The 576,716-nt window shown below is 45.5% G+C and overlaps 1 protein-coding gene and 1 long non-coding RNA gene across 12 annotated transcripts; one reads left to right on the top strand and one right to left on the bottom strand.

The window, feature by feature from the left end:
- The first annotated feature begins 97,199 nt into the window (after nt 1-97,199).
- On the top strand, nt 97,200-571,851 carry HEPACAM2 (HEPACAM family member 2). Of its 11 annotated transcripts, none has more exons than XM_085630992.1 (12): nt 97,201-97,413; nt 203,934-204,284; nt 218,928-219,212; nt 282,624-282,725; nt 391,949-392,245; nt 447,250-447,375; nt 447,462-447,486; nt 447,583-447,638; nt 450,254-450,313; nt 463,332-463,405; nt 507,632-507,705; nt 570,961-571,851. In XM_085630992.1, exons 1-12 carry the CDS (start codon nt 97,335-97,337, stop codon nt 570,968-570,970), a joined length of 1,539 nt encoding a protein of 512 aa, XP_085487118.1. In that variant the 5' UTR covers nt 97,201-97,334; the 3' UTR covers nt 570,971-571,851. The 11 variants fall into 11 exon arrangements, with proteins under 11 accessions (XP_085487129.1, XP_085487118.1, XP_085487119.1 ...); XM_085630993.1 differs by having other exon boundaries at nt 97,202-97,413; nt 447,601-447,638; XM_085630994.1 differs by lacking the exon at nt 450,254-450,313 and having other exon boundaries at nt 97,204-97,413.
- LOC146789302 (uncharacterized) lies at nt 422,747-423,738 on the bottom strand. The gene is made up of 3 exons (XR_014969780.1): nt 423,682-423,738; nt 423,167-423,247; nt 422,747-422,839 (listed from the first exon to the last, which is right to left on the bottom strand). It is a non-coding gene; the product is annotated as an uncharacterized LOC146789302 (long non-coding RNA).
- Nucleotides 571,852-576,716: the final 4,865 nt, after the last annotated feature.

The raw sequence follows: 576,716 nt of genomic DNA, 5'->3' as shown, positions 1-576,716 counted from the left end.
CCCTCGATACACATTCCACTGACCCCAGATTCTACCCCACGCCCCCGGTTTACCACGAGCCACATACACCGTCTTCTCCCTGAACATGCACCAGTCCATGTTCTCCTTCCATACGGACACGGTGGGAGGCCGTTGGGAACCCCAAAGCTGCGCAATATCTCTCTTTGCGATCATGTTCCCAAGGGCCGCCCACCGAGCCTGGGCCGCATTATAGTCATTGGGCTCCCACACATTCAGAACACATCGGCGCACCTCCGACAGCAGAGCGACCCCAGTGACTCGTTTCATAACATCATGCACCTGGCGCCAATATTCCGCCACCTCGCGGCACTCCCAGAGGATGTGGAGAAAGGTGGCACTGAGCCCGCAGCCACGCTTACAGAGCCCGTCGTCAGAGAACCTCATCGAGACCAAACGGGGACCCGTCACATAGACACGATGGAGAATCTTAAGCTGGACCAGACGGAGACGGGCCGGGATGGCAACCTCCTTAGGGGATGACAGCGCAGACTGCCAGTCCTCGTCGTCCAACTCAACCCCATCACCCGTCCACGCCTCCCGAAGACGCACCAAGAGATCAGCCCGATTATTTATTAGTTTTTTATAAATCAGGGAGATAGTACTGTCGGGGACGTGTCCGTCGAGTATACGGTCCTCGAGAGGCGAAGAAACAGGGACCGTGGTCACCTCCCCAAAGACCGAGAGTAGGGCGTGCCGAACCTGGGCATAGCGGAAGAACTCCCTTTCACTGAGCTCGTACTCGCTCTGAAGCGCCGTGAAGGATTTAACCGCGCCTTTAACCCATAGGTCCCCCACTCTGCTAATGCCGATCGTATCCCAGTGCTCAAAGCCTTTCATTGTCCAGAGGCTTCCCAAGCGCTCTGAGGCGAATAAAGGAGTAGCACACGTTAAACGCTCACTCCAGCCCACCGCTACATTCGCCGCCTTCCACGCACGAACCGCAATCCTAGTAGGGCCCGTGAGGGTCCTTCCGGCAGATCGAGAGTAAAGCGCTCTGTTATAGTTACCGCCGGGAAGCAGGAATTTATCCATCTCATATGCCGGGTTCGAACCAGGAGCGTACGTAGCATGGTTAATGGCAGCCAGCTGGGAGGCCCAATAGTACCTTCTAATGTCAGGAAGCGCGATGCCCCCGTCATACCAGGGAAGAGTCAGCTTTGCCAAAGCGATGCGCGCACGACCGTCCCAAACCAGTCTCCTCTGCAAACTCTCCACTTCCCTAAAGTAGGCCGCCGGAATGATATCGAAGGAGTTCTGGAGTGCGTAAAGAAATCTGGGAAGGGACATCATTTTAAACAGTGCTGCGCGACCAAGTGGAGACAAGGGCAACTTACACCACCGAGCCGTATCCACCCTCAAACGCCGGAGGGGAGACAGGAGATTCTGCTCGTAGCGGACCGCCGGATCCAACGAAACGTACACCCTCAAGTATTTAAAGCCGGATTGAGATGTTTGGATCAGAAGCCGAGGCGGCAAGAGAGGAAGGCCACCGGAGATAGGATACACGCAAGATTTGGACCAGTTAATTATCAAACCCGAATTTCTCCCGAAGGAAGTAAGAACATCAAAAAGCACATTGAGCGACTTCCGCGGCGAGGTGAGGTACAAAAGAATGTCATCCGCGTACAACGAGACCCGATCCTCGAAGCCCGGGGCCCACCGGATCCCTCTGATCGAGGGCTCCCAGCGGAGCCAGGCAGCGAGCGGCTCCAAGGCGAGAGCAAAGAGCAGAGGGGACAACGGGCACCCCTGCCTAGTACCCCTCCCGAGAGCGAAGGGCCGAGAAACCCGCCCATTGACAACAACCTGAGCCATTGGTCCAGCATAGAGGAGCTTAACCCAACTAATAAATCCCTCCCCAAAGCCAAACTTCGCCAAGACGGCCCACAGGAATGGCCACTCGATGGTATCAAAGGCCATCGTGGCGTCTAAGGAAACCAATATGGCCGGTTCAGAGAAGGACTCCGCCCTAGCGAGGACGCCATGGAGACGCCGCAAGTTGAGAGCGGTATTACGAGGCGGGATAAAGCCGCATTGATCCGGATGTATCAAATCACATATAACTCTCAGCAAGCGATTAGCGAGGACCTTGGCAAGGATTTTCGGTTCGGCATTTAGTAGGGAAATAGGCCTATATGAGGCACAGCGGTCTCGTGGCTTACCGTCCTTGGGAATCACAACTATGGTAGCCAGACGCTGGTCGTCGGGAAGGGAACCCCGCTCGAGCGACTCCAGAAACATACGACGGAGGAAGGGCGCGATTTTATCCGGGCGTAGTTTATACAGTTCAATCGGCAGTCCGTTGGGGCCCATAGCCTTGCCCGAGCGAAGGGAACGAATCGCGGTAGCGATCTCGTCGACAGACAGGGAGGCCTCCATCTGCTGACGATCCTCGACGGATAAGCCGGGCAAGGCAATATCCCGCAGCAAGAGACGAGAGTCATCCTCATCTCTATCAGACACCGGGGAGTACACCGCCCGGAGGTGGTCAGCAAAACACTCCACAATCTCACCAGGGTCAGTCACACACACTCCATCCGAAACCCGAAGCTCCGGGACCACACGATTCACTCTCTCCTTCTTATCCAACCAAGCAATCAGTTTACCCGCCTTCTCCCCGGCATCATACAACCTACCCTGCTGCTCCCTATACATGGTCTTGGCAGCGTCAGTAACAAGAGACTTATATTCAAACTGCTTCAAGCTGAGGGCGTGAAGCCCATCCTGAGTGACACCCGTCTCCAAAGCTGCCTCCAGCCCCGATATTTCAGTCTCCAGCTTCACCACCGCCTCATTCTTAACCCTCTTAGCCTCCACTATCTGGGATAGGGCATGCCCGCGGAGCACTGCTTTGAAGGCTTCCCACAGGGACACTGAGGACAACACCGACCCCTCATTCACGAGAAAATACCGATCAATCGACTTAACAAGGCTATCACGAATTTTGGGGTCTCGCAAATACCAAGGGTTAATAGGGGCGATCCGCCCAGCGGACCGCGTCCTGGTGTCAAAAAGCAACCACAGTGGGGAATGATCAGAGATACCCCGGGCCAGGTGCTTAACCTCTCGAATCCGGGCAGTCTGGGCCGCGGGCATAAGAAAATAATCCAATCTGGAGAGACTCCCATGGGCCCCAGAGTGAAATGTGTACTGACACTGTGTCGGATGCATTAACCTCCAACAATCCACCAGACCGAGGGTATCCAAGAGCCCGCCGAGCCACGCCTGGGCAGCAGGGAGGGCCCTGGGCGGGTGGCGATCCAGATCTCCCGAAACAACCGAATTAAAATCCCCACCCAAAAGCAAAAGACTGTCAGGAAGCTCAAGCAGCATATGACCCAAGTCTGAGAAAGTGGAGTTCTGGAGGCCCGGGGGATCATAAACCGAAACCAAGGAAAGGGACTGTCCCTCCCACCTCCCAGTCAGGGCCGCATAGCGCCCTCTATCGTCTAGGACAACCCTGGTGATCTCTAGCGGAAGTGAAGATCGTAGGAGAATGCCCACCCCTCTAGAGCCGGTGGTGAAACCGGAATGGGCCACGAGTCGGTAGCCCCCCCTGTTCATGGCATGACAAACATTACCAACCAAATGCGTCTCCTGTAAGAATACCACATCAGGAGTCAAACGACGCAAATATTGCAGCACAACACCCCTTTTAATACGATCCCCCAATCCATTGACGTTCCAAGACATCCATCTCAACCCTCCCCCCCCATCCCCTCCAGTAGGTCAAGGGTCCCCCAGCAAATAGCGCAACACCTGAAACTGAAACAGAGCCAATACCTCGCCTTGAAAACAAAAAACACAAATCCAAACAACCCCTCCCACCCACCAACCCCCCCCGAATTCAACTCCCCCCACCCTGCACCCCTGCGGTCCAAAAAACCACCCCAACTTGCAGTGTGCCTGTCGCCCTACAAACCCCATTCTACGAAAAGACCCCGGAGGAGGAAAGGGACCCGTCCCTGCCCGCCCCCAACACAGATCATAATTAAACAAAATGTCCAAAAGAAGTAGAACCCATCCGAACAAAACAAAATGTCAAAGTCAAGGACCAAAAGTCACTCCGAAAGAGGCCCGCCACCCTCGGTACCACCAGAAGGCCCAGGCCGGTCACCCCGGTCCGGTAGAGAATCCAGCCAGTCACTCACAGTCGCAGGACAGTCAAAAAAGGTAGTCCGGTCTTCGTATTCCACTCGGAGCCTAGCAGGAAAAAGCATAGAGTACTTAAGACCCAGGTCCCGGAGACGGCGCTTCACCCCCTGGAAGCCCATCCGCTGCTTCTGGACAAGTTGGGTGAAGTCCGGGAAAAAGTTAACGGATGAGTTCTCATATCGGACCGGGCCATGTACCCGTGAGGCCTGCAGAATCGCATCTCGGTCTCTGTAGTGAAAAAGTTTTGCAACAATAGGCCTAGGGGGAGCCCCCGGTCGCGGCCGACCGCCTGGGACTCGATGGGCCCGCTCCACGGCAAAGAACTTACTCAGGCCAGTGGGGGAAAGCTGGTTGAGGATGAGATCCTCAACCATAAGATCAACCGGGCGATTGTCGGAGGTCTCTGGAACACCTATGACGCGGATGTTATTGCGTCGAGCCCGTCCCTCGAAGTCCTCCAGCCGCCGGGCCATCAGGTCGTTGGCCCACTTGAGGTCGCCAAGAGCAGTCTGCAGGTCCGACACATCTGTACCAAGGGTGGACGTCCGCAAATCCAGCGATTGAACCCTCTCATTGGTCTTAGAGAGATCCGCCCGAATTAGCGTAACATCAATGGCCACCGTGTCGATTTTACGGGCCAAGGCCTCGTACTGCTTAGCGATGGTCTCCTTGATGCCATTAATGGCGCCCATGATGTCCTGCAATGACAAATCCGGAGAGACGGACGGAACACCACCAGCGTCATCCGGGAGAACACTGGCCGTCCCAGGGGACCCTTTACCTTGAGTGTAGCGGTCCATGTTGTTAGTCTGGACCGGTCCCCCACGTAGGGATGTCTTGGTCTTACGCCTCTCGGGATCCCCCTTGCCACCCATGTTGAACCACGCTCGCCGAAGGGGACCACCGAGCAAGCGGCGAAGGGGCACAGGCGAAGCAGACACGAGCCGTACCAGAGACCGCAATGTGGCGATGCGAGAGGATCCAAGTCGATGGGCACGCTGGTATCAGGCGGAGGCAAAGGCACCAAGCGAAGGCCGAGTGAAAACCCAGCCGCACAAAGCAACTCCACGGTCCAGCCACTCAGAGATCCAAAAGTGAAACCGAAAGTGATGGGACGGCCGCTGGCACAGCCCCGATGCCGTTGTTGTTCAACTATGCCCCGGCTCCACAGTTCACCTTCGCACCGGGCACAGCCATCAGTTGGGCCTCAAAAGTTCAAACCACCGTAGATCAGGTCTCCCAGGTCCGATTTGGTTTCTGAAAAGAGTTTAGGGTTCAGCCAACGTTCATCTTCCAGAATCCGTCAACCAAGTCAGGATAAAGTCAGGATAAATTCCGAGGAGCAGCGAGGGTCCGGGGAGCCCTGTGCTCACGCAACCATCTTGGATGCGTGCTAGGCTCCTCCTCCCTGTCCTTGTTTTCTTAAAGTTGATTATCAGATTGTTTTCTAAGGCATTATTCTGCATTTTGTTAAGGCAATGTTGCATTCCGACTGCAGTATGGCTAAGCAGGACTACATCGTCAGCATACAGGAGGTTGGACGACTTTTGCCTCCCAGCCTGGGTGCGTGGGAGTTAGAGATATTGCGTTCTTGGGGTAGGTCGGCCAAAAATAAGTTGAAAGGGATGGGCGTGAGCACACAGCCCTGCTTCAGACCTTTGGTTGTTGTTATTTTTCTTGAGAGATGGGTTCCTGCTCCCAGTTTCACCTGCACCCAGGTGTCAGTGTGAAGGAGTATTATTGTTTTTAAGGGAGCGTGAGGAATACCCCAGCGGACTAGTATCCCCCACAGTCTTGCCCTGTCCACGTTATCGAAAGCGACACTAAAGTCGATGAAGCAGAGGTGTAGTGGAAGGTTCTTGGTCTTAGCAGCATCGATAAGTAGAGAGATTGCCAGAATGTTGGTTGTTGTGCCTGACTTTTTGCGGAAGCCTGTCTGATTTAGTGGCATTGTCTCGTTTGCATCTGCCCAGGCTGTAAGTTCCTCTAGCACGGTGCCAACAAAGTATTTAGCCTCATTGTCAATAAATGCTATCCAACGTTAGTTGCCGGGCATGGCCTTATCTCTGCTTTTATGTATTGGAGCGAGAATGGAGCCGTTCCATAGTTCTGGTATCCTGCCAAGTGAGCTAACTTCCGAGAGTAGAGGTTGTAGGATGCTTGCCCATTCTGCCGGTGGGATGCCGTTCGGGCCGGGGGCCCCTTCCTTTCTTGCTTTTACACTTTATTGCCTTATTAAGAGCTCTGAATCGCTGGTCTCACTCTCTGAAGAGTGGCCAATGGCTGGAGTTGGTGGGATAGTCTTCTTATTTAGTGAGGTTCCTTCTGGGCAGTCCACTGGTGATGCCCTGTTTGATAGAGTTGGCCTGATGCCTGCAGATTGGCAGTTGAAATGCTCACTTAAAAAGCTAGCCAGGTTTCCTCTGAAATGTGAGAAGCGATGCCTCAGTGATGCAGGCGCATTATTGTGTTCACCGTTTTCCAGAAACGAGCGCTATCATTGTAATTTATCTTCTGAAGGAGCTTTACCCAGGTCTCTTCTTCCTGATTTTTATTGTTGCCTCAATTTTAGTTGTTTGAGCTTTGTTCTTTGTTGTTGCAGCAAAGAGCGGAGACTTGTATTCTCTGAATGGTGTTGCAGGAATCTTAAGGAGCTGTTTATGGATCTTTTGAGGTCCTTTAGTTGGGACTTTTGTGCTTTTGTAGCCCTGTTTCCCCACCTTGGGGCCTGGCAAAAGTGTGTTTTGGGAGGCAAGGCATGAAGATTTAGTAATGTAGCAGTAAAGCATTCCCAATTAGTAATAGGGCTCTTTGTTGCGATTGCTTATGAATATAGAAGATTAATTGCTGTTCCTGAAAAGGACTCAATTTTTGCCACCATGAATTTGATTCTCTTGAAATTTATTGTATGAGTGGGGCCCAAGGATGGAGCTGGACGAATGTACGAAGGGGCAGTTGCATATAAGAAGATGATTTCTTGTGGGCGATGATCGCTGTCCCCCTTGTCTCCTATTCTGAACTCAAGTATATAGGGAAATAGCAAAAGGCTGACTAACGTATAGTCCAGTATGGAGCAAGTGGAAAGAGAATAGTGGAGGCTACTGGGGGGCAGTCTCCAGCAAATCTTCTGTTTAAGGCCCTGAGATTAAGATGTTCAATATCCTCTAGGAGGCGTCTGTTTTTTGCTATTATTTTTTCCATATGAGGAACCACATTGGGTTGGTATGTTGCAGATTTTGGATTGAGTACACACTTCATTCCCCTTCAACGTGCCTAGGAGGAATTGGTTTAATTCCCCTGAGAGAATGAGGTTTGGAGTATCTATCTTCCTTATGTGGGTTGTTAGTTGGCCAATTAAATTATCTGAGTCTTTTGCTTTGTGTTTTGGGTGAATATATGCATTGACTAACAGCGCATCATCATGTGCTTCTAACACAGAAAGAGAGATCTTAACTGCTGTAGAGGTCCCTGAGACAGGACCAATTATTGCTGCTGACGTTATGCTGGATGTAGATACATAGGTTGCCAGTCCTCCAGAGGAATGGTCAAATTTCAATTTTTTTGCGCCGGTGTGGCGAAGCACAGGAAACCTTGTAGATGCCATGGGTCTGCAAGCCCTGTTTCCTACAGCAAGATTATATCAAACGAGTCGAGGTACTGCTGTGTTGTTAGCCCCGATGCCTCCTTCTTTCTGCCTGTATTGTCATTGGCCGACTGGAGAAGTGATTACAGTTCTTGTGATCAGTCCAAGGTTTGGACGTCTACTTTGAGGATATGGTGCTACCCAGGGCCTGACTTGGTAATTTCCCACTGAGGATGCTGTGAATGCCCTAAGGCTGTGGAAATATGGATTTTTATGATCAGTTATGTCCCCTATCTTGGACCCCAACGGTTTCATGTATAAATCACAAGTACATGTATGTTTCCTCCAGTTCCAGTTATGAAGACGCAAACACATGTGCGTCCACCGTCAACATGTCCTCTTTCAGATCCGCCATGAATGGGCCGGATATTCTATTCCTAAGTATGAAAGGCCACCGGCTTTATATGGTTCATTTATGCCATTTTACAGTCCAGGCGAGTAGGCCCTGATTCTGCCATTAAGCCTTTTCCTGCCTTCTGCCTCTGAAAGCTCCAGTCTGAGCTCGCATCTGTATCCATGAACTTTGTCCTACTCCCTGTGCGGCTAACGGTGCCTGACTCAACCTGTCTGCTTGCCAAAAACTGTATTTCACCTTCAAGATTATCTGCTCTGCTCCGCTCCCCATCCAATGCATTCCTGTCTAGTAGTTTAAGTAAACATTCTTCCAGCTACCGAGCAAAGGGCCCGGCTTCTCTGTCTTTCTGCAAGTAATTCATAGCCCTGTTACTATGGAAGATTTCTGCCCTCGCATCTAGTGTAGACACTTAGACGCTTGTACACGCACTAACAGTCAGTATAGTCAGTATAGAATAAGATTCTATCCTAAGAGACCTCTCTTTTGGGATAACACAGTTCTTTAAACATAGGATGTAAGATATGATTTAGGATTAGGTTGACATAACCCCAGACTTCTGTCTCCACATGTAGAGCTAAATGTCAAGTCCCCTTCACCCCTAGTTGCACGTCAATCACACGTCATGCTGCTGCGCGCGCATCTCTGCCAAGTATTTCTGCTGACATTGCGAAATTCTTTCATGGAACCACCCATTTGTGACATCATAGCTAAATGACGTTCTTTTGTTACGCCTAGTTACACCCATTTTAGTTACGCATGTATGATTTTATCTCTGTTATCAACTGTTACGCCTCCTGCATCTGTTTTCACTATAATGCCTCTGTATAAAAATGATTACTTGTCAATAAAGTATGGTCCTTCACTTCCTGAACCTTCGTGGTGATGGAATATGGAGTCCTCAATTCGAATTGATTTTGGAATAAAGCCCGTTCCGAACCTCTAATACCACGGATTCTGCCTCTTATTTTACTGAGCTATTATTATAGATTTTCCGCATCAAATTAAGTTCCGGTAATTAAATTATTTACCACATATATGGCGCCCGAACAGGGACACTTTCTCATCTCACGCGCCGGAGGTGCGTTGCAGGCCCGGTCTCCTGCCACAGCTGGACGGACAACAACGCGTACCCACAGGATTTCCTGTATCTCCCTCCTGCCGAGCGGGGGTAACTGAGGCTGCGATCAACACCCAGACGAGGCGGTGAGAAGTGCGAAGTATCCCGACCAGAGCCTAGCTGAGAGAGCAAGATCCGAGGTATACAGAGGCCCACCAGTTTCCGAGGTTCCGAAAGTTTCGAGTCGAGTCCAGTCCGGTTCAGGTCCAGTTCAGTTCAGTTCCGAGGCCTTCCGTTCCGAGCTACCCGGTGAGTACCATTGTCGGGGAGGCGTTCTGACGTGCACATAGGTTGTGCCGGTCAAGACGGGTTTGGGTACACAAATCCGGTCTGCACTATTTTAGCAGTGTATCTGTACTGTTTAGCAGTATATCAAGTATGTCTAGTATATAATTCCGAATTACCTAGTTAGTGCCGAGTATTATGCTTAGTGACTAGTTCCCTAAATGGCCATCATTGTTGTTTATTAAATGTTAAATGTTAAAATGTTTTAAATACGTTCTGCATATCGTGGTGTGAATGACTGTTCATTATTGTGTTTTGTTGTATTAAACGTGTTCAAAATTAGATATCAGATCAGTTCTCAATATGCCGCTCTTTTCGAAATTAAGACAGATAAAAACTAGAAAAGGGGTACTAGAAGAAGCTGTTCCCATTCCTCCTAGGGACACTCCAGGGTACTTCATGTATCATAAACATGGCCTAGACGCCATATTATTTCTTGATTTATGGGTAGACTACACCAAGGAATTACCAGAAAGTCAGAGGTGGCCCGCAGCTGGGACCTGGGATGCAGATTGCATCATGAAAGTAGAGGAAGAATTATGGAAAAAGAAAGCTAGACAGTCACAGAAAGATGCCATTGAATTATGGCGTAAAGAATCATATAGACGTACAGAAAAAGCACTCAGACAGGAAGAGAAAAGTAAGGAGAATTCAAATAAAGTCCGAGAAAATCTATTAATTGAAGAAGGTACCCGAGCAAAATCAGAACAAGCAGACAGACAAAGAAATGCCCTTATGAATGGTATGTATCCTCTTCTGGCCGAAGGGTTACCTAAGGCTACTCCGGAGATACCAAAAGACTTGCCACCCCCATTGTTTCCGATAAAAGCACATCGCAAAGGGCATCCCAGAACCGCAGAAGATGTTTTTCTTTCTTCTTATTTAGACGACGCAGCTCCCGAGTATGCTAATACTGCGCCACATAGACCGCCTGCCGAGGGGGTTCAACGCCAAGACCCTCCTCTGTCTGTACCTCCGCAACAACAAACTCCGACACAAGTTCCGGCAAGCACATCTGTTTCTACAGCTGTACCCACACCTATGGTTGCTATATCACGTTCAACGAATCCTTTCACATCCAGCACCCCAGGTGGTGCTACGGGAGGTACAGCAAACATTTTTTCCACGCCACCCAGAGTAAATAAACTTTCCTTTCAAGAATTAGCCCACCAACGTACGCCCAAACTAGTAACTCCCGACATGCTTAAGGAACTTCTAATAGATTGTAGATATGACCCTGTGCCCGGCAAAGAGGACGAAATGCTGCTGGCATCATTACGTATCCGACGAGCTGCAATATATTTAGGGAGGCTACCAGGAATGACTACACATTTAGAAAATATATATCACTTTGTCCAGTCAGGACGAGATTCTGAGAGTATTAATAGAGCCATGGAATACCAGAAAGTGGAGATACAGGGGGAACTGTTACGTTTCCTCATAAATTGTGTGATCAGAAATCAAGACCGACCAGGGGTAAATCCGGAAGAAATGCAAATTCTTACCACATGGAGTCGGAATATATCAGAGGGGAGACATGATAAACGATTAAGTATAATAGCTATGTGCCGAAAAATCCGCAAAGAAGTAGAAAGAATACACGAAGAAAGATTAGCAGTAGACCAGCCTGAACAAACCGAAGAGGAGGAAGAATTAGAACTGCCCACAGGACAGTTAGAAACAATGGCCTATGTAGGTAGAGGAAGATCTTGCAATAATACTAGATGCTTTACTGATCCGATACGTCCGATACGTCCAGATAATAACAGAAATTTCCAAACACCTATAATAAATATAAGGTCCCCCGAACATTCGTTCCAAGCCGCTGACAAATTACTCAGAGAACGAAGGGGTTATCATATACTCGATTCTATGGACGAACAAGAGTTAGCCAGGTCAGCCGTTCACTGGGTTGATAGTCCCGGAAAATATAGTGATGATACACTAGCACATACGTTTTTGAACCTCACCCCAGATGAACAGCGTTTAGCTGGTATCTATATGATTCAACAACTCCTTATATTATATAAAAGCCAACACTCCGATCCTGGTCCCCTACCTGATATATTGACTGAATTACTCACGAATAAATGGAGAGGTTCAGGTACTGAGTTAATTAGAGAAATACTGGAGTCCAGAAAACAGTACATTCTTTTTGTATGTCCCGAACATGTCTCACTGCCCATAAAAGAAAGAACGACGTATTACATGGATAGACAGAATCCCTTACGCGAAGTGCACCCGATAAAAGGTGATGACAATCAGTTTAAACGTGTGTTTGTATACACACCCATATCTAAAATAGAACTATTAGAAATGAAGAAAGTGGTACCCAGTCATGACAAAGACCCAGCGGGTTTCCACCGTGAAATTAAAGACATGTTGCTCATGGGAGAGTATACCTATCCCGACATTATGAAAATATTGAAGGTATTAATGCCTGCGGGCATTTACGAAAAACTCAAGGAAAAGGATTGGGAGGTGGGAGACCAAAAGATAGATTGGACAGCATTAGAAAACGAAGAAAAAGCTCGAGGTCCAGGTTCAGGGCTTGGGGACAAGACCAAAACACTACCAGGTTTACTAGTACAGGTACTGCCACGTTTATTAACTACGAAAAAGGAAGACTGGGGTGCAATCTCAGCCTGTAAACAAAAGCAAGATGAAGACACTAGTGATTTCTATGCCCGATTCGAAAAATGTTTTGGTATAAATAGTGGAATAAAAGCAAGTAGCGAATCGTATCCACATCTGTTTGTGACAAAATTAGTTGAAAATTCCTTGCCCCAAGTTAAGAATAGAGTATTGAAATTCGAGAGTACCTGGCAAGGTAACACTCCGTCACAAATGTTACAAATGCTACAGTACCATCACAATAGAATTAGAGAGGAACAAGAACATGAACAAAGACGCATGAAAGACACGAAAATGAAAATGCTAGTTTCCCAGACAGTTCCAGCTGACGGTCATAAAAAGGGTATGACACAGTCCAGTGTTCCAGCAGGTCCTGTAAAAGGGACATGCAACTATTGTAAACAGCCAGGTCATTATGTACACGATTGTCCAGTTTTAAAACATAATATCGCCATAGGTAATACAAAAGAAAGACCACGGCCACTTAGACAGGATCAGAACCAACAAGGAGCCCCGCAGCATGCACAGTCCATGCCAGCTCCGCAACAGTCTATGTCAGCTCCACCACCGCAGCCTATTGCTGCCACACAAACAACGACACAACAGATGTACCAGACCGCACAGTATGACTATCCTGATTATCAACGATACTCATGAAACAGCCTAGAGAGGGAAGTTGGCTTACCCCTTATCGAGGTCCCTGTAGATCAAGAAGGACCTTATGTACACAGTGAACTATTAGGCCAAGATAGAAAATTTTTACTTGATACAGGGGCAAGCCGAACAACCATAAAACGTAGTGAAGTTCCAGGGGCACCCCTCTCAGGCTCACAGAATATTTCCCTTGGCTTTTCAGGAAAACCTATCATTAACGAAGTATCACAGCCTCTTCCACTTACGATTGGTCCCCTGACACGAACTACAGATTTATTGCTTACTAAATCATGTCCAGAAAACTTGTTAGGTATAAAAACATTGAAAGCTCTAGGAGCTATAATATGTTGTTCTCCGGAAGGAGTAAGATTGTTTTTACGTGATTTCAAAGGGCACTACGTGTCCCGAGACATGGATCACCGACTGCAGACTTTACCCACACATTTATGGGCACAAGGCCCTACAGATGTTGGTTGCATGAACATTACACCATATCGAGTAACACTAAAGACAGGAGTAGTACTACCACGAATGCGACAATACAAGTTACCCCCAGATGCTATAGTGGCTTTACTGCAAATCATTGACGAGCTTATTACCCAAGGAGTGGTTGTGGAAACCGACTCCAATGTATGTAATTCCCCGATAATTCCGATTCTTAAACGAACTGATCCAAAAGCCCCACCGGTATATCGATTGTTTATTGATCTGCGCGAATTAAATAAATGTATTGTACCACAATACCCCGTAGTCCCAGACATTTCTTCATTACTGACAGCCATTGATTCCGAAGCGACATTCTTTACTGTAATTGATCTCAAGAATGCCTTTTTCAGCGTCCCAATAGATCCGGAAAGCCAATACTTGTTCGGATTTAGTTTAAATAGACGAAGCTTTAAATTCACACGCGCACCTCAAGGATTCACAGAAAGCCCCAGCATCTATAGCCAAGCACTGAAACGAGAACTTGACAGTATCCACATGCCAGTCAACACTGCCCTGCTTCAATATGTCGATGATTTGCTGATCACCGCTAGAAGCGAACCTGAATGTGAAAAAGCCTCACTGACGGTTTTACAATGTTTGGCCGAAAAGGGGCACAAGGTGTCCCCTTCTAAGCTGCAATTCTGTGTCCAGCGAGTTGTTTACCTTGGGCACTCGCTGTCCAAGGAGGGAAGGCAGCTTACACCCGACCGCATCCAGTTAATTGCTAACATGCCAATACCCAAGACACAAAAGGAGGTGCGGGCTTTTATAGGCCTCACTTCATATTGTAGGCAGTGGATCCCTCAGTATGCATTTCTAGCAAAACCACTCATTCAGTTGACAACACAGGAGGCAGCCACATCGACTGTCCTCCCTTGGACTCAGGAACATACACAAGCTTTTGTAAGCCTAAAGAAAGCTTTATGTCAAGCACCTGTTTTAGCAACACCATGTTACAATAAACAGTTTACACTCTTTGTTACAGAACGCGAAGGTACTGCCTTGTCAGTACTCACTCAGGAACAAGCAGGATCACACAAACCATGTGCTTATTTCTCTAGTACATTAGATCCCGTAGCTCAGGCTCTGCCTGCGTGCCTGAAATCAGTGGCAGCGACAGCTTTAGCAATCCGACAAAGCGATGCCATAGTGTTAGGACATCCATTGACAGTACAAGTACCACATGCAGTAGAGGTTCTCTTGAACCGCACACAAACACAACACTTGACTATAGCAAGACTTACTGGTTACGAATTAACATTGTTTCAGCCACACATAGAAATCAGACGTTGTAGTACATTGAATCCTGCCACACTTTTGCCAGTAAACGGAACAGACCCACTAGCACATGATTGCATTGAAGTTATCACTATCACGACGAAACCCAGACAAGACTTGACAGACGTCCCATTGTCAGACCCAGACCTGACGTTGTATGTAGATGGTTCATGTATGAGAACAAGTACAGGAGAGTTAGTGGCCGCGTATGCAGTCACAACAGACACTGAAGTTATTGAAACAAATTGCATAAATACCTTGTCAGCTCAAGCAGCAGAGCTCATCGCTCTGACACAAGCCTGTATTCAAGCTACGAATAAGAAAGTCAACATATACACTGATTCACGTTATGCATTCGGAGTTGTACATGACTTCGGCGTGCTGTGGCGAGAGAGAGGTTATTTAACTTCTCACGATGCTCACATTCAGCACGGACCCCTCATTCATGCCTTATTAGATGCAATACATCTACCCACTGCAATATCAATTATGAAATGTAAAGCTCATACGAAAGTTACTGATACCATTTCCCAAGGCAATGACCTAGCTGACAGAACAGCTAAACAGACTGCTCAAACTCACACATCTGACATGACAAAGACAATAGTTCCGACACCAACACATTGCATGATGGTTAAGGATCCCGCTCTTGACGTAATTGACATACAGACACATGCTACACCAGAGGAAATAAAGAAATGGACTGAATTAGGAGGGATCCAAACGGATCAAGGATGGATGACGAAGGAAAAATCTGTATGGTTCCTTCCTGATTCAATGGTCCAAGTTATCATTAATACTGTACATAGTCCAGCACACCTAGGAGAAAAAGCTATGCTAGACAGCATTCAACACATTTGGTTCAACAAACATTTACGAGCAGCAGCTAAACAAAAAGTTCGTACCTGTATGATCTGTTGTCAGTTTAACCCAGGTAAAAGCATTCCCGTAGAACAGGGTGGATTTCAGCCTCCTGAGCACCCTTTTGAAGTCCTCCAGATGGATTATATCCAGATGGAACGATGTCGAGGATTCAAATATGTTCTTGTAGTTGTCTGTGCTCTTTCCCGTTGGACAGAAGCATACCCGGTTTCAGATTACACTGCCCCGACTACTGCCAAACAGTTGGTTCGAGAATTCTTCCCACGGTACGGTTTACCACGTGTTGTCTACTCAGATAACGGCCAGCCGTTCTCATCCGAACTAATGAAACACGTTTCACTTTTGTTAGGCTATCAATGGAGATTTCACTGTGTCCGACACCCCGAGGCAGCAGGTCTCGTGGAACGACATAATCAAACCCTGAAAATTAGATTGTCCAAAATATGTAGGGAGAAAGGTGTCGATTGGGTAGTAGCCTTACCAGTCGCACTCTTTTACATGAGAATGGTAGCGCACTCTCGAACAGGGCTATCCCCTTATGAGGTGATCTTCGGTAGACCACCAAATATGTGGGGGACGCCTATACCACGCAAAATAACTGATGTTGACTGTAATATGCTGACAGATTACTTGGCTTCCTTGATGTCTGCACTACAATCTTGTCGTTCACAGGTAGCTGCAGCCTTTCCCGACAACACCGAGGTGAAACCCCATGACGTAGTTCCCGGGGACCTGGTGTTAGTGAGGAATTTTGACCGAAAGACTCAGCTGGATCCTAGGTGGAAATCGCCTCAACTCGTACTGCTCACCACGAGGACAGCCGTGAAAATCGAAGGCCGCAAAGGCTGGATACATTCAAGTCATATCAAGAAATTTCATGGACTACCGTCCGATGTAAACGACACACCTCGCGTGTCTTCACCGATTGACTCAAAGCTTCCTTTGGTTGAACTGAGTGACAATGAACTATATAAACTAAAACTACGGTCTAACAAGTCAGACAATTTGATTGTTTAAGTCCTCTCCAAGGTGAATCGGTCGAATTTGTCTCTGACATGTATCCCTTAGACCTGAATAGAGAAAGAAACCGAAGGATGCAGTTGAAACAACATGCGTACTGTAAATCACTGCGTAGTCATTGCACAGTGACGTTATTAATTTTGTTTTTCTTAAGTCTTTTAATAATCGCTGCAAGTATATTGTTGCACATATATTATCCTATTTCTAAACATGTTTACAATGTTACTGCTGAACATTCTTTTAGTGAATTACCCCTGCATGAGTTGTCCTATAGATTTGCGCTGCGCAATAACACTTTTATTAGTATGTTACATCATTCCCATCAGGCTAGCAATGCTACAAATTGTTGGATATGTGGCCGACTCCCTCCCTATCAGAACTATAAGGGAATTCTGCCTCTCTTTCCATATCCGTTCACACACAATGGCTCCTGTGGAGCATGGTTTAGTTTAATTAATTCCCTAGATTTGAATTCCGCAGTTTATCAAGACAACTGGGTATGGGGAAACCTGAACTTAGTTTTGCTTAAAGTCTGCTACCCTAACAAGGAGGGACTTCCCAAAAGAACAGGAACTGATCTAGAAAATGAAGTATATGGATTAGGTAATTTTACGCTTAATCTCATGATCCTGAATGTCGAATCCGAAGCTGCACCAATTTTGCCCGCTATGTCTGTATTTCCAGTTAAAGGTGAATTGTGTGTAAGGAAGAATGGTTCCATGCATATGGGCCATAGTAAGTGCACCACTGTAATAGAATTCAGTGATCAAGGCAAGTCTACATTTAGAGCTTCTCGCCATTCCTACTTCGTATGTGGTCAGACTGCATATACACGTTTGCCTCTAGATTGGGATGGTACCTGTTACATTGGATTCCTTTTGCCACCTGTTTTTTTAGCTCCTCCTGATTATCACAGAAATACTCATTTAGTACACAATAGAGAACGGAGAGATCTCCCAATAGTCGATTACACTGAAACAGCATGGGAAAAATACACAGATTTCAATAAAGGTTTCTTCCCCTATATAGGTACAGTCACCAATAGTAAGCTGATACGTAGATTAACCAGAACCCTTGAAGCAGTAGTGAACGAAACTATTTCCGCCTTAGGCAATTTAACAGAAGAGCAGTCTGCTATGCGGATTGTTGTGCTTCAAAATCGTCTTGTCCTTGACGTCATCTTGGCCGATAGGGGCGGAGCTTGTAGGGTCATCGGATCAAGTTGTTGCATTTTCATACCAGAAAATTCGCCATCTGTATATAAAGCCATAACTCGCCTTCATAAGATTGTAAGCCAGATACACCAGAATCCAGGCACCTGGACTTGGTCCGGTTGGTTTTGGGGTGTATTGTCAGCCTGGGGATGGAGGGTCCTATCCTTCCTAGGTATTGGCTTTCTCATACTATTCAGTTGCTGCTTATGCCTACAATGTGGACCAGCGATTTGTGGTCTGTGTGCCACATCGTGTATTCCACCACCAAGATTTCATTCATCCCGGAAGAAGAAAGAAGAACAAATGCTGTTATATGAACAGATCAACGGATTGATGAAGATTGATATCTCTTAAGGGCAAGTAGGGGACAAGGAGGGAATGTGGAAATATGGATTTTTATGATCAGTCATGTCCCCTATCTTGGACCCCAACGGTTTCATGTATAAATCACAAGTACATGTATGTTTCCTCTAGTTCCAGTTATGAAGACGCAAACACATGTGCGTCCACCGTCAACATGTCCTCTTTCAGATCCGCCATGAATGGGCCGGATATTCTATTCCTAAGTATGAAAGGCCACCGGCTTTATATGGTTCATTTATGCCATTTTACAGTCCAGGCGAGTAGGCCCTGATTCTGCCATTAAGCCTTTTCCTGCCTTCTGCCTCTGAAAGCTCCAGTCTGAGCTCGCATCTGTATCCATGAACTTTGTCCTACTCCCTGTGCGGCTAACGGTGCCTGACTCAACCTGTCTGCTTGCCAAAAACTGTATTTCACCTTCAAGATTATCTGCTCTGCTCCGCTCCCCATCCAATGCATTCCTGTCTAGTAGTTTAAGTAAACATTCTTCCAGCTACCGAGCAAAGGGCCCGGCTTCTCTGTCTTTCTGCAAGTAATTCATAGCCCTGTTACTATGGAAGATTTCTGCCCTCGCATCTAGTGTAGACACTTAGACGCTTGTACACGCACTAACAGTCAGTATAGTCAGTATAGAATAAGATTCTATCCTAAGAGACCTCTCTTTTGGGATAACACAGTTCTTTAAACATAGGATGTAAGATATGATTTAGGATTAGGTTGACATAACCCCAGACTTCTGTCTCCACATGTAGAGCTAAATGTCAAGTCCCCTTCACCCCTAGTTGCACGTCAATCACACGTCATGCTGCTGCGCGCGCATCTCTGCCAAGTATTTCTGCTGACATTGCGAAATTCTTTCATGGAACCACCCATTTGTGACATCATAGCTAAATGACGTTCTTTTGTTACGCCTAGTTACACCCATTTTAGTTACGCATGTATGATTTTATCTCTGTTATCAACTGTTACGCCTCCTGCATCTGTTTTCACTATAATGCCTCTGTATAAAAATGATTACTTGTCAATAAAGTATGGTCCTTCACTTCCTGAACCTTCGTGGTGATGGAATATGGAGTCCTCAATTCGAATTGATTTTGGAATAAAGCCCGTTCCGAACCTCTAATACCACGGATTCTGCCTCTTATTTTACTGAGCTATTATTATAGATTTTCCGCATCAAATTAAGTTCCGGTAATTAAATTATTTACCACAAAGCCCCTCTGAGCACTGAGGTGGAGGGCCTTCTGCGGTTGGTAGCTCTGGACCTTGGGCTCAAGGTTAGTAGAGGCGATGGATACCCTGGATTTTGATGAGGGGTGATGTTAATTCCCCAAGCTTTGAAGGTACAAAACGCATCTAATACTCTCTGTGCAATTGTGGGTGTTTTCCAGGTGGCCCTCGTTGCCTCTGGCATTGACAGGTTTTTAGGATGGATAAACTCTATTGAGAGAAGATCTGTTGAGTTAGGTCTGCAAGATTCGGGGTTGCTCAGAGCAGTCTCAGGATGTTCCCCTATTTAGGGTGTCATGGTTCCCTTTTGAGATGTTCTCTGGTTTGAACAGGGTGGAGATGATGCCAGGCTGCGTGGTGCCCGGGAGTTGTGTGGACTGAGATGATTCTCTGTCATGAGACAAAGTTGCACATTGGCAAGTAAGTTGGACTTTCTCCTTGGGTTGGGGTTTCTCCCCCTCTCTTAGCGAACTATGCCCAGTTTCAGTCCTTGTTTTAATGTGGAGGAGTGTGGCTCAATGGTTAGAGCGGCAGACCCTGAAGCAGAGTTCTGGCCAGGGACCAGGGTTCGATTCCCGCCTCGGCGGGGCTCGGGCTCAATTTCCTCGGACCTGTCTATTCTCGCCTTGGTGCCTATTCTAATCACGGGCCCCACGCTGCAACGCTGGGCAATAGCTTGCTTAGCCTCCACACCGGCCCCAACAGCACTAAGGATGCCTGGCTTCACCCTGGGGGTGCCCAGGAGTGGACACTTCACAGGGAAAGCCAGGAGGGGTTCCACAGCGGTATGAGTATCAGCGCCAGGAAACCGCAAAATGGTGACACCGCAAGGTGGCTGTCTGGTGACAGTGCGCTCTATAAGTACCTTGACATTTACATTTACATTTAATGGTTAACGCATCTGAAGGTGTCTGTTTCGGGAGGTGTGGCGTGCCCAGCTGAACATGGGCGAAATCCTACCTTTGGTGCCCTCCAGTTTTGAGTGTGGCCGTGTTTTGGGCAGTGAGCCTCTCGCAAGTACTCTACCGATCATTGTTGGTTCGATGTTCTAGGGCATACCCCTTGATTGTATCCTTTTCAGTCTCCTGGTCCTTAGCGGCTACTGACTGAGTCTGCTTGGAGTGCCTCCCTTTCCATAGACCAAACTGTGAAGTTTAAGTGTCTTGGGGGGCACAGGGGAGTATGCTGGGGTTTGATCTGTGTTACCTCTATCCCTGAGATGAGCAGTCTTGCCTAAAAACGCGTCCCTGTTTTCTTTTCCAATAAGTGACCTGCTGGCACAATGAGGAGGAGGCATGTCTGGTGGAACTGAGAGAATGATATTTAGTTGCAAGTCATTGTTTTAGTTACTTGAGTCACTCAGGTTGGTATGTGATTCGGCGCATTGTTTGCTGAAGATAGGAAAGAAGGCTACTTGGTTTGGGGGGAGTTTCTGGTTGCGGCCTTTTCTTTTCTGCTGCCGTGTTGATTAGCATTAGGTTTAAGATTATGGGTTCCTTCTTGGGCCACCGTATTTGATTCTTTGGAGGTGCCTGTACGTCCCTTTCTTTGTTGAGTGGCTGAGCCTTCCTGCTGGATGTTCTGAAGTGGTTCCCGTTTGTTTAAGTGGGCATGCTCCCCTCAGACTAGGCCGAGCTCTGGGTTCAAGCTGTTAATGGACTAGCATGTGGAAGCTGTTGGTACATTCCTCAGGTCCTCAAGCATGGTGTTTAGCATTGAGGGGAGAGGAAATAGTTTATCTATGATCTGATTGCAGCCACAGCTAAGACGCACCTCGATTTGGGCTCCCTTTATTAAATCTTTACGGTCCCCCAGTTTTTCATCAATGCCAGCGGTGAACAGTGCCAGAGTGTTTAATAAGGAGAGTTGGATGTCCATCTTGTCGGATTGGTATTGAAGTGCTTCCACAGACAGTTGCATGGTATTTAGGATGGCACCTCAAGAACTGCCAGCGTGTTCTTTGTTGCTCTTGACCCCCTTGGGCTTCTCTTTGATCTCTTGCCTGGGGGATTGGCAATGGCCAACATTGAGGAATCTTGGCAGGGAGTGCCCCAAGTTGGTGGTCTGGTGAGTAGGCTGCTAGCATGTCCTCCCATTCCTGCATGTTCAAATACACAAGGGTTGCCCTCCCTTCTTCCTCATGGATTGGATCATCGGACGTGACTGTCCCTGGATGTGGAGGGCTGCAGGCGGCAGGCAGCCTATAGCTGCTGGAGTTGAAGCATTCACTCTGGGAGGTCGGGCACCAAAGCCTGAGTAGCTTTGGTAGTGATTGGAAATGTACTGAGTATAGCTTCAGGTCGCAGTTCTGGCTGATGGTTCTGCCTGCTCCTCTCTGTAGCTGGAGTTCCTATAAGGGATTGGTGTTGTGAGTGCCCACTCACATGCACCCCCATCGGCCTGCTTCCATTGGGTTAGTTATGGCCTGTGCATGCTGTCCGAGCCCTCCCCTCTATAGGCAAGAGAGATGCCGGTGCAGATGCTGAAAATGAGTCTTGGACCTCATATTGTTCGATTGATATTGGGGTTGACCAGTTAGAATCAGGGTTTGGGTTGTTGTTGACAGCAAGACGTATGTCAAGGATTGGTTGAGGTGAGAAGAGGTAGGTATGGGTTGAGCAATTGTCTGCGCGGTTGAGTCAAGGGGGTTTGCAGTTGGGGAACTGTGTGAGGGTGCACAGATCAGGTCGTCCAAGAGTAAAATGGCCTCCTCATGTGGTTGGATAAGGGGTGAAGCCGTAGTCGGCTGTGATAACTGTGGTGGTTGTAAAGGTTGCAAGGGGGTCTGTAGGTCTTTAAGCGCACTGTTGCTTGAGTAAAGAGCAGCACCTACCTCTTTTATGAAATACAATTTTGTATTGATGTTCGGTTGGGCTAGAAAAGCTGTATATTTTGGCCCCCCTCCTCCACCACTAGGTGACGTTCTGTCCATTGGGTCTTGCTGAAAGGTCTTGCTCTGTTGTAATTAAGGAAGTTTAGGCACTGTGTTGAGCAGTGGTGAGATATGGCTTGCATTGCTCCCCTTTTTTCCCAGCCGGCCTCGGCAGGATGACCGCCCTGGTTCACCCTGACCTCATTGTGCGGCCGGTGGTCTCCCTCCGGTTAACAATGGTTGTTGCGCGGTGCAGATAGTCTGGTTAAGGCTCCTTCCTTTGACTTGCCCACTCCCTGCCTTGCAGACGGTCTGCTATAGAGGTGTAGGGTCTGTAAAGGAGGATGGGGGGGGCTAGTGCTAGTAGCCTGATTGGGTGGGCAGCACCCGTTGATGTTAATACTGACCCTTGTCCTCGCGAGGGAGTTGGATGACTGGAGCACAGAGCGATTATTTATATTAATTTGTTTTAATTTATTGTAATTTATTGTAAGGGGGAGTAACTCCTTTGCCCCCTTTCCTTGTTTGTTTTCCTTTTTTTCCATAGAGTTTTATATACCCTTTGAGGCCTTTGAAAATTTCACTGGGAGCTAAGGCAGCGGCAGGAGCAGCGGAATGGCCCCACAGCATGAGGGATCTTGTCTTGTCTGGAGTGATGACTGTGCTGGTGGCTATGACTATGACTGGGGCGAGTGGAGCTCGCCTGGCCAAGCTGCAGCAAACACCCGGAACTGTCCTGTTCACCTCAGCAACCCAACGGGTGCACACTCTCCGCGGCAGCTAAGTACAGCAGCCACACTCGCGATGCAGTACTGGAGACTGCTGATCTTTGGATTGAGATAAAGAAGGGGGTGAGGGGCCGGAGGGATACTCCTGAGCTTCTTGGTTGCACTGGTGACCTGGACTTGCTGCCACTTACCGCCCCACGACCCACTACCACGAACACCGACCTCTAGTTCAGGCCACCACTAGACTCCTTTCGGCATTTGCCGAGATTTGTTAGGGCCGACTGCGGGCCTTCAGCGGAAGGGAAGCTTGAGGCAAGGGAAGGCAGAGCGAGGTGAAGGCAGGGCGCGTAGGGCAGGTCGCACGGTAGCAATGGTGCGAGTCGTGGGATCAGTAAATTCAACAGATTCTCGAGGCCGGATTCTAGGTTACGTGATAGGGCCTAGCTGCGATTGGGCACTGCAGTGCTGCAATAGTGCGGTGCTTCGATGATGCAATGTAGGTGTGGGTGCCTTGTCAGGGTGATGTTGAAGGTGAGCTCTCCCCTATCTAGGTGGCCTCAGTGTCCTCGATCACCTCCGTTTGTTACCACGGCACAATGCGTAGCGATAATGCAGTTTGTGAGGCTGGTAGCAGGGCAGAGGCAGGTGGCCATGGAGGGTTGCCAGGCTGCAAGCAAGCTGCACCACTGTGGGGCCGGCCACTCCCGCCTCCAGCCTCAGCCCCCAGGTGCCTGTTGGTGCCGCTGCCAATGGCTGTGAGAGCAGGATGATAGTTTACGCAGTGGGAGCAGCTGGCGGGGGGCCAGTCGGGTCCGAACGACCCAGTCAGGTCAGCTCAATCCTGTTGCACCACATTCTCGATACCCTGGCTCACAACTCACAACTCATGGCTCTCGGCTCACAGACCCCGCCACGCTTCACTCTCTGTGCTCTTCGTCAGTTGCTGCTTGCTCGCTCGCTGACAGGCAATGCCTCCGTCATATTTATTAGGTCGAGCTTATAGCGGCAGCGCGCATGCGCTGCTCACTTAGCGAGGCATGCAGTAATGGAGAATGCAGTGGAAGCTGAGTCCACTCTCCACCCATGTCTTTAATTGGCTCGTGTCATTGTTTTTCGTAAATGCTGCCTTCTGATTGATTATGAGGCTTGTTAGTCCCTCCTTATTATGCCTTGTCATCATTTGTACCCTCCCAGGGTTACTGGCCCCTTTACTTCGAGTGTTACACGGTACTGTACGTGTTATTTAGACTGTGGGAACTACTTTGACTGAGCCTTCTCGCCCCCTTCTCCCCATCCCCCGCCCGCACTCCCGTTGCCCGTGCTTCCCCCTCTCATTGTCCGTGATGCAATGCAATAGGTCTCGCGTAAATGCGAGTCCTATTGCATTGCAAATGCTTGTTTTGGTTAACCCACGAAGGCAGAAACCCGAGAGCCATCAGCCTACTCGGAGGGTTAAATGAAGAAGTTTTATTATTTAGTGACACAGTCCTTCAGATGGGTTTATTGGGGCAGCAGTGGGAGCCGCGGTTAGACAACAACCGGTGTGTCCCATTTGACGTCTGTGGAATGTAGAGTTTTGACTCCAGCCATATCAGCATTTCCCACTTTGTTAAGCCATCAGCCTTTGGAAGTAATATCTATCCCATGTGCTGACACACACAGCTCATACGTCTGATCCGTGGTTCTGTGAACCTGGAGGAGGCTTTGAGGGTGTCTGGGAGGTAAAGCATTGCCTGTGTGTGGTGCACCTTAACACGTCCATGTCCAAGGCTTGCAGCCGGCTCGGGACCATCCTGCAGAAGTCACAGTTTGAGGGAGAGGCAGCCATCTCCGGGTGAGGAAGCTGACTTTTCATTCACTGCTCGCTTGGGCTGCCAAGTGAAACTGTGCTGGCTGCCACTGAGCAGAGGATTAGAGGAATGGTCGGCTATCACGGTTCAAGGGATCGACCACCTCTGCTGAACCGGATCCCCAGCACTGAGCCGGACGATTCGGTAAGTACCAGTCACATTGCCCCGCCCGAAATGAATCTTGGAACACCGGTTTCCTTCTTTGAAAATTACATTGACAGATGTCTGTCTGTAGATATGTGTTGAGTCTAATAACAGACAATGGGTTCTTGTGGTATACACCTGCTTTCTTTTGGATAGGGCTTCATACAGCCTTTATTTCAGCTTCGAGGCACAAAAGAGGGCACTACTAAAAGAATTATGTGATACTTGATTGCCAAATGTCAGGTTGTTATAGCTCGTCCAGTTTGGATACCAGTGCATTGATGAACATTCACAACCACAAGGAAATTACACAGACACTAATCATTTAGGTGACAACCCTATTTATTGTAAAACATTCAGGGGCATATTCACAAAAAACTATCGCCACAGAGGCCCACCGCAACTATGACTAATGAGATGCCGAGTGGGCGTTCCCGTGCCACAATCCACGACAACATCACACCTCAACATTCTCAATGACCAAACAGAACTGCGATAAAAACACAAAACAGGCGATAAGGATTGTTAGCACCAGGAAATCTACACCTGCTCTGACCTGGTGTAAAGTCAGACAGCAGCCTGCACCACAAAAGGGAGACCAGCCCAGGGCCACACCCGAAGGGCAACAGAAGCCATGGAGCCACACATCATGAGGCCCGGACACCCAAGAGGGCCACAACACCCTCCGACACCAAACCCAGGCCTGCAACCCTCCCCGCCCCCAGGACCACCCCCAACCCTGGACCAAGAAAGTGCACACCAACACCACGAATCCCAATACAAACATTTTGCCTGATGTCGCACAAGCAGGAAAATCAACAGACATGCGTGGCCAGGAAATGGAGACTCGGTCAAACAGCAATGCAATCACCAACACAAAACACCATACAAACAAAAGCACAGACAGCCCGTAGGATCAGTCTTAGCGGCTCCTCACTGGACAATCCGTAGCACACAGCCTGGAAGACCAAATGCAAGAGAAGAAGGTGTGCCATGCGCCCAACAAAGGAAAGACAGGGACAGAGCGAGGGAGAGAGACGGCGTGAGATTGCACAGGCTAGCAAGGCTCCTTGGCCATCTGCCTCAATATGCCAACATGTGTGTGTGTGTATCGCCATCTGTACACCCTGAGCCCAAGGCCCTGTCCCAATCTCAGCGCCAAAGCCACATCACATTCCGAAAATGCAAGTAGTAGTCAGACAAACATCAGGGATGAACGCTCCTTTGTTCCAATGCAGAAGGCGGGAAGACACCTGCACCTCTGACCTTGCTCCAGAACGTGCTTGGAACACCCTGAAAGAGATGCCATGGCAGACGGGGACGACTCCCACACCCCGTATTACCCAAATGAACTATCCGACTCATCCACACCCCACACACAGAAGCCCCTGTCTGTGGTACCCTCGCATGGCATGTCCTTGACACTCACGGAAACAGCAACCCACTCTCCCCAACTTTGCACACACAACCGAATCATTGCTCAGAGCTGTGGCATATCCTCCACACAACTGCTGTAGTTCAAACGAGTGCCCATTCCAAGAGACGCACCAAAGCAATGGCAGGCCATACCGGGCACATGCACAACGCCCGTCACGTGGAACAGTACTGTGCACGTATGCTGCATTTACTGGGCACAGTGCCACTGGCAGTGCTGCGGATCAGTTACCGGCTCAGCTTCCGCATTGCCTACGTCACATGCGTCCAGCCCTGGTTCCACTGCCAAACATGCACATTCGAGTGTCCCATGGATGTCTGCCTATCCAACACAACTGTTGATGAATTGGACTATGACTTGTGTCTGTGCCCCCTGTTGGATCACGAACAGGAGTGTAACCAAGACAGCCGTGCATGGGATGCCTTGACATACTGTGTATGTATTGATAGTTGTGCATGGGAGATTGTGCAATTCCTCGTGTGCAGTGACCACATCGAGGTGCTCCCCTATAGGGCTTTGTTATGGATTGGTGTAACGGCGTGGGCTGAGCACACCTGCCTGGACCACTTAATGGATTGGCACACCCTGGGGTTCCTTGAACACGACAACGACGTACTGTTGGAACACATTGCACATGAAGCTGCATGAGCATTCATGGACAAGTAACTACGTTCCTGCAGCCACATCAGATTGGCACCCACAGCATGTATCCCAACAACTTGTTGCATCGTGGGGATAGCTCACACATCCAACCACAACAGACGATACGTCTGCCTTCGTCCGGGCTCTGGATACATGTGCGTGGAACAACACGTGTGTACACAGACCTGTTCAAGGTGATGCAGGTCCATGCTCGGTGCAACACAGCATCGTTTGGCAACTTTGCCAATTCGTACACACTGCTGGGGGAGAGCACACACATGTCAATGTAGCACGACATGTGAACCTTTCGGACCCCCAAACCTGATCACTGTCAGCAGACCAGACAATCGGCGCACTCTGGAGACAGATCACTATGCAGATCCCATGGGCAGTGAGTCGTGCCCCCTCACATAGGGGAATGAGCAGATGCCAAACAACACATGACTCATGCAGCAAGGCAAGGTGGGCTGAGAGCGTTGCCATCCATGATGAATGTTGCCCATTTTAGTCCCAGCATTTTCTGAACTTTGACATGTACCCATGCTGTGTGTTAGCGTCTTAAGAATGTCCCTGCCTGTTGTGGCCCTTGCCTCGTCCATACTGACACGCACATGTCAATAAAGTCTATGCAACTCCACTGGTGTCTAACTGTGAGGTGTGTTATTTGGATTGTCCACTCTTGCGCCACAATGAGCATTGTCCCTACACAGGGAGGAACTGACCGACGCATGTGCAATGGGGGGTTTCCCTTTGGCAAGCTCCACTACTGTGAGCCAGACCTTGGTATTGGATGGGTGCTGGACGCCATGTGCACTTACATGACTTCAGCAATGTGAGTATGTTGTCCAACCCCTAACCATGTGGAGCAATGTCATATATCACAAAAGAATGTGTCCACACAGATGTGTGTGAGTAGATATGTGATGTGAACTTCTGGTGTCATATGTGCTGTAGGACACCACTCCTGGCCTGCTGTCGTTTGGGTCAGCCCTATTTGGGGGGGTTGTGAGATTGTTGTTGATGTGCAATGGGGACACAGCTAGTACTCACCTTCACAGTCATCCAATTGGCCATGTGTCTCAGGGATACATATGTGCATAGATGTCAGTTACCAGGGTGTACCTTCATGTGCAATCATTGTACCTACATCCAGCCATACCTCCATACGTAAGTGAACATAGTGATGACACATCTGTGTGATTTAGAATGTTTTATTCACATTCAGGTGATTGCGGGTGCTGGGGCTGTACATGGCCATCCAAGCCCACATCATATGGAAGCCCAGTGGCGTTTCAACCACAGTTCTTTGGGGATTGCACAGTGATTGCAGTGATTGGGAAGAGGGAGAGTGCAGTCAGCAGCAGGATAGCAGTGTAATTGGCCAGCGGTGAAGAAATGGCAGTCCGTGTAGGGGTCCGGGTAAAAGTCGCAGAGTGTTACGGGGTCACTATGAGGTGTTTCCCAGGCCATGATACATAGATCATGACCAGGCAGGGACAGGCCATACGGTGGTGATGGCTGCTACTGCCTCCTTCCCCACACAGTAGTTCACATACCCTTCATACTCCCCTGATATGGGTTCTGTGTCCGGTGTGTCCGGTGTGTCCAGTGTGTCCGGTGTGTATGGCGGGGTGATGGCTGCATCACTGTATGCCACTGACACATCAGACTGCGGAGATGATGGGGCATCATCACTGTGTGCCACGGACAGCAATGGCAAGATGAAGTACTGCAGGGCATTGAAGTCTCCAGCTACTACTCGCTGGTGTCCATCCGTGTCAGACATCCTTCCAGCCTGCATCCGCTCCATGGTCCCCATTGACTCTGCATCTGTCCCAACTCTGTGCTGTCATGGCTGGTTCCTGTCTGCCCACACAGTTCTTGTGTCCGATTCATGGCACCAGCAAGGTCAGCCAAGGTTAGTGGCGCAGCATGTTGTGGACAGGGGGTGTCCAATAGGGACTGCACGTGGTCCATGATGGGACTCAGACACCCACGTATGGCATCGAGTTTGGATGCCATGAGCTCGAAACCCACCCACAGCTGTTCAGCCAACTCCACCTGGGAAGACCACACATGTTGTATGTGCGCCATGTATTGGTCGGGGGGTCCTGGGAGACAGCCGTGGTGGTGTGTGTTTCCTGCTGTGTGGTCTGTGCAGGTGGTGGGGTCACATTGAGGCAGCTGTCCTGCCTTGCTAATGGGGGGGTGTTCAGAGGCTGTCCAGTATTTGGAGGGTATCTTGACATATGTGCAGGTTGTCCTCTACATCATCAATGATGGGGTTTGTGTTCTGCTCTGCAGTAAGTGTTGATTGTCCCTCCGCAATGTTAAGGGGAGATGCAGATTAACAGGGTTTCACATGTTTGTTGTTGATTTGCATATGTTTACATTCAGACTGCATGCCAATGTACATTACGAATGTTTTGGGGGAGCTGGCTATTCGATGGCAGTCAGTGTGTTTACCCAATACATGACGGATGTGTGGTGGTACCCGTTCATTATCATCACACTGTGTCAGGCAATGCCAGAAGTGAGTGGACTGTTACTACGCATGAGCGGAGCCTGTTGTTGGCTCTGTCCTGTGGTGTTGCACATTGTACCACATTGCCGTGTTTGCTGATGTCCTGTGATTGCTATGTGTGTGTGCTGCATTGTGGGAAGTGCCCTGCAGCTCTGATTTCGTGTGGCCTTCTCCCTTTGAGGCAGAGTGCCTTTGAATTGTGTGCTTTTGGGGGCCTGATTTGCTTTTGACTTGGGTCATATGTGCTCTTGGACAGATTTTGTGGCCTGGTGCATTGTTCATCTGCTGAGTGTATTGTAAGGCGTGGGTTGTGGGTGCAAGTGGACATGTCAGGGTTTGACCTGCTCTTTTACGGATGCGATCTGCACTGGGCTACCTCCATGTCAATTCGTGGGCCATGTCATTTTCTTTGGCTGCTGCCATGCTATCCGACATGCAGTGTTACTTGCATAGTCAGTGTGGGACACAGAGCCGCTGCTTTGCTGGATTCGGCACATGTGCATGGGTCGGTGGTGATATTGGTGATGGGGGGGGCCCTCTGTGCACATTGTGGATGGGGGCCTACTTGGCGTTTCTATGTGTGCTGCAGTGTGCCAAGGCAATCAGGGACATGTTGCACGGTCATTGTGGGTGTGCAGTGTGCTATGCATACTTGTGCATGTGTGCCATTGTGCCCATTTCCCCCCGTCCCCCAGTCCCTGGCCGTTACTCACCCTGTTGCTGTTGTGTCAGGTCGTATCGTGCTGTGTCCAGGCACACCAATCCTGCCGCTGTCTCCCCACTGATGACTGTGGCCACCATTTTCTCCAGCTCATCCAGCTCCTCCTGTGTCGCAGGAGGCACACCTCCAGTCGCAGTTGCTGCCTCCTTGTTGGCGGTGAGCTTATGCTTGGTCTGCCTTTTCAGATCATGCCAGCGCCTCTTGACCTCCTCCAGTGACCTCCTGGACAATCCAACTGCATTGACGTTGGTTACGATGGCCTGCCATATTTTGGTTTGGGTTACCAGTGCCGCAGTGGAAGTGCCGAACAGTTGTTGATGGTGTTCGGTCACTTCAGTGACGAGGATCCGGTCTTCCTGCGGACTGAACCCCGTCTTCCTCTTCCTCTTGTCCTTGCCCTTCCACGAACGCGGGGTTCCTGGCTGGTCCTCCATGGTCTTGTGGTGTTCGGCTTGTCCTCTGCACTCGGTCCGGGTGCATCCATGTTGCTATGCAGTTTGAAATGTCTTTTTGGCTTTTTTTTCTTGCTTTTATGTTGCTTTTTCCCGCCAGGTGCGTGGGATTTGCAGGCCTGTGGCTGGTCTTCGCTGATTTGTGTACTGCGATTGTCCTCATCGCATAATTTTTCACGTTCGCGTTTCGCATTTTTGCGGCGTGCCGTCGATTTTGAAGCTGACATTTGGGGTCTATCGCATGGTACTGCCTTGTTGTGAATTCCACGTTGGCACAGGGTTATTTTCTCGCGATAGGCTGCGCTATTGAAATTTGCTTTACGCTACTCTTGCTGTAATTATCACACGTTCTTGTGAATATACCCCTCAGTGCGGAGTCGATTCTATGCCCTGACACTAGACAATTATTGCTTCCCTTTACGCAACTCTCTAGCTGTTACGAAGAGGCATTTGCAGGAACTAATTGCAATTTGTGTAAAGCCCATAACTGGAAATTGGGCGGAAAAACACAAATTGCACCCAATTCCAAAGTTGCCCTGGCAGTTAGAATGAGGATGTAAATGATATTCATCTTCTTGGATGAAAGGTCAAGTATACCAAGATTTGAACCTGTAACCACAAGGCGTGCTTGTAAAATCATCAACCCCTGAAAATGTTGAGTAGGAATTTCTGCGAAGTCAGGTGGTTTGTGTCTGTGTCAGTCAGGAAAAAAGAATGTGTTTCACGGTCTTCCAGCCCATACCTGCGTGGCTGTGTTCCACAAACACGCCGAACTGCACGTTCACCTTTAATCGCTTTTCATTATGCAGCTGTATGTCACAGTAATGATTGGCAAACTTCATGTCCCCCTCCCCGGGGTCTTGTGTTTTGGGATTCTAGTGTGCTGGTAATTCCTTGGAATAGGAGCATTAAATCCCCCTTGAAAATCCCACATTCCCTATAGGCCTTGCAACTGTGGGGTGGACCATCAGCATCCCATGCCAGTTTTAGGACAGTACACTTCAGGGCACCACCCAAAATATTATGTGGGAGCAGTTTGATTGTCACTCCTCAATCAAATGTGGCTTACTTCTCTAATATAAAAGTGAGCCTGTTTTAACGCCTTCTATACACAAATGGCACCAGTTTGTGTTGTCCACTCCAGTGGTGAGGATGTATATTCAAATACATGTTTTACTAGTACAGAATATGGGTATACCTGGGGAGTAGGGGGAGGGGGGCAAGCCAGGCTTCTGCCAGCCCCATCACAGGGAACAAGTATTGTGACAGGGAAGTGGTTCCCACATGCATCCACACTAAGCTCCGCCTACTCTCCGCCCATATTATTAATTGGTTTGTGTCATTATCCATTGTAAACTGTGGCTTTTCATTGGTCAATAGGCTTAGTAGCCCCTCCTTAGTACCGACTTTTCCCATTTTGTAACCTCCCTTGAGGACACCCCCTGTTACGAGTGTTGTTCCTCGGTAGGCTTCAATTACAGCCTCCGAGCACTATGTCCTCAAATAGCTTTGTACTGCCTGCTCTTGCAGGCAGGACACACTCTCTCCTAACGCTGAACGCATTTGCAATGCAATAGGGCTTGCATTTGAGAGCATTTAAGCTATTGGCATTGTAAATGACCATACCTTTTATTTATCTGTTTTAAAAACAACACATTAATAAAAAGGCATTGTCATTTACAATGTCAATAGCTCAAACTCTCGTAAGTGCGAGACCTTATTGCATTACAAATGCTTGTTCTAAATGCAGCAGATATCTTGTTCCTGTAAAAAAAGAAACACTGTATAAAATACTCTTCCAAGATGGCAGCCATGTTTAGAATTGGTCAACTCTCAGGCTGGTGAGCTGGGCACTTGAGTGCTGACAAACGCTTCTGAATATGGTAGCTGGAGTGAAACAAAGTAAAAACAGATTGCTTTTTTATGCAGCACATGTATGAGATACAAAACTGAATGTCACAAAAAGTGTCCTTCATGCAACCCACTGGAGGCAGAAGAATAAACACAGTCAGCCAATAGAAAGATAGTGAGACTACAATACTCATGTGGACTTATCCAAAGTTAGTGACAGTGTCTAAATTCAAAGGCTGAGGGGTCGTGAGACAAAAACACCAAAGACAATGGGTTTTTTAAAACAAAAGATTATAGCAAAAACCATACTTAACAACTGTGCTTTTTGTTATTCTAAACACTGAATTGGATTTTAATCCTCTGCTGAAATTGTGGCTCCACAGAAGCTGGTCAAAGTATTGACGGCAAAATGATCAAGACGAGTCTAGCCATTAAAGGGAGGTCTAGGACCATGTAGCACAGCTGCAAATTGAGAACTGTAGAATTCAAGTAACCTTCCCAAACAGCCACGAGGCACACACTATTGGCCTGGCTGCTGTGTGAACATCATCCAAGGCAGCATCAAGTTAAGCTAAGCCAATAAACACTGAATCATACACATCCTTTATAAAAGGGTGTCACCTAAAACTGCCCATGTACCATCTGCACTGCACTGCGAGGACCTTACTACATCAGCCACCACTAGGGACTCTTCATTGGCCTGCTGCGTTTCCAACTATTTCCCTTGGGCATGTCAAAATATAATTTTTCTTTGTTTTGGATATCCAGCCAATCCTCCAAGGTTAGAAGCAGAGGAGTGCACCTGGCTAAAAAGGGACTTCATGTAGGAATGCTCAGAATTCACAGACCACCATAATGTTATCAACTGGGAGCAAGAAGTAAGTCTTCCAATATCTAAAGGCTTTTTTTCATAGCCTCGCATAGCAACGGGATCTTCAAAATGTCAACAAATTAGTCTTCCTGAACAAACACTTGCCTTGAAAAGACATGTACTTCTTACCACCCCTTTGTGCATGGACTGGCCAATTGCCCAAGACAAAGAGACTTCCATCTAGAGATGATAAGTTATGAGACCCAAAATTCATCTCCTAAAAAAAGCTCTGTGCATGAGAACATGGTATCAGTCTGGCAGACACAAAAAGGGTCCAGACATAAATATTTATTTTCAAGAACTATGAAATGAGTACTCCAGGGTGCACAATGCTGTCGGCACCAAATATCCCATTTAAAAAATGTGGAAAAGTGAAAGCTGATCCAACAGCTGGAGGCCTGAGAAATGCACTGTACTATATTTCAGCTCATAGGTCTTCTCCATAGGTATATGCAATAGGGAGAAAACTCCATAGTCATTGGGAGGGGCATTGGCAACCCCTTCGATAGTGCATAATCTCTCAAAATAAGAATCAAACTAGACCCAGAGTAGCACATTTGTCAAATGGTAGGGTATCTTTCAAAATCAAAATGCTCTTTGTACCAGGTAGTGGATTACATGACTAGATCTTGCTGAGAGCCTCTATCATTGCAGAACGACCTGGTGGGAACTCAGAGGGCTACAAGAAGCCCATTAATGTTTTGAGAATGGGCAAAACCACATCGCTACATGGCACCAGAATTGACCACCATTGCCCATCAATGTGAATCAAAGCCCTCAGAAGGTCTGGAATCATGGATCACTGAGGCATATGCCCACTGATATGAGAGCTGTGGAACTGGGTTTGGGAAGTAGGGCACTGTGGGAATGAACTGCCTGCATAAACCCAGCAGGGCTTTCAGGCGAGAACGAATACTCCAAGAAAACAATAGAGGAATGCGGGGAAAAATGAATTAGCTCTGGCAAAAGTTCTTTAAGTGACCTCTAAAGCTCCCAGGAAACAGTATTTTAGATGTCCAGCCCACTGGTCATAAAATGTGCAGGAGGCAGAAGACAAGATGAATATCCCTGATAATTAGAACCAGCGACAGATAAATATACTGAAGGACAATTAGACAAGGTAAAGGGCCCTGTACCGTAGGCATTTTCAAGCAGATTGGGAAGTCTGACTCCAAGTGGATGTGATAGACCAGGCCAAATGTACAGTCTCAGATTTGCAGATATGGGCACAGACTTCACTGGTAAGAGGAATGATTAAGGATTTGAACCTATGGGAGTAACTGAGCTCCCAATTAGTTCTCCTTGAAGTATGAATTCAATGGTGCAATTGAGGAAACCCCCATTGCAAGATTTAAGGCTTCCCAAGGGTCCCATAACACAATAGTAACCCCTTGTGGTTAAGGGCTCTAGATGGGAAAAGCACTGGACCTGAATCTAATAATGAAGCTCTCCTGCAGAGAAATCCTAAGGGGGAAATCCTTAGTTACTAGGTCCTAGAGCATGGGTGTTCAAAGGCCAGGAGAGATTGATTTATGATAGAATATTAACACAAAGAGATGATGGACAGAGCGCTGAAACTTGTCAGACACTCACCCCCAGTCACAGATCGGGTTTGTATCCATCGTCATTCTTTGGCTCACTTCACCACCTCCGTTCAGACCCAGCTATATGCAAATCAGTCTTGCCCCTGTGCCTCATGGGAACAGTCCAGCCTGAACTGCCAAGCAAGGTCTTCCCTGAACCGGAGACAAGCATCCTGGGACCGATTTCAGGGTAACACCCCACATCAGCCAGACTAGCTTGAATTCAGTGGCAAAGTGAGCAAGGGGCCCATGTCTGGGCATACCCTGCCAACTTAGGGCGAACAAAGCAAACACAAAGAGAAGATGGATGGAGCGCTCAAACTTTTCAGACCCTCACCCCCAGTCACAGATCTGGGTTGAATCCATCATCTTTCTTTAGCTCACTTCGCCACCTCAGTTCAGAAATATCCATGCCTATATTTTTATGTGCAGGGTTCTCTTCTCTGACAGCGGAGACTTCACAGTCATAAACTTACTATTAAAATGCAGTTTTGTGAATGCCAAAAAAGAGTAAACTTTGTGAATTAGGCCCACTGACTTTAAATGAAGCTCATTTATATAGTCAGTGGTTACCATAAAAATCTAATATGCATCTAGCCCTCCAGAACCTGCGTTAGATATACAAGACCTAGAGGAACTCATTGGTAATTCCCTATGGTCTGAATAAAAAAAACAAATGTCCAGTTACCAATGGAACCTTAGAGAAGTGCCTTAAGTCAAGAGCTCAGCAAGATTATATGGTGGGAGTGCCTCATGTACCAGAAGTTTATTTTGTGAAATTGAATCCCACAGTGAGCTCCTAAGAGAGTATTTGTGATACTCACCCTGAATAGAGCTTGCAAATGAATCTTAAATCATAGTCCAAAAGAAATTACTTTAATAGGAAAGCAATACCAAATTGTCTTTTTTGGGTTTCCGCACAAGCAACAAGGAGCCACAAATGATACTTCAGAATCTTTAACATATTTTTCCCCAAAGATATTTTATTAATTCCACTTTTTGCAAAATACAACAAACCTTCATTGAGAATAAGAAATAAACAATATACCCCACCGTAACCTGAATTCCCTCAACTGGTTGAAAGAATAACAGACAATAATAGCTTTCCGGTGCCATGAAGCCCACCCAGCTTGCGCACACAATTTTAGAATTACCCTCTCTTAAGAGTCTCTGTGGTCCTCTAATCTCAGAGAATACAAAGATGTAGGGCGCCCCATGCTTGTCATCAGGGTTGACGGGTATTCTAATGTTGGGTTGACAGGCATTCAACTAATGATCGCCATGTTTGTTGGTATTTATGGCTCATATTGTGAAAGCCTCGTGTCAGTTTTCTGTGACTAACAAGGACCAACATTTGTTTGCTCACTCAGGGATTGTTAGAATTATAGCTGATTCAATTTCAGTGCTTTTAGTTGCTTTGCTGCTAAGATCAAATTGGTCAGTGTCCTCCAATAATTATAGGTGAGCAGTTTGTAGTCTGCAGGTCTTACATGCAAAACAAATTATAGAGGGGTCAGGTCGTAATGGGTAGCCCTTCACCCCATCAGGTGACTTAGTTTTGCTTTCCAAAACAGTTGTGGGTGGGGGTTGGACCACCAAATATGTTTGATGATGCCTTCTTGGCAGCACCCCTCCAATACATCCCTGTACACCCTCTGCAGTCTCTTAGGCTTCATGTGCCATAGCGACTTCCACTTATAATTAGATTCTATGTTTGTTAACTTTTGCACATAAAGGTTATATCAGACCAGAGTTTCTGTAATTGTCTCACTGGAATCTCGTACTGTAGGACATTTTGCCACCTCTTCGTGTAGGTCAATTATACTATGGGCCTCTGGCTGTTAGCACAGAATTAATGTTTGAGATGAGCCCAGTAGGTGATGTGTGGTTGGGGAAGAGCTTCTCCCAGTCAATAAGTGGTCTGGTGGCTACTCTCAATGAGTAACATGAAGTGCCCAATGTCTCAGCTGCCAGTCCTTCGTGCAATTTCTTTTATATTTTTGATTTGCAATGGAAAATAGGCAATGCTAGCATACTAACTCAGTCACAGGTACTGGATTCCAGCATTTTTTGGCCTGGGTGCCTTCTTGTCACTTGATCTCGGGTACCACCAGAATTTTAACTGCTCAAACAGACATAAGGAGATGGATCTGTCAGGAAAGAGAAACTTCGTTTAGGGACTTTTCATCCTGGTGCTCTCCCTCAGTGCTACCACATTCTCCACAACAAGAACTTTCATGTTGTCTCATCTTTTGTCAGTTGTCACGTTTCCCCAGTAAGCATTAGTGATTCCTCTATTTCCCTGGAGGTAGTTTACAAGTGCAGTCCAATGTGACCTTCACCAATATAACATGTTCAGGTTTCGGACTACTGTGGTGCCTGGGTGTCGCTAGAGTGCATTTGTAGTCCTGCACACCAGTTTCCCAATACTTCCCTTAAGCCACTGTAGTGTTCTCCCCAGCCCAGAAGCAAGCAAATGAATACACCACACACAGAGCTCTCGATTCTCTATTCCTCAGCATGCAATCTCACTCTGGTTTTCTGACTATGTCATAACCATTAAAAACCACATCTTAACACCTACCAGTAAGCTACGAACTTCCTCTATTAAGTCCACCCAGAACCACAAGGGTCCTAGCACACATAGTTTCATGAAACTACATTGTTTGTACTTTTTTGTTAAATAAAAAGTACAAACAACAATTACATAACATTTCTTCGATGAGTGATCGAGGCGCTCGCACTAGTCGGCCAGATCAAGTAGCACAAAGTGGTTGAGTTCCCCTCTCGATTGCATTGATGGTACGGGTTCTGAGGCTTGATCTGGACTGTCAGGTGGGATGGCCTCATTTGTAGGTGCAGGAGCTGACGATCCCAGACAAAGATGTTTAAAATGGGACGAGTCCTATGTGATGGACTGTCTTGGACCATATGTCCTCTGCACGGTGCAGAGACAGAATATCGAGTACAAAATATTGAGTTGCACAAATATCGAGTCAGTAATATCGTGGGTCAGAAATATCGACAGCAAGAATATCGTGGTCAAGAATATCGACTTAAGCTAAGTAATGTTGATTTTAAAAATATCGAAGTGTTTAATATTTTTTGCAAAAATATAGGTGCCGATTCCGATCCGTTAAAAATATTCCCCGTACGAATCGTATCCGGATTTTTTTACGTACGAATCGTACAAGTCCCGTACAAACTGGCAAGTACGATTCGTATGTTAAAAAATCCATACGAACCGCATTGGGAAAATTCCCCGACACGTCCTCGGGTCGGAAAAAGTGTCCGACACGTCCCCGGACAGTTTTACGTACGAATCGGGAAACTGAAGTCCGAGCGCGCAAGTACGATCCGTCCCGTCCGTCCGAATGCACAACCGTATGGAAAAAACACCGTACGGAGCGAACTCCCGTAGCAACCATAGCAACCATAGCAACCATGGAGACGTCCAAACATGTGCCCGCATACGCGCCGAACACCCCCCAGCCCACCTCCCAAGTACGTGCTGTACCCCCAGCCCCCCCATATACGCACCAAACCCACACCCCACCCCGTAGGTATGGAGCGTACCCCCACCCTGTGTAGGTACGGAGCATACCCCCACCCCACCCCGTAGGTACGGAGCATACCCCACCCCGTGTAGGTACGGAGCATACCCCCACACCCCACCCCGTAGGTACGGAGCGTACCCCCACCCCCGTAGGCACGGAGCATACCCCCACCCTGTGTAGGTACGGAGCGTACCCCTACCCCCGTATGTACGGTGCATACCCCCAGCACGTAGCGCTGGGGGTATGCACCGTACATACAGGGGTGGGGGTACGCTCTGTACCTACGCGGTGGGGTGGGGGTACGCACCGTACATACGGGGTGGGGGTATGCACCGTACATACAGGGGTGGGGGTACACTCCATACCTATGGGGTGAGGTGGGGGTATGCACTGTACATACGGGGGTGGGGGTACGCTCTGTACCTACGGGGTGGGGTGGGGGTATGCACTGTACATATGGGGGTGGGGGTACGCGCCGTACCTACGGGGTGGGGTGGGGGTATGCACCGTACATACGGGGGTGGGGGTACGCACTGTACATACGGGGGTGGGGGTATGCTCCGTACCTACGGGGTGGGGTGGGGGTACGCACCGTACATACGGGGGTGGGGGTATGCTCTGTACCTATGGGGTGGGGTGGGGGTACGCACCGTACATACGGGGGTGGGGGTACGCTCCGTGCATATGGGGTGGGTTGGGGGCATGCTCCGTACATATGGGGTGGGGTGGGGGTATGCACCATACCTACGGGGTGGGGTGGGGGTACGCACCATACATACGGGGGTGGGGGTACGGCACGGACATGGGGGGGTGCTGGGGTATGGCGCGGACATGGGGGGGCTTGGGGTACGGTGCGGACGTGCAGGGATGGGGTACGGTGCGTACCGGGCCCCCTTTTCGCCGTGCATTGTGGCGTACTTAGCTTTTCCGGCACTTTTTGGGTCCCGTAAAAATATTGCAGTGCGAAGTGCTGTGGGTATGAATCTTACTTGCTGGTCCGTAAAACGCTGCCTGACTCCGTGCGAATGTCGCATATGTGGTGTCCCGGATCGGAATTGTGGGTATTTTTTAGCCGGTTGGTGTTTTTTACGATTCGTACGGAAATGATGTTTCTGTACGAATCGTACTTACGGGTTTGTAAGGTGGTTTTCCCGGGTACGAGTCGGACGGAGAAAACGCTTCGTACCCGGTTTTTCCAGGATCGGAATTGGCCCCATGGTTGTTAAAAATATCATTTTTTATCATTGTTACGTATTTTAGTATATATTTTATATGTATGTGATGTATTTTTTTTGTATAAGAAATGTTTGTATTTTTTACATTTTTAGTAGTTATTAATTTTGTTTTATTTGTATTTTGCACTTTTAGTTCCGTAGCGGGTTTGTGGGTTTATACGGAAATAAGGTGGGAAGTAATTTAATCATATTAAAAAAAAAAATCCATTTATTTGAATGTTGCGTTTTTAGGGCCGTAGAGGGTTATGGGTTTATAGGGGAATAGGGTAGGAAGTCATTTAATTACATTAAATTTATTTTAAAAAACAATTACTAGAATTTTGCGTTTTTAGTTCCGTAGCAGGTTGTGGGTTTAGAGGGTAATAGGGTGGTAGGTAATTTAATTATATTAAATGTATTGATACATTTGTATTTAATAATATTTGTTTGATTGAGATGTTATAGTGTTAAATATGTGAATAAAATTAATTAATTAATTAATTAAGAATTAGTTGTTAATTAATTTTCATTAATTGATTAGTAATTAATTATGTTAATTGTGTAATTAATTTTAGGTGAGTGTTATGGTGTTTATAGGTGTAAAGGGTGGGAAGTAATTTATTTTTAATTTATGAATTAATAATTGGTTGTCAAGTAATTCTAATTAATTAATTGGTTATTCATTTTGGTAATTTTGTAATTAATTTTAGGTGTGTGTTGTGGTATTATAGGTGTAAAGGGTGGGAAGTAATTTATTTTTAATTTATGAATTAATAATTGGTTGTTAATTAATTTTAATGAATTAATTTGTAATTAATTTTGGTAATTTGTAATTAATTTTATGTGTGTGCTGTGGTTTTTATAGGTGTAAAGTGTGAGAAGGGTGGTGGGTAATTTATTTTTAATTGATGAATTAATAATTGTTCGTTAATTAATTTTAATTAATTAATTGGTAATTAATTATGATCATTGTGTAATTAATTAGAGGTGTGTGTTGTGGTGTATATAGGAGTAAAAGGCGGGAAGTAATTTGTATTTAATTAATGAATATAAAGTTGTTAATAAATGTTAATTATTTGATATTAATTGGGGTAATTGTTTATTTTGTGTGTGTTGTTTTGACTTTTAAAGAGGTAAAGGGTGGGTATTAGTTAATGTTAATTATTTAACCATTAGTTGTTTATGGTAATAGTTTTAATTTTAAAATACGTTTTAATTGTGTTTTATTATTTGATAGTTTTATTTAGGTGTGTGTAGTCAATTAATGTTTATTAGTTTTTTTATTATTAATATTTTTTCATTGATTATTAATTATGTTAATTATGCAAATAAAAATGTTGAAGTGTTTTGTTATTGGTGTGGTGTTAAAGGGTAGGAAATAAAATAAATACATTTATGTTTTAATTAATGTTTTTATTTGTAAATATTTTCAAGTTTAAAAGAATTATTTGACTGTAAATTTGCTTATTATTTTATTTTATATAATGTTTGTAGGTTTTTGTCATATGTAATTAATATCATACTATGTTCTATTTTTATATGTTTAATATATTTTTTTTAATATTGTTGATTAATTTCCCTCCCTTTTTTTAATATATATATATTTTTTTAAGTGTTTGAGTGTAAACGTTTTTTTTTTCTCCGGTATCCAACACTTTCCCTACTGTTCTATTTACTGGAGTGGGAATAGTCATTTTTACCCCTCCACTATCCAGCACTTTCCCTACTGCTGCACTCACTGGTGCTGGAATAGTAATATTTACCCCTCCGGTATCCAGCACTTTCCCTACTGTTGAACTCACCGGAGTGGGAATAGTAATTTTTATCTCTCAGCTATCCTGCACTTTCCCTACTGCTGCACTCTCTAGAGTGGGAATAGTAAATTTTACCCCTCCGCTATCCAGCACTTTCCCTACTGTTGCACTCACTAGAGTGGGAATGTCATTTTTAACTATCCTGCACTTTCCCTACTGTTGCACTCACTGGAGTTGGAATAGTAATTTTAACCCTCCGCTATCCAACACTTTCCCTACTGTTGCACTCATTGGAGTGGGAATAAATTTGTTTACCCCTCCGCTATGCAACACTTATCCTACTGTTGCATTCAGTGGAGTGGGATAGTAATTTTTGCCCCTCCGCTATCCAGCACTTTCCCTACTGTTGCTCTCACTGGAGCAGGAATAGTAATTTTAACCCTCCGCTATCCAACACTTTCCGTACTGTTGCTTTCAATGGAGTGGGAATAGTACGTTTTACTTCTCCGCTATCCATCACTTTACCTACTGTTGCACTCACTGGAGTTGGAATAATAATTTTGACCACTTTGCTATTCAGCACTTTCCCTACTGTTGCACTCACTGGAGTGGGAATAGTAATTTTTACCTCTCCACTATTCTACACTTATCCTACAGTCGCACTCAGTGGAGTGGGAATTGTAATTTTTACCCCTCCGCTATCCAACACTTTCCCTGCTGGTGCTCTCACTGGAGTGGGAATAGTAATTTTTATCCCTCTGCTATCCAACACTTTCCATACTGTTGCACTCACTGGAGTGGGAATAGTAATTTTCTTCCCCTCCGCTATCCAACACTTTCCCTACTGTTGCTCTCACTGGAGTGGGAATAGTAATTTTAACCCTCCGCTATCCAACACTTTCCCTACTGTTGCACTCATTGGAGTGGGAATAAATTTGTTTACCCCTCCGCTATGCAACACTTATCCTACTGTTGCATTCAGTGAAGTGGGAATTCAATTTTTTTCTCCTCCGCTATCCCAACATTTTCCCTGCTGTTGCACTCTTTGGAGTGGGATAGTAATTTTTGCCCCTCCGCTATCCAACACTTTCCATACTGTTGCTTTCACTGGAGTGGGAATAGTACATTTTACTTCTCCGCTATCCAACACTTTACCTACTGTTGCACTCACTGGAGTTGGAATAATAATTTTGACCACTTTGCTATCCAGCACTTTCCCTACTGTTGCACTCACTGGAGTGGGAATAGTATTTTTTACCTCTTCACTATTCTACACTTATCCTACTGTCACACTCAGTGGAGTGGGAATAGTAATTTTTATCCCTCCGCTATCCAACACTTTCCCTGCTGTTGCTCTCACTGGAGTGGGAATAGTAATTTTTATCCCTCTGCCATCCAACACTTTCCATACTGTTGAACTCACTGGAGTGGGAATAGTAATTTTCTTCCCCTCCGCTATCCAACACTTTCCCTACTGTTGCTCTCACTGGAGCGGGAATAGTAATTTTAACCCTCCGCTATCCAACACTTTCCCTACTGTTGCACTCATTGGAGTGGGAATAAATTTGTTTACCCCTCCGCTATGCAACACTTATCCTACTGTTGCATTCAGTGGAGTGGGAATACAATTTTTTCCCCTGCGCTATCCCAACATTTTCCCTACAGTTGCACTCTTTGGAGTGGGATAGTAATTTTTACCCCTCCGCTATCCAGCATTTTCCCTACTGTTGCTCTCACTGGAGCGGGAATAGTAATTTTAACTCTCCGCTATCCAACACTTTCCATACTGTTGCTTTCACTGGAGTGGGAATAGTACATTTTACTTCTCCGCTATCCAACACTTTACCTACTGTTGCACTCACTGGAGTTGGAATAATAATTTTGACCACTTTGCTATCCAGCACTTTCCCTACTGTTGCACTCACTGGAGTGGGAATAGTAATTTTTACCTCTCCACTATTCTACACTTATCCTACTGTCGCACTCAGTGGAGTGGGAATTGTAAGTTTTTAACCCTCCGCTTTCCAACACTTTCCCTGCTGTTGCTCTCACTGGAGTGGGAATAGTAATTTTTATCCCTCTGCTATCCAACACTTTCCATACTGTTGCACTCACTGGAGTGGGAATAGTAATTTTCTTCCCCTCCGTTATCCAACACTTTCCCTACTGTTGCTCTCACTGGAGCGGGAATAGTAATTTTAACCCTCCGCTATCCAACACTTTCCCTACTGTTGCACTCATTGGAGTGGGAATAAATTTGTTTACCCCTCCGCTATGCAACACTTATCCTACTGTTGCATTCAGTGGAGTGGGAATTCAATTTTTTTCTCCTCCGCTATCCCAACATTTTCCCTACTGTTGCACTCTTTGGAGTGGGATAGTAATTTTTGCCCCTCCGCTATCCAACACTTTCCATACTGTTGCTTTCACTGGAGCGGGAATAGTACATTTTACTTCTCCGCTATCCAACACTTTACCTACTGTTGCACTCACTGGAGTTGGAATAATAATTTTGACCACTTTGCTATCCAGCACTTTCCCTACTGCTGCACTCACTGCAGTGGGAATAGTAATTTTTACCTCTCCACTATTCTACACTTATCCTACTGTCACACTCAGTGGAGTGGGAATAGTAATTTTTACCCATCCGCTATCCAACACTTTCCCTGCTGTTGCTCTCACTGGAGTGGGAATAGTAATTTTTATCCCTCTGCTATCCAACACTTTCCATACTGTTGAACTCACTGGAGTGGGAATAGTAATTTTCTTCCCCTCCGCTATCCAACACTTTCCCTACTGTTGCTCTCACTGGAGCGGGAATAGTAATTTTAACCCTCCGCTATCCAACACTTTCCCTACTGTTGCACTCATTGGAGTGGGAATAAATTTGTTTACCCCTCCGCTATGCAACACTTATCCTACTGTTGCATTCAGTGGAGTGGGAATACAATTTTTTTCCCCTCTGCTATCCCAACACTTTCCCTACTGCTGCACTCTCTAGAGTGGGAATAGTAATTTTTACCCCTCCACTATCCAGCACTTTCCCTACTGTTGCACTCACTGGAGTGGGAATATCATTTTTAACTATCCTGCACTTTCCCTACTGTTGCACTCACTGGAGTTGGAATAGTAATTTTAACCCTCCGCTATGCAACACTTATCCTACTGTTGCATTTAGTGGAGTGGGAATACAATTTTTTTCTCCTCCGCTATCCCAACATTCTCCCTACTGTTGCACTCTTTGGAGTGGGATAGTAATTTTTACCCCTCCGCTATCCAGCACTTTCCCTACTGTTGCTCTCACTGGAGCGGGAATAGTAATTTTAACCCTCTGCTATCCAACACTTTCCCTACTGTTGCACTCATTGGAGTGGGAATACATTTGTTTACCCCTCCGCTATGCAACACTTATCCTACTGTTGCATTCAGTGGAGTGGGAATTCAATTTTTTTCTCCTCCGCTATCCCAACATTTTCCCTACTGTTGCACTCTTTGGAGTGGGATAGTAATTTTTGCCCCTCCGCTATCCAACAATTTCCATACTGTTGCTTTCACTGGAGTGGGAATAGTACATTTTACTTCTCCGCTATCCAACACTTTACCTACTGTTGCACTCACTGGAGTTGGAATAATAATTTTGACCACTTTGCTATCCAGCACTTTCCCTACTGTTGCACTCACTGGAGTGGGAATAGTAACATTTACCTCTCCACTATTCTACACTTATCCTACTGTCACACTCAGTGGAGTGGGAATAGTAATTTTTGCCCCTCCGCTAGCCAACACTTTCCCTGCTGTTGCTCTCACTGGAGTGGGAATAGTAATTTTTTTCCCCTCCTCTAGCCAACACTTTCCCTACTGTTGCTCTCACTCGAGCGGGAATAGTAATTTTAACCCTCCGCTATCCAACACTTTCCCTACTGTTGCACTCATTGGAGTGGGAATAAATTTGTTTACCCCTCCGCTATGCAACACTTATCCTACTGTTGCATTCAGTGGAGTGGGAATACAATTTTTTTCCCCTGCGCTATCCCAACATTTTCCCTACTGTTGCACTCTTTGGAGTGGGATAGTAATTTTTACCCCTCCGCTATCCAGCACTTTCCCTACTGTTGCTCTCACTGGAGCGGGAATAGTAATTTTAACTCTCCGCTATCCAACACTTTCCATACTGTTGCTTTCACTGGAGTGGGAATAGTACATTTTACTTCTCCGCTATCCAACACTTTACCTACTGTTGCACTCACTGGAGTTGGAATAATAATTTTGACCACTTTGCTATCCAGCACTTTCCCTACTGTTGCACTCACTGGAGTGGGAATAGTAAGTTTTACTCTCCACTATTCTACACTTATCCTACTGTCGCACTCAGTGGAGTGGGAATAGTAATTTTTACCCCTCCGCTATCCAACACTTTCCCTGCTGTTGCTCTCACTGGAGTGGGAATAGTAATTTTTATCCTTCTGCTATCCAACACTTTCCATACTGTTGCACTCACTGGAGTGGGAATAGTAATTTTCTTCCCCTCCGCCATCCAACACTTTCCCTACTGTTGCTCTCACTGGAGCGGGAATAGTAATTTTTACCCCTCCGCTATCCAACACTTTCCCTACTGTTGCACTATTTGGAGTGGGAATAGTAATCTTTACCCCTCCGCTATCCAACACCTTCCCTACTGTTGCACTCACTAGAGTTGGAATAGTAAATGTAATAATTTTGCTAACCAACACTTTTCCTACTGTTGCACTGATTGTACTGGGCAATTTAAGTTGAAGGGCCCGATTACAATTTCGCTCGGAAGGCCTTCGAATCGGATTTAGCTTTTACGGATCCGATTCATAGCCCTTTTTTCCGACTGAATCGTACACAAGTCCGAATGACCAAGTACGATGTAAAGATCGCATACGCGCCGACCGAATCATTTCCCAACCTGATCCTGCCCGTACGACTCGTACGCAGACACTTCGTACTTTGCACTGCTCTATGGAGTCTGTTTCCAAGCAAGCAAGTACGATGCACGATTCGACAGCCTTCACAATTCGGTATGTCCCGATCGAAAAAGCTGCCAGAATCGTTATTTTGGAGCCTGCAGTAGGCCCCCCATGACCTGAAGCCCTACGATTCTGACCCGTGGGAGTACCCATGGGTCCCCCCTTCCCATGCATGCACAGTGTGGTGGGCACCATGGGGTGCCCGCCACAGGGTGTACGCTTTTCCCCACCCACCCCTTTTTGCAATGGGAGCCTGTCTATGCGTCCAGTATACAGGCTCCCATAGAGTTCAATGGGAGTCCGAGCGAACCGAGTCTGTAAGCATGTGAATGCATTGTGCTCCCTCGCTCGGACTCCAGATGCACGATTTGCTCGTAAAGCTCTACGGATCCGAGTCATACGAAGGACTTTACAAGCGAGATTGGAATCGGGCCCTAAATATGTTTTCATAGTTTAATGTTATAATTTATTCTAGAATGGTTTTTTTTATATTTGAAATTATTTACATATATATATATTTTTTTAACAGAGTTTTATATAGCGCAAACTTGACCCGAATCGGGTATCAGAGCGCTTTACATAGCACCAGTTACATTACATGAGGACACACATTCATTTTTGTTAGGCACGGGGAGAGTAAGTGATTTGCCCAGAATCACAGGATGTTCAGCGTCATTGCCGAGACTCGAACCCAGTTCCCCAGATTGGAGGTCGACCACCCTAGCCGTTATGCCAGCTTTTCTCTCTCTCTATATATATATATATATTATATTTTGCTTAAATGTATTTGATAGGCGACCACAACTTTTAAATCTAAATCCACGTTTACACCAAATTCCCCAATAGATGCGATTGACATGTTTTCTGAGCTTTTGGTGAAAGATTTGAAGCAATTATCGGTACTGTCCAGTAAAGTATTTTTTTTAAATGAAAGTCAGTTTGAAAAAAAGTATCAAGCTGTGATAACTAAGGTTCAAAATAGACAAGATATTGTTGTAAGACAAGCAGACAAGGGTGGGAACCTTGTTTTGTGGCTGTTAGAGGCATACAACACTGAAGCTATGACACAGCTTAATGATAAAGAATGCTATCTGAAAGTCCCACAGAGCAATCTATTAGAGATCAAACATAAATATGTAAAGGATTTGACCAGATGGCGGGAACTGGGTTTAATTAGTAAGACAGAATTTTTGTTTTTGAAAGTTGACAACCCGGTAGTACCAATTTTATATCTAATTCCAAAGGTCCACAAGAACAAAGAAATACCTCCAGGGCGACCCATTATTTCAGCTATTGGTAGCTTATTTGAACCGACCTCCAGATATCTTGATGTGTTTTTGCAGACCTATGTGAGGACACTCCCTGCATATATACAGGATACAAGGGATTTTTTTAACAATATAGAGAGCTTAGAATGGAATGAGTCATATCTATTGATCACTTTGGATGTGGTCAGTTTATATACCAGTATCTCCCATGATGATGGCATAAGGGCAGTTAGATACTTTTTAAATCAAAGACCTATTAACATGTACCAGCATACTAGTATGCTGATAGAAATGTGTAGGCTATGTCTTAGTAATAACCATTTCCTATTTGGTGGTGACACTTATAGGCAGTTACAAGGGACTGCGATGGGCACCTGCTTTGCCCCCAGCTATGCTAATTTGCATATGGGCTGGTGGGAGGAGCAGGTGCTCAAAGTTGATTACAATATGGAATGGGAAACCTATGTAATTAAATGGATTCATTTTATAGACGATCTATTTATAATATGGGACGGTTCTAATGAATCGGCACATGAGTTCATTAAAAAAATCAATGTGAACAACCTCAATTTGAAATTTACTGAGTACATAAGTAACACGAGTGTCACATATTTAGATTTGGAGGTTTATATCTCACAAGGGAAAATACAGACACGAACTTATCGCAAGCCAACTGCAGGAAATACAATACTGCATGCAGGAAGTTTACCACCTCCTAGTCTTAAAATGAGTATTCCCTATGCAGAAAATCTAAGGATGAAACGGAATTGCAGTGACATAGAATCTCTTGTTGAAGCCCAAGGCGCTCTAACTAAGAGATTTCTGCAACGAAGATATACTCCCAAAGTCTTGAATCAGGCAAAAGAAAAAGTAAACAGCATACAAAGAGAAACACTATTAAAACCAGATAAAATGAAGGAAATTGAAAAGAAAAAAAGAACACAAGATCAGATTAGAATGATTACAGGGTACAGTGCCTACCAGGCTAAAGTGAGAGATAGCCTGTGTAGGCACTGGTACTTAATTAAGCAAGATCAGGTATTGCATGACCTTGTGTCAAGAAGGCCTATGATAACTGTTAACAAAGGAAAATCAATGAGAGAGGATTTATTTAAAATAAGTCCAGGTGTGGAGAAGGGAGGAAGGAGTTGGCTACAGACCACCCCAGGCTTCCACAAATGCTATAAGTGTAAGGCCTGTAAACATGGTAAGAATGAAAGACAGGTAACATCTCCCCTGCTGAATAGTCCATGGAAGATAAGAACCTCACTGAATTGTAAAAGCGAGTATGTTGTTTATGTCCTGCAATGTTCATGTCCAAAAATGTATGTTGGGAGTGCTATTCATACGGTCCACATTCGCATACTCCAACATATGAGAGCAATTAAGAATTATGATAAGAACTACGTGGTAGCTCGCCACATTAATGAAGAGCACCAGGGAAACATGAATGATCTTGTTTATTTTGCAATAGATCAAATCCCTAAAAATCTGAGAGGAGGCGACAGAGAAAGAAAGTTACGTAAATTGGAATCAAAGTACATACTCTTATTTAACACCAAAATTCCAAATGGTTTAAATATTGAGGAGGACCTACATGTACATTTAATATGAGTATTAAGTCAATTTTCCATTTCATTATCTGAATTTTAATTATTTAAATTCAACACTAACTAGTGAACACCTAGAAAAAATATGAAGGTCACGGAACAGCTGTACTTCATTAGTATATTAAGTCTGTAGTAACATGATGAACAAAAGTACTATATTGAGTCATTTGATGAAAATACTCTATGTCATCATCATTGATCAAAGGAATAGTGTTGTGCGCCTATAATGATACGGAAATGTGAGAACATATTGATTTTTGCACTAGCAATATGATGCACTCATTTGTGTCCTTACACTCCCGTTGGGGTAGATTGTGATAAAATATACATATAAAGAATACATCAAAAGCATTAAAGTATTTTGGCACAACCAATTAGCTTATGATTAGAGAATCCATAGAGAATTTTTGTAATTGTTGTAACTTTTGTAACTCTGCAAATTTTTAGATTTTTGATATTAGATCTTGCACTTTAATTGCTATTTTGGTACGGGCCGTATACACGCTCTGAGGGCGTGGGTACGGCGCATACTCCTATATCACCACTACAATGGTGGTACGGGCCGAACCCACGCTCTGAGGGCATGGGTACGGACCGTACCACCATTGTAGTGGTGATGTAGGGGTACGCGTGGTACGGGCCGTACACACTCTCTGAGGGCGTGGGTACGGCCCGTACCACCATTGTAGTGGTGATGTGGGGATACGCGTGGTACGGGCCGTACACCTACATCACCACTACAATGGTGGTATGGGCCTTACCCACGCTCTGAGGGCATGGGTACGGACCGTGCCACCATTGTAGTGGTGATGTAGGGGTACGTGTGGTACGGGCCGTACACAAGCTCTGAGGGCGTGGGTACGGTGCGTACACCTACATCACCACTACAATGGTGGTACGAGCCGTACCCACGCCCTCAGAGCGGGGGTACGGACCGCATCACCCGTACCTCTAGGGCACCAGTACATTAGTGATACAAGGCATACACACGCCACGAATGTTGGCTTAGGGCCTGGTGCAGCATATAACCAGTATATTGGGGTGTGTTCATGGCCAGGACAGCAGTGTACAGCACCAAGGGTGTGGGTGGGTGGGTGTTTGTCTGCCTAGGAGTCCCAGCAGTGGACAGAGACATGTGAGGTGTGGGTGCATATCACTCCCAGCAGTGGACAGAGACATGTGAGGGGTGGGTGCATATCACTCCCAGCAGTGGACAGAGACATGTGAGGGGTGGGTGCAGAGGAATACCAGCAGTGGACAGAGACATGTGAGGGGTGGGTGCATATCACTCCCAGCAGTGGCCAGAGACATGTGAGGGGTGGGTGCATATCACTCCCAGCAGTGGACAGAGACATGTGAGGGGTGGGTGCCTATCACTCCCAGCAGTGGCCAGAGACATGTGAAGGGTGGGTGCATATCACTCCCAGCAGTGGACAGAGACATGTGAGGGGTGGGTGCATATCACTCCCAGCAGTGGACAGAGACATGTGAGGGGTGGGTGCCTATCACTCCCAGCAGTGGACAGAGACATGTGAGGGGTGGGTGCATATCACTCCCAGCAGCGGACAGAGACATGTGAGGGGTGGGTGCATATCACTCCCAGCAGTGGACAGAGACATGTGAGGGGTGGGTGCAGAGGAATACCAGCAGTGGACAGAGACATGTGAGGGGTGGTTGCATATCACTCCCAGCAGTGGCCAGAGACATGTGACGGGTGGGTGCATATCACTCCCAGCAGTGGACAGAGACATGTGAGGGGTGGGTGCCTATGACTCCCAGCAGTGGCCATAGACATGTGAGGGGTGGGTGCACATCACTCCCAGCAGTGGACAGAGATATGTGAGGGGTGGTGCATATCACTCCCAGCAGTGGACAGAGACATGTGAGGGGTGGGTGCAGAGGAATACCAGCAGTGGACAGAGACATGTGAGGGGTGGGTGCATATCACTCCCAGCAGTGGCCAGAGACATGTGAGGGGTGGGTGCATATCACTCCCAGCAGTGGACAGAGACATGTGAGGGGTGGGTGCCTATCACTCCCAGCAGTGGCCAGAGACATGTGAAGGGTGGGTGCATATCACTCCCAGCAGTGGACAGAGACATGTGAGGGGTGGGTGCATATCACTCCCAGCAGTGGACAGAGACATGGGAGGGGTGGGTGCCTATCACTCCCAGCAGTGGACAGAGACATGTGAGGGGTGGGTGCATATCACTCCCAGCAGCGGACAGAGACATGTGAGGGGTGGGTGCATATCACTCCCAGCAGTGGACAGAGACATGTGAGGGGTGGGTGCAGAGGAATACCAGCAGTGGACAGAGACATGTGAGGGGTGGTTGCATATCACTCCCAGCAGTGGCCAGAGACATGTGACGGGTGGGTGCATATCACTCCCAGCAGTGGACAGAGACATGTGAGGGGTGGGTGCCTATCACTCCCAGCAGTGGCCATAGACATGTGAGGGGTGGGTGCACATCACTCCCAGCAGTGGACAGAGATATGTGAGGGGTGGTGCATATCACTCCCAGCAGTGGACAGAGACATGTGAGGGGTGGTGCAGAGGAATACCAGCAGTGGACAGAGACATGTGAGGGGTTGGTGCATATCACTCCCAGCAGTGGCCAGAGACATGTGAGGAGTGGGTGCATATCACTCCCAGCAGTGGACAGAGACATGTGAGGGGTGGGTGCCTATGACTCCCAGCAGTGGCCAGAGACATGTGAGGGGTGGGTGCATATCACTCCCAGCAGTGGACAGAGACATGTGAGGGGTGGGTGCATATCACTCCCAGCAGTGGACAGAGACATGTGAGGGGTGGATGCAGAGGAATACCAGCAGTGGACAGAGACATGTGAGGAGTGGGTGCCTCTCTCTCCCAGCAGTGGCCAGAGACATGCGAGGGGTGGGTGCATATCACTCCCAGCAGTGGACAGAGACATGTGAGGGGTGGGTGCATATCACTCCCAGCAGTGGCCAGAGACATGTGAGGGGTGGGTGCATATCACTCCCAGCAGTGGACAGAGACATGTGAGGGGTGGGTGCCTATCACTCCCAGCAGTGGCCAGAGACATGTGAAGGGTGGGTGCATATCACTCCCAGCAGTGGACAGAGACATGTGAGGGGTGGGTGCATATCACTCCCAGCAGCGGACAGAGACATGTGAGGGGTGGGTGCATATCACTCCCAGCAGTGGACAGAGACATGTGAGGGGTGGGTGCAGAGTAAGGGTGGGCGTAGTGGGCGTAGTGGGGCTACGTGAAGCAGCACGTAGTGTGCCCAAATCTACGCACACTACGCGCTTCGCGTAGCCCCACTACGTGCCACCCACCTCCCGCCCGCCCTTCTTTCAAATAATATAAGCATTGAAAAATAAATTAAAATAAGTCGACTTACCCGTAAGCGCGGCGTCTCCGGGGCTCCCTCTTTCTGTTTCTAATTTCTTCTGGCAAATGCGCATGCGCGGACGCCCGCGCATGCGCATTTCTCGCGGACGCCCGCGCATGCGCATTTCTCGCGAGAAATGCGCATGCGCGGGTGTCCGCGCATGCGCATTTGCCAGAAGAAATTAGAAACAGAAAGAAGGAGCCCCGGAGACGCCGCGCTTACGGGTAAGTCGACTTATTTTAATTTATTTTTCAATGCTTATATTATTTAAAAGAAGGGCGGGCGGGAGGTGGGTGGCGGGTGGCAAGCAGCTACGCTTCGCCCTCGGCGTGTGCGTAGCGCTGCCCTGCTTCGCCTACTTCGGAAAGTGCGAAGCAGGCAGCGCTACGTACACTACGTGGGCGAAGCGTAGTGCTACGCCCGGGGTTAGTGCAGAGGAATACCAGCAGTGGACAGAGACATGTGAGGGGTGGTTGCATATCACTCCCAGCAGTGGCCAGAGACATGTGACGGGTGGGTGCATATCACTCCCAGCAGTGGACAGAGACATGTGAGGGGTGGGTGCCTATCACTCCCAGCAGTGGCCATAGACATGTGAGGGGTGGGTGCACATCACTCCCAGCAGTGGACAGAGATATGTGAGGGGTGGTGCATATCACTCCCAGCAGTGGACAGAGACATGTGAGGGGTGGTGCAGAGGAATACCAGCAGTGGACAGAGACATGTGAGGGGTTGGTGCATATCACTCCCAGCAGTGGCCAGAGACATGTGAGGAGTGGGTGCATATCACTCCCAGCAGTGGACAGAGACATGTGAGGGGTGGGTGCCTATGACTCCCAGCAGTGGCCAGAGACATGTGAGGGGTGGGTGCATATCACTCCCAGCAGTGGACAGAGACATGTGAGGGGTGGGTGCATATCACTCCCAGCAGTGGACAGAGACATGTGAGGGGTGGATGCAGAGGAATACCAGCAGTGGACAGAGACATGTGAGGGGTGGGTGCCTCTCACTCCCAGCAGTGGCCAGAGACATGCGAGGGGTGGGTGCATATCACTCCCAGCAGTGGACAGAGACATGTGAGGGGTGGGTGCATATCACTCCCAGCAGTGGACAGAGACATGTGAGGGGTGGGTGCCTATCACTCCCAGCAGTGGACAGAGATATGTGAGGGGTGGGAGCATATCACTCCCAGCAGTGGACAGAGACATGTGAGGGGTGGGTGCAGAGGAATACCAGCAGTGGACAGAGACATGTGAGGGGTGGGTGCCTATCACTCCCAGCAATGGCCAGAGACATGTGAGGGGTGGGTGCATATCACTCCCAGCAGTGGACAGAGACATATGAGGGGTGGGTGCCTATCACTCCCAGCAGTGGCCAGAGACATGTGAGGGGTGGGTGCATATCACTCCCAGCAGTGGACAGAGACATGTGAGGGGTGGGTGCAGAGGAATACCAGCAGTGTACAGAGTCATAGGGGTGTGTACATCATGATCAGATGAGCACAACTCCATGGGTGTATGTACGCATCCCTAATGTTCGACTATGTTGATAGTGCCATAACACATCACTGACTGCAGTGTCCCACTCCCATGAGGATGGATGTCTTTCCCCCACTGCATGACACAACACATGTGGGTGTGAGGACAAATGACACATGCATACCCACCCCTGGCGGATGCAGCACAATACACACACAAAGATCATGCCACAAGACTGTGGGCCCGATTCACAGAACTAACTTAAGACAAAATCCTAAACTTACTACCATTTTGGTATTCACAGAAGGCACTTACTCATTTTCGTATTCACAGAAGGCACTTACTCATTTCGGTATTCACAGAAGTTAGGAGTCCTAACTTTAGGACTCCTAAATGCCTTCTGTGACTACCGAAAGTCTTAAAATTAGGATTTTTCTCAGTTTAGTAGTAGTATAGTTAGGACTCCTAACTTTAGGACTCCTAAATGCCTTCTGTGAATACCGAAATTCTTAAAATTAGGATTTTTCTCAATTTAGTAGTCCTAAATTTAGGACTCCTAACTTTAGGACTCCTAAATGCCTTCTGTGACTACCGAAAGTCTTAAAATTAGGATTTTTCTCAGTTTAGTAGTAGTATAGTTAGGACTCCTAACTTTAGGACTCCTAAATGCCTTCTGTGAATACCGAAATTCTTAAAATTAGGATTTTTCTCAATTTAGTAGTCCTAAATTTAGACTTAGGACTACTAAATTGAGAAAAATCCTAATTTTAAGACTTTCGGTATTCACAGAAGGCATTTCGGAGTCCTAAAGTTAGGAGTCCTAACTATACTACTACTAAACTGCAAAAAATCCTAATTTTAAGACTTTCGGTATTCACAGAAGGCATTTAGGAGACCTAAAGTTAGGACTCCTAACTTCTGTGAATACCGAAATGAGTAAGTGCCTTCTGTGAATATCAAAATGAGTAAGTGCCTTCTGTGAATACCAAAATGGTAGTAAGTTTAGGATTTTGTCTTAAGTTAGTTCTGTGAATCGGGCCCTGTATACTCATGTCAATGCCCACTAAACTAAGAGAGCCAAAGGGAACACACACTGTCACGCACATCCCAGGACTGATAGGAATGTACAGGTGCTGGGACAGTCACCAAGATGTTGCCTCTCATGGAAGGAATAGGGTGGAGTTCCCACAGATACAATGCCCACAATTGTCAGTCAGGTGCCCAAATACCCTGCAGAACAAGTACCAATTGTGTGCCTATCTGGGATAACACACATGCATAGTGCGGAAAATGGTGAATGTCGCCATTAAGGCATTACAACATACTCAATACACAAGTACAGTGACTAGCAAGGATGGCACAGACGATGCAGCCAGAGACATTGCTGAGCAGGCATGGCCATAGTTGAAGGGATCCGTCACCAACAACGGAAATGTAGACACAGGTCAGCACAGCAAAAGTGCAACTCCCTGCAGGGAAGATGTCAGGTGCCACAGAGGAAGGAACACTCTTTGGGACAATGTCTCCAAACACAAATAGCACACACGACTAAAGATACTTTGCAGAGACCTTGTGATGGCACGCAGATACCATAGTCCACCCCATGAGCATCAGACTACAACTTTTTCCTGAAACATAACACATTACCACAACCCCAACTCCTGGACCATCAGCACCCACATCAATACCTGAAATGCAATAGTGTTCAAAGTGAAAAGAAAATGCTTTATTCAGCATTAAATGAAAATTTATAAAAGGACACTATTTACAAAGGCACATGGCCAGTCCAGATCAGAAGTCCTTGGGGGGACACATGGCCACGTGTCTCCCCTAGCTTGCCTGCACATTAGACCCCTCAGGTACGTCGACTGGGGGGGGGCATCATGTGAGGAAGGACCAGGCACCGCAGGGACAGCAGGTGTAAGGGTAGGTGTGGTGGGTGCAGGGACGGACGCCTCCACCACAGGGGGCGGGACAGCGCCAAAGGTGGAGGTCAGCTCGGCGCTGCACACTGCTGCCAGGTCGTCCAGTGTATCCCCTGCACCCGAAGAAAACACAGGCTCAAAGGAGGTGGGGGGTCGGAGTGATGGGGTGCAGCGCTACTGGTGGAGGGGGTGGACAGGGGGGGGACTCAACTCCCCTACCCGTGGAGTGCAATTCCCGTTTGCGGGCTGGAGAGCCAGAGGGGATGAGGCCCAGCACAGCCAAGTAGGCCTCCTTGTCAGGTTGTGTGGTAGGGGAGCCGAGGGGAGTGCCTTTGGAGGGACTGGGTAGTGCGGCATGCAGACTCGGACTGTGGCTGCGTGTATGCCTGTGTGCCCCAGACCCAGTGGGTGTGCCTTCATCCCCCTGAGTGAGCGTGCAAGGAGGAGTGCACTTGCCCTTACGTGGTGGTGTGCTGCCTGTGTCTGGTGGGGTGCGTGCTTGGGAATGTCTGTGTGTGCTTGGGACAGGCATGGGAGTGGGAAGTGTGGATGGTGCAGGGATAGGGGGGGACGAAGCGCTGCAGGAGACTCACTGCTGCCGTCAGTGAAGAGTCCATGGACCTCAGCAACATCCGTTGGTCAGACATCGCTGATGACATGCCCTCCATGTACGACACCATCTGTGTCATCATTCTGGTGTGGCCATGGAGGACATTCAGCATCGATGTCTGGCCAACCTGCAACTGCCTCAGAATGTCCACAGACTCTGCAGTGAGGGCAGCAGGGGGGACAGGGGCAGGGGGTGCGGTGCCTGGCACGAAGGAGACACGGTGTTGCCTAGCATGGACAGAAGGGACCAGAGAAACTGGGAGGGCGGTGATGGGAATGGAGGGGGCGGTGACAGATGTAGTGCTGCTGCCAGGTGTTGTAGCAGCCTCCGGCCCCTCGAGGAGTTCAGCCTCGGACCCGTCAGCATCGTAGTCAGTGTTGTCACTAGACAGGTCCTCCGCCTGACTCCCATCGCCCTCCTTGCCACTTGCTCCCGCAGACTCGCAAGCAGTGGTGGCAGCGGTGCTGGATCCCTCCTCCACGTCCGTGCAGGTGTCTCTCTCGGTGTCCTCCGATGATGCTGTGGGCAAGGTGAAGATACAGCAAATAATCAGTCACCTGTATACAACTGACACATGAGTCAAAAAAAAAATGTCACAGTGCATATCAGGAAATGCATCATGAGTAACATCTAGAATAGTCTGCACATCTGTAACCCTGCACTCCCCAGTTGGTTGACCCACCATGCCACTTGGAAACAATGGAGATTATGACACAACAGCAAATAACTTGATATCGAATTATACTGAGAAGCTAGTGTCTGGTGACTATGAAGGCATGCCACCTCTTTTTCACTGTGAACGAAACAGTATTGGTGCACCCAAGGCCAAATAACAGACCTCAATGCTGAAGGTGTCCCCACACCCAGAGATCTGTGAGTACTTTGGAAACCCTAACGAAAAACATTACGATCCCTTGGGACTCACAACACTGTACACAATGTACATGTTTAGAATGTGTGAATGTGCCACTCTGTGAACAGAACACACATCTGCCTGTATAACAGAAGTGACACAATGAGGTGCACACAAAACTACATTTACACAGTCATTGTAAGAGCTGCCAGCCGAATTCAAATAAGCCACTGTAAAGAAGAAATGGGGTATCAGTAAGTACATATACATGGCACCACAGTGGTCTGGATGACTTGACACTCGTAAGTTGGTATCAGCAACAACCAAAGACTTACCCAAATGCAAACACACTGTGTGAACATGGATATGTATAATCAGAAAAAAAGTTGTAATCGAACTGTGCCTTTCTTTAAAATGTGCCAGCGTGTCCACGGAAAGTGTAAAAGTACTTTCTTTTGCACTTCCCTGGGAGACATCTGTCATGCAGGCACATTATTGTCCTTCACAACAAACTAGCAAAGTGAAGCATATGAAAAATTGAGACATGTTGACAAGTGTAGTGAGTGCCAAGGTACAATACTTCTTGACTAACAACTTGAATCATGCAACCTGTCACATGGCTATCCGTACCATGATGACACAGTTGGCAACACATCTGACCCACTGCCTGTCATGTGGAGTGGCACACATGTCCAAACACAGGACAATGCATTAGCTAATGGGCCTGCAATGTGTCGGGATAAGGAGCACCTGCACTGAGGAGACACCCTCATGGCAAGCAAGAATGTCCACACAGATGTCAGCACACACAGACCAAACTACGTAGCATCTCGACCACACACTGGTGGCAAAAATGGATGAGCATGAGCCATGTATTTTACATTTTGACACATGCTGCAAAGAACAAACATTAAACCCTGCGCAACATGACTGGGTCACTGCATGTTAAGTGTCTGTCCAGACAATTATCACACACAGGTCAGACCTGGCAAGGAGACATAAGGTTTGGACATGTAGGGCTTGCCCACACAAACCCCCCATACCTGAGACAATGTTATTGAGACCGATCAAGAAGTTACACCTCTTAATCTGGGTTTACTAAAATGTGCATCAAGAATTCCTAAATGTACTCCACATCACCTCGTGAGGCTGCCAACACATATTTGTGACAAACAACCATCAACAGATAGTTGTACATAGACACACAGGCACTGCCCAGTGTGAGGATGCACAAGCAAAATGGGCTCAGCCTGTACAATGGGCACATGTAGCACACTTTAGATAAATACAAATGAGGCCAGGGAACAATGCCACAGAGGCCAAACTATGCTGAACAAATACAGAATGGGCACAGTGTTGGATGACACACATGATTCCGAGGCAAGGGTGTCTTAGGGGACTGTAGTGGGCACACTGCTCCAGGGTCCTGGAATTATCTGACTGTAACATGAGCTACCGTCCCGGCACTATGCATATCTCCCACTCATGCACATCATGTCTGAGGCCACAACATCAGTCATGCATGCTGCAAGTCTGTTCATTTGAAAACTCACACTCCTATGTTGAGACTCAGCATCAGTGCCAACTAATATGGACCCCCGGATGACTGAACAGGACAGGGCACCACAGGCAAGGTAACAACACATGTCTCAGACCCCCCCCCCACATGATGCAGAAAGCAATGTGCACTTGGATTAACTGGCACCCTAGATGACCATGTGCAATAGTGATTACACACAGACCAGAGAACATATGTCAAGGAGGGGAAGGGAGGAAGAACAGCACCATTTGACTTTGGGGAACAGGATATACACTGCACAAATTAACCCTCGCAGTGTATCCAGGCGACTGAGCACTTCCAAAAGCTGGTGACACACAACAAACACACATGTACCTACCCCCTTCCTGCTGCTGCAACTCCTGTAACCGCCTATCCAAGTCAGGGAAGACCACCGCCAGGACACGCTCCATCTGGTGGGTCAGGCGTCGGCGCCCGCCGTGCTTGCGAGGAGGTGAGTCCTTCAGCTGGCACCGGGCGATCCTCCGGGTCCAGCACCGGATGTCCTGCCAGCGTTTCCTCACTTGGGCTAGGCGCCGACTGCGACCCTCCACCGATCTCACGGCCCTGACGGCCCGCTTCCAGATCTCCCCCTTGGCGTAGGCAGTTACCTGTGAGGATGACAAAGTGAGACAACATCACTACACCTGCTCCATGTCACAGAGAGACACATTTGAACATCTTTGATATGTTGAACAGGGCATAGTATGCTGGCAACAAATAGTACCTTTGTCATAGGTACATTAGCCTCTGTGGAAACCCCAATGCACTACATGGCATTGAAAGTACACAGGTGGCATGAGGGGTGCAACACACTCCCTGATCATGGCACACGCTGTGCATCACATGCAACACCAGGCTGATGGACAGCACCTCCAAGCAGTCACATGCCCCAGGCCCCTGATGCAACCTCAGCAGAGTACACAGACACACACAGGCATAGATCAATCACCTGCCATTGGCAACAGCGGATACAAACCTCACTCTGCACATGTGCCACTTGCCTGTGGGGTGTCACAGGTGTGGTGCTAGCTCAGCAAGTCAGACACTCCACACGGCTTACTTCTCACATCAGATGGGTAGAGCTGTTGCCTCCTCCATGCAGCTGTGGCGCAACACTCCACATAGACACTCACCCACATGACAAGGAACATTCACACACATCAATGTCCAGGGGGCGTACACATCATTTGGACACTCTCACCACTCTCACCACAGCTCCACTCAACTCACACACATCTGTGGGTACAGTCACCTGTCACACCGAGGGGGCCACTGAATCACCTCTGGACTATAGAAGAAAAATGGGCCAAAGGATTGGGCAGGCTGAATGTGCCATGCACTATGCAGTGAATGTCACAGTAAGCACAATGCAAGTGAGGAGTGCACACAGGAACTACATCATGCTCTGCATGGGAGACATAAGCCATTCCCCCCCCTGGGACCCACTCTAAACAACATTGCATGTCTGTCACACCTGGACACAATGCCAGAAGTGACAGTCACAAAAAAGGTGCACAGTCAAAGGTAGTGGAGTCAGCACTCACCTGCTCCCCTGGTCTCCCATACAGGCTGGTGTACTGTGGGAGGATGACATCCAGCAATGCCTCATTCTCCTCCTGGGTGAATGGCTGGGCCCTCTCCACAGACCTTGACATGGTGCCAGAGGAAGCACAGGCAGCAGCAGTGGTGTAGAGTGAAAGGTAGTGCAGGCAAGTGCTCTCTCATGGGTTCTGGCTGACTTATATCTGCCTTGCTGGGCTGTTTCATCTACAGGAGTACAGAGTGATTGGTCAGTCTCAATTGCATCCTACTTTTCCTCCAATCCCTTTAAACATACACCAGTGAGTGCCTTTGCATGGTTCAAAATTTGAGCATAATGTGAAGTCAACAACCACTTTGCAACATTATTTTTAGTTGCCAAATGCCTTTTACAGGCCACATGATGGAAAAATGTGAACTTGAAAATCGGTATCCATGACAACCAGCATGCATTTAGGCCCTAATACTTGTCCCTCATGTGTCCCTATGTAATTTAGCAATCCACACACAGGTACGGTGCGTTTGACATGTACCCCTAAGGCATCAGTTGCACAGTGCGTTTGACACGTACGTGTACGACCAGTGTGTACATGTACGACCAGTGTGTACACATACGTGTACGACCAGTGTGGACACGTGCGTGCACGACCAGTGTGTACACGTACGTGTACGACCAGTGTGGACATGTACGTGTACGACCAGTGTGTACACGTACATGTACGACCAGTGTGTACACGTACATGTACGACCAGTATATACACATACGTGTACGACCAGTGTGTACACATACGTGTACTACGGTCGTACACATACGTGTACGACCAGTGTGTACACGTACGTGTACTACGGCAGTGTACACACTGGTCGTACATGTACGTGTCCACACTGGTCGTACATGTACATGTACACACTGGTAGTACACGTACGTGTGTGCGGTCCGTACACGCACCCATACTCCGGCGGGAACACCAATGTGATGATACGGACCATTCACACGCCCTCAGAGCGTGTACGGATGCGTTTCACAGCTTACACTGGTGATAGGAGGCGCACACGAAAAGAATGGAGGTGTCAGACTCGTGCACAGCTGTACATCAAGTCATTGTCATTGAAGTCCTTCATGTGCAGGGCCTAGGTGTGTCAGGCAGTGATATGGCACATGTCTCCTCATGTTTTAGCACAATAGATGTGTGATGACCTGTGTACACATGTCATGTGTGATGGGGCAGTATGTGGCACACTTCCCCTTCCCACTTTGCACATGTGTACATGTAGTACAAACGTGTCAAGCACTGCATCACTGGTATGGCACAGTCACCAACTGTGTCAAAAAAGGGGAAGAGGGGGGGACCAGGAGCTAATTAATGGTCCAGTACCTATGCTCCGAAAAGTCAATGAGGTAATCACTAAGGAGGTACTGTTCCGAGGTGGATGTGGTCAAAGATCGACCGGTGTCCACCCTCAGGTTAAGAGAGGAAAAAAGGGAGAAAAGGGGTCTAGGATATGGTACTCAAGGTGGGGGGGAGACATAAAGTGTCTCTTGTTGCCCTCACACACCCCGAAGGATGTCATGCTTCATCATCGGGCGTGTGCTCCTCGTCGGGCCAGCGGTGCAATGCCCTACGGGTCCCCCGAAGGGTCTCTTTAGCGGAGATCTTTTCGAGAACTGCCGATGGGTGCATGCGGGTATGTGGAGGGGAAGTGCCAAGATCAGTGTAAGGGGTAGTGTGTGCAAAGTGAGATAAAAATACCTAAGGGTTACCACAGGTCGGGAATGTTTTAATAAAGAGGTACCCTTGGTATAGTAAAAAATCCGTAGGTTAATAGTTACCTATCAAGACGTAATGTGTCTGAGGTAGCTTACAAAGTGGTCGACATGTTTCACGCCTTAAGTGGTCAGAACGATCCTTGGCGTTTCATCAGGACCGGAGAAGGTGAGTGATGTGAAAAAAAGGTGCACAGACTCAGTGTAGTGAGTGGGGTATTAATCACTCTCTCACTAGGCGAAGGAGGAGTAGTATCTCTTACACAAGTAGTGTGTGGTTGGAGAGTGAGTTATGCCCCCTTTGCATTAGACCTAGACCAAAGGGAAGAACAACAAGAAAAAAATAATATATAAAAAAAGAAAAAGAAAAAAGAAAGTTACAAAACGGAAATTCCGTTCCGTGCGGTATGTGTAGACAAAAGTCATCGCTACATGGTGCCAAGAGGCAGTCACAGTAACACACATAGAGAGCAGGTGTGCTCGGTATAGTTAATGTAAAGCAGCTCTGAGTGGTGTCCCATGCCAGCCATATATGAAGCGTGCCGGAGGTAGTGGGGGCCGTGGAACCCACCGGTGGTAGGGCTGGGTCACCACTGGTACCCACAGACACTCCCGACTGTCACTGCAGACCGGTCAACGGGTACACCACCCACAGAAGGGTGTGCGATAGTACAAGGTATAAATCGAAACCTCAGTTGTAGCTTCACAAGTCCCGCAAGCTCAGTGTGAGCCGAGGCGGTGAAACCAGGGAAACAGTCTTACCTAGGGAGGGAGTTGGGATTACTCCATGAGCTGTGCGGCGTAGGATGCCCACACCATCTAGGGCTGACAGCATACAATCGCGGGTATCAGAATATAAGGTAGCCGAGAGGGGGGATGAGACAAAATTAAAAACAGTGAAGCGTTAGATATAACGAGACACGAATTCAAGTAGCACAGTAAGGACTTACTTTCAGTGAGCATGTCGTAGCCTTGAGAAATACTCACGAGTTACTCAGGTGATGGCACTGGAAACCTGCCCGATCCAGACGCCAGCTCGAAGGTGGATGAGTGAGCTGAACCCGTGGGTTATAAGGTGTAGGACCAGGGGAGGCGGGAGGTGCCTATTTCCGGTTGGCCGTGAGAGCGCCGTGTCAGTGGATCCGGAGCTGCTCATGCGTGAAGGTTTTTCGGATTACAGTGCTCACACGCGCATGCGTATCCCAGTGCTCACTCGCGCATGCGTGGCATGAACAGTGCTTATCCAGCGCATGCGGGGAGTGAAGGTGTTCGCGTGGGATCTCAAAATAAAGTTTAGTGAGATATGTATCGTTAAAGTAATAGTCCTATATCCCCAGTTCGTATAGGAAGGGGACCTCTGAAAGAGGTTATGAAGGTAAATACCAGGCACGGACCAGGTAAAAGGTATGTGACCCGATGGAGATGATCCTAAATATGATCACAAGTGGTTATATGAGGGTTGCTGTTGTGGGGTTCATGCTGAAACCTGTCTGAATGTGGGGTGGTCAAATGACCGGGATGGAGATAGCCCTATCCCAGATAGGGTTGGTCTGGACAAGGCCCTTCACAGTTCTGACCATTTACAGTTCTGACCATGGAATGTCGTCATTTAGCCCCTGGGTGTCTGTTTGTAAGCGGTGGACCCAACGTTGTTCTCGCCTAAAGAGGGAGTCACTGGTCCAGTTGGTATTGGCTTCCAAGATGGTCCATTGGATTGTTTCACAGGGGTGGCCCCTCTCCAGGAAGTGGTTGGTCAATTTAGTGGCTGAGCGTGCTCGCCTGACTGTACTTTTATGTTCACTAATCCTTATCTTGATTTGTCTGGTGGTCATCCCAACATAATACAAATCGCATGGGCACGAGATCAAATATATGCAATTAGTTGTATTGCAGTTAGTATGCCTGCGTTGTTCCCATCTCAGATTGCCCAGTTGTAAGGATTTAGTGTGTCGTGTCGAGGAACATGTATTACATGAGCCACATGGATAGTGGCCTGTGACTGCTGGGAGGTCCCATAGGGTGTTCTCTCTCCTCATCTGCTTGGGACGTGGTCGTGTGTTGATCAACTGGTCCCTTAGGTTCTCAGTCCTTTTGAAGGCGAAGCGGGGGGTAGGGATATTCAGGGAATCGCTGTTCAGGATTTTCCAATTGCGATTGATGATTTTCTTGATTTTGTTGGAAAGGGGGGTGAACGTGGTCACACAGGTGATTAGGTTGTTGATTTCGGGCTCCCTTGATTCCAGAAGGCCTTCTCTGGTGTTGTTCCTGGCCCGTTTCTTGGCCTGATTGATCACCTGTGCCGGGTAGTGTCTTTCTGTCAGATTTTCTGTCAGGTTGTTAGCTTGCAGTGTGAAGTCCTGTATTTTGCTGCAGTTACGTCTAATTCTAAGGAACTGACCATAAGGTAGGTTTTCCCTTAGGGCTTTTGGGTGGTGACTTTTAAAGCTCAGTCACCAACACCCGCAAATGTCCCCTGATGCCAGGGACAGGGACACTAACACCTGACATCTAAGTACCAGCGTGCCCTGATGTGACTATGTCCTGTGTGTGTCATTTGTTCCCATGATCTTGCTGTTGGTGTTCCGTCAACTGCATATGCTGTTGCTGCATCCAACATGTGTCTGTGTGTAGATGGGCATGGCACACATATACGCACACCATGCCACATGTGGATTCACACGTTACGTGTGTCTGGATGCTTCAAAGATGATTTTTTGACATGAGGACATATCTGCGCCGTATCCATGTCTGTGTTTTCGTTTTTCTTGTGTACCCCTTCATCACTATGTGTGTGATCTGTACATTTTCAATGACATGTGACCTAGCTTGCCGCCAGCAGTCTGTATGAGATGACATCCTTCAAATGCAGATATGTGGATGTATGTCACTCCTGTGATGTCTCTGGCTGTTCACTTACACTGGCCCACAGCTAGTTTCGGGGCATGTCATGTAGAACTTGACTATCAACGGGTGTGGCTGGCTTGTCGTAGGAGTATCACCTGGCTGGCATACGTGTCCTGGATGTATTGCACAGACCAGACTCTGTATTTAGCAGATGTGTAGTAGCAGTTGATCATGTGCTCAGTTCATTGACATTGATGTTGTTATGTACTCACTCTTCGTTATTCCTTCCAATTTTCTGCAGGGCACCGCCTCTCCCCCGACCAATACCAGACTTGGGTGCCATGAGGGAACGTGACTGCATAAGACGTTATCGCTTCTCGCAACAGTTGATTGAGAACTTGACTGCAAAGCTTGAACAACACCTCCAACCGCGACTCAGGTATCCTACTGCGCTGACCCCCAAGATGAAGGTGATGGCAGCCCTACATTTTTTTGCCACCGGTACATTTCAATTCACCATAGCTGATGTGGGTGGCATGTCACAGACCATGTTCAGCCGTGTCCTGCATGATTTTTTAGAAGCCATGTTGGAGCACCTGGATGAATTCATCCACTTTCCAACTCGTGAGCAGTTGACAGGTGTCAAGGGTGAGTTCTATGCCCTGGGAGGGATGCCCCATGTAATTGGGTCTATTGATGGGACACATGTGGCTTTGGTACCACCACAGGCACAGGAGGTCGCCTATCGCAACCGTAAACATTACCACTCTATAAATGCCCTTGTGGTGTGTCTTGCTAACATGCTGATTTCCCATGTCTGTGCACGTTTTCCAGGGTCAGCACACGATGCCTACATCATGAGGCATAGCAGGGTGCCAGAAATGATGCTGCGGCTGCACAACGAACGAGCATGTCTTGTTGGTGGGTATACTCCGTTTGTCCTTTGTTTAGCGCTATTTTTGTATCTTACGGCATCTCCTGACCCACTTCTTTACATGATGTTTTCATGTAGGGGACTCTGGCTATCCCAACATGCCATGGCTGATGACGCCTCTCCGCAACCCCAGAACAGCTGAAGATCACCGTTACAACAACGCACATGGGCAGACCAGGCGAGTGATCGAGAGGACGTTAGGCCTCCTGAAGAGCAGATTGCGGTGCCTTCACAAGACAGGCGGGACCCTCCCATATGCACCGGTGAAGGCCTGCAAAATCTTCCTCGTGTGCTGCATGCTGCACAACATGGCAGTGGAGAAGGCTGTGCCACTCATCCTGGATCCGGATGAGCAGGAACATCCACCCATGGAGGATGAAGGGCTTGGTCACGAGGCAAGTGAGGATGAGGAGGAGGAGGACGACGACATCCGGAGTCAGCTCATACGCAACTTCTTCTCATAATGGTGAGTCCATGGGTCTGAGTGTGCACGCCTGGAGCCTTGTGTGGCATGTGTTGCAATGTGTGTGTCCAGCTGACTGTATGCTAAGTGACTTAGAGGTGTGTTCAGATGTGTCACTCGAGTGATGATGTCCTTCCACACATTTTAGCTTAGACACTCAATATTAATATAGCATGGTGACACACTTATTCCTGTAGACTACCTGACCATGCATGCGGATGACAATCTTTTCCCTAACTTCTTGTGTGTCTGTCATCCCCAGGTCGTTTCGCATGCTGTCTGCTCGTGTCATCGTTGGCCTCCCGCTATTCCTCATGAGTATTGCAACGTGTGCTGAATCAGCGTCCCATGCAAGGACATGGTGAAAAGTCTTTTTGGTTAAGGATTGCTGCACGGCATTTTGGTGTTGGTAGGTGTTTGGAATGTGTGGGCACTGCTCCTGTGCATGTTGTGTTACTATACATACATGTCGACTCAACATGGGGCACATGACATGTTGCATGACTCCCATGTATTGATATGTGTTTGATAGGAACATGGGTACCCCAATATACGAACCTGGGGTGGTACAATGTGGAGAGAGACACAATGGTTCTAAATGGCCTAGAAAGGTCCAGAATAGAAAAACCTTGAAATGGGTAAGCGTTTTAATAAAGGTTTTTAGAACTTAGTTTTTGAGAGAGAGAGCGATAATTAATATAGAACAGGGACAAGAAGGTCAAGGTATGACAGATATTTATTATACAAGGAAGTAAACTCAAGTGCTCACATATTCAGTGACAATAAGCGTGACATAGAAGGTGAAAGTGGACTTTAAAAGAAGACATCGCATTGACAACAAGAGTTGAACCACTTTCTTTTTAAACTTAATATGAGGGGTTCATGTTGTAAGCGGTCGACGACGTTTCGAACTCAGTTAGTTGAGTTCATCTTCAGGACAATAGTGAGTAGCTAGAATCTAGAAAGCAAGAATGCAAAGTGTAAGTAAACCATAATCTACTCCCTGAGAGTAGCATCACATTCAATTCTGGACCTTTCTAGGCCAATTAGAACCATTGTGTCTTTCCCATGTATTGATAGTCACCCTTCGTAACAGTCATCTGTAATGGGACTGTGGATTCTGATGAAGGCATCAATGTGTGTACAACTTCCCTCTGAAACATACAGGATGCTACGGGTGGACAGAGTGTGGGACATCCCCATGAGAGGATAAATGGGGAATTGCAGCCCCTCCATGTGCAGCAGGGGGTGTTTGGCTCACCCCCTTCACTTGTGTGCCAGTTCAATGGATTTACAGCATCTGTGTTGTGAAGGGGGTGTCCAGTGTAAATCCCACATGTTCAGCCAAATGACCTGTGAGTCTGTTCATATTGATGCATTTCCCTAGGTGTGAACCTGAAATAAAGGTGTTCCTCACCCTCCAAGGTGCCTCATCTCTGTCAATGCAGGTCTCTTGCCACTTTGCATGCGGCATCTCTGGCATAGTTGTCAAAGATTGTGCATATGAGTCTATGTGTAGTTTAGCAACATGCATGCAGTTCTTCAGGGATTTGAATCTCTATTGTGCATGATGTCCATGGTTGTGTATGTATTTGGGCATGTTGGTGACCACAACGGGCCGTCAACACCTGCCGAGGGTGTGTATCCTGTGCACAGCACGTCCTTCAGTTTCATGATCCGCTGTCAGTCATCTTTGGTGATTGTGCATCCATTGTCTCTGGGTGTGCCATGGGAAACCGGACACTCCTTCCTTTACATGCGCCTGTTGCAGTAGTCCTTTCTGACATCCTTTTCTTTGTGTGCAACTAGTGGCATAGTTTCCAGGACATGCCGCCTGCTGCTGCGGCCCCTGCAGCAAGGGCACACAAAGTTTACAGATTCGGCAACACACACACCTCAAAGATGCTCCTCCCTTCCTCCCTCCACCCATTCATTTGGCTGCCATCAGCTTGTCTGTGCCACTGTTGCGCCCACGCGGTGCCAAAGGCTGGACCGTCAGCACATGCAACGTGCACATTGCACGACCCTCCTGTCCTTACATGACCCACATCACACTACAGTCTGATGTTGCAGCCACCCTCCAAGCATTGTCCATCCGAAGAGCTACTGCCTGCTCTCAGGCATACCCTAGGCGCACACACGACACCTTTGCATGATGAGTGTGCAACTCCAACTGCCTACACAGCGCTGCCCCGCCTTCCCTGTCACACCAACCAGGTCATGTCCCTCCTACTCCCCACCGGCTCCGTACACCAGCAAGGCCATGGGAGTGGGACTCAAGCCTTCAGCATGTAGTATAGTGGCATCATCTGCCACATGGCCCAGGTATCGTCTCTCAGCATGTCAATCTTCAATGTGTCCAGGTCCCCCTCACCGGCATCACATGCGCACAGCACCTCATCATCAGCTCGTATGCCATTGACAGCCAGGTGCTCCTCACCCTCACCAAAGACGCAGCCATTGCCAGTTCAAAAATTCAAGAAGGCATGAGATCCATTGACGAATGGCTGAACATCAGCCACCTGAGGCTGGACCTGTACAGGACTGAGGTAATCATCTGAGGATTGTCCCCTTACAGGTGGGTCATCTGCTTGTGTCCCACCCGCAAGAGCCCTGCACATGCATCCAGGGCCCACGCACACAAGATGGTGTGCATCATGGATTTGTCACTCACATTTGCCATGCTAATCACCAGCATCTGTACCTCAGGGTGCAACACCCTCTGCATGATGCACATGATCCACAGATAGATCCACTCCAGGGAAAGACAGACCATACCCCAGGCCCACGGCACCAGCCGTGTCAACTACTGCCCCGGCCTCAATGGAGCAAGTACATCCTAACTCCCGGGAAACTTGTCCACATCCAGGCTGCATGTGCACACCTCAGCTTCAACATCCCGCGCCCCAGCCACATCACCGTCCACCAGAGATAGCTGCAATGGATCAATGTGTGCTGCAGGATGACCTTCAGACTCCTCACCCACACTCAGGAGGCAGGCCACAACCCCAGACCCCAAACCAACCTTGGCCGTCTGTCATCCCAGACCCCGTTGTGCCAACTCCGTGCATCCAACATTGCCCTGGCCACCATTCTTCACATCCACCATACTCCAGCATGCAGGACATAGTTCTTCCACCTGGCAAGACATACCTGCTACTTCCGCCCCGGCAACATCCACATGAGCCATGACCTCTACGCCTTCAGGATACTCTTCCCAATTGGTCTGTCCGCACAGTAATGCATGCCCCCCCTCAGCAGCTTGAGGCCATCACGGGTGAGTATTGTGCTCCATGTCTGTATAGTATGATACATTGTGACCCATGTGTGTCCTGTCCCAGACTCAGATTCCAGGGTATGGATGGCTGGAGTTAGTTCAACACTCATGCATAGTTTGACATTTCCCCACACGTAGGTTGTGTACTCATGCAAAATGAATGCAACATGTAATTGTAGAAATTAAGATTTATTCTCGGTGGGGGGCCTGTTTAGTGTGGACAAATAGGTGCTATACAGTGTTCATGGAATCCACAGTTCACAGGGGGAGATGGCATCCTTGTCATTTGGAGTCATCAGAGTCCAGACCACAGTGTTGGTCATCATTGGTCAGACTGTGACCAGCAAGTCCATGTCGCAGAGAATGTCATTGGATGAGGTGCTGCTGTTGCGCATGAGGGCCAGGTGCCAGGCCAGGTGACCTGGGAGATGTGGATGGTCCGCTGCCTCTCACGTTCTTTTCCATGGACGACCCACCTTCCTTGCGGGACCCTCAGATGCAGGCCTTGATGATGCTTGGGACGCTCCGTCGGACGAATCCTCCTCCTCCTCCCTCCCTGTGGCTGGTGCTGGTCTTCGCCTGGTGGCACAGGGAGGGTTGCCCATGTTGTCGGCGATCCGACGGAGTGAACGGCTTATGTCCGTTTGCACCGCCAGGAGCTCAGCCAGTCTTGCCTCCATCCGTCCTTTGTGTTGTTGTTGACTGGCGTGTTGCTCGGCCTGCTGGTTCTTAATCTCGTTGAGGGTCCCCACTACCTGGCTGATGCCCCTGGTGTCATGCAGGTATATCTCCAAGATGTGGCGTATGTGTGACATACCGGTTCCCTCAGCTGGCTGGTCAGGTTCGCGCCTCCACCTGCCTCCACTCCCACCACCCCTGCCCACACGAGCCTGGCCTGCCGTTGTGGGCACATCGGGTCTACGGGACCCCTGAGGGATGGCATTTGCAAGGTTGTCTGCCTCCTCCTGGGTGGCCGGAGAACCTTGTCCCTCCAGGTCAGACTGGCTCAGTTGTTCTGTGCGGGCAGGGCTCCTGGGTGTCTCCTGGGATGTGGCAAGAATGGGGGTGGTGGTTGGCACAGATGTACCTGACGCAGGTGCTGCAGGGGCTTGGGCACCAGAGGGTCCAGGTTGGTTGGGGTCATCCACAGAGTGCTGAGAGTCGTCGCTGCCGGTGGGATCATCTTCCTGCCGAGCCTGGGCCTGTGATTGTTCCCCCCCAGTGTTGGGGGGAGATCCATGACGTTGCCCTGTGTGTGAGAGAGAGAGAATGTTAATGCTGTTTCATGCGACATCCATGTTTCATACATGTTCTGGTTGCCACAGTTCCTCCAGGTAGTTGTATGTGCCTAGCATTCACATCAATGTTCACTTGTGGATGGGTATGTTGCAGGGGACTGATTGAAATGTTATCCAGGGTCTTTGACATGTCGCATTTGGCCTTGGATGCTTTTTTGGCTGTGGCTTGATCTTGTTGTGTCACATGTCCATTTTGAGAGTGTGTGACTCCATTGGCTGCCCCGGGGTGTGTGCTTGTGTAAGGGGTGAGTGATCATCACCCAGCCCGACGCTGTTCAACATCCACTTGGCCCCCTCACACAAGTGGCCCGCCACCACAACCTCAATGACATCTCCTACGCCGACGACACCCAGCTCATCCTCTCCCTTACCAAGGACCCTCACACCGCCAAGACAAACATTCAGGAGGGTCTGAGGGCCATCGCCGACTGGATGCGGAGCGGCCATCTGAAACTGAACTCAGACAAGACGGAGGTCCTCATCCTGTGGCCGATCGCTCTGAGGACATCACCGACACCCACCAAACACTCACACAACCTAGGATTGATCCTCGCATCCTCCCTCTCCCTGTCCAAGCAGGTCAACGGCGTCTCCTCCTCCTGCCATGACACCCTACGCACGCTCCGCCGGATCTAATGGTGGATCCCGACTTAAACAAGTAGAACAGTGACACAGGCCCTCATCAGCAGCTGACTGGACTACGCCACTGCACTCTACGCAGGACTCCCATCCACACACCAACGGCGGCTACAGCGCTTCGGAAACGCCTCGGCACAACTGATCGTCAACGCCCCCCGCCACAACCACATCACCCCCCTCCTGAGAGACCTGCACTGGCTCCACATCGATAAGAGGATCACCTGTAGGCTCCTCAGCCACGCACACAAGGCACTCCACACTGCCGGACAAGCCTACCTGCACATCAGACTCAGCTTCTACACCCCCACCCGCCAGCTCCGCTCCGGCATCCTCGCCCTCGCAGCTGTCCCCCGCATCCAACGTACGCCTGCCTGCAGCAGATCCTTCTCCTACCTTGCCGCCAAGACCTGGAAGACCCTCCCAACCCACCTACGACTGACCCAAGACCTACTTGCCTTCAGGAGACTCCTCAAGACCTGGCTCTTCGAGCAGTGGTGGAACACCCCCCCCCCCCTCTGCGCCTTGAGACCCTGACAGGTAAATAGCGCACCTTACAAGTACCCTGATCGATTGTTGATTGATTGACGGTGCCTGCTGGTGGGTGTGGTGTGATTTGGCAGTGGGTCTCCCAGGTGATGTATCTGTCCCACCATGGCGCATGCTGCCATGTCAGTGTGTGTGAGTTCCTGTCCTAGATTTCTGAGCTTGTTGTGTTTGTGTTCGAGTTTGCAGTTGTCACAGGAGGGCCTTGTGCTGCCTACAGCAGGGCCAAGTGTCAGCTACCTTGTCAGTACTTTGCCAGTCCCTGTGCATTGCACATGGTGCATGGGGATGTACCTGGGCCATATGGGCTGAGGGCAATGGTGTCTGTTTCTGAGTTGTACAATATGTTTAGTGATCCCCACCCTCTCAGCATCCCGGACATCCTGTCTTGGGTTTGTGGTTTGTGTAGGCTGGGACATGGCATGGCCTTGCTTTGTGAATGGGACATACTCATGTTAGTGGCCTGAGCATTGTTTAGAGTGTGGTTGTGTCAGGTGAGGGCTTGGGGGTAGGTGAGTGCATTTGTTGTAGTTGGGGTGTGGATGCCATTCCCCCATGTTACGTGAGTTGTTTGTGTGCTCACCAGGCTCTCGAACGTATTCCTCGTTCATTTTGTGCTTGACTGCCCGGCTCAGATCGTACCACCTGGCTTGACATTCATTCCTGGTCCTTCTGATGGGCGCAACAGCATTCACCCGATCGACGATCCTCTGCCACAGGCTAGTTTTTTGGATATGCTGGTCTGTCTGACCAATGTTCCAAAGAGCTGTGGCTCGACTCTGATGATTTTGTTGACAAGGATGTCCAGCTTCTCCCTTGTGAACTTTGGATTCTTGTCTGTGGGTATGGTGTGGGGTGTGGGTGTGGATGGTTGTGGGTGTGTGGGTGTGAATGTGTAGGTGTGTGTGTATGTGTAGAGGGGGTCTGTGTGAAGGAGGATGTGTGAAGGTCTGTAAGTTAAGGTGTATGGGTGCAGTTGTTTGTGTGTGATGTCTGTCAGCAGTGGGTCTGTTGCAAAGGCTCATGGTTTGTGATTGTGGGCCCTTTTTATTGGTCCATTTGTGGGTGTGGCTGGGTTTGAACTTTTGGTGGGTGTGTTATAAGAGGTGGTTGTGAGTTTGGGCCTCTGTTTGACTGTTTGGATGTGCCAGGTCAGTGTTTTAGTTGTTTTTTGTCCTGTAGACGTGTTTTGTGGTGTTGTGCGAGTCGAATTGACCCTCCTTGTGCTGTTTTACAGTGTCCTGGTTCAGTACGAGTCGTTTTCGCGTATGTAAGGTGCGTCCATGGCTATGTTGTTGTACAGTGATCACATATGCAATGGTATTGTATGAATCGTACATACGCGATGCTAGGGTACGGTGTTGGGGTACGGTGCGTCCAAGTATGGGGCTGGGGTGGGGGGTACGGGGCGCACATATGCGGGTGCTCGGGTGGGGGGTACGGTGCTTACATACGTGTGTGCTGGGGTACGGCGCGTACATGCGCGGGTGCTGGGGTGAGGGGGTACGGCGCCTACATACGCGTGTGCTGGGGTATGGCGCGTACATACGCGGGTGCTGGGATGGGGGAGGTACGGCACGGACATACGCGGGTGCTGGGGTATGGCGCGTACATATGCGGGTGATGGGGGTATGGGGCATACATACGTGTGTGCTGGGGTATGGCACATACATATGTGGGTGCTGGGGTGGGGGGGTACGGCATGGACATACGCGGGTGCTGGGGTATGGCGCGTACATACGCCGGTGCTGGGGTGGGGGGTACGGGACGTACATATGCGGGTGCTGGGGTACGGCGCATACATGTGCGGGTACTGGGGTGGGGGGGCACGACGGGTACATACGTGGGTGATGGGGTACGGCGCGTACAGGCACGGGTGCTGGGGTGGGGGGGTCCGGCGCGTACATATGCGGGTGCTGGGGTACGGCGCGTACATGCGCGGGTAGGGTGGGGGGGCCGTACGACTCGTACCCCGGGTAGGGGTCGTACAAAGTTTGCTCCATACGGGACGTTTTCCATACGCTTGTGTATTCGGGACGCCGGTACGGATTGGACTTGTGCGCTTGGACTTCAGTTTTACGACTCGTACGTAAATCTGTCCGGGGACGTCTCGTAGACTTTTCCTGAAGCAATTCGTATGTATTTTTACGGTACGAATCGTACTTCGCCGTTTGTACGGGACTTGTACGACTCGTACGTAAAAAAATACGGATACGAGTCGTACGGGAAAAATTTTTACCCCGTCGGAATCGGCACCTTGATATATATATTATTTTATTATGTATATATATATATATTTCAATCAATATTTTTTACATCTATATTTTTTACATACATTTTTTGATTCAATATTTTTGTACTTACCTGTGTAGGTATGCGAGTCGATATTTTTGTATTTATTTATTTTTTTCGATATTTTTAACATTAATGTTTTGGTCATCGATATTCTATCAGTGAACCCTCTGCACATCACAACTCTCAGAGGATCGACAGCAAATGGAGTGTCTCTTTTACGTTTTTGCTTCTTCTTGACTAGGAATAAGTCACCTTCATTGAAAATTGTCTTTTGGGCTCTCCAACGCCGATCGGCTTAAGCCAACATTTTGCACTTTGGAGAAATGTCGGTGTTTACCGCCCGGCTGGCAACCCGACCTGTGGAAAAGCGGCGGACGGCCTTTCTGTCCGCCGCGGTGCCTCTCGCCATACTAATATGGCAGGGCGTGACACAGCAACATTTGGTGGGTGGATCGCCACCGTCGGCCCGGCGGTGGCGATCGGCACAAGATCATAATAGGCTTTGTCTCTTAGTGCTCTGTTGGTAGTTACATGCCACGATGTCCATCATGGGCTAGTTTAATGGCCTGTTGTCTTAGGCTCTTAGGTACGACAATTCTTGTGCCTCTCAATACAACACCCTCCTCTTTTGAAATTCAACATCGTCAGCAAGAGGCTAGACATTCCTTCTCCAGGTTTGAATCAGAATGATGTCTTTGATGATAAGCATGTTCTTCTCAGTATTAGTGGCCTCAATAATCTGTTCAACTGATATGGCTGCTGGCAAATTGGACTTCATGATGAAGTTGATGCACTCCTCAGCTGTTTAGATGTCGAACTGTGACACTGTAGCGGTACTCCTAAAAAATAATCCGCAGGATTTTGGTCTTTATCGGGCTTGTGTACAATGTCACAATCATACTATTGCAGTCTCAAACCCCATCTCTCAATGCGAGGGTGCAACTTGACTTTCAGATTTCCATAGATGGGGAGTAGTGCTTGGAGCCTGTTGTGATAGTGAAATGCTTTCTGTACTGAAACATGAAAATGTTTGCAGGCCCACACTGCAGTCAGACTCTCCTTATCCGGCTGAGAATAGGCATGTTCCATGTCAGACAGGCTCCGACAGGCCTACGTCATAATGTGCCTCTGAGCATTCAGATGACCATTATGTTGAGCAAGGATTGCCCCCAGCCTCACCAGACTTGCATCCACTGTGATCTAAGCCTGTAGTTTGGGGGTCAAACTAGGCCATCTCAGTTGCATTCTCAACTACTGATACCCGATTCCTTCGGGTCAAATTCGCACTATTTAAAACTCCATTTTAAAAAAACTACATATTTTATTATTTTGAAGCTTTGATCAGATTTAACAGACCATTGGAATGGGACATCTTGTTTTGTCAACACTCTTAATGGGGCGCGTACATTAGCAAAATCATGAATGCACCTTGAGCAATAACTGGCCATGCTTAAAAAGGATCGCAGAGCGGTGACATATTGCAGGGGGCAAGTACTTGACAGCGCTTTCACTTTATCAGGGTCATGAGTCATTCCCCTATCAGAAAATATGTGTCCAAAGAATTTGAGTTTGGTCTTGTGAAACTCACAATTTGCTGCGTTCAGAGTGACACCTACATCAGCAAGTAATTGGCACTCTTATGTAAGAGCCTTATCATGCTCCAAATACCAGTATGTCTTCACTGTAGTTAATAGCATTTGTGACAGGTTGATTTATTCAACATAGAACATCCTGAAATATTTCTGCAGCTGAAAACTCTCCAAAACGTAATCTTCTGTATCTGAACAAACCAACATGAGTCGAAAAAGCAGTGATGTACCTGCAATTCTCTTCCAACTTAAGTTGATGACATCCCTTGTACAGGTTAAGGTAGGAGAAATATTTGGCACCATTCAGTTGCATAATCGTGTCTGCTATGTGTGGACCAGGATGTTATTCTATCTCGATTGCTTAGTTGGCTTGGCGCATATCAACACAGATGCACATGGCACCCGCATGATCCTTGGTTGGCACCACCACTATGTGCGACACCCATGGTGGTGGACCAGTGGAGCACTCAATGATGTCATGCTTCAATAGTGTTTAAGGTTCTTTCTCAATGGCTTCTTGCAAGTGGAAAGTGACTCTGCGGGGCCTCTGGACAGCAGGGCGAATGTCCTCATTGATGTGAATTTGCACTTTCATTGTTTTGAGCCTTAGCCTGTGAAATAATGACGTGAACTGACTCACAACTTCAGACTGAGTATAGAGGTTGTAATTGGTTGATATCAGTCCCATGGCCGTGAAATAACGATAGGGACTGACTCACAACATCAAACTGATTTTGGAGGTTGTAATTGATAGATATCAGTCCCATGTCAGCAGCAATGGAAAAGCTGAGTAGGCAAGCACTGAACGAAGCTCCTTAAAAAAAATGAATTGGTGCTTGCTGTGATACTGCTTTATGTTTCAAAGTCGCTGTGAATGACCCTTGACTCTGCAACGTTTTAGAAGTGGCCCACCTGTATACTTTCATGTTCAATGAGTTGAGCTGTGGCATAGGAGATAGGCTGTTGAACTTTTCAACTGGCCTGATGTTAATCGATGCACCTCTGTCTATAATAAAGGTTATGGGTCAACCAATTGCCTTTATTATAATCTTAGGGCAATGTCCAAATGAGTTTTGTTGTTTCGTATGGTGGTTTCCCTTTGTTGTTTGTTCTTCCTTGCAATCGGCTAGACCTACATGTGCCTGTCACTCATTAGTTACTGCCATCAGCGCACATCCATCTCCGTCACTGGTGCTTGATAAAGATGTTGACGAGTCTCAGTAGGATGAACTTGGCGACAATCGATTTTGTCTGGTTTCTACTTGTAATTGTGTTGCTTTTTTGCTTTGTAGGTGTGGAGAGAATGCTTCTGGAATTTTCTGGCATTCATTTTTTCTTATCGCTGTGATGTAGTTAGTTTCTCTTTCGTTTTGCAAATCATTAGGAAGTAGCTTTCTTCTTACCGCAGCTTTGCACATTTGGCCTATGACTGGACATTTGTCTTCATGTGGAAATGAACTCACATTGGAAACACAACCTTTTCTTCTTTATAGATGGCGACTGACATGTGTATACTCACTGTTTGTTCTTACTCTTCATGGCCAACACTGATTCACTTTTTGCTGTTCCAGCTTCCATGTCAGCAGCTTATCGATCTGCTCTTTCTTCTGCCCTGATAGCCATTAGTACTTTCTCTAAACTGAGTGTCTCTCTCCACATGCGTCTTCGAAAGGAGTCTGAAATACAACGATTGATAACTCGGAGACTTATGGCTTCTTCATCATTAAATTCACTAAACTTGCAGTGTTTGATAAGCACATCAAGTCTTTCAACAAACTCATCCATCGTTTCACCAGCTTGCTGTCATGCTTGATTGAAAATGTACCTTTCATAGTCGATGTTCGGCATTGGATTAAACTGGGCTTCCAACGCTTCCTTGATTTGACTGTAAGATACTTCATCAGCTTGTGATATTTTCTTTATCACTTCTTTCACTCTGTCACCGGCAAGATTTGTTAGGTATTTTATGATTTTCTTATCATCTAGGTTCTTGTAGGGCATCTATGAACTCATCGAACGTCTTGATCCATGCAGTCCATCTGCCACCAATATTCTGCTTTTTGGTGGAGTCAAAGGGCAGTGGTGATTTCAGAAACACAGCTACACCGTACTTCGCACTTCTTTCCTTCATTGAAGAATTTCCTAATTCTGAAGGCCCTTCAGTTGTTTCTAAGGGAACCACACATAAGAAGAAGGTATTCCCCAATGTATTTTTAGGCCCAAGAGGGGGGAAGACAAACAAATATAAAGGATTGCTACCTCTTTACCGACCTATATTTCTTTTATTCTATGGTGAACACTCTCAAAAAATCATAATTAACAAGCTTACATCAGTGATAACCCATAAATACAATGTCTACACATAGTTATTTCTTTTTTTCATCTTCGTTTTTATTTATTTAATAGACAAAGATTTTTTTGTATCAAAAGTGATTATAAATATTTCATTTGTCTGTTATTTTTTGTTATGATTCAACAGTATGATAAAGACAAATATGTGCAATTAAACAAAAATATAAAACATATCAATAAACATTAATACAAATCACAATACTGTGACACATAGTTTTGCCCCTCGGTAGGCAAATTAAATCTCTACATTCACATCTTGCATACTAATCTTGCATACTAACAGTCATACCACAAACAAATCAATATAGAGAATAAAACCAATAAAAGTACACAACTGGAAGTGTCAGTTATTATGGATTGTTCTAAACTTCTCTCAGAGTTTCGCTGTAGAGGTTAAAGCAACAGACTTAGTTTCTTCTTATTATTTGGTCTAAGTAAGTCCAGATACAGTTTGTTGTCCAGTTGTGGAGAAGCTGGTCTACGTACGTTTCGGTGAGAGATAAATTAAAATCACCTTCATCAGGACCACTGAAGAACAAAATATCCTGTGCACAAACGAGGGGACTGTATCCTGAAATTATAAATGCATTGTATATAAGGTATGGGTATCACTGATGTGTATTACGTCTACTTACTAAAGCTTATATTAAATATTACTTTAAATATGGCCAAAACATGCGCATCTCAGAAAAAGTAGAAAAAGAAGAAGGAGAACAGAAAAAAAAGAAAAAAGAGAGAAAGAAGGAGAAATGAAAAAAAAGGGGAATGTCCTCCTAAGAAAAGGAGACTGAAGATTTGAAATCACACCCTAATGTGAGAAAGAGCTTTTCATATCAATTTCTATTGTGTAGCAGTGTCTATGTGTATGCCAAAAGCCAGCTAAGGAGGATCAAAATGTACTGGGCTCAAAAAGAAAACAGGTATAACAGAAAGGTACCTGCTACAGATACACCAGATCGTATTTTCAAACCGTTAGGCTCCTATCTGTTTCCTCAAAGATAGTGCTGAAGTAGAATTGGATCTTCTGTTAGTAATATCTGTTAATAATCAGAAAAGGGTTGCATAATCAATTGAGCAATTCTCAGCAAAATATAAATAAGTGTCTAGGATTGGTAGTGACCACTGGGTCATTACTAAGAATAGATCCTTGACTCTTACCTAAAACAAGTATAGATTATCAGAGTCAAAAGGCGTTGACTAGCCTTACTGGGGTATCTCCAAGGTGAGGTACTTCGAAATGGAGGTATATCTAAGATGGAAGAGATATACTATGTATTTATTCATAAAGAGAAAGGATATGTATTACTTGCTTTATTGTACTTGTGTGCTAAATGAATCTTACCTTCGTAAGTAGTGTGGAGAGAAGAAAGAATTTTGTTGTCCTACTCTCCAGGAGACTTGAGGTGGCAGTAATGTATATCGCAGTTACGTCGAGAGTCTCTAAATTTTAGGTGATTCTAGGGGTACAATAAAGGAGTTCACATTATATAGTGTATAGTTTGACAAACATGGTTCCCTTGAAAATTTTAATCAAAGGCAGGATAGATCCAAATCAAAATCAATGACGCATAGTTTAACATGTGCAGACTGATCGATCTAGATTAGATTGATGGTTTGAATCTATTTTTTATGTGGGGTATTGACCATCTGAATTTATTTGCGCCCAAAGAAGTATTGGAATCACAGCCAAAGTTTTAGCAATATAGAGGGCTAAGAATGCCTACTATAACTGATAAGTGTATGAACCGCTGGGAGTGTCAATATTGAAGGCTGAGATTGTATAGAGTTGCAGCCGTTGTTATGAGCCGCTGAGTCTGTCTATTCTACGGGTAGATGGTATTCAAACCACAACCCCTGCCAAGAAAACGATCTACTATTAATATAGTGAAAAGAAATGTACCACTGAGAATGCTTCTACAGTCAATAAGTGTTTGGTTCATCTAACCGGCAGCAGTCTAAGATTGGTGATATACTGGGCCAAAAGAGAAACGTATCACTAGTGATCCGCTCGTAATTAATAGTGTAGGGGTACAGAATTACTAGCCCACAGATATGTATACAAGGTCTGAAGATGTATGGGGAATATAGTACCTACGAGAAAATACATATAATCCTATAGCACAGCGGCGCCCAATAAGGGTCACGGTAAGATGAAGCTACTGAATCCAAGAAGTAACAGGCGCACAGGGGGTTAGTTACCTTGAATTTTCAAAAGCAGCGCAATCTTATCCCTTAGTCGTCCGGCTCGAAGCTAGTGTCAGGCGATATTAGGCGCGTTTAAATATCGTGTTGGTAGTTGCGAAATATCGCGATATCTCAAGCCCTGATGATAGCTGTCTCTAGTGCTATGGTAAATACGGGCGACATATTAAAAAGGACATCTAAGGGCAGAGAAACTGTCCTATAGTAGAATTAGCTGCTTTTCTAAAATGCCAATAGCTATACAAAATAAATACAAGGCAACAATAATGTCATATCCGATTGGTATTTTTTTATATTGTATATCTATGGTGTATTAGATGTATTTCCATGTAACGCGACACGCCATGTTAGATTGGGAAAGGTAGAAAAAGGCAACAGGCGCCATCTTTGAATGACCAGAGAAAAGTTTGTAGATTGAAAGGTGACAAAAAATATGATGTGGTTATTATTCTTGAGGGGTTTTAGCAAATAGTGTGGTGAGACATGCTCTACTAATCTGTAAATGTATATAAATTGATGTAAGTGTCACCGCCCCAAATATGTCTTGTTCTACTGTGAGGCATGAGAGCGCCATGTTGGAATGGTCTATCAGATAGTTAAACATACCGCACGCACTAGCTACGACCATGAGCCACCAACGTGTCAGTCGCTATATTCCTGCTTGCCTATTGATGGCTACAAAGGTGTTAATAAAAATAAAACGAACAAATCTCATAAGGATAATTGAATGTGCATTGTTAAGCCCAAGTTTGTACTCAGATATGCTATGTGTTAAAATAGGTGCCTGATATATAGATGTATCTAAATTGATAAAGGGTATGATTACCCCAGATATATATTATTTTTCTGTGAGGTGTGCAAGCACCATATTAGAATGGTTGATCCGTCAACTGAACATATAGCAAGCGCTGACTTGCGGCTATCAAACACCAACATAAATTGTTTAGGTTTAAAGATATATGTGTCGGTCTACTATAATGGTATTTGCATATTAGTGCTTACATGGATTTTAATTAAGATAAGACAAACAAGTCTTATAAAGATTATTAAGTATGCCTGTGTGGGCGCAAGTATGTACTCAGATGTGCTATGTTTAAAGATAAAAGTGAAGCGGCAAATGCGCCATGATGGTAAGATGAAAAATGCATACATCGTTGAAATTATGCAGGTAATTTATGAGAGTCCAATCCACTGATAGTTTCATAACTGTGAAGCAGGTGGACAAAGTTCAAGTGAGAACATGAGACACTCTTATGTGATAGAGACTATCCTTTCTATATGCTATTAAGATGTCTTGCCCTAAAAAAAGGACAAAAAGGGGAAGATGTAGGTGACTCATGTTGTTGTCGGGATTCTCCAGTTGTGAGGGAAAAAATATCCACTGGATTACAACAGATGGTCTATAAAGCTCAAAGTGAAAAAAGTAATCAAAAGTAATGGTAAGTCTGGGTTATTATGTGACTAACCATGTAATTTCTTCATTCAAACCTTTGTGCACTGTGTCCAAGAAAAAAATCCAAAAGGTTTCCCGCTGTTTACGTATTTTGGTGGTATCCTGCCCTGGTGTGGATTTAATCCGCTCCAGAATTAACCAACGGAGATCTGTTTCTGTATGTTGACTTTCTTCATAATGTTTTACTAGAGGTGCTTGTGTTTTGCCTGTTCTGATGGCAGATTTGTGTTCAGAGAACCGGGTACGGAATTCCCTGGATGTTTCACCTATGTAGCCAAGATCGCATGGACATAGTATCATGTACACAACATTGGCACTTCTGCAGTTTGTCATCGTTTTTAGTTTTCCTGTTCTTCCTCTGTATGTCCAGGTCTTTGTAATCATAGCTGATGCACATGCATGGCAGTTGCCACAGCTATAATTGCCCATAGCAGGGGGCAGTCCATCTATAGTAGTTTGTATCAGAGGTACCTGAGGTTTATCTCTGCTGTGTACTAGCTTGTCTCTAAGATTGCGGTTTCTTCTAAAAGCTACCAGTGGTTTCTGAGTGGGTGTTTCTTCGTCATTCACATTAAGAATCTTCCAATTTTTATCTAAAATGTGTTTGATTTTATAGTTTAAATTGGAATGGTCTATGACGCAGACTAACTGATCTTTGTGGGGTCTGGGTTCATTGCTAAAAAGGGTATCTCTGTTATAATATTTTGCCCTCTTTAGTGATTGTTTTACAAGTCTTTTAGGGTAGCCGCGAAGAAGGAGACGTTCCTGTAATTGAACTGCATGCATCATGTAATCTTTAATGTTGGTACAATTCCTTCTGATTCTTAAAAATTCCACAAATGGGATAGAATCTTTTTGGCATAGTGGGTGGTAACTGCTATGTTCTATCTCGTGTGGCTTAACGCCACTTGTCCCTCTAAGAAGTTGGACGCCGACCGCTGGGGGTCGCGTAACTAGTTAGCAAAATGGTATTCTTCGCAGTGGGTTTCCTATACAGATTGACCGTGAGTTGACCTTCTTCACCCACAATCCATATATCTAGGAATTCCACTTTCCTTGATGAGTAGTTACAGGTAAATTTAAGATTTATGTCGCTCGCATTAAGCCAGGCTATAAATTCTAGTAGTCCTGATTCTGTTCCTGACCAGATGAAAAAAATATCATCTATAAATCTGCGCCACTGGGTAACATTTTCATAAAAGGGCGCTGCTTCGTTGTAAATATGTTTCCTCTCATATTCCCCCATGTAGATGTTTGCTACACTGGGGGCACAAGATGCCCCCATGCTGGTGCCTTTGATTTGGTGGTAAATGTCCTGTTTAAATTCAAAATAGTTGTGCTCTAAAACAATTTGAAGACATTCTAGAATAAATGCATCAGGTCTGTCCCCCGGGACTCTAGCCAGGAGCGCTGCCACCGACTCTATGGCTAGGTCCTGAGGGATATTGGTATACAAAGATTCTATGTCAAGAGTGACAAGTAATTGTGTGTTGTAGTCAAAGGGTTTGTGTTCCAGGCTGGATATCATATGTCCTGTGTCTTTGATGTATGAGACATACTGTGTGGTAAGGGGACATAGAAAAGCGTCAACATATTGTGATAAGGGTTCTGTGCATGAGTTAATAGAGGAAACTATCAGTCTTAGCGGAGGATCCAGGATGTTTTTATGAGTTTTGGGGATACCATACAGGGCAGGTGTGACTGGGTTGGCTTTATTCAAAAAGTCAAATTCTTTTTGACAGATGTAACCATCTGTAAAGGCTTTAATAGTAATGTTGTTAATACTAGCCTTAAGTTTAGTCACAGCTCTCATGTTAGAAGGTAGATAGTGCTCCGGTGTCTGTAACATAGATTTAACTTTATTGGTGTACTGAGAGGTATCCATGATGACAATGCCTCCTGCTTTGTCACAAGGTTTGACATATTCTTTCTTCTCTCCACACTACTTACGAAGGTAAGATTCATTTAGCACACAAGTACAATAAAGCAAGTAATACATATCCTTTCTCTTTATGAATAAATACATAGTATATCTCTTCCATCTTAGATATACCTCCATTTCGAAGTACCTCACCTTGGAGATACCCCAGTAAGGCTAGTCAACGCCTTTTGACTCTGATAATCTATACTTGTTTTAGGTAAGAGTCAAGGATCTATTCTTAGTAATGACCCAGTGGTCACTACCAATCCTAGACACTTATTTATATTTTGCTGAGAATTGCTCAATTGATTATGCAACCCTTTTCTGATTATTAACAGATATTACTAACAGAAGATCCAATTCTACTTCAGCACTATCTTTGAGGAAACTGATAGGAGCCTAACGGTTTGAAAATACGATCTGGTGTATCTGTAGCAGGTACCTTTCTGTTATACCTGTTTTCTTTTTGAGCCCAGTACATTTTGATCCTCCTTAGCTGGCTTTTGGCATACACATAGACACTGCTACACAATAGAAATTGATATGAAAAGCTCTTTCTCACATTAGGGTGTGATTTCAAATCTTCAGTCTCCTTTTCTTATGAGGACATTCCCCTTTTTTTTCATTTCTCCTTCTTTCTCTCTTTTTTCTTTTTTTTCTGTTCTCCTTCTTCTTTTTCTACTTTTTCTGAGACGCGCATGTTTTGGCCATATTTAAAGTAATATTTAATATAAGCTTTAGTAAGTAGACGTAATACACATCAGTGATACCCATACCTTATATACAATGCATTTATAATTTCAGGATACAGTCCCCTCGTTTGTGCACAGGATATTTTGTTCTTCAGTGGTCCTGATGAAGGTGATTTTAATTTATCTCTCACCGAAACGTACGTAGACCAGCTTCTCCACAACTGGACAACAAACTGTATCTGGACTTACTTAGACCAAATAATAAGAAGAAACTAAGTCTGTTGCTTTAACCTCTACAGCGAAACTCTGAGAGAAGTTTAGAACAATCCATAATAACTGACACTTCCAGTTGTGTACTTTCATTGGTTTTTTTCTCTATATTGATTTGTTTGTGGTATGACTGTTAGTATGCAAGATTAGTATGCAAGATGTGAATGTAGAGATTTAATTTGCCTACCAAGGGGCAAAACTATGTGTCACAGTATTGTGATTTGTATTAATGTTTATTGATATGTTTTATATTTTTGTTTAATTGCACATATTTGTCTTTATCATACTGTTGAATCATAACAAAAAATAACAGACAAATGAAATATTTATAATCACTTTTGATACAAAAAAATCTTTGTCTATTAAATAAATAAAAACGAAGATGAAAAAAAGAAAAACTATGTGTAGACATTGTATTTATGGGTTATCACTGATGTAAGCTTGTTCATTATGATTTTTTGAGAGTGTTTACCATAGAATAAAATTAATATAGGTCGGTAAAGAGGTAGCAATCCTTTATATTTGTTTCTAAGGGAACCTGCATCTTTCTGAGCACAACCCTAGTGTTTGCGCTCGAGTTGTCTCACCCGATTTTGAGGTTTTAGGGCGTTTCATCTTTTATCGTCAGTGAATACATTTTCGGTTCTCATACCTGGTTGTTGCTGCTTTTAGTATTTGTTTTGCATGGATGATGGCTCTGTGTTAGGCTGTGGTGCAGTATCTCTTCGTTTGGCCTTACCAGTGGGCAGGGCCGGACTGGCCGTAGCGGGCAATAGACGTTTCCCCAGTGGCCGGAGAGGTGGGGGCCCGTTTTGTGCCAGCGGGCTTCTTTTTTCACTAGGGGGCGGATGTGCAGCAGTGCTGCAATATCAGCCCCTTGTAAGAAAAGCGGGAGCATTGTTTCTTGATAGCACCCCCCACGCCACCCCCCTCGCTCCCAGGGCCAGTCGAACAACAACCTGCCAGGGCTGGCTGCTATTCCCAGTCCGGCCTTGCCAGTGGGTTTCTGGTAGGCTTTCAAATGTGCTCCACTGCAAGGATTCTAACTTCTTCAAGTTCTATATATGGGCTGGAGTGGGGCTATGATTCCACACATGCCAACTTTGAACTGTTTGTCATCGAAATTGGTTGCATGTGGCGCACACAAGGAGTTTGTCGTAAAGTTGCAAACTTCCAGGGAGAGTAGTCTTGTTTCTTCAGGGCACAGATCCCGCACTCATCGCCAGTTGGAACGTCGTCCCCCATCTGGGAGCATGCAAATGAATATGCCATAAACGGACCTCTGGATTGTACGTCATTATTCCTCAGCATAAAACCTTACCCTGCTCTGTGTTTACATCATAACCGTTAATAACCACACTTCCCAGTAAGTTGCGTACTTCCTGCATTAAGTCTGCCTAGAACTGCACAGATCCTGGCACACATAGTTCCACAACACTACAACCTCGACTCCTATTGTGAACCACAACATCAGTGCTCCACTCCCAGTGTAACCTAGGTCTAATGTTCTGAGTGAGTGTGATACAGCCATTGTCTTTTCTCTTTGGGTATCCAGGACTTCTTTTCTCCTTGCTTCCGTCTCATACTGCTCTGACTTCTCCTGGTTTATGCTATACTCTGTTCCCACCTAGACTTATCCGCTGTTCTCCTGCTGTGCCTCTTCACCTCTGTTACTCTTCTTCTCTGTCACAACTTCTCTGCAGTTTTCCTGCTGCTCAACCTTGTCCCCTCGTTCTCCTTCCCCATTCCAGTTACTCCTCTGTTCTCCTGCAGCTTCTCTTCACCTCTGCAACCTTCTTCCCTTTCTCAGTAACTCTGGGGCTCACATGCTATCCCTCATCACCTCCATCCGTCTCCTTCCTTGCCTTAACTCTTCTAACAATTCTTCTGCTGCTTTTCCTTACCAGGGACACACTCTGTCCATGCCTCCTCTCCTCCACTTACCTCTCCTGCACCATCAACTCCCCAGCAACTTTCGGGTTGCAAGCACCTTTCTTGTAGGTCCTCCAGCTTGCATATCCTGGTCTGCCCATATCCTCAGATAAATGAAGGTTGGAATTCCAGTCATTCCACCAGTCAGCCTGTATGAACAAAGAGACAAAGGGATATCATGAAAATACAGGATGCGGAGGTTCTTTGTTGTAGACTCCATACCGGAATATACACTCCCAAAGATGAACTGCTATGGCTTTTGGTGATTGGGCAAAGCAGGTCAAGGATACCATGACAGAAAGTCAACATTACCGTACAAGTGACCACAACAATATACAGTCTCAAGAGAGAAGGGATGAATAGACATAAACCAACACAAAATGTGAAGACATACTGCAGGGAAAATTTATGTATGTTTGAATATACTCCAATTCAGATCACACATTGCAGAAACAGCACTCTATATTTCCTGGACCTAAGTGTTTATCAACTATTTGCCCATGGGTTAAGTGTAGTAGTTGCTGTCTAAAGGCACTGGTGCAAAATGTTGCTTAGGCTTATGAGGGGAGATTACTTGACACAAACAGCCATTATTCAAAATAAAATATGTGTCTACCTTGCTTGCCACTAAAGCAAGATAGCTGTGCTGGCTACATGCTTAAGACCGGGGTCCTCTACCGTGGCTGCCAAAAAAGTTGCAGTGATGTTTCCACTGAACATTTTCACTAGCGCCATGGGTAAAAGTAGTATGCTGCCCCACCTAGATTATACATCTAAGGTGCTTCTCTCTTCTTCTTACACTGTAGATTTTCTCCTGAGATATAGCAAAGTCAATGTCATGAAAAGGAGCATTCATCAGCTACATCTCTGGGGAAGAAGGGTATTCTGACATATCTTCCGTGAAGCCATGTTTGAAGTCAGGATTATCTGTTCCTAGGATGAAATTTTCAGGTAAAGGATTGACAAGTACTCTAGTGGGAAGGGTAATTTTCCTTAAGCAGTGGGAAATGATCAGCAGGGGATATCACTTTTGGTCCTTGTGGATGCAAGTGTTCCAAATTGCCGTTTTCATAATTCTCAGGTACCACCCACCTTGGCTGTACTATTATTTGGTATAATGTGTACATTGCCCTTCGTTTCTCTGGTGTATGCAGGCTTCTCATCTCTTACACAATATATATGTCCTTTAGTGAATCAGAAATGTATGGGATCTCCTGCAGTTTTACAAGGGCAGACAAGGCTATGTGCCTCCCAAGTGTTTTCACTATTTTCCAGGTGGCGGTTTTACAAGTGCATCCCAACATGGCCGCTTTAGGTTTAGCACTACCACAGTGCTTAAGTATCAGAACGGTGGCCTTGCATTACTGCCCACCAGATTCTCAATACTCCTCTTAGGCCATAACTCTTCAACAGAGCTGTGGTGTTTAGGACTCAGTGTCCCACTTATGTGGCCTCTGGATCTAGCACTTTGAGGTTGTAAGGTAGTGCCATTGTCTTCGCTCTACTGTCTCTGGGACTTCTCTCCTTGTTTCCATCTTAAGCGTGTTCTGACATCTCCTGGTCTCTGCTGAACATTCTTCCCACTCTGTTCCTTGCTGTTGTCCTGCCACTCTTGCTCTCCTTTTCCACCCTCCTTCATTGCCCCAGCGTCTGGGCTATTCTCCTGATGCTCCCCCTTGTTCCCACCACTCTCCTTGGCTCCTACTCTGTTCATCTTCCACAATTCTTACCTCAGTCACTCTTATTCCTCACTTTGACTCCTCCACTGTTCTCCTGCCACTTCTCCTTGCCTGTGCCATACTCAAACCATGCCTTTACTTCTTTGCTGACCACTCAAGCACCTCCAAATGTCCAACAGCTTCTAGGTTAAGAGTGCTCTTCTTTTAGGTCCTCTGGCTGGGATATCCTTAGATGAGTTGTAAACACAGGTTAGCATTCCAGTCTTTACAGTGGTCAGCCTGTATACACATTCAGCGTTGATTCAAACGAAAAAGTAAACAAGCATTGGCAAACCAATAAGTCTTACCTATGCAAGAGCTATTGGCTTTGCAATGTGTTTTAGCCATGTTGTCTACCAATGAGGCTGCTGTGCAGCATGGCTACATGTTAGTGGCATAGAGGAGAGTTATGTGGAGTGTCAGAGTGGAATGGTGAAAAGTGTAGTAGAGTGTTGTAAACTAGAGTGGCAAAGAGTGTTGTGTATTGGAGTGGCATAGTGTGGAGATGTGCCCAGTGGCATACACTGGAGTGGCATAGAGTAATAATAAATAATAATAAGAGGCATTTATAAAGCGCGAATGGACAGGTGTAGAGTGCATTGGCGTAGAATGTTGCAGAGTATAGTGGTGTAGAGTGCAGTGGCATTAAATTCAGCGGCATATAATGCAGCCTCATAGAACGCAGTGGCGTAGATTACAGAGGAGCATGGTAGAGTGCAGTGGTGCAGAGTGGAGTGACGCAGAGTGGACTTGAGTGATGCAGAGTGCAGTGGTGCAGAGTAGAGTTAAGTGGCATAGAGTGCAGTGGCGTAGAATGCAGAGTAGAATTCAGTGGCATAGAGTGCAGTGGTGTAGAGTGGTGCAGAGTAGAGTAGCATAGAGGGCTGCAGAGTAGAGTGTAGTGCCATAGAGTGCAGTAGCGTAGAGGGGAGTAGTGCAGAGAAGAGTGACATAGAGTTCAGTGGCAGAGAGTGCAGATTTGCAGAGTAGAGTGTCAGAGTGCAGTGTTGTAGAGTGGAATAGAGTGGCATAGAGAGCAGTGCTATAGAGTGCAGTGATGCAGAGTAGAGTGTAGTGGCATTGAGAGCAGGGTCATAGAGTGCAGTTGTGCAGAGTGCATTGGCACAGAGGGTAGTAGTTAAGAGTAGAGTGGCGTAGAGTGCAGTGGCGTAGAGTGGAGTGGTGCAGGTTAGAGTGCAGGTGCGTAGAGCGGCATAGAGTGTAAAAGCGTAGAGTAAAGTGGTGTAGAGTGCAGTGGCATAGAGTGTAGTGGTACAGAGTAGATTAGTGTGGCGTACAGTGGATTGACGTAGAGAGCAGGGGCATGGAGTTGAGTGTTACAAAATGAAGTGCATTGACATAGAGTACATTGGCATTATGTGCACTGTTGCAGAGCAACATACAGTACAGTGACGTAAAGTGGAGTTGTGCAAAGTAGAGTGGTGTGGCCTAGGCTAGAGAGGTGTAGAGTGCAGTGGTGAAGAGTACAGTGGTGTAGAGTGGCGAAAAGTGCATTGGCATAGAGTAGAGTGCTGCAGGGTAAAGTAGAGAGGCATAGCGTGAAGTGGCATAGAGTGGAGTGGTGCAGAGTACAGTGGTATGAAGTAGTGTAAAATGGAGTAGTGCAGAGTAGAGTGCAATGTCTGGAAATTGCATCACCTTGTGTAATGATTTGTTTTGATCATATTAAAGTCTTTCTTTCCAACACACTTCGGAAATAACAAAAAATGTGCTTCATTTGTGTTCCTAATTCTGATATATTTTGAAATACTGTTAGACCTGTCACCCTTAGGGTTGTCTTCCCCCTAACTTTCTGAATACTTTGCCTTACTTTTTGCTGATTTGTTTGTGTCGGCCTTCGGACTCTGGGCACTTTACCACTGCTAACCAGTGCTAAAGTGTGTGTGCTCACTTCTTTAAAATACATTTGGCATTTTTAATTTACTTCTAAGTTCCTAGTAAAGTGCACTTTATGTGCCCAGGGGCTGTAAATTAAATTCTACAAGGGGGCCTGCAGCAATGATTGGACCACCCACTTAAGATAGCCCTTCAAACATGGCTCAGGCCTGCCAATGCTGAGCCTAGCTGTGCAGTTGGATTGCCATGTCGACATGGCATTTAAAATCCCTTGCCAAGACTTAAACTCACCTTTTTTTTTTTTACATATAAGTGACCAGTAAGGAAGGATCTAGGTAGCTTATGGGGCAGAGTGCTGTGTAAGTAAAAGGCATGCCATATACCTTTTAGTTTTACATGTCCTGGTAGTGAAAAACTCCCAAATGTGTTTTTTGCTACTATGAGGCCTACCCTTCTCATAGTTTAACATTGGGGATTACTTGATATATTTATTAAGTGTTATTCCTGATTGAGAAGGAGTAGAAGAGTCGTGTTTGGTACCTATGGACTTATAATGATAAATCCTCTGTAATGGCAAAGCTGGATTTATGATTACAACTTTAAAAATTGCACTTTTAGAAAGTTGGCATTTTTTCTGCTCCTAAGCCCTGTGTGCCTCTGCCTGTCTCCAATAAATGTCTGGGATGGGTGATAGCTGGGCTTTGTGCATTCCATCTAGATAGTCACACACAAAGGGTGCTGAGGTGTGATTAAAGTCCTGATGGCCCATCACCAGGCTGATGGATCTTCCTGGGCTAGATGGGAGGAAGAAGTTCACACTGGCACCAGAATAGGGCTGTGCCTGTCCCAACACAAAGATCTGCAAGTAAGTACTGGACCCCTGACACCACCAACTCAGTACACTTCTGGGCCTGTGGATACACTGCCAGGAAGGAGAACATCTGTGCTGCTGAAGGACTGTTACTCTGTGGGCCAGGTGCTCTGGAAGAACTGCTTTTCTGCTGTGCTGTGCTGCCCTGCCTGCTGCCCTCTATGCTTGGGTGAGAAGGACTGTATCTACACCACGTGAACTCAGAGTGACTCCAAGGGCATGTCTGCCTGCCTCCTGTTCTGCAGTCTCAGGGTCATCAAAGACTGGCTGAAACTCTCCAACCAGCACCTGGACTCCACCATCTATGAATCCCACCCTGCTAAGTGGTGCCAAACCAGTCCTTGTCCCTTTGAAGTGGGCCTTCCTGTACTGCAGCATCAAATCCATGCATCACCTGCTTTGTGCCGATCAAAACTGACTCATCGGCCTTCAACGCCCATGCAGTGCTGCTTCAGAGACTCCACAGTGTCGACAGTGTGACTCGACAATGACGCACCAATCTCATTATAAGGTGTTCGATGCGGGACCCAACTGCGAGGCTCAATGACGATTACGCAGTGCTTTCATCGTAAGGGGTTCCACGGCGGCGCTGGATCCAACTGCAAGGCTCTTCAACAATGTAGTGCCTTCATTGTGAAAGTGCTCGACGACGATGGAGAACCCGAATGCATGACTTGGAACCGACATAGTTGCTCCTGGAAATTGACATTTCTTCCAGAAAGATACTGTTATCAGCGGGGCCTGCGTGGCTTCTGTATCCGACCTGTGCTTCATCATGGTCGGCTTTACTTTTCAGATTTGACCTGGTAGCAGTAGAATTCCAGATATTTTATAAAAATTCATAGCTTTGGTTCTACTTTTGTGATATTTGCCGTTTTGGTCTTGTTTGTTCATTAATATGAGCTCTATTTTTCTAACCTGGCATTGATTATTTCTGTGTGGTGTTTTCACTGTTTTACTGTAATAATTGTTGAATGAATACTTTACACATTGTCTCTTAAGTTAAGCCTGATTGCTTTGTGGTGGTCCCTACTTGGAAAGGGTGCATAACTCTGCCAACAAGGTACCCCATTTCTAACAATGGTGATCAGCAGTGAGGTTAGGATTTGTCTTTGCGTAGTGCCTTGCAGTAATTTGTTGACTCTGCCATCCACATCTAAGACCATTACAATGTTTTTCCCTTTCTCCTGCCCTAGTTTTTCAACTGCCTGTTTCCCACCTTTCCCAAATTGAAGTGACCTAAACCTTTGCTTGCTGTACCATGCCTGCAACCTAGATACCTTTAGCAGGTCTGAGAAGCTGAAGCTTTGCAACCAGAGGGGCTGAAGGCAGACAAGAAGGCTATCAAAGTGGATCTGCAGGTAGCCCTCGGGCCTTTGAAGAGGTACAAAGATGGCAGGCCACCTCAAGAGAAGATGAGGTGGAGGACAATGAGGAGGGATGATCACTATTTGAGGATGAGGAAATGGAACACCCAGTACATGATCTGAGGGTCCAAGGAGAGTTCACCTCTGCCCCAGCACGTGCCATGAATGCTCCTGATGTTCAGGATAGGGAATGGAGCAGTTTGTCTGCCAGGAGCCTCTCCCCCCAGGAGCTGGAGGATAGGAAAGAGGAGAGAAAACTTAAATTGGAACTAGCTAAGCTGAGGATGGAGGAGAAAAAGATGGAACATAACCTCAAGCTTAAGGAGCTGAATATCCAAGTCAAACAGGTGGAGTCTAGCACCAGTGCTGGCAGCATACCTGCAGTGTCCCATGGGGAGGCCAGGGTCCACATACCAAAGGATTTGGTACCCAACTATGTTGTGGTGGAAGACAAAATTGACAAATGGTTCTCAGCTTATGAGGTGGCTCTAAGGGTACACAGTGTTCCTGAGGAGTACTGGGGAGTAGCTAGTGGCGCTACATGCCCACAGTGAGGAGACACACACTCATAACACTAGAAGTGGAAGACCAAACACAGTACACTTCCAGGAAGGCCATCATTTTAGTCAAGAAATGTGGGTTACCTCCTGAAAGATATTTAAAAAAAGAAGTTCAGGAATAGCCATAAACTCCCTACACTGACCTGGGTGGATTTCTTGGACTACTCCAGCAAGGCACTGAAGGGCTGGGTGAGGAGCAGCAAGGTAAATGATTCCACTGGGCTTTACAATCTCATTTTGAGGGAGCACATGTTGGATATTTGTTTTCCAGAGCTGCACCAGCACCTAGTGGACAGCAACCTGACTGGCCCCAGGAAGCTTGTTGAGGAGGTGGACCTCTGGGTCATACTGGAGTGTCCAACAAGAAAGAATCTGTGGGGTGGCTCCCAAAAGGGTGGTCAGGCTTCCCCCAGAAGAAGGGGGAGTGATAAAACAGAGATTGCTCAAGTCCCCCAAAACAATTCTCAGGTGTAAGGGTTCAAATACCCAATTTGGCACCCAGAAAAATAGCTTCCCTGACAAGAGATAGTATAAACCCCCCAAGTGCTATGAGTGCTTTGAGTATGAGCATGTGAAGGAGAATCCTGAATGCACAAAGAGAGCACAGCATCCCACTGGTGGTAAGACACCAGGGATAGCAAATGTAGTGCTTAGGGAGGAGGTTGTCCCAGTTAGTGGGGAGGAGACTAGAGGGGTTACCCTAGTGTCCCTGGGTGCCTTGAAGTTGGTCCCAAAGACACATGTGCCATCCAATACTACCAAGTATGAGCAATGTGTTACCATCAATGGGCAAGGTATAGAGGCTTTGAGTGACACTGACGCCAGTGTGACTATGGTAAGGAGTCACCTGGTGCCCCAGATCAGATTTTACCAATGTATTCCACCAGGTTGAGATAGACAATCGTGAGGGTCACTACCCAGTGGCCCTTGTTCCGTTTGAGTGTGAGGGGGTCTCAGGTCTTCTTAAGGTAGTAGTGAGCCCTGCCATATCTGTGGCCTGTTTGCTAGGAATTACCTAGGACACACTGCCTAGAAGAACATGGAGCTCAAGTCCCACCTGGAAATGTTATGGGTACCCGAGTGGGCTTGTGCTACCACCAGGTCCATGGCTGCCTGGAGTGGGAGTCAAAAAGGTCTGGAGCCTGGAAAAATACCCCAGACAGCTTCCAAACCAAGAAGGAGTGAGGGGACTGGAGAGCCAGCCCCTGAGTGCCTCTCAACTGAAGTGGATGGGGAGGCGGAGGAGGCCACCCTGGAGCCTAGTGGAGAGGACACTGTCTCCCTTGGTGATTTACCTGATCTTGCTGGATGGCAAGTACAAGGAGGACCCACCAGGGAGGACTTCTGCAAGGCTCAGAGGGAATGTCCAGCCTTGGAGGGAAAGAGGCAACAGACCAAAGTCCAGGCAGCAGGTGATGCCTCTGGTAGTCACTGCATATACTGAAAGGACAGCCTCCTGTACAATGACCCTAAGGAACTGATGCATGGGACCACAAGGGTGCTGGTGGTCCCCCAGTGCTACACGGCCTTCCTACTGGGACTGGCTCACAAAATTCTCCCAGCAGGACATCTGAGCCGTAACAAGAACTTTCCATGGCTTGTCCCCCACTTTTACTGGCCCCAGATGAGAAGGTCTTCACATGCATTCTGTAGGACCTGTGTTACCTGCTAGGCCAGTAGGAAGGGAGGACAGAAGTTAAAAGTCCCCTGTCTCCCTTGCCTGTAACTGACACTCCCTTTGAGATGGTGGGCATCAACATTGTAGGGTCCATGGACCCCCAGACTACTTCTGGTTACAGGTACATCTTGGTTCTTGTGGATCATGCCACTAGATACCCAGAGGCCATACGTCTGAGGACTTCTACTGCACCCACAGTGGCTAGGGCCCTGATAGGGATTTTCCCCAAAGCAGTGGTGTCAACAGGGGCACCAACTTTATATCTTCATATATGCAATCAATGTGGAAGGAGTGTGTGGTTCCTTATAAGTTCCCCACCCTCTATTATCCATAAACCAATGGGCTTGTGAGAGATTCATCAAGACCCTGAAAGACATGATCAGGAGCCTGCCGGATACTCTGAGGCGTAAGTGGGATGTCCTCTTGCCATGCCTCTTCTTTGCTTACAGAGAGGTGCAACAGAAGGGGTTTGTGTTTAGCTCCTTTGAGTTTCTGTATGGATACCCTATCAGAGGTAAAGGAAGAGTGGGAGCAATCACCCAGGAAACCTCCCAAGGATGTAGTGAACTACATGCTGGCCTTCCGAAGCCAGATAGGCACGTTTTGGAAAATAGTTTCAGACAACTTAGAGGCAAGCCAGGAAGTGATGAAGCGGTGGGCCTGTATAGACTTGTAATCTGGGCAGAAAGTGTGGGTCATGGTACCTGTGGAGCCCGGAACCCTCCAAGACTGTTGGATTGCACCCCAAGAGATTGTTGAGTGGAAGGGGTAGGCCAGCTACTTGATGGACCTCAAGACCCCCAGAGGCCCCCTAGGATTATACACCTCACCCGTCTCCAGCCTCATTACAAGAGATCCGAGGTCACCATGCTGTTGGCGACTGATGGGGGGTGCGGAGGAGGAGAGTGAACCTCTCCCTGATGTCTCAGCCTCCCAAGAGAAGCATGGATCATGGGGGGTATAAACCTTTCACCTACCCTGACTTCTGAACAGCAGAGGGACTGTCACCAGTTGCTGGGTCAGTTTGCCTCTCTGTATTCCCTCGCTCTTGGGGTTACAGACTTGTCTACCCATGACATAGACACAGGAGACAGCTCCCCTGTCAAAAACAAAATATTAAGATTGTCAGACAATGTGAAGCACACTTTAAAAAAAAAAAAACAGCGGGCTCCTGATCTAGACATGCATGTGTCCAATATGTCGCACTCACTATGGGCCTGGGGTGCTAAGAGACAGGACGCAAAACCTGCTGGTGCAACCTGTCTTTGACTTTTGGGTGTGACTTATGTACTAATAGGTCGCATCACAAAATCTCCAGCCGCTGGTGATCACAGAACGACCTGCAGAATTAGTCAGGCTGCTGTTTACGAACACCTGTGATTGGCTACAAACAAACGGATGGTGGCCTGCAAGGGACAGCGAATACCATCCCTCCGTTTGTATTCTCAACCGGTAAACTTTTAGGGACTCGTGCCACTTAGAACTTATCAGGGCGGGGTCAACGCAGCAGGCAGTGCCCCTTTGGACCACTGCCTACTCACCCTGCGTCTGGTGACAGAATTCACTAAAGGTAGGACACCTCCTTTGTGAATTAGTTACTACCTCTTTTGAAGGGATATCAGCCAGGGTGTTAATGCGTTGGTAACGGATCGTTTGGGACTGAAAATTAGGAGGGGTCGGGAGACGCCCTTTCACACTTTCACACCCCTTTTTTTCATTCAATTGGGATTTGGAGTGGATCGCAAAAACCCATTTTGTTCCCAGTCGCAAAACAGTTTAGTGCATAGAAAAACGCTCATTTGAGGTCGCAGACCGTTTGCTGACCGCAAAAGGGTTTTGTGCATCGTACCCTATGTCCCGTAAACACGAGAGAGGCGCAGGCAGAGATGTCAAGCCCTCAGCTAACAGGTGTTGCTACGCCCCACGTCCCTTGTATACACACACGCAAATGACTGGAGGCGGAAGACAGGCCCGGGCTCTTAACTCGTTACTGATTTCCCTGGCAAATAAAGCGGCAGCTGCTGGTCCAGGCGGAGCCTCGGCGCCGAGAAGAAGGTGATCTCTGCATGGGGCAGGATGCGTTCATGGAGCCCTCCGCCAGCCCTGCCTGCTTCCTGACGAGCGCGGTGTTCTTTTTACTGCTCGGTAAGACACGTCTATATTACTTTTTGCATTTTATACATGAGGGCAATAAAGTGTGACTTGGATTATGTTAAATTTATTATTTGAAGAATTATACATTACGGATTAAGGGTTTGCCACACTGAACATGATAATAAAATTATACATTCTAAGTTAAATAGAAAAATGAAAGTTGTTCAATGGGATGAGCGGATAAGAGAATGACTTTACCCGAAAAAAAAACGTGCTTTCCCTTTTTATGACAATATATTTTAGTTTTAACTAGGACTAGAACTCTCATCAGGGAGCGCATTTTTAAAAAAAATGTTTTACTTTTCTTTTTACTTAGCGCGCACTGTAGCTGGAGGTATTGGTGCGCTTTACACGATCGCCAGGTACATTACACAAGGTCATACTAATTATTTACGCAAGGGTAAATTAAACGATTTGCCCAGAATCACAAAATAAACCGAGACTTTAACCTTGTTACCTAATTCCAAAGGCGGCAGCCCTGGCCTTAACGCCACTCTATATGATTTAAAACATTGCATCGAAATGGTAAGCAGATGGAAATGCACGAGGAAGATGTTTTAGACATCAGCGTGTGCTATATGTAATTTAAAATATTGTATAGAAAGTTAAAAGAGATGAAAGTGCAAATGGGAGATATTTTAGGCTTTGGAAGATGTTAGATTAAATGCACGTTATACTACTCACTGGCTGTTGACCCATCTTTGCGTATTAGGTCACAAGTGATACTTTGCCAGTGTTGCTAGTGCAGGTTCCGTTAACTTCATACAGTGGCGGATGGTGGCCAGGGCGCCAATATGGTGGTTGTGATAACCGACTGAACTACCTACCGTACCTACTACCTTTCTTTTGTTAGATCTCAATGGACTTTTATTTTCCTATCCATCGAGCGGCAAACACGGCACGAGCATAACATTTATAAAATAAAGGGGAATATTAAACGTCCTTGTAAAAAAAAAAAATTCTCAGGTATATATTTTATCGCGTGTGCATTTCTTTATTCGTGGCCGTGACCAAGGCTTTTTGAGGGAACTTTTACCGGGACAGCAGATCACTCCGCTCCCACCGCCCTGTCCGCGGGCGCCCACGCCAATCATAAACAAGCCGTGTGTGTCGTCAAACACGGTGACTGCTGCCGTCTGGGACCTGCAGCGGCCAGCTGCGGCGGGCTCCACTTCCACATTCTATGACGTTAGATCCACAACGCAGGCATTCAAATATCCTTACTCTAAAGCATTTCCTCTTTTTATGTTTCCCTGTCACCACAACCATGATACCCTTGACGCCACCCCAGCTCCACACTCCTACTTATTAACAAGCTAAGGGGGGCGACATGGCACCGGTTTTAAGAGAAATGACCTCATGGACTTTTATAGCTTTGTGTATTTTCGTTGAGGTTCTCTTCTGCAAAGACCCTCGCCCCAATACCTAGAAGAGTGTCTACAAATCATTAAAAAACAGACTCATGGTAATCCTGGGAAAACACAAGAACAGGCCAGCAATGCTGGCTGAACAGGCATGGGGGCTGCAGGGCGGTAATACAATTTAAGTTTCCCCAGCGCGGGTTTGTAAACCACAATCACGTAATAGTCAAGTGGGGTTAGAGTAGGCCTTATTTATGGCTGCGACATCATACCAGGCCTCTTTTGGAGTTGCGTCATTAGAGTGGGCCTCATTTAGAGTTACGTCATTAGCGGGGCCTGGGCTGAGCAGAGAAAAAAATTGGCGCCCTTGCTGATGGTAGTGTATCAAATAAGGCAGCAGGGGGTCCCTTTTGTGTTCCCTGGTCAGTACCTGGATGAGCAGGGACTGGCATTGAGCACATACATCCCCGGACCTCCCCCAGCTCACCTAAATCACTCGTAGCCTAGCTGTGTCACGCAGATGATGGCTTTGTTGATGTGTGCCAGCAGGGCAGGACTAGCCATAGTGGGCATCAGGCGTTTCGGGAAGCTTGTAGGGTGGGGGCTGGTTTTGGAGCAGTGGGGGCTAATTTTGCAGTGGTGCTGAAATATCGACCGCCAGTAACAAAAGCCCCCCTCCCCGATCCCCAGTAACAAAAGCCCCCCAGGGCTTGTCCGATTAATTGCTAGGGCTGCTTTGGGTACCCAGTACTGCCGTGTGTGCCAGCAGGGGTCCGAGGGTGAAGGGAGGACAAGCAAGGGGGCTAAAGGGGTGTTAAAACCCTCACAAGCCGTATGATGATGAAGGACTAATACCACTTTAAACTGCAAAATCGGACCGAAACGAACCGGCTGGGACAAGGACAAGGCTACAGCAAGATGAGAAGGCGCAACTGTTGGCATAACCTTAATGCACACAGCTCCATGCACCCCTCACAAAACTGGCACCCTAGGCCCAGCTCACCCATGATAAAGGCTGGTCCTGGTCATTCGAATGGACCTCCTTTAGAGTTGCCTCATTAAAATGGGCCTCATTTAGAGTCGAGCCATAGTGGGCCTCATTTAGAGTTGGCTCACAGTGAAAACTCCACATTTCTGGAAGAAGTGTTTAATCTGGAGGAGAATCCATTGGGGAATTTCTGCTGCAATTGGGTAAATGTGGCGGGGGAAGTTTCATGGTGTTGGAATCTTGACCAGATGTTGCAGATCCTCTAGAAATCAGAGGACTCTTTGCTACCAACCATCTCAAAACTAGTCCCACAATACTTATTTTCACACAAGCATTTTTCAATTTAGTGTGATGCATTGTTTTATTAATTTATGTGTATCAATCAATCAATCAATCATGTGTTTGTTAAGTGCTACTACTCATCCGTGAGGGTCTCAAGGCGCTGGGGGAGGGGGGTTTCGCTGGTTTCAGTCCATCAAGGAGGGTGTCTGCCAAAGAGCCAGGTTTTGAGGTTTCTTATGAAGATGGGGAGAGATGTTGTCTGTCTGAGTTGGAGAGGGAGGGCATCCAGGCTCTGGCCGTGAGGAAGGAGAATGTGTACCCAAGCCAAATCACTAATAGCGTGGAGGAGAATGAGGGATTTACTCAACTCAGGTAATACCAACTTTGCAGAATGTGGCCTTTACTGGGTTGGGTAGCAACCGCCTATTTTAATTTCAAACTTGGAAATGTAGCACAAGTAGCAGAATTTGGTGACGACTGCACTGAATTCTGAATTTCCAGGTAATATACCAAGAATATTTCTCCTGGGTTTGACCTACCCAAATTAACCTGTGGAATATTGCATGGATATGGGGTTTATTGCACCCTTTAACCTCCACGGGTGATAAACTTTGCATTAGTTAGAACACCGATCACTGTGCACGGATCTGAATTTTGCGTTCCATTTGTGACCAAGGCCTATGCATTCTAAAGGCAGGTCAGATGAACAATAAATCATGACCGAGCCAGCTTGACTAAAGACATTTTTAACAATACTTTAGTCGGCGGAACCATGCCTCAGGGGTAACAAAGTGCAATACACTCAAAATGGTTTGTAACAGAACAATGTAATCTAACCACCATTAGCAAAGCCAATGGGTCTGGCTTTAGCCACCAGTCGTTTATCTTTCTCAATTCTTGTTTTGTTTTGTCATGGTTTTGGAAAATCTTTATTGTTGGGGAAGCTGCTGTCAAGCCCTTGTCAATTTATAAAAAACATTAGCTAAAGACAACATGTTTGGGTCTCAAAAAACAAACAATGCCATAGGCACTCCTGGCACTACTGGATTTACTTTGTTCATGGATGTACTCCTTGTGGAAAGTCAGAATGCTGTCACTCACAGTGACATTAGCCAATGGTTGAAGTGGGCTGAACCACTGGCCCATGCTGTAAGCTGTTGTAAGTGAATGAATGAAAGAAGTGAATGGCACAAAAACTAGTCCAAGGCCAGTGGATGAAGAGGTCTGGCAGAAAGTCCAGATAAGTAAGCATATTAGACATATAATTGTATTAAAATCAAAAGGTGTTGGCTGACACCAGACCTAATAATGGTAATAGTGAGTTGTTGTGTCACACATGCATTGTTTGTCATCACATAGGCAAGCCTTCAATTTTTTCTGAAACATATTTGGAGTCTCAGCAGCTTGATGAAGATACATAGGTGACTGGATCATTTTAATCTATACGCCAGAGAAATCCTTCTTTTTACCCACAACTAATATCCTCTACATGGATTTACAGTTTTAGAGCCTTAGATGTGCAGTTATCTTGACAACATGATCAAGGACATTGTATCTGGAACATACAATTACCTTTTACTCCTACGATATATGCTAGGGAATTCAAAGTTAGCAAACATTGGCATGTTAACGGAATACAAAACTCTGAAACCAATTTAATCAATCAATAAAAACATATATGGTGGAGAGGTGTTAAGGTTTGTGGTCAAGAAAGGAGTGGGTTGCAAACCCCGGCACCAGCCGTCACATGATGCCACTGTGTTCCAGATCATGAAAGATGCAGCTGCAAGTGGGTGTGCGGCAGGCAAAGAAGTCCAAGAAACTCTTGTATTTTGAAAAGTCTTTATTCTCCAATTAATATGTTCAAGTTTTAATGAAACATTAAACTCAGCCAACGCGTTTCGCTCTCAACCGAGAACTTCATCAGGGCTTAAGTCAAGTAAATCAGCATTTGCGAAAAAGGCAGGTCGATGTGGTCCAGTATGAGTGCACCAGTATAATAAACTGGGGACATCTGGGAATTCCCAGGTCCAAATAATGCCCAACAACGGAGATCTGTATGAAATGTCCCAGCGCCGTAGTTTTTGTTTTTTTTCTCCACTGTGAACATACTTTTGCCAGTCAAGAAATCCCTTACTGTACATCCCCACGAAGTTTGGAAGTGTTCTATCACTCTTCCAATCATGGAAAGGAATGTACTCTTGTCCGTGACATTGACAGGAGCAAATTGCTGACAATTTACAGGGCAGACAAGGGTTGAGAAGAGTTTGTGAATACTCACAAACTGATGAGTTTAGGGGTACTCGCACAGGTTTAAGGCTAACCACACCTAGGATTGACCACCACAGAACATTTTGTGGAGATTTCTCCTGCATAATATTACCCAAGCATAAGATAATATTACGCAGGAGTACAAGGATTTATGGCTACAAAGGCACATTTTATTAAGTTTTTTTCCAGCGGTAAATCTGCTTGTTAGAAATGGAGTTTCTGGTAGGCTAGGATAGGCACCAAAGCCAGGCAGAATCCACCATTCTAGTCAGGGTAAGGAAGTTACACACCCAAGATAAACCCTGCTCACCCCATTGGTAGCTTGGCCAGAGCAGTCAGGCTTATCCCAGAGGCAATGTGTAAAGCTTTTGTGCAACACACTCGCACCAGTGACACAATAAATACACCACAAAAGAGACTCCACACAATATGATATAAAAATATGTTTCTGTATTGCTGATAAACATTGACCAAAACCACATACACCAATAATTACTTTTCCAACTAGGCAATTGTCAAACACCACAGTTAGTTCAATAGGATGAAGACTTATATGTTGCACACGTCATGAAAACACCATCACTGCACATACAATGCACATCCTGAAATAATACTAGTTATCCTGACATCGCAAGGCAAAAACAATATATATAATAACATCAGGTCATGAAATGCAGCAGTTAGGTTAGTGAGAGAAAACATATGAATCACCAAACATCATTGTATTTCCTAAATCACCAACTATGGTCATCACATATCATCAGTAACATCTGGGTTACAAAATACCATCATAAGCATAAAGATACAGTGCATCTGCACCTCTATTATGTGTTGGATGGTAATCTGAGTCCCAAATGTAGGTTACAGGAGCATCTGCACACCTACTACAGTGAATACGGTCATTTCAGGGATTCTCCACTCCATGAAGTGGGGGCTTCTGTCGAGGACTTCCATGGAATGCCACCACTGAAGAACAAGTGCCACCGAAAGTATGCGCCAACACGAGGTGGGCACATACACTATCGATGACAGCGGGGGAGACCTCACTGGCACCCCCGGCAGCAGACATTCACTAGGAAGCTGCCCAGCAGTCACAATACAGCCCTGTGTACGAGCCGGGCCGGCCCCAAGGTTGCGTCCAACCTGGGCATCGGCTTGTGGAAAGGCTCCTTGGTTGTGGGGAATTCCTCTCCTGTTGGCTCGAGGCAGGGTTGGGTTTCCACTGACAATGTGGTGGTCTGTAATTAAATCAAAAAGATCCACCTAAAAAGGGTCTAGCTATGTTTTAGGGAAGTGTGTCGCTCATCCAAATGTGGAAGCACACAGTGTTTGCTTAAATACCCCTCACACACCAAAAGGGCCCTTGGTGTCATGCTTCATCATAGGGGTCTTCCCGCCCGCTGCGGGACGGGGTGTGCTACGACCTATGATTAGCACTTTTATGACAATACTATGTGTAGTGATAGGGTAGTGAGAGGAGAGGTCGGGAGTGAATATGGGTAAGTGAGTTAAAAAGTACCTGGCCTCGTGGACTTAAAAAGTTTATTAGGTCATTGAGGCTGAACCTGTTAAAAAGTGATGCGGAGATGTCCTGCCTATAATGTGCGGATACTCCTATGTAGTCAACATGTTTCGAAGCAAAGGCTTCTTCTTCTGGACTAGAAAGATCCTCTCAGTACTCACTAAATTAGTTTTCCCAATGGATGTGCTATATACAAATAGTGAAAAATGAAAATATGCATTAATGTTATGCACTTGATATGATACCTAACAGTACAGACTATGTGTTGATTATGTAATGTAAGAGGTAATACTCCATGAGCCTGCTGTAACGGGTGGAGGAGGGGGTCACCAAGCGTAACTAGTCTGGTCGATCTCGCCTCAATGTGACGCCTACCCGCGGATCAGTGATGGTCTCTCAGACTTTGAATAGCGCGGCGCAGGATGAAAACCCAAATACTGAGTCACACGTAGCCGGTGGATTGGGCAGAATGCCCAGCACTGCCCCCATAAATGAAGTGCCCACCACACAGAGCAAGCTGAGAAATGCACAAAAGCAGACGCTGGTGTCCACGTACGTCGGCTTCCCTTAGCAAAGAAAGCTCCTGAAACTGGGAGTGCACTGACGTAGGTGCCTGCTTGTGCCCCGGGGGTACTAGGTAGTGTGCGCTTTGAGCAAAAGGCCTGTTGGAGAATGACAAAGTGCTAACCACGAACCATCCTTTTAGTACAACCAGGACTCAACATGCGCTGGAGAGAAAAGTTTGAAGGCCTTCCTACTGCGCGTCCCATGGCTATTCCGTGGCTGCTACTGGAATCCTTCTAACCCCCACATAGCAGAGGGCGTTGCCACCAGCCCCTTGAGAACATTGGGGAGCACAAGGCATAGACAGGCAGGCAGCAGACCAACCCACTGGCTTTCTTAGCAAAGTGGCACAGTCTCTAGCAGCCAAACAGGTCAGCACAACAGAGCAAAAACAGTCCAAATGGTGATATTTTCTGGCAGCATAGCAGTCCTTTGGTGCAGCATGTAGCACAGTAGTGTCTGGTTATAAGTCCAACACAGTGTCTAAAATCATGGGGTCAGAGCCCCGTACTTATACTCAAAATGTCTTTGATGTGTAGGTTAATTCAAAAGAAGCTTAGAAGTGCACAACACCCCTTTCAACCCCAGCCCCAGCTCCATACATGGGGGTAAATAAGCCCTTTGTGTGAGGGCAGGACACAGTCTATACAAATGTAAGTGTGCCATGCCTCCCTCTCTCCCAGCCCGGGAAGACCATTCAGTATGCAGATGTAACCCTCTTACACCCCAACCCTTCCTGTGTGATAGCTGTCTGGAATGTATGCACAAATCAATCAATCAATCAATCAGGGGCTTGTAAAGTGCGCTAATCCCCCATGAGGGTCTGAAGGCGCTGGGGGGGGGGGGGGGGGGGGGGGAGGGGTGGCAGCTCCAGATCAGTGGAAGAGCCAGGTCTTGAGGCCCTTTCTGAACGTGTGCAGGGTGGGGGAGCGTCTGATGTTCATCGGGAGCTCGTTCCAGGTCTTGGCTGCGATGTAGGAGAAAGCTCTCCCACCTGCTCTGTGTCTGCGGATGCGAGGGACCTCTGCTACGGCAAGATCGACGGAGCAGAAGTTCCTTTTGGGTACGTGGAAGGAGGCTCTCTCATTGAGGTGTTTGGGTCTCATGTTGTTGAGGGATTTTATTTGGTTTGGATGCGGAGCTTGAAGGTGACCCTCTTCTCGACGGGGAGCCAGTGGAGGTCTCATAGGTGTTGGGTCATGTGCTTGTGACGAGGTGTTCCGAGGACAAGTACATGACCCAACACCCCTTACACCCCAACCCTTCCTGTGTGATGGCTGTCTAGAAGGTATGCACAAAGCCTAGTTGTAATTATGCCCTAGACATGGATTGGAGTCAGACTGCAAAGCACAAAGTGTCATAGCACTCAGAAATGCCCACTTTTTAAAAGTGGCATTCCTACAATAATAATGAAAAATCCACCTACACCACTATTCTAAACATACCAAACATGGCAACACTACTCCTTTCAGATCAGAAATTACTACTTGCAAAGGGAATTCCCAATGCTATCACATGAAAGGAGCAGTTCTCACAGTAGTGAAAAATGAAACTGGGTGTTTGTTACTACTAGAACATTCCATACAATAAAGGCACATGTACTACCTTTAACCCACACAGCACCCTGCCCATAGAGCTACCTAGAGCCTAGCTTAGGGATGACCTATATGAGGTAAAAGAGGAGTTTTAGGCATGGCAAATAATTTTAAATGCCAAGTCAATGTGGCAGCAAACTGCGTATTCAGCCCTGCAGTGGCAGGCCTGAGAAAGGTTTGAAAGGCTACCACTGTAGGTGATGCAAGCAGCGCTGCATGCCCACAAGTAGCATTTAATTTACAAGCCCTGGGTATATGGGATACCACTGGACAAGGGACTTACAGGTAAATAAATATGCCAAACAGGTGTAAGCCAACCATAACAAGTTTAAATGAGAGAACACATGCACTTTAGTACTGATTAGCATTGGTAAAGTGCCCTTTGCCCCAAAGCCAACAAAAAGAGGGTCAGAAAATAGGATGAAGAAGTCAAAAAGTTTGGGGATAACCCTGCAAAAATGGCCAGGTCCAACACCACCCATTTGCACTCGCAATTCTCTTTTATGAGCACTAATGGCTTTATGGATGAGGCTCTAGGTGCCAATGACAAGAGGTAGGTAGGCCAGCTTCAATGTTTACCTCCAAAAGGAGGATATGACGGTTTGTAAGACACTAAAGACGTGGATTGTTACATAATGCCATCTGTTGTGTTTTTTGTTTTTATCATGCCAGGTTTTACTTTATTCTAGGGGTGTTTGGAGATAGATACAGAGGGACTGCTTGGTGGTCTAAAGGGACAGGATAAGTGTGGACTTAGATGTAGACAGTTTGGTGATGGTTTTTCTGCCTGATGTGTCAGTTGTCCTGAGAAGAACAGAATAAATGTAGACTGAGAAAGAAGCATTTATGTGGATAGGGAGTAGGGTTATGCCCATCTATGGCGAGTGCAATTTGGCCTGTATGTGTGGTGAGTGTAATGTAGCCTGGTGGGCACACATTTCATTGGTATCTATATATGGGAGATGTGATGAGGGTTTGCAGGGGAGCTGATTCTTGTCAGCAATTCTTGACTGTCTTGCAGCCAATAGGGTGGCGTATTGCTGTTTGTTGAAATAAGTGGTGGCTAGTGACTTTTGAAAGTGGTGAGGCGTTAATGTTGATGACAAATTCCACACAGTGGTTGAACAGATTAGGCAAGACCAATTGACAAAGTGAGTCTGATTAAAATAAGAATACTTGACAAAATTGTGTTATTTACCGCACATTTTCATAAAAATGTGGTTTACAATGCAATACACATAAAAAACGATTCAGAAGAGGTACTGTAATCTACTAGTAATTTTTAATGGCTAAGAAGCTGTAACTAACAAAGCAGAATAGAAAGAAGGTGACTGTTTTTGCTTTCATCATGCTAACTCTTTAGTCCTTTAAATGAAAGCTGCTGTGACTGACTCAGCCCCAGTTAAACTAGTCTTTTCAGAAGTGAGCTTGCTTGTAATTGACTTGTGTACAGATCTTTAAAATAAGCATGCCATACTACTGACATACCCCAGTCCTGCCTACTGCCTGATCCAATGTCAGTCTGCCATGTTAAAAAATATTGTATGCTTTGGGTCGTATCGTACGTAGGGGGTCAACGCCCTTTTGCATCTATAGATGAACTGCCCCTGCGGCAGCCTCAACGACCCTGTGCTGGTACAAGACTGTGAGCATGTGAATATTATGATCATTATACGTTGAAAATTATCAAGCGTTCACATGACTTTATTGATTGCCTTACCTATGCCAGCTATTGTTCGCAGTCTCATTGAACCTTTAAATAGATTTATTTAAGTGCATTGTCTTTGATACGTGCAGTGCTTTTGAGACCTGCCTCCGTAAGACGTAGCCGGTTCAGTCCGTTTTCTCTTATTACTAATTCCATTTCAAGCATGGCTCTTAGATAGGATGCTTGCACTTTTCTTGATATGATTTATTGACCTTGGGAGTGAGACCCTGGCTATCTGGCTTTGCTGGCAAAGGTGCCCCACCCAGCCTGCAAGGAAATCACGAGGTTTCCTGAAAGGCATGTGTCCCAGAGACTTGGCAGACTGACATTGGATACGGCGGTAGGTAGGGCTGGGGTATAGTCAGTAGCATGGCAGGCTTATTTTGGAAACATCTGTACACAAGTCAATTAAAGAGCAATCTCACTTCTGAAAAGACTAGTTTAACTAGGGCTGAGTCCGTCAGGGCAGCTTACCTTTAAAGGACTAAAGAGTTAGCAAGATAAAAGCAAAGACAGTCACGTATAAGGCCGACTGCCATGAAACCCTTCAGGGCCCTTGAAGAGTCTGTTTCATGCATGAAATGTCTTTCCCTAAGATACCTTCCTTTCAAATGCACAAGAATGCTGGGCTGCTAAATTAATCGATTTCCCCTACTTTTTCTATTTTTAAACTTGAATGCATCCATTAATTGAAAAGGTAATATATCCAAAAGATAGCATTGCGTTTAATTATTATACAATTTCAACTGTGCTTTAAGTTCAGAGGCCTTAGTACTTGGCTCCAGCCTGCTTGTGGCTTCTTGAATGGTAAATGAACCTTCTTTTCAAACTGTTTTGTAAGTTACAGCTTCCCTGCTATTAAAAATTACTGGTATAGTACGGTATCTCTTCCGAATCACTTTTCAAATGCACTGCGTTGGAACCAATTTTTTAAAATAAAAATGTGCTGTAAATTACAATATTTTGCCTAGTATTCTTAATTTACTCAGACCAACTTTATCAATTGATCTTGCTTACTTTGTTCAATCACTCTGTGGATCTTTCTTGTCATCAACATTAATGCCACACCACTTTCAAAAGTCACTAGCCGCCACTTTTCACTCTACACTAGGGAGCCGTTCCATGGGCGTTGCGGTGGGTGTTCCCACACAGCACCCATGGATTTGGAAGCCTCCCAGATTCACAAGACCATGTGAACCTGGAGATGTACCAACACCTTACACCTCCCCAGGGGAGACGCACAGAGCAGAAATAACTTTAATTCTCCTAGTTTTTTTCCTCTTTCTATGTGTGCTGCATTAAGCAGCACACATAGAAAGAGGAAAAAGCCTCCCAGGATTGTTTTTGTACAGGAACGTGGCCCATTCCTGCACAAAAACAATCCTGCATGCAACACAAGCACCCTTACACCACAGTGCAAGGTTGGTCAGTTTGGCGCTATGCTGCAGAAATGGCGCCAGTGTGGGGGGAAAGGACAGGAATGCGCCATATGCTATAGATATGGTGCATTCCTGCCCTTTCACGTTGGCGCAGGGCAGCTCAACAGGGTGACTTGCTACCTTGCCCTGTGCCAAATTCTCATAAATATGCCCCTTGGAATCCCCCTTTCAGCTGTTCTACCCAAACACAAGTATGCTAAAATCACCCACCCCCACTACTACCCATACACACACACAGTTGCAGTCTCACACATGCCAATGGCTGACATTACAATATTGCCATAAAACAGTAGAGGCATTAACCAACCTGTTAAAAAGAGGAAGGTGTCGGAATACGGTTGCAATTTGAAGGGAGATGTGCTGTTCCTCTAGGAAAACAAAATTAGCCATCATGAGGCCTTGTCCCTCAGAGGTGGTTGGGTTGTATCACTCCTTGAAGCCACAAAGAAAAAGAATAGCATAATTGACCTCATTCCTACAAAATCTGGTCTCTCAGTAATAATGTCTGAAGTTCACATCAAATCAAGATGGCTAACCACACAACTACAGAATAATAGCTATGATCTTTACACCGTAAACATCTTATCTTATCTTGCGCACATTTGTTAAGCACATGGTTACCTGTGGGAATCCCAGCGCTAGAAACACAACATTAATTACACCACTATGCCTAACAGCATTTGGGAAGTTTTAGTTGTCAAATAGCCAAGTTTTTAGAGCTTTACAAAGTGCCAGTTCAGTATCCATTAGCTGCATGTTGTCAGAAAGGGCATTCCACTGTAGTGGCGCACCCTCTGCTAAAGGGTGAAGCGGGACAGGCCAGAGGAGAGAGGAGGGAGGTGGGGAGAGTTTGAATACAAAAAAAAAATATATATATATATAATAAACTCACCTTTATGCTTCCGTCGTCGCCATCTCCCGCGCATCAGCTCTTTCTGCTTTTGGGCACTGGGGCTGAGCACAGGCTGCCAGCCTGCCCTATGGCAAATCCTGAAGCCGCTCTCGCATGCTCCCAGGCAGACTGGGAGCCTGTGTCTGCTCTTTCCAGCCCCAGAAACGCAGCTGAGTCTGGAGAGAGCTTTACTGCGCATGAGGGGATGGCCAGCCTGAGACGGCCAGCCAAACACCTCATGCGCAGTGAAGGGAGTGCCCACCACTCCCCCACCAGCAGTTTCATCCCCTGGGCCCGCCTCTAAGATCCAGGGGATTAAAATAAAACGATAATAAAACAGGCCGTTTTATTATCGTTTTATGTACTGGTGGTGGTGGCGGCGCTCTTCCGCCCTGATGGAAGGGCCGCTGCTGGCATTCCATAGCTTGGCCACATTGTAGCTGAATGTGTGCCCTCCGCTTCTTGCTCTTCATATAGTTGAGACCGTGGCGGGTCTTGCATTGGTAGATCCAAGAGTTCTACTTGCGGTGTATGGTGAGACCAGAGGTCGTTGAATGGACGGGCCTTTAATTAAAAGTGCCCTATGGGCGATGCATCAGGCCTTGAACTGGACTCTCTGCTGGCATGGGAGCCAATGAAGAGTGGCTAAAGCCTTCCAGACAGAGTTGTGTCTAGGGATGTTGAGCAAGGTTCAGGCAGCAGCGTTCTGTACAACTTAAGGTTTTTTGTTTACAGCTTTTAATTTTATTAGTAAATAAAAAACATAACGAACAAAGAAACAAGTTGTACATTTGACATAACCATTTGATCAAGATTTACACACAAATAGATCACACCTATTCCTAGAGGAGCTTGTCTAGGGCCTCCCCTTGCCTCCCTCCCTATAAAACCCTGGAGTAGACCCAGCATAGCTATGATCCTGTAAAGTGCAGGGTCCAAAGCAATGTAGTCCTCCAGGAAGCCTCCCCATGACCCACCTAGTGTAATAATGTGGAGTTGGGAAATCCGCCCAAAGTTGAAACTAACAATATGGCTCCTAAAGGTTGAGTAACTAACCAACCTTCTAACAAAGTGCGTAGTGCAAGATAAGGTGTATGGTTGGAAATAAAATGCCAGAGTGCCAAAAGCAGCTACTTCCCCTCAAACCTCGGCTCTATCATCAAGGGTTTAACCACAGATTTAAAGAACACACACACGATAGCTGAAATAAAAAAGGCAGTCATAAACACATGATGAGATGTTGTAGGAAAGTGCCCCTTTTTTTACATTATCATCCCGACGTTTTGCCTGGAGTCTTATTCAATTTTGACAGAAGTGCACTAGGTTCCAACTATCCAGGCCCCAGTTCCAGATCTCTCTCCCTCAAACTGTACAATTGTTCATCAATTGGCAAACACATTTAGCACTCCCTGTAAGTCCCTACGACCTGGTACCCCTGGTACCTAGGGCATGGGGTACTAAAGAGGGTCCCTAAGGGCTGCAGCACATATTGTGCCACCCTCAGAGAATCCTCAGCACCAACATGTAAACTGCCCTCGCAGGCTCCGTACCAACTACTAGTGTGCTGGCTGACTGCTGTAGACCAGCCTGCCACCACAGACAGGTTTCTGAACCCCTTCAAGTGAGAGCCCATGCTCTCTAAGGCCAGGAATAATGCCTGCTTCGGCCAGAGGTGATGTCACCTATTCTAAGCAGGATGGCTAAGTGATCAGCATATCAAGGCAGGAAGCTTCAAAGGCTTGTGCCGCCTTTGATATGCAACTCCAGGCTTCTCCATACAGGGGAAATGCCAACCCCTGCCGGAGCCCATTTGTTACTAGGACAGGTGGGAAAAATAGACAGTCAGGAGGCGTGTCCCCCCTCTCAGGCTAGTACAACCCCTAAGGTGGGATCCCTGGAGTGGACACAACTTTTAGAATCCACCATCTTAGTTTTGGTGGAATTAGACTCTCTGGTTCAGGGTTATTCCCACTTTCCACAGAAAGAGGTCATGCAGAGGGTGTAGGCACCCTAAATGTAAGTAGCCCATTAGCTACTGTCTGCCACTTCCTGTAATGCCCCTAAATTAAGTATTTAGGTGGCATCCCTTACACCTAGAACTTAAATTCGACGGGTCAAGAAGAGAGGAAAATGAAGAGCTGAAAGAAAAGTTAGAACAGAACAGTGATTGTGGATTTTTGCCCCCAAACCCTGCCTGCCTGCCTGCACTAAGTCTCGACAATCGCGAACAGTGACTTGTTCTGCAGCTAACCAGCTTCCAAGAATCCTGGGAGACTGCCAGCCCTTTGCAAATTGCCAGAAATCTCCCTTGGAGTAAAGGAGCTCCTCCACTGCAGGGACCGAATAGCAAAGTCTGATTCACCGAGTTGCAGCTCACCGGCCAGCCCAACACCACATTCCCCAGGAAGGCACCTGTGCTCCTGAAGGTCAGATCAGTTCCCCCACCTAGTGAGAGGACATCAGGACCAACCAGAGCCACACAGGACCAATACCCAGGGTACCAGACCCCTTGCAGCGACCAAAGACCATGGGGATCATATTCAGACTCCGACAACACAGACCAGCCATCGAGGGATGTCAGTACCACAGAAACTCCCTTCGTGAGTGGCCCAGCTCACGTGATATTGCACCCTCAACTGGTGAGACTGATGACTGCAAGGCTTCCTGGATACACAGAGACCAGCTGACCTTTTTGCTCTGCACCCGAGTGCCCCAGCCTGGGTACCGATGAACTGACTGTGCTCCTTTGTCTCCCGGACCCTTGTGATCCAAGCCCCCCATTTGAGAGCCTAAATACTTGCCCCCAAGTCCCCCGCTGTAGCCTGTTTCTAGGTGGCGCCCCTTCTCTTTACAGGCATAGTGCGCACAGCCACCAACTCGACCAGCACCTCTGCACACAGACACCCCAGGGCAGGTAACGAGTAACTGGTGCTAATACTTCAGACCTTGGCCCCCTACGAGCTGAAGAACCGAAGGAGACCCCCCAGAAGCTGACCATAAATACTTGTATGCTACCTATGCCTTTCCTCTCATAGGAAAGAAAGCATGGTGCTTATCGGAGCCTTTAAGTAACTGTTTTACTTACCTGCAAAATTCTATATATAATAAGTACTAACATGCTATCAAAGTTCTTGGTATCAAAATTTATATTAAAAAACACTTATTTTTGTAAATTGGTCTTGAATTTATTCTTGAGTGTGTTTGTCCTTTATTGCCTCTGTGAGTACAGCAAATGCTTAGCACTACCTTCTGATACGCCTAACTGCTTGCTCACAATACCTCAAAAGAGACCACTGGGATATCATTTATGCCTCTGTAAGCCAAATGGGGTTTGCCTGGGGTCTTTTCACAGTGTACCTTGTTTTGATCCATGATATTGAGAACTAGCTTCCTACATTGGTGGTTCAGCGGAGGGATACAAGACTGTGCATTTGCTGACAGCTTGGTCTATACGTGACTCCACAAAGTAAATCCACAATTGAGTATGTTAAAATGGATTTTTGAAGTTTTGTCAATTTTTATTTATTTTCTTTTTTGTTTTTTTTCCTCCCCAAATTTCTAAAACTTGAACTGTTAGGGCCTCAGTTAAGTTCCCAGTCCATTAGTATTCGATTTTTAAAAAAAACAATCCTAGACGGTTAGGCCTTTTAAAAAGTACTGTTTGGTAGATTTTTTTCTAGCTCTCCAAAAAGTTCCCAACTGGTCTGATACCATGTCTGAAGCAGAAGCGCTAAACATGTGTCCCTACATGAAACTTAAGTAGACCCAACTTAAGGGCCTCTGCACAACTTGGAACCTTGTCATGCGGTCTACACGCACAAAGGCTGATTTACAGACCCTGCTCGCTGAACATGATAGAATCATGGCAATGGAAGATAATTCAAATGACCCAGAGGATGCAGGTGCCCGTGATGAATACTTGGACTCACCCACTAGCAGCACCTTTACTGGGACTAATACTAGTAGTACCCCAAATGAAGTTGAGGAGAAGGATCCTGAACTTCAGAAGCTAGCTAGGAGACTAGCTTTAGAAACCAAAATGTTAGTCATAGAAAAAGAGAGAGCTGAGAGGGCCTAGGACCCATCTCTGGTGACAGCAGAATTATAAATAGGGAGAAAGATGAAGCTAAAATACCCAAAGGTATTGCCCCCAAATATGTAGAGGCTGGTGATATTACCAAATGGTTTACATCCTTTAAGAGGGCTTGAGGGATGAATAAACTCAGACAGATGTATTGGGCCCTCTACTCTGGGAACTGTTCTCAGGAAAGTGTAGGGATAGACTCCTGACAATGAATGAGGCAGATTCTGAGACCTATGACCTCTTGTAAGATACCTTTAATTGAGAGCTTTGGATTCACCATTGAGTATTACAGGATCAGGGAAACTCGTAAAACCTTGAGTCAGACATCGGTAGATTTTGTAGACTTCTCAGTCAAACACTGGGTGGCTGGCTAAAAGGTAACAAGGTGCAAGACTATGATGGGTGTTCTAATCTTATTATGAAAGAGCAACTGTTGAGTAACTGTGGTCCGAAAGATTGCATCAGTATTTGGTGGACCTACCTCCAGCCACTCCCCAAGAACTGGGACTGACTAGGGTAACCAAGACAATTCATGGTGGGGGTGACCAAAAGAAAGGGGCTGCTGAGCCCCCCTAAGGGATAGATGGTGAGCAATCTAATGACAAAAAAAGAGTCTTCTAGAGCCCCCCAAAAACCTTCTCAGGAGGGTGAGCCCCAAAACAATACACTGGTGGGTGCCAGGGTGAGAACTAGGGTCCCAAGAAGGTTTTGTGCTATAATTGCAAAGCCAATGGGCACCGAACTGGAGACCCTATCTCTCCCAAAAAGGCTTCCTCTAGTGCACCCCCAGTTACCACTGGGGTGGTGAGTCTCCTGATGGGATCCTTGGTATGCCCTGACCATGTCAGAGAACACACTGAAGCCACTTTAGTATCTGAGGGTGGGGTAGATGTGGCTGCCCTGGCAGTGTGGCCCAGTAATCTGGAGAAGTACAAACAATAGCCTCACATTAATGGGATCAGAGAGGAAGCACTGAGAGATACAGGTGCAAGTGTCACCATGGTGACTGAAAAACTGATATCTGCAGGAGAGTATCTGACTTGACAAACTTATCCAGGCACCAAAGCTGAAAATGTGACCAAGGTTCATTCCTTGGCTATAGTGACCTTGGAGTGGGGAGGAGATACTGGCCACAAAAAGGTGGCCGTGTCCTCTACAGTTTCTGTTGAATGTCTGCTAGTGAATGATCTGAAAGATCTCATGGAGCCATGCTAGGAAATCCCTGAAGGATGTGCGTAAACACCCCAGCACAGAACAAAGCCCAGGGTGAAAAAGAGGTGTTGGAGTCTGAAAGAGTGTCCAAACCTCCAAGAGAAAAGCTAAGAATTCTGGGAAGCCAGCTTCTGATCAGCACAAATTCCAGTACCCTCTCATCAGGGAGAAGACCCGTCAGCCCCAGAGGGAGCTGAACTCCAGCAACTTGAGCCTTACCTGGAAGAGCTCCTAGGATCAGGTGACCCTCTGGGGAAGAGCTCTGCCAAGGACAGAGGACCTGTCCTACTCTTGAAAACGTGAGGCAGCAAGCTGCTGTACAGGAAAAGGGAGATGCCTGTCTCTTCCATAGGACCTTTTGGGAGTAGAGATTCCTGTACACTGAGACCTGAGACCCCAAACCTGGTATCACTAGGAGAGTGGTAGTGCCTCAGGAATACAAAGAGTTTTTACTCTCCTTGGCCCATGACAATCCCCCAGCTGGGCATTCTGGCCAGAGCAAGCCTTGGAGCAGGTTCGTCAGCCACGTCTACATGTCCAGGAGGTGAAGGAGTTTTATAACGCCTGTGTTACCTGCCAAGTCAGTGGCAAGGAAGGTAACCACCCAAAGACCCCCTTAATCACACTTACAGTGATTTGGGTTCCCTTTGATAGGGTAGGCGTTGACGTTGTTGGCCCCCTGGACCCTCCAACAGCACCAGAGAACAGATTCATACTGGTAGTAGTGAATCATGCTACCAGGTAGCCTCCAGCCATACCCCTTAGGACTGTAACTGCTTGTGCAGTTGCCAGAGCCCTCTTAAGTATTTTTCCAAGAGCAGGTTTCCCTAAGGAGGGAGTGTCAGACAGAGGGAGTAACAGCATGTCTGGCTACCTAAAGGTAATGTGGAATGAATTTGGTGTGGCTTATAAGTTCACTATCCCCTATCCTCTACAAACAAATGGTTAAGTTGAGATATTTAACAAACCCATGAAGGGCATGATCATGGGACTCCCTGAAAATCTCAGAAGGAGATAAAATGTCCTTTTGCCACGCCCGCATTTCGCTTGCAGAGAGGTACCTCAGAAGGGAGTAGGGTTTTCCCACTCTGAACTTCTGTTTGGGCATCCTGTAAGGGGACCACTGTGTCTAGTTAGGGAAGGCTGGGAGAGACCTCTCAAAGAGCCTAAACAAGATATTGTGGACTATGTACTAGGCCTACGTTCAAGGATTGCAGAGTACATATGTAAAGGATCCAAAAACCTTGAGGCCAGAAAGAGCTCCAGAAGCATTGGTATGATCAAAAGGCTGCACTGATGACGTTCCAACCAAGGCAGAAGGTATGAGTTTTTGAGTCTGTGGTACCTAGGGTCCTCCAGGGCAACTGGAGTGGTCCCTACCCTATCCTTGAAAGGAAAGGTGAGGTCACCTATCTGGTAGACCTAGACACTACCAGGTACCCTCACAGGGTCATACATGTTAACCTCTTAAAGTCTTTCTACAACAGGGCTAATGTGACTCTTCTCATAGTCACTAAAAAGGATCAGGAAGCAGAGCGTGAACCTCTCTCTGACCTCCTCTCCTACAGCCCAAAAGATTGGTCAGTAGATGGAGTTGTCTTCTCAGACACCCTCTCTGCCCAACAGCAAGCTGACTACTGGCAAGTCCTGGAGTAGTATGCTGAGCTCTTCTCCCTAAACTCTGATCAGACTATCTGGCATACCCATGTTGTGAACACTGGAGACCATACACCTGTCAAACACAAGATATACAGACAGTCTGATCAAGTTAAGGAGAGCATCAGAGCTGAAGAAAGCAAGACGCTGGAATTGAGAGTCATTGAACCCTCTGAGAGCCCTTGAGCCAGCCCAGTAATCTTAGCCCCACAACCTCATTCCAAGGGTGGAAAACCAGAGCTGAGGTTTTGTGTGGACTGTAGGGGCCTCAATGCAGTAACCAAGACAGCTGCACACCCAATTCATAGGGCTTATGAGCTACTTGATAGGTTAGGGGCAGCCAAATATCTCAGTACCTTTGATTTGACATCATGGTATTGACAGATTGATCTCCCCCCTTGAACAAAAGAGAAGTCAATATTCTCAACCCAAGATGGACATTATCAGTTCACTGTTATGCCCTTTGGATTAAAGAATGCCCCTGCCACCTTCCAGAAGTTGGTGAATAAAGTCTATGCTGCGATGGAAACTTTTAGTGCAACATATCTAGATGATATTGCTGTCTATAGTTCCACTTGGCAGGACCACTTGATCCACCTTAGGAAGGTCTTGAAGTCTCTCCAACCTGCTGGCCTCACTATCAATGCAAGCAAGTGCCAGATAGGGCAGGGCACAGTTTTATACCTGGGCCACCTTATAGGTGGAGGCCAAGTTACACCTTAACAGCCCAAGATCCAGGCGATTCTGGACTGGGAAGCTCCAACCACCCCTACACAGGTTTTTGTAGGGCTATGGTACCATTGCGTCACCCCTCGCAGAACTTAATTACAAGAAGATGCCAAAGAACGTAAACAGGACAGTGAGTTGTCAAAAGGCTTTTGACACCCTGAAAAAAACAACGTGTTCAGCACCCATTCTTAAGAAGTACAAACTCTGAACATGGGATTAGAGCAGTCCTTTTCCAGAGCCATGATTATGGCCATGACCTGCCTATTGCTTTCATTAGCATGAGGTTACTCCTCAGAGAGCAGCGTTGGAGTGCCATTGAGAGGCAAGCCTTTGTTGAGGTTTGGTCGCTGAAGAAGCTGCAGAATTGTTCCCCGATTAGCAACACCTTTAGCACTGTCTGTAAGTCCCTTGTACATGGTACCTCTGGTACCTAGAGCATGCAGTACTAAAGAGGGTCGCTAAGGGCTGCGGCATGTTTGAGCTACCCTAAGATACCCCTCACACCAACATGCGAACTGCCATCGCAGACTGCATGTCATGGTGCAGAAAAAAGTGAAGACATGACATGGCACAACCCTTTGTGCCATGCCCGCAGACACTGCATGCAGTATAGATAAGTCACCCCTACAGCAGGCCTTACAGCCCTAGGGCAGTTTGCACTGTACTACATATGTGGACCTAACTGCATGTGCAGATATGCCCGTTTAATGTCTAAGGTGCACATGCATCAACATTTCAAAAAGCGATTCCTTAATAGCGATAAATAAGGAATCGGTATTAAGGAATCGCATTCCTGAATGCATCAACAGATTCGGTAAAATTTAGCGATTCCTTAAAAATCGCTAATATTTACCGAAACAACATAAGCGAGTATAGCAAACACCGAATAGCTAAAAGCAAAATCGGTATTACCGAATTAGCTAATAGCGATTTCGGTATTAGCAAAATCGGTATTAGCGAAATCGGTAATAGCGATTTCGCTAAAAACGGGTCGCCCTGGGAACTGTCTTATGACATCACTACCAGGAAGTACTGCAGCCCCACCCTCATTCACTCGCCTGAGGAGCTAACAGGAGGAGGAACTGGAGACAGCCTGAGCCCAGTGATTCACCACTGACTGGACTACCACCCTACCCAACCAGGATGGACAAAGATGCAGCAGCCAGCGCTGAATCTGCGAGGAAGAGAAAGCGAAAGTTCTCCGACCGGGAACTGGAGCACCTGATCGAGGGGGTGAGCAGCAAACACGACCGGCTGTTCGGGAAGCTGTCCCTAAAGGTGCCAGAGGCAGAAAAGCGTTGCATATGGCTGCGCATCAGAGAGAGGGTAAATGCGGTGGGAGTGACGCCCCGCAGCATAGACGATTTAAAATAAAGGTGGTACGACCTCAGGAAGCGGGCCAAGGAGAGGATCGCTGAAAGGCTCCGGGAGGCAGCTGGAACAGGAGGGGGACCATCAACAGTGCCTGCAAACACTGCCCTGGAGGAACTGGTAGAAGGGACCATCGAGCCCGAGGCCGTCGTGGGAGTCACACAGATGGACACCTCCGGCGCAGCCACAAGTGCCCAAGGTAAGATGCATGGCTGTGCCCATACTCAGCATTGCGTACAACCGTTCCCATCCCCCCAGCACGATCACAGTGTGCATGCAGAAGTGCACCACACTTCTTCACTCATAACAGTAGTGCATCATGGGAGTTGTAGTCATGTCATCCTGGTGTGCATGTACAGGTAGAAAAAATAAAATATTTCACAACATCAGTAGAAGCTAGACATAGACTTATATTTAGTGAATCATAGCAGGACATGTATGTAAGAAAGTACACCTTAGTAGTAACAATCCCACTAACCATGCACTGTTTCACACACACATGCATCTCCTGGTGATTCCGATGACAGTGCCGGCTAATCATCTCTGAGACACCAGCTGAGTCTGACGTCGACACTCCGGCAGAGACGCTATCACCACCTCCACCAGCAACCATACCACCACCACCACCACAACCTGCTGCTGCGCCAACTGCAACAAAACAGCGGAGACGCAGGGCACAAGTCCCACCCATGCAGGTGATGGATGCATGTCAGACACCTGCAACACCATCGGGCCGAGGTCCAACAATAGTCCCACCGCCTGCAGCACCATCAGCACGTGTCCGAGTCCCACTGCGCCGCAGGTCTCTGCCCAGTACACCAAATGTAGGCGAAGATGCAAGCTCCCCAAATGGTGGCATCGAGGAACAGATGCTGCGTGTCCAGCACCTGCAGGGGAGACACATGGCTACCATCAGCAGTCACAGCGCGCCTAGCTAAGGAAATGCGTACCCTGACAGCGGCAGTGAGGGACATGACCACTGTGGTGGCAGAGGCTAATGGGAACCTGAGGGAGGACATCCAGGAACTCACCCGTGCCATGAGAGCAGGGCATGACAGCGAGAGAAGGAGGCACCGGCAGAACTTGCTCCAGTCCGCTGCCTCTACGAAGGCCATCACTAGGATGTGCAACAGCACTGCTGTTTTGTCACGCCGCTCGGTGTCACTGCAGGTGGACCTGGGACATTATTGCGGTGATGTTGCGAAGGCCCTAGGCCAGGTGACCGCTGCAGTGGAACACCTGCAGAGCAGTACGTTCAGTGGTAGCGCATTGGGAGGGGAGGACGGCAGTGAGGCTGCCTCAAGTGTGAGCAGTGTTTCCGTGGCGGAGGCCAGCACCAGGAGGCGCAGTTCGCGCTGCTCCACAGCCACAGGGACAGGCCGTGGTGAGGTGGAGGAGACACCTGAAAGGAGGCTGGGCGTTCGTGGCAGGCGCCACTAGACATACTGAAAGCCATCCATGACCATGGTGGGGTAACCAGGGTCCTCTCCGATTTGACACTAGCACACCCGTGAATACAACGAGCATGTTTTGTTACACTTGTTTTGGGGAGCTCTTATTTTCTTTCATGTGTGCCTGCACATACCTCAGTGCTCCTGTGCATTAAACAGTAGCACCACAAATTAAATTGTCATGGCTAATTCTTACCTGGGTCAGAAATGATGTTGCGTGATGTATGTCCGCCTCCTTTGCCCCTCAGCTGTGTTAGGGACGTGTGCCTGTCGGTGTTGTGCGGGTGATTGGTCATCCCGGTAGTCGTCATTCCTGTCCACCTCTATGGGTATCCCCCTTCTGGTTGCGATGTTGTGCAGCATGGCACATACAGCTACAATCCTGCAGCAGGTGTCAGGTTTGTATTGCAAGGCACCACCAGTCTTATGTAAGATTCTAAAGCGACTCTTCAGAATCCCAAAGGTCCTCTCTATTACATTCCTGGTGCTTATGTGCCCCGCGTTGTATCGTTGCTCCTGTGGTGTTGCTGGATTGATGTAGGGGGTGAGTATATATTCCCGCAGGGCGTATGCACTGTCACCTACAAGATGGAATCAAAGGTTTAGCAATGGTGATGTATATACATGTGTGGTGCTCATGTTTGAAAGAGGTATGTGTACGTACCGAGCAGGAGTCCCTCTCCAAATTCTCCGTTGAGTAGGCGCCTGTGGATGCCACTGTGTCTGAATATGTAGGAGTCGTGTGTGCTCCCCGGAAATTGTGCCACTAGGTCCGTGATGATGTGCTTGGCATCGCACACAACCTGCACGTTGATAGAGTGGTAGGACTTCCGGTTACGGAATATGTACTCATTGGCAGAGGGTGGACAGATGGGGACATGCGTGCAGTCGATGCATCCTATGACATGGGGGAAATGGGCCACATGGTAGAATGCCTGTTTGTTGCGGTACAACTGCTGTGGGGTTGTGGGGAAGCTGATGTGGGTGTGTATCATTGTCAGCATGGCATCAATGAATTTGTGGAAGAAGTGTGAGAGTGCGCTCTGCGATACGCCTCCCGCTATGGCGATGACCCCCTGGAAACTTCCAGAGGCCAGTAGGTGCAGGCTGCATAGGACCTGGACGTGCGCAGGAATTGCATTGGTCCGATGTGTCTGGTGCTGCAGTAGTGGTTCGAGGTCTGCAATTAGGTGCATGATCATGGCACGATTCAGTCGATACTTGTCGTACACCTCATCCTCATTCTGTCCTAGCAATGTGATGCGCACTCTGAAGACTCTCTCCTGGACCCTTCTCCTGCGCTGTCCTGCTGCATTGATTCGCATCCTCCTTGCAAGCACGTAGAGGGCTGCCATTTTGTGCAAGCCAACAGGGTCTCCTGGGCCAATTTTAAGGGCTTACTGATTGGTACCATCTGTGGCACATGTTTCTTTTTTTCCAGGATTTTTTTATTTTTTTTGTAACTTTACCTCCAGGTTCTGATTCCCCTTAATCTGCTCATGCTAAATAGCGATTTTTTGGATTTTCGGTATTTGCGATTTTTGATGCATTGAGTAGCGATTGGTTATTAGCCATTGGCACTTGTCGGGAGCTAATAGTGATTTCGGTGATTGCGAGTTCGGTATTTTGCGAATAATTATTTTTGCATGTTGGTTATTAGCGATTCGTTATTTTTCCGGTTAATTATTTTGCGATTCTTTATTTTATCCCGATTAGGGTTGATGCATTGGGATTCGGTTTTTGACACCCGCTAACGGCTGCTTTTACCGATTCGGTATTTTACCGACTGGATTTTTCGTTGATGCATGTGCCAGTAAGTCGATTCTTAGATATTGCAAGTGAATAGGGAAGTAATTTCGAGAAAATGTTCTGGACACTGGTATTTATGAGTTCCCCAGCTACATGATGGCTTCACTGAAACTAGAGGTGTTTGATATCAAACATCTCATATTAATAAACCCACACTGATTCCAGTGATTGATTCATTAATACATGCACCCAGCGGGCACCGTAGAGGTGCCTCCTGAAAACCTACCTACTAGTAGTGTGCAGGCTGCCTGGTGTAGAGCAGCCTGCCATCACAGACAGGTTTCTGACCTGCTGCAGGTGAGAGCCCATGCTCTCCGAGGGCTGAAACAATACCTGCTCTGGCCAGAGGTGTTGTCACCTCCTCTGAGCAGGATGGCTACATGATCAGCACATCAAGGCAGTATGCTTCAAAGGCCTCTGCCGCTTTTAATATGCAACCCAAGGCTTCCCCACACAGGGGAAATGCCGCCCATTGCCCTGGGGCCCATTTGCCATCAGGACAGGTGAAATAATTAGCTAGTCAGGAGAAGTGTCTCCCTCTCAGGTCAGTGCCACCCCAAAGGTGGGCTACCTGAAGTGGACATGCCTTTTACAACTCTGCCATCTTTGTTTTGGTGGAATTAGGCTCTCTGGTTCAGGGTTCTGCCCACTTCCCACAGGAAGTGGTCATATAGAGGGTGTAGGCACCCTAAAGGTAAGTAGCCCATTGGCTACTACCTGTCACTCTCTGTAATGCCCCCAATTTGAGTATTTAGGTGGCATTCCTGACACCTGGAACTTAGATTTGACAGATCGAGAAGAGAGGACAACGAAAAGCTGCAGGAAAAGCGAGAACAGAGGATTGACTGTGGACTTTTGGTGCCAAACCATGCCTGCCTGCGCCAAGTCACGACAGTTGTGTCCAGTGACTCATCCTGCAGCTGGCCAGCTTCCAAGAACCCTGAGTGTCTGCCAGCTCTTTGAAAATTGCCATCAATCTCCCTTGGAGTAGAGGAACTGTTACCCTGCAACCTGCAGGCCCCGAAAAGCAAAGTCCGGTTCACTGAGTTGCAGCTCACTGGCCAGCCCGATGCTGCAGCCCCCAGGAAAAGGCAACAGTGCTCCAGAAGGTCAGATCTGTCCTCCCACCAAATGAGAACACCAGGACTAACTGGAGCTGTACAGGATCAATTTCCGGGATATTGAACCCCTTGCAGCAACCAAATACAGTTGGAGTCCAATACGGACTCCAACGACACCAAGACCTAGCAGCAGTTGTGGGACATCAGCACCACAGAGACCCACTTCATGAGTGGCCCAGGACACAGAGAGCCCAGCTGCCTCTTTTCCTCTGCACCCGAGCACTCCAGCCCGGGTACCTACAAACCGACTGTGCTCCCTTGTACCCCAGACCCTTGTGACCTGAGCCCCCCCATTGGGAGGTCCTGGACTTGTCCCCCAGACCCAATATGCAGCCTATTTCTAGGTGCCCCCCTTCTCTTTAACGGTGTTGCATGGACAGCTACCAACACGACCAGCACCTCTGTACACAGACTCCCCAGGGTCTGTAATATGTTACTGCTGGTAGTACTTTGGGCCTTGGCCACCTCCAATATTACGAACCAAAGTATATCCCCCAGAAGCCGACCTCAAATACCTGTATGCTATCTATGCCTTTTACCCTATTGGAAAGCTTTGTCGGTAAAGGCACATTTAAGTAACTGGTTTACTTACCTGCAAAATTCTATATATAAAAAGTACTTACTTGCTATCAAAGATCTTGGCATCAAATATATATAAAACACGACTTATTTTTCTAAATTTGTCTCAGATTTATTCTTGAATGTGTGTCTCATTTATTTCCCTCTGAAACGCCAAACTGCTTCCCCACACTACCACAAAAGAGAGCATTGGGATCTAATTTGTACCTCTGTAAGCCAACTGGGGTTTGCCTGGACTCTATACACCGTGTACCTTGTTTTGGTCCACAATTTAAAGAGCCAAATTCCTACAAATGATGCGAAAAAAGGCAACCTAGTTGATATTAGCTGGTGGCCAATGTGCTCAGGACAGTAAAGTATGTAGTACATAACAGGCCTAATCTTGGCAGGATATGAGTAAGAGCACTGGTCTTGCTACACACCTAATTAGGCAGCCCACCCAGGGCTTGGCGGGAAAGGGGGTATGGCATTATATTTCTTACTGCGCCCCTATTATGCTCCCTGAAATCCCACTCGCTAGGCACCATCTGTGCACACCCGAGCTTACTATTTACACTTTCCTGATGCAGAGGGCCTAAGGACCTATTTAGAAGAGTCTTTGGTCCTAACCAGTCTTTTAAAAATGTCTATAAACTGCACCAGCTGAATATTCAGCTTAATGTCTAGAGGATTTAAGGGCTCCATAGCAGCTGATCTGCAAATTCGTATTACCAGGGCTTTAAATTTGTTCCTCAGCGGGGCCCTCAGCTGAAGAGTTAGGTGTTGGCAGAGACAGAGTAAGTGCAGCAATGTTTCCTTTGTCTGATGTCGTAAATATGACCTTGAAACCTCTGTTACCCTTCCTCCTGCCACTTGCCCTAAAATCCATGGTGGGGATTACCCCAATCTCCTCTTAACATTCACAGAATAGGGGGCCTCAAAGAAGGACTGATCCTGTTGCTCCTTGTGCAAGTTTAGCACCAGCTTTCCATGTGCTCACTTGTCTAGTGTTATTTTGTCTTCCAACATTTCAGCCTGACACTTGAATGCACAGTTCTCTTAAAGGCTTGCTCACTCGTATCTGTCTGCTATAGTTCAATCAGGTCAAGTGTCTCAATGCAGTCCGGTAAATACCTTTTGAAGCCACTTTTCCCTCTTTGTAGGTTGATTTTGGACCAAACATGATGTGCTAGCGAGTTGTTAGCGGCATTCCCGAGTTTGTGACAACATTTTACCTGGCTAGGGAATGCCTTACCAGTGAAAACTCGAGTCTGACTTGCACAGGACAGTTTAGGGCCATTGCTTTCCCTCTAATAATGTCTTTTTGAGGTGTATAAGTGGCCCTTAAGTCGAGCTTAAATCCAAGTAGACATAGGAGGTTATTTCTTCTATTGCGGATTCGTTGAGGAGCCATTTGCCCTGCTTGGAAATGCGCCGGTTTAGCTGGATGACCTTGTTTTTTTTTTTTAAAGGTTTATCTCGAACTGGTTTTCATCTCAGAAAACCACTAACCGGTAAATTAATCTTTGTAACCCTACACCAGTGTTGCTACTAAGAAGGAGCAGGTCATCTGCGTAGAGGAAATTGGATAAAGGCAGATCACCGAGGCTTGGGGCATAGGACTCCAACTCGTCAAGGGCAGGAGAGAGGTCTGAGATGTACAGATTGAATAGGAGGGGCGATAGCACGCCACCATGTTCAAGACAATCGCTGTGCCCACCTAACTTGACAGGTGGGTCCCATCCCTGACTTTGATCTTGACCCAAATATTTGTATAAATTAGCCTAATTGCACTCAATAGGTTGTGTGTAATCCCCCCGCTCTGTCGCTTTCCCCACAGCTTATCCTTTGGTATGCTGACAAACACCTCTTTAAAGTCGACAAAACACATGTACAGCTCGGGGCAGGTATCACTTGCTCTTTTCATGACCAATCCTACAGCCATCAGATTTGATAGGGTCCCTTGATTCTTTGTGAATCCTGTCGAGTTTACGGACAATCTACCTGGTTCGAGCCCCCACACTGAGAGGTCTTGTAACAATAGAGATGAAAAGTATTTAAGATATCAGACAGTAGTAACTTGGGGACGAGGCAGACTCTACTTTGAAAATAGGATTGATGATTGAACGTCTCCAACAGTCTGGAATGTTCCCACAGGCTAGTATGGCATTAAACATCACTGCCTGAAAGTTTGCCCATACAGGTTTATTTTGTTTGAAGAGGGCTTGAGGAATCCTCGATCAAGTAGCATCTTTGATTCTTCTACTACAGACAGAAGGGCAGTTTCTGTGCTGTGTTTTATATTAAACCCAGTCTGGGTGGTGTGGAGAACATTGTTTACCTCTAGGAAATCTGAAAGGTAATGGTTTATATGTTTTTCTAGTACTTTACTCAGTCCAGGAAGAAGTGAGATCGGTCTATAGTTTCTCGGGCATAGAGGTCCCCGAATGGGTTTCTTCAAAATGGCTTTCACCAAGGCATGTTTACATGAAGGGGGTACTATTCCTTTTGCAAGGGAAATATTAACCAGTTCTAACATACTGGGAAGAATGGTATCAGCTCCTTTGGAGAGAACATGTGGCAGAGCTGGGTCACAAGGGGTTCCAGATTTTGTTAAATAGGGTTGCAAAGCTGTCTGGGGTTATCTCTTCTCCAGAGTTTTGGCATGCACTAAATAAGATATTAGCTAATTGTAAAACAATGTCTCTTTTTGCATGATCAATACCAACTTTTTGGACTGATGCTGCTGGTTTTTCAACTCTGAAGGTGCACTGAGTCCTGCCAAACAGCCAACAGTGCCAGGGGTCTGACCCTTAAAACGTGTATATCCGATTGGTTAACCCACTATTTGCATAAGCTAAATTACTTATAGGTGCCCAGTATATGGTACCAGGGGAATCTAAAGCCTGTAGGTTGTGTCCCTCGTGGACTGTACCATTTATTGTGCCACCACAAGCGCGACAAAGCAAAGCATGATTTCCCAGTCTGACCTGCCACGTATCAGAGCAGTTTTATCTTGCTAACTCAATTTTGCCATTTTAACCAATGATAAAGTGAAAACCTTCTTTTTTAATATTTATAAGCCACCACTAGGGTAGGCCTACTGAGCCCTAAAGGCAGGGCACATTATATTAAAAAGATGGGCATGTGTTTTATTACCTTTACATGTCCTGATATTAAAAACTCAGTGTTGAAACTGGCACAATATGCAGGGTCACCCCCAAACCTTTTTCTTCACCCCTCCTGGTTTGCTGAATTCAATTTTATTTGTTCTAGGTTTCTATGCACTTTACCATGGTTAACCACTACACAAGGGATTGTGCTCTCTCCTTTAAATGTGGTAAAATGGGCTTATATCTTTTTTGCACACTTAATTTACATAAACACCCATAGTAAAGTGCTTCTACCAGCAGCGGCACATGATGGTAAGAGCGGTAGAGCCTTTAGGTGGTTTGCCCGGGTTGGGGGGGATTTCCTCAGACGACGATAAGGGAAAATTAATTATTTATTTAATTTTCCCTTGTGGTCTGTTGTATTCCCCCCCCCCCAATCCGGCCCATGCTCTTACCTGCCCGGGCCGCTGCTGACTTCTACAGGTACCCCGGGCATGTAGAATAAACTCTACTAGTTGGCTTTTAAGCGTTACTGTGCCACATACCTAAGTAGTCTTTTTGAACATGTCTCAGGGCTGCCATTGCAGCCCGTATGCAATTTTAAACTACCATTTTGACCCAGCAAAATAAAGCTCATGCAAGGCATAAACCTTGATTATTAAGACCTATAACTCACACCTAGAATAGGCCCTACACATGCTACAGGGCAAGGTGCAGTGTATTTTAAAAGTTGGATGTGTCCTTTTACGTTTTAGATATCCTGTTAGTGAAAAACTCACAAATTCCATTTTCCCTACTGTGAGGCATACCTTTCCTATAGGATAACACTGAGTTACCTTATTACCTCTAATAAGTTATAATTTGTGTTTGGAAGTAGGCGAAAATATCATGTTTGATATCTAATCAATTGTAATTTAGAATCCTCTTCAATGGTAAAGTTGTTTTTAATAGAAACTCTGAAAATGCCACTTTTCGAAAGTTTGCATTTTCTTGTCCTAACCATTTGGCACCTGCAGGCTGTTCCTGGGTCACATGACTAGGTGTAGTTGGCAGTTGGCCTTTTTGTATTCCTCCCAGACAGCCAAACACTAGAGGGACTGGGAATTCCCGGGGTGGGTCATCCTGACTTGATGGGAGGGGCGGAGCTGTCCCCTGTCACACTTGCACTTCAAAGACACGGCGTCAGCCCATGCTCAAAGAACTTCACACTAGCCATTTGTGACGCCAGACCCAGTGGAGCCAGGGCAGGAAGGCAGGAAATTCCAGAACCAAATGTGAGGGGAAATCTGGAAGTTTGTCCAACTTCAAAACTAGCACCAAATATGAAAATTGGACCCTCAGATCACTTCTGGACCTTTGGAAGACTCAGAAGAAGGACTGCTCTGCTGCACTGCTGCTGGAAGGACTTTGCTGCTGCCCTGCTGCAAGAAGGACTGCCCTGCTGCCTGAGGAAGGAATATGGACCTGCTTTTTGAACCCAGAACCACTAGAGTGACTCCAAGGGCCTGCTGACTGCCCTCGTGGTCTAAGCTAAAGGGACATAACAAGCTCCAGAGTCCTGCTCTGCATATGCCTAGCTGTCCAGGCTCAATTGGACCAGCCTGTGCACTGCTGCTGGCCTCTGTTGGAGTGAGTACTGATCCCCAAGAGGTGCTCTCGATGTCCTAGACCATTGTCTAGCGTCAGAGTGTATTCCTCCTGGCCTGACTGGGTGTTTCCTCTGAACCAATGCAGCCGATGCAACTCTACACAGTGCCTCTCATTTTAGCCCAAACAGCTTCTCATAGCATCAAGGACATAAGGTACAATTCTCAGTGGGACTAACCTGGTTTTCTGTAATCAGCCCTGCGCTTCGCCTGAACGGTGACTTTGTGTCGGTCCAACACAACCTTGAAAACCACAGTTGGTGCTTTTTGGCACTCATTTTACAGTAGATCTTTGAAATTGCATATCTCCTGTTCTATTGATTTAATTTTTGTTATTTCGGTGTGAAATAATTAATTAAAATGTCCTCTATTTTTTTAATTTGTGTGGGGTTTTTCTTGTGTTGTGTTTTCACTTTATTGCTGCTTGTATTCTGCATTAATACTTTACACATTTCCTCTAAGTTAAGTTTGAAAGCTTTTGTGCCAAGCTACCAGAAAGTAAGGCAGTTGCTTGAGTGGAGTTTCACCCCTTCAACCAATAACCCAGTTTCTCACACCCAACATTGCCATTTGTACCTTGAAAAGACTAGTAGCCCCATTGGCGAGTATAGAGTTATATGCTGACCACTCAGCAATGACAACTTTCAAATGGGACTACTAATTATGGTACTTCAAGGTTTCAAATGAATCACTGTATTAAACCTGATTTGTTGCTCAAGTTGAATTTAATGAAACATTTGCACAAATGTTGCCCAGAGTTTCCAGTACCTGTCTATGTTTGCACACAGGTTACTGACCTCGAGACAGCTTTCTGCCCTCTGGGGGATAGATGAGAATGTCTCTCTGGAAGAGGTAGAAAGTACCAGCTGAGGGAAGAGGTGTAATCGGATAGCCAGAGTGAGTGTGAGCCCAAAAGGCAAGTTTCAAAACAGAAGTTGCCATTTGAAGGGCAAATGGTGGTCACTCGTGGTGGCGGCTGCTCTTCTGTTTTAGTAGTCAGGCTGGCATCATGGGCAGAAAGGGAGAAGCCATTGTCAAACTAGTTTTTCAAGGGGCGTGTAGCCTCCACACACCTAGGTTGGGCTAGGGAGCTCCACACGCCAAGAGAAAGCCATGTTGGTAGTGTACAGAATGGTGCATTCTGGGCTAGCTAGATGCTACTCTTCACTCACTCAAAGTCATCATCAGGTGGAAGGGAAGCTGGTAGCCCATTGGCTAGTTAGTTGCTACATCCCCCTAGGCTTGTAGTGGGCATAAAAGTGGAGTCCCTTGAACCCAGATTTTGATTCACATCTGAACTGGAGAGGATTTCGAAGAAGGACTGCTCCGCTGTTCCCTGGACCCAGCAGAGAGAAGCTGCACCAAAGGTTAGACTGCACCTGCTATACACTATATGAGCACCAGACAGAGAAGATGACTTCAAGAGTCAGCGCGCTGACTCCCTGTTACAGCCAAAGGGCCATAAAAGATGATGTCTGCCTTTGGTAAATTTAGTAGCCAACAATGCCTGCTTGCTGTTGAACACCAAGGAGAAGCGTGAGAGATGAATCATTACCTTCAAATGTTGAACCCGAGTTGGCTGGACCCGGAAAGTCATCTGAGTGCCGTTTGGTCTGTACTGTAAGTTAATGGAACGGCTGGTTTGGCTGCAACTGGAGATCAGTAGACCAGTGGCAACTGAGTTTGTGCTGGGCTTTAGCCAGACTCTGTGGGGCATCGACCCCTGAGGCCAGAGTTGCCCCTTCCATGTGTGTGGCCACAAGAAGATCCCTGACACTGGCTTATCATTCTTTAGCATCTTCAGCTTTCAGCAATTATTGCATCAGGACCACACCATTGATTTCTATGGCAGTTCGCCCATAGGACTTGGAACTGGACTAGAGACTGCTTAAACTATGAGGTTACTGTTCAACTGTACCTGACGGGTCCTTCTCTATTGAAGTTGGCCCCCACAAGAGTGCTCTCATAGCTGTTTTCAAGTTGCTTGTTGTTGCTAACCCTAAACCAGGGGTCAGGGTAGATTACAAAGATTTATTTTATTAATTGAAAAACATTGATTTATTGTGTTTTCTCCACAACCTTCCAGTGGATTTTTGTTGTTAAGGTGTCTATTAAAAGATGAGAATACACCCTATATTTTTTTAATTGGTGTCCAATTTTTATTGTATTGACTTTTCTTCTTGTTCAACTGTTTTGGCACCTCTTAGTCCTTCACATGTGTTCCTTTGACCGAGTCTGACTGCTCCGAGCCAAAGCTACCCAGGATGAGCTAAAGTTTTACAAATGAACTTGACAGGACCTGATAAATGTTGGTGACTTTTTTACACTGGGAGGTAGCACAACCATGCTTTGCTCACAGCGATCTTCCCCAAAACTGCAACATTATCTTGGGAGGCGACTTCAACCGCCTGATGGACCCGTTAATAGGCAGATAGTCTTCTAGCAGATTATGCTAACCTAAATCACATAAACAGCTAACCAACTTATGCAAAGCCCGTAAGCTCGAAGATGCATAAAAACTCTTCAGCCCCATTGGTAAGGGGTTCACATTCTTTTCTTCCCCATAGTTTCTCTCAAATCGATTACTTACCTTAGTTACTATTGAATCGATTATCTCCTAGTAGATGTCGCTCAGCTACAAAACATCTCTGCTCCATCCATAGAACCCATCATTATCTCTGGTTATGCATGCCTATCAAAATGCATAGAAAAGACTATGATCCCATCAAGAAGTAATAGTTAGCGGATGAGCTTGGAGCTACCAGACAATAACGATGATTTCGAAATTATCATGCTAGGCATTCTTGTATTCTTCAAAGAAAAAGACATGTAGCTCACCTGTTCTAATATGGGATGCCAGGAAAGCCACACACTAGGGTTTAATGATCAACAGAATGGCCATCAAAAACGTATTTCTCACTGAAGGAATAACTGCCATAGAACAGGAGATAAAGTGCCTAGAATCTATCAAATGGCGCTCTAATAACCTCCCTCATATAACAGTGCTGCTAGATCTAAAATGCAAACACTTGTGTTCAGACTCAAAACTTAAATAAATTATGTATATTACCCATTCTACCCGCTATATTTAGGTTACGTAAATCTGGGTAGCCTGGGGATTTATGTGCCCACAACAAACAAGTGCATTTCCCTGTATAAATATGTTTCAGCAATGAATGATATAATTTCTGTCTATTGTCCATTTGTCACCTGGCCTTGTATCCTCAGGACTGGATTGATGCTAGTATGCTCCACCTCCTGATATCCCCAGTGTCTGGTTGGTTAGAATACAGGCAATAGAGGTGATCAAGCGGGGGAAGGAAGGGAAAGGAACAGCGGGGAGGGAGACCTGGAGGAAAGAATGCAATCAGTACAATGGCAACAAGTGCTTGGTTAGTCTCAGAGTAGCTTGCTAGAATTTTATGTAAACAAAATAATAGAGATACCTGAAAATAAAAGAGGAAGTTGCCGTTTGGTTTTGACAAACGGAGGCAAGGATTCTTGATCCACTTTACATAGTCTACTAACACCCAAGAAAAAAAAGAAGAAAAAAAAACACCCTGTCAACCACAATGCTGGATGTGTTAATGCGGTGTATAAAGAAGATTTCTCAATACCCAGAGAGGAAATAACATAATCTCACATACCCACTAGATGTAGTTGGTAATCCTAACAGGGGTGGAGAGACAGTGCCTTCCTAGAACTCTCGAGCAACCCCTGCTGCAAAGCAAACAGAAAAAATACAGGCAACATCCATTCCAGAGAACCATCAAAAAAGGTAATCATCCGATTCTTGTTTTTGTCACAACATCAGTTGATAGTTTTGCCTATTGAAATGCAATAATCAGCACCTAAATTTCCTGTGGAGCGTGGTATAAGAATCCCCAATACAGGAGAACAAATAATGTCACCACCAGCTGTAAGGCGGACCGCTGAAACCGTTATTCAGATTACCAAAGAAAACAAATGTAGTCTTCCCTTTTCACTCAGCATGAGCCACGGATTTGTAAGTTCGCCAACACGAGTGACTAGGGAGTGGTTCATACAACATCCTTTTGATTGGCATGAGTCCCTGGAATATCTGACTCGCCACCACGAGTGAAAGCAGTCAAAGGGCAAAGAACGCTCCTCCAAAAAAAAAGCCTTGGAGAGGCTCAAGCAAATACGCTCGCTCACGTACTGAGCAGCGCTTCAATAACAATGTATTTCCAGACTTAATACAACGAGCCGCTGTATGTACAAAGATGGTTGGTGCACCTTGCTGGACCTTGATCTTTTCTGACGTAGCTCCGACTCAAAGAATAAACGGCGCAGGAGAAGAGCCTGGAAGCTATTTAAAGATGACTTCCCCGTAACGTTGTTGCGTGCACACACCCGTGCCGAAGTGTTAATGGGAACTGTAGTTCATCAGTGTTCGTCTTGTGTCAGTGCTCAAGTGCGGCGCCTTGCCCCGCGTCAATGCGCTCTGATAGTACATCGCCCCTCGGAGAACACTGACAGAGGCAAGGTTTCCTGGGGTATCTGTTATGAAAAGCATTTACCAATCTTGAGGCATGTACTCCCGAAGCAGGTTCCCAGGAATTTTCTTCATTTCCATACCCCTTCCATGCCACCAGATACCATAGTTTGTGTCTGCTTAGTTTAGAATCCACTATTCCCCTCACTTTGTGTTCTGGTTTATTGTTTACCTTTATAGGCATTGGTGCTCTTTTCATAGCAGTAAGTGAGGGTTTGAGCAATGATACATGAATCGCAGGATGTATTCTGAGGGTAGATGGTAGAGCGAGCTTCACAACCACCGGGTTGATACGTTTAATCACTTTATAGGGCCCTATGTATTTGGGGTTGAAGATACTGTACTTCTTGAATCTGATATTTTTGGTGGATAACCACACGTAATCCCCTCTCTGATATGTTGGACCAGTGCATCTGTGTTTGTCGGCGTAGGTTTTCTAATTGCATTTAGCCTCTCTTAAAAGTGTTTGTGCTTCCCTCAGGGTACCCTGTATATGGCGGTGTTGGACATGGCACTTTTTTGGCAGGTTCACCCCTAAACTTTTTGCCTTTCCTGTGACCTGGTATTGGTGTTCCAGTGTAAAGTGCATGTTCGCTCTGAGTGCGTGTGGTGAGATTGGCCTGCCCTCCCATAGGAATGCATGGGGGATATGTGTGTCCATGGTAATTCCTGATGTGAGAGGAGTGCAGGGTTGAGTTTAGTATGTGCGAACTCGTGAGAATAAATGCTGCGCAATGGTGTGCGCAGATTTATGGTGACTAGTGGAGAAGTGCCACTTTTAGAAGTTGGCATTTCTGTGTGCTGGGTGTCTGCCTGCCTGATGTGAATTGCATGTCTGGCCTGTGATTGACAGGAGCTGAGAGGGCTGGGGAATTCCAGGAGCCAGGGTGAGTCTGCCCGGTGGTGAATGGAGAGATCTGCATGTAGATGGGAGGGAGGAGTTGCACCTGGGACCTGAATAGGACTGTGCCTTCCCTCCACAACGCCGGCTCCGCCCCCTGTGGTGCGTCTAATCCCTGAGCCCCCACCTGACACAGGAGAGAGGAGCTGAGCAAAACAAAGTGCTCCAAAACTCCCCTGAACCAGTTGTATCTGGTCCCCCCAAACCCTGCACCTTTGCACAAAGGGAAAATGTTGTATAAATATAGGGGCTGTGACCCCATGTAAATGTTCAGTGTTCCTGACCCTGACAGAGGGAGGCTTGCTGCTGCCGGGGCCCAGGAGGGACCGCCGTGGGGGCTGCCTCCTGCTGGAGGGCCCTGTGTGCTGGCCCCTGGGCCCAGCTAAGCCCCTAAAACCTTAAGGACTTATTTCTGCCTGCTAGATTCCTTGAGGGACATCAAGCACCTCGTGAGCGCTATATTTATATTACCTGCAGGGAGAAGAGGAGCAGTTTTTGCCGTGACCTTGCAGCGCTGAACTGCAGCCTTTAGAAGGGAATCCCCATCGTAGGGATTCCCCCGAGATGCCTCAACAGCAGGAGCCCACCCCGCATTTTTCTGTACCTCGCGGGTGCCCACCCGCTTATTTTGTGATATTTTAATCTGCGGGTGCCCACGCCGCTGGTATGCTCGCTAGCGGGTGCCCGCCCCGCTTCAGGGATCTTTAATTGAGCGGGTGCCCATCCCGCATTGCGCCCGAAGAAGATCACCGCTGCCGGCCCGATCGAAACCGGAAGTCAGGCAAACTTGGTGGTGACGTGGGGGCCTGCTCAGAAAGCGGAAGTCGTCGCAGTGCTCCCGTGAGCATGGGAGAGCCCCGCGCATCTGTGGTAGCGGCCGGCGAGGAAACCAGACAACAGTGCTGGAGGTGAGGCGGGGCTCCCATGTCGCTGAGGGAAGCCCCGCTTGCATCAGAAATAAAGAGAGCGGCCAGAGCAGATGCCGCCTCCCGAGTCGAGAGAAGATGGAGACCGGAAGAGACCTGCCCCGCAGCTTCGGTGAGTAGGGGCCGAGGCCGTTCTCTCCTTATTCATTTTGGGTGCTTGGGGGCACGTCCGTTCCAGAGCTCGTGCTGCTCTAATGTGGGCATATTTGTTTAAAGGGCCCCAGTGGGGGTCCCAACGGTCAGTGGTGCCCATGCTGCCTCGTGTGGGGGGGCATGTTTATTTTTAGAGCCTGTGCATGGCTCCAACCTGGGGGCAAAGTTATTTAAAAGCCCCTTTTGCCGCTATACTCACAGCTGCCCCGCTAGTCAGTGGGCAGCTGCAACGATGGGGCCATAGTGGTTAGAGAGCCCCAGATGGCCAGGGCCCCTTGCTCCTTTCCCAGCTGCCCTACGAGAGCTCAGGCAGCTGCAACGTTCTGCACCAAAGTATTTTATTGTCCCTGAGAGGGACAAAAGAGGCACAGTGAGTGCCCGGCCTTTTTATTGTTGTTCACAGCTGCCCAGCAAGTAGTGGGCAGCTGCATCATTTAGGCCTCAGTGCTTTGGGGGGCATGTCTTTTTGAAGTTAGGAGTGAGACGCACTCCTTCGCCCCCATCCATTCCCAGCTGCGCAGCACTTGGTGCCAGCTGCAACGTTTAGGCCTGCGCAAAATGCGCACCCTGGACTTTCGCTGCATAGGCAGCAGCCCTGACTTTTGGACATAGGGCACTTGAACCCCCCCTTGTTGAGATGGCCAGTTGGCCAGGGGGATTGTTAAGATTATAGGGCGCCAGGCCCTAATGTGATTGCGGTGCTAGGAAATGTGATTCATGTAGTATGATTTACGCACCCTGTTTTATACCTCTAAATGTGGTTCTTGGGATTATGAGGTTGTTTTGCATATTATGGTTTATGCTAGTGAGATTTATTTCCTAATGTAGTTATGCTTAGGAGGTTAGGGTCTAATGCGTTTTAGATTTATGAGAGAATTGCATAATGTGTTTATGCTGGTGAGGTTGGCGCAGAATGAATTTGCGCCTAATGTGATACTGTGCATAATGTAGCTTATGTTACAGGCTGATGCAAAGTACAGTGATTACCAGTGGTTACTAGTTGTACGTTTATGAGATGTATTACTTTTACTAAGTTCACTTTGTGGTTGTTCTGACAGTGGTCCAGTTGGCCCTGTCAGGTGTAAATAATCCCTTGTAAATATGATCTAGTGCCAGGTGGCACCATGTATATTATGTGATTACTATTCTAATGTGTTATGAGAATACAAAGGCTATATTTGATATAACCTTGTGTGGAGTTCCTTTTGTTGTGTGCCTGGGATGTTGTTGCTGTGTGCATGCGCAAATGCTTTACACATGGCCTCCGGGATAAGCCTGAATGCTCGTGCCAAGGTACCAAGGGGGTGAGCAGGGGTTTTCTTTGGCGTGTAACTCCCTTGCCCTGACTAGAGTGGTGGTCTCTGCCTGGCTTTGGCGCAAGCCTTAGCCAACCAGAAATCCCATTTCTAAAAGGCGGATTCTATCTTTCACCTCTGGGATGTGATCAGTGTTCATAGGGTTCAAAAAAGGGCTGAAACGTGGATGAAACCTGTATGTGCAATAATAAGGCATATGTTGTATGTAACTATGGGTTGTGCTATTATATGCCACTTCAGCTAATCATAGGCTATTTACCCATGCCTCTGTGGTGATGTCTACATAACATCAAAGGTATTGTTTTAGGGTCTGGTTTACCCTCTCTGTCTGCCCATCTGTCTGAGGGTGAAAGCTAGTGGAGAGATCAGAAGAGATTCATAATGATGTACACCATACTCTCCAGAAATGATCCGTAAATTGTGACTTCCAATCAGATACAATGACTGTAGGCAAGCCATGTAATCCTACCACGTTTATCAACAGTAATTCGGCTAATTGACCTGCTTTAGGGAGTTGTTTGCAAGCTACAAAATGAGCCATCTTAGTAAGAGAGTCTACAACCACCAATATGACTGTATTCCCTTGATCTCGGGGCAACCCCACAATAAAATCTAAGGAAATACTTTCCTAGGATTTCAGAGGCGTAGGCAGGGGTTGCAAAAGTCCTGCCTGCTTGGTCTTATCGCTCTTCATTTGGGTACATATCACACATTTTTTCACCTATTTACTGATGTCCTTTCTTACTGTCAGCCACCAAAATTCTCTCACTATTCTCTCAATGGTTTTCTCTGTGCCGTTGTGTCCTGCACTAGGCAGGTTGTGACACCAATTAAACACCTGTTTTTGTAAAGGAAGTGTTGGTATCAAAAGTTGATTTCCTCTGATAGGTAAACATCATTTAATCTGCCACTCATTATGCTTCCCCATCCACGTCTTCCATTCGTCAGATTGAACCATTTGAGCAACCGTCTTCAGAATGTTATCTGTATATGTTGCACAAAGCACCTTCTGAGGCTCGATAATAGCATGTGTGGGGCCCTGTTCAATTGCTATTTGTGGTTCTTGCCTTGTTAAGGCATCTGCCTTTTTGTTCTCGCTACCATGTCGATATGTTACCAAGAAATTATATTCTGCAAAGAATAGCATCCATCTCAATTGGCAGGGTGTTAAATGACGAACTGTGGTCATAAATTGGAGATTACGATGATCGGTAAACACCGTGACTATGTGTTTAGTTCCCATTAGAAGGTTTCTCCATTCCATGAAAGCGTCTTTGATTGCCAACAGTTCTTTCTCGGCAATAGTGTCGTAATTTTCAGCTGGGTTTAATTTTCTGGACATATAGGCTGCGGGATGTAACTGCCCTGTCATCTTATAGCGCTGTGACAACACTGCACCTACTGCTACCTCGGATGCATCGGCTTCAACAATATATGGTCTTTGCGGGTCGGCATAAGCCAAAACAGGAGCTGATACAAAGGTTTTGTTTAACTCTTCAAATCCCTTCTGAGCCTCAATGGTCCATTGGAAGATAGACTTCTTTTGCAGCAATTTTGTTACAAGGACTACCAGATTTGAGAAGTGACTAATGAACCTTCGGTAAAAATTCCCAAATCCCAGGAAGCACTGAATGTCACTGATATTCTGTGGGCTAGGCCATTTCTCCACTGCCTTGATCTTCCGTTCTGCCATCTCCTGACCCAAAGGAGTAAGCATCACCCTCAAAACTTCAACCGTAGTGACACTAAATTCGCACTTGCTAATCTTGCAAAACAAGTGGTTTTTCTGTAGCGTATGTAGGACAGAGCGTACATGTTGACCATGAATCCTTTCATCCGCTGAATGTATCAAAATATCATCGATATACACCACCACGCATTGTTCCAGGAATTCCTTCAGAATGTGATTGAGAAGGTCTTGAAATGCAGCAGGGGCATTACATAGGCCAAAAGGCATCACCAAATACTCGTAGGGCCCGTGTCGCGTATTGAAGGCGGTCTTCCACTTGTCTCCTACTCTCATGCGGACCAGGTGGTAGGCTCCTTTTAGATCAAGTCTGGTATATATCACAGCCGTTTTCATCTGTTCCAACAGGACTGGAATAAAGGGTAACGGATATCGATTTTGAACCGTGATGCGTCCATGCGCGATAATCAATACAGGGGCGCAACTCCCCATTATTTTCGGGTATGAAGCATAACGGGGACGTCGCAGGGGATTTAGAGTTACGTATGAAACCCAAAGAGAGATACTTATCCAAGTATTGACATAGGTGTTCATTTTCGGGCTCGGTTAAGGCATATACCCACCCACAAGGAATAAGTGCTCCTGGTACCAGATCTATCTGGCAGTCATATTGCCGATGGGGAGGGAGAAGTTCAGCCTTTGTCTCATTGAACACATCCTTATATTCTGAGTATTCTTCCGGTAACACCACCATCTTTTCTGCAGTGGTAGCGATATGATGGTAGAGAGCCAACGCCGTAGAGGTGTTCCCCATCTTCTTCCTACAATTCTTCTGACAATACTCTGAATCCAGATGTATTGATTGAGTTATCTAATTTATGCGCAGGTTGTGGAGCTGTAACCGCAGTAATCCCAGGATTTCTCCGTATTGAGGAGCTTGGATGATGTTAAAGGCCAGAGTTTCGAGATGATCAGAATCATGCCTGACTTCACGTCCTTCCGTGATATAACATATAGGTCCTAAGCCCAACCCTCTCCTATCTACTGCGAACACCGCTTCTGGTGTCTCCTTTTCTTGTAATGTAAGTCCCAATTTCTGTGCTTGATTTTTATCCATCAAACATCCGGTGGCTCCTGAATCCACCATGGCCTGAATGCTCAGCCATTCTTCGAGTATAAAAATATTGAGAAGGATAAAGAAATGTTCTGTATTAGAACTTTCTGCTCTCTTCAAAGAAGGGATTAAGATACTGCTCAAAGGGGTCCCATCTTCCGTCTTCAAGCATGTTCGTTTCCCTCCATAGGATCAGCTGTTATCACCAATATTTGCTTAAAACCAGGGCGAGGAAATTTTACCTTTAAAGTACATTCCTTGATAAACTGACCATTCTTCCCACAGTACAGACAAAGACCTTTCTTTTGTCTAAAGTTCCGTTCCTCAGGAGTCAACGATGCACGCACGGTTCCTATTTCCATAGGTTCGTTCTTTGGTAAAGAACTGTTCTCAAATGTCCGAGGACGATCAAACCGGGGTACAGTTCTCTCCTTTCTCTTATTCTCTCCTTTTCGCTCACTGAGGCGGTGATCCAAGCGTAGCATGAGATTTATTAAGTCCTCACAGGAGGTTGGTTGTGAATCAATTTGGGCCACCACATCCTTCAAGTCCTCTTTTAATCATTGGTAGAATATAGCAGCTCTTTTAGCCTCTGGCCATTCTGTTTCGGTGATTAACCTGCAGAAGTCATTTAAATACGCAATCAAGTCGCGATTCACTTGTCTCAGCTCCAGTAAATCATTCTCGGCGGCTCGTCTGTTCAATGTTTTCTTGAATTCAACTAGAACCGTATCCCAGTCATATAACAAAGGCTCATCTCTTTTGACTAGTGGTGCTGCCAATTGGGCAGCATCTAATGCCAAATATGAAATCAGAAAAGCTACTCTAGCATGGTTTGTAGTGAAAGCCTTGGCCCTACAGGAGAAGTGTTGCACTATCTGAGAAAGGAATACCTGCACCTTGCTACTCTCTCCATGAAACGTTTCAGGGGTTGCTAGTGGAAAGGGGGGGGGGATTTCAACTACCATAGGAACTGATGGGTTTGATTGAGAAGGTCCTGCATTGAATGGATTTTTCTGCAGCCTTTCTACTCTTGCCTGTAATGTGCCAGTTTCTGCCCTAGAGGCTACTAGTTCTGTTTGTACTAGTGCTAAGGCTGCAATAACGTCATCTAGGATAGCCATACTGCACACTAATTTGTGGCCCATTTATCCTGTCATCTTGTATCCTCAAAATCGGATTGATATCCCCAGTGTCTGGTTGGTTAGAATACAGACAATAGAGGTGATCAAGGGGGGGGGGAAGGCAGGGAAAGGAACAACGGGGAGAGAGACCTGGAAGAAAGAATGCAATCAGTACAATGTCAACAAGTGCTTGGTTATTTCCAGCTTGACTTGCTAGTAATTTATTTAAACAAAATAATAGAGATACCTGAAAATAAAATAGGATGTCGCCATTTGGTTTTGACAAATGGAGGTAAGGATTATTGCTCCACTTTACATAGTTTACTAACACCCAAGGCAAAAAGGAAACAAAAAAAACACGCTGTCAACCACAAGGCTGGATGTGTTAATGCGGTCTGTAAAGAAGATTTCTCAATAACCAGAGAGGAAGTAACATAATCTCACGTTCCCACTAGATGTGGTTGGTAATCCTAACAGGGGTGGACAGACAGAGCCTCCCTAGAACTCTCGAGCAACCCCTGCTGCAAAACAAACAGAAAAAATACTGGCAACATCCATTCCATAGAACCATCAAAAAAGGCAACCATCGGATTCTTATTTTTGTCACAACATCAGCTGATATTCTTGCCCATTGAAACGCATAGATCAGCACCTTAATTTCCTATGGAGCATGGTATAAGAATCCCCAATCCAGGCGAACAAATAATGTCACCACCAGCGGTAAAGGAGACCACTGACACCGTTATTCAGATTACCCAAGAAAACAAATGAAGTCTCCTCTTTTCACTCGGCATGAGCCACGGATTTGTAAGCTCGCCAACACGAGAGACTAGGGAGTGGTTCATACAACATCCTTTCACTCTGCAAGTGCCCCTGGAATATCCAGCTCGCCACCAAGAGTGAAAGCGGTCAAAGGGCAAAGAACGCTCCTACAAAAAAAAGCCTTGGAGAGGCTCAAGCAAATACGCTCACTTACGTACTGAGCAGTGCTTCAATAACAATGTATTTCCAGACTTAATACAATGAGCCGCTGTAGAAACAAAGATGGTTGGTGCACCTTGCACCCTTACCGGACCTTGATCTTGTCCGATGTAGCTCCAACTCAAAGAATAAATGGCACAGGATAAGAGCCCGGAAGCTCTTTAAAGCTGACTTCCCCGTAATGTTCTTGCGTGCACACACCCGTGCCACAAGTGTTAATGGGAACTGTAGTTCATCGGCGTTCGCCTTGTGTCAGTGTTCAAGTGCAGCGCCTTGCCCGGCGCTTATGCGCTCTGACACCATTTATGGGTGCCCAGGAATTCGGGAGAGGAACTACTCCAAACAGGAACTGACATTCCAAAAGTTATACAAGATAGTGTTTGAACACCACTTGAAGTGTTAAATGTCCTTGTGGGGGTTACCGTCCCTCGTGGGGTTTTACTGTCAGAAAGAAGTTGGGGATACCACGAATAGGTATAGGTTCTTGTTTATTTACAGATAGGCGGAGAACCAAACACTGATAGAACAGTCCCAATCTGTGACTAGGCAGAGCAAAACAACGTAGGTCTTCCCCGAGATTTCCTTGCTCCTCCACGTCAGGGGTCTCAATCTTCACAGGTGCTCGGGGTTGCAGGGAGAAAGAAAAGAGAAAGAGAATGGTCTGAGTTACTGCTACCAGGGTTTCTTTGTTGTGCTACCGTCACCAAGGGGATGTGTAGGAGGGGAAGTGTGGGGTCGGGGATGTTCTGCACCTCTCACGTGGGTCACAGCCCTTCACAACCTCCCCACCGCCCCCACCCAAAAGGTCCCCGCAGAGCCACTTGCCTCGAGCCACGGCCCGTTCTCCGGACCGCGGCGCTGGGACCCGGGGTGGTTTCTCCTCCCTGCTGCCCACCGGGTTTGAGAGCCGTAAAGATGTTACTGATGCGACCTGCTTCGTCGTCCGCTGCTGTTTCTCCTCTCGCTCGTCGTCCTCGTCCTCCGATCACCACCGCTCCTCCGGTCGCCTCTGCTCCTCCGGTCGCCTCTGCTCCTCCGGTCACCGCTGCTCCTCCACTCGCCGCTGCTCCTCCGGTCGCCTCTGCTCCTCCGGTCACCGCTGCTCCTCCGCTCGCCGCTGCTCCTCCGGTCGCCGCTGCTCCTCCGGTCACCGCTGCTCCTCTGCTCACCGCTGTTCCGCTCAATACTCCTGCTCCTCTCGATCCTCCTCGCATCTCCCACACCTTCTCGTCCTTCCTTGCCGTTTTTAAGCGTCCCGCTTCCTCTTCCGTGTCTGGCCCCTCCTCTAAGGGCGGTCTCGAGACTAGACCGTCTCCCGTTTCCGGTGCTACATGCCGCGGCACAGTCCTGCTCCACTTCCGGTCTGACTCGCATTCCGGCTCACAGATCTCCCCCTCTAGGAATGGACGTTGGGGCCATTCTGTGGAGGGATTCCGGGACAGGTAGTCGGCGCAGCCTTGCCGAGTGCCGGGGATATGGAATGTCTGGAAAGAGAAAGGTTGTAATGACATGAACCATCTGAGTATACGCGGATTGGAATCCTTATGTTTCGCAAGCCAGGTTAACGGGGCATGATCTGTGAGTATGGTGAAGCGACGCCCTAACAAGTAGTATTGTAGTGCTTCCACTGCCCACTTTATGGCTAAGCACTCTTTCTCTATTGTTGAGTAGTGACACTCCCTAGGAAACAATTTCCTACTGATATAGAGGGTCGGCTTGAGATCCCCCCGTGAGTCCGGCTGCTGTAGCACAGCCCCCAGACCAACACCTGATGCATCTGTTTGCAGAACGAAGTGTTTGCTAAAATCTGGGCAGTGTAACACAGGGGCTGTGCAGATGGCTTCCTTTAGAGCTTGGTAGCTATGTTCGTGTGTCTCTGACCAGTTTTGTATGTGGGAGGGATGTGTCTTGGTTAGGAGATCCGTGAGGGGGCTTGCCAAGGTCGAGAAGTTAGGGACGAACCGTCTGTAGTACCCCAGGAACCCGAGGAAGGAGCGGACATCTCTTTTGGTTTTTGGTTGAGGCAGGGTTCTTATCGCTTCTGTTTTTGTGACCTGAGGTTTAATCAGTCCCCCTTTTATTGTATATCCGAGGTATTGTACTGTATCAGTCACTAGCAGTGATTTCTTTGGGTTTATTTTTAACCCGGCGTCCTGAATGGCTGAAAACACTTCTGCCAGATGCCTTAGATGCTCTGTCCACGTGGGGCTAAAGATAACTATATCGTCCAGATACGCTGCTGCGTAATCGGTGTGTGGTTTCAGTATGTGATCCATGAGACGTTGAAATGTCGCAGGTGCCCCGTGGAGGCCGAAAGGTAGTACCCGGAACTGATAGAGCCCCGATGGTGTTGAGAATGCTGTCTTCTCTTTGGCTTGTGGCGTTAGGGGTATCTGCCAATAACCTTTGGTCAGGTCAAGGGTTGTCAGATATTTGGCGTTCCCTACTTTCTCTATAAGTTCGTCTATACGAGGCATTGGGTAAGAATCGAACTTAGTGACGTTGTTCACTTGACGGAAGTCCATACAGAACCGTAGACTCCCGTCCGGTTTTGGTACAAGCACTATCGGTGAACACCAGTTGCTTGTAGAGGGCTCTATGATGTTCGCCTGCAACATGTCGGTGACCTCTCGTTCCACCGCCTCTCTTCGTGCTTCGGGTATTCGGTATGGTTTTAGCTTCACCACCCTATCGTCCATGGACACTATGTCGTGCTGGGTCATTGAGGTCAGCCCCGGGGTTGTGGAGAAGAGACCTGGGAAACGATCTAGTAGGGAAGCTAGCTGGGTTTTCTGGTCAGGTGACATAATGGTGCCCTCAGGGGCCTTTGTACTCGTGGTCGGGGTTACGTTGGCGGTGGTTATCTCTAGAGATCTCTCTGTGTTTACCGTGAGAACAGACGGCCCAGGCCCGTCTGGGTTTGTGGGCTCCTCCCATTTTTTTAACAGATTGACATGGTATATTTGCTTTCCCCCTGTCCTGAGCGGTTGAAGGACACTGTATGTCACGGGAGTGATTTTTTTCTCGATCACATAGGGGCCTTGCCACTTGGACAAGAGTTTGTTGTCTGTGGATGGGAGTAATAGGAGAACCTTATCACCGGGAAAGAATTCCCTTAGTCTGCTATTGCGGTCATATAGGAGTTTTTGGGAGGTTTGTGCTTTTTCCATATTTTCATGGACGAGGCCCCATAGTCTCTCAACAGCAGATTTTAAATCAGCTGCATATTTGGGTAGGGGTTGTCCTTCCTCCTCCTCTGTCTCCCATTGCTCGGCTGCCATGTCTAGCAGGGTCCTTGGCTTTCTCCCAAATAGTAATTCAAACGGGGAGAATCCCGTTGATTTTTGTTCATGGGTTCGAATGGCGAACAGGACTAATGGTAACTGCTGGTCCCAGTCCCTCCCTGTCTCGGATATGGCCTTGCGAAGCAGGCTTTTAATGGTTTTGTTGTAACGTTCCACCAGACCGTCCGTTTGGGGATGATAGACCGACGTCCGGATCTGGTGGATGCCCAACACCTTGCATACTTCGGCCATTAATCGTGACATAAAAGGAGTTCCTTGGTCCGTGAGGATTTCGGCCGGAAATCCCACCCGGGTGAAGAAACTAACCATGGCCCTGGCTACGATGGGTGAAGTCATTGATGTCAAGGGAAACGCCTCTGGATACTTGCTAGCGTAATCAACAATGACTAAGATGTATTTATGGCCTCTGGCAGAGGGCGGGAGTGGGCCTACCAAATCCATCCCGACACGTTGGAAGGGTACGTCTATTATGGGCAAAGGACGAAGTGGGGCCTTTCTAACTCCTTCGGGGTTTGAGTATTGGCACCTAACACAGGACGCACAATGCTTTGCAACATCTTTATAGACTCCTGGCCAGTAGAATTTGCCCAGTAGGTACTTCAGAGTGTTCTCTTTCCCATAGTGCCCACCGCCTGTATGGTTATGTGCTAATTGCATGACGTGAGGCCTGAAGACCGAAGGCACCAGGAGCTGCGTTCTGACCCCGTCCCCCTCCTTTCCTGAGCGATATAGAAGACCCTTAGACACATAAAAATAAGGTCCTACCTTCTCCTCGTCCTGCTCCTGTGCTTGTTCCCAAGCATGAACAAGGGTCTGATCTTCTCTCTGTGCTGAACGGAAGCTACTCGGGACCGTCTTCACAGGTTCTGTAATGGAGACAGGAAATGCGTGATATGGGTCATGCGCCTCTGCATACAGGTGTTTAGCTTTCCTTTTCTCAGTCTTGCTTTTTCTGTCTTTCCCTGCACTTATTTCTAGACCGCATTCGCTAAAGGGAGCTTCTTGTAACCATGAAGTCCCCTCGTTTCTTATTTCACTTAGATACTGCTCAAACTTGGGGTGGTCTGTTCCTATTATGACTGCCTCGGGCAAGGACGGTATCACCCCTACTCGCCGTATTTGTGGGTCATGTGATATATCCAGTAGCACCTCTGCGACCGGGTAGGTCTTTGTGTCTCCGTGTACACAGGTGACTTGCACTGTGTCTGTTTCTCGTAACTGAAGCTGGGGTACTAGTGACCTGTCCACCACGGACACATGACACCCAGTGTCTAACAGTGCCCGTTGCTTCCTTCCGTTTAAGAGAATCTCTTTTTTGTATCTAGGAGCCCCTTGTCCTCCCACACATATCCGCCCCCTTGTATATCCTACCTCCATGGGTTCTACGGTTGAGGTTTTGTGTGGGCAGAGCCGAGCGATGTGGCCCTACTCGGAGCAATGAAAACATTGTGGGCCCTGATTGCCTATGCTCGGGAGAGGCGGAAGCGCTCTAGTCTGGACACGGGTTTTGATCTCAGGTCTGGGGATATTTCTCTGGGAAACAGAGGGGGTCCGGATTGTTCCTGCCTTAAACTCGGGTGACCTATGGAAGGCACAGGCTAGGTCAACTGCCGTGGAAGTGTTGAGATTAGGGTGCTGTTTTATCCAAGATCTAGTCGTTAGGGGCAGAGCGTCCAGGAATTGTTCCAAGAAGATCTTTTCTGTAACTTCCTCCATGGTAGACACATGGGGTGTCAGCCATCTGTTCCCCATATCCCTGATCCTATAGTACAGTGCACGGGGGTTATCCCCAGCATTCCATTTCTCCCTCCTAAATTTGTTTCTATAGTATTCTTGGTCACAACCGAGTCTCTCCAAGATGGCCTTTTTCACGTCTTCATAGGCTGTTGTCCCAGCTGGGTTGGCGGCCTGATAGGCGGCTTGTAGCTCTCCCGCTAACAAGGGGGCAATGTACTGACTCCAGCGTTCCGGGGGCCATGCCGCTGTTGTGGCCACCCTTTCGAAGTTCACGAAAAAGTAATCGGGGTCGTCTCCCTCCTGGAACTTTTGGAGGACCGACCCGGGGACATTAGGGCGAACTCTAGCACTGACGATGGCGTCAGTCAATCTAAGAATCGCGGTGTCCTGGACTTGCTGGTTCGTTGTCAGAATCACTGCTTGATCCCTTAAGGCCCCATGTAACGCCTCCCTATCTGTCCGGGCTGCCAGAGCTTGTTCCTCTAGAGCCAACTGTAGATGTCTCTGTCCTTCCGCCAATTGGTTGATTATACTTTCTATCGTGTTAGGCACGGGTTGGGTCATTGTCGACACCCGGTGGAGATTCCACTTCTGACACCAATTTGTGGGGGTTACCGTCCCTCGTGGGGTTTTACTGTCAGAAAGAAGTTGGGGATACCACGAATAGGTATAGGTTCTTGTTTATTTACAGATAGGCGGAGAACCAAACACTGATAGAACAGTCCCAATCTGTGACTAGGCAGAGCAAAACAACGTAGGTCTTCCCCGAGATTTCCTTGCTCCTCCACGTCAGGGGTCTCAATCTTCACAGGTGCTCGGGGTTGCAGGGAGAAAGAAAAGAGAAAGAGAATGGTCTGAGTTACTGCTACCAGGGTTTCTTTGTTGTGCTACCGTCACCAAGGGGATGTGTAGGAGGGGAAGTGTGGGGTCGGGGATGTTCTGCACCTCTCACGTGGGTCACAGCCCTTCACAACCTCCCCACCGCCCCCACCCAAAAGGTCCCCGCAGAGCCACTTGCCTCGAGCCACGGCCCGTTCTCCGGACCGCGGCGCTGGGACCCGGGGTGGTTTCTCCTCCCTGCTGCCCACCGGGTTTGAGAGCCGTAAAGATGTTACTGACGCGACCTGCTTCGTCGTCCGCTGCTGTTTCTCCTCTCGCTCGTCGTCCTCGTCCTCCGATCACCACCGCTCCTCCGGTCGCCTCTGCTCCTCCGGTCGCCTCTGCTCCTCCGGTCACCGCTGCTCCTCCACTCGCCGCTGCTCCTCCGGTCGCCTCTGCTCCTCCGGTCACCGCTGCTCCTCCGCTCGCCGCTGCTCCTCCGGTCGCCGCTGCTCCTCCGGTCACCGCTGCTCCTCTGCTCACCGCTGTTCCGCTCAATACTCCTGCTCCTCTCGATCCTCCTCGCATCTCCCACACCTTCTCGTCCTTCCTTGCCGTTTTTAAGCGTCCCGCTTCCTCTTCCGTGTCTGGCCCCTCCTCTAAGGGCGGTCTCGAGACTAGACCGTCTCCCGTTTCCGGTGCTACATGCCGCGGCACAGTCCTGCTCCACTTCCGGTCTGACTCGCATTCCGGCTCACAGTCCTTTAAAATATTTTACAAAGTACTTCTTGTGGATCTTTATTTTATTTTTAAACATCTTCACTAGTGCTTCCACCTTGCACGTCTCAATCACTACCTGTCATTGACACTCACTCACTCTCTCACACACACACACACACACACACACACACATGCTCAAACATACAGTCACATGCTCCCGCTCACATAAACGCACTCTCACCCCGAGCATGCACATAACATACATTAAAAAACATTTTTACTTACCACAGCAGACACTGAAAATCCTGTTCCAACTAAGCATGCTACATTTATTATTAAGTAATAGTAAAAAATAGTATATTATTCACTATTAGTATAATAAATAAATACAATAAATATGGCCATGAAATAAGGAATGGGAGTCACCCCTTTGTTTTTGGCATTACTTTTGCACCTCTGAGGCCAGAGGTCGCATAGGCAGTGCTAGGGGTTGCAAGAAGAAAGCCATGAGTCGCAGTAACATCCATGAGTGTCTGAGAGTAGGATCTGATTCTTATAGTTACCCCCACTTTTTGCTGATGTCTCACCGTTTTTCGACTTTAGTCTGGCTGGGCCCCTGCTAACCTGGGCCCCAGCCTAGCTGCTTCCTCTCTAAAATGACTTCATGTACTTTAGGTACACTCCAGATTGGATTCTGGGGTACCCTTATAAGTCCCTAGTATATGGTATACTATGTACCCAGGGCATAGGCACCCTAGGGGCCTACCAGGGGCTGCAGCATGTATTGTGCCACCCCTGGGAAGCCATTTAAAATGACACAACAGGTCTACTACAGCAGCCTGTGTAAGGTGGTGTATGCACCCCTCACTGAGATATAGGGTCCCTATATCTCTCCATATCACTGCACATATAAACCTATCAGTCACCCCTATGGCAGGCCTTATCAATCCTGAAGGCAGGGTGCTGGGTTTTATGTGAGAGGGTGCCCATGCATGAGCAGAGCCCCTCTGCAGCCTTCGGAACCTTTATTCCTGGGTTGTTTGTGATGCAGCCAGACCATATACCCTTAAGTGCATTATAACCTCGTGGTAAATGTTAACTTTGGAATGGCTGCACGGAAACATGTTGTGTTTGGTGTCAAACACCTTGGAATCATACCCCCACACCAGTAACTGGTGTGGGAGGTATGATTCCACCCTACTAGAGGGAGAAATATGACAGCACCGGTATACCCTGTACCAGCTTTGCAAACCTTGGCATCACAAAATGGATGCTGCCAGCCACAGACACGAGTCTGCCCTGCTGCTGCTGACCGAAACTCTGGCAGGGGAGGCCTGGACACTAGGTTTCCTGTCACAGGGATGTGTGACCACCTCCCAGACAGGCTTTAGTGTATTGGGGCTGGGTGGGTACACTCTAAGAGTGCTTTGAAGTCTGCACTGGGGGCACATTTGGTGTCCCTGTGCATAGTCCAGCTCAAACCAGTTGCAGGAGCTACCAGCCCCTGCTCTAGCGCAAAACTGGACAAAGGATATTGGTATAGCCACCCCTCTGTCCAGACCCTCCCATAGGTGGGTCCCCAGAGTTTGTCCCACCCCTTCCTTGGGTAATGTAAATGTAATGTAAATGGGTTTTGTATAGCGCAGGTTACACTCCACGGAGCATCTTTGCGCCCACATATATATACCTGTGGGGTATAAAGTAGGAACCCCTGACTACAGGACTTTAGATATAACCTGGATGAAACTCTGCTACAGAAACCAGTACTTCGATGATCTACAATGAACTAGATGACTGAAGAATCTCCCTTGGAGAAAAGGAGTTACTCCCCTGCTTGTCAGGCACCAAAGACGCATCTGTCCCGTTTGAATCTCCGAAGCTCCTGAGGACTCTGAAGAATATTGCAACAAAGGAGGTGGGTTTCCGTGGTCTCTGAGGTTGATCTGTGTGCTCAGCAAGTCTGAGGCCTGTATCCGTCGTGGAGACCGTGCAACCCGAACCCCTGGACACCGCGACCACTTGCAGCAGCATATGCTTTTTGGTAATCCTTGAGGCTTTGCTTTGGGCTACTTGTAGTCCAGACCCTGAGCAGTGATTCCACTGAAGATTACTGGCCTACACTCATTGAATGACCCGTGGGCTGGTATGTTGTGATTCCTCTTGAGGTCCCTTCGCAATCCCTTGTCCATCGATTTGTGGGTCCCTGAGAAGGGTACTTTAACTTTCAACGGGCTTACCTAGTTGCTCCAGACGTGCCCTGACTCTCCATTGCTTGGGGAGTCCACAGAACCTTGCTGGTCGACACTGAAGTCATTTTCTCTCACTGCGTGTGTTGCCGTTGCCAAGGCTTGTTGGTCTCCAATTCAGACACCGACCCCCCCAGCACTCGACATCCTTCGAGGGACAGCTTGCCTGCAGACTGAGGTCATCATCGACGCCTCCTGGTCCTCATGGCAGTGGAGTCAAGCTTCAACTCTTTGCACCTGAAACACCCGACATCGGTGGGCATTCGTCTATCGTGCCGCCGGTCACTGGCAAGTGACCCAGACTCTGTCCCCTCTGCTTTCAGGTTCTTCACATCTTTAATCCAGGCTCTGATCATCCCGGACACTTCTCCTTTCCACGGCAGCAGCACTTTTCAGCACATCGCCATTGAAATCAAAGACGATTCCCGACACCATTTGACACCTATGCACCCGGCTTCGCTGGGTGAGGTAACACGAGTACTCCAGTGCTTCCGTGGGCGCTGGCCCTAGAACCCTCTAAGTCTAAAGGGGTTTGCTCAAAGTCCTCTCCTAAGTGTCCTTATTCTTTAAAATTCCAACCGCGACTTTCCAATTGAATTGTACGGAGCTCGCGGCTGTGTTCTCACACTGCACACGACCCCCGTGGGTCTCCTGTATCACTGCCTTGGGTGGTTCCTTGGGGTCCCAGCGATTCTACGTGCTCTACGCACTGTGTTTAGTCAAGTTGTGGTTCTTATACCACTTTCTTAATATATGGTTTGGTCTCCCCCTGGGGCCCATTGTATATTGTGCTATTTACTGTATTTAATAACTGTATTATTGTGTGCCTTGCTCTCTAACTTCATAAAGAGGTTAGTAGAGAGTGTTTAGAAATAAGTACATATATTTTATATATATACCTGGTGTGGTTCTCCTTTCATTTAGTCATTCAGGAGGTTATAATCTGGTAATCCAAGCTGCTTCACACTCCTTCAAGACTTAGCATGAAGGCTGCTCTCCATAGCTACCACTAGGACATGTTTCAATTAAAGTTGTCTTAAACCTAATCCTCAATAAGGGTTGTTTGGACTTGTGCAAGGTGCCCACTAGAACTAGTGGACAGCATATACCTGGCCAACTTCTCACAATGAGTATTAGTGACTGACATCTTACATAGAAGTTTAACTGTCAATCTGCATTTTTAGCACGATAAGGTAAACTCTTTGCCGCATCCCCCACACATGATCCTGGCCTGGATAAAGACTGAAAGATGTCTTACTCACCCACGGAATATTGTAGTGACTCTCACAATGATGACATTTTTTACATCCAATTTGAAAAGGATCTTTATAGGTATAGCGCTTGCTCTCCTTCAACTTGATTAAACTCTTATGACTGCCATGGTGAATCCACTCTGTCAGCGCATTGAAATAACAAAGGAACACAGATAAGGAGGTGGTATTGGGCATAGGGAAGGCGAAAAAAGAAAAAATGCACTAACCGTAGGAAGACTCACACTCTTTAGGGACGGTGCAATAAGAAGGAGAGAACCACCCACTACTCCTAATCAGCAGCCGAGGCCGCAAAGTGGTAGCAAGTACGACGTGGCAGAGCAGCAATAAAAGCGTAACAGCAAAGTCCATGTACGGATCAATAACATGTATTCAGAACAAAAATACATGTTATTGATCCGTACACGGACTTTGCTATTACGCTTTTATTGCTGCTCTGCCACATCGTACTTGCTACCACTTTTTGGAACGGACTCCATTTTCTTACTTCAGGACGTTTAACTCTTCAGCCTTGAAAAAGTCACATGTACACATAAGTAATAGCGACGAAACACGTGTTGACTTCCGGGCTCTGTACGATGAAATTCTGGACCAGCTACGTTGAGTAGCTACTGAAAAACAAAGAATCACAATATGGATTAAAGAGTGAAGAATACCAAGAAAAACCTGCTGCCATTTTTGGATTTTTGACTTGCACTCTCTGCAGACTTACTGTGGGGCAGAGTTTGGCGTGGCGCAGGCTGCTGTTACCTGCGATAGACACCGGGCTGCTCCTTTCCTCCCGCCGCCGCAGCTCTTCACATCGCGGCTGCTGTGAGGAGGACACGGACACGGACCACAACCCCCAGGCTCCCTTGCGGCCGGAAAGCAGCCAACGACGTCTGCGCGCACTGAGGCGCATTTAATCCCCGCGCTTCCCCGGCAGAGCGGGGGCTCTCTGCAGACTTACTGTGGGGCAGAGTTTGGCGTGGCGCAGGCTGCTGTTACCTGCGATAGACACCGGGCTGCTCCTTTCCTCCCGCCGCCGCAGCTCTTCACATGGCGGCTGCTGTGAGGAGGACACGGACACGGACCACAACCCCCAGGCTCCCTTGCGGCCGGAAAGCAGCCAACGACGTCTGCGCGCACTGAGGCGCATTTAATCCCCGCGCTTCCCCCGCGTCGCGGGACCGCGCGCGGGCTAAGCCCGGGCAAAGGGCGGGCCCTCTGTGGCCCTCAGAGGCCTGAGGAGACTGGACTGGGCCAGGGACGCTGGTCCTGTAAAGATAAGTCACACGAAGTTGTGGGGGTGATATCGAGTTACCTGCTAACCGTAGCTAATGTTTTTTTTAAAAAATTTTTTTAAATTTATGTGAAATATTAACGGATTGAACGTTATATCAATTCAGCAAGCTTTAGACGGGGGTGTTACGATTTACAATTTACAATATGTCTAGATCTAAACCCTCTATGGGACCACGTACAATGGATAATTACTTGGTCCAGAAGGTCAGTAAAATTAACTCGGAAAGACGACAGTCGTTGGGGAAAAGTAGTACTCCGCCTCTAGAGAGCTCTCTAAGAGGTCTATCAATACCTAGTACGGAGGGTGCAAATAATCACTCCGACACTAGTATCTCGGGAGTGGTAGAGTCAACAGAAAGGGGACTTCTCGAGAACGTACAAACTACCCCCAATGAGCTAATAATAGATGACTGCCCTGATACGGTGGAGCAATGTTTATCTTCCCCAAAAGTGCGGACAGTTAGAAAATGTAGGAAATTCCCGATTAAAAAGGGGACACTGCGTAATGGGAAGAAACCAGTTGACTCACCAGATAAAGACACGGAAAATATTGACCTGAGGAAATTTAATAAGGGGAGGATTGAGGATAGTGTTGTTACTAACATTGAGGAGATTATTGGTATCAAGATTAGGGATATTATAGACCCACTGGTTTTAAAAATAGAGGAGTTAACAAAAGAAGTTGTCAGATTGGGTGGTTTGCTAAGTAAGGCCTTAGACAAACAAGGAGAGGTGTCTGTTGCTACTACTGTTACAACTGCTGTAACTGACACCACTAACAATCAAGATAAGAACCAAGCAAAGGGAGACACTGCTAAGAAAGCCACAGGGAATAAAGGGAATGATAGTGCTATTTTGGTGACACCCCAAATGAGCACGCGATCAATCAGCAATACTCTGCCTGCTATAGACAACATAAATGGGTGGAAGGAAAACAACGCTAAGGGCGCTGTTAATCTACCACCTGAGTGTGCCCCTTATGTGGTGGTACTTACTAATGTGCCACCGCTAGATAACAGGGGTTTTCAAGAAACCCATGATTCCCTAAAAAACAAATGCCTGTCGTGGCTAAATAGACAATGTGGTTTCCCATTGAATTTTTCTGATAATATTCTGACAACAAGGAGAGCCAACTGGATTGGGAGCGATAGGAAAAGATTAAAGGGGGACTGTGTAATCATTAACTTTAAATACCCACAGCATGTTACTACAGTCCTCCTAAGAGCGGCATCCCTCCCATTCTCAGATGGCAATGTATGTGCCCGAGCACTAGGATACTTTTATAATCACCTTAATGATAATTGGAGGGACAATACTAGAAGTTCTATTTATCCGCTCTCTTGCAAACCCCATATTGATATTCCTACACAGAATAGATTTCTTGCACTTAGTACTATGGACTCTAATGATTGACGCACAAAAGAGACGGGGATATGTAAAGGAAGGAAAGAGGGTCCCAATTTGGAGGACTGTAGAGAGGATTGTATAACAACCTTGATCCCTGGATTTGTGTCTAATCAGAATGAGGCTGAGAGCACACAAGAGGGTAGTACGAATACAGGTGAACTGGGTCAAACTTATGAGGCGGGCATAACGGAGGGAAACGCCCGAGGTCCCACTAGTGGGATTACCACCAGAACAGGTATATGCTCCAGGTTGGTGTGCTGGAATGTAGCTGGTCTGAAATCCAAAAGCAGAGACCCGGGTTGGAATTCCTTCATTAATAGGTTTGATATCCTATGTTTTCAGGAAACCTGGTGCAAAGATAACATTGATTTTGAGGGGTTTGTTTCATATAACCTACCAGCATATGGAGAGGGACCGGGAAGAGCTAAGGGGGGTTTACTCACCCTTGTAACGGTCCACCGCCAGATGATGGTCATAAAGTATGTGCCGGTAGGTGATCTAATACAAATGATTTGGATCCGAGAAGGCAAAAGCCGTAACATCCTTCTGATCAATTATTACAACAATATTTTTGATAGCACCAGGGGCAGAATTGTAACCGAATTGGCCAATGCTATTGAGACCCTAAGTCTGAATTCCAGCGAAGTATTCGATATTATCTGGTGTGGGGATTTCAATGTTTCATTATGTGAATTATTATCCACAAAGGCGTGTGGGGTTACAAATAATGCTGGATGGGAGGTCCCACACTTTGGGCATGATATGTATGGGGAAAATCTGAATACATTAATGGGGTGCCTTGACCTGGAAATTTTGGACTGTTGCAGGGATAGTAATGGTTCACCTATCCCCACATTTAGGAATTGGCGCGCCAATTCAGTAATCGATTATGTGTTGGTATCCTCCAGTATTGCTGACTGTTTTGCCCCACTGGAAATGGAAATAATGGGCACCAGTGACCATAATTGTATTATTGTGCCCATGACTTTGTGGGAAGGGAATGATAGAGAAACAGGGATTATGGTTGAAAATATTGAAGCTCACCGGGTTAATGGGGTAAGGTTGAGGTGGATAGGTGCAAAAGCAACAGAATTAAGGGAATCTATTATTATGAAGAATTTAGCAGACATTGTTTTTATTTTAGAAAATAGATTAGATCATGAGTGGGTCTTATCTAGTTTTAAAGGAATCAACAATGCCATTAACGCTAAGTTTACAAGCAGTAGTAGGGGTAGTAAAAAACCTGGTTTGGTCTGGTTTGACAAAACCTGTTCTACTGCCCTGACCGATCTTAAACAGGCCCTTGTAATAAGACCTAGGGATAAAAAACTAGTAACTACTCTGAGGCTAGAATATAAAAGTGCTATCAAAGCAAGGAAGAAGGTTCTACAGCTTCAGGCCTGGGACTCTCTTAACCAGGCGGCAGAACTTTCTAATTCCGTATTATTTTGGGCAACAGTCAACTCCCCATTCCTTAAGGAGACAAATATGCCTGAGTTAACATCAAATGTCTCCTGTGAAGGCTGGATCACCCACTTCTCAAGTATTTTCGACTCAGATAAAAACACTAATGCCGGGACAGATAGCTGGCCGATTATACCACTTGAGATTACTGTGGAAGAAGTGGAAATGGGGATTAGGGCAAGCAAAGGAGGGAAGGCCCAAGGCCCTGATGGGGTCCCTAGTGATGTATATAAGGATGCCCCAGAAGTATGGGGTCCTTTGTTGGCTGTTGTTTTTAACGCCGCGGTTTGTACAGACCCTCCGTTAACATGGGAGGAGTCTATAATCGTACCAATATATAAGAAAGGATCCAGGTCAGATGCAAAAAATTACAGACCAGTTTCATTATTGGATGCTTCGGTAAAAGTTATGAGTAGGATTATGCTAGTTAGACTGGAAGAATGGGTAGAACAGGACTGTATTCTGTCAGATAGCCAATATGGTTTTAGGAAAGGTAGGGGTACACTCGATCAATGCATTAATCTAGAATTATTGATCGGGAAATATAGTGAAGCCAAATCCGGCCATATTTATATGTGCTTTGCAGATTTAAGCAGCGCTTTCGACATGGTCGACCACTCTATTTTGTGGTCAACCTTGTTGGAAATAGGGGCGCCAAAGGGCATAATTTATTTTCTTGCCAGGATGTATGAGAGATTAAAAACATGTGTACGTTTTGGTAAGAAGGGCGAATGTACCCGGAACTTTAGCGTTAAACGAGGTATAAGGCAGGGTTGTGTTTTAGCACCGCTTTTATTTATTTTATTTATAAATAACATTGATGCAATTTTAAAAGAAGTACCTGCAGATGCTCCCATGATTAACGGTGTCCCAGTACCAGTGTTACTATACGCTGACGATGCTGTATTATTATCAAGAACCCCGATAGGGTTACAACGATTAATGGATAGTTTTGCTTCTTTTATTAATGATAAAAAATTAATTATCAACAAAAGCAAAACTTATACAATGATCTGTGGCCCAAAGAAATGTAAACATATAGCGAAAGGGTTTTTTATCGACAAGTTAAAAGTACAGCAGGTGGACAAATTCTGTTATTTAGGCATAACTTTCTCTGAAGATAAAAAGTGGACACATGAATTTAATAATATACGCAATAAAATGGCTAGAAATGCACATGGAATTTTTAGATTTGCCCAGAAAATTGGGGATCGTAGGACCAGAGATATGACAAAAATTTATCAGGCTAGATGTGTTTCGATTGCACTATATGGGGCAGGAATTTGGGGTTACAGTGATGTACATGAATTGCAACTGGAACAGAATTCTTTCCTTAAAAAAGTATTGTGTTTACCCACTTCGGCCTCTAATGCATTATGTCACCAAGAATTAAATATGAACTATTTATCCGATCTTTTGTCACTTAGACCTCTGATGGTTTGGCGGTCTATTTGGCTGAATGAAGAAAAAACCTTTACTAGGGTTATTATCCAGGACTGTATGCGACTAGATAAAGCTATAGCAATACCCTGGATTAAATACATTATTATGTGTTTTTCGGATATTTTTAACCTGAATGTTGTAACTGATCTGAACGCTGTTTTATTGATCCCTAAGATCGAGTTAAAAAGGGTTTTTCTAGCCTTTGCTGAGAGGAAAAGAACAGTTATTGCTGGTACTTTGTCCACTGTTATGTTTTATAACAGATACTTGTCCATGGATGGATTTCCTGTCTATTTAACTCTTGTCACCAGGCCGACACATAAATTTGTGCTGACCAGATTGAGATTTGGAACAGTGCACCATCTGGTGGCACAACCTGTAATGAGGAAATACCCTGTAGGTCCTTGTAGTTGTGACGGGATTTCAAAGCAGAGCACAATGCACTTTATATTATTCTGCAAGCTCTACTCTAACTTTCGTACCATCCTGCTAAAACCCATGTTTGTTAAATATGGTACACGTACGGTTGAGCAAGCTATGAAAATGATTTTTAATTTACATTCTGCTGACATTTGTTTTTATACTGCTACTTTTTTAAACAAATGCATCAATGTGAGGAAAAGCATGTGTTTTTAGATGTAGTTATGTAATTTTAAAGGTGTAAATTATTGTCTTTTTTAACTATTAATATTGTTTAATGATGTGTAATTATGTCTGCTATAAGATGTTCATATTTTGTATTTGTAACTGTGATTGTGTATGCTTTTATGGACATTAATTTGTACCGAATAAAGCTGAATTGAATTGAATTGACTTGCACTCTTGCTTGCAACTTTACTGATTGAACTGGATTGTTTATAATATTGACGTGTGCTAAGGATTTTTTGTTTGAAATAACAAAGGAATCACGATTAATGGTAAACCCATATTCTAGCATGCCAGGGTCTAGGAGGGTATTTTCTTACCTAATGATTTAGAAATCTTTGGGATGCCCCTTCCTTTCACAGAACTACAGGCAAACCTTAGCCTCCAAAATATTGAGTTCTACAGCTTCTTACAGAAAAAAGCCAGACTATCCAATCTAGACAGACTAAAACAACCTGATATGCCCTTTCTCCTGAAGAAACAAATGTGGCGTTTAGGCCTCAAACGTATGAAATTATCACCTCAGGTAAAACCAATAAGAACCCACCCCAAACCTAAAACAAATGGTTAAAGAACTCCTAACTAGGAACAAGTCTTCCCTTTCCGTCGAGTCATGGTGTACTTCTGTGGCAATACTTGTAGAAGTAAGATCTCACCATCACTGACGCAATGCAAACTAATCTTGCTCCGACCAAGCCCACTGGACCTGGCCAGACCCACAAGATTTGGACTAGCAAAATCCCATACTCATTGGAATTGTTAGGAGCACATGCTCTAACTTCAGACTTATACAGCTTCTCTGGACCTCTGTCAGTGAGCATTCACAGGATATTTACCCAAGTCCTATATCTCTTGACTTGTCACAAGATCATTAGGAATATATGACTCCCCCAGTGTATTCAATTTACCATTGTCATTATTGGCTCTCAATGACCTGATGTCAACAATGGGCAACAAAGTCATCCGCTCTGAACGGAAACCCCTGAATTGTTTCATCACACACACCTGGTTGGAATGGCTCACATAACGTAGAGGTGCCCACTTGCCACTCACACACCGCAAAGTAATGCAAAATGCTCAACTCGCATATAGGACAAACGTGACACCTAGAAGGGTGGTCCTCCCTAACATTCCAGACAACTTGTGCAGCGGTTACCCCCTGTGTCGCCTATATATATATCCATCTTGTGTGGCACACCAATCACCAATACCCCTCTATTTCAGAAAACCCTCCTATATGGATGCACCGTTGCTCTGCCCTGGTTCCTTCCTCTCTCTAGCCTACTCTCTATACGCTTTACCTTTCAGCTAGTTTTCTCATTTCCTGATTAGACTGGCCTCAAAGTAGAATGACTGTATTGGACTGCTTAACAGTTGGTATCCCAAGTATGGGTTTACTGCCAATGCAGCCTTCTGATTTGTGTTTACTGACTACAGTGCAATTAGTAGCTCAGTTACAGGCACAGTTTACTGCATGTAAGCTAACACGGACAACCGGGTTTCAGGGCTGGGCACAGTACAGAGTCTGCTCTCCTAGGAGTCATGGAACATTTAAAACAGCTCCTAGATGAGGGCGGTACAGCAGCGCTAATTATGTAAGACCTCAGAGCAGACTTCGACACTGTGTCTCACTCCATCTTGGTGGATAGACTGGCGACACTGTGTCTCAATCAAACTGTCCAAGCTTGGCTGTGATCCTTCCTGAAAGATAGGGCAGCCCAAGTTTTTTCATCAGACGCAGGTCAGGGATCTATGCCTTGAGCTCTACAGTACCCCAGGGCTCCTTGTTGAGCCCCATGTTGTTCAACCTGTATGTTCACCCTCTAAAGGATGTGGTGGAGAGTTGCTGCCTGACACTGTACTCATACGCGGATAACACACAAATTATCTTCTTGCTGTCGTCCAAACAGGGGTATAACCCAGATGCCCTTAACCTCGCTCAAAGAAGAGTTGCTTCCTGGATGGATTGTGACTCGCTTAAACCCAACGATGATAAGACCAAGGTTATGGTGCTCGGTAGGAATCCACAGCTCTGGGGTCCACAACACTGGCCTGAATCCCTGGGGACTCTCCCAAGTGGCCAACGTAGCCTCCACCTGTTTTGCCGTGATAAAGTGGGTGAGGAAAATCATTTGGATCATTCCTTAATCAGCACAAAGAACACTGATTCAAGCCGTGATACTCTCAAGCACTGACTATGGTAACATTCTCTATTTGGGAATCGATAAGGCCTCTATTCGTCGCCTGCAGGTAATAACAGAATTCAGCAGCGAGACACCTCCTGTATTGGCTCCCGAAGTATGCCCCGGCTTTGCCTCTGCTCCACAAACAGCACTGGCTTACAATTGAAAAGAGAGTTCAATTTAAAAATCTGTTTTATTTTTAAAGCCAGGGCTGGACTAGGCCCTAGCTACATCCAGGATCTGGTGACTCCCTACCAGCCCAGGTGGACATTAAGATCCGTAAATAAGGCGCTTTGCCTTGTGCCCAGAATCCGCCTGGTGCATATAGGAGGTCATTCCCCTGCATATTTAGGCCATAAACTTTGAATACTCTCCTAGAATTCTTAAGACTCTGTACGTCTTTGCTGCTGTTTTAGGAGCCTAAAGACCTGGTTATTCTAATCCTCATTTCTACCTAAGCTTTGCGACAGGAAACCCGCTGGGTAGCTGTGAGCTCTATAAGTGGCAGTGATAATAAAAACATAGATGGGAGATTTACCGCTATGCATCTTAATTTAGGTCTTTAAAATCACTGTTCCATCCCAATGTACATTAAACAAAAGCTTGCTGTTTATTCTTGTGTTGTTTTTTCTGTCTATAACTCAAAAACATCTTGAAATAAAAAACAATCAGCCTGAACTGGAACCATTGCAGCAGCCAAAAGGTGTGTTTGAAAATCAACTATAAAAAAGTTACCAAAAAATAAATAACTATAACTATTCAGAATTTCCAAACAAAAACTCCCTTCATATTTATAATTCTTATTTTGCTACCACAATTCATCAATATGCATAAACAATTGTTAATCATGAAATCAGTTACAGTCAAATAATCTACTCCATAAGGAGCTGCATACGCCTACAGCAACCTTTTAGTGAATAAAACATGCTCCAAGGATTCAAAGGCAAAATTGCAGTGACAAAAATGTCTACAGTCTTAAAGGACCCGAGCCCTATAATTCTGTAAAGTGGCAGGTGATAAAAAGTAATCCCTATATATTTATGAGCTAACACCGAGCACCCAAAGACTAGCGAATGCAAGTGTTGGGTCTTTCTTCTTTCTTTCACAATGAGAGCAGCACACTGCCAGAAAGATACACTGGACAGTAACAGTATAGCTTGAAATGTGCCAATAGTCACAAAAAGCCCCCAAAAACTAAAAGTGAGGAGTGAGATGTTTGATTTAACCTCAGCCACTGGAAATTACTTGCGGCCTCGCTCCAATGCACCATTTTTTGCCAGCGATGGCACTCCGGATGGAGGCCAGCCATGTGCAAATCTGAGTTTGTCTTCCTCTAAGAGAAGCCGTCCAGCCTAAACCACCAGACCAGGATCTCTAGACAAGAACACAAGCCACCCCATACTGGTTTTGGCTTTCCTGATCTTCGCCAGTGAGGTGCAGCTTGAGTCCAATAGTACGATGAGCCCGAGACCCATACCTGGCATACCCCCTAAACTTAGGGCCAAAACTGATTTGCATATTGTTGCTTCTCCCTCGGGAATGGTGCATTGGGCATTAAAACGATACACTAGAATGGGACCAGAACTATTGCTATGGGCTGAGATTTGTGCAAGCCTTCAAGCCATCAGGTTTTCTTGTTTTAATGTGATACCGTGTGTGTGACTGGTATGCCCAGACGTGGGCCTTATGCTCACCGTGTCATGGGATCCAAGCTGCACCGCATTGCTAAGGCCCAACAATGCTGAAACTGCTCTACCGTTGTTTGCATTCCCATTCAGAGCGGGTATGGCCGGGCAATTCAGCCTGGACTGTTTCTACTAGAGCCGGGCCAAAACTGGTTTCATGGTGGCTTCCCACCTGGAGCGGCACCGTGGGCAAAGCACCAATGGACTAAGCTGGGATCCTGGGCAGTTCCTACTGGCTACGTCTTTTGCAAGCATTCCAGCCTCACATTTTGCTAATTTAATATGAGGCCATACCTGCAGCATGTATGCCCTGGTGTGAGTCCCATGCTCGCTGTGTAATGGATCCAAACTGCACCTCACCCAACATGGCGGAAACAAGGAGGGGCTGCTTGTGTTCCCATTCGTAAGGGACTTTTTCTGACAGTTTGGACTGGACTCTTCTTCCTGGAGCGGGGCGGACCCTGATTTCCATATGCCTGATTTGCACATGGTTACTCCCCAACTGGAGAGCCGCAGTGGGGTAAACAAATATGAACGGGAAGTTGTTACGACCTTTGTAAGCATTCCGCCGGTCTTCTTTCCTTGTTAAAGTCACACCAAGGTCACCTGATGCGGTTTCAAGCTGCAGATAACACAGCCACGTCGTACAACAACCTGCGTAACTATGCCTGCCTGTTATGGAGTTCTGCCGATTCACACAAAAAGAAAGTCTACAAGAGGTAGACTCATTGCGCGAGCAAAAATCATGGGACTTATTTACAAGCCCCTTGCGCCGCCGGTGCGACACCTTTAACGTGGGAAAAAGTGACGTACCGGCGACACAAAGGGCTTGTAAATAAGGCCCGTAATTTGGGTGTGAGAGTCAAAGCTCTCGCCCATAGGTGTTTGAGGGCCAGCTCGATTCGCATCATCTCGACTGGAACTGGTTGAGCAAGGCCTAACGCTTTTGGCCACGCTTGCTCCTTGGTAAGTCACAGTCATAACCCGGCAGAATTCGGAACACAGCAGGCCGTTTACTGCACCCCGTGTTTTCTGTCAACACTTGCTGTGTTGTGGCTTCGTGGCAAACAGATTATTTTGCATTCCGATGGAGGTGACTTTGGGGTTAAAAAAAAACAATAAAACAGCGGGGCCTGTTTGCTGCCACAACACCGAGACGTGCCCGGTGAAAGGCTCGATTCAGGGAAACTGACTGCGGCGAAGAGAATTTGCATAGAGTTGTATTTTCAGCTATCCAAGTAAAACGACAACGTATAGGCTTGAGTAACGCCCATATATTCATAAAATAGTTTATTGACCTCAGATTACGCAATTTTTGACCAGCAAATCCCACAACAGTAATGATTGCAAAAGCAATCTGCCACGGCATGAAGGGGTAGCTAGCTGTGATTCTCATTAGAGCCACTGTGGGGTTTAAGAAGTAAATATTTCAAATTACAATAAAACAGAAATGCCAGCTAGATAATGTCTCTTATTACTGGTAGAATTGTGTGATTAGAGTATAAGCGGTTTTGTTACCTAAAAGCCTAATTTTGACATTAGTTAGCTCGTGTTGTAGGTTGCATTTTATAAGATCATCGTGAAAACTGGTTTGGTGCAGGAAGCATTCAAGTATTCTGTCTTTGCCGATTACTATTTTGCCGTTCTCGAATTTCTGCACCAAGTTCATCCGTGAAAGAAGGGGCATATCAACAACAACCGGCGATAATTATCGCTGAGCGCACTTAGCGCTCGGATAATTATCGCCGGCTAGCGCTGATTTTTATCGCTGAGATAGCGTGCTATTAGCAACGCTTATCTCAATAGCGATAAAAATCCTGGTGCTAAGTGGCTAACGTGAGATTATAGCTGGAAACCCAGCGATAATCTCACGTTAGCTTGTTGATAGGGACAGGCAAACTTAGCCATGATATCCTCCTTCCATAGGATATCATGGCTAAGTCAGAAAAATACCAGACGTAAAAAAGCAGCGTTAACCGCGGTTAGCGCTGCTTTTTTTGTCTCTAACAGGGTTAGCGATATTCTTGATAATAGGAGAAATGACGCTTAGACTAGTAGAAGTTTGCATGTTTGCCTGACTTTTAGTGGAAAAGAAATGACTTGTATCACAATTTGAGATGTCCACTCATGAAAACCAAAACATGTTAAAACATGCACTTAGTTACATGTAGGTGAAGTCAAGGTCTGATGGTAGTAGTGGAACCAGGTTGGAAGCACCACTAGGGTTTTTACTGCATAAGTAAAACTCAAATATGTGTAGGATAATGAAGTGATTTTTGTATCACCACCTGTGGAAGAAAATTGATATTAGTCCACCGCTAGCACACACTGATATATAAAGATATTTCTTATGGTAAACCTAATAGGAAATGTCTTCACAACAGCCACAGTCTTTATCTGCTAAAAAATGTAATATTATTGTTTAAAATAAATGCTACTCCATTACTCTAGAATTCAAGAGAAATATCGCAAGTCATTTAAAACATAAAAAGATTAGTATCGTGGAGGCAAGAGTGACACCATTTTTCTTACCATAACCTTTATACCTTAGGGGCTCCAACCTCCGTATTAGGATGCGACCGCCCATAGGGTGGTCGAAAACATCCATTTTACTATGGCAGCTTGTGTGACGGCTGGAAAAAGCACACAGCATAAACTACCATAGTAAAATGGTTGCTTGGAAACATCCCTGCACTGAGTGGAAGGCACCGTGAGGTGCAGGGATGTTTAGGGGGGCACCATAGGTGCTCCCCAGGTCCCATAGTGGAGAACCATCTAGGGGCCCCCAAAGTCACTTAACCGACAGTCTTTCCATGTCAGAAAGGCCAACATGGAAAGGCTGTCATTACCAAGATTGTAATCCCAGTGCTGGAGCTGAGGCTGGCTCTGCCGTCATTCATGGGATTACAATTCTTCTCCTCTTCTGACAGGCTCACAGAGCCCATAGCAAGAGGAGCGGATTCCCCCCGCTGTTGGGTGGAAAGCCTCTGACAGACTGTTGGAGGCTTTCTGCCCGACATCGAAATCAGGCCCTTAGTGTTCTGCCGCTCTGGTGGGTCTGACTGGTTTGTGTTATATAAAACTACAAAAATAAAATTAAATAAACACCAATTAACTTTTGCCTGCTCGCCAAAACGAACAGGGCAGAGCAGTTTCATAAAAAAGCCCGCATCAATCCATTTCAACAATAAAATGTTCCAGGAACATAACAATCCCACACAAAAAGTGAAAGAATAGACCACAGTAAATATTGCTATGTGATACCAGTAGGTTTATCGTCTATGTGACCTAACGTAGGCATGTCAGAGATACTTCTTTTGAAAGTAAATAGATATCACCTCTAATATCCCTGTCACGCTGTAATATTTGCTAAGGTGTGGATGGCAAACAGAGACTTTACAGCTAGTTTTATTTCAACATGGACTCATATGATGCCTGTTTGCTTAAACATTTTAATTAGCTGGCACTGCTAGTAGCTTACAGCTTTAATGTACATTCTAAATTCATTCTCCTATTCCATATTCTAGTTTTTATAAAGATTGTCAACTGTTACACAGTCCCCTAAGACCTCAAGAGAATACCAGCATCAGGAAAAAAACCAGAGAAAAGGAATACAAATATCCCCAACTTGAAGATTAGAACCATATTTCACCAAAAATCCTGCTGTCTTCACTTGTGTGCTTCCTTTATTTCGCAGGTGTAACATCGTTAGTCATTTTATCACACAAGTATTTTGATACTTACATCTGCAGTCGCTATTTTTCAGGTATGTAATAGTAAGCATTTAATACAGATGATGTGTCTATCTATCTATCTATCTATCTATCTATCTATCTATCTATCTATCTATCTATCTATCTATCTATCTATCTATCTATCTATCTATCTATCTATCTATCTATCTATCTATCTATCTATCTATCTATCTATCTATCTATCTATCTATCTATCTATCTATCTATCTATCTATCTATCTATCTATCCATCCATCCATCCATCCATCCATCCATCCATCCCTCCATCCATCCATCCATCCATCTCCCAGTGGCTGTTGCTACTAGGTAGTTATAGTTAGGCCAGTGATTCCACAGGAAATTGTCATGCTAATAATTTTGGCACTGTTTAACGAATCTCTAAAAAATTTACAAAAAGTCCCCTTTCCATTGACTTCTTCAGGGAGGACTACAGCAAAAGCTGCTGAACGGAAATACACCAAATTTGTCAGGAAGCTAGATTTCGGTCTGCAGATGGTGTTTTTTGTGATTTGGTGTAAATCTGTTCAGTACATTTTTAGGAATAAAGGGTCCAAAATATTTGTATATATGGACGAGTAGGTCCGCAAGAGACTCTCATAGGAGCAGCAATTTAAAAATAGAGGGATCTGATTGGCCCAGGGATCTTTTTTTTCCCTTGGGCTAAATTGCTCCTGTATGAGTCAGACTCCCACAGGAGCGAGCAATCTGATTGGCTGCCAGCAACATCAGAAACATTTTGCTGGCAACCATTACAGGACTCAGGGACTTAGTCCCCTGTCCCGAAGTTTTATAAAAAAAAAAGAAGGGGCAGTGTAGGGATACCTTGTTCCCCACGTCCCATGGGTGGCCCAGAGGGACTCTAGGACTCCTTCAGAATTTAAAAAAATAGCAAAACAAAATGACGATCGAGGCTGCTTTCTTTCACTGAGGGGAGTGGGTGCATTGCCTTTAAAAGGCCCTGGGGACCCCATCCACCAGGGCTGCTAACTTTCCAAAAAGGGAGGGGGGCTGCGCGGCCCCCTTCACTGAGCCTATATTGGCCCTTGGACCCCATCCCTCGGGACTAGCACACTAGCTGTGTTCCGAGACCCCGCCCGGGGACAAAGCGGCTTCCCTGCCCACACCAGAGCAGACAGGGAAACCTGTATTTGCTCCTACCTACTGGGAGTATGTTTAGAACTCCCGCCAAATTGGAGCAAACACTGAGTCTGCTTCCAGCCGGCCGGAGCTTTAAAAATGCTCACACTGGCTAGGAGCAGACATTTGATCTGTTTTCCTGCCCACACTGATGCTCCTCTGGGGCTGTGATGACCCAAGCTAGGTGGCGGCCCCCCTCTTCCCTTTTTTGGTAAATTTCGACCTCGGGTGGGTTCCCTGGGCCCTATAATGGCGGCCCTGGGAAATGGGTCCCCAAGGCCTTTTCAAGGCTTAGGGAGGGGTACAGCGCACCCACTCTCCCCTCTCATTGAGAATTTCGGGACGGGAGGTGGGCTCACCGCTGCCTAATGGCTCAGGGAGGGGGCCGCTTGGCCCACTCCTTCTTTTTAAAGGCACAGTCCTGAGGGCTGGTATCCCCAGAGCCTTTTAAAAACTCTCAGAGGGGGCCTGCATGGCCCCCCTCATCTTAAAAAAATACTTTGGCCCTGGGGCCAAATACGGTTTGGGGAGTGGGATGTGCATCCCCCACCCCTAAATTACTAAATTGGGCCCCGGGGATGAAAAGGGCTTGGGAGGGGGCGTGTGCCCCCTCCCCTAAATATATACGTAGGGCTCTGGCGAATTGGGTCCCCTAGCCTGAAATGGCCTGGGAAGGGGACCACATGGCTACCTCCATTCTTATTTAAATATTGGTCCGGGGATGGGGTCCCTGGGTTCTAATTAGGCTCAGGGAGGAAGGGCTACATGCCCCCCTCCCTTTATTAATTACTTGACCCGGGGATTCGGTCCCTGGGGACAATTAAGGCTAGGGGGAGGGGGACTGCCTGCCCCCTCCCTTTTTAAATAAAATAGAGCCCCAGAGGATGAGGGGAACGGCCTAATACAGCTCTGGGAGGGGGGGCCACACAGTCTCCCCTTTATAATGTAACGCGGCGCCCGGGGGATAAGGTTATTATTTTTTTTTTAAAGTGGATGGAGTCCTCAGGGCCCAATAATGCTTGGGCCTCCCCTTTTAAAACGAAATTAACAGCTCAGGGGCATGGGGTCCCCAGGGCCTAATAAGACTCAGGATTTGGGCTGCAGTCCCTCTTCCTCTGTGTAATTGTACTTGGCCCCGGGGATTATGGTCCCCGGAGCCATTTAATGACTTGGGGCAGGAGGCCACACAGCCCGCTCCCCTTTTTATTAGAACGGGCCCCGGGGATGGGGTCCCCATGGCAAATTAGGGGTCAGTGAGGAGGCTCAATGCCCCTCCTCTTTGCCCCGAAGGGCAACCCTACGCTGCATACACCAAAGCTGTGCACATTGTGGGGTTATCAACCTGCTGAGCTTTTGGCCACAGGGCCTGGCAGTAGGCCAAGCCCTTTGGTTAACATCCTGCTGCAAACTGCAAAAGGTTCTGTTCAGAGTGCGATTGGCTACCTGTGGAGAGTTGGGCGCAGGGCCTGGCTGCAAGCTAGGCCCTGCTACCAGCCCCATGCTGTGTGTGACAAAAGGCTGCGGGTAGCCTGCAGTTGGCTGCCTCTGGTGGGGCTTAGTTGTGTCCGGGTGGTTTGGCCACAGAGACTGGCCTGCAGCCAGGCCCTGTAGCCAACCTTCTGCTGTGCACTGTCAAAAGCTGTCTATGGGGGAGGGTTGCCACAGGGCCTGGCCTCAGTGGCCAAACCCCTGCTGTGCACAGCCTATGGCCATCATGCGCTGCGGGAGGTTGGCTTTAATATGGCAATGAAATATTACTTTACGTTAAAAAACACTAGAAATTCACTGAAAAAAACAAAGTTTAAAGTAACATTATAGTTAGGTCTGATAAATAGACGTGTTTTTGTTTAAAAGAAGCTTTGCGATTCACTGAAAAAAACAAAGGTTAAAGCAGCGCTATGGTTGGGTGAATATGTCACTGACAACATTAATGTGTTAAACTAAAAAAACACAGAAGTTCACCAGTTATAGGTAGCAGAGCTAACTATAACTTGCGCCCCCGCAATGCATTGTTTAGGACCTCATATATTACATCACTCATGACATGTTCTATGACACCATTTATGACAGTATGCCCAGAAGTGGGTCCCTTGCTCACTTTGCCAGTGGATTCAAGTTAGCCTGGCTGATGAGGGCTGTTAGCCTGAAACCGGTCTCAGGATGCGTGTTTCCGGTTCAGGGAAGACATGGCTTGGCAATTCGGGCTGGACTAATCCCAAGAGGCACAGGGTCAAGATTGATTTGCATATAGCTGTGTCTGAACTGGGGTGGCGAAGTGAGCTAAAGAACGATGATGGATTCAACCCAGTTCTATGACTGGGCGTGAGTGTCTGAAAAGTTTCAGCGCTCCGTCCATCATCTCCTTGTGTTTGCACCATTTATGACATCATTGATGACATCCCAAATGACATCAATGATGACCTCACCGATGACATCATCCAATGAGTATGTTAGTTTGTTTTATAGTTTACACATAGTGGCAGGTAACTACTGTATTACTTCTCTACCTAATTTTGTACAGCCTGTGTCCCGCTAATGGGTGTAAGTGTTTAGTAAACAAATGTGCTCCTAATACATCATAGCTGTGTAGAGGTGTAGAACACCTTATAAATCTTTGTATTGAAGAGTAGCCCTGTGTACAGATGACAGTTGATAACTTGTGTTCAGCATGTTCCGCGCAAGTTTTTTGGCTCTTCAGAAAACATTTACAACTGGGCAAGGTTCTCCATACTACATACTAAGTATTGTAAGCAGACTTGTGTTATCAGACAGAACCGTCTCTGCATGACCATTTCTACGTGACATAGAAGACTGTGTGCACCTGGTATTAACCTATGTACATGTGGCTCTTTTGCTTAAGAAGATGGGCTATCTGTAAAGTTTTTATCACAGTGTGAAGGCTGCAGGTAGTATGATGTTTACCACCTTTAGACCTTGGGTATCTAAAGTGAATAGTTTCTTTTTTTGCCAAGTGTTGCATAAAGTGTACAGTGTTCTTAGTAGATAATTTTTAATACTCTGTAGTGTATTTCTCACGAGAGTTTCACTGTCTTCATACAGTGTGGTACAGAGTAAACTCTTTAAATTACAGTTAACATTGTTTAAAGCACCCACTTTTATATTAATATCACCTTCATTTCTCAATGTAGGTACAGTGACTATTGGGTTTGATACAAATAAAACCTGTCTGTAGTAGGGCATTAATTTGGGAACAGACGCTTGAGTATTTTGAGAAACTTGGGTTTCTCTGAACAGTTGCATACATATTGAATACCGTGTGCAATAAGGGTTCCTCATCTATCTGTGGTTGATTGTTAACTTGAACAAGGTACACGTGAAGTGTATGGTATAGGCTCTATGTTGCACATAACACATGCTTGCTACACCCAAGGGAGTTGTATCTGTGATGACATAAATGATGCTTCATATTTTACTGAACCTTTTTGCAGTTACTTTCATAGCTCCTATGCCATACCAGTTTATAGAGCAATGTGTGCAATAGAGGTTTGGATGATGTCATCAGTGATGCCATAAATAATCTCATAGAACATGTCATGAGTGATGTAATATGTGAGGTACTAAGCAGTGCATGGCGGGGCGCAAGTTAAAGCTACCTCTGCAAACTTTAACTTGTGATTTTCTAAAAACAAATTCTATTTTAAAACAATGTTGTCACTGAATGTCCAAAGATACCCCCTAAAGGTTGCTTTCAGGTCTGGGAGAAGGGTGAACAAACAAGAGAAAATCACACAAAAAAACACAAGACCTATATTACTTTTTTGTAGGCTAACAGCAGCTCCATGGGGCTATCCACAATACAAACTACAATTTCTATGTATCTTTTATTTTTTATTAAACTATTCCATATTTTTTCCCATTTATATTCACATACAAAAAAAGATAAAAGATAAACATGTTTTCTTGATAAAAACTTTTACATTACTTTTCATTTGCAACAATTTCACTAGTTGTGACAAATCAACATATACATAAATATCTTATCACAAATAATAATTTTATCATTTCATTATGACCACATATCCCCTGATTTGTAACACCACTTCCATACTAACCTAACATACCATCATGCACAACAAACGTTTCAGTGACACATTATCACTTTGAAGCCACCCTCTTCAGGACCACCAATTTTTAACATGAAAGATAGTGGAAAGGGAATCTGTAGATGGCAAAACACAATGCCCCACGACTTATAATATTTATAAATAATTTTATTTTATAGTGCTCCTTGGTTTGTTAGAAAAGTAGAAAAAAGTTAAAAAGATTTGCTTCCCATGACTAGTGAAAATATCTACCACCAATGCCACTCCAAAAGTGCTATCAAGACAAAAAGTGCCAGAATGGAATTTGTGACATAGTTTAGAGTCACATATGTGTGCATAGACCTAACATCCATAGTCATGCTCAGAGAGCTACCCCTGTTCTACAGGCGAAGTCCAAGGTAATGAAAGCCGAAGATCCTCTTATAACGCTGGAGACTTACAGAAGGAGTGAGCTTAAGAAAGTTGTAAAACTTGCAAGTTTTAACTTCTTCCAAGTCCGAGGGAACAGTCTCACGATTGCTTATTAGTACAGCAATTTCAAGGCTAAAAGTGCTGGCCCCTGCTAGGACCACTCTGTAGATCATAGAAAAATCACTCAGTAAAGGACTTTCAATGGAAACTATAGAAGTTTTCTTTTCAAACTGACTCTAAAATACTGTCTTTAAAAGGTATGATGTCTGACAATTTACTCTTCCTTGAGATACTCAATTAATAATTAGTAATACAATACTGGGGCGACATAACAGAAAATCCCATATGAGGTACACTCAGATTGGTCTTTCCATTACTTTGAACTATGAATGCATGAAAAGAACATGGGCAACATAAGATAACGCTCAAGTCCTCTTCTAAGAGAATATCAGAAATTAGTGATTACTCAGTTTTTAAGCATGCAATTAGACTGATAGTAATATCGCTTAAGGCATCAGAAATTAGATGCAGGCAAATACGCCACCATGGCATAGATGATCTCAATCGCCCAATTCAACTAATATACAGATCCTAATATTTCTTTTTATGCTCCTTGTTGATTGGATAAGCTCTCGTTGGATGTTCCTGAGTCAGATGATAAACATCTTGCGTGAAGGCTGTCTTATCATGTCAATGACAGATAGCGGCTTGGGACTTGATACCTATGCGCTGCTGTTTACATGTAAGGGAAGCTTTACTCTATCTGCTAAAAGTGATGTTTTAGACATGTGGTTATGCCTTTCAGTTTTATCCTGGTCCATATTACCATGGGTCACTCCTTACTGGGTAAATGTGCACCAGACCTATCTATGTGGGTGTACGGTCTATTTTGCCAGAGTTCATATTATTAGAGCATTGTACATGCCAATAGGCTTCCTGGCGTTCGTATCGTCAAAAGGTTCTCTTTAAGGGAAAATTCCTGCTATGGCTCAGTTCTGTCTTAACCGCTGTAGTGTAGAACACATGTGTAAGTTACATGGTAGATGCACTCATCGGCGTCTCTACGTTCATATACTAGTAGGGTCGGGTTAAACTCGTTATAGCAGAGACTCTTGTTACCAGTACTGCTTTAAGTTCAGAGTCATCCCTAATCCCCCCAATGCTCTTTGCAATCACGTAAAAAGTTCCAACGTGTGCTTACCTCTCTCCCAGGTTTCCGGCATCAAAGTGGCTACTAATTCCTTAGTTTAAAGGACAACTGAATTACTGAAGGAAGCTAAATAGTATGTTTCTATTCCCGGGCCGGATAATCTCACGAGAACGGTAATTTCCGGTGATGCCCTGCTAGGAAATGTAAGGCAATTGCAACGCCGTCTTGAAATGCGTTTTTACTCATGATGTTTTTTCTATTTGCAGCTTTCTATTTAGGATATTATCTACTGCATAAGCATTATATGCCTAATATTATGCAGAGAATAGCTCATATTGTAAACTCACTAAGTGCTAATTCTAAGTAATAAATATTCATAAATAAAATAAAAAGGTAAGAGTATAATTCTAGGAATGTGGTGATAATCAACACCCTGTTGGAGTATGTTTTGCCTGGTCGTATTGATCTTATGCATCCCATATATTAGCAGGAATAATTAACCATATAGGATGATCACTAAAGGATGGCTATTTATTGTTGCAATTCAGTCTACAGACCACCAGTGTAGCGACTGGAGTTAGTGTTTATTAAACACATAATGTCTTCTAGGGGGCTAAGTATTCTCACTATCATTGTCCGCTAAGGTGACTTATTGAACAATGACGCAGTATGATCTATTTTGACCAAAATGAATTCTGTAATGCAGTAATGTAGCTACCTTATCACGCGACAATGTTGGAGATTCATACATAAAAGTTTAATCGGCATATTATCAGGGCATAAAGGATACATTATTAACATAAGTACAGCCCAGAAAAACATATATCATCTGATATGCAGTGATAGTCAAAATTAAGTGAACTTCCATTTGATCTCCTAATTTAGCCCCTCTATTACTGTATTCAGTGAGAAAATCCAATAAGTTTCTCTCTGTTTGTGAGTTTCTTCTGCTGATAGTCCTAATTTGGTCCTAACGTTTTATAAAATAAGCCATCTCAAATTTTTTGTCCATATGCTTCTTCATCTGGCAGTGTTGAACCTGGTTCTGAACTCTCTACCTGTCTCGCCGCCATAGCTTAGCTTGCATGGGTATATAATGAGGTATATGATGTTTTTGCTTTTTACAATTGGTCATATCTTTTAATTGAACTTTTCTGTCTTTGTATTGCCAGCATTGTGTAGTGATGGCTGAATCACATGCATGGCATGTGCCACATCTGTGGATGCCTTTTATGGGTGTGAGGTCAGTGATGGAATCTTGTGTTGTAGTTGTTTTTGGTCTACTCCTGGTGAGTACTAAATTGTCTTTTAGATTGTGGTTTCTCCTGTATGCTGGCATTAGATTCTGTAATCTGTCACCCTTTTATTTGACATTGTGTATCTTCCAGTTTTTATCAAGAATCCTTCTTATCTTGAAATTCAGATTAGAGTGATTTATTACACATACTAGCTGATCTTCGTTTTTTTGGGCTGTAACAATGCATCACAGTTGTAGTATTTCACTCGCTTAAAAGATGTTTTAATTAAGCGTTTGGGATATCCGCGTTCCAAGAGTCGTTTTGTAGGAGTTCCCCATGTGTGTTAAAATTCGCCATGGTAGAACAGTTTCGCCGGATTCTTAAAAACTTACCAAATGGTATTGAGTCTTTTTGACTTGAAGGGTGGAAACTATTGTGTTGTAAGATGGTATTTTTTGCTGTTGGCTTCTTATGGAAGCTAACCTGTAGAATTCCTGTGTTTCCTGAAATAAGTATGTCTAAGAATTCTACCTCCTTATTATTGAATTTAGCTGTAAATTTGAGATTTGCATCACTGGCATTAAGCCATTCAATGAACTCTTGAAGTTTAATGGTATCCCCTGCCCATACAAAGAAAATATGATCAATAAATCTTCGCCATGCTTTTATGTTTTCAAAGAATGGTGCTGCCTCGTTGAAGATATGTTTATCTTCATACTCGCCCATATGGATATTCGCTAAAAAAGTGTCAACATACTTTGAAAGGAGTTCTTTACTGGCATTAATGACAGAGATGATGGGTCTTAGAGGCGGATTGCTCACATTCTTATGGATTTTTGGAACCCCATATAAGGCTGGTGTAACCGGTTTTCCTTTGCTTAGGTAGGCATATTCATGCTGACATATGTGTCCCTCCTCTATGGCTTTTTTTGTCACTGAACCTAGGAGGGCACTTAATTCGGTGCGCCTAGATTGGTTGGCACTTTTATAATGTTCAGAGACTGCTAGTATCTTATTAATCTTATTGCTATAGTCCTGTGTGTTCATAGCGAATATCCCTCTTCCCCTGTCACAGGGCTTAATGATAATGTCCTTATTTTCTTGCAGCTTTTTCAACACCATGGTTTCCTGCTTGGAAATATTGAATGTCCGATTTTGAGTATATTTGGTGACACACTGCAAATCTTTTAGTACACATTTTTCAAAAATAGCTACCTCTGACTCTCCCATTTCAAGTGTTGGTGTGAAGATAATTTTTTGACCTACATTTTGGAAGGTTTTGATAATTTTCTTCTTTACCAGATGATGCATGAAATACTTCTTGAGCTTAACTTTCCTGAAAAAAGCAAACATATCTTGATTCAGTATGTATGTGTCACATTTGGTACTAGGTACAAAAGACAATTCTCTACCAAGAACTGAGAGCTTCTCTTCATTGAGTACATGAGATGACAAATTAAAAATAGGGATAGTGTCTTGATTAGTGGTGTGTTTTGATTTCTTTGTAAAGACCTCCAGTATTGTTGGTTCCTGGTTTTCAAGTAGGGCTGCTGATGTTGATTCCTCTGCTGGTATTTGTTTCTGTCCTGTCCCCACTGTCTGTTCCTTCTCCTGTTGTGACCTCTCTGTAAAAAAGGGGACTGTGTCTGATGATAATGTTGGTCTCCTTGTCTACCTTTAATGGATCTTTGATTTTGATAAGCCCTAACTATAGCGTTACCATAATCTTTGGTTTTGAAATGAATATATATATATATATATATATATATATAAATATATATATATATATATATATATATATATATATTCACTGAAAAAACCATAGGTTTCACACATGTTATAGTTAGCTGAAATTTTACTGATAAAAAACCAATGAAATTCCCCCGTTATAGTTAGTGCAGGAAACTATAACTCACGCGACCGCAATCCTCTGCTGATGCTAATACTGTATTTAGACACTTATTTGCCCATGTCTTCTTCCATAAATTTTTAGCTATACATATATTACAAATATTTTTTTTTCATAAAGACACATATGTCATCAGCAGAAGATTGCGGTCGCGTGAGTTATAGTTTCCTGCACTAACTATAACGGGGGAATTTCATTGGTTTTTTATCAGTAAAATTTCCTCTAACTATAACATGTGTGAAACCTATGGTTTTTTCAGTGAATTTGCAAGGTTTTTTAAATGCTAATTCCTAACTATAACGTGTGTGAAACCTATGGTTTTTTCAGTGAATTTGTACGGTTTTTTAAATGCTAAGTTACTTTACGCCATTCGTGGCGTGCGCGCCCACTTAACGCAGTTCGTTCCGTGCGCGCACAGTGAGCACGCGGTGCGCTTCGCGCACCGCGCGCCCACTTTACGCAGTTAGTGCAGTGCACGCACGGTGGGCACGCGGTGCGCTACACGCACCGCGTGCCCACGTTACGCTAGATGGGCCATGTACGCACGATGCGCTTCGCGCACCGTGCGCACATGGAGGACATATTATGCGCTTCCTTGTGATAGGTAATCTGTTGAAATTTTTTGGGGAAATGCTGTGCTCTTTAATGCCATGCACAAATGGTGGCCTTTGGCCACCATTTGCACACGGGGTGGAGAGAGTGGGGTTTTTTTTTTTTATAATTTTTTACCGTACGCGTACGGTAAGCGTACGGTAAGCGTAATCGGCGAAATTTTCGAAAAATAAAAAATTACCGTTTTTTGCCTTGGGGGATCTTTGAAGACTCAACTAACATGGTTATGTGCATGGGCGCTGTCTAAACAGCCCCTTTATATGTTTTTGGCATTTGTTTATCAGCTCCCCCCTCAGAGTGCGAGAGAGAAAATGGCGGCCGCCGCTTCCTGGTTTCGACCGATTCGAATGTTTACTAAGATCTAAGGGCCAATCAGAATCGCGCTCGCGCACGCCACCGTACGCGTACGGTAAGCGCACCGTAAGCGCACCGTAAGCTGGCTCAGATATATATATTGATTTAAAGGCTATTTTCTCAGAATCTACTGAACAGATTTACACCAAACCTACAAAAGGCACTTCCTTGACCTGAGGACTACCTCTCTGCCAAATTTCAAGTAATTCTGTTCAGCCGTTCGGGCTGTAGCTGTGTCTAAAGGTCCTACGGAAAAATGCATGGGAAAAACGCGTTTTGGGACCCCCCTTTTATCTCAGCCCCCGCTTGACGAATCCCCCCGAGACTTTCAGGGTAGGAGCGGAGCGTAGCGCCCCACCTATTTTGAAAAAATTCGCGAGGATTCGTCAACCGGCGCCAAAGTTATTCAAAATAGAATGTTGCGGATTTCCTATGGAAACGTGGTCCTAACTATAACTACCTACTGGCGACCACCAGTAGGTAATATATATATATTATCTACTGGCGGTCGCCAGTAGATAGTTATAGTTAGGACCGTGTTTCCATAGGAAATCCGCAACATTCTATTTGGAATAACTTTGGTGCCGGTTGACGAATCCTCGCAACATTTTCAAAATAGGTGGGGTGCTCCACTCCGCTCCTACCCTGAAAGTCTCGGGGGGATTCATCAAGCGGGGGCTGAGAAAAAAGGGGGGTCCCAAAACGCGTTTTCCCCATGCAATTTTCCATAGGGACCTTTAGTCCAAGGTACAGCCCGAACGGCTGAACAGAATTACTTGAAATTTGGCAAAGAGGTAGTCCTTAGCTCAGGGATGTGCCTTTTGCATATATGGAGTCAATCTGTTCAGTAGTTCCTGCGAAAATCAAAAGTAAAATCATATATATATCTGGGCGGAGCCTAACCACACATCTCATCCTGAGATCTGATTGGCTGTCAGCACTTCATCCAAGAAGTGTTGGCAGCCATCTTGGGACCAATATACATGATAGCACCTCATTAAAAAGCATTGCAGTTAATAGAAGGTTTTAAGACTTTAGTTACATTATAAATCATTTGTTGATGGTACCATACTCATTTAAGGAATTGTGGTGTGTTCTAAGGTGATTTTACCATGTGAAAAAGCCTTCTGCTGTGATATCATGAACCATGTTTTAGAGAAAACTATTTTCTCATGCTTTTCCCACAGAGATTTGGAAGGTGATCTATAAGCTAAACTGAGAGCATATTTTCTGTAAATTCACATTATCTTTCTCAGTCATGTGAGAATGAAGTCTGACATTCTCAGTAAAACATGTACATCCAACAAGGGCAGAGACTGTCAGTTGATTCCTTTGTGTTCTACTGCAGCTTCCCAGAGTGTTCTAAAGAACAACTAGAGCGCTAACAGTCTTACTTATGACAAAAGTATGGCACACCTGAAGCCATCTTGATTGGAATAAAGTGGTAACTCTTAAAACATTTAATTTACAAAAGAACAAAATGAGGGGGTTCATTTTGCCATATAAATTATGATTAGTGCTGCAGAAAGAAAAACACATTTTGACTTCTGAAATCCTCTTTTATTTCATAAAAAAATTCTGACATGCAGACTGAAACATGCAATTCAATACCAGCAGCAGATTTGCCTGGTGAGCAGTAGCGTGATCTAATGAGCAACTAGAGTGCTAACATTCAGAATTTATGGAAAATGTGTGACACATCTGAATGCCTTCTTGATGGAATAAAAGTAAAAAACTGAAAGTATTTCCTACTGAGGAGACTGCAGTAAATGAGGAAATTAGGAAACTTCATAACAAATAAATCTCCCAAGATGGCCACCAGAGACAAAAGAGCCCAAATGTAGCCCAAATGTAGCCCAAATATCACCCAGATGTAGCCCAAATGTAGCCCAATGACAGAACGTCCCAGAGTGTTCTTAAGATCAACTAGAGCGTTTACTGTCTTACTTATGACAAAAGTATGGCACACCTGAAGCCATCTTGATTGGAATAAACTGGTAACACTTAAAACATTTAATTTAAAAAGGAACACAATGAGGGGGTTCATTTTGCCATAGAAATTATGATTAGTGCTGAAGAAAGAAAAATGAGGGCATATTTTGAGTGACTTCTCAAATCCTCTTCTATTTCATTAAAAAATTCTGATATGCAGACTGAAACATGCACTTCTAATACTAGCAGCAGACTTCCGTGGTGAGCAGTAGCTTTACTACAGTGATCGAATGAGCAACTAGAGTGCTAACATTCAGAATTTATGGCAAATGTGTGATATATCTGAATACCTTCTTGATGGAATCAAAGTAAAAAACTGAAAGCATTTCCTACTGAGGAGACTGCAGTAAATGAGGAAATTAGGAAACTTCATAACAAATAAATCTCCTAAAATGGCCACCAGAGACAAAAGAGCCCAAATGTAGCCCAAATGTAGCCCAAATATCACCCAAATGTAGCCCAAATGTAGCCCAATGACAGAAGTGTGTAAAACACTTATTTGTTGTGTATTTGCAGTTTTATATAGTGCAGACTTGTCAGGTATTGGAGTGCTTTACATGAGCATTGGTTACATCACACAAGATCAAATTCATTTTGGTTGTAGACATGGGGAGATTAAGTGATTTGACCAGAATCACAGAATGTTGTGCTGAAGCAGAAACTCCAACCTGGTTCCCCAGTTGCAAAGTCTGCAGGTCTGGAAGTAACACCACACCCTCTCCCCTTGGATGCAACATTTAATCAAGTGGTCAACTGGATAAAAAAACTAAGATTACAAATAATTTAAAAGTTCTTTGTCGCTATTTGAAAACTCAGAAAATATGTCCTCATTTTAGTTTTTTAGAGCACTAACCATAATTTTGATGCAAATAAGACCATCTCATATATGTAATTTCTAAAGGAAATGCTCTAGGCATTACAGTTTTGATTACATCAAGATGACGTCAGGCAGTCCACACTTTTGTAATAAATATAGAATGTTAGCAATCTAGTTGTTCATTGGAATACTGTTGAGAGGCAGAGGCCAGGGGCACGGACTCTGAAAATTGAAGGCAGGTAGGAGAGTGCAGAGGAAACAATTTGACCACACTAGGCAGGCAGGAAGGGCAGTGGCAGCACAACAGACACTGGAGGGCAGTGGAAAGGGGGGCAGGGGCTACAAACCAACAATACAGGACTGGCAAGAGAGGCTGTGGTGATGTAATAGACCATTTTGGGCAGAAGGAAGAGGCAGTGGTCATACAACCATACATGCCAACAGACCCATTTCAGCCAGGAAACGTCCAATGTTTTTAAGCTCAAATGGGCTTTCCTTGATCTGGTTCCTGTCTACAATCTTCTCTTTTTCAATGTAACTCAAAGGGGAAAATCAATACCCCAGTTTTATTTCAAAATCTCCCTCTTACCAAGTTCAAAATCTTCGCAAGTATGGTACATTGGATCATGGTAGGCAGGAGGAATTGGGGTAGGGACATGGACTCGGATAACAGAGGACAGGAGGGACATTGAGAGGTGCACCAAACTGACCCTACAGGGCAGGCATCAGGGTTTGCAGCAGCACAATACACCACACAGGGCATGCGGGACGGGAGTGCAGCACAACAATCCATAGAAAGCAATAGGGAGGGGACAGGACCATGCACATGGACAACAGACAACAGAGGGGAAAGAGGCAATGGTAGCTAGCTGACCATAATGGACAGACAGGAGAGAAAGCTGCAGCATAACAGACCATAAAGGGCAGAAGGGACGGATCAGGGGCATTACAATGGAACCGACAAGCCAGGAAGGAGGGAATAAGGGTCTGCACATGGAAACAGAGGGCTGGGGGCAAGGGGGCAGGGCAGGAGCAGCAAGATGACCATGGAGGTCAGGCAGGATGGGCACTAGAAACAAGACACACCATGGAGAGCAACAGTGAGACTGATGGCATACACACAGACCATGGAGGGAAGGTGGGAGGGGGTCAGGAGCAGCTAGCTGACCACACAGGGAAGGTGGGAGGGGCCATGGCAGCACAGAAGACCATGCATGGCAAGTTTGAGGGTTAGTGGCAGCACAATGGCTATGATGGGCAAGAAGGAGGGTGCAGGGGCATGCACAAAGGACCATGGAGGATAGAAGGGAGGGTCAGGACCTGGGCACAGACAAGAGAGTTCAGGGGAAGGGGCCTCACAACAGACCGCGCGGGGCAGGCAGGAGGAGCAGTTGCAGCACAACAGACCAGGGAGGGCAGAAGGGTGTGGCAGTAAAATGGACCATGAAGGACAGGAGGAAGGGGATAGGGGCATGGCATGTGGACAGGCAGGGTGGAGGTGGCAGGGACAGGTTACAGTCATCTGGTGAGAGGGGAGTGGCAGCTCAACAGAACACTCAGAGTAGATAGGAGTGGCAGGTCCATGGAACATGGTGGTCAAAAAGGATGGAGCAGGGGCATGCACAAAGACATCAGAGGGCAGGGGGAAGGAGAATAGGGGCAGCAAGCTAAGCACAGAGGCTAAGCAGGAGGTCAATGATTGCCCATAGAATTGGGCAATGGAGGGCAGGAGGAGTGGACTGGTACATCATGCTAAATGGAGGGCAGTGGCAGCACATCAGACCATGCATGGCAGGAGGGAGGAGGCTAGTCCATGGATTCAGACAACAGAGGATAGGGCAGCAAGCTAACTGTTCATAGAAGGTGGGTATTAGGAACTTTATTGTTTTTAAAATGTGTGTCTGTGCGAACTGCTTAAAATATGAACAAGAATGCAGCATAATCTCACTTTTATTCAGGAAGAAGAGAACGTTTGGGACTGTGACTCCGGGCTCACTTGGCAGAAACATCCCCTGACCTTCCACCTCCCATCGCAAAATGTAATGCCCGTGAAAAGGGTAGGTGGACGCAGTGTTATATAGAACAGAGTCCTGAGAGCACGATTGAAAATGAAAACTAGATATGGTATAAACTATGCACCAAAAAGTGTGATATAAGATGAACCGGGGCGTGAAATATAATATGCAATACATTGTGCGCAATGACAGATTCATTGGAGAGCGCGAGATAGCACAGGCACTTGCGCTTGCTATGTGATATGCGCCTTGGAGTGTAATATGCACAGGGCAGTGTTGTGTAACCTAAGTAGTCTCTAAAGTTGTAATATAAAATATGTGCTGGGTAGTGTAACATTGCATATGCACTGTGACAAAGATATGGATCCCAGATTGTAATAAGTATGTCATAGCGCTGTGCTTTATAACATAGGCATCGAGGAAGGCACGTTAGATGGGGCAATATAACCCGTGCGAAGGCAAGTGTGGCATGACATATTCACGGGGTGGTGTTACAGTGCACATGGGCTAGAGAGTGTCATAGCATAAGCACTAGATGGTGGAATACAACACAGAGGTGTGTGGCACTCGGCAGGCAATGGTGGGTGTAACACAGCTTTGGGCTCAGACAGGAGCACGCTGTGACTCTCAAGTGAGGTTTGTCTCCTTTCCAGAGAGTAAAATAAAAAGTATTACACATCCGGAGGTGGATGTGTGTTTTATTAACCGTGAGGGGGTTTCTTGCATAGTTTGGTCGAATTTTTGTCGAATCCCCTATGAATGGCTTGGTGTGCATGTGTATTAAATGTGCCCGTCAATAGCTACCCATGTTTGTATAAATAAACTACAAGGCTGTCTACTTGGAGAGTACCCACCAGCGGGGGCGCCGGGATTAGGCACGGTAGGGTGTCAGACATGTCAGAGCTTCACTAGCGGTGTGAATACATTCTACGTGGATTCATTGTATGCATAGTCGCCTTTTAATGAATATCACGCAAATCGTCATGGTGATAGGTACATAAGGTTTGTCCAGCAACACAGCCCCCCTCCTAAAGAATAAAAAAAAAAAAAGAAAAAGGCCATGACCCGGGGGTTGGGGTCCCCGGGGCCGATTAAGGCCTTGGGAGGGCCAAATTAATTTTTTTCAACAAAAAAAATTAGGGTGCAGGCCCTGGGGGATGGGGTCCCCAGGGCTAATAAATTAGAAAAAGAAAGGGGGCCACACAGCCCTCCTTCTTAAAAATGAATAAATAAAAGACCCGCATCGCGCCGGAGGCCATGCCCCCTCCTTGCAGCACTCTGCAAACGTGCCCCCTGGCCAGTTGTAAGTTGAGGAATTAATTCCCCTTCAATACTGAGGGTCCCTGAGGGCCAACTAGCCCAACAGATATCTCCAGTATGCGCCAGGGAGCTGCGTTGCAGACAGGTGTTCTGAGGCCACGCCACTTTTTACACCTCCATGCAACGCAGCTCTGTGGCGCTTACTGGAGGTACCTAGTGGGCTAGTTTGACCCTAGGGACCCTTAGGATTCAAGGGGACTTAATCTCTCAACTCAGAACGGCCACAGGGCGCGTTTACACAGTGGTGAAGGGAGGGGACGGGGCCTGAGGTGACGTGTGCAAACACGCCCTGTGGCGCGTTTTAAGTTGGGGAAATAATTCCCTTTCAATCCTGAGGGACCCTGCGGTCCAACTAACCCACCAGGTGCTTCCAGTAAGCACCACTGCTCTGCGTTGCAGAGAGGTGGTGCAGGCCGTGCCACTTTTTACACCTCTCTGCAACGCAGCTCTGTGGCGCTTACTGGAGGTACCTAGTGGTCTAGTTGGACCCTAGAGACCCTCAGGATTCAAGGGGACTTAATCTCCCAACTTAAAATGGCTACAGGGTGTGTTTACACAGTGGGGAAGGGAGGGGACGGGGCATGAGATGACGTGTTCAAACACGCCCTGTGGTGCGTTTTAAGAGGTAGTTTTAATCCCCTGCCCTATTATATACTAGGGGCTTACAGAGGAGGTCATGCTAATCACAGGGGGACCCCAACGCATAGTGTGCCCTAGTGTATGTAGGTGTTTTCACTGTATTCTGTATTTTAACATAGCACTGGCTCTAGGACTGCTTAGGCAGACTCAGTTACCACCAGTATCCGTCTGAAAAAGTTGAGGGTACAGGATGATTTTGCAACAAGGCTTCTTTCTGCTCTTCTGTTTGTTCTTTCTGCACGTTATATTTCTTCCTGCACTTTTCTTCGTCTTTGAGGACTTCTGTTGCTTTTTTCTGCATTTGCTTTTTTTCTTTCTGTGCGTTTTTCCTTCTTTCTTCACATGTCCTATCTCTGTAGGCATAGTTAGAAATTAGCATTTAAAAAACCTTTGAAATTCACTGAAAAAACCATAGGTTTCAGGCACGTTATAGCTAGGAATTAGCATTTAAAAAACCTTAGAAATTCATTGAAAAAACCATACGTTTCAGGGGCGATATAGTTAGCTGGACTTTTCACTCGTACAAAACCATAGAAATTCCCCCGTTATAGTTAGTTCAGCTAACTATAACTCGCGCGCCCGCAATGCACTGCTGATGACGTCACATATTACATCACTCATCTGAGGTTACTCTGCATACTGAGCGACTGCTAACCACAAGACTCCAGTGTTTCTCCCCATTTATTTATTCCAACAATCAAACTCAGGTGAGTAAATAGACCAATTGCATTTTGGGACAGGTAGTCTTTTTCATGATACCCCAGTGGGTTGGTGGCAGGCATCCAGTAAAATGTAGAAAATATCACAGGTGTATCTGCCGAGTTCTCTCCCGTTCAAGTCTGTGCCAGATTAGTCCGCTTCGCTGATTTCCACACCAGCAGCGGAACCGCATGGTTTGCGGTGGTGCAGCCACCCGGCCGGGTCGGCCGGAATATATCAAGTCCACAGTTACCCAAAGGTGCGGGGCGCACTCCCAGTCAACACGTTCAAATTGAGGCAAGAAGCAGACATCACCCAACGCCAGCAGAGCCTGACGCGTTTCGGGACTCCGCCCTTCATCTGAGGTTACTCTGCATACTGAGCGACTGCTAACCACTAGACTCCAGTGTTTCTCCCCATTTATTTATTCCAACAATCAAACTCAGGTGAGTAAATAGACCAATTGCATTTTGGGACAGGTAGTCTTTTTCATGATACCCCAGTGGGTTGGTGGCAGGCATCCAGTAAAATGTAGAAAATATCACGGGTGTATCTGCCGAGTTCTCTCCCGCTCAAGTCTGTGCCAGATTAGTCCGGTTCGCTGATTTCCACACCAGCAGCAGAACTGCATGGTTTGCGGCGGTGCAGCCCCCCCGGCCGGGTCGGTCGGAATATATCAAGTCCACAGATACCCAAAGGTGCGGGTGCACTCCCAGTCAACACGTTCAAATTGAGGCAAGAAGCAGACATCACCCAACGCCAGCAGAGCCTGACGCGTTTCGGGACTCCACCCTTCATCTGAGGCTACTCTGCATACTGAGCGACTGCCAACCACAAGACTCCAGTGTTTCTCCCCATTTATTTATTCCAACAATCAAACTCAGGTGAGTAAATAGACCAATTGCATTTTGGGACAGGTAGTCTTTTTCATGATACCCCAGTGGGTTGGTGGCAGGCATCCAGTAAAATGTAGAAAATATCACGGGTGTATCTGCCGAGTTCTCTCCCGTTCAAGTCTGTGCCAGATTAGTCCGCTTCGCTAATTTCCACACCAGCAGCGGAACCGCATGGTTTGCGGCGGTGCAGCCCCCCGGCCGGGTCGGCCGGAATATATCAAGTCCACAGTTACCCAAAGGTGCGGGGCGCACTTCCAGTCAACACGTTCAAATTGAGGCAAGAAGCAGACATCACACAACGCCAGCAGAGCCTGACGCGTTTCGGGACTCCGCCCTTCATCTGAGGCTACTCTGCATACTGAGCGACTGCCAACCACAAGACTCCAGTGTTTCTCCCCATTTATTTATTCCAACAATCAAACTCAGGTGAGTAAATAGACCAATTGCATTTTGGGACAGGTAGTCTTTTTCATGATACCCCAGTGGGTTGGTGGCAGGCATCCAGTAAAATGTAGAAAATATCACGGGTGTATCTGCCGAGTTCTCTCCCGTTCAAGTCTGTGCCAGATTAGTCCGCTTCGCTGATTTCCACACCAGCAGCGGAACCGCATGGTTTGCGGCGGTGCAGCCCCCCGGCCGGGTCGGCCGGAATATATCAAGTCCACAGTTACCCAAAGATGCGGGGCGCACTCCCAGTCAACACGTTCAAATTGAGGCAATAAGCAGACATCACCCAACGCCAGCAGAGCCTGACGCGTTTCGGGACTCCGCCCTTCATCTGAGGCTACTCTGCATACTGAGCGACTGCCAACCACAAGACTCCAGTGTTTCTCCCCATTTATTTATTCCAACAATATATATATATATACACACACACACGTGCGCACACACACACACACACGCACACACACACACACACACACTTACATTTATATGTATTTATATATATATATATTATACAGTGGCTATCATCACTTTGTACTTACAGCCTACCTATCATAGGAAGAGCATTTTACGGTTTCATAATAACTTTGGTGGCTTTTGACAAATCTTCACTAAAGTGTCTGTAAAAGGTTCATCCTTCTCAGCTTCTTCCTTGAAACTTTCAGGGTGAACCATCATGTGAGGGCCTAGGGGAATCCTAAAATACAATTTGCGCAAACAAATTTTTGAACAGTGCTACAACCCAAATGGCAGAATAGAATTGCACCAAATTTGTCAGAAAGTTAGATCTTTACCCAGAAAGCGTGCTTTTTGTCATTTGGTATATAACCAGTCAGTGGTTTTTGAGAAATTAAACTTCATCTATATCTGCATGGTTAGATTTGAGGCACTCTCATGGCAGTCCCCCCAGCATGCAGCTTTAAATATTAGAGCAGTCTGATTGAATGAGAGGACCTCTTTTCCTGCCAGCCATCTTGTTCTAGCAGGAGCGAAAAGCTACCGTGAGTCCAGCTGGAGCACACACTCTGATCGGCTGGCCGCAACCTGAGGAGAAATGTTGCAGCTTCCATTTCACAACTTTGGGACTCCGTCCATGTGTCCTGAATAGGAAAGGAAATAAGGTATAAGGTGGTGGGGTATGGGTACCTTGATACCCATGACCTTTTGGGAGGGCCCAGAGACACACCATGGGGCTAAATTAAAAAACAAATTGGAGGGGTTTCCGCAATCATGCTGAACTCTTGCTGGAGCTTTCAGGACTCCCCTGCTCCCACAATAGTTCCACAAGAGCGCCGTGCCGCACTGGCTCCTGAAAGAGTCCAGCTGTATTGGAAAATCATTTTTTTTTAAAAGGGGGATGTGAGTGTGGTGGGTTGGCAGCACCCAGGTGGTTGGCCCTGTAGCCAACCCAGACCTTGCACAGCTAAAGGCAGAGCGTAGTGGGGTTGCCTGCTTGTGGGGAACATTGGGTTTAGTGATTCAAACAAGAGGAAGGAAAATTATTTGCCCAAGATGATATTTCTTTTGCGTTTTAATATGGATGGGAATTGATGAGAATCGAATGAATGACGATGCAATTGCCGAAAGGAGTTTAAGAAATTCTTCTGCCCTGATGAAGTCCCCATAATTGATGAAACGTGTTGGCCGGGTCTGCCAAAAAAGGATTGGAAATTGGCTCATAATAAAGAAGGTTTGAAAAGAAAACAACACCTGGAGAATAATTCCCAACAGAAGTAAAATACTGTGCTAATGAACTTTGGTTCGGAAGTAATTACAGCTATATGCGAGAAAAATGGATATATGGATAAGGGAATAAATAATTTGTTGCCCTCCTGCTAAAAAGTACTTGGGGGCATATTAACAAGGAACAGGGAAAATTAACGCTAAGGGCGCTTAGCGATAATTTTTTTAACGCCCGCTATCGCTGGATAATATCGCCTGGTTATCGCGTTATTAACAACGCTAACCGCCTAGGCGATAAAAAATCCAGCGATAGCGGCATTTTGGGAGGTTATCGCTGGTAATGCAGCGATAAAACTACAAGGATAGGGACATCCTTGTTGATAGCCCATGGTGGACTTGGCCATGTAATCTACCTCCCATTGGATTACATGGCTAAGTCTGAAAATTAGCAGACGTAAAAAAGCAGCGTTAACCGTGGTTAGCGCTGCTTTTTTTGTCTCTAACAGGGTTAGCGTGAAGCTTGATAATAGGAGAAATGTCGCTTAGTGACATTTCTCCTATTATTTTGCTCTGGAACGCCCACTTTGCATCTCATTAGAGATGCAAAGGGAAGCGTAGGGAAAAAGGGTGCTAACATGCGATTTTGCATGTTAGCACCCTGTTGTTGATAGGGCGATATTTTTATCTCCGTTTCTTTGGCTTTTAAAGCCAAATAAGCGGAGATAAAGCCCTTGTTAATATGCCCCTTGGAGTGTTATATTTGAGTTTTGCGGGCAGTCGACACCCTAGGGCAGGCACAAAAGATGCAGGAATTTTGGAGATATGGGCTGGTGCAGTTTGAAGGATCACTACTGCCATTAGTTTTGAATCTCGACATTGGGTGCAGGATCTGTCCACAGGCCAGGTCCTGCAGCCTACCCCATGCTGCACATGCCCGAACTATAGCTTGCAAGTAAGATTTGCTGCAGGAGAGCTCATAGTGGGTTTCCCTTGGAAAAGTTTGAAAGAATGGAGCCAAATTGTGAGTTTTACATCAGTGTTCACATGAATTTTCCAAAAAGCTACGTATTCCGAAAGAGCGCTTATAAAGTATTCCACTACTTTCATGGTTTGCCAAGCAAGCAGTACTGTCTCTCGAAGTGTTGGAGATTCACTCATCTCAGGAAACATTTGAGAACATGCTATGCAATTTTGGTGGTTTTGTAAAACAATTTTCCTAGGAACAACCTACAAAATTCAAAGGTGATACAGACAGTTCACTAAACACAACGTCACATAGCCAATCACTTATTTTCACTTTACCATCCTGTCCATTCCAAGTTGATTTTGATTAATAGGTTATGCTTGACAATCTCATGTGGAGTGGAAGAGTGAAAACATCTAATACACAAATTTCAAAACATCAGGCAGTGAACAACTGAGCTATAGAGACTTCACAGGCACATGCATCACTGCTGTCTCTCGCATTACAGAGACCTTGCACATTTGGTAAGCTGATAAATGAAACCAGTTTTCCAGATCAGGCCTCCAACAGCAGTAATGAACATCACCCAAATATCAGCTTTAGATATATAGTTAGAAATTCAATAATTTTGTGCCCCAAACATCAGCTTTTTAGTTCAGAGCAATACACACATTTTGATATCAAATACAAGTGTTCAATTGTGGAAAATTATTCTAAATTCCCCCAAATAAAAGCTTAGCCTTTTCTCCAAAACACTGTTTTGCCTTTATATACCAGCCTTTCAATTTTAGTAATACACATTGAGTACCCAGACATCATTTTGCTATTTTCTAGGCCTGGGCGAAAATTCCGTTCTGCTCGCGGAAATTGCGATAATTTGACATTTTCGCATTCCGCGGAGAGCATCGAAAATGTAAAAATTTCCGCAATCCGCATCTTACCGGAAATTTTTTTCTTGCTTGCACTGTAAAAAAATACATTCTCGCCTGCGCGCGATCGCCTTACCTGAATCCCCGCATTCGCCGACAAGTTTTTCCGATCCGGTCGCGTTCTCCACGAGATGTTGGATTGTTGGTAGCCATTTGCGCTGTCTCGCGACAGTTCGCGCCCGCATTAACGTCATTCGTCGGGCGATCACGTCTTTCTTCACGCGATCATGCACCGCGAGACAAGTGAAAACAAGATGGCCGCGCCCGTGAGCAACTGCATGGGTAAGTTGGCGAGCCGCAATCACGCAGAAAATACTGCGAACGGGCGGGAAAAAAATGTCCGCGTCTTCGCGATATTTCCACGTGTTTGCGGAGATTTTTTACATTTTCGCAATAGTTTGCGAAAGTGAATTTCGCAAATTCCGCCCACCCCTACTATTTTCCTCAAGTACTGGCATGTACTACTGCCTCAAATGGATAGCCTCAGCCGTTCATTCTCATGTCTCACCATCTCATGGATGGATTCCTTTTATGTGCCAAGAATTGCAACCATTATGCATTTGCCACTATCATACCAAGGCTGAAGACCACCATACACTTGATGTCACAGTATGCCAGGAATTGGCACTATTAAACCAGGGCAAGTATTATACCAGGCGTGAGCACTATGTAGTAAATCACTTCTCTACCATTCCCCACTGTATAGCTCTACAGATGGTCTTTGTATCTTCATTTACAACACACTACCATGCCATTGATGTCTGTAATATGGTACGAGTTACCTTGCAGTATACATAGAGTAGACATATACCTATAAGGTGGGTGGAATGTTTGAGGACATTAGGTAATGCTTTGGGGTTTGGGAGAGAAGCAGCTCTTCCATAAATTGGCAGGGCTTCGGCTAAATCAGACTTGTGGTTCACCTGCACCATTTAGGATGGATGTAAGCAAACAACTGGGTTTTCGATAGTGGAGTGTTAGCTAGTCATTGGCCTGTCTGCCCATGAGCCAAAGGATCAGTTTAAGTGGCCCCATCATATTTAAGATGGGCCAACACGCCAGATTTTCTCTACCCATTTTAGCAGGCATGGCGGACCCTGAAAGTGAAAACAAAGAAAGGCCAAATGTGCAGGAAGAAAACTATGTGCAGGGACGTAACTGCCCAATTTCTCAAATAATCGTCTGCTTTGGGAGTGTTTTGGTGAGCAGGTCAAACATACATAGCATTCACATGCCATTCAGCTGTGCCTACAGTCCACCTGCTATTATAAAGACATATATGGTCCCTGTAGGGGAGGCTTAGCTCTTGACTCCCACAGCAATAGTGCAAGAAACCTTCAATCAATAGGTTTACAAATTTGTTTAGTAATTCACAAGGAAAATATACTACTTTCATGAAGAACTTCATTCTTTGTTCAAAGGATCAATCTTAAAGAAGGTACTTCTAATAGTGTGATGGTGCAGTGCAAGTGACAAAAGTTAATATAAAGTCTGTAAATGCTATACAAAATGCAGATATATACTTGTGACTGATAAGGAACAGATTGATCATTTGAACAAAGATTTAAGTTCTTCGTGCAAGTAATATATCTTCATTGTGAATTACTAAATACATTTGTAAACCTATCGATTCGAAGGTTTCTTGTAACTATTGCTGTGGATGTCAAGAGCTACACTTTCCCCACAGGGACCATTTGTGTCTTTATAATTGTCTTACTCAGGACCCAGGGTTTCTGGGTCGCCGCTTATTCTTAAGAAATACATTTCATCTGCAGAACTAGGGATGCACTCTAGGGCATCCAGATCCCAGCTAGAGGAGCAGGATCTCTAAATCTGGCAGATGGTTCTGGATAAAGATGAACAAGTAGGGTGGTGGGCTGATTGACCGCCCTCCAAAACCTAAATCAGTCCATTAGTAACACTTGCTAGAAGGACCTATGTGTACATATTGTGAAATATCAGTTGACAAGAGTTGATGGGGTCAGATGGGGGCATTTTAAATTCTGATGACTACAAGCTTACTGCTGCGTGTGTTAAATTTACCAAGTTCCACCAATAATCTCACAGTGGTTCCACCAATGTCCATAACTTGTTCGAATATTCTATAGTTACAGTCACCCCAAGCATTTTTAATTGTGACTTTACCCCCAGCCGCCCTTCATAGGATTTGTCTTTAGAAAAGAAAAAGGCCCGGTCAGACATCTCACAGCATGGTGCAATCTAAATTTACAGCCCATTCCCTGATCACTGTCCTCTAATACAGTTATTAGCACTAGGTCATAGATTTTGATATATGTAATTTCGGCATGAAGGCACAGGTTTACCCAAATGTGGCTGTGCTTAATTCTATCTTTCATCCTTGCATACCTCTCAAAACCCTCTAGTCTGCTCTCCTCAAGCTAGGACCCAGACTTTGATCCGCTGCTTCCGCGCATCTCAAAGCCTGCCTCAAGATAGCCGTTGTGACCAAAACATCATGTGTTGCCTGCATCTTTTGCCAGATATTACTGGCTCACCACAGTTGCACAAAACCTGAGATGAAAGCTTTGAGATATATGCTTCCATGGTCGCTGCTTTGGGTCAATGAGTCCAAATAAATGCTCTTTCGTAGCACCTTAATAAAGAGCCCTAAAGGTACCAGTGTCTTCAGACAGCAGAGAGTGGATCAGTCTGCTCGGACTGGCTCTTTTACCCCTCCATGCACCACAGGCACATACCCTGAGCAATTTACCTTAATGGTTCTGGCTAGCCAATATTACCACCTTTTGATGTTCAGCTCTGGAGACAACTGTAACCTGCAGCCAATGAGAGACAGGACAAGTTTATTGCTGTATAAAAAGTTGGTTGAGTCACCGTGGCCATCCAAGGTTAAGGAAATACCATTAGGTGTTTGGGCCATGAGTGCATATGACCAGCTGGAGAGGTCTAAGCCTTAGGCTCAGCACTTCTTGATGTGTGTGCCATACTGAGGATAGAAGCTGATAAATGAGCACAGGGGACATACACCAACTTAAATAGTGCTTTGGGGTGTAGTTTAGTGAATAAGAAGGTTATGAAACCGTATTAAGGTGTGGTATTACTGTCGCCTGTGAACATTACATTAGGGTGTCTGTATGACTCAAGTGTCCTCTCACTGGTTTCTATTCAAGAACTTGTGTAACTAATGAAAAGTGGATGTTGTAGCCTCCAGACGAAGAGCCTTCACAAACCATAACTGTCTACCTCAAATTGTTTTTGAGAACCCTGATAGTTTTCTTTTACAGTTTTTATGAGTTCGGACTCGAGCCACCTAAGGCTGAAATTGGTTCACTTTTGGACCTCTAGAGAGTCTTCTAGAGGTTAAGGCAATGAACATTTATCTTGAAATTGAGACGGCTCTCTAGTCTTCTTCTAATATTTGAGCTACAAAAATAAGTTAGATTTAGAGCCCTTTTGTGATCATAAATTCTGCGGTTTGCAAAAGTCACAAGGTTTGCGACCCCAAAAGGGCTTTTTACAAAATGCTTAAGCCTTCTGACAGGTTAGAAGAGTCTTCCAGCATGTAAAATGGCTTTTGCAATCCGTTCTGACTCATAAATAGGATGAGGACAAGAAAGGTGCATTTCCGTTGTATATATGAGTCTCTAAGGTATATATCATTAGTTTGAAACCGGAATTGTGGTCGCAAACCATTGCTCAGGTACTGACCTCGAGTTGGGGTGATTTCTGATTTGCAGAGAGGAAGGCAGCCTCGAGGCAGGCAAGCATTGGCCCAGAGTCTCACTGCCTGTTCCAGTCGCAGTCTTTCCACAATGGAAACAATTTTTATAGCACCATCTGTCTCTGTATTGGAGACAGGCTGCTTTACAAAACTGTTTCCAGTTTAGAGAGGCAAATACAGGGACATAAGTGTGCTGTGTCCTACAGGCATCCAGCCTTGTATTGACAGCCATTCACCTTGAACTTCTTTAGGCAGGTCATTTTGCGACACCTTGTGAATGAACAATTTGCAATTCTATCTATTAGTACACAAGTTGCATTGCAAATTGTATACCCATTCAGGGCCTGATTACGATGTTTGGAAACTGTCCCCAATTGATCAATTCTGGATTAGTTACCAAAGGAATTGCGTCCTGTGTGTCCAGACGACCGATTACGATGCTTCCCAACATCGTTCCGTCAGACTCGCATTGACTTCAATGGGAGCCTGTGTTCCGAACTCGAACACAGGCTCCCATTGAAAAAAAAGGCGTGTTAGGAGATAACCTTGCACCCTGTGGCGGGCACCCCATGGTGCCTGCAACATTGTGCATGGTTGGGAAGAGGGGATAAATGCAGAGGGAAAGTGGCTAGTCTTCCTTGTCAGGATAAATGCCTGGGGAAAGTGGCTAGTCCTCCTAGTAAGGATAAATGCAGGGGGTAGTGGCTAGTCCTCCTAGTCAGGATAAATACTGGGGGAAAGTGGCTTGTCCTCCTAGTCAAGATACATGCAGGGGAAGTGTGGTTAGTCCTCATAGTCAAGATAAATGCAGTGGGAAAGTGGCTAGTCCTTCTAGTCAGGATAAATGCAGGGGAAAGGTTGCTCGTCCTCCTAGACAAGATAAATACAGGGGGGGCGTGGCTAGTCCTCCTAGTCAAGATAAATGCAGGTGGAAAGTAGCTAGTCCTCCTAGTCAAGATAAATGCAGGAGAAAAGAGTTTAGTCCTCCAAGTCAGGATAAATGCAGGGGAAAAGTGGCTAGTCATCCTTGTCAGGATAAATGCAGGGCAAAGATTGCTCATCCTCCTAGTCAAGATAAATACAGGGGGGACATGGCTAGTCCTCCTAGTCAAGATAAATGCAGAGGAAAAGAGCCTATTCCTCCAGTCAAGATAAATGCAGGAGAAAAGTAGCTAGCCCTCCTTGTCAGGATAAATGCAGGGAATCTTGGCTAGTCCTCCTAGTCAAGATAACTATAGGGCAAAAGTGGCTCGTCATCCTAGTCAAGATTAATGCAGTGGGAAATGGGCTAGATCTTCTAGTCATGATAAATGCAGAGGAAAAGTGGCTAGTCCTCGTAGTCAGGATAAATGTAGGGGGGAGTGGCTAATCCTCCTAGTCAAGATGAATTCAGGGGAATAGTGGCTAGTCCTCCTAGTCAAGATAAATGCAGACAATAAGTGCCTAGTCTTCGTAGTCCGGATAAATTCAAGGGGGAAGTGGCTTGTCCTTCTAGTCAGGATAAATGCAGGGGGAAAGTGTCTCGTCCTCCTAGTCAAGATGAATGCAGGGGAAAATGGCTGGTCCTCCTAGTCAAGATAAATGCACAGGGGAAAGTGGCTAGTACTCATAGTCAGGATAAATGCTGGGGAAAGGTTGCACATCTTCCTTACCTAGATAAATACAGGGGGTTGTGGCTAGTCCTCCTAGTCAGGATAAATGTAGGAGGAAAGTGGCCAGTCCTCCTAATCAGGATAAATACAGGGGGAAAGTGGCTAGTCATCCTAGTAAGAATAAATGCAGGGTAAAAGTGGCTAATCCTCCTGGTCAATATAAATGCAGGATAAAAGTGGCAAGTTCTGCTAGTCAAGATAAATGCAGGGTAATAGCGGCTAGTCCTCCTAGTCATGATAAGGTTTTCCAGATAACTTAGAAACGACTTTTTATAGTTAATTTGGCTTAAGAAAGCATCTCCAACTCCTTTTGCTTAAACAGTGACTTATTGGTTACTCTGTTATCTTGCTTTCATGAACTGCTAGATTTAGCATCCTGGATTTTGTTGATAACCTGAAAGGTTCCCAGATCCCAGAAACTGAGGCAACCATTAGATTTCCTGTAGCTGATCGTTAGCACTGCCCAATATTTCTGGTTCAAATACAGTGATTGGATATTTTTCAACCTGGCAAGGAAATTAGTCCCCAATATCTGCCTAAATTAGGCAACATAATGTACATTCAGTACCAATACAGCAAAATACCGATTTGTGTATGGACAGAATGTGAGTACAAAGAGTTGTCTTTGAGTCACACATTTCGATGTAATATAACACAGGGTTTTTCTTGAAATAGCAAACCAAAGCTCTCAATTAGAGTGATGGAAAGTACTTTGTTCTACCAGGGCAGTGGAGGGATGTACTCTTCTGCCATGGCAGACTTTAGACCACTATATTTGGAAATCTTCACCAGGCAGACAACGATCCGTGTGACTACCGAGGAGGCGACACCATGATAGCTACACAGAAGTAACAGAGGTTTTGCTGTGTGGGTGCCATGTTCAATACACTTCCACAGCAAATGCCTGTGTCTTGTTTTTTTTTTTTTTTAAATAAAAAAGCCCAAGGCACTAGAATGGCCAGTGTGCCCATCCACACCAAGAGAAAAAAAAGCAGAACAAATTCTTCAGATGCTCCATTTCTTTGAAATGAACTTGACACTCTTGTTCCCATAGGAACTGAGTAGGTCCAAAGTCCTGGAGAATTGATGTCCAATATTCGACTTGTTATCTTTGGTTAAAATTGTGAAGTGAGTCCGGTCTGCAAACCTGCAGACCGACTTAGAGAGTATCACTCTACTGCACAAGGTGGGTTCCGCCCTTGCAGGGGCAAGGAGTCTGTCACTCTACTGCACAAGGTGGGTTCCGCCCTTGCAGGGGCAAGGAGTCTGTCACTCTACTGCACCCACAAGATGGGTTCCGCCTTGGCAGGAGCAAGGAGTCTGTCACTCTACTGCACCTACAAGACGGGTTCCTCCTTGGCAGGGATAAGGAGTCTGTCACTCTACTGCACCCACAAGATAGGTTCCGCCTTAGCAGGGGCAAGGCGTCTGTCACTCTACCGCACCCACAAGACGGGTTCTGCCTTAGTAGGAGCAAGGAGTCTGTCACACTACTGCACCCACAAGATGGGCTCCGCCCTTGCAGGGGCAAGGAGTATGTCACTCTACTGCACCCACAAGATGGGTTATGCCTTGGCAGGAGCAAGGAGTCTGTCACTCTACTGCACCCACAAGACAGGTTCCTCCTTGGCAGGGATAAGGAGTCTGTCACTCTACTGCACCCACAAGATGGATTCCGCCTTGGCAGGGGCAAGGAGTCTGTCACTCTACTGCACCCACAAGATGGGTTCCGCCTTGGCATGGGCATGGAGTCTGTCACTCTACTGCACCCACAAGATGGGTTCCGCCTTGGCAGGGGCAAGAAGTCTGTCACTCTACTGCACCCACAAGATGGGTTCCGCCTTGGCAGGGGCAAGGAGTCTGTCACTCTACTGCACCCACAAGATGGGTTCCGCCTTGGCATGGGCATGGAGTCTGTCACTCTACTGCACCCACAAGATGGGTTCCGCCTTGGCAGGGGCAAGAAGTCTGTCACTCTACTGCACCCACAAGATGGATTCCGCCTTGGCAGGGGCAAGGAGACTGTCACTCTACTGCACCCACAAATGGGTTCCGCCGTGGCACGGCATGGAGTCTGTCACTCTACTGCACCCACAAGACGGGTTCTGCCTTAGCAGGAGCAAGGAGTCTATCACTCCACTGCACCCACAAGACGGGTTCCACCTTGGCAGAGGCAAGGAATCGGTCTTACTAGCCCTATCAGAGAAGCTTCGCCAGACAGCTTTACCAGAACAGTATTAATGTGCTGATTCGCCAAAAGTTTCAGAAGCATTTGATACTGTGGACCACATCATAGTGTCTGGCGCGGCTAAGAATGCACAGCAGTGCTAGAAGAGCCTATCACATGCTGAGAGCACCAAGCCTGTCCCTGTTTATCATTTACAGTAGCCTGTTGGCCAGACTGATTGAAAGCTGTGACATAAGATGTCACCTGTCCCGATGGCACACAAAGCTTCCTTAGGATAGATTATGTCAGCCAGACCATTTTGGCCATACTGAAATGAAATCTTTCATCTATCGCATGATGGGTGTGCCACAGTTTGTTACAATTGGAGTATTGACCAGTGGCAATAAGACCTTGTGTAGCATCTGATCACTACACCACTGTTTTTCTTATGTCTGCAAAAGTTCCTCTATCTTATTGTTTTGGCAACAGTTTCTGAGGCCTTTGATCTGAAAGGAACCCTACTCCACCCCAACTGAAAACCGGCCTCCCCACAGGGAAATATTTGAAGTATCCTGAGATAGGGAGGCCAAGGATTGGTCTCCCCATCCCATAATTTTGAGGGGCGTCCCCCTATACCTGTCAGGGCAGGCCTGAGTAGAGACTGCAATTCTACGTGCTTGGGTGAGGTAGCTGCACCCTGTGCGGCGCCTGCTTGCCTCCCCTGTAAATTAAATCCAGAGGGCCCCCTTTATATATTTCTTTTTCTACGTTTGCAAACATTATGTGCCTAGGTTTTGCAGTCTGGTCACAGATATCAAAAATTGTGCCAAATGTGTTGCTTTGCTCTCCACGTCCACCTGTTTTTTTTTTAAAAAAAAGTACAGGCACCTTTTCTTTTCTTTGTAGTTACCAATCAAACTTGGATTGCTATCTGAAAAGATAAAAAAAGCGCCCGAGTCCTTTTCATAGGAGCACACATGCGTGGTGAGTGCACTAACAAAATAACGCGGGTGACCGCGTCATTTAAAAAAAAAAAAAGAAACTTTAACCATGATGCACAACATCGTTGATCCTGTGCAGCTTAGCCAAAAGCCATTGGTAAAACCATTAGTTTAGAAAGGTGAGTCCTATTGGTTTTGGCAATACCTGTGGGTTTTTACGAACGCGACCATTGAAATCCAGCCCACTGTCGAAGCTGCTAATTCTTTTGGAATCCGTCACAGCCCAACATTTCGATTAACTGTTCACCCTTATTTTGTAGGCTTTTTATCCACGTGAAGAGAGACTCGATTAAGAGGGGGTGTTCAGAAATCGGGTACAGAAATTAATCTAACCTGCAAAAATGTGTTTTAAAAAAGAGTTAGTACCTAAGTGTATTCGAACTGAAGATTGCCAACATTCCCAAACCGCTTTCCTTTGAAAGACACAGGAGCATTCATGATAAACAAAGAGCGTGGCAAACACAGTATATCAGAAAGTTCTGTGTTTGCTGGGGGTACAGGTTAATGGGTAATCAACCCGACAACTTCTCCAAAAGCGCTTCCTCTCTTTCGCTCCCACAGTTTCACTTCCATATGGCGCTCCTAAGTGAAAGATAACTTCTGCTTTGCGTTGCAATGTGAGCAACAATATATGAGCATTAAAAGTGCTTTACTTTCAGTTCAGCTGGTGCAAACAAGCACAGATTTGCAATGCAGTGAAGTGGTAATGGTGAATATGTGATGTAATTATGACACAGTACTGTAAATGGCAAAAAGAAATTAAATACGGTAATCCGATTACCGCATATGTAACATATTTATCACCCTTGTGACCTTCTCTGAATGAGCGCCATTATACTGGGGTTTCACATGACCACAACCCTTCTCGCTGTAACTCAAGATCTACTCATCTAAAGACAATTCCATCCATGGAAAGGTGACTAATGAGCAATCAAAGAGATGAGGAGCGGGTGCCAAATAGGCTTTGATTTGAAAATTCTCATCCTGGTAGCATTCCACAGACTGGGTCCACTCCCCACTAAATCGAGTAAGGTATGCAGGTTCATCATCCTTCTGCATAATTCTCTCATTAGCATAACATAACAGGCTGCTTCCTGCATTACATGGTCTTCCTATGGTGATGCAAATGCTGGAAAGTGGCCATCTTGGAATCAGTGCTATATACACCATGGCCTCCGTTACAACTGCTGTGCTGTATTGTGGTGCCCGTACAAACCTGGGTGTCGCAATTACGAATGGATCAGAGCTTTCCGACTTCTCTGAGTTTTCACCCAGTAAATATTGTAAGGTTGAGCGTTCTGATATTTACTGTATGGAAAGATCCTGTAAATAGCGAGACATGCTGATTTTGGAGCAGAAAGTACCATTATTCACAATGTATTCCTCATAATAATGTAGAAAACCCACAATAGGTGCTGTTTATTGCACAGGTTAAATTCTGAATGTTATGTTATGTTATGTTAAGCAGTTTTATAAAGCGCAACAGCTGCCTCAGCTAAGAGGCGTCCTGGCGCTAAGCAACTGAAGAGCAGTACGCAGAAAACGCTCAAGGCCTACGAAGAAGGAAACAAGAATCACAAGGTATTGGTTTTTAATGGGTGCAATAAATAGCACCTGTTACTCTGAGGCACTTATACTAAAGGCCTCTTTGTACCAAACCTAGGGCCTCATATCCTGCTGCTTGTTGCAGTCCAGTGGTGTTGTCCATGAGAACCTGTACCAGCCTCCCTTTGAAAGACGGTACGACTGCAGACAACTCCCACCAAACAAGAGTCCTCTGATCTCCACCTCTCCCAGTTGACCTCCCTGGCACAGTAGCGACAGATTAGTCGTGGTGGTGGGGATCTTTTGCAATTTCCTCCTAAACGTGAAGGGAATCCGACAGGTTCCTGAGGTGCTGGGCCCACTGAGACTTTAGGTTACACTGCAGGGCCTGCATATGCCTCCTGGCATAGTCGACAAGAAGGATGCAGGAGATCAAGAGGGCAAGAAGCCTCAGAGCCTCTCTAACTGAGACCCACGACCAAGACTAAACAAAGGGATCAAATCCAGAATGCCCAATACTAGTTGCGACTGAAGAAAGCCCTGTACTGCACCTTATCCAAGATGGCTCTAATAAAAGGGAGCCTCTACAAAGCAGTTAGGTGTGACTTCGGCTTGTTGATTGGGAACCCCAGTGATCTTAGGTCTGGTGTTCTCTGGAGGTGGTCTATGATTGGCTGTGGTCAGCCTTCCTTCAACTTTCAGTTGCTGAGGTAGGCAAAAGCTAATATCTCCAACCTCAGAAGAAGTGCCACGACCACCACCATAACTTTCATGAACACCCAGGGGATACTGGTGAGGCCGAGTGGGGGGGAGGAGGGGGGGCAAATTTAAAGCTGCGGGTAACATCTGTGGGACTGCAGGATGGGTATATGAAAATATGCATCCTGCAGGTCCAGGGCTCCCATCCAGTTGCCTGGATCTAGACAGAAAACACCTGGGCCCAGTTGTGTATTTTGAATCCGTCCTTCTGCAGGAAGGTGTTCAGAGGGTGGATATCTAAAATAGAATGGAAGCCTCAATTCTTCCTCGATATGAACAAATAGAGGGTGTAAAAAATGTCCCTTTTTTCTGAGGCTGGTGCCCAGTCTATGGCTCCTTTCGACCCTGCACCTCTTTCAACAAAATGATCAGGTGCTTCTCTAAAAGCCACTCTTATGTGGATGGAAGATGTGGAAGGTCAGAAAGAAATGAAAGAGATTTGCGCTTTTGATTGATCTGGAGAGTACATTTGTCAAATTTGATTCTTTGCCATCCTTGCTGAAAGTGTTGGATCCGCCATCCCAAAGGGTGGTAGTGTGCCACTAAGGTCAAGCGAAAATAGCTTGGAGGCTGATGTGGCAGGGTTGGGGGAATGGAATGATTGCTCTGTTTAATGACCTGCACATTCTCTGGCCGAACCCCCGTCCATAACCCTGAAAAGACTGGAGTGCCTGCTGCAGAAATAGTGGGGCCCAAAACTGCCTGTATGTCAACCCATGGAGTATTCCTGAAAGAGACGAAATTTCTGGATAAAATGCCTATGAGGTGCCAAAAGGCGTGAGGAACAGGCTGAGAAAAATTCCCATGCATGCTGACAGATGTGCACACCAGCCCTGAGATACCCAATTGCATGGGCATCTAGAACACTGGTAATAATTTTTGGTTATGAGCAAACACAGATCATCCGTGAGGGATATGACGGCAGAGGGCTGTTGCCTTCACCAGGAGTTAAGTGACACGACTATAGTGGTGGGGACATACCCATTTTGCGGTCAGTAGTAATCAATGGTGTGAACAGGCCTTTTTACCTGTACCACTGGAGTTGTTCCTACTGTCTCACTGATGTATAATTCTGTGGCTCTGCACTTAAGTCACCTTGGCCTGCATGGATTGTGTGTAGCACCAGACAGCATGTGATACTTGCATGCATACGCTGAGATGCCTATGCCTGCCTCTGTATGGTACATGACATGAAGGTGTGGGTTCCATTTTAAAAACAAAGGGCTTGGAGAGGTTATTGAAGGTGAGGACTGCAACCTCAAAACAGAAGATATGGATTGCTCACATTTCTGAGGGTGTGGTGGAATCACACGCACTGGAGGAAGTGAAGCAGAGCGAACTCTGTGCCAATCAAAGGTCTCTGATTCCAGGAAGAGTTACTGGTCAGTGGGGCCTGGGCTCATTGTCAGGGAGATGGTGAGACTGATAAGGTTGGCACTGCGTACCAGGGAAACTGTATGGAGGCTGATAGTCAGATCTGCTCTCCATTTACTGCCTTGGCCTATGTTGTGGGTCAGTCAGAACTGGAGCCACTCCTGCTGTGGCAAACTGACCCTTTGACAATGGGCAGTGCAGAGGAGAGAGATCCATAACCCAAATTTCAAAGGTTCAGACACTAAATCGAATTTGTGTCGGGATCTGGTCTATAAAGGATGCTTGTGAGCGAAGCGTGAGACACTCAGTACGGTTGGTACAATTGCCAGGTGGGGGCCAGTGACACGTAAGGGCCATCGTCCTCATGCAGTGTCAGTCAGCAACCCGATATATGCTAGGATGGAGCCACCATGAAGTAAGGGCCATCGCCTGTATGCCGAGCTAGCCATTGACCCCCCCCCCCATGTGTCAGGAAAGGGGCTGCCGTGGAAGCAGGGCAGTTGCCTATGCTTGTCCACCCAAGCTGCTGTGAAGAACACTCATTGATTGCAAGTAGCAGCGGAGGAGGACATCCAACACTGATGCAGGCAGTCCGAAGGCTGATGGAGGCCTGAGGAGTCATTGAGAAAAGCCCACAGGAGATCATGGACCCTAAGCTGTGGGAGACCAGAGACGCCAAGACGCACCTAAGCCCTCCCACACTTGCCACCTGTTGGGCTTGAACAGGTTAGGTAAGCCTGTTCAAGTCCAACAGCCCTTCAGGCATTCAGCGACTGATGACAAGATCTTGTTGACCATGTCCCAGAAGGCGTGAATATATCGGCCAAATAGGCAACTGACACTAACAGAACCAAAGATTAAGCTGGCAGATGAAACTATCCGGTTCCTGGATGCCTAGATTCTCTTTGACTCTCTGTCCAGGTTGTTCTTGGTGAACGAATTGCAGTTCATATTGCTGATGAAAGCTTGAATCACCAGACTCTCTGGAGTCATGTTGAGTTAGAAAATCGGGGTTGCCTGCTGCTGGTCTATAATACCTCACAACTTGCCTGTTTGCTTATTTCAGGGCAAGAACAAGGTTTCTTTCAGGTGCCTATGAATGCGTCAGTGAGGGCTTTATTGAGTTTTAGCAAAGGTTCAGAAGAGGCCTTTCCTGGCTACCATACCTCTAAGAGTGCATTAGTCTTCACCTCCACAGAAGGGGAATGTAGGTCCAAAACCTCAGCTGCACGTCTAATCACCGCAGCAAAGGAAGCAGTTTCGTCTGTTGTATTTCTGTGGAGAAATCAACCCAGTATCCAGCCCACTAGCCTCCTGCAAATACATGTAGAGAATGTCATCATCCTAAGGAGGGGAGAATCTTTTCAGTTGTCATCTCTGAAGGATGGCTGACACTGGCAGAGCCAAAACGTTGGTGGAGCACCTGAGTGAATGTGGTGTGTCAAAGGGAATTTCGGATGTGTTTTCGATTGAGACTGAGATGAGTTTGTCTTTGAGTTGAACACCAGTATCAGTAGAGAGTCCCCCTCCAGAGCTAGCGGTGTCAGGGCATGAGTTGAAGTTGAAGGAACTGGCACAGAGTTTGGCATCAGAGTGGAAGTCGGAACCGAAGCCTGTGCAGAACCTAAACAGGTTCCAGAGGCGCAGAGGGTGGCAAGGTAGGATGCTCTGGTGGTTACATGACTGGAGGCCCTTGTAGACCTTTGGGGCCTGAATGCACTTTACAGGGAAGCAGAAAAGGGCTAGTCAGGCGCAACATCGTCTCCCTAAAGAACTTGATTTTTTGCGGTATCGCGGATGACGGCAGAACCCATCACAACATCACAACATCAGGACCAATTGTGGAATCTGCTCTTCTGTGGATTGGAAAAGAGAGTGGCGCGTTGACGCTCTTGTGACTTCTATGGAGACAGAAAGGGCTAGGATGGGGTATGAGTACCGCTAGGCTTTCTTGTGTTTCTTTGGTTTGAATTTAGCCCAAGACTTTCGACCATGAATAGGACCTGTCACAGGAATGACCCCAGAAGTGGGAATGGGTCAGCGCTCTCGACTTGACACAGGAGCAGGACTTGCATTGCTTCTTCGGGTGTTCAGTGGCTTGCAGCTTCACTTCACGTTTCCAGATTGCCTTTGGATTCATGAAGGCTAATTCCTCCTCAACTTGGAGTTGTGTCTGCAGCTCAGCCATCAAAGGCATACCTCAAGCGGGTATGTCAGACATTTGTTTGTAACAGTCTCAGCATGGTTTTAATCTGTTAGTTTTTCAGAGGAAATAGTTCCTTTGCACCCTAGTTTAGAATTTTTGAAGAAAAGATCTTGGCAAAACGCTCTGGATCCATGTTTGTTGGCACAGAACGAAAGGAACTGGCATTAGAGCACATGGGTGGCACCTATAAGCAGCTCTGTTTGTCACTTCCAGACAGAATTAAGTCAATGCAGAGTCACACTGTGTCACTTTCCGGCATGTGGGAGCACTGCTGTGTAAACGTTTACAGATCCATTCTGGACCTGGGGATTTCTAAAGGTGAGAAATCTGCAGTTAGAAGTATCCATCCGAAATGTACACAGTGGTTAGCATTAAAATATGGCATGGCTCCTGTGCTCTGGAAATAGGTTTGATATTTCTGATATGAACTGTATAAATGTTCCATCTGCAGTAGCTGAATATCTCAGAGTTACATCAAACAGGTGATGCAGAGATGGAAGAATTTGTGTCAATTCCTAATCATTTGCAACGTACAGGGAATAAATTACATGGTTCTCATCCATAATAATTAAGTGTATTTGAAAAAGTATATTTATTCTTCATTCAGGTTATCCAACTGATATGATCTGAGAAAATAAGGAACTGAGAAAACTCAATTTATTTACTGCTTCATTGAAAGGAGTCATTTTGTTCTGTTGCATGACAATGAATGTGGCTGTCTTGGGCTGTGGAACGAATGGTATTGTGGGTCATCACTTCTCATCTTTTGTGTTTTTGAAGGCACCTGTTCAGCACTGACGCTAAGGGTTCCAGCGCACACTGTCCATGGCGTTGAGGGACAGCCTCTGGTACTGCCCGTGCACTACAACTTCAAGAGCACCGCCACCGGGATCCAGATCATTTGGCTGCTCGATCAGCCCCAGGCTTTTTCGAGATACCTAGTCACATCTGTCAACCAGTCTGTGGTGCCAGACCTGGAATTTCAGCACAAGTTTACCCTGAGGCCTCCCAATGCATCACTACTGATCAATCAGTTACATCTTAGTGATGAAGGCAAATACATTGTGAAGATCAATGTGGAGGGAAGCGGGACCATTTCTGCAAGCCAGAGCATCCAAGTCACTGTCAATGGTAAGAACACTTTATGGCTTATATTTCTACTTGTCCAGCTACATTATGAAAAGAGGGCATCCAGAATAGAGAAAAACAGTCCCTTTACCAAGTTCTGCTTTGTTAACAAGCACCCACAATAGGCTTTCTAGTGTCTGATGATGTCACCTTGAGTTTTGATATCTACTGTGACATCATTCACCGACGGCCCCTTTAATGTGGATTTGGAATCATGCACACAGTTATGCCCCTCTACCCACATCTACCTTCCTCCAGAAGTTAAGAAAGCTATTTCGTAGTCTCGATTATTTTATGCACAAATTGCTGTTCCCGTGAATATTGTCACTGGCTTATTTTGGCACAGAAGAAAACAGGTGATTTAATGTAGGTTTTCTATATTAGGCACAATGAACTGGCTACGACTGCAGCTGGTGGTTGGAAAAAGCTGGTCGTTGTTTACTGACCGGAGAAGGAATCCCAGATTGAAGTGCAAGTTACAAGATCTGTCCAGCAGCAAAGTATAAAAAGTCAATAATTCAGTGGGAGGTACGTTGTAACTGCGTGGGCTGCTGTGCTTTTGAAGCCCTGCGTGACCTTCATGGTGCAAACAACAACATAACCTTTCCACGCTTGTGCACACCAAAACTGCCCCGATTTCACAGTCATTCACTGGTCGCCAGACTTGCTATTGCCACTGTTTTCTTGGTCGCCACAGTTCACTGCGAAAGTCTCTGGTATCTTTAGAGACGAATACGCTTTGCATGCAAATAGCCAATATGCGTTTAAACGCGGGTCTAGGACTGCTTGTTTACCTTCCCGATATCATGAAGGAACAGTCCCAGTTTTTCACCAGCTGTCCAGGCAGATTTTGACAAATTTGGAGTATGCCCCGGTTTTTAGAGAGGATCGACTTAAAACAGAGGGAGGCAGGTTTTATGTACTCTAAGGCAGGACGAGTTAGCTGCTGTCAGAACACAATTTAATTAGAAGGCTGGATTTCAAAGTTGATTTTAATTTATTTCATTAATGCACAGCTGCCTGTTTTTAAATGTTGATGCACACTGTCATTTTAGTTATTATTCTGTACCACTCTGGCTGATGTAAAAGTGTAGTCCTTTTTCTATGTTAGTTGGTTGATGGTTTTCAAAATCTGGTGACCTTATGTTAAATGTGTTTCTTTTATCGGATGGCTTCAATTTACTTCAGTCCTATGAATTTTAGACACGTTGCTTCTTTCGCAAACTTTCACACACTTTATGTTAAAATGTAATGTATGATAAATCCACCTGCTCTTGCATAGAGCCTCATTCACAGAATTAGGATCTGCAGATAATTACGGTTCTGAGTGGAACTCAAGTACAGCCCAATGTAGTTAAGGCCTCATTTATGAGGCATTGGCATACACGTCTTCTTGCTGCTCTGCCGTACACCAATGTGAAAGGGCAGGAATGCACTGTATTTATGAAATACTGTGGATTCTTGTCCTTTCATCCTACGCTGGTGCACAGTTTACTGCCTAGCGCCAATGTAGGCACTCTTGCACTGTAGTGCAAGGTTGCTTTCTTGCAGGCAGAATTGTTTTTGTGCAGGAGGGGGCATTTTTCCTCTTGGAAAGAGGAAAAAAAACAGGAAAAATAAAAAGTATTGCTCCTCGTTATGCCTGCTCTGGGAAGGTGTAAGGTTTTGGCGCTGTTCCAGGTTTACGTGATTAAGTAAATCTGGGGTAGCCTCAAAATCCATGGGTGTTGCGTGGGAAAACCCACTGCAACGTCCATGGAATGCCTCCTTAATGCACAGTAAGGCAAGGCAGCGACTTGCGCTGCTTCGTCTTACTTCATATCTATGAGGCCATGCAAAGCTACGCAGAGATACGATTGAGAGTCTTGCCCCACCGGAGCATCAGATAAAGTTACGCTCTGGCGGGGCAAGCTTCTCATAAAAAAGCCCCTTATTATGGCGCATTTCACACAGTACTGCATACAAGGAGACAAGAGGAAAAGTGTTATGATAGGTGTGACTCTGCAAGGTGCACCGAACAGCTACAAACCGGACGTTTTTGGTAATCGCAAGTGTTTTTGCTGATGCTTCCCACATAGGAAACAAATCTAAAACTGCTGAAAAAGGAATGGTCTAGCAGCACTGGATTAATGCTTTCCCTAAGGGCATCTGTATTTGACGCCATTGCCACTCGTTCAACTCCTGAGATGTCCCCTCAGTTTGTCATGTTTCTAAAGTTGATAATTGAATTCAATTACTTTATTTGGATAAAAACATATCCATAAAAGAGCTGTTCGCACATAGCACATAAAATAGACACATTTTCATTGATCATAAAAGCAATGCAATAAAGATGTTATTTATACATTGCACATCATGTTGCGTGCACGAACAACAGTTTTCAAGAAAGCACCCACGCAAAATACTAATTTATCATCTTCCTAGTTCAAGATAATCCTATATGCAACCCCAAAATCAACAAGGGTGTGTTTTTTAAAAACGGCATTAAAAACAACTTAGTGCACTGTATATAAATCTTGCAGAATAAAAAATGTTGTGTAGTTTGCCCAGTCGGGCAGTCACACGGGCATGGCAAAGAATCAAGATTAGCATAAAAACCAAGGGGGAAACATGATAAAAAATTCACTGTGCCAGTCCTTAAACGGAAGAGGAGACCCCCCTTCCAACGGCCCATAGGTTTAGTGGGATAGCTAGCCAACTGATAATGAGTATTCTTGAAGGACATAAAAGTGGCTACAGTTGATTTCCTGGATTCCCTATCAAATCTGTCCTTTCTATAATGCATATATAGTGCTGATCTGAGATCTTTTTTACTTACAGTGTCTGTCTCATGTGGGCTATCAAGGATATGTTCATAATCAACCCTGCTTAAACTGGATCTCAGTACAGCTAGCCATGGGATGTCCATGACCTTTTCACACTTAAGGCAATCTATCATAATTTCTCTTGTGAGGGGCGCCGCTGGATTTTTCCAAATGGCTAGCCATAATAGAGCAGGTGGGGCCTTTATAGAATCTTCAATATAGTGTACATTCAATTCGCTGTGACAAACATATTGAGACGTAGAGATAGGTGCTCCCAGGAGTTTCCGACAAAACCTATTCTCCTCGTACTGGATGTTACAGCTCTTTCAGAAGCCCCATACCTCAACGCCATAAGTTGCCGTGGGTGTACACTGAGATTTAAAACTTTTGAAAATGGCTAAGATAACCACGACCTCCTGAGTTGGGGGATGACCAAGACCGAATTGATTGCTTTGGAAAACGCAGTATACTGTGTGATCAGACCATGAACCATTAGCAGCAAAGACCAGCCCCAAGTAAGAAAAAGTGCTAGTGCATTGTAAACTTTGGTTACCCACAAAGATAATATTTAAAAGGCGCTTCCTTGGCCGGAAAAGCCATTATAAGAGATTTTTTAAATTAGTATATAGGTCCAAAGAGGCCATAGAATTAACAAAGCCCCGCACAAAAAGGCGCAGTGCGTTATAGGTGTATGACCCATTAATACTGTGTCATCAGCGTAAAGCAGGGCTGGGAGTGTATAACCATTAACTCTAGGGACGCCTTTAGTAAGCACTGTTAGGGATGCGTGCAGGTTGTTAATATATAAAATAGAGAGTAACGGGCCAAAACACATGCCTGCCTGACCCCTCTGCAGACTTTGATGTCATTAGAGACCTCCCCACCTGTTTTGATCCTGACCCAAGCTTTCAGATCCCTATGCAGATATGCTAAAAAATGTACTAGAACCTCATCCAACCTATATTCCAATAAAATTGGACCACAGGCGGGACCAAATACCATAATCAAAGGCTGAAGTCAAATCCATAAAAGCCAAGTATATTGGTGACCGCTGTGCAATTGTGTATTTCCCAATTATTAGGTTAAGGTTTAGGCATTGTTCCATAGTTCCTACCTTACTCCTAAAACCAAGTTGACAGGGTTGTAAATAGAGTTCTCTTCAGTCCGGATTTTAATCTTATTGTGTATAGAACTCTTCCTAGAATTTTCAATGTGGTGTCAATCAGGGAGATGAGTCTGTAACAACCAGGCTGAAAACGGCCCCTTTTTAAAAATAGGGACAATAATACTGGTTGAACAGGTGCTTGGTAACGAGGCATTGGTTAAGTTATTAAAACATTTAACAAAAGCGGGGCCCAAAAGTCTGGTTTGTACTTAATGAGGTCAATAGGTAACCCATCAGGGCCTGGAGCTTTATTGCCCAGGCTCTGATGTATAGCTTCCTCAACTTCGGACAAGGAAATTGATATTCCTGTAGGGGCCGGGAACTCGTACTGAGCTTTATCATGTATGGGGGCTCTATATATTGTAGAAAAACGAGCTACCCACGACTCACTGGTTATATTGCAGCTGATAGGTGTTAGTGTTTGTCCCATTGCTCTCATGAGTTAAACAGCGACCCAAAACATTTTTCCATTCTTTAAACTAGCGGCACTAAAGAGTGCATCCCAACGTTCATTTAGTAATTCTTCCTTCCTCTGGGAGATAGCTAACTTATACTTCTTTCTTAACAACTGAACTGAGCGATGACACCTCGGTTTTGTCGATAGGGTCTTGCGTAACTGACTATGTATCGCTGAACACTCCCTGGGCCCATGAGGTGTGGTGGCAGTGAGTACTGCAGATTTTATGGCTTCACAAAGTTTAATAAATGCATAAATTACCTCAGGATTAGGTTTCTGCACTTTCAAGCAGGAATCAAAGAGTCTTAGATTTTCCTTGACCACCCTAAGAAACAAGTCTGAACTATTAATCCCTCGCCAAACCAGTCATAGTTTATCTGTGGAAGGTACCAAGTTCATAGCACCGCATTCTGTTTTATATGTGACCCTGGGGGACAATCTCAACACCACTTTGATCGGATTATGAGTTGATAATTAAAAAGAGCTAAACTGACTAGTACCAATAAATATCTGTTGTCTGGCAATACTGCCAAGGCACTTCCTTGGGGGTGAGTGAAACTTACACTTTACAAATATGTGTGTTAATAGGATGCTAAAAGAAAGGGAACATTCCTAGATCTTGTGGTGGTTTAAGAGGAGGGAGTTCTATACAGTGTTATTTTCTCTGTACAGAAAATTGTAAAAAGTTTGCTTGGCCAAAGCAATGTTTTAGTGCACTTCCTCTAGCAAATAGCTCTGCCTGCAATCCTCATGGACAAGTGCAGAGAATAGGGGCATGCATAGGAAATCTTCATTAGCTTAGATTTTGAAGACCTCTGGTGACTTTTGAGAATTCCTAGAAGTTCAGAAATCCTCAAAAATCGTAGTCGATGGGTAGATTTCCAATTTTCAAACTGTATTCGTGAATAGGGCCCATCATATGAAGGGAAGATGTTCAAACGCTTGTGCCCCAGCCAGACTCATCTTAATTTTGAGCTTCAGTTTCTACTCTTGTCTATTTCAATATTAACTCCTTTCTGGGAAGCAACCTGCACTGTATAGTAGAAAGAGTCATTACGAGCGGGTTTAAAAATAAAGAAGAAAGCATTCACTGGATATGCAGACAATGAATCAGCCTACTACCAACAAGCCTTAACATGATGGGTGCAACCCACAAAGAAATGCCCAATTTTACACACTCAACGTTTCACCTATGCAGGGCTTAATTGGTAAAATATAAGTCCGGGTGCACAAAATATTCCTTAGGAGACCCCCACCCAGATTAACCGTTGGCACCTCCCACTTCCACCATATGGAGCTGCCCATTGCCTGCCCGGGCAACGCCTGAATCCGAATTGCAGTGTGTGAACCCGCCTTCATCAAGGATGGGACTACTGCCACACATGGATAAATTCTACCTTACATGCCAATGTAGCACCATCTCATGCCATGGACAGCCATAATAGCTCAGTAATTACCACGGACTCCCTCTTTTCACTTCAGAAGGACAAACAGTGCTCAAAGGTAGCACTGTCACCAGCCTGCTTCACAGCAGACCATGCTGGAGGTATACCATAAATGGCAACTGAAGTTCCATTGATGTAGGGACAACTCTTCCGCTGCATCTCTTATCCCCTCGTACAGTGCATGTTATAATGTAAGAGTTGTAAAGAAGCTCAGCCTGACTTAGACCCTGGTTACATTTGGGTCAGTAAGCTTTTGGTACAAACTCACATTTGTTCCCAAAATGGGATCACAAATTGGGCACAAATTGCGCCAGATGAAAGATTTTGCCCACGCGATTGGCAGCAGGTTAAATCTGCCACAGAGCATTGGTACATATTCAAATCAAATCAGGTGTTTGTTAAGAGCGACTACTCCCCCGTAAGGGTCTCAAGGCGCTGTGGGGTGTGGGGGGGGGGGGGGGGTTCGCAGGTTCCAGTCCATCAAGGAGGGGGTCTGACGAAGAATCAGGTTTTGAGGTTTCTTGCGAAGATGGGGAGCGATGTTATCTGTCTCACGTGGAGCGGAAGGTCGTATTGCATGCAGCATTTCCATGGCCCCTGACCAGGTCAAATCAGGTACAAATTGGGTGTAATGTGACATTACAATATAGAAACAGGTGCAAATTGTGGGTCCGCTAAATACTTCATTCTGTGGTAGCGGTATTTACTCGTGGTGCAATTTGCACACGGGATTTCCAGCCCCACTGTAATCACAACCTTAATCTGGAGTTGCAGTAAAATGAAATACACCTTGAAGCAGTACAGGGGCAAGTGCATCGCATGGTGTCTGCTACGCAACAAAGTACATCGACCTGGGACATCAGCATTTGCACTGGTTAAATGAAGAAGAGGGCCTGACTCCTGGTCCAAAATTTACGAAATAGAATGTCTCCAATTCGTCAAAAGCACTTTTTGGGTGCCACATCAGGTTTATGAAGAGCTGTATAAATAACATTTAGAAAGTATACATAATCACTTGTTCCTGCAGGCCATTTTCATTATAAAAAAATATATTGACACCATCGGGCAGTAATAGGCTTGGCTGCCTCAGGCCCCTCACAATTACAGCGCGTCATCAGCCCACTGAAGAGGGTATTGGACATTTTAAAACTGAATCCGAGCAATAGATTTATGACCTAGAAAATAACATTCGAGGAAAGTCAGGACGGCGGGCCCGTCAAGCACACCATTTGCCTGCTCACAAAAAGAGTGAAGTCCGTACTTTGTTATTTTGTATAATTCTTGAAAAGTTTATACTTAAAGAGATGAAAATGTAGCAGCTTTCGATGTGCAAGCGAAGCCTGAGAGTTCACGTTTGTCTTTCTTGGCCTTTTTACTAGGATAAAGCCGCAGTGGTGTGCAGTGGCGGCTCGCCGAGGTAGTGCTGCGGGGCGGTAGGGCCGGGCGGGGATTGGGAGAGGGGCAGGGTGGGGGGTAGTAAACTCTGGCATACGGCCGAATGGAGTTAAGTATATAAATAAATAAATAAATAAATTTACATTGCGCGCGCTGCAACTCTAACTCGGCGATGCAGCTCGCGCAATGTAAATTGTTTTTTATTTATTTATATACTTAGCTTCGTTTGGCCGTATGCCGGACTTTACTACCTCCCACCCTGCCACTCCCCCGCCCTGCCTCACTGCCCCGCAGCACTCCCTTGGCAATCCGCCACTGGGTGAGGTATTCTGGCACAGGTGTAATGCAATAAAAAGACACCTGTATTACAGGTGTGTCTGTAGACAGCAGCGACAACAGCACAGGCACACATAACAACAGGTTGTACTTTGAATTGCTGGTCGAGGCAGACAATTTTTGCCTTGTATCAAGGGATCATCTGCCATTAGATCCAAGCTGAAGGGGAATGCAGGATGGGTTAGGGGATATACTGCCAACAACTAAGACCAGACTATATTTGTATCAAGATGTGTGGTTGAACAGACTGATAATAAATGCCAACGCGTTTCTAAAACCAAGATTCAAGTGTTTATGCCACCTCTTCAGGCAGTATGTAAACCAATGCTGCCCCTTCACTGTTTGGCACCTCTTTGTAGTATACGCTCAAAGTTTACTGGCTTCAAGACTGACTGACAGCAGAATCTCAGTCCGTCTGAGGGCTGGTACGTTTTTTCACACCACAGCAGTGAATGTTGGCTGTGGCGTACCACAAAATGACAGGCCCAACTGCGGAATGCGATGAGGGTCCTTTGTGTCTTCCATATCTTATAGATATTCATTGGCCTTGTGCTGAATGGGGGCCACTGGACAGCAGTAGAAGTGGGGGCGGGGCCAAAGGCAAACAACAAAATATTCCATAACTATTTTATTGGTCTTTCACCTTAATGTAACTGCATATAAAATACCAAACGCCTTAAATGAAAAATAAATGCTAGTTAACCTAATCAGTGGCAAATGCACTATTTTACGTTACGATGCCTCACTGGGTAATGTGATCAGTGCAGGTGTCTGTTTGCGTAACCAAAGAGCCACAAAATGGAATCCTGGTTGATGCCGTGGGGAATAGTAACTTGTGTATTTTTAGTGCTTCGAGGCCCCAAACTGTGGCAGGCAGCATTTTGAATATGTAAGTCATTATTTTAAACTTGCATCAAACACAGAATTAGATAGGCTGCCACAAAAATGCGCAAATGATTTAGGTTTAAGATAAAAACAGTCATATTTTTAACAAGAGGTACAAGCCCCTTGTGCCATCCATATTTGCATGGACAATGGAACTCTCAAATCAAAAAGTAAATTTAAACCCTGAGCTTAAGGGACTATTGGTCAGGGAAACAGGTTAAAATTGCATTGTTTGGAGATGGTTATGCTTTCTGAGCAGTCCCTCGTTTTCCTTAACCAAATTGTTGGAAGAGTTAGAAAAAGTCCTATAAGTCTCTGGATATAAAGTTAACTATAGCAAGTCTGTAACTATGATGGTAGGGCAACATAGGGGATAGTGCAGATAGAAGTGAACAGCTAAACTACAAACATGGTCTCCTACTGTGGTGGAATGTTTGGGAGTGGTCTTGCCATTAAATGTGAATCAAACATATTGTTACTTTTGATCTTACCACAAAAAGTGCTAAGAACTATGTCGAAAAAGGGGTGGAGTTTTATTTGTAAGAATATATCGCCTGAGTGGAGAAAGCCATGCTATACTGATTGCAATACGATGGAGGAGTAGGGGCTCCAGATATCCACAGATATATTGTAGCAGTACAATTAGCACCAGCTGTGACTTCGTCCTTACAGTTCAAAGAAAAGCCCTGGTGTGAGCTGGAGAAAGAGTCGTATAGGATTCAGTTGTTTGACTTGTTCTGGTTGCCACCACGTCCGCATAAACACTGTGGAAACTTGTTGGACTCCACCGGAAGAACACTATCATCGGCATTGAGTGTGTCTTACTATGCAACACCTTATCCCTTCTCCCTCCACCCAGATGAAGAGTAACCTGGATTTCCGGGGATGAGTCACTACAGATACTCGTCCTAGGCTGATGGTCAGGGTATACGTTAGGGAATATTGAATGATGGAGGAACACTAAAGAATTGTTAGACATGACATCCTTGGTATGTTCTTCCCACAAAAGGTTTTTGCCATCACCCCTCTTGATTTCTGAATTGCTTTTTGTTGGCATTAGGACTCCGTGCACTTTACCTCTGTTAACCAGTACTAAATTGCTTGTAATCTATCCCTAAAACATGGTAAAATTGGCCTACACCTGATGGGCACATTTAAGTATATAGTACTACATGAACCAATGGCCTGTAAATTAAGTCCTACTAGTGGGTCTGCTGCACTCATTGTGCCACCCACTTCAGTAGCACTTCAAATCATGCCTCAGGCCTGCCTTTGCAGCCAGTAGTGGGGTTTAAACTGCCACTTCGACCTAGAAAAATTAACCTTTTGCCGGGCCTTATCCTTCCTTTTGAATACTATAAGTTACCCTTAAGGTAGGCCCTAAAAAGTCCTTTGGGCAGGGTGCATTGTTTTTAAAAAGTAGGACATGTAGGTTTAAGTTTTACATAACCTTATTAGAAACATACGTCCACTCCCACCCTCATGACTACACATCGTACACCATCTTTATTACCACATTTTCAAACTTTACCAACACCTTCCACAAATATGCCAACACAACAACATTTATTCTCCCACCTCTCATCCACTACATAATTTAGAGCCTTAAACAATGATCAATATGCTCCACCACCACCTCTGACCCACACACTTTCCACCCTAAAAAGATGCTGACAAAATGAACAACCTGCCACTCTTCACATCTTGCCAAATTTTTTTCAAACCAGATTTTATTGGTTTTAAGACATCATCATCAATATACATGAGCATTCCCCACTTCATATCTAGTACCTATTGTACATAATATATTTAGTCTTTATTCTTTGGCATATTTCTCTTAACATCCCTTTTTAACGAAACCATGCCCCCTCCCCCCTTGAGTTGCACTTGTGTGAACATGTGAGTGCTTCTGTGTGCTGTTGGGTATTTGTATGCCGATCTCCGGGATTCTATGCATTGTGGTGTTGTGGCAACAGTCATCTCTAGGCTGTGTCTCTCTTGTCCACTCTCCCGCTCTGGCTCTACCAACCGAGGGGTGCTAGCCCCACTATTGTTATCCTGTCCGCACAACTTGCCATCTCCATATCAATTACACAACAAGGCTACTCTACAAAAATAACACAGCTCAGCATCTCACTGTCAACCACCATCTACACACGTAGACCCTACAAAATGCCTTCTAAGCCTGCTGAACAATGAATACGATATAGAAAAACAACACTATTGCAACTCTCATAAAGTTAACACTAGCACTAATGCTGCACCTGCTACAAATTCAAAATATACTGCCCACCCTTCTACAAAACAAAATCACACCACCACCAAAACACAGTCTCTAAACTGAATACTAATAAATGCTTGATCATTCTCTAAAAACAAGCACCACTTCTACGACTTACTCACTGACACACAACCTGAATTACTCTCCATAACTGAATCATGGTTGAGAGATGACATTGCTCCAGTGTTGCATGAAGAAGTTCCTCCAGACTATCAAATTATCACACAAAATCTGATAGGCAAAAGAAGAGGTGGACTAGCTGTTATATTCAAGAAATCTCCCCCAAAATAATGACATTTCCTTACAAGGTTGTGAGACCCTCATCACTAGATGCAACCCAACACCAACTTCCTCCTCCTTTACAGGCCACCACCTCACAATGCAACATACCCATGCATGTTTCTAGATAAGGTTTCAAAGCATAGAACACTAAACTCCAACCTATGCATTCGTAATGACCTAAATGTTTCGTTTGAGAAACACATTATGCCCATCTAAAAACTATCAACACTGGCCTAGTCACACTACACCTACATCAGATCGTACACAAACCCACACACATTGCTGAACACATCCTAGATGTCATTTTTACAAATCAAGAACTAGTTACCTTTCAAAGGATTACTCGAGTCACGTGGTCAGTCTACCGTTTGGAAGCTTTCTAATATAAAACACCACAAATCAACACACCCAAGACCACCTTAGATGCATCCACCTATCAACCATGGAACAAACTCAATTTTGAATACTTAGAAACACAACTAACATCCAACACAGATTAGACACAATAAAGTCAGTTTAAATCTTTGAGTGTATGCAGGAAGCTTTTGATAACCTGCTACCACTGAGAACAACATAACAAGACACAAAAAGAAAAGCACCTTGAAGAAATACAGAACTAAAAAAGATAAAACAACAAATTAGAAGGCTGCAATGAACCTGGCTCAAAACAAGCCACAATCAAGACAAACTTCACTTACGCAAACTTAACAGAATATACAAATCAATATTCAAAAAAGCTAAAAAAAAAAAAAGGTACTGAATTTAGAATGCTAAATGTGCAAATAAAGAATTTTATGAAATTCTCACCAAATTTCATAAACCTAAATAGAAGGAAATCATCCCATTACTCAAGAATTCATGGACAAACTGGAAAATCATTATACAAGCAAGGCAGACACGTTGGACTCTTATTTAAAACAAAGGAAAATCACCAGCACCAATCCATTTAAAAAATCTCCTCCAAAAGTAGGCTAACCCAGGCTCTTCATTCCCTAAAAAAAATCACAAACTGAATTTATGGATCCTGTCAAAGCAAGCAGGCCTACGGGCTGCCCTCCTGACCCTTGTCCACCACAGTTATTCAAGAACATTATTTAATCTACCTCTGCTGCCACACCAGTAAGGAAAATCATCAATAATTTTTAACTCCGGTAATCTTTCCAGAAGCCCTAAAAAAGGCATACTAGGCCCATTATTAAAGAAAACAATCCTGGACCTGCATTACCACAACTACAGACCAATTACAAATGGACCTTTCCTGGGCAAACTGATAGAAAGAGCACCACACGCTCAAATATCTAAATTCAGTGAAAATAACTCCATACTTCCAGACTACCAAATTGGATTCTGCCCAGGAAGAGGCACAGAATCTGCCATCATCGCCATCTGGAATGACCGTAAAAACACAATAAACAGGAATGGGGTTGCTGCACTACTTCTCTTGGACCCCTCAGCTGCCTTTGACTCAGTTGACCAAGACTGCTCTTGACTGGATCACATCCTACCTTCAAAACAGAACAAATGTCATCCATACTCCCCCATTCTCATCCAAACTGTACTTCACAAAAGCAGGGGTCTCTCAAGCCTCTATCATCTTGCCCATACTTTTCAGCATCTACATGAAGTCATTACGAGCAATGATCAATGCATTTCAGCTCACATGCTATAACTATGCAGATAACACACAAATTCTTCTAAAACTGGAAAGCCCCAAATACTTTGGAAACTCATAAATCTTCAGTTGCCTCAGACTGTTTGATCAGTGGATGATATGGAGTCATCTCAAATTGAATGTTATCAAAACAAAAATACTCACATGTGGCGATTGGAAAAACTATGACCCACTCTGCACCTGGCCTGACAATCTGGGACCACCTCCTAAAGTATCTAAGGAAGTAAGAAACCTTAGAATTACAATGGACTCCAAGTTAACATTGAATGCCCAAAAGGAAAAATTAGCAAGACAAAACTTTATCAACATGAAAACACTGCGACACATCTTCCCCCAACTGGGATTTCCACACAAGGTCCAGGCTACTAGTACTGTCTAAACTTGATTACGCTAATGGCCTCTAGAACACATGACCTTTAGCTATAATTAGACTACAATCGATTTAGAACTCTGCTGCCAGACTAGTCCTACAAGTAAAGCCACAAGCCTGCATCTCCCCTGCCTTGAGGGCCCTACAATTATTACTGGTTGCCAGAAGATCCACATGCAAGTGGCTTTGTATCACCCACAAAGCAATACATGTAACAGGACCGCTTTCAGCAGAATTTAAGTCACCAAATACATTAAATAAAGAATCTTGGCTCAAGATTGACAGCTTACCTCAAAACCCCACCATACAGGAAAAAGACCATAGTTGGTGCAACTTTCTTTGTTCAAGCAGCCAAACTATGGAATTCATTACCCCAAATATAAGATCCACGGATAATATCTTATCTTCAAATTACTCAAGAGTTAGCTCTTTCTTACATAATCACCATACTCAAACATTAATGTACAGCCTATCCCTGTGTATGTAAACATTTATAATTTGTTTATGTGTATGTATCTAGATATGTGTATTTCTTTGTACAACTATGTATAATAACTATGGTTTTTAAAATATTTTGATGTTCTTTAGATTGACTTAACAAATGTATACATTACTTATTGTTAAATATATATATTATTCTATTCTTAACATGTTTATAGGTCACTGCATAGTTTTTATATAACTTATTTGATTTGATGCTTGTGGGTCTCTATTTTATTTATCACAGTATGGAAATATTGTCATAAATATTTTATCTACAAGCGCTTCACTATTTAAATATTGAGGAAAAAAGATAACACATCTAAAAAACATGAGATAACAAATACACAAATTAGCTCCAAGGACAGCAACACTTGAAAGCCTGAATTTACATCTCAATATATTATCTTCCTTATACATGTATACCCTTTCTATGTAGTCATTTATCTATATATTTATGACTTTACCCATAATGTAGAAGAAAAAAGAACAAAATGTAAATACATAAATAAACTTTAATTCTCTCCAATTCACTTCTCTGTCTCACCCAATACCTCTCTCAATATATCCTCTGCCTCCACTCTCTGGCTCATCCCAAACCTTATCTTACTACTATGATCTCCCAAACAACCCTTTCTAAATTCTTACCTCATGTATCCCTCCTTCGACTCATCCCAAACCTCATTTTACTGCTATAATCTTCCAAATAACACTTTTAAGACGCTTCCCACGTCTATCCCTCCATTATCCTATTCAATCCAACTAACAGACTCACATGTCCACCACTCAAATTAACTCATATTTCAATGTACTACTCCACCACAAATTGCTTTGGGTTTCTGGAGTAGTGTGCTACTTGCCGAAAAGCACTTGGAGGCCCCGTTAGGGGTAGTAAGCGCTATATAAACACATTTACAATTATCTCTCACAGTACAGGGTAAAAAGACAGCAAAATGAATGCCCCCATGAAATGTAGTAAATAATCACCAAAGAAACCTAAAGAAGCCACTGGGCACATATAGCACTACTTAGCAGAACTGAATATTAAACTGAACTGTGCCCCTTCCTTTACAGTTCCAGTGACGAAGCCTGTGATTCAAAGTGAACCCATCTCCGGGGCTGTGGAGTATGTGGGAAACATGACCTTGGTGTGCTCGGTTCGGAATGGGACACGGGTCTCCTACCAGTGGCTGAAGAATGGGCAGCGCCTCCATGCCAGCCCCAGCTACACCTTCTCGCCAAACAATGCCACACTTTTCATTGCACCTGTCATGAAAGAGGACATTGGTAATTACAGCTGCTTGGCATGGAACCCTGTCAGCGAGATGGAGAGCGAGCCGCTCACACCAACCATCTTTTGTGAGTACAGGAAATATTTATTTTGTATTTCATGTTCAGGCAACTGGGGGTGATGCTCTGTGGTGAGATTACTGACTTCCTCAGTACTTAAAAGGCAGGCTTCTTTTCAGAGATGCATAAAGCACACAGATCATGCTCATTACAGAGTCATGTTTATTAAAATTGAAAGTAAGTCTCACACGTACACTGTACCATTACATATTTTTAATTAAGAAAGTGTCCCGCTGCACCCTCCTGTTTTCTTCAACATATCCATACCAGCCTCAGCTGAAATTCCAGTTGTCCAGATGCAAATGGTTTGGGTGGGGCCAAGGGGCAGATATGCGACCATTTTTAGTGGTCGCTAACAGAGATTCCGTTCCGTTTGTGACCGCTAAAATGGGTTTTGCAATGGACCCAACCTATTACCGACTCAGAAATAGGACTTCCGCGTTGCTATTAGGAAGGGGCATGCAAAGGGCATCCCTTCCTAATTGCATGTTGCAGGGGGATGTACAATTGTTTAACGACCAGAATGTTGGCCACAAAACAATCACAGTTTACTGCCTACTTCAAGTCGGAAAGGGAAAGGGGTACCCAAGGGATCCCTTACTCTTTGTGAATGCTAGCAAAAATGTGACCACTGCCTAATCTCATAAATGAAAAGGAAACTTGCCAGTTGTCTTTTTTAAATGAATCCCGTTTTCCTTTAAGGAAAACGAGCTGCATGTAAGAAAATAAATTGCTTTATTTTATTTTAAAGGGAATCACAGACATGGTGGTCTGCGGACTCCAGCAGACCGCCACCACTGTGATTACAGGCCATTCCCAATAGGTCGCAAATTGCGGCCTACCTCATGAACATTCATGAGGTAGGTCATATGCGACCCCATTAGGAATCGCAAATTGGGTCTGAGACACATTAGTGCATATCATTTTGCGACTCATAAATCGCTAAATTAAATAGTCGTTCATGTAACCCCAAGTTCCTGCAGTATATGGAAATGGATAACTGATGAAAAGCTATGGTGTCTTTTGTGTCGATTGGGTTCTTTGTTGGTATCTTAATTTAACAGAAAGCATGCCCCTTGTTTGTTGCTGAACATGTGTAATCCAATGTTAAAAAAATACTTGTATCACATCTAACTTAAACTTCATTGTGATAAAAAAACAAATAGAGTTATAAAATAAACCCGTAAAATGTTACATTAATCAGTTGATTCTATACAAAACAGAAACGCTTGTGAGAAACTATTTCAGAAGTGAGATCATTTAAAGTGTTGCACAAAAACTTAACACAGTGCCTCTAAGTTAAGCCTGACTGCTCTGTGCCAAGCTACCAGAGGGTTGAGCACAGGCAGGGCTGGCTTTAACACTTTACATCACACACACATTGCACAGAGACAAACATACCTGTGTAAATCAGTGTAGAGGAAATGTTACAAAAGACAGGAGTCACATGTCATCAATTCTGGTAGGCAGTATAATTTAAGGGTCCTTGGACTGGACAAGCACAAATTCAGAATTTAAAATGTAACACCATTGTAAGAGGTTTTCTTTCATAATAAGAATTGATTTCTACCCAAATTAACCCTTTTTGCAAAATTAGGGTAAGGAAAGAGTGGGCAAAAAAACATATAGCTGTAATATATTCCTTGCAGTTTGCATGCAGCTCTTTGATGACAGTTAATTAATAGCTCATTGTTCTATTTTAATTTATAAACTGCAAGTAACAAAAGAATCTCTCTGACAAAAGCGGTAACCCACTGATCTATTTATATTATATGCATTTTGTGATCTGCTTGGTGCACTTTATTCGCAGCAGGTATGTTAACCCTCTGTGCTAAGTTACGATAAGTCAAACCTTCCACTAGACAAAACTCAGGTCTCTCTTCAGGAAAAACATTAATCACTAGAGTTATCTCAACACTTTTATTGATGCCTGAAAATTGCTGGAGACAAGGAACAGGGCATCAGGTGCTTTTAAATCCATTACGATGGCGCCCTCTTCCCAAGTCCACGCCCAGTGCAGTGGCATCGATCGCACTACCCTTGCGCCAGCCCCTGAGCACAGGTTAATTTGGGAGTTTGCTTGTGACTCCACACTGACAAGGATTGTGGTCGCTGCTTGAGAAGGGTTTACCACACTCAACCTGTAACCCAATTTCTTAATCTCACCATGACAAGAAATGGACATCTACTAGTAAAATAGACTAAATACAGTGTAAAGGTAAGTAAGAAAAGCACGAATTTCCATAACCATGATATAAAAACCAACATGGAAGCAACAAGTGACTTACCCAAAAAGGGCTACATTGATAGAGCTCGAAATGGATATTTCCTGACTGTGGTCCTGCCAGAAACAGCGTTTGCAGTTTGTTTCAGGAAGCATTGTATTCCATACTTCAGCATCCACTTTCTGCGCGCGCATTGCATTACTGTGTTGTCAATTTCAATCTTGTGCATTTGGTTCATTGCTTTTCTGCCTGTTTGGGGTTCATCCCTCCCCTGGAGCACAGCTCTTATACCATGTTTGTCACAGGTGAATGTCTTCAATGCTGGCACAGGTGCCATATGGGTTTTACTTTTTACAATCTTGCTACAGATTGCTTTTTTTATTGAGACCTTGCCCCCTTTGCTCTCTGTTCCTCCCTTCTCCCGCCCAGACACTCTTCACATCTCTCATTGGATCTGTCCTTTTCTTCTCCTCTAGACTGCTTCTCGTACCCACCCAGTGGTTTGAATTTGTCTGCAGCTCCTGCTGCTTGTCCCCTTCCTGCCAGGTCACATCCGCTCATGAGCGCCTGGCGAATTCTTATTGTATGACATTCATACTGAGGTTTTGCTGTGTTGGGTTACAATTTTATGCATGGCAGTTCATTCCAGCTGTGCATGAGGTGGTAGCAGCCGTTCTACGTAATAATAGTTGTAGCCGGAGGTGGTTACAAACAGTGGTTAATTTGTGAATAATGAGTGCCGCAGCTCTCGTTAGGAGGCAACTGGCACCTGCCCATTGCTCCTATTAGCGCCACCAATAACAGAAGTAACTACTAAACATGAAACTCTGCAAGTGGTCGGAGGATGTGGTGTAACGGCATGAGCTGCCGACTTAGAAGCTGGGGAACCAGTTTTGAGTCTCGGCATAGGCTCAACATCCAGTGATTGTGGGCAAATCAGTTAATCTCCCCGTGCCTACAAAAAATGAAGTTGCCCTTAACTGGTGCTTATGAAAAGTGCTCCAATACCTTTGGGTCGAGTTCGCGCTAAAAGTACCGGTGTTGACGATTAATGCCGGAGCCGAACACCGGAAACCACCGGTAAAGCCATATAGTGAGTGCTTTGATGCACTTGATGTGTTTTCCTCCCCCCTGCTCCTTTTAGTAATATCTGGACCCTGCAACACCTCCATCCCACTACAATTACACATTGCTGCCAAAGATTGAGCAGGCACAGCATCACACTCAGTCTGAGGCACAGAGAGGCTAGGTCACATTGCAGGCAAAGGGGGCTTTACTGGGAGAAGACATTGGTGAGTTTTATTCTTATAAACACACTGACACAGGCAGACTCACTGATACTCATAAGGACACACAGACAAACATCACACCTGCTATGAAAATTGTGAGACCAATTGACATTGCCAATGCTTGTTCTCATTTCCATTAATTACATTTCTTGATCACAATGGCAGTAACCTTGCTTTTAGGCCCACGACTAGATGCCACAGCACTCTTCAAATTATCTTTCGTCAGGCCATTACGACATCTGTTGTCTTTGCAGCTACATTAATTGATTGTTATTCCTGAGGCTGCTATGATATACCTATTTGGGATCCAGGTTTAAGTGAGAGGCGTTCTTATTGGGATGCTCTGTCCAGTGGTCCAGGTTAAATTGCTGTCAAAATGTGGGCAAGGAAACATGTCAACCTCCGTAACTCGATTCTAAAATCTCTGGAGTGTTTTACTATGCACGGGGAACACACTCCACATTAAACTTGATAGGCATTACCTTGATGTATTTGTGGCTGAGGTCCCTTGATCACTGTGCCACTGGAACCAAGCCGCACAGTACTGGAGAGCCTCAACCATGGCGAAACCGGACATGTGTTGTTTGTTTTCCGGTTCAGGGAGAATCTGGCCTGTCAGTTTGGGCAGCACTGTTCATACTGGAACAGGGCCAAGGCTGATTTGCACGTCTGGATCCAAACTGAGGTGGCATGGTGTGCAAAATAATGATGGATTGGATGTGGCCCCAACGTATCGCCAGTGGCTGAGATCAATTCAAACACTCCATCTATCACTTTCTTGTACACTTCAGTATTTTTAACTGATGATACCAGCCCACGCACCCCGTTTACCACATCTTGTCTAGTGGAGAAACAGTAATAACTTATTTTCATGTAGCACATGTGCCATTCTTTAAACAACTACAAGTGGCTGGGTAAACCACTTAGTACGTCTCAAACCTCCCCAAGTTATAAGTTGGATGCACTCCCTAAATAATATCTGCCACTCACTGATGCATAGCAGAAAAGCATAAAATTACAAGTATACTGGTGCACCTAAAAAAAAAGTCCAATCATAATGTCTAAAGTTCTTCTATCGATTGCCTAGCAAGGATGCCATGAAACATGAGGATGTTATACCTGATAATCCAAGATGGCCACCACTGTCTCCAAACACCATGAGAGGTCAAGGATTCTTGGAAATTGTAATTTCATTATTGTGTTCAGTTTTGTAGTGCGTTCTCCACAAGTGCAAAGCCTTAATCAATATGACAGCCCCAAAACCACTTTGCAATGCCTTACCATTGTCAGGGCTACTAGGATAATGCAGTAAAGCATATGGCAAAATCCCTGTGACTATTTTACTTTTTTTTTGAGCTAGAAATATTATTTGTGAAATCTGCAAATTATTTGGTAAAGACAACAGTCAAAAAATCACTCAAATCCAGTGACTATCACCACTGGTTATTGTTTTTATACAAAATGTATTCATGAAAGGTAAACTAAATATTTTAGCTCTAATAAGTGCCCGTTGTTTACTATACTTTGAAGAAAACACCTTTTTTCACACTAACTACCCCAAGATTAAGAATGTAATATAAAAAATACATAACAGGTAATGCGATATGATCCAGTATAGCCATCTAGGTTTTCTGGTGACACTTTCAAAGCACATGGCTTTGGGCCCCATGTTTGATTATGTCACAAGAACCCCTTCATGGCAATTATGTTGGACCATATAATACGGCTACACAGTAATATTCTATCCTATGTTTAAGTTACGTGTATATATATATACATATATATATATATATTTATATATATATATATATATATATATATATATATATATATATATGTATATATATATATATATACACACACACACATATATATAGTTAAGAAAATGTAATTAATTATTTGTATAGAAAACTAACATACACTACATTAACTATAACTTGCCCCTCTACATGCAGAGTGTTCTCATAAATTATGTAATTTGAGATGTCATAAGTCTTGTTATGAATGCTATCATTTAACATGCTATAAGTGATGTATTATGAAAGGGTTTAAGCAGTACATGGGGAAGGCGTGAATTATAGTTAATGTAGTGCGGATAGCATGTTGACAACACTGTGTCCGGTGGTGCACGAGTTATAGTAAGTTTTGTGAAGAGCGCAAATTATAACTTTAAGTCATAGCAAGAACTTTTGAATTTCTGAGGTTTTTGTAGTTTAAGTTGGTTTTCTATGCAAATAATTAATTAGGGTTTTCGAACTATAACTTACCCTAAGCCTTTAGGTTTGTCATTTAATTTCAATGTTGTTGTTTTTTTTTACAAAAATGTGTTTCAATTGATATAATGTTGTAATTTTGTGAAATATGTCATTAATTATTTAAAAACATTTTTTGGGTGCCATGGTACTTTCACGTAGAGTGGAGTAGTGTGGAATAGAGTAGAGTAGTATGGAGTAGACTAGAAAGGAGTAAAGTGGAGTGGCATAGAGAGAGTTGTGTAGAGTATCATAGAGTGGAGGAGAGTGTCGTAAAGTGGCATAGAGTGGAGTAGAGTCTCGTAGAGTGGAGGGGCGTAGAGTGATGTGGAGTAGAGTGTTGTAGAGTGGAGTGGCATAGGGTGGAGTGTTGTAGAGTGTCGTGGCTTAGAGTAGTGTTGTGTAGGGTGGAGAAGCATAGAGTGGAGTGGCATGGAATTGAGTGCTGTAGAGTGGAATGTTGTAGAGTGGAGTGGTATGTCATAGAGTTGAGTGGAGTGGCATACAGTGGAGTGCCGAGTTATTGGGTAGGGTGAAGTGGCACGTTATAGAGTGGCGTGTCGAAGAGTGGAATGGCGTGTCTCAGAGTGGAGTTTTCTATAGTAAGGAATGGGGTGGTGTGTCGTAGAGTGGGGTGGCGTGTCATAGAGTGGAGTGGAGTGGCGTGTCGTAGAGTGGGGTGTTGTGTCATAGAGTGGGCTGGTGTGTCGTAGAGTGGGGTGGTGTGTCGTAGAGTGAGGTGGCGTGTCATGTCGTAGAGTTGGATGGTGTATCATAGAGTGGAGTGGAGTGGCATATCATAGAGTGGAGTCGAGTGGCGTACAGCAGAGGGGCATAGTGTGGAGTTGAGTGTAGTACACTGGAGTGTGATAGTGTAGATTGTCCTAGAGTATCATAGTGTGTATTAGAGTGGAGTGACATAGAGTGTTGTAGAGTGGAGTGGAGTGGTACAACGTAGAGTACAGTGTTGTAAAATGTGATAGAGTTGAGTGACAGTATCATAGAGTGGAGAAGTGTGCCATTGAGTAGAGTTGAGTAAAGTGATGTGATATGGAGTGGCATAGAGTGGAGTAGAGTGTTGTAGAGTGTCATAGAGTGGAGTAGAGTGTTGTAGAGTGGAGTGGCATAGAGTGGCGTATAGTGTCATAGTCTAGAGTGTCATAACGTAGAGTGTCGTGGCATAGAGTATTGTGGCATACAGTGGAGTGGTGTATAGTGGAGCGACATAGAGCAGAGTGGTGTACAGTGGAGTGGCAGAGTGAAGCAGCACAGAGTGGAGTGACGTATACAGGAATGGCGCTGAGTGGAGAGGTTTGTGACAGTGGAGTGACGTGTCAATGAGTAGAGTGGATTAGAGTGGCATGTTGGACAATAGAGTGGATTGACATGGTGTAGAGTGGAATGGCCTACAGTGGGGAGCATGTTGTACAGTAGAGAGTGGAGTAGTGTGTCATAGATTGGAGTGACGTGAAGTGTCGTAGAGTGGAGTGACATGTCGCAGAATATAGTGGCGTGGCATAAAGTGGAGTTGAGTGGTGTGCCATAAAATGCCGTACAGTGTCTAGAGTGGTGTAGAGTGGTGGGGCATAGAGTGGAGTAGAGTGTTCTGGAGTGGAATGTCTTAGAGTGGAGTGTTGTAGAGTGGAGTGACGAAGATGTCATAGACAGTTCTTAATTTGTAAAATATGAAGTGCAGGTGCTCACATTTTTTTAGGAGGCCCACCCACTTCCCTCGGCTCCACCTACTTCCACCAGTGGCTCCTCCTGGTCCTGGAAGTAAGTGAGGTCAGATTCCGGAAGCGCCGGGACTGCTTTGAGGCATGCGCCGGCAGTTACACAGTCCTGTCATCCCGCTGCATACAGTCAGCATAGCTGCCAAGGTTTCACATTTTCATAATTTCCGTGTAATTATGAGTGACATTCAATGACTATAAGTGACACTTTCTCCCAAGCAAAATCAAGCAATGAAGACGATGGTAACATATAAAAATCTGAAATTACACCCATTTGAGCAACGAGAAACTCTAAGAAGATCTTAAACTGCTGCAGAGTGGCAGAAATGGAAGGGCACTAACCTACTGCCCTGCTGTAATTTTTAAAAAGACTTTACTTATGCTCATGTTGACACGCTCTAAGTTAGTAAATTAAATCAGGATTCATTGGAGAAGAGTGACTGCTTTATTGTCACAGGTGGTTGAAAGGGCTGGTGATGAATCACCCTATGGTTTTGTGATGTAGGGCCTGTGTTAAACCCTGCTCCTAGCCTTATTCAGCAGTAGTGTAAGCAGTAGCCTCTGGCATGTTGGTTAAAGAGGAAAAATGCACGCTTCTTCATTAAGTGCAAGCAGAGTTAAAAATCAGAATCATTTATTATTTTCAGTGCTGGGGTAATAGTGTATCCCAGGAAGCAGAGATGGTTCAGGGTGAAGTTCCCTTGCAGTGAGTTACTGCGCGGATAGCAGGCTCTGGTCTTGGCCATCAGCATGGTGGCCTCGCTGGGTTGCTAGGCTGTGTCAGGTGACGCCTACTCACAAACACACCCATTACAGAGTGCACAGCCTGCATTTGAGCACCCTTGCAGCCGGGGGCATGGAAGCACAGCACATACAGGATAAAGCTACCACAGCACAGCAGGTGTTGTGACCGAGGAACTGCCTGCTGCATAATCCCACCCGGGGAGACAATGCTATCGATGGGTGAGACAGCATGTTCTGTGGGTGTAAGCTGCTGCATTGACTGAGATGATAACAGTGCCCCAGACAGTGCACAGACGTGGTTTAAGTTGTTTTGCATTCTAGTGTACGTTTTTGAAATTCTATGGGTTTTTTCTTTGATGCAAACAAACGTGCACGTAGTTAAATTTCCAATATGCTACATGCCTCTTTCTTTTCAAGCATGGTGTTTCAGCTGTTCTGCAGACTCTTACTTGAACAGATAAGCACACACAGGGATAAACTTTCACACAGCTGGAGTGAGAGGCAGTCAGGCAATGTGTGGGGTGACCACTCAGACTCACGCTGGAGGGCCCCGGGTACGGCCATGTCTCCTGCACTGTGAAAGCTATGAATCACAGGATTACCTCGGCAGATTCTGGGACAGGGCCGGAAGCGTCAGAAACTCTACCGAGAAGGAGCAGAGGTAGGCCAGACTGCATAATTAGAATTTTGTTTTGGGCTGACATCTTTCTTATACTTTTTTGCCTTTTTTTTGCCTTATTCTAGTGGTTTGAGGTTTGCGAGTGCTTCTTTCACATAAGATCTGCAAATTGTATTATGAGCAAACGACGTTAGTTTTTGTCATTTCACTCTGTTTTCCTTCTCACTGTCAAAATGGCACACCCGTCTATATTAGAATTACTGTTTATCTTTTTGAACGAGCGTTTTAAATCTCTTAACACAGAAGACAAGTTTGACTTATATTTTAAGCCTATAATAAAACTTACGGGCTGGTTGCAGCGCTGGTCCAGGACTCAACAACTCGCTGAACTTGAAGCACCACCACCACTCCTTCGGTGGGCGCGATCCAGGCCATCAAATGACGGCTGTGCAGTGCGAATGGCGCTACCAAACTTAAACTGACTGCAAGCCACTTACTATAACTGCGTGTCGTCAGTCCGTCTGCGAGTTCAGTTAACACTTACTTGCACAAACTAAGAACAGCGTGTACTCGGTAGCAAACCTAATCCGTTTATGTAATTTTAAAAATACAGACTCACAGCGTATATGCTTCCTCCACTGAGCGAGTTCGGTCCCTCGGTCCCGGCGGTGAGCGCCGCAACGTCGCCGAGGCCTCTCAAGCGCCATGCTGATCATCATGCTTTAGATCGTAGTACTTTTTTGTGGACAGTGCGCACTCACTAATCACACCCGACATGAGCAGGGACTCACAGCAGAAATTAAATCTATTATAAAGTTCACATTACCTTAGAGGTACAGGAGCAGCAGGCCAGGAGCCACTGTATTATTTATTTTCACATATTCCCTCCAGTAAAGAAAATGCCAGCCTTTTGCTGCTATTCAAATGACCTCAGGACCATGTCAGGGGCAGGAAGCGGAAGCGGAGAGGCGGCGGAAGTTAGAGCGTGGGGGAAGGTGCCCGTTTGAGAAGGGTGATCTGCCCTGGAGGCTGCACTGCTTTTTTTAGGCCAGAGGGACATAATTATAGCCGGAGAGAATGATCATTATCAGTCTTAGGATCATGGGAAGGCACTGCTCCACTGTGTGCTCTCTGGTAGTCTCAGGGAGGCGGAATGTGCCTCTTAATAAGGCATGCGTCGATGAGGCATTCAATTTGAAATATTTTACTACGTAGACCCGGCCCTGAAAAATAGGTGCTGGTGCTAAGCACCGGAAAGCACCGTCACAAATTAAGCACTGGTCATAGAGTGTCTTAGAGTGGAGGGGCATAGAGTGAAGCAGCATATCACAGAGTGGAGTGGCATGATGTAGAGTGAAATTTCATAGAGTGGAGTAGCGTAGTGTGTCATAGAGTGGAGCAGAGTGTCATAGAGTGGGGTGGTATGCCATGTCGTAGAGTGGAGTGGCATGTCTGAAAGTGTCTTTTGTCTTATATATTTATTTTATTCAGTGGGTGCCATGGTACTTTCTAGGTTAATATAGTACTTTGTAAACTTTACAACAACAAAAAATTACTGAAACTACTCTTCCCTACCTCTAAAGAGTTTGCTAAACTTCGTAATTTCTTCCTCTACATTAAAACAAAGTAATAGCTTATATTTTCCATTAGAACAAAGACAAAGTATGGTGTAAACAATATGGCTGCCTTGTCAAGAACTTTCATTAACCAATTATATAGTCTTTTGTCATCACCATGTACCACAGTATACCATGAAGATGCTCTGGTATACCCCAGCTCAATATATCACTAAGATTTTGTCCCTTATAATTTAAAAGCTACTGAACAAATTTAGATCAAATAACAAAAAGGCCCTTTTCACATCATAACACCCTAATCTCTATTTCTCCTTTCATGAATATTCGTTGAGCCATTTTGACACTAGGTGTGAGCAAAAAGTCTATGTAATTGCATTGGTGGAACACTTTTGGGACCTCCTTTTCTTCTTTGCACCTGCTTAACTAATCATCCCAAAACAAAGCACCATAAACCAATGTGGAAAAACGAATAGGACTGCAAAGCTTTGTGGAGATACGTCAAACTGTGGCAAAAGTTATTACCAATCAAAAATCAAAGGAATATCTATCTCTCGGAATCCTAACTATAAATAAGAGTGGCTACTGTCACTATATATTTAGTAATGGGGTCTGTAGTTGGCAGAGGTATCCACCCTGCCCAAGTAGGGATCACCACTCTAGTTTGGGTAAGTCAGATACACACTAAAAGGTAACCTGTGCTCATCCTCTGGTAGCTTGGCACAGAACAGTCAGGCTTATCTTATGAGGCAATGTGTAAAGTATTTGTGCAACACACACACACACACACACACACACACACACACACACAGAGTAACACAATGAAAACACCACAAAAAGACTCCACGCTGGTTTAGAAAAATAGACAAGTTTATAGATAAATCAAGACCAAAATGATAAAAATCCAGTATGTAGAAGTTGATTTATTATTTTTTAAAGAATAAAAAGAGTTCTAGCAATTAGAAGCAATAAGTGCGTATAGGGTCATCGGGTCGAAGTGGACCAGTGCAAAGTCAACAGTTCATGCCAACTGCAATGGAGTGCAGGCCAGGGACAGGAGCCAAGCAGGCCCAGTGAACAGAGTACCTTGGTCCTGGTCGCAATAGCAAGATGCAGGTTGCAGACGAGCAATGCATCGATTTTGAGCCTGCAGTTGAGGTAATGTGTCGATCTTCTCCACGCAGTGATGATGATGCGTCAGTCCTGTAGACAAAGTGCCGAGCCCAGATGCATTGACACCGAAGTGCCATGCGCCGGGTTTCTCCCCACAGTCAAGGGGATGCGTCGATCTCTCCATACTGCAGCGGAGGTGAGGCGTGGTTCCGATGCATTGGGCTCATAAGGCAATGCGTTGATTCCGAGACCGATGCAGCGAACCTACTCCCGCAACAGGGTCGATGCACCTATTCTGCCACACGCAGACTGGAGATGCGTTGATTTCTCTGATGCAGGTATCTTGGTCCATTTACAGTGAACCAGGCACAGGCGCAGGTCTCCAGACCTCTGCCCTGGTGACAGTGCATGGAGCCCTCCAGGCCAGAAGTTGCCTTACAACTGTCAGTCTTGGGGTGCTCAGGTCTCAGAGCTGGGAAACCCTGACCCACTAGTTTTCCCACTGTGGACTGTTTCCACCCCTTGCCCCACCCCTCTGGGGCTTCTGTACCCTCCACTGGGGAGTAGTACACCCAAAAGACAGAACTGGTAGGACGTTTGTAGCAGTTACCACACCCAGCTCTCCTGACACTGTGGGACTCCCCCAGGGGATGGTCTCATGGAACAAACCAGGTTCCCCTGCTCCCTCTGGGAACAACCCAATCTCTGGGGCTGGGAATAGGGCACCCTGGTTCTCTGCCCATCCCCACCTATCCTCCTACTCTTAGAAGGGACATGGGACTATTCTCCCCCCACTATACTGTTATGTTAACATTTTTTATAAAGTGCACGTACACCCAACGGTTTCATGGCGCTATAGGAAAGGGGACAACAATGTACTAGCCCAGATGTTATGGGTAGGCCTGAGTGAAGAGGAGAGTTTTGAGAAGAGTTCTGAAGCGAGGAAGAGAAGTTTCAAGTCTGAGCTCCAGAGGAAAGGAATTCCATATCTGAGGAGCAAGAAATGAGAAGCTTAGACCACCGTGTTTTTTCCGCTTGTAGGGAGGAACGACAAGAAAATTAGAGTGGGAAGAGCGAAGAACACGGGAAGGGGTGTAACGAAGGACCAAAGAGGAGATGAAAGCCGGGCCAAGACCGGCTAGGGCTTTGAAGATGGTGCAGCCCAATTTGAAAATACAGCGCTTGGCCACTGGGAGCCAATGGAGGCTTTTCAACAGGGGACGAACATGTTGATTGCTTGGTTGCTGAAAAATGAGACGGGCGGCCTGATTCTGAACCATTTGGAGACGGTGAAGTTGGTACGCTGGGATACCAGCATATAGTGAGTTAGCGTAGTCAATACGCGAGATGACTAAAGCCATGAGAACCACAGTGAGAGCCTCGGTGGATAAAAATCTCGAAATCTTGCGGATTCTGCGTAGATGGAAAAGCAGGAGGATGTCATAGCGCTGATTTGGGATTTCATAGTCAGATCATTACTGACTATTACGCCAAGGCTTTTCACGGATTCAGTAGGTAGAGGGGGGTTACCTAATGTTGGAGGCCAAAAGTTGTTATTCCACGGGTTGGAGGGGCCGCTCAAGACCAACTCGGTCTTATAAGGGTTGAGTTTGAGTTGGCTGGCGTTCATCCAATCGCTAATAAAACATAAGGTAGCCTGAAAACTTGCCACAGAAGTGGGAGAAGAGTCAATATTGAAGACTAATTGGAGGTCATCCGCATAGTTGAAGCAGGTGACCTCAAAACTACGGAGGGAGTGGATCAGAGGGTACATGTACAGATCAAATAAGAGAGGGGAAAGAGAGGACCCCTGAGGTACACAGCAGGTCACGATAGTCCTCCTAGCAGAGAAAGAGTCCAGACGAACCGCCTGCGACCGGTTATCGAGAAAAGAAGAGATCCACTTTAAAGCCGTGCCATGGATACCAGCCTCCCTGACACCTGTCTGGGTCACTGAGAACCTCCCCCTCACACTGTTGAGGGGAACCTGAACCACCCGCCTTAGGATCACTTTCATGTGCCTCCTCAGACACTCTGGTGGTACTCACCCAGAGGTCTGCCTCCTTTGCAAACTCTCTGGGGTCAGTGAACTTACCATCGACCAGGTAGTGATGTAGTCTTGGGAAACAGTGACCGGCACCTCCCCAGGGCAATCAGTAATAGAAATATGGGGGCCACCTCCCCCGGAAGCCCTGCGGACCACCACCTCCCCGGGCCAATCAATAATAGAAATGCAGGGGGGGCACTAGACCCCCCAGCAGCCTCAGTGACCACCACCTCCCCAGGGCTCAAATAATATATATCCAGGGGGTCTGTTGCGTACTCCTGGAGACCACCACTCCCAGGGCCGGATCCAGCAATGTCCCGGGATGCTCACCCCCATACATTGCAGTTTGCTATTTGCTATGGCTCCCGCCAAGCCATAGAAAATGCTGCTCTGCATTGAGTAAGCAAGAGTATGTAAATTCTCTTGCTTACTCAAAGCAGAGCAAAATTGCTTTTGGACAAAGGGAGCTACATGTTTAGCAGCTCCCTCACTCCAAAAGCAATGCCGACTCCAGCAGGACGTGGGGAGCCAGGATGGAACATGGGGGCCTTGAGGCTTCCCCACAGTCCCCAACAGAAAAGAGTATGTGCCCTGGGTGGGACAAGGGCACCCACAGTACAGGCCTGGCCCCAGGGAATGGGGTCCCCGGGGTTTAAATCAGCCCAGCAGGGAGGACGTGCAGCCCCACTCCCTTTAATAAAAAAAATTAAATTAAAAGAATGGCTGGGCCCCGGAGGATGGGGTCCCTGGGGCCGAAATCAGCCTAGGGATGGGGGCCATGTGGCCCATCCCCATTATATAAAGAACTGGCCAAGGGGAATGGGGTACCCGGGGCCAAAATAGGCCCAGGGTAGGGAGGCTACACAGCCCCCCATCCCTAACAAAAAATAATATTTTTTATTAAAAAAAAGCCTAGCGCTGGTGGTTGGGGATGAAGTCCGCTTGGCTCCAGAGTGTCCAACAAGCCCTCCTTTTACCTCCAGTAAATCCCACACAGGGGGATTGCTCAGAGGTCTTTGGAGTCCACGCCCACTTTCTCCACCACTCTGCAAATGTTCCTCCTGGCACACTACTGGTTGGGGAACATATTCCACTTTACTCTTGCGGGCCACAGGACTGAAGTGGACTTCTTTCCCCAGCTAGTTGTGCACCAGGAGGTGTGTTTGCAGAGTGGTGGGGAAAGGGGACGTGGCATCTGACAACCCCTCAGCAATCCAGCTGTGTGGGTCTTATTGGAGGTAGCAGGAGGGGTAGTTGGCACCCAAGGACTCTCAAGTGCCAAGGGGACTTAATCCCCCAACAAGTAGTGCACAAGGTGTGTTTGCAGAGTGGTGAAGAAAGTTGGTGTGGCCATAGTAAACCTCTAAACTATCCTGCAGTGTGGGAGATACTGGAGGTAACAGGAAGGGTAGTTGGCCTCCAAGGACGTCCTTGGGGGCCAACTACCCCTCCTGTTACCTCCAGTAAGTGCCACACAACAGGATTGCTAAGATGTCTTCGGACGCCATGCCCCCTTTCTCCACCACTCTGCAAACACCTCCTCGCACACTACTGGTCGGGGGATGAAGTCCACTTAACTCCTGAGGGACCTTGGGGCCAAGAAGCCCTCCTGGTACCTCCTGTCAGTCCTAGACAGCAGGATTACTGAGAGCTGTTTAAAGGCCCTGCCCCCTTTCTCCACCACTCTGCAAACATGACTACTAGTTAAAAAACATGTAAATTCCCTGAAAAAAACAAAGGTTACTGGGATGTTATAGTTAGATATTACCATTTCAAAATACTTTGAAATTCACTGAAAAAAACAAAGGTTAGAAGGACTTTATAGATCGAAATTAGCATTGAAAAAAACCTTCGAAATTTTCTGTCAAAAACAAAGGTTACAGGCACGTTATAGTTAGGCTCAGACTTCACTTGTACAAAACCAGAGAAATTCAGCAGTTCTAGTTAGTTAGCTAACTATAACTCATACCCCACAATGACCTGCTTAGGACCTCACATATTACATCATTCATAGCATGGTCAGTGACATCAGTGATGACATCACTGATGAAATCAGCCACACAATGATTGACGCACCCACTCACACCCCATATAACCTTTCATACACCCACTTCCATACTACTATTCTCAAACCCATTCACATACCCATACCAGTACTTACACACTCACTCACTGATTCATAGGTCTACACAGTCATCCACTCACTCACCCATACAGCCACTCATACATCCACTCACTCACTAATTCAGCCACTGATAGATCCACTCATATACCCATAAAGCCACTCACATACTGTCAGTCACCCATAGAGCTACTCACACACCTTCTCACTCACCCATAGAGTGAACCACACAGCCACTTACTCACCCATACAGTTACATACATACACACTCACTTACTCATACAGATAGTAACACAAACTCACTCACCTACACAGTCATTGACACAAGGACACGCTCACCCATACAGCCAATCTCACAATCACTCACTCACCCATACAGTCACTCCTATACCCCAACTCTCACCATTACTACCTTTCACATATGCAGTTACTCACCCCTGATATCCACTCACTTACCGACAGAGCCATATATATATATTTACTTACCCATACAGCCCCTCACACACACACTCACTAACCTATACAGCCACTGACTCACCCACTCACTCATCCATACAGGAAGTCACAAACACCCTCACCACCCACACAGACACTGTACAGGTACTTAGAAAACCAATCACTCACTCATACAGCCACACACATACCCACTCCCACACACCCATACAGCCACTTAGACACCAACTGACACACTGATACAAACATTCACACAACCAGTCACTCATCCATACATACATTCTCTGAGACACATAATCACTCAATTAAACAGTCAGTTACGGACCCACTTAATCATCCATACAGACACTCATACACCCATTGATTCACAAATACATCTTGGTATATATATATATATTTAACAGCCATAAACTTTTTAAAAACATTCACAGTCACTGGATGATATCATCAGTGATGTAATTTGTGATTTCAACAGTGATGTCACTGACTATATCATGAGTGATGTAATATGTGAGGTCATAAGCAGTGCATTGCACGGTTGCGAGTTATAGTTAGCTCCCTAAGATGAGTTTCACTGGTTTTGTACGAGTCAAATCAAAAATGAATCGTACAATCCCAGGAAATTTTGTTTTTTTCAGTGACTATACATCTATGTATCAGTGAGGGAGAGACTAGGTGTATAAGTGGTTCTATGCATGAGGGAGTGGCTGTTTGAATAAGTGAGTTTGTGTGTAAGTGTGAGAGTGGCTGCATGGGTGAGTGAGCGGTGTGTGAATGATTGTATGGTTTTGTGAGTGGGTATGTAAGTGGGTGTGTGGGTGTGAGTGGAAATCTGAGTTTATGGGTATGTGAGTATCTGTTGAGAGGCTGTGTAGGTGATTGAGTGGGTGTGTGAGTGGGTGAATGAGTAAATAAGGGGTGTGTGAGTGACTGAATGGGTGAGTCAGTGGGTGTGTGAGCAGCTGTATGGGTGAGTGAGGGGGTGTTAGTGGCTGTATTGGTGGGTGAGTGAGTGGGTACAAGTGTGGCACAATGGATGAGTGTATAATTTCTTCTATGAGTGGGTATATGAGTGGTTGTGTGGGTGCATGAGTGGATGTGTGAGTGGCTCTGTGGATGATGTCATCAGAGATACCATTTGAGATGTCATCAGTGATGTCACTGTCCATGTCATGGGTCATGTAATATGTGAGATCATCAGCAGTGCATTGCAGGGCCATAAGTTATAATCAACTAGTATAAATATAACTACTGAATTTCACTGGTTTTATACGCATGAAATCTTAGCCTAACTGTAATGTCCCTGCAACCTTTGTTGTTTTCAGTGAATTTCTAAGGTTTTAAAAAATTCTTTTTCTAACTATAACATCCCTGTAACCTTTGTTTTTTTTCCAAAAATGTCTGCAGTTTTGTAACTTTTAAATTCCTAACTGTCACCTGTCACCTTTGATAGTGGGTGTGTGATTGGCTGTGTTGGTCTATGAGTGACTATGTGTGTGGGGGTCTGTGAATGGATGTGTGAGTACCTGTTTCAGTGGGTGTGTGAGTGCCTGCGTGTGTCTGTGAGTGGGTCTATGAGTGCCTGTGTGGATCTGTGAATGGGTCTGTGAATGCGTGTGTGAGTGTCTGAGTGCATGTGTGTGTGCCTGTGTGGCTCTGATAATGGGTGTGTGAGTGCATGTGTGGGTCTGTGAGTTGGTCTGTGAGTGCCTGTAGGTCCCCATGGCAGAAATCAGACTAGAGAGGGGGTTTCGCAGCCCCCTCCTGCTGTTCTGGCCCTGATGCTCATTTCACAAAAATTAGACCTCAGCGGTAAACACATACACATATAAACAAAGCAGGTACCCAGGTTGAAGGTCCACTTCTGTAAAGGACATATGATCCCAACTTCTGAGCTTGGCGAAGGCAAAGCAAGTCTGTTTTCTTGGCAAGCCCATATTGGACAACGGGAACTGTCCAGACCGAACTGACTTCATCAGCCAGGCTAGCTTGAATCCAGTGGCACAGTGAGCAAGGGATCCATGTCTGAGCATACCCATCCCACTTAGTCAAAAGATCTGGGTTAAATCCGTCGTTCTGGCTTGGCAGTTCGGTCTGGACTGTTCCCATGAGGCACAGGGTCAAGACTGATTTTCATATGGCTGGGTCTAAACTGGGGTGGCATGGTAAGCAAAATAATGATGGATTTAACCCAGATCTCTTGGGGTGAATGTATGATTTATTCAGCATTCCGTCCATCATTTGTTTGGGTAGCACTTTTCACCTAAGTGGGATGGGTATGCCCAGACGTGGATCCCTTGCTCACTGTGCCACTGGATTCAAGCTAGCCTGGCTGATGAAGGGTAATGCCCAGAAACTGGTCCCAGGATGCTTGTTTCCGTTCCAGGGAGGACCTGGCTTGGCAGTTCGGTCTGGACTGTTGCCATGAGACACAGGGTCAAGACTGATTTGCATATGGCTGGGTCTAAACTGGGGTGGCATGATGAGCAAAAGAACAATGGATTTAACCGAGATCTCTTGACTGGGGGTGAATGTATCATTTATTCAGCATTCCGTCCATCATTTGTTTGCGTAGCACAGAATTTAAAATATGCCTTCCTTGTGGCAGTGGTTTGTCTCTGAAGGCCAAATTCTAATCTTATTTGTGTAGGGAGGTGTATTTTGGGAGACCAAAGATCATTCTGTATGCCCTGAGAGTAATGCTGTCCAGGGTGGTTGCGTCTCTCCCTCGTAGTGGCTCACACCCATATGTTATTATTGGCAGGGGTTTCGCTTGGAGTATCTGAAGTAAAGGAGTTAAGCTTGGGCCAGCCAACTGCATCCTCAAAGACCTCAGCCCTAATGCTACGCATAGTAGCCCGTCATACCTCTTCCTCATTCCTTCTCATCCAGAGGTTGTATGGGGTTGGTGTGCAGACTCTTGGCAGGCGCAGTGTACAGGCACCAGTCACAGGTTGCCTTCTGCAAATGTGAGATACAGCCTGTCGGGGGCTGTTAGTGATTTTTAAAAAAAATGTATTCTTTTTTAGCCAGGTCTCAGGTAGGATGCTCCCTGGCAAACCATGACTCCTTTGGTCTTGTGGCGGTGCAGCAGCTTGATGCTGCATCTCAAGATGGTCAGCCAATGGCCACTGAAAAAGGTGTCAGCTCACAGCTCCTTTCTCCAGACAGCTGCGGGCGGATCCCCGTGATTGTCAGTCAGCCTTGCCACATGCCTGTGCCCAGCACTGCCCCGGACTAGGGGCTCTTGTGCTACTGTGATTCCACAACACTTGTGCTGCCAAACCGCTGTCTCAGAAGTCGCATTCTCGTCCACCAGCAGGGCTGCCCCAGGCACAGGACCAGAGAGGCTCAGGCCGAAGTCACTGCTCATTCAGAGCTCCAAGACCTCAACATGTCAGCGTGCAGCAGCAAAAGCCAATCTCTGCCATGCACACAGGGAGATACTATTGTATATCTTCTTTATACTTTACAGCTTTGGACTTGTATAGCACTATTTGTTCAAGCAGATCATTGATTGTGCTAGATATTTGAATATTATGACTTCAATGCATATTCACATCAAAATGTCATTGTGTATTGCCCAAACCTTTGAGCGTCAAAATGTGCATGCTTATTGGTTACTTTTTTAAGCAGAAAATATACAAAAATAAAGTTTAAAGAAAGAAATTTAGAAGTTCCTAAATCATGTAAAGACAAGGTCGGTGACTCTTAGCAAATGACTTGGAAGAGCTCTGAAGGGCAGTGTGTCAGCTGACATTTTATGCTCCAATATGAGCTTCCCCTTTTTAGCATCCAACTTCCCCATCACAGTCTGCAAGGGCCCACCGTCCACAAACAGAGGGATCCAGGCCACCGCAGATGCCAACCGGCAGATCATCAGCAAAGTCACTTCTGCCCCATACAAGGCCCAGAGGGGGAATAAGGCCTCCACCCAGCGAAAACTCCATGTTCTCTGTTAAGTCTCTAGAAGATTATTGCACCACACTCACAGGGTAATAGCAGGTCCTCACAAAAACACTTCCAAGCAGGAAATGGTCCAACATCATAGCAATCTCCCATCATGCTCTGCAAACATCCCTGAGGAGTCCGCCTTGGAACTGGTGTATCATGGCTCCTCACCAGGGATATGCAGCGTCCACAAAATCAGGCCACCCAGGCGAGGGAGCACCTCAAGGTCTACCACATGGCCACGAGGAAGAGCCCAACACCTCACACCGGCAGCGGGACAATCAGCCTGGCCGCCGTTTTGTGTGCATCTTTTAAGAGGAGCGAGGCTTGACGGCCCAAGGGAGCCCCGACTAAATCCCACTTACACAGTAAGGCAGCATGACGAGGCCATCTACGGTTGCAAAGTGTTGTACTCAAACATGGAAATTCCCATTCAAGGAGAATGATCAGCTGGAGACTCTCCACCACAGCTGCCACCTGCAAGTCAAAGTGCTTCAGTTGATTGGGAGCCTACTCAAGCTCAGTTTCAATGTCTATGGTAGTGCCAATCACTCCAGTGTTTGTCCTCATGATTTAAACGCCATGGCGCTTCTGGACGTCAAACTGTAAATAAAGTATTGGTTTGGGGAGTGAGGGCTCATCTAGAGCATGGCTATGTTGGTCAGCGGCTAGCCATCCCCCCATCCAGGTCATATTTATAGCGTTAGGTGACCTGAAATAGCATTTGGCAGTGTTGTCAGGGTCAGTAGATATCACCAACCACAGTGGCTTCTTGAGAAATACTTTGGACCTCGAAGCTTTCATTTTTACAAATCAAGCAATGTTTACTGTATGTACAATCCAGTCCTGAAAAGAATCTTAAAACAGCATGACAGATTAGGTATTTGCAAATATGTACCCATGTAACCAACTTGAACTAGATCACTTTATTCTAGATTTAAACTGGGAGTTGTATCAATTTGTGATATCTATCTATATATGGTAGGACGAGGAGATTTATGGTACAGTATACAGTCTCCTCTAATCATGAACCGTAAAATGGAGGTATACTGTTCCACACTGACTATGGTAGATTTGCAATGGAGTCTGTATGTAGTTACTGGTAACATGCGCTCATATGAGCAAGTACTCTCACCCACCCCAAGGTGGCATGCTTCATCATTGGGTTTGCTTCTCGTTGGACTGGTGCTGCAATGCCTATCAGTCCCGGTGAGAGTGCGCTTTATTGGAGCTCTTTTAATCACCAGTGGGTAACTGGGGGGCTTGAATGTGTTTCTAGTCGATGGTTAAGAAGATTGGAGAAATGTGAACTAAAATCGACTACAGACCTCATGGGCTATCAATATCATAGGGTTCCAAGTCTATGTCGAGGTTAAATGCAGAGTGAGATACTGAAACATAATGATCCTAGAATCTTCAATGTTGAGGTATATTTAGTGATGTAAGATCTAGTCAGTATATCTAGATCTTAGTCTGTGGTCAACATGTTCCACGCCTCAATTGTGTAAAAAAACTATCACTGGGCATTTCATCAGGACCTATATATTGACATACCTAATCTTCTGTAAGGGAGTGTGTCTGTGTTCTCTCACTCGGTGTGTTGTGTGGTAATCTACCTTTAATTAAATTTGTTCGAAGACACTCACTTAAATGCATGTGGGCTTCATGTTAAAACCGTAACCCTCCAAGTAGCTGGAAAGGTCCCCTTGGAAACTGAGGATTTGTCTCATGTCAAACAGGCATTTGTGCTTTGTGGAACAGTGGTGTACTAACCTACCCCCGTCCTCCCATCTGGAAGCACATATGCATTGACATGAGTGTCTTCAAACAAATTTAATTAAAGGCAGGCAGGCAAGTGGTTCCATTCCCAGGGCAAAATATGGTGGTGAAGGTGGACAAAGTGGCGCTAAAATTTGGGGTGCGGAAGTGCTGGAGCACCCCCTAATAAGAGGTCAGGTGGCGAATGAGCAATAAAGAAGCCCATTAGTATTTGGCAACTTCTGTTGTAACCTCTTTTGGCAAACTTTGTTTCATTTTCTTTTTTCTGACGACAAAGTGAGATGACTTTCTAACTTAAGTCTAGTCACACTCTATAGGCATGTGTGAAAGTAGAAGGCTAGAGCATGTTAAAGGTTGCACATGTAAATTAAACCATTTGTTAGCTTACCAAAGATATCAAAAGCATGTGAACTACCTTGAGGCATGTTGACTTTTTGGTCCTGGTTCACAAATTCGTTTGGGCATGTGTAAATTGAACTTATACACAAAAATGTCCAGACTTACTACACTTATGGGTACAAATTTACTTTCGAAATTCACAAAATTTGAATTTTCACTCATAAATGGGTTTACTCATACATATTACACTAGTCTGTTGTAATATTAAACATTAGTAAATCTTCTTTTCGATGGGACACACGTCATATTAAATCTTTAGCCCTGTATTAGAGAACATCTGTTCAAATATCCACTGCTAGACCTTCCACGATGCCCCAAACTGCCACTGAATGTGTGGCTCTCTTCAAGTAGGAGTATTTGTTTTCACAATGTGTCACAGTATCCCCAGTTTGAAAATGTTTCCCACTGCCAATGGGTGGACAGCTTTGTCTTGCACCATGGTCCAGTCGTTCAAAAAAGCACAGTGCATCTTAATCCTACTTAGTGCTTTGCTGTATAAAAATCTGACTCAGTCTATTAATTTTGGAACAAAATCCATTTTGTCCAGAATTTCAGAAATATATCACCAGATGATGTTTTTTCATTATCCAAAGACGCAAATGCCAACTCACTCTCCATGCCTGACGATTCCTCCATGACAGACACCTGATAAAGATTAAGTCCAGTGCTTCTATGTGACATGTACCCACACTGATCTGGGTGTACCAATTTAGTTAACAGCCACTTTAAGCCATTTGGCAACAGTTTCCTAAGTATTTTATTATTAACATTCAACATTCAAAATAGGCAAGGAGCAATATACCATGTACGCTGTAGGATCCCAACACTTGCAATGCTTCTTCCAGCAAGTATAGTAGTTTATTTGCAAATATGTACCCAAATGTCTTAAAGAATTTCACCAGTATTCTGTCTCCATAATGCGTATAGCCCACATCTAAGTCTTTTATGGAATCTAGTATCACATCCTTGGAGAATAACAGGTTCATCTCATCCATCGGGGCAACATGTATTTGTTCAACATTTGGCCTAACTTGAGGATCACTGAGGAGTTGGAAATGAACATGTTTCAGCTGGTTTTAGAAGATTAAACAGATTTGTACATGTGTTTATACAATGGAGCATTGCCTATCCATGAGGGGCATGATGTGTTTGTGTGTCTGCTGTCTTTAAGAGCAATGCGAATAAACCTACCCAACTTGTCACCCTCACTATGTAGCAGTTGGCAATAGGAAGTAGTAGACATAATTGTAGCCTGTCAATTAATAGAGTTAGACTTTTTCCTCCTCTAACTATATTGTGAAGAGGACAAATCTTGCAGTCATTTCTCAAATGTTTCAATAAATGCCCCACTAATGCCCACCTCGAGTCTTACAGTATTGCCCATGACGTTACCAATACCATATCCCCTCATTATTACTTTACTGCCATCCCACTCATCCTCCACACAGAAGCCCATGCTGTTATAATTAAGAAAGTATTGAGTGACTTTTTCACACAGTCCCTCTCAAAAAACAATTTCTTGCAATGTTTTGGGATAAAGTCTCCATGTCAATGCTTTGGCCCTTTCCCTTCACCTCACACATGAAGGCAACAACAATGAGTGGACTGACAGCACCCTTTCATTGTATCCTGGTGATGGAAACCTATACACATACACAGATTACACAGATAAATTGTCTAATAGACAATAAACTTGATGAACCAATAAATAATAGGATTAGATTTTGTTGAAATCATGCTGTCCTCTCCAAATATCCAACAACCCACAATCATAGATTGCTTGTTTTAATACTCACAGTGTCATGTAGAACTATGGATCAGATACTGATTCCTGAGAGGGACTATATGAGACCTGTCAGTCTTGGGGTGGTTTCCCTCAAACATTTTGCCTTCCTCCTCAATTTTTCTGGCTTTGGTTTTGCCTCCCTTAGGGCCCTGTGTACTTTACCACTGCCAACCAGTGCTAAAGTGCTTGTTCTCTCTCCTCTAAATATGGTAACATTGACTTATTCCCAATGGGGGTATTTAATTTACTGAGAAGTGCCACCCACTTCAGAAGCCCCTGAAATAAGTCTCAGGCTTGGCGTTCCACAGCCTGTGTGTGCAGTTTTAAACTGCCATTTTGACCTGGCACGATAAACCTGTTGCCAGCCCCAAACCTTTCTTTTGAATACACATCAGTCACTCCTAGGGGAAGCCCTGGACACCCAGAGGGAAAAGTACAATGTATTTAAAGAGCAGGACATGTCCTGGTAGAAAACATTATTAAAATAGTTTTTCACTACTGCAAGAGTATACAAGCCTTAGTTTCACACATAGTTTAGATTGTAGGAGAATCATTCAGGGTTGATAAAGAGCAACTACTCGCCAGTGAGGGTTTCAAGGTGCTGGGGGGGGGCGACTTTGTAGTGTGCTGAGGTTATCCGAAGATCCAGGTCTTGAGGTCCTTCCTGAACTGGGGCAATGTGAGAGATTGCCGGAGGTGGTTGGGTAGGGTGTTCCAGGCTTTTGCTGCGAGGTAGGCAAAGGAATTTCCTGCCATTCTAGTCTTGTTGATACAAGGGACGGTGGCCTGAGAGAGCTAGGCTGATTACAGGTGTCTTTTGGGTGCGTGGAAGGAGAGGCGACTGTTCAGGTATGCAGGTGCGGTCTTGTGAAGGGCCTTGTTTTTGTGGGTGAGGTAATTGCAGGTTATTGTTCTTTCGACTGGAAGCCAGTGGAGATCGCACAGGTGATGGGTGATGTGACTGCAACGGGGATTGTCGAAGATCAGTCTGGCTACGGTGTTCTGGAAAGTCTGTACTTTGAGAAGGAGTTTCTTATTGATTCCAATGTAGAGAGCGTTGCCGTAGTCCAGTCTGCTGCTGATGAGTACGTGCTTGATGACTTTTCTGGATTCGGTTGTGATCCATCTCAAAGTCTTTCAGAGCATGCGGAGGGTGTTGAAGCAGGTCAAGGATACGGCGTTGATCTGGTGGTTCATTGTGAGCGATGAGTCTAGAATGATGCCAAGGTTTCAAGCGTGGTCCGTTGGGGTGGAGGGATTTCCGAGGGCCACCAGGAGTCATTCCATTTGGAGGGGTGGAGCCAAGGATGAGGATTTGTGGCTTTTCTGAGTTGAGTTTCAGGCAGCTGTTCTTCATCGAGGTGGCGATGGCTTTCATCCCTTCTTGGAAGCGGTGTATGGTGATGTTGGGTTCGTTGGTGAGGGAGAGGATCAGCTGGGTGTCGTCGGTGTAAGAGACGATGTTGAGCCTGTGGTTCCTGACGATGGTTGCGAGGGTGGTCCATGTAGGTGTTGAAGAAGGTGGGGCTGAGGGAGAAGCCCTGGAGCACTCCATAGTTGACCTCTGTCAGTTCCAAGAGGTAGGGAGGGAGTCTCACCCACTGAGTTCTGCGGGTGAGGAAGGATCGTATCCAGGCGAGGACCTTGCCACTGATGAAGGCGTCATGGAGTCTGTGGCTAGGGTGTGGTGGGAGACAGTGTTGAATGCCACTGAGAGGTCCTCAAGGATGAGGGCTGCCGTTTTGCCCTGGTCTAGGAGGGAGTAAATGTCGTTGGTGGAGGCGAGTAGGGAAGTATCGGTGCTGTGGTTGCTTTGGAATCCAGATTGGGAGATGTCCAGGATGTTGTTAGCTTCAATGAAGTTTGCTAGCTGGGTGTTGACGGCCTTTTTGATGACCTTGGCTTCAAAGGGAAGCAGGGAGATGGGCCTGAAGTTTTTGAGGTCCGTCGGGTCCACGGAGGGTTTCTTAAAAAAGGGTTAAATATTAACCTGTTTATCTTGTGAGAATTCATGGTGGACATCATGAAAACCAGAACCGTTTGCACGCCTAGAAGGTCAGAGTTCAAAACCGATGGATTTGTTTGTCATTGGGAAATACAATCAGTAGTGCAGGAACAATTTTCAAAGTGGGTTGCTGGTCCTTAATGCTGTGAAAATTATTACTCCTACTTAAAGCTGCATTGTTAAGAGCATGGTGGAATGTTTATCAGTGGATTTTGAACAGATTTGCTTGAATAGGTTAACATGATGTGGTACATGTTTGTTAGAAATTGGTTCCCTAGTTGGCAGAGGTTTGCACCCTGTAGGAGACACAATCTTCGTCATGGTAAGTCAGATACACAACCGAACTTAATCTGTGCTCACCCTCTGGTAGCTTGGCACAGAGCAGTCAGGCTTAACTTCAATCAATCAATCAATCAATCAATCAATCAAGGCATTTATATAGCGCACTACTCACCCGGAGGGTCTCAAGGCGCTAGGGGAGGGGGGTCCGCTACTGCTCGAACAGCCAGGTCTTGAGCTGCTTCCTGAAGGCAAGGTGGTCATGGGTCAGGCGGAGGTGGGTCGGGAGGGAGTTCCAGGTCTTGGCGGCCAGGTAGGAGAAGGACCTTCCTCCTGTGGTGGCTCTTCGGATGCAGGGGACGGCGGCGAGGGCGTGGCCGGTCGATCGAAGCTGGCGTGTGGGAGCGTAGAAGTTGAGGCGGCTGTTGAGGTATCCTGGGCCTTGGTTGTGTAGGGCTCTGTGTGGAGCCAGTGCAGATCTCTCAGGTGTCCGGAGATGTGGCTGCGACGGGGGATGTCCAGGATGAGTCGTGCTGAGGCGTTCTGAATCCGCTGGAGTCTCTTCTGGAGTTTGGCGGTGGTTCCGGCGTAGAGGGAGTTGCCGTAGTCCAGAGGGCTGGTGACGAGGGCCTGGGTGACCGTCTTCCTGGTCTCGGTGGGGATCCACCGGAAGATCTTACGTAGCATGCGCAGGATGTTGAAGCATGACGAGGAGACGGCGTTGACTTGTCTGGTCATGGAGAGGGAGGAGTCCAGGATGAAGCCCAGGTTGCGTGCGTGGTCTGTTGGTTTGGGTGCGCTGCCCAGGGCGGGGGGCCACCAGGAGTCGTCCCAGGCGGAGGGTGAAGATCCCAGGATGAGGACTTCCGTCTTGTCCGAGTTCAGTTTCAGGCGGCTGTTCGTTATCCACATGGCTACGTCTGTCATCCCTTCGTGTAGGTTGGCTCTGGCGGTGGCGGGGTCGTTGGTGAGGGAGAGGATCAGCTGGGTGTCGTCGGCGTAGGAGATGATGTTGAGGTTGTGTTGGCGTGCGATGGCTGCGAGGGGGCTCATGTAGGCGTTGAAGAGGGTTGGGCTGAGCGAGGAGCCTTGAGGAACGCCGCAGATGACTTCGGTGGCTTCTGATCTGAACGGGGGGAGGCGGACTCTCTGTGTCCTTCCGGTGAGGAACGAGATGATCCATTCCAGTGCCTTCTCCTGGATTCCGACGTTGCTGAGGCGCCGCACTAGGGTACGGTGGCAGACAGTGTTGAAGGCCGCGGAGAGGTCTAGGAGGATGAGGGCCGCTGTTTCTCCGTTGTCGAGCAGGGCTCGGATGTCATCGGTGGCTGCGATAAGGGCGGTCTCGGTGCTGTGGTTGGCCCGGAATCCAGACTGCGAGAGGTCGAGGGATCCGTTCGTCTCGAGGAAGGCGGCCAGCTGCTTGTTGACGGTCTTCTCGATGACTTTTGCAGGAAACGGGAGCAGCAAGATGGGGCGGTAGTTCTTGAGGTCGGTGGGGTCGGCTGATGGCTTCTTTAGTAGAGCGCTGAGTTCGGCGTGCTTCCAGCTCTACGGGAAGGTAGCGGTGTTGAAGGAGGTGTTGATGATGTCCCGCAGGTGGGGTGCGATGACAGCGTCGGCCTTGTTGAAGACGTGGTGAGGGCAGGGGTCGGTCGGAGATCCGGAGTGGATGGAGTTCATCGTGCGGATGGTGTCTTCGGTGCTGATCGGGGTCCAGGCGAGGAGGGTGGTGGTGGGGGGCGGTGGTTCAGTCATGGCGTGCGTCGGTTGAGTGTTGAAGCTGTTGTGTATGTCCGCGATCTTGTTGTGGAAGTAGGAGGTGAGGGAGTTACAGAGGTCTTGCGAAGGGGTGATGTCGTTGTTTCCGGCGTTGGGGTTGGAGAGCTCTTTAACGATGTTGAAGAGTTCATTGCTGTTGTGTGTGTTGTTGTCCAGTCGGTCCTTGAAAGCAGTTTTCTTGGTGGCGTGGATCAGTTGGTGGTGTTTTTGGGTGGCGAGCTTGAGGGCAGTCATGTTGTTCGGTGTTGGGTCTCTGCGCCAGGTTTTCTCGAGTGCTCGGCAGTTCTTCTTGGAGCTCTTGAGTTCGTCGGTGAACCATGGGGCTTTCTTGCTGCCGGGTCTGCTGGGCGGGGTCTTCAGAGGGGCGAGGTCGTCTGCGCAGTTGCTGATCCACTTCGCGAGGTTGGTGGCCGCCTGGCTTGGGTTCGTTGCGCTGGTGGGAGGGTTCATGCTCAGGGAAGTCGCGAGCTGGTCGGCTGTGATCTTGTTCCAGTTTCTGCGTGCAACCTGTTGCTGGTGGTGGTGGATCGTGGTCCTCCTGAAGCTGAAGTGGACGCAGCTGTGGTCCGTCCAGTGGAGTCCGGTAGCGTGGCTGACGGCGATGTCCTTGCTGGATGAGAAGACGGGGTCGAGTGTGTGTCCTGCGTAGTGGGTGGGGGTGGTCACCAGCTGTTTGAGACCGAGGTTGGCGAGGTTGTCCAGCAGGGTGATGGTGTTGCGGTCGTTGTTGTTCTCCAGGTGGAAGTTGAGGTCCCCGAGGAGGATGTAGTCCGCGGAGAGGAGGGCGTGCGGGCTGATGAAGTTGGCGATGTCTTCGCTGAATTGTGTGCGTGGGCCCGGGGGTCTGTAGATGAGGGTGCCTCTGAGTGTGGTCTTGGGGTTGATGTGGATCTGGAAGTGCAGGTGTTCGGCGGGTGCGAGGGTGTCGTCGTTGTTGGTCGTGATGCGGATGGTGTTCCTGTGGATGATGGCGATGCCTCCTCCTGTCTGGTTGACGCGGTCCCTCCGGATGATCTTGTAGCCGTCTGGGATGGCGATGGCGATGTCGGGTGCTGAGGAGGCGTTCATCCAGGTTTCTGTGAGGAAGGCGACGTCTGGGGCTGTGGTGTCAAGCAGGTTCCAGAGTTCGACGGCGTGTCTGTGGATGGAGCGGGTGTTGAGCAGGATGCACTGGAGGTGGTTGCTGCTGGTGCTCGGCTTGGTCGGTGCTGGTGTAGTGCAGGTCCGGGTGCAGGTGAACTTGCAGGAGTGGCAGCAGAAGGGTCCGTGGGTGCGTCTCGGGGTGGCTCGATAGCATCCCGGGATTCGACCGGCGTTGAGTGCGTAGAGTTCGGTGGCGTCATAGGTCCGGCGGGGGCCAGGGGTCCTGGCGCTGGGCGCGGTCCAGGCGCGGACGGGCACAGACGGGCTTACCTTTGGCGCACCTTCGGCGCTCAGTCGGCGCTACCGCTGCGCGCGTCCGCTGCACGGTCACTCTCTGGGCATCATAAGTAGGGGGACGGGAGGGCGAGTCAGCTGGGTAGGCGGGAGGTGGGCGGCCAATGGGCTGGAGGTGGGCGGGGCCGCAGGGGGTCAGCGGCGGGAAAAACTGGCGGCCGGGCAGCTCAGCTGTGGCTGGGTCGCTCGGGTGCAGGGAGGGCAGCGGCGACTGGAGCAGGTGGGCGGGAGTCCTCAGCAGTCCTCAGCGGATTGTCAGGTAGCGGCTGGAGCAAGGGGGTGACCCGGCCTACTGAAATAGTAGTAACAAAAAACAATGTCTCAACAGGGAAAATAAATGAGAGGACCAATCAATACACAATTCAATCAAAAACAAGGAGGGACAAGAGAGACCAAGGGGTAGAAAAGGAAACAGATTTTATAATTAGATACACAATTGGTATGTACAATTCAAAATAACCATAACAAACATATGTGCACTGACAGTGAAGTGAAAAAGTGAACGGCGCAGTGACATAAGTGTGAAAATGACAACAAGGTACGGCAAAATAATTCAAATAAATTCAAGGTCGAGGAGAAATATATACAATGAATAATTTACACATAATCTTAAAGGTCTTACAGGACCCTGTAATTAGCCGCGAATAATGCTGTCCGGTCGACGACGTTTCAACCTCCTTGCGTTGAGGTCATCATCAGGACTATGGTTATTGAAATATTTTAAAATACCTGTGTACGTGGTTAATTTAATCACCACCTCATAGCTAATTGCAGGACAATGTAGAACAAATAAATCAAGTCCGTCACATTTAGAAGGGTATCTTCAGGTGTCTATAAAGGACACAGGAACTAAGGAGGCCCACAGGAATACCTTAAAGCGTGCGAGTTGCGCTTTTGAAATCGGCAATCGGGATTCTAATGGTGAATCAATTAATCAAGTGTGGGAAAAAGGCACAAGACATCCAGCGGTGAACAATCCGCAGCGTTTGAATGAATCAACACTTGAGATGGGCTTGTCAAATCGCCGAATAGCGGGATCAGTCCAAGCAGGGCCAAACAGTCTAAACGACTTAGACTGTTTGGCTGGAGCAAGGGGGTGACCCGGCCTACTGAAAGGCGCAGTGGTCACTCCCGAGTGCACTCGGCGATCCCCTTAAGTAGGGGGACGGGAGGGCGGGTCAGCTGGGTAGGCGGGAGCGGGGCGGCCAATGGGCTGGAGGTGGGCGGGGCTGCAGGGGGTCAGCGGCAGGAAAAACTGGCGGCCGGGCGGCTCAGCTGTGGCTGGGTCGCTCGGGTGCAGGGAGGGCAGCGGCGACAGGAGCAGGTGGGCGGGAGTCCTCAGCAGTCCTCAGCGGATCGTCAGGTAGCGGCTGGAGCAAGGGGGTGACCCGGCCTACTGAAAGGGGCAGTGGTCACTGCAATGACCACTGCGCCTTAAGATGCAATGTCATGTATTTGTGCACACTTAAATTACAGTAATAAAGTGAAAACACCACAAGTCGAGATATGAATTTTGAAAGATTAAATCCAAAAACAGTGCTTAGAAATCCATTTTGCTAAAAGGTTACTTGAGGTCATGCTAGACAGGGTAAATCCAAAGTTCAGGCCGACCATGATGGACAGTATGCCAGTTCCTCAGACAGGTTCCACTGAGGAAATACCTGGGCTGGAGCATGTGTGGATGTCGAGAGCCTGATGCGTAGTTGCTGAGCCGTGCAAAGGGGTTCCTGTGCTGTCATCGAGCTCCATTGAACTGCAGGCTCTGTGTGGTCGTTGAATGGTATCAGCAGTAGGATCTCTGTCATCATTAAGCCACGTTGGTTCTGGAAACACTGTCGTCAAACAGCCGCTCCATCGGTGTCAAAGGGCGATGCATTGGCACAGATCGTGCAGAGTTGCAGATGCATTGCTGTCAATGTAGAAAAAGCTGCAAAAATCAACTTCTGAGGCCTTAGAAATGGGTTGGCCCCTCAGGCAAGGGAGGACTTACAGTTTGCAGATTCCAGCATCAGAAGCAAAGGTAAAGGAAGTCTTTGATGGCCCTAGCACTTCAAGAACAGGAGGCAAGTCAGCAAACACTTAGAGAACCTGGGTGCAAGGATGTAGAGAGCAGATCCACTTCAACCGGAGTGGTATTCTGGTCGTACCATTATTTCATGTCCTCCTGGTTTGCTTCCAGATTCTCGTGTGCAAGTTTCTGGAAGTGGGCTGTCTGGTAGCAGAAGCCTGCAAGTAGCTAACTATATCCTGGGGTGGCTTCTTGGGAGCGTGCTCCCAGCCTTCCTTAATCAAACTGAGAGGTTCTCTCACAGGCTGTCCATATAGAAGTTCAAAAGGCTGAAGCCAACCCCTTTCTGTGTAACATCCCTGTTGGCAAACAGAAGCCATGGCAGGAGGATGTCCCATTTATGCCTTCATGGGCTTGGGTAGACCCATAATTATGCCTTTAAGGGTATGGCTGAACCATTCAAACAACCCATTGGTTTGCGGATGGTAAGGACTGATTAACTTATAGGGAACAACACACTCCTTCCACATGGCCTTCATGTAGTTGGCCATGAAGTAGGTGTCCCGGTTAGATACCACCTCCTTGGGGAAAACCACACGGGTAAAGATCCCCATCAGTGCCCTGCATGTGATGGGCACAGTCATTGTCCTCAGAGGGATAGCTTCTCTGTGGCATGGGCTACCAAGACCAGAACTAATCTTTTGCAAATGTCTGTCTTGGGATCCAGGAACTATGCAATATCAATGCCAACCTATTCAAACCTACAAAACTCATCAAGGCTTTCCTCATTTGAGGCCAATAGTAGTGGGTGACAAGCCTGTCAAATGTCTTGTCTTGCCCCAAATGACCTGCCAATGGCACATCATGAGCCATGCCCAGTAGGAAGGCCCTGAAGCACTGGGGTACCACAAACACACATGCTACACCTGGCTGAGGAGCCTTAAAGTCACTATACAGGAGATCATTCTCCCAGTAGATCAGGTGCTTGTCAGAGGCATCACCAGCTGTCTGGGCTTTAGCCTGCTGCAGAAGACCCAACAGAGTAGGGCACTCCTTCTGCTCCTTGCAGAACTCTTCCCTAGAGGGACCCCCTCCCTGCTGCCAGTTGGCCTGCTCAGGCAGGTTCCCCAGTTCAGCTGCACCTTCCACTGTAGGTACCGTGGGGTCACCCTCAACTTCTGCTTCCTACCAGACTGTAAGAATTTCGGGAGCCGGTTTCCAGCATCCCTTGTCCTTCCTCTTTTTGGCAGGTACCTGGGCCATTTATCCAGGTTCCAGGTCCTTCTGGCCACCCTCTCGAGCTGCCATGGACCATGTGGCCAGGCCCTCCCACTCAGGCAACCCCATCATCTCCAAGTGTGACCTGATCTCCACCTTTTTCCAGATGGTGTGTTGCCGGTAATTGCCCCACAGACATTTCACAGGTATGAATGGACTCACAGCTACCTTCAGCAGATCTGATCCCCCTTCCAACCAGTCAGAGGGAACCAGAGCCACTGAATAGTGACTCTGACGGTTGTCAGCAGCAACAACTTGGTGAAACATATTAGGGATTACCTGCTCTGAAGGCCCAAGATGACACCTGATGGTTTTCATGCTGGCTCCTGTGTCTCTCAGAGCCTATACCCTCTGCCCATTGATAAGACACCCACTGACTATACTTTTGGATGCTAGGGTAGCCTCTACACTCACCCCAAAACTAGCTGGGACAATCACCTCCCTAAGCACCACACTAGCCAACCCCAGTGACTGCCCACCGGTGTGGGGCTTTGTCCGCTTGGGACACTTGGCATCCCCTTTGTAGTGCTATTCCCTGCTGGCACTCATAATACTGCATGGGAGCCTTCCCTGCGGACTTATTCTCAGGGAACCATGTCTTCTTCTTCTCAGAAGGGGGAAGGGAATCCTGACCCACAGACCTAGTTAGAAGCCCTTTAGAGAACTCCTTGCTCTATTTGCCCCTCTTTTTTCTAGCGAGGACCCTGCCCACCCTTATGGTGATCCCCCCAGATACCTTCCTATGGACCCTGGTGCTGACCCAGTGGTTGGCCTCCTTAGCAAGCTCTCTGGGGTCAGTGAGCTTACTATCAACAAGATATTGGTGCAGATCTGGAACACCAAGACCGAAAACATATGCTTTATTGCAAACACATTATGCAGCACCTTATAATCTTTCATCTCACAGTCCTTCACCAACCATCCAGTGTCTTGCAAAAAGAATCCACACAATCCACCTAGGTCTGTTGGAAAATCTTCTGACCATCTGAATTTTTGTCTGTATTTTTCTGGGGTCAAACCAAACTCTCGGTTTAGGGCCTACTTCATGGGGGGATACCTCATCCTGTCACTCCCTCCTAGGGCCAGAAGAATGTCTCTCCCCTCACTAGGGGTATAGCCCCCCCCAATCTACCTCAGGGACTTTGATTATTTGGAGTGCAATTTCATAGGCCTCAAACCATCTGTCTGTGTTGTCTCCTACCACCACAAAATCAGACACCAGACCCTTAGGTATGTGGACCCTCCTGTCAGAGGGCACAGGAAAATAGCTGCCACCATCACTGCTGGACTCCACCTGTCTGCCTTCATGTCCAGCTCTCTCAGGCTCAACTCATGAGCCAACATCATCTTCTTCTCCTTTATAGCAACTACTTTTGGCTCTCCTCCATCTCCATAACTAGCCTTTTCTCCTCTAAGGCTCTCTCTTTATCCAGTTTGAGCTTAGCCAGCTCCAAGTTCAATTTCCTCTCCTCCCTTCTGTCCTACAGTTACTCTGGAGACAGACATTCGGATGACACACCGTTCCCTGAACTGGAGGGAATCACTACTCCTGAAAGCAAGTTGTCCCCCCTCCTCCAGAGACAGCAACCCAAAACCTCCTCTCAGGCCATGGTCCAAATCATCCTCCTCATCAAGCCCCTCTTCATCCTCCTCTGGGGTCTCATTCAATGCAGAATGTGCATCAATTAGGCTCTCAGTGTCTTTTGACGCTCCACCTTCCTGGTGGTGCTCATTACAAGAGGCCCAAAGTCCTTGCAGAAATTCTTGAGCTGGGCCACAGTGCAAACCTCCTGTTTGACCAGCTCAAACCTCATTCTTGCAGGTACCGATGCAGATCCTCCAATTAGAGACATGGTTTAGAGTAAAATGCCAATCTGGGAGAATTGAAAAATTGAAAACGCCAATTAGATGGAGCAGGAAACAAATGCCAATGAGGATGAGAGACAATTGATTCAAATTGATCTCGATGTGGATAGTCGTGAACATCAATTTACTGTAAGGTACTGCAAAACACAAGTCCTATCCTCACTGCTGATCATGAATATTAGAAATTGGGTCTCTAGTTGGCAGAGGTCCAAGCAGGGACTACAAGGGTAAGTCAGATACACAACCTAAATTGACCTGTGCTCACCATCTTGTAACTTGGCCCAGAGCAGTCAGGCTTAACTTAAGTGGCAATGTGTAAAGTATTTGGATACAGTTAAGTTACAGTAACACAGTGAAAACACAGTAAAAAAACTGCACACCAGTTTAAAAAATAGAGAATATTTATCTTGGTAACACAAGGCCAAAACAACAAAAATCCAATAAGTAGAAGAGGAAATCTGATTTTTTAAACATGAAATCCAAAAACAGTGCTTAGAACTCAATTGCGCTAAAAGGTTACTTGAGGTCGCGCTAGACCAGGGTAAATCCAAAGTTCAGACCGACCGCGATGGAGGGCAGGCTAGCTAGAGGACTCCAACAGGTCCCACTGGGGAATTACCTGAACTGGAGCAAGTGTCGACGTAGAGAGCCTGATGTGTTGTCGTCGAGCCATGCAAAGAGGTTCCCGTGTCGTCATTGAGCTACGTTGAACTGCAGATGCTGCATTGTCGTTGAGAGGTATGGGCTGCAGGATCATTGCTGTCGTTGAGCCACATCGGCACTGGAAACGCTGTTGTCGAGCAACAGCTGCAGCAGCGTCAAAGGACGATGCATCGTCACCGATCGGCACAAAGTTGTAGATGTGAAAAAGCTGCAAAAACCCACTTCTGAGGCCCTAGGACTAAGTTGGCACCTCAGACAAGGGAGGACTCACAATTGACAGAGTCCAGCACCTGAAGCAGAGGTGAAGGAAGTCGTTGATGGCCCTGAGACTTCAAGAACAGAAGGCAAGTCAGCAAGCCCTTGGAGAACCTGGGTGCAAGGATGTAGTGAGCAGATCCAGCCGTTCTCACTCACAGAAAGCAGCAGGCAGCAGGCTAACACAGCAAAGCGGGTAGCAAAGAGGCAGTCCCTCCTGTAGAACAACAATCAGAGGGCAGCATGCAGGCTAGTACAGCAGAGCAGTTAGCAAACTGGCAGCCCCTCCTGCAGCACAGCAGCTCTTTTTCCGGGCAGAATGTCCTTGGTTCCAGCAAAGTTTTGTTTTGGTTGTGTCCAAAATTGTATCTTTTCCCCATTGGGAGTTACTGTTAAAAGATGTTTTAAGGCAATCCCAATCTTAACCGATGGTTGAGATAGACCTTGCAGTAGTGAAAAACAAAATGAATAGTTTTTCACTACCATGACATATACAAATCAAATGTGCATACACTGCACCCTAACCATAGAGCTGCCTAGGGCCTACCTTAGGGGTGTCTTGTATGTAATAAAAGGGAAGGTTTGGGCTGGCAATGGCAGGCCTGAGACATGTTTAAAGGCTTCTGAAGTGGGTGGCACAATTAGTGCTGCATGTCCACTAATTGTTTTTAATTTACAGGCCCTGGGTACATAAAGTGCATAAATTAAATATACCAATTTTGGATAAGCCAATGTTACCATGTTTTGAGTACAGAGTATATGCACGTTAGCACTGGTTGGCAATGCTAAAGTGCCTAGAATCCTTAAGCCAGCAAAAATTAAGCAAGCCACACAGGAGGTCAGAAGGCAAAAAGTCAGGGCCATGTCAAGGATACCAGGTCGGACATGGTTCCATCAAAAGAAAATGTAATAATGCATAATTGTAAAAAAGTTAATTATTAATTGGGGTGGATGGTAGTCCACCACAAGTAATAAAGTCATTAGCCTGCTATGTCCAACCTGAAGTTACAATAATTTAAACCTGAGTCCATACCCTGTGGCACAGAGCAGACAGGCTTAATTTAGAGAAAATGTGGGAAGTATTTAGAAAAACCAAAATAGTTCAAAAGTCAAAAACAGTAAAAAGAAAAATCCCACTTCATTTCATAAAAGTACAGTAAAATTTAACGAACTAAAAAACACCAAAACAACAAAAATCGAGTAAGGGGAGCAAGAGATATGAATTTTAGAGAAAAAGCACTCTTTGTGTGTGACTGGACTCTATGTGCAGTTTCAAGCCGAACACAATGGATCACAGATTAGTTATGCCAAGTGAGTTAATCATCAAAGATTTTACCTCCTGACTTAACCTGGAAGTCAAAATCATTCCGGGGCAAGGAAAGAGATTGTATCTGAAGAAATCCTGTATAAGCCAGATAGCTGTTGGATTAGGTCCTGCTGAAGCCATTAGTTTTGGTGGAAAAAGCTCAGACTGGGAAAAGTTTAAATTTCATGCCCAAGGAAATCTTTTCGTTGGACAGATATTTTTCTCTGTTAGTCTCATTTAGGAGCTCAGCATCCTCCAGCAGGGCAAGGCTACAGGCTATCTCAAGAAAGATCGCACCAAAGTTCGATAGGCTTGCCACAAGGGTCTGCTGAACAGGGTTTTCAAGAGGTATTAAGCTCTGAGCAGGACCAACTTGTATTTTATGCCTAGCGTGGTCAAGCTTGTGGTATCTCTATAGCCACACAGGAGGTCAGGCAACTTACACTTGGAGTTTACTTGTTTTCCTGGGTACAAGTGGGAGCAGGTCCAGCTCATCAGGTCGCCTCACAGCTCTCAAACAGCAGGTGCAATCATTCCTGTCTTCTTCCACAGGCCCAAAAATGTTCTGATGAGCTAGTGGTGAAGTCCATTTTTGTGCAGTAGCCAGTGGGTGGGGTGACTCCTAGACACACTTTATCCAGTAGAGAAGATGTGCCCAGGAGCAGCCCTACCCACTTTTAAAGCGTGTCCTGTTTGCTTTACTGCACACTATCCCAGAGTGCACAATTCTAAGGTAAATCAAAGAGGATACAGGCCTTCTGCTCTTGGAGGGAGCTTGTGTGCCAGGCAGGGGTGTGTTTAGGGAAATGAGCAGCACCTTCCAACTAAACTATGCCAAACTGGTTCTAAGATGAGCTCAGTTTCCAACTGGTCTCGTTACCAATTGGCTACAGAGGGCCTAGGATCAAAAGTATTTTATTACTCAGGCCTTTACAGAGCAGATAGGAATCATGTACCCCACACAAAGACTGCCTTGTCACCAGACCTGAGCCATTGTTCTGCTCTGGGAGCTGCTTTCTAACCTAATTATGGACAATCACAGTCATGGCAGCTGCTGGCAGGCTTATGTAAATTAGCCTCCAAGGATTTCAGCCAAGAAAAGGTAAATTCCTAGAAGCTACTTTTCCTAAATATTTATCAGAAATCTAACTTCCCCATTGCATTGGGTCTTTAATACCTATTAAAATAGTGGTTGTCCCAAATCCAAGATAGCAGAATTAATATTGTAATATGATCTCTAGTTTTTGGTGGTCTGTCACTGCAGGGACATAGTAACATCACATTTCTACATATCCTACTTTCAAATACCATGTACCCCACCTTATGAGCTACATGGCCTTCATAGGAGTGGCTTATTGACTTTTAATAGGAATGTGTTTTCCCTGTCAGGTTTAAGCTACAGCAGTCAGACTACATTGGTAGCCCTGAAGATATGTTTTCCTGTCACAGTAGTGGATGGCACAATATGTATTGCAGTTTACAGGTGAAATTTAACTGTTGGTGCCCTGGGTGTAGTTTCTCCATCACATACTACGGCCTTGCAGTAGAGTTAAATATGCAAATCAGGGATTAGCCAACCTTACATGTTTTAGGAGTCGGAACACATACCCTAGGCAGTGAATGGCAGTGCCCTACTGTGCAGAATCTAAAAACCATCAATGAAAGCAAAACAATTAGGTTGACGAATCAAAAGGCGACATTTTCTAATATCAGTATAAACTGACATTATTGTAATATGTATGAGGAAATCCCTTTTCTGAATTTCAAAAGTGAATCGTCATTCATAAGTCTATCCATTTGTGTGAATAAGTGTACTTTATGCATACACAAATTACTTTGTAAATTGGATCCAGAGTCAGCATGCCTCAAGTGTAGTTCACGTGCTTCTGAGATCTTTGGAAAGCTAATAAATGGTTTAATTTACATGTGTTAGCAAACCTTTGACATGCACTGGCCTCTTATCCAGGGTGCAGCGGCCATCTTCACATCTCTAGTTCCATTGCCACTGAATACAAAACACAATGATGTTTACAGTAACAATGAAAAACAAGCACTGCCAATAGGTCTGGCTTTAAAGGAATGGTGCATCGTAGTGTGAAGCAATGCAAGTAGAAAACATGGGAATGGATATGTATTTGTGTGGAAGTCAATAACTGTGGAATAATATTGGTGTAGGTGAAATGGTCAAGTGAAAGATGCACTGTCAAGCCAGACCTAAAATTACACGTAGGTTAATGACTGCCCTCCTTCCATCTGTCCTGCTGCCATAGAAAACAACATAAATTATTGTTGGACTTGGCCCTTTTTGCGGGGTCATCCCTGAACTTTTTGACTTCCTCCTGTATTTTCTCTGACCTGTTTTTGTTGGTTTTATGACTCTGGGCACTTTACCACTGCTGATCAGTGCTAAAGTGCACATGCTCTCCCTATTGTAAATTGATGCATGGATTAGGGACTCCATGATTGGCTTATTTGATTTACTGTCAGACCCTAGTATAGTGCACCGCGTGTGCCCAGGGCCTGTGAATCAAATGCTGCTGGTGGGCTTTCAGCACTGGTTGTGCCACCCACCGGAGCAGCTTGGAAAGTGTGTCTCAGGCCTGCCATCGCACAGCCTGTGTGCAGTCTGGTACTGCCATGTCAACTTGGTAAGTTACACCCAAACCTTCCCTTTTCTGCATGTTGGTCACCCCTAAAGTCGGCCTGCGGGCAGGGTGCATTGTAAGTAAGAGGTAGGACATGCCCTGATGTGTGTGGCATGTCCTGATAGTAAATTACAGCCATTTTCATTTTTCACTATTTCAAGGCTACCTGCTCCCATAGGCCAGAAAGGGCAGTTTGATTATAACATCTTATAGTCCTGACTGACCCATGGAACATGGTAGAGTAACAAATTTAGTATGCCTGAACTCAGAGTGATAAAATACATCTTTTAATGAAGATGGTTTTAACATTCTGTGTTTGAAAATACCACTTTTAGAAAGTAGGAATTTTCTTGCCTAACCATCCAGCTTGCCTCTGCTAGCTTGTGTATTGTGTGTCTGGGTTTGTGAGTGACAGGGGCTGGGGGATTCCAGGATACAGGGTGAGTCAGCAATAGGCTGAATAGACCTATCTGCATTGGGAGTGGTGGGAGGAGTAGCACCTGGGCCTGAATAGGACTGTGCCTGCCTTCCACAATGCTGGCACCATCTCCTGGGGTGCATCTGATGACCCTGGCCCACACCGACAAAGGAAGAAGGTGTACATTGGCAGAATGCACCCAGAACTGGTTTGAACTAGGTACAGGACCCTCTGTCTTCAGAGACAAAGGGTTTACTAGTATAAATATTGGGGCCCAGACCCCAAGTTTTTAGATCACTTCTGGGAATCAAACGAACCTTTGCTGAGGAGAAGAACCAGAAAGCGGAAGGAGGAGACTACCCCTGTGCTGTGTGTTTGGGGGATGGCCTGCAGTGGTTGCTTTATTGCCAAAGAAAGGAGAAGAGGACTGAATGTGCTTTTCATCACCTTGCAGAAGATCTCTAAGGGCTTGAACTTGAGCTTGCCTCCTGCCTGAAGCCTCAGGGATACAAGACTTCACCAACCAGCTTCCCCCCATGAATTTCCTAGCTGGGAATTGAAGTGCCTGCTGTAGTGCTGGGCCTTCTGAGAGACTGCGTGTCGCTGACCTGGAGGGTGGGACATCTGTACTCAGTGTCCCTTCCAGTTTGTCTCCTAGCGGTACCCCTCCTGGTGGGAGGGTACAGCACTCTGGAAGGGTGTGCAGAGGGAGGGAGTCCTCGCCTCTGACCCCGGTTCATCTGGAGGGTTTAGACCCTAGGTTGGAAGGCCAAGTTCAGGGTGTCCCTCCTTACCTGGATGCCCAGTTGCAGGATAGAACCCTTGAACTGGTGGGCAAATTGTGCAGGACACCTGCCAAAGGCACCCTGACGATTCTGGAAAGGGGTACCACTCAAAATGGGAGGGTGCAGAGCCCCAAGGAGGAGGAGGACCGGGTGTGGGAAAGCCCACCCCAGTCTCCTGTCCAGCTGCCAGATATAGGTCCGGGGCTGGTGGGTCAGTGCCAGGATGTCATACCTGACCTGATAGGAGGGAGAGTGAAGAAAGGGTGCCAAGCACCTGGGGCTACTGCCCCCTGCTCTCTGACGCCACAGAGGTTTAAGAGCCATGAGAGGCATACGGCCTGGGTCTCATCACTGACACTGTCAGTGGCCACTGTGGCTTGCTGTCTGTCTGTTGTGACACACCTGTGAGCAAGCTAAGGTTAGGTGCTGCACAGATGGTGTCCACAGGTCAGGAGAAGTGTTCCCCATGGGTTAGCTTGGTGGGCCCTGAGAGTATGGACAGAGAGACCCAAATAGGTTCAGATTGGCGTAGAACTGGAGTATGCCCCTGCAGTTGCCGGCCAGGGTCCATGTTCTATCGCCCAAAGCAGGGAAGCCCATCAAGGTAGTGATTGGTCTACCCTGAGTTTTGGCTGGAAGGGGGTTGTGTTGGACTTGGCCCTTTTTGCGGGGTCATACCTGAACTTTTTGACTTCCTCCTGTATTTTCTCTGACCTGTTTTTGTTGGTTTTATGACTCTGGGCACTTTACCACTGCTGATCAGTGCTAAAGTGCATATGCTCTCCCTAATGTGAATTGATGTATGGATTAGTGACTCCATGATTGGCTTATTTGATTTACTGTCAGACCCTAGTACAGTGCACCACGTGTGCCCAGGGCCTGTGAATCAAATGTTGCTGGTGGGCTTGCAGCACTGGTTGTGCCACCCACCGGAGCAGCTTGGAAAGTGTGTCTCAGGCCTGCCATCACAGAGCCTGTGTGCAGTCTGGTCGACTTCGTAAGTGCACCCACTTACCAGTCCCCAAACCTTCCCTTTTCTGCATGTTAGTCACCCCTAAAGTAGGCCTGCAGGCAGGGTGCATTGTAAGTAAGAGGTAGGACATAGCCTGATGTGTGTGGCATGTCCTGATAGTGAATTACAGCCATTTTCATTTTTTACTATTACAAGGCTACCTGCTCCCATAGGCCAGAATGGGCAGTTTGATTATAACATCTTATAATCTATTTTATTTATTTATTTATAAGGTTTTATATAGCCGTAACGTGACCCACGAGGGTATCAGAGTGCTTTACAATATACAGTTATAAAATATAAAGATATGAGATGATATAAGGTATTTGGTATTCGACATTACGTACAAAATAGATATATATAATAAATGGGTAACATAGGTGACCCGTAGACGACACATGATGATCCCAGAGGGCAACAGAACATTGCACTTTATACAGTTATTGAACATTAGGTGGTGTGGTAATAAACATACATATAATATTCTCCTTCCAACCACAAGAGGTAGGCAGTGATAAGAGGTTCGTATAGGTGACTCGATGTCTGCCTCGAATCAAGTCTTAGGACGTGAATTTGTTCATTAGGAGTATTTTTACTTCTTTTTTGAAGGCGGTAAATGACGCAATTCCACGAACCCCTGGAGGTAAGTAATTCCAGGTCTTTGGAGTAATCCCTGAGAATGCTCTGAAACCAGTTCTCTTTTTATGAAAGGATTGTGGTTTCAGAAGTAAAGAACTCGAGCTTCGTAACTGTCTGCATCCTCCTGATCGTTCTAGCTTTAGAGATAAGTAACTGGGTGTATTGTTATGGAGTGCTTTATGGGTCATGCATTTAGGTGTATTCTTGCCTCGTATGGCAGCCAGTTCAGAGCTCTAAAGGTCGGCGAAAGGTGGCTATTTCTTTTAGTTCCTGATACCAATCTATCCGCAGCATTAAGTGATGCCCTCAACGGAGCTAGCTTGTATTTGGGGAGACCACAGAGGGTGGTGTTTCCATAGTCTAATCTGGGTAGCACTAGGGCTTGCACTGCCATTTTTAGGTCGGCCTAAGGGAGGAAGGATTTGAGTTTCCTTAATATACTAATTTGGTGATTAGCTCCCTTGGTGGCATTAGTGATGTGAGTCTTCATATTCAAATGTTTGTCTAAGGTGACTCCCAGGGATTTCGCGGAGTCAATGATGAGGGGAGCACAGTCAAAGGAGGTTAGGTGTTTCAGCCATAGGTCTTTCTCAGGTTTGTGATTGGGTGGGGAGATGAGAATGAATTCAGTTTTTTTGGTGTTAAGCATGAGGTGGTTGTTAGTGAGCCAGTTTTGTGTGTTCTGTAGAATAGTGTTGAGGGAAATTAAGTCTTCTGGAGTGGAGATTTTCAGATACAGTTGGGTGTCGTCCGCATACAGGTGATATAGAATATAAATAGATGAGGCGCCATCTTGTTGCTTCGTACCGGTCAGCAGTAAGAAACCAACGCATCACCTCCCCACACAGTAAGGAAGCGAGCATCAACTCCCCTGCGCAGCACTAAGGAACCGACGCATCCATTCCCCTGAGAGTAAGGAACCGATGCATCACCTTCCCTGCGACCCTTTTGTTGTTTTGTGTTACACATCCAAGGTACTTTGAGAGTAAAGTGTTGCATTTACAACTTGAGAAAACTTAGCTATTTCCTAATATTTTAAAGTCTATTTTGGAGTACAGTATTGTGGATTTTTTTTGTTTGGTCTTGTGATAAGTCTAAATAAAAATACTTATTTTTATAATACAACCTATGTGTCCATCTGTAGTGTTGTCACTGTATTACTGTATGTGTTCACAAATGCTTTACACACTGCCTCTGAGATAAGCCTGCCTGCTTGTGCAATGCTACCTAGGGGGTGAACAGGGGTTATTTTAGGAGTGTAGCCCCTTACCCTGACCAGACGCAAGGGTACCTATTTGGTCAAAGGTACCTACTCCTGCCAACTAGAGACCCCCAAATCTAACAATTATCCTAGACACGTTAATAGCTTTACCGTGCCACCTGGGTGCCGCTGAAAGTTCAGACTCTGGTAGCAGGATGAAGAAACACAATGATCACTGCTCCATGGAGGGCAAACAAAGCAAACACAAGGAGGGCAGGCACTTTTTCGGTCTCGCCTAGCGTTGCAGCGCATGCGTTGCTCGCTTGGCGAGACCTATAGTGAGAGAGTAGATTTGAGAAGGGGACTTAAATCCCCGCCCCTCATTTTCATTGGCTGGCGTCACCGTTTATGCTAAACGGTGGCCTGCCATTGGAAATGAGGTTTTTTGTTGACGCCCTTTCACCTTTTCGTCCAGCCGATCCGAACAGGGTCATCTGCTTTGCTGCTGTCGCAAAGCAATTTCTTATCTTTATGGGGGCCATCTGTTTTCACTCAACCCCGTGTTTATTTTTTATGGCGCTTTCACTTAAAGTGAAAGTAAAAGCGCGTTGCAAATTGTTGTTCCGGAGGAGCTGTATCCCTTCTTCTCCTTCCAGGATACAAAATGTTTTACATAACGTTAGAAAAGTATTATGTTTCCAGCAGAAACGCGGGATCGCACCAATCAATATATCGGCAACGAGTTCTTTGATTATATACACCTCTAGGGTTTTGTCTTGCAATTGGTCAATTCTTTTTTCATCTCTGGACTACCTAAGATACTGACGGTGTCGCTGTCCTGCTTTTATTTACAACTCTTCGATCACAGTTTTCAGAATAGAATTGAATATTGCACCAACTGGAGCCATGCCGCTCGAATTTTGAGCTCACGCGTCTCTCCTAATGAGAAATGGAGATTCGCAAGCAGAAGCTGGCCAAGCGTGATCTGTAATTTAATTAGAAAATTTTGTCCCCAATATATTATAAACACATTGATTTTACCATTCAATTATAGATCAGTTGACGACCTCTGTAAAAATAAATAAATGTTTGGCTGACGCAGCCGTTGGCCTCCCTCCCCCCTTTGCCCCGCCTGGCCTCTAGTGATTCTGCAAAGGTCTGCAGGCAATCACTCTTTATCCTCTCACTGAATGGCCCGCCCCTCATCAGACATATAACCCTGACTCCTCTCGTTTCAGCATGTCTTCCACAAACGGCCTCTACGGACAGCTCTCGGGGGCTCGTGCGCCTGAAATATTCCACATCTTTCGCGGCGCACGCTCTTCTCACGTGTTCCGTCAGCATTAAAGATGACAACAGACGGGGGTGTCTTAACACGGAAGCCGTGAAATACGTCCAAGTTCAAATGAAGAAGTGAAAAAAAAAACACAACCCATCGGCTCTTGCATCATCTCGCGTGCTGACCTAGATGGGGCTTGTTTTACTTGCCTGTAAACAGATAAAGGTTATTAATTAAACTGCAGACAGCCTGCGACGAGGCGCCTTCGCTCCTGAAGCCCAAGCGCGCTGTTCCTCGGGACCCGGGGAGATTTGCCGCCAATTGGTATTCCGAGGTGCTCCGCAGCGAGGGGCGTGCGGGAATTGTCCTACTTCTTCTAATTTTTTCCACTGCCTTGCCAGTCATCCTCGGCCCTATCTCCAGAGGCCCACCGGGAAGGATAGATGGATGTAAATAACACTCTTCCTTTCAGGAAAGACAGCGCCTTGGGGAGAATTACACCAGAACCTCGCGCTCTGGCAGGGCTTGGATTAGCTGTGTTGCATAGTGATGTTTATTGGTGTTCCCCCCCCCCCACCATGCCAGTGCGCATTTTTTGTTTCTAAAATTGTTTTAAAGTGGCTTACTGGGAATTCTTAATGCCAGTAGGTTTCAGAAAACAAGGCCGTGGAAAGGCTTCGCCAGACTAAACCCGCAGTGGCCATGCAAGTGTGGAAGGTCCCTTTATTCGCGCCTATTGGTCAAACCCAATGCATTATTTTTCACCAACTTTACCTGTTAACTATAGTTATCAACATATTTTTATAGCTTCATTACCAATAAGTGCTGATACATCCCAATAAAAATACAGTGGTTTAATATTACGGTTCCTACTCAGTCCTTCATGAAACACACTTTATTAAAACTGTGCGATTTGTACATGTGGAATGCAGTTAGGTAATTTATATTCCATTTGGATTTATTTGTAGGATTATTTTTGCAAATATAAGTTTACTTGCTTTTGTCTGTACCGTGACCAGACATCTTGGAGGTAAAAAGGCTACCATTCCCAAGGGACCTAAAGAAAAATATGGGTGCCCTTTTTCAGGGTTTACAGAAATGATCTGATGTGGCAAAAACTGATTTGGTTCTAGATGCTGATGCAAACCGGTGAGCCTAACAGATGCAGCAGCTGCATGGTTGAAAATGACATATGACCAAGAACTTACAGCGGGCTTAAAGCCTACTCATTTCTTAACACAGGTTGTCTTTATTGTTCCTCTCATTTACTTGCTTCTAGGTCCATGGAGTGCCTTTTCTATCTTTTATATTTCCCGCGACAGAAATGTGGGTACCTCCGCTTCTTGTGTACACTAGCCGATTACACAGATATGCTCTGTTTGATCTGCAGGGCTCTGTGTACCTGAGCTCTGCATGTACCCATGATGTAGGCCCAGGAACGTACAGCCTGAGCTAAAGAAAATATGGGGACCACTGCTGTTCACGCGCACTGGCAGGCACAGCCAGTGCTGTGTTCGTTAGTTAGCTTGTTGTAACTATCTCTTCCTAAACTTTACATCTTTGGCTAATTAGGTTCCCTTTTGATTGCGTCATCTGTGTAATCTGACAACTTCATGGATTTACAGGACCATGAAGTTGTCAGATTATAGTGTAAGGACCTGTTGAATATTGCCCTGTCTGCCTGCAGCTTTAAACCCGCATCGCCAGGCGCTCTGCAGAGCTTCTGAACAGCACCTGTTCCCTACGCCTGCCTTCTGCACGGGCTACCGGGGAGCTAGCGGTGTCATTTATTTTCCACCTCCCCTCCTTCGTAACCAATTTCCCATTTTCTGGGTCTGCAAATATAATCACTCCACTGCAAACAAAAATCAAAAGTAAAAAACATTGTAATGTACACCTCCAATAGCTCTAATTTTCACAAATGCGAGACCGTTGCATTGCAAATGCTTGTTTTTGTTGAAGCCGACAGCGTCTGCCCAATTAAAATGTGTACTTCTGGTGCCCAACATATGGGAGGAGCCAAAGAACCTTTCTAGTGATGTTCACATAATTGTCTGGCATCAGCTGTGCTGTCAAGTCAGCAGACCATTATCAAGATACCCGGGGATATGAGCTTCAGATTCTTTGTGGATACTGCTGGTATTTTTAGTGTTCACCGACTAAAACATAAATCAGATAAAAGGAATCAGCATTCATATCTTTTATACTGTCCACCCAGATTTTGTGTTTTTATTACATTATTATGCTCACTTCTTCACGAAATACTCTTGCTTCATTGTTTCATTTTTCAAAAAATAAATCCTATTTTATCACATCAATATCTCATCTGGAAATACCATGCTCAACTATAAAGCAAGTCGATGTCATGCCCTCAGTCCAAGTAACTGAAGAGGAAATAAGTCGAAGAATAGAGAAACAGGTGAAGGATATACAATTTCACAAATTCTAGAGAAGTAGAATATCCGCCCTACTTACCAAGTTCACTATGCAAAAAATGGTATTATACATTTGCAATAGTTCTTATTTTCCTCCCACTTTATTTCTGATTTCTTTTACACAAATTCATCCTTCCATTTTTCTCTCTGAGTAAAGTCTGTTACAACAGAAAAGCCTAAATCGACGCCTCCCATGTTTATTGTTTTGTGAAGCTTTTATTGTTTTGTTTTTTATATTTGATCACCCTTGTTTTGATATCAGCTTTCCCTGAAAGGTTGCACAACATAAAACAAAAGTGACGTAATCCGTCAACAAACTCCACCAACATTTTTATAATGACACAAAAACTTTAAAAGTAATAACTTAAATGTACTATTTTAAGCCTGGACGAATGAGCATAATATGCCCACCTGGTTCCCGTATTAAAATATAGGGCGACAAAAACGCCTTCTGAAATCTGTTAGAGATGAGCAAATAAGCGCCGCGTTAATGTTCCTGGACCGCCATTTTACAGATCTTACAGATGCGTTCTTCTTTCGAGCTATTTCCCACTGAATACATTAAAGAGAGCTTGTTTCGACTTTCCCTTGGAGGGACGCCTAGTGACGCCGCGGGCTCGTGAGCCCGCCACGTTTACACTACCTGCTCTCAGCGCACATCTGCCAGTAGGTCAGGAATATTTTATAAGGCTTCATTCTCCATATTGGTTGGAACAATCCAACTGGCTCCAGGGTTCCCAGACACCATATGGTTCTGGAGCGGGGGAGTTTGGAGATAATAAAAAAAGGTCACTAAAACTAAGTAGCTGCCATCTGCTCAGAAGCCGTGACGGCAACAGCATCGCGGGGACAGGGGCAATCAGCCATCTTTCTGCAGCAGTAAATGTTGGCTGTGAACAGGTGATTGATTGTTTTATGAGACATTTAGAAAACATGCTTACCCGAGAGGGTATTTCTGAAACAGAGTCTATCAGAAGGGAGAACCAAACTGAGAAGGAAGCACATAGGAGACAAAACTGAAGCAAGGCACACTGCTTAACGCAGAATTTCGATTAAAGTAATTAAAGCAGAGAGCGAACAGGCAAGCCAAGGTGGTCTTAACTGTTGACACTTTTTTATTTTGGGTAAGTCGGACACACAGATGTTATCTTAAATTAATAAACAAAGCTGGGTATTGTTTTAATCATTACTCTCCAACGCCATTCTCAATTTTGAAATAAAGGTTTCAGAATAAAAGAGAACTGTAAATATTATATCACTGCTGAACCCATAGCCTAGAACACACAGTGCTGCTCTTAAGCCACTTTGAACAGGTGAAGTATAGAATAAGTAGTGAGGGCTATTAAGAGCACTGCTGCACTATTTAGTCGGGTGAGAAGGGTGTGTGTGAGCGTGTGTGCGGTGTGCGCACAAACTTGGGTCTGTGAATCTATGAGAGTGTTTCTGTATGTGTGCGTACTCATCTGCTTGTGTTAGAATGGTGGGTGTGGGAGTAGGAACAAGACCAATGTCACAAGAAGCCCCCTTTTTATCCTGTGGCTAAAGAATGGACACTGTAGATCCCCAGAAAAAGTATGAAGATAATGTTGGCCTCTGTATTCAAAGATAAGGTACCCAATAGGGTAAACCATTAGGGTAGTGTGTGGCCAATAGAACAGATCTGCTTGTATTCATTTTCAGGCTAACTTTTGCTCTAGGAGAGTTGAATTTTGAATGAGTTTGTCTTCCTGTGTAATCTGAATATGTAGGCTCATGACCTACATAACTTTTATGCCCAATATCTAATTGAGACATAAACAGCTTCTTACAAGTGGTCAACTATTTCATAAATGAAGATGGTGAAAATCTTAATTTGGTTCTGTTGCAGAGGCGAATCTAGGGCAAGATGTACATAGGGTATGGTTTGCGATTACTAAATAGCAAATTTTTACGAGTCGCTATTTGGTAATTGCATACACCCATGTACAAATGTGAATTTAACACAGTTTGTGAGCCCCAGTGGGTTGCAAATAGACCTACCTCATCAATCTTCATGAGTTCGGTCTTAGTTTGCGACATACTGGGATTCGCAAAAATCACAGGGATGGTGGCCTGTGATTGTTTTTCAATAACGCAACCCATTTGTTCCTTAAAGGAAAATGGGTTGCGTTTCAATAAGAAAAATGAAAAGTTTTCTTTTCATTTTTTAAGAATGGGCAGTGGCCTACTCTTGAGAAAGTTTTTACAAACATTCACAAAGAGGAAGGGGTCCTTTGGGGTCCCCTTTTCATTTGTGAATGAGTTACACCCACTTGAAGGAGGTGTAAAAAAAACAAATGTTTTGCCACCGTATTTTGGTTGAAGATCATTCACACATACCACTGTGATTCAGTATTAGGAAGGCACGCCCTAAAAACACCCCTTCCTAATATTGAGTCACAAATTGGACCTTTGTACATCAAAATAATGATTTTTGCAGTCGCACAGAATCGGACCGTTTGCCACCTCAAACAAGCCTTGTAGATCTGGCCCCTAACCTTTCCCAAATGTGTGTCAGATCCCATGCCCTCATAATTTTTAATTCCGCATGAAATAAAGTTTGAAGGGCACCCCTAGCTCCTTCAGGTCAGCTGCATACAACAAAACCTGTCCTGTGTGATGTACCATGCAACAAAACAACATCATAGCTAGCATGTGAAACAGCAGGTGGCATGTACTAATTGGAGTTCGCAGTAGGAAAAGCTTGTGATTATGCCATGACTTGTATGGTCTGAAATGTGCTATTTCAGATGAACAAAGTAACAAATCACAGATATGCAGCTCTTTTGCTGTGGCTCCGCCTACAGCTTCACGAGCAGGACACAAAAAGCATGATTATTTACAAAATGTTATACACTGGATTCATTGTTCAATGCTGATGTCTTATGTCTGTGCTGGGTATATCTACTATGCGTAGTGTCAATGTTCCACAGACTTAAATGTGTTATTTTTGGGAGGAAGTCTTCTGTGGGAGTGCAGGGTAAACATGCTAAATTGTTGTCAGAATTGCACTCTGTGGTCCACTTACATTGTCTTTATTTCCTCAGTTTCTTTTGTTATGTTTTAGCGTTATATTGTTATAATAATATTTTGTTTGCTCTCTGGTTTAGCAACTTCGATTTTCTATTTTGCTGCATTCTGCAATTTTGCTCTCTGTTGTATAAAATTCATTCTAATGTGTGGGTAGGAAGTGATCCAAGTGAGAGCTGGGCCCTCTATTTCAGCTTCCTAAATTCTTTGAATGAGTGTATAGTGATCCACTGTGTCAAAGGCTCCTGAAAAGTCCAAGAGAAGAAGGTCAGCAACCCCATTCTGGTTCACAGCGGTCTTAAGGTCCTCCCAAATAGAGATTAGGGCGTTTTGATTGTCCAGGTTAGTTTTTTTTTTTTTTATCAGTGGTTGTTTGTATTGCCTTTTTAGGTCTTCAGGGAAATCTCCTGATGACTGTTCTTACTGGGATGGCCGCTGAAGATGACAGGATGTTTCTGAAGATTTGAGGTGGACAAGGGTCAGACAGCTGGTTTGCTTATTTTGACAAGATCCAGAAATTCAGTTGGTGATAGTTCTTTGAAGAAGCCTACCTGCTCTTTTTACCTTTGGCTGGAGGGTATTGTCGGAAACACATTAGGCAGTTAATTTTTTTGTTGTTTAAGTTGGTATTCAGCATATTTGCTTTAGATTTGTAATGGACTGCCTATTTGTCACAAAAGTCTTGAACTGGGATTGGTAGCTTCTGTGCATTTTCGTTTAGATAAGTCTATGAGTATTTTATAGATTTCTTTAATGGCACACTTTGTCTCGAGGATTCACTTTGAATAGTATAGTTTATTTGCTTTTTTGTTTGATGATTTTTTTAAAGTTTAAAAGAGAACTTTATTGATATATAAATAATACAAATACAACCAGGAAAACATTCTTAAAATAAGATAAAGAAACTCCTAAATTTGTACAATAAGTTCTCAAATAAACAATAATATTAAATATGAAATATACATATAAAAAAATATTAAAGGAAAAAAAGAAAAGAAAAGTAGAAAATGAGAAAATTAGAATGGAGATAAGACAATCATTCCCAGTTAAGGATATACCAACACTGTTAAGTTAAAGTACAATGTAACAAAAAAACAATCATTACATTTGATATTTAATGAGAGAAAAAGCCACGGATAGTTAAGTAGGTTTTGAAACCTCTTGGATACTAGGTTGGTGTAAATTAAGCTGTAAAGCAGACATATTTTGTAAAGCAGGTCCTGATGACCAAAGAATATCTCTCTTAATAGCTAAAGCAAGTGGAGTTACAAAATTCCCGTCTGGTCTGTGATTGTAAAAAAACACCATGTCACCATGCTCGAAAGAAAATATTGACATAATTTTTCCAATTCTTTATTATTTGCTGGAATGCTAAAGCAATACATAAATCTACAATGTGTACATTAAAATCATAATCTTTCCATATTTCTGAAAGGCTTCCTAAAAATACATTTGTGAAAGAAAAAGGAACATGTGTGTGAAAAACGCGATTAATTTGAGACCAGACTTGCAACCAGAATTGATAAGTGTGAGGGTACTCAAATAGCATGTGTTTAAATGTTGAATTAGATAGATGACATGTCAAACATGTAGATGATATACTAGGATTAATTTTACACAAATTGTGCGAGGTATACATTAGTTGATCGTAAATAAAAAAACAAGCATTGGTAATGCATCGGTTTCGCCTATGTAATGAATAAAGAGCTGTTTTTATAAATCATTGTCCAGGAGAAGGAAAGAGCTCCCTGGCAAATAACACAGGAGTGGAGAGGAGCTGCTGACTCAAGAGATGGGAATCCCCCTTTGAGTCTCGGCGGCACCACCCAAAATCCTGTGATTCTATGCAAATCACTTAATCTCTCCTTGTGAGAAGCCGGCCTGGTATATGATGTACACTTATGTAGGTGGACACCCTGCATCAGTTCAGACAACCCTTATGGTGATTTCAGAGGTCTTAGACAACATTAGAAAGCTCTCTCAGTGGTAGCTGTGAAGAGCAGCCTTCAGGCTTAGTCCAGAAGGAGTGTAAAGCAGCTTGTTTTACCAGAATGCAATCTTATTGTATAGATTAAGTGAAAAGAACCACACAAAGTATTTATAAAAATACGTATTTATTATATAATACTCTCTAACACATACAAATATCTCCTACCCAGGGATATGCACAATGCACACAATACTTTGCAAAGAAACACAGTAAATAGCACGTAATGCACAGCGGATCCTGGGGGGGACCAAACCATATACTAAGAAAGTGATATAAGAACCACGACTCGGGTCAAGACAAGGCCGAGAGGGTGTAGAAGTGCTGGGGACCCAAGGAACCACCCAAGGTAAGTAACTAGAAACCCCACGGAGAGCGTGTGCAGTGTGGAAACATGGCCACGGGCTCCATACAAGTATACGTGTAAGTCGGGATTGGATTTTTAAAGATTAAGGGCCCTTCCTAGTGGACCCTGGAGAAACCCAGTGGAAGACAGAAAGTTGAAGAGCCACCCCACCCTTGGATACCCTAGTACCCATGTTACACACACCACGGAAGCTAGGTGCATACGTGTGAATTGGTGTCGGAAACCGCTGTCGAGCCCAATGGAGGACTTCAGGAAAGTGACATTGCTGAAGAAGGAGAAAGTATCCGGTGGAATCCGAAGGTGGATTCTAGCTGAGAGGTACCTGAAAGCAGAGGGGAAAGAGTCTATGTCACTCAGGAGTGACCAGGAGACTTGGAAGACGAATGCCCTCTGATGTCGGGTGTTGCAGGAGTGTTGACAATGACCGTGACTCTGCAGCTGTGAGACTCAGGCAAAGCTGTGGAAGACCAGGAGCCATGCATGAGCTGTCCCACAAACGATGTAGAGTGCTGAGGGGTCGGTGTCTGGCGGGAGCACCAGCAAGCCTTGGCAAATGCAACCAACGCAGGAGCTGAAGAAGGAGCAACGTCAGGACCAGCAAGGTCCAGGGGACTCACCACAAGCAGGAGAGTCAGGCCAGGCTCCGAGCAATCAGGGAAACCCAAGAAAAGCAAAGGTGACCCTCAAACGGGCCCACAGGCCGGAGGCACTGGAGTCTTGAGAGGACCTCAAGCAGCTCACCAAACGATGCAGGCGACAATTAGAAAGCAGATAGACTGGGCTCGTGATTAGGAGGATCCCAGTCTGGCTAGTCAATAACAGCTTAGCACCAGGCAGAAAGTGGGGGTAACCATAAAAAAAGATCCTACTTTCCGACACTCCTGTTGATAAATTGTTTCATAAATATGTGCAAGAGTTACAGAAAAAACCTGCGGGAAATTGATAAAAGAAGCAGAAAAGGAACAAGCATTTTGTAAATGCAGGAAAAAATGCTACAACCAATAGAAATGGAGGAAATGTAAGTGGCACACACAGGAATCAATGAGAAGCCAGGAAAGAGAGGAGGCGGGATGTAAGTCCCTTTTAAGTTTATATTAAAAACAAAAAATTTCTCAAGCACACTGTAGGTGCTGTGCAGGTGAAATCCTATAATCTTTGGGTAGTGTTGGCCGCATGTGAGGTTTTATGAATCTTCATCCAAATCTTTTTCCATAAAGATATAGGGAAACAAATTTGCAAGTCAATTTCCCACTGTAACTTCAGAGAACTTTTTTGTCTATGGTGAGGTAAATCAATATTGTGCACATATATTCTGGAGGCAACCGACAAGTAAGCAGTAGTTGCTCTTAAGAAACAGTTTTAGGAGGTAAAGAAGTATTGGAAGAGAGAGAATTATAAGATTGATGAAGGATTGTACTTAGAAATTTGATATCTAGATTGATCTGAATTAGCGAAATTAAAAATCTGTTTGGCTTGTGAAAAAGGAATCACTAAATGATTTTGTATTAATTGATAAATCCATAACAAACTTTTGTCACGGAAAAAATTGAGAAATCTGTTGTTTTTCATAAAAAGTATTATGATGGAATTAATTTAATAACCATAGAGGCTGAAATATTGATCTGAATTGCAGAGAGATTAAAAAAAGTATTATAGGGACTAACATCATTTTTAGGTTTCGCCTGCCCAGCGCTTGCACTATGTTTGAGAAATCTATTGTTTTTAATATAAACTTAAAAGGGACTTACATCCAGCCTCCTCTCTTTCCTGGCTTCTCATTGGTTCCTGTGCGTGCTACTTACTTTTCCTCCATTTCTATTGGCTGTAGCATATGTACCTGCATTTACCAATGCTTGTTCCTCGTCTGCTTCTCTTATCAGTTCCCCGTAGCCGAAATACCGTTATTATCGCTTTGATAGAACTATTTTACCATAAAGTTTTGCCTCTTTTTGCTTTTTACTCTTGCAGCATATTTATAGAACAAATTTTCACCCGAGAAATTAAGTGATTTGCATAGAATCACAGAATGTTGAGCGATGGAGACTCTAACCAGGATTTCCAGCTATCGGGTCAGCAGCTCTGGCCACTGTGCCACATCCTCTCCACTCCTGTGTTATTTGTCAGGGAGCTCTTTCCTTCTCCCATACGATGATTGATAAAAACAGCTCTTTATTCCGCACATATGTGAAACCGATACATTACCAATGCTTGTTATACAATCCAACATCCCCCACCAGGACAAGAACAGAGGAGTCCACCATTATTCCACCATTTCGTAAGATCCTTAAGGGTGGAAAAACAGCATTGAAATTAGTAGAAACCATAGTTTTCACAGAAATAGTAAACCAAAAACCTACATATTTTATTTTACGAATTCATGTTTAAAACACAATTTATTGAGTGGAAGGATTCCACATTTATCAGTATTAAGAATCTTGCATTCAAAGCACAAAGAGCTGGTCCCATAGTCAAGAACGCTTTCCTTCTGTCTGTCGTAGCCCTAGCAAAGTCTTCTCCTAAGAATAACTGTGAACCAGACCAAGAAATTCTCCCTTTGGCTTTAGTCGCCTTAATAACTTCAAGAAGTTTAACATATTCCAGAAAGTAGATGATTATTACTCTTGGCTTTTGAGAGGATGAAGGATGTCGTGAAAAGTGACCCAGCCTATGCGCTCTTTGTATATTTAAATTTGAAGAGGATGGAAGATCTAGAACCTTAGGAAGAAATGATCAAAAATATGACACTGGATCATTACCTCCCACCCTTTCCGCCACACCATCATTTAAAATCGGCAATTTAATGTTAGTATCCATATAGGACTTCAGAGCCCTAATTTCTTCAAGCCAAAACTCAGTTGAGATGACGTTAGGAGGCTGTATAGAAGATGGAGGGTGAGGGAAAGCAAGAGGACAGCCGCGGTCGGTAGTAGGAGTAGCTGCAGGGTGGTGATGTGGGGAGGGGCAGGGTGGTGGTAGTAAACTATGGATTACGGAGGTTTACAGGTAAATTAACAAATAAATTAATAAAACCGAATTTCGTTGCGTGCACTGCATCGCATTTGGGGATGCAGTGCACGCAACGAAATTCGTTTTATTAATTTATATGTTAATTTACCTGTAAACCTCCGTAATCCATAGTTTACTAGTTTACTACCCCCCACCCTGCCCCTCCCCCTCCCCACGTCACCGCCCTGCAGTAACTCCTACTACCGACCGCGACTGCAAGAGGAGCGATTTCAAGATGGCAAACACGGCATTCCTCTCAGTGCGCCCACTCCATTCAAGCCCCAAATAGAAAACAAGCAGGTGAAAATGAAACCTGCATGAGCAGAGACTGCTTAAATGTATGATGATGGTGTTGAAGAAATACACATAAAAGCTGGTTCTTGTAGTCCAGGCCGACTCTTTCTCCCTACCGCTGTGGAGCTCCTCAAACCACAGCCATCTCGCTGCGCCGCCAAGCCACGTCCCCCTGTTTGATCTTTATTAATTCTGTTTTCATACATGTTTTCTTTTGTCATGCTTAAATGTCTTCAGTGGAATTAGATCAAAAGCACTCTGAAGTCGGTAGTGTGTTTGTACAGAATTGATAGTGGCTAGATCTGTGTTGGAGGTAAGCGGACTTTCTAGTTCCTCCAAATTCAGCTTGCTCCATGGTCGGTATGTGGTTGGGGGTAAGATAGTTTTAGTTGTGGTCGGTTTTAGTATCTTGTGTTGGAAGGCCACGAAGAAGTGGTCTGACCATGTGACAGTGGTACTTGTTTGGAAAGTGACTAAGTTTGTGTTGGCAAAAATGATATTATGATATTGTTGATGTTGAGCAGTAGGTATGACCTTTGAGTGACAAATGATGTTCACCTTAACTTTTGTAAAAGAGAGCTTTGTATTGAGCACTGCACCATGCCTTTATATACCACACGTGGGTTTCACATTTCAGGAACTAATTGAACCAGAATTCAATATAACAATGATGCAATATAATCTTCAACTTTTTTGGGATATACAAAATGTTGTATTGTAGTTAGAGAATAATCAATAATATTTTATATTACATTAAATTAATTTTCAAAAATATATCTGGACCGTAGGATTCTACATTTTCCGAAAAGTGTTGGCGTGTCATCTGTGTAGCATAATAGCATAATGTTTGTAAAATTGCTTTTGTTGTTATACTTAAAAGAGCATACAATGTTATGTCAAAAAATAAAAAGGGGGTGGGATATTCTATATCAAATGTTTATTATTCTCTTAAAAAACATGTTTATCCTTAAAACATACACAATCATAAAAACATTTCATGGTACATTAAATCACATTAGTAAAAACATCATATAATACACATTCATTTGATCTCAATCACATATACAATTGTAACCCAATTATAACCAGCATAAATGGAGACAGACAAAACTAAAAAGATCCAACTACTCTTTTTCAAATGCACATCAAGAGGAACCCTAAAATACAGCTTGTTACACGTGGATAAATCTGTGCATAATTGAATCTGTATTGGGGCTTTGATTGTGCAACTCCTCTGCGTCGACGCGTTTCGATGGCTCAATGGGATGCGACCATCTTTATCAAGACAACTTTATACTGTCTCCCTCCACAATACATGTAATTCCTGTATTATAAGAGACTTTCCTATGTGCTCCTGGCTCTGTAGATATTGAGCAAACACCAACTTGCCATATATGTTTCTCCTGATAAGTACAATGGTGTCTTGCCTATTGTCTTTTCGTTGGTATAAAAGGTGTATATATTTTAAAAAAAGTTTCTTCGATCCAGCAACAAACAGGACGGACAGAACACAGCGCAATTGAGACACGCTGTAGAAAAGAAGAAGACGTGTATATAATTTCCTGGTGTGATTAAGTGGCACCATCAACTCAAAGAAGAAACTTTTTTTAAAATATATACACCTTTTATACCAACGAAAAGACAATAGGCAAGACACCATTGTACTTATCAGGAGAAACATATATGGCAAGTTGGTGTTTGCTCAATATCTACAGAGCCAGGAGCACATAGGAAAGTCTTTTATAATACAGGAATTACATGTATTGTGGAGGGAGACAGTATAAAGTTGTCTTGATAAAGATGGTCGCATCCCATTGAGCCATCGAAACGCGTCGACGCAGAGGAGTTGCACAATCAAAGCCCCAATACAGATTCAATTATGCACAGATTTATCCACGTGTAACAAGCTGTATTTTAGGGTTCCTCTTGATGTGCATTTGAAAAAGAGTAGTTGGATCTTTTTAGTTTTGTCTGTCTCCATTTATGCTGGTTATAATTGGGTTACAATTGTATATGTGATTGAGATCAAATGAATGTGTATTATATGATGTTTTTACTAATGTGATTTAATGTACCATGAAATGTTTTTATGATTGTGTATGTTTTAAGGATAAACATGTTTTTTAAGAGAATAATAAACATTTGATATAGAATATCCCACCCCCTTTTTATTTTTTGACATAACATTGTATGCTCTTTTAAGTATAACAACAAGGGAATATTTCTCTCTTTACTGGTTTAAAGTACCCCATTTCCCTTGAGTTTCAAGGGGTCCCTCTCAAGTCTTTTTTCACTGTAAAATTGCTTTTGACAGTTTCAGTGAATAAATGTGCCAGAATCAGAAAGCTTTAAGAAAGGCTAATGTACAATGTGAATAAAATAGGATCCAAAATACACCCCTACAAAAAATAAAAAAGTGAGTATGTTCTGCTACCACCAAATCAATGTGTGAGGCTCAGTTGTGCCTATGGTGCAACAGAAACCTGTTGAAAATATTTTAAAAGATCTGCATAGGTGTCTAAAACAAAAAAAAAAAAGAAGTTGGGCATTACTTGTGGGGTATTGATTTCAAACACACAAAAATGGGTAATGTCTTTCGAGTTAGGCCTGGGAGTAATTTTAATTATGATGAGTACTTGGTGTAATTTCAGTAATTTTGCATTACTCTTTGACGCAGAATTACAGTAATAATGCGATCACCCCCGCTTGCCTAATTCAGAGTATTTTCTGGGAAAAAGTCCTTTTGCGAGAGCACATTTAAAGTGCTGTGTGCTGCTGTTCATGTTCTTTTGCCTTTAGCAATATTTTGTTGAGCCACATACATCTTCATGTACATTTTGTGCTAAGAAACAATTGCTAAATCCTACCCCAAGAGCACATTTAGCAAGCATGAGCATCTGCTCACGCAGCTATTCATGTTCTCTTGCATTTAGTGCTATTTCTTAGTGCAAAAGGCATCCTAGTGTCTATTTTGGATATGGGGTGGGGGGGGGGGGCGGTATTTTAGCGCTAGGAAAATAGTGCTAAATTCACAATTACACTTCTCACATAATTCCGCATAATCTCACAAAAAGTTTTAAGTAATTCTGCATGATTGCACTACATGGAATTATGCAAGTTATGCCCACCTCTACATTTGATCTGTGATAGGTCATGTACGATCATGCAGTTTAACACCAATGGGAACCACTAGCAAACCATCCACACCCACGACTTTAATGAATGGTTCGTGGCTCCCTTCCAATTGCCGAGCAAACTTTAGCAGGAATAACACAAACTAACTAACCAAACACACCAACGCAGGCCAGAAGGAAGACTGCAAACAAAGAATGTTGTGCTGTACAAAAACCGTATCACATGACAATCTGTAGGAGAATGATGGACTAAGCCAGGAACCACAATACTCGTATCTTGTTCCAACATAACATCATTGTTATCCGGGTACAGTGTTTTGACTGGCTGTGTTCCAGCTTGGCATTGTTTCTCCTCTGGCCATGGTTTTGCTTGGTGCAACATTCTGCTGGTATTTATTTCTGTTATCAGAGCATTCTGACGTAGTTTGGTAGTTTTATGAGATGCAGTATTTCTTATGAGCCCAATCTCTATTCTCACCACCATAAATATCTTTATCATTTGACTACAGATTCACCTCATGTTTGTTTCCATGCTTGTTTTTTACATGTACCTAAAAAAAAAGAGTGACATTATTTTTTCACTTAAAGATGTTTTCAATTTTGAAGTCGAATGCAATAACATGAAACATTGTTCAGTAGCGTAGTGAGAGGCCAATCAAAAGAACAAATCTATATATCATAAAAATCATCTTGAGTAAAAGCCATATAAAAATGATGGCATGCACTGAGACACCCAGCAACCTTGTATAAAACTTATACAGACATGCATGGTATTCTATTCAGAATTTGAGGTACTGGCACAACTATACATCATTGTGGTATGACTAGCAACAACTTTTTGTAAAAGTCTAGATGAAAAATCAATATATTCAAATAGGGAAAGCAGATTTCTAGCTTGGTCCTGACCCTTTTATTGCTGAGCAATTGTGACATGATCTGGATCCATTTTTCGTCAGTAATTTTATTGTCGATTTCCTGTTATTTATCAATATTCAATATACAGCTTCCAGCGCTTTCCTCAACTGAAGCAGATAACAGAAATTTGCCGATAAAATCACAGGGCTCATTCGCCATCCTTGTAAAGTGGGGAAAAAGAAGTGTTTCCTTGATAAAAGTGTTTCCCTGCAGCAAAAAAAATATGATTAAACCATTTTTCAATCTTTGTACAGTAAAGGGGACGGATGTAAGTAAAAATGTTACTTCAGGCATAGGGGCATTTTAGAACTATGGCATTTTTCAGTGGCCAGAGAGACGGACTCTGGAGCACAGGGCCCGCAGTTCGATCCCCAACGCCGGCAGCTGCTCAGCTCAGCATCATGCTCAGCATCATGTGCAATAGCTCACTTAATCTCCCCGACAGCCCCTGGGTAGCCTTAGGGGTGATAAATCACGCTTTACATATATATATGGAATTTAGATGTAGTTTTAATTTCAGAGGGCTCCATCTCTCAATCCTTAACACGTTGATCAATATCGTGTCCCACATGAGGAAAACTAGCAACATTTGCTGCCATTTTTGCAATTGTATCCCACAATATGTTGTCTGCAGGAATGACCAATCAAACTGCAATTCCAAAAGATAACTGCGAAACAGGCACATGACCGTAGTGTAGTCTTGACCCAGTCGACTTTATGGTCATTCGGTTTGCAATACTTTTCTACCATTCCCGAGATCACAGGAATGGAAGAATCGGGTTTACTCCCCAAAAGCAGCATATCATCTGCATTCACTAAGGTTTTATATTCATTAAATACAACTTTAACAATTTCCATTAGTTTATAGAAGAGTGGTGAGAATAGTCATCCCCGCTTGGTGTCTCGCTCTATATACGTGCTAAGGGACAGGACACCATATCCTACAAAAAGTGCATACATAAACCCGCTAGGGATAGATTCTAGTTATCCCCAAACTTGACACTAAAGCCCGTATCACCTGAAATATATAAGACAAATCTAAGTTGGCAAAAACATTACACAGGACATAGCTCCACTTGATCAGCAGCAGCTTCTGGATGAAACCTGGTGTAGGGAAGTGAGCTTGAGCCAAGTGTCTCTGAGCCAGCTCAGTCAAGCAGCTCAATGTTGGAGCAGCTGGGAGAGCTGGGCCGGAGGTGGAGCAAAGCCTCACCGGCTGCCACCAGGGTTGGATTGGGATCAGAAATAGGCCCAGGCCCACATTTGTGAATTGCACTTTTTTGCAAAACACTGCTTCCGTGTTTTGAGTATGATGGGGTAGGGGGGTTGGCGTTCAATAAAAGAGGCATGTTTTCTTAACTTCTCTGAGATTTAAAAAAATGCAAATGTTGCCAGGAATCTTTGTGAACATATTAGTTTACAGTTGTGAACCACGCCTGAATATAATTGAGGTCAATTTTGCTCAGGCTCCCTGCCCCTGCTCAATCTGCATACATTAATGGGCCTGCCCAGAAAGAGACTGGGAACGGCAACTCTACCCCCTCAGTAAAAGGGAGGTAATAGCGGTCCAACTGCTTCCAGAAAGGCCGTTCAGGCCCCCACTGGGCATTTGGCTACACCTGAACAGCACAGAAATAGCCCAAATCGGCGAGCACGCTTGCAAAAAAGCAGCCCACAGATGCAACTCAGATACCAGCCCATTGCCCGAGTGCCCGCCTTACCAATTTGTCCCTGGCTGCCACTGTCGCCCACATCAGTGGATTGTTTTCAATGTAACATTTTTATTACAAGCATATGATGTTTAAGTGGTGTCATGTTTTCTTTTAAATGTTTTATTTTGGGGAGTTTCATATAGCATGAGCTAGACCCGAGGCATCAGGTATCAGAGCGCTTTACATGAGCACCACTTTCGTTACATATGAACACATTCATTTTTGTTAGGCACGGGGTAGATTAAGTGATTTGCCCAGAATCACAGGATGTTGCGAGTCGTTGCCGAGACTCGAACACGGTTCCCCCGGTCCAATGTCGATCACTCTAGCCGTAAGGCTACATACTCTCCCCTAATGCTTGTAATCAGTTTGTGCACACAGTCAGTAATAAATAGGGCAATGGTATAATAGTTTGCACATGCCTTAGGATATTCACCCACCTATTGTATGGCAGTTGGAACTGGTTGCTTCATTTCATTGGGGAGGACGGCTTCATTACCACTGGTACTCTAGACTTGTAGACTCAAACTAACATTATCTGAAATATGTGAATAACATTTGACAGGAAACTGTCTGGGCCAAGGATTCTAGTGCTCTGGGGATGTTTTATTTCTTCTCTGTCCAAAAGAAATACACTTCAATCAATGCAGGTTGCTTCTTGAAGAGTCACCTTTCTTCGCCTTTAAATGTTCCCACAAAGGTAAAGTGGTAATTGTGAAGGGAGGGACACTGGGAGCCATAGAGGAGGTGAGTTTGAAAAAAATCAAAAATCTGATTGGTTCTGTTGAGCTAAAAAAGGATCACTCCCGGGTTGGATTGCATAGATAATGAATGGCCAGGAGTGGTGTGGAAATCTGGAATAATTTCCGTTAGCATAAGCTGAAGCCATCTTGGTTGTGGCATCCATTTTGTTGGCTTTGTAATTCTCCCATCCTCTGCTGCTTGTCCTTTTCCCTGCCTGTGCTGCCTATTTTAGTTGACTTCCTGACTCAGCTAAAAGCAATATGCATGCTAAGAGTTTGTAGATGCCAGAACACCTGGTCTAAGACTTAACTGTCAATCTCTTACTGCTGCCATAAGCACGCCTGCTCCCCCTCCCACTTTGCTGACTAAGTGATCTCCCATCTGCCCATGTTTGTCGGTAACTATTCCTGTGTAGGCCTGTACCTTCTATTTGTATCTACATGCTTACCAGTGCTGAAAAAGCTGTATATAAGGCCTGTGTTCTGTGACTTCAATATACTACCTCAGGCAGCACTTGAGAGTGCTGTGTGGACGTAGTCCCACTCATGAGTGATTAATAAACTTGTTATTTGAATTCCAGCTTCAGTGCCAATCTCTATTTTGTTGGTCTAAGGACCCTGGACAGAGAAGGGTGACCCCTGCACCGGTGTGCTCATTAAAAGGCACATTTCCACAGTAAGCGCCCAACACATGGGTCCTCATCAGAGATGCGGCCGTCCGAAGGAGTGGTCTTGACGGAATAGTGTAATATTGCTGAGGAGACGTCCTCCATGAGGAGACCCTTGTCTTTGCAGACAAAGTGATTTTTCCGGTTTTCTTGATTTGACCCTCCAGGTGTTGGCCGGTCCCGACTGACGTATCCTTTGGAGTTATGTTTGGCAGTGACCATTAGGTCAACCAAGAGATTGGCAGTTGGAGGTTGGAGACTCTTGTTTGGTAAGGTCGCTGAAGCGGCACTCTTGTTTGCTTGGCCAAGATTCTGTTTATTGTTTGTTTGATTTATTTTTTGCAAAAAAATAAAGGCAGGTAATGTGGAGATTTTTCTCAACTTTTGAATATTTTGGAAAAGTAATATTTTACAAAAAAATGGGTAGCATGCCTGTTTCCAGCACACTCCGTAGGCTGAGTTGCTGTCTTGGTGGTACCAAACGGATTTAGAAAGAAGTCAGCCGGCTCCCCCAGAGTGGACACCTAATAGACATCTGTATGTCAAATGTGGTATTTCTTCCATAATGTATAGTACACTGTGGAACAAATATATGAATAAGGATCCTGATTTACGATGGCCTGTGAATGGGTCATTTGACTTTAAAAAGATTCAATATGTAGAGCAGTGTTTATTCAAGAGAAAAAGTCAACAAGATATGTTTGATTGTGCACGAATGTGGGAGAAAGAAGTGCAAGAGAGAGTGAGGAAAGAAGAAGCTATATCAGAAAAAGAACAGCGAAAAACGATATATCAAAAAGCATTGGAATAAAAAAAGTAAAGAGATGAAGGCAATAAAAGAAAAAAAGGAAAGGGAGCGTCATTTAGAGGTAACTGGCCAGTATCCTGTTAGGCGCCCCATTTATCCTATACTTAATAAACCTTAGGATGATTCCATCTTGTTAGATTGACATTCGCCCCCGTATATAAATTTCCCTCTGCCCTTGAGGATGATCTTTCAAAAGAAGAACATCTTTCTTCAGATGATAAAGACTTAGATAAGCAAGATGGGCGGCAGACTCGTACTACTTTGACTGTTGATGAAAAAGCCACTATCAGATCCACTGCTCGCAAAGAAGCTTGTCGGACTACTTCTGCTTCAGACCTTGTAGCGCTGGTTTAGCAGTGAAAGGATTTAGAGCAGGCATATTTTGCAGAGAAGTTTACTTGGGAGGTAATACTTGGTTTTAGAAACTGTTCTAAAAACTTAGAGCCCAATGATATTAATTCTGATTATAAACAATTAAATGATGGAACTTTCCTTTTGTCAAATATACCTTCTCTAATTAGGCGAGTAGTTAAATTAAGACATGATACACTACGTTTAAAAGCGGAGCAAAAATCAGCTGGTAAAGTTAAAACTGCACAAACAGTTCAGAACCCAGTGGAGAAAGAAGAAGTTTTGGGGACAGACAATGACCCTAGTGATACTCTAGTTACTGTAAAACTGATGCGTGAAGCTGGGCCTTTGTATGTTCCTCCGAAGGGTACGAGAACAAGTGCTGATAAAGATTCAGATGACGCAAAGGGATATTTTGTCTATAATTGGGTCTATACTCCTTGGAGTAGAGCAGATGTTATGGCTCTTAAAGCTGCTTTGCCTGACCTGCGGAAAAATCCTGTCGCTTTCTATGAAGAAGTGGAAGGCGCCATTAGCTCCTGCGCTATGACCTTGGCAGATATTGATATGTTTTTTGGACTTATTTTGCCCCCTGATATGTGGAGAACAATTCAGAAAATAGATGATAATGTAGAATATGGTGATACTTGGGTGCATTTAGAAGAAATAGATGCGGCTAGAGAACCTGCGCAGAAATCACAACAGGAGATATTAGATCTTCCCAAAGCTATTGTAACTAAGTTAAAAACTCTCATACCCCTAAGAAAATAGATTGGACAATGTTAGTGTCTTGTAAACAGAAAGCGGACAAATCAGTTTCTGATTTCTTTACACGATTTGAAGAGACATTCCATGACTTTAGTGGACAGTCATTGACAGATGACACGGGTAAGTATCTGTTCGTCAACAAATTTGTCGCTAACATGTTGCCAGAAATAGCTAGTCACCTAAAGGCCAGCGAGAGTTCATGGACTACGTCTTCCCCAGTCTCCCTTTTGACTATGGCCCAGTATTATGAGCGTCAGGAATTGGAAGCAAAAGGCAAAGAGGCTAAGAGGGTAAAGGAGTTAAAAATGAAAGTTATGTTGGCTCAAGTATATGGTCCACCATTCAGAGGTGGTGGTAGAGGCGGACGTGCAGTATATACCCCTGGTGTACCCCCTTTCTCTTGATAAACTTTGTCTTCTGATCAATGCACTTATTGTAAAGAGATAGGACATTGGCATTCTGAGTGCCCCCTTTTGCGAGGTCAGCAGTATCAACGGGGAAGAGGAAGTGTGAGAGGACACCCAGGGAATTCAGGACATAGGGGAGGAATAGGAACTCGTCCCAGGTTTGAGGTAGTTGAACATGGGCCAAACTATTCTAATACTTTGATAGACGAAATCAATATCAAATGTCAGATTATTCGGCTGATGGTCTTGGGGATTCTGATTATGCATAGGAATGCCTAGGATGGGGCAAGGAACTGGTTGAGGTCCCAGTAGATCAGAAAGGTCCTGATGTTGATGCAAATCTCTTGGGCTCTACTGATCGGTTTTTGGTTGATACAGGAGCTACTCGTAGTGCTCTGTCTAAAAAATTGATTCGTAGGGCTCCCCTGTCTGGCGTAATGATAAAATGGATAGGATTCGATGGGACACCTACATCTAGCCCACTGTCACAGCCACTTGCATTTAGTCTTGATAAATTCACTGCAGCATGTCCATTTTTGCCCTCCCCTACCACGCCAGATAATATTGTGGGTATCGATATGCTTAAACATTTTCGTGCTACAATACATTGTTCCTCAGAAGGTGTGCATGTTTTTTTAAATGATATCTATCCAATGGTTGACTGGTCTTGTCTGATTAAAGAAGATATTGCTCTGACATTGTTACCTAGTTCTTTGTGGGCTACATCAGATACTGATGTGGGACAAATGGTTATTCCACCAGTGCATATTCAAGTGAAGGAAAGTGCTTCATTGCTTCGACTGCCCCAATATAAGATATCTCAGGAAGGCAAGGAAGCATTGACGCATATTGTTCAGGATTTGATCAAGCTGGGGGTTGTGGAAGAAGTCCCTTATATCATTTATAATAGTCCTATCCTTCTTATTTTGAAAAGAAACACTGATACTAAAATTTACAGATTCATTATTGATATACGAGAGGTTAACAAAATTGTGGTGCCCCAATACCCGGTAGTCTCTGATATCACGACACTTCTTACTATGGTTCCTCCTACTGCCACTACATTTAGTGTAATTGATTTGTAAATGCATTTTTTTCAATACCTATTCTAGGCCTGGGCGGTAAATTCCGCTCCGCTCGCGGAATTTGCGGAATTTGGGTAATTTCGCGTTCCGCGGAGAACGCGAAATTGCCCAAAATTCTGCTCTCCGCGACTTCGCGAAATTTTTGGCTTGCTCACGTTCTCAAAATGCGTGTTCGCAAGATATTTCTCCCCGAGCACGCAAACAGCGATTGTGAACAGGAAAAAAGCATCGCGAACAAGCAATTCCGCGTGTTCGTGGAATTTCTGCATGGTCGCGGAGATTTTTTACCGTTCCGCGGAGATTTGCATAACGCGATTACGCAAATTCCGTCCACCCCTCATTATTCCCCCTGATAGCCGTTATTTGTTCGGCTTCACTTTGAATAATAGATCATACAGATTCTGGAAAGCTCCACAAGGGTATACAGAGAATCCTAGCATTTATAGTCAGGCATTGAAAAGACAGCTTGATTCTTTTCTTGTGTGCTTTCGTGGCTCTTATTCAATATGTCGATGACATCTTGTTGGCTGCCGATACCCCTGAACAGTGTAAAGAAGGAACACTGTCATTATTATCATTCCTTGCCTCACATCATCACAAAGTCTCTCGGAAGAAATTTCAATTTCCTGCACAGCAGGTTACCTATTTAGGTCACCTCCTGTCTAAGGAGGGACGTGCACTCACACCAGATCGCATTCAGACCATTTTAGACACACCTGTGCCCCATACTCAGAAGGACGTCCGTGCGTTGATTGGCCTTACTTCTTTCGGTAGGCAGTGGATCCCTAGCTTTTCATACATTATTAAACCCTTGTTGGCCCTTTTGACTAAAGACACTCCGATGCCTCTCCCATGGACTACTGAATGCCAGAATGCCTTCCAACAGCTACATCAAGCACTTTGTTCTGCACCAGTATTCAGAACTCCAGACTACACCAAGACTTTCACACTCTATGTACACGAGAGGGAAGGTTGTGCCCTCTCGGTTTTAATACAGACACACAGTGATAAACAACGTCCTTGTGCATATTGTTAGGCTGTCCTTGATCCAGTTGCCCGCACGCTGCCTGGTTGTTTCCGAGTGGTAGCAACAGCGGCTGTATCCATACGTCAGAGTGAGGGAATAGTCTTGTCACATAGATTGTTTGTGTTGGTACCTCATTCAGTCGGTGCCTTGCTAAATCAAACAAAAACACAGCATCTGACTAGTGCTCGCTTGACAGGATATGAATTGCCACTCTTGGCTCCTCATATCACGTTGAAAAGATGTTTGACTCTGAATCCTGCTACATTATTGCCACTTCCAGCTACCCAGTCACAAGAGCTACATGACTGTATATCCCTTACTGAAGAACCCACAAAGGGTAGTGTTGACCTACAAGATACACCTCTTTCTAGTGCTGATGGGGAATTGTGGGTTGATGGATCCTGCTTGAAGTTGCCTGATGGCACTACATTTGCTGCTTATGCAATTACAACACTTCAGACAGTAGTTGAGACAGCTTGTATCCCACAGAAGTCAGCTCAAGAAGCCGAGTTGATATCACTGACAAGAACATGGGAGCTTAGTATAGATTTGCTTGTTAACAATTACACTGATAGCCAATATGCCTTCGGCGTGGCTCATAACTTCGGGCAGTTATGGAAAGAAAGAGGCTTTCTCACTTCACATGGGACACAAATAGTGCATGGGGAATTAGTACATAATTTCCTCACTGCCTTGACCTACCGTAAGAAAGTGGCAATTGTTAAATGTAGTGCTCATAAGAAAGTGACCGATAAAATAGGAGCAGGCAATGCCTTTGCGGATTACACAGCTCGGGAGACCGCAATGCAGCGAAGTACCACATTCATGTATGTAGTTAAATCACAGGCTAAACGTTTGCATGATGCCAGGCAAGAGGTCCTGGACATGCAACAATCTGCCTCTGTTGATGAATTAGATCAATGGTCCAAGGAGGGAGCATTGGATGATGAGGGCTGTTGGAGGAATAAAGAAATGACCAAATGGAAGTTACCCACATCCTATTTACACCCTATGATTCACATGGCACATGGGCCGGCACCTGTTGGAGCCTCCTCAATAGCAAAGCAACTTATGCAAGTTTGGGATCATCCAGAGATTGTCGGTACGGCTAAGAAAATAGTCCAGTCCTGTCTGATCTGTCTCCAGTATAATTCTGGAAAGGGAACACAAACTCCAACGGTAGAGTTTGCAATACCTACTGCACCTTTTGAGGTCCTGCAAATGGATTACATCCAGTTTGAGCGTTGTAACAACCTAAAGTATGTCTTGGTAGTGGTTTGTGCCTTTAGTAAATGGGTGGAGGCATACGCTACGAAAGATAATACAGCTCTTATGACAGCAAAGGTGCTCCTAAAGGAGTTCTTTCCCCGATTCAACATTTGCCGAGTTTTGTGGAGTGACAACGGACCCAATTTTAGTGGGCAAGTTGTTGAGTATCTCATGAAAGGGTTGGGAATCAAGCAGAAGTTTCATGCTGCTTTTCACCCACAATCAGCAGGACTAGTGGAACGTTAAAACTCCACTCTGAAACTAAAATTGGCCAAGATACAGGCTTCCACATCTTTGAAATGGCCTGATGCACTGCCTTTAACATTGCTATCCATTAGATCAATACCACATACACGATCTGGCCTCACAGCGTATGAGGTGGTTTTCGGAAGGCCAATGAATATTTTGGGGATTCCTAAGCCACGCCCTATACATGATGGACCCTATGTATTGATGAATAACTATTTGTCTCAGTTGACTGACAGTTTGTCTTCTATTTATCAACAGGTTTGGGAGACTCTTCCAAACAGGGCCACTGCTTGCACCCTGGCGATTACGTGGTTATCAAGCCCTTCCAGAGAACCAGCTCCCTAGCACCGAGGTGGCAAGGACCGGAGCAGGTACTATTGGCTACCAGGACTGCAGTTCGAGTGATGAACCGGAAGAACTGGGTCCATGCGACACACTGGCAAAAAGTGTTGCAAGACCTAGTGATCCCAGCTGCGTTGGCAGATCACCGTGATATCCTGGTCATCGAGAAAGGACAAGCCACGTCACCTGAAGGATCTGAGGAAGTCTTCCCGGACTACACGATTCCTGGTACATCTTGATATCAGATGCGACCCAGGAAGAAAGACACTTCGTTGCTGAAAAAGACTGTTTGAGCTATTGTCCTGGGTGGTTAAAGACTAACTTTAAAGGGGGGTAGTCTTTTAGTGACTATTCGTCTCAATGTTAGTGAAGAAATCAACACCCGTCCAGGACCGTAGGGCACCATCTGCTTTGTTGTTTGTCGACGAAATGAATATGCCCAAGTAGAAGAAACCAACTGCTGCAAGAGTTTGTAGCAAAAGAACAATAATTGCTACGAGACTTACTTTAACTGTTGTTACTGTTGCTATAATAACATGAATTGTAGAGGAAGTAGCTCCTGTCCGAAATCTATTGACTGCTACTACTCCTGTCCCCATTGAACATCATTACTTTACTCTTCCTTATCATGAGCAGAAGCACAGAATGTCCTACCTCAATAACACTTTAATTCAGATGTTGCACCATACACACAATGCCACGAATGTTACCAACTGCTGGGTATATGAAATGATGCAGATCGATGTCAGTGATATTTTTCGTATTCCTTCAAAAGTATAATAAGATGTCTTCAGCATATGCTAAAAGGGTCGTCTGTGGAAATCTAGAATAATTTCCGTTAGCACAAGCTGAAGCCATCTTGGTTGTGGCATCCATTTTGTTGGTTTTGTAATTCTCTCATCCTCTGCTGCTCGTCTTTTTCCCTGCCTGTGCTGTCTATTTTAGTTGACTTCCTGACTCAGCTAAAAGCAATATGCATGCTAAGAGTTTGTAGCTGCCAGAACACCTGGTCTCAGACGCAAATGTCAATCTCTTACTGCTGCCGTAAGCACTCCTGCACCCCCTCCCACTTTGCCGACTAAGTGATCTCCCATCTGCCCATGTTTGTCGGTAACTATTCCTGTGTAGACCTGTACCTTCTATTTGTATCCACATGCTTACCAGTGCAGAAAAAGCTGTATATAAGGCCTGTGTTCTGTGACTTCAATGTACTACCTCAGGCAGCATTGAGAGTGCTGTGTGGTCGTAGTCCCACTCATGAGTGATTAATAAACTTATTATTTGAATTCCAGCTCCAGTGCCAATCTCTATTTTGTTGGTCTAAGGACCCGTGGACAGAGAAGGGTGATCCCTGCACCGGTGTGCTAATTAAAAGGCACATTTCCACAGTGGGACACTGGAATATGGAGTCACTTGGGACAGGAAGTCTGTCATCTAGTAACTTCATCGATAGACTTCTCAAAGAGAATCCATCTGGGTTTTGTGTCCTCTCGCAGAGGTATAGTATGGTTGCAGGTTTGTCTAGGGTCACATTTTAATCGAGTTATTTTGACGATTTGTTTCATTTCGTTTTTGTAGATTTTTCATTGATTTTGTATGCATGTTCTACCTATTTGAATTTGATGTCTAATGTCAAATTGTACATGTGTTGTTGGAAATGTTGTTTTGTTATCTTGAGTATGCGCCTTGAAGCTCATCTCCATTTGCATTGCTTTAAGTAATAAACTAAACCAATAAATATATGTGTGCAGTATGGAAACAGCCTACGCTACAGAGGACTTCAAGCTCACTGAATAAATGCTTTATAATATGGGTCACGACTTTCTTCAAATGACTGCAATATGCAGTGCCATTTGAGTCAGGTGCACACCCTTTTGCTGGGATGAATTCATTAAGCACAGGATGCACGGGTCTACTCCGGGGAGAGTGCAGAATGCACGGACCTGCCACTGGGCAGAGAGCAAAACGCACAGACCTGATACAGAGGGAAAGGCAGGATGTGCAGGCTTGTCTCTGGGAGAATGCAGGATGAAAGGGCCTTTTCTGGAAAGAGTCCATCATCCACTGGCCTGTCACTAGGAAGAGTGCAGGATTGACAGCCCTGCCACCGTGGAGTGCGCAAGATGCAAAACAAGGCCAATGCAGAATGTGGGATGCATGTGCAGAAAGCACTCGCCTGACACTGGGAAGAGAGCAGAATGAACATGCACAGAGCCGGCTTTAGCACTGGTGGCGCCCTGTGCGACAGGGTTTGTTGGCGCCCCCCAGTGACCATCTTCACCACAGATTCCCTCACTATCACCAGTTAACAGTGCCCCTCAAATCTCCATACCCAGTCTCTCAGATTCATTTAGTTGTATAGCGCCACTCATACCAGTGTGAGGTGTCGGACCACTTTACATCATACACCCATTTAACAGAGACAATCACACGTGTAAATCAGTGTACAGGAAAACGTTACATAAGACAGATGATTACAAGATGTAGGAGTCACATGTCATCCATACGGGTAGGCAGTATAGTTTGAGAGTTCTTGGTCTGGAAAGGTACAAATTCAGAATTTAAAAAATAAACACTAATTGTTAGGGGTTCTCTTTTATAGTAATAACTCATTTCAACCCAAATGAACCCTTTTTACAAGATTAGGTTAAGGAAAGACTGGGCAAAAAAACCATGTAGGTCTAATTTAAACCTTGCAATTTGCATGCAGACCTTTGATGACAGTTAATAGCTCATTGTTCTATATTAGGATTTTAACCTATAAACGGCAAGTAACAAAAAGATCTCTCTGACAATAGTAGTAACCATTGCAGAGTCTGTGTGCAGTCTGGGACTGCTATGTCGACTTGGCAAGTGCACGCACTTGCCAGTCCCTAAACCTTACCTTTTCTACATGTTAGACACCCCTAAGGTAGGCCCAAGGTACACCTATGGACAGGGTGCATTGTATGCGAAAGGTAGTACATGCCCTGGTGTGTGTGGCATGTCCTGATAGTGAATTACAGTCAATATCGTTTTTCACTATTGCAAGGCTATCTGTTCCCATAGGCCAGAATGGGCAGTATGATTATAACATCTTATAATGCTAACTGACCCTAGGAACAAGATGGAAAAATAAAGTTTAGTATGCCTGAACTTAGAATGTTAAAATACATCTTTTAGTGTGGGTGATTTTTACATTCTGTGTGTGAAAATACCACTTTTAGAAAGTAGGTATTTTCTTGCCTAACCATCCAGTATGCCTCTGCTAGGTTTGTGTATTCCATGTCGGGTTTGTGAGTGACAGGGGGCTGGAGAGGGCTTTGGCTCCAGCAGTCTGATGAGTCAGGGCTGGGCTGAATAGGACCTGGGTTGTATAGAGAGTAGGGGGAGGAGATTTCTTTACAGCTACCTGGGCCAGGTCTGCTTTCAACAATGCTGTCTCCACCTCCTGCCAGGAAGCTGCACCAGGGAGGACAGAAATGGTTTTGTCTGGGTACAGATGCTCTCTGCCTTCAGAGTACAAAGGATTTTGTAGTATAAATATTGGGGCCCAGAACTTTAGATCACTTCTGGGAATCAAGACAGACTTTTGCCAAGGAGAGAAACCAAGGAAGCTGAAGAGTGAGACTGCCCCTGCGCTAGTGACTGTTTGGGGTTGGCCTGCAGTGGTTACTTATTGCCAAGAAAAGGAGAAAAGGAACTCTGTGTGTACTTTAATCATCTTGAGGAAGATCTCCAAGGGCTTGAAGCTGAGCTTGCCTCCTGTTCTGAAGTCTCAGGGACACAAAGACTTCACCACCAGCTCCTCCTGAATTTCCTTGCTGGGAATTCTACCTGCAGAGAGGTGCATGCTGTTGTTTAAGGACCTCTAGAGACTGCGTGTCGCTGGGAGCGTGACGCAACAAGGAAGAAGCTTGTCGCAGTTGCAGCTGTTGCCGTCGCATTGCCGAAGAAGCGTGCTGCCGCCGCATCTGTTTGCCGTCGCATCGCTGAAGAAGCGTGTTGCATCACCGCAGAGGTTGCCGTTGCATCGCCAGAGAAGCATGTCGCAGGGCCTTTTCGCGGCTCAAGAAACCACCGATTTCGCCGCATGGCAAAATCGGTTGTTGCATTGTCGCATTGCATTAAAGACGCCATCATGTCGCATCATACCGGATTGTGGAATCACATCGTAACCGAACGCAATAAGAAACAGACACTTCACCTTTTCTCCAGTAAGGAACAGATGCATCGCCTCCCCTGCTCTGCAGTAAGGAACAGGTGCACCGCCTCCCCCGCAGCAAGGAATCGACGCTTTGCCTTCCCTGCGACACTTTTGTTTCTATTGCGTTACGCATCCAAGGTACTTTGAGAGTAAAGTGTCGCATTTACCATCTACATTGAACTAAGCTATTTCTACCATCTGAAAGTCATATTTTTGAATACTGTATTTTGGATTTTTGCCGTTTGGTCTTGTGTTAAGTCTAGATATAGATTACTTGTTTTTGAAAACTGGTGTGGTGTCGATCTGTAGTGTTTTCACTGTATTACTGTATGTGTTCACAAATGCTTTGCACACTGCCTCTGAGATAAGCCTGCCTGCTTGTACCAAGCTACCAAGGGGTTGAGCAGGGGTTATTTTAGGAGTGTAGCCCCCTTACCCTGACTAGAAGCAGGATGCCTATGCAGAAAGTACAGGCCTGATACTGAGAAGAGAGTAGAATGCACACGCATGACACCAGGAAGAATGCAGGATGCGTAGGTTCATCCTTGGGAGAATGCAGAATGAACAGGCATCTTCTGGGAAGAGTGGCCTACCACTGGTCTGCCTGCCACTGAGATGAGTGCAGGATTGACAGGCCTGCCACTGGCAAATGTGCAAGTTAAAGCAATACTGCAAGTCCCAGAATGCAATGTATTGTTGTTATAGCATGGACTCGCTTGCCAGTTAAAGATGGATTCCCCTCGCTGGAGGAGAAGTAATGTGTTGCATATACACGTAAAGTCATTACTGCTATGGGGCACATAAAAGTGTGTGAAGAAGCTCCGATGCACGTCATGGCTTAAGCTCAGGTCAGAGATGCATAACAATGGAGCGTTCGGATGTGAAGGGGCTCAGGTAGGTGAGATGACTTACCAACGGGAGTATCCTCTGGAACATGACTGCAGAATGTTCGCTACAACTCGGAAGCACCAGTTATCAGCAGGTTTCAGCCTCTGCTCCTCCAACCAGTGGCACACACACACTACTTGAGTGCAGCTAAGCGGCCATTATAGTGACAGGGAATCGCAGCTATGCAGGTGTATGGACAGGGAACTTGTCAAAGTCATGTGTTTGTATTTTTTCTGGTGAGAACTTTCACCAGAAGTTACTTGAGGGAGTTCAGGAAACGGAAACAAAAATAAAATACAAAATCAGGAGGGGAAGCCACTGAGTGAGGCATGGCCAGAACGGCGCTAATACTATGCTACAATATTGACACTAGTGTTTATTTTAAAAAAAAGTTCCGTTGATTGCGCTCTTATGAGTGCTCTGCTTGATCCTACTATGGCCGCGACAGAAACTCACTCCTGTGGCCATGCGTGTTGATTACATTTTTGATCCATAAATGTTTTACAAACTGATGAAAAGGTGAAACCAGTGTGTATATTATCACTGCAGATAGTATGATTACACCACTGGCCAGGGAAAACAGCAAGGGCCTGGCGGCAGTACTGTAACGGACAAAAAAAGCCAAACGGCAGCCATGTGTGTGTGTGCCACCAGCACAAGCATACAAATAGAAAGAGGACTAAAGGGCGCTCAGGGTCCTTATTGCTTTGATGCAGGCTGCAGGCCGGCAGCTCCGATGCTGAGGCTAATCTTTGGAGCTGGTACAGGTACAGCTGTTGGTTTAATGTTTAATCAGCTGTCAAGCACAGAAAGCAGTGTTGTGGGAGGGGTGAGGGCTGGGACGGCATGGGGAGAGTAAGTGGATTGTGCGAAACACAAATCGGTAAGAAAAAAGAAAGTAGTCACTAAAGGAACATATAAACGCTGAAAGCGTAAGGAGAAAATAGTTGGCCGGTGCTCCGTGGCAGGAAAGTGAAACCACAAAGGAGGGAAAATGAGGAACCATTACCCAGCAGCAAGCAAGGATTTCTAAAGGGCAGTGGCACAAACAAATAAAAAACAAAGGCAAGCAGTGTGTGGAGTTAAACTCCCCAAAGCATCTACAACAGGTCACTAAGCAACAGCACAAGCGCTATTACACTCAACCTAAAAAATTGTGACCATTAGGTTGCCCTTCAGCTACCACAGTAGGAAATGGAAACATCAATTCACTGAACTATGTGACCAGTTAAATGTGCTAGTAATTGTATCTGCTAGTAAAATATCTAAAAGGGTTAAGGTAACAGGTAGAGATTTAAGTGCCTCCACTCCAAGGCTATAACATGGCAAGTAGCAAATACAATTTCCTTCATAGATCTTTAAATAATCTGCTGGTCACAAGTGAATTACCAGTAAATAGCCTAAAGAGTGAAACACTTTTTTTACAGAGCCCTGTATATAAGCTACATGATATATCTTTCGAGCTAAGCAAGATGACTCAGTTGGTTCGCGTTTGTCGTAAAGATCATTGTGTAACCTTTTTGGACCAGATGTACGACCATTTTATTTTGCACCTCGCAATTTGCGACTAATTGCGAGTCGCAAATTGCGAGGCGCAAAATGAAATGTACAACAATGTGTTTAACACTGTTTGCGATTCCCAATGGGGTCGCAAATTGCGAGGCTCATTAATATTAATGAGCCTCTCGCAATTTGCAAGCCCATTGGGAATGACAGGCTCTCCCAGGGATGGTGGCCTGCTGGGCTCAGCAGGCCACCATGTCTGGGACTGCTTTGATATAAAGCAGTTTTTTTTCAAATGCAGCCCGTTTTCCCTAAAGGAAAACGGGATGCATTTAAAAACAAAAACGTTTTTTTATTTTTTATTTAAGGGTAGGCAGTGATCCATGAGACCACTGCCTGTCCTTAAAAAAATGTTTTGCATGCATTGGCATAGGGGAAGGGGTCCCCTGTGGACCCCTTCCAATTTACGAATGCATTACCACCTACTTGAGGTGCGTGGTAACTGTGAGTGTTTTGCGACCGCAATTGCGGTCGCAAAACTTTAGAACATGGTTTTGAGACTCACTATTTGGAAGGGAACGCCCCTTCCAAATAGCGAGTCGCAAAACCTATTTGGCGAGTCGCAAATAAATTGCGGCTCGCTAAATAGGCTTTGTACATGGCCCATGATGTTTTTGCATGTGGAAACGAGTTTGCAAACCCGTTTGCGCATGCAAAAATGGGTTGTACATCTGGCCCTAAGTCTCATGTTCTGCTCCTGGCAAATAGTTCATTAGATTATGCACATGCTACAAACATTTCCTTGTATCCTGCAAAGCATGCGTTTAGTTACTTGCAAGGCTAATTCAAACATTTACTCACTGGTGAAATTAAGTTAGGCAGTTATGAACAAATATGATTAGTCCCAAACAGCAACAATTTAGTTTGTGTACTTTGGTCTGTAAATGGTCGTTATTGGTATAACTATACAGAAGCACCTAATATAGATTTATATAAAGTGTAGGTTGAGCAGAGCTGTTATTTTCCCTGTCCATACTGAGGAAAGAATGCAACATATTTTGCACCAATGCCTGCTATCTCTTTGTGGTAGAATACAACCGTGGGTTTATCTGCAGCAAAAAGTATAAAAATATATTCAGCTTGTGTTCTCATTTGTAACGTAGTGTGAATGAATGCACAGAAGGGCCACTCTCAGTGCTCAAACCAATTGTATTGTTTCACCATTATAATACTGCCAATAGTAAAATCTAATGCAGAAGCCGCAGTGCAATAAAGTTTCAAGTGTGTAAAGTTATGTACATATACACACAAAAAGACCCTCAGGGTGTCATAGTAAAGTCTCCAAAGTTCAATACAAAGGACTTGAATCCAAATTTTGACGCAAGTTCATCATTGATATCCTGTAGATTTTGTGAACGTTTCGGCGCGGTGTAGTAAAGCTGCAGGTCTCACCAAGATGAGGCTGTCTAGTCACCAGAGGTGAATGAGAACATCCTCTGCACAGAGCTGGCTCCTGTTCTTGAATAACATCCAAGGTGAATCTCTACAAATGTTTGAGATTGGCTCATGTGAAATCAGTGACTATCGATCATTTTGGATGCGGTGTATCATTCAGCTTCTCATTGGAATGAGTGGGAAGATTCCTTAGTGATATCTTCAAACATATTTTCTTTATTTTCGAAGTTAAGTCTTTCCTTTTAAGCTATCTGCTGATCTTTTAGAAACCTTGTGAAGTGACAAGGTGGAGTACATCTATGTTTTCTTCATGACCTGATGAGTGGTATATGACCCTGCCCACCTGTGCCACCTTTGACTTCTGACACCTACACCAGGGCATATCTCTGAGGAAATCAGCAGTTTAAAAACTTCTCACTTTACTGCACCTTGAATCAATGTTTGCATTTGTATCTGTGTGTGGATATGTGTCGAGGGTTTCCATATGACCAAGGACATCTTGTTGCCAATCCGAAGCTTTGTTTTACCAGATTAGTGTTCTCCAGGACTTGTCTTGGGGTTGCTCAATTTAACTAATTAAGCTTTCACACAGGGTAGCAATGGGTTTTTTAAGGAAAGCCTAAGACTGGAAAAGTTGTGTCCTTGTGACATGGTGTCATATTGTTAGCTTGACATGACCCTTCCTGATCTGAACCTGTTTACTAATTCATGGAGAAATGTTATAACCAAATGTGGAAATAGGTGTCTGTTATTCCAGTGATAATTCTTTGTTCATTGTTGCTGTATTGTAGCATGCACCAATGAATGTCAAAGGCATATGCTGAGTCAGCATGTTCAAATGTTTCATGTAGATATGTATTAATGCACCCTCCTTGCAGCTATGAAGAAAATACCCTATGAAGGTCTTCATCCACCACCAACAACCATGTCAGGGGTAGCTGTCACAAATCATACTTAGGGTAGCAGTTCTCGTTGCCTCTGTAATGTTTCAATGAGCATGGCTGTGTTTATGCCCTGGCTTGCCTTTTCTTTCCAGGCGCCTAGTTCCCAGTTTGTTTTCTGTAAAGGAGTAGGGCCGTGCCCTCTGTGGTGTTATTTCTTCCCTGGGCTTTGAGTAGAGATGTCCCCTAAGGAAGGCCTTTCCCTATATATATTAAACATATCTAAACTTTACAGAAACACACAGTCACTGGATGACATCAGTGTCATCAGTGATGTGATTTGAGATGTCATCAGTGATGTCATCAGTGATGTCACTGACCATGTCATGAGTGATGTAATATGTGACGTCATCAGCAGTGCATTGCGGGGGCGCGAGTTATAGTTAGCTAAACTAACTATAATGGGGGAATTTCTATGGTTTTTTAGTGAAATGTCCAACTAACTCTAACTTTCCCTAAAACCTATGTTTTTCTCAGTGAATATATATATTTATTTTTATATATATTTTTTTATTTTTATATATATATATATATATATATATATATATATATATATATATATATATATATATATATATATATATATATATATATATATATATATATATATATATACACATATATACATATATATATATATATATATATTATCTACTGGCGGTCGCCAGTAGATAGTTATAGTTAGGACCGTGTTTCCATAGGAAATCTCAAAATTCTATTTTGAATAACTTTGGCGCCGGTTGACGAATCCTCGCGATTCTGAAAGTCTCGGGGGGATTCGTCAAGCGGGGGCCGAGAAAAAAGGGGGGTCCCAAAACGCGTTTTGTCCATGCATTTTCCCGTAGGACCTTTAGTTGAAGGTACAGCTCGAACGGCTGAATAGAATTACTTGAAATTTGGCAGAGAGGTAGTCCTCAAGTCAGGGAAGTGCCTTTTGCATATATGGTGTCAATCTGTTCAGTAGTTCCTGAGAAAATTGCAGTTAAAAGCACATACATATCTATAGCCGCGCACCGTGTGCGCACCGTGCGCGCACCCTAACGTGTGCGAGCGTAATTCTGATTGGTGGTTACATGTCAGTCAACATTAAAATCGGTCAAAATCAGGAAGTGTCGGCCGCCATTTTGTTTATTTTGAGTGCGAGAGTGAAAAAGGAAGGTGGCGAACGTGAAAAGGGGGCAGGGTAGAGAGTTCCTGACCCCCTAGCCTTTGTCAGGGGGTCCCTGAAGGACCCCGAAGGCAGAAAAAAACATTTAATTTTTTTTAAAAAATTCGCGCGGAGTGCGAGCACGGTGCGCGCACGGTGAAAAACCATAAAAAACAAAATAAAACTTTTTTTAAGACATAGTTTATTGTAAAATAAATAAATAAAAAATATAATAATAAATACATAACTTAGCATTTAAAAAAACGTACAAATTCACTGAAAAAACCATAGGTTTCACAAACGTTATAGTTAGGAATTAGCATTTAAAAAACCTTGCAAATTCACTTAAAAAACCATAGGTTTCACACATGTTATAGTTAGGTGGACATTTCACTCGTAAAAAAACAATGAAATTCCCCCGTTATAGTTAGTTGAGATAACTATAACTCGCACGACCGCCACTCTATCACAAGGATGATGTCATCAGTGATGTCATGAGTGATGCCACTGACCATGTCATGAGTGATGTAATATGTGACGTCATGAGCAGAGGATTGTGGGCGCGCGAGTTATAGTTATCTCAACTAACTATAACGGGGGAATTTCATTGGTTTTTTACGAGTGAAATGTCCACCTAACTATAACATGTGTGAAACCTATGGTTTTTTAAGTGGATTATATATATATATATATATTTTACCTACTGGCGGTTGCCAGTAGGTAGTTATAGTTAGGACCTTGTTCCTATTCAAAAAGCCTTTTTTCTTTTGCCAATATCTTTGGCGCCGTTTGACGAATTTTTGCGACATTTTTCAAACTAATGGTTCACTCAGGTCAGTTCATGTCTTGAAAGTTTCGGGGTGATTTGTCAAGTGGGGGCAGAGAAAAAAGGGGGGTCCCAACACGCGTTTTCTCCATGTTAATTTCTATCATTTATAATGTTTTCTGTATTTTTGCTAAAGGAACTGAAGGACGCAGTTTATCCTTTTAAAGTTTACTAGTTGTAACAAACGATTACTTTGCTTCTTTGTTTTGTTCTTTTTGTTTATTGAGGGAGGCTCTATATCAAGTTTTTTCGCAATATTGGAGTAGAGAAGGCATCAACATTTCTTTATTATAGTGTTGTATTTTGTGCTAACAAGGATATTTTGTAAAATGTAATTTTGTTAACTTTGTTTAGTCACCTAACAATATAGGCTGAAGCTCTGTCTACAGATTATATCCCCACCTCCACAAAGTTTGTCTTTAGAAAAAATATTATAAAAGATTTTGAGCATTATTTGTAGATGTATTTAAAGAATTTCAATAAAAAGCTCATATTTCATTGCTATAGCGACGGTAGTTACAAAACAGTTTTGCGTAGTCATAGAACTACATCAATGTTTGCTTTCCGATGCCTGAAACCAAAATGAAAGAAATTGAAAAACATAACGTAGGCAGAAGTTTACACAATCACAAACATACACAGGTATTTGCAAGTGTAATAAAGCAGATCATAAAATGAACATATGTTCCGTAATAAATAGGATTTGGCAGTTAAGCACAAATAGTACTTGGAGTGACTAATTTGTTGTACTTCGGTTTCACAAGTGAGGCTGCCAAGTCACAGAAAATATAGGATACACACAATCACACAGGAGACATTTATTGATTTCACTAAATAGCAAGTCGCCATTGGGTATATTGAGAAGACAAAGCAATAGTGAAAACAGAATAATTTATTAAGCAATTTATAGCTTACTCATCCTGATGGCTAATTATTGAATTGTACGAATGTAAGTGAATATATTCCTTACTTTTGGTCTGGCATTAACCAAGTCCTTTTGATTTTACTAAAACGATATATATTATACTTATATATAGGGGCTTGTGGCCAGCCCTCTTTCTCCTTTAGTCTGTAATTGTGTCATTCACCTTTTTACTTCCGCCCACTACAGCATATAGCATGGGACAGTTAGTCCGCCCACTTCAGCCACTGGCTAACTTCAATGTGGGTGAAAGCATTCTGCCTTTTCCAAAGGAGCACATAGACACACAAAAGGCCTTATTACGAGTTTGGCAGTCCTCCTGTAGCACTGCCACCACTGCGCTGCTAGGAGGACCGCCAAGTCCATGGTGCATCCACCCTCCAGATTCTGAGTTGAATCCACAGAGGGCAGGCGGGCGGGCAGTGATGTGGCAGTGATATGGCAGTCTCATGGCGGCGGCTGTGTTAGGCTCATAGGAGAGCCTTAACAGCAGGCCGCTGCCATGAGAATGCTTGCAGCACATTCCTGCATGGTGTGGCATGCACCATGTTGTGCATGCCACACCATGCAGGAAGATGGGTGCATTTCCAGGGGGCACAACATGTACCCACACCACATGCACCCCCATGCCCAGAATCGGCAGGGGGCCCTGCTTACCTGCATCTCCACCACCCTTTTCATGGCGGGCTCCCCGCCATGACATGGGCGGTGGATATGCAAGTCTGAATATGCTCGGCTGTGCCACATCAACACTGCCAGCATATACCTGTTCCTTTCCTTAATGCTGCAGGTTCCTAGATCCAGGTGGAGGCAGCGGTCCTGTGGTGGTCTGTTCCACACTCGGAATATGGCAGGTGGACTCGCAGGGGTGGCGATGGTCGGACCACCACCATGAGTACAATGGTCCCAGGATCGCCCTATAGGTAATAAGCCCCAAAGTATTTCCATAAAGTGCCAGGGTCTACTAAGGCAATGTGTGCTTATTAAGATGAAAAAATATTTTAGCTTTTTCACAATTTTGTATTTTAGATTGTTGAAGGCCCGGCAGCTTGCCCGACAATAAAGTTTAGCAAAAACCATCACACAAAAAACAAGCATTGACAAACCAAAACAGGCAGCCAATGCCAGACCTATTGACTTTGCCAATGCTTGTATTCCATTGGATAGTATCAATGTTGTGCCATCCTCTGCAGGCTTTTTGTTTCATTGTTCATCCTCCACAGGCAGATATCTGTTGAGATGCCTGAAGTTTGTAGTCTTTCTGCATAGGTCACTTGGACTCCACTCGTGTTTGCTACATGCCTATGGAGATTGCCGGGAAGAGCATTTGAATAGTATAGATAGTTTGCGTGCCTCATGTCAAATGGTGAGATGGGTAAACAAAGGTGTCTGACCCTTTGTGAACACTGAGCGAGTGGTGAATTGGTGCATCCCTAATATAGTACGGTGTTTACATAGTCAGAGTGTGTTAAAACCTGGTCTGTTTCTTTTGCATATTTTCAGCTGACTGCAGTTTCATAAAGGGGCTTTGTTCTTTTTCAGGATGCCACTTTCTCCATTGTATATGTGGGGTGAGCAACGTATACTGTTGTTTGGACATTGTAGAAAATATAATTTACAGTTACAACTATAACTTTGCAATTCTATGCATAATTACAATTTTTTTTAGTATCAAAATAATGTATCCCTGAAGCTTTATTTGTTTTTTTATTGAATTTCAATGCTTTTTTTAATGTGTAAACATGCATTTATATAATCAGAGAAATTAAAGAAAATAAAGGCATCTAAAAATAGTGATATAAAATCAATATAGAAACTAAAACACACACCCATATATATATATATATATATATATATATATATATATATATATATATATATATATATATATATATATATATATATATATATATTCCAACTGCAAAAACACCCAACGATTGGAGGCCACAGGGCGTGTCTGCATAGTGCAACATGGTATTTGTAGTTCCCTCAATCTTAATCCTTTAGTAGGTCATGCCAGTTCTCCTAATAAAGTTTGAATACCCAGTGGGTTTCTTGAACACATTCCATTGCTGCCATGCTCATTTTCACATCCTGGGGGAACTGCACGTTGTTTCGTTTGCGTCGGAAAGGTGCCGGCGCTGAACCTGTTCATCCACAGGGGGGGCCTCCGCGACATGGATAATGCCGCTAATATTCCAACTGCAAAAACACCCAACGATTGGAGGCCTCACGCATAAATAAAGAACGACGCACGCTGTGCGTGAGGCCTACCATATTGCACTATGCAGACACGCCCTGTGGGCGAGACTTTGCTAAAGTGATTATAACTTACTTGAAATGCCGTTTTCTCCATGATGCCATTCCCGTGATCAAGGGCGACTTCGCCAGAAACGTATGAACCATGAAGTTGTATTCCGTGCGGCCTGGTGGAATAAAGAACGACGCACGCTGTGCGTGAGGCCTCCAATCGTTGGGTGTTTTTGCAGTTGGAATATATATATATATATTACCTACTGGCGGTCGCCAGTAGGTAGTTATAGTTAGGACCACGTTTCCATAGGAAAACCTCAACATTCTATTTTGAATAACTTTGGCGCCGGTCGACGAATCCTCGCGAAGTTCTCAAAATAGGTGGGGCGCTACGCTCCGCTCCTACCCTGAAAGTCTCGGGGGGATCTGTCAAGCGGGGGCTGAGATAAAAGGGGGGTCCCAAAACGCGTTTTTCCCATGCATTTTTCCATAGGACCTTTAGAACGAGCTACAGCCCGAACGGCTGAACAGAATTACTCAAAATTTGGCACAGAGGTAGTCCCTAGGTCAAGGAAGTGCCTTTTGTAGGTTTGGTGTAAATCTGTTCAGTAGATTCTGAGAAAATAGCCTTTAAATCAATATATATATCTGAGCCCGCTTACGGTACGCTTACCGTACGCTTACGGTAAGCGTACGGTGGCGTGCGCGAGCGCGATTCTGATTGGCTCTTAGATCTTAGTAAACATTCGAATCGGCCGAAACCAGGAAGCGGCGGCCGCCATTTTGTGTATTTCACTCTGAAAAAAAAGAGTGAAAACAAGGAAAGGGGGCAATGAGGAGAGTTACAGACCCCCTAACATTTGTAAGGGGGTCAAAGAAGGACAGAAAAGTACAAAAAAAACATTTATTGATTTTAAAAAAAATCACGGGGTACGCGTACGGTAAGCTTACGGTAAGCGTACGGTAGAAAAAAAAAAAAAAAAAAAATGCAAATCAGATTTAAGTGTTTAGATATTAGGGGGCTCTAAAAAGAGCCGTTGTGTTTATGAAATGATTTTTTAGTGGTACCTACAAGTAAGTACCGATGCAGAGTCTAAGGTTCAAGAGGAAGACTCTGTTCCCTTCATCATTGAAGTGCACACCATCTCCTCTATAAATGTCTTGCATGTCATAACGCAAGTTGTTGTGGTAAATGGCACCCATACCATAGTCACGGAGGAAAGCAGAAACAGATTTGTTGAAGTGCTTTCTTGCTTTGTCATCGCACCGCGTGCCCACCGTGCGTGCACGGCACTAACTGCGTAAAGTGGGCGCGCGGTGTGCGAAGCGCACCGCGTGCTCACTGTGCGCGCACGGTGCGCGAAGCGCACCGTGCGCGCACGGAACGAACTGCGTTAAGTGGGCGCGCACGCCACGAATGGCGTAAAGTAACTTAGCATTTAAAAAACCGTACAAATTCACTGAAAAAACCATAGGTTTCACACACGTTATAGTTAGGAATTAGCATTTAAAAAACCTTGCAAATTCACTGAAAAAACCATAGGTTTCACACATGTTATAGTTAGTGGAAATTTTACTGATAAAAAACCAATGAAATTCCCCCGTTATAGTTAGTGCAGGCAACTATAACTCACGCGACCGCAATCTTCTGCTGATGACATATGTGTCTTTATGAAAAAAAAATATTTGTAATATATGTATAGCTAAAAATGTATGGAAGAAGACATGGGCAAATAAGTGTCTAAATACAGTATTAGCATCAGCAGAGGATTGCGGTCGCGTGAGTTATAGTTGCCTGCACTAACTATAACGGGGGAATTTCATTGGTTTTTTATCAGTAAAATTTCCACTAACTATAACATGTGTGAAACCTATGGTTTTTTCAGTGAATATATATATATATATATATATATATATGAACCAAATGCTCTCTCCCCAGTAGATAGAAAGCACGACACAGCTCCGGAGTGCAGAAAGCGGCTTTATTGAATTTCTTGAACACGGTGACACAGGTCCATGAAACGCTTTTGGCAGACGCGTTTCAGCCTTGATTGGCTTTCTTCAGTGCCGGTTCCATGGGCTCCTCATTGTCCTTGGAGGTCAAACAAAGATGTTATAATGACTGCGCACTCAAGCTGGTGTGGGGCCCGATATCCAATATTCATTGGGACATCACTTGGTGTTGGGTTTGCCTTAATTACTTAATTCTGACCTGGTTCTATGACTTTTAGAGCAGCTTTGCTGACCTAGTTCTTAGGCTCTAGAGCAGCTCTGCTGACCTGGTTTTCTGCACTCACGATGCACGAACCCGACTTCGTGAAAATATATTTAAAAATAATATAAGTTTATTATAAGTACAAATATATTATTTTGATGAATATCTTACATAATCTCTTGCCTTAATATGTATATTTCTTTTTGCGGGAGTCGCGCACCCAGCGCGCCCCAGCACGTATATGATGTCACGCGGGACCCGCAACCGTGCAAACATCTCGTACCGTAATGCACATGAGTCGCAGACTGGTCGCATACCAATCGCGCATATCACGTGATATTAAATGTATATGATGTAACTGAAAAACACGCAGCCGTCGCACACCATACGCGGATCCTTCATGACTTTTCTAAAATGGCGGCTAGAATGCACCGTGATGTGTACACTTTGAGTGCGCGACTCCGAAAAAAATTGGAATTTTGTTTTTAAAGAAAATAATATAAATATATTAAAATAAAAAATGAAAACAAGAAAATTAATCATTATTTCAGTTTTAATAAAAAAAAAAGTTTTGTGCAATTTTTAGAAAAATATATAATGTTATTTAATGAATAAAATATTTATAAATAAACAGTTAAAAAACTGTAGACAATCAGTACAAAAAAATAGATATCAGAGACGTTATAGTTAGAAATTAGCATTTAAAAAACCTTAGAAATTCACAGAAAAAACCATAGGTTTCAGGGGTGTTATAGTTAGCTGCCCATTTCACTCATACAAAACCATAGAAATTCCTCCGTTATAGTTAGTTCTGCTAACTATAACTCACGCGCCCGCAATGCACTGCTGATGATGTCACATATTGCATCATTCATGACATGGTCAGTGACATCACTGATGATATCACTGATGCATAACTAACTATAACGGAGGAATTTCTATGGTTTTGTATGAGTGAAATGGCCAGCTAACTATAACACCCCTGAAAGCTATGTTTTTTTCTGTGAATATATATATATATATATATATATATATATATATATATATATATATATTACCTACTGGCGGTCGCCAGTAGGTAGTTATAGTTAGGACCTATTTTCCCTAGGAAATCCGCAACATCCTATTTCAAATAACGTTGGCGCCGATTGACGAATCTTCGCGACATTTTCCAAACTTTTGGCCAGCTCCGGTCTGCTCCTATCCTGAAAATTTCACGGTGATTCGTCAAGCGGGGGCTGAGAAAAAAGGGGGGTCCCAAAACGCATTTCCCCATGCATTTTCCCATAGGACCTGTTGACGCAGCTACAGCCCAAACTGCTGAACGGAATTGCACCAAATTTGGCGAAGAGGTAGTCCTCAGTTCAGACTCGTGCTTTTTGCTTACATGGTGTAAATCCGTTCAGTAGTTCCTGAGAAAATTAGAGTTAAAAAGATAGATATATCTGGGCGGAGCCTAACCACACACCTCATCGTGAGATCTGATTGGCTGTCAGTACTTCATCCAAGAAGTGTTGGCAGCCATCTTGGGACCAATATACATGATAGCACCTCATTAAAAAGCATTGCAGTTAATAGAAGGTTTTAAGACTTTAGTTACATTATAAATCATTTGTTGATGGTACCATACTCATTTTAGGAATTGTGGTGTGGTTTAAGGTGATTTTACCATGTGAAAAAGCCTTCTGCTGTGATATCATGAATCATGTTTGAGAGAAAACTATTTTCTCATGCTTTTCCCACAGAGGTTTGGAAGGTGATCTATAAGCTAAACTGAGAGCATATTTTCTGTAAATTCACATGATCTTTCTCAGTCATGTGAGAATGAAGTCTGACATTCTCAGTAAAACATGCACATCCAACAAGGGCAGAGACTGTCAGTTGATTCCTTTGTGTTCTACTGCAGCTTCCCAGAGTGTTCTAAAGAACAACTAGAGCGCTAACAGTCCTACTTATGACAAACGTATTGCACACCTGAAGCCATCTTGATTGGAATAAAGTGGTAACTCCTAAAACATTTAATTTAAAAAGGAACAAAATGAGGGGTTCATTTTGCCATAGAAAGTATGATTAGTGTTGCAGAAAGAAAAATTAGGGCACATTTTGAGTGACTTCTCAAATCCTCTTCTATTTCATTAAAAAATTCTGACATGCAGACTGAAACATACACTTTCAATACCAGCAGCAGACTTCCTTGGTGAGCAGTAGCTTTACTACAGTGATCTAATGAGCAACTAGTTGTGCTAACATTCTGAATTTATGGCAAATGTGTGACACATCTGAATGCCTTCTTGATGGAATCAAAGTAAAAAACTGAAAGTATTTTCTACTGAGGAGACTGTAGTAAATGAGGAAATTAGGAAACTTCATAACAAATAAGTCTCCCAAAATGGCCACCAGAGACAAAAGAGCCCAAATGTAGCACAAATATCACCCAGATGTAGCCCAAGTATAGCCCAATGACAGAATGTCCCAGAGTGTTCTAACGAACAACTAGAGCGCTAACAGTCTTACTTATGACAAAAGTACGGCACACCTGAAGCCATCTTGATTGGAATAAAGTGGTCTCACTTAAAACATTTAATTTACAAAGGAACAAAATGAGGGGGTTAATTTTGCCATAGAAATTATGATTAGTGCTGCAGAAAGAAAAAATAGGGCACCTTTTGACTTCTTAAATCCTCTTCTATTTCATAAAACAATTCTGACATGCAGACTGAAACATGCACTTTGAATACCAGCAGCAGACTTCCCTGGTGAGCAGTAGCTTTACTACAGTGATCTAATGAGCAACTAGAGTGCTAACATTCAGAATTTATGGCAAATGTGTGACACATCTGAATGCCTTCTTGATGGGGCCAGAGTAAAACACGGAAAATATTTCCTACTGAGGAGACTGCAGCAAATGAGGAAATTAGGAAACTTCATGACAAATAAATCTCCCCAGAAGGCCACCAGAGACAAAAGAGCCCAAATGTAGCCCAAATATCACCCAGATGTAGCCCAAGTATAGCCCAATGAAAGAATTTCCCAGAGTGTTCTTAAGAACAACTACAGCGCTTACTGTCTTACTTATGACAAAAGTATGGCACACCTGAAGCCATCTTGATTGGAATAAACTGGTAACACTTAAAACATTTAATTTAAAAAGGAACACATAGAAATTATGATTAGTGCTGAAGAAAGAATAATTAGGGCACATTTTGAGTGACTTCTCAAATCCTCTTCTATTTCACTAAAAATTCTGATATGCAGACTGAAACATGCACTTTTAATACCAGCAGCAGACTTCCGTGGTGAGCAGTAGCTTTACTACAGTGATCTAATGAGCAACTAGAGTGCTAACATTCAGAATTTATGGCAAATGTGTGACATATCTGAATACCTTCTTGATGGAATCAAAGTAAAAAACTGAAAGCATTTCCTACTGAGGAGACTGCAGTAAATGAGGAAATTAGGAAACTTCTTAACAAATAAATCTCCCAAGATGGCCACCAGAGACAAAAGAGCCCAAATGCAGCACAAATATCACCCAGATGTAGCCCACATGTAGCCCAATGACAGAAGTGTGCAAAACACTTATTTTTTGTGTATTTGCAGTTTTATATAGGGCAGAATTGTCAGGTATTGGAGTGCTTTACATGAGCATTGGTTACATCACACAAGATCAAATTCATTTTGGTTGTAGACATGGGGAGATTAAGTGATTTGACCAGAATCACACAATGTGGAGCTGAAGCAGAAACTCCAACCTGGTTCACCAGTTGCAAAGTCTGCAGCTGTGGAAGTGACACCACATCCTCTCCCCTAAGTGCAACATTTAATAAAGTGGTCAACTGGATACAAAAACATAAAGATTACAAATAACTTCTATTCTATTCTATTTGATTTCTAAAGGAAATGCTCTAGGTATTACAGTTTTGATTATATCAAGATGACATTAGGCGTTCCACACGTTTGTAATAAATATAGAATGTTAGCAATCTAGTTGTTCATTGGGATACTGTTGAGAGGCAAAGGCCAGGGGCACGGACTCTGAAAATTGAAGGCAGGTAGGAGAGTGCAGAGGCAACAATTTGACCACACTGGGCAGGCAGGAAGGGCAGTGGCAGCACAACAGACTATGGAGGGCAGTGGAAAGGGAGGCAGGGGCCACAAACCAACAATGCAGGACTGGCCAGAGAGGCTGTGGCAATATAATAGACCATTGTGGGAAGAAGGAAGAGGCAGTGTTAGTACAACCATACATGCCAACAGACCCGTTTCAGCCAGGAAATGTCCAATGTTTTTAAGCTCAAATGGGCTTTATTTGATCTGTCTCCTGTCTACAATCTCCTCTTTTTCAATGTAACTCAAAGGGGAAAATCACTACCCCAGTTTTTTTTCAAAATCTCCCTCTTACCAAGTTCAAAATGTTCGCAAGTATGGTACATTGGATCATGGTAGGCAGGAGGAATTGGGGTAGGGACATGGACTCGGATAACAGAGGACAGGAGGGACATGGAGAGGTGCACCAAACTGACCCTACAGGGCAGGCATCAGGGTTTGCAGCAGCACAATACACCACACGGACATGCGGGACGGGAGTGCAGCACAACAATCCATAGAAAGCAATAGGGACGGGACAGGACCATGCACATGGACAACATAGAACAGAGGGGAAAGAGGCAATGGTAGCTAGCTGACCATAATGGACAGACAGGAGAGAAAGCTGCAGCATAACAGACCATAAAGGGCAGGAGGGACGGATCAGGGGCATTACAATGGAACAGACAAGCCAGAAGGAAGGGAATAGGGGTCTGCACATGGAAACAGAGAGCTGGGGGTAAGGGGGCAGTGCAGCAAGATGAGCTTGGAGGTCATGCAGGATGGGCACTAGAAACAAGACACACCATGGAGAGCAACAGTGAGACTATAATGGCATACACACAGACCATGGAGGGAAGGTGGGAGGGGGTCAGGGTCAGCTAGCTGACCACACAGGGAAGGTGGGAGGGGCCATGGCAGCACAGAAGACCTTGCATGGCAAGCGGGAGGGTTAGTGGCAGCACAATGGCTACGATGGGCAAGAGGGAGGGTGCAGGGGCATGCACAAAGAACCATGGAGGATAGAAGGGAGGGACAGCACCTGGGCACAGACAAGAGAGTTCAGGGGAAGGGGCCTCATAACAGACCGCGCGGGGCAGGCAGGAGGAGCAGTTGCAGCACAACAGACCGGGGAGGGCAGAAGGTTTTGGCAGTAAAATGGACCATGGGGGACAGGAGGAAGGGGATAGGGGCATGGCATGTGGACAGGCAGGGTGGAAGTGGCAGGGACAGGTTACAGTCATCTGACAATGCTAGGCAGGTGGGAGGGGAGTGGCAGCTCAACAGAGCACTCAGAGTAGATAGGAGTGGCAGGTCCATGAAACATGGTGGGCAAAAAGGATGGAGCAGGGGCATGCACAAAGACATCGGAGAGCAGGGGGAAGGAGAATAGGGGCAGCAAGCTAAGCATAGAGGCTAAGCAGGAGGTCAATGATGGGCCATAGAATTGGGCAATGGAGGGCAGGAGGAGTGGACTGGTACATCATGCTAAATGGAGGGCAGTGGCAGCACATCAGACCATGCATAGCAGGAGGGAGGAGGCTAGTCCATGGATTCAGACAACAGAGGATAGGGAGGAGGTGGATGGGGCAGCAAGCTAACTGTTCAGAGAAGGTGGGTATTAGGAACTTTATTGTTTTTAAAGTGTGTCTGTGCGAACTACTTAAAATATGAACAATTATGCAGCATGATCTCACTTTTATTCAGGAAGAAGAGGACGTTTGTGACTGTGACTCCGGGCTCACTTGGCAGAAACACCCCCTGACCCTCCACCCCCATCGCAAAATGTAATGCCCGCGAAAAGGGTAGGTGGATGCAGTGTTATATAGCACATAGTCCTGAGAGCACGATTGAAAATGAAAACTAGATATAGTATATGGTATAAACTATGCACCAAAAAGTGTGATATAAGATGAACCGGGGCATGAAATATAATATGCAATACATTGTGCGCAATGACAGATTCATTGGAGAGCGCGAGATAGCACAGGCACTAGCGCGTGCTATGCGATATGCGCCTTGGATTGTAATATGCGCAGGGCAGTGTTGTGTAACCTAACTAGTCTCTAAAGTTGTAATATAAAATATGTGCTGGGGAGTGTAACGTTGCATATGCACTGTGACAAAGATATGGATCCCAGATTGTAATATGTATGGCATAGCGCTGTGCGTTATAACATAGGCATCGAGGAAGGCACGTTAGATGGGGCAATATAACCCGTGCGAAGGCAAGTGTGGCATGACATATTCACGGGGTGGTGTTACAGTGCACATGGGCTGGAGAGTGTCATAGCATATGCACTAGCTGGTGGAATACAACACAGAGGTGTGTGGCACTCGGCGGGCACTGGTGGGTGTAACACAGCATTGGGCTCAGCCAGGAGCACGCTGTGACTCTTAAGTGAGGTTCTTCTCCTTTCCAGAGAGTAAAATAAAAAGTATTACACATCCGGCGGTGGATGTGTGTTTTATTAACCGTGAGGAGGGTTTCTTGCATAGTTTGGTCGAAATTTTTGTCGAATCCCCTTTGAATGGCTTGGTGTGTGTGTTTATTAAATGTGCCCGTCAATAGCTACCCATGTTTGTATAAATAAACGACAAGGGTGTCTACTTGGAGAGTACCCACCGGCGGGGGTGCCGGGATTAGGCACGGTAAGGCGTCAGACACGTCAGAGCTTCACTAGCGGTGTAAATATATTCCACGTGGATTCATTGTATGCATAGTCGCCTTTTAATGAATATCACACAAATTGTCATGGTGATAGGTACATACGGTTTGTCCAGCATGTCCTAGGTGTTTCTATAAATATATATTTTTTTTAAATAATGAAAAACAAAGGCCGGCCCCGGGGTATGGGGTCCCTGGGGCCATAAGTGGCCTGAGGAGGGGGGCAACGCAGCCCCCCTCCTAAAGAATAAAAAAAAAAAGGCCATGACCCAGGGGTTGGGGTCCCCAGGGCCGATTAAGGCCTTGGGAGGGGGGACAACTAGCCCACCAGGTGCTTCCAGTAAGCGCCACTGTGCTGCGTTGCAGAGAGGTGGTCTAGGCTGTGCCCCTTTTTACATCTCTCTGCAACGCAGCGCTGTGGCGCTTACTGGAGGTACCTAGTGGTCTAGTTGGACCCTAGGGACCCTCAGGATTCAAGGGGACTTAATCTCCCAACTTAAAACGGCCACAGGGCATGTTTACACAGTGGGGAAGGGAGGGGACGGGGCCTCAGTGATGTCATGAGTGATGTCACTGACCATGTCATGAGTGATGTAATATGTGACTTCATCAGCAGTGCATTGCGGGCGCGCGAATTATAGTTAGCTGAACTAACTATAACGGGGGAATTTCAATGGTTTTGTACGAGTGAAAAGTCCAGCTAACTATAACGCCCCTGAAACCTATGGTTTTTTCAGTGAATTTTTAAGGTTTTTTAAATGCTAATTCCCAACTATAACGTGCCTGAAACCTATGGTTTTTTCAGTGAATATATATATATATATATATATATATATATATATATATATATATATATATATATATATATATATATATATATATAGTGTATATAAGTTAGCCCAGGTTATTTCAGTAATATTTTGGTGAATGAGAAATAAATGTAAATTTCGTTCCTGCAGGCACTACAATGTTTATGTTTTTTGCTAACATGTAATACTATTGGGCTGTATTTATAACCCAGCGAATATAACTTTCTAGCATAATTCATAGTGTCTATGGTTGGTGGCTACGTTTCTTTAGTTTTGGGCAATGTTTGGGTTATTTTTGTAGGTCAAATAAAGCAATAGTTTCAATATTAATTTTTAATGTAAATATGTACATAGTTATTACAAATACACAAAAGTGTGTAACAATCTGGCTAGTTTATGTATATGTAAAGTTTATGAACATGATGTGTTTTTGTAGTTTGCCGGTACCACAGTACTTCCTAGATACAATGACGGAAATGCTGCTATAAATTGTGGTTGAAAAACATCTTTTGATTGGGTAAAAACATTTGTAGTTACAGAAAACAATAAGTAGCTACCCATTTTGTATTATTTATAGTGTTATAGTGTGAGCCTGTAAGGAAAAGATGAAGGTTTTTTTATTCAGTGAAAATATTGGTTTTTGCAGGCACCATTGTTAAACCTTTCTATTTAACAATGACTGAGAAAGATCATTGTGGACTGCAGCAGGAAGAGGAGGTAGATGAGGAGGAGCAGGTTATACTGCAAGAAGAACAGGAGGTGAAGCATCATAAGTGCATGAATGAGTCTGTGAATTAGCAGTTCTTCTATTTTCCAGCTGGGGAGAAGAAAGAAAATGCAAAGCTGGTGACATTTTGTGCCAGATAGTGAACTCTTGAGGTGCTTGGCAGCAATACACCTTTGGTACAACTGGCATGAAGCGGCACCTTGAGGCCATCCACTTTACACAACTTGCTCGTGCTGAAAGGAGATGGAAGGCAGGGTTGCTAGACGCCACCGCAACAACATCAGTAGCAGCCACACCTACCAAACCTTCAATCCCGGGAACATTGTCTGCAATCCTATCAGCACACACTCCATCTGCTGTACCCTATATACCTGCACCTGGCACTGCTGTTCCAGTTCACCTCCTTATGCAGGAGCGCCAGTGTGCAAGTACTGCCACATATTGTTTTTTTATGTAATACTGTTATTGTTGTTGGGAGAAGAGCTTAAATAGCCATTGTCGGATGGGACCTCACAGACAAGGAATGGGCAGACATCTTGGACCACCCTAGGAGGATACCTCAAAATGCAAAATTCAAGTTTATACAGTACATGATTATACACAGAGCTTATCTGACCCCATGTAGATTGCAAAAGATGTACCCAGCCACTGCCCACCAATGCCCCAGATGCAAACTGCCAGAGGCTGACCTATTACATATGCTATGGGCGTACCCGCATCTTGGGGAGTTTTGGGTCGGGGTCAAACGAATAGCCAAGGACACAAACGCTGGAAAACACACAAAGTTCAACTTCGCTTCCTGGATCTGGCACTGTTGGCAGCTAAAAGATCCATTACTATGCGTTGGAAGTCAGCCATATCTCTGACTCTACAAATATGGCACAGCAAACTGATCAGATGGGCTGGGGCCGAAAGCGCAGCCTTGCGTAGAGAGGAGGCCAGAGGACTCCATAAGAACCCAATCTTACTAGAATGGGATGCACGCTAGAAGCCCTTAAGAGCGGTAGCACGGACGACATTCCCGATGTTCCAAGCACGCAATAATTAGTGACATTCCCAGGATTTATATGAATGCCTTGCAATGGACGTGAGAGAGAGGGACATTTGCACAAATTAAGGTAATGACCTGATAAGGATTATGGCAGGAGATGAACACTTGGTTTCTTTAGGAAATATGTAACCAGAGCCCAGGGTCAGGGTGGGTTAGGAGAGGAGGGGGAGGAGTTGATGGGTTAAAGATTAGTTATTGTACATATTTTTTGTCAACAAAACGACTTGCACCAATGCACATAATACTGTGTATCACTGTCCCCCATTGCTCGAATAGGGGGATGTAACTCTAAACATGCAGAAGCAATGTGAAGTTATCAAATACTTAATCGATGAATCACGTAGGAATGTATTGAACAGTGCAAAACCCAATAAAGTTTGTTTTAAAAAACACAGCCATTGTCAGCTAGTGATAGTTCATAAGAATCCTCCCCACTATCGCTCATTTTTCCCCCTCACCTTTGTTCTCCTCCTCCAGCCTGTTTATATTTTTTGTTTGTCAATTTTGACCTGTTCACCTTCTAGAAAACATTAAAAAGTTTTTAAAAAAACATAAAAACAAAAAAGAAGTTATTTTAAGAACTTACCAAATTCATTTCATAATAAAGAGTTTTTGTTAATCAGAAACAGATTTTTTCCAGGTAAATGAAAAATCTTATGTACTTGAATATACAGATAAAAGTAAATACGTGTGGTTAAATGAAAAGTTGTGCTGTACAGTTTAGTACAGTGAAGTGTTGTTCACTCTATTTTAGTTAATATGTCTGTTGTTTAGTTAAGTGTTTTTGTGGGTTTTTTTTTCGGATATAATGTTTATATCTGTATTGAAGTAAGTAGATTGTTGGTCAGTGGACTGATGTACACCACAGTTTTTTGTAATAAACTGGAGTCTTATATAGTGTGTTAAAGTGGAGGGGAGGGGAGTACAGAGGGGTTGGATGCTGTATATTTTATTGCCATATGTTAGAGTGGACTGGGAGGTATACCATTTATTGCTGTGTCCTACACTACAGTGGATTGTGGTTGCGCACAGTCATACAAACTGAAGTAGAGTGCCAGTCAGTATTGGGGCACATCACATAATATATACACAACAGTGAAAAAAATACATACATTATTGTTTTTTGTTTAATGTGGTTCTGAGACAGAAGTAACATTTCTCTTACACTAGTTTGTTATCATTTAGAACATTGAAAGTTCAAGATGATCATATGCTAGTAGTCCTCATGAAACACATGGTAAAAACAAATCTATTGGATTTTGAAAAAAAACCTTCATGCTGTGCATGTCAAACTGTTAAAACATCTTTCCATAAAATATAATGTATGGTAAACTATAGAACACACCTATATTTACAGTAGATATTTGAAAATGTCATCAACCATGCAAGCCCTTTAAATTACATATCTAGTGATTTCTATAACTCCAACTCTGAAACTGTGTTCTAGGTTTATTACAATTGTAACATTATGACTTAGAATGTTGGGTGTAAAATTAACAGGTAACTGTCTTGTAAATTTGTTGGCAGTCTGTGCTTAAAAATGAGGCTGTTATCATCACATTCTGTCCAAGCTGCGTTGTTCTTAAACTAGATGGTATTGTGTCCTGATGTTGCAGTCTCTCCATGATGAAAAATAATAGCAGTACAAGTAAAGGTCTGCCCTGAAATTGAAATATGTGAAGCAGTAAAGTTAGAAATACAGATATTGATTTTTCTGTTATTCTGAGTACATCTTTGAATCCTCAAAATTACATATTTAGATACCATTATCAAACGAAGGGTTGACACAAGTTCTGATTTACAGTTTGGGCAAAGGTTTGGCTGCACAGCGTTACATATTACATTTTAAATTTTAATTGAATTGCAGTTAGACATTGGTGTATATATACAAGTCTTTCAGATTCTGTAAGAGTGGAGCTTAACTGTAAGCAATGGAAGCATTCATGTTACCATGTATCTTACACCAAAGAGGTCAGAACTTGGGTGAGCCTTGCAGCTATTATTTGTAGAACAGCCATACAGAATTCCTGATCATCTTGCTGTTCATTGATAAAAAACTGAACAACACCTCTACACATATATACCGTATCTTGAATGCCACTTGTAGAGTGGCATATGTGGTTGTCAGAAACAGTTTATTGATGAAGAGTTGTTATGGTCTTGCAGAAAAGTTGCTCTACATGTTGTATTAGTTCTTCGACAGATGATTAGCATAATCAAATTAGCAATCACATTGCTATAGCAATTAATACCATTTTGATTTTAAATTGATTTCCTGTAATTTCTGTGTGTTTTTTCTTTTTTCTTATTAGGTTGTTCCAGATCTTCTTCATAATTGTAGTTTGATGCTATTTTTCTTTTGAAAGACAGTTTAGGTTTAATAAAAATGGTATATTCATCCAAGATGAGGAGCATATATCTTTTTTGAATGATTGCATTCCCTGACACAGCTAATGTCTGCATTAATTTTTGTATCATCGAAATCGATGATATACAGTGCAGTTATTTTTTTACACGAGACAGAGTAACATATGACATTCCCTTTTTGAATACTGTAGAGCCAATGTTAATTATTGCATAATCTATGCTTAGTCCTTATGATTTTTGTATTGTAATCACATAAGCCTTATAAAGATGAAACATTTTTCTTCAAATATATAAATCTTTCATAAGTAAGAATCTTGCTGCACACAGAGAGATCCTTTTTTGCTCTTGAATGTGGTCAAATTTCACCACAATAAATTCATTATCTTCATTCTTTACAGATGTCAAAAAGTCCACTAGACATTTCAATGGTCCATTTATGAGTCTTTCTTCTACATGTAAATTGCAACATAAAATAATATGACAATTTTTACCGAGATGCAAATCTTTCTCTAATCCCACTGTGCATGACGGGTTTTTCCATATTTTATCATTTTGTAGATAAACGTTTTCTAATAGGTATGTTCAGTCCATGACTCTCTATTTTACTTTTAAAAGGGAAATGCATAATATTTTCTTTTTCAAGAAGTAGCATTTGATTATTTATTTGAGCACATTCTTCAACAGTTGGCATTAAACAAACCATAGGTTGTGATTGTAAAAGAAGATAATGCCGTACCTCAGCAGATGAACTAAGGTTAGGCAGCAATATGCTTGTATTCCATTCTCTTAGCATAATCTTAGCTTCTTTTGTCACAATGCCAAGGCGAATGTCTTGTAATACCTTAGCATTTTGTTCATCATTAGCTTGCCTCATACTATGTGTTATTTCTGTGTGTAAAATTCAGGAAAATGTTGACATTCCCTATACTTCCCAAAGAAATGAAAATTTGCTTCTGGAAAAGGTTCTTGAAACTCAGTTTCAATAAGACTCCAAAACCAATGACATGTTTCCCTCCAAAGAGGACTTCATAAGATGTTCTTATACTTCTTGCATCCACAAATAAACAAATGCCAACATTAAGTTGGAAACCATGCTGACTTCTTCACATGTATCACTATTCAATTTCAAGTATTCCAATTTGTTGCCATGCTCCACAGGCAGCAACAGATGATATGAAGTAATTCCTTTGATATTATGTGCTGCTAATCCAGTAGGAGCAGTAACCATGCAAGATAAATTGGAATTCATAACTTTATGCACATAAGAAGCAATTTCTTTAATAAGAAATATTTCAGAGTTTGAGCTTACATATTATAATATAATTTCATTTTGAAATCAATGATCCTTTGACTGCTTCACCTCTTGGCATATTTGTAGTCATTCTTATTAGACCTGTCTGTCAGCCTTAGGGTGGTCTCCCTCCAAACTTTTTTCCTTTATCACTTCTATGTTGCTGAATTCGTTTTTGCTAACTTTAGGACGCTGTCCACTTTACCACTGTCAACCTGTGCTTGTGCTCTCTCCCTAAAACATGATAAGATTGACTTACACCTGACTGGCATATTTCACTTACTTATAAGTCCCTTGTAGAGTGGTATACCATATACCCAGGGCCTGCAAATTAAATGCTACTAGTGCGCCTGCAGCACTTATTGTGCCACCCGCTTAAGTAGCCACTTAAAACAAGTCCCAGGACTGCAATTGCATTGTGAATGCAGTTTTAAGCTGCCAATTTGACTTGCTAAGCCTTAAAATGCCCCTTTATTGCATATACGTCACCACTAAGGTCGGCCCTAGGTAGCCTATAGGGCAGGGTGCATTGTAATCAAAATGTTGGGCATGTACTCCTAAGGTTTACATGTGCTGGTAGTGAAAAACTCCTAAATTCATTTTTCACTACTGTGAGGCCTACCTCTTACATAAGATAACATTGGGGTGCCTAATTACATTTAGGAAGTTCTAATATTTCATTGGAAACAGGTAGACTTTTTGTGTTTGGTATCTGAGAAATTGCCATTAAAAACCATCTTTAATGGTAAAATCAGATTTTAAGTAACAATGCTGACAGTTCCACTGTTAGAAAGCTGGTATTTTCCTGCCCTTACTATGTGGCGCCTGCAGCCTGTTCCTGGGTCACGTGACTGGGTGAAGCTGACAGTCGAACTTTGTTTATTCTTCCCAGACAGCCAAACAATAAAGAGACTAGGTGTGGCTGGATGGGCCATCAACTGGCAGGATGGGAGGGGGCGGAACTGGGCACCATCCCACTTGCAACTAAATAGGCTGTCCTCTGCCTGTCACCCCTGTATTGTTCATGTAGCTTGGAGCCAGGGCTAGGATAGCATGAAACTTCAAGCACTTCAAAGGAAATTATATAGAAACTTTTCCTACTTCAAAGGAGGCACCAGGTATGAAAAGTGGACCCTCGTATCCACTTTTCAGTACATCTCTGGACCTGTGGAAGACTCAGAAGTACTGATGTACTGCTCTTCAAGGACAACTGCTGCTCTGTTGCCCTACTGTCTGCTACCCATCTTATGGAGTTGAATAATAGACCTACATCTTTAGCCCAGGACCACCAGAGTGGTCCTGGGCCAGTTGGCTGGCCTCCTGATCAGAAGCCTCAGGGACAGAAAAGGCTCCAACCACCTTGAACACATCACCTGGTCTCTGTTTTGCTGTGAGTCCTCCCCCAAAGTGGTGTCATTCCATCCCAGGCCTGAACCCTTGGAAGTTGGCCTGAAGGTGCTGTGCCAGTCTAGTTGTGGCCCCAGCAGAACTGACGCAGCAAAACACATCGCCTTAAAGAACTGCGCAGCGGAAACGATATGCAACGCATCCGCAATGCAGGACTTCACATCGTAGTCCCACAGCTCATCGGAGCTGACGCAGCGTGATGTAGCGTGACGCAAGACCTCGCAGCCCACAGCTTCTCGTATTCACATATGCAGGACACATCTCCATGCACGACTTTGTATCGCCTCCCGCAGCCCATCAGAACAGCTGCTGCATGACGCATGGCCTCGAATCACCGCTGCTGCATACCGCATCCTAGATGCAGGACTTCGCTCCACAACCAGGATATAAGGTAATCTGTTCAGTGGCCCTAACTTGGTACTTGTGTCCGACCCTCACTCCAATGCAGTTGAGCTGATATTTTGACTTTGTCCTGGTCTGGCACAACCAGATAACCACACTTGGCGCTTTTAGTCACTACTTTCACCTACATCGTTAAAACTGCTAAACTTCAGTTGTACTAATTTGTTTCCTGTCATTTTGGTGTCACATAATTTATTACATTTTTCTCTATGTTTCTAAATTGGTGTGGGGTTTTTCTTATCTGTTTGCATACTGCATAAATACTTTACACTTTGCACTTTGCCTCTAAGTTAAGCCTGACTGCTTTTTTGCCATGCTGCCAGAGGGTTGATGTTGGACTTGGCCCTTTTTAAAGGGTTATCCCCAAACATTTTGCTTCTTCCTCCTATTTTTTTCCTGACCTGTGTTTGTTGACTTTAGGACTCTGGGCACTTTGCCACTGCTTATCAGTGTCAAAGTGCAAGTGCTCCCTGTGTAAATTGTTGTTACAATTGGTTCTCCCTGATTGGCATATTTAATTTACTGGTAAGTCCCTAGAAAAAGGCAACTAAGTGTGCCAGAGCTGGTAAATCAAATGCTACTAGTGGGCCTGCAGCACTGATTGTTCCACCCACATGAGTAGCTCTGAAAAGGTAACGCAGTGTCTGTGCACAGTTGTTAACTGCCATGTCAACTTGACAAGTGCAACCACTTGCCAGGCCCTAACCTTCCCTTTTCTTATATGTTAGTCACCCCTAAGGTAGGCCCAAGGTATCCGTGTGGGCAGGGTGCAGTGTATGTGAAAGGTAATGCCATGATGTGTGTGTGAATTACTGCCAATTTTGTTACCTGTTCCCATAGGACAGAATGGGGAGTTTGTTCATAACATCTTATAAACCTAACTGCCCCTGGGAACAAGGTTGGAAAGTAAAGTTTAGTATGCCTGAACTCAAAATGTTAAAATGCATCTTTTAGTGAGGGTGATTTTTACATTCTGTGTTTGAGAATACCACTTTTAGAAAGTAGGTATGTTCTTGTTTAGCCATCCAGTGTACCTCTGCTAGGATGTGGATAGACAGTCTGGGTTTGGAGTTACAGGGGCTGGGGAGGAGCAGTGGCTCCAGAGAGCCTGATGAGTCAGTGCTGGGCTGAATAGACCTGGGCTGCATTTAGAGTAGGGGGAGGAGATTTCCTTTCATCTGTATGGGCCTGGCCTTCTTTCCACAATGCTGTCCCCACCTCCTGTCGGGCAGCTGCACCAGAGAGGACAGAACTGGTTTTAGCTGGGCACAGACACTCTCTGCCTTCAGAGAACAAATACATTTACTGTATAAAAAGAGTGGCTCAGACCCCAGAACTTTAGACTACTTCTGGAATCAAGAGGAACCTTTGCCAAGAAGAAGAGCTGGAGAAACTGAGGAGAAGTACTGCCCTTGCTGTGTGTATGGGGTTGGCCTGCAGTTGCTGTTTCAGCCAAGAAAAAGAGAAGGTCTTTACTGTGTGCTGTGTCCCCTGCTTGAGGAAAGTCTCCAAGGGCTTGAGTAGAACTTGCCTCCTGTTTTGAAGTCTCAGGAACACAAAGACTTCACCCCCAGCTCCCCTGAACTTCCTTGCTGGGAGTTCTGACCTGCCAAGAAGTGCCTGTGAATGTTTGGAGCCTCTGGAGGTTGTTTCTGCTGCTGTGGGCTGGGAAGAAACGCAACAACAAGAAAATCGACACAACGCTCTTCTTGCAACTGTTTTTTCCGACTCAACACTGTGGTGTGAGAAGAATCTCCGTGCAGCGCCGCGCCACTGCTGAACCCGAGGCAGCACCTGTCGCCACTGCATAAATTGACTCACCAAGGGATCGCGGCTGAAGAAACCGATCCAGCACCACTCGACGCCGCTGCATCATTCGCCAACGCATCCCAGATTTCCATGCATTTTCCATGTGCAGCAAGTTTTCCCCGACGCATCACCCGCAGATCGGATTAGTCTCAGAATCGACACATCGCTTCCCCCTAGAGACTGAACCCGACGCACCGCTCCCCTGTGCCCAGCGGAACTGTTGCATAGCATCCACGAAGGTCTCAGAAAACAACGCATCTCTTTGTTTTTCAAGGCTTCCCATCGCTGCGGCTTGGTGAATTTTGTCGCAACGACAAGTACTTTGGAAGAAATCACACATCCATAGTTTTCTATGGACTCAGTTGCTAAAACCTCTTGAAAGTCATTTTTCTTAATACTTGGATGTTGGATTTTTTGTCATTTCGGTCTTGTTGAGTTTAAATAAAGACCCATTATTTTTCTAAACTGGTGTGGTGTTCATTTGTGGTGTTTTCACTATGTTACTGTGAGTGTTGGTACAAACACTTTACACATTGCCTTTGGGATAAGCCTGTCTGCTCATGCCAAGCTACCAAGGGGGTGAGCAGGGGTTATCTAGAGTGTGTAGCCCCCTTTCCCTGACTAGAAGCAAGGGTCCCTATTGGGACAAAGGTACCTACCTCGGCCAACTAGAGACCCCCATTTCTAACATTGAAACACGGGTAATTTAGTGGCTTTTGTGGTTCGCCCTTACGGGTATTGTGGCTGTTGCTTGAATAGGGGTAATTTTTTACTTTGTCCATTGCATGTTCAACCGGTACATTGCAACCATGGAATTATAATAAATAATTGGTTGTCCAAGTGGGTCAGCAGTCCTTGGAGTGGAACTATTATTACTTGTTGCAGTATTGTGTTATATTATGGCTTTAATGTTATTGTCTTGTCTGAAATTGAGGTACTGCAATGAAATTTTCATATACATGAAATGCATCTTGATAGGATGCAAAGGGGCCTATTCTTCTTTCTGCAATGTTTAGATGTAGAAGTGCTAAATAGTAGAACTCTTTCTTTCTCCTGTGTCACAACTTAGTTTTTGTAATAGTTAATAGGAGAATGCTTAGAATGATGTATTGAACATCCATTGGTCCCTTGAACTCAAAATTTTCCAGGGTTGTGTAGAACTGAGCAACTTCATAAAATGATAGGTTTTCTAACAAAGGACTTCTGTTTGGGTAATATGTGTCCAACATATTGTGTCAAAATGTCTTTGTTAGTGGGATCAAAATGTACAAAGTATTCAGTTTCATATAGGCTTTTGAGAACTAGAACTATTTGACGTGATGATGACAATCCTAAGCGAAGTCACATGATTTCCCTGGATTTACCATATAATCTTGAAAAAATCAATCACATGCTTTATAGCTACTGATCTCTCAATGAGATACTATTTGGTAGCTAAATCGTTATAATCTTTTACTTAAAGATTTCTCTGTAGATATTTCCTCCCATTTTTGCTTCATGCCAGTTGTTTCAGACTTCGTAATATAGGAAGTTACATAAAATGCAACCGCTGTATAGTTATCTGCAACAATTGTATTTCCATGTTAGCATCCTATATATGTAGGAAATTAAAGGATTGTAGACGTTGATCCATTGTGATGTTTGTGGTCTTCTAAGATTATAAGTATTTTTTGGTGATATGTCAGTAACCACATACCTTACAGATGGCATTCAATTAAATGCTTCCTTTCTGTGGGATTGGTCTTGGAAATCCAAAGCCACATTGAGAATAATGTTTAGATTTATTCAGAATTTTTCTCAAGCAGCATTTACCACACTTATGTGATTGAAAGTGGGAAGCAGTTCCTTGTTTAGCTCTTTTTTGGGATGTTGCAAGTGACATAATATTCAATTAAATGCAAACGGATTCATCAGAGTCATATCCAATCTTAAGTGCATCTTAAATCCACAAAAGCATATGAATGTGTGGTGCACCTCTTGCTTGATATTCTGTTCCCCAAAAGAAATCAAGTACATCTCCAACAAGATTTTTGGTTTTGTTGGTTGAATAGTGAAGCATAGGTCAAAATTTGTGGTTGAAATATCTGCAAACATTGGCAGGATCTAAAGAACATAAGTCAGTAGATGAGTTGCACTTAATATCTGCAATATTAGCATTTGCTTCAAGCAAACATTGATACAAATCATCCTACATGTACTTAACACAGCTTAAAGTAATAAACCAAGTAGGTGGTTCAAAATTTCTGAGCATACATTTAAGTTCTCCATGTCTTCTAAACCAATATTCATTTGGCCCTCACTGACATGCCATAATGCTGATCATGTTACATTCTAGAGTCTCATCTTTCTTGTGTACTTTTGCAACAAAATCCGGTGCTTTTTGTCTTTTGTATGTACTCCATTGTCTAAAACCACTAAATGTTGTTCTATTTTGTATTGTATTCAAAGAGTGTTTGTATTTGTTGAAATTTAATGGAAGGAAACCAACTTTTCCTTTCAGTGTGCATACTAATTCATGTGGCTGACATTTTCCTGGTTTTGGTTGCATTCTAACAAAGGTTTGAAAAGGATGGACTGTTTGAATTAAAATGGTTTTATATAAATTCAATTGGAGTAGTTCTGATGATATTGGAAACATTTCCAAATTATCAAGAATCCCTCATGAAGTTATTGTCTAGTTTTCAAAGGTAGTAATTGATGATTAGTGTATATTGGCAGGCATCCTATCTTTCTTCCACAAATATATAGAGATTCAAACTTGTCCATGCCATTTTGTCTTCATTTTCTGTTTTCTCAAGAAGATCAATCATTTTAACTTGCTTTTTATAACGTACTCTTTGGCAACAAATGCAAATCTGATTCGATTTTTCAGAAATTGGTTGTTGAAATTGAAAAAAATCTGTTTTGTAATTGTCCAAATCTATATAGGAATTTTCTGATGGATTCTGAGTGAAGACCACATCTGGACAGTTACTGCACACAGACTCTGTATCAAAGTATTTACTTTGTATGAATTCTGTAATGCTGTTGAACTGTGCTGGATTTGAACCTAAAGAATGTCCTTGTAGGTTAGTAATAGTGCCAAATAGGCATACGTCTAATGTTAGTGGTAATTTAATGTTTGAAGTATGGATGACTTTTTAAATATCATCAGAACCGTTCTTAGCTTCAGAATGGGTGTATATCGAATTTTCCAAAGAGAAGTGCAATTCCATTCATATAAGGATTTTTGGTTTCATCCTGTAAATCGTCAGTAGATATAATATTTTATTTGAAAATGTGTTTTCTATCCCTGTTACAGTTACAGCTAAGGGCCTGATTGTGACTTTGGCGGTGCGACGCCGGGTTCTCCCAGTCTGGCTTCCTCCTGTCTGGCGGGCTTTTCTTTGGCGTTCCTACAGTTGTGCCTCCAAAAATGGGCACCACAATGGGAACGCCAAAAACAGTTCCTGCGCGGCATGGGCTGAAAAGTCCATGCCGTGCAGGAACTGGGGTGCATGCACATAGGAGGGTACATGTTGTGCCCCCCTGTATGCACCCCAGGGCAGAGAGTTACGAGGGTGCCCTGTAGGGCCCCTTTGTTTCCTGTCTGCCAGAGTTTTTATGGAGGAGGTACTGCCATGAAAACCATGGCAGAGAGGAAACTCCTAATATGCTTGCCAGGACTGTGGCAGTCCCACCAAGCATATTGATGCCTCCTGACTGCCGCAACACTGCCAGAGAACGGCAGTTCCTTGGCAACTGCGGCGGGGCAATGGCGGTCCAACCGCCCTAATCATAATAGGTCGATGAAGAGACCGCACAAGTCTGGTGGTCTGTGGACCAGCAGACCCGTAATTATCCCCTAAGACCTCATAACACCGCCCTTCATGTGTGACAGAAAGGACACAATTATTCTGTTGATGTTGTCTCCAATTTCCATTGATAATGTTACAGGAATTTAGTGTTAGTTCTTTCTTGCGTAGTTTATGTATTTTATAGGTTGAAATTAAATGGTCAAGACTTTTGATGCGCTTCATAATTAAAAAAGAGTTTTCTTTTGTCATTAAAATATGTTTTTAACAATATGGTTAACATATTGTTTCTGTGCAAATTTGCTTGTCTTTTCTCTTATGAAAGTAAGAGTTTGGAGTAGATTTGTGGGGACACATATTTTCTAATGCTTTGCATTAATGTTCCTAATCTTGCCATTTCTTGTCAGAGTGTATATTTTTTTCAGAATATTCAGTATTTTTGTTGTTCGAATGGCTAAATGGTAATTGTTCTCTGGCAATTGTTTTCGACAAACCTTTAGCCTATTAATGTTATGGTGTTTATAAACAGTCTTAACATTTTAAATACTCTTACCAGCAGTGTTGTTTTTCTGTAGACTGTGTTTTGTTGTTGTTTTGTGTCTCTCCTGTACAATTTCATTGTTTTGCTTCTGTCGGTAATGTTTTGTAGGTATTGAGTAAAATGTTAGCAAATCTGTTTAAATATATTTAAAAAAAAATAGTTTCACTAATTATGAACTCCGAGAGTAAATTATTTTTAATTGATAAACCTATAGTTTTCTAACAGTATCACATAATAATATTTACCTGATTTCCCTTGAAATATGTAGATGATGATGCAGAATGTGTTATTGTTCTGAATTTAGTTTGAAAACAAATAGAGCTGTATGGCTTTCCAACAGTCAGCAGAGTGGCTGTGAGTGTAGCAGTTGTTTGGTCATATTGGGCTGTGTTTAGAGCCCAATAGTGTTATAAACCAATTAAATTTAGCTTCACTTCATTGTATTACTTATCTACTTTCCTATTTGGTTTAATTGTCATGTGACCAGTACTATGTATTTAGTATTATTAGGCTGCGTTTCTAGCACACGTTGTGTTAACAACCAATGAAATAACGCTGAATTTGTGTATTGTATGTATTATGTATTTCTTTATTGGGTTTCATTATCATGTCATCCTCAATTGCTGTTTCACTTGCCTGTCTACTACTTTTGAGACTTTATATCTGTAGTCTAGTTTATTTTTGGACATCATTGTTTATTTCGGTAATATTGGTCTATATTTGTAGCCCAAAATAAATAGAATAGATGATTGTCCTCCTTTAAGAATGTGTAAGTGTTTAATATGTTCCTATTGGCTAATCAGCTAACCCTGTGTATATATTTGTTTCTCTGGATGGCTAGTCCTCATTCTTCTCTGTGAGTGCATGAGCAAGATGGTTCTTGTTTTGCTTGTTGGGCACAGTTATACTTGTTGGGCCTGAGAGCATGCCAAGAAAGCTGATTTTGAAACTAATTTGGGGTTAACATGAGTAGACATTACATGGATTGGTGAAAAAGAAAAGGTTTGAGATGGGATCAGTTATTCCCTCTAGTTTCCTCTTTTAGTGCATGTGACCACCCACACTTTATGATTATCCACTGTGGCTGGAATGATATAGGCCACCTAACTGGAGTTAGATAAAAATGTAGATGATCAGACATTTTCCAAAATAATGTTTATGTTTCCAAAGACACATTATGGGGCATATTAGCAAGACCGGCGATAAAATTATTGCCGTTTTAGCGGCAGGAAACTGCCGCTAAAACGGCGATAATGGGCTTGCTAATATGCGTTATAGAATTCCAATAGAAACCCAGGTTAGATGTCCTGCACATTTAACCTGGGCTTCTATTGGAATTCTATAACGCATATTAGCAAGCCCATTATTGCCGTTTTAGCGGCAGTTAAAACGGCGATAATTTTATCGCCGGTCTTGCTAATATGCCCCTTTGTCTTCACCAACATTTATCAGAGATCAAAGTGGAAGTGGTCTACTTTAAATTCTGCAAAGTTGGGAAGAACTTAAAGGCATGTTGACAAGATTGTGTCAGCACTTCTTAGAGATCATAGAATGTCTCCCATTTTTCCTTTGGACACAAAATATTCCAATCCAGTACCGTATTGTCCAGATGGTGTGAACTTTACAAGCTATGGAAAACATTGCCAATATTTATCAATATTTCACATGACGCAATGCAGCAAGCAACCTTAAGGAGAGAGGGCAGAAATGTAACATTATACGCCGCATTCCTGCTCGCTGTCTCTTCTGGCGCACAATATGCTGCCTTGTGCCAATGCAGGCACCCTTGTATCATGGTGCAAGGGTGCCTTCCTGCACAAAAACAATTCTCAGAGGTATTTTCCTCTTTCCTCGTCTGATGTGCAGCACACTTAGAAAGAGGAAACAACAAAGAGAAATAAAGATATTTCTCTTCGTTACATCTCTGGTGGGGAAGTGTACAACTCTGACGCATTCCCAAGTTGACCAGTGTTGGTAAATCTGGAAATGTGTCAGAATGCATGGGTAGATGCTTGGGAACACCTATGTTCCACCAATGGCACACCCCCCTAATGCAGAGTAATGCAAGGCAGCGATTTGCACTGCTTTGCACTACTCGGCCATGCAAAGTGTGCTTGTGTGGATTGGTAAAGCTCATTTAGATTTTGTGTCACCCTTGCGTCCTATTGTGAAGAGCAAGGGTGATGCAAAACCTTGATAAATATGGGACCATGTTTTCTTTTCCAACCTTAAAAATTGGCTTATTGTACATATATGTAGGTATGCTTACATTTGAAAAAAGCTCTTCATAGTAGTACCCCAGTACTTTTCCCTACCACTACTAAGTTAGATACAGTGGCTGAATCCTTCCTATAGTATATAACACCAGTAAACACCTTTCTTTCGCAAAACTGTGTTGCAAACAAGATGACTGCCTTTTCATTTTTTAAACTCTGATCTTAGCCAATCAATTTGTGTTTTGTGCTCACCATGTACCGTGGTAGTACCGCGGGACTGCATCAGTATACCATGACAAGATATATCAATATGTTTTTGTGCCTTATACCATAATCACCACTGTACCTAGCCACTTCAAATACCAAAAACGATCATCAACACACTATAGTCTATATTTTAATTAAAATCGGTTCATATGGTTTTGCACTACGTCCAATACAAAAGTCTATAGAAAATGAATTGCTGGAAGAAAGTGTTTTGGGACCCCCCTTAAAGAATCACCACTTAACTTTCCAACATCAGCCAATGTCAAATGGGGTACAAGTTATAAGAAGCAAAAATTTGATGAATTCCTATCTCTTGGATTCCTAACTATAAATACTGAGTGGCTGCCGCCAATATGTAATAAATGAATAAAAAATAAATAAATAAATTATCGCCACTGATAAGTTATAGTAAGTTCTGCATTTCCATAGACGGAGCATTTTTTGGTTTGCAAAAAACTTCATGAATCTTCACTAAACCTTAGAAAAAAAAGCTCCTTCCAGGAAAGTTTCAAGGTGTGCTTAAAGAAAATAAAAAGGGGGGGGTCCCAAAATGAAAAATGTTTATTCATTTTCAATAGACTTCTTTAGGCAGGGCTACAGCAAAAACTGCTGAACGGAATTGCAACAAATTTGGCAGGAACTTTGGAGAGGTGTGGTGCAGCGGCCAGGGCAGCTGACTTTGGAGCACAGGGTTCACGGTTTGATCCCCGGCTCTGGCGGCAGCTCAGCACCATGTGACTCTGGGCAATAGCTCACTTAATTTCCACGACAGCCCCCAGCGCCTTGAGACCCGTAAGGGGGAGTAGTTTGCGCTTTACACAAATACAGATTTACAGATTTTCTTAAATTTTTATTTTGAACTTATCTTGGTCCACAGATGCTGCTTTTTGTGATTTGATGAACATCCGTTCAGTAGTTTTTGAGAAATTAAGGATTAAATATAATTGCATATTTTAGCAGTTGGGCGTGCACAGGTCTCTGAGACTCTTGTGGGAGTGCCAATTAAAGAAATTAGGGCTGAGGGAGCTTTATTTCCCTTGGGCCATCTCGCACCCATGTTGCTGGCAGTCATTTCAGGACTTGGTGACTTAGTCCCCTGTCATTTGTGATGTCATCAGTTATGTCACTGACCATGTCATGATTGATGTAATATGTCGGATCACAAGCAGGGCATTGTGGGGGCATACGCTATAGTTAGTTCAGGTAAATATAACTGCTGAATTTCACTGGTTTTGTATTAGGAAAATCTGAGCCTAACTATAAAGTACCTGTAACCTTTGTTTTTTCAGTGAATTTCCAAGGTTTTTCAAAATCTATTTCCTAACTATAACGTCCATGTAACCTTCGGTTTTTTAAGTAAATCTCTCTATTTTTTTTAACTAGTACTCGCGTTTGCAGAATAGTGGAGAAACTGAGCAGGCCGCCGACCAGCTTTCAGGAATCCCGCTGTAAGGGACTTACTGGAGGTAACAGGAAGGCTTCTTGGCACCAAAGGACCCTCATCATCCAAAAGGACTTCATCCCCCAACCAGGATTGCACTAGGAGGCGCGTTTGCAGAGTGATGGAGAAAAGGGGTATGGCCTCTGAAGTCCTCACAACAATCGTGCTCTGTGGAACTTACTGGAGCTAACAGGAGGGGTAGTTGGCCCCCAAGGACCCTCTGGAGCTAAGGGGACTTCATCCCCCAAACAGGGTTGCTCCAGGTGGGCACCCCACTTAAAAAAAAAACATGTCGGCTCCTGCAGGAGCAAGGAGCTGGCAGGCTGTTGGGGCACTGTGCCTCTGCCCATGGCCCCCAAGAATTAAAGTGATGTTGGATGCTCTGGGTCAGCACCAGGCACCACGCAGATAAACAAAAATGCTGGTTCCTGCACAGTCCAACAGGGCTGCTTGCAGGGAGCCATTGGGACAGCTGGGGCCCTGGGCCCTCCTTATAAAAAAAACAGTGTGTGTCCCGGGTGAGAAGGGACACACACAAAAAATATTTTAAAAATCAAAAAGTGAATACTAAATGAACCGCCACTGAGGCTCATTTCTTATTCACTGCCCACTCAAGGAGGGAGAGCCTCATAATGCCCTCTGGGGGTTATTTACATATATTTTGGTTTTGGTGCTGTCCTAAGAATGGCCTGGGACATCTACAGATGTTTTTAATATTGTGGCGAGGGCTGTAGGGAGTTCTGCAGCCCCCGCAGCACTAGAAAAGAAATGTAAGTCTCCTGGTTCATTGAAACTATGACCCCAAGAGAACATACTATTTTTTCAAAATCATTTCAAAGGATGGAGATTTTGCTCTACAGCTAGGACAGTGTGCCACCTAGAGGCTGGTTGCATTTCATGTGTTGAAGGTGTATCAAATAAAATATAAGGCTTTTATGTGGTTATTTTTATCATTGCACTTTTGGGGGTGTTAAATGTTAAAAGTAGACTAAGACATATTTGGTTTTTATTCATTCTTTTTTAGTATTAAATCTGTTTTATTGACAGAATACAGAACAGAGAACAAAGTGAGTCACCTACAACCCAGCGGGCCGACAAGTTAAAAGTTAGCTGTGCAAGCAAACCAATGATAATAATAGGGCTTTCAAATATAAAACACAAGCCGCCTACAACCCAACAGGGCTGGCCACGTCTTAAGAAAGATGGTAACTAATAGACAGTGCTGTGGGCGAACGCCCAAGTTAATTGAAAAGCAAGAGGTCACGGGGCCACTTGGCGGCCCATAGTCTCTGTGTGGTATTCCGAATTTAAACTGAACAAAACCAAAATGAAGTGATACAGCAAAGCAATCACAGCAAGACCCTCACCCTCCCACTGCCCCTTCTCCTCAGTGAGCCACTCAAAAAAAAGAAAGAAAAAAAGGCGGATAGCAGTCCAGGTATCCTGTATTCTACAGCAAAGCCACCACGTCAGGAAATGGAAGGGGACCAATAACATACACCAGTATGAGAATTGAGAGGTATTGTGGGCATGTCAGTTCTCGAAATTCTGTGGAGAGAATAGCCAATGAAGGAGCCCAGGTTTTGGCATAATCTGCATTCTTCCCCGCTGCTGCCATGGAGAGTTTCTCCATCGCTAAAAGGTTCCATTGCTGATATATCCAGTGTATGTGCACCGGAATTCTGTCCGATTTCCACCTTGCCAATATAACTCTGAGTGCAGCAGTCAATGCAAGCTCCATTTGCCTCCCCCTAAGCGAGCGCAGAGGAAAGGTTTTCACATTAGGAAGGCCTAGAAGAGTATCTGCAGGGAGCCGGGGTATGAATGTGTTAAAGGCCATGTCAATGTCGTCTAGTATCTGTACCCAGTAACAAGTTAATTTGTGGCAGTGCCAGAGTATATGGAGAAGAGTCCCTGGATTACCACATCCCCTCCAACAGAGGCCGTCGCACTGAGGTTGCCATTTGGAGACCCTATCGGGAGTATAGTACCAATATGTTGCGATCTTAAAGGCCGTTTCCGTGTGGCTTGAGGAATACAGAGTGCGGTGCGCCTGGTAAAAAACATCCTCCCACTCCTTGTCAGATAGTATGCAGCTTAGTTCTGTCTCCCAGCGCTTCTGTCCAGCAGTACGCACCCTAGGAAGGGCCATGGTAAGGAAGGAGAAAACTTCCGAAATAAGGCGTTTGTCGTTTTTTTTGCTAATGATCCATTTCTCAAATGGCAACATCGGGCGGAATGCAAGGGATCGCATTTCGGATCCAGATATCCAATGTATCATCTGGGAGTGCAAATAAAAATTGGTCGCAGGCAGATTATAGTCCGATTGGAGTTCCTTAAAAAGGATCAGGCCCGAAGATCAAATAGATGCCCTAAGCGTTAACAACCTCCAACGATCCTGCGTGTGGCCACCCCTAATATTCATACCCGGCTGAGGTTCATGAAAAGCAGGGTCAAGGGAGAGGGGAATGTGGTCAGATTGGTTATCCAGGAGACCCTATCCCATGCAAGCATCTTGGAACGCGTGACGGGAGAGGAATATAGGCCCCAGGCCCGAGCTGGTCTCGGCATCCAGGCATCTCGCCAAATGTGATGGCCCACCACAGTCTGGTCCATGAATTTCTCAGTCATGGGGCGATTCCACTCCACCAAATAACGCAGGTGGGAAGCGTGGAAGTATCGAGTGACATCAGGGAAAGCTAGACCCCCAGATTTCTTAGGTCGTTGGAGCTGTGTTTTCCGTAACCGCAGCGCAGCCTTGCCCTGGACGAACCTTTCAATCGCTGATTGTATCTGCCGAAGGGCATGTGGTGGGAGATCTAGTGGTAGGGTTTGAAATAAATATAGTGCACGCGGCAGTACATTCATTTTAACCGCAGACAATCTCCCCAACCAAGTCAGAGAAAGGCGACGCCATTGGTGCATGTCTGCGCGGATCGGTTTTAGCAAGGTCGAGTAATATGTCTCTGCAGTTTGCTCTAGACTTTTGTGGAGGACCAGCCCAAGTTATGTAATTTCGCCCGACACCCAGTCAAAGGCAAACCGATTTCGGAGAGTCTCCACCATCAGAGGAGTAGCAGTGAGATTGAGTACCTGTGACCTCTGCATGTTAATTTTAAAGCCTGAAAACTGGCTAAACACCTGGAGGTCGTCCACAATAGCCGGCAGAGAGGACAGAGGTTGTGCCACTGAAAAAATAAGGTCGTCTGCATACAAACTAATAAGGTGTTGATCTAAGCCAAATGGGATACCATGCGCTAGGGGGTTGTCTCAGAGTCGCTGGGCTAATGGTTCCATATAAAGGGCAAAAAGCAGGGGAGAGAGGGGGCAGCCCTGTCGTGTTCCTCGCCCTACTGCAAAGTGATCAGAGAGGACACCATTGACCCAGACGGGCACCTGAGTCACGCTGTAAATGCTCACAATCTAGCATCGGAATCGCGGCCCCAGACCAAAGCGCTCCAGAGTCGCAAAGAGGTTCGGCCAATGTACACTGTCAGATGCCTTCTCCGCGTCAATCGCTAGGAGAAGGGCTTCCTCCTTTGACCGGTGCACCTTGTCAATGAGGTGGCAAATGCGTTTGGTATTGTCCCCACATTGCCTTCCTGGGATGAAACCGGACGGATCCGGGTCAACAAGACCTGGCATATGAGGGTTTAGTCTATGTGCAAGTATGCTAGAGAATAGCTTGGCGTCCATATTCAGTAAAGAGATCGTCCGGTAGGAACTGCAAAGCTCCGGATCTTTACCCGGTTTCAGGATAACCGAAATAGAGGCCTGCAGCATAGTGCGGGTGAGAGACCCCGTGTCCGCAAAGGAGTTAAATAAACGGGTTAGGAAAGGGGCAAGCTCCGCGCAATAAATTTTATAAAAAAGGGCACTGAAGCCATCGGGCCCCGGGGCCTTCTGGAACTTCAGCCGTGCAATCGCAGATATCACTTCTTCTGTGCGGATAGGCGCCTCCATGGTGTCTGCTTCACTTGCAGGCAAGGGTGTCACCGCTGCCTCTCTGAGGTAATCAGAGGGATCAGGGTGCAGGGAGGGATCCGCCGCGTAAAGTAAGCTATAAAAGGAGTGAAAGGCCGACACTATGTGGGCGTCACCAGAGAGGGATTGACCAGACTCATTGCGGAGCGTTGAAACCGAGTGAGCCTCCTTCTGGCTGCGTAGGCAGTAGGCCAACATACGGCCCCCCTTGTTGGAACTGATGAAGTACTTATGTTTCAGGTGAACTACGGCGTGTTCAGCGCGATCTAGATCGAGACAGCGGAGTTGAAGGTGCTCTTTTTCCAGTTGCCCCCAGATGCGGAGAGCACCCATGCACCTATGTATGGCCTCCAACTCTCTAACCGTAGCCTCCAAATCCGCTTGTTTCGTCTGTCTGGTCTTGTTGTCATAGGCAGCCTTAGCTATGAGCGCACCGCGCGTAACTAACTTAAGCGCCTCCCATACCGAGAAGAGTGGTGTGTCCCCTCCGTTATTATCTGCAATATGATCAGTAATGCAACGCCTAATATCCGCAACCACATCTGGGGACCTAAGCAGGGAGTCTCGCAGGCACCATCAGAGAGCAGAAGCAAAACACTCAGAGGGAAAGCATAACTACAGAGTAATGTGTGTGTGATCAGAGAGGGCCTTAGCCTCAATAGTAGACCCCGTGACCAAGGTCCAAGCAGCTGGGGTGACTAGGAAGTGGTCAAGACAAGCAAATGTCTTGTGTGCGGCCGAATAATATGAATAATCCTTTTCGTTCGGGTGCAGACAGTGCCGCACAACCAGTCCCCACCTGTTGCTGAGAGGGCACCCGCTCCCCCGGTACGAGAACCAGAATGATCCAGCTTCCCATTCATCACTAGATTGAGGTCGTCACCCACCACCACCACGGGGTCAGGAGAATGCAACACCTCGGCGCAGGCCTCTAGCAAGAATTTCTCTGGGCGTTCATTAGGGGAATAGATGGAAGCAATAGTGCAGGAGGAGGAACCTAGTTGGAGGCGCAGGGCCAGAAGGCGTCCTTTAATCTCCATGACGGTCCCAATTACTGTACCCCTAAAGTGTTTAGCCGCTAGAATGGCCACTCTTTCCCGCTTGCTGTTTGTGGAGGACCAATCCTGGTGAGGGAATTGACTATGGCACATGCGGTGGGTATCAGTTAGTGGGAGATGGATTTCTTGTATGAGGCATACATTTCCCCCCGAGTTTTCCAGTAGTGATAACACCGCCCTCCGCTTAACTGGATTGTTAAGACCCTGGACGTTGAGACTGATTATTTTAAGATCCAGGTGGGAAGTGAGGAGTCAGTTGAGCTCTTAGAAAGGGCGTGCAACCCCAAGGTGGAGAAAGGGTAGAAAGGAGGTGGTGGATGAGAGTGGCTAAGTGTGTGCAATCACTGCATACATGGCTGACAAAAGGATTCACTGAGGAGAAGACCCACCGACCCTAAAAAGGAAAACACAATCCCCAATACAACACAACATGAATAGCAAAGGCATTATCAGACCGATCTTCTACGGTCAGTCGCTATATCAACAAAGGAAAATCCGCAACAGTGCAGGAATGAAATAAGTCCGTCATAGAAACATAGTTCAGGGGTGAGGTGACAAATCAGGTCCACGATAGGATAAAGTCGTCGGCCCTCCGGCCCGCTCGAGTGGAGAATTTCATGTGTGGGCTAGAGAAGAGGATCAGGCTGTGGATGAATTGGCAGGGCGGCCGGCCAGTGAGGCCAGGACACTTTCCCTGTCTTTTGCTCGAGCTGCTGCATCCAGGCCATGGGACGGTGAGAAGGGCTTGCCCACGGTGGGCCAGCGGTCGAGCCTGGTGCTACGGGGCGTGAAAACCTTCTGTGGGCATGACGGAGGTGGGAGACCCAGAAGGTCGGAGGCTTCTTGCAGTGATCTCAGTTGGTGTAGTTTTCCTTCGAACTTAAAGATGATGCCGAAGGAATGACCCCAGGCATAGGGGATCCATTTTTCCCTCAGGTGCTGGGTAATGGGCCGGAATTCCCGCAGTTTAAACAATGTGACCGCAGAGTGGTCTTGATAGAGCGTTGGAGTGAGTCCACGGAATTGTAGAGGGTGTGTCTCTCTGGCTTTGCGTAGGATCTTTCAGTTGAAAATTGTGAACGTGTGCTAGGATATCTGGAGGGGGCACAGTATTCCAGTGGGGCAAGCCTACCCGGTGTACTCTATCGACTTGGATCTCTGTTGTGTGTTCCGGGCCTAAGATATGTCGAAACAGGGCCTGGATAAACTCCCCTATATCACCTTCCTCCGCTCCCTGTTTCACTCCTTGTATACGCATGTTGTTGCGCCGGGAGCGGTTCTCTAAGTCCTCCGCCTGCCCTTGTAATTCGCCATTACAAAAATGGGGTAACCCAATAGTCAAAGGACCTGGGTAAGTTACGATACAAAAAACAATGGTCCTAGACTTGCATTACAAAAACGTTATTGATCCATACTCAGTAATAACAAATCCTTACTTATGAGCTTTAGAAAAAACAGCTTTGGTGGCTAATGGTATTTAATATATTAATCATCATAAAACAGAAAAAGTGCAACAAACCATAATCTTGTTCACCATGCATTTATTTTCATAGGTGAAACAACTTAATCTTTCATTTGGTAGTTTCTAGTAGTTTTTGTTAGAGGTTGCTCCAGAGGGAACGTGCATGTGGAAAGTGTGCTCAGAGATAAGTGAGTGAAACGAGAAGAATTCAGAATGGTGACATAAGAAGATTGAACATAATTAAAAAACACAATGGACTGGTTTTAAATCACCGTCCTATAAGGCCTGGTCACGTTATTATAGTACATAATCCAGTTATTATGATTTCAAAAGTTAAACCAGATTTCCTTTCTAGTGTGGCACGTGGGGGGATAGCGTGTCCCAGGCTAGATCAAGGGGGCATCGACGTTTCGACCCGTCTTGGAGGCCTTGAGGGTAATTTTAATCCTCAACCATGCGGGTCTTCATCAGGACAGGGTGGGGCAACCTGTACGAATTATTATTATTATTAGCATTTTCTACAGCGCAACAGCTACCTCCAATGGAGGTGTCCCGGTGCTAGCATCCATCCAGTGAGGGGGGTCTGAGAGGAAACCTACAGGGTGAAGAAGTAACTAAGGAAGTCCGAACAGCCACATTTTAAGGGCCTTCCTAAAAGGTAGTTCCGCCCTTATCTGCCGCAGGTCATTGGGCATTGTATTCCACAATGTCGCAGTTCTCACGGAAAAGGCACGCCCTCCCGTCCTTGCTTTTCTGAAGCACGGAATAACCAGGAGGTTAAGATTGTTGGATCTGAGAGTTCTGGCGTTCTGGTATTTCTGGAGCCTACGCTTCAAATAGAGCGGGCCCACTTCTCTTAAAGCTTTGTGGGCTAAAACCAGAACCTTGAACATAACTCTCTTCCTCACAGGCAGCCAGTGCAGACTTTGCAGATGAGGGGTGATATGATAGCGTAGGGGCACATTTCTAATTAGCCTGGCTGCTGCATTTTGGATCCGTTGAAGTCTCCTCATGAGATAGTCAGGGAGACCAATGAAGAGGCTGTTGGCGTAATCAAGCTGAGAGGTGATAAGAGCATAGACCACCATCTTCCTACAGTTCATAGGAAGGACGTGAAGACATCTGCACAGTGCCTTCAGTTTCCAGAAGCACTGAGAGGAGATGTGGGATATTTGGGCCTTGCCTGTCAGTTGGGTGTCAAACCTAAAACCCAAATTCCTAGCTGAGTTGACCGGGATTGGAGGAGGGTTTAGTTCTACTGGCCACCAAAGCTCGGTTTGAGGTGTGATAGGCTGATTAAAGAATAAGATCTCAGTCTTGTCAGTATTAAGTTTCAGGCAGTTATCTGTCATCCAAGATGAAATATTCATAAGACACTGCCTGAAATTGGCGAAGGCATTCTTGCTCTGTTCTTTGAAGGAAAAAATAAGTTGAGTGTCGTCTGCATACGAGACGACACGGACACCCGATTTTTCCACAATAGATGCTAGAGGGGCAAGATACACATTGAAAAGTGATGGGCTAAGTGCGGAGCCCTGTGGGACCCATTGTAACATTGCCCTAGAACTGGAAACATGGGGATGAAGGAAAACCTGTTGTGATCTGTCCTCCAGAAATGACTGAAAGCAGCTTAGCACGGTCCCTGTAACTCCTAATAGGTGAAGCCGGTTCAGAAGGATCTTATGGGAGACTGTGTCAAATGCCGCCGAGAGATCTAGCAGCAGGAGCATAGCGCAGTTTCCTGTATCCATCGTTTCACGTATTGACTCTGCCACCTCTAGAAGAGCCGTCTCAGTGCTGTACCCTGCCCTAAAGCCTGACTGAGAGTCATGAAGGTGGTTATTGGATTCAAGAAAGTCCGAGAGCTGCCTCTGGACCTCTTTTTCCAAAATTTTTGCTGGGGCCGGAAGCAGAGAGATAGGTCTGAAGTTTTTCAGCTCTGTCGGGTCCGCATCCTCTTTTTTGAGGATAGGACGAACAAAGGCTTTCTTCCAATCAGATGGAAAAATTCCAGTAGCCAGAGAGGTGTTCCAGAGAGTATTCAAAGTGTTATTGACTACAGGGGCTAGGAGTTTAAGAACTCTGGCCGGGCAAGGGTCGGAAGGGCAACCGGACTTAACTTTCATTAATTCCATCAAGGATGCTTCCTTCTCAAACCGGCGAAAGTCTGACCATTTAACTGAAGTGCCGTCTAGCGCCACATCCATCTTATCCGTAGAAGGAAAAGTTGAATAAATGGGCATAATCTTGTTGTGGAAGAACGAAGCCAGTTCCTCACACAATATGAGAGATGGAGGGACCGTACTTTTTAGAGACTGAGGTTTCATGAAGCTCTCCACTATCCTAAATATCTCCCTTTGAGAGTTTTCTGCCTCCACAATTTGTTTTGCCATAAAGTCTCTCATAGTCCTACGTTTTAAAGTGTGAAATTTCCTCAGAGCCGCCTTGTAAATCTCCTTAGCTGGAGCTTCATAGTCCTTTCTCCATATTCGCTCCAACCTCTTGCAATGGCTTTTTTCCATCCGGAGTTCGGTGTTAAACCAAGGTGCTGAGGGCCTACTCCTAGGCACTTTGCAAGGTCTAATCGGGGCTATCTTATCCAGGGCTGCAGTCATCCATGAGTTAAAAAGGGAAGCATCACGTGTTGGATTCCCGGAGGTAGCCGGAGAAGTATTAACAAGTACACTGCTCATAGAAGCAAGCGAAACCTTGCTCCAGTTTCTTCTATTTTCTACAGTGGGCCTACTGTGATTAACAGGGCGTTTCAGTCCCATCATGAACGTGACCAGCATGTGGTCCGACCACGTTACAGGTGTAGGCTTTTCCACTCTGATGGCCGTGTTATTAGTAAAGATAAGGTCCAAGGTATGGTCAGCAGCATGAGTGGGGGATTGTACTTTTTGTACCAGGTTAAGACTTTTTAAAGCATCACCTAATAGGGTGGCTAGGGAGCAGTCCACCTTGTCCATATGTACATTGAAGTCTCCTAGCAAAGTGAGATTGGAATATCGTAGAGAGAGATTAGCGATGCAGTCAAACAATAGTGGCCAGTAGGAGGCCGCAGTGTTTGGGGGTCTGTATATCAATAGCCCTGCCATTGAATGATTTTTAGAGAATTTAATATGGAAGGACATGGCCTCTATAGGTCCCAGATCTTCAATTTTCTTATGGGAAATTTCCCAGTCCTCCCTTAAAATTATGGCAAGGCCTCCCCCAAGCCTATTATCTGCTCTGTTGGCTGTAACCATTCTGTAACCCATGGGAACGGCTAGACAGATGTCCGGGTTTGAGCTTTCTCTCAACCATGTTTCTGTCACAAATAGCAGATCCCACTCATAGGTTTTTAAAAGCAGCCAGATTTCAGCGGCATGCTTAGGGAGGGATCTGCAGTTGATCAGGGCAGCCTTAATTTGTTGTTCATAGTTAAAATTACATGGGGAATCCACACGCGGCAGTTCCTCATGAGTGTTAAGGCCATTAGTTTCTGTCCGGGATAAACTATTTAGATTGAACCTGCAGGATCCGCACTGCGACTTAGAATACCTACCTCCATCTATCAACAACTTATCTAACGAGAAGCAGGTGGGCATTTCGCAGTTTGAGTTAGACAGATCAAGCAGTTGGTCTCTAGACCAAATCCTTCTCCCCTGGGGGGGCAACAGGCAGTATAGCTGGCGCTGAGCGCGGCACAAGCGCGGACGGGCGCAGACGGGCTTGCCCGCGTCCGCTGCGCGCTCGCACCAGCCTGCGATTAAAAAGCCCCTAGTGCTGCGTGATTGGTCCTTGCCTCACACACCCCTCGGCAGCCCACAGTGTCAGCACACATGCGCAAAGTGCAGGCACTGCTTCCACGCTTCTGCGCTGTTTCCGGGTTACAAACAGGAAGACAAGGAGTAACACCCCGCAAGACACTGACAATCAGGTAAAAGAGTAAATATTAAACGGAACTGTGCAAATAAGCAAATTGAGTCAGGCAATATCGCGTCGCTCCCGGCTCAGGCCTCAGGAGGATGCAGTGGTGCGCGCTCACGCCAGCCTGCGATTAAAAAGCCCCTAGTTCTGCGTGATTGGTCCTTGCCTCACACACCCCTCTGCAGCCAACAGTGTCAGCGCGCATGCGCAAAGCGCAGGCACTGCTTCCACGCTTCTGCGCTGTTTCCGGGTTACAAACGGGAAGACAAGGAGTATCACCCCGCAAGACACTGACAATCAGGTAAAAGAGTAAAAATTAAACGGAACTGTGCAAATAAGCAAATTGAGTCAGGCAATATCTCGTCGCTCCCGGCTCAGGCCTCAGGAGGATGCAGTGGTCTGCGCTCGCGCCAGCCTGCGATTAAAAAGCCCCTAGTGCTGCGTGATTGGTCCTTGCCTCACACACCCCTCTGCAGCCCACAGTGTCAGTGCGCATGCGCAAAGCGCAGGCACTGCTTCCATGCTTCTGCGCTGTTTCCGGGTTACAAACGAGAAGACAAGGAGTAACACCCCGCAAGACACTGACAATCAGGTAAAAGAGTAAAAATTAAACGGAACTGTGCAAATAAGCAAATTGAGTCAGGCAATATCGCGTCGCTCCCGGCTCAGGCCTCAGGAGGATGCAGTGGTTTTCATGTGTCCGCTGTATAGCGCGGAACTGGGTTTCTCAATTTGTAACAGTGGAGAAGGGTAAAATTCCCGTGTCCAAGCGTGAAAGTCCGCTAAGGAATGTGTTGGGTCAATCTCTTAGAGTAGGCGAAGGGATCATTCGCTACACGCCAAATTTTCTACAAGCGAATGATCCCTTCGCCTACTCTAATAGATTGACCCAACACATTCCTTAGCGGACTTTCACGCGTGGACACGGGAATTTTACCCAGCTCCACTGTTACATATTGAGAAACCCAGTTCCGCGCTATACAGCGGACACATGAAAACGACTGGCATTCGTACAGGTTGCCCCACCCTGTCCTGATGAAGACCCGCATGGTGGAGGTTTAAAATTACCCTCAAGGCCTCCAAGACGGGTCGAAACGTTGACGCCCCCTTGATCTAACACGGGGTATGAGAGGCAACATGTGATAAGTCAAAAGAATGAGATACAAAACACATAAGAGTTAGGTACAGAATGAGTCCACGATGTTGCTTGTAATTTCTAACGCGATCTTTATTCAAGATGATGCCAAAGTTCAGTACAGCCAACGCGTTTCGCCCAAGCATGGGCTTCTTCAGGGCAAAGTACTAAAGAGGTCTTTGTGGCCAATGGTAGATCCAATAAAGTTCACTCAGTAAGTAACGTGGATGAACGAAAGTTCTCCCAAGAAAAATAGTAAAACGTATCCGGGTGAATGAAGAGGAGTATACGTAATTATTCTCCTACGATGTTGTTCTCAGTGGTAGATTAAATATTTTGGTACGGTGATCCGTGTTTGGATAGGGTGCCGGTTCTCCCTTATTCGGTTTGTGTCACCGGGAGTATTTAATCTACCACTGAGAACAACATCATAGGAGAATAATTACGTATACTCCTCTTCATTCACCCGGATACGTTTTACTATTTTTCTTGGGAGAACTTTCATTCATCCACGTTACTTACTGAGTGAACTTTATTGGATCTACCATTGGCCACAAAGACCTCTTTAGTACTTTGCCCTGAAGAAGCCCATGCTTGGGCGAAACGCGTTGGCTGTACTGAACTTTGGCATCATCTTGAATAAAGATCGCGTTAGAAATTACAAGCAACATCGTGGGCTCATTCTGTACCTAACTCTTATGTGTTTTGTATCTCATTCTTTTGACTTATCACATGTTGCCTCTCATACCCCGTGTTAAAACTTTTTAATTTATGGTCATTTAGCAGCTGACCATTTGAGGTGGGCAATATCGTACTACACTGATGTGACATGTCCAGGCTGTGCAGCTCTCCATAACCTGTCTGCTAGTTTCTCTAAATACAAACTGCCCCCTTGATCTAGCCTGGGACACACTATCCCCCCACGTGCCACACTAGAAAGGAAATCTAGTTTAACTTTTGAAATCATAATAACTGGATTATGTACTATAATAACGTGACCAGGCCTTATAGGACGGTGATTTAAAACCAGTCCATTGTGTTTTTTAATTATGTTCAAATTTTTATGTCACCATTCTGAATTCTTCTCGTTTCACTCACTTATCTCTGAGCACACTTTCCACATGGGCGTTCCCTCTGGAGCAACCTCTAACAAAAACTACCAGAAACTACAAAATGAAAGATTAAGTTGTTTCACCTATGAAAATAAATGCATGGTGAACAAGATTATGGTTTGTTGCACTTTTTCTGTTTTATGATGATTAATGTATTAAATACCATGAGCCACCAAAGCTGTTTTTTCTAAAGCTCATAAGTAAGGATTTGTTATTACCGAGTATGGATCAAGAACGTTTTTGTAATGATAGTCTAGGACCATTGCCCTTGTAGTTCAGCATGTTGTTCCTTGAGAAGGAGAATTTCCTGCTGCATCATTTCGAGTTCTTCGTCGCGACCATTTTTGTGTTCTTCCAGCATCACAACCCGGTCACCTATCTTTGAGACTTCGCGGTGGACCTCATGGAAATCCACTGCCAGTTGATCCTTGAGTTCCTGAAGATCCTCCTTAAGTGCGTAGAAGAGCGAGGTCATGAAGGCCTTTGTGGCCGGTGCATCTGCTCCGTCCATTGCTCCCGCCGCCATCTCCGAGCCTTGACTCGCCTTCTAGGCTTGTAGCATGTCCTTCACCGAGTGATCCTTCCTAGGACGCCCTGATGCCATGGGGGCCCAGCTCCCGGTAGAGCCTGTGCAGTGGAACTCCACCACCAGGTGCGCCTGAGGGGATGGACGCTGGGGAGGATGGACAAGGCCCCAGATACAGGGAGAGCAAGTAGGCCAACGGTGGGGCAGGGCCGGTCCGGTTATTGCCTCTGTGAAGGAGCTCAGTATTCCTATGTGGTATGCGCGTGGATGCGGCTGTCGGGCGTCCGGAGTAACTGCACCAAGGCCCGCTGCTCCACCATGTGGACAACTGCGCAGATGAGGGCTAACTCACCATCCGTCCATATTGAGGAATCGCTAAAGGGTGCAACGCCGAAAGAGGGGGTGCGCTCCACCACCTGCCTCAGTCACCAGCACTGGGGCACCTCCACCAAATTCAGCACCCCCTCGCTGCACCCCACGCAGCGATAATTAACAGGCCCCCCGGCAGAGCTACCTTGAGGCGGAGAGGCTCTCCCGCAGTTGCTGCAATGAGGTCTCCACAGGGGATCAGGCCGACAAAGAAGGCAGCCCCCAGGGAGCGACCCTACGCAGCAGGAGACAGGGCACAAAAGAGGGAGGCAGCCGGGGGGCTGCAAAGAGCAGGTGCGGTTAGATATGGGCCCAGGAGCAGGCCCCAGCTCAGGCGAGGCCCTGTGCGAGCGGTGGTTCCCCCCACCTTTCCAGCTTTTGGCAGACCGCAGGCACCAATATACACCTCGATGCGGGCGGTCCTAGGTGCACATAAGGGGCAGCAGGAGGGTGCAGCGCAAGCCCCAGTCCTTGTGCCATCCGCTCCTCCGCCCGCCCCGGGCGAGCCGCTAAAGTCAGAAGGGGCACTGCAGGGGGTCAATGCTGTCGTCGGGAGGGCCCGGCAAGGCCCTGGCGCTGTCCTGGCCCACCTACCTAGGCCGCTCCAAAGTGCAGGCACACACGGGAGAACCTTCACCCTGGCGGGGGCCACAAGGCATTGGCAGGTACCTGGAGCCCCCAAGGGCCGAAGGATGTCTCTCGGAGGTCTCGGGTAGGCCTCAGCGTCCAGGGGGGGGCTCGGCCTCAGCTCTTTGCCCGCTCTTTGCCGAGCTGCAGCACTTAGAACTCAGCGCTGCGCTCTGTGCTCGGCCCCCACACTGCTCTGCTCTGCACCCAGCAAGATCGCAGCGATCGCCCGGACTCTCCGTGGGACTCCGCGAGATATCAGGCAAACAGTGCCAGTGTCCTCCGCCAGCTAGAGCGAAGGATGAAGAGCGATGAAGAGGCTGTAGAATTCGGAGGACCAGAGCGACCGTGAAGCACGTCCTACAGGGTCACCATCTTGGAAACGCCCCTTCGCCATCTTGGACACGAACCTTCATTATTTTTTAAAGTGAAAAACTATTTATTTTCACATTGAAAGAAACATTTGATGAAAATTATTGGTAATGTTTGAAGGAAGATGATAGATATGCTTTATAGATAGGGTGTTCGGTGCGGAAGGGAGGGTTAAGAGAGTGGGGCGTTGGCTGCCTGCAAGAGGGTTGGCAGCAGCCATGCATGGGGGCTATTTGGCTTTATGTATGGTACTAAAAATATTACTTTACTTTAAAAACACCTTAAAAAATTCACTGAAGAAAACAAAGGTTAAAGTAATGTTAGAGTTAGGTGAAATGTTCAGTAAAAACATAATTTTTAAACTCTAAAAGCCATCAAAATTCTCCAATTATAGTTCTGTCAAGTCGCTATAAATTGTGCCCTAAGGTAACTATACCCCGCGCCCCCGCCAACCACTGATAATACCCGCACATATTACATCACTCACAAAATCTTCTATGACATCACTGATAATATTACTTCAACATTTGCAATAAAATTATTGATGAGAAAACTGTGCATGGTGTGGCGTGAGTGCTAGTTACCTTAGGGCAAGAGTTATAGTCCTCACCATCAGTGATGTCATAAGTGATGTCCCTGACCATGTCATGAGTAATGTTATATGTGAGGTCATATGCAGTGCATTGTGGGGTTGTGAGTTATAGTTAGCTCAGATACCTATAACTGCAGAATTTCACTGGTTTCATACAAGTGGAATCTGAGCCTAACTATAACTTCCATGTAACCTTTGGTTTTTTTCAATGAATCTCCATGGATTTTTGTAATTCTATTTCCTAACTATAACGTACCTGTAACCTATTTCTCCTTCAGTGAACATATATATATATATACTGTTGGAGGGAGGACCACCGGGGAGTCGGGGGGACTACTCCGGGGCACCTTCCTACCGCAAAGTTATAGCCGAGCGCCGCTGAGAAGCCTCCTAGGAGAGGTCCTTCTCCTATGATCGTACTAGGCCCAGTAACACCACCACACAGGACTCCGTATCAGTTGCTTATCTTGGTTCTTTATATAAAAAGGAGCACATTCAATATTTACAGTGGGATCGAGTGGTCCAATAAGAGTCTCAATGTCTTTGGAGGGATAGGGTAGCGGGACAGTCTTAGTACCGGCAAGGTACGGGAAGGCTCTGCGCCAGACCTTGGGTGCTGGTCTCAGAGCGGCTCGGACGGGGAGAGCCGCGACAGCGTCAGCAGGGCTCCGGTGGTAGGTCCGCTTCGGTCGAGCCGCGACGAGGTCAGCTGGGCTCTGATGGTACGTTTCAGCAAGGTCGGGCCGCGACAGCGTCAGCAGGGCCCCAAAGGTTCGTGAAGGTATTGTAAGCACGATGGAGCCGCGACGTCGTCAGCAGGGCTCAGAGTGTGGTTTCAGGAAGAGTCTTTCTCCGTAGGGTCAGCCGCGATCCGATCAGCAGGGCTCTTGACTCCGGGATACAACTGTCGTCTTGTTGCCGGGTCGCCCCAGATATAGGTCTGGAGCCCTTTGATGTCCGGACCCTTGAGCCCAGGAGGGCGGAGAGGCCGGGTAGGGCGCGGCCAGACGCCCAGCAGGAGAGGCGCCAGGCCCCAGAGAGCTGTGGGGCGATCGCACCTAGGTGTGGAAGGACGGTTGGGGGTCCCATCGATACTGCCCTCCGCCGGGAGTGGGAAGGGCTCACGTGGTATCCCGTGGGCCAGGGGTTGGCGCCTCAATGTCGGGCCTCGCTGGGACCGAGGCCGGGTAGAGCAGGGTCACGTAGGTGGTCACGTGGAGTGACGTATAATCCAAGATGGAGGAGCCCCGAGGTGCATGGGACCTCGTGCAACTTAGCGAGGGGGAACAGGACCACGCCACGAGGCCGGCTCCAACACGCGTCCCCCCCAGCTGAAGGCAGGGAGAGTCACCCATCTCCTTGGGGGTTCTCCTCGCCGAGGCGGAAGAATCTGGACAGGCCGTCAGCATTGGCGTGGTCGTTGCCGGGCCGGTGTTCCACGGTGAAGTCCATCCCTTGCAGCGAGATAGACCATCACAACAACTTGGGGTTCTCGCCCCGCATTTGCATGAGCCACCGCAAGGGCCGGTGGTCAGTCTGGACCCTGAAGTGGGTGCCGAAAAGGTAGGGCCGGAGCTTCTTGAGAGCCCATACCACAGCGAAGGCCTCCCGCTCGATGGTGCTCCACCTCTGTTCTCGTGGCAGCAGTCGGCGGCTGATAAAGGCCACAGGTCGGTCGAGGCCCTCGGCGTCCATCTGGGAGAGGACCGCCCCGACCCCGTACTCTGATGCGTCGGTCTGCACCACAAACTCCTTGCTGTAGTCAGGGGCCTGTAGCACAGGGGCAGCACACATGGCCGCCTTGAGGGCTTCAAAAGCGGCCTGACAGCAGGGCGTCCAGTGCACCACCTTGGGCTGTTTCTTGGAAGTGAGCTCCGTAAGGGGGCCCACAATGCTGCCATAATCTTTAATAAATCGCCGGTAGTAGCCTGTGAGGCCTAAGAAGGCCCGGACAGCGGTTTGGATTGCGGGGGGTTCCCACGCCTGGATGGCATCGACCTTTAACTAGAGGGGCGCTACCTGGCCACTCCCCACCTGGTGGCCCAGATAGGTCACAGATCCTTGACCGATCTGGCACTTGCTGGCCTTAATTGTGAGCCCGGCCCTTTGGAGAGCGGCCAGGACTTCTCCGAGGTGTCCTAGGTGCGCGGCCCAATGGTCGTTGAAGACTGCAATGTCGTCGAGGTAGGCCGCGCTGAAGGCTTCTAGCCCGGCCAGGACCTTGTTCACCAGCCTCTGAAAGGTCGCTGGGGCGTTCTTCATACCGAAGGGCATCACCCGAAAGTGGTAGTGCCCATCGGGGTGGAAAAGGCGGATCGTTCCTGGGCGCCGGGAGTGAGCTTGATCTGCCAGTACCCAGCGGTGAGATCAAAGGTGCTTAGGTAGCGGGCGGCCCCCAAGAGATCGATCAGTTTGTCTGCCCGTGGCAGGGGGTGGGCATCGGTCTTGGTGACTGCGTTCAGGCCCCGGTAGTATACACAAAATCTGAGTTCCGGAGAAGTGCCGGGGGCGGCGGCCTTCGGCACCAAGACCACCGGGCTGGCCCACGGGCTGTCTGAGGGCTCGATGACTCCGAGGGCGAGCATCTTGGCGACCTCGGTCTGTATGCAGGCTAGGACTCGGTCAGGTACTCTGTAGGCGCGGTGTCGCACAGGGGGGCTGTCCCCGGTATCCACGTCGTGGACGCACCAGGGGGTCACCCCGGGTGTGAGAGAGAAGAGGGCAGCGAAGGGTTGCAGCAGCTTCCGGCAGTCCTGGCGCTGTTCTGGGGTCAGCGTGGCGGAGAGGTGGACGCCTTCCAAGGAGCCGTCTTGGCCCGAGGACCCCAGGAGGTCTGGTAGGGGCTCGGAGTTGTTTTCGCCCCCATCATCAGTAGCCAGCAGCAGGCTTAGTTCAGTTCGGGCAAAGTGGGGCTTGAGCCGGTTGGCGTGTAGGACCCGGAGGGGGTTCCTCGGGGATTCCATGTCGACCAGGTAGGTGACGGGGCTCTTCCTCTCAACCACCTTGAAGGGCCCGGTCCACTTGTCCTGCAGGGCGCAGGGGTCCACGGGGGACATGACCCAGACTTGCTGGCCCGGCTCGAACTCGATGGTCGAGGCATTTGCGTCATACCAGCGCTTCATGTCTTCTTGGCTGGCTTCGAGGTTGGCTTCTGCCAGGGCCCGGAACTTCCGAGTCTGGTTCCGCAGGGTCAGGAGGTACCGGTAGACGTCGGGGGGGGGGGAATCTTGGACGTTCGCCTCCCAGCCCTCCTTGACCAGGCTGAGGGGCCCTCGGACGGGGTGCCCATACAATAGTTCGAAGGGGCTGAAGCCCAGGGATTTCTGTGGCACCTCTCGATAGGCGAACAGGAGGCAGGGCAGCAGGACATCCCACCTCCTCCTCAGGGGCTCTTCCAGGCCCTTGATCATTCCTTTTAGGGTGCTGTTGAACCGCTCGACCAGTCCGTTCCCCTGGGGGTGGTAAGGGGTGGTGAATCTGTAGGTGACCCCACATTGTTGCCAGAGTGATCTCATGTACCTTGAAATAAAGTTCGTACCCCTGTCGCTCACCACTTCTCGGGGGAACCCCACCCTGGAGAAGATGCCCATCAGGGCCCGGCCCACCACTGGAGCTGTCACAGTGCGGAGTGGGATGGCCTCGGGGTATCGGGTTGCGTGGTCGACCAGTACCAGGATGAAGCGGTGTCCCAGGGCGGTTCGGGGGTCGAGGGGTCCCACGATGTCGATCCCCACTCGTTCGAACGGGGTGTGGACGGCTGGAAATGGTTGAAGGGGGGCTTTAACTCGACCCCCAGTCTTCCCGCTAGCCTGGCAGGTCTGGCAGGACCGGCAGTGGTGCTCCACGTCTCTCCGCATTCGAGGCCAATAGAAATGGGTCACCAGGCGGCTGTAAGTCTTGTCCCGCCCGAGGTGTCCGGCGAGGGACACGTCATGCGCCAGGTTCAGGAGGAACTCCCGGAACCGGAGGGGAACCACCAACACCCGGCCGGCTCCCAGTTCGACGACCTTCTGTTCGCTATATAGTAGGTCACTGTCCCAATAGACCCAGTGGGTTCCTGTGGGGTCACCCGAGGCCTGGGTGGCTGCTTGCTGTCGGGCCCCCTCGAGGGATGGGCAGGCCTTCTGTTCCTGCTGGAATTGTTCGCGGGTGGGGCCCCCATCGTGGCGCCACTGGGCCAGCTCGGGGATCTCGCTGAGGGAGGCGGCCTCGTCGGGAGAAAGTTCGGATGGCCCGGCCTCATCATCGGGTTCCTCCGTGCCGGAGGAGGGTGATAGTTCTGGGCCCGTAGGCTTGTCGGTGGCTGCGGCAGCGGCTGGTTGGGCGGTCATGGACCGGGTGGTGGCGCAGGCCCACTCGGGCAGCCCTAGCATCCCCAGATGCTCTCGGCGCTCCACCTGGGCCCAGGGGGAGCTCTCTAGGTCATTCCCCAGGAGGCAGTCCATGGGGGCGTCGTCGCGGACAGTCACTTTTAGGGTGCCGGACACTCCTCCCCACTCGAAGGGGATCCTGGCCATCCGGCACATGCTTTCGGTGTTGTCCGCGGTCCGGACAGGGCATAGGACATGCGGCAGGATTGGCTCGGGGGTCACTAGGTGGCAGCGGACAGCGGTCACACTGGCCCCAGTGTCCCGGAGGGCTTCGGCCTGTCGTCCATTGATGGTGACCCACTGCTGGTACTTCTGGGTGTTGCTTGGGATGGCCGCTCGGGGTACCATTTCTCGGGAGCCCAGGCATACGAGCGACATGGCAGCCGGTTCCCACTCGGGGGATCCGTCGTCGTGGTTTTCCTCCCCGTCCTCTCCTTCCCCCAGGGCTGCGGCGGCTATTTGTCGGGAAGGGGGCCCAGCGGTCCCGTTCCGTCGGTTCACGGGGCAGGCCGGGTCGCTCGCATAGTGGCCGGTCTGTTGGCAGCCGAAGCAGGTCACTGGTGGTCGGGGTCCAGGCCAGGCGATGGGGGTCCCCCTTCGGCCCATGGTCGGGGACGTGGCGTTGGCGGTTTGGCCTCGTGGCAGGCTTCTGGGCGGTCCGGCCGGGAATTCTCGACTGCGGTGGGACCCCCCTCCTCCGCCCCGCTGGCGAGGAGGTCCTGTGGTACTCCGTTGGTAGTCCCCCACGGGGTTCCGGGGGACCCGGGTGTTGACCCATCGGTCTGCTTCGGCAGCTAGCTTCCGGGGCTCGGTCAGCTTACTGTCCAGGAGGTGTTGCCTTAGTTCCACAAAACAGTTGTTGGCGAGGTGCTCCCAGACAATGAGGTCGAACAGTTCATTGTATGAGGTGACCTTGCTCCCTTTTATCCACCCTTCAAAGGTCCGGCTGAAGAAGTCCACGTACTCGACCCATGTGGTACCGGGGAGCTTCTTGCAGTCCCGGAAGCGCTGCCGGTACATCTCGGCCCATAGTCTGTAGCGGGTGAGTAGGGCTTCTTTCATGTGGTCGTAGGAGGTCATCACTGCGTCGGGGAGTTGCAGCAGGGTATCACGGCCCTCGCTGAGGAACCTCCCCCATAGGCCGGCACCCCAATCCTTCCGGGGTACCCGATGGGAGGTCATGGCTACCTCGTAGGCTCGGAACCACTGCTGGATGTCGTCGTTCTTGTAGTATTCCTTCACGAAATCCTTGGGGATATGAACCTTTGTCTCGGTCAGTGGCAGAGCGTCCCGGGCCCCGGGGTTGCCGGTTGTTGTGTCCTACTTTAGTGTCGTGTGTCTCGTGGTTTCGAGTGTTCATAAGGTGAGTGTGTGTGCGTGCATGGAATGTCATAGTCTCGGTGACATTCGGGTTCGGGGAGTTGCGGTTAGTCTGGCTGAGGATGTGGAGGTGTATCCTGGCGCTCACCTGTTTCATACTATTGTTCTTAATAAAGAACTTGTGACTTACTACGAAGCGTACCGACCATCACTTCAATTGGCGACGATTGGGATTGGAGCAGCGGCGTGCGAAGGATTTAAAAAAAAAAAAACGGAAGAAGTCGATATTTTTGTTTTGTTATTCTGAGCTTCCTTCTCAAGTATTTGCCATCGGGACGGACGACGGTGGACGGAAACAAGGAAAAAAAAGCAGGAAAAGGAACTTGTGTCTTACTTGTCTGTCCAGAAGAGTCTCGGACGGTTGGAGGGTCCACGCTGTTGGCGAGATACGAATCGCTGGGAGATTCCGGAACTGTACGCGCGAAGCACTCCTGACGTAAGAGGAACATCTGGACACGTCAGGAGCATGCGCAGTGTTTAGGAATACTTCTACGCAGCCACGCAAGGTCACGTTGCGTGACCCAACGTAGCGGCCATTTTGTTTTAATCAATTTCAGCGTTGTTACCTAGCAACACGTTCGTACGGCGAATAAAAGGAACCACAAGGTGTTTGAAGTTGCGGAGCGCTGCGGAAACAGGTGAGATTGCCGGGAGAATACCCCAAATAAAGAATTTAGGACCAGAACTTAAGTTGCTGTTATAAAAATAAATAAATAAAGAAGAAAGATTGAAAATGAGTGAAGGGGATAACGAAGGGAATTCTACAAATATAGAGATGGCACATCAGAATTATTCAATAAGTAACCCACACACCTTTTGGGCAACAGGAGCAGAACCATGTATCAAGTGGTTAGAGTGGAAAGAATATTTTATTAACTATATCTCGGCTGTGGATGAAGCGGGGAAAATGAAACCAGAGCAGAAAAAGAGAATACTTCTACATTCCTTAGGACCTATGGGGCTGAAAACTTATTCAAGAATGTCCAAAGTGTCAGATGCAAATTTGAATACTTTTGAGAACGCAATAAAAGATATGGACAAGTATTTTGCCCTGAAGGTATGCATAGGTGTAATTAGGCACAGATTTTTTCAGAGGAAGCAAGCCAAAAATGAGACTGTTGATGACTGGTTAGATGATTTGAAGAAATTAGCGATAGATTGCAAGTTTGGTGATCTACATGATGACTTAATTAGAGATCATTTGGTTATGCATAATAACAATTCGCCTCTACAAGATCGCTTATGGGTGAATGGAGATGCACCACTGGAGGATGTACTGGCTATAATGAGGAAGTCAGAAATGTCTGGGAGATGTGCGACAGTGGTCAAGGCAGCAGAGAAAGATCCGGAAAAGGCGACAGAGGGAGTATTTAAAATTCAAAGTAAAGCTAAACCAAATTTTCAACGTACGCAAGGGAGATGGACAAGTCAACCCATGAGGAGCCAAGCGAGAGATCTTAAGACTGAGGAGAGAAGATGCTATCGTTGCGACAGCAAAGAACATTTAGCTTTTAGCAAAATGTGCCCGGCTTTGAAGAAAAAGTGTGGTATTTGTGGATTGTTAGGCCATTTTAGCAAAATGTGTCGTAGGCGCAGCAATGTAAAGTACATATGGAATGATGAGGAGGAAGATGGTGAAGACGAGGAAGAATGTGTGAAGAGCGTGAGGGGAAGTTTCATGTTAAACATAGAGGATAATTCTATGGAGGGGAAACCTATTTGTGAGCTATCCTTGGGTGGAGTTAAAGTTATGGTGTATGCGGATTCAGGATCACCGTACACAATTATAAATGAAGAAATTTGGAAAGAAAAATTTGTAGGAAAAATTGGGAACCATTTAAACAAATCGGATGTAAATCCTGTGAGTTACACTGGTGAAAAAATTGACATGTTAGGTTTCAGATGGTTGACATTCCTATTTAAAGGGAGATCCACAAGAGGGAAATTGTACATAGCTAAGAGGGGACCGTCAGTGTTGGGATGGTTCGATCAAAAGGATCTGCATGTAATTCTTGATCCTAATAGTGTGGAAAAAGTGCTGATAATGGATGAGTGCAGTAAGATGAGTGAAATGTTGAGCAGGAAATTTCCTAGGGTGTTCGGGAAAGTGCTAGGGGAGCTCAGAGGGTTTGAGCACAAAATAATACTGAGAAAGGATGCACAACCTAAAGTTCACAAAGCAAGACCCATTCCGATATTGATTAGGGATGAGGTAAAGAGTGAAATACAGAATTTGTTAAGCAAAGGAGTTATTGAAGAGGTGGAGACATCAGCGTGGATTTCTCCGGTTGTCGTGGCCCGCAAGCCTAACGGAAAAATCCGGCTTTGCATAGACTTGCGCCATTTAAACAATAACATTGTCATAGAAAAGATTCCTCTACCCAAAATCAATGAGATGGTTTCATCTTTGAGAGGGGCTACGTGGTTTTCTACCATTGACCTGTCTGCGGCTTACCATCAGGTTGTGTTGGAAGCAGATTCAAGGAACCTCACAGCTTTTATTACGCCGTTTGGGTGCTTTCAATTCACACGAATGCCTTTTGGGCTGGCATCTGCTGCAGCAGTTTTTCAGAGACTAATGCACAGATTGTTTGGTGATGTGGATGGAGTTCGTTTTTTTCAAGATGACATTTTGGTAGCAGGGAAAGACAAACTGGAGCATGATAAAAATTTGATTCAAGTTTTGGAAACTTTACAGTCAGTGGGGTTAACTGTTGAGCTAACTAAATGTAAATTCGGTCAGAGGAGTGTCTCGTATCTGGGGCACATTATAAGTGAGGATGGGGTAAGACCTAAGCCAACATTGGTCGAAAACATCATTAAGTCACCAGCCCCTGTGTCTAAGGAAGAGATAAGGTCATTTTTGGGTATGGCAGAATATTGTGCGAAATTCATAAAGAATTTTGCATCGAAAGTGTACAATATTCGTTTACTTTTAAAGAAAAATGCAAAATTTGATTGGAATAAGGAGTGTGAAAGAGAATTTAGGGAAGTCAAGGTGGATCTTCAAGCAGTGAATGCTCTTGCTAGTTTTGATCCGAATTTAGATTGTTTCTTGACTACGGACGCTAGCGATAAAGGGCTTGGCGCTGTGTTGTCACAAAAAGGGAAGGACGGAAGAGAGGAGATTATCTTATTTGCTTCTAGAGCATTGTCACCTGTAGAAAGTAAATATCCGATCATAGAAAGAGAGGCATTGGCGTGTGCATGGGCACTTGAACATTTTCGTGCCTTTGTGTGGGGGAAACCTGTGGTGATTCGTACGGATCACCGACCTTTGGTTCGTATTTTATCTAGTGAGGGTACAGCAGTTGCTTCGGCTAGATTGGCCAGAATTTCAATGAGGATGAAGGAGTTCATTTACAGGATGGTGCATGTTCCGGGCAAAGATAATGTAGTGGCGGATTGCCTATCAAGATTGCCCACTCCGTTGGAGGAGTGTGTGGATGATCCTTGGGGGAACTGTAGTATAGCTTTAGTACATGATTCTGGTGCAGCTGCTATCAGTAAAGGTGAATGGCTAGAGGAACAGTCTAAGGACGAGGTGTTGGAGAGAGTTGTGGAGTACGTTTCTAAAGGGTGGCCGAGGAAGGCGAGTATTTCAGGAGGTTTGCAATCTTATTGGGAGGTACGGATGGAATTGGTTCTAGACAGAGATCTGTTGTTAAGAGGTGATAGAATAATTCCTCCAAAGACATTGCGTGGAAGGATTTTACAATTATGCCATGAGGGGCATTTTGGAATTGTCAGAACGAAGTTGATTGTGAAGGGGATGTTCTGGTGGCCAGGAATTGACAAGGAGATTGAAAGTTTTGTGAAGACTTGTTCGGTTTGTTGCTCGGCGGACAAGTCTTTGAAAACTTTAAGACCCACAATGAGTGAAGGTTTAATTCCGAGTTTGCCATGGGATACTATTGCGGTGGACATTTTTGGACCGGTTGGTGAGTTAAAAGAGTATGGGTTGTTGGCTATAGATTTGTTTACCAAATGGCCAGTTGTAGAAATAGTTGAGAAGGCAGATACTCAGTCCGTTTTAAGGTTTTTGGATAATATCTTTGTGATGGAAGGCTTACCGGGTTGCATTCTTACGGACAACGGGGTGCAATTTCTTTCTAATATGGCTAAAGAGTACTTTAAAAGGTGTGGGATTAAACATAAAACCACGGCGCTGTACAATCCAAGTGGGAATGGTACGGTGGAACGTTTTAATAGGGTGATTAAAGGGGTCATCCAAGCGTCAATGAACAAAAATCTGGATTGGAGGATACAAGTGCAAAAAGCGGTGTGGTCATACAGAATTACTTCTCAAATTCAAACTGGGTTGCCTCCTTTTGTCATGATGAGGGGTAGAATGCCAAGGAGTAAGTACAATCCAAAGTGGTTAGTACAAAGTGGAGTACATCATTGGTCTCCTAATGAGGTACGAGGTAAATTGGAAGAAGTACATGCAAAAACTAAAGTTTATTATGATAGGGTCCATGGTGCCAAGGAGGTGGATATTGAAGTTGGCGATTGGGTACGGGTCAGGAAACCGTTCAAAGTTGTTAAAGGAGAGAGTAAATTTGAGTCACCTCAGCAAGTTATGGAGGTTTTGAGGAATTCGGTTAGGTTAAGTGATGGGAAGGTGTGGAATTTGAAAGACATAGCTGTGATTGGTGGTCAGGATGGTGGTAACTTTGTGGAGGATCAAAGGGAAGATTTCGAATGGGTGGAGGATTATTTTGAGAATAGTAACCTACGGTCACAGTTAGGTGTGGAAGATGTACGGGAACATGAGGTGGTTCAGGAGGATGAATTCAGTCAGGGGGGTGCCAAGGACACTTCTTCTGTTACAGAGGGGGAAGGGTCTATGTCGTGTCAGCCAAGCATGGTACCTCCACAGGAATGTGTCACATTACCTTTACAGGGGGATGTTGTTTCTGGTGATGGTGGCATGGGGGTAGGAAAAAGGAAAAAGATTTTGCCTAGTTGGCTTAAGGAGTATATTGTGTAGTATTGTTGTTTTGTGTTTGGTGTTCTTTCTGTGTTTGTGGATATAAGCTGTTTTTTTTTGTATTGTGTTTGTGTTTTGGTTTGTTAGTTGTTTGTTGTTGTGTTAAGGGGGGGGATGTGTTGTGTCCTACTTTAGTGTCGTGTGTCTCGTGGTTTCGAGTGTTCATAAGGTGAGTGTGTGTGCGTGCATGGAATGTCATAGTCTCGGTGACATTCGGGTTCGGGGAGTTGCGGTTAGTCTGGCTGAGGATGTGGAGGTGTATCCTGGCGCTCACCTGTTTCATACTATTGTTCTTAATAAAGAACTTGTGACTTACTACGAAGCGTACCGACCATCACTTCACCGGTCTCCCCCGTTTTGGATTTCAGCTCCAGTTCTTTGAGGCTCCTCTCGTGCTCTAGTGTTAGCCGTCTCTCCTCGAGTTCCCGATGCGTTTCTTTTCTTCAATCTCCTCTTGCAGCCGTAGTTGCTCCAAGGCTATTTTCTTCTCCGCCAGTAGGAGCTCACCGTCCAGCCGGAGTCGTGCGAGGTCCATTTCGTGTGTCCGGACCCTCTCTCGTTCTCGCATTTCCTCGTGGGATAGGCTGGTTTCGGGGATGCCTCGCCCCCCATCTGTCGGGGTTGTGGTCGGCAGGTTTTCGTCCCGGGCCGAGGTCCCTTCGGTGCGGGGTGGGGTGGCCTCGGCTTCTGCCCAGGCTTTCAGGGCTTTCTGCATTTCTTCCTTGGTGCCCAATCCTGTGGTTGGGATCCCTTTGTCCTTGCAGAATTGTTTTAGTTCTTTGTGGGTGTATTCTTCCAGTTTTTCCAGCTGGAAGGTTGCGGCCATGGTTGCTTCTTGGCCGTCCATGGTTCCCTTTTTCTTTTTCCGTCTGGTTAGGTCGTGGGTGCGTTACTTGCCTGTACGATTGCGTCTGGCTCGGATCCCGTCGCTGGCCACCAAATGTTGGAGGGAGGACCACCGGGGAGTCGGGGGGACTACTCCGGGGCACCTTCCTACCGCAAAGTTATAGCCGAGCGCCGCTGAGAAGCCTCCTAGGAGAGGTCCTTCTCCTATGATCGTACTAGGCCCATTAACACCACCACACAGGACTCCGTATCAGTTGCTTATCTTGGTTCTTTATATAAAAAGGAGCACGTTCAATATTTACAGTGGGATCGAGTGGTCCAATAAGAGTCTCAATGTCTTTGGAGGGATAGGGTAGCGGGACAGTCTTAGTACAGGCAAGGTACAGGAAGGCTCTGCGCCAGACCTTGGGTGCTGGTCTCAGAGTGGCTCGGACGGGGAGAGCCGCGACGGCGTAAGCAGGGCTCGGGTGGTAGTTCCGCTAGGGTCGAGCCGCGACACAGTCAGCAGGGCTCCGGTGGTAGGTCCGCTTCGGTCGAGCCGCGACGAGGTCAGCTGGGCTCTGATGGTACGTTTCAGCAAGGTCGGGCCGCGACAGCGTCAGCAGGGCCCCAAAGGTTCGTGAAGGTCTTGTAAGCACGATGGAGCCGCGACGTCGTCAGCAGGGCTCAGAGTGTGGTTTCAGGAAGAGTCTTTCTCCGTAGGGTCAGCCGCGATCCGATCAGCAGGGCTCTTGACTCCGGGATACAACTGTCGTCTTGTTGCCGGGTCGCCCCATATATAGGTCTGGAGCCCTTTGATGTCCGGACCCTTGCGCCCAGGAGGGCGGAGAGGCCGGGTAGGGCGCGGCCAGACGCCCAGCAGGAGAGGCGCCAGGCCCCAGAGAGCTGTGGGGCGATCGCACCTAGGTGTGGAAGGACGGTTGGGGGTCCCATCGATACTGCCCTCCGCCGGGAGTGGGAAGGGCTCAGGTGGTATCCCCCGGGCCAGGGGTTGGCGCCTCCGGGTAGAGCAGGGTCACGTAGGTGGTCACGTGGAGTGATGTATAATCCAAGATGGAGGAGCCCCGAGATGCATGGGACCTCGTGCGGCTTAGCAAGGGGGAACAGGACCACGCCACGAGGCCGGCTCCAACATATACATATATATATATTACCTACTGGCGGTCGCCAGTAGGTAGTTATAGTTAGGACCTATTTTCCATAGGAAATCCGCAACATTCTATTCCCAATAAGCCTGGCGCCGGTTGACGAATCTTCGCAAAATTTTCCAAACTTTTGGCCAGCTCCGGTCCGCTCCTATCCTGGAAGTTTCGTGGCGATTTGTCAAGCGGGGGCTGAGAAAAAAGGGGGGTCCCAAAACGCGTTTTCCTCATGCAATTTCCCATAGGACCTGTTGACGCAGCTACAGCCCGAACTGCTGAACGGAATTACACCAAATTTGGCAGAAAGGTAGACCTTGGTTCAGAGTCGTGCCTTTTGCTTAAATGGTGTAAATCTGTTCAGGAGTTCCTGAGAAAATCAAAAGTAAAATCACATATATATCTGGGCGGAGCCTAACCACACATCTCATTGTGAGATCTGATTGGCTGTCAGCACTTCATCCAAGAAGTGTTGGCAGCCATCTTGGGACCAATATACATGATAGCACCTCATTAAAAAGCATTGCAGTAAATAGAAGGTTTTAAGACTATAGTTATAAATCATTTGTTGATGGTACCATACTCATTTTAGGAATGCTGGTATGTTCTAAGGTGATTTTACCACGTGAAAAAGCCTTCTGCTGGGATATCATGAATCATGTTTGAGAGAAAACTATTTTCACATGCTTTTCCCACAGAGGTTTGGAAGGTGATCTATAAGCTAAACTGAGAGCATATTTTCTGTAAATTCACATTATCTTTCTTAGTCATGTGAGAATGAAGTCTGACAGTCTCAGTAAAACATGTACATCCAACAAGGGCAGAGACTGTCAGTTGATTCCTTTGTGTTCTACTGCAGTTTCCCAGAGTGTTCCAAAGAACAACTAGAGCGCTAACCCTCCTACTTATGATAAACAAATGGCACACCTGAAGCCATCTTGATTGGAATAAAGTGGTAACTCTTAAAACATTTAATTTAAAAAGGAACAAAATGAGGGGGTTCATTTTGCCATAGAATGTATGATTAGTGCTGCAGAAAGAAAAATTAGGGCACATTTTGAGTGACTTTTCAAATCCTCTTCTATTTCATTAAAGAATTCTGACATGCAGACTGAAACATGCACTTTCAATACCAGCAGCAGACTTCCCTGGTGAGCAGTAGCTTTACTACAGTGATCTAATGAGCAACTAGAGTGCTAACATTCTGAATTTATGGCAAATGTGTGACACATCTGAATGCCTTCTTCATTGAATCAAAGTAAAAAACTGACAGTATGCCTACTGAGGAGACTGTAGTAAATGAGGAAATTAGGAAACTTCATAACAAGTCTCTCAAGATGGCCACCAGAGACAAAAGAGCCCAAATGTAGCACAAATATCACCGAGATGTAGCCCAAGTATAGCCCAATGACAGAAATCCCAGAGTGTTTTAAAGAACAACTAGAGCGCTAACAGTCTTACTTATGACAAAAGTATGGCACACCTGAAGCCATCTTGATTGGAATAAAGTGGTAACACTTAAAACATTTAATTTGCAAAGGAACAAATTGAGGGGGTTCATTTTACCATAGAAATTATGATTAGTGCTGCAGAAAGAAAAATTAGGGCACATTTTGACTTCTCAAATCCGCTTCTATTTCATTAAAAAGTTCGGACATGCAGACTGAAACATGCACTTTGAATACCAGCAGCAAACTTCCCTGGTGAGCAGTAGCTTTACTACAGTGATCTAATGAGGAACTAGAGTGCTACCATTCAGAATGTATGGCAAATGTGTCACATCTGAATGCCTTCTTGATGGAACCAAAGTAAACAAGCATTGAAAATGCAATAGGTCTCGCCCTCGTTTAAGTTAAAGCAATTCTGTTTGTAATTAGGTGGCTTTTTAGCTTTGCTTTTATTAGTGTTTTTCAAACTTTCATGTATATAACATGCATATATGTATATGTATGCATGCATTTATATTTGTATTTATATAGATATGCAGATTATATATATGTTTATATATGTATGTATATATATATATATATACACATACATATATAAATGCATATGCATATATGTGCATATGTGTGCGTGTAGAGAGAGGTAGCGAGAGGTATACAGGTAGAGGTGTAGAGGTAGAGACGTAGAGGTAGAGAGGTAGAGGTAGAGAGGTAGAGAGTAGTAGAGAAAGCGGTAGAGAGGGGTAGAGAGGTAGAGATTAGAGGATGAGTAATAGAGAGTAGAGAGTAGAGAGAGAGTAGTAGAGAGTAGTAGAGTGAGTAGTAGAGTGTGAGTAGTAGAGAGTAGCAGAGAGTAAGAAGTAGAGAGTAGTAGAGAGTACTAAAGAGTGAGTAGTAGAGTGAGTAGTAGAGAGTAGTAGAGAGTGAGTAGTAGAGAGTAGTAGAGAGTGAGTATTAGAGAGTGAGTAGTAGAGAGTAGTAGAGAGTGAGTAGTGGAGACTGAGTAGCAGAGAGAGAGTAGTAGAGAATGAGTAGTAGAGAATGAGTAGTAGAGAATGAGTAGTAGAGAGTAGTAGAGAGAGAGTAGTAGAGAGTGAGTAGTAGAGAATAGTAGAGAGAGTAGTAGAGTGTGTAGTAGAGAGCAGTACAGAGTGAGTAGTAGAGAGTGATTAGTAGAGAGTAGTGGAGTAGTAGAGAGTGAGTAGTAGAGAGTAGTAGAGAGTGAGTAGTAGAGTGAGTAGTAGGGAGTAGTAGAGAGTGAGTAGTAGAGAGAGTAGTAGAGAGTAGTAGAGTAGTAGAGAGTGAGTAGTAGAGAGTAGTAGAGAGTAGTAGAGAGTGAGTAGTAGAGAGTAGTAGAGAGTAGTAGAGTAGTAGAGAGTGAGCAGTAGAGTGAGTAGTAGAGAGTAGTAGAGAGTGAGTAGTGGAGAGTGAGTAGTAGAGTAGTAGAGAGTGAGTAGTAGAGAGTGAGTAGTAGAGATAGAGTAGTAGAGAGTAGTAGAGTGAGTAGTAGAGAGTGAGTAGTAGAGAAAGAGTAGTACAGAGTAGTAGAGAGTGAGTAGTAGAGTTGTAGAGAGTGAGTGGTATAGAGTAGTAGAGAGTAGTAGAGTAAGTAGTAGAGAGTGAGTAGTAGAGAGAGTAGTAGAGAGTGAGTAGTTGAGATCGAGTAGTAGAGAGTGAGTAGTAGAGAGTAGTAGAGAGTAGTAGAGTAGTAGAGAGTGAGTAGTAGAGAGTAGTAGAGTGAGTAGTAGAGAGGGAGTAGTAGAGAGAGAGTAGTAGAGAGCAGTAGAGTGAGTAGTAGAGAGTAGTAGCGAGTGAGTAGTAGAGAGTGAGTAGTAGAGAGTAGTAGCGAGTGAGTAGTAGAGAGTGAGTAGTTTAATTTAAAAGGAACACTATGAGGAGGTTCATTTTGCCATAGAAATTATGATTACTGCGGAAAAAAGAAAATAAGGGCACATTTTGAGTGACTTCTCAAATCCTCTTCTATTTCATTAAAAAATTCTGACATGCAGACTGAAACATGCACTTTCAATACCAGCAGCAGACTTCCCTGGTGAGCAGTAGCTTTACTACAGTGATCTAATAAGCAACTAGAGTGCTAACATTCCGAATTTATGGCAAATGTGTGACACATCTGAATGCCTTCTTGATGGAATGAAAGTAAAAAACCTGAAAGTATTTCCTACTGAGGAGACTGTTGTAAATGAGGAAATTAGGAAACTTCAAAACAAGTAAGTCTCCCAAGATGGCCACCAGAGACAAAAAGGCCCAAATGTAGCACAAATATCACCGAGATGTAGCCCAAGTATAACCCAATGACAGAATGTCCCAGAGTGTTTTAAAGAACAACTAGAGCGCTAACAGTCTTACTTATGACAAAAGTATGGCACACCTGATGCCATCTTGATTGGAATAACGTGGTAACACTTAAAACATTTAATTTGCAAAGGAACAAAATGAGGGGGTTCATTTTGCCATAGAAATTATGATTAGTGCTGCAGAAAGAAAGATTAGGGCACATTTTGACTTCACAAATCCTCTTCCATTTTATTAAAAAATACTGACATGCAGACTGAAACATGCACTTTGAATACCAACAGCAGACTTCCCTGGTGAGCAGTAGCTTTACTACAGTGATCTAATGAGTAACGAGAGTGCTACCATTCAGAATTTATGGAAAATGTGTGACATATCTGAATGCCTTCTTGATGGAATCAAAGTAAACAAGCATTGAAAATGCAATAGGTCTCACCCTCGTTTAAGTTAAAGCATTTCTGTTTGTAATTAGGTGGCTTTTTAGCTTTGCTTGTATTAGAGTTTTTCAAACTTTCATGTACATACCATGCATATGTATGCATATATGTATATGTATATGTTTGCATGCATTTATATTTATATAGATACGCAGATTATATGTATATGTTTATATATGTATATATATATACACATACATATATAATTGCATATGCATATATATGCATATATATATATGTGCATATGTGTGCATGTACAGAGGGGTAGCGAGGTAGAGGTGTATAGGTAGAGGTGTAGAGGTAGAGAGGTAGAGGTAGAGAGGTAGATAGTAGTAGAGAGAGAGGTAGAGAGAGGTAGAGAGGTAGAGAGTAGAGAGCGAATAATAGAGAGTAGAGAGTGAGTAGTAGAGAGTAGTAGAGAAAGTATCAGTGTGAGTAGTAGAGAGTCGTAGAGTGAGTAGTAGAGAGTGAGTATTAGAGAGTGAGTAGTAGAGCGTAGTAGAGAGTGAGTAGTAAAGTGAGTAGTAGAGAGTAGTAGAGAGTGAGTAGTAGAGAGTGAGTCGTAGAGAGTTAGTAGTAGAGAGTAGTAGAGAGTGAGTAGCAGAGAGTGAGTAGTAGAGAGTAGTAGAGAGTGAGTAGCAGAGTGAGTAGTAGAGACTAGTAGAGAGAGAGTAGTAGAGAGTGAGTAGTAGAGAGTGAGTAGTAGAGAGTAGTAGAGAGTGAGTAGTAGAGAGAGAGAGTAGTAGAGAGTGAGAAGTAGAGAGAGTAGTAGAGTAGTAGTGAGTGAGTAGTAGAGTGAGTAGTATAGAGTAGTGGAGAGTGAGCCGTAGAGAGTAGTAGAGAGTGAGTAGTAGAAAGTGAGTAATACAGAGTGAGTAGTAGAGAGTAGTAGAGAGTGAGTAGTAGAGAGTAGTAGAGTGAGTAGTAGAGAGTAGTAGAGAGAGAGTAGTAGAGAGTGAGTAGTAGAGTAGTAGAGAGTGAGTGATAAAATGTAGGACAGAGTAGTAGAGTGAGTAGTAGAGAATAGTAGAGAGTGAGTAGTAGAGCAAGTAGTAGAGAGTAGTAGAGTAGTAGAGAGTGAGTAGTAGAGAGTGAGTAGCAGAGAGAATAGTAGAGAGTAGTAGAGAGAGAGTAGTAGAGAGTGTAGTAGAGAGTGAGTAGTAGAGAGTAGTAGCGAGTGAGTAGTAGAGAGTAGTAGAGTGAGTAGTAGAGTAGTAGAGAGTGAGTAGTAGAGAGTAGTAGAGAGCGAGTAGTAGAGAGTGAGTAGTAGAGAGTAGTAGAGAGCAAGTAGTAGAGAGTGAGTAGTAGAGAGAGAGTAGTAGAGAGTGAGAAGTAGAGAGAGTAGTAGAGTAGTAGAGAGTGAGTAGTAGAGAGTGAGTAGCAGAGAGAATAGTAGAGAGTAGTAGAGAGAGAGTAGTAGAGAGTGTAGTAGAGAGTGAGTAGTAGAGAGTAGTAGCGAGTGAGTAGTAGAGAGTAGTAGAGTGAGTAGTAGAGTAGTAGAGAGTGAGTAGTAGAGAGTAGTAGAGAGCGAGTAGTAGAGAGTGAGTAGTAGAGAGTGAGTAGTAGAGAGTGAGTAGTAGAGAGTAGTAGAGAGTGAGTAGTAGAGAGAGAGTAGTAGAGAGTGAGAAGTAGAGAGAATAGTAGAGTAGTAGTGAGTGAGTAGTAGAGTGAGTAGTATAGAGTAGTGGAGAGTGAGCCGTAGAGAGTAGTAGAGAGTGAGTAGTAGAAAGTGAGTAATACAGAGTGAGTAGTAGAGAGTAGTAGAGAGTGAGTAGTAGAGAGTAGTAGAGTGAGTAGTAGAGAGTGAGTAGTAGAGAGAGAGTAGTAGAGAGTGAGTAGTAGAGTAGTAGAGAGTGAGTGATAAAATGTAGGACAGAGTAGTAGAGTGAGTAGTAGAGAAAAGTAGAGAGTGAGTAGTAGAGCGAGTAGTAGAGAGTAGTAGAGTAGTAGAGAGTGAGTAGTAGAGAGTGAGTAGCAGAGAGAATAGTAGAGAGTAGTAGAGAGAGAGTAGTAGAGAGTGTAGTAGAGAGTGAGTAGTAGAGAGTAGTAGCGAGTGAGTAGTAGAGAGTAGTAGGGTGAGTAGTAGAGTAGTAGAGAGTGAGTAGTAGAGAGTAGTAGAGAGCGAGTAGTAGAGAGTGAGTAGTAGAGAGTGAGTAGTAGAGAGTAGTAGAGAGCAAGTAGTAGAGAGTGAGTAGTAGAGAGTGAGTAGTATAGAGTGAATAGTAGAGAGAGAGTAGTAGAGAGTGAGTAGTAGAGAGTAGTAGAGAGTGAGTAGTAGAGAGTAGTAGAGAGTGAGTGGTAGAGAGTGAGTAGTAGAGAGCGAGTAGTAGAGAGTAGTAGAGTAGTAGAGAGTGAGTAGTAGACAGTGAGTAGTAGAGAGTAGTGGAGTAGTAGAGAGTGAGTAGTAGAGAGTACGAGAGAGTAGTAGAGAGTGAGTAGTAGAGTGAGTACTAGAGAGTAGTAGAGAGCGAGTAGCAGAGAGCAAGTAGTAGAGAGTGTGTAGTAGAGAGTGAGTAGTAGAGAGTAGTAGAGAGTGAGCAGTAGAGAGTAGTAGAGAGTGAGTAGTAGAGAGTAGTAGAGAGTGAGTAGTAGAGAGTAGTAGAGAGTGAGTGGTAGAGAGTGAGTACTAGAGAGCGAGTAGTAGAGAGTAGTAGAGTAGTAGAGAGTGAGTAGTAGAGAGTGAGTAGTAGACAGTGAGTAGTAGAGAGTAGTGGAGTAGTAGAGAGTGAGTAGTAGAGAGCAAGTAGTAGAGAGTGTGTAGTAGAGAGTGAGTAGTAGAGAGTGAGTAGTAGAGAGTGAGTAGTAGAGAGAGAGTAGTAGAGGGTAAGAAGTAGAGAGAGTAGTAGAGAGCGAGTAGTAGAGTGAGTAGTATAGAGTAGTTGAGAGCGAGTAGTAGAGAATGAGCAGTGGAGAGTGAGCAGTAGATTAGTAGAGAGTGAGTAGTAGAGAGTGAGTAGTACAGAGTGAGTAGTAGAGAGTGAGTAGTAGAGAGTAGTAGAGTGAGTAGTAGAGAGTGAGTAGTAGAGAGAGAGTAGTAAAGAGTGAGTAGTAGAGTAGTAGATAGTGAGTGGTAGAGAGTAGGAGAGAGTAGTAGAGTGAGTAGTAGAGAATAGTAGAGAGTGAGTAGTAGAGTGAGTAGTAGAGAGTAGTAGAGAGTAGTAGATAAAGTATCAGAGTGAGTAGTAGAGAGTAGTAGAGTGAGTAGAGTGAGTAGTAGAGAGTGAGTATTAGAGAGTGAGTATTAGAGAGTGAGTAGTAGAGAGTAGTAGAGAGTGAGTAGTAGAGAGTAGTAAAGAGTAGTAGAGAGTGAGTAGTAGAGAGTGGTTGAGAGTGAGTAGTAGAGAGGTAGAGAGTGAGTAGTAGAGAGTAGTAGAGAGTGAGTAGGAGAGAGAGAGCATTAGAGAGTAGTAGAGAGTGAGTAGCAGAGTGAGTAGTAGAGAGTAGTAGAGAGAGTAGTAGAGAGTTAGTAGTAGAGAGTAGTAGAGAGTGAGTAGTAGAGTAGTAGAGAGAGAGAGTAGAAGAGAGTGAGTAGTAAAGAGTAGTAGAGAGTGAGTAGTAGAGAGTGAGTAGTAGAGAGAGTAGTAGAGAGTAGTAGAGTAGTAGAGAGTGAGTAGTAGAGAGTGAGTAGTAGAGAGTAGTGGAGTAGTAGAGAGTGAGTAGTAGAGAGTAGTAGAGAGTGAGTAGTAGAGTGAGTACTAGAGAGTAGTAGAGAGCGAGTAGCAGAGAGCAAGTAGTAGAGAGTGTGTAGTAGAGAGTGAGTAGTAGAGAGTAGTAGAGAGTGCGTAGTAGAGAGAGAGTAGTAGAGAGTGAAAAGTAGAGAGAGTAGTAGAGTAGTAGAGAGAGAGTAGTAGAGTGAGTAGTATAGAGTAGTTGAGAGCGAGTAGTAGAGAATGAGTAGTGGAGAGTGAGTAGTAGAAAGTGAGTAATACAGAGTGAGTAGTAGAGAGTAGTAGAGAGTGAGTAGCAGAGTGAGTAGTAGAGAGTAGTAGAGAGTTAGTAGTAGAGAGTGAGTAGTAGAGTAGTAGAGAGAGAGAGTAGTAGAGAGTGAGTAGTAAAGAGTAGTAGAGAGTGAGTAGCAGAGAGTGAGTAGTAGAGAGAGAGTAGTAGAGAGTAGTAGAGTAGTAGAGAGTGAGTAGTAGACAGTGAGTAGTAGAGAGTAGTGGAGTAGTAGAGAGTGAGTAGTAGAGAGTAGTAGAGAGTGAATAGTAGAGTGAGTACTAGAGAGTAGTAGAGAGCGAGTAGGTAGAGAGCAAGTAGTAGAGAGTGTGTAGTAGAGAGTGAGTAGTAGAGAGTAGTAGAGAGTGAGTAGTAGAGAGAGAGTAGTAGAGAGTGAGAAGTAGAGAGAGTAGTAGAGTAGTAGAGAGTGAGTAGTAGAGTGAGTAGTATAGAGTAGTTGAGAGCGAGTAGTAGAGAATGAGCAGTAGAGTAGTTAAGAGTGAGTAGTAGAGAATGAGTAGTACAGAGTGAGTAGTAGGGAGTAGTAGAGTGAGTAGTAGAGAGTGAGTAGTAGAGAGAGTAGTAAAGAGTGAGTAGTAGAGTAGTAGATAGTGAGTGGTAGAGAGTAGGAGAGAGTAGTAGAGTGAGTAGTAGAGAATAGTAGAGAGTGAGTAGTAGAGCGAGTAGTAGAGAGCAGTAGAGTAGTAGAGAGAGAGGTAGAGAGAGGTAGAGAGGTAGAGAGTAGAGAGCGAATAATAGAGTAGGGAGTGAGTAGTAGAGAGTAGTAGAGAGTAGTAGATAAAGTATCAGAGTGAGTAGTAGAGAGTAGTAGAGTGAGTAGAGTGAGTAGTAGAGAGTGAGTAGTAGAGAGTATTAGAGAGAATGAGTAGTAGAGAGTAGTAGAGAGTGAGTAGTAGAGTGAGTAGTAGAGAGTAGTAAAGAGTAGTAGAGAGTGGTTGAGAGTGAGTAGTAGAGAGTGAGTAGCAGAGAGAGAGCATTAGAGAGTAGTAGAGAGTGAGTAGCAGAGTGAGTAGTAGAGAGTAGTAGAGAGAGTAGTAGAGAGTTAGTAGTAGAGAGTAGTAGAGAGTGAGTAGTAGAGAGTAGTAGAGAGTGAATAGTAGAGTGAGTACTAGAGAGTAGTAGAGAGCGAGTAGGTAGAGAGCAAGTAGTAGAGAGTGTGTAGTAGAGAGTGAGTAGTAGAGAGTAGTAGAGAGTGAGTAGTAGAGAGAGAGTAGTAGAGAGTGAGAAGTAGAGAGAGTAGTAGAGTAGTAGAGAGTGAGTAGTAGAGTGAGTAGTATAGAGTAGTTGAGAGCGAGTAGTAGAGAATGAGCAGTAGAGTAGTTAAGAGTGAGTAGTAGAGAATGAGTAGTACAGAGTGAGTAGTAGGGAGTAGTAGAGTGAGTAGTAGAGAGTGAGTAGTAGAGAGAGTAGTAAAGAGTGAGTAGTAGAGTAGTAGATAGTGAGTGGTAGAGAGTAGGAGAGAGTAGTAGAGTGAGTAGTAGAGAATAGTAGAGAGTGAGTAGTAGAGCGAGTAGTAGAGAGCAGTAGAGTAGTAGAGAGAGAGGTAGAGAGAGGTAGAGAGGTAGAGAGTAGAGAGCGAATAATAGAGTAGAGAGTGAGTAGTAGAGAGTAGTAGAGAGTAGTAGATAAAGTATCAGAGTGAGTAGTAGAGAGTAGTAGAGTGAGTAGAGTGAGTAGTAGAGAGTGAGTAGTAGAGAGTATTAGAGAGAATGAGTAGTAGAGAGTAGTAGAGAGTGAGTAGTAGAGTGAGTAGTAGAGAGTAGTAAAGAGTAGTAGAGAGTGGTTGAGAGTGAGTAGTAGAGAGTGAGTAGCAGAGAGAGAGCATTAGAGAGTAGTAGAGAGTGAGTAGCAGAGTGAGTAGTAGAGAGTAGTAGAGAGAGTAGTAGAGAGTTAGTAGTAGAGAGTAGTAGAGAGTGAGTAGTAGAGTAGTAGAGAGAGAGAGTAGTAGAGAGTGAGTAGTAAAGTGTAGTAGAGAGTGAGTAGTAGAGAGTGAGTAGTAGAGAGAGAGTAGTAGAGAGTAGTGGAGTAGTAGAGAATGAGTAGTAGAGAGTGAGTAGTAGAGAGTAGTGGAGTAGTAGAGAGTGAGTAGTAGAGAGTAGTAGAGAGTGAGTAGTAGAGTGAGTACTAGAGAGTAGTAGAGAGCGAGTAGCAGAGAGCAAGTAGTAGAGAGTGAGTAGTAGAGAGTAGTAGAGAGTGAGTAGTAGAGAGAGAGTAGTAGAGAGTGAGAAGTAGAGGGAGTAGTAGAGTAGTAGAGAGTGAGTAGTAGAGTGAGTAGTATAGAGTAGTTGAGAGCGAGTAGTAGAGAATGAGTAGTGGAGAGTGAGTAGTAGAAAGTGAGTAATACAGAGTGAGTAGTAGAGAGTAGTAGAGAGTGAGTAGCAGAGTGAGTAGTAGAGAGTAGTAGAGAGAGTAGTAGAGAGTTAGTAGTAGAGAGTAGTAGAGAGTGAGTAGTAGAGTAGTAGAGAGAGAGTAGTAGAGAGTGAGTAGTAGAGAGTGTGTAGTAGAGAGTGAGTAGTAGAGAGAGAGTAGTAGAGAGTAGTAGAGTAGTAGAAAGTGAGTAGTAGAGAGTGAGTAGTAGAGAGCAGTGGAGTAGTAGAGAGTGAGTAGTAGAGAGTAGTAGAGAGTGAGTAGTAGAGTGAGTACTAGAGAGTAGTAGAGAGCGAGTAGCAGAGAGCAAGTAGTAGAGAGTGTGTAGTAGAGAGTGAGTAGTAGAGAGTAGTAGAGAGTGAGTAGTAGAGAGAGAGTAGTAGAGTGAGAAGTAGAGAGAGTAGTAGAGTAGTAGAGAGTGAGTAGTAGAGTGAGTAGTATAGAGTAGTTGAGAGCGAGTAGTAGAGGATGAGTAGTGGAGAGTGAGCAGTAGAGAGTAGTAGAGAGTGAGTAGTAGAAAGTGAGTAATACAGAGTGAGTAGTAGAGAGTAGTAGAGAGTGAGTAGTAGAGAGTAGTAGAGTGAGTAGTAGAGAGTGAGTAGTAGAGAGAGAGTAGTAGAGAGTGAGTAGTAGAGTAGTAGAGAGTGAGTGGTAGAGAGTAGGAGAGAGTAGTAGAGTGAGTAGTAGAGAATAGTAGAGAGTGAGTAGTAGAGCGAGTAGTAGAGAGTAGTAGAGTAGTAGAGAGTGAGTAGTAGAGAGTGAGTAGCAGAGTGAGTAGTAGAGAGTAGTAGAGAGAAAGTAGTAGAGAGTGTAGTAGAGAGTGAGTAGTAGAGAGTAGTAGTGAGTGAGTAGTAGAGAGTAGTAGAGTGAGTAGTAGAGTAGTAGAGAGTGAGTATTAGAGAGTAGTAGAGAGCGAGTAGTAGAGAGTGAGTAGTAGAGAGTGAGTAGTAGAGAGTAGTAGAGAGCAAGTAGTAGAGAGTGAGTAGTGGAGAGTGAGTAGTAGAGAGTGAGTAGTAGAGAGTGAGTAGTAGAGAGTGATTAGTAGAGAGAGAGTAGTAGAGAGAGAGTAGTAGAGAGTGAGTAGTAGAGAGAGAGTAGTAGATAGTGAGTGGTAGAGAGCAGAAGAGAGTAGTAGAGTGAGTAGTAGAGAGTAATAGAGAGTGAGTAGTAGAGAGTGAATAGTAGAGAGTAGTAGTAGAGAGAGTAGTAGAGAGTGTAGTAGAGAGTGAGTAGTAGAGAGTAGTAGTGAGTAGTAGAGAGTAGTAGAGTGAGTAGTAGAGAGTGAGTAGTAGAGAGTGAGTAGTAGAGAGTGAATAGTAGAGAGAGAGTAGTAGAGACTGAGTAGTAGATAGTAGTAGAGTGAGTAGTAGAGAGTGAGTAGTAGAGAGTGGTAGAGAGAGAGTAGTAGAGAGTGAGTAGTAGAGAGAGAGTAGTAGAGTAGTAGAGAGTGAGTGGTAGAGAGCAGCAGAGAGTAGTAGAGTGAGTAGTAGAGAGTAGTAGTAGAGAGTAGTAGAGAGAGAGTAGTAGTAGAGAGTGTAGTAGAGAGTGAGTAGTAGAGAGTAGTAGTGAGTGAGTAGTAGAGAGTAGTAGAGTGAGTAGTAGAGTAGTAGAGAGTGAGTGGTAGAGAGTAGTAGAAAGTAGTAGAGTGAGTAGTAGAGAGTGAGCAGTAGAGAGTGAATAGTAGAGAGTAGTAGAGAGTGAGTAGTAGAGCGTGAGTAGTAGAGAGTGAGTAGTAGAGAGTGAGTAGTAGAGTAGTAGAGAGTGAGTAGTTGAGAGTGAGTAGTAGAGAGTGAGTAGTAGAGAGTAGTAGAGTAATAGAGAGTGAGTAGTAGAGAGTAGTAGAGAGTGAGTAGTAGAGAGTGAGTAGTAAAGAGAGAGTAGTAGAGAGTCAGTAGTAGAGTAGTAGAGAGTAGTCAGTCAGTGTCAGTCAGTGTCAGTCGGTCAGTATCAGTCAGTCAGTGTCAGTCAATCAGTGTCAGTCAGTGTCAGTCAATCAGTGTCAGTCAGTCAGTGTCAGTCAGTGTCAATCAGTGTCAGTTAGTGTCAGTCAGTCAGTCAGTGTCAATCAGTCAGTGTCAGTCAGTCAGTGTCAGTCAGTCAGTCAGTGTCAGCTAGAGCAGCTCTGCTGACTTGGTTCTCTGGCTCTAAAGCAGCTATGCTGACCTGGTTCTCTCTCTAAAGCAGCTCTGCTGACCTGGTTTCTCTGGCTCTACAGCAGGTCTGCTGACCTGGTTCTCTGGCTCTAGAGCAGCTCTGCTGGCCTAGTTCTTATGCTACAGAGCAGCTCTGCTGATCTAGTTCTCTGGCTCTACAACAGCTCTGCTGACCTAGTTCTCTGGCTCTAAAGCAGCTCCGCTGACCCAGTTCTACAGCTCTGAAGCAGTTCCACTGACCTGGTTTCTCTGGCTCTGCAGCAGCTCTGCAGATCTGGTGCTCTGGCTCTAGAGCAGCTCTGTTGACCTGGTTCTTAGGCTCTAGAGCAGCTCTACTGACCTGGTTCTCTGGCTCTAAAGCAGCTCTGCTGACCTGGTTCTATGGCTCTAAAGCAGCTCTGCTGATTTGGTTCTCTGGCTCTAGAGTAGCTCTGCTGACCTGGTTCTCTGGCTCCAAAGCAGCTCTGCTAACCTGGTTCTCTGGCTCTAAAGCAGCTCTGCTGGCCTGGTTCTCCGGGTCTAAAGCAGCTCTGCTGACCTGTTTCTCTCCCTCTAAAGCAGCTCTGCTGACCTGGTTTCTCTGGCTCTACAGCAGCTCTGCTGACCTGGTTCTCTGGCTCTAGAGCAGCTCTGCTGACCTAGTTCTTAGGCTCTAGAGCAGCTCTGCTGACCTGGTTCTCTGGCTCTACAGCAGCTCTGCTGACCTGGTTTTCTGCACTCACGATGCACGCACCGACTTCGCGAAAATATATTTAAAAATAATATAAGTTTATTATAAGTACAAATATATTGTTTTGATGAATATCTTACATAATCTCTTGCCTTAATATGTATATTAAAGACACATACATATCATTTTGGAACATAATTTTTTTTTGCGGGAGTCGCGCACCCAGCGCGCCCCAGCACGTATATGATGTCACGCGGGACCCGCAACCGCGCAAACATCTCGTACCGTGATGCGCATGTGTCGCATACCAATCGCGCATATCACGTGATATTAAATGTATATGATGTAACTGAAAAACACGCAGCCATCGCACACCATATGCGGATCCTTCATGACTTTTCTAAAATGGCGGCTAGAATGCGCGCACCCACCGTGATGTGTACACTTTGAGTGCGCGACTCCGAAAAAATTTGGAATTTTTTTTTTAAAGCAAATAATCTAAATATATTAAAATAAAAAATGAAAACAAGAAAATTAATCAATATTTCAGTTTTAATTAAAAAACATTTTTTTTTGCAATTTTCAGAAAAATATATAATGTTATTTAATGAATAAAATATTTATAAATAAACAGTTAAAAAAACTGTAGAAAATCAGTGCAAAAAAATAGATATAACTACTATCACACTTAAAAGTTAGCATTTAAAAAACCTTTGAAATTTACTGAAAAAAACCATAGGTTTCAGAGACGTTATAGTTAGAAATTAGCATTTAAAAAACCTTAGAAATTCACAGAAAAAAACATAGGTTTCAGGGGTGTTATAGTTAGCTGCCCATTTCACTCATACAAAACCATAGAAATTCCTCCGTTATAGTTAGTTCTGCTAACTATAACTCACGCGCCCGCAATGCACTGCTGATGATGTCACATATTGCATCAGGGGGTCCCTGAAGGACCATGAATGGTGAAAAAAACATATATATGTTTTTTTTTAAATCACGGAGTGCGCGTACAGTGCACGCACGGTACGCGCACCGTCGCGAGGTGCACGCATGGTGCGCGCACGGCGGAATCATAAAAAAATAGAATTAAAAATCTAATTTAAGTGTTTAGATGTTAGGTGGCTCTAAAAAGAGCCGTTGTGTTAATTGAGGGACAGAGGAAAAAAAAGACATGGCAAAAATTATAGGGTGCCGCACGTGTGCTGCTGTATCTTGCTCTCTATTAGCGGAATGCTGGTGTCCGCATAAGAGAGAAGAGCATTGCACGCATTGCACCGTATATGCACCCTCTTAAACAGATGGTGTATATCCAGAGGAACCGAAGAAGGTGAAGCTGCCGTCGCAGATGAAGTGCTCGGATGAGCTGCCGATGATGTGCTCCGCTGAGCTGCTGCGGATGTGCTCGGCTGAGCTGCTGGAGGGTTTTCTCTAGCAGCTCGAGCATAAGCCACAGGATGTACATCTCTAACGTGCCTGATCATAGTGAAGATACTAAAAGAGTATTTCTTTTTAGGATCTCCTCTTGATAAGACACGATCACAAAGAGTGCAGGTGACTTTTGGAGCATTCACCTTCTTCTGCCCCTGTGGAAATGTAAAAAATTGCCATATCAAAGAGTCTTTCTGTTTCCTCTGTCTCTGTCTCACAAGGGTCTCCTGCTCACTCCCAGAAGATGACTGCTGCTCTGCCATTCTCAAGTACTATTCCCAGGGAATCAGAAGTAATAATGAGGGGAGTGGGTGTGGTGTTGGAAGTTTCTGGAACTGAAACTACTATAAACCAATGAAAAGTGTTGTTTCTAAATCACATGACTTGACGCGCGCGCACCGTGAGCGCACGGTGCGCGCACGGAGCACGCACGCATGCGTGTACGGAGCACGCACGCATGCGCATACGGAGCACGCGCGCATGCGCGTATACGCACGGAGCACACACGCATGTCATTTGAGATGTCATCAGTGATATCATGAGTGATGTCACTGACCATGTCATGAGTGATGTAATATGTGACGTCATCAGCAGTGGATTGCGGGCGCGCGAGTTATAGTTAGCTGAACTAACTATAACGGGGGAATTTCATTGTTTTTTTACGAATGAAATGTCCAGCTAACTATAACATGTGTGAAACCTATGGTTTTTTCAGTGAATTTGCAAGGTTTTTTAAATGCTAATTCCTAACTATAACGTGTGTGAAACCTATGTTTTTTTAAGTGAATATATATATGCATAAATTATTATTTTTGTGTGTTTATTTTCTATATATATGAAGTGGAGAATTCTGGGTAGTTCCCAAGTTTCATTGGAGAGCAGCTCCTATATAGAGCAATCTACAAAACCAAAGAGACTCCGAATCTGCTTGTGTTAAATGTCTGTTTAGCTAACAAAGTTTTTAAGCATAGGATTAGCACAGTGCCATCCAAGCTAGGCACTCTAAGCCTGAAAGCCACCTAAAAGCAAGAATGTAATTAATAATTTAAAAAAAGGGTGTGTAGGGTATTAAAATCGATTAATTTATTTAAAATATATAACTTCACAATTAATTTGAATACAAACATATATCTATATATACATATATACTAACTAAAAATGACACTTACCTTCAATTATGCAAAGTAAAATACTCCCAGTGTAAAAACTGAGCCAATGTAAAGACTCCTGATGTAATAACTGTATTGCAATGACCCCAATATAATTGTCTGTGAAATAAAAAACTGCCATTTGTGCATTACCAAGCTAACGCAGGATAGTCTTGTGGAAAACAGTATTTTATAAATGTGGATCTCTCTGGTCAGAAGGTGTGGGGTCTCAGTCACAACTCACTTCAAGACTTGGGCTTCCCTGGTTTCTTGTGGCCTTTCAAATAGGTTACCTGCCGTGGTACTGCTGCTGTCTGTACCTCCTGGCACCCAATTACCAGGACCTCTTTGTCCTTGTCAAGTACTTCCAGGTGGCCAGATTTCCTAGTGCTAATCAACTGGGGAACCCCTATGTCACATTGAATTTTAAAGTAGAGGGTGTTGGGACTGAAAAGTCCTCAACAGGGTAATGGACGTGCACCCCTGCCCTGTGTGCCCCACCTGTACTGATATCTGGATCCCAAATGCTGTTTTTTGTTCTCATATCAAAGGAGGAACAAGGGCACCCAAAGGAAATAGACAGGGACCTTGGGTAGATACGTATTACAGGAAACAGTGGTCCCTGAAACCAAACGATAGAGCAGAAAATGAATATAGTCAAAATTGAAACTATATTTTAGCCAGTGTCCAGCCGGGCATGGCAACTTTAATAAGTAGAAATTCTTGACAGTGAACAGGGAAATGTAAGTAGAATTCGGTGGGACACAAGCCTGTATCCTCTGACTTACATACCGAGTAAACAGAAAATGACAAAACACATTCAGGCAATTACAGTGATGTTTCTGTGACAGATAATGAATAGCGAAACATCTGATATTCAGACTGCCACCTTCACACTATATTACATACAGCAATATTTATGGTGTAGGGTGGGCAACAGAGTCGACGGCGTTTCGATCCTTATGGGAAAGATACAGGATCATCATCAGGACTAATTTAGTTAAATTGCCCTTATTTGGAATGCCTGAGTAAACATTAGACATAAGGCAAACGTACAACCAACATAAATGTGGAAAAAACATAATAAAGGGGAGGGAAGGGAAAAAAATGGAAAATAATAATCAATTGGTGATTACAATAAAAACAATACATTTCGCATCAACCAGGTACTGCGTCAGATCAGGTGCTCATTCAGGTGTGCATTCTTATGTAAAAGTGACATCGCAAGTGGTTGTTTGATGGCGACTAATGTCTAAACAGAAATATGAAAGATAGGCGATTTCAAAGGTTACGTTAGAAATTTGTTAAATTAAAAAAGACATTTAGGACAGCCGTGGTTCGATAGTCACTAGATGCGCGGTACGATGTGGACCCGTGAGGCGTACGAGGACGTTAAGTGAAGAGGGGTGGTGGGGAACGAAGGTGAAGAGGGGATAAGTGAATAGGGAATTACCTCATGTTGCCATGGAGGCAACGAAAAAGATGGCGAATCACGGAAAGGTACCGTTGAGATAAGGGTACGAGTTTACGGTAGGACAATGCCTGTGAAATAATAGAAAAACATAAGAAGGGCGAAGTGTGGAAGTGAATGCGTAGGGCGTGCAGCGAATGAAGGGCTTACCTACGGACATTTGTTCCGGGAGGAAGGACACGGATAGGTCTAATGAAGGAAAGTGAAAGCAATAAGTATGGGTCCAAGTATGAGCAGCGGGACATCTGGATCGTGAGTGCTTGGTGGGAGGGCTTACCTCAGTCAACTTGCAGAAATGGGTTCCGTGGCCATGCAGTGTGAACGGACGATGCCGGATCAACTGTGGGGGCAGAAAGGTGAAACTGCCTAATGTAGGTGTTTCAGGTCATGTGAGAAGTCACATGGTGTGGCAGGTCATGTGGGTGGTCACATGGTGTCATGTGACCAAGGAACAACGCCGTGCGAGTGAAGGCAATTGTTGGTAGAACCAAGGCGCCATGTTGGAAGGGTAATAAAATAGTGAAAAAAGTGGCCGGCGATAGCGGGACGAGTGGAAAGAAAAGGAATTTCAGTGAGAAAATGAATAATAAACGCAAAACGCAATATACAAGGAATTTACAGTCTGTACATACATATAGATGAAACATGAGAATTATGTGGAACAATGATCATCAGACAACCAGTGATGGGTAACGATTGACATTAGTCATGGAGCCTGGTGTAGAACCCACGGGGGTGTGAACAAGAGTGGGTATTAAATCATTGTTCAGAAAATGAATCCAAAAAAGTTCATAGTAATGAGGTCCAGTCCTCAAGGCGATTCAGCCCACTGTGTATGCTTCCTGTTTTGAGAATCCATTTCAATTCCTCTTTGTTTAACAGTTGGGCGAGATCGGCGCCCCTGGGTGGGATCTTCACTACAGAGATTACTGTCCAGCGTATTTCATTCTCAGAGTGGCCCTTGGCCTCAAAATGTTCAACCAATGGAGCGTTCGGAGTTTTGCATCTTAATCTGCTTCTATGTTGGCAGATTCGTACCCGAATTTTTTGTGTGGTCTGACCTATGTAGATCATATCGCAGGGACAAAAGATAGCATAAATCACATTACAGGTGTTACAATTACTGAATTGTGTGAGTGGTTTACGTATATTACCATATACAAATTCCTTGCAGTCATTGGTGAAACCACATACTGAACAATTGCCACATTTATTATGACCAGTCAAAGAGGGTAACGACCAATGGTCATGAAGGGTACCAGTGTTTGTGGTGCTGGGAAGAGCTGCTCTGACCAAGTGGTCCTTAATGTTTTTGTTTTTCTTAAAGGCAAAGAGAGGTTTCTCTAGGTTCAGTATTCCAGCATTGACTACGCTCCAATGTTTTAGAATGCTTTTCCGTAGTTTGTGTGAGGAGAGGGAAAAAGTTGTCACGCATACTATGCGATTCTCTGATTTCTTGTTTTTGGGTTCCAAGAGAGTGTCCCTGGGACAGTACCAGGCTCTTTTGAGGGAATTCCGGATCAGTCTTTTGGGGTAGCCTCTGGAGGTCAGTTTGTTGCTTAGTACTTTGGCTTCCCTGAAATAATCCTCCTTAAGAGTGCAATTGCGTCTGATGCGGAGATACTGAGAATAGGGAAGGGAGTCTCTAAGAGCTCTCGGATGGTTACTGTTGTATTTCAACAGAGTATTGCGCTCAGTTGGTTTTCTGAACAGGCTAGTCACCAGAATCCCGTCTCTGTGAATTATATTGAGGTCAAGAAAAGGAATGGAAATTTTGTTATGTGTGAGTGTAAATTTCAAACCACCACAGTTGTTGTTCAGCCAATGAAGGAAATTTTCGAGCATTGCCTGGGTGTCATGCCAAATAAGGAAAATATCGTCTATGTATCTTTTCCAGTGTGACAGGGCAGAGAAAAAAGGATTGAGTGGGACCAGTATACAGTTCGTCTCCAGAGCATTCATGTAAAGGATCGCCAGATTCGGGGCAAAAACTGCCCCCATCGATGTTCCTTTAGTCTGCTGATAGAAATGCCCGTCAAACAAAAAGAAATTCCTGGTCAGGCAGATCTCAAGAAGTTGTAAAATAAAAATAGTTGGAACTGCGTGTGGTCTGATGCGTGTCTCTAAAGTTTCTTCAATGACGAGCAAAGCCTCTCGTTGGGGGATGTTAGTGTAAAGAGACTCCACATCGAGAGTGCAGAGTGTATCTGTAGAGGGATCAAAACCCTGGTTTTCGACCAATGTAATCATCTGCATGCTGTCTCTGACATAATATGGTGTAGATGGGACGAACTCCTTTATGAAAAAATCTACATACAAGCCTAATGGCTCTAGAATGGAGCCGCAACCGGAGACGATAGGGCGTCCAGGGGGGTGTTCAGTGTCCTTGTGGATTTTAGGTAAGGTGTAAATAACTGGTATCCGAGGGGCCTTAGCATTCAAAAACTGGTATTCGAGTTTAGAAAGGTACCCTTCGTCTAGGCCCGATTTGGTGGTTTGCTGGATCATTTGTCTGAGTTCATTAGTGGGGTTAGTAGGTAGTCTACAGTAGTGATCTGTATTCCCTAGCTGTCTTAATATTTCGTTTTTGTAGGTAATGGTGTCCTGGAGTACTATCCCTCCCCCTTTATCAGCAGGTTTGATGACTATCGTGTTGTTATTCTTAAGAGTCTGAAGTGCTGATTTTTCTGCCAGTGAAATATTGTAAGGTATATAGTGGTGTTCTTTGGCCAGTTGTGTCAGGTCATTTAACACCAATTTTTCAAAGGTGGGGATCTCCGGTGGGACCATATTGGCAGAGGGGGAGAAAGTGGAAGGAGGCCTCAAAGGAGTATTGGGTGCCTTAGGTAAAAAAGGATTTAGCAGGAAATAGCTGTGTAATCTCAGTTTGCGAAAAAATCTCAAGACTTCTGTTTGTAGGTCGAGGAAATTAGTTTTGGTGATGGGTACGAATGACAAACCCTTGCTAAGTATCGATAATTCTGGATCAACCAAGTGGTGTTCAGTGAGATTGAATATAGGGAGTGAGAGATTGGTGAGGGAGATAGTGGTGTCCGTGTGCTCAGATTGGTCTACCAGCGGTAGTAATTGCGTCGGGTTTGCCGTTCGCCTGGTTGGTTTTGCCAGTGGGCACGTTTCAGACCCCCTCTCCTTGGTGGTTCGTGCTGGCCACGTCCTAAAAAAGAGGTGGAAGGTTGTGGATTAACTGGTGTTCTATTGGTATTGCTGGTCCCTTCGCCTGGGTCTGAGCTATCAGAGGATTCTACAGAAGTGTCAGAGAATCCCACTAAAGTTTGTCCTCGGTTGAAACGTCCCCAGGGGCGGTTATTGCGTTGGTTATTATAGGATCGGTTAGCGTAGAAATCTTTGGTGAGATAGGGATAAGTACGTTCAGTGGAATAGCTCTTAATATCCTTCTTTACTTTGGTAGATTTCTTATTCTGTTCTATTCTATAGAATTCTTCCACTGTTTTTTGAACTTGTTCCAACAGCCGCTTACTGTCAGGAATCGTGTCGTTGCTTGTTATTTGTCGTTCAATATCTGTAATCTCTTCAAATAGTTTTTTAAGCTCCTCTGTGGCTATGTCGATACCTAGGACCATCCAGTGCCTAGAGCACGTTGTGCTAATGTAGCTAAAATTTGTGATATATTTGGGAATGTCGGTGAAAATTCCAGGTATGTTCCTGACTTGGAGGCCTGCAGGGATGATATCAGCTTTTAAATACTCAGTGAGCATTCGTATCATAAGTTGTAGCCTGACTGTTTTCTTTTTCGTTTTCTCTAATTGTTCTGGTAATGTGGAGCCTGTTTCTTGAGGAGCATTGGCGGAGTCAGAAAAGAGGGAAGGACCTTCTAAAATCTTTTTAATGTATTCATCGGTGTATAAAGGTGCGTGATCTGACATGACACGAAGTGATGCGAGGGAAAAGGGGAAACAGTTAAGGATATGGTAGTCGGTAGGGAAGGGAAGTGACCCACTCTCTATACAAGAAGGGGAATAGGACTATAAGCCCTTGCAATCCGGCGATTGCGCTTACTATATCAAAGGAGGAACAAGGGCACCCAAAGGAAATAGACAGGGACCTTGGGTAGATACGTATTACAGGAAACAGTGGTCCCTGAAACCAAACGATAGAGCAGAAAATGAATATAGTCAAAATTGAAACTATATTTTAGCCAGTGTCCAGCCGGGCATGGCAACTTTAATAAGTAGAAATTCTTGACAGTGAACAGGGAAATGTAAGTAGAATTCGGTGGGACACAAGCCTGTATCCTCTGACTTACATACCGAGTAAACAGAAAATGACAAAACACATTCAGGCAATTACAGTGATGTTTCTGTGACAGATAATGAATAGCGAAACATCTGATATTCAGACTGCCACCTTCACACTATATTACATACAGCAATATTTATGGTGTAGGGTGGGCAACAGAGTCGACGGCGTTTCGATCCTTATGGGAAAGATACAGGATCATCATCAGGACTAATTTAGTTAAATTGCCCTTATTTGGAATGCCTGAGTAAACATTAGACATAAGGCAAACGTACAACCAACATAAATGTGGAAAAAACATAATAAAGGGGAGGGAAGGGAAAAAAATGGAAAATAATAATCAATTGGTGATTACAATAAAAACAATACATTTCGCATCAACCAGGTACTGCGTCAGATCAGGTGCTCATTCAGGTGTGCATTCTTATGTAAAAGTGACATCGCAAGTGGTTGTTTGATGGCGACTAATGTCTAAACAGAAATATGAAAGATAGGCGATTTCAAAGGTTACGTTAGAAATTTGTTAAATTAAAAAAGACATTTAGGACAGCCGTGGTTCGATAGTCACTAGATGCGCGGTACGATGTGGACCCGTGAGGCGTACGAGGACGTTAAGTGAAGAGGGGTGGTGGGGAACGAAGGTGAAGAGGGGATAAGTGAATAGGGAATTACCTCATGTTGCCATGGAGGCAACGAAAAAGATGGCGAATCACGGAAAGGTACCGTTGAGATAAGGGTACGAGTTTACGGTAGGACAATGCCTGTGAAATAATAGAAAAACATAAGAAGGGCGAAGTGTGGAAGTGAATGCGTAGGGCGTGCAGCGAATGAAGGGCTTACCTACGCAGAGAATCGCATAGTATGCGTGACAACTTTTTCCCTCTCCTCACACAAACTACGGAAAAGCATTCTAAAACATTGGAGCGTAGTCAATGCTGGAATACTGAACCTAGAGAAACCTCTCTTTGCCTTTAAGAAAAACAAAAACATTAAGGACCACTTGGTCAGAGCAGCTCTTCCCAGCACCACAAACACTGGTACCCTTCATGACCATTGGTCGTTACCCTCTTTGACTGGTCATAATAAATGTGGCAATTGTTCAGTATGTGGTTTCACCAATGACTGCAAGGAATTTGTATATGGTAATATACGTAAACCACTCACACAATTCAGTAATTGTAACACCTGTAATGTGATTTATGCTATCTTTTGTCCCTGCGATATGATCTACATAGGTCAGACCACACAAAAAATTCGGGTACGAATCTGCCAACATAGAAGCAGATTAAGATGCAAAACTCCGAACGCTCCATTGGTTGAACATTTTGAGGCCAAGGGCCACTCTGAGAATGAAATACGCTGGACAGTAATCTCTGTAGTGAAGATCCCACCCAGGGGCGCCGATCTCGCCCAACTGTTAAACAAAGAGGAATTGAAATGGATTCTCAAAACAGGAAGCATACACAGTGGGCTGAATCGCCTTGAGGACTGGACCTCATTACTATGAACTTTTTTGGATTCATTTTCTGAACAATGATTTAATACCCACTCTTGTTCACACCCCCGTGGGTTCTACACCAGGCTCCATGACTAATGTCAATCGTTACCCATCACTGGTTGTCTGATGATCATTGTTCCACATAATTCTCATGTTTCATCTATATGTATGTACAGACTGTAAATTCCTTGTATATTGCGTTTTGCGTTTATTATTCATTTTCTCACTGAAATTCCTTTTCTTTCCACTCGTCCCGCTATCGCCGGCCACTTTTTTCACTATTTTATTACCCTTCCAACATGGCGCCTTGGTTCTACCAACAATTGCCTTCACTCGCACGGCGTTGTTCCTTGGTCACATGACACCATGTGACCACCCACATGACCTGCCACACCATGTGACTTCTCACATGACCTGAAACACCTACATTAGGCAGTTTCACCTTTCTGCCCCCACAGTTGATCCGGCATCGTCCGTTCACACTGCATGGCCACGGAACCCATTTCTGCAAGTTGACTGAGGTAAGCCCTCCCACCAAGCACTCACGATCCAGATGTCCCGCTGCTCATACTTGGACCCATACTTATTGCTTTCACTTTCCTTCATTAGACCTATCCGTGTCCTTCCTCCCGGAACAAATGTCCGTAGGTAAGCCCTTCATTCGCTGCACGCCCTACGCATTCACTTCCACACTTCGCCCTTCTTATGTTTTTCTATTATTTCACAGGCATTGTCCTACCGTAAACTCGTACCCTTATCTCAACGGTACCTTTCCGTGATTCGCCATCTTTTTCGTTGCCTCCATGGCAACATGAGGTAATTCCCTATTCACTTATCCCCTCTTCACCTTCGTTCCCCACCACCCCTCTTCACTTAACGTCCTCGTACGCCTCACGGGTCCACATCGTACCGCGCATCTAGTGACTATCGAACCACGGCTGTCCTAAATGTCTTTTTTAATTTAACAAATTTCTAACGTAACCTTTGAAATCGCCTATCTTTCATATTTCTGTTTAGACATTAGTCGCCATCAAACAACCACTTGCGATGTCACTTTTACATAAGAATGCACACCTGAATGAGCACCTGATCTGACGCAGTACCTGGTTGATGCGAAATGTATTGTTTTTATTGTAATCACCAATTGATTATTATTTTCCATTTTTTTCCCTTCCCTCCCCTTTATTATGTTTTTTCCACATTTATGTTGGTTGTACGTTTGCCTTATGTCTAATGTTTACTCAGGCATTCCAAATAAGGGCAATTTAACTAAATTAGTCCTGATGATGATCCTGTATCTTTCCCATAAGGATCGAAACGCCGTCGACTCTGTTGCCCACCCTACACCATAAATATTGCTGTATGTAATATAGTGTGAAGGTGGCAGTCTGAATATCAGATGTTTCGCTATTCATTATCTGTCACAGAAACATCACTGTAATTGCCTGAATGTGTTTTGTCATTTTCTGTTTACTCGGTATGTAAGTCAGAGGATACAGGCTTGTGTCCCACCGAATTCTACTTACATTTCCCTGTTCACTGTCAAGAATTTCTACTTATTAAAGTTGCCATGCCCGGCTGGACACTGGCTAAAATATAGTTTCAATTTTGACTATATTCATTTTCTGCTCTATCGTTTGGTTTCAGGGACCACTGTTTCCTGTAATACGTATCTACCCAAGGTCCCTGTCTATTTCCTTTGGGTGCCCTTGTTCCTCCTTTGATATAGTAAGCGCAATCGCCGGATTGCAAGGGCTTATAGTCCTATTCCCCTTCTTGTATAGAGAGTGGGTCACTTCCCTTCCCTACCGACTACCATATCCTTAACTGTTTCCCCTTTTCCCTCGCATCACTTCGTGTCATGTCAGATCACGCACCTTTATACACCGATGAATACATTAAAAAGATTTTAGAAGGTCCTTCCCTCTTTTCTGACTCCGCCAATGCTCCTCAAGAAACAGGCTCCACATTACCAGAACAATTAGAGAAAACGAAAAAGAAAACAGTCAGGCTACAACTTATGATACGAATGCTCACTGAGTATTTAAAAGCTGATATCATCCCTGCAGGCCTCCAAGTCAGGAACATACCTGGAATTTTCACCGACATTCCCAAATATATCACAAATTTTAGCTACATTAGCACAACGTGCTCTAGGCACTGGATGGTCCTAGGTATCGACATAGCCACAGAGGAGCTTAAAAAACTATTTGAAGAGATTACAGATATTGAACGACAAATAACAAGCAACGACACGATTCCTGACAGTAAGCGGCTGTTGGAACAAGTTCAAAAAACAGTGGAAGAATTCTATAGAATAGAACAGAATAAGAAATCTACCAAAGTAAAGAAGGATATTAAGAGCTATTCCACTGAACGTACTTATCCCTATCTCACCAAAGATTTCTACGCTAACCGATCCTATAATAACCAACGCAATAACCGCCCCTGGGGACGTTTCAACCGAGGACAAACTTTAGTGGGATTCTCTGACACTTCTGTAGAATCCTCTGATAGCTCAGACCCAGGCGAAGGGACCAGCAATACCAATAGAACACCAGTTAATCCACAACCTTCCACCTCTTTTTTAGGACGTGGCCAGCACGAACCACCAAGGAGAGGGGGTCTGAAACGTGCCCACTGGCAAAACCAACCAGGCGAACGGCAAACCCGACGCAATTACTACCGCTGGTAGACCAATCTGAGCACACGGACACCACTATCTCCCTCACCAATCTCTCACTCCCTATATTCAATCTCACTGAACACCACTTGGTTGATCCAGAATTATCGATACTTAGCAAGGGTTTGTCATTCGTACCCATCACCAAAACTAATTTCCTCGACCTACAAACAGAAGTCTTGAGATTTTTTCGCAAACTGAGATTACACAGCTATTTCCTGCTAAATCCTTTTTTACCTAAGGCACCCAATACTCCTTTGAGGCCTCCTTCCACTTTCTCCCCCTCTGCCAATATGGTCCCACCGGAGATCCCCACCTTTGAAAAATTGGTGTTAAATGACCTGACACAACTGGCCAAAGAACACCACTATATACCTTACAATATTTCACTGGCAGAAAAATCAGCACTTCAGACTCTTAAGAATAACAACACGATAGTCATCAAACCTGCTGATAAAGGGGGAGGGATAGTACTCCAGGACACCATTACCTACAAAAACGAAATATTAAGACAGCTAGGGAATACAGATCACTACTGTAGACTACCTACTAACCCCACTAATGAACTCAGACAAATGATCCAGCAAACCACCAAATCGGGCCTAGACGAAGGGTACCTTTCTAAACTCGAATACCAGTTTTTGAATGCTAAGGCCCCTCGGATACCAGTTATTTACACCTTACCTAAAATCCACAAGGACACTGAACACCCCCCTGGACGCCCTATCGTCTCCGGTTGCGGCTCCATTCTAGAGCCATTAGGCTTGTATGTAGATTTTTTCATAAAGGAGTTCGTCCCATCTACACCATATTATGTCAGAGACAGCATGCAGATGATTACATTGGTCGAAAACCAGGGTTTTGATCCCTCTACAGATACACTCTGCACTCTCGATGTGGAGTCTCTTTACACTAACATCCCCCAACGAGAGGCTTTGCTCGTCATTGAAGAAACTTTAGAGACACGCATCAGACCACACGCAGTTCCAACTATTTTTATTTTACAACTTCTTGAGATCTGCCTGACCAGGAATTTCTTTTTGTTTGACGGGCATTTCTATCAGCAGACTAAAGGAACATCGATGGGGGCAGTTTTTGCCCCGAATCTGGCGATCCTTTACATGAATGCTCTGGAGACGAACTGTATACTGGTCCCACTCAATCCTTTTTTCTCTGCCCTGTCACACTGGAAAAGATACATAGACGATATTTTCCTTATTTGGCATGACACCCAGGCAATGCTCGAAAATTTCCTTCATTGGCTGAACAACAACTGTGGTGGTTTGAAATTTACACTCACACATAACAAAATTTCCATTCCTTTTCTTGACCTCAATATAATTCACAGAGACGGGATTCTGGTGACTAGCCTGTTCAGAAAACCAACTGAGCGCAATACTCTGTTGAAATACAACAGTAACCATCCGAGAGCTCTTAGAGACTCCCTTCCCTATTCTCAGTATCTCCGCATCAGACGCAATTGCACTCTTAAGGAGGATTATTTCAGGGAAGCCAAAGTACTAAGCAACAAACTGACCTCCAGAGGCTACCCCAAAAGACTGATCTGGAATTCCCTCAAAAGAGCCTGGTACTGTCCCAGGGACACTCTCTTGGAACCCAAAAACAAGAAATCAGAGAATCGCATAGTATGCGTGACAACTTTTTCCCTCTCCTCACACAAACTACGGAAAAGCATTCTAAAACATTGGAGCGTAGTCAATGCTGGAATACTGAACCTAGAGAAACCTCTCTTTGCCTTTAAGAAAAACAAAAACATTAAGGACCACTTGGTCAGAGCAGCTCTTCCCAGCACCACAAACACTGGTACCCTTCATGACCATTGGTCGTTACCCTCTTTGACTGGTCATAATAAATGTGGCAATTGTTCAGTATGTGGTTTCACCAATGACTGCAAGGAATTTGTATATGGTAATATACGTAAACCACTCACACAATTCAGTAATTGTAACACCTGTAATGTGATTTATGCTATCTTTTGTCCCTGCGATATGATCTACATAGGTCAGACCACACAAAAAATTCGGGTACGAATCTGCCAACATAGAAGCAGATTAAGATGCAAAACTCCGAACGCTCCATTGGTTGAACATTTTGAGGCCAAGGGCCACTCTGAGAATGAAATACGCTGGACAGTAATCTCTGTAGTGAAGATCCCACCCAGGGGCGCCGATCTCGCCCAACTGTTAAACAAAGAGGAATTGAAATGGATTCTCAAAACAGGAAGCATACACAGTGGGCTGAATCGCCTTGAGGACTGGACCTCATTACTATGAACTTTTTTGGATTCATTTTCTGAACAATGATTTAATACCCACTCTTGTTCACACCCCCGTGGGTTCTACACCAGGCTCCATGACTAATGTCAATCGTTACCCATCACTGGTTGTCTGATGATCATTGTTCCACATAATTCTCATGTTTCATCTATATGTATGTACAGACTGTAAATTCCTTGTATATTGCGTTTTGCGTTTATTATTCATTTTCTCACTGAAATTCCTTTTCTTTCCACTCGTCCCGCTATCGCCGGCCACTTTTTTCACTATTTTATTACCCTTCCAACATGGCGCCTTGGTTCTACCAACAATTGCCTTCACTCGCACGGCGTTGTTCCTTGGTCACATGACACCATGTGACCACCCACATGACCTGCCACACCATGTGACTTCTCACATGACCTGAAACACCTACATTAGGCAGTTTCACCTTTCTGCCCCCACAGTTGATCCGGCATCGTCCGTTCACACTGCATGGCCACGGAACCCATTTCTGCAAGTTGACTGAGGTAAGCCCTCCCACCAAGCACTCACGATCCAGATGTCCCGCTGCTCATACTTGGACCCATACTTATTGCTTTCACTTTCCTTCATTAGACCTATCCGTGTCCTTCCTCCCGGAACAAATGTCCGTAGGTAAGCCCTTCATTCGCTGCACGCCCTACGCATTCACTTCCACACTTCGCCCTTCTTATGTTTTTCTATTATTTCACAGGCATTGTCCTACCGTAAACTCGTACCCTTATCTCAACGGTACCTTTCCGTGATTCGCCATCTTTTTCGTTGCCTCCATGGCAACATGAGGTAATTCCCTATTCACTTATCCCCTCTTCACCTTCGTTCCCCACCACCCCTCTTCACTTAACGTCCTCGTACGCCTCACGGGTCCACATCGTACCGCGCATCTAGTGACTATCGAACCACGGCTGTCCTAAATGTCTTTTTTAATTTAACAAATTTCTAACGTAACCTTTGAAATCGCCTATCTTTCATATTTCTGTTTAGACATTAGTCGCCATCAAACAACCACTTGCGATGTCACTTTTACATAAGAATGCACACCTGAATGAGCACCTGATCTGACGCAGTACCTGGTTGATGCGAAATGTATTGTTTTTATTGTAATCACCAATTGATTATTATTTTCCATTTTTTTCCCTTCCCTCCCCTTTATTATGTTTTTTCCACATTTATGTTGGTTGTACGTTTGCCTTATGTCTAATGTTTACTCAGGCATTCCAAATAAGGGCAATTTAACTAAATTAGTCCTGATGATGATCCTGTATCTTTCCCATAAGGATCGAAACGCCGTCGACTCTGTTGCCCACCCTACACCATAAATATTGCTGTATGTAATATAGTGTGAAGGTGGCAGTCTGAATATCAGATGTTTCGCTATTCATTATCTGTCACAGAAACATCACTGTAATTGCCTGAATGTGTTTTGTCATTTTCTGTTTACTCGGTATGTAAGTCAGAGGATACAGGCTTGTGTCCCACCGAATTCTACTTACATTTCCCTGTTCACTGTCAAGAATTTCTACTTATTAAAGTTGCCATGCCCGGCTGGACACTGGCTAAAATATAGTTTCAATTTTGACTATATTCATTTTCTGCTCTATCGTTTGGTTTCAGGGACCACTGTTTCCTGTAATACGTTTTTTGTTCTCATGGGCAAACGTGGATTGCGCATAATATAGGCTTGTCTCATGGATTGCGGTCTTGTTGGACAAGAAGGGGCGCCCAAAGCTCTATCCTGATAGTGATGAAATCCTACTGTCTTTACTGGGTGCTAAGCAAAACTAGTGCAGTGGTGGGAACATGCTCTGTAGTGGTTAGTAGAAGTGAACAGGTGCTTTTTACCTGTGTCACTGAAGTAAGGCTTAGAGGCTCGCACATTTAAAGTTCTCTTGTGTGCTTAACTCACCCTTGGCCTACATCGGTTGGTGTGTAGTGCTGCGCAGTGCATGTGTGATGGACAGGTGCTGAGTGTGTGTATGCCTGTGAATGGTACAATAAGGGGATAATGCAGTATTTTGCAGTATGTGTATGGTATACGCATGTGCTGGATTTATGTGTGCCTCTGAGTGGTGCAATACATAAAGGATGTAGTACTGTACAGTGTGTGATTGTTGTGTGTATGTGCTGGGTGTATGTGTGTCTGCAAGTGGTACAATCCATGTCTGACTCTGAGTTCCATTGTGCTTGGTATTATAACAATGCCTGCATATAGCATGGACTTGTCACTGACTTTATTGGTATTCAGCACTATCAGTTCCTCTTTTTAGTGTAATTACTCTCCATGTTCTGAGCTTTAGTATATGGCGAAGGATTCTTCATGATACTTCAGTATTGATTGCTCTGTAATGTTTGTTACAATTTCTAGCCCTGAAGAAGTAGATTGGACAATATTTATCTAGCGACAAAACACATTTTTGCTAGCTTGTGAAGAAATTTCTTTTTTTTTTTAAATCAGGAATGTGACGGTTATAATTTGACAAAGTATAATGAAAACATTTCATATGGAGGTTGGAACTGTCATCTTTTGGTGGATTGCTCAGGTGTTATCCCTCTTCTGCATGGACATTGCTCCTTTTGAGGATAAAATAGGTGGCTTTTCCTCACCCTGAAGCACCCGGCCTCTTGTCTAGTATTATATATTTTAGACTGTTCATCTTAGTATTATTATTAGTAATGCTTACAGTGCTGGCTTGCCCACTTTATACGGATGAATGTGCATGCTTTTTTGGGTGAGCTGCTGTTTCTGAGCGGAAGTGCCCGTCTAGAGAATTTGTTGGGGCTTACTAAAGGGAATACGTAGTATCACTGTTTTATGGTAATCCATTTGTTGAACATGATTTAAAGAGCATGTGCTAATTATGTATCTATTTAATGTTTTATGGTTTAATTTCTGTACTAAGTTTATATGACTACTAGCTTGTTAAATTAGCTTTTACATTTACTGTATGTAAAAAGTGTAACCACATAAGGATGACAGAGAGCCACTGGGGTTCAGGACAACGAAGAGGAAATCCGGGTCTGTCGAAGATAAGCTCGAAAAAACATTTACAAAGAGAATGGCTAAGCTGGGTCCAAACCACTTGGAAAACATTCTAAAAGAAAGTCGCCAAAATATATATTCATGAACACATAGCAAACATAAGCTTAATACATATTTGTTTTGGATGTCGATTACACGGATCATTGGCAGCACAGTAAACACTGAGGTAACATAAGTCGCAGAAGGATTGGTCGAAATGCGGGACAGCTGGATTTCTTAATCAGGATGCTCAGATCACTATGTATGATACTTTAAACAGTAAAGTATGGGGAGCACTAACTATGCTACAGTCCCTTTCTGAAGTGGCCCAGTATTTCCAGAACTCACTAAGTTTGTGAGTTTCTGGTTCATGGTCTGTGCCCACATGGTGGGGCTTTCATGAATCAGTTCTACTGAGCCAGGTTGTCTAACTAGAGTTGACACCTACCTTGCTAATGTCAATGCTTATGTATTTGCATAAGAACACGTACACTTGACATGTAAAATATTCAGAAATGGCAATGTTTTGTTAAAAGATCACAGGACAGAATACAATCACACTACAAAATTTGTCACTCAAAAGTGTAATTTATAAAGAAAAGAGTTCATAAGCCCACTTACTACACCACCAGTGCTTAATTTGTAAAAGAAGAAGTGCTGGTGCCCAAATGATTGCTTATAAGCCTGTGGTCATCACTATTGAATATCGGGGTCCCGAATGTTTAGGCTTTGTAATCTTGATTCCACATCATGCCTCTTTGATCCACCAGATATTCCCTGCCCCTTTATCTCACTCTTTCTGATTCTTGTTCATTTTTGGTTGCTTTCTTTGTCACTTTTTTTTCGTCTTTCTCTTTGTTTTCCTTTCCTGGTTTGTGTTTTTCTCTCTCTTGCTCTGGGTCAAAGTGTGATGAGGAAAAATAAGTGCTGTCCCCAAAAATGAGTGCCCGTGGGACGAATCTGCAACCACCAGCTCAGATAAGTTCTGCACCAGCCATTCTAGGACTTGGGGCCCTGCTGCCTCATGCATCTCACCCCTCCATGCTCATGGTTTGGAACATTCTCTTTTGCACATGCTTCAAGAAAACTGTTCCAGCGCTGAATACCAAATCCCCTTTCTACGTCACAGACCACAGATCACTTCAACCACATTCATTCACTCATTCACTGGTGGGGCCCATAACACCATTCATTCATTCTTCTTTAGATCTATGGTACTCGAGAGGGGATCCTTTTATTCCTTGCGCTGGAAATAGGAGGAAATGCACAAATCCCTGATGAGTAATAAGTTCACCTATTCCTCCCTACCTCACCAGGGTCTAAACTTTTAACCTAGCAGTTCCTCCCATGGATAGGCCATGGATCAGCTGAGTTGCTGGGAAGAGCGACACTTAATTCTTCTAGACAATATACATCAATACACTTCTAAATAATAACCTGCACAGTTCTTATAATGAATTGAAATATTTATCTAAATAAAGCATAAGATAATCATAAAGCATTCAATATTTTGATTCGCATATTTACCTAATCTGGCTAAATAACGTCCTCTATGTCAAATTCAGATCTTTCGTCTCTATGCCCATAAATCGATGAATCAGTTCGTAAATTAATTGGGCATCTGATCAGTCCATCAGAGTCTCTGGCAAGCAGCTGTCCAGCAGTGTCACCGTCCTCTCCGTCAGCATAACGTCAGGGAAAACAAGCTTTTTGACCCTCTCTAGTCTACTTCTTTTATAGTAAAATCAACAACAAAATGTTACAATACATGTTTTAAAACAAATTTGATTGGTGGAACCAGGATCATTCTTCCTGATTCCCATGCGCTCAATGTTTCTTTAGATGTAATTCTCATTTTATTAATAATTTGCAACAGTTACTTGTTCATTCAGGGCATTTTGGTTCTCATACGGGTTTGTGTCCATGGTGTCATCAATTATAACAGTTCTTAGTTTAAGGAAGTCCATTGTCTGAAGATTGGCACCCATCCCGGTGCGACCTTCACGGGTACAGTCTGCCTGGGGTCAGGACGAGGTTATTGTTGCTCATCTTTTAGCGCAGGCGCACTTCACCCAGTGACTTCTGTATATCGTCTGTCCGTCAAAAATAGGGATGGCAGCCATTTTGTGGCCACTCCAGAAAGGTCAACTTAAGCAAAGAAACACAAAACGTAATTAATACATGGAAGTGACTATTAAAATGTTTTTCCCTCACTAAACCCTTTATGTGTGTGTATTTATCTAGCAAAAGCAACATGCATTGCGGTTTATACTCACGTTTTGAAGCACAATTCACAAATCACATCACAAAAGCAACATATAACATGCTAATTCTAAATATCTCACATGAGTATGCATACGAAAATTAGTTTACGTATCAATCAGGCCATGCAAATGCGATTCCCACGTGTATTTTCAAATTAGTAATGTTGATTATTCAAACACAGCAAACCATTAATACTATTAATATTAATCAGTTATTCGTTTTAATTTTAACACGATAAAATGGAGGAGGTATACGAATTTTAAGGAAAACCTCACTCCAGCACTTCAAGGACAATAAGACTTATAATCATGCCAAAACATAAGTTATTTGAAATTCGCTGATCAAAATAAATCACAGTGTTGTAAGTGTGGTAGACGTCTATATGATGCAGTTTTGTATCAGAAATCTTCAAATACCTACGTAGTTGCATACAAAATATGTTCTGATATTAACAGGAAAAGTAGATCCCACAATAAAGCACTTAATGGAAAGAGCAATAGGAATACAGTTGTGAATATGTGTTGCTTTTGTAAAGCGTTGTATCTTTCTTCTCGACCATGTTCTAGCACATTGTGGAGGCACAGAGAGAGAGACTGCTAATTTGGCATCAAAGTCTCATAAAATATCATGTTTGTCTCTTGCAGATGGACCATATGGTCTCACAGTCAACTCGGACAAAGGACTGAAATTTGGGGAGGTGTTCACGGTTGACGTCGGAGAGGTCATTTTGTTTGATTGCACGGCCGACTCAAATCCACCAAATGTTTATTCCTGGATCCGTAGAGGTGACAACACGACCCATGTCATCAAGCAGGGACCGCACTTTGAGGTTCTGTCTGATAAGGTGACAAGGAAGACTACCGATTACACCTGCAGGGCCTACAACAATGTGACTGGGAAAGGTGAAGAAACACAGTTTACAGTAATAATTACTTCCAGAGGTAAGTCACATTGAAAGAAGGATATTTATAGTTGGCCGTCAAGCAGCACATGATGGTTTTCTTCTGTGAACAAATTTTCAAAACACAAGGGGACATGAGAGAATAGCACCTGCTGAGTGACGAGTCCGCTCCATCTGTCCCAGCTGGTGTTTTTAAATCTGCAGCACAAGAAAATAGAAATTATCCACATTTTCTGCTTTTCCTACTCCTTAAGAGAACTTTTGGAAATAGGACTCTGGTATCCTAATGCTACCCAGGCCGCGGGGGCCTGGCTGGTCCATCTGCCACTTTACCAAATTGTATTTCAGAATGTTGAACACAAAATTCTTGTGCTATAAAAATATTACTAAATATTGTGAAGGTAAATGCACATAAGCAAATATAAATGTACTTTTCTTAACTCCACATCCACTTACCTTGAAGATAGATATATTGTCAAGGTACTTAGATGTAAATATTAAGAACAGTGAATCTATGCATACCTCTAGGTTTACCTTAACAATGTTTTAGTAGTCGATATTCTGGGTAAGATATTTTTGTAGCACACTTTTTGGTAATCGATATTCTGGTAGAATACTACTCTGGCTGTTCCCTGGTAAGCTGCAGACTATTGGTCTTCTTTCAGAGAAGGGTGCCTGCTGTGACCCAAACATGAAAGCCCTCCTGGCTCCGCTCTAGTCTCAGCCGCCTACAATGAGGTGCTTATTTGAAAGGTTTTGGCAGTGCTGGTTTTGGTTTCCAGTCTGGGTCTGATACCTTCTTGTGCTACATGAGCAGGACGAGGCTAGCTCTGTTGATGCTAGTAATAAAGTGCATTCAGATGTCTGGTAGAACATGCATCACAAAAATACCGTGTGGACAGAATATTGTGTCAAAAACGTCCAGGACCAAAATATCGAGAAGGTAAGGGCAAGTAGGTAAGATTTACCATTCTTAACTCCACATCTGCGTACCTTGCAGAAATTTATATCATCAAGGTACATATATGTGGAGTTGTATAGTAAACCTTTGCTTTTCCGTAGAAACTTTCCTTGACAATATTTTTTTCCTCTATATTCTTGACACAATATTTTGTCCAAACAATATTTTTCCCCCTATATTTTGTGCAAACATTGTTTTTTTCCTGTTAGCGAGTCTTCTTCTGATTTTTCTGCCTCTGGTCGCACAGCCCAGTATCTCTCATGTTTATTTTATTTAACGTATCTCTTCTTTTTTCTATCCAAAGCATGTTAACTCGGTCGGATTGAGTTTATCAGATAGTGTAACCACCCGTTTGGCCTGCAGACAGAAGTGCGTCATCTGTTATGAAAGTAAACATGGCTGACAGGTGCCCATTGTTCGCAGGTTTAGCTCACAGCAAACAAGGCATCTCTATGGTTTCAGACACCTCGAGCGGATCCGAGGCCACAGTACACTACAATGCAGCAAATGGTACAGTTTCAAATACAAACTGAAATTGCGACTAGAAGGGGAAAGGGTAAATACAGCTGTAGCTTGCAATGGAAAATGATTTATTTCGTTTTGGAGAAAGACTAACTATATAATGAAACCCCGTGATGAGTACAAAACGGCCCCTGAAATTACACCTGTACAGCCATTTATTTATCATTTTTTGCCCGACTGGAAAATGGGCAAAAAGCGAGGAAAGAACAGGGTTATGCTAGTAAACTGTTGAGATGAACACAGGTGGATTGTTTAATCAGCTGTACTGTTTTAAAAAAAAATTTGTACAGAAAATACATCTGTATTTATGGAATATGAAATTACAATGGACGCAGCATCACCTATATAAAATATCAATGTTTGCCATAAAAACAGGCATTTTGAGCTTAACCTATGCCCAGCATCACCTGCTTTAGGCATCGATTCGTTGGCAACTGGCAAAATAAAGAAAATGACCCATGAGTGGACTGCATAGTTACAAGATCCTTCTTTTTTTGCAAATCAAGACACATGGGCGCCCAATAATAAAGGGTTTAATGAGTATGTGAAGTAGTGCTACACAAGTACTTTTTCACGTGCTCATAAATGCCTTTGTAAATTGACCCCAAAGTGCCCAACTCCCTATTAGTAAAAGAGCCAACAGTGCACCTTTTGAACATGAGTATTCCATGAATACACCATAACTATACACACCAGCATTGTCAGCAGATACTCACACTGTGTGACCTGCAATGTCATCTTTGTTTCTTCTCCCCACAGTTTTGGGTGAGAAGTATCTAAAGTGCTGCACTGCCCCATGTTCAAGGGCGGATGCTGTATTGTATTCTTAGGTCGAGCCTAAGACAGTGCTTGCTCTGTCTCAAGACCTGTTGTAATCTCTTCTGTGGGCTTTTGCAACACTGATCATTACCATTGGTTCCTTGCTGGGCCATTCAGAAATGCAGCCTTCTTATTGGTGCATTCATTGTTTTTGTCCCTCCTTTGAGAGCCTGGGCGATTTTACTCATTTTTTGTTTTTGTTTTGGGTCAGCCATCACAACATGTGGAGCCATGGTTCCTCCTGGTTGGCCATCCCTTCCCAGATGTGTTTTTCACCGTTATTCCAGGATCACAGCGTGCGTGTGCCTCTTTCTGTAGCCCTCTGCTTGTTAGGTCTCGTGAGCCAAAGGCTCGAAGAGACATTTTATATGTGGGATTTTCGAAGTGCTACCCACATTTTTGGCTGGCCTAAACCTTGAGTGCACGATCACATGCACGTGCACAGCTGCTCCCACTCCCCCCTCCCTTCTCTATAGCTTTGGCTCCTTTGAGCACTTCAAAGGGTCCGCTCCCCCGCCCCCTCGCGCCCACGCTCCGCCGGGCTTGTCTTTCATTTTTTTTTTTACTTTAAGCACGTGCGGCCAATGCTTGTTTTCTCTCCTTGCTTGTATCCCCAGGATGTTATCCTCTGGTCCGTTGTGGAGGCTGTTTTTGCAAACAGAGTGACATGAAGTGCATGTGTCTGAGCACGCATTCTGAGAGTTTGAAGGGTCTGTTTCCGCTGGGATTTTAACCCTGCAGAAGCATTTTAAAAATAAACCAGATAGTCAGCCCCAGGCCTGACTTGACTTCGAAGCTCTTGACTCCACCCTTCGCCTCACACACACTCCCCTCGCCTCCCCACAACAGAAGCACTATTGGGTAGAAGAAAGCCGCAGTAGGCGGGTATTCCCTCCAAAACAGACTTTTGGCCTTAGAAAGCTAACTCTGAATAGGCCGTGTGTAACAATCTTGGCAAACGTTCAGAGAAAAAAAAAACAGCCTGCAAAACGAAGCGCAATATCTACCCCACACTTGAAATAATTAAAGCAGAGAAACAAGTGGCACGATCATCACATCTGCTGTAGCTTAAACAGTTCACAATTTTGAATGTTCCTCCAATAAGACAATGGCGTCAATAACACGCACTCGTGAAAGACAAAACGTTTTAACCCGCCCCAAATGAAACAACGTTTAAAATAGCATTAGCATCTATAAGGAATGTAGTTGTCTAAAAAGAAATGCTCCGCAGTATGATTGTCGTCATTATTTTGGCTGTACATGTTCATTAGTACAGAAATGCAAAAGGGTTTCTCAAGCGTTGAAGGGTAATGTCACGCAAGCATGAATTCATGTCCGTCAGACCGTTTAACATGTATGAATAGGAGATACTGGATACTGAGGACCCGCAAAATATATTTATTTCACCAATTACGAACAACTAAATCACTCATGAGTGACAGATCTCGTAGCATGCATGCGTTGCACAGGCTTTTCGGCCCTCTCCACGCTCACTCGCCATGGCAAAGCTGGTATGACTGGTGGCCCTGCTTCACTCCACGCTTCAGCTTAAACAACGGCGACTGCACATTTCTGTTCTTTGCGTGGTTTGCCCAGCTCCATGCCACCACGGAGACAGTAATTTGCATGGCTCAAATACAAAGGCACGACCTCTTGCCTTTGCCAATGCTTTTCCACTCTGAGATACTGAATTGTTACGGCTCCGCCTCAAGAGGACGGTGGGGACGGGGGTGCATACCTGATTCCTATTCCACGCAGCAGTTTAGCACTGCGCCATTATCTCACGCGGTGCGTCTTTGAAACTACTGTGCTGGCCAAAGGACACCTTTCAGAGATGTTTGGCAATTAAAAACATCTTTCCTCTTACGTGTAAAGGAGGGTCCGAGGGGCTGTCCCTCCTCCTTCCACATACAATCCAGATTATCTCCGGGGGTCAACGTCCACTGAGCTCGGTTCTTTCATCCCAGCAGGGTTGTGATTCCCATCTCAGTGCACTCCCTGCCGGGGTTAGGCCGCTCGCCAGCTGCCCTTTTCAAGTGATAATAGGGCTTCCTGTGCGGCGGGGCGGGGGAGTCACACATTGCAGGCATTCCTTCTTTGGTTCAGGGACCGGCTTCATGAAACCAAATGGAAGTTACCCTCGCATTCAATTTATGTGAACAAAAAATTCCCACAGGCCTGGCTTTTACTCTTAATACTGATGTTCAGCCTTTTTACAAAACTCCCATCCTTGGTAGAGACGAGAATAGAGAAATAGGTATAAGAGCGATTTATAGAGCATCGCACAATTTGGAGAACTGGCGTAAATTCCGTGCATCATGCCTCACGGGTCAACAATTTAGCGAACAGGCCATATCTGCGCTCTCTATATCCTTTGGGCGAGACTGCAAGTCAACATGGGCAGAAACTATCATTTGATCGTTATACAAATCATAATAATTATTTCTACATAATTTGTAAATAATTATGCACTGCGCTGATGTAGTATTAAACCGGTTTCAGTGGCATCTTGTGGTAGACACTGGGGATAGCCTGAAACTGGTAGCCTTGGCGGGGGACGGGCAATGATCGTGATACTCACTCGTGAATGACTCCTCCTCTACCAACAGGTCATCATTAATTAATTTATTTATTTTAAAAGTTTTATATAGCGCTACCTTGACCCGTAGGTATCAGAGCGCTTTACATACATACTGTAAAGAACAAGCATTTGCAATGCAATAGGTCTCGCATTTACGTGAGTTTGAGCTATTGACATTGCCAATAACTATGCCTTTTATTTTTCTTTTCGTTTTAAAAACATAAATAAAAGGCATTGTCAATTACAATGCCAATAGCTTATACTCGTTTAACTGCGAGACCTATTGCATTGCAAATGCTTGTTTTTAGGTCTCGCTGAGCCCCAGCGCTTGCGCTGGCTCGAAGAGACATTTTGTATGTGGGCTCCAAAAAGTGCTACCAGGCCAGCCTAGAGGTACAGTGCATGTGCGCGGGCGCGCGCGCCGCGCTGACTTTCACTTTTGCGACCGCACAGCCGCTTTGATCGCGATCACGGCCAACTCGCGATCGCATGCCTATCTGGCTTTCTCGCGTTCGGCCACCAGGTTTGTTTACATTTGCTGAACCGTGCTCATCCCCTCCCCTACCCCCTCCCTTACCCCCTCCCTTCTCCTACTTCCTCGTTTCCTAAGGTGGTAGTTTTTGCTCCCAATCTAGTACGAAGAGGAATAAAAGGCAAACAAGCTGATTGTTTCTGTGATGTCTGACTTGAATGCCCTTGTGTACATGGTGCAACCCTTCACACACTGCCTCAGGGTCCCCAGTGCTGTAAGAAGGATGAAAAATGTGTAGGGGTCCGGGAGTTCTTAAAGGACTGCTGCCAAAGAAGCAGAACTAAGAATCCTTTATCAGGGGTGTGGCCCATGTAATCAAGGGCATGGCTTAAAACAGGCAACCTAAATCAAGTGTTTCATACAATGTGCTAATTGAAAGTATTTGGGTGCCTCTCTGTGTTTCTGATTATTGTATGCAGACATGTCATACCTAAAACTAGCTAGTCGTAATGGAGTTGAAAGTGCTCTTTAGTTGTATCAGATAAATTAATGACAACAATATTGCTGTGACTATTACAATAGAAAATGTTTCTATTTTAAAAACATGAAAATATGAATTAGACATTAGCAAGGTCTGTGAAATGGGTAGTGGCCTTCGGAGTGTCTCATTCACTCCCACTCTCTCCTTCACACCACTTTCTTCTGCAGGCTCTCTCTCCGTTAGACACTTATGCTCTTTTAATCTCAACATCTCTCTGTAAGCTTCAATGTGCATATCTCACACTTTCCCACAATTACCACTGACACATAAGTGACGGTCGCTTTGTGCGCTCAGCATTAACAAGGATGGAATATTCATACAGCCTACACACCTCAATGACACACTGACCGGCAGTGCGAATAAGCTGCACTGCCTAATCCTAAAATGCAGAACTTTCAACTGTATGCCATCAAAAGCACCCACCCAAAACCTGAGCTCACCAAGACACCTGGAGGTGACTCCGTTCTAACTACTATTACAAAAGTTATGTTTCAGGAAAACAAATTACAGAAACACAAAACGTCTGGAAAAAACAAACTCAGGAAATGAAATATTTAAGTAAAAGATGTGAAATTTAAACAGGGATTGCATCGATGACAAGGAAACCCTTAACGGTTTTTACAGTAATTGATGAAAAAGCAATCAGTCTTTTTGCCAGTAAAGTTAAAGACATTAATGTAGAGCCCAGAATGGAACTGTTACAAAATCCGTTTATAATTGCTGTCAGGTCTGAGACCCAGCAGGACCTGGACGACTTAAAGCTGAGTGCCCTATAGGTTGAAAACCAGTGACACATAAACCATTATTTCCATGATTGATCCACATACCATCAGTAGAATGCAAAACATGGAGACTAATTTCAGCAACCAACTCAAATGGGAAACGAATAGGACGCATGCCTTTATTATTCTTCATAGTCAGTTATGATACCAAGATACAAATACTCTGATACAAGAAAGGATCATAAAAACATATATAGTTGACTATCTCAGAGACATCTAGAAGTCCTATGTGAGTGACCAACAAAATGTTCAGTTCCCTAAAAAAGCTATACGCCAGGGAAACCAATGGGGACCAGATACTACATAAAAGAACAAGCCTTTGCAATGCAATAGGTCTCGCATTTATACGAGTTTGAGCTATTGGCATTGTAAATGACAGTGCCTTTTATTTATGTTTTAAAAAAACCAAACTTAAATAAAAAGCATTGTCATTTACAATGCCAATAGCTCAAACTCGTATAAATGCGAGACCTATTGCATTGCAAATGCTTGTTTTTTTCGCTGTCCAGCTCCAGCGCGTCCTCCCCTATTCCTTTGTTTGTATATATAAAAATATTGTTTCCAGTAAGCAGTGAGGGCTACTGCAAGACTCAGGTGGTTCACACCGTAACCACATTCATTTCAGGATGCTCCTCCTTTTAATGATGTCAAGCCTCCATAGTGTTGCTTGTTTTATTTATTGAACGAGCGCGGCAAGCCTCTGTTGGATGAGTGGCAGCCGTGTCTTTCGTTTGTTAGTTGTAGATAGGCAGAGGCATTCCGAGGGCGCCTGTTCTGTGCACTTCCCCCACCTCTCCCACTTGTTTTATTTTGGTCCTGCATGGTTTAGCGTCGCACAGCATGTAAAATATTAAAGTTGAATGCCGCTTTTGAGTTTATATTTTCTTTGAAAGTATTTTCTTTGAAACAATTAGTTGTAACCAATCGGAGGCATTCCGAGGGCGTCTCTTCCGTTCTGTGCACTCCCTCCACCCGTCCCACTTGTTTATTTGGTGTTGTAGCCAATCTACACGCGTTGAAACTGCAACTTCCCTGGAAAGTTTTTTTTTCTTCAGTTACCAAAAACTAAATTGTGTTCTATGTAGTGTAGATCAGAGTTTGCCACGTTGGAGCACTGCAAAGAACAAATATCGCGCAATAATCAGTCCACGCAAGGTACTTTAGCGTAAAAGGCCATTTTATTAGGACAGGGTTGGACAACCATAACCAGAAACATAACACAAATCCCCAACAATCCCCAACAACAACATTCCTCACTACCCATACTCTCCAAGACTCCAACTACTCCATCCCCACTTCACACCGCAACCTTCTCACTTCCATTCGCTTCCTCACTTCTCTTCCAAAACTCCACCATCATCTCCATTCGTCGTCCACTGCTCTGACGCACCCCCACGTTTCCCCAGTATCCCCCTCCCCGGAAGGGTGAGTATGCCCGTCATGGACTCCTCCCCCCTCCCCAATCCGCCCCACACACACACAACCCGTCCTAAACTGGCACGCTGAAAAAACATGACCTCACCAACTAGTCACGTAATTGCCGGGTGGGTGGGTGGCCAACGATCCACTAACTATCCCTCCCTGAGGCGCTGGGGAAAGGAAGAGGAAGGACTTCCTCTTCCTCCCCCTTTTAATCCCTACCTGCGACCCCACCCCTTATCCCACCTCTTCCTCCCCTGTCCTTCCCTTGCGCGAACTCCCCGGGGGAAGACTAGACCGCTGGTCTTACTTCCCCCGGGGGCCTCCTCGCGCAATAATCAGTCCACGCAAGGTACTTTAGCGTAAAAGGCCATTTTATTAGGACAGGGTTGGACAACCATAACCAGAAACATAACACAAATCCCCAACAATCCCCAACAACAACATTCCTCACTACCCATACTGTCCAAGACTCCAACTACTCCATCCCCACTTCACACCGCAACCTTCTCACTTCCATTCGCTTCCTCACTTCTCTTCCAAAACTCCACCATCATCTCCATTCGTCGTCCACTGCTCTGACGCACCCCCACGTTTCCCCAGTATCCCCCTCCCCGGAAGGGTTAGTATGCCCGTCATGGACTCCTCCCCCCTCCCCAATCCACCAACCAGGGAACCCCCGGAGGGCGGTTACCTGCCCCACCCCACACAAGTGCACCTTTCGCCCTCACCTCCTCCTACACCAGATCGACTCATTCCACAGCCCACTGATAAAATCCCTCATCTCCATCATATAGTAAGCGTTTCCCATGTGCGAAAGGTGCACTCCATCGGCCCTAAAAAGCAAGGGCTCTTCGAGCTGCAGACCAGGATGCGCCAGCACCTTGATCCCACAGTCCTCACAAAAAACTCTCATCGCCCTATTTAATTTTCTGCGAGCGCGCTCCACCGCAGCGGGCTTCAACGCCCCCCTCCAAACCCTTCTGGGAATGAACTCTGTCCACACAATACAAGCGCCAGCCAGATTGCGTTTGATCGCTGCCAAGTCCCGCTGCATCAAATAAATCAATGACACCGCTGACTGCCGCACCAGATCGTTCTCTCCCAGGTGAATGACAAGCAGATCCGGACATCCTTGCTGCGAGACCTTCTTCGTGAGCCAAGGCAAAAGTTCCCCCCAGCGCATTCCACTCCTACCCCACCAGAACACCTCATGACTGCAGCTTCTCAGGCCCAGGCTACGCCCGTACACCTGCCTGTCAGAAAACTTGGCAGCCCAATGCACAAATGAATGTCCCACTATCCAGGTAACCGTCTTGGCTCCAGGACCCCCAACACAACCTACGAAGAAAAAAGGAGCATTAGAAACGAGAAAGGTCGCACCAAACGCTCACACAGCCGCCGCGCACCCCTCCGCCCTACTTCCTAACGTACCGCTCACAGCAGCGCGAACGCCATCTACCAATCTTCCTGATCTTATCCCAGGACCAACCCAGCCGTGCCGCCGCCGTCGCGGCGCCGATCCGAAAGGAATGAGTCCCATACCCCGCCGGGTCCCTACCTAAGCGCCGCAACGCCATGCGCATCACCGCCAGTAGTTGGTAAGCCGTGACCCTTTTCCCAGAAGCATGACAGAAAATCTCCCCCACCAGACGGCCGCACTGCCCGCAAAAACCGCTCCACTCCCGCACCGGGCACACTGCCAACTCCCCAGACTCACACAGCCACACCCACGTGCCTCTGCCAACCTGATCCGTCTTGGAACGCCCCAACCATATCCCCAGGTGCCCCCCATCCAAACGTACGTCCTCGAACCTCATCCCCATCCCCCCCTTACCCCCCAGCAACTCCGAAACCCGGAAAGCCCCAAAGAACATCCACGTCATACATAGGCGGAACAACGCCAACTCATACCGATCGTAACACAGAAAACCCAACTCCCCCAACACATCCACCAACAGGTCAAAAGTGATCGCCTCACGCAACGGCGCTCCCCCCCGCCCTCCCCGCTCCCTGGTCCAGCCCATCAGCATCCTGCTCAGCAACTCACCCTTGGCCGGATCAAAACCCAGATAGAGCTTCCCATAGAAGGAAATCCCCGCCAGTTTACCTGCAATCGTCACTGACGACAATCCTCTGTCCATGCAGTGCAACACATAACGCACGACACCCGCCTCACACTCACCCTGAGACATCCGCCACTCCCCCCGCGACCAACCCAAGAACACACACAACTCCACCCATGCCATACGATACGTCCGCCGCGTGGACTCGGCAACAGACTGCTCCACCAGATTCACCACTCTCACTCCCCCCAGCTCCAGATACCCTCCGGCACCTTGGTCTTGGCAAAGTCCGCTCCGGGCGCCAACCTTCGGAAACGCTGCCACTGCGAACGAGACAATGCATCCGCGATGTCATTGCTAACGCCCGGTACATGTTTCGCGCGAAACAGCACATTCAAGCGCAAGCACAGCAGCATGAAACTTCGCAGCAAGCACAGCACTCGCAGGTCCCTCGCCCTCTGATGGTTCACCAAATCCACCACCGTCCTGTTGTCCACATGAAAAAGCACCAAACGGTTCCGGAATTCCTGTCCCCACACCTGCAGCGCCACCAGCAGCGGAAAGAACTCCAGAAACGCAATGCTTCTGCCCTGTGCCAACCAGTGCGCCGGCCACTGCTCCGCACACCACCGACCATCCCAGAAAACTCCAAAGCCGCGCGCCCCAGCCGCATCCGAAAAAATCTGCACCTGCCACACCATGTTGTCATCTGCAAAGTCCAAGGAGACCCCATTGAAGTCACTCAAGAACCCCTGCCACACTCGCAGATCCGCCCGGACACCCACCGAAATCCGCACCCTGTGATGGGGCAACACTGCCCCTGACATGGCCAGCCCCAGTCGCCTGCAAAACGTCCTGCCCGCCCGCACCACTCGGCACGCAAAGTTCAGCAAGCCCAACAAACGCTGGACGGACCTCAAATCGATCTTCCGTTGCACCACAACTTGGCTCAGACAGTCCTGTATCTCCAATACCTTCTGCTGGGGGAGGCGCGCCATCCACTCCACCGAATCCAATTCAATCCCCAGAAACGCCAGACAACAACTGGGCCCAGCCGTCTTCTCCGGCGCCAACGGCACACCAAAATCCCCCGCCATCCTCTGAAAGTGGCCCAAAGCCGCCCCACACTCCCCCGACTGACCTCGGCCTACAAACAAGAAATCATCCAAGTAGTGGGACACCAGCCGGTGCCCCGCTCTGTCAGTGAAGGCCCATTGCAAAAAGGAACTGAAAGTCTCGAAAAGCGCGCAGGAGATCGCGCACCCCATGGGCAAAACCTTGTCCACAAAGATGGCCCCCCCGAACTGCATGCCCAGCAACGAGAAATCCTCCGGGTGAATCGGCAGAAGGCGAAACGCCGACTTGATGTCACACTTGGCCAATTCCGCCCCCCGCCCACACAGCCTCACCAACCCGATCGCATCATCCACCGACGCATACAGCACCCGGGAATCCTCCTCCGCGATGAAATCATTCACCGACCGTCCCTCAGGCCATGACAAATGGTGAATCAAACGAAACTCGCCAGGTTCCTTTTTTGGAACCACCCCCAAAGGGGATATGATGAGTTCAGGTAGCGGCCACGTGTCAAACGGGCCGGCCACGCGACCTTCCAACACCTCCTTGCGCAATTTAGCCTCCACCACCCCCGGCAACTCCTTCGCCGACCGCAAATTCTCTGCCCACCTGCACTCCCGCGGCCCCTGGTACCCCACTCGAAACCCTTCTGTGAATCCCCAAAACAGCCGCAGCGCCGCCGCCCGATCAGGGTAGCGGGAGAGCCACGGACCCATGGCCTCCACACTAACTGGTGTAGGAGCCCTTTGGCCCAGCCTGCCCCCTTCCCTTTGTGACCCGCCATTGCTCGGACGGGGTGGCCAATGTGAAACACTGCGTGACCGGGTGCTTGCCTCCACACTTAGAGCACTCATGTTTAAATCTGCAGGGGTGGCGGGTGCAGAACCCCTTGTTGAAATTCCAACAAGCCCCAGTGGTGGCTCCCCCACTCTTAGCAGGCTGTCCTGTTGCGCCGGCAGCGGCAGCCTGCCCACCCGCTCCCCCAGCTCCACTTGTTCCCCCACCCGCCCCCCCCGAGGCGGGACGGGACTGAAAAGGCCGATAAGCCACCGGAAGGCCACTCGCAGTATGGGTTGCCGCAGAGGACTGCGTGGAGGCCATCCATTGCACCCACAGCTCCTGATCTACCTCTCCCCAGGGCTTGTCAGGGTTGACGCTGACCCGCGCCCGAAATTCCTCATCGTAACTGAGCCAGGCGAAACCCCCAAAATGCATCTGCACTTTTCTGATGATATCCATGTATTTAAACAACGCAATCGCCCTATCCTGATGCTTCTCGCAATAAATACTGGCATAAATCAGGAAGGCCGACGTCCAATTTTCCATATTTACCGGCACCCGCGGCCGCCGTGTCAACTCCCACTCCTCCTCTTTAGACCCCTTTTTCGCCTGAATCTCCCGATGCAACAATTTAAAGACATCCACATACTCGTGTTTCCAAATCCTGCCCCTCGTCTTTTCAGACAGATGGGACCCCAGGGGCATCGCCAACCCCATATAAGGCAGCTTCTTCTTATGTTTCTCTACCCCTTCCTCCTTCTCATCTGCCACCTTCTCCGTCTGAACGCCAGCTCCCACCATCCGCTTCTCATCCCCCTCTGGGGCCGCCGCCTTAGCCGGCACCTTCGGCTGCGCCGTCTCTCCCACCACCCTCACCGACCCATCCCCCACAGACCTACAAGACTTCTTACGCCCCCGCCCGATCCCTTCATCCCACACCCCCCACCATGTGCTCTCACCTGTCAAAGTGCGTGGCACCTCCTGAGCCCGTCCGCCGGGACCCGGGGCTGACACCCTCGCCGCTGGCGCCTTGCTGCAGCTGGCTTTGTTGTCCTGGAAAACACCAAACTTCCGCGTTGCCACCGGCCCCATCACCTCACGCACCTCGCCTTCTTCCAACTCCTCACTTTCCGACTCGTAATCCAGCTCTTCGACCACCACAGGCTCACTGGGCTCCATGCGCACCTCACGCACTACACGCTTCATTCCTTTCCCTTTCTCTCCTTGGGCAAACTCATACTCCGGCGCCGATGATGCGCGCTCCCTCGATGGAGGGCAGGCCGCCGCGGACCCCCCTACTGCTTCTCCCCGGCGTCTGGAGGCGGTCGTGCGCCCCGCCGGCCCACCCCGGCCTCTACCAGCAATCTGTGCTGGCTTGGATCCCCCCCCCCCTCGTGACCGGCATAGTCCGAGGGGGCCCCAGCGCCACCAGGTCTCTGCGACGTCAAGTCCGTCCCTGCCTCATCCAGCCACACCCAGCGCCCACGCCCCCCCCCGGCCCCACACCCCCCCCGCGCGCCACCACCTGGACCCCCGCCCGCTCCCCCTCCCTGGCCGCGCACATCTCCTCCCAACGCCGCTCCGTCTCCTCGATCAACCGCCGCTGTTCCCGGATACGCTCTTCCAGAGACATCTCTGCCCAACTATCCTCCCACCGCCCCTCCCCCGCGGCCCGTGCCCCACGACCGCGGCCCGCACCCCCAGAGGGGGCAGGCGTCCCAGGCCCCGATCCCCGGCCCCCCACAACCCTGGCCGGACCCTTGCCCTTGCCCCCTCGCCCCCCACCCTTCCCCTTGCCCCCAACCACCGAATCCCGAGCCTGGACCCCCCACCCACCACCCTCCCCCCCCGCCGACTCACTCCCCGAAAGATATAGGGCGAAATCATCCCCCACCCGGTCCTCCACCTCCTCCTCCAGCTCGCTATCCCCACTGTAATCCACCAAAAACGGGTCCCCCCCGCTGCCCCCAACCCCCCCCGGCCCGGCCGCGCCCCCACAGCACCCCCTGCATCACTACACCCCCCCCGCCCCCCCCCCTACAGGCACCTCCGCCGTCGTCCCCAAGGCCGGGAGGCTCAGACGCCTTTCTCCGGGCTTCCCCACAGGCCCCGCCTTCCGTCCCCCCCCTTGCGCCCCAGCCGCGTGCTTCTTTGAAGGCGGTTCCTCCATACAGGCCGCCACAGCCGCCGCCACCCCCGCGGACGCCGAACGCGTTGGCCTCGACATCCCCACCCACGCCTGCTCTAACACCCCCGGCCGCAGCAGATCCGCCCTCCCCGCGCGGCCTAATAGCTGAAGCGCAGCCCGAACCGCCGCATCGTCCGGCACCTGAGCCCCCCCGCCTCCATACCTGCTCACGCTCCGCCGCACAACTGCCTCTGCCCACGCGGACCCGCAACCACGCCCCACACAGGCCGCCCACCGTCGCCCGACGAGGCCGCCACAAACCGCTCCACCAACCACAACCGCCGCTCACCGTTAGCAATTCCCGCCGATACCAGGACCTCCAAGGACAAATTCGAATCTCGCACCACAAACCGACGATCCCAACACCAACGATCCACTAACTATCCCTCCCTGAGGCGCTGGGGAAAGGAAGAGGAAGGACTTCCTCTTCCTCCCCCTTTTAATCCCTACCTGCGACCCCACCCCTTATCCCACCCCTTCCTCCCCTGTCCTTCCCTTGCGCGAACTCCCCGGGGGAAGACTAGACCGCTGGTCTTACTTCCCCCGGGGGCCTCCTTCCTACAAGTCAACTCCCTCGTGTGCGCATGTGTTTTGGTAGCCATAACCCACAGTGTGCGGATAAATGTATGGATTACATTACTGACACTCGCTAGCTCTCGCACACCTTAGATATGTGTATACCATGCCTCTCTGTTGAAAAATGGAAATGGAACGTTTCAGCGAAATATCTCAATATTAGGTGCCGTTTTTAAGTGTTGTATTAAACATAGTTCATCCGTGTATATGGGGGCCCTGTCATCGGTGTCTGGTTGGTCGGGGACTGTGGGCCAGTGATTCAGCTGCTCCTGCAATGATGCCTCGATGTCTAATGCCCTTTGGGTTTCGGCTTGAATCACAATGACTTACAGGGGTTGTTGTGCGAACAGCGGTTCACTCCCCACTGGACCATATATTAGAATTTCTGTTTCTTAAATGGGGCATCATCCCCTTTGTGTACAGTTTAATTAAATCCATTCTTTTGTGTTTCACAGCACGGGTCTCAATTTAAAATGAATTATAATAATTCACAATTTTTCTTTAGATTTTGAGGAATTTACTATGTAGTTAACCAGCATATTGTCAGAAATTATGGGGAAATGCAACGCTTGTTAATGTGCGATTGCAACGGGATAAATTCGGTCTTTAAATATTTTTTTTTTTATCCTGTCAAGGAAGTACATGTAATGCCGTTTTAATAACATGTTGGGCAATTATACTATTGCTGTAAAGCTGAAACGCCGTAGATGTCTCAGGCAGTGTCACAAACAATAATAACAGTGGCAATTTATATGATCCACATCACAAATGTATTAATTTGCAGGAGCTGATTTAATAGGTGGCATGACCAAACTAGATGGTTTTCAATTCCTCAGGCTAGAAGAATGAAACCTTGCATAGCCCGGCAACTTGCCGGGTCTCTGGATGGACTGTCCGCTCGTCAATCTTGGAGGCAAATTAATCTTTTAATTGACTGCATTTTTTTTTTTACCAAGGAGCCATAATTAATGCAAGCCAGGTTCAGTCACAAACTGTAGATACTGCTGCGCTCAATTTTTTCTCTGTGTGTGACTAACATCCTGAAAGCCACAATTTGTGTGATCACTTACATTAATGAAAAGCTGACAGGTTACCCAAAATACATATCCCTCTCTCAAATACCGAACAAGTGAGCATGCGCGTGAGATCTAGGCAGGCGTCCCCATAGAAGGCTTATTAGGGCGAGGCACAGTCTTTCCGTGCTTGTGACGCACATTTACAATTCGGAAGCTTAATTGACAGATCAGAGCAGCTGGTAAGAAGAGTGGAAGTCTTCTGAGATTAGTGGGGTACACCCCACAGTATACTTCAGAAGCATGCTGTTTTCAGGTAATGAGTGTTTCTTTCTTTGCCGATCTACCTTTTTTGCTTGTTATTGGGCCAAAGTTTAAAACTCGAAAATACCTCTTTACCCGAAGTGGTTTGTTACTTGTTAGGTCGAGGCCATATAGTGGCTCATCAAGAACACAGAGCTGCTGGGAGTCCACCCATTGCTTACCAGCAACACCACTGCATCACTCAGCACCAGCACTGCTTCACTCAGCGCCAACATAGCCTCACTCAGCACCAACACAGCATCACTCAGCACCACCACTGCTTCACTCAGCACCACTACTGCATCACTCAGCACCACCCCTGCATCACTCAGTGCCAGCACAGCATCACTCAGCGCCAGCACAGCATCACTCAGCACCAACACAGCATCACTCAGCGCCAACACAGCATCACTCAGCACAGCATCACTCAGCACCAGTACAGCATCACTCAGCACCTACACAGCATCACTCAGCGCCAACACAGCATCACTCACCGCCAACACAGCATCACTCAGCGCCAACACAGCATCACGCAACACCAATACAGCATCACTCAGTGCCAACACAGCATCACTAATCGCCAACACAGCATCACTCAGCACCAACATAGCATCACTCAACGCCAACACAGCATCACTCAACGCCAACACAGCATCACTCAGCACACCTCAGCACCATTGCAGCCTCTACTCAGCATCACTCAACACCACAAATGCACCATCTCCATATCAGTACACCACCACCAGCGCAACCCCACCACAGCATTAGTGCAGCACCACTTCAGCATTGGCACATCCCACCTCAATGCCAGTGCAGTTTCTCCTGAGCATCACCTGAGCACCACCTCAGCATTGGCACAGCACCACCAGTGCAGTCCCACCTCAGCAGCAACTCTGCACCAATGCAGCACCACCTAAGCATCACTCAGCATCACCTGGGCACCAGCTCTCCTCCACCTGAGCACCAGCACCACCTCAGCATGACTCAGTACCACCTCAGCATCAGCAAACCACCCCCCCAAGTACCACTACAGCTCCACATCATCAGTGCACCACCACCAGCGCAGTACCAACTCAACACCAGCGCAGCGCCACCTCCACATCAGTACACCACCACCAGCGCAGCCCCACTACAGCTCCACGTCAGAAGCAACTCATCACCAACACAGCACCACTTCAGCATTAGTGCAGTACCACCCCAGCACCAACACAGTATCACCCAGCACCACCTCAGCACAGCAACACCAAAGCATCACTCTGCACCACCTCAGTATAACTCAGCACCACCTCCGCACAAGCACCACACCACATCAGCACCACCTCAGTATTACTCAGCACCACCTCAGCACCAGCTCAGCATCAGTGCACCATCTCTGCATCAGCACAGCACTACATGAGCATCACCACAGCACCACATCAGCTCAGCACCATCTCAGCATCAGCACAGCACCACCTCCTCAACATCAGTGCACCACCGGTGCAGCACCAATTCAGCATTATCGCAGCACCACATCAGCACCAGTGCAGCACCTCAGCACCAGTGCAGCACCACCTCAGCACCAGAACAGCACCGCCTCAGCACCAGTGCATCACCACCAGTGCAGCCTCCACTCAGCAGTAATTCAGCACCAACACAGCACCACCTCAGCATCAGCACAGAATCACCTCAGCACAGCACCAACTCAGCACAAGTGCAGCACCACCACCTCAGCATGGATCAGCACCAACTCGGCACAAGTGCAGCACCACCACCTCAGCATGGCTAAGAACCACCTCAGCATGACTTAGCACCACCTCAGCATCACCAGAGCATCACCTCCGTACCAGCACACCTCCATCTCAGCACCACCTCAGTCTGCCCTTGGAATCGGGCATCTGTTGATTCGACCCTAGTGTCCGTCGGCTGCTCGTATTCAGGTAAAATTTCCAACCTCCACCCTTCGGTTGATTATTCCACCCTTCCCAACAAAAAAAAGCAAGAACAAACAAGCATTAGAACACGCAGGAAGATTTTGCCAGCATTGCAAAGACAAACAAACTAGAAGACATTTTGTATGCTAATTCTATTTTTAATAGGGTCGTTCAGTTGTATATAATGTCCTCTTGGTTACATATAAGGTAACAAAAATGCTTATAACACTTTTTTATTGTAACTTTTCAACATGCTGCACAGCAGCCACACTGCTCTACAACATAGATTAAAGACATTGGCAAAGCCAATAGCTCTGGATAAACACTTATAAGGTCCCAAAGGCAAGACCTATTGGCTGTGCCAATGCTTGTTGACCATGGGGCATGTTCATAAGGTGAAATGATGAAATGAAGACACTTGCAAGTGGTTTTCTAGAGCAAACACCTGGAGGAACATCAAAAGGTTGAAAATGAATAAAAATATTGGGCTCATATGTGCTCACAAATGAAATGTTTAAGGCTTTTCCAGGCAGGTAGATTACAAATTTGAGAAAAATATTTTCTCCTTGCTTTGCAGTTACAGTACCAGAATCGTACAGAAATAACGATACGGGAACATTGGAGATTGCACATTCTACAGGCCAACTGCCGATATGCGATTTATACTAAAGTAACCCCAATGCACTCTGAGGATTGGCAGTCAATAAAAACTGCTCAGATAAGGTATATCAAATGCAGACCATGCCTTTTTTTCTGCAACTTCTCTTACAAAAGACACAACGTTAATTCAAGGCCCCCCAATGCTGAAATTCTGGACTACTCGTAAAAGACGCAAGACCTATTGCATTGCAAATATTTTTGGTGTTGTGCCAAGCCCTCATGCCGCACTTTCACGTGCATGAAGTCCGCGCCCCTTTCTTCAAAAAGCTGTGTCTAATAAAAGGTGCACGGCCGCTATTAAAGTGAAACCGCGGCATGGGGCTTTTACAAAAAAATAAAGCATTCGTTTGACAAACAGATGCTTTTTTTGTTGTGAAAGCCCCCATGCTGTGGTTTCACGCACCTTTTTTTAGACACAGCTTTTTTAAAGAAAGGGGCACAGACTTCATGCACGTGAAAGTGTGGCATGGGGGCTTGCCAACCCAAAAATATTTGCAATGAAATAGGTCTCGCATTTTCGAAAGTTTAAGCTATTGGCATTCACAATGCCAATATCTCAAACTCTCGAAAATGCGAGACCTATTGCATTGCAAATGCTTGTTTTACTGGCTGCCACACTAGAGATCAGTCAATGCACACTATTTTAAAGTTATCCTTTCTCTGCAATTCATCTGTTTATCGGTAATTGCTGGAATTATCAGTCTCATTGCGGTAATGTGTTCACTCCAAAAAACAGTGATTTATCTTTCAGAATACTGTTCTCACTAGTGGTGGATGAAATTTCTTTGTGAAATTTACTCCAGGTGAAATCCACTCTTTTTGAAAGTTCACTAGTATAGTGAAATCTGGGCCCAGTATTCGCTCCAATGGCAGATCTCAGATTTGACATTAAGTTTCTTTTACAATGACTTGTAATTCCAGAAGCTTAACCGCAAATCACTTACTTGAACCTTCCTGCTAGAAGCATTTGCACCATCTCCACAGCACCTTCTTGGGTAGTGATTTGCTGCAGTCTCTCAATGAAGACAGCTGTTAACTAAAGCACTATGGTGGGGCATCACAGGATTGGGCACTATGGTCCAATGCCAGAGTCTGTGCATCCCCCCAATTCCCAAAAAGGCAAATGTGCCCCAGGATTTGCATATCCTTTCCACAAAATGAAGAAATAACAAGCATTTGCAATGCAATTGGTCTCACCTTTGGGACCTTATATGTATTTAGCTATGCAGCACATTAGCCTGGGTGCTGAAACATCTACTGTTCTTTAACATGGAGGGAAGGTAATCACCAAACTGTGTGACACGCCAGCTATGGGAACACATGGAGAGAAATATTGCCTTTCAGTGGGAAATGGTATAGGCCCAAGCTCTGTTTTTAATATAAAATCAGGGCCTTCGGTGGTCATATCATGGGCGCTCCTGGAAGACAATTTCGATGGACTGGAATCTAGAAAATGCTAAAGTGATTCTGGTATGTTACTGACCTCTGCTAGTCGTTTTCTATCAAGAAAGTTAAATAGAAGCAGTTTCCAGGAAAAGAAATAAAAGAAAGTCTCTCAACAGAAAGCAATTCTGGTATTTTACTGACCTCTTCTGGTCATTTTCTATCAAGACAGTTAAATAGCGGCAGTTGAACATAAAAAAAAGTTCCTAAGCGGAAGCAGACAAGTCCTAGGACTGACCTCCAGAGCCCACAAAGTACATACACATATAAGTGTATAATAGGTATATACTAAAGTATATACAAGAGGTCTCGAATGCTCGACCTAAAAAGTGCCCACCCTAGTCCTTACTATAGAAAAAGTGAAATCTGAGGCACACCTGAGTAAACAGAAATTACTGTAGAAACTGAAATTGTTTCTAGGCTAACATGTCTAAATAACATATGAACAACATGTGTGTGTGTATGTCTATTTTTTTGCTAAACTATTTAATTATACAGTTCTAAAAATGACTCCCTGTTAATTGAAGTACTATTTTTAATTAAAAAAACAGTGCTAAAAAGCAGCCAAATCTTCATTGATAAATTGACCTTATATCTATAGAAATCAACCATAAACCCATGTGTATGAATTGAGGACAAATGTTAAAATATTCAGAATTGTTACTAGGGGAAACCCACTGCGCTCCTCCTGTTATTATAATTTTTTTCTTTTTACAATGTATTTACTTCTTTTATCAAATAAATCATTGAAACATAATTACTACTAGCGAACATCAGTCACCACATAGCAAACTGTTTCATATTCATGACCATTGCATTGTCACAGCCATTTCATCTACCTGACATTACCTTCACCTGGCTTATTTACTGCTTTAACTCCAGTCTCAGTAACCTGGGTGCTGATGTCCCATTCAGGTCATTGCATGCTGAGATAATGGTCTGTCAGTGATGGTGACATATGTGGTAGGGCCTTTACTGTTAACATGTGCATGTTCCTTACAAATCAGACCTACTGGTATGATGAACTAACTTGACAGCACTGATCCTTTAGAATGTGCATGTGAAAGGATTAGGGAATAGAAAACTAATATTCTTAATTGTGATAATAGATAAAAGTGAATGTAAGATTGCCATATTGTCTTTTAAACAGGCTGACATTACTCACACTAACAAAAATAAGAGACATGCTCCTAAAAGCAAATCTTCCATTCTGATGTTCAGAAATCTACATTTAGTGAGCAACATTCCAAAGTCATCCAGCTAAGCAACCAGTTAATGTGGAAGGAAACATGTTTTGATGCAATTGCTTGCCTTTTGAAGATATCTTTAACTGAGGTATTGTTCACACAGTGATATAGATGCAAGAAAATGTACAGTGCCATCATGCTCCCTCTTCGTAGAGAATCACTGGGAAGAAAGGTACAAAGAGACCTAAACATTTGGCAAGAGCAGACAGGAAGACTTGTTTCTTTGAAAGAATGTTAAAGAGCCAATTTCCAACTGCAATTCTGAATGCTTCTTAGAAGTATGCAGGGATTATACATGGTGTAGACTATATTAGTGGGGGAAGGTTTTAATCACAACGTCAATTTCATAAATAGGGAGCTGGTGATAACATAGTAATAAATGTAGCTAGAGGTTAGGCTAATTATTACAAATAGTAGCAATGTGTGATATAAGATGTTTGTTTTTTCTAATATTCATTTTGTTTTGTATTATGGCTACTGAGATAACAGTAATAGTTTTCATCAATTTGATATACAAAGTTTTTTTACTGATTATACACAATAAATAGTCAATCATTATAAACACCAAGTGCTGTGTGCGTCTACTACTTTCAGAGGTCAGGGGGATGGACATTATGATGGAACACCATCCTGGAACAGACCACACCAATGCTGATGGTCTTTCCAGGATCTTCCGCCTAAGTGAAGAGAACTCCCAAGGGGTTGGGTGGCCCTTCCTACTTTCAGCTGGGGGAGACATATGTTACATCTGGCATCCTTGGTGTGGTTTCCCCCAAACATTTTGCCTTCAGACTTCCTGTTTTTGCTGACTTCGTTTTTGCTGGCCTTAGGATTCTTTGCAGTTTACCTCTGCTGACCAATGGTGAAGTGCTTGTGCTTTTTCCCTAAAATATGGTAACATTGGCTTATCCTCAATTGGCATATTTAATTTACTTATAAGTCCCTAGTAAAATGCACTATATGTGCCCAGGGCCTGTAAACTAGATGCTACTAGTGGGCCTGCAGCACTGAGTGTGCCACCCACTTAAGTAGCCCTTTAAACATGCCTCAGGCCTGCCATTGCAGAGCCTGTGTGTGCAGTTTTAAACTGCCATGTCGACGTGGCAAGTTAAAACTCTTGGCAGGACCAAGCCTTCCTTTTTAGAACATATACATCACCCCTAGGGTAGGCCCTGGACAGCCAAGAGAGAGGGGTGCAATGTCTTTAAAAAGCAGGACATGTACTTTTAAGTTTTGCATCTCCTGGTAGTAAAAAACTCTTAAATTAGTTTTTCGGTACTGCAAGGCCTATATCTCCCTTGAACTAAAATTTGGATTCATTTATTACATTTTATAAGTGTAATTTCTAAATGGGAAGATATAATTGGTTCATGTTTGGTGTCTCTGGGATCCTGATTTAAAATCCTAACTAATGGTGAAGTCAGATTTTAAATTACAGTTATGAAAAGTGGTGTTGTATTGAAAGCATGATCTCTGTATGTATATAATCCAGTAGGTAGTATAGTGGGTTATGAGAAAGGTTTATTAAGACACAGTTACAGTTAGTTCCAAGTAACTGGTAAGATGGAAAGGACGCCCCACCAGGAGCAGCCTCCCTGCTGCTTAGCCCACTCTCACCAACTGACACTCACTCAAGCAGGCACACATCAACATTCCGTGACATCACATTCACCCTGGCTGAGCAGCAAGGAACAGAACACTAGGGAAGAATGTATTGCACCAAACACAAGATACAACAGTGGGCATTTTCTTGCCCTAGCCGTTTTGTACCTGCAGCCTGTCTCTGAACACATATCTGGGGGGTGGGGGGGGGGGGGGTTGAAAGCTGGGCTTTGTGTATTCCACCTAAACAGCCACACAAAATGGGAGCTTAGGTGTGACCTGATGTGCCATCCTGACAGGATGGGAGGGAGGAGGTGGGCACAGCCTCACTTACACCTGAATAGGTTGGGTCCTGCCCACCCACAAAGGGCTATTTACCCCCTGTAGTGAGTCTGGAGCCAGGACAAGAAGGGAGATAATCTGTGCACTTCAAATGCATCTCTTTAAAGTCTCCCCACTTCAAAGGCACCACTGGGTGTAATAACTGGACCTCAGACACCATCACTTCAGTACATTTCTGTACCTGTGGATACTCTGCAGGAAAAGGACTGCTGTGCTGCTGAAAGTACTGCCACTCTGCTGCACTGCTACTCTGCTAGAGTCCTGTTTTGCTGTGCTGACCTGCTGCCAGCTGCCCTCTTGCCTGGGTGAGAAGGATTAGACCTGCATCTCTGTCTCCAGAAACCAGAGTGACTCCAAGATCTAATTAAGTGGCCTCCTGATCTGAAGCTTCAGCGACATAACAGGCTTCCACCCACCTTGCATCTGCACCTGAACTCTGCCATTTGTGAGTCTCCCCTTCCAAATGGTGCCACTCCAGTCCTGGATCCTTGGAAGTGGGTCTAGGTATTTGCGCTAGTGGAACCAATGCATCATCTGCTGAATAAACGCATCGCCACAGCTGTGTGGATCAGAACAGGCACATCGCCGTTGCTGCGTGGAACAGAACCGATGTTTCATCACTGCGTCATGGATCAGAACTGACACATTGTTGCTGCTGTGTGGATCGAATTTGACGCATCGCTTCAACTGCGCAACACTTCCTGTCTTGGTTTCCCTCAACGCTCCGCAATCAGGATTTAAGGTACTTTGTTGTACAGGCCTAACCTGGTCCCTGTAGCTGGCCCAAAATCCATCGTAGTTGGCCTACACTTTTAACTTTCTCCTGATCTAGCACGACCAGATATCCCTTGTTGGCCCTTTGTGCTTTTTGGTTGTGTATGAAAAAAATACTCACACGGAACTAGGGTACTTTACAATTTAACAGAAGACAATGGTTCCTGTGGGGGGAAATACCTTTACAACGCAACTTTTACAACGCTGTGCTATTACAACGCATTTTTTACAACGCAAAATCTTTTACAACGCATGCTTTTACAACGCGTTCCATTATATGGTAAGTACTGTTACAACGCATATACCTTTACAACGCATTATTTGAAAATGCATTTACAACGCATGCATTTACAACGCATGCATTTACAACGCAAGATGTTATATGGTAAGTACTTTTACAACGCATATACTATTACAACGCATTTTTTTTGCAAAATATTTATCTTGTTTATTACTTGGGTAGCAGTAAAATTAATACTAGAGTATTATTTTTTTTTTAATATAGCAATTCTAATTTAAAAAAGGTGAGTAGTTAATAAAAATATTAATACTTGAGTATTTTGTGTGGTAGAAATGTTTGGTTTGCAATTCTAATTTAAAAAAGGTGAGTAGTTAATAAAAATATTAATACTTGAGTATTTTGTGTGGTAGAAATGTTTGGTTGGTTAGCAGTTAAATAAATACTTGAGTATTAAAATAATTTTAAAAAATGCAATATTGATTTGAAATAAGTGAGTAGTTTATTAAAATATTAATACTTGAGTATTGTGACTAGTAGAAAAGTTTGGTTTGTTTGCTGATAAATTAATACTTTAGAATTTTTAGTTTGGTTTTATCTACTAAAAAATAAGTTTTAAAAAACATTAAAGAGTATATAATATTAAAATTTTAAGAAAAATGTTTGAGTACCTAATTTTAAATACTAGAGTATTTTTAACACATATGAAAAGACAAGAGTATTTATATGTTGAAAAGAAAGTGTCCTTTTATATAGAAATGGAATTGAATTTTTGAATTATTTAATATATAAATAAAATAATAATATATTACAAATATTAACACAAACATTTAAAAATATTTACAGTAATAAATATAACAATTTAACATTATTAAAATTTTAAAATAAGAAATAACAATTATAACTTACTGTTTAAATTTATTTCCCACGGTTTTCCATTTAAGTCTATGAGCGTGTTTGTCCTTCATTTATTTTGGCAGCCTCAGTATATGCAACACGCGGAACAAGAAAAGAAGGTACAGAAAGTGAAGTAAGAGGAAGTTTTGAAAGGAAAAGACAATAGAGCCAAGGTAAGGAACATATTTAGTAATTTTACTTTTATTACATTACAATATTGGAGTTTATAAAACTTAATTAAAAATAATGACAGCAAACAATTATTTATTTCACAAATTTTATTTGATTTAAAAAACATGAAAAAAATAAACATATTTTTTCATTAATTTTTCAAAGTAAGTTTCATTTTTATAACAAAATAAAAATATTTTAATAACATATATTAACATTTATTTACAGTTGAATGTAAAAAAGTAGTCCGCCATAAATAGAGAAGCACGCGATGACGTAAGGACGTGTGCGTCGACGTAATGCGCCATTTTGCAGAGCATCGGAGGAGGAAGCAGCAGGAAGCTGATCTGCGTCCAGGTAGGAAATATTTTCAGTTGATATTATAGATTAAACCTTTTAAAGGGATAGATATATAGTAAGGAAAGAATAAGGGGAGGTTGCTGGAAAACTAATAGATGTTTTAAAAGTTGGAAAGCATGTCCACATTAATGTCATTAATACAGGCCTATGTCGGGTCATTAAAAGTAAGTTAGTTATTTTAAAAAAGTATGTAACTCTTTCTAAATAAAAAGTTACGGTTCAGACAGTTGATTTGTTTGTTTTCGAAGAAAAAAATGTACTGTCGATCTTCATTTCTTTGTTCAAAAATTGTGCGTACTTTTATATTTAGAATATCTAACGTTGAAATACAAATGATGATTCAGCTGCAATGTGCATTAAGGAATATGGTTTTATTTGTATTTTATACATCGGATTGAGTTTTGGTGATTGCTTTTGACGGAATTGAAATTGGATTTTTTCGGTAATTTGAAAAATGGCGTACCGATAATGATAAATGGTTCAAATACTATGGAACAGTAAATTTGTCATCATTTGTTTATTTTGGATGAAATGAAGATTTGTTTTAAAAAATGGAAAAAACCCGACTTGTTAATTTGTAAAAATTTTTAAAAAAAAAAACTTAATATGCAAATTGAATTATTGTAATTAGTATAATTTTTGGCAAAGCAGGAAAGTAAGCAAATTCATTGTTTTAAAAAGAAAGAATGTTAGAAAGATTTTCCAGGTAGTCTATAGCCACACACAACGAAAACTGTTGTAGAATTGCCAATAGTCTCTCAGACATTTCCCTTGTTTTGACTGTTACTCGTGGGTTTAGACTACCTGCGAGTGTTTGTGCTAATCTCATTTCTTGGAAACTTTGCTCCTTCTTCAAAGTTTCCAAAAATGAGTAGAAGTTAGGATGTGGTTTTCCAATTGTATGATTGAAGGAGTTATGCCACCCCTCAATGGCATTGTTTGTTTTGGCCTCTCCCTCTAAACAACTCGTGTAGCAGTTCCACCACTCCACATGGAATCGTGGCTTCCTCCTGCGACCCGATCTGCTTAGGTGTCCAATCCATGTGTCCTCAAAATAATTTAGAATGGGTGCCAATTTTTCCTCGTTACTCGTATAATAAACAGATTCTATAATTGCAGTGTAGTACTCGTCCACACTATCGGGAGGAACAAAACAAAGTGCAGTTAATTTTTTAAGTTCAAACTGTAATTTGCTATCCCGAGAATATTCTGCAACTAGGGATGTTTTCTGTAGTTTACGCCAAAATGCCTGCGAAAAATGGAAGAAACATCCCTGAATTTGGGTATCCGTGTACGTTTTAGTGATCACATTGATCATGCTCAATTCGAAATCAATAATTATTTTTCGAGGACTTGCAGATGTTTTGCTTTTAATCACTGATAAAAGTTCAGTGTATGTTGCAGAAGTCTTATCAGGTAGCAAACTATACACTAAGGGAATTACACTATTGTTAATTTTCGCATGTATAGTGTAAATTTGAGTGAAAGGATGGGGTGTACTTTTAAACGTCCCATCCATCATCCAAATTTCACTACTTTCTAACTTAGCAAGGTTACGGGGGGTACTAAAAATTAAAATTCGTTTCTGAGGGTTTTCATTGTCATGCAGAAGGAAAGGTTCATCAGAAAAAGAAATAGAAAGATCATGAGGAATTCTAATGTCAGAAAATGTATGTGGTGTAGACAATTGAATATTACTTGCCTGCTTTTGTCTCTGAATAATTCTTCTCAAATTGGGTATTATAGGCATGTTGCTAGCAACATGACTGGGGACATGCTGTGCAACCTCCCTTAAAATGGATCCTGTAGAATCATTGGAGGTGCTTGCAATAGCTTTCATCTCATTTATTGTCTCTCTGATTTCTACATCCATTGCAGAGGCAGAGTGGTTATGTTCTGTGGTTTTCACAACCAAATTATCAACAGTAACCGCTCTGCCACTGCAATGGGTAGTGTAGTATTGCACGCACCTCCAATGATTTCTAGTTAAACTTATTCTTTCCTTACTATATATGTATCCACCATGGTTTAACAAATTTTTGCCCTTCCTGGATTTAATGAAGTTTGCTGCTCCAAGGCTAGACATTATCTGAAAAAGGAGAAAAGTTAAAAAATTTAGCCTGATATTTTAAAATATATGTATACAAAACATAACATGTACTCAATCCTTTCTTTTGCCTACTGATGCATCTACATGGAGTAAGAATAGCACATTGATACCCCTACACTATCCAACACTTTCCCTACTGCTGCACCTTCCTGGAGTTAGAATAGTAAATTGATACCCCTACACTATCCAACACTTTCCCTACTGATGCACCTTCCTGGAGTAAGAATAGTAAATTAATACCCCTACACTATCCAATACTTACCCGACTGATGCACCTTCCTGGAGTTAGAATAGTAAATTGATACCCCTACACTATCCAACACTTTCCCTACTGAAGCACCTTCCTGGAGTTAGAATAGTAAATTGATACCCCTACACTATCTCACACTTTCTCTACTGCTGCACCTTCCTGGAGTTAGAATAGAAAATTAAGACCCCTACACTATCCAACACTTTCCCTACTGATGCACCTTCCTGGAGTAAGAATAGTAAATTGATACCCCTACACTATCCAACACTTTCCCTACTGATGCACCTTCCAGGAGTAAGAATAGTAAATTAATACCCCTACACTATCCAACACTTACCCTACTGATGCACCTTCCTGGAGTTAGAATAGTAAATTGATACCCCTACACTATCCAACACTTTCCCTACTGATGCACCTTCCTGGAGTAAGAATAGTAAATTAATACCCCTACACTATCCAACACTTTCCCTACTGATGCACCTTCCTGGAGTAAGAATAGTAAATTAATACCCCTACACTATCCAACACTTACCCTACTGATGCACCTTTCTGGAGTTTGAATAGTAAATTGATACCCCTACACTATCCAACACTTTCCCTACTGATGCACCTTCCTGGAGTAAGAATAGTAAATTAATACCCCTACACTATCCAACACTTTCCCTACTGATGCACCTTCCTGGAGTAAGATTAGTAAATTAATACCCCTACACTATCCAACACTTACCCTACTGATGCACCTTCCTGGAGTTAGAATAGTAAATTGATACCCCTACACTATCCAACACTTTCCCTACTGATGCACCTTCCTGGAGTAAGAATAGTAAATTAATACCCCTACACTATCCAACACTTACCCTACTGATGCACCTTCCTGGAGTTAGAATAGTAAATTGTTACCCCTACACTATCCAACACTTTTGCTACTGAAGCACCTTCCTGGAGTTAGAATAGTAAATTGATACCCCTACACTATCCAACACTTTCCCTACTGAAGCACCTTCCTGGAGTTAGAATAGTAAATTGATACCCCTACACTATCCCACACTTTCTCTACTGCTGCACCTTCCTGGAGTTAGAATAGAAAATTAAGACCCCTACACTATCCAACACTTTCCCTACTGATGCACCTTCCTGGAGTAAGAATAGTAAATTGATACCCCTACACTATCCAACACTTTCCCTACTGATGCACCTTCCAGGAGTAAGAATAGTAAATTAATACCCCTACACTATCCAACACTTACCCTACTGATGCACCTTCCTGGAGTTAGAATAGTAAATTGATACCCCTACACTATCCAACACTTACCCTACTGATGCACCTTCCTGGAGTTAGAATAGTAAATTAATACCCCTACACTATCCAACACTTTTGCTACTGAAGCACCTTCCTGGAGTTAGAATAGTAAATTGATACCCCTACACTATCCAACACTTACCCTACTGATGCACCTTCCTGGAGTTAGAATAGTAAATTGATACCCCTACACTATCCAACACTTTCCCTACTGATGCACCTTCCTGGAGTAAGAATAGTAAATTAATACCCCTACACTATCCAACACTTTCCCTACTGATGCACCTTCCTGGAGTAAGAATAGTAAATTAATACCCCTACACTATCCAACACTTACCGTACTGATGCACCTTCCTGGAGTTAGAATAGTAAATTGATACCCCTACACTATCCAACACTTTCCCTACTGATGCACCTTCCTGGAGTTAGAATAGTAAATTGTTACCCCTACACTATCCAACACTTTCAATAATGCTGCACCTTCCTGGAGTTAGAATAGTTAATTGATACCCCTACACTATCCAAGACTTTCCCTACTGATGCACCTTCCTGGAGTTAGAATAGTAAATTGATACCCCTACACTATCCAACACTTTCCCTACTGATGCACCTTCCTGGAGTTAGAATAGAAAATTAATACCCCTACACTATTCAACAATTATTCTACTGCTGCACCTTTCAGATTTTGGAAAAGTAAATTGTTACCTCTACAGCATCGTACATTTTAAAAATTGTTGCAACTTACAATGTTGGTCTAAATTACCTTTTTTTCCGAATTGGTTTTCTGGCAGACTCTTGTTCAGTGGTATTGGTAAGTAGGCTTGTGTAGACACTTTTGAGGTGATTTGTTGGGGAATGGACAAATAAATGTCTGGAAATGTGGAAAAAGAAAAAAATTAGAAAACAGTACGATGTTGAGAAATGTGTTTTGTACAATTATTCCACAAAAATTGCACATGTGATATAAGTTGCTGGACATAATTATTTCCGTAATGATAAACCATCCTTTAGACATGAAATATAAATCTAAAAAGGGAAATTTTAATCATAATTACATTGATTAATTATTTGAAAATTAGCTATGTGATAGTTAGTCAAATATTTAGGAGGTAAAGAATCTGTGCTGTAAAAATATACCTTGTTTTGGAGAATTTGCTTTTGTGGATGAGGTCGCTGAAGATGTTTTTCTTTGTAGGCTCCAAATTTTAGTTTTGTGAAAAAAATTATTTTCTGTGGGGGAAAAAAGGGGATAAAAAGATAATTAACGGTGATTCGAAATGTAGTACCTGAGTATCTTTAAAATTAAACAGACATACAATATAACTAGTACTACATGATACTGTCCTAATCAATGCACCTTACTGCAGTAGGAATAGAGATATGTACCCCTACCATACACAAAAATATCACTGATGGTGCTCTGTCCTAGAGAAGAAATTGAATATTGTTTCTCAAAACTATCAATTAGTTTTCAAATTAGGTACGATACTGGAGGATTTATTGCAAAAGGAAGAATGAGTAATGTATCGTTTAAAAAAAATGGAAAAAATAACATACCTTTTCTAGTAGGTTTTTTGTTATCGTGCCTTTATCCTGATGCTTGCGGGAGGTTAAAAGGTTTTGGGGAAAAGATGTTCACTGTTTGAGAAAAAAAAAAGATAAATAATTGATCCTTTGTCAACGTTGTTAAAAAAAAAAAAAAAAAAAAAACGATTTGGAATAAGAAAAAGGAGTATGAGTAACAATTGGTGAGGGAAAATATACTACATATTTAATGCTTTTTTCAACAAAAATATTAGAGGTAATTTCCAAACTATTCCTAAACTAGTAAAATACTGTACATTCTTGGACTTAGATTAGAAATATTTCTCAAAGTAATATGTAACGCTTTTGCTGATGTGCTAACTAACTGAAGTCTTAGTAGAAATTGTTACGCCAGCATCATGGTAATATTTAGATTATTATGCGGTGAGATTGAGTATTTTAAAAAAAAACCATTGGCATACATGACTTTCTGAAATTTTTAAAAATAAATTTTACAAGTAAAACCATGACACATAAATAACATTTACCTTAACAATTGAGTTTGTCAGTCGTTTACGTGGTGGGGATGCCCAAATAGGTTCAGCTGCTGTGAAATGTAAAAATCTTCCGATTTTCTGGTTGAGGGAAATAAATTACTTGTTTTAATTTTGTGTTTTATTTTATTGATAATATATTGGAAACAGTTCATTTCTTCAGTTTTTATTCTTAATTGAAAATTTTTTTTTTGTGGCTTAAGAAAATATATTTTTCAAAAAACTAACGTTTAGATATATATTAATAACTTACTAGTAATTGCTCTGTTGTTAGGCTTTCTCGAGTGAATTCCGTGCTCTCTCTGAGGAGGTCGCAGTGCAGGTGACAGAGGGTCAGCTTATTACGTCTGCTCTCTCTGCTAGTTGATAATCAACTGAGTGCAAAATGGTGTCTCACTTGTATTTATAAGTTTTACTCTGTGTCTCTATTAATTTTTTTAAAAACTGCGTTCGTTGTGTTTTTTTTAATGCTTTGTTTTACTGTGGAAAATGATAATTTAAAAATGCTTTTAAAGAAATATTGTTTTTAATCATTTGATCCGTTTTGGCATCCATTTTGGAACATGTCTTTTGGTATTGTTTACATAGAAACTGTGGTAGGACAAGTTTTACAAGTGAGATGGGTAAAATGGCGCCTACGTGTATGTGTGTTATGTTTTCGTTAGTTTACTTACTTGGCGATCTATTCATGTTAAAAATGTGTATGCACTGTAATTTATTTTTTCCTTATTATTTAAAAACTTACAAATGTCTTAAAACTGATTTTTATGGGGAATTTTGAGTATTAATTTTAATACTCGAGTATTAATTTTAATACCCGAGTATTAATTTGGTACTGCATTTTAGTCGATTTACGTACAGTTCTTCTCCACGTTTTAATGCACTTCCCCACCCTAAAACCCCTAATTTCCCTGCATCCCGTGCCAGATTTTATTGTACTTTTAATTTAAAAAAAAAAAAAAAATCGCGTTGTAATGGTATGCGTTGTAATATACTTCGTTGTAACAGCTCTTTTCTTTATTGTTATAGGTTTTGCGTTGTAACTGAATTCGTTGTAAAGTAATGCGTTGTAGTAGTACTAGCGTTGTAAAAAATGCGATGTAAAGGTATGCGTTGTAATAGCATGCGTTGTAACGTCATACATCCTTCCTGTGGACAATCAGTAAATGATACTTAATATATATTAGCACAATCACAATAATCGAAGGCAAAGAGATGTCTGAAAGAGAAGAGGCATGCAACACGAATTTCGTATGAAAATACGTTTCTTTAAATAATGTAATCAGGTTATTTTAAATCCAGTGCGTGGTGTCCCAAGTGATTGTGAAACCAATATTTCAAGGTTTAGATTGTGCTTTTTGGTGGCATTTTAACTTAAGTCTTTAAAATTAAATTTCTCTGATTTGCCTGATTTGATTTTTGTCGTTTTGGTCTTGTTTTATTTATTAAAATCTACTTTATCTTTCTTACCTAGTGTGGGATCGTTTTGTTTGGTGTTTTTACTGTTTAAAGCGTTGCACAAATTCTTTACACATTGCATTCAAGTTAAGCCTGACTGCTCTGTGCCAAGCCACCAGAGGGTGAGCACAGGTTAATTTGGGGATTGCTAGTGCCTTACTCTGACTAGGATTGTGGTTACTGCTTGACCAGGGTTCACACCCCAGTCATCCAGGAAGCCAATTTCCAAAAGGGTACAAAAAGAAAACATCTCTTGGGGCTAAGAAAATCTATCCAGGCACACCTCTTGTTGTGGAGGGGTTAATAACAATGAGGAAGCACTATTGTGAGGCTGTAGAGTCAAATCTACGGTATTATTCAGTATCCCTATACATTAAAAAGGCACAATTGGAATCCCAATCTGTCTGCCACAGTATATACATACTGTTCATCATTTAGAGGAGGAAGTGTTCTGATTTAGCAGCTTGTCCGTAGCTTGATTTGACAAAGCTTTGACAACAATGACTAACCAAAATCAACATGTCCACTGTAGAACTTAAGTTGTCACCTTGTGTTCCCATTTTGATAAAAATATAATCAGTGGTGGCTGGCATGGATCTGGGGTGGCGGGGTGGGGGGAGGGTGTACAGAAAAAAATACAACTTAGCTCCTCGCCGTTTCTTATCTATCCTCAGTCTTCTCTCCGCATTGTCCCTCCACTCGGCCAGAACAGGAAGTCCCCAGGCTCCCCATACCAATCACAAAGCTAAAATGCAGTGTTGGGATTGGTCTGAGCACCGTGGTTTGGCGCTCAGCCAGGGAATAGGAGCCTGGGCATGTTCTCCACCCAGGCTGTACTGCAGCCTGGTTGGAAAATATGCAAAGTTCGCATGACTGTTTGGCCGGCCCAACAGGGCCGGCCAACAGTCATTGCGCACTTGCAGAGTGTCCACCACTCCTCCCCCTGCTCTGAGAGCAGAGCAGCACTGCCCGACCCGCAAAGACACTGCAGCAGGCACAAATAAAATGATAATAACAACAAGTTATTATCATTTTATTTTTCCTTTATTTACACTGCTGAATGCAGTGGGGCGGTGCACCTCCGCCATAGCGCAGGAGCGCTCAAATTGTGGCCGGTCCAGTAAAGGTTTTGGTCACAACAAGGAATCAGCTCTTTTATAGTTATGTGTTGTGGAAAAAAGAGACACAGAACAACAAAGCTGTTTTATCAGTTGATTCCACACAGCGCAAATCACAACATGCCTAGGGGTAAACTGACAGCCACAATGCTCTAGTGGATTTGGGGAATCTTGTTTTTTTCTTCTGGTTTATGACGTTTCTGCTGAAGGTTCACAAGACGTTTGCTGCTTCTGAACTCCCAAAAACATGTATAACATTTTGGTCTCATTCAGCACAGAAACATCTTGCTGCCCTGATCCCCTTTGCATCCTGGTTTCATGTATAAAAGCCAGTTAGACGTGTCACCTATGTCTTTCTTGCTTGCATGCACCAGAATGTTCCAAACCGAAGGGGATGCAGGAAAAGGATGTTGTAACTGACTGAGTGTCCGAAAGCTATGCTGGGAACAACATGGTCGCATGTGGTGAACTAGGTTGTAGTTGGTCAGATTGATGCCTAATTAAACTTTGTCTTCTAGACTTAGGGTTTTTTCTTTGAACCATTGAAGGAACCAGCTGATCTAATCTCAGGACACACAAAGTTCCTACGCATAATTTGCCTTTAGCTGTGCATACATAAGTCTGGGGTAAATTTTAATTATGTGGGCAACATTTCTCAACATGTTGAACTATTCAGCTGTACCTGGCCTTTTTAAAGCAAGAGTAACCCCTGTGTAAATAAAAACTCTTTTGAGATACCAGCAGGAGACTGGTGAGCCCAGAAAGGATCTTTCCATGAGAAATGTTCTGTTTGAACCAGTGTCCTGTTGTTATCTTGTGAAACATTTTTACAACACACACTCAAAAAAGTCACCAGAGATATCGCAAATTGTGAACTGAAAGCATCATTTCACAACTTTTTCTGATAATTTCATGAACGTACACAATATAGTACACCCCACTACTCCCCTGAAACTATTGATTGCTTCGTTTTCTTTAATTTGAGGTCTCTTTTAGTACCCTGCTCTTCCCTGGTCACTGCTGCAGAAAATAATGCAACAACCACTTTACATATTCACCTCAATGCACACCATCCTTCTCATGTTTCATATGTTTTCTACATAATCAATCAGTCACCATGCTGCACAACTCAGGAATAACATTCACCACAAAACTGTAGTTGTGTATATTCAGTAGCCACCGGGTGATATGTGGTGTAACTTGGCCTAAACTCTTGGAGGTCTCCAGTGGTTTGTAGTGTGTGAAACGTTTATAGGGTGTGCCTCAGCACGTTTCTAGCCCTCCAAAGGGCTGGCAGCACAATTCATAAAAATAAACTGACTTCTTCAGGGACGGACTGGAAACCCAAAGCAGCCCCAGTAAATTTTGACAGACTAACCACCCCCCCCTTGCTGCTTTTGTTACTGGGGGCGGATATAATAGCACCACTGCAAAACCGGCCCCCAGTAACAACAAGCATTTGCAATGCAATAGGTCTCGCATTTGCGAGAGATTAAGCTATTGGCATTGTAAATGACAATGCCTTTTATCTATCCGTTTTGAAAAACAACACATAAATAAAAGGCCTTGTCATTTACAATGCCAGTCGCTCAAACTATCGCAAACACAAGACCTATTGCATTGCAAATGCTTGTTATAATCAAGGGTGTGCATTGGACTAATTCACAGTATCCATGTGTCTCCCTGCATAAAGAAGAAATGCAGCAAGCAAGGTTGTTTATCCTGCAGCTCGAGTGAATAGTAGAATATTTAAAAAAAAATCAAGTTTATCATTTAAGTATCGCGTCCTCATTTTGATACTCGTGTATTTGACTAATAGTTATCATAAGCCTTTAAGAAGCAGAACACAAAGTAAAAACAATAGGATTGATCATATATTGCAGATTGACAGCTCAAAGGATGGTAGTAGAAGGGGGGAGAGGATGTTTCACTGTTGCTTTTGAGGCGGTAGATCAGAGGATGTCATGAATCCAGGGCTTTAAGTCAGCCGGGTCCTGCCGGTGTTCTAAAAAAAAAAGGTGCTGAGACGGGCCTCTATCGGGCTCTGCATTTTTGCCTGCACCTTCAGGATGAAAAAAAACAATCTTACCTCTGCAGCAGTACCACCCTTCACTATCTTTGATGTAACTTCAAAGAGACTTGTTATAGTTCTTTCAGTGTCATCATATCAGAACGGAAACATTTTCAATATTATATACAACGAAGCCAAAGTTGTTGCTTATTTCTCTCATGCAACTAACAATAGTCCTGGCTTACTGTAGGTGAAATGCCACGTGGTGTTTAATATATTTTGATGCAATGACAGAAGCAGCAAATTACCAATGTGGCGGCACACTATGCTAAGCACAAATTTTGGCTACATTTTTTTAAGCCCCACCCTACTTACATCGGCCTCGCCACTTCGAGTGACCCCCCGCCACGTTTTTCCATCCCACTTAAAGCCTTGCATGAATCCACAAACAGAATTCACTACCAATACTCCAGGACACCGCCACTGCAATCAGCCGGAATGCCGGCAATAAATACCTGAATACCCACAGGATCAAGCAAACTGAAGGAAACACGGGTGCCATATTGGAATAGGCGCCTACAGTTATCAAATCAGCGAAGAGCGCTTTATGTTCACGGAAATCTGCCTAAAAGTTGTAAAAACTGCCAACATGCAGCACAATCCTAACTTTATCAACAGCGTCGTAGGATCCGTTAAAGAGGGTTCCTAGCAGCGTGATCAAGACACAGGCAGAACACGGGCCCACCTGGCTCAAGCAGGGCGTGACTGAGCCAATAGAGTTGGGCTGCTTCACCAAGCCTAAAAGCACAGAAAACAGTACCGAAATATAAATAAAACAAGCGTTGGCCGCGCGCGAGCGGCCGGAGACGCAAAATGTGGTGGGGTAGGGGGAGAAGCGGGAGTTGTGTGTGCGCGTGCGTCATCGCGATCGCTGTGAAAGCGAAAGTGATCGCGATGACGCACACGAGTTTTCAAAGTGCTGCTGGCGGCCGGCTGCACGTGTGCACGATCGCATGAACGCAAGCGTTAGGCCAGCCAGCAGCACTTTGAAATCCCACATACAAAATGTCTCTTCGAGCCAGCGCAAGCGCTGGGGCTCAGCGAGACCTAAAAACTGCAAAATCAGCCCCAACTCTTCCAGCATCCCGGGAAAACGCCTGATCCCCGCTACAGCCATTCCGGCCATGGACTGCTTGACCAGATAGTTTAGAGCAGAAGGGGCGTTGGAGCTGGCACAGGCTACTACTGACAACAACCCACATTGGGTTTCTGTCTGTTGGATTCTACAATGACAGTGGGGAACAGTCGCCCATTCCTCCAAAGAAGGGCAAACCAGCCACCTAGGAAAGGGCACTTGACTTAGTGATTGGTAATGAATGGTCAGTGGGAGATGGTCCTCTCTATTCATTCTAATCGAATTGCTCCCGCTGGATCACAGTGTGTTTACAATGAACTAACTGAAGCGGTGCCGGGAGAGTCAGTTCCTTGCTCCTTGCATGTCAAAGACTCTTTTGTGGCTCTGTGTCCAAGCTGCTTGAAATCGTTCTGAGACACTAGTGTAGAATATGTCTCTCCTCACAGAAGGCTATTTTCTAATTCCTCTTAGTATTCCACTCTTCTGTGTTTCAGCAGTGTGTTAGTGGGTATCATTGGGCTTGCGCACGTTTGTGGGCATGTTGGGACGTGGATAACAGGTCAGTCATTGTCCTTCTGGAGTTCTGCTGTCTCTCGTTCCTGTATGGTGGACTGCAAAATGAGGGTATCAGTGCTTGGTTGGTATGTTGGGGCTTTCCATTCCCAGTCCTAGTGCATGCCGACATATGAAGTGGATGGCTTCCTGGTTGGTACCTGTTGAGGATACACCGATTTAAGAGATAAGTGAACACTTCCTGGTTTGTAAATGTCGAGGCAGCCCACTCAAGCTACAAGTGAGCATAAAAATGTGCCTATCGCCCCCTTCACCCAACATTCTCATTTACATTTGAGCAGAAATGACAGGGAAGTGTTGAATAAGCCTAACACCTAAATGTACTATCTTCTTGTGCAGAGAAGGATATGCTTTCTTACGCCTCTAAAAACTGATCTTCTGTTCTACAGGAATATTTACTGTTCAGATACTAAACACCCTATATTGTATAGCAGGAAGTCAAAGATGCAAGGAAAGCTTTAGTCATAGGATTATGTGGCAAGAGTGGGGAGATTTTATTTTGTTGCATTTTGGAACAGTCATAATCAAGCAGTAGTCTGCAAGTTGTGGGAGCACTGAAGTAAGGCCTTTTTAAGGACGAGTTGGACTCCGTGATGGACATTAATAGTAATTAATTGGACTATTGTTATTTAATGCAAACACCTGTTTTGCAGGTGGTTAGCTTATGATTTAGCATTCCTGGTCAGATGCACACACCATTCCTCAGTCTATTTCAGCAGGATTATATTTCCAATTTAAAAATGCTTTCGAATAACCCAGAAATGTGTATGCTTCGATTAAGACATGCTGTTAGACTTGGCATCTTTTGGCATGGTTTCCCCTGTCTTTTTGCTTCTGGCCTTCTGTTTTTGACTGTGTGCTGAACTTAGTTTTTAGGACTCTGGGCACTTTACCACTGTTGACCAGTGCTAATGTGCATGTGCTCTGTGTCTAAAACGTAATGGCATTTGGTTTCTCCAGGATTTCCATATCTGATTTACTAATAAGTCCCTAGAAAAGTGCACTGTGTGTGGCCAGGGCCTGTACATCAAATGCTATTAGTGGGCCTGCAACACTGATTGGGCCACCCACATGAGTAGCCCTTCAAACCTGTCTCAGGCCTGCCACTGCAGAACATGTGTGCGCAGCTTTTAACTGTCATGCCAACCTGGCAACACCTACTTGCCAAGCCCAAACCTTCCCTTTAATTACATGTAAGGCACCCCTAATGTAGGCCCTAGGTAGCCCCATGGGCAGGATGAAGTGTATTTAGAGGATAGGATGTGTGGTTTTAAGTTTTGGAACGGATAGAAAATTGGAGTTTGGTGTCTCTGGACTCACCATCTAAAAGCACATATTTTAGTGAATTTAGTTTTTTAAATGGCAGGTCCGAAAATGCCACTTTTAGAAAGTTGAAATGTTCTTACTTACCCATTGTGTGCCTCTGCCTGTCCCTAGAATACACGTCTGGGTTGACTTTGTGAATTCACTCTAGACAGTCGCACACAAAGTGGGCTGAGGTGTGCCCTGCATAACCTGATGGCCCATCACCAGGCTGATGGGTCTTCCTGAGCAAGAGGGGTGGGAGGAGTTGACACTCACACCTGAATAGGGCTGTGCCTTTCCCTCACAAAGAGCTGCCTACCCCCCTGTCTTGTGTCTGGAGCCAGTGCCAGGGAGGGTAGGGGCTTGTGCACTACAAAGACCTTTCTTTGAAGTCTCCCGACTTCAAAGGCTAAAATGGCTATAAGTACTGGACCTCTGACACCATATACTCGGACCACTTCTGTACTGAGTACATTCTGCCAAGAAGAACTGTAGGACTGCCAGGAGGGACTTTGACTTTGCTGCTTGCTTTGCTGTGTTGGCCTGCTGCGTCTGTCTTGGGACTTTGCTCTTTGCATCCTGCTTCCTAAGGTTCTCCAAGGGCTTGAGTCGAGCTTGCCTCCTGTTTGAAGTCCCAAGGCCATCAAAGACTTCACTTGCAGCACCTGGGCTTTTCTGCTGGCAGCCCTACTCTGCCAAGTGGTGCCCAATCCAGTTCCTGGGCCCTTGCAAGTGAGTTGCTGTGCTAAAGAGAAGAAGATCAGCACATCGACTTCAAGCGCCTCTTCGGAAACGGGGCCACTACCTGCACCAGAGCTGTGGTACCTGCTGAACGGAACAACAGAGACTTGCAATGCAGGCCCTGACGGTGCCACAGCGCTTCCATAGAGCCACCACAGCATGAGTCTCGAGCACTTCATCACCGAAGTCTGTGACGCCTGACTCTATCTCAGCTGCAGCACCTGTGGCCCTGTGGTGTGACATCGCCACCGTGAAGTCTGCGCCTCGTGGGTTGACCCTTGATGCTTCATCAACCCCACACCACCAGCGGTACCGATGCCTCGCCGTCAACGCCTCGCCGTCAATGCCGCATCACCTCCCCTTTGCCTTGAAACATCCTTGGCATCACTGGCTCAACGACTATGCACTGCCTCAAGGAACTGGTGCCTCACTTGCTTCAGTGATGCCTCACCTCCATTGTGCAACGCACCTTCTCGAGCACTTGACGTGCCAACGACCTGCAACAACAATAATAAACCAATGCCACACTGGCCTCAGCGATGCCTCACCTCCCCAGCGCCTTGCAACGTCTTTTATTTTGTCATTGTTTCCAAGGTACAGTAAACCGGGGTCTGTATGACTTCATAGCTGGCACGCACTTCCTCGAGGTCAGCCCCAAACTTTGAGATTCGACTTTGTCAAGCACGTTGTTAAAGCCCCTGCGTGGAGCTATTGTACTTCTAAGTGCTAGAGCTGCATTTAATATTGAAGAATTCGTATTTTAAATTGTACATGTTGGATTTTTTTGTTTTGGTCTTGTTTTATTCAGATAAATATTGGCTATTTTTCTTAACTGGTGTGGAGTACTTTTGGTGCTTTCACTGTTACTCTGTGTGTGTGTGTGTGTGTGCGCGCACATACCTTACACATTGCCACTTTAGTTTAGCCTGTCTGCTCTGTGCCATGTTACCCAAGGGTGAGCACAGTTAAACTCAGTGTGTACTACACATGCCCTGATTAGGATTATGGGTCACTACTGACACAGGGTGCAAACCTCTGCCAACTAGAGACCTCCATTTCTAACACATACAGAGAGGCATCATTGCTAACCCTGCCATTTGTGAAGAGAACAATCTTCTTTGTAGAAATAAAAATATATATTTATATACACTCTAGTGAAATTTTGAGAAAACAGACTTGCCATACAGGTGTTTGGTAAAGGGTTTCCCATTCCAATTATACAGTGTATGGTGCACTGAATAATACACAATGATAAACATGAATATGTGACTCTCTCATAGTGAGTGCTGGCTGCACATGTAGCAAATTACCCCATCATCATCTCTAACTTCAATTTCCCTAAGGCCGCAGAAACATAAGGAACAATGACAGTATTCAAAAGAGCAAAAACATTCAAGCAGGCTTTTTCAAGCCTGGCCCCCTGGCTTTGGAACTGATCATATAAGACTGATACCAGAAGCTCCTACCCTTCAATAAGGAACTGGTGTATCTTCCTAACTAAAAGTATTCACATTTCCTTTTTCCATCCCTCTGAGTGATGTAAGTGATATGCATTCTTCTACTAGTTGTATGTAAAGCGCTCTGCTATCCCAGTGGCCATGTCCGCGCTATAGTAGTAGTACTAATCACTACATAATTACAAATAAAATCATTCATATCTTATTTCTACAAACTCCCTTATTTACCGAGTGTGTAGACTTTACTACAACCATAAATTAATTATGAGTTCCCTGCCCATTCATCAAAGCAGACTTAATACTGTGTCGAAAACTTTGGATCAAGAAACATTTTACTTGGGTCAAAAAGAAGTTCATAGAACACGGCGAAGAGAAATGTACAGTTGGTTTTAAGGATTATTAATGTAGGTAAGTAGCAGTGAGTTGGATCAGGTTTGAGAAGACACAGCACTAATTTTAATACTTACGCCATGTATCATCATGAACTTATTACATTTATGGAAAAGGATAATAATCAAAATATTGGGGAACAAACCAGACTTTGCCTTCAGCTAGCTTCTCGCTGGCAATGCAATGCATCCTTACGGCCAGATGTTCTCACTAGGTATGCAGAGATGGACATAAAACACACATCATGTGTCACTAGAACAGAGCAGTGCTAGCAAAGCAACAACGTACAAGGAGTTACATCAGAAGTAAAAACGTGTGACCCTCAGCACATGTATGTGAATCTAAAGTTAGGTATCATGTTCTTCAGTTTGATAATATTCGACACATTCTAACAGAGGATAAGAACACATAGCATTGTGCAATTGTTTGCCTAATTGATTTTCATACAAATCTGTACATTAGAGTTTAAAAAAAGAAACACTACTTGGGTATGTGTTTTTTGCCTAGAGTTTGCAATATTTGAGTAATTTAATATTTGATGGCCAATCTGATGTGGCTCAGCATGTAAAACAGCTACCGACTTTTGGAATGATATTTTAGAAGATAGCACCAACTGTATATTTATTTATGTATTTAATTGTATGGCAACTACACGGCCCTTGAGCAACAAAGTGCTTTTCATCGGACTAGACCTGGTCATGAGGTCTATCATGAGTACCCGCTCCAATGAGAAGGAACGGTCCTGAGTGGGATCAGCCTTACTGTGGGTTACTTACATTTAAACTTGCGAGGGAGACTAACATTGCATTACTGTCCCTTTTTAGGTCGAGCCCTGAGCCAGGGCACAAGCGCTGCACTGGGGTTGATCTGTGGTAGTTCACTATGTGAGGGAAGCCCCGCCCACTGCCCTGCCCATCTTTTTCATTGGCTTGTGTCTTTTTTTTTTTTTTTTTAATCTTTTTATTAAATATTTCAAAGAAATTGGTAATTGGATACAAGAAATCATTACTGATATCTGTGGTACAATCTCGCATTCAGGCAGAGGTGTCATACATTTTGATAGTGGACAATATTAAAGTGATCGCTGTCTACATACATCAAGGTGTTAAAAGTACGTCTAGGGAGGGGATAGTAGGGGGCTCACATACATTCCCACGATATGGATTCCAGTTCGTCCAGAGCACTATCCATTTTTGGGGACAGCCTCGTGCCACATATACTGTCTTCTCTCATATCATACACCAGTCCATGTCTTCTTTTCAGGCGTTGAATGTTGGTGGTACTAATGCTCCCCAGAGGCGGGCAATATTTCACTTGGCTACCATCTGTCCAATCGTTACCCAAGTTTTGCCCTTTGTGCTCAGGTCTGTGGGCTTCCAAATGTTCAGAAGACACCTTTTGGCTTCAAGTCGGATTTCAACCCCCCATACTATACCCATACATTCAAGAACTTTTTTCCAGTAACTTTGGATGAGTGGACATTCCCAGAGTATGAGTAGAAAAGTCCCCTCCAGGCCACACTGCCTCTTACACAACCCCTCTTCACTCCTGTCCGTCAGTACCAATCTGTGTCCAGAGAGATATACCCAGTGTAGGATCTTTAATTGGATCAGCCTTAGTTTCGCCGATATGGCAACTTCCTTTGGGGAAGAGAGTGCTTCCTGCCATTCCTCGTCGTCTATTTCTAGGCCATCCCTCCCCCATTTTTCCCTCAGTGTCATTAGGGGATCAGGTGTGTGATGTATGAGCTTTTTATATCAATCAATCAATCAATCATGGTATTTGTAAAGCGCACTACATACCCGCGAGGGTCTCAAGGCGCTAGGGGGGGAGGGGGAAGCTGCTACTGTTCGAAGAGCCAGGTCTTGAGAAGTCTTCTGAAGGTCAAAAGGTCTTCGGTCTGCCGCAGGCGGATGGGGGGTGTTCCATGTCTTGGCGGCGAGGTGCGAGAATGATCTGCCGCCGGTGGTCACTCTTCGGATGCGGGGGACGGTGGCAAGGGTGCTGTCTGCGGAGCGGAGCTGGCAGGTGGGGGTGTGGAGGCTGAGTCGATTGTTGAGGTACGTTGGTCCGGTGTTGTGGAGTGCCTTGTGTGAGGAGTTTGAAGGTTGATAGGGAGCCAGTGTAGGTCTCTCAGGTGGGGTGTGATGTGGCTGCGGCGAGGGATGTTGAGGATCAGGTGTGCAGAGGCGTTCTGGATGCGTTGAAGCCGTTTCAGGAGTTTGGCTGGGGCTCCTGCAGAGACTGCGCTTACGTAGTCCAGTCTACTGCTGATGAGGGCCTGGGTGACCGTCCTTCTTGTTTCGGTGGGGAGCCACTTGAAGATCCTGCGAAGCATGCAGAGGGTGTTGAAGCAGGAGGAGGAGACGGCGTTGACCTGCTTCATCATGGAGAGGGTAGAGTCGAGGATGACCCCTAGGTTGTGTGCGTGGTCGGTGGGTGTTGGGGGTGTTCCTAGTGCAGTCGGCCACCAGGAGTAGTCCCAGGCCGAGGGGGTGGATCCGAGGATGAGCTACCTCCGTCTTCAGCTTCAGTCGGCTGTTCCTCATCCAGTCGGCGATGGCCTTCATTCCTTCGTGGAGGTTGGTTTTGGTGGTGTGGGGGTTCTTGGTGAGGGAGAGGATCAGCTGGGTGTTGTCAGTGTAGGAGATGATGTTGAGGTTGTGCCATCGTGCGACGTGGGCGAGTGGTGCCATGTAGATGTTGAACAACGTTGGGCTGAGGGATGAGCCTTGGGGTACGCCGCAGATGATCTCGGTGGCTTCGGAGCGGAAGGGGGGGAGGTGGACGCTCTGTGTTCTGCCGGAGAGGAAGGAGGTGGTCCAGTCCAGGGCCTTCTCTTGGATTTCGGCATCGTAGAGGCGTGTTCGTAGTGTGCGGTGGCAGACCGTGTCGAAGGCGGCTGACAGGTCCAGGAGGATGAGGGCCGCGGTTTCTCCATTGTCTAGCAGGGACCTGATGTCATCGGTGGCAGCGATGAGGGCAGTTTCGGTGCTGTGGTTGCTGCGGAACCCGGACTGGGACGGGTCCAGGATGCTGTTCTCCTCGAGTAAGCTGGTCAGTTGTTTGTTGATGGCCTTTTCGATGATCTTCGCCGGGAACGGGAGCAGGGAGGTGGGTCGGAAGTTCTTGAGGTCCTTGGGGTCCGTTTTGGGTTTCTTGAGTAAGGTGCTGATCTCTGCGTGCCTCCAGCTCTCCGGGAAGGTTGCTGTCTTTAAGGAGATGTTGATGGTTTTCCGGAGATGGGGTGCGATGGTGCTGCTGGCTTTGTTGAAGATGTGGTGTGGGCAGGGGTCTTCCGGGGATCCGGATTGGACGGTGTTCATGATCTTGATGGTGTCATCATCATTGATGTTGGTCCAGGAGATCAGGCGGTTGGTGCGGGTGGTGGTCGTGGGAGCAGGGGTCTCAGTGGTTGCTGGGGTGGTGGCGGCGTTGAAGCTGTCATGGATGTCTGTGATCTTGCGATGGAAGAAGGTGGCCAGCGAGTCGCACAGGTCTTGTGAAGGTGGGATATCATTGGTGTTGGAGCTGGGGTTGGAGAGTTTCTTCACGATGTTGAAGAGCTCTTTACTGTTGTGTGTGTTGTTGTCTAGGCGGTATATGTGAGGGAAATAGCTTTATCCGGCAGGTATCCGTCAAGCAGTCTTTCCTCGAGAGGGGAGGACTCCGGGAGGGGTGATGGTGATCCTACTGGGATGTTGGCCTTAAGGGAGTGTCTAATTTGTGCATATCTAAAGTACTCTGAATCTGCCAGCTCGTGTGTCTGCTGTAGTGAGGCAAATTACACCATTCCATGTGGCCCCCAGAGGTCCCCTATACGGGAGAGCCCTGTTAGATCCCATTTATCAAACCCCTTAGTCCATTCCAGTATACCTAGGCACTCGAAATTCCACAATGGAGTAGCGAGCGTGAGTTTATTTGCCCATCCCAAGCTACGGTTCACTGTGTGCTAGAGTTGGACTGAGTGTCTTGTAGGCCATGTAAGAGGATATTTATTTGGTTTAGAGTAGAGTGCCCTCGTAAAACCACCACCCAGGAGAATCCACCTGTCCATGCCATAGCCTAGATCGTCTCCACTGCGATATGTACAGTGGTTGATGGCTGATAGGTGTGCCACCCAGTAGCATTTCTTAATGTCAGGGAGGGCTATACCCCCATCATACCATCCGAGTGTTAATTTATGGAGTGATATGCGTGGTTTTCCGTCCCATAGTAGGTCTCTTTGGGTGGCTTCGATGTCTTTGAAGTATCCCGATGGCACTAGATCTGAGTAATTCTGAAGGGCATATAGAAAACGTGGCAGTGCCATTATTTTAAAAAGCGCTGTCCGTCCCAACAGAGACAGTGGGATAGCCTTCCAAGTAATTGTATCTCGCTTGAATCTCTGCAAGGGCGGGAGGAGATTTCGTTCGTATCGAGTTTTAGCATTAGTTTTGATGAAAATACCGAGATATTTGAATCCATCCGTTACTGTCTGAATCGGGCAGTCCTCCGGTGCCAAGGGGGGATCCCCATGGAGGACGTATAACAACGATTTAGTCCAGTTAATTCTATATCCAGAGTTCTTCCCGAAACTAGAAAATATGTCTAGAACCACCTTTAGTGACTTTCGAGGGGAGGTAAGATAAAGGAGGATGTCGTCTGCGTACAGTGAGATCCGGTCTTCCCACCCTTCGGCCCATTTAAATCCCCGGATGGAGGAGTCTCTTCGTATCCAAGCCACAAGTGGCTTGAGGGAAAGAGCACAAAGCAAGGGTGAGAGTGGATAACCCTGCCGCATCCCCCTGCCAAGGGTGAACACTTCGGAGATTTTGTTATTAACTACCACTTGGGCTAATGGTTCCGTATAGAGGAGCCTCACCTACCCGATAAAATTAGGGCCAAAGCCCAACTTTTTAAGGACCGCCATCAGGCATGCCCATTCACGCGTGCCGAACGCCATTGTTGCATCTAGTGAAACCACTAGGGCATCTTCCTGGATGGAGGAGCAACGCCACAACACTCCGTGAAGTCGCCGAAGGTTGAGAGCAGTGTTGCGGTATGGCATATAGCCCGATTGGTCTGGGGGACTAATTTGTCTATTACTGGCCTGAGTCTGTTCGCCAGGAGCTTCGCGAGTGTTTTGGGCTCTGCGTTCAATAGAGAGATTGGTCTATACGAGGTACATTTGTCTTTGGGCTTCCCCGCCTTAGGAATGGCCACCAGTGTGGCGATACGTTGGTATTGTGGCAGCACTCCCAACTCTCTACTATCTTCATACATGCGTTTCAAGTAAGGTGCCAGTCCATCGGGTTTGAGCTTGTACAATTCAATAGGTAGACCGTTTGGGCCCAGGGCTTTTCCCGGCCGGAGATCCCTGATCGAGATGGCTATCTCGTCACTGGTGAGTGCACTCTCTAATGTCTCGCGATCTGGGTCTGTGAGGGTAGGTAATCGGATGTCTGCAAGCAATGCGGAGGAGTCTACCTCCGGGAGTTCTGAGCCCCTTCGATACACCCACTCGAAATGTGTGGCAAATTCGCAGACTGTGTCTTGAGGTTCCGTCAAAATAGCACCGGTACTGCATTTCAGCACCGATACTAGCCATTGCGTCTTTTCTTTTTTGTCCAGCCAGGCTATCAATTTCCCCGCTTTGTCCCCCTGGTCATATAGGCGCCCGTCCCTATCCCTTGCGAGGGTTTTAGCAGCGTTGGTTCCAAGTGCTTTGTACTCAGCCGCCTTAGTTTGCATTTGGTGAAGAGCAACTTGGTATTTGCCGTCTTTTGCTACCTCCTCGAGAAAAAGGAGATCACATTCAATAGGGGTCATTCGATTTCCTCTTTCTTTACGCTAACCCTGCTATGGCGAGAGGGTGTGCCCTTTAATTACCGTTTTTAAGGCTTCCCACAAGATGGTAGGGGAATCCACTGTACCTTAATTTTCTTCGAAATATTGGTCAATGGCTCGGGCAACCGCAGTTTTAGTCTCTGGGTTGCGTAGATACCAAGGATTTATAGGTGCTATACAGCCTACTCTCTTCTCCCCAATGGTTAGGTGTACCCACAGTGGGGAGTGATCAGATATGCCCCGTACCGAGTGTTTGATTTCTTGCATGATCGTGTTTTGCTGAAGAGGCATAAGGATATAGTCAATCCTGGAAAAGGTGTGGTGTGATCCCGAGAAGAATGTGAATTGTTGGAGGTCTGGGTGACGCATTCTCAAAAGGTCTGTGAGGCCGAATGCCTCAGTGAAATTGGAAACCCAGTTATGTCCCGCGCTGATGTCTCGTGGTGGGTGCCGATCTAGCAGGCCCGATACGACTGCGTTGAAGTCCCCCCAAGTATCAGTTGCCCCTCAGGTAAGGAGAGTAGGAGCGTCCCAAGATCCTTGTATGATTGTGCTTGGAGACCTGGCGATATATAGACCGTTAAGAGTGTGAGTGTGTGCCCTTCCCAGTGTCCAGAGACCGCCGCGAAGCGTCCCAGCGGGTCAGTCCAAGTGTGTTTAATACTGAATGGGAAGGTGCACCTGAATAAGATGCCCACCCCTCGGGAACCGCATGTAAAGCCGGCGTGCCTCACCATTGTGTATCCCCATCTATTTAGTGCCTTGCAGTTGTTTCCGATTAAGTGTGTCAACATCTGGGAGTTAGCGTTTTATATGTTGGAGAACAATGCTTCTTTTGATCTTGTCCCCCAGCCCGTTGACGTGCCAACTCAAGAGTTTCAAACCTTTATCCCACTTCGTACTCATTGTGACAAAAGACAATGATATGCAACCTGCGAGCAATGTAACACAGCCAGTTCCTGACAGGTTGTTTCTTGCATGACCAATGTGTATCCCCCCCAGTTCCCCCCAACCCCCACTAGACAAAAATACAAAAAATTTAACAGTGGAACATCACCCATGCCAACCCCCCTCCCTGCTACCCTGCCACATAGGTTTGAAACTACCCACATACCCAACTAGCAGAGCGCCTATCGCCCAAGAAACTTGTCAACGATGACGTGGGGAAATGAACTAGCGCCAACTCTGGCCGCCAGAGGCCCACCCCTTAACTTTGAGTGTTTTGTCAGGTTAGGTATCCCAAGATAATTCAAGACCCACTACACGCAACATATCTCCCGCCTATCTTCTCTTCGAGGAACATATTCTACTCTCAGTGATGGGATACCAGTTTACGAGCCAGCTTACAAAATCAAGTTTGTTTAGCGTCACTGGCTATACGTCTACCCCCATCTGCGGCAAGAGGTGTTAAGTCTTAAGGCTCATCAGTCTTATTGGCCAACGCCTCACGAGCTACCACCCACCCACTTTATTATAAAGGATGATTATACATTACTGCTCGTCGAGGCAGGCCTGGTCGTGCCACATTGCGAAATTAGGATCAGTCAGTCCCTCTGGGCGACCAGCGTTCCCAGGCTACTGGACCTCGAGCTCCATGAATGCTGACTCCTTTTGTCCATGTCCGATCTTCCTTCAGCGGATCCCGGCGAGTAGGTGCAAGCTTCTCTCCAGGTGCCCCCCGCTGTTCCCGTCAATCTCTGCTCGGCCCCTCTTTCCAGCCAGTCCTGTACTTCCAGTGGAGTAGTGAAGAAGAGCGACTTTCCGTCAACTATGATTTTGAGTTTTGCCGGGAAGAACATCATATATTTGATTCCTCTCTGTCTGAATGCCGCCTTCACTCCGTCGAAGGAACGTCGCTCTTGTTAAACTTTGAGCGTAAAGTCCGGGAAGAATCGCACCGTTGAGTTGTCATATTGTAAATCACCCTGGGCTCAAGTTGCCTGCAGTATGACGTCGTGGTCTCTGTAGTTGAGGATTTTTGTGATGATAGTCCTAGGGGCCGCACCCGGTTTGGGTCTGGGGATTGGCGCCCGGTGCGCCCTCTCAATGGTGAATAAAGAGGAGAGCCGCTTCGGTTTAAGGTGATTAAGGATTAGATCTTCAAGGAAGAGGTCCATGCTTGGCCCCTCTGAGCCATCTGGGACTTCGACCACTCTGACGTTGTTACGTCGGGCCCTCTCTTCTTGATCTTTGAGCTTAAGAGCCATTTAACAGCGCTGGTGGACCAGGTTATTGACCCGTTCTTCGAGTTTTGTTGTGGAGGTTTGGAGTTCCAGGACGTTGGCTTCATTAACCTTGACCTTGTCCGCCGTTTTGTTCATGTCTGCTCTCAATAGGTTCATTTCGATAGACATTTTGTCGATTTTTGTTCCTAGAGTGGTCCCCAGTCCCTGGATAGCTGCCATTATCAGTTTCAGTCTGGGTACATTGAGCTCCCTCATCTTGTGGGGCCGGCATATTTATCGAGTTTGTTAGCTTGCACCGTTGTGGGACCCTTGGGCTTCATTGCGTAGTCACGCTCTTCAGGTCCACACCGTAAGAGGATAGTGCCTCTTCCTATGGATCTATGGTCCCGTGACGCTGTGTCATTCTCTCAAAAAGCTGTTATTCAATCAAGTATGGTTCACTTTTGCACTGGGCCCTTTTGGCCGCCGTCCGTGGCAGGTATATCTTCATGGTGAGGAATGCGGCCTCCCCCCCAGATCTACAAGGGTATTCCCACCACTGCCTCGGGTGGTGCTTGCTGTTCCCCTTTCTGTTGCGCGCCTGGCCGCTCCCTCGCCTTCAAGCAGTCACGGCAGTCCAGAGCGTCTGGTAGAGTCCGGTCACCACGGCTTAGGCTATAATTAGCAGGCTCTGATGCAGCTTTGTGTGTGGCTGGAGTTATGTGAGTACGCTTGCTCCCCTCCAAATCCAGGGAAGAGAGCAGTTTCCCTCCATGCCCTCGCGATGGGAAGAGAAGGGGGCTCTCCCTTTTCTACGGACCTCGCCCCGCGCGCACCTCCGACAGGCTGCCTCACCGCGCCCCTCCCCGTCTCTGGATGCTGGGGTATGCCGGGCCGATCTCGGAGGGGCCAGGAAATAGGAAAATGCAGCGGCGCGCCCCCGTTTACCTGCCTCAGTCGACCAGCGCAGGGTCATGCCAGTCAAGCGCCTACCATTATTACAGCAGCCTCCCGATAGTCCGGGCCATGCAGCTCCGCTCCTCACCAGGATGATGATATCCGTGTGCGCACACAGGCCAGTGGCGGACCCCCGCTGGTTGTCACAGAGGGAGGCGAGGAGGGAGGGTCCAAGGCGCAGCGCTGGTATTTACACGGCTGGATGGGCCGCCGTGCAGGAACTGCATACGAGCGGCTGCGTGTATGTCCTCCAGGCCGCAGTCGAGTCCTACGGCTGCCGATGTGGCGTCTCCGAGGTTCAGGCAGGCGCCGGGCTCCCTTTAGAGTCTGGATTTTGCAACAATTCGGTGCCAGCTCCTTTCCCCAACGCCGGGACTGTGCTGGGTTCCCTCCTGCTGGATTATTAACGGACTTAATGAGATTTAAGGACTCGGCTCCGGCGGAGCTTTCTCTTCAGTAGGCCAGCTTCGTTGGCGCCAAGCCACGCCCCCCTTGGCTTCTGTCTTTGTCCTTACTAAATGCTGCCTTCCGATTGGTTTATAGGCTTGTTAGTCCCATCTTATAACGGCCATGTCGTCATTGGTATCCTTCAATGGTTACTGGTCCCTTTACAAGTGTTGCACTGTATGTGTTATTTAGATTGTGAGCACAATTTTCTTTAGTAAGGTTCTCTTACTGCCCATGCCTTCTCCCCCCCCCTCCCGCAGTCCGTGTCTTCTCGCCCCCCGACCGCACTTCCGTTGTTCGTGCCTTCTCGCCCCCTGCCCCTTGCCCGCCCTCTCGTTTGCAATGCAATAGATCTTGCTTAAATGCGACTCCTATTGCATTGCAAATGCTTTTTTTAAATTAGTCCACCAGGTGAGCCCACCTCGGATCTTCAAAGTCAGCTGATCTCACCCTCCCGAATCACAGTGAGCCCTCCCCCCATCCTCCACCCTCCACCCTCCGAGCATGAATGCGTTTTCTTCAACCCACCCTTTCCCTGTGCAGGGAGTTAGGCACCATCCATGTCGTTATGTGGAAGAGGGGGAAAATGTAGGCCCTTTTCTATGGCATTACTGACTGGCTGGCAATGGTGACATATCCCCATTTCAAGCTATTCAGTAATTACGCAGAAAAGGATCTAAATGTTCCCCTCTTCCCTTATAATGACACGGATAGTGCCTCACTCCGCGCACACAACCAACAGGATTTTGTAAACGAGAGAAAACTGCTCTTTGTTTAGGCAAATGACCACGCCCCTTCTCCCACAAGAATTTCACTGTAGTCCAGTCTCACTTTGACTGGAGCAGTGAGGACCTAGTGGAGTCAGGTATTGTCTGCTTTTGTAATATTGCTTAGTTTTTAATAGCTCGCACTGACCGGGGTGGTGTGGTCTCACCTCTCTAGTTCATGGGAGAGGAACAATGTTTGAAAATAAAATAAAGCAACAACAGCACCAGCCCCAACCACCTGTGAATCCGATGCCCTTTGTGCTTGTGGCTCCACTCATATTGTTAATTTTCATGCTCTCTGCTCGCCGTCTGAGATAAGCTGGTGCCCAACAAACTCCGTCTGTGCTACCTTCAGGTCAAGTTCTTGATAAATGAGAACTGGGTAAAAAGAACTAGGCAACAAAGTGAAAACAAGCGCAGCCAGGATCAATCCATTGTAAGACTACGGGGAGCCTCCCACAGCAGCTCATTCTACAGCAGCACTGCCACTGTGAGGTCACTGCCCCCCTTCACTCCCCCACCCCAGGGACATCTTAAGGATTTTGGGGGCCCTGGGCCAAAGGTATTTTTGGGGCCCCTCTTTGGAACAGCTTCGAATTTATGATCCATTTTCAGCTATTTCATGTCCTCTTTGGACATGTGACTGACAGTGCATAGACACACTTGTTGAAATTCTGTGTTTATATCTAATATACAGATATAATTATGTGTTTTCAATATTGTATCACAGCAGCAGCTAACTAATATTATTGCAAATAATCTCTGTGTGACACCCTCCCATTTCTCATATGTGAGGTCCTGTTTTGGTCTAAAAGAAACTTCTTTTTAGGGATGTTGCATGAAACATAAACACATTTTCTCTGCAAAATATCTGTAATGCACTCTCACACATCACCCTCATTTAAAATAATTGAATGGAAAACGGTATTTAGAAAATATGTTTAAGAATTATTCAAAGTCATTCGGACAAGAATCTGCAGCACAGACCTGGCTCCAAGGGGCCCCCCTGAAAGGCTGGGGCCCTGGGCCAGAGCCCACTTTGCCCATGCCTTAAAACGTCTCTGCCCCACCCCACTGCGCAGAACACTGGATAAAGCCAGAGTGGCTTCACTCCGCCTGGCACTGCAAAGAGGCTGATTCACTGATCGTGACACGGATGAGTCCAGCAGCCGAGCCCTCACCGAAGGGGAGTGCAATGTCTGTGTGACATTTCGGTTAGGGCCCTTCCATTTCTGGTGCTTTGCAGCAGTTTTAAAAGCTCCCTAGTTTCTCATTGCTCAAATGAGTGTAATTTCTAATATTTATATGTTTCCCACGTCTTCATTGCTTGTATTTTGCTCGCGAGAAAGTGTCACTAATAGTCGTTGAATGTCACTCATAATTACACTGAATTTATTTAAATGTCACACATAAGCAATCTGAAACCTTGGCAGCTATGTAACAGTTGCAGGACGGGTTTTATTTCTCCATTGCATCTGAGCGTCAGTATACCCATAGTTGCTAAGTTTTCAGATTGCTTAATTGAGACATTTTCATAATTTCGAAAATCTATAGGAACAAGTGGCTTGCAGTACTTTTCCTGAATGTTCCCCAGATTTCTGATGTGTGTTAGGAGCACCTAGATGATTTCTAGAAAATGACTGAAACCGGGGGTCATTGTTAGTGAAACATAGAAAGAGCCATTAGAGCATTTACTGGAACAGGGTTTGGTGGGAAAAGGCTGCATTCACTAATGAGTTAGAATAACTGAATCTAACAAAAAATGGAATGCATTGCCAGTCTCATAGTGCATGCTTTTTTGCTGTTGTTGAAACATAACCTTTCTGTAACCCCATCTGCGCATTAGCAGAGCCAATAGCTCTTGCTGAACACTTTTAAGGTCCCGAAAGCGAGACCGATTGCATTGTAAATGCTTGTTCATTGTGTTTTTGCTCCTAAGTGCTGCCAGCTTTTTGCTGGTGTTGATGGGACATGGACTTCTGCTCCATGATGCAGAGTTAGCACATCACTGATGTGGTATTACCATATAAAATATATGATTTTTACCACATTCCGCTAAATGCTCATTATTAGGACAAACGTGCGGTCAATTGGATTATCCCCTACAATTTTTCCCTGCTTAAATCATTTTATACCTGTCTCAAATACAAGGTAAGTAATAGTAAGATGCAGTAAAGCCTTTAGAAAAGAAATTGGGAAATAGGTAACAAATTAACTGCAAGCACCGAGTAACTTAAGGAAAAAATAAATCCACTATTCTTACATGTCTATTTTTTGCCATAGATATTGACTTTGTAGCGAAAGTCTTGACTTTTAAGCTAGCAGCACTGAGCATTCTGGGAACTGAAGTTTTACTTTTTGTTTACAAGATCCACCGTGCTTATTGGTATTGGTGGGAAAACCTGGACTGCCTGAAAGTCAGTATGAGGTCATAGGAGCAGGTAACAGTTATGTTTTAAACGAGTTAAAAATCCCCCATGCATTAAGGAAGAAAAAGAAGCAGAATGTTAGCAGTTCACGCCTGTAATTTCAAAGCGCAAGCAGAGACAATGATGTAATAAGTCTGGCCCAGAAGTATTTAGGGGTTTGGCTTGGTATTAGTGAGGTAAAGTCTGGCTTTTTAGGTCTCGCCTGACCCAGCGCATGCGCTGGTCTGGCGTGACTTATTGAGAGGGCTCCAAAAAGTGCTACCAGGCCAGCCTAGAGCTACAGTGCATGTGCGCGGGCGAGCGCGCCGCGCTTTACCACGATTGCTTTCAGTTTCACGGCCGTGCGGCCGCTTTGATGTTTACCCCGATTACTTTCACTTTCGCGGCCGCGATCGCGATCACTTTTGCGGCCGCACGGCCGCTTGGCATAGCCAATAGGTCTCGCTTTTGGGACCCTATAAGTATTTAGTTATGCAACTGTTGCATGGCTAAACACTTATAAGGTCCCAAAGGCGAGACCTATTGGCTATGCCAATGCTTGTTCTAGATGTGACTGGCCATACTGAGATAACAAAAGGGGAGGGCCTGTGGGGGCGAGGAGTAGCGCAGCTAGATATTACAGGTGTTTTCACATGGTCTGTGCTTGGCTGATGGTAAGGATCAGCCAATCCTAGTTTTTCTTGTGTATACGATTTTCTATGTGCAAGAGGATTTTGAAGTCTTAGGAGAACAATGAATGTAAGTAAATTACAGTAACAACTTTTCTTCTTTGCAATATAGGTCGAGAGAAGCTCATTCAGAAGGACATTTCGGTCTCACCACTGGCTGCAATAACTGGAATGTCATTATTTTTAATAATATCCATCAGTTTTGTTTTTATATGGAAAAGATGCCAACCGCACAAAGGTAATTTTTATTCCCAATGAAAAAATTGCAGACTTCCCAAAAGTTGTCATAGAAATATAAAACCATCTTTTTCTTTTTGTTTGTAGTTTTAAAGCGCAAGTTCTACAACAGGTATAAACAATATGTGTACTTCGTATTTACTTTATGTGTTACATTACCTTTTTATTATTTATATGGTTTACATGTATCGATATATACTCTTAACAGGCCAATTATTCGTTGCAGCCCTTCAACAGAACACAGAATACCACAAATGTTATCAGGTAGTGCTATTTTTTAATTTTTACTACTTTTTATTTTTAAATTATTTTACACCATGTTTCTGTATTTGTTTTATCTTTTGATTATCAGCTAGTCAAATACTATTTCTTATAGACATGTCCGTAATTTCTCCCCGTCATGTCCTCCATTCTCATTCTGTGAGGTGTCCAAGGCTCTGTTATGGATCACTTTTCTGTGCTATGTATACTATCGCTACTTCTTGATCTGATTATATTACTGTCATTTCACATTTCTACATAGGTGATTTTCAGATATTTCTCTCCTTTTTCGGTCTGGCATTAGCCAAGGCTTTTAACATTTTTTGTTTTTTTTAAATATTTTTTATTGGTTTTAACATATTTATTCCCCCCCCCCCCGGACAGGTAAGCATTCTGTACATTAATATCATGTACTTTATGTATGTCAAACTTAAATAAGCATTAAAGGAAATTTTGCAAGACATATTCAAGGCTTCACATGGAAGAAACCCCCAAACCAAAAAATAACATAAATACATTGTGGCATTGATAATAAATCAGATTTGTTGCTCTCGCCAAGATGTGAGAGGAGACCAGATATTCATGCCCCTTTCACGTCTCCTTTTCACTTTCCGCTTATATATAGCTATCTCGATGTTATGCACCGCTAGTAGCCTAGCTAGCCACTGTTGAAAAGTGGGTGGTAACGGGTCTAGCCAGGCCGAGGCTAGACATAAGCGCCAGACGGCCATGGCAACAAAAATAAAATCATAGCCATTTTCAAGTTTATCTGAGTTTTCCACCCCAAGTACCATTACCTCTGGTGACAAGACAACTTTTCTATGAAGAACAACGGTTAAAAACCTCTCTATATCTTGTACCAGAGGCATTAGCGCTGGGCAAGAGGCGAAGATATGGATAGAGTTTGCTTTAAATAGATTACATCTTGGACAGCAAGTCCCAGTACCAGTTCCCCATTTTGCAATCTTGTTGAGTGTATAGTAAAGAAAAAAACAGGTTTTATAAAATTGTGCCAGAAGTTTAGTCGAAATAAGAAGTGTTTGTGCTAATTGGTAAGAGCCAAAAAATCCTTCTTTAGATATATCAAGTTTACTTTGCCACCTTATTGCCATTTTATCTAGATCGTCAGGGAGCTTGTCCAACAATAACTCATAAACTCCACCAATCGTGTGTTTCCTAGAATGTATAACTGTCTCTACTACAGTAGATTCTTCCCATAATGTTTTTAATCCAAGTTTATGAGTTAGGAAGGCCCTGATCTGAAGATATTTAAAAAAGTCCTGCCAGTCTAAGCCAAATTCTCCCTTCAAAACTTCGAAAGATTTAATACCCTGGTTAGTATAAAAATCACCTAGTTGTGTTATTCCCAAATTAGACCATTTATTAATGCAGTTATCTTTAAAGATAGTTGCTGGAAGTATTGGGTTATTTAATACTGGGGTGTAGTATGAGAATCGTCCGATTCCTAGTACTTTTTTGACAGCCTTCCATGCCTTAAAACAACTGTAGAGAGTCTTAAATTTGACTTTTTTATGGTAACTGTCATGTATGTATTTCCAAAAATAGCCATAGCAGGAATTCCCCACCAATAGTTGAAAAATTGAAGCGGTATGTTCCTCTATGTTATTTGGACTTTGTAATAATTCCTTACTGTACAATAATACACATGACCAATAGTATCTCCTTAAGTTGGGGAGTGCGAGCCCTCCTCTATCCTTTGCAAGGGTAAGATATTTATATGCCCGTCGGGGTTGAGCATAAGACCATACAAATCTAGAAAAGGTACGTTCCATTACTGTAAACCACTGATTAGAGATTTCTAGGCAAACTGCCCTGAATAGATACAATATCTTAGGAAAGTACACCATTTTAATTGCATTAGCTCTTCCAATAATAGACAGGTGGAGATTATCTAACCGTCGTAGATCTTTTTGTATCGTATTTAGTAATGGCTTAAAATTTAAGTCCACAACTTCCTCTAAATTGGAGGAAATTGTAACACCCAGGTATGCCGCTCCCTTCACCACCCTAGGATCGTCCAAAGAGATTTTTTGATTTAGAACAATTTGTGTCTTTCCTTGATTTAATGCATAGCCAGAGACCAACCCAAATTTCTTGGCTTCGGCCTCTATGATCAGCATTGCTACTCCGGGGTCAGCAGTAACTATAGCAATATCGTCAGCATATGCTAATGTTTTTGTTGCATATCCCTGTGATATAATAGGGGTTATACGATTATTTTTCTCCAAATAGCGAATGAAGGAATCAATGTATATTGCAAAAAGCAATGGCGAGCAAGGACATCCCTGCCGAGTTCCCCTGGAAATTACGATTTCCTTGGTTAAACTTCCATTAACAGATACAACAGCTCTAGGATTAATATACATTTTTTGTAATGCCTGTATGATTTTAGTTTGAAATCCCACCGTCGCCATAGCTTTCCAGAGAAACTGCCAGGAGACTCTATCAAAGGCCTTCTCTGCATCCAGAAGTATCAGGGCCATAGGGTCTCCGGTAGTTTCTGTTCCGGCTTTTAACATTTTTATGAAATGTGTATAAGAATCAGCCAGCTCTCCTTATCCCATTGCCTATTGTTGTCATTCACATTTTTGTTTCAGCCCAACCCAGCACATCGCATGAGCAAGGGGTCAGTACACCTCAACCATTGTCTTACTTCTGTGAGTGACATCATTCCGCTCTTGCACTATGTGCACTTACACACAAAAATTAGTTCCCCTTGTACAATTTCACTAAAACAATAAACACTGGCAAAGCCAAAAGTAGGTAGCCAACGCCAGACCTACTTGCTTTGCCAATGCTTTTGATTATTTTAACTCTGCTGCACAATGTAATCTATACCTATCTCTTGGTCTTTGAATCCTGGGTGACCTCTCAAATTCTCTGTTTTAATTCTAACAAAACTGAAATTATGTTCATCCTTGCTTCATGCCTCAAGGCTTGTGTTCTCTCTATTTCACCAGTCTATCCTCATCCCTGTCCTCCAAATTCCACCCACTTACTGCTAATCTGGGCATCATTTTTGGCTCCTTTGAATTTTGGCGCTCACGCTTCCTGAGTCACCTGCACCGACAGTTATCAGCTTTATATGGTTTTGTTTTTACGTATCATTTTAAAAATAAAAATAGCTCATACATAACCATGTAATTAAAAGCTGCTAAAATCCAATTTCCACGCAATACGAGAGAGATGCCTTGGGCTTCCACACTCGTTGATTATGAGGTCCCACAAAGGAACATCTTTCTATTCATTTTGGATTTCCTTCAGACAACTTTAATAGCTTGACATGAGCAGAAAAGGCTACCTTCAGGTGCAGTGTAGTTTCCACTAATCAGTAGGAATTGCACATTTATGGACGAAATTAACTTAGGATGGTACAGACTGATTCCATAAAACCTCGCAGGATATGTTGTCCCTTAGACCAGCTTGTTCACAGTGCCACCATGAGCCCCTCTAACCTAGACAGGGAGTGAACAGGTCTGGCAACTACTGAACATGGCAATCCTGTTTCTTCAGGAACAGTGGTGACAGACCTAGAACTTTTCTCTCAGACACTCGTGGTCTCTTTCGGTCACAGAAATATACGAAATATACAAGATGGGACGTTTTTTATATTTATTGAACCAAAGTGATTCTTCTATAGAAAATATGTGCTGCAATTATCAATAGACAAAAAGAGACGAAAGTTATAATAAGTGTCAGGACAGTGAATAAAACAAAGAGTTACACTATCTTGCTGAAACAATGTATATATGCAAGCATATGTAACAATATAACAAAATAGCGCACTCCGACTATGCAAACCCTAACCTGCGTGTCTAGGGTGTAAGTGTATTTTCTGCCAAGAAACCTCCTACTGGATGATCTAACCACCGTTACCTGCTGGGTATGAATGTAGAAACCCGTCTTGGTCACGAACTGGACACTCCTCGCGGAGATGTCAGTCAGATGCTGGGCGAAAGCTTCAGCATGCAGGGACCCCTCGAAGTCAGCCGAAGTGTCTCCTTTGGTTATACTTGGAAACAAAAGGTTATATTTAGAAAAAGACATCCCTGCCTTGGACCGAGATAGTGATCAGGCTGCCATTGTTTATTTTCCACAGATAGCTGTGTCGCCATACGGGCGTAATAACAAACACATTTGCACGAGACATAGAGAAGTATGCATGTGGTGTGCGTTGTAACTACAAAGCTGAGGAACACAAAAAAGTGATGGATGGAATGCTTGAATTAAACTGAGCCACTGGTAATACTTTGGACTGCATTCCACTCCATCACATTTTTGCCCAGTGCCCAGTGTCCCACTTCAGACAACACCACCCTCATGCAATTGATGACTAGTCCAGTTCAAGTATAAATAGGCAAGCATCAACTGCTACACCAGGATCCATCTGAAAGTACATCAAGCTACCCCTTCACTATTAAGGTGCAGGTTGATCCATATGATACAGTGAGCAAGAGACCCACACATCAGCTGCCAACCATGATGTTACTAAATAATGTCCCTACAGATTCAAACAACTGGTAAGAAAAAGTGAAAAAGTGTAAATATTGATTAATAAATTATACAAAAGTTAAGACATAAAAAACGAAAGGGAAATTGGTGGAAAGTCCTTTAAGGATATTGATCCTTCAACCAGTTTAGCTAACGATGAGTCAATTATAAAATGTAAATTTCCAGAAGCAACAAGGCAGTAATTAAGGCTTAATAATTTATTTAGCAGGTGACTGAAAATCGAAAGAAAATTGTGCACTAAAAATTCACTATATCAGGGGCCATATTACAATAAGTGCCCTGGGGGCGCAACGGGTGTTTGCGCCCACTTTGCGCACCCCCAGGGTACTTTGGTGTTACAGAAGGGGACGCAGATGCTTGTGCATCCACTTCAGATGTGCTGGTGCACTTAAAGCCCAAGCGCTATCTTCAGGGGGTGTTCCCTCATTTACATGGGGGCGAGCCCTATGCAAATGAGGGAATTCCTTTGCCTTTGTGGCCATGCCATATTACTGACGCGGGTGAAGAGGCAAAGAAGCTCTAAGGGGCGCACTCACGTTGCACAAACTTCTAATTGGTGCACTGTGAGTGTGCCCCCTGAGAGAAGCCCTCTGGCGGCAGAAATGGGGTTCTATGAACCCCCAGACATCGCCGTGTCAAAGAAGAATTATTAGAGGACTTCAAATCATCAATAGTGGTCACGGACCTAAGAACTGGTTTTTTGTTTACACAGATAATCAGAACCAAAAATATCGTGGGATAAAATATCAGGAATATAGAGAACAAAAATATTGTGAAGGTAAGTTTATATAGGTAAGTAAAGTTTTCTTTACATAACTTCACATATATGTACCTTGACACCTTGACAATATATATATATATATATATATATATATATATATATCTTCAAGGTACGTATATGTGGAGTTAAGAATAGTAAATTTATACTCACCTATTTACACTTACCTTCTCGATATTTTGGTTCTCGATATTTATGACACACTATTCTGTCCACACAATACTTTTGGTTCCAATATTCAGTCAGTGATCCACTGGGTTAAATTAGCTGCCTGGAGTGAAACACACTGATTCTCTGTGATGATATTGCAGGGTTTTCAGTGTGTATGCTAAAGCAATCGTCAATACAGAGTACAACCACCCTAGTCTACTTGGTGCACCACCGTGTGAAACATGGCAAAAAGCCTTTTCAGTCCTTGTGCGAAAGTGGATTATTCATTGGAGTGGACGGTAGCCCATCACAAGTAATAATGTCACTATTCTTGTTAGCTCTAGTAAAGGTTTCAGTAATTTAAACCTCAGTTCAGTCCCTGATAGCTATGGAGCAGAGCAGACAGGGTTAATTTAAGAAAATGTGTAAAGCATTAAGAAGTACCAAAACCGTTAAAAAGTTGAAAACATAACAGAATAGAAATCCCACTCCAATATATAAAAATAGCGAACATTTTTTAATTAACAAAATGACACCAAAAAGTCAAAAAAGGGGAACCGGAGGTGTGTTTTTAAATAAAAATGGCACCAAAAAGCGCAATGCACCAACTAGGGGCAACTCTTTTTAAATTAGATTAGGAGAAGGGAGAAGGTTTGAGGCCAACTGCGATGGAGCGCAATGAGAACTAGGTTGGTCCTGGTCAAAGAGTTACTGTCGGAGTTAGAAAATGTTATGGAAGTCAGATCTCCTTCAGCAGATTGAGGCCAGCTTTCGATTCAACGTTGATGACTGCGGCTTCGATAGCAACCTCGGTCCATATTGTTACACCAGTCTGTGTGTGTTGGCAGAGTTTGAACTCCCCAGTGTCGGGCAATATTACATTTAGCTATTGCCATGCCTAGAGTTGCCCAGTCTCGGTCTGTGTGATTGAGGTCAGTGGCTTCCTATATGTTTAAAATACAACGTTTATATTCTGGTGGCACCGGAGCACAACTGACTCTTGTCGGGACAGTCCCAAATCGTGTGGAAGAATGTTTCTATAGCCCCACATTGTCGGAGAAAGAGTTGGTCGTTAGCTCTCCCCATCTTGGTTAAAGTCGGCCTGGAGAAGTACATCCTGTGGAGCACTTTGAGTTGCACCAGTCTCAGTCTGGCGGGTATTGCCACCACCTTTGGAGATTCTAGTGCCTCCTGCCAGTCTGCGTCGTCTAGTTCCCCCACATTTGCCTGCCACTTCTCACGGTGACTTACTGTGGGGTCTGGCTGGTTGTTAATTCATTTTTGATACGTCAAAGAGATGGCCCTTTGATCAATTATATCCGTAAGAAGCCTGTCCTCCAGGGGTGAAGCCTTCGGGAGGGCAGTCTCCGGCGGGATGGCGGCCATCAGTGCATGCCGAATTTGGAGATACCTGAATTTTTCTGTTGGTGCCATTTCGTACTTCTCCTGAAATTGTTCAAATGGGATAACTTTCCCCTTGTTCCAGAGGTCGCCAACCCTGGAGATCCCGATTAGATCCCATTGTTTGAATCCTTTGCAATTGCTCAGCCTTCCCAGCCTCCCGGTTTCCCAAAGTGGAGTGAACTGCATTGTCGTATTTGCCCAACCCAGCTTCTTGCTGGCGGTATGCCATATATGGACTGTGTGTGCAGTGGGTCCCTTGAGGCATGTCCCCAGAGTCTTGTTTTAGAGTGCCCTCAGGACCCCTACCTCCTCCAGAACAAATCGGTCCATACGGAATGCGGGTTCCGTCTGGGGAGAATGAATCCACTGGTTAAGGACAGCTAGTTGGGCGGCCAAATAGTACATCTGTATGTTGGGAAGCGCGATACCTCCATCATACCACCCTCTGATCAATTTGTTCATTGCTATCCGGGCCAGTTTTCCCTCCCATAGGAAACTGGAAATGGAGTATTCTTGCAGGGCGTAGAGAAATCTAGGCAACGCCATCATTTTGAAAAGTGCAGCTTGTCCTAGTAGTGTCAGGGGGATGGACTGCAAGTGTTAAGCATCCCTGCATAATCTTTTGAGGGGTTCTTGGAGGTTTTTCTTCATGAAGTCTTCTGGGCTGTCCGTTATAAAGATTCCCGGGGTATCGGAAGCCATCCTCCGCCACATTGACTTCACAGTCTCTAGGTAGGACTGGAGAGTGGCCGCTCAGGACATATAGTATGGATTTTTTCCAATTAACAGTATATCCCGAGCATTCCCCGTAGATTTCAAAGATGCCCAGTAGTCTAACTAGGGAGGCCCTCAGGGATGCTATATATAGTAAGATGTCATCCGCATATAGGGATATCCGGTCTTCCCAGTCCTTTGTCCATTTAAGCCCACGAATAACAGGGTCGCTTCGAATCCAGGCCACCAATGGTTCCAGCACCAGGGCAAAGAGGAGCGGGGACAGCGGGCAACCCTGTCTCGTAACTCTACCTAGCGGGAATGTATCGGAGAGCCTGCCATTGAACCCCACCTGCACTAGTGGCTTTGTGTAAAGCAGCTTTATCCAGGATGTAAATTTGGGACCTAGTCCCATGTGTTCAAGGACTGCAAAACAAATGCCCATTCAATCGTATCAAAGGCCATGCCGGCATCAAGTGACAGGATAATGGCATCTTCCTGGATGGTATGTCTGCGGCTCAGCACACCGTGTAAGTGACGTAGGTTAAACGTTGTGTTCCTTTTTGGCATTAAGCCAGATTGTTCTGGGTGGACCAGTTTTGCGAGGTGGGGGGTCAATCTATTTGCCAATAAATTGGCCAGGATTTTAGCCTCTGCATTAAGCAATGAGATAGGGCGATAAGAGGCACATTCATGGGCCGGCTTTCCTGGTTTCCGAATGACCACAATTGTTGCCATGCACTGGTCTCTGGGGAGATCTCCCACTTATAGACTGGCTGTGTACATCTTTTGCAAGTATGGCACCAATCGTGTGGATGCTTTTTTGTATAATTCAGTAGAAATGCCTATGGCTATTACTATCTCCTCTGGTGTGAGCTCTGTTTCAAGTATTTGGTCCTCCTCTGCCGTAAGTGCCGTGGTGGGTATATCCCTCAGGAGGCCAGCGGCTTCATCAGGCGACGCTGTGGCCACCGGGGCATACACCCTCTGATAATATTGCGAGAACGTGCCCACTATGGGCTCTGAGTCTGTAATGGTCTCTCCCAAATCAAGCTGGAGTCCGGCTACCCATCGGTCTGCACGTTCTCACCTATGTAACCAGGTGAGAAGCTGTCCCGCTTTGTCCCCTGCCTCGTAGATTTTATGGCGGATGGATGCTAACTTAATCCGGACGTCTTCCTTCATGTGTTCCTTGTATTCTTGTTTTTTCGCATTTGAATGTGCTGTATTGGCTTCCAAAGGGTCCTGGGAATGTGTTGTTTCCAGGTCACTGACTTCCTGTTCTAGGGTCTCTATGATCTTGGCCTTTTCTTTATTGTGGCCTGCGATGAGGGAAATTGCCTGTCCCCTAATGACTGGCATATAGGCCTCACACAGGATGAGGGGGGATGAGACAGAATGTTCGTTTTCTTCTAAATAGTGTTTGGTGGCATCCGTGAGGCCTTTCCAGATCCTAGGGTTTTTAGGATAGCCAGGGTAAATGGGGTGAATGCGGCGTTGGGTTGGGCCATGCAACGTGTATTTTGCGAAGATTGGGGAGTGATCCGAAATGCCCATCGCTAAATGACGGATCTCAGTGAATTTCCCGACCGTGTCTGCTAGTGTGAGTATGTAATCAATTCTAGAGAGGGCGTTGTGGGCGCCAGAGTGAATTGTATACTGCCATACCTGCGGGGAATGAAACCGCCAAAGATCTACCAGGCCCAGTGTCTCTAACAGGTCAGCTAGACGGGATGTTGATCGGTGTTGTTGCCTAGGGGGCATGCGGTCCACTAGATCATTCAAAGTGGTATTGAAGTCGCCTCCCACTATTAATTCACCTTCCTGAAGCTTGAGGAGAAATGCGCTCAGTGCCGGAAGGGCAATCGAGTGCAACGCTGGAGGGATCTATACAGCGACAATGTTAAATTGCCACCCTTCCCACTGTTCTGTTACTGCTGCAAAACGCCCCTGGTCGTCCGTCCACGTCTGTTGGATAATATGTGGAAATTGTATTTTTTTTAATTCAATAACTTTTATTGGTTATTTCAAACACAAAGAAAAAACATATAACAAAAAGACACATGCCATATTGGATAAAGGTATTTGATAAGAAAGTTTACAGCGATACAGTGATAATGAGTGAGATGGCCAACCCGAATGGCAAGAACATCTGTGCTTGGTAGATGAGTTGGCCCAGCAAAAGTTATCACACAAAAGTTAGCAATTACAGAATACATAAACATTTGTGAGTGCTCACATTGGAATGACAGATGCAGATTGGTGTACCTTAGATCTGTTACACATTACTAAATAGTGTTCAATGTGGTAAAGGTTCCAGTGTATCTAGCATATCAATAGTAGAAGCATGTATCCTAGACCTAATAATCCTGGTGAAAATCCTTTATCCATTTTTAGTTTAAAGAAAGTCAAGAGAGGGAGAAAACGATAAGATGAATTAAATAAATACTAATAGAATAAGGAAAGTAGGAGAGAGTGAGAAGAAGAGAGTAAGAGTAAGCTCGGGATCAAGAGGCACATCTATAAACCAGCATTGGGTGGTTAATCGATTTAGCCATATTCTGAGAGGTAAACCATCACTCATCCTTAGTTGGGATGTTTATATTTCCTGTGTCTGTGATTAGTACGCTGGTAGTCACACTTGGGGCTGATATTGCAAGGAGGTTTAAAGACTGTAGAAGCCGAGTCAAGCATATTCCAAATCTTCTTGTATTTAGGTTTCCAAGGGGAGAAAGAGAAAGGTTTAACTGAACCAGACTTTTATGACTTTCTGAAACTTAAAACACAAATCTCTAAACTAAAACGTAACTTACTTACTCACTTGCTACCTTCCAAACTTCACCAATTACTCCAATCAGGTCACACGGTATCAAGGATGTATAAATTACTACTTCCCACACCGGGTAAGCATCACTTGAATAATGTAGCAAAATGGGAGTCTGAACCGAACAGCAAGACAATTACACTTGACTGGACACAAATTCATATGATGCCCTTTAACTACAAAATCTCTCCTCCTATCTCACAAACAAAATTCATGATCATAAATAGGAACTATTGGACCCCTGCTAGACTAGTCAACCTTAAACGAATCCAGTCCCAACAGTGCTGGAACTACAATTCACAAACAGGTGACTTACCACACATGCTCCTATTATGTCCTATGCTACACAATTTTTGGAACAAAGTCTTTAATTACATCACACAGATATTCAATGTCTCACCAGTTAAAGAGCTATCATATATTTTAGCAGGATACCTTGACCCAAACCTATCGGGGAGGATGACTGCTTTCTGTTCGACTTAATGCTAACTTTGGCTTGTAAAATTATCCTTTGTAGCTGGAAGAACTTTGGGAAAATTTCATTTAAAAAATGGCAAGAGTGGCTTTATTTTCAATTCAATTCAATTCAATTCAATAACCCTTTATTCGGTACTTAAAACATACCATAAAAGTCCATATACAGTTAAAATCAGTAAAATACGGTTCATAACACATGGTTGAAGACAATTGGCCCAAACAAATTAAAAAAAATTCATTCAACACCACCCTCTTGAGTTCCTTAACCTTAAAGCAACCTTAATAAAATTCATAATGCAAAACAGTGTATGAGGATCATTAGCCCTTTGCAAGAATAGTAAGGCAACCTTGGCATGTTTAAACTTTGCCTGTTTTAAAATTCTTACTAAAAAGCTACGCCTAGGTAAAACATAAAATGGGCATAATAGTACAAAATGAAGAGTATCCTGCGGAGATCTGTTGTCGCAGCCGCAGGAACCCTTCTGCTCAACGGTTGAAGTAAAACCTGGTGGATCAGCCAGTAGGTGGTGTAAAAGGTTGAGCCTAAAATGAGTGATTAAAAATCTATCCTGGGCGGTATACATAAGAGCGAGATAAGGTTCCATTCCTTCCTCTGTTTTCACCATTCTGTGAGCACAAACTGAGGTTTAACTTTCTTCCGCAGCCGCTCTATGTGTGGCTACCAGGACCAAGAATTTTTTTTTGACTCTCAGTATATCTTGGGGGATAATTTCCGTTGGATTGATAAAAAGATCCTTACAACCAATTCCCTAAAGTGTGGACTTCACGTATTTTAGCCAGGGAATACTCATTCCTTTGTCCCTTTCTGTACAGTCTCTAATAATTTGTCTGCTCAGGTCTGCCTCGGTATTGGACCAAATTTTTAGCCAGGCCATAAGAGGTCTGACCTTTATCAGGTCCTCAATGTATACCCTTCCTGGTGGCTTTATTTTTTAAGAGGTGTGGACAATATTGCATTAAATACCTCCCCTTGAAAACCTAAACCCAGGAAATTGTTTTTTAATCAGGATCCCTACCCCTCTTGAGCCTGATGTGAACCCTGAGTGTACCGCTAGTTTGAAACCCCACCTTTCTAGGGCTTTACATGTTGTTCCCACCAGGTGCGTCTCCTGGAGGAGGACCACTGCTGGTTCCGGACGTTTGAGGTACTGTAGCACAAGACCTCTCTTTACTTTATCCATCAGACTGTTCACATTCCATGGAAGGAGCCCTAAGTGGGGGGCACTCGGAGGTTTTGAGATGGGTGTGGGAACAACCCGATCACCCGGGTTGGACACTTGCGTCATTAAGGTCTACTGGTGGAATGAAATTGGTCAGATACTGAGGTTTGACTGCGATGTAATATCTGTCAAGTCATGTATTGGCCAATGCCAAACAAATAAAACTACAAATACAATAACTATGAACCCCTGCCGCCCCTCCCACCCCCCTCCCTGCCAGATTTAAAACTACCCCCCTCCCCAACAGCGCAGAGCGCCTGGTACCCCAAACATCTGTGGGGGGAGCATATACGATACCCTTCCAAGTCCATCCCTGAGTATGAAAAAGGTACCTTATTGGCGATGATCAGTAAATCTCGATCAATACCCATAGGTGAACAGATGAACAAATGATCAGAACCCGCAACTCAGTCATCAAATCTGAAACAGTTCTCTCGAGCATCCCAGGTTGACACCATTCCAGCTCAGGGCTAATGTTCGTCATTTTGAGTTTCCTGGGCCATCTGTTGCGGTGGCAGATGCGGTCTCATCTTGTCCCGGATTCTCAGCCATCAACTGGTGCTTGTTTGGCTTTTTCCCGGGTCGTCCGTGGCTAGTGACCTGACTCCAGCCTTCAAGCCACTCCTGGGCCTCTTCTGGTGTCATGAAAAACCATGCCTTCCCTTCCGCTTTGACTCTCAGCTTTGCAGGGAAGAGCATGGAGTATTTGAGCTCTCGGGTTCTCAGTGCTTTCTTACATCGAGAAAGCTGCATCTTTGTTTCATAACTGCCGCGGTGTAGTCTGGGAAGAAGGTTACTGTACTGTGCTCGAAGCACAACGGCGGGGATGTCCGAGCCGTGTGCAGGATTAAGTCCCAATCCGGGAAATTGAAGATGAGAGCCAGGATAGGGCTTGGGGGTGCCCCCCGGCCTAGGTCTGCTGCCCGGAACTCGATGGGCTCTTTCCACAGAAAAGTATTGCAACAGACCTCTAGGTTTCAAGTGGTTCTGGATAAGGTCTTCTACGAATAGATGAGTTGCCAGGCTTTCTGCTCATTCAGGAACCCCAATGATCCTGACGTTATTGCGTCTTGAGCGGCCTTCATATTCATCTAACCTCGAGGCCATCGCCCTACTTTTGATTTGTAGTTGCTGCACTTGGCGTTTCAGGTTTCTACCTCCGTCACTCTTGTGTTAATCTTTTTGAGGTCTGCGTGGACCAGCGCAATTTCTACAGAGACGGAGCCAATGCGTGCTTCTAAGGACATGTGCACCCTGTTCAGGTTGGCCATTATATCTTGTGGCGTAACCTCTTTTGCCTCCGTGCGGTCTGCGGCCTGCGTGGTCGCTGGGTCTCTCTCTTCCGACTGTTCTTTTACCCAGGTAAACTTGTCCAGTTTTGTTTGATGCGTATTACATTGGCCTCTCCTCCTCCCGTCATCTTGGGCCCAACGCTGTCCAGTGCAGTCTGAGGCCGATGCTAGGTAGTACTTACCGCCGCCAGCCTGTGAGGCAAACTACCCCACACGGCCTCTCGGTTTTCCCACGTCGAGCTGTTGGTGCATAGGCCCCACCTGATGGCAGGAGATGGGTTAAACCCTACGCCAGGTGGCCGGTCTTCTCTCCCGCCACTCCACCGATCACCACTGAAGGGGGGATGCCAATTCCCTACGGTTGTTGCACCGTACTGTATGGCATCTGAGGAATCATTCTATTGATAAACTGTCCCGTTACTAGTCACTGTGGCTGGGTCCCCTTCAACTGTGCCCAGCAATGCTTCTTAGCTTATTTTCAAGGGCTGCCTGCGATTCTGTTACAGCCACCCTGTCTCATAAGGGGCCCCACATTCAGGCTGGCTGTCTTTGCGAGGAGCAGACCTCGCTCTTGATTTCTGTATCTTATCCTGCCACTCCTTACCCCCACCGGCGATCCCGGTCTGTTTCTGTACCTGTGTGAGTCTTCAGGGGAGCGGAGTGAGGGAGTCTCAGAGACAAGGCCTCCACACCACAGGGTCCTGCGGCCTACCGTAAAGTGGTGAGTGGGCCACGCCCTGCGGGGTCCCTCGCAACGTGTCTAATGCTGAGCGAGGTCGTGCTTTCCCCTGTCTTTCAGGCCGCTACCGGGCAGGCCGCCCGACACTTCTCAGCGTTGGGTTTGGGGACACCAGGCTGTCCTACGCCGTTTCTGGGCCTCCGCAGCCAGCACCAGTTCAATTAGTTCGGCCCCCAGGGGCAGTCAGGGCTCTGTGAGACAATCCGGCCACTTCCTTTGCAGTGCTGCTGAGGCCATGTCACCTCCAGCCAGTCTATGCCGTCAGTCGCTCACACAAACTTCCGCCAGGCTTTGTGTTCCTTGCACCACTTCCCTGCATAGGCAATTCGGCGCGACGCTTAGCGATTAGGCAACGCGTCTTCCAGAGCTCGCCATCACTCGAGGCCCCAGTCTCAGGTCATCGTGCAGGCCACCACGCTCTACTCGCCCTAGCCCGCTTTCAATGCACCGGCGTCAACTCGGGGTCAGTACAGGTCATACCCCTGCGGTTCCAATCACTCCTCCACACCTTTTTGTTACATGCCTGTGGATTTTTTGGGACAGATATTTCCGGGGAGGACTCGGGATGAGAAGGAGCTACAGTAGGCGACGGCCATCTTCCATGGCAGCCAGCCACGCCACAGCAAAAAGGTTTTAAGGCTCAACTTTTAAAGTTTGTTAAAGAGGAGTAAACTCAAACACCAGTCAAGTGTTCCAGGATTTCAGGAACAGCACTTGATGGTCAGGACACACTCCAACAGAAGCCACCAGCAGGGTCCAAGCAGATCCAATTGAAACTGGTCAGCTGAGCTCTTTTAGAAAAGTGGTCTTCTTGGAGCTTTTGTGTCCTTGTAGTTTAAACAGAGGTCAGACAGCTGACCCTTGGAGTACACTTCTTTGTCCCAGATACGAGTGGGAATAAGTCCAGTCCTTAGTGTTCTCCTCCGCAGAAGGTACCGAGGGGTGCCAGATTTATGCTTCACACTAGCCTGTGGGTGAGGGTGACTCCTGGGTCCTTGCTAATCAGTAGGGAGCAAGTTTCCAGGGATAATCCTATCAACTTTGACAGCAGTTCCTGTGTCTCACAGCAATCAGTCCCACAGTGCCCCTCTCTACCTTTCTTTGCCTACCCTAGATGTGCAGCTAAGCCCAGGGAAATGAGTAAACTGTACCCTGTGGTCAGTTCTGGGAGCACAAAAGAAAACAAAGGTGCAGGGCATGTACTGGTAAACTGAACAGTATAATCACACAGGCACCATAAAACCAAAGCAGTTGCTGCTCTTGCTGCTTCTTAAATAGCCCGGAAGCAACAGTTTCATAATTCAGACTGGTCAACTATCTTTGTCTGACCTGAAGGGTCCTCCCCTCACATTTCAGCCCAGCCTTCCCTCTTCCGCATTCCACACCTTTCAAGTCCTATCTTGCTTTCTTTGCCTTCTTGTTCTACTAATTGTGCTAGGCTACACTGTAGGTAATTTCTCCTCTTCCCACAGGTCATTACTGAAGACATTCACACTGTGTACGTCATAAACTTAACTCATGGTTTAATGTTATGTGTACTTTAGGCCACGAAGATGCTCTGGATGACTTTGGAATATATGAGTTTGTTGCAGTACCAGACTCCTCGTTACTCAGACGTGTAAGTATGGGGTTTCCATGCTAACTACTAAATTAATGATGTATACAACACCTGCCCATAATAACAAAAATATTTTTTGTGAAAAATACTAAAAGGAATTGGTCTCTAAGAGATATGTTCATATAGTTCTGTTTTTCAAAGCTTTCTACTTTCACTTCTTAGTAGAGATTAAAGAGAAAAGCGCATAAGCACAAATAGTCCATTAAATGGCCAGTTACTGAGTACTGTACTTATCTAATGTGAAAGGAAATGTACCAGCAATACTGTTAATGGGAGAGTACCAGCACATTCATGAAGAAAATGAGTATTCTATGATAGTATTAACCTGTACATTTATATTACCATTGCAAGCACTGTACAAAATCACCTATCATTGCTTACTAAAAACTCAGCACACATGCTAATTAGGGGCAAACTCTCATTACAAACGAAATATACGAAAAATAAAACATGCATTGGCAGTCAGAACAAATGAAAAACCTCCCACATATACTTACATAATACACATCTAAAACCCTCAAAACTAGAAAATAGATTTTAAGGGTCTTAAAGCTGCAAACAAGTGAAATTTCTTTTGCACGATGTATCGTCATGAAATACCATTCGAGACAACGGACCTGATTTATATGTTATATGTTGGCGGAGAGGGAAGTCCTTTGCAGTGGTGACATGTTTGCGTTTTTCAGCATTCCGTCCATCACTTCCTTTGCAATAGTGACATCGTTTCCTCTCCTCCAGCATTGCGGTGCACCCGCGCGATTTAAATGCGGGCGGACCACGGAGGTGATTACTCAGTCAACGCTATGGCCAAACGTCTCCAAAGGCCCAACTGAGTAAGAGCCATAGGAGAATTGGCTTTACTGTCTCTCACCACCAGGCAAACCCATGACGAGGGGGACATTATCTTTTTAATTTTCAAAAATAATTGTCTTTTTAAAAATAGGTTTAGTGCAAGGGCCATCATGTTGATAGGCCCTACAGCAAACAGCGAAAAGCATTAATAGTAACCGCCATGACGGCTGTTCCTGCTAATGCATTATAAATGATCTTCAGCTTGGCGACAGAGTAATTTACTTGGTCTCCATGGCAGAAACTGGGCCATCCACCAGAAAATAAATTTGGCCCATAAAGACACTGAGATGCTCACAGACACACACACACACCTTTTTTAAATTCCAGAATTAAAAACGAACTTAATTGGTGCATTTGTTTTTTAGCCATATATTTCAGAGCCTCAGACCATAAACTGTTTGGAACCTGCCAATGTGCTTTTAGGGCCTGAACTTTGGCTGGTGAAATGCATTTGCCAAAACAATATTCCTAGTTAGTTCTTGATAAGGAACCATCTTCTGAATATATCGTAGCCCACTGCTCCAGAAGGAGCACAGGATTTTGAATTTCATTCTGGGTCTGTTAGGAATGGCATTTCTAGTTTGCATGGGCTTGCGTCTAAGCCAGGCGGAAACCACCACTCTAGTCAGGTAAGGGAGTTACACACTGAAGATAACACCCGCTCACCCCCTTGGAGCTTGGCACGATCAGTCAGGCTTATCTCAGAGGCAATGTGTAAAGCGTTTGCGCACCACACACTCACGCATGCACCAATTTCACTTTAGACCCACCACAAAGGACACTCCACACTGAGGTATGTGAAAAAATATATCCTTTATGTTGCTTTTAAAAAGAATGCAGTAATTTCGCAAATCACGTTAGCAAAGACCTGTTCCTTGTACTGGGGGTCAGGGAGGTAACAACTTTCCAGAGTCACCTAAGTAAGCGCAAGCTCTGGGTGTCAGGTAGCCAGGATGCAGTTCTGGTCTTGAATCCCACGGGGCACAAAGGTCCTGATATCCTCCAAAAATATCTTATCTGCCCTGAGTGGTTAGGTCGTCTCCCATCCAAGTTTCAGGCTCCACTATTCACAGCCCCCAAAGAGACATGCCCTGGGGCAATGCCCGATCTTATTAATGATTTCGACAAGTCACACAAGCCCTCGTACGATATCACCGGTGCCAGGAACTTATTAGAGTAATTAAGACATACGCAAAGTTGATAAAGGAAGTATGCCCCCAACAATTGTCACAGTATTTTAAAAAAAGGGAGGAACAGGGTGTCGGGGCTCAGCCCGCTGAGTGGAGCGATACCTGTGCCTCAGGCGCGCACCTCCGGTTCTCCTCATGCCTGGCGAGGGTTGTCGTGGCGACCCGCACTCCTTCCACTCACGACCACCGGTGCCTCCGTTGTCACTCCGGTAGTGGGGAAGGCTGAAACTGCTCTGGAAATGGCAGGAGACGCACCGGCCCAAGGCTCCCTCGATCCTGGGGCAGAGCGGTGCAGGTCTCTCGGGGCAGCCAGTCGCAGTCGGCAGCGGGGGAAGCGCGTCACATCCTGTAACGGAGCGCGTCCTCGCGACCCGGCAGCCCGCTTCCTGCTGGGCTGTTCTTCAGCACTGGGGACTGTTGCCAGGCAACGCCTCCCAACCAGCCGTGCCACTTGCTCAGCACACCAGGGGAACTGGAAACCCGGACTCGGTCTGAAGGCGGTGATCAGACTGAATGCTTCAGACGGCCTCTTCCTCACAGGGAGCATGATCAGGCTCCCAGCGCTTCTCAGCCCATGGTGAAACACAGCACAAGGTACAAATCCACCCACAGTTCAGATGGGGGAGATAACTTGGAAACTTTGATGTCCCTGAGTTTCCTACAACAGGAGGCCAGCACGCACAGGCTCTTGGAGACTCCTCTCAAGCAGGGGGTGGACACAGCACACAGCAAAGTTCTCTTCCTTTCCTTGGCAGAATCAGCTACTGCAGGACAACTCCAGACCGCACACAGCAAAGGGGCAGCGCTCCTCCTCCAGTCTCTCCAGCTCTTCTCCATGGCAATGGTTCCTCTTGATTCATGTAGTAGACTAATTTACTGGGGATTTGATGTCTTTGTAGCAAGGGTCTCTGAACCCAATCCAAACCAGTTCTGCAGTGACTGGTGCAGCATAACCACAGGAGGTGGAGACAGCATTGTGCAAGGGAGACAGGCTCTATTAGGTGCAAAGAAAATCTCCTCCCACCACTCTAAATGCAGCCAGGGTCTATTCAGCTCAGGGCTGGGCCATCCAGGAAGGGCCAGGCACACCTCAATCCCCCCAGAGGCCTTCTACAGGTAATGCACATCCACTGCCTCTGTCACAATAAAACCAGACAGTCAATCCACAACCAGGCAGAGGTACAGAGGATGGTAGGACAAGAAAATAGCCACTTTCTAAAAGTGCCATTTTCAAACACATAATTTAAAAAACATCTTTACTAAAAGATGTGTTATTACATTCTGAGTTCAGGGATACCAAATTCAATTTTTTCTATCTTGTCCCTATGGGAAGATATGCTTGTCAGAGGTCACAAAGCATTTCCCATTCTGTCCTATGGGGCAGGATGGTCTTTAGATAGTGAAAAAACGAAATTGGCATTATTTCACTATCAGGACATGTTACACACACCAGTGCATGTCCTACCTTTCACATACACTGCACCCTGCCCAGGGGGGTACCTTGGGACTACCATAGGGGTGTCCTATGTGTACTAAAAGGGAAGGGTAGGGCCTCGCAAGTGGATGCACTTGCCAAGTTGACATGGCAGTTAACAAACTGCGCACAGGCACCGCGGTGGCAGGTCTGAGACATCTTTTCAGGGCTACTCATGTGGGTGGCACAATCAGTGCTGCAGGCCCACTAGTAGCATTTGATTTACCAGCCCTGGCACACTCAGTGCACTTTACTAGGGACCTATTGGTAAAACAAATATGCCAATCAGGGAGAACCAATTTATACAGGGAGCACTTGCACTTTGACACTGATCAGCAGTGGCAAAGTGCCCAAAGCATCTAAGCCAACAAAAATGAAATCCAGCACAGCATCAAAAACACAGGAGGTAGAGGCAAAAAGTCAGGGGAAACCACGCCAAGGATGCCAGGTCCAACAGGGTCTGACTGGTAGGCAATGTACAGCTTTTTAAAGCAGGCTTCTTGCGGTCATGCAATTCCAGATTCCGGTGAGTCCTACCATCCTGGTTTAAAAATAGCCATAACTTGCCTTTGAGGTTATGCATGGACAGTAAACTTTACATTACAATAATTCAATGAGACTACTGCCAGAGCACTTGTGTTTTCCACTGAGTGGTTATTTTGTAAGCAAGACAGGATCATAAACAGTTGGAAATCTTTACCGCCAACTCAACTCATTGAATGCCTAAAATACCTTTCTGTAAATTTAAGTCACCGCCTGGATAAAAGTCCACATTTATATTTAGCATGGAGTTTTCGACATGGGCGGGTTAGGTGCTTTTGTACTTTACTAAGATTGAATATACTTCTGATAAATGTTTTAATTTCTAAATAGTATGGAACTCCAAATGTTTGTAATCTATGCCAAAATGGTATCCAGGATTTGTTTGCCCTACCTTAATGTTATGGTGCCGAAAGCTGTTGAGACCTCTTTTTTGAAGTTTTGTGTGTGAACCACAGCAGAGGCTATCCAATTGCTATATAACCCTCCTAATGAAATGTTTTGCTTCCAATTTTTAAACTTTTTAAAATCCTTTTAAATTTTGTTCTGAAAATCTTAATATAATTATCTTTTGTCTTTAATCTGTTAATTCGACTGTTCAAACTGTGGGTAGCAATCTAATTTGTTTTTACGATTTATCACCTATGCATTTTTTATTTGTATATCTTTTTTTATGTGGACCTCCTAGGAGTTTCAAAACATGAAATAAAAATCTGTAATATTGGAAATTAGTGCCCATATTTGCTTTATTTACTTGGATCATGTGAGAAATTGAGTTGCTGGTTGGGGGCTGAAACCATACTCAAGCAACAGCTGCAATCCTTGTCAGGGTGAACCAGAAAGAAGTTACTAACTTGCTTAACCCTCTGGTAACTTGGCACAAAAGAAGTCAGGCTTAACTTAGTGGTAATGTGCTAGGTATTTATGCAGCACGTAAACAGTAATAAGGTAAAAACACAACACAAATGTAGGACAAGAGAGTAAAATGTAATAAATTATTTGACACCAAAATGACAAAAATCCAATCAGTAGAATCAGAGATATTCAATTTCAAAGATTTATGGTAAGCATAGTGCCTAATAGCACAAAGCGCCACTAGCAGTTGTCTGGTCGTGCAAGACCGGATGAAAGTCACAAGTTCAGGCCAACTGCAATGGAGACAGGCCGGATACACAGACCATGATAGTCCAGCTGAAAAAGTTACCTTCAAAAAGTCAAGGACGAAGCATTCTGTTCATGGTGAAGGAGGCCGCAAGGATCAGGGGAACTTAGCGGATGGTTGAAGCTGTAGTGCGAAGAGCAGGCCAGACGTCACGGACAGTCATCGCTGTAAAGCAAAGGTCCTGTTGGGTGCAGGGGTGGCTCCTCCACTAGGGCGGCGGAGCATTGCCCCACTGCTTGCTCATAGTGCAATAAGCAGAAACACAAAATGGTAAAACTACCATTTTATGTTTCTGCTTCTCGCCCTGCGAGAAATCAGAAGTATTTGATTGCAGGGGCTGCTCTACGAGCAGGGCTGGGCAGGGGAGGAGTGGTGTGCCCGGTCCTGAGTGAGCATGACTGGTTTGGTCCGCCGTCTGGGGCCGCCCAAATCAGTCATGCACACTCTGCCCTTTCTCCATGCAGGCTTCAATGCAGCCTACATGGAGAAAATGGCTTCACCATAGGTGTCTGGCTGGACATCGTCCCGACCAATCACAACATTGCAGCATTGTGATTGGCTTAGGGGAGGGAGGCTACCTGCTTCCTGTTCCTGCTGGAAGCAGGAGAGCAGGAGCCGAGAAAACACGGGACCCGGCTATGTATGTTGTAGGTATGTTTTTAAAATTCATTACTACATTTATCACCCCCTTGCGTGACCCTCCATACCCCCACCAGCGATTAATACCAGCCCCGACTGGTTGGGTGATGTGGACAGTCCTTGTTAGAGATTCGCAATGGTGCTCACTGTGCGCTGTCAATGCTGTAGTGCGAAGTGTAGATCCCACATTGCCGGTCGTTGCTTTCAATCAATGTAACACGAAGAGTAGGGTTTCCCGGAGCTTCATTTTGGCAGTCAGCGCAGGTGGCAAGATCAAGACACAAACTGGCCTCTTCACAGTTGTGAAGGGCCCAAAACTTCAGGATTTCTTTTCTTTGAGTCAGAGGAGTGCACTCTGATGCCAGCCAAGGGTCTGGGACCTGGGGAGGCACCTTTTGGGGATTAGGGATTTGCAGAGACCAGTAGGACTCAGGCAGTCCCAGTTGCAGGTCCAGGCAGCAGGTCAGCTGGGCAGACGCAGGGAGGCCTCTGGAGCGTGCTATGTCCCTGTAGCTCAAAACAGGAGGTACTCAGCCTGGGATGAAGGGAGCAGGTCCAGTCTTTCTTCTCAGTAAGCAGAGCAGGTCTATAGCAACAGGGCAGCAGGGCCTCCTTTTTAGGTCTCCCCTGAGCCAGCGCATGCGCTGCTCTGGCGAGACATTTACTGAGTGGGCTTTCAAAAGTCTGACCACAGCTTTTGGGGTGGCATAGAGCGTGCGGTTACGCGCACAATGACGAGCAGAGGCGCCATCTGGCTTTCCTCTCTCGTCATGGTGCGTGCACATTGCACACCACTCGCCAGACGGGACGCTGCAGCTGCTTTCACTTTCACGCGTGGTCGCGTCTAGATCAGATTCACCCACCCGGCCGCGTCAGTTTCACGGCCACGCGGCCAATGCTTGTTTCCTCTGGCACAGTTTTGCCTGTCGTGTTGAAGTCGCTCCATCTCGTTGAAGTCGCTCAGTCTCGTTGTGTTTGCAGCCTTCAGTTCTCCCTCCCTCGGTGCCCCCATGCACCTTTCAGCCTCCCATCTTTTTACTGTCAGTTTGTACCTGCCGGCCGTCTCTGTCTGTTGTTTCACAGTGCCATTGTCCGACCTCTGCACTTCTTGTTGCCTGTATGCGAGTTGAGTATACCCATGTCTCACCTCTAATCTTTCTTTGTGCCCCACAGTTTGTAGACTTATATAGCGCCTTATACCGAGGGTTATCCAGGCACTTTTGCATATCAGCCACGTCTTCAAATTATTTGTATTGTTAACACTTTCTCGCATTTGCTACTGATTTCAGGAAAACCCTTCCACGACCTTGCAGCTACCACTTGTAGCTTTCTGTTGGCAAATGTACTTTTTATGTACCGTGGAATTCTCTGCATACCCGTTCAGGAAGCTGTTAATCCGCGGCCTGGCACAGAGTCCATAGCCAGAACCTGTAACAGCCTTGGCATTGGTTGCTCTAGTGACCCCCCTACGAGTAGTAGGCCATCATGTGGGTTCACTGCCTCCACCGATAGCAGTTCACCCAACGTGACACCGAGAAATTTAGCTGAGTGGCTGTGGCTCGAGGTCTAATGCCCCCCCCAACTTTGTGATCTTATAGCCCACCACCCCCTCCTCGCCCGCCCCAGACGTTTGGAGGTGGTTATTCCATGCTCCTCTCCATTGTGGCAAAGTTTCTCCGTCTCCCATGTTTCTTTAGCCATTGGTTTCAACCTCCCCTCTGCTGCCCTGCCCCCACTCGTCTGCTTATTACAGTGTGTAGTCATCCCCTTTCCCTCGCGTTTCTCCGCTGCCCCCATCTTTTAACTCCCTGTCATGGTGTTTCCTACGAGCGCCCTCCCCCCCACCCTCTGTCAGGTTCCTGGTCCCTGACTGACCCCCTTACCTCTGCATCACCATATTCCCGTCTGCACTTTCTCGGTTCCACCAGTCTCCTTCCTTGTCAATCCTATCTCCTTCTGTCTGTCACCTCTGCCCTTCTATTACCAAAGACTGTTCCACCAGTGCCAATGTCAACAAGCTCACATCTGACCGCTCTGATGTTGCGCCGGTCCCCTTGGTCCTGGTTGCCCTCTAAGCCTCTTCTTCAGTGTAGCCTGCTCTTCTCTACACCTCGGGCACCAGTGTCTCATACACCCGTCTGCCCCCTTCCACCAGTATTAATATGAACCAGTCCACCCTCTCTTTTCCCATACACTGCACTCTCTCTGCCACCCACGCCAGTGTCACATGCTCCTGTTTGCCATCTCTGGTGTCTGCCTCCCAGCATCTGCCGGCTGGGTGCCGCCAGTGCCGTGTTTAAATGATACTGCCCACCTCTCTGCTCCTTTCACTTTTATCACTTTGCTGCTGTCTGTCTTTTCTACCCTCAATTCCAGAGTCACAATGACAATGTCTGGCATCTCTATGCCTCTTCGACCCACGTCAGTGTGAGCCTGTCCACTCTCTGGTACTGTATTCCACTCTACCCTGCCAGTCCCCTATTAGCCCCGAATGTAAATTAATTTCAAATAATTGGTGCATTCCATTCAACACGTGGGTTGGGATAAGTATGAATAACCATTGGCCCAACTGTTAAATTAGACATATTCACTGATTTGCATGCTGGGTAGGATGAAAGTGTGCTGATGTCTTGATAGGACAGACTGGGCTAGGCACGTGGCAAGTTTTTGCCAGGGCCGTACGGAAACAAAATAGGCTCGGGCACCAAGATAAAAGAGTCCCCCATTAGCGAACCAGATAGCTAAAAAGTGACCCAATTGTGCAAATCAGTCCATTATTGTTCTTGTAAAGACAAACTGTATAAATGTTTTGCGAGGTTTGAGAGGCTGCATACACTTTCATTTGCTCCAGACAATGCTTTTGGGAACATCAGGAAAATCAACAGTAAAAACCGATCCATTCATAAAACAGGACCATAAACTGCTAGAAAACAGACTCACAAACTAATGTCAGACCAGCCCATTAGGCACTGCCTGGTTGCCCTATAGGCCAGTCCGATCCTGGTCTTTGCCATATTTCTTGGGCAATGCAATGCCACCTTGGTATGTACAGCTCTTTTATGAGGTTGAGCAGCGGGTAAGTAACTGTGCCCTCTGTCTTTGTCATCAGGCCCCTAGTCGGCATAGAAGAATGAGCGTTCTTCCTACTTGCCACAGTACCTTGCTGCCCGTGCCTACTTCCGCTGGTGAAGAGTTGAACCTGTCAATCCATTCTAATCTGTGCCACTGCAGATATTTGCCCATGGCTGGTGTGCCCTGTGCTACATACTGTTCCCTGGCGCCTCTGCCACCATGCTTCCGTACACCCACTTATTTCCCAATTTCACTGTGCCACCATGGCACTGCCCATGCCTCCTATACCCTCAATGCCACCATGGCCCTGCACTCTCTTGCTTCTTCATAGGCCTTCACTACACTTTATTTGATCAATGTTTCCTCTGTGCTACCTTGACACTGCCCTTTCTGGCTGCTGTCCTCTCGCAACACTGCCCAGCCACGCTGCCTGCCGCATGTCCACATTGTCACCATGCTCCTCCCTGATCGCCGCCCTCTCTGTGCCGCCACCCAGCAATCTGCCTCGTTTCACCTTCTGTGCCACTTTTGGCAGCCTCTGCCACTCGTCCTGTGCCACTGTGCTTCTACAAATCGCCTTACCTCTGATCCCATTGTGCCAGCTGGGCACTGCCCGCTCTCTCTGATGCCGTCCCTCCTATGCTAGTCCCTTTCTACTCTTGTAGCAGTAGAGCACACTGGCAACCTCCTGACATCGGCGTCTCTTGTGCTGGCATGGACGTTACCCTGGCTGCTGTGAAACACTGAGTGATTATCTCATGCATTGGTCCTTGTGCCTATTTCTTTTTTTAAACGATGGACTATTCTAAAGTCACTTATCTAGCACTCTTACTCCTGCCACCCAGCTATAAAGAACAAGCATTGGCTTAGCCAATAGGTCTCGCATTAGGGACCTTATAAGTGTTTAGTTATCCAGCACAATATCCTTGGTGCAACAACATCAAGTGTTGCATGGCTAAACACTTATAAGGTTCCAATTGTGAGACCTATTGGCTATGTCAATGCTTGTTCTGTAGTACCCACAGGTCCAGGAGTGTACTGAAGAGTGGGTCAGAGCGTTGCCTTTTTACAATTGCTGCCCACATTGAAGTAAGAGAAGGCTCTGGAGTTTCCCACTACAAAGGTGCCTCGATTTTCCTGCCTCCCTCCCATGGTCTCAGGCTGGCTGGGGGCATAATAGGTTAATGTGAAGTCCTTTGTGTGTGAGCTGGGCCAGTGCATTTGAAGTGCAAGTGTGGTATGTACCAGCTCTGCCTCCCATTAAGCCAGGATGCCCATCCTGCCTCTATCCTCTATTGTGGTGCTGTCTGGAACAAATACACAAAGGCCAACTGCAAACTACACCTAGTCATGTGACCCAGAAACAGGTTGGGACAAGAAAATGTCAACTTTCTAAAAGTGGCATTTTGACAATTGTGACTTAAAATATGACTTCCCCATAAAAGAGGGGTTCAAATTACAATTCCAAAGACACCAAACATGACTTATCTACCTGCTTCCATTTACAAGTTATCACTTATTAAATGTAATACGGTTACCCAATGTTAGCCAGTGGGAGGGGTAGGCCGTGCAATAGTGAAAAATAAAAGTAGGAGTTTTTCACTACGAGGATATGTACTACTTAAAAGTGCATGTACAACTTTTTAAAACTAATTCACCCTGGCCTGGGGTTTAGGGCCTTCCCTGGGTTATAAGTATTACAAAGGATGTTTTAGTCCTGGCAAAAGGTTTATTTTGCCAGGTTGAAACAGCAGTTTAAAACTGCGGACACATTCTGCAATGACAGGCCTGAGACATGTTTAAAAAGGCTACTTAAGTGCTGCAGGTTCACTAGTAGTGTTTAATTTACAGGTCCTGGATATATGTAGTAGCACTTTAATTTGAACTTGCAAGTAAATTAAATGTGTCAATTGATTGTGAATCAATTCTACCATGTTTATAGGAGGGAGCACATTAGTGCAGATTAGCAGTGGTAAAGCGCACAGAGTCATAAAGGCAACAAGAACAGGTTCAGAAAAGAGGAGTGGTGAGGGAAAAAAGTTTAGGGGAGACCCTGCAGAGAAGACTAACATGAACATAGCACCAGGGTGAAGCATTTGCTCAGACATCATAACCTGGCATTTATCCCGGTGTTTCACTTTCTGCATTGGTAGTGAGTATGTAGAGTAGGCCAGTGGTTTTTCATCTGTGGTCCGGGGTTTCATGAGGTTCTGCAAAGCCTACTTGAGGGGTCTGCGACTGCTTTAAAAAATTAAACAGATTAATAAAGTGCATATAAATAAAGAAGCAAAATGTAAAACTGAAAATTTTAAGACATTCTGTACATGTGAATGAATTTGAAATTGGAGGCTAGAAATTAAGTTAGTATCCTCAGATAGATTTGTGAAAGAACTCCAAATGCATCAAACTGCATATATTATGGATGATGAGTAGCCTCAGTTGAATTTAGAATATCCCTGATCTTCTCAATAAAATAAAAAATTAGATAGTTTAAACTTGTTTGTGAATTAAATTAAATATTTATACATTTTTTTACTTGTTTGATGAATGCTTGTTTCTGTTCAGTTCAAATCATAGCAAAACTTTTTAGACCGAAGTTCCTGGCTTCTAGTAATGACTCAGCGGGGGGCTACCTGGATTTCAGTAATGATTTGCAGGGGGGTCCCTGAGTTCCAGTAATAATTAAGTGGTGGTCCACGGAAGTCAATATTTTAAGAACCACTGGTCTAGGTTATGGATCTGGTGGTGCAGTTGACTCATGCGTCCACTTGAAGGATAAGTTTGTGACCTCATGGAAACAGGATCAAATCCTGGCAGCTTCACTCAACCTTTCATCCTTCTGAGGTCGATAAAAAGAGTACTACTAAGTTGGGTAACAATAAACGTCTGTTATTTCAGCTCCAACAGGTGAAAGTGCACATAACAAATACATGTTATGTTATCTGAAATGGACACACTTACACCTGTTATAGCCCTTCACTATGTCTCTGTTTTGGCACCGCAAAGACAAAGGTAGCTCATTGAGATATATATGTTCCAGATGCTTTGCGCTGTGAGACTTGCTCCATGATTTTTTTCTCCAGATGGGTATGAATATGGGTTTTGTCTGCAAACACTTGAAATGGAAGCTGGTACTATTCAATTACTTGGATCAGATTGCACATATAAATATTCATAATCAAGTAATTTTCTTATCAAAAATAAATGCACTAGAACAACATCATGCTTGAATCTTCCAACACAAGCAAGACACATGTACCTGTCCAGGCCTCCAGGATTTTCAGCCCTTCCATATGTGTTGAGTGAGCCTCCTTTCTCCATCCTTTTGTTTATCTCTTCCCCAAAGACCTCAAACTCAACCGTAGTCGTCGGCAACCTCACACTAACTATCAAATATTTAGTCCATATGTTCTTCTGATTAATAAAGAATATATACATATAAAAGCAAAACTGAGCATTTTAAAATGCTCCTCAAAGGGTGAAGAAATTTAAAACTAAAGGTTAAACATTAAGTTTGTATCCTTATCTTGATTTGTGGGAGCAGCAAAAGCACAGCAAATCGAATCTAGTATGGACACTTGGTGGCCACAATTGAAGAAGTGGTGTGCACCGACAACAAGGGAACATACGTTATGAGGAAAAAAGTCAAATACGTATGATAGTCTTTTAGAAATAAAACTACATTTTGAAAAGCTCCAATCATCCCATTTTAATTTCCATTTTTAAAAATATATTTTTGTATGTGAATTAAATTATGAAATATTTGTATTTGTTTGTTTGTTTCATGTAATCTTGTTTCTGTATTTTTGGTTATTAGGTGACGTTCCAATCGTAGAAATTGATTAGACAGTGGTCCGCAGATTCCAGAAGTGATTCAGCGGGAAGGGCGAGGCGGGAAGTTAAAATGTTAAAAAACGCTGAATTAGCCATGTAGCCTCTCTTAATTATACGGCTGTGTAGTCCAGCAGAGGAGTCCATGGATATAGGGATTAAACATATACATTGTTAATGGATTGGTTCCATTTAGCTATTTTTAATATGTTGCAAAACTTACCGTACAGCTCACGGTGTTCTGTTTTTTTTTAGGTTCCCCATCTAGCAAGTTTAAGTTCTTTGGCCACGAGTTATGAGTTCCTCCGATTAAATCTCACTGTCAATTGAGGAAAAGATTGTTGTGTCCCACAAAGTTCTGAATATGTCTGGTCACCTTTCCCTCCATACATGTGATGCGGTATGGAAGTGTGGTTTATATGTCATGTCATAGAGTTGAAAGGAAATCAGAGAATTGTCAAATCAAAGTTGGAATTACACACATAGGTGTGAATTCACTATTGTGTTTACTTGGCAAGCTTTGTGGGTAAAATGACCATTCAACTGGGGAGAGGAGTTGGCCTAACGGCTAGGGCGGTCGATCTCGAAGTGGGGGAACTGGGTTTGCGTCTTGGCAATGACGCTGAACATCCTGCGATTCTGGGCAAATCACTTAATCTCCTCGTGCCCAACAAAAAAAAATAAACGTGTCCTCATGTAATGCAACTGGTGCTATGTAAAGCGCTCTGATACCCAATTCGGGTTAAATTTGCGCTATATAAAACTCTGTAAAAAAATAAAAATAAGACCCTTATTGAATAGTTTTGCCAATGAAGTCCCGCATGAGGCAGAGTTCAATAATGATTTGCTAACTCGACTATTCATCAGGAGAGTAGGCGGTTTTGTTGAGCAGCATACATCACTGCTGTATTTAATGAGGTTTTAGATTTAAATGCATACCAGATGGCAATATATTTAAATAAGTTGCTTTGCCTCCGAACTTAGTTTATGCCACTTTTTAGGTTTCACTTACACAGCGCTTGTCAAATCTATTGTATTTAATATAAATCTTAAAAGAGGCTAACATCCTGCCCTTACTTTTCATTTGTTCGTAGGCGTGCCACTAACTTTTCCTCTATTGGTTGTAGCATACTATTTCCTGTTACTCCTAGTGTGTTTCTCTTATCAGAGTCCCATGGCCAAAATACTGCTTTCATTCGTTTTGGTGGAACTTCTTTTAAGCATGTCAGCACCCCTGCTGTCACTACAAGATCGTTGAAGCTACAGCGCTACCTGAGAACCTTAGGCTCAGCACACAGCGCTAGTCTCAGTGGAGACCTACTCGTGATCCCAGTTCTCCGTGCTTTATGAGAAGCCAACACTACGATCACAACGAGCACTCACCAGTCCCCCCGGGGCCGAAGCAAGGACCTACTCGAGTGCTCTGTTTTGTTTGCATCAGAGATTGGAGCTTGTTCATACAAGGAGCCTGCATTATATTTTGTATGCCGTTATCTGTAGATTAAAGGACAACAAAATAGTTACAGATTACTTTGTGCTTTTTAAGTCACATCCCTGCACTCCCCACTCACAGAGCCCATTGCATTCAGGATCACGGTTTCCCTTTTTTTTTTTGCACTTCTACCGCTGCATGTCATACTTGGAGTCATCGGCAGAACATGTTTCAGCTGCAGCCCTGGAGTCACCACAGGTCACAGTGACAGTGCACTGTCTCTACAGATGTGCACTGGAGGACAATAATAGTCTGAGTTTCCATCTGGGCGCCGGCCCATCTTTCCGTGAGCTGTTTTCTGTAATTAGCGCCTGTTTATAAGGATGAGTTATCTGCTCTCCTCCAATCCCTCTCTATCACTATCTAGCCTCTGGGGGGCCACTATCTAGCCTCTGGGGGGCCACTATCGTCCTTTCAGGGGGCCCTGAGACTCTAGCCGGAGCAGGAGGCAGCAGCAATTGCAGTGTGTCTCCATAGGACTCTATATAAAAACTTTCCCAGTGTACTTTTACTACACAAAGCAGTGACATAGCAAGAATGACGTGGGTCCTAGAGTAGGCATGGAAAAGGGGCCCTAAATACTGTTTGCATACTAAGATACACCAGTAATGGAGTTTCTACCACAAACAAACATAGAAGGGGAATTGTTTCATTTGTTTTTCAAAATCGCACAAATTTCACGTGCCCTAGGTCCTTGAATGAGCAACTCAGATGTGAAGCTCTCCCTTATGTTGATCACTTTATACATTTAGGACTACGCGTCCCAGAGGTCACAGATCAAACCTGAATTGGATGAGCTACTCATGCATGGGCCTAAAAAACTTCAGAGCTCTGCACAGTAGCCGGATGCCCCGTTTTTCAGCAGCAAAGCCGTTCATACTGCCGCATGCCACCAGAAAATCGCCTGACTTCAGAATGGAAGGGTTTGTTTTCCTGGTAATAATTTCCTTCATTTTAACACACACACACACACACACACACACACGTGCTCTATTTTCCCACTGCATTCCATACTTCCCTGTATTTCCAAATGTGACGTCAGTCATGTCTGGGCACTTTAAATAATTGAAAAAGGCATGTCACTCTGCACTACAGCAGCAATCTTACGAGCAAAAGAGAGAGGAGGTCTTTAAATCATGCCTTCCTACTGAGTAAACAAACACGGAGCTCCTACTGCAAAGCACTAATCCCAGCCACCCATCCTTCATGCTGAGGTAATTTCCGCCAGAAGAATATACCCTCTTAGTTAGGAATTTATAATTAGGTCTCCTGGTTTTATGATATTTTTTTTTTACATTTCTGTCTGTATTTATCCATATTTATTATGGGTTTTGTGAATGAAATAAAGCTGAAACGTATATTTCCACATCTATTTAACCAATAAATATGCAGTCATGCCAGGTTTCAGTGATATGAACACCTACAACGCACTTATATGAAAATAAGCACATTTCAGTTACAGCCTTGTGCATATTTACTGCTGTTTAAGCTTCTTTACTAAAATTCCTTCTTTTAACCCCCTTACCTATCAATCCACACAGTTATTGGCCTGGCAGTCATGGCAAAGTGCATTTAGAATCACTCAAGAAGCACCCAATTTCCGTTTTTATCCACATTAAAAAATAAATACAGACAAGAAAAGACATGGTTTTCTGTCTGTATTTATCTGTTGAAATCAGTAAAAACGAAAACAGGGAGCCTTATTTAAAATCAGCAGACGGACGTGGTGCACCTGGATGACTTTGTAGGGTTTTTAACACTAAAGATAAGTCCCAAGGAGGTAACAAATGCCTCACGACAGGATTAGAATGACAGAAACTCTAGCAAACAACTCTCTAAGTCTTTATGTCACTCGAATTTGTAAAAAGAATCAGGGAAGACTGTAATGTCATTGTGCTCTGAGCGTAGAGAGAGAAAGGGACATTTCTCAAAACTATCCCACAAACGTAAAACTGAGGAACGCTCATGATTCATTCACAAAACTATCCCACAAACATAAAACTGAGGAACGCTCATGATTCCGAGGATAAAATAGTGTTCAGTCCACCACCAAGGTCTAGCGTTAGACTTTAAGATAGGGGGCAAGGGGCGCAGCTTCAGCTGGTACAGTGACACCAGGGTCCAGAGATCTGAGGGGCGTACTGCACCCCGATAATTGCTGTATTTTTTAATTCAAACAGCAGATAAAGGACATATTTACTTCTTTGCATTAGGGTCTTTGGCACATTGGCTACACAACTGATGGCTTATAGTTCCTGAATTGCTATTGCTATATGACCGAGAATTTCCTTGTTTTGCAATCCCCTCCTTGCAATCTCCAAACAGACACAAACTCTATGGGAGAAGAATATGTGGAGACCTCAGAGGAGAAGGAACTCATCACAACTAGTGAGGCTGGACTCACAGGGATTTCAAGAGGTGCCACGTCCTTATGGGTCGCACCACTGCTTTTTGCCAGCCCACTCTCCAAACTCTGGCTTACAATTTGGGAATCGGAGGAAAAGCAGGCATAAAGAAACTTCTTTGGCAAAACTGTCAGTGCATCCACTTGCCTGTCCCAGTGTTGAAAATGAAGAATAAAACAAAGGAAGCTGAATATTCCGGAAGCCAGAGCAGATCCTCCTAAACCCATGGGAAGGACTGACCACTTCCTTGTCACATTTGTGATACCGGCCGCTATCCAATCTAACAGGGCGTCGTCCGCCTCCTGTCTTAAACGGCCCTGGCACAAACTCCAGAATATGGTTTTTCCTGCCAGTTTAGGAGAACCCAACTTTGAAATCACTAATGACATTAACACATCATATGCCGCCTTTCAGGATTGGGTCACCAAAGGACTCGACACTATCATACCTGCCAAATGGACTAGAGGACGGAGCACCCCCTCTAACCCATGGTATAACGAGAACTTGAAAATTCTTAGAAAGGAATGCAAAAGAGCGGAACGTCATTGGAGGAAAGACTATAGGGACAAGGACAAAGCTCTTTATTTGGCCACACTCAAGTCATATCATAAAGCTATATGCACTGCTCGCGCATCCTTCTATGCCAAGGAAATTGACTCCAGCTCCAACCCCACGAAAACAATATTTAAACTGGTCCAAAAACTACAAAACAGTGGCAACCTTGCCTCGTGTATTTCCTCCACTCAGCAATGCGAGGACCTCGCCACTTTCTTTACAGAAAAGGTGAGGAAGATCTACAACACCTTTTCACATATCCCTTCTGACCACACTAGCTCCCCCAATTTCTCATTTAAAGGTCCCAGGCTCACCTATCTGCCAGCCATCACTCTTGAAGACCTAGCTAAATTCTGCAGAAAAGTGAAAACCGGTGCCCCTTCAAATCCCATGAGACCAGCCCATTTTCTAGGAGCTCTGGACTTCTTTCTTCCCTCTTTGGCCACGCTCCTTAATCTCTCCTTTTCATCGGCTACAGTACCCATATGTTGGAAACAGGCCTGTGTCACTCCCATTATTAAAAAACCCAATCTAGACCCCACAAAGCCGGAGAACTACAGGCCCGTCTCTCTGCTCCCTTGGGTGTCCAAATTAGCAGAAGCCCATGCGAACACCGTACTCACTGACCATATGGCCAAAAATAACATCTTGGACCCCTCCCAACACGGGTTTAGGCCTGGACATAGTACGGAGTCCACCCTTCTGTCCACCACTGAACACCTCCGGAGGATTATGGACACCGGTCAGAGTGCTGCGCTGATATTGCTCGATCTCAGCGCAGCCTTTGACACGGTCTCCCATAATATCCTACTGAGTCGCCTGGAAAGCATTGGGACCAGTGATCTGGCACTCGAGTGGTTCCGATCGTTCCTCACGAGCAGATCCTTTCGCGTGTCAGCCCCCCCATTTATCTCCCAATCACATGCTATCGGCCAAGGAGTCCCGCAGGGCTCTGCCCTCAGTCCATCCCTTTTTAATTTGTATATGCAGCCCCTTGCGGCAGTGGCCAAAGAATGGGATCTCACGCTGGTGTCGTACGCCGACGACACACAGCTGGTAATCACCCTTACTGATATGCCCTTGGTCTCTGCCACAAGATTTAGGGATGGGTTGGCCGCAATCGCCAACTGGATGACTGCAAACTGCCTACAACTGAATGCAGGGAAAACCGAGGTGCTACTTCTGGGCAAGAACACCAGTTGTTGGAATGATCACTGGTGGCCCCCCTTATTGGGCCCCATCCCCCCTCCCAAATCTCTGGTCAAAAACCTAGGAGTATGGCTAGATTCCTCGCTGAACTACCAAACTCACACTAAAAAAGTAGCAGCCACATGCATTGGGCTGCTGAGAAGCCTTAATCCCATTCTAGGCTTCTTTGACTCCAAAACACGGCAGCTCATTGTCCAATCCACCATCCTTGCCCGGTTGGACTATGCGAGCGTCCTATTATTAGGCGCTAACAAAACCGAAACAACCAGGTTTCAGCGAATTCAGAATTCAGCGGCCAGGGCAATTGTAGGCCTTCCCAGAAGATGCTCTGCTAGAGCCATCTTACAAAGACTCCACTGGCTCCCGGTGGAAGCCCGCATTCAATTTAAGGCACTTACCATTGCTTTCAAAATCCTTAAAACTGATGGCCCCGAACTCCTCTGATCGCTGCTAACACCTTACACCCCCCAACGCAATCTTCGCTCCATGGGTCAACACTTAGTAGTGGTCCCCCGCACGAAGCTCTGCCGTATCGGGGGTCGTTCCTTCAGACTTTTGGGAGCAAAATTATGGAATTCCCTGCCCCTCCACATCCGCCGCCTTGACAATCTGTCCGCTTTTCGCAAAGCAATAAAAACTCACCTCTTCCCTCTCATGTAGTCTCTACTCTCCCTACCCCCCCCCCCCCCAGTAGGTTGTGCTATGGTTCTTAGCGCCGGGACGCCCCGTTGCTGGGGCAGCTGTCGCGCTCAACAAACCTATAACATAACATAACATAACATCATAAAGAGGGATGGCAGAAAGATCTAGGTATGACGTCCCAAACCTTCTGTGGATGCTCTGGAACACCTTCCGCGATAGAGCCAGCTTCCGAGAATGTAGAAAGATTCTGCTCATTCTGTCCTACTGAACATTTTCCGATCCCTTTATCTCAGCTGCTTAGATTGACAGCAGATCAATCTTCACTCATTGGATTAACAAAACTGCTACTAGATTCAGCGATTTAGAAAGAATTGTCCACTCAGGACCTACCATACATATCTGAATTACGAGTTTTGCAATAAAAATCCCAACCACAGATAAATTTCTCAGGTCAAACCTTCCATTATTTATTTGGGGCAAATACTAGGTAAATGAAGCAATATGCAGATTTTGGAGCAGCAAATGCCACAATATGCATGCTATCCCCTGTATAGGGTGTCACCTCATACTTTGATGGTGCTCATAACGCATGATAAGTTATGATTCATTGCAGTCATACTTTATTGCGTGCATGTTTATAACTGCAGCAACCACCATGCTGTCTAGGTGATCTTTGACCCAAAATTCCCTAAGAGCTGTCAAGCTGCCCAATCGAAGAAATGCTGACTCTCTGTTGGGGACCCTTTGGCCTTTGGCTTGTTGGCTTTATGCAATGCTGATGATGTTTCTGACTCAGCACTCATTTGGGAGCTCCACTCTCAGGCCGATGATATGAGCATCTCCTCAGAGTGCGGAGCTTCAGTAGAACACATCAAATTCCATTGCTGGCGGGCCCCACCCCACTAAAACACGCTAACTATAATTATTTACAATAACCTACTGAGGACAAAGAAGAAAAGCAGACAACTCCTTCCAGCCCTTCCTTTACAACTACATTCTCCAGCTTCATTCAACTTGCTTGGGTCATAAAACTATAAGCAGAGACATATATATGTTTATGTGCACTGTTTCACGTCACCCTATTTATATTGCGAGTTAAAAAATATCCTTTTGCTATAAACTAATCACCTCTGAGTGTCCATAAATTGGTTCCCTACTACATTACTGAATAAAAAAAAAAAAAAAAAATACTCCCCAGCACACGTTGAGTATAAGTAAAGTTTTCCAGTTAGGCAGTGTACATAGTTAGCAATACATAAACACAATTCTTTTCTCTTTCTTCTTCGATGTTTATTAGTGTAGACCTTCAAACAGCTCCCAACAGCCAACACGTGTTTCATCGCATATAGGGAGGTTATCCCACGACTTTCTCAAGACTATAACTCCTCAGTAGAAAACCTTCGATTTGCAGTGATACTTCCAACCTACAAAGGGTTTCTGTCCTGGCGGCGTCCTATCGATATCTCAAGTTTCCTCGGTATGGCCATTCTTCTAAAGGCTTAATTTCAGTTTTTCAGTCTCAAACGCCGCCACTCGTGTCCAGCCAAGTATGGTGACACGGTGCCTTTAAAAGACGGGCCATACCGAGGAAACTTGGGATATCGATAGGAGCTTTGATTGTGACCTCGCCAGGACAGAAACCCTTTGTGGGTTGGAAGTATCACCGCAAATCGAAGGTTTTCTACTGAGGAGTTATAGCCTTGAGAAATTCACTGGATAACCTCCCTATATGCGACGAAACACGTGTTGGCTGTTGGGAGCTGTTTGAAGATCTACACTAATAAACATCCAAGTAGAAAGAGAAAAGAATCGTGTTTATTTGATATGTATTGCTAACTATGTACACTGCCTAACTGGAAAACTTTACTTATACTCGACGTGTGCTGGGGATAATTTTTTGTTCTTGTTGGCTCAGACCTATCCTGGGGAGGTTGGTGGTTCTCCTCATTTCAGCACCGTCACGTAAACTTGGTATATCCAGATATTTATTGTGATTCTTCTTAGTGGCACCGTTCACCTATACTTAATACCACTGTCCAGGGTTTCCACATTATTGAATTATAATAATTATTACAATATTTGCTTTCATGCAGAATTACACTACCAGCACAAATACTTGCGCATAAAAAAAGCATTGGCAAAGCCAATAGGCTTTGTCTATGTAAAATGTAATGGCTTTGCCAATGTTTTTTACATGTTGCAAAGCAGTTAGGCTTCCGTGCAACATGGCTTAAAGTTTAAAAAAATCACTATCGGCCTCATAGCACTTTTTTTTCCTTTAAGCCATGTTGCACCAAAGCTCAACCTCTGTTCAACATGTAAAAAACAAATGACAATTCCAATAGATTTTGCATAGACACAACCATAGCCAATGCTTGTTTAAAATTGGGCTATAGGCATCCACGCGCCTCTTTTCCAATGACCTTGCTTCTTTAGATTATATTAGAGCTGTCTAAACAGGTCAGTGAACGAGGTGAATAGATTTTTGTCAGACATATTTCTGTGAGCCTGAGAATATTTGCCATTTTCTTGTAGGGGAAAATGGGCCAGACTACGATGGCGTAGAGATTAGGATGTCCCTGTCCGCTGGCCCTTTCATGGCGATTAACCCACCATGAAAAGGCAGGGGACAGTGACTTTGGGGGCCCCTAGCAGGACCCCTTCCCCCCGGCCCTCCGTTATGGGCCCAGAGGGGCACCTTTGGTGCCCCCCTAAACATCCCTGCACCATGAGGCAGGCCGTACATGGGGCCTGACACATAGTGCAGGGATGTTTAAAATGTGTATATTTTGTACTGCGGCATATGATGCAGCCCACAGAATATGCCACAATGCAAAGTATACACAGGCGGTCCTGCATCTGCCACCGTGCCGATCGGACTTTAATTGTAATTAGGACCTATGTGTGGAATCTTACTAACATTTCCTAATGTTTTTCTAATATACTAATAATCAAAATCTCAAGAAAAAAAATCATGATTTAGGAACCAGTTAATAAATAATAATATAAACTTTATTGCGTGATTTAAAAGTAAACCATTGCAAATACAAACATTTAAAATTCAAGGTTAATTTAAGACGATAATTTCATAAAAAGTTGAAATGTATGGATAATAAGGTAAAACTTCAGTTTAAAAAGTCATATTCAAAGGAGCCAGAAGCAGCAAGTGAGGATTTAGCAGCATTATTCCAATGGGGGTTCGCAGACTCTGGACAGCTCAGTATGTTTTTTTGCAGCGCACTCCATAAATCTTACTAGGGCACAATTTAGTTTAGTGTTCCTAGGATCGAAACACGCCAAAACTGCTGCTCTACAGCTTCTAATCATGTTTCTATTCCAGTGATGCTTGAGTAAAGCCCGTCTCTCTGTCAATAGTAGAGGACACAGGCATATGATGTGTATAATGTCTTCTTTGGGAGACCCACAAAGTCGGCACTGTACTTTTCCATGTTCTCTTTTCCATTTTGGCCGATGTGTCAACAGATTGATGACTCCCAGTCTCAGTTTTAAAAAACTTAGTTTCGTCCGAGCACTAAACAATGTGGTAAGGTACGGCTGTGGGATTAGTAAGGCATAGGATTGAAGGGTCATCCACCCATGACTTCTTTTTGCGAGGCTGGCTTTGTCTTCCACTCTTGACAATTGTTTAGTGCTGATTTTCGCTAGCCTTTTGAATTCCTTCTGACTGGCATGCAGGATCCAGAGGTCATTTAGGCACAGAGTTTTTAAGCCTTTTGACCAATATTCGTGTCCTGCTCGCCATAAGTTGTTATCAATGCAGGCCCACAAATGGTAACCTAAACTTCCCTCCTTTGATAACCTCAACTTGTGACAGCACACGAGGAAGGACATGGCTCTAGCCAGTCGTTGTTTGCAGATGCCAAATTCCAACCTGATTTGTGCAGGTGATGTGTGGTTTGGTAATTTAAACACGGACCTGTAGATATTAGTGATTATTTTATCCAGATGGTCACTGTCCAATCCTTTTAAAGCTTCACTGCCATAAGTTAGAGTGGGAATGATTTTTGCCTGAGCCACCTGAAGTGTGGGTGCAAGAGTAGGGCCTTGAAGTTTCTTTTGAATTATACTGATTGCAAAGGCAAGTGCCGTGCCCTTCCTTTTTTGCTCTTATAGTTGGGATTTGTATTTTCCGTTGTTGTTAAAAGTGACACCAAGGTACCTTTGGCAGTTGGATTCGACAATGCGTTCGTTATTCAGAGCCCAAGACAGCTTCTTTGCTTTCCTTGAATGCACCGCTAGAATTTTCGTCTTCCTGTTGTTAATGTGAAGCTCATTATTGTTGGAGTAGTCGGAAATAGCATCCAGAAGTCTTTGCATTCCGATCTTTGTTTTACTTAACAGTACCACGTCATCAGCATATAATAGGTTTGTCAGCGGCAAACCGGATAATTTAGGAGCGTGGGAATTGACCTTATTGAGAACTTCGGGAAGGTCGGCTAGGAATAGATTGAAAAGTATTGGGGCCAAGACACATCCCTGTTTGAGGCCTTTTTCTGTCGAAATCTGGCGAGACAGTCTTGAGCCGTCCCCGATCTTAATTCTAACCCATGTATCCTGGTGCAGGAGTTGTATGGCTCTTAGAAGGGCCTCTGGAATGTTGAAACTGGACAGCTTCTGCCATAATTTGCTTCTGTTGACATTGTCAAAGGCCGCTTGATAGTCGATAAACCCCATATAAAGTGAACAAGAGCAGAATTTAGCTTGGTCAATTAGGCATGAGAGGGACATGAGATTGACTGAAGTTCCAGTGTTTATTGTAAAGCCTGTTTGATTCGGGAACCAGTTTAAAATTGGCAATTATATATTTGTTTAATCGTGTGCTCAGAACGATTCTTGTGGGGAATTGAACATGTGTTACCAACCTATTAGGAACTTATTACATTAATACAATTTGTGTCTGAATACATCAATGTGCAAGTATGTAATGTTAATTTTATGGCACTGCACACAAATTACATGTTAGTCTATTCATATGCAAATAGCAGTCCATGTCCTTGGCCCACACACAGCATGGATTTTGGTGATATTGCATTCAACAGAAATGTGTAATAAAGATTGTTCACATAAAAGCACTTTGTTGCTGAAGTGAGATTGGTGAATAACTAGATTTCAAATCCAGTATTTAAGAAGCCTTACACAGCATACATTTTAATCCCCATAGATATTGATGTTAAATTCTCCACAGATATCAGGCATGTTGATGAAATACTCTCCTTTTCTCCTCTTGTGTCTCTCACTCGCCAAGTCACGATCCACGTCCAGCAATTTCCCGTTTTTGTCATTAATTTTGCTTCTAGCTTTATGCATGTTACCACTCGTAAGCTTATGGAATTCTCCACCCAATTTTCTGTAACTTCTATGCTTTGGATTTTTCTGTTTCCTTTTTTTCAATGTAACATGCGCAGCTATTAGGCAGTGTGGTATTTACACACCATAAATCCCCTAAATGAAAAAATATATAAAGATTGTGATTTTTACTGAGGGATGTTACAAACATGAACATTCATTTAGGATTAATGAGTAATGGTGTATATCTAAGCATGCCCTAGGGATTTAGAAGCTATGATGCAAACCTGGGCATGCAGTGAAGATTTCTGGGAAATTAAGGGGCGTGACCCAGCAGCCAACATAATGGATGCACTCTGTACGAGCTCCCGCTATAGCCCACAAAATCCTTTTCCATCCATATTTGAATTAAATTCTCAGACCCTGTATAGGGCCTTGGTGTGCACCTGGAACTAGATGTTTGAATGACTGAAGAATGAAAAGTTTATACAAACCGTGAAACACAGCAGCCTGTGGCTCTTCGATCTGTCAGCCTTGAAGTGGTCTTCCCTAAATGTTTTACCTTCCTCTTCCATTTTCGCTGATCTCGTTTTGCTGGCCTTATGATCTGTGCACTGCTAACCAGTGTTAAAGTGCATGTGCTCTCTCCTTAAAATGTGGTGACAATCGCTTATCAGCACTTGCCATATTTAATTTACTTATAAGTCTCTAGTATAGTGGTACAACATGTACCCAGGGCCTGCAAATGACATTTTACTAGTGGGCCTGCAGCACTTATTGTGCCACCCACCTAAGTAGACCTTAAAACATTCCTCAGGCCTGCTATTGCAGTTGATGTGTGCAGTTTTAATTTGCCATTTCGACCTGGCAAAATAAACTTGTGGCCAGGCCCCAAACCTTTCTTTTTAATACATATAAGTCACTCATAGGGTAGGCCCTGGACAGCCCAGAGGGCAGGGTGCAATGTAGTTAAAAAGTAGTACATGTACTTCTATGTTTTATATATTCTGGTAGTGAAAAACTCTTTAAAATGTGTTTCACTTCTGGAAGGCCCATCTCTTCTATAGGATAACATTGGAGTTACCTTGTTACATTTAATATGTTGTAACCTCCAAATGGGAACAGGTAACAAGTTCATGTTTGGTGTCTTTGTAATTAGGAAGAATCCTCTCTTATGGTAAAGTTGGATTTGACATTACAATTTTGAAAATGCCACTTTTTAGAAGGTTAGCTTTTTTTTACTTAGCCATTTAGTGCCTGCAGCTTGTCTCTGGGTCACATGGCTGGGTGTAGCGGACAGCTGAGCTTTGTGTATTCCTCCTAGACAGCCACACACAATAGAGAGCTTAGATGTGCCTGGATGGGGCCATCACTGGCAGGATGGGAGGGCAGAGCTCGGCACAGCCCTACTTACACTTGAATAGACTGTGTCCTGCCTCCACACAGAGGGCTGCTTACCCTCTGTATGTAGTCTGGAGCCAGGACTTGGTAGGCAGGAAACCTGTGAACTTCAAAGAGAAGCCTCTAAAGGCTTCTCCCACTTCAAAAGATGCAGCTGTCAAAATACTGGACTTCAGGCACCAACTCTTCAGTACAGTTCTGGACCTATAGAAGACTCTGCCAGGACGAAGAACTGCTGTGTGGCTGAAAGGACTGACATTCTGTCCTGAAGGACCGCTGCCGGCTGTGCTGACCTGCTTCCCTCCTGTCTTGGTGGGAGGGACTGGACCTGCAACTTGTACTCAAGACCACAAGAGTGACTCCAAGGGCTAGTCTCTTATAACCAGCGCCTGGACTCTGCAACTGTGGATTCTACCCTGTCAAGTGGTGCTACCACAGTCTTGGGCCCTTGGAAGTGGGCCTGAAGGTGCTCTGCCAGCCCATCTGTGGATTCAGAAGAACCAATGCATCTCCTCTACTGCGCGGCGTAAACCCAGAGCAGAACCAGTGCATTGCCACTGCTGTGATGATTCTCCCAGTGCAAGGACCCCATATTGACCTCGCTCCCTGCATCGGAACTGCAACTGCATGATGCAACTGCGACGCAGACTCTTGCATCACAAATCTCTCATCAATGGCAGCCGCGGCGACTACCCTGGTTCCTGCATCACAGCCTTGCTGCTCCTCAGACCCAACGCATCGCCTCGGCTGCACAACACCTCCTCAACGCAGAACTTCACATCTCAAGCCCTCATTGATAGGATCCACAATGATGATGATGCAGGACCTTGCACCACAGCTTTCCAGCTCCTAAGATCCGATGAATCACCTCGGTTGTGGACACAATCTCAGCACGGGACGTCGTAAAGCTCCGCAACCAGGTACACTTATTCAGAGGGCCTAACTGTCCCTGTAGCTGATCCTTGATCCATTGTGGTCGGCCTGAACAAGTCACTTTATTCCGATCCAGCACGACCAGCTACCCACAGATGGCACTTAGTACTTTTTGGTGCTATTTTCACTGAAATCTTTAAAACTGCATATCTCCTGTTCTACTTATTGGATTTTTGTGGTTTTGATCTTTTTTTATTTATTACAATTATTTTTCTAATCTGGTGTGGGATCCTCGTGGGGTGTTTTCACTGTATTACTGTTTGAAGTGTTGTACAAATACTTTACACATTACCTCTGAATTAAGCTTGACTGCTCTGTGGCAAGCTACCCAAGGGCTGATAACGGGTAAATGTAGGGTTTGCTTGTGACTTCACCTTGACAAGGATTGTGGTTTCTGTTTGAGTAGGGTTTCACCCCCCTCAACCAGTAACCCAATTTCTTACAGTGGTGTACCCAGCTGTGTAGCCCAGTTGATAGCAGTGTGGCAGGTGATACGACTGCAGTGGAACCGCAGGGAATTGGAGCGGAGGGGCAGTCTTTATGACCATGTGACATGAGAGGAGTTGTGCCCAACCTTCCAGCTCTTCGGCAGAACATGGCAACTGGATGTGCCACTGCATGATGGCATATTGCAGAGGTGAGTTTTGCAGTTGAGTGAGTCATGGCCATTCAAGGAAAGGACCATGGCTGTCTCCGTGCCTGCCTGACGAGGCAGGACCCATCTCCTTATGCCCGCCCTATAATGGAGCAGGCTGGGTAAGAATGCAAGACACTAGGCACTGACTCTGGTGTGGCTGGGTGTGAGGCTGATGTGGAGAAGTGCCAGGGACAGAAGAATGGGCTGTAGGCCAACTGAGGTAGCTGGTAGGCTCAACCTATAGAGAGGAGCCAGCTGGCACAACTGAAAATAAGCAATGGCATGAGATGGGGCTGATGCATGATTCCAGCTCCCCCTGAGGGTGTGCACAACCAGACTAGCCAGGAAGAGTGGAGTACCTGGCCTTGAAAGCATCTAGGTAGCTGTGTCTGTTATGTTCCCTACTCTCATGTGCCTCAAGACCGCTCTTTTCCTGGCAGATGTGGAGGGTCAACTGACAGGATAGAAGGTGTAATGGGTACAAACCTTGAAAACATCATAGTCTGTCCCCATGGGAAGGCTGGTGCAGTACTCGGACCAAACAGCTAATCATATTGGAGAGGCACTTGACTGTTCGGGCTCCAGGGGGTCGAGTCTCTTCCAAGGCACTCAGGGACAGCAGCTTCATCTCTTCCTTGGAAGGATCACAGGGGTGCCTCTGATAGCCAGAGGTAGCCTTCAAGGAGCACTGTTCTAGGTATGAAGCTTGGTGCTTGCCAGAGTCAGTATGGGATTGGCCTGGGGTTCATGATGTGGAGTGAGGCAGCGGGTTGTGTGCAGACCTCCGGTCTACAATTCTGGCAAATGAAGTGTCCTTGGATGCAGGGTTGACCAGCTTTTTGTGGCACACTAATGGATACTTGCAAAAATAACTATTGATGGACAGAATGCAGAACAATGTCATACATTCACCCCAGTACAGAAATCTGGGCCTAAATCCATCGTTTTTTTGCTCACCATGACATTCCAGTTTGGACCCAGACATATGCAAATCAGTCTTGACACTGGGCCCAATGGGAACAGTCCAGCCCGAACTGCCAGGCCAGGTCCTCCCTGGACAGGAAACAAGCATCCTAGGACCGGTTTCGGGGTTTCACCCCTCTTCAGCCAGAATAGCTTGATTCCAGTGGCACGGAGAGCACTGGACTCACGTCTGAGCGAAACCGGTCCTAGGATGCTTGGTTCCAGTCCAGGGAGGACCTGACATTGTTCTGCATTCTGTCCATCAACTGTTGTTTTTGCATTTGTCATCCCGAGTGGGACGGGTATGCTCAGACATGAGTCCTGTGCTCTCCATGCCACTGGAATCAAGCTATCCTGGCTGAAGAGGGGTGAAATCCCGAAACCAGTCCTAGGATGCTTGTTTCCAGTCCAGGGAGGACCTGGCTTGGCAGTTCGGGCTGGACTGCCATGAGGCACAGGGTCAAGACTGATTTGCATATGGCTGGGTTCAAACTGTAATGGCATGGTGAGCAAAAAAACGATGGATTTAGGCCCAGATCTCTGTACTGGGGTGAATGTATGACGTTGTTCTGCATTCTGTCCATCAACTGTTGTTTTTGCATAGTAATGGATACTGGTGGCATCTTGAGACATCATGATGGCAAAGGATAAACAGGGTAAGTTTATCTTACTTCTTCCAAGAATTCACAAATGATTACTGGCATGTTTAAGCTCATATATGTGAGCGGTAATCTCCACCAAGGCTGTGGAGCTCACCAGATTCATTTATCCTACTAAAGGTTTGAGAAAATGGGTGCTCCAAGGTGTGGGCTAGCCTTGAAAGTTTTTAAACAACTACAAAAATTGACTTTTGTTGTCATTCATAAACTCCTCTCTTTCCCCTTTCCGCCCTGTAAAGAATGCAATACTTACTCTGGCTGAGGGCAGCTGCAATCCCTTTCCAGGATAGGCAGAGGAATGCCTACCCTCTCTACAAAGTTCTCTGATATGGAGTGCACAGTAGGAGCCCATTGGAATGACTTACTCAGTAATATTCTTGGAAACCTGCACCTAGCACAGCTTCCCACGTGCATGCCTGAGAATGTTAGTGAATTCTAGAAAGTAGGGAAAACATTTCCTACAATTTCTGTACCACAGAATCCTGACTCATTCTGGAGAAATTTGTGAAGTGTACATAAAGATATGACTTTGGGGATTATTCCCATGTGCAGTACTTTTTTGTTACCAGTGCATCTATACTGTTCTGGGAGCTCACACTTCTTAACATTTTGTGTAAGGACTGTGGGGCATAGTTAAAAAGGCATGGCGCCACCCCAGCGTCACTTTTTGCAACACTGCGGGGACTCTTTGCCCTACTCCAAATTTAGAAGGTGGTGCTAAGCCACTTTGCATGGCTTAACGCAGCCTTGTAAATATGGTCCTCCTCAACGCACTGTGGGTGTTCCCATGTAACAGCTATTGCTTGTTGACACTGCTCCAGATTTCCAAGCATCTGTTAATCTGAGGCAGTGCTAAAATCTTACACCTCCCCAAGGGGGGCCTGTCCTGAATAAACAAAAAAAAGTATAAGGGGGCAGGGTAGGGATACCCTGACCCCCAAGGCTCTATGGGGGGGGGGGGGCAGAGGGACCCCCTAGGCCAAAAAAGAAAACAAAACAAAAAATGCAGCGATCCTGCGAGACGATAAAAAAAACGGTGGTCGGGTCGCAATTAACTATAAGCCCCGGGTGCCCTGCATCCATAAAGGGGAGGGGACTGCATGGCCTCCTCCCTGAGCCATCATAGGCCTTGGGAAGACCACCCAAGGGGACAAGCATATTGTGTACTGGGACAGGGGATGCACAGCTCCACTCCCCGAGCCATCAGAGGCCCCAGGCAACCCACCTTTGGGCCAACCATATTCTGTATGGAGAGGGGGACTACACAGCCCCCCTACCTGAGCATCAAGAGACCCCAGGGAGCTCACCTCTGGGGATGACATTTTTTAAAATAGGCAGGGGGCCCACGTGGCCTCACTACCTCAGCCTCTGGGAGCCCACCCCCGGGACGGAATATTTTAAGGGGGACCCGCATGGCCCCCTTTACCAAGCCATGACAGGCCCTTGGACCCCATTCTCTGGGGCTGGCTCAGATGCTATGTCCCGGGGAGCCCACCCCCTGGACATAGAGGTTTTCCTACCTGCAGCATTAGTAGGCGCTCCCAGCGGGCGGGATCAATATTGGCCTCTGCTGTATGAGTAGAACTGGCTGGGGCCACAGGGACCTTGGGGCTCCTCCCACAGCCCCCAACAAAATGTATGGTGGGTGCCCTGAGTGGGCACCCACCTTTAAAGAGTGATGGCACTGAGGGATGGGGTAACCAGGGCCTAAACAGGCCCAGAGGGGGAGGCACATATCCCTCCCCAAACAAGCATGCTGGCACCGGGGAGATGGGGTCCCCAGGGCCAAAATCGGCCTGGGTGGGGGACTGAGTCCGGTCTTCCCCCTGATATTAACGTTGGGCCCTAGGTGATGGTGTCCCAGGGGGGCTTAAATCAGCCCAGGGAGGGGGCTGCATAACCCCTTCCCCAAGAAAGCACGCAGGGTCCCAGGGTATGGAATCCCTGGAGTCAAAATCAGCCCGGGGAGGGGGCCCATGCTCCCCCTCCCCTGATAACGTCAGGCCCTGCAGGTTGGGGTCCCTGGGGCCAATATTGGACTGGGGAGGGGACCATGTGTGCCCCTCCCCTTTATTTAAAGGAATGTCTCTTTGGGGTTGGATCCCCAGAGCCTAATAAGGATCGGGCAGGGGGTCCACGTGGCCCCCCTCCTCTTCAATGTAAGACTATGGTCCTGGGGGATGGGGTCCCCAGGACCTAATGAGGTTCAGGGAGGGAGGCCACATGGCCCCCTCCCTTTAAAAAAAAAAAAGGCCCTGGGTGATGGGGTCCCCAGGGCCAGTCCCTGTGGCCAACCCCCCACAGTCATGAGTGATGTCATTCAAGAGGTCATAAGTAGTGTATGGCGGGGGCACAAGTTATAGTTAGAACTGCTAACTATAACCGGTGAATTTCTGTGTTTTTTATTTCAAAATGTTAATGTTGTCACTGACAAATTCACCTAACTATAACGTTACTTTAACAGTTGTTTTTCTCAGGGAATATATATATTATATATATATTAAAACATTATGGCGGTTGCCAGTAAGTAGTTATAGTTAGGACCTAGTTTCCATAGGAAAAGCATTTTGTGTCTTGCCTATAACTTTGGCATCGTTTGACCAATCTGTCTGGAAAGGTAAACTACCTTCACCCCGCATCCGTGACAACGCATACCATTACTCCGCAAGTCGTTACAACGACTTGCGGAGGGGGGAAAGGTGTTGGATTTAAAATCCAACACCTTCCCTACAGTCCGCACAGACTGGAGTTGGAATAGTAAATTTTACTATTCCAACATCCAGCGCCCCCCCTCCGCAAGTCATTGTAACGGCTTGCGGGGTAATGGTATGCGTTGTCACAACGCGGTCGTTGTTATGATCGCGTTGTGACAGCATGCGGGATAATGGTATGTGGAGTGAAGAGGCATATTCGTCTGGAAAAGCATAAATAAGAGAGTGCTGAGAATTTTGTAAAAGCCCTGAATTAAAATTACCTTAATATCAGACTGACCAGTACTATAAATAGGAAAGAAATGTACTTTTTAGATGGGAAACTTCAGAGTAAGATTTTCCGTAAACCCACAGTGGGAAATACAGTTCTTCATGCTTCTATTTTCCATCCGGAAAGTTTAAAAAGAAGCATCCCATACGGGGAGACCCTGAGGTTGAAAAGAAATTTCAGTGAAGAAAAAGAATCGCTTGAAACGCAAAAAGAGTTGGAGAGTAAATTTTTGCTAAGGGGGTACTCCAAATCTACCTTGGAATTAGGGGAAAAATGGCTAGCACTGTTAAGAGACAGGAGCAAATTTTTTATGAAAAGTCCAAGAGAAAGAAGCTTTGGGCCTCTACAGAAAGGGGAATTGTCACTAATCACTGTGTAGAATGAATGCAAGTAAGGGATAATATCTAAACACTGGCATCTGATAAAAAGTGACCCCGTTATTGGAGCAAAGAAGGGAATCGATCACATATAGAAAGGGTACATCATTGAGGGATGCCATTGTCAACACGAAGTATGAAAAAATGATTACTAAGAGCTGAATGTGTAGAAGTAAAAGGTTTTGCAAATTAACAACGTGTAAGGCATGCCATTTTGGTGTAAATAAAACCAAATACACTACACCATTTAAAAGGAAACCTGAGAAAATCAGAGGAGTCTAACTGTAAGACATATTTTGTAGTCTACATCCTCACCTGTTCATGTAATCTACAATATGAGGGCAGAACGGTACATCCATTGCACAAGCGTATTTTACAACATGTACGTGCATTCAAAAATGTTGATAAAGCATACCCAGTGGCACAACACTTTGAAATGGTACATAAAGGAGAAGTGGAAAAGCTTTTTTGTGAAAGATCAAGAACCGAGAAATTGAAGGGGAGGTAATAGAGAAAAGAGGTTGAGTCAGCAAGAATCAAAATACATTCTTGAATTAGACAGTAAAAATGTCCAAATGGGCTGAACATTGAAAAGAAACTCCATATATCAATATACTCAATGTCCTTAGGAGGAACACCATGTTATTAAGAATAGGGGCACACTTTTAAAGAAGGATTAGATTCCCGTACTCTTCTGAAAAGGTAACTCACTAGGGATGCACTTAGCGTTTGTCATAGGGTTTGTCATATTCTGCTCACTTTGGGCAGTGATGAGGGGCAACACCAGAAGACTACTGTTGGAAACAGCCCACTCCCACTCCGCAGGGTGGTGGTGGACTCCCCGAACACACTGTGGTAGCTTGGCTCGAGTGGTCAGGAAACAGGCGCAGTGCTAAGCATACAATATACCCATACAATAACCATGCGTGCATCCGTTCCAAAAACGACTCTACACCGTAAAAATTATGAAAATATTCTTTCTTTATCTTTTTCTCTTAGTTGCTGATTGGAAAAATAAATAGGTCAATCACAATATACAAGTTTCAATTAGTGCAGGTCAAATAAATATTGGCTGTTTGATGAAATAAATAGGGGTGATCATAAATAACAGGGCATAAATACAAGTGCAATATATACAGACAATTAAATACTTTGAGGCAATAAATACTGTACCAATAAATATTGTACACCAACAAGTCCTGTGGACCTATAAATATAGTGCAGCGATAAATAGGTAAAAACTCAAGAAATACAGTATCCCCAATAAATAATTAAAAGTATACCGCAACCCTCATATAATCAGATGACACTTCAATTCTTAAGGGCTGATATGGCCCAGGCACAGCTTGTAGGGTTGTGGAAGGCTTGAGGGGGGCTACTCCCTGGCTGGGACAAGGCTGAGGCCTAATCTGAGGTAGATCAAAGGGGGGAATACCAGTGCCCTGGCTTTCTCTCTCCACACAACCTCTCTAGGTTAGTCCCAGTTCACCCCTTGCACAGTCAGGTTGGTTTCAGCACCTCCCTAGCCCCTTAGAGCAGTCTCTCAGGTCTCCACAGGGCCTTAGGCGCCCTCTACTCCACTTACTGCCCTTTTTCTGATGTTCCGACGCCGCTGGAGTCGTGTCGACGCCGTGAGGCGGTTCCGGTTCGGTCTCGGCGGCCTCGGCACAATGTCAGTTCTTTGACGACGCCGGCAGGCGGTTCCGGTCCGATGTCGGTGGCCTCGGTTCGATCTCGACCTCCGATTCGACGGCGTCGGGCAGTCTCTTCACGATGTCGACTTCGGGCGGCTCCGGTCCGATGGCGCTCTCGGCTCCGATGACGTCGGCCGGCCTGGCCTCGATGTCGACTTCCGGCGACTCCGGGGTGCGATCCTCACCCCCGACCTCCGGTGCTCCTCCTCACAGGCTCCGGTTGACTCCGGAGTGCGATCCTCACTCCCGACCTCCGGTGCTCCTCTACCTCGGTCTCCGACGACTCCGGAGGGCGGACTTCACTCCTCCGATGACGCCGCTCGCTCGACCTCGGTTCACTTCCTCCTCGACCTCTGGTATTCCTCACGACCTCCGTCGGCGCCCTCTCACGACCTCTGGCGGCTCCGGGTACGACGTCTGCTACTTCAGTCAGCGCCGCTTCTCCACCTCGGGCTCCAGGTCGTCAGGCTACTCGACGCCGGACTCCAGGGAAACCAGTTCTCAGGTCAGAATCTTGCTGTTTTCTTGGTTCTAAGGCCTGTTCCTGCTGTCCAGGTCCTTAGGATAAGTTTCTTCTGTCTTCTTCCCACACAGGGCTATAGGCTGGGATCCATCAGTAGGGACAAGTATCAAGGGTGGGTTTATGGACCCCACTCCAGGCACAAGTTTCCACCCCTGCTGCTTCACTCCTTCCTCCTTCACTGTTGTGCTCCTCTCTCTTCACCAGTCAGGTGCCAACTGCCAGCTCCAACTGCCAACTGCCTCTCTTATCCTCCCAACATTCTAAACGGTCTCCAACTGTCACAGAGTTCTGGAATCTCCTGGAATGTTCTGGAAGGTGCTGGTAGGTTCCAGTGGATGCTGGTGATGTCACAGGTGGCCACCATTTTGTGCTCCAGGCCCTCTGACAGAAGTTTCAGGGGTAGCTAAAATGGCTCCCTGAATCTGTAGCAACACGAAAAAGTCTGGTGGTTCCCAAAAAGGAAAAATTCAAACAGGGTTTGAGGCAAAAGTGGGACAAAATAAATAATGATGAGGAGGGACCACCCAAAGGGCTGACAGGTCTAACACGCGTCCCCCCCAGCTGAAAGTGGGGAGAGCTACCCAACCCCTTGGGAGTTCTCATCACTAAGGCGGAAATACCTTGAGAGACCGTCTGCATTGGCGTGGTCCACTCCAGGCCGATGTTCCACCTGAAAGTCCATCCCCTGTAGGGAAATAGACCACCTCAACAACTTGGGATTCTCCCCCTTCATTTGCATCAGCCAACGAAGGGGTCTGTGGTCGGTCTGAACCAGGAAGTGCGAGCCAAACAGGTATGGCCGCAACTTCTTCAGAGCCCATACCACTGCAAAGGCTTCACGCTCTATTGCACTCCACTTCTGTTCCCTGGGAAGTAGTCTCCTGGATAGGAAGACCACGGGTTGATCCAGACCCTCTTCGTTGAGTTGCGATAACACTGCCCCAATGCCATGTTCTGATGCATCTGTCTGGACAATGAACTTCTTGGAAAAGTCTGGGGCCCTTAAGACCGGGGCCTCGCACATGGCTTTCTTCAATTTCTCAAAGGCTTGCTGACAAGCCTCCGTCCAGACTACCCGTCGAGGTTGTTTCTTGGACGTGAGCTCCGTGAGAGGGGCTACGATGGTACCGTACCCCTTCACGAAGCGGCGATAGTATCCCGTGAGGCCCAAAAATGCTCGGACCTCAGTCTGTGTCTTGGGGGGTTCCCAGGCCATGATGGCCTCGATCTTCGCCTGGAGGGGTTGCACCGTTCCCCTACCCACCAAGTGTCCAAGGTACACTACCGACCCCTGCCCGATCTGGCACTTGCTGGCCTTGATCGTCAATCCAGCTTGTCTCAGGGCCTGGAGAACAGCTTGCAGGTGACGCAAGTGATCCTCCCAGCTGCTACTGAAGACGGCTATGTCATCCAGATAAGCAGCAGAGAAACTCTCCATCCCGGTGAGGATCTGGTTTACCAGGCGCTGAAACGTGGCAGGTGCGTTCTTGAGCCCAAAGGGCATCACACAGAACTGGTAGTGGCCATTGGGCGTGGAGAAGGCTGACCTTTCCCTTGCTCCATCAGTCAAAGAGATCTGCCAGTACCCAGAGGTAAGGTCAAAGGTACTTAGATATTGGGCAGCTCCCAGCCGGTCAATCAATTCATCCGCCCTAGGGATCGGATGTGCATCAGTCTTTGTCACTGAATTCAGTCCCCGGTAGTCCACACAGAACCTCAGTTCTGGTTGGGCACCCGGTGGTGCAGCTTTCGGTACTAACACCACCGGACTGGACCAGGGGCTGCTAGAAGGTTCAATCACTCCTAGCTCCAGCATCTTAGTGACTTCACTATGAATGCTGGCCTTCACCTTGTCTGACATCCGGTAGATCTTGGACTTCACAGGTGGGCTGTCTCCTGTGTCCACGTCATGGACGCACAGGTGAGTCCTACCCGGGACAAGGGAGAACAACGCAGAGTACTGCCCCAGGGCCTGGCGACAGTCCTCCTGCTGTTCAGGAGTTAGAGATGGGGAGAGAATCACTCCCTCCACCGACCCATCCTTTTCCTGAGACGCAAACAGATCAGGGAGAGGCTCGCTTTCCACGTCCTCTCCTCCGTCAGTCACCATCATCAAGATGACTTCGGGCCTCTCGTGGTGGGGTTTGAGGCGGTTGGCATGCAGCACCCGCAGGGGCTGACGAGGGGTCTTCAGGTCCACCAAGTAGGTAGCCTTACCCTTCTTTTCCAACACCTCAAAGGGTCCTGACCAGCGATCCTGGAGGGCACTAAGCTCTCCTGGTTCGATCACCCACACCTTCTGGCCAGGCTCCAACCCCACCGGGTGAGCGTTGTGGTCATACCACGCCTTCATCACTGCTTGGCTGGCTTCCAAGTTGTCAGAAGCTTGCTTCCACAACTTAGCCATTTGGCTCCGGAAGGCCAGCATGTAGCTCACCACATCCTGGGGGAGCTTTCTGGGAGTTCTTTCCCATCCGTCTCTCACCAGGTTAAGAGGTCCGCGTACAGGGTGCCCATACAGAAGCTCGAAGGGGCTGAAGCCCACTCCCTTCTGTGGCACTTCCCTGTATGAAAAAAGTAAACAGGGTAGGAGGACGTCCCATTTCCTCCGCAGGCTTTCAGGCAGACTTCTGATCATGCCTTTCAAGGTTTTATTAAACCTCTCCACCAGACCATTGGTCTGGGGGTGGTAAGGAGTCGTGAACCGGTAGGTCACTCCACACTCCTTCCACATTGCCCGCATATACGCTGACATGAAGTTGGTCCCCCTGTCGGACACAACTTCCTTGGGAAAACCTACTCGGGTAAAGATTCCCATCAGGGCCCTTGCCACAACAGGTGCTGTTATGGTCCTCAGAGGTATTGCCTCTGGGTACCGTGTGGCATGATCCACCAGAACCAGGATAAACCTGTGACCAGCTGTAGTCGGTGGATCTAATGGACCCACAATGTCGATGCCCACCCTTTCAAAGGGGGTGCTAACGACAGGAAGTGGTTCCAGGGGAGCTTTCAGCTTCACCCCTGTTTTCCCACTGGCTTGGCAAGACACACATGTCCGGCAGTAGGTATCGGACGTCACTTTCATCTGAGGCCAATAAAAGTGTGGGACAAGACGGGCGAAGGTCTTGTCTTGCCCCAGGTGTCCTGCCAATGGTATCTCGTGAGCCAACTCCAGAAGGAAGGCTCGATAACGTTGAGGAACTACCAAGGCTCGTGACGATCCGTGTAGGGGTGCCTTGGGTTCACTGTAGAGGAGGCCATCCTCCCAGTAAACACTGTAGTTCCCTTCAACGTTCCCTGCTGCCTGGGCTTCGGCCTGCCGCCTCAGCCCCTCAAGGGTAGGGCACTCCCTCTGGCCCTGGCAGAATTCCTCCCTGGACGGGCCTCCCTCCACGTGCCACTCGGCCGGGATGGGTAGGTCCTCCAGGTTGGTAACGTCCCCCTCCGCAGACTCCTGGTCCACCACCTCCGGTGGCCTATCCGTCCTACGGGGTGGAGACGCCGAGGCAGGCTCCTCCTGTCCTCGGTTCTTCCCTTGACTGGCAGCTGGCTGGGCCTTTGTTCCAGGCTCCAGCCGAAATGAACTCCCTCTTCGGGTAGTCGCGGACCTTGTGCTAACACAGGCCCAGTCAGGTGTACCCAGCATCTCGGTGTGAGTCCGGTATTCCACCTCCTTCCAAGCGTTGTGCTCCATGTCATTGCCCAGCAGACAATCGACTGGCACGGCAGGGCTTACGGCAACTCGAAGTGAACCTGCAACCCCCCCCCATTCAAAGGGAACCTCGGCCACGGGATAGTGACCTGTTCTGCCGTCAGCCATCGCGGCTGGGTGGAGTACATTGGGAACTACCTGCTCTGGAGACACCAGCTGGCTACGCACCATAGTCATACTGGCTCCTGTGTCTCTCAGAGCCTCCCCTCTTTGGCCGTTGATGGTGATCCACTGCCCATACTTTGCGGTATTTGCGGGCACCTGGATCTTAGGAACCATCTCCCGTTCTCCCAGGGACACTAAAGTGACACCCGCCCACTCCCTTCCCTTAGTTAAGGGCATCTCCTCCCCGAGCACTACACTAGCTACTCCGGGGGGCTTTCCTCCAGTGGGAGGGGGTGATCGTTTCTGACACTTCGGATCTCCTTTATAGTGTCCAACGCCACCGCACTCGTAGCAATGGACAACCCTTGGCTGCTGACTCTGGCCAGGATTAGGGTTTCTGGGTGGGTTAGCCTTAGAGGTGAATCCTGTTCCCTTCCCTTGGAAGTTATTTTGGGGGCCTTTGGAGAACTCCTTTTTCTTTTCCCCTCCTTCTTTCTTCTGGGGGGCGCCCTGTCCGGCCTTTTGAGTATCCCCTCCAGTCCCCCTTGTGGACACCCGGGTACTAGCCCAAATGTCCGCCTCCTCAGCAAGCTTCCGGGGGCTGGTCAGCTTGCTATCCACCAGGTGTTGCCGCAGTTCAGGGAAACATTTCTCGAGTAGGTGTTCCTTCAGTACTAGGTCAAACAGCTCCTCGTAGTTCCTTACTTCACTGCCCTGAATCCAACCTTCCAGTGCCTTCTTTGCATAGTCCAGGAAGTCCACCCAATTCTGTGTGCCCAGCTTGTGACTACCCCTGAACTTCTGTCTGTACTTTTCAGGTGTTAGTCCAAACTTTCTGATGAGCGCCAGTTTCATGGTGGGGTAGTGGGTCTGCTCATCCTCTTCGAGGGCCAATAAAGCATCCCTACCAGCTGGAGGCATGTACTTATACAATCCCCCTCCCCAGTACTTCACTGGAACCCCATGGGCCCTCAACGAGACCTCATAGGCTGCTAGCCACTTGGCGATGTCGTCACCCGCCCCATAGCTAGCTACTATGTCCTTTGGCAGGTAAGGTTTGGGTTCCCTGGTGGACTCTTGGATTTGGCTGCCACCATTAGGAACAGTTGGTGCTCCAATTCTTAGGATCTGAAGCTCTATCTCTTTCAGTCTTATCTCATGAGCCATCCTCTCTTTCTCCGTCTCATGAGCCAACCTCTGTTCCTCCTTCTCCTTCTCCAGCTTTGCTAAATCCCATGTGAGCTGTCTTTTCTCTCTCCGATCTGCTAACTCCACGCTGGATAAGCCCCCGCTAGAGACAGTGCTGCCCTTCCTAGAAAGTGTCCTGGGCCCTGCTGACAGGTTCCCCACCTCAGGTTGGTACATCTCAGCCCCCTCGGGGTCAGGCTCTCCATCCCTGTCTTCCTCCTCAGCCTTGCTTTCTCGGCGTGCCTCCCCCCAAGCCCTTAAGCTGGTTTGGAGTGCACCCTTCTTTGCTCCTGGGGGACAGTACACCCCCTCCCGCTGGCAAAACTCCCTGAGTTGGGCCACAGTGTACGTTTCTAGATTCTCTAGTACAAACTCCATCTTGCCCACTCAGGTTAGAGGACAGGTTTTGTGCAGTAGCAATGTAGGGGGGTACCTTTAGTAATACCTCCTCCCACCACCAGAGTAAATTTGGAAAAAACAAAAACCCACAATTAGGAAGGCCGCTGTGAGAAAACTCCCGGTGTAGGCCTATGGACTACCCACAGTTATTGTTGAGTATATGTAGGCACAGCTCTATCCCACCACTGAACACCAATTTATGTTGGAAACAGCCCACTCCCACTCCGCAGGGTGGTGGTGGACTCCCCGAACACACTGTGGTAGCTTGGCTCGAGTGGTCAGGAAACAGGCGCAGTGCTAAGCATACAATATACCCATACAATAACCATGCGTGCATCCGTTCCAAAAACGACTCTACACCGTAAAAATTATGAAAATATTCTTTCTTTATCTTTTTCTCTTAGTTGCTGATTGGAAAAATAAATAGGTCAATCACAATATACAAGTTTCAATTAGTGCAGGTCAAATAAATATTGGCTGTTTGATGAAATAAATAGGGGTGATCATAAATAACAGGGCATAAATACAAGTGCAATATATACAGACAATTAAATACTTTGAGGCAATAAATACTGTACCAATAAATATTGTACACCAACAAGTCCTGTGGACCTATAAATATAGTGCAGCGATAAATAGGTAAAAACTCAAGAAATACAGTATCCCCAATAAATAATTAAAAGTATACCGCAACCCTCATATAATCAGATGACACTTCAATTCTTAAGGGCTGATATGGCCCAGGCACAGCTTGTAGGGTTGTGGAAGGCTTGAGGGGGGCTACTCCCTGGCTGGGACAAGGCTGAGGCCTAATCTGAGGTAGATCAAAGGGGGGAATACCAGTGCCCTGGCTTTCTCTCTCCACACAACCTCTCTAGGTTAGTCCCAGTTCACCCCTTGCACAGTCAGGTTGGTTTCAGCACCTCCCTAGCCCCTTAGAGCAGTCTCTCAGGTCTCCACAGGGCCTTAGGCGCCCTCTACTCCACTTACTGCCCTTTTTCTGATGTTCCGACGCCGCTGGAGTCGTGTCGACGCCGTGAGGCGGTTCCGGTTCGGTCTCGGCGGCCTCGGCACAATGTCAGTTCTTTGACGACGCCGGCAGGCGGTTCCGGTCCGATGTCGGTGGCCTCGGTTCGATCTCGACCTCCGATTCGACGGCGTCGGGCAGTCTCTTCACGATGTCGACTTCGGGCGGCTCCGGTCCGATGGCGCTCTCGGCTCCGATGACGTCGGCCGGCCTGGCCTCGATGTCGACTTCCGGCGACTCCGGGGTGCGATCCTCACCCCCGACCTCCGGTGCTCCTCCTCACAGGCTCCGGGCGACTCCGGAGTGCGATCCTCACTCCCGACCTCCGGTGCTCCTCTACCTCGGTCTCCGACGACTCCGGAGGGCGGACTTCACTCCTCCGATGACGCTGCTCGCTCGACCTCGGTTCACTTCCTCCTCGACCTCTGGTATTCCTCACGACCTCCGTCGGCGCCCTCTCACGACCTCTGGCGGCTCCGGGTACGACGTCTGCTACTTCAGTCAGCGCCGCTTCTCCACCTCGGGCTCCAGGTCGTCAGGCTACTCGACGCCGGACTCCAGGGAAACCAGTTCTCAGGTCAGAATCTTGCTGTTTTCTTGGTTCTAAGGCCTGTTCCTGCTGTCCAGGTCCTTAGGATAAGTTTCTTCTGTCTTCTTCCCACACAGGGCTATAGGCTGGGATCCATCAGTAGGGACAAGTATCAAGGGTGGGTTTATGGACCCCACTCCAGGCACAAGTTTCCACCCCTGCTGCTTCACTCCTTCCTCCTTCACTGTTGTGCTCCTCTCTCTTCACCAGTCAGGTGCCAACTGCCAGCTCCAACTGCCAACTGCCTCTCTTATCCTCCCAACATTCTAAACGGTCTCCAACTGTCACAGAGTTCTGGAATCTCCTGGAATGTTCTGGAAGGTGCTGGTAGGTTCCAGTGGATGCTGGTGATGTCACAGGTGGCCACCATTTTGTGCTCCAGGCCCTCTGACAGAAGTTTCAGGGGTAGCTAAAATGGCTCCCTGAATCTGTAGCAACACGAAAAAGTCTGGTGGTTCCCAAAAAGGAAAAATTCAAACAGGGTTTGAGGCAAAAGTGGGACAAAATAAATAATGATGAGGAGGGACCACCCAAAGGGCTGACAGGTCTAACAACTACAAAAAGGAATATAAAAGGAAAAGTAATTTAGATAATTGTGCCCATTGTTCGGAATGACTGGTTTTGATTTAAGTGATAACAGGGCCTAAGGCTGCAATGAATATATGAGGAGTGTTTGATGTGTGCATCACGATACACATGGTACTTGGACATGGTACCTCAAAGTCCGAGGTAGCACTCAAATGCTTATGAGAATGACAGTAGTTTGAAAAGATATTTGTCTTGGATGTATGAAATCACACATCAGTAAGGTAATTGGTGTAATATATTGTCATTTGAAAAATGTTTTTTATATGCAATGAATATATTAATGATTAACTTTTGTGTTTATATAATGCACATGACACTTTACAATGGCGCCAAGAAATGGAAAGGTAGCAGTCTAGTGTTATATCAAAAAGGAGGAACAGAGAGCCGGGTTAGGAGGTCCTGCACACAGGCTCCTGGGTAAGGCTAAGAACTAGAAGGGGTGTGCAGTTCCTGATAGGACGTGTGGGGAAAGACAGGTCTTTCTTTGTGATGCCCTCACACATCCAGAGAGGTGTCATGCTTCATCATAGGACGTTTGCCCCTCGTCAGGCCGGCGCTGCAATGCCTGACGGGCTCCCGAAACCGGGGCTCTTTGCCGGGGATCTTTTGAAGAAGAAGCCATAAGGTGTGTGCGGGTGTGGGGGCTAGGTAGTGCACAAGGGGGTGAAATAGTTAAAATAGGTATGGAGCAGTCCTATTGAATCACATTTTAATAAACTAGGTAGCTCTAGCCTAATTAAAAACGGTGTGTGTGCCCCAGTGTGGTAAATAATGTTCCTCAAGGGTCAATCTATGTGTGAAAGGTCAACATGTTTCGTGCCTGATTTGCCCCTAACGGGTCAATTGGCACTTCGTCAGGACCGGCAAGGTGTGGTAAAGTGCACTACTGCCTCGTATTCAGTATAGTGACATAAATTAACAGGGACGGTAGGAATGCCCTAGTAGACATGTACTGGGGAGTTCTGTAGACTCCTAGTCTCAGCGTCATAGGCTGACCGGGCTGGCCAGAGCACGTCGTTGCTCCAGTGATAGGCGTTGATAGGCAACTTGCCTTCGTCCTACCCTTGCTCTAGTGTTCACATGTATTACATGTATTGCCAATAGTTTGCTGTAGCGCTCCAGTATTTACTTGACTAATCACAAATTATACAAGTTAATTTGCACAAACGAACGCTTGAAATAACTAGGACAAAGGTGTAAAATCACAATTTAATTCATGAGCCATTTAAATGTATTTTACTGAATGAAATGCAAAAGAATTTCATTCATGTTTATGTTGATGTAATGTACCATGTGATCGGATATATTGGAAAGAGAAAATGGTGTTGTGAACAAGGGCGGGTGCTACGGCCGAAACAAATCTGCTAATAAACAAGAGTAACTTGAACAGTCTTGATGTGTCAGTGCCTGTCTCCTTGGAGCAGTGTTGTGGAAATAGACAGATGTACAGAGAGAAAGAGCAAGAGAGAGACACACATACGTATCTATAACCACTTTATTTTCTGTCGGTTTACACCACCCAAGAGCATTCGTCATTAATCTAACCTGTGACTGATTGATCTTGGATTCAATCAGTCCATCCTGTAACCTATGTACAAGGGGCATAAAACATAAAATGCCCAATAGTTATTTCTGATCAGCTCAATATAGACATTTATCAGATAAATGGTGCTGAGGCCCCCCCATTTACCACAGATCAGCAACCATCCTTAATAATGAAGCTCACTTAGAGCTAGGAGTAGTCAATTAAAGGATCCTCTCAAAATGTATTTCTGTCCCTATATTATGTGGTCCGCATATAAAGGTGAGATGTATTTATCATGCTTAAACTAGAGGCCACAAATATATTTTAAGTAACATGTGGATATAGGAAAAATCTCAACTTTTAATATCCAATATTAATGTTTATGATTTGTTTTCAAACAAAACAGTCTTGTTATTTTACAGCACAGTGACGTTAGTTTGTTAGCATATATATATTTTTGTTTTAATGTGTATGCATTTAATGTTTTTTCCTGAATAAGCATATTGCTTCTCTCTCTCACTTTCAACTATATTTGTGCTTCTCATTTAATGCAGGGCCAAGACTTACCAAGCACCGTTTATGAGGTTATTCAGCATGTTCCAGAGCAACCACCAAGTAGTAATCATGAGTAAGTATTTGCAAATAGTTTTGTTAACTTCCTTTTTTAATACTTAACATAAAACTAAAAACTGTTTCCTATATTTTAATTGGTTTTGTGCAGGAATAGACACTTTCCTGCAAAAAATGGATCAATTCAGGCGATTTCCTCTTTCTATGCTTGCTGCAGAGTGCAGCACACATAGAAAAATGAAAAACGCCTCCCTAACCCCACCCCTAGAGTGGCGTTAGATTTAGACGCATTCCCAGGACACCCATGGAGCTCCCCTTTCACACAGTTTTGGCCGTGAAAGGGGCACATATTTACAAGACCATGAAAAGCCATGTAAATTAGCTGTTCGTGGCCTTGTAAATATGCCGGAGCACATTGTGCCACCGGAACGTCAAAAAAGTGATGTTCCGGTGCCGCATGGGGCCACATAAATGAGGTCCTTAGTCCACTTTGTGTCACTGTCTGTGAGAAATACACAAACCCCAACATTAGAGACAATCACAGTCTTTTGACCCAGGATACTGGCACAAGGCACAAATGGTTAGGATAAGGAAATGCCCACTCTAAAAGTAGCATTTAAAGAATTGTGACTTAAAATCCAACTTTACCATTAAGGAAGGTTTTTTTTTTGATAAACAAGTTTTTATTGTTTTTAGCATTACAACAACAGAAATCGTCTGGCCCTCCAAATCCCCACCACACATCAGATTTCCACCCTCTCCCAAAACCTTCCCCCCCCCCCAACCCACCCCGCTAAGGTATATTGCCCAGCCATTTCCCCCACACCTTCCGGTATTTCTTGGGACAGCCACGTGCCTGATAGAGAGTCCGCTCCTGCGCCGCACACCAGTCCACCCCGGCGCCCCATTTAGCTATGGTTGGCGGCTGTGGCTGCTTCCATGCCGCTGCAATGTCCCGTTTAGCCACCATTAAGGCCGTCATGAGGTACAGCTGTTCCGGGCGCGTGCCATCCAAACCATCCGTGATGCCCAATAGGGAGTGTCTAGGTTCATGCGGCACCTCCCACCCCAGGACCTCCGTAAGCTCGGACTCAATGCCCCTCCAGAACCCCTCCAGCTCCGGGCAAGACCACACCATATGAAGGAAGTCAGCCGGCTCGGAACCACAGCGGGGGCAAGCCGCGTCCCCGGAGAGGCCCGCGCCGTGGAGGCGGACCGGCATGAGATAAGCAGTGTGTAGGTAATAAATTTGGACAAGTCGTAGCCTAGCTGAGGCCGTCACCAAGCGGGGGGCCATAAGGGCGTCCCGCCAGTCGGCCTCGTCCAGGGGACCCACCCAGCCCTCCCAGCGTTCTTTAAGGCCCTCAAGGGACGTAGGAGTGCAGTTGACGAGGGAGCGGTAAATCCTAGAAATGCCCCCCCTCCCCAAGTTGCCCAGCATGACGTGAGCCTCCGGGGGGCTGTGGTCCGGCAGCCGGACGTCCAGCGGGGTGTGGGTGCGTATAGCGTGGCGCAGCTGGAGGTATCTAAAGAATTGGGAGGAGTGGAGGGAGAAGCGCGCCTGCAGCTCTGAAAAGGAACACTTTCGCCCGCCCAGCCAGACGTCCCCCAGCTGGGAAATGCCAATTAAGTCCCACGATCTAAATCCTTCCAGCGCCGCGACCTCTCGCAGCCATGTCCCGTGCCACAGGGGCGTGACCCGGGTCAGCCTCCCCGTCCAGGGGTGTGACGGAGCGCCGCTCGCCAGGACAAGAATACGGCCTTGGTGATATCCGGGCAAGAGGCGGGGACGGACGCGCCATACAGGCGATCCTGAATACCGGAGAAGCCCAAATCACCGAGTTCCACCCTGTAGGCTGGGTCAGACCAACCCCCCCCAAACCAGTCATGAACGACCAGCAGGCGAGTGGCCAGATAATAAAGGTAGAGGTCGGACATGCCCAGGCCCCCATCAAAGGTGGGTATGCGGCACGTCGGTAGAGCCAGCCGGTGCCTCCCACTGCCCCAGAGGAATCTCGTCACCATCGCGTCCAACTCGTGGAACCAAGGACGCGAAAAGGAGAGGGGGGTGTTTTGCAGCACATAGAGAAACCGGGGAAGAATCATCATTTTATAGAGGGCCACCCTCCCTAGCGGATTGAGGGGCAACTGGTGCCAACGCACCAAGTCCGCCTTGGCTTTCTTCACCAGGGGGGTGACGTTAAGTGCCCAGCTCAGCTCCGGGAGGAGGGAGACCCAGATGCCTAGGTATTGAAACGATAGCCGGCGGAGAGGGATGGTCTCCTGCCAGTCAAAACACTCCCTGGAGGGGTGCAACGGGACCAGCACCGATTTCCGCGAGTTGAGGGATAGACCAGACGCCCGGCCGAAACGGCTCAGGATGGAGAGGGCACGGGGTCCGGAGTGCGCCGGGTCACTCAGATACAGCAGGACGTCGTCCGCATAGAGTGCGATTTTGTCGGCCTCTAGGCCAGGCCACTCCCAGCCCCGAAGGACGGGATCAGATCTAATCAGGGCGGCCAGGGGTTCCATCACGAGGGCAAAGAGAAGGGGCGACAGTGGGCAACCCTGCCGCGTCCCCCGGCCGATCCGAAATGGCCTCGATAGCACTCCATTAACCAAGACCCTGGCGCGGGGATGGGCATAGAGGACTCGCACCATCCCCACGAACCGGGGGCCAAAACCCATGCGGGTCAGGACCTCAAATAGGTAGGCCCACCCCACTCGAATGCCTTCTCGAAATCAGCGAGGAGGAGAGCGAGGTACGGAGACAGCCGATGGCGGTGGGCCAGGGCCACATGGAGACGGCGAAGACAGTGGCGGGTGCCCCGAGCGGGCATGAAGCCACACTGGTCCGGGTGGACCAAGGTCGACAACAAGGGCCGAAGCCGTTGGGCCAGGACCGCCGCGTAGAGCTTCACATCCGTGTTAATAAGCGAAATGGGACGGTAGGCCGCCCTGTCGGTGGACGGTGGTGTGGATTTAGGCAAAACCACGATCGTGGCCAGATCCGCCTCCGGGGGGAAGGAACCCTTCTCAATCGCCTCCGCATAGTGAGCGCGCAACCGCGGGACCAGGGTGTCTCTGTAGGCGGCGTAGAATTCTTGGGGGATCCCGTCAGGTCCCGGAGTCTTCCCCGCGGATGTACGCCCGATGGCATCTCCAATCTCCTCAAGGGAGATGGGGACCTCCAGGCTCTCCCATTCGGCCGGCCGAAGCCGGGCGAGGTGTGCGCCCCCAGACGCGAGTAGAGCGGCCAAGGAAAAGATCCGGTGCACGAGCTCGGTAGAGCTGAGAATAGAACTGGGCAAAAGCAGCCGCCATCTCCACAGAGGAGGACCGGAGCACACCCACGGAATCCGTGACCGCCGGGATGATACACGACGCCCTGGGGTAGGCAGCCAGGCGATGTAACAGCGCGCCGTTCTTGTCACCCCAGCCATACACCCTTGCCACCGAGGACTGCCAGAGGAGTTTGGCCGCTTCAAGGGACCGCTGACTAATTTCCTGGCGAAGGAGCCGCAGCTGCCGGGTCGCCGCCGGGTCATCGTGTGCAGCGAGAGACTGTTCCAGTCTGAGCGCCCGGGCCTCGCAGACAGTGAGCTGCTGCAGCCGCGACTGGCGGTGCCACGCCACATGCGCCTTAGCCGCTCCTCTAATGGTCACCTTGCAGGCCTCCCACAGGGTACCCGCCGACGAGACCGAGCCCTCATTGGTGGAATAGTATTGAATAAATTCGGTGCCCACCGCCTTGCGCAGCGCCTTGTCCTGGAGGAACCAGGCGCTAAACCGCCACACCGGACGAGCCGTATGCGGCGGAGGACCTAGGCCCAGGAGGACCGGCGAGTGATCCGAAATCCCCCTGGGAAGAATGCGGACGTCCTGGACGCCCCCGCAGTCGGTGGGGGGGACGAAGATCATGTCAAGGCGGGCATGAGAATGGTGAGCGGCCGACGTGTGAGTGTACTGACGAGCCTGAGGATGCCAGAGCCTCCAGGCGTCGCAGAGGCCCTGAGCCTCGGCCCAGCCCGCCAGCTGCCGCGCGCGAGCCGCGCGATAATCCGAAATCGGTCCCGATGAGTCCAGCTGAGGGGCCATGACGGCATTAAAATCCCCCCCAAGCACTACAGTGCCCCCCGGGAGCATCGCCAGCAGAGAGGCCGCGTGGGACAAAGCCTGCGCCAGTCCCGAGGGCGGCGCATAGAGCGAGAGGAAGCTAATCGGTCTACCATCGAGCGTGCCGCAAATAGCAATCCCGGTGCCCCGAGGGTCGTGGGTCACCTGTGTAAGGACAAAGGGGAAAGAGCGGCGCAGCAGGATCGCCACTCCGCGGGAGCCACAGGCAAACCCTGAATGCCACACCCGATCGTATCCATATCGCGCCAGGAAGGGGCAGTTTTCCCCGATAAGGTGGGTCTCCTGAAGGAGGAGCACGTCGGCCCCCATGCGTTGAGCATACTTAAGGACTGCATTGCGCTTGAGCCTATCCAACAGGCCGTTCACGTTCCAGGACAGTATGCGCAGCCGAGCCCCGGGGGCTAGGTCAGCCATGGAAGCCACGGGCATGGTACGCCGCGGGATCGAGCACCCAGGGTGGCGTCGGGAGGATCCGAGGCCGCGCCGACGCGCAGGGAGAGAAGGAGGATCGCCCAGGCAGCGCGGGGAGAGCAGAGGACAATCGAAAGGGAGCCAGGGAGACCAGGCGGGGAGCGGACGCGAGTGGAGCGCATATGAATGTCAGTGCGAAGCTCTGCAGCAGCGCACGCAAGGAGCTGTTGTGTGACGCGATCAAGAGGAACCAGACCCAAACTAAAGGAAACACCCTCCCCAAGAGGAGCAACCAGCAAAACAAAACCCCAACAAAACCAAACCCCCCCCCCACCCCCCACCCTACACTTCGAGAACTGAAGCATATGTCGCCCTAACTGTAACAGCAACTACAAGGCCCCAAGCGAGGTGCTAGGGTGTCAAGAGCGTGGTGGACCCCTCCAGATGTACGGATGCGAGTGTCCGGTCCTAGATTGCTACACATGAGCGGAAAGCCGCTGAATCCATGTCCGTAGTAGAGGTCCCAGCAGCGGGACCAGGCCGTCAAACCCCCTGCCGAAACAGAGGACAGAGAAGAGTCAGATAGCTGGGCTGCGGGAGAGATCAGAAAGGTCCACTGACACGGGAAGGGGGGTCAGGGACGGGTCCAACAGACGGGCCGACTGGCGCCCGGGGCCCCCAGCCGCCCGGGAGGACGTCCCGGAGGAGGCGGAGGAGTCCCGCAGTCCTCTCCCCGATGCACTTGCGGAGCGAGGCCCAGCCGCCAGCCCCCCCCGGGGCCGCCAAGACTGCGTGCGCCTCCTGCGGCCCGGGCGCCGGGGCCCGGCCGCATCCCGGCCCGAAGGCCGCCGAGCCGGTGACGCCCGCTCGGCCTGGCGCAGCGGTCGTTCTTCGGTAAGCCAAGTCCAGGCCGCCCGGGGAGTGTCAAAAAACAGGGTCTTACTCTGGAAAACAACGCGGAGGCGTACTGGGAATTGAAGCTGGTAGCTGAGACCCAGGGAGCGCATCTTGTGCTTTACCTCCATGTACGAGCGGCGTTGCTCCTGGACCTCCCGGGTGTAGTCTGGGAAAACCATGATGTTGTGGTTGTTGAAGGTCAAGGGAGCCTGCACCCGCGCCTCCTTCAGAATAGCGTCTCTGTCCCTAAAGTTGAGGATCCGCAAGATGAAGGGGCGCGGGGGGGCCCCCACAGGAGGCTTGGCGGCCAACGACCGATGCGCCCGCTCGATGACAAACCAGGCGGACAAGCTGGCCGGCGGCATCCAGGACTTGAACCACTTCTCCAGGAAGTCGTCGGTGCGGCCAGATTCTACCCCCTCTGGAAATCCCACCAGGCGGAGGTTGTTGCGGCGGGCCCGATTTTCGGCATCCTCCGCCCACCGATGCAGCTCTTTAGAATGGGTCGTGAGCTCCCGAACCTGGTCTTGGAGCTGCCGAATGTCGTCCTCCGCCGTCGAGATCCGGGACTCCGTCTCGGTGATGCGGGCCGTGGCATTGCGCAGGTCCTGTCGCAGTAGCGCGACGTCCACTTTCACCTCCCCGACCATCCCCTCGAGGGACGTACGGGAGGCGGTGATGGCCTGCAATATGGCGGCAAGGTCCGTGCCAGGAGTCGGTGCCGCCTCCCCGCCCGTGCCCGGGGGGTCGGAGGTCGTGAAGCGGTCGATTTTGGTCTGGTGGGGCGCGGCCGCTGATTTGGCGCCCCTGTCCTTGCCCATGGCTACCCCCGTGGAGTGCGCACCGGTGTCCAGGCGCTGTAGGGCGAATCCTCAACCAGCCTCACCCAACGTCCAAGCGACTGGCCCGCACGAGGAAGACGAAGAAGAAGAGGTGCCGTCGTCCCCTCACAGGGGTCCACCGAGGACGCCGCCGACCCGCTGCAGAGCCAGTCCGGCGTGGCCCCCTCACACAGGCGCCGTCAGCACCAGCCCCATGCCAGGTCCAGCACCCACAACGGGCCCACGGGCACGCCCGACAGCGCTCCCGGCCCCGGGCCCCAGCAGGACCCCTCCAGGTGGGGAAGGGGAAACAGGGCGCCCCAAGCCCAACAGCAGCAGGCTCCAACCAGCGGTGGCGGGGGGGGAAGTCCAATGGCCGGCAGACGGAGGGGGGCTCTCCCCCGGTGGAAGCCGGCACCTGCGGCGAGAGCATGTCCGCGTCCCCCAGCGAGGCCTCCGTCCAGTCGCCTCCGGCGCCAGCCGTCAGATGGTGCAGGGGAAGGAGTCAGGAGTCAGGGCCGGCATGGCCCACCGGGGCCGTCCACACAGGTCCGTAGCTCTCACCTCCAGCCAGCTCCAGCACAGGCCACAGCAGGGTCAGGGCCCTCCCGGCCACGTAGGATCCCCGCAGCGTCCCGTGGGTCGGGGGAGGCTCTACACCAAGCCAGCAGCAGCGTCGGATGGTTTCGGGGGCGCCCCTGGATCCCGCGATGTGCGTCCGGCCGCCGTCAGCCTCGCGGCCCGTGTCACTCGTTGGCGCCGCGGGCCTCGCGCAGGAGCCAACGCCGGGGACAGCACCAGCCAGCCGGGTCTCTCTCTCGGCCCCTCAGCAATGGGCGGCAGAACTCGGGCCCGGGAGCAGGAAGGCAGCCCAAAGTGTCACCGAGTGTGGTTCCCCGGTCCCGCTGCAGGTAGGGACCCTCAGATCGCCGCTAGGACGGCGAGACGCGGATGAAAGCCGGATGCGAGGGGTCAGGCATCGGGAGCCTCACATCGATGCGGCCATCTTGATGTGCGCCACCTAAGGAAGGTTTTAAATTACAATTCATTGAGTTTAAATACCAGGGGCCTGATTCACAAAGATCAACTTTTTGTATACATTTGTGTACATTTACGGATTTATTTTTGAAGTCACAAACTACTAAAGATTGGAAAGGCCCTGGGGTGGTGCGGGGGGCCCCAAGCTCCAGGGGGCCCCCTCAGCACAGCACTGTGGCTGCTGAGCTCTATATTGAGTCCAGGGGGGGGGGCACCATGTGCCTTGCAGGGTGGCCCCCTCAAGTTTTGTTACGCCAGTGGAAGGGCCTATCTTTTGATGTGCAGAGTTGGCCACCCGAGTGCGGATTCTCCGCAGTCGCAAACTTACTATTATCTCATAGTTTGTGAATACAAAAACATTTAAACATACACAAAAGTGTAAGTTCACCTTTGTGAATCAGGCCCCATATCTCTATCTATTCCCAATCTGAAGCTATCACTTCTTGAATGTAATAAGGTAACCTGGTGTTAGTCAATGGGAGAGAAAGGCCTTACCGCAGTGAACAACAACTTTAGGAGTTTTTCACAGGCAGGACATGTAACTCCTAAGTACACATGTCCTACGTTTGAAATACAATGCACCCTGATGTGTGAGGTTTAGACCTGACAAAAGGTTTACTTTGCCAGGTCGAAATGGCAATTTAAAACTGCACTACAGAACCAATGCCAGGCCTGGACCTGGTTTTAATGTGCTACTTTATTATTTGGCACAATGAGTGCCGCAGGCCCATTAGTAGAATTTAATTTACAGGACCTGGGTACATGTAGTACCATATACTAGGGACTTACAAGTAAATTAAATATGCCAATCAGGTTTAACAAATTGTACTAAAGTGCACAGAGTCCTAATGTCAACAAAAACAAGTACAGAAAAACAGGAGTGGTATAGGCAAAATGTTTGGGGGTGGCGCTGAAGAGAGGGATAGTCCAAAAAGCAGTAATTAAACTGTCCATCACACCCCTTTATTTGTAGAACAAATAGCAAGTATTCCGAAAAAGAGGGTGGACTATCACTGGCATTTACAGGAATTCATTTGTCATCTTGAAAGCAAGGTATCATATTTAAAAATATCATTATTATGTTACCTCATGCATGACACTCTTTCCCTTTAACAAACTGTCACAATCTGTTGATAGCCACCCACCCATAAAAAAAGTGCTGGGCCTTACAACCTAATCTACTAGTCAAGTTCTTAAAGATTTTTCCCCATTGGCTGCATCGACCTTTGTTAGTTGACATGAAGCATTAAAAAGAAAAAGATATCAACAATACATTTCAATAATGTGAAGCGAATTTGATTCCACAATAAGAATTAGGAATTGCCAAATATAGTTAGAGTTTTATTTGGTTAACCAATCAATCCAGTATATATGCACACCAAAATTAAGTTCAATAGGATTAGCAATACAATAGGTAAGCTGAAATGGGGGAAAGCCAAGCTGGCTACCCTGGCGGACGCGGCCTGCCGAGGCTCTGTGAACGGGCTTTCACCTCGCCTATTCACGCTGAGTCCAGCTGGTCCCTATGCACACTGGACGGCACCGGAATATAGGGGGCACCCGGTGCTGACCTCTAAAGTGGGATTGCAGACTTGCGGCGGCAGAAAACAGACCATCAATGCGGAGAATCGACGCAGGAAGCAAGATGGCGCCCATCCCTCTTGCGGACCCCCGCCTAAGCACTTGACTCCAGGGCAGACCCAGAGGTATCCGGAATCGGAGTCCGACACCCTGCAGACCCTCCAGGCGGGGGGTTAGCAGAGGGAAACGACGAGATCGGGGTCACAGACCCAGAAGCAAAGTGCCTCAGTACCAAGGACGGCGGGCGCGCAGCTAAGAGACCGACCCCCACCGCCCACAACATCCGTGCCCCGCAACGTGCCAACAGTAGAAGCTCCCTACCTCAGCCCTGCAGGAGCCAAAGGGGGACTCGAAGGCACTGGTGGCGGCCCGGCAGGAGGGGGTTGCTGAGGCGCGCTGGTGAAATTGACCCCCTGGATCGCCCTAGTGGCCAGATCTGGGAGGGTGCTCTCGCGGCTCGCCTCCGCTGACATCGCCGACGGGGCACTCAGACAGGTGAGACCTAGTGGGGGCAGAGGGGGCCTTGCCTGCACCTGGGTTCCTGCCAAAAGTAACGGCCCGCCTGACCCTTAGATGGCGCCTCTGCACTGCTACTGCTCCCGTGCAGCATGCCGATACACTGCTTCCAGGCGTTAGTGGCATAGACTTTCCCTGTATACTTGCCGCTCAACAGCATCAGCCCCACACTTGAGACAGAGGATCAGAGGAGCCCACATCAATATCCAGATCCCACCAAATGCTACGGTGGAGACCTGCTTGATCCTGGCATGGCGTCTGCAGACTTGTGGGCTCAGACCAATGCGTACATCGAGTGGTGCCCAATAGCAGGAACAACCTGAGCACGGCGATGCTCCCGCGAGCCCACGTTGGACAGGATTGAGGGGCCTCCCCCCCACTTCAACATAAGGTGTGCGCCAACTACGGGGGGCAGCAACAACACAGCGACTTAAGTGCAGGGGACATGGTTGCTGCTGGTAGGGATCGCCTGGAGTGAACGCGGCGGACCTGCAGGTGCGGCCCAGCTGGGCCAAATGTGACTTGCCCAATGCGCCTCTCCGACCTTACAGAGCTGTGAATCCCCCCTCCACCTCATCTCATCCCACTTATATGGGGCGCAAGAGATATTGACAGCACCAGAACACACTTAACCAGGCCGCGTGGAGGCACGCCACCCGCAGAGACAGCAGCGCTAACCTAGCACTACCACCTGCCAACCGGGCGGCACAGCAGCTGACACGATGGGGAAGCCCAAGGCAATGGCGGCGACACAGGGGACCACCTCGGACGCTTCCACCAGCAATCAACCTACCTCCTCAAAAGACACTGCAGCGGCGACGGATCACTCCCTCTCAGAGAAACTGGACAGAGTGCTGGCGGCAATCGAACACTCTAGGGTATCCATGGAGCAGCAGTTGGGCACCCTAACCACAGACATCAGCCTCCTCCGCGATGACCACCACAAACTGGCTGAAAAGGTCTCAGACACTGAGAAGATAGTTTCTTCTATACAGCCTTCAGTGCAGATGCCCCAGGACTCGCTACAAACTTTACTCGGCCGAGTGTCCACCATGGAAGAGCGCATTGACGACCTGGAGGCACGATCGAGATGCTGTAACGTACGCGTTCTTGGCCTGCCAGAAGGAATTGAAGGAGCAGATGCAGTGGGATACATGGAGGCCTGGACAAAACCCTTCACCCCTGATGCAGACCGAACCACGTTCTTCTCCATCGAAAGGGCACACCGTGTCGCAGCACGTCGACCCCTGCCGGGTGCCCGGCCGCGTCCAATGCTGGCAAAATTTCTGCACTTCCGAGATAGAGATCCAGTCCTAAGGGCGGCCCGTCAAGCTGGTCCACTCAGAGTTGAGAACAAAGTCATCATGCTCTTCCCAGACTATTCCTGGGCCGTCCAAAGAAGGAGGTCATCCTTCCTAGAGGTGAAACGATGCCTGCGGATAGCAAATATACAGTACTCCCTGCTGTTCCCAGCCCGCCTTAAAATCATACATGCTAGCACCACTCACTTCTTCACATCAGCTGAGGAGGCGCACGACTGGGTAGACCAGAACTGTCACGCAAGCCATAACACGGGAGCACCAGAGATCAGCATGCGATGACGTCAGGCCCCAGAAGACGCCGCTCGCAACAAATTGTTCGGGAACGACGCAAAACCCTGAAGGCGGTAGCGAGCCTCTGGCCCACCTACCCGTAACAGACATTGAGCGAGCTCCGCACCTCTTTTCCTCAGAGGGGGAGGAGGACAGCGAGGAGAGACAGTCCGGAGTGGACTCGGTGGCCCTTCCGTCAGTCACCCCACAAACTGCTGACGATCTGATTTACCTGATCATATGGTATACCTTGGAGGAGTTGGAGGAGGGGGGAGAGGGGTACTCCCTCCGACTAGCGGATCACACAGTTCCTATCAAACAAGAGACCACATGAATTATTGATAACATTATACCCTCACAGATCAACATAAGCCAGCTGGCGACCATTGATAACATGCATAGTCCACACGATAAATTACCTCGCGGGCATGCGTCGCCACCCCCACAGAATGTTCATGCTCTCACACCAAGCAAGAGCTAGTTTGGACTTATCGCAGTTGACGATAGGTCCCCAGAATTGGGGCTGTTTTTACCCCACCCCAGTTATCCCCTTTCTCTGCATCCACCTACACTACACTGTGCCGCTACATCCACACCGCTGTAAGGCAGCACTGATGTACAGGCAGCCCGAGGGGAGCACTGAGACTCGAGGCCCACAGGAGACTCCAAGCATCCTGTCCTCCCTCCTTGCCCCACACACCTACCAATGGCACATAAAGGCACCACCACTATCCTCACACTGAACGTGCGAGGCATGCACACCGCTCGCAAGCGATATTCAGTATACGCGTACATCAAGCGTCACCATGCACAGATTGCGTTCTTACAGGAGACGCACCTCACCATAGGGGAAGTAGCGAAGCTGCGCAAGCAGTGGCGGAGAATCCTCTGTGCCACTACATATTAGGCCTATGCCGAGTTACCCTTATATGGGTGCGACCTGGCGTCCCAGTCCTAGAGCAGTCCAGATCCATAGACCCAGACGGATGCTACTCCCTACTGCAGGGTCTATTAGACAGCCAACCCGTGCTGCTGGGGAGTATATATGCAGCCAACGCGGACCAAAGCAAATTCTGGGACAAGCTATCCCTGCCCTTGAGATCACATGCACAAATCTCCTGGATACAGGGAGGGGATTATAATTGCATACAAAATACAACACTAGATAGATTCTATCCCCCCGAACCCAGCATCCCCCATTGTAATGCAGGCAAAGCGATTCGCAACATGGGCAGCACACTGGTCCCTAACGGATGCCTGGTGCTAACGGAACCCCACCACCAGGCTTTACCCATTTCACTCAGTGCCACATGATCTCAAGGTACGCTTGGACAGTTTCCTTTGCTCTCCCTCTATCTTGCCTACCATTTCTGACTCTGAATACATAGGCAGAGTCCTGTCGGACCATGACGCCCACACACTCATGCTTCAGTGGCGCCCACCTCGGCCTCCTGTCCCCACTTGGCACCTCCCCAGGGACTGTCTGGATGACCCGGTTTTAAACAGGCTTAGGCGGAGCACATACGGAACTACTTTCAGGAGAATGCTGGTACGGCCACCACACGCACAAAGGAATCGGATGCCTTCAAAATTGTCATACGGGGCACATGTATTCAACACATCACAGGGGTCCGTCAGGTCCTTGAACGCAACATCTAAACTACAGAGCAAACACTGGCCGCACTCACACAGGAAACAGACCCAGCCAAGGCCACACCAGCTCAACTCGCTGACGCCAAGACTGCATATGCAGACACTAGCTAGCCTGCACCGATATCATTTTGTGGCGTATGCTGCCCGGGTGCACAAAGGAGACAGAGCGGGCGCACTACTGGCTTCACTCGTCAAACAAGACTCGACCCTCCCACCAATCACGGCCATCCGCAGTGGACCAGACACTTACCTCCACTCACAGGTCTCCATTCTGGAGGCATTCCGGAAGCATTATACACATCTATACACTAGCCCCGCTCCAGTGCATGCGGACGTCCTTACCCAATTCCTAAGTCGACACCGACTACCTAATATAGATCGCAATGACCGACATGAACTAGACGAGCCTTTAGAGGCGACTGAAATCAAGCAGGCGATGAAGCCGCTGGCCACTTGTAAGGCTCCCGGATCGGACGGTCTCCCACTGGAGTTTTATCGCACCTTTGCGCCCCAACTGGTACCTCAATTGGTCACTCAGTTTCAAGCGGCCCTCGATGACAGCGCCCTGCCACCATCCATGTGCAAGTCAGTTATAGTGTCTCTCCTCAAGCCAGACAGGAATCCCCCACCACCTGGGCTCATACCGGCCCATAGCCCTATTACCCGCAGACTATAAAATCTATGGGAAGATTGTGACGGATAGATATGCCATGGTCATCCCAAGATTGATCCACCCAGATCCGAATGGGTTTGTGCCTGGCAGGAACACCTCCTCTAATATACGGCGACTGTTCCATGTCCAGGATCAGATACGAGATTGCTTCCCCTGAGTGACGTGCTTGGTCCTGGACCTGAAGAAAGCATTTGACACCCTCTCATGGCAGTATCTACTCCAGGTCCTGTGGTACATGGGAGTGGGAACTCGTCTCCAGGCATACACAAAGCTAATATACTCCACGCCCACATCTAGAGCGCGATTAGGGCCCCTCATATCAGCACCATTCCCGGTACGTCGAGGCACTCGGCAGGGATGCCCACTCTGCCCCCCTACTCTTCGCCATGGCAATGGAACCTCTGGCAATCCACCTTCGCGCCGCGGGCGAGTTGGGGAATCTCAATTGCTGACTCCACTCATATGGTATCGATGTACGCGGATGACGTGCTCATCTATGTCCGCGATATTGCAGCGGACCTCTCCCCTATATTACGCATAATGTAGGACTTTGAGGAGGTAGCGGGGCTCAAAGAAAATTGGTCCAAATTGACTATATATCCCCTGGTACAAGCCATGCCCCAATGCCCACTGAGACTGGGTAATGTCGACATCTCCTGGAGCCCCCAGGCGGTCCGATACCTGAGAGTCCGGCTATATCACACACCTCAGGACATTTACGAGGGCAATTACCGCAGAGCAATGGCTGGCAACAGATCCTTCATACACTTCTGGAAAGATCTCCCACTACCTGTCAAGGGGAAAATAGCAGTCGCTAAGATGATCCTAGTTCCGCGGCTACTATATTACTTCTCTAATTTTCCGGTGATCCCCCCACGTTACTTTTTTAGCGAGCCTGACACCCTCCTCGGGACCGCATATGGGGATCTAGACGCAGGCGTATCTCCCACTGGCTGTCACAGGGAAAATAGCAGTCGCTAAGATGATCCTCGTTCCGCGGCTATTATATTACTTCTCTAATCTTCCGATGGTCCCCCCATGTTACATTTGTAGCGAGCTTGACACCCTCCTCGAACCCTCATATGGGGATCTAGACACAGGTGTATTGCCCTTGCCAAGCTGCAGCTGTCCCTCCATCAGGGTGGACTAGCTGCCCCATCCTTTGAGGCTTATTTTCTAGCCGCCCAACTACAATGGGTGTCACGTTGGACAGAGGGCCGGGCACAGGGGGACCTGGTCACAATAGCCAGACAAATCCAGATGCCAGCCATTAACTGACTGCTACTGCCAGGGGCGACGCCACCCCAGATCAAGCCACTCCAGGTGATGACAGCACACGCCTAACTGCAACGCATCCACAGAATGGACCGCGCGCCACTCCTGTACTCTCCTCTCCTGCTGCTGGTGGGGCTCCCCAAGGGAAGGGCGTACTACACGGAGTGGCTACTCCACACGTGAACTGAACTCTCATTGCTAGAAGCGGACACACTATATCTCAACAGCCAACTACAGACCTTCGAGACACTCATGGAAGCTATCCCTGCCCTTGAGATCACATGCACAAATCTCCTGGATACAGGGAGGGGATTTTAATTGCATACAAAATACAACACTAGATAGATTCTATCCCCCGAACCCAGCATCCCCCATTGTAATGCAGGCAAAGTGATTCGCAACATGGGCAGCACACTGGTCCCTAACGGATGCCTGGTGCTAACGGAACCCCACCACCAGGCTTTACTCATTTCACTCAGTGCCACATGATCTCAAGGTACGCTTGGACAGTTTCCTTTGCTCTCCCTCTATCTTGCCTACTATTTCTGACTCTGAATACATAGGCAGAGTCCTGTCGGACCATGACGCCCACACACTCATGCTTCAGTGGCGCCCACCTCAGCCTCCTGTCCCCACTTGGCACCTCTCCAGGGACTGTCTGGATGACCCGGTTTTTAAACAGGCTTAGGCGGAGCACATACGGAACTACTTTCAGGAGAATGCTGGTACGGCCACCACACGCACAAAGGAATCGGATGCCTTCAAAATTGTCATACGGGGCACATGTATTCAACACATCACAGGGGTCCGTCAGGTCCTTGAACGCAACATCTAAACTACAGAGCAAACACTGGCCGCACTCACACAGGAAACAGACCCAGCCAAGGCCACACCAGCTCAACTCGCTGACGCCAAGACTGCATATGCAGACACTAGCTAGCCTGCACCGATATCATTTCGTGGCGTATGCTGCCCGGGTGCACAAAGGAGACAGAGCGGGCGCACTACTGGCTTCACTCGTCAAAAAAGACTCGACCCTCCCACCAATCACGGCCATCCGCAGTGGACCAGACACTTACCTCCACTCACAGGTCTCCATTCTGGAGGCATTCCAGAAGCATTATACACATCTATACACTAGCCCCGCTCCAGTGCATGCGGACGTCCTTACCCAATTCCTAAGTCGACACCGACTTCCTAATATAGATCGCAATGACCGACATGAACTAGACGAGCCTTTAGAGGCGACTGAAATCAAGCAGGCGATGAAGCCGCTGGCCACTTGTAAGGCTCCCGGATCGGACGGTCTCCCACTGGAGTTTTATCGCACCTTTGCGCCCCAACTGGTACCTCAATTGGTCACTCAGTTTCAAGCGGCCCTCGATGACAGCGCCCTGCCACCATCCATGTGCAAGTCATTTATAGTGTCTCTCCTCAAGCCAGACAGGAATCCCCCACCACCTGGGCTCATACCGGCCCATAGCCCTATTACCCGCAGACTATAAAATCTATGGGAAGATTGTGACGGATAGATATGCCATGGTCCTCCCAAGATTGATCCACCCAGATCCGAATGGGTTTGTGCCTGGCAGGAACACCTCCTCTAATATACGGCGACTGTTCCATGTCCAGGATCAGATACGAGATTGCTTCCCCCGAGTGACGTGCTTGGTCCTGGACCTGAAGAAAGCATTTGACACCCTCTCATGGCAGTATCTACTCCAGGTCCTGTGGTACATGGGAGTGGGAACTCGTCTCCAGGCATACACAAAGCTAATATACTCCACGCCCACATCTAGAGCGTGATTAGGGCCCCTCATATCAGCACCATTCCCGGTACGTCGAGGCACTCGGCAGGGATGCCCACTCTGCCCCCCTACTCTTCGCCATGGCGATGGAACCTCTGGCAATCCACCTTCGCGCCGCGGGCGAGTTGGGGAATCCCAATTGCTTACTCCACTCATATGGTATCGATGTACGCGGATGACGTGCTCATCTATGTCCGCGATATTGCAGCGGACCTCTCCCCTATATTACGCATAATGTAGGACTTTGAGGAGGTAGCGGGGCTCAAAGAAAATTGGTCCAAATTGACTATATATCCCCTGGTACAAGCCATGCCCCAATGCCCACTGAGACTGGGTAATGTCGACATCTCCTGGAGCCCCCAGGCGGTCCGATACCTGAGAGTCCGGCTATATCACACACCTCAGGACATTTACGAGGGCAATTACCGCAGGGCAATGGCTGGCAACAGATCCTTCATACACTTCTGGAAAGATCTCCCACTACCTGTCAAGGGGAAAATAGCAGTCGCTAAGATGATCCTAGTTCAGCGGCTACTATATTACTTCTCTAATTTTCCGGTGATCCCCCCACGTTACTTTTTTAGCGAGCCTGACACCCTCCTCGGGACCGCATATGGGGATCTAGACGCAGGCGTATCTCCCACTGGCTGTCACAGGGAAAATAGCAGTCGCTAAGATGATCCTCGTTCCGCGGCTATTATATTACTTCTCTAATCTTCCGATGGTCCCCCCATGTTACATTTTTAGCGAGCTTGACACCCTCCTCGAACCCTCATATGGGGATCTAGACACAGGTGTATTGCCCTTGCCAAGCTGCAGCTGTCCCTCCATCAGGGTGGACTAGCTGCCCCATCCTTTGAGGCTTATTTTCTAGCCGCCCAACTACAATGGGTGTCACGTTGGACAGAGGGCCGGGCACAGGGGGACCTGGTCACAATAGCCAGACAAATCCAGATGCCAGCCATTAACTGACTGCTACTGCCAGGGGCGACGCCACCCCAGATCAAGCCACTCCAGGTGATGACAGCACACGCCTAACTGCAACGCATCCACAGAATGGACCGCGCGCCACTCCTGTACTCTCCTCTCCTGCTGCTGGTGGGGCTCCCCAAGGGAAGGGCGTACTACACGGAGTGGCTACTCCACACGTGAACGGAACTCTCATTGCTAGAAGCGGACACACTATATCTCAACAGCCAACTACAGACCTTCGAGACACTCATGGAAGCTATCCCTGCCCTTGAGATCACATGCACAAATCTCCTGGATACAGGGAGGGGATTTTAATTGCATACAAAATACAACACTAGATAGATTCTATCCCCCGAACCCAGCATCCCCCATTGTAATGCGGGCAAAGCGATTCGCAACATGGGCAGCACACTGGTCCCTAACGGATGCCTGGTGCTAACGGAACCCCACCACCAGGCTTTACTCATTTCACTCAGTGCCACATGATCTCAAGGTACGCTTGGACAGTTTCCTTTGCTCTCCCTCTATCGTGCCTACTATTTCTGACTCTGAATACATAGGCAGAGTCCTGTCGGACCATGACGCCCACACACTCATGCTTCAGTGGCGCCCACCTCAGCCTCCTGTCCCCACTTGGCACCTCCCCAGGGACTGTCTGGATGACCCGGTTTTTAAACAGGCTTAGGCGGAGCACATACGGAACTACTTTCAGGAGAATGCTGGTACGGCCACCACACGCACAAAGGAATCGGATGCCTTCAAAATTGTCATACAGGGCACATGTATTCAACACATCACAGGGGTCCGTCAGGTCCTTGAACGCAACATCTAAACTACAGAGCAAACACTGGCCGCACTCACACAGGAAACAGACCCAGCCAAGGCCACACCAGCTCAACTCGCTGACGCCAAGACTGCATATGCAGACACTAGCTAGCCTGCACCGATATCATTTCGTGGCGTATGCTGCCCCGGTGCACAAAGGAGACAGAGCGGGCGCACTACTGGCTTCACTCGTCAAACAAGACTCGACCCTCCCACCAATCACGGCCATCCGCAGTGGACCAGACACTTACCTCCACTCACAGGTCTCCATTCTGGAGGCATTCCAGAAGCATTATACACATCTATACACTAGCCCCGCTCCAGTGCATGCGGACGTCCTTACCCAATTCCTAAGTCGACACCGACTTCCTAATATAGATCGCAATGACCGACATGAACTAGACGAGCCTTTAGAGGCGACTGAAATCAAGCAGGCGATGAAGCCGCTGGCCACTTGTAAGGCTCCCGGATCGGACGGTCTCCCACTGGAGTTTTATCGCACCTTTGCGCCCCAACTGGTACCTCAATTGGTCACTCAGTTTCAAGCGGCCCTCGATGACAGCGCCCTGCCACCATCCATGTGCAAGTCAGTTATAGTGTCTCTCCTCAAGCCAGACAGGAATCCCCCACCACCTGGGCTCATACCGGCCCATAGCCCTATTACCCGCAGACTATAAAATCTATGGGAAGATTGTGACGGATAGATATGCCATGGTCCTCCCAAGATTGATCCACCCAGATCCGAATGGGTTTGTGCCTGGCTCCTCTAATATACGGCGACTGTTCCATGTCCAGGATCAGATACGAGATTGCTTCCCCCGAGTGACGTGCTTGGTCCTGGACCTGAAGAAAGCATTTGACACCCTCTCATGGCAGTATCTACTCCAGGTCCTGTGGTACATGGGAGTGGGAACTCGTCTCCAGGCATACACAAAGCTAATATACTCCACGCCCACATCTAGAGCGCGATTAGGGCCCCTCATATCAGCACCATTCCCGGTACGTCGAGGCACTCGGCAGGGATGCCCACTCTGCCCCCCTACTCTTCGCCATGGCGATGGAACCTCTGGCAATCCACCTTCGCGCCGCGGGCGAGTTGGGGAATCCCAATTGCTGACTCCACTCATATGGTATCGATGTACGCGGATGAAGTGCTCATCTATGTCCGCGATATTGCAGCGGACCTCTCCCCTATATTACGCATAATGTAGGACTTTGAGGAGGTAGCGGGGCTCAAAGAAAATTGGTCCAAATTGACTATATATCCCCTGGTACAAGCCATGCCCCAATGCCCACTGAGACTGGGTAATGTCGACATCTCCTGGAGCCCCCAGGCGGTCCGATACCTGAGAGTCCGGCTATATCACACACCTCAGGACATTTACGAGGGCAATTACCGCAGGGCAATGGCTGGCAACAGATCCTTCATACACTTCTGGAAAGATCTCCCACTACCTGTCAAGGGGAAAATAGCAGTCGCTAAGATGATCCTAGTTCCGCGGCTACTATATTACTTCTCTAATTTTCCGGTGATCCCCCCACGTTACTTTTTTAGCGAGCCTGACACCCTCCTCGGGACCGCATATGGGGATCTAGACGCAGGCGTATCTCCCACTGGCTGTCACAGGGAAAATAGCAGTCGCTAAGATGATCCTCGTTCCGCGGCTATTATATTACTTCTCTAATCTTCCGATGGTCCCCCCATGTTACATTTTTAGCGAGCTTGACACCCTCCTCGAACCCTCATATGGGGATCTAGACACAGGTGTATTGCCCTTGCCAAGCTGCAGCTGTCCCTCCATCAGGGTGGACTAGCTGCCCCATCCTTTGAGGCTTATTTTCTAGCCGCCCAACTACAATGGGTGTCACGTTGGACAGAGGGCCGGGCACAGGGGGACCTGGTCACAATAGCCAGACAAATCCAGATGCCAGCCATTAACTGACTGCTACTGCCAGGGGCGACGCCACCCCAGATCAAGCCACTCCAGGTGATGACAGCACACGCCTAACTGCAACGCATCCACAGAATGGACCGCGCGCCACTCCTGTACTCTCCTCTCCTGCTGCTGGTGGGGCTCCCCAAGGGAAGGGCGTACTACACGGAGTGGCTACTCCACACGTGAACTGAACTCTCATTGCTAGAAGCGGACACACTATATCTCAACAGCCAACTACAGACCTTCGAGACACTCATGGAAGCTATCCCTGCCCTTGAGATCACATGCACAAATCTCCTGGATACAGGGAGGGGATTTTAATTGCATACAAAATACAACACTAGATAGATTCTATCCCCCGAACCCAGCATCCCCCATTGTAATGCAGGCAAAGCGATTCGCAACATGGGCAGCACACTGGTCCCTAACGGATGCCTGGTGCTAACGGAACCCCACCACCAGGCTTTACTCATTTCACTCAGTGCCACATGATCTCAAGGTACGCTTGGACAGTTTCCTTTGCTCTCCCTCTATCTTGCCTACTATTTCTGACTCTGAATACATAGGCAGAGTCCTGTCGGACCATGACGCCCACACACTCATGCTTCAGTGGCGCCCACCTCAGCCTCCTGTCCCCACTTGGCACCTCCCCAGGGACTGTCTGGATGACCCGGTTTTTAAACAGGCTTAGGCGGAGCACATACGGAACTACTTTCAGGAGAATGCTGGTACGGCCACCACACGCACAAAGGAATCGGATGCCTTCAAAATTGTCATACGGGGCACATGTATTCAACACATCACAGGGGTCCGTCAGGTCCTTGAACGCAACATCTAAACTACAGAGCAAACACTGGCCGCACTCACACAGGAAACAGACCCAGCCAAGGTCACACCAGCTCAACTCGCTGACGCCAAGACTGCATATGCAGACACTAGCTAGCCTGCACCGATATCATTTTGTGGCGTATGCTGCCCGGGTGCACAAAGGAGACAGAGCGGGCGCACTACTGGCTTCACTCGTCAAACAAGACTCGACCCTCCCACCAATCACGGCCATCCGCAGTGGACCAGACACTTACCTCCACTCACAGGTCTCCATTCTGGAGGCATTCCGGAAGCATTATACACATCTATACACTAGCCCCGCTCCAGTGCATGCGGACGTCCTTACCCAATTCCTAAGTCGACACCGACTTCCTAATATAGATCGCAATGACCGACATGAACTAGACGAGCCTTTAGAGGCGACTGAAATCAAGCAGGCGATGAAGCCGCTGGCCACTTGTAAGGCTCCCCGGATCGGACGGTCTCCCACTGGAGTTTTATCGCACCTTTGCGCCCCAACTGGTACCTCAATTGGTCACTCAGTTTCAAGCGGCCCTCGATGACAGCGCCCTGCCACCATCCATGTGCAAGTCAGTTATAGTGTCTCTCCTCAAGCCAGACAGGAATCCCCCACCACCTGGGCTCATACCGGCCCATAGCCCTATTACCCGCAGACTATAAAATCTATGGGAAGATTGTGACGGATAGATATGCCATGGTCCTCCCAAGATTGATCCACCCAGATCCGAATGGGTTTGTGCCTGGCAGGAACACCTCCTCTAATATACGGCGACTGTTCCATGTCCAGGATCAGATACGAGATTGCTTCCCCCGAGTGACGTGCTTAGTCCTGGACCTGAAGAAAGCATTTGACACCCTCTCATGGCAGTATCTACTCCAGGTCCTGTGGTACATGGGAGTGGGAACTCGTCTCCAGGCATACACAAAGCTAATATACTCCACGCCCACATCTAGAGCGCGATTAGGGCCCCTCATATCAGCACCATTCCCGGTACGTCGAGGCACTCGGCAGGGATGCCCACTCTGCCCCCCTACTCTTCGCCATGGCGATGGAACCTCTGGCAATCCACCTTCGCGCCGCGGGCGAGTTGGGGAATCCCAATTGCTGACTCCACTCATATGGTATCGATGTACGCGGATGACGTGCTCATCTATGTCCGCGATATTGCAGCGGACCTCTCCCCTATATTACGCATAATGTAGGACTTTGAGGAGGTAGCGGGGCTCAAAGAAAATTGGTCCAAATTGACTATATATCCCCTGGTACAAGCCATGCCCCAATGCCCACTGAGACTGGGTAATGTCGACATCTCCTGGAGCCCCCAGGCGGTCCGATACCTGAGAGTCCGGCTATATCACACACCTCAGGACATTTACGAGGGCAATTACCGCAGGGCAATGGCTGGCAACAGATCCTTCATACACTTCTGGAAAGATCTCCCACTACCTGTCAAGGGGAAAATAGCAGTCGCTAAGATGATCCTAGTTCCGCGGCTACTATATTACTTCTCTAATTTTCCGGTGATCCCCCCACGTTACTTTTTTAGCGAGCCTGACACCCTCCTCGGGACCGCATATGGGGATCTAGACGCAGGCGTATCTCCCACTGGCTGTCACAGGGAAAATAGCAGTCGCTAAGATGATCCTCGTTCCGCGGCTATTATATTACTTCTCTAATCTTCCGATGGTCCCCCCATGTTACATTTTTAGCGAGCTTGACACCCTCCTCGAACCCTCATATGGGGATCTAGACACAGGTGTATTGCCCTTGCCAAGCTGCAGCTGTCCCTCCATCAGGGTGGACTAGCTGCCCCATCCTTTGAGGCTTATTTTCTAGCCGCCCAACTACAATGGGTGTCACGTTGGACAGAGGGCCGGGCACAGGGGGACCTGGTCACAATAGCCAGACAAATCCAGATGCCAGCCATTAACTGACTGCTACTGCCAGGGGCGACGCCACCCCAGATCAAGCCACTCCAGGTGATGACAGCACACGCCTAACTGCAACGCATCCACAGAATGGACCACGCGCCACTCCTGTACTCTCCTCTCCTGCTGCTGGTGGGGCTCCCCAAGGGAAGGGCGTACTACACGGAGTGGCTACTCCACACGTGAACTGAACTCTCATTGCTAGAAGCGGACACACTATATCTCAACAGCCAACTACAGACCTTCGAGACACTCATGGAAGCTATCCCTGCCCTTGAGATCACATGCACAAATCTCCTGGATACAGGGAGGGGATTTTAATTGCATACAAAATACAACACTAGATAGATTCTATCCCCCGAACCCAGCATCCCCCATTGTAATGCAGGCAAAGCGATTCGCAACATGGGCAGCACACTGGTCCCTAACGGATGCCTGGTGCTAACGGAACCCCACCACCAGGCTTTACTCATTTCACTCAGTGCCACATGATCTCAAGGTACGCTTGGACAGTTTCCTTTGCTCTCCCTCTATCTTGCCTACTATTTCTGACTCTGAATACATAGGCAGAGTCCTGTCGGACCATGACGCCCACACACTCATGCTTCAGTGGCGCCCACCTCAGCCTCCTGTCCCCACTTGGCACCTCCCCAGGGACTGTCTGGATGACCCGGTTTTTAAACAGGCTTAGGCGGAGCACATACGGAACTACTTTCAGGAGAATGCTGGTACGGCCACCACACGCACAAAGGAATCGGATGCCTTCAAAATTGTCATACGGGGCACATGTATTCAACACATCACAGGGGTCCGTCAGGTCCTTGAACGCAACATCTAAACTACAGAGCAAACACTGGCCGCACTCACACAGGAAACAGACCCAGCCAAGGCCACACCAGCTCAACTCGCTGACGCCAAGACTGCATATGCAGACACTAGCTAGCCTGCACCGATATCATTTCGTGGCGTATGCTGCCCGGGTGCACAAAGGAGACAGAGCGGGCGCACTACTGGCTTCACTCGTCAAACAAGACTCGACCCTCCCACCAATCACGGCCATCCGCAGTGGACCAGACACTTACCTCCACTCACAGGTCTCCATTCTGGAGGCATTCAAGAAGCATTATACACATCTATACACTAGCCCCGCTCCAGTGCATGCGGACGTCCTTACCCAATTCCTAAGTCGACACCGACTACCTAATATAGATCGCAATGACCGACATGAACTAGACGAGCCTTTAGAGGCGACTGAAATCAAGCAGGCGATGAAGCCGCTGGCCACTTGTAAGGCTCCCGGATCGGACGGTCTCCCACTGGAGTTTTATCGCACCTTTGCGCCCCAACTGGTACCTCAATTGGTCACTCAGTTTCAAGCGGCCCTCGATGACAGCGCCCTGCCACCATCCATGTGCAAGTCAGTTAGAGTGTCTCTCCTCAAGCCGGACAGGAATCCCCCACCACCTGGGCTCATACCGGCCCATAGCCCTATTACCCGCAGACTATAAAATCTATGGGAAGATTGTGACGGATAGATATGCCATGGTCCTCCCAAGATTGATCCACCCAGATCCGAATGGGTTTGTGCCTGGCAGGAACACCTCCTCTAATATACGGCGACTGTTCCATGTCCAGGATCAGATACGAGATTGCTTCCCCCGAGCGACGTGCTTGGTCCTGGACCTGAAGAAAGCATTTGACACCCTCTCATGGCAGTATCTACTCCAGGTCCTGTGGTACATGGGAGTGGGAACTCGTCTCCAGGCATACACTAAGCTAATATACTCCACGCCCACATCTAGAGCGCGATTAGGGCCCCTCATATCAGCACCATTCCCGGTACGTCGAGGCACTCGGCAGGGATGCCCACTCTCCCCCCCTACTCTTCGCCATGGCGATGGAACCTCTGGCGATCCACCTTCGCGCCGCGGGCGAGTTGGGGAATCTCAATTGCTGACTTCACTCATATGGTATCGATGTACGCGGATGACGTGCTCATCTATGTCCACGATATTGCAGCGGACCTCTCCCCTATATTACGCATAATGTAGGACTTTGAGGAGGTAGCGGGGCTCAAAGAAAATTGGTCCAAATTGACTATATATCCCCTGGTACAAGCCATGCCCCAATGCCCACTGAGACTGGGTAATGTCGACATCTCCTGGAGCCCCCAGGCGGTCCGATACCTGAGAGTCCGGCTTTATCACACACCTCAGGACATTTACGAGGGCAATTACCGCAGGGCAATGGCTGGCATCAGATCCTTCATACACTTCTGGAAAGATCTCCCACTACCTGTCAAGGGGAAAATAGCAGTCGCTAAGATGATCCTAGTTCCGCGGCTACTATATTACTTCTCTAATTTTTCGGTGATCCCCCCACGTTACTTTTTTAGCGAGCCTGACACCCTCCTCGGGACCGCATATGGGGATCTAGACGCAGGCGTATCTCCCACTGGCTGTCACGGGGAAAATAGCAGTCGCTAAGATGATCCTCGTTCCGCGGCTATTATATTACTTCTCTAATCTTCCGATGGTCCCCCCACGTTACATTTTTAGCGAGCTTGACACCCTCCTCGAACCCTCATATGGGGATCTAGACACAGGTGTATTGCCCTTGCCAAGCTGCAGCTGTCCCTCCATCAGGGTGGACTAGCTGCCCCATCCTTTGAGGCTTATTTTCTAGCCGCCCAACTACAATGGGTGTCACGTTGGACAGAGGGCCGGGCACAGGGGGACCTGGTCACAATAGCCAGACAAATCCAGATGCCAGCCATTAACTGACTGCTACTGCCAGGGGCGACGCCACCCCAGATCAAGCCACTCCAGGTGATGACAGCACACGCCTAACTGCAACGCATCCACAGAATGGACCGCGCGCCACTCCTGTACTCTCCTCTCCGGCTGCTGGTGGGGCTCCCCAAGGGAAGGGCGTACTACACGGAGTGGCTACTCCACACGTGAACTGAACTCTCATTGCTAGAAGCGGACACACTATATCTCAACAGCCAACTACAGACCTTCGAGACACTCATGGAAGACTTCGAACCTCCCTAGAGGACAATTCCTTTTATATAGGCAGTTCTTAGAAGACTGTCGCAAAATGTGGCGAACAATAGATACCGAACCTCCCACATACCCGGTCATTCACGTGTTACTACGGATGGGCCCCGTGCGCCATTTAGTTACTTGGATATATAAGGCCATACGGACCCTTAAGCAACCCACCCTTGCACCCCTCCGGGAGAAATGGGAAACATACTTCCGCAGGCCGCTTCACGATAAGGAATGGGCTTGTGCCCTGGAATTTACAAAAAAAGTGTCCCGTAACTATCGCTTTAAAAACATACAGTTGCAAATATTGCATCAGGCATACCTTACTGCCGAAAAGCCGCAGAGGTACTTTCCCGATAGCTCCTTCACCTGCCCCAGATGTCCAGAGCCCAATGCCTCATTTCAGCACATGCTATGGGATTGTCCAACACTCCGTAGCTACTGGGACACAGTTCACACCACTCTCAGGGCAGTCACGGGAATCCCAGACCTGTACACATGGGAGGCTAGTGCCCTTGGAATCTGCAAACGCCGCAAAAACATGAAGGTGGAAATGCGCTTTGCGTCCTTGATGCTCCTACTGGCTAAGAGATGCATAACGATGCATTGGAAAGCACCGGGAGGCCCCCCGTTAGTGGCATGGGTGGGAGCTGTCAAGAAGTGGTGCACAGCAGAAGAGGAAGTGCTACGTACAGAGGAGATTAAGGGAACTCGCAAGCATCTAATTTCCATGCCATGGGCTATGATGCTCCATTCCTTTACACAGGAAACTCTGGCGACACCGGAGTCTCAAACTACCAGCTCTCCCAGGGCACACATGACCCCTGCGGCAGCTCAAGGTACCTCTCAGAGTGGCCAGATGCCCAGCGGGTCACAACTGGCAGCCATGAGCAGGCCATAGCTGCACTCCGCACAAGGGCGACCCTGATACTCCCCCCTCTCACCTGCATATGCCTACCTAGCCACCAAATCATACTGCAACAATCAGGCAGCGCCCACCAAATGGAGCAATACAAGACACAGTGTATCCCAGTTCTGTCTCCCAGGTTTGTTTAAGTTCATGTTAATACTGGCACATAACAACCCTTACAATAGTGCTAACAGAGAGAGCACGTCTCACATCCCAACACACAACATAGGCAGCCTTGCATGAATGCGGATACTGCCTCCCTACTTGCTCCTTAGAACTATCACCAATCTGAGACTGAACAAGAGGCTATAGACCACGCAGATATTCGGCCTCATGTCAAGGAGTAACATGTATGCGATATATCTTTTTATGTCAATGCCACCAAAACTAATGGGATGTACTAAATTACAGAAAATGCCAATAAAAATGTTTAATAAAAAAAAAAAAAGGTACGCTGAAATGGCAGTTGGTCTCCAAGGGACTACATGACCTGCACTGTCTCCCAATAAAAAAGCGCATAATGTTCAGGGCATTCTGCATTGTGCATAAGGTCCTGTATCATGTTAGTCAGGAGGGAACCAAGGCTATGTTTTATTGGTGTACTCCTGGGAGAAACCTCAGTTCAGCTCATTACAACTTAGTAACTGTGCACAGAGTTCAGATGAAAAGATGGGGAGACAAGAGCTTTCTCTAGACTCGCTTCCTCATTATCCGCCTTGTATTAAAATGCACTCTGCCTTTAGGTAAGCCTTACAGACCTGTCTTTTTATGCTGTAGAGAGAGTTAGTTCATTTTACAATCCTGTCAAACCAATTTCTTTGTGTAGCGGTCCACTGAGAAGACTCAAAGCGATGTGCCTTGACACCTACCGGCATTTGTTGCGTGTTCTGTTCAAATATCTCAGTAGGTTGAGGCGCAACAGAATGAGGGTGTTCCCTAAACACCCACTCATATTACAGAGCACACCTTAGATCTAGTATTCTCTAATGAACCTAATTTTAGGGTTGAATCCCCTGTTAATTGGGTCAGTCCATTATGCCATTAACTTTTATTTTCAGGCAGAAGTCTCCACAGAGGTTATGGCCTTAGCCACCAAGCTAAGCAGGCCATGGAGGAAACTTGACCTAGCCACCTTTACCTCCCATTTCTGCCTTCCCTCCTTAATGAACTACATTAATATGAATGAGGCCCTAGCGGCTTTTGAAAGTGCCATCTTTCAAGTATCGGATAAGTTGGCCCCTGTCACTAGGGGCAAATGAAAGTATAAGACCAGGCTGGCCCCATGGTTCACAGACTCCCTGAGGACAGAGAAGACTGCTTGTAAGAAACTGGAGCGTAAATGGAGGTCATAAACAATGTAGATTCATCTACAAAAAGGTCCACAGACAATATCTTGATGATAATAAAAATGCTAAGAAAGCAAAGATTGTTAATGGAATAGACAACACAGCTAACTCACACAAACAATTGTATAGAATTCTGAAAGAATTCACTAATCTGATATCATGTGAATAATCTATCCCTGCCTCACAGGACTTGGTAGAATAGCTGGCAAGTTTTTTCGATGATACATTTACTAAAATCTATAATACCTTTGTCAAGGAAATAGCAGGGGAAATAATATACAAAGGAAAGTGTCTGTCCAGGATTACTGAAAGAGTTTACTACAGTAACACAAGAGGAAGTCAGTGCCTTATTAAACAGGGTCAAATCAGGGTCTTCAGAAGACCATGTCCCTCCCTATATCATGTCTATCTTGGCTCCTGCTCTCCTACACTGCCTTACTGATTTGCTCAAACTTTAATTGAACCGGGAATTAGTGCCGGCAAAATGGAAATCAGCGAAGGTCAAGCCGATTCTTTAAAAACCCATGGTGGATTCCAAAGAACTATGAAACTTTAGACCTATCTCCTTACATCCTTTTTAGGGGAAAATCATGGAGACAGTGGTGAATGCACAACTGATGGCATTTTTAGAAAGTCACCATCTACTCTTCCCAGTCAGGTTTCCAGGAATTGCACAGCACAGAGACAGCCCTAGTGGAAGTATTGAGTAACATAAGACTTTCCCTGGACAATGGTGACTCAGCAATGCTGGTTTTATTGGACTTATCAGCTGTGTTTGACGCCATCTCCCATACAGTCTTAATTAAGAGACTAGAAGAGATTGGTGTAGTCAGGAAAGCTTTAGGTTGCTTAAGGAATTTTCTGAGTGGATGGACATATACAGTGCAGTTAGGCTCCTTCGTCTCCAGAACTATATCCTTGGACAGGGGAGTGCAACAGGGATCTGCATTAAGCCCCATTCTTTTTAATATATATGTGGCTCCAGCAGCACAAGTGATAAAATCATATGGTTTTGATGTCATCTGGTATGCAGATGACACTCCGCTTGTGATCACAATGGGACCAAAACCGGGAGATACCCAAACCAGATTTCGTGATGGCATGAACCATATTGCCAAATGGATGCAGCAAAGCTGTCTGCAACTCAATGCAAGTAAAACGGAAATTATACGGATTGGAAAAGCCCACGCGATGTGGTCGGATGACTCGTGGCCTCTAAATCTAGGTACAACCCCTACTCCAAAGGCAGCAGTGAGAAACCTAAGAATCATAATGGATGAGAAATTGTCCATGAAGGAACATGTGAACCATATTATGGGTACATGTTATGTAATCACACCTGTTTTAAGAAAAGTATTTCAATGGATACCACTGCAAACAAGAAACTCCCTAGTCCAGGCTCTGATAACTAGTCGCCTGGACTATGGAAATGTGTTAATGGCCTCCATGAATGAAGGACTGTTTTCTAAATTACAGGTGGTCCAAAATACTGCAGTACGCTTAGGATGCCATCTTTCATCCTTATCTTCTTCAGTACTCAAATTAAGAAGCCTATATTAGCTGCCAATAAAAAAAAGTGAGTACGATTTCTGTCTGGCCCACAAATACCTATATGGTAATAGTCCTCAGTACCTACAGAATTAACTTAATTGGTACAGCCCAATTAGGAGTCACAGGTCCAGTGGAAAACACCTGCTACATCCCTACTGTATTCTTACAACCAGAAATGGGGACACATCATTCTCATTCTTGCTCCCCAATACTGGAATCCACTTCCATCACATCTCCGTGCTAATACTGATTACAGATGGTTCGAAAACGTGGCTGTTTTAATCTGTTTTAATTTATTTTCAATAATCCTACCCCAGCCTCTGTCTGAAGAGTTGCTATAGCGCTTAGACAACCATTCAGGGTGATTTATAGCGTTCAATAAATATGAAATAATAAAGAAACTTCTCTTCTAAACAAATATTGAATATGGGATCATCTATGAAGGGTCTCGAATTGGGTAGCATAGAAGTTGTTAGTATGATCAGACTTCAGTAGAAGTCTTGAAAAAAGGAAATACGTGCTTAGCATAAAGCTTCCCACTTAGAAGAATAGAGCAAGCAGAGAGGTTTGTACCTCTCAAAGTCTAAAGGGAATCACTGCTACATCCAACTGTGAGAACACCAATTTAAAAGTAACAGGAGATTCAGAAACATAGTTGTCTCCTTTCACACCACCAGGAACCAATAAAACCATTACTCGAATACATCTGCAGCATCGCTTCAGTTTCCCAATGCATCGATCTGGGACTGCAGTTCTCAACCTTGAACATCTTGCCATCCTGGTACATGATGAACAGAAGGCCCCTTTCGGCCATTGTTTCTCCATGCTCACTGACAAGTTCTTGCCTCCAGGCCTCTCTCTCAGCAGTCTAAAATAAAATAATAAGCCTTTTTCTAACTAATGAAAATCATGATAATTCACCTGCATGGAAAAAAGAACATTCTGACAACGCAAAATGCACTTCACTTGAGGCCTCTAGTCAGGCTAATTTAAGTTAGCAGTTAATATGAGCGTGAATACATGATTATACATCCACACGTGTAACCTGAGGAGTAAATGTAAAACGTAAGTAAAATACATGTTTACATATGCAAGTATAGCCTGAAGTGTAAGTGTAAAATGTGAATAAAGAATAAATGTAAGCATGTTTAAGCTGAACATTAGTGCACACTCATATAAATCCCTAGTCTCTACATTGAGTACTTTTTATTGATGTATTTAAATGAATCACACGTTAATGAAGTTAAGGCACATAGTGAATATGATGCCAAATGCAAGTATATAATTGCATTTCTGTGACGTGTAAGGGTGGACCCTAAATTGTGCTGCTCCATTGGCAATGCCGATAGGTCTGGATTTACATAACTGTTGTATGGCAGTGTAAAGCTTGACAAGTAAATAGCACTGGAATTAATATGTATTTGTGTAGAAGCAAAGAACTCTAGAATAATATTGGTGTAAGATAAAAGGTCATGTGACATTTACACTGTCAAGCCAGACCTAAAAATCCATGTAGGGTAATGACTGCCCTCCTCCCATCTGTGTTCCTGTCTGACAAAAACAGCATAAATGATCTTGTTATCCAAGACACTTTATTAGTATTACAATGTCATGTGTGTGCCCTAGAAAGTTCAATCTCAGGCTGCTGGATAAACAAAATGATCACTGCTATGGGGAGAGCAAGCACTTTTATATGTAATCACAAAACTTCTGCCCAAACAAAGCAAGTACTCCTGACTTGCAACATGTGGGTGGAGCCAAAGCCCTTCTCTAGTAATGGTTGCATAATTGTCAGACAACAGCTACACTGACAAGCCAGACCATAACAACATACACGCTTGGAACTCAGTCATGCGGGCTAATATTAACCCTGGGCATAATTCGCGAAGTAGCACTACGCATAGCTACGCAAAGTGCACGACGCGAGCTACGCGTAGCACTTTGCGAACTGCGTAGTACCCTGTTCGCACTGTGCAAGACGCCGTTTTTAATGATTGCACAGTGCGGACAAGCATCCGGCACTGTGCAATCATTGAAAACGGCATCTTGTACAGTGCGAGCTGTAGTTTTCAGTCGCTCGAGTAGATTTTTACTCGAGCGGCAGCTTTCTCAACGCGGACTGGTAGTTTCTCATCGCACGCATACGCGACCACTCGCAATGAGAAACCTGACCTCCCTGCGTTGAGAATCTCGCCGGGAGGTTTATTTTCCACTTGATGTTGCTAATCGCGAACGAGGAAAAAGTCTCGCCGGGATGTAATTTTGCTTGCTCGCGGTCGCCAACTTGACGTTGAGGACCGCAAGCAAAAAATGAACGCTGCACTACGCTACGCGTGTTTTCACTGTGCTACGTGCAATTCGCGTAGGGCGAAGTAGCGCAAACTTCGCAAACTACGCGAGCGTAGCGTAGTGCTTTGCCCAGGCTTAGCTAATATAGGCAAATGCTAGAGAGTAACGAGTTAGAAGCAGGAAAGATATTCCTGGCATGATTTGAAGTATATTGACATGTTTTGTTTTATAACTATTTTTTTCGTACACATTACGCAGTTTTGTTTTTTAATTTCAGACAAACCTTACTCTGCATAAAAATAACCAGGAGCTGAAAATGAATCAAAATAGACACTCTAATTAACATAAGCAAGTAATAAAATGACATGGTTACATACAGGAGGAACTTGAGGAGATAACGGAGATGTAGCTCACTGGAAAGCAATTATTATTTAATTCTAATTCACACAAAGCATCTAATGCTATTTTTGAAAGGCATGCCTTTGCCAACAATACACCATAATAATAAAAAAAAATATATATATATATACATCTTTCCTACTGGCGGTCATCAGAAGGTAGTTATAGTTAGAGACGTAGCTTCCATAGGACAACCATTTTTTGACTTGGCTATAACTTTGGTGTCAATTGACCAATCTGCATGAAATTTTGCCCGAAAAGTGTCACCGTGGGTACTATTGATTGGGAAAGTTTGGGGGTGATCGGTGCAGGGGACCGAGAATTTGGTGAGCAAAATACAGTTGCATTTGTAATGTTAATTCCCATAGGAACCTTTAGCCACCTCTACAGCCCGAACCGCTGAACTGACTTGCACCACATTTGGCAGAGAGGTAGATGTCGGTTCAAGGAAGTTCCTTTTGCTTATTTAGTTTAAATACATTCAGTAGTTTTTGAGAAATGTACGTTTAAAATTTTAGTGATATCTCTGGCCAAGAATATTTTGCGGTAGTTTCGGGATGAATCACGTTTGCACGCATAAACTGGAATGCTCGGATTGGGTTGGACGCAACCTGAATAGAAAGTTGCGGCCGCCATTTCATCTATTGGGAACGATTCCCAAGGATGAAAATCTGCTTGATAGCCCACATAAGTGGTCAGGGTGGAGATCCTTTGACCCCATGGTTGAGAAATGGAGGTGTTAGTGACAGAAGCTATATTCCCAAAATTGATTTTTTTTATTGTGCGGTATTCACGACGATGGCGCTACCTCTGGCGCAACCCCTGTGTACCATCGCGACTATCAACTTTGTTGCGAATATTGGTGAAAATATATCAATGAATCATTAATATTCATAATTAAAGATACTGATAAATGTTCTTATTAAGTTATTTATATAGGAAGTGATCTACGGTTAAGGTTAGAATTAATTATATAGTTATAATTCTTGAATGTGGTGGTGGCCATTGAAATCCTGCTTTTGCAACGTAACCACGGGGATCACGATTACCAACGTCATCATGATCTCTGGCCTTACCGTGAACATGGAAAATAGGTTTTAGAGATGGTTGTTCTAGAAATACACTAGAAAAACATGAGTTTGAAGTGTACAGTAATAAACCCCAAGTGTGTAAAATAGTATAGTATGTGTGTAAATATGTTTTCACTGTATAGAAGAAGGAGCAATCATCTCAGATAAATCAAAATGGAAAAGAGGTCTGAAAGAAGGTTTTAAAAGAAACTTAGTACAAAAATATGTGTTTAAACATGCTTTGAAAGAAGTACGTATATAGTAATGTGTGTAGGGCAATGTTCAGAACAGATTTTATTACATATTTTTGGATGTGTTGGTGGCCATTGAATGTCTGCTTTTGTTTTCTGTTTTAGTGACATGTCCGGGGGATCTCGTTGTCATTGCAAAGATTCCCAAAAACGAAGGAAAAAAAACCCTTTAGAAAAAAACTTCACAATATTTCAGGTATTAGGGTGGCTCTGATAAGAGCCGTTGTGTTGGTTGTGTGTATATGGCTGCTACACAAACAACCGAATGCAAAGTTTCAGGTTACTTACAAACACCCTGTTGCCTTCATCTGTATAGTGCGCTCCATCATTTTCATAAATTTCATACATGTCAAAACGCAGATTGTTGTTATAGATACAGCCCACATGATGGTCTCTGAGGAATGCAGAGACAGTTTTATTAACATGTTTCCTGGCTTTTTTAGTCTGTGGACATAATTGATTTGACCACTTCTGTCTTTGGCATATATAAGAGTACACCATGACAGTGTGAGTGCAAAGCGACATCAGTCCTTTTTTTGAGAGTTCATACAAATTACAAAGCTATGGAATTATCAAGTAAAGTGAATAATGCGTATAGCTCAGAATATTCAAGTTACTTTGCCAACAAATGATGTATAAGGGGAAACTACAACATTACATATCAGGAATAAATGCCATATAAAGTGCAAAGTGCTAGACCTTTAAAGGTAAACATATCTCATCAATCTTTTACAAAGCTGCAGAATTATCAAGTAAAGTGCATGGCCATCCCAGACGGGTACAAGATCACCCGCAGAGACCGCACCAACAGGGCCGGAGGAGGAATCGCCATTGTCCACAAAAACACCATCAGGATCTCAACAAACACCAATGACACCCTCAGCACCACCGAACACATGCACTTCCAGCTCCACACGGACCCCAAGACCACCCTAAGAGGCACCCTCGTCTACAGACCGCCAGGACCCCGGTCTCAATTCTGCGACTCCATCGCCGACCTCATCAGCTCGCACGCACTAACCTCCACTGACTACAACCTCCTCGGAGACCGGAACTATCACCTGGAAAACAACAACGACAGCAATTCCTCCACCCTGATTGACAACCTCGGACTGAAACAGCTCGTCATGACGCCGACCCACATCGCCGGCCACACGCTAGATGCCATCTTCTCAAGCCCCCACGTCACCTTCAGCTACGCCTCCGAACTCACCTGGACAGACCACCACTGCATCGACTTCTCCTTCTGAAAACCCCTCACACACCACCGCACACTACAGACCCCCCGCCGCTGCTGGGGCAAAGTCACCCAAGAACAACTACAGACAAGCCTCGCACTCAACCCTCCGATGAACCCCACCAACCCCTATGAGGGTGCACTCCCCCTCGAACGATGGATGAACGACTGCGCCAACACCGTCGCCCCATTGAAAAATCCCATCAGCACAGACAACAGCAGAAGAGTCAGCTGGTTCACCCCGGAACTCCTCGACTCAAAACGCACCTGCCGGAAACTGGAAAACATATGGCACAGCGACAAGACGCCAGACAGCCGTGCTGCCCACAAAGACGCCATCCGCAACCACCACCACCTCATCAGGACCGCCAAAAGGACCTCCTTCACAGACCGCCTTGACAACAACGCACACAACAGCAAGGAACTCTTCACCATAGTGAAGGAACTCTCCAACCCCAGCTCCAACGCCAACAACATCCCACCATTGCAAGCCCTGTGCGACTCCCTCGCCGCCTTCTTTCACCGGAAAATCACCGACATCCATAACAGCTTCAGACCCCGGACGACCCATGCCGACCGCACTGCACTGAACCCACCGCACCCCTCCGCCCACGACACCCTGGGCCAACTTGAGCATCAAGGACACAATCAAGACCATGGGAACAATCCACTCCGGATCCCCGTCAGACCCTCTCCCGCACCACATCTTCAACAAAGCCAGCAATTCCATCGCACCCCACCTGCACAAAATCATCAACCTCTCCTTCAAGACCGCCAACTTCCCTGAGAACTGGAAGCACGCAGAGATCAACGCCCTACTGAAGAAACCCAAGGCGGATCCGAGCGACCTCAAGAACTTCCGACCCATCTCCCTGCTTCCGTTCCCAGCAGGGACAACAACATCCTGGACCCATCCCAATCAGGATTCCGCAGCAACAACAGCACCGAGACCGCCCTTATCGCCGCCACAGAAGACATCAGGATCCTACTAGACAATGGTGAGACGGCGGCCCTCATCCTCCTGGACCTCTCCGCCACCTTCGACACCGTCTGCCACCGCACACTACGTACGCGCCTCCACGACGCAGGGATCCGAGACAAGGCCTTGGACTGGACCACCTCCTTTCTCTCCGGCAGAACTCAGAGAGTCCGCCTCCCCCCGTTCCGATCCTATGCCTTCGAGATAATCTGCGGCGTCCCTCAAGGATCTTGCCTCAGCCCGACGCTGTTCAACGTCTACATGGCACCACTAGCACACATCACCCGACAGCATGACCTCAACATAATCTCCTACGCCGACGACACTCAGCTGATCCTCTTCCTCACCAAGGACCCCCTCACCGCCAAATCCAACCTCCACCAGGGAATGAAGGCCGTCGCAGACTGGATGGAGGACAGCCACCTCAAACTGAATACAGACAAGACGGAAATCCTCATCCTCGGGTCCAACCCCTCCGCATGGGACGACTCCTGGTGGCCCACGTCACTGGGGTCCCCCCTGGCCCCTACCGACCACGCACGCAACCTGGGAGTCATCCTCGACTCGAAACTGTCCATGACCAAACAAGTCAACGCAGTCTTCTCCACCTGTTTCAACACCCACCGCATGCTCCGCAAGATCTACAGATGGATCCCGACAAACACAAGGAAAACTGTCACCCAGGCCCTAGTCAGCAGCAGACTCTACAACGGAAACGCTCTCTACGCTGGAGCCTCGTCCAAGCTCATCAACAGACTAGAGAGAATCCAGAACGCCTCGTCACGCCTGATCCTCGACGTCCCACGCTGCGACCACATCACCCCCCACCTGAGGAACCTGCACTGGCTCCCCGTCGACAAAAGATTCTCCTTCAAGCTCCTGATCCACGCACACAAGGCACTCCACAAAACCGGCCCAGCCTATCTCAACAGTCGACTATCCTTCTACGCACCCAACAGGAAACTCTGCTCCACTGACCATGCCCTGGCCACGGTCCCACGCATCCGGAGAACTACTTCTGGAGGCAGATCTTTCTCCCATCGAGCCGCCAGGACCTGGAACACCCTCCCCCTCTACCTGCGACAAACCGAAGACCTGCTGACCTTCAGGAGACAACTCAAGACCTGGCTCTTAGACCAATAGCAGCAGCTTCCCCCCCCCCCCCCAGCACCTTGAAACCCTCACGGGTATGTAGTGTGCTTTACAAATTATTGATTGATAGTGCGAACAACTCAGAATAATCATTAGATAAAGAAAAACTACAGCATTCCATACCGAGAATAAATACTATATAAAGTGCAGAGCGCTAGACATTTAGAAGTAAACATATCTCCTCAATCTTTCACATCTCCCTGTTACAAAGAATAAATACCATATAAAGTGCAAGTGATAAACATTTAAGTATAACCATAACCTAATAATTTTACTCATCCCCCTGTTGCAGAGAAGAGACATGGCAATCATAAAAAAGAATTGCAAATCATAGCTAAATGAATTTAAAATGCTAAATGCAAAGTGCTAAATACAAAATATTAGGCATTAACCTTGCAGACTGGGCTTAGCTATTCGAATTGACGCTTTTACTTCTCTTTATTGATAATATAAATTCAAAAAGATTTTATCCCATCTCTAACTCATAACCCTAGTAGGCTCCAGCGTTTCTCAAACTTTATTACTGAACCTGATCTTAATGCATATTTTTTCCAATTCTTCGATTTACTCAGTTTCGCTTTCCAAGCCTGAAAAGAGGGTACTTTATCAGATCTCCAGCATTGTAGAATTAAAGATCTTGCTACCAATGCTGCGATATATAGGCTTTCATCTTGTAAAATAATATTGGGGGAACAACCCAGAACTGCAATTGATGCATCAATGGAAATGGAAGGCTCTAAGGTGGATTTAGATAGTTCAATTCCTTCCCACAGACCATTGATTTTTGGACACTCCTAGATAATATGTGACCAGGTGCCACCACCCTCTTTTGTGCCGCGGAAACACCTGTCCTCTATTTGTGGATATATTTTATGAAGAAAAGAACGAGTCCTATAGATCAGCCATTTTGAGTAGAAATCCATATGCTTAAAATGTACACCTCTTAAGTGTTGATGCTTTAAGGATGTTAATTCTATTCCAAGTTGATATTAAAACCTGCATCCCTTCCCTTTTCCACCATCTATCACGGATTTTATCATATGGCAAGGGAAGTTTATTTTCATCAAAGATTTTCACCCAGGCACTAATCCTCCGTTGGGTAGAGGAATCAAAGGCTTCACTGATATTTGCTCTAGCGGAAGTGTTTTTTATATCGAATTTTTCCATCAGGGGGTTTTATTCTAATAAATGACCATTTTAATATTGTTTCAGAATGCAAGAGCCCCATTGCAATCTCTGGCCATTGGTTCCAAGAGCTACCTTTAATAAAATCCCGAATGTGTACATACCCATTTTCTTCCCATTTTTTTTAGAATACTAGTCTCTAAAAAACATCTTTCCCCCGTAAAAAAGTGGGACAGCCTAGTTGAGCTATTAAACCTTGGGATACTAAAAGTTTTTAAAAACTGAGATTTTTGCTTGAATACCCATTGAAGAGTCTTTTATCGTACTTTCTTAGTGTATTTAGTATTCTTGTAGGATCAACAATGTTATGTTCCTTCAAGATTTTATTCATAAAGAAATTGTTTGCCTTCTGAGGGTCCAAAAAGAAAAATCTAAAACTATGATGTGCAAAAGTAGCATGGTAATAATTCCTAATATTTGGAAGAGACAGCCCTCCTTCTGCAACAGGGTGACTTAAAGTGCTAAGTGCCAGTCTCGGTATCTTATTTGACCATAAAAAGGAAGAAAAAATGCTATCTATCTCTTTTAAAAAAGCTGCTTGTAGTGCACATGGAGCGGCACTAAAAAGAAAATTAAATAATGGAAGGATAGACATACGGATTAGTGCCACTCGACCTAATAATAATAGTGGAAGCTGCTTCCATCGAGCTAGCAGGCATTTCACTTTTTTCAGTTACGGGGTATAGTTTAAACGAAATAGATCTTCTACTTTCTCCGTCACAAAGATCCCTAGGTATCTCTTTGGACGAGTGTTGTGTACCGGCTTGAATTCTGGCAACAAAGAATTGATTGAACAGTTGCACAATATGATTTTAGTTTTGGACTTGTTTATTCTATAACAACCTATTGCTTGAAAGTCTGAGAAAATCTTCATGATTTCTTCCTGGGTGTCTGTTTCGGAGTTTAAAAAAAGGACAATGTTGTCAGCATAGAGAAAAGCGACATCAGTTCTGCAAAAGTTTCTTTCATTAGGATTTCCAGCTCTACCCCAGTCAATGTGCCTAGGTCATTGCCACCACAGGGCACAATCAGGAGGTGAGGAGTTTGGGAATCCACAATGGATTTAACCAAAGCTAACAACTGATGAAACTTAACCCTCTCTGGGCAAACCAAGTAATCTGCACATTAGGCAAACCCAAGTCCCTGTCAATACCTCTTTTTTGCACCCTCTTTTGCCCATATGATATAGCTGTGGCCCAAAATCCATACTCTAAGCATTTTGAAGTGAAGGAGCAATAGTAGTCAGGAGTAGGCTGGAGCTGAATGAGGTAATTTTCCAAAGGAAAGGCAGTTAAAATGGGTATTTAAAAAACAAAAAAAAGATATATTTCCTTAGATGCTGTCAGCATGAAAGTGAATAAAATTAGGTAATGTGTAGGATGCCTTAGCAAGAAGTCTTATTATTGGCTGCTCTTTAAGAAAATAAATGTAATACAGACATGGATATGCTTTTGAATGTGTGGAGTAAAGCATAACCGCTCTATCTTATTTGGAAGCAGCATGTTCCTTCTAGAATGTGCTGTGAATTTGTGACCTACTGGTTCCACTGGGTTGCTAGGCTGAGCTAAGACTGTATTGGGGGGAAGGGTGTTAAAGAGACGGAACATGTTTTTTTAAAGTTTAGTGATAACACAATGTAAGTAATGGCAAGTTTTAATTTCCAACTCAGAACTATCTAATAAACTGCTGTGCAATATTTACATTTCAGAAAAATGAAGCTAGCTATGCATTTGAACTCCCGTTTTTTTCGCGATGTTTGCAAAAACATCACGCAAACACGCAGACAGGAACCTTGTTTTGAAAGAGGGGGAAAGGGTTAACAGACGTTTGCCATTCACAAGAGGAGATGCAGTAGTCTAAAAGGAAAGACATGATTTCATTTGATGCCTTTCTCATGATGATAGAGTGGAAAGTTGCCATTTTAGACATGCTTTTTGCGAGAGTGGTGCACCATTGTTGTGCTTAGTTTCTACAAATCTTTAACAGTGTTCAAACTATGCAGAAAGAGCTAAAACAACAATATAACGTACAAACTGAATTCAGTGGTATGTATATGAAGATGTGAAAGGGAATTGGATTAAAAGGAGTATCACAGTGATGAGAATAAATATATGAGATGAATAGTATATATTAGAGGGCATGTGTTTAAGAGGTTAGTAGTGAATGTTTTGGGAAATAAGAGAAAAATTAATTTGTGCCTGTTTATTACATTGTGTATTTTATTGCAAAATAACAGTATAGATTTATGGAAAGTTGCAATGAGGAACTAAGAATGATTTAAATGGCTAAACATCATGTGCAGAATAGATACATCTGTCACTTGCATTCTGGGAGTTGTAGTACTCTTAGTAACATTATGAAACAGGCAAAGTGTAGTGAGAAATAAAAGATGAGAGCATGTTGTCTGCGTGAATAAGAATTAGAATGAAGTAATACTTGTTAGGTATATATTGGGAAGTCTTTGTCAATGTGGTTTTTAACTTATATGACCACTTTCCATATGCTTAAATGGTGAGATATAGTTTCTGTGCTTGCACATAGCTATATATACGGTGGGACTTTTTGGGTTTGCTTAAAGATGCAGAAAGGCATATATTTTGGGAAAGATGGGTTGAAGGTGTACATCTATTAAGAAATCTCATGTTTACATGGTGATCTAAGTTCAGTAAGGCTGATGACAATTTCCTGTATATAGTGAGGGTAGTGTTTTTCTTTAAACATGGTTTGTATAAAATTGAGAAGGATTAAGAGCAGAATGCCTTTTTATGCTAGCTGCATTTCAAGGGTAACTTTTGTTTGAGATATCCTGAATATATGTTTTAGAAGCAGAAGAAGTACTTGAGAAATTATGTAGGTATGCAATTTGCAAAAACGTTTTGTGCTTTATAAAATGTGAATATGTTGTTTTCTATTTTAGAAACTTACTGATGCATGTGCACGCTCAGTAACAAAGTAATGTATGTTTATAGAGGGCCATGTATTCAACTATATATCAAGTGTGATACCTAGATTTCACTCACACATAGATCAAAAGAGAAGCATGTACACAGTAAAACAGGTAGTTTGATACTGACAGAAGGAGATAACCAAGGATTCAGCGATATAGTGACAACTTATGTATCAAACAGCAATGAAGGTACTTTCTTAGTCAGTTAGGCAGTATTCAGGCACTTATGGAATCATGCAGGCAGTCATCAAATCAGTGACCCAGTATCCATGGAGTTATTCAATTATCCAGAACTACACATGTACTCTTGCAATCAGGCAGGCAGAAATTATGTAGTCATTGAAGTATGCAGGCACTACATGTACATTCATCTAATCATCTAGGTATTCTCTATTGAGTTATGCAATTAACAAGGATGTAACTATGCAATCATAACATTTGTGCAGAACATATGCAGCCATCTAAACACCTACTTACAACCCATGTGGTCATTGAAATACTAAAGGGCACATACGTGCACTGATGAAACACCCAGGTTCTACTCACGCACTCATGTAATTAGGTAGAGTACCATTGTAGTAAACCTATGACCCATCCAGTACCTATGCAGTCATTTAATTACTGAGCCAAAAGTTTTGCACTAATACAATCACCCCAACAGTATACTTACTTTCATCCAATATTTGAAGCTTTAACAATAAAATCATGCAGTCACTAAGACACCGGTCATGCACTTATCTAATTAGGTAGGCACTACTGACGCACTTATGCAGTTCTCCAGGCACTACCCATGTAGTTATGTATTACACAAATGCCGAGGCACATCCAACATCAGTCCAAGTTTGTAAAGTAGGCATTAACCATCATAGTAAGAGAGAGGAAGTCCACAAGTTTCCCTCTATAGGTCCTTTATTTCTTGTCAAAATCCTTTACATAAGCATCAGGGAGCCGACACGTGTTTCGTCTGAAAGGACTTTCTCAAGGCTAACAGAAATTGTAGTGCGAGTCGTGCCTCCAAAGTAACTGTGTTAAAAAAAAGAGGGATCGTAGCCACAATTGTGGTTTAAAACCTGTAGCGATAGAAATCGGTACGTGGCCACTCCCGCTATCACAGTTTAACAAAGCAAGCCTTGATATGCCTGCAAACTTCAGTTCCGACAGCACGGCTCACGTCCTACTCCGATATGCTAGAGAGTTAGTTTTGTCTCCTAAAGGCGGAGGGAGGCTTTAATGCTTGGAGAACATCCCAGTATACTAAGAAACTGTAAATTACTTCTCGACGGACGAAGTGTGTGGATGTGCATTCGCAAATTGGCAGCTCGGCCTTGGTTCTGTGTGCAATAACCCATGTAGTTATGTAAGCATTCAGGCACTACCTGTTCAGTCAACCAAAAAGACATGGGCAGTATCCAACTGCTGAAACACTATTTATCCACTCATCCAATAGGCTAGGTGCTATGTATGGACTTTATCATGTATGCACTATCCATGCATTGCATAAATCACCTATATACTATGTATGCACTTCTGCAATTATCCAGGTACTAGAATTGCACTCAATTAATCATCCTACCAGTATCTATGCATGTATTGAACTATTGAAGCATTAGTCACGCACTGGTCGAATGATTCAGACTCTACTCATGCAGTCATCCAAACAACCAGATACTAGTGATATACTCATGCAAAAATGTAGGCAGTAAGTATGCAGATGTGGAATGACCCATGGAGTTATGACATAGTCAGGCAATCATCTAGGCACTAATTGTGTCCTCACAGATTCACTTAGGCACTACCTATTCAATCATTAAGGCAGTATTGATGTATTCAACTACAAACCCATATATTTGCACGTTTTACTGAGGAAAATGTTGTCTTTAGACAATACGGGTGATAGGTTTAATACAATGGTACTCTTTACATAATTACATGAGTAGAGCCCGAGTTTCATTAGTGCATGCTAAGAGGTGTGGAAGAGGTGTGGCGTAGCGGCCAGGGTGACTGATGCCGGATGCTGGGGATCACGGTTCGATCCCTAGCACCGGTAGCAGGTCAGCTCAGCACCTACGGGTAGCTGTGCGCTTTACAAATACTGGATTTACATTTTCTTTTACATGCGTAATCCTCAGTATTTTAATGCGTGCATGGGATGTAAATGGGTGTTTAGATGGATGCATAGATTCTGTGCAAATGTTATAATGATTGCAGTTACAGCTGTGTAAATTTAGTGTTAAATTAAAAAAGTGTAGAAGGAGAGATGCAGTAAAACAGAAAAAACAATTTGTGAGAGTAGTTGATAAGGCATTTACTTTGAAGAGGAAGCTTTACATTTTGCTTCTAAATAGAATGAAGACTCTTGACAAAATACTGTTTTGCATGAAGAGACAAAACCAGAAGAAAAGATTACTGAATAGAAGTAACTGTTGTACAGTTTTTAGTGGACAATAGATACATACTTCTTGTACAGAGGCTTTCTTTAATGAAGAAAGCTATATCCAGTATAACAAACTAGTTCATGCTATTGCTACAATTGGAAGAGGCAGCTGGGTGTTCAAGAGGATAGCACTGCCTAGGCTTGTCATTCCCCTTCTGGGATATTGCCCACCTCAAACGGTCAGCTGCCACATGACCATAAAGTTAAACGTTCATGCAAGGGGTATGAGAGGCAACATGTAAATACAATAATTACAGAGTCAAGGTATCAAAAAAATGAGTCCACGTTGTTGTTTGTAGTCTTGTTGTGTCTTTTATTGTGCAAGTGCTGTTTTTTTCATAAATTGACAGCTAATGTGTTCCGGGCTTCTTTAGGGCTTTCGCCTGGGTCAGAGATAGAGAGCCGCAAAACTTTCCAGTCCGTGTAGAAGCGTAGCAATTAAGAGAAGAAGTTCCCTTGAATAAAGGGTAACCAATGGTCTGATGGGAGTCAGCGACCAGGGTGCTATGTCTCTGCCGCTAATGGTCTGTGTCAGAGGCAGGGGGTATTAGAAAAAACGATGAGTCCGCGATCCGTGTTGGGTGGCGTCAATAACCAGTCTGGCGAGCTATATCTAGTATAACAAACTAGTTCATGCTATTGATTAAAGAGGACGTTGTTATCAAATGAAGAATGGTAGTGTTATAGCAAAAGAGGCGATGGTATCTAGAATGTAGAAGAAGGTATTGCAGAAGAGGTACGAGGAAAGCATAGTTAGGGCACTGTGTGCAAATAGAATTGTAGTAGCGTTTCTAGTATTAAGACAGGAATCCATTGATATAATAAGACATTTCCATCGTACCTTTTCAAAGTGAAGTTTAATACACAAAATAAGTTATACCACTCAACAGTGCGAACTTGAGGTAGAGACTCTTATGTGAAAACTCCTGCTTTATGTTTATGAGAACTAAGCAGAGCACTTCTGCATGGTAGTGTGGCAGACGTAGAAAAGGTTTCTGGTGATGTGGAGTTTCATTTCTTTGGTCCTGAGCAGGATTCTAGGGAAAATGAAGAGTTGTTAAGAGGAGGAGTTGCAGAACAAGACACATACATTACAGTTGATAGTTTTACAAAAAGTGATTACAAAATTTAATAGTGTGTTCTGTAAAAGGCAGAGTATGTTTGTATATCTTGTTGATGCACTTATTAAAAGATTTAAACACAGACTGTTGACATATTTAAAAAGTGAAAAAGTTAATTATGATAACTGGCTAAAGTTAGCTGTGTATTTATTTGTAGAGGGATGGTTTAACTTGTGTATATGGCAAGTTATATGTAGGTAGTGTTACAATAAATTGGAAGCTAATACAATGAACAACAGACAGATATTAGATGCCCATTTTGTAAGATAATAAAATGCCTGCTAATGTAGAAAAACCATGAATGTAAAAAAAAAGGAGAAAAAAAACCAACAACATTTATTATGCTTTCCAACATTGTGAAGGGTTGTTATGGACTGCTCTCCAGCACGAACTACAACCCCGCGATCTGTGCAGTATGATGCCATCATGGAAAACTGTGGAGCCAAATCTTGAAGTCAAGAGGACTTTTAAATGGACTCTCTGCTTCGGTGTTATTGTGCTGCTATTGAAGTCGAGGGTCCTACAGCTTTGCATTGCCTTCTTGCTGCTCACTTGAACTCCTCGTATGAAATGTGCAAAAAAGATAAAAGGGGGAATACCATGTATGATTTTTGGCAGCATTCTGAATACCCGCAACTCACTGCTCACCAGCACTTATAACAACACTACAGTCCATGGCCATTCTTGACAACTCTGGAGCCATATCTGTTACAGTAGTCTGCACCACAGAAGGGAGTTTCTGACCAGGAATTGTTGTTGATGCCACTTAAGTAGATAATCCTCCAGCTTCACTCTGCTTTAGATGTATAACATGGACGTTGTCCCACAAGAATATTTTTTGTTCGTCCCTCTAGATCAGGGGTCTTCAAACTGTGGGGCGCGACCCCCAGGGGGGCCGTGGAGTGATGCAAAGGGGGTCGCGCCTTCCCAGTCACACTTCTGCCCGGCCCAAGGGCTTCAGCCCCCCCCCCCCACACTTCCCCCGTCCTGTGTCTCAGCCCGGCTGCTGCAGTGAAATTTGAGCTGCTGGGGGCTCAGCTGGGCAGTGTCTGGATTCCTATCTCCGGCACCCCCGTGTTTTTTCACAGGTCTTTAAAGACCATTTGCATTTTAACATGCCTTTGTAAACTGGTTACAGAGGCTTAGGTTTTTTTTGCTGGTTCCAGTACCCCCTGGGTCCCCACTGTGCCTATTCCTTACATTTGGATTTTACATTCACTGCCGTAGTGTGAGAATGCATTTCATGGAAAGGAATACAAAGTTGGCTTCCTGGGGGCGCCATGTGTGAAAGTTTATTGTGCTTTTGAAGCACATGCTGCAGCGTTTCTTTCCCTGGCAATTACCAGACCTCACATAAATGTCAAGATAACTCGTGTGATTAATTATCTTCCTGGAGAGAGATCAGTGTTTTGTATAGTTGAGGTTTTGACTTAGGTGAAGTTAGTGCAGAGGGTTAATATGCCTGCTGCAAAGAACGTGTACCAAGTAGATTACAGAGTGCGTATGATGTGAAGAGATCAGCAGGTTACTGCTTTCAAAAGAGACATCCTTTTGTTACTTGCAATTTATAACTTAAAGTCCTGATATAGAATAGTGAGCTATTAACTTTCATCCTGGAACAGCATGCACACTACAAAGAATACCTTATTAGACCATTGATTAATGTTGCAAAAAGGGTTAATTTGGCTAGAAATCAATTCTTATTATTAAAGGAAACTCCCAACTATGCTGTTTCTTTTTCGACTCTGAGTTTGTGCTTCTCCACACCAAGCACTCTTGAACTATACTGCCTACCAGTATGGATGACATGTGACTCCTACACTTTTAGTCCTTTGGCTTATGTAACATTTCCTATACACTGATTTACACACTTATGATTGTCTCTGTGTAATGTGTGTGTGATGCAAAGTGCTCGGACACCCTACACTGGTATGAGTGGCACTATATAACTAATTCAATGCATCTGAGAGTGTGGGGTTATGGAGACTTGGTCACTGTTAAAGGGTGCTAGTGAGAGAATCCGTGGTGGGGGTGGTCATTGGGGGGGCACCAACAAACATTGTCGCACAGGGCACCACCAGCACTGGAAGTTTGTTGCAGGATCAGCACATTATTTATTTCCTTCACCCTCGATCCCCGATTAATGCCGCAATAGTTTAACTTAGATCTTAAAGTCTACGCCCCGTCAATAACATGCTGAGTTACTTCATGGGTCTGGGAATGCACCCTGCATTCAGACAACTCATTCCTCATACTCGCCCTTTATTGTCACGCTCACCTTGCACTCACAGTGATCACAATGCACTCACACTGATCACCATGCACTTGCACCATTCACCCGCTCACCTTGCACTCACAGTGATCACTCTGCACTCAAAATGCACTTGTCCTGCTCACACTATACCTCAACCTGCAGTCACACGAGTACACTACTCATCCTGCACTCATGTGACACTTCACTCACCTGTCCCCGTCACTACTCAATATGCAACTCGCTCAAACAAGCCCATCAGTAATCATACATTCATTCATACCATTCTGAACTTGCATCCGCACCCAAAATGAGAGAGGACAGCAAGGGAGTGAGAGAATTTGATTGAAGAGGTCAGGGATGAGGAGAAATGTGAATTGCCGAAGAGAAGTGTGGACACGCAAGAAGTGAGTGTGATCCAAAGGTGAGGGCTTCTGTTAGAACAAAGGGGAGATGTGAAAGAGGAATGGGGGGACTGGAGAGGTGTAAGATATAAATAGACAAAAATTTGAATGAAGAGACGAGGTGAATGAGAAGTGCTGAGGGGCACGGGAGGTGACAGGGCCAGAGAGGCCATGAGATAAATGTGAGAGACTGTTAGAGATGAGGGCAGTGAAAGGACAGAATGGCAAGAGGTGATTAAAGGTGAAGTGAGAGGTTGAATGGGGAGAGTTCAGAAGTTGTAAAAAGGGGTGAAAGAAAATGACCTGCAAAGTGAGAGAGGGATCCGGGGTTAGGAGAGGAGAGAGGGATGGAAGGGAGGGGGTGAGAGGAAAGCTGCATGGGTAAACGGCTTAACTCTACACAAAACCGCCAGGGTTTTAAGGGACCCCTGCTTCTTCCGGTCAGGGCCAGGTGAGCTTCTAATGTGGCAGCACGTATTGCTGCAGAGTGGAAGGCCCTTCACAAAGGTTGACTTGAAATCTTTCTGATGATAATTGCTGTATTTTGGTTATAAATGGGTACTGATTGGGTGAAATCTTTCCTCAGCGTTACTTTGTGTAACAAATATCAAAATAATGAAGCAATGCTATCCCAAAATACGCGGCATCACATAACCTCATTTACATTTTCATCCCACGCAATTTAGTCAACCGGTTTAGACATTTTTGTCAGGAGGGGGTCCTTACGCCTCAAAATGTTGACAGGGGGGTCTCGGTATCCAAAAGTTTGAAGACCTCTGCTCTAGATAGTCTTGTCAGACATTGTGCATCGCACTAGTTCTGCAGCAGTTCTCGATTCCCCATAAGTTTGGGTAACAATGGATAGCTGGATGTTTGTTTGGAAGTTATATTGTGTTTGTGCGTTTTTTTTTTAGACAGTTTTTTTTTTATTACAAATATCTTGTTAAAATAAAGTTAAACCAATATTTTACTAAACAGCTAGACTTAAACTTTGTGTAAAATATCTCTGTATATCAGTTTTACACCTTTTCATTTGCATTTGTGACTACCAATGTCATTGCGACATACGGGTTGCTGTTAAGAACCCAAAAAAATTTTTTGATGTAGTTATTTCAACAAATCAATACAAAAGGGAAAGTTATATTAGTATTCTACTATATAGCTACACTAAAACTTTGTCAAATATGTCTATATATATATATGTGTTATACACTGTTACACGTCAGGCATCTTGCACCTTGTCCCTGTTACCTGTGAGAGCACTACCATTCCCATAATGCACTGGTTCTGATGGCCGGGTTGTGTGCTATCCCATGCAACCTTGAGAGGATGTGTCAGCTGACCTCGGGGCCTTAAAAGAAGCTCGCTCCTGAGCTCAGGTGCTTGGCTTACTTCCACTTGTGGACCACGCCCTTTGAACTGGACTGTTTCTCAGCAATTCCTTGTTGCCGTTCCTTGTCCTGCACAGGCCCTCCCCTGGAGTGTACCGGATATCCCGATCGGATTGCAGGTTAAATTCGGTTTCCATTACTCCCTCTCGCTGCCGGGAGGGGAGCCACCCGGCTCACATTTCCTCCGAGGTGTTTCTGGACCCGCCGGACCAGACTGCTGACATGCCTCCCTCTCTCACACACAGCGCGGATCTAGACTATGTGAGGAGTGTAGAGTGGCTGCATTCCCCGTTCCTGTTTTGCCTCTGTCGAGTTGCAACTCCCGCAGTGCGGGGATGCGCTGCGAACATTGCTCCACTCCGCCTCCTGGTTGCGGTTCTGCGGTGTCCCCTGCCTAACTCAACGGGACGCTGGATGTCGAGGTAATGTTGGCCTTGTAACTTTGCTGGCATTTTTTTTTTGTTTGGAGCACGACTGATAGAAGAGTGAGGCTTTTCCTTTTGTCGCAAGCACTCAATGTGATTTACATAGCTGGTCATGAGAATGGTGCTGCTGTTTTTCTTTTCCTTTTGAACCACTAAACTTTATTGACAAACATTATTGTTCGAAAGCTACTGCCAGATACAGCACCGTGCCACCCTGCTATTGCAACATTGTACTTGCCTTGTGGGCAGACGTATGCCTTCGCCTTCTGTTTCCTGCCCCACACGCTCTACTACGTGTCAAGATCCATTGTATCTTGTTTCCAATTCTCAGAAGGGACCTTTTCAGTCAATGTGACACACACCTGTATAATTGTGATTATGTGATGGTACACAACCTGTGCTCTGACCTTTGCCATGTTTATCTCTCACTGCTGGTAGAGCGAAAATCTGGTTAACACGTGCCTCTGCTCTCTCTTTTTTTTTTTTATTATTTTTGTGTTTATGCAGTTGTTGGGACAAAAACTCTTGGCTCTCATTTTCCTCACCTGCTGGCCTCGCTGAAAGTCTTCCCTGGTGGTCGTGTTGTTGTCTCTTCTCTCCCTGGGGGTATTAGTCATTATTCAGGTACCCATTATTTGACTGAGGGTGGCGATACCTCAGGGGAGATTTGGGGCCCGTCTTCGCTCCTGAGGATACTGGTTCTTCTGCCTTTGGGAAGTAAGTCCCGACATTCACTTTGTCAAAAACACCCGGTATTCGCAGTCTGTCCCTGGCAGTAGCACTCATAGAATCATACAGGCACTACCTGTGCAAACATCAAGGATTTTCTTTCTGTATCACTTTGCAAACATGCCTCCCGGCATAGTACTAGTTGGGTGATGATGGTCCCTTGGCTAGTCAGGGTATTTACTACATATAACTGCACATGAAAGTGGAATGTGATGGTATGTTAAATCTTCGGCAGCTGAAGAAGGTAAATGTGCACAAACGTAACAGTCCTTAGCATCTAAAGCTTCAGTGTATTCCTGAACTAACCTAGAATAAACATTGGATGCGAAATAGCCATTGAAAGCATCTATGAATTTGTTTCGGTCTCTAGGGTAAAACTCATAGCAGCTAACAGAGCTACAAGCATTAACATAACTATTAGTGTAACAGAAATTACTATTCTACACGTGGCCTTGGTAAGGAGCCACAGGTTTGTCTACATTCAGACTTTAATAGAATATAGCAGCAGGCAGATTCAATTTTCAAACCAAAATCTTATATTTATTGGATTGTCTGTCTTCAGATTTTGAATGAAAATGCTTTCTTAGTATGGCATATCATGGAGGTTCAGGTGAGCCTGACATCAGGTCATTGGGATCCTGATCCATTGCATTAGGCACATTCTCTGTGTAGCAAGTCCACTCAAGTGCTGAATACCTATGACAAGGTACTCTTGCACTTTTCGATCTACCCGGTATCTTGTGATCTTCTTCTGTGTCACTTATACCACTCGATTCTGCTTCTTCAACAATGGTTTGTGAAATGCGTTCAACTGACACACTAGATTTTAATGTTCTCCTACTACGTGGCCATTCCGATCTCAATTGTAGTCTCTCCTTCCTCACAATTGTTTCTTCATTTGTTTGTTCTGGCGGCAATCCAATAGCTCCCCTACATTCAGATCTCATGTCTTTGTCTTCTGTGGATACTTCCACACCACTTAATGAAATTTCAGAAACTTGGTACAGGTGAGGAATTCTGTTGAACGTCATACCCCTCTGGTCCTTCAGCACGTATGGAAACAGGAGATCTCAGACTTGGCTCAAGAGCCACCACATAATCAAGCAGATAACTCACTTTCTGGGAGTGAGAGCATTGCGCCCAATTCTTTATCCTGGTACACTTCACAGCAGTTACCTGGTAGGGTCCCTTCAACCTTGGCTCCAAGCAAGTTTTGGATGTGCTTTTTAAGAAGGACCCAGCTCCTGACTCATAGTGGTAATGACAGCTCTAACCTGGTGAGAAACGGAATGTACCACATCAGCTTACCCCTTGTAATAGTCAAAAATCATGTAATCTGTGATATTTACAAGCATATCTGCAGGCACAGAAGGCAGTCTCATAGCACATCAAAAAGTTGTGTGATGCACACCTTTCGTATTCTGTAGTTATCATCATATTCGTCATATTTTGAACAAATTCAGCTTATGGAGGCGTGCAAGCATGAACCGCGCCCTACCCCATTGCGCTTTACAATGAAAACACACAGAAGAACCACATTTTAGGAACCCTTCCGGCTGCACAGCCAAGTCCTGGACTATATGAATCCAATAAATCAAGTATTCAATTCTTCTTCTTTGTACTCCTTACTTATATCGTACTCTTTAACCACTTTTTCAGTCATCTAATCAATTTCAATCAATCAAACACAGGAATGAGAACTAGGAAAAGTGAGAACGGACGTGGTATCCGTGCCAGAGTTTAGGAAATGTAGCTGTGATCGTGATTAATCACCTGATGTTAATTGGAAGGGGAGATATATAGCGGAGTTAACCTAGAGCAGTTGATGAGGGTTTCGTTCAAATAAAGAAGTGTGCTTTGGCACACCACAATTATGGGGAGGCATGGTGGAGGTTAAGAGTTCCACAGATATGATTCAGTGTCTTTAAAATGGTGGGATTTAAAACCGGATTCGTGTCACAGTGAGTGCAGGAAGTGTTGCTCGTAATATGAATGAAGGGATAACATTTGGGAAAGAGGTTTAGGGAAAGAGGGGACTAAGGAAGGTTGTTTGATCGTAGTTATGTGGGGATTGAAGAGAGTCGGCACTTATGAATAAGCAAGGGAGGCAGGTTGGGACATGCCTTAAATCATTACCCATTTTTACATGTTGTGCAAGTCACGCAGTATGTTAATTTGCAATAGTGAATCTATCGTAGTTTAACTGTTCCAATGTAGTTCTTTTTATAGAAAGAAGCGGATTAATTATGCACATTGATGGTGAGGTTTGATTATCATTTCTTGCTTTGTAGATACCCCTGACGAAGGGAATAGTTACTCCCGAAATGCATTGGGTGATGTTAATAAAATCGTGGCATCCCCGACAAGATCCCCGACGACCAGCTCACCACCTCCCTCAGCAGCTCCACTCCCACGGCCACAGACGACGACCCTACCACCACTGCCCATAACCTACACAACTGGATCACCATCTGCACCACCACCATCGCCCGTCCCCTCAATAAAACTTCTAAGCCACACGCCAAGAAAGCCAGCTGGTTCTCCACCATACTGAGAGAATCCAGACGAACCTGCAGACGCCCCGAGAAGCTTTGGAAGAACTCCAAAAACCCAGCAGACCTGGACAACTTCAAAGCAGCCACCACCGCCTACCACAAACTCATCAGATAGTCAGGGAAGAAAGCACTCCAGGACAGAATCTCCACCCATGCACACAACAGCAAGGAACTCATCAGCATCATTAAAGAGTTTGCTCAACCCAACAGTGAGACTAACCACATCCCACCCTCCAAGGACCTATGCAACAGACTCAGCGCCTTCTTCCATCACAAAATCAAGACCATCTATGACAACTTTGACGACAACAATATTCACAAGGAACCCACACCCACTGCTCCCTACACCATGCAGCCAACACTGGACAGCTGCACCACCCTCAGCATCGAAAGAACCCAGTCTGGGGCCCCCACGGACCTATGCCCCCACCACATCTACCACAGTCACATACATCATCGGCCCAAGCTTTAACAAATCATAAACCACTTATTCGAGACCACCTCCTTTCCCCAACGACTTGAAACACGCCGAGATCAACCATCTTCCTGAAAAAACCTTCGGCGGATCCCAATGACCTCAAGAACTTAGACCGATCTCCTTACTCCCGTATCTGGCAAAAGTCATGGAAAAAGCAGTCAGTCAACTCGCCTCCTTCGTAGAAGAAAACAACATCCTGGATTCCTCCAAATCAGGCTTCAGGAAAAATCAAAGCACCGAAACCGCCATTTCGCTAAGACAGACAACATCCGCTCCCTCCTCGATAGAGGAGAGACTGTGGCCCTCATCCTCCTGGACCTCTCCACTATCATCAACACAGTCTCACACAGAACCCTAGCCCACAGACTTCACGATGCAGGAATTGTGAACAAGGCCATCAACTGGATCCGCTCATTTCTCTCCGTCAAAACGCAGCGGGCCAGACTACCTCCTTTCCTCTCGGAAACCACACCATCCACCTGCGGAGTCCCCCAAGGATCCACCATCAGCCCCACCCTGTTCAACGTCTACATGGCCCTGCTCGCATCCATCGTCAGATCACACTGACAAATCAGAAGTACTCATCATGGGCCCACACCCAACTCATGGAATGACACCTGGTGGCTCCTCGCCCTCGGGAACCCTCCCTCCCCAACGGACCATGCACGCAACCTCGGAATCATCCTGGACTCAAAATGGAACACCAGATCAACACCGTTACCTCCTTCTGCTACAATGCCCTCTGCCTACTCCGAAAGACCTTCAACTAGATTCCCCTTGAGCACATGAAAACCGTTACCCACGCCCTCATCAGCAGCAGACTGGACTATGGCAACGCACTCTACGCTGGGATCAACAAGAACATCACCTGCAATCTGCAGAACGCTGCCGCCAGACTAGTCCTCAACCTACCTCGCCACATGAGCCAACACCTACAGACACTACAATGGCTCCCCGTTGAGAAGAGAATCATCTTCAAGCTTTTCGCCCACAAAGCCCTCCACAACACCGGACCCAACTACATGAACCACCGCCTCTTTCCATGCCCCAAAGATCCCTGTACTCAGCTCAGCTCTCACTTGCAACGGTACCACACATCAAGAAGACCAGAAAAGGAGGACACTCCTTCTGCCTCCTCGCGGCCAAGGCACGGAACACCCTCCCTCTCCAACGCCGACAGACACCAACACTCCCCAAGTTACTAAAGGACCTCAAGACCAGGCTCTTCGACGATTCATATTGATCATCTAGGAGCTGCGCCCCCTCTCCCTACCACCCCCTGTAGTGCCTTGAGACCCTTTCGCGTGAGTAGCTGCGCTTACATTCCCCTGATTGTGTGTTTGGTGAGCAAATCTTAAAGTTTGTGTACAATGACACTTACTCTTAAACTTCTCACTGTCCTAATTATTATGTATTGTTGCCTTACGTACATGAGCATATACGATTGTTTTATGTTCACACACCTTTAACTTTGATTCATAGGCGAGGAAATTTCTCGGCTTCGCAGTTAAGGAGTGTCTTTATCTACCTTATAGAGGCATATACTGTTTAAAAGACTTAAGCTATCTATTGTGACTAGTGTTGGGTGTTTTCCTTCGCGGTACTCATGCAGAACAGTTCTTCCTCACTACTCCTGGGGCTCCTCCCAAGAAGTGGCAGAAATGGAAGAGTGTCTGAAAGATATGCAAAGGTGTGTGGGGCATAATTGATTGCAGAGCAGAGGTAGTCTCTTCTTCATTGTCTGGGGTCTGAGGTTCAGGAGACTTTTGATCACCTGCCACAGCTTCCTGTTCCAGAATCAGAAGATTTGAATGAGCGTAAGATTTGTACCAAAAGATTAGATATAATCTTTTTTTTGGTACGTCGAAAACAAAAGAAGGGTTACTCTTATTGGTGGCTGGGGATGGACATGCAGATTGACAGGGTTATACGAGATTGCTTGCCATGCTCTCCGAGTGAGAAGTCTAAGAAAACAAGGGTACAGCCTGTGATGGTCAGAGAACGTCCATCCAGGCCATGGAAAGAAATTGCATTAGACATTCTTGGTCCAATTCATGGAAAAGGCCATCATCGGACATATGTGTTGGTGGATGTTGATATGTATTCAAAGTGGACTGAAGTGTGGCTGACGATGGCTGTTGAAAATAAACATTTAATAGGCTTCCTGAAGAGTCTTATAGCAAGGGAAGGAAATCAAGAGACTCTTCTTACGGACAATGGCGTCCAATTGGTTTCTAGAGAAATTGAAGAATTTTTGAAAATGCGTAGCATAAAACACAAGAGGTGTGCACTTTATTACCCAGAGACAAAATTGTATGGTGGAAAGACTAAACAGAGTTCTCAAGGAAACTATCATGTTGGCAAAATTCAATTCTTTGAATTGGAAGGAGGAGCTAGAGATGAAAATTGAGATGTATAGTTTAACTCCTCATACCACAACAGGGAGAACTCCATTTGAACTGTTTAAAGGGAGACTTCCTACTACCTTGATGGAACCTTCTTGGGTGAGGAATTTCGAATTAGAAATGAGAAAGGATAAAGTTGCACATAACTGAGGTGAAAGAACCTGAAAGAGTGAGCAACCGGAAAATACATTTTGATAGCAGAAAAAGCAGAAAAGCAGTAAAAAAATAAAATAAACCATGGTAGCAGTGGGTGACATTGTAATGATCAGACGCCCTGGAAGGGGTGGTGAGGAGCCTAAGTTCTCAGGACCCATTCGGGTTATCAAAGTTTTTGACAATGCTGTCAAGAGGCATGATCACCGAATATGGAACTTTGCCAGTGTTGTGGTGTATAATGGTCCATTAAATTCTTCCGGGAAGGGATGGGTGGAGAGATGAAAATCAATGGTTGAGTTAACAATACATGGGAAAAGGTCGGGCCGAAGGTGTCCTCTAGGACGGTGAGAAACCTGTTTATTTGAAAGATTTTGTTCAGTGAATTAACTAGCACTCGCTTCATCAGAGGCAAAGACTTTACATACTTATTATTTGTACATATATGAATTTGTTGTGTTTGTTACAGAAGGGTGGTGTTTGGTATCTGGGCAGTGGGTGGTGATGTCATGTCTGAGGTGGCATTGGAATTAGAGCTGTCACATCAGTGGGTAGAATGTTGATGTGGAAAAGAGATTAACAGTTAAGCAGAGAAGCTGTTGGGAGATGGATGAGATCTTCTGGAATATAGATACTTCTCTTGAATTCAATACTGCGTGGGAAGTTATTTGGACCTTTACATTGAGCAGATGTCACACTAGCTCAGTTGTGGTACGAGATTCCAGAGGAAGATTATTCCGGGCAACAGGCCTAGGGTAAGAGAAGGATCTGCTTCCAGTCCTGGCCTGGTGGATGTTTGGGATTCTGGATAAATGACCATAGGCTGATCATAAATTCCTAGGGTGTGTGGGGTGGGGGAGGCTATGGGTCTTGCCCTTTCCAGACTTGAAGATGGTTTCTCTGTACCTCCGGTTTCTTTATTTTCAGGAGTTCTCAAACAATGGGGGGAACAATTCCATCATCATATGGTCCTGTCTCTCCTCCTAGTACAACTGGAACTGTAAAATAATTCTTATCTCTTCTCTTAATGACTGAACATTTTTTGGTGGGGTCCAGCAATAATTTGTGATTTCTGCGGTGTAAATTCTGTCACGGCTACTCTTCCTACAGCTCCTGGAACAGCATGTTTCAGAGCAATAATGATTGTTGCTGTTGCAATAGGAATTGCTAATGTTTGATTTGGTACGACTTGTGATAATGGTGTAGGAACCGTGACAATAGAAGCTGTAACACCTGGAGCAATTATAGTAGTGGCTTCTTCAGCTGTAAATCGGGAGTGTTGGAGTTGGTCCCCCAATCTGAATTATATTCAGTCAACAGGGGCTGTAGCCACTGTACCACTAGTGGTTGTGACACTTTATGAACTTTATCAACTTGATGATGGAGCTGCGTATGGTGGTGGACATGAGGACAACAAAGCATCTAATATATCATCCTCCGTATCAGTTTTCCTTGTGGTCTCCTCATATTCATTTCCCTTTTTTCGATTCTTTTTAGGTTTTTTTGTTGTTGCAGGGTGTATTCCAGCTCCCTCAACTTCACATTTCTACCACATCTCTTGTTTTTCATCCTGTTTATCATCAGCCTAGTACATACTGCTTTCTTGGCTATATTGTGATACCTTTCTTTCTCTTTGGACTGAGCAGTTCGCTCCTAATCATTTAATGCTTCATACTGTGTTGGTTTAGGAGGCGGCTTCAACTCCTAAAACATTTACATTATATTTTCAATAATCTTTAAATCAAATGTACCATATTGTGGAAATCTTAATGCTCTCTCGCTTTCTATGATCATGTGCCATTGATGAAGCCACAAACATGTATGGAGCCCTACATTTGTCACCATATAATGAATGACCTGGCATGCCTTCTCTTGGAACCTCCTCGCCCTCACAAACAGATTCGCACATCACCTCTCATTAAATCTCTAAGGGCTTTACAACACTGCATGATTCTAGATATTCAACAATAAATGAACAAATATCGATTCAATTTCAATGTTTTTGTTCAGTTCTCAATTCCGTACAAATCAATATTCAATTCCAACACAATCCATCTTCGTGAGCCTATCACAATAAAGTTGGATGATTTATCAACCAATACCAGTGCTGCACTGTATACCGACTGACCTATCCCAGTGTGGCACTCTCTGATGCAATTCTCACTCCTCGCAGCAGTTCACCCTCCTTTATAATTTTCTCATCCACTAAATTCCAGAATTTTTAAGCAAGCCCAACAAACAAATAACTCTTATCTGCTCCACTAAAGAATGTAATTAAAAGTAGTTCATTTACACAAGAAACTATCAGAAATACACTTGCTGACTTCCTCACACACACAAAGTCTCGACCAGCGGGAAATCATCCTGACTGATATAGTTTCACCTTTGCAGAAAAGGTTCTACTAACACTAATCACTATTCGTACAATCACAACACTTTGTTATAGCCCTATCTCAATTGTGCAGTAGATGGTACGTCACAAACCGACAGAACAAAACATCAGGAGACAAGTAATACAACAATTGCTTATTTATCTATTTTATCTTCTCTTATTCTAATTAGCGATCTTGAACTACTCCTAGTCTGATAAAAATACTCAACTGCTCAACATTAAAAGCATAAGCACAAATAAACTATAAACTTTACCAGAACATAAGACACATAACTTCAACACAATATTGTAAAGTCAACATAGACAAATGGGACGCACAACCCTATTGATACTCACACCTCCATGAGTGTAACCACCTTCAGGACTGCAAACTCTTTCAGTCTTCAAGTTCAGGCTTTGGACTTAAGGGAAGGGGCACTTCTAAGCTAGGGCAACTATTTAATTTCTAGCTCCTTTTCTCCTGGGGCATTAACCATCACTCTTGACGGCACAGGGATTCTTTTTTCTCAGATTTTGTGTGTAATCCTTAAATAACCCCCATCACTAGTCATATGGACGGACCTTTGTTCGTCAACAAGGAGAATTTTAAAGAAGCAATCATTTACATCAAACACCATGAACCGTGAAGTTCATTTGAGGCGCCACAATAATTAAGAGAGTTGACATGAGTTAAAGGGTATTATTAAAAAGTTTAAATTGTTTTATTCATTAGATATTAGTCTATAATCACCATTATTATCAATTCCAATAATAATTAATCGGCATTACAAAACAAGGTAAAATACCAAATGAGTAAATATTGACAGATAAACAAAATAATAATTCCGCAAGCGTGTTCCATAAAGGAATTTCTCAAATTTTAATTAAGCAGAAGAATGGCAATGTCTTAATTAAGTCAAAGTAAAGGAGTCAGGTCAGAAACCCAATAAAGAGTTCTGATGAGAGAATTAAATGCATAAGCATGAAGTCTTTGCACTAAACAAGAATTACATTTTTACGATGTAAAGTATTCTCAGCTATAAGTCCGCAAACATTTTTTGAAAAGGAAAAGGACTCAAAAGGGAATCTCTCCTGTAGAGAGCTAATCCTAAGGATATCAGTAAACAAACCCAGAGTGCTCTTGAATGCTAGAAGCCAAAGTGTCAGACTACTCTAAGAACATGTGCTAATATAAATTTGTTAAAGCATAAGTTGAAACAATTGACGCATTCACTATTCTCATCACCAGATTTCAGAAAATCCCTTGGAGCAGGTAAAATCCCTAGTTTTTCAACATCTTTACAACAAACCACAGAACCAAGTCCTTGAAAAGATACTTCGTCCACACCTTGAGGTTCAGACAGTTTTTCCAATGAGTCATACTTTCTGCCATCTCCTCTCCTCCTGGTGAGAACCTCACTATCAGTTGTCTAATTCATAACAAATACCTATTCACTAACAGAAGGCTTCTGGAACGTTACAGCATCTGTAGTGGAAGAGAAAACATCTCAAGCAAAACAGTTCAATGTGAAAAACAGGCCTTTCAATTCTAGTATATAAATCATTGTTAATATGGCGTCAGTAGTCAGGCTAACTTGTCAGTACACTATTATTTTTTTACATGCTTGTGATACCAAAGCATGGTTATCTCTTATAAAATGTGTATTGATAATAAATATGTTATTTTGCATAAACTTTTGCACTTTCTATTTAAATGTGTTTTTGTTTACAAAATGAGGAATTTTGCTCCATCAGAACTATGGGGAACTCCCAAAGTGATGGGGATCTGTTAGGTCCTGGAGAGGGTCGTGCAAACAAACTGGTGCCAGTTGAAAGGCTAAGAGGAGAGCCAGTGAAGGACACTGCTGGTGAATCTCATTTGAGATTCCAGGGTGCGTAGGAGAGTGGGATGATCAACTATGTCAAAGGCAACTCACAGATTGAGCAATATGAGGCGACAGGGGGGTCATCTTCATATGTGGTCATGAGGGCATTGTCTACTATTTCTAAGGTAGCTGTCTCCATGTTGCAGCGTGATCTGGGGCCAGACCGGTAGTCACATCACATCAGAGATGCTTATCACTGATGTGATCTTGGAGTTGAACCTAGAATGCTTTCTTAGTGATCTTGTCAATGAAAAGTAGTTGAGTGATGGGTCGGAAGTTGGCATGGTCAGCAGGGTCTAATGTAAGTTTCTGTAGGAGTAGAAATCTCTGGCCACTCTTGAAAACGTGTGCGAACATGTCCTGATTGAGCTTTAATTAAGGATGAGGATAAAACATCATCTTCTACAGAAGAGAAATTGAGGGAGTTGAGTATACAGAGATATGCAAGAGATACAGCTTTGAAGACTGACCCTTGTGGAATTCCACAGGAAGAAATGGGTGTAAAATTTGAAGTAGGCATGGGATTGTTCATAGGCTGTTGGATCTTCTGTATTTTCACAGAAGAGGTTGAAAATAATTGCACTGTTCTGTGGGGGATGGGGGAATATGTGGGTCTGGTGAGGTTTGATGCAGTGCTTGATTCTCTTGCAAAGCATTCTGCTTCTGTTGGTGGCTTCATAGATTGTGTTGGTACAGTACTTTGGTTGATGTGATGAGCTGTCTGGGTGTTGCGTGGAGGGACTTTGATATCATGAGATCATTGGAAGTTCTGTTTTTCTTCCATTTTGTTTCCGGTCTACAGGAGGATTGTTTATTATCAGAAAGGTCTTTAGCTCCTTAACCACGGCGCAAATTACGCCGCGGGAGTTCTAATGAGTGGGCGGGGCAGTGTCGGCCCACAGACGTGCGCAGCACTAGCGAGGTAGTGTTTGCGACGTGCGTTGGCCGACGCGCACACGGAACGGGTTAGAGTACCAGGGTCCTGAATATATGTATGTTCACATATTTTTCCCAAAAATTGTAGCTGTTGTTTAGAAGGGTGTTGATATCTGACATGAAGTTGATAAGGTGAGAGATGAGTTCGAGCATTAGGTGGTTGTTGACGATGGAGAAGTGTTTGAAAGATCTGAATGTTGAGTCTTCAGTTTTGTGTTGACCTTGGTTTGTTGGTAGGATGCTGAGCAGGGAGAAATGAATGGCAAAGTAGTCGGAACAGTAAAGGCATATTGGTGGTTTACAATGGACAGTTGGTGATGTTGAGAAGACAAAGTTGAGGATGTGGCATTTTGAGTCGATTGTGTGACATCCCATACCATGTTCAGTGGGTCAATGAGGTTGAAGAGAGTGGCTCTTGTTTTTTTAGATTGTGTGGTCTCGGAGTTGTAAATCATCCAGTAGGGTGTTGTGGGCATGTCGGATGAATGAGGTGCTGAGAATTCATGACTAGCTCGTTTCTGAAAGCCATAGATGTGCTGGTAGGGGGGAGGGGGGGGGGGAAATCACTCAGCATGGCTGTCTGATTAAGCCAGAGGTCTCCAACCTTTTCAGTAATAATAGCTTTGTATGTTCAATGAAAAGCATCCTGAGCTACTTCTATTATTACAGTTGTAATAGTGACCACATCAGGCAAGATTACATAAGTGGTCACAATTTGCAAGATTACCACCTGTGTATCAGGCTCAGTTGGCAACATCAATTTGACAAATACTTTGCCAGTGTGGGATGTCTCTACATGGGTAATATATAACAGACATAGCTGCGATGCCCATGGAACCAAATTAATATTAGTGATACATTTCCCCAAATCTGCATGGTTTATCACTCATAAATATATTTCGAAAAGTCAATCATCGTTTTCCACACATCCGCTTACGAGTTGTGAAAATACACATAACTGTGTCCTGAATACAGACTTTTCAATGTAGGTATACCTATATTAACTCAACCATGCAAAAGCTTATATTTAGTAGGCTGCGCTGTGCATAGGAGAGCTACTTACAGGTAGCAGAAGAGCTATCCGTAGCGCCCGAGCTAACTGTTGGAAAAGCCTGGATCAAGCCAATTAGTGCCAATGTTAAACCTGGACACACATTTATTTTTGTAAATGATCTTTGGCTGAAAATACCATACAATCGTCAAACACCCATATTTAAAAAATTAAAACAGATATTGCCATTCCGTCTTTGCTTGTGAGTTTTTAGGCAAAACTACCTGTTTCACAAAACTTTCACATTAGTTGCCACTGTCAAAGCGTTGACTTTAGAGTTTTATTAATTAACACTGCTGCAAAACTGACAGCCTGTATTAAGTGGTACACTCTTGGTCATACAGGCACCCTTCTGGAATGTGAGTATTTGACATTTTAAGCAGAGCATACAGTGATTGAATCCTTTTTGCAAGCCTCAGACCATACCAGAGGCCAACACCAACATTTCTGAAAAGAGAAGAATGTGAATTTTGCTGGGACCATATAAATTCACCAGTCATAATTTGTTAAAATATATTATCCCAAACAACTGATGTCTACCGTTTAGTGCTGAAGCACTCGAATGCAAAATTAATACAATTCACAAAATTTTAGTTACATAACGTATTTATACAGAAATAAACACACAAAAGCGGATCACGTTGCATGTTTTAACAACACAGTAGTGCTGAGTTGGCTTATTTGGTTGGAATGGGAGTAAAGGAACTTTCACCAGTTTGATGGTCTTGGTAAAGTTTTGAGTATCTTTTTGCAAGCCTCAGACCATACCAGAGGCCAACACCACCATTTCTGAAAAGAGAAGAATGGGAATTTTGCTGGGACCATATAAATTCACCACAGTCATAATTTGTTAAGATATATTATCCCACACAACTGATGCCTACTCTTTAGTGCTGAAGCACTCAAATGCAAAATTAATACAATTCACTAAATTTTAGGTACATAACGTATTTATACAGAAATAAACACACAAAAGTAGATCACGTTGCATGTTTTAACAACACCGTAATGCTAAGTTGGCTTATTTGGTTGGAATGGGAGTAAAGGAACTTTCACCAGTTTGATGGTCTTGGTAAAGTTTTGAGTATCTTTTAACATACATTCAGTGAGCTTCACAAAATCCAAAACAACCTTCAAGATCACCATGGAAACAGGGACTATTTAAATAATGTGACTACTGAAAAATATGCAGATAGGCTGGTATTTGCCAATACAAAGAAAGCACCCCTCCCTTACTTAAATTTTGTTTCACCGTGCGGTTTTGTCGGTAATTGCTAGAATTTCTTGTGCAGGGAATAACCTCCAGTTCGATTAAAAAGAATAAAACACCAGTTGGATACTGGTAGAATTGCTGTGGTTCTTCCAACTTGAACTTGCAAAGAAATAAACAATGTTGATGACATTTACAGCAGCACATTTCACCATGTTGTTCTTTCCTAGTGGTCGGTGATGGCGCAGAATAAATCAAGAACATCAAGCGACGTTCTACATCTAACAGGAAGAAAGCTTGAACCATCCAGCTGGGAAAATGAATTCTCCTGCGACACATATATGTTTTTACATGTTTGTGGAAGCACTACTGGTTATATTGATGGACAACAATAATTCCGCTGTATGAAGAACATTTCCGGACATCATCATTTTTAATTCTATATTTATCATAAATTATTGTACCAAATGATCACGGACACAATTTTGAATAGGAATGCAGGGGAAAAAGTTGCATGATTTTATTTTTATATGAACCAAAGTGTGTCCAGTGCTGTGGATGTTATATATTGTTGGCGAGTTCATTATCAGCCATGTGCTGGCCTACTGGCAAGTATACAGCGCCAAGACACCTCTGGATATTCGTGCGCTCAATACATTTTATTAGCATAACATATTGCAGCAATAAATGCATACCGGTTGTTATAGTACTTTAGAATTTTATAACAGTGAGGCGCTTGATGTCACATTACTAAGAGCTCAATAGTTGTGCAACAGGCTTTCTGGATTTAGTTTTTAAGGCATAGTTGTACTATTCTTTTCACGATTAAAATGTTATTTATAACCACTTTTGAAAACACAAATGTTTGCATACAAAAGTACTGAACATTTACAATGTTTTAGAGTATACACATGCCAAAAGTACGTAATAATTACTTAAACGTAATTGGTATTATTTTTGTGATGAAGCATGATGTAGAATAATTACTGATTGCATATTAGAATGAATGTATGCATATCAGGTTATAAGTCACAAACTGTTTTGATTCAACTGAGGTACCTGAAAGAAAATATATGAACATGTCAAATCTGTGGGCTTGCTAATAAACATAGTAAGCAGAGCTTCAGTCATTTAATTACTTTAAAATCGGTGAAGTTGTTTATTTTTATAAACTATTATGTTGGTTATAAATAACATCTACCCTTGCTGAGGAAAAATATTTAGCAAAACGTGTTGCCATCAAATATCACTCATGGGTACACAGGTGAAAACAGTGCGCCATACATGTTTAAGTACTGTAGCATAGAGTAGCTTCAAAACAAGAACCAGTAATTTCACATTATCCAGCACATTAATCCACTCCCTACCTGGCAGTCCATGTACCTCAGACTCCACCTCCGGCACAGCATGCCTATACATATATGGTCTAATGTCTGCTCGAAAATCACAATGGCACTGCTTGGGATGTATTAAATATATAAGACCAACTATCTCATTCAATTTATACTGCGCGGGGGTGAGGGAGCTCCTCATCCAGTTGATTATTATTTTGTGTTTTGCAGGCAAGTTTGCAGGCCCCAACAATTTTTCTTGTGCAACTTTTAGCTTTGAAAAATTAGGCAATATTTCCAGAGACAGGCCGGTGTCTGTTTGTTTCACAAGTGGGAATCTTGTAATTGTTGAGGTGTCCTCAGTATGCAAGCAAGCCTTATCCAATGGTTCCTTGGAAGCGGTAGCCCTAGATCCTTTGCTGGGATGTGTTGCACATGTGCCACCTTATAAAAGTAGGTGGATGCTGTTAATCAGCTTACAGCAATCCTCAGCAATTACTATATACTGTATACTGGCTTGGTTTAAAAAAACTACATGGTCAACTTAGCATCTTTATATGGAGGAGCAAGAGTGTAAGAATCTCTTGGAAAAAAACTCAGATATGCTTCTCATGCGAGTTTGACCTAATTATTGGCTCATTTTCGAGCTTGTTTGTCTGTCTTTTATTGGTGCTGTTCTCTGCCTTTGAGGACACAGTATCACCTTTTTTTATCGGTACCTACTAACCAGACCACTACATACCTTCCCTTTGTAACTCCTTCCTATATTCCCACTATAGGATAGAGTGCGCCCTAAACCCATTGCCAGGGTCCCTCGAGTTGCGGCACAACACCCGACAATTGCAGGTAAGCTTGTGGTTCTTGTTTAAACGCCACATTCGATTGGTTTTATATACACTTGTTCGTGGTGTTTAGGATTCACCAGAATTTGGGCAGTTGGTGCCACCATTTCTGTAAGAACTACTGATCTTATGATAATAACCTAGCTGTCGTGTTTCCCACAGGTTAAATTGCAGTGGATCCGCTGTTAAATTTCACTGTGGACCGCGTTTTGGCTTTGTACTTTTATTTGTCCTTTTATGAGCATGTTATATGAGCAGAAGCAATCTAGAGGTCCTGACGAATGCCAATGCATGTCTTCTGAGGGGCTAGTTGGCAGAAACATGTTGCCTATATTTAGTGACACAATAAGCAGTGTCAATTAACCTGCAGTGTACCTTCTCTCGTTTTTAATCCTGACCAAGGCATGCACGAATAAAGTTGTACGCCTGCCCTGGAGTAAATTTTAAATCACTTTTTTACTTATTACATGCTCTGTGAGCCTCGCCACCCTTTAGCTCACCACAGGGTTTCTACCAAATCTCTTAAAACATCCAAACAGCTTCTCCTTCTCAGAGAGGGATTTGTAGCCTGCACCGTGATCAGCTGTCATGGTGTGAGGAGATTCCCAATGATGAAGCATGACGCCTCTGGTGTGTGAGGGAATTTGTTCTAAAGAAGGAACATTCCTGTACAGCTAGGTTTTTCTGACTCTTCTCAAGACCTAAGTGCTCCATCCTGTATGACACCATTCTGCTATTGAAGAGAACAAGTTTCACCAAAATGTTCTTGTCAATGTCTGTAAGCACTACATTTTTTCCAGACTCTTCTTTGTTTCCCTTATGCTATCTGGTAGAATATGCCAATAAGTTGCTTCTTCACACATAGATGTGAGCATCAGGATTGATGCTTAGTAAAAACTTTACAGCTTGTATGCCTGTGGGAGCTTATGAACACCAATATTTCTTACAGTGTAGTAGGTGTATCCAGCAGTTCCCTTCAATTCATTATGCAGCATAACTTAAGTAACAATGTATTGGGGAGCGTGGAAAAAACAAAATGGTCGATAGGATGCTCCTGTAAGGAGCTCCCTACTAACCCAAATTAATTCTGCCTGTTACTGTAAAATAGAGCCCAAAAGCCATATTCCTTGGACCCGCAGACAGCATAGGTCTCGCGGCAACACCATGAAACCTTGGTGAAAGCTGGTCTTGGCTAATATTAGCCAATAATCTTGGCTGGTTGAACTACGGCCTACAGAGAGACCACTGAGCCTGAGTCACTGGACCTAGGTGATCTTGGGCGCCATAGTGCTGTGGCAGATTAGCGGTCCCATCTCCAGGTACGTACAGTTTGAGAACTGCTGCACAAAAGGTGTGCGTTTATGGAGAAGAGTTGGGGGCTGTCTGCCACGTTGTAAGCCCCGTCAGCAGATTCAGCGGCATCCGGCTTTTGGACAGGCTGGAGACTTGGCCGATGCCCAGAAACACAGGCTTAGAAACACAGGCAACCCAGAGGCAAGCAGCTCGTGCGAGGACACGGACCTGGACTACGAAGGAACCTGGCTATAATATGTTAGAAGGACCCAGGCAGTCCATGGATACTGGCACGGATTACAAAGGCCCAGCCCCGGATGGCAGGGCACTGCTGAGCGCAGAAGAACAGTGGGCTGAGCTCTACCTTGGATCTAACGGTACCCAAAAAGGAGCTGGGAAGTGGAACAGATGATAAATTGGTGCCTGATGTAGCTAGGGGATGAGGAGAGGACTGGGGGCCCCACCCTACCACGGTCATGGATATTCAATTTATGTAAAATGGAGAAGGGTTGCTTGAAGGGTGGGCGGTACTAATGGTGCACCGTTTATACCATTAAAACAATGGACATTGACATTGCTACGGTTATGTAAAAGTAAACTTGGTTGGGAGTTCAGCCAGTCCATTAATTCAGAAAAAGTGTTTTGCTACATCAAACCAAAGCATAAAGATGTAGTAGATGAATGTTTTCCGTATTTTAAAGGAATTTATGAAGATATTATTACTCTTTTATATTTATGTTGTTTCTAAGGCAACTACAAAAGGAATGGCAACATTTGGGGCAACAACAGCTCTCATCGTTAACACTGCATATGGACTAAATACTGCAGAAGATTGGAATGGAGTGCTCTAGCGATTGGCTACTGCACCTACCAGAGCTCTGACTATCTCTAAGCCCATACATTCAGTATGCCTTGGATTACTATGTACGTGAATTGATCACCATTTAGTTAATTCTCATGGGGCGCTGTACACCTCCTTATTAAATATTGTCTTTTCTCGAGTGTTTATTTTTCAAATAGAGAAAAAACAATATCTGCATTGATTGCTGAGTTTTGTGAACTTACACTGCTTTTGACCCAGCAATTAACCATAGCTCACTGCACCCTTGGTTGCTCCTTTTTACCTCCTAATAACGCTTCTCTTCCCCTGCATTCTTTATTTTTTCCTTTATCAAGCTCCCCTCCCCTGATGGACACCTTTATTGCACAGTGCCCTAGCTATTAACTAGGAGCACTGTACCTTTGGGCTCCTTGATAGTCATTCTGTCATATCCATACAATCTTCCCTCGATTTACTGGATTGCCCCCTTTTGGGCTCTCTGATATGACTAACTCGTTCACAGTCCTCTTCTCCCTTTGATTCAAAGACTCAAATCTCCAATGTTTTCCCCTTAGCCCAATCTTAATATCTTTTTTATTTGTATTTCTCCACTTCCTCATTTCTTCAACTATTTATAGTTAGATGCTGTCCTTTACTTGTACCTCCACTGGTGCTAACTCTGCCCCAGGTTCGCAAAGGATGTTCCGTCAGCTTGTCATCAACGTGCCATGCCCCTCTCCAATAAAGTGTTGGTGCCTCGATGCACTGGAAGCTTGCTCATGGCCAGTGTAGTGTAGTTCCTCTATCCCGGATAGGCTCTGCACATTGGAATAATATACACTATAGTTTTGACATAGGACTAAGGTCAGTATGTCTCCATCGAGTACATTAAACTTAATTACTTGTGTGTGCCAGCTAACTCAGAGGTCCCTAGAAACTTCTTGAATATACAAGAAGGGATTAGTTTCTGACAACCGCATAAACATGACAACTTTGTTTCCCTAGAGTCGGAACAATCTCAGAACCGTGGAAACAATAGATAACAGTTTCACTCAGTCAATCGTGCATGCTTATTTTCTACAGTTACACAGAAATAGATACAGGCGTTTCAATAAAAAGGGTTTATTGAACAGTCTTATTTCTCGTGCAAGATATATGAACTGCTACAATCGTAAGACAGGATGCGAAGTACACTACGTACAGGGTTAGCAGTAAGATAAAATACTGCATTAGCATGGTTTGTAGCTATGACCTATTCATAAAATACATACATAAATAACAGGCTAATATGTGAATACTCATCTGATGCTTCTAAATAGTTCTACCCCAGTGTACCTAACCTAAGTGTAGTACGAGGTAAGAAGTAGGTGCTGTTTTCTAAAGTATAGCTAGTTTTGCCAAGAGTTGCCAAAAGTTTCACTAAGTTCTAGTCTGCTCCATACCTTAGACTGTGTAAGGTTGGAATCTCTTTCCGGGTCTCGATATCTAACACCCCGCAAGGGGAGTCAGAAACACTGGAGCTGGATTCTCTGCGAGGAGGATGACAGCATCTGGTAAGTGCGTCAGGCGGGAACTCGATCTCCTTCCGAACTTGTCGTGGCGAACCGCAAGTAGGCAGTCCAACTGGATCGTACCGGAACCGTGGTTTGCCAGGGCAAGTGCAGATATATTTATACCTTGAAGGCGTTTAGGAATGCCTG

Source organism: Triturus cristatus, chromosome 10 (genome assembly GCF_964204655.1).
Source record: "Triturus cristatus chromosome 10, aTriCri1.1, whole genome shotgun sequence".
NCBI lineage: Eukaryota > Metazoa > Chordata > Amphibia > Caudata > Salamandridae > Triturus > Triturus cristatus.
Note: the sequence above shows the minus strand (reverse complement) of the source record. Positions and strands in the feature narration are given on the sequence as shown.

Bases quoted from the DNA above. Each gene is read 5' to 3' on its own strand.
- HEPACAM2 (XM_085630992.1), top strand. From the start codon at position 97,335: ATGGGGCAGGATGCGTTCATGGAGCCCTCCGCCAGCCCTGCCTGCTTC. The intron at 447,376-447,461 runs GTAATTTTTATT...TTTTGTTTGTAG, and splicing joins AAGATGCCAACCGCACAAAG to TTTTAAAGCGCAAGTTCTAC. The intron at 447,639-450,253 runs GTAGTGCTATTT...TTTTTGTTTCAG, and splicing joins AATACCACAAATGTTATCAG to CCCAACCCAGCACATCGCAT.